General features: G+C 46.0%; 40 protein-coding genes, 2 long non-coding RNA genes, 4 other non-coding genes and 1 pseudogene across 76 annotated transcripts; 23 read left to right on the top strand and 24 right to left on the bottom strand.

Moving 5' to 3' along the window:
- Nucleotides 1-2,866: 2,866 nt before the first annotated feature.
- LOC121599571 lies at nucleotides 2,867-6,006 on the bottom strand. The gene is made up of 4 exons (XM_041927458.1): nucleotides 5,883-6,006; nucleotides 5,342-5,801; nucleotides 4,828-5,258; nucleotides 2,867-3,076 (listed from the first exon to the last, which is right to left on the bottom strand). Exons 1-4 carry the CDS (start codon nucleotides 5,907-5,909, stop codon nucleotides 2,963-2,965), a joined length of 1,032 nt encoding a protein of 343 aa, XP_041783392.1. The 5' UTR covers nucleotides 5,910-6,006; the 3' UTR covers nucleotides 2,867-2,962.
- A 3,029-nt stretch (nucleotides 6,007-9,035) lies between these two features.
- On the bottom strand, nucleotides 9,036-10,103 carry LOC121599609 (ficolin-1-like). Its single transcript, XM_041927533.1, has one exon. It carries the CDS (start codon nucleotides 9,993-9,995, stop codon nucleotides 9,174-9,176), a length of 822 nt encoding a protein of 273 aa, XP_041783467.1. The 5' UTR covers nucleotides 9,996-10,103; the 3' UTR covers nucleotides 9,036-9,173.
- A 743-nt stretch (nucleotides 10,104-10,846) lies between these two features.
- On the top strand, nucleotides 10,847-11,746 carry LOC121599608 (fibrinogen-like protein 1). Its single transcript, XM_041927532.1, has one exon. The coding sequence runs from the start codon at nucleotides 10,861-10,863 to the stop codon at nucleotides 11,611-11,613; it is 753 nt and encodes a 250-aa protein (XP_041783466.1). The 5' UTR covers nucleotides 10,847-10,860; the 3' UTR covers nucleotides 11,614-11,746.
- Nucleotides 11,747-13,369: 1,623 nt separating this feature from the next.
- Nucleotides 13,370-21,276, bottom strand: LOC121599086 (death-inducer obliterator 1-like). Its single transcript, XM_041926597.1, has 6 exons — nucleotides 21,225-21,276; nucleotides 20,741-20,820; nucleotides 18,985-20,655; nucleotides 17,613-18,142; nucleotides 17,389-17,532; nucleotides 13,370-17,314 (listed from the first exon to the last, which is right to left on the bottom strand). The coding sequence occupies exons 1-6, from the start codon at nucleotides 21,236-21,238 to the stop codon at nucleotides 16,580-16,582; spliced, it is 3,174 nt and encodes a 1,057-aa protein (XP_041782531.1). The 5' UTR covers nucleotides 21,239-21,276; the 3' UTR covers nucleotides 13,370-16,579.
- Nucleotides 21,277-21,451: 175 nt separating this feature from the next.
- On the bottom strand, nucleotides 21,452-23,651 carry LOC121599087 (phosphatidylinositol N-acetylglucosaminyltransferase subunit A). The gene is made up of 6 exons (XM_041926598.1): nucleotides 23,512-23,651; nucleotides 23,099-23,435; nucleotides 22,901-23,018; nucleotides 22,710-22,832; nucleotides 22,006-22,645; nucleotides 21,452-21,933 (listed from the first exon to the last, which is right to left on the bottom strand). The coding sequence occupies exons 1-6, from the start codon at nucleotides 23,520-23,522 to the stop codon at nucleotides 21,714-21,716; spliced, it is 1,449 nt and encodes a 482-aa protein (XP_041782532.1). The 5' UTR covers nucleotides 23,523-23,651; the 3' UTR covers nucleotides 21,452-21,713.
- Nucleotides 23,652-25,572: 1,921 nt separating this feature from the next.
- LOC121600676 (catenin delta-2) lies at nucleotides 25,573-67,709 on the bottom strand. 2 transcript variants are annotated; one of them, XM_041929508.1, is made up of 4 exons: nucleotides 67,028-67,709; nucleotides 31,709-33,936; nucleotides 29,899-30,717; nucleotides 25,573-29,807 (listed from the first exon to the last, which is right to left on the bottom strand). In XM_041929508.1, exons 2-4 carry the CDS (start codon nucleotides 33,807-33,809, stop codon nucleotides 29,800-29,802), a joined length of 2,928 nt encoding a protein of 975 aa, XP_041785442.1. In that variant the 5' UTR covers nucleotides 33,810-33,936; nucleotides 67,028-67,709; the 3' UTR covers nucleotides 25,573-29,799. The 2 variants fall into 2 exon arrangements, with proteins under 2 accessions (XP_041785442.1, XP_041785443.1); XM_041929509.1 differs by lacking the exon at nucleotides 67,028-67,709 and adding an exon at nucleotides 65,012-67,012.
- A 20,777-nt stretch (nucleotides 67,710-88,486) lies between these two features.
- Nucleotides 88,487-107,149, bottom strand: LOC121600587 (probable cation-transporting ATPase 13A3). 2 transcript variants are annotated; one of them, XM_041929301.1, is made up of 5 exons: nucleotides 106,113-107,149; nucleotides 105,739-106,007; nucleotides 102,401-103,693; nucleotides 101,968-102,283; nucleotides 88,487-93,298 (listed from the first exon to the last, which is right to left on the bottom strand). In XM_041929301.1, the coding sequence occupies exons 3-5, from the start codon at nucleotides 102,651-102,653 to the stop codon at nucleotides 89,764-89,766; spliced, it is 4,104 nt and encodes a 1,367-aa protein (XP_041785235.1). In that variant the 5' UTR covers nucleotides 102,654-103,693; nucleotides 105,739-106,007; nucleotides 106,113-107,149; the 3' UTR covers nucleotides 88,487-89,763. The 2 variants fall into 2 exon arrangements, with proteins under 2 accessions (XP_041785235.1, XP_041785234.1); XM_041929300.1 differs by having other exon boundaries at nucleotides 101,968-103,693.
- A 3,068-nt stretch (nucleotides 107,150-110,217) lies between these two features.
- LOC121600588 (SET and MYND domain-containing protein DDB_G0273589-like) lies at nucleotides 110,218-112,445 on the top strand. Its single transcript, XM_041929302.1, has 2 exons — nucleotides 110,218-111,874; nucleotides 111,938-112,445. Exons 1-2 carry the CDS (start codon nucleotides 110,394-110,396, stop codon nucleotides 112,281-112,283), a joined length of 1,827 nt encoding a protein of 608 aa, XP_041785236.1. The 5' UTR covers nucleotides 110,218-110,393; the 3' UTR covers nucleotides 112,284-112,445.
- A 493-nt stretch (nucleotides 112,446-112,938) lies between these two features.
- On the bottom strand, nucleotides 112,939-113,010 carry Trnah-gug. The gene has a single exon. It is a non-coding gene; the product is annotated as a tRNA-His (tRNA).
- A 368-nt stretch (nucleotides 113,011-113,378) lies between these two features.
- Trnav-aac lies at nucleotides 113,379-113,451 on the bottom strand. Its single transcript has one exon. It is a non-coding gene; the product is annotated as a tRNA-Val (tRNA).
- Nucleotides 113,452-115,943: 2,492 nt separating this feature from the next.
- On the top strand, nucleotides 115,944-120,605 carry LOC121600589 (zinc finger protein 726-like). The gene is made up of 4 exons (XM_041929303.1): nucleotides 115,944-116,416; nucleotides 116,912-117,079; nucleotides 119,601-119,661; nucleotides 119,740-120,605. Exons 1-4 carry the CDS (start codon nucleotides 116,394-116,396, stop codon nucleotides 120,469-120,471), a joined length of 984 nt encoding a protein of 327 aa, XP_041785237.1. The 5' UTR covers nucleotides 115,944-116,393; the 3' UTR covers nucleotides 120,472-120,605.
- A 782-nt stretch (nucleotides 120,606-121,387) lies between these two features.
- On the bottom strand, nucleotides 121,388-123,042 carry LOC121600590. Its single transcript, XR_006005843.1, has 3 exons — nucleotides 122,831-123,042; nucleotides 122,367-122,755; nucleotides 121,388-122,000 (listed from the first exon to the last, which is right to left on the bottom strand). It is a non-coding gene; the product is annotated as an uncharacterized LOC121600590 (long non-coding RNA).
- Nucleotides 123,043-128,252: 5,210 nt separating this feature from the next.
- On the bottom strand, nucleotides 128,253-149,364 carry LOC121599014. Its single transcript, XM_041926467.1, has 9 exons — nucleotides 148,947-149,364; nucleotides 148,539-148,670; nucleotides 145,983-146,043; nucleotides 145,178-145,904; nucleotides 139,492-139,922; nucleotides 138,812-139,425; nucleotides 131,791-131,958; nucleotides 129,214-129,274; nucleotides 128,253-129,135 (listed from the first exon to the last, which is right to left on the bottom strand). The coding sequence occupies exons 1-9, from the start codon at nucleotides 148,967-148,969 to the stop codon at nucleotides 128,401-128,403; spliced, it is 2,952 nt and encodes a 983-aa protein (XP_041782401.1). The 5' UTR covers nucleotides 148,970-149,364; the 3' UTR covers nucleotides 128,253-128,400.
- Trnav-aac lies at nucleotides 135,382-135,454 on the top strand. Its single transcript has one exon. It is a non-coding gene; the product is annotated as a tRNA-Val (tRNA).
- Nucleotides 135,822-135,893, top strand: Trnah-gug. Its single transcript has one exon. It is a non-coding gene; the product is annotated as a tRNA-His (tRNA).
- On the top strand, nucleotides 141,652-143,127 carry LOC121600376. Of its 2 annotated transcripts, none has more exons than XR_006005803.1 (3): nucleotides 141,652-142,021; nucleotides 142,226-142,831; nucleotides 142,907-143,127. It is a non-coding gene; the product is annotated as an uncharacterized LOC121600376 (long non-coding RNA). The 2 variants fall into 2 exon arrangements; XR_006005804.1 differs by having other exon boundaries at nucleotides 142,226-142,757; nucleotides 142,907-143,126.
- Nucleotides 149,365-162,458: 13,094 nt separating the features above from the next.
- Nucleotides 162,459-309,753, bottom strand: LOC121600374. 9 transcript variants are annotated; one of them, XM_041928893.1, is made up of 7 exons: nucleotides 309,103-309,753; nucleotides 280,130-280,211; nucleotides 211,546-211,659; nucleotides 174,493-174,640; nucleotides 171,529-172,605; nucleotides 169,365-169,633; nucleotides 162,459-169,282 (listed from the first exon to the last, which is right to left on the bottom strand). In XM_041928893.1, the coding sequence occupies exons 5-7, from the start codon at nucleotides 172,266-172,268 to the stop codon at nucleotides 165,474-165,476; spliced, it is 4,818 nt and encodes a 1,605-aa protein (XP_041784827.1). In that variant the 5' UTR covers nucleotides 172,269-172,605; nucleotides 174,493-174,640; nucleotides 211,546-211,659; nucleotides 280,130-280,211; nucleotides 309,103-309,753; the 3' UTR covers nucleotides 162,459-165,473. The 9 variants fall into 9 exon arrangements, with proteins under 9 accessions (XP_041784827.1, XP_041784829.1, XP_041784826.1 ...); XM_041928895.1 differs by lacking the exons at nucleotides 280,130-280,211; nucleotides 309,103-309,753 and adding an exon at nucleotides 216,453-216,528; XM_041928892.1 differs by lacking the exons at nucleotides 211,546-211,659; nucleotides 280,130-280,211; nucleotides 309,103-309,753 and adding an exon at nucleotides 206,032-206,464.
- A 1,567-nt stretch (nucleotides 309,754-311,320) lies between these two features.
- LOC121599267 (ADP-ribosylation factor-like protein 5B) lies at nucleotides 311,321-319,342 on the top strand. Its single transcript, XM_041926950.1, has 6 exons — nucleotides 311,321-312,902; nucleotides 317,869-317,984; nucleotides 318,283-318,375; nucleotides 318,594-318,719; nucleotides 318,810-318,919; nucleotides 319,005-319,342. Exons 1-6 carry the CDS (start codon nucleotides 312,857-312,859, stop codon nucleotides 319,051-319,053), a joined length of 540 nt encoding a protein of 179 aa, XP_041782884.1. The 5' UTR covers nucleotides 311,321-312,856; the 3' UTR covers nucleotides 319,054-319,342.
- LOC121599264 (homeobox protein vnd-like) lies at nucleotides 319,297-341,899 on the top strand. Of its 3 annotated transcripts, none has more exons than XM_041926947.1 (3): nucleotides 319,297-319,360; nucleotides 340,332-340,849; nucleotides 340,913-341,899. In XM_041926947.1, exons 2-3 carry the CDS (start codon nucleotides 340,345-340,347, stop codon nucleotides 341,761-341,763), a joined length of 1,356 nt encoding a protein of 451 aa, XP_041782881.1. In that variant the 5' UTR covers nucleotides 319,297-319,360; nucleotides 340,332-340,344; the 3' UTR covers nucleotides 341,764-341,899. The 3 variants fall into 3 exon arrangements, with proteins under 3 accessions (XP_041782881.1, XP_041782879.1, XP_041782880.1); XM_041926945.1 differs by lacking the exon at nucleotides 319,297-319,360 and adding an exon at nucleotides 326,120-326,620; XM_041926946.1 differs by lacking the exon at nucleotides 319,297-319,360 and adding an exon at nucleotides 338,327-338,550.
- On the top strand, nucleotides 327,741-329,563 carry LOC121599265 (angiopoietin-1-like). The gene has a single exon (XM_041926948.1). It carries the CDS (start codon nucleotides 327,782-327,784, stop codon nucleotides 328,766-328,768), a length of 987 nt encoding a protein of 328 aa, XP_041782882.1. The 5' UTR covers nucleotides 327,741-327,781; the 3' UTR covers nucleotides 328,769-329,563.
- LOC121599266 (angiopoietin-related protein 1-like) lies at nucleotides 329,982-332,829 on the top strand. Its single transcript, XM_041926949.1, has one exon. It carries the CDS (start codon nucleotides 330,179-330,181, stop codon nucleotides 331,136-331,138), a length of 960 nt encoding a protein of 319 aa, XP_041782883.1. The 5' UTR covers nucleotides 329,982-330,178; the 3' UTR covers nucleotides 331,139-332,829.
- Nucleotides 341,900-342,648: 749 nt separating the features above from the next.
- LOC121600184 (Golgi pH regulator) lies at nucleotides 342,649-344,905 on the top strand. The gene is made up of 5 exons (XM_041928579.1): nucleotides 342,649-342,883; nucleotides 342,972-343,242; nucleotides 343,305-343,706; nucleotides 343,773-343,954; nucleotides 344,022-344,905. Exons 1-5 carry the CDS (start codon nucleotides 342,836-342,838, stop codon nucleotides 344,475-344,477), a joined length of 1,359 nt encoding a protein of 452 aa, XP_041784513.1. The 5' UTR covers nucleotides 342,649-342,835; the 3' UTR covers nucleotides 344,478-344,905.
- A 3,039-nt stretch (nucleotides 344,906-347,944) lies between these two features.
- LOC121599041 (ubiquitin-like protein 5) lies at nucleotides 347,945-352,457 on the top strand. 2 transcript variants are annotated; one of them, XM_041926513.1, is made up of 2 exons: nucleotides 347,945-348,034; nucleotides 351,791-352,457. In XM_041926513.1, the coding sequence occupies exon 2, from the start codon at nucleotides 351,827-351,829 to the stop codon at nucleotides 352,046-352,048; it is 222 nt and encodes a 73-aa protein (XP_041782447.1). In that variant the 5' UTR covers nucleotides 347,945-348,034; nucleotides 351,791-351,826; the 3' UTR covers nucleotides 352,049-352,457. The 2 variants fall into 2 exon arrangements, with proteins under 2 accessions (XP_041782447.1, XP_041782448.1); XM_041926514.1 differs by lacking the exon at nucleotides 347,945-348,034 and adding an exon at nucleotides 351,616-351,677.
- LOC121599039 lies at nucleotides 347,949-419,797 on the top strand. The gene is made up of 4 exons (XM_041926512.1): nucleotides 347,949-348,034; nucleotides 397,138-397,314; nucleotides 417,953-418,071; nucleotides 418,168-419,797. Exons 2-4 carry the CDS (start codon nucleotides 397,197-397,199, stop codon nucleotides 418,288-418,290), a joined length of 360 nt encoding a protein of 119 aa, XP_041782446.1. The 5' UTR covers nucleotides 347,949-348,034; nucleotides 397,138-397,196; the 3' UTR covers nucleotides 418,291-419,797.
- A 100-nt stretch (nucleotides 419,798-419,897) lies between these two features.
- LOC121599038 (BUD13 homolog) lies at nucleotides 419,898-422,556 on the bottom strand. Its single transcript, XM_041926511.1, has 3 exons — nucleotides 422,372-422,556; nucleotides 420,416-422,290; nucleotides 419,898-420,344 (listed from the first exon to the last, which is right to left on the bottom strand). Exons 1-3 carry the CDS (start codon nucleotides 422,482-422,484, stop codon nucleotides 419,981-419,983), a joined length of 2,352 nt encoding a protein of 783 aa, XP_041782445.1. The 5' UTR covers nucleotides 422,485-422,556; the 3' UTR covers nucleotides 419,898-419,980.
- Nucleotides 422,557-422,904: 348 nt separating this feature from the next.
- On the bottom strand, nucleotides 422,905-425,295 carry LOC121599091 (protein FAM98A). 2 transcript variants are annotated; one of them, XM_041926603.1, is made up of 5 exons: nucleotides 424,965-425,295; nucleotides 423,885-424,878; nucleotides 423,767-423,775; nucleotides 423,424-423,685; nucleotides 422,905-423,354 (listed from the first exon to the last, which is right to left on the bottom strand). In XM_041926603.1, the coding sequence occupies exons 1-5, from the start codon at nucleotides 425,009-425,011 to the stop codon at nucleotides 423,041-423,043; spliced, it is 1,626 nt and encodes a 541-aa protein (XP_041782537.1). In that variant the 5' UTR covers nucleotides 425,012-425,295; the 3' UTR covers nucleotides 422,905-423,040. The 2 variants fall into 2 exon arrangements, with proteins under 2 accessions (XP_041782537.1, XP_041782539.1); XM_041926605.1 differs by lacking the exon at nucleotides 423,767-423,775.
- A 387-nt stretch (nucleotides 425,296-425,682) lies between these two features.
- Nucleotides 425,683-426,924, bottom strand: LOC121599092 (ATP synthase lipid-binding protein, mitochondrial-like). The gene is made up of 4 exons (XM_041926606.1): nucleotides 426,525-426,924; nucleotides 426,373-426,453; nucleotides 426,078-426,285; nucleotides 425,683-425,996 (listed from the first exon to the last, which is right to left on the bottom strand). The coding sequence occupies exons 2-4, from the start codon at nucleotides 426,418-426,420 to the stop codon at nucleotides 425,833-425,835; spliced, it is 420 nt and encodes a 139-aa protein (XP_041782540.1). The 5' UTR covers nucleotides 426,421-426,453; nucleotides 426,525-426,924; the 3' UTR covers nucleotides 425,683-425,832.
- A 275-nt stretch (nucleotides 426,925-427,199) lies between these two features.
- LOC121599093 (longitudinals lacking protein-like) lies at nucleotides 427,200-434,813 on the top strand. Of its 8 annotated transcripts, XM_041926611.1 has the most exons (6): nucleotides 430,740-430,963; nucleotides 431,065-431,330; nucleotides 431,409-431,526; nucleotides 432,486-432,695; nucleotides 432,779-432,865; nucleotides 432,949-434,813. In XM_041926611.1, the coding sequence occupies exons 4-6, from the start codon at nucleotides 432,597-432,599 to the stop codon at nucleotides 433,141-433,143; spliced, it is 381 nt and encodes a 126-aa protein (XP_041782545.1). In that variant the 5' UTR covers nucleotides 430,740-430,963; nucleotides 431,065-431,330; nucleotides 431,409-431,526; nucleotides 432,486-432,596; the 3' UTR covers nucleotides 433,144-434,813. The 8 variants fall into 8 exon arrangements, with proteins under 8 accessions (XP_041782541.1, XP_041782549.1, XP_041782547.1 ...); XM_041926608.1 differs by having other exon boundaries at nucleotides 430,740-431,330; XM_041926609.1 differs by having other exon boundaries at nucleotides 430,740-431,330; nucleotides 431,409-431,534.
- A 2,109-nt stretch (nucleotides 434,814-436,922) lies between these two features.
- Nucleotides 436,923-438,164, bottom strand: LOC121600076 (origin recognition complex subunit 6). The gene is made up of 2 exons (XM_041928373.1): nucleotides 437,928-438,164; nucleotides 436,923-437,846 (listed from the first exon to the last, which is right to left on the bottom strand). The coding sequence occupies exons 1-2, from the start codon at nucleotides 438,002-438,004 to the stop codon at nucleotides 437,141-437,143; spliced, it is 783 nt and encodes a 260-aa protein (XP_041784307.1). The 5' UTR covers nucleotides 438,005-438,164; the 3' UTR covers nucleotides 436,923-437,140.
- Nucleotides 438,165-438,318: 154 nt separating this feature from the next.
- LOC121600077 (methylosome subunit pICln) lies at nucleotides 438,319-439,637 on the bottom strand. Of its 2 annotated transcripts, none has more exons than XM_041928376.1 (3): nucleotides 439,299-439,637; nucleotides 438,781-439,208; nucleotides 438,319-438,709 (listed from the first exon to the last, which is right to left on the bottom strand). In XM_041928376.1, the coding sequence occupies exons 1-2, from the start codon at nucleotides 439,418-439,420 to the stop codon at nucleotides 438,788-438,790; spliced, it is 543 nt and encodes a 180-aa protein (XP_041784310.1). In that variant the 5' UTR covers nucleotides 439,421-439,637; the 3' UTR covers nucleotides 438,319-438,709; nucleotides 438,781-438,787. The 2 variants fall into 2 exon arrangements, with proteins under 2 accessions (XP_041784310.1, XP_041784308.1); XM_041928374.1 differs by having other exon boundaries at nucleotides 438,796-439,208; nucleotides 439,299-439,636.
- A 470-nt stretch (nucleotides 439,638-440,107) lies between these two features.
- LOC121598378 (rRNA 2'-O-methyltransferase fibrillarin) lies at nucleotides 440,108-442,220 on the top strand. Its single transcript, XM_041925106.1, has 3 exons — nucleotides 440,108-440,348; nucleotides 440,639-441,009; nucleotides 441,294-442,220. The coding sequence occupies exons 1-3, from the start codon at nucleotides 440,336-440,338 to the stop codon at nucleotides 441,879-441,881; spliced, it is 972 nt and encodes a 323-aa protein (XP_041781040.1). The 5' UTR covers nucleotides 440,108-440,335; the 3' UTR covers nucleotides 441,882-442,220.
- Nucleotides 442,130-443,200, bottom strand: LOC121598379 (ribonuclease H2 subunit C). Of its 2 annotated transcripts, none has more exons than XM_041925107.1 (3): nucleotides 443,111-443,200; nucleotides 442,611-442,915; nucleotides 442,130-442,541 (listed from the first exon to the last, which is right to left on the bottom strand). In XM_041925107.1, exons 2-3 carry the CDS (start codon nucleotides 442,768-442,770, stop codon nucleotides 442,246-442,248), a joined length of 456 nt encoding a protein of 151 aa, XP_041781041.1. In that variant the 5' UTR covers nucleotides 442,771-442,915; nucleotides 443,111-443,200; the 3' UTR covers nucleotides 442,130-442,245. The 2 variants fall into 2 exon arrangements, with proteins under 2 accessions (XP_041781041.1, XP_041781042.1); XM_041925108.1 differs by having other exon boundaries at nucleotides 443,017-443,192.
- A 126-nt stretch (nucleotides 443,201-443,326) lies between these two features.
- Nucleotides 443,327-485,445, top strand: LOC121598377 (E3 ubiquitin-protein ligase Smurf1). Its single transcript, XM_041925105.1, has 14 exons — nucleotides 443,327-443,459; nucleotides 446,898-447,032; nucleotides 447,280-447,803; nucleotides 450,781-450,819; nucleotides 473,852-474,088; nucleotides 476,631-477,591; nucleotides 478,580-479,241; nucleotides 479,317-479,810; nucleotides 481,427-481,689; nucleotides 481,769-481,965; nucleotides 482,047-482,236; nucleotides 482,321-482,520; nucleotides 482,602-482,765; nucleotides 482,861-485,445. The coding sequence occupies exons 3-14, from the start codon at nucleotides 447,749-447,751 to the stop codon at nucleotides 483,143-483,145; spliced, it is 3,747 nt and encodes a 1,248-aa protein (XP_041781039.1). The 5' UTR covers nucleotides 443,327-443,459; nucleotides 446,898-447,032; nucleotides 447,280-447,748; the 3' UTR covers nucleotides 483,146-485,445.
- Nucleotides 485,446-487,555: 2,110 nt separating this feature from the next.
- Nucleotides 487,556-495,672, bottom strand: LOC121598419 (serine/arginine repetitive matrix protein 2-like). The gene is made up of 4 exons (XM_041925252.1): nucleotides 494,527-495,672; nucleotides 490,145-494,270; nucleotides 489,253-489,448; nucleotides 487,556-489,168 (listed from the first exon to the last, which is right to left on the bottom strand). The coding sequence occupies exons 1-4, from the start codon at nucleotides 494,810-494,812 to the stop codon at nucleotides 488,308-488,310; spliced, it is 5,469 nt and encodes a 1,822-aa protein (XP_041781186.1). The 5' UTR covers nucleotides 494,813-495,672; the 3' UTR covers nucleotides 487,556-488,307.
- Nucleotides 495,673-502,291: 6,619 nt separating this feature from the next.
- LOC121598421 (fibrinogen-like protein A) lies at nucleotides 502,292-503,701 on the bottom strand. Its single transcript, XM_041925254.1, has one exon. The coding sequence runs from the start codon at nucleotides 503,697-503,699 to the stop codon at nucleotides 502,650-502,652; it is 1,050 nt and encodes a 349-aa protein (XP_041781188.1). The 5' UTR covers nucleotides 503,700-503,701; the 3' UTR covers nucleotides 502,292-502,649.
- An 830-nt stretch (nucleotides 503,702-504,531) lies between these two features.
- Nucleotides 504,532-509,356, bottom strand: LOC121598422 (ficolin-1-like). Of its 3 annotated transcripts, XM_041925257.1 has the most exons (3): nucleotides 508,866-509,356; nucleotides 506,104-506,326; nucleotides 504,532-505,414 (listed from the first exon to the last, which is right to left on the bottom strand). In XM_041925257.1, exon 3 carries the CDS (start codon nucleotides 505,397-505,399, stop codon nucleotides 504,539-504,541), a length of 861 nt encoding a protein of 286 aa, XP_041781191.1. In that variant the 5' UTR covers nucleotides 505,400-505,414; nucleotides 506,104-506,326; nucleotides 508,866-509,356; the 3' UTR covers nucleotides 504,532-504,538. The 3 variants fall into 3 exon arrangements, with proteins under 3 accessions (XP_041781191.1, XP_041781189.1, XP_041781190.1); XM_041925255.1 differs by having other exon boundaries at nucleotides 504,532-506,326; XM_041925256.1 differs by lacking the exon at nucleotides 508,866-509,356 and adding an exon at nucleotides 507,694-508,553 and having other exon boundaries at nucleotides 504,532-507,426.
- A 151-nt stretch (nucleotides 509,357-509,507) lies between these two features.
- LOC121598420 (SET and MYND domain-containing protein 4-like) lies at nucleotides 509,508-512,347 on the bottom strand. Its single transcript, XM_041925253.1, has 3 exons — nucleotides 512,195-512,347; nucleotides 510,527-512,106; nucleotides 509,508-510,443 (listed from the first exon to the last, which is right to left on the bottom strand). The coding sequence occupies exons 2-3, from the start codon at nucleotides 512,086-512,088 to the stop codon at nucleotides 510,107-510,109; spliced, it is 1,899 nt and encodes a 632-aa protein (XP_041781187.1). The 5' UTR covers nucleotides 512,089-512,106; nucleotides 512,195-512,347; the 3' UTR covers nucleotides 509,508-510,106.
- A 1,814-nt stretch (nucleotides 512,348-514,161) lies between these two features.
- LOC121600427 (SET and MYND domain-containing protein 4-like) lies at nucleotides 514,162-517,029 on the top strand. Of its 2 annotated transcripts, none has more exons than XM_041929007.1 (3): nucleotides 514,162-514,330; nucleotides 514,440-515,959; nucleotides 516,034-517,029. In XM_041929007.1, exons 2-3 carry the CDS (start codon nucleotides 515,244-515,246, stop codon nucleotides 516,416-516,418), a joined length of 1,101 nt encoding a protein of 366 aa, XP_041784941.1. In that variant the 5' UTR covers nucleotides 514,162-514,330; nucleotides 514,440-515,243; the 3' UTR covers nucleotides 516,419-517,029. The 2 variants fall into 2 exon arrangements, with proteins under 2 accessions (XP_041784941.1, XP_041784940.1); XM_041929006.1 differs by having other exon boundaries at nucleotides 514,393-515,959.
- A 695-nt stretch (nucleotides 517,030-517,724) lies between these two features.
- On the bottom strand, nucleotides 517,725-521,306 carry LOC121599013. Its single transcript, XM_041926465.1, has one exon. The coding sequence runs from the start codon at nucleotides 521,304-521,306 to the stop codon at nucleotides 517,725-517,727; it is 3,582 nt and encodes a 1,193-aa protein (XP_041782399.1).
- Nucleotides 521,307-524,047: 2,741 nt separating this feature from the next.
- Nucleotides 524,048-526,471, top strand: LOC121600436 (SET and MYND domain-containing protein 4-like). 2 transcript variants are annotated; one of them, XM_041929015.1, is made up of 3 exons: nucleotides 524,048-524,211; nucleotides 524,302-525,832; nucleotides 525,910-526,471. In XM_041929015.1, the coding sequence occupies exons 2-3, from the start codon at nucleotides 524,310-524,312 to the stop codon at nucleotides 526,265-526,267; spliced, it is 1,881 nt and encodes a 626-aa protein (XP_041784949.1). In that variant the 5' UTR covers nucleotides 524,048-524,211; nucleotides 524,302-524,309; the 3' UTR covers nucleotides 526,268-526,471. The 2 variants fall into 2 exon arrangements, with proteins under 2 accessions (XP_041784949.1, XP_041784950.1); XM_041929016.1 differs by having other exon boundaries at nucleotides 524,050-524,163.
- A 1,500-nt stretch (nucleotides 526,472-527,971) lies between these two features.
- On the top strand, nucleotides 527,972-530,608 carry LOC121600550. 3 transcript variants are annotated; one of them, XM_041929235.1, is made up of 3 exons: nucleotides 527,972-528,016; nucleotides 528,129-529,751; nucleotides 529,828-530,608. In XM_041929235.1, the coding sequence occupies exons 2-3, from the start codon at nucleotides 528,202-528,204 to the stop codon at nucleotides 530,210-530,212; spliced, it is 1,935 nt and encodes a 644-aa protein (XP_041785169.1). In that variant the 5' UTR covers nucleotides 527,972-528,016; nucleotides 528,129-528,201; the 3' UTR covers nucleotides 530,213-530,608. The 3 variants fall into 3 exon arrangements, with proteins under 3 accessions (XP_041785169.1, XP_041785168.1, XP_041785170.1); XM_041929234.1 differs by having other exon boundaries at nucleotides 527,975-528,073; nucleotides 528,168-529,751; XM_041929236.1 differs by having other exon boundaries at nucleotides 527,977-528,036.
- A 717-nt stretch (nucleotides 530,609-531,325) lies between these two features.
- On the top strand, nucleotides 531,326-534,000 carry LOC121600381. The gene is made up of 3 exons (XM_041928908.1): nucleotides 531,326-531,450; nucleotides 531,515-533,100; nucleotides 533,175-534,000. Exons 2-3 carry the CDS (start codon nucleotides 531,548-531,550, stop codon nucleotides 533,560-533,562), a joined length of 1,941 nt encoding a protein of 646 aa, XP_041784842.1. The 5' UTR covers nucleotides 531,326-531,450; nucleotides 531,515-531,547; the 3' UTR covers nucleotides 533,563-534,000.
- A 9,699-nt stretch (nucleotides 534,001-543,699) lies between these two features.
- On the bottom strand, nucleotides 543,700-545,836 carry LOC121599564. The gene is made up of 3 exons (XM_041927445.1): nucleotides 545,736-545,836; nucleotides 544,450-545,634; nucleotides 543,700-544,380 (listed from the first exon to the last, which is right to left on the bottom strand). The coding sequence occupies exons 2-3, from the start codon at nucleotides 545,603-545,605 to the stop codon at nucleotides 544,376-544,378; spliced, it is 1,161 nt and encodes a 386-aa protein (XP_041783379.1). The 5' UTR covers nucleotides 545,606-545,634; nucleotides 545,736-545,836; the 3' UTR covers nucleotides 543,700-544,375.
- Nucleotides 545,837-546,360: 524 nt separating this feature from the next.
- On the bottom strand, nucleotides 546,361-549,029 carry LOC121600403 (SET and MYND domain-containing protein 4-like). Its single transcript, XM_041928949.1, has 3 exons — nucleotides 548,716-549,029; nucleotides 547,140-548,630; nucleotides 546,361-547,061 (listed from the first exon to the last, which is right to left on the bottom strand). The coding sequence occupies exons 2-3, from the start codon at nucleotides 548,609-548,611 to the stop codon at nucleotides 546,707-546,709; spliced, it is 1,827 nt and encodes a 608-aa protein (XP_041784883.1). The 5' UTR covers nucleotides 548,612-548,630; nucleotides 548,716-549,029; the 3' UTR covers nucleotides 546,361-546,706.
- A 5,726-nt stretch (nucleotides 549,030-554,755) lies between these two features.
- On the top strand, nucleotides 554,756-555,713 carry LOC121599012 (annotated as a pseudogene).
- A 671-nt stretch (nucleotides 555,714-556,384) lies between these two features.
- Nucleotides 556,385-557,581, top strand: LOC121599500 (fibrinogen-like protein A). The gene has a single exon (XM_041927348.1). It carries the CDS (start codon nucleotides 556,390-556,392, stop codon nucleotides 557,407-557,409), a length of 1,020 nt encoding a protein of 339 aa, XP_041783282.1. The 5' UTR covers nucleotides 556,385-556,389; the 3' UTR covers nucleotides 557,410-557,581.
- Nucleotides 557,582-558,110: 529 nt separating this feature from the next.
- On the top strand, nucleotides 558,111-559,539 carry LOC121599351 (microfibril-associated glycoprotein 4-like). The gene has a single exon (XM_041927089.1). The coding sequence runs from the start codon at nucleotides 558,470-558,472 to the stop codon at nucleotides 559,205-559,207; it is 738 nt and encodes a 245-aa protein (XP_041783023.1). The 5' UTR covers nucleotides 558,111-558,469; the 3' UTR covers nucleotides 559,208-559,539.
- The last annotated feature ends 233 nt before the right edge of the window (nucleotides 559,540-559,772 follow it).

Genomic DNA, 559,772 nt, shown 5'->3' with positions numbered 1-559,772 from the left:
CGCGCGCGCGTAACGTCGCTGTGAAGGTTGTAACAACAGGGCCAGTTGACGGACATCGGGAGATTTTGTTTTGTTTTTCATCTGTTTTGTTGCCGTTGGGTTGGCAATTGTTCTGTCTTGTGCATGATCGTTGGATGCAGTTCCATCGTTTGCATCGGCTTAGAATGCAACGTATAGAAATAATGGCAACGGTAGTGGTTGCGTAGATGATTTTAATGCGCTATTTAAAATGACATAAAAAATTAGAAACATAAATTATGTTTCGTCTATTCCAACTAGTAAATTCATTCAGTATAAAGTAGTTTATTATGGAGCAGTAAGCAACATAAATCAATTTTACTATATTTTATATGAACATCGAAAGAACTAACATTAATTATTTATATTTCCGATTCATTTGTATAGGTGTGTAGTAATTCATATCTTTTTAAATTATTTTTGCTGCTGAGTAGTACTTTCTTTATCTGAGCGATCATATCATGCTTGACAGCTTGAGAGCATTAAATACAGAACGTGTTTGAATGAACATTTTGATCTAAGCTACAAAATGACATCGCGTAAGTAGGTAGCGAGTAAGACGAGACAGAAATGTTAAGAGTTTGACATTTTTCTTTAAACACATTATGAAAATAATTGTACAAAAAAAGTTTAGTTTGATTCAACATTTGTTGTTATCTATTAAAGAACTCACATTCGTTTGATTATTACATTTGCTACAGCATGCCATGGATACAATAATAGAGTATATTTTTTCAACTGGCTTTAACAACAACTGCCAATCACTTGTTTACTTACCCTGACGCTACAACCGCTTTGCGGTTTTCGTTGCTCAATCATTGGTTAAGGTATACTTCTGTTATCAGGTTAGGACGTTAGTAAATGTTCAACAGTATGCTCGGAAGAGTTTATAGGAAAATTCCAAACCATGTGTTAACGGTATGATAATTAATTGAATTCACAAGAAAGGTACCAATTAGCTCCTCCCGTCTAATTTCCACAAACTACGGACTGTTATTTAGCAAGCTGATTCATTAAACTGATTCAAATTCCCGGTTCTAAAGGTAAATGGAATGGAATACTTTCTGGAGCTCAATATGGAATTTAGGACTGTGATGAGGACATTGAATGAGCAAACATATTTAGCTTAGTAGTGAAGAGATAAATAAATAGTTCACAACGCCATTCCATTTAACCGGAGTGCTAACAATCTTTCAAGATGCTTGGCTAAACTCTAACAGATGGTGAAACATTATTTAATTTTTTTTGTGCATATGTATTTTAAAAATAAATATCAATTGTTTGTTTAAAATTAGTTAAAATATAGAAATGTTCGCTATATTTTAAACGTAATAACTAATATTTAACTACATTTTAATAGGCGCAATGATGACACTGGTGGAAGATTTCAAACTTTCCCCATTTTAATTCGTCGTTGTTAGCTTGAACTCTTCCTCCCTCCCACAATGTCAAAACAGTGGAAAAAAAGTACAACCTAAATAAAAAACTGGTGTAAAAAGGACAGAGAAGAAGGGACCAACAGCATTACATTTAAATGTCACCATCCGGCCATATCGTTGGCATCGTTGGCAGCAGTTCCCAATCGTTGCCGTTTTCCATTAATCACACCCACACACACAGCTTCTCTGTCACAACCACACACACACACACACACACACACACACACCCGTACACCTTTGCCAGCCCGTGGGAAGGAAAGCATTACATCGAGCTTTTGCCTTCATCGTCATGCCACACTACATTGCTTAATATTCAGTGCACGTGCACCTAAGACACGAAAGCGAACGCCTTGCGCGTTGCGATGCTTTGGAGCTAGGTCCTGGGACACGAATGGCGTTGTCTGCGTGAAGGTACTATGTGTGGGTGTGTGTGGGTGTGGGTGAGATGGTGGTGGAATACATTTTCATTCATTCATTCATCCTGATAGGAGGGGATGCTTTTGAGCGGAGGTTAGGTTTTCGGGTGGGCTGCGTGCAATATCCTATCCCCCACTGAAACTCATTGAAGAGAGCAGTAGAGGTGTGTCCAGTGATTGGTATGTGTGTGTATGTGTATGTTTGTATAGGGAATTTCAAGTCCAATCGATCAGCTCAAGCTCAATGCTTTATGTGATTTTTTTTACCATTGCAAATGATTTTCCCAACTTCGTCTGCGTATTGCGCCGTAAGCGAATGTTCGTAGGTCGGGAAATCCCAGGGCGGCGACGATGTTGACGCAAGAAGAGATTATCAGTTGTTTTGTTTGATTGTTGTTCCGTTCCTATATGGCCTGGTATGGCTTTTCTTTTGACCGGAAGATATCGACGGTTTGGCAATGGGATGAAGACCATTGGAATGACGATGAAGGATGACGAATGTTTTGCTGTTTTTCTGTAGCGATACAAGGCAGCTTACGGGGGCAGGTTGTTTATGGGAAGGGGAAAACAAGCGGAAGGAATCACAGAGGAAGATAATGAAGAGCGTATTCTAATGAGCGGTTTGTTTGTTGGTTTGTTTGTTGTAAAGCTAACTACATTTTTCGATACTTTTGCCAATTTTTAATAAGCAGCAAACAACTATAACTTATTCGACATGTTCTGTCAACAGTTCTTTCGCGATAAAACATAATTACGATAACAGCTGTCACATTGGTCGTTCCCAATTCTCAATAAATCCAATCGCTCAACGACCATTTGCACTAAAATTAATCTTCCCTGAGGGTGGATTAGTAGTAGAGCGCTTATTGTTGATTGATTAATACCAGATTGATTATGATAGGACGGACAGGGTAGATTAATGAAGAAATCTTTCTCACTAAGAAATAATAGACTGCACAAGTTTTTCTTATATTTTACTCACATACTGTTATTAATAGCAAAAGGTCTTTTACATGAATCATAAGCAGCAATTTATTAAAGCAAACGTTGATTGTTAATACAAACCACTCACTCACACCGATCGAACCACTATTTCCAGGTCATGCTCCAAGTGGTGTTTCTCGAGAACACATACCCGATGTATCCGAAGACGCAGGCAACGGTGAGGAATCGAAACAGTTTCATCAGGCCCATGGAACAGGTCTGCAAATGGAATGGAAAGTAACATAGTGCAATTTTAAAGACAAAGGAATTTAAATTGATAAAAAAGTACTCAAGCATAATTTCAAACCCCTTGCGGAGCCAACATTACAATATGTTCACTAGCCTTCCGCGATGTTGTTGTGTACGGTGCGCTACTCCGCAACACAGCGCCTGGTAATTGAAAAAGGTCATACCTTGATGTTACGATTTGAACTACATTGGTTAACGCAGTTGTCAAACCGTATGTTAGACGTTAATTGATGAATCATGCTGGGTGAAGTTTTAAACGGTGAGGCCGTAAACATGCTGCGGTGTGAATTCATCTTTTGATCATTAAATGAATCATTCATTGCAGTCATGTTCAACACGTCTATTGTGACACTTTATTCATCTTCTTGCCGTGCTGAATTTCGTGTTCAACATGATCAAAAACAAGAAATTGAAAATACAAGTGGATGGAATACTGTTTTGTCAATTTGAATACCAACACGAAAGGATGAATTAATTTGCTATCGGCACGGATAATGAGTCAAACTGTATATTTTACCACAATTTTCTTATTTGTTTTTGAAATTTATATTATGTTTTGATAAAACCTAACTAGTTTTTATTAAATTAAAGTTTTTCCAATTAGAATATTTGAAATGTGTCATGAATTATAGCATTTTTGTTGTAACAATGTGCTCTGATAACCGTTTTTTATTTTTCAAATGTCCTCTTCAGCACGCAATGTCACCTTTGTATTGAACTTTCTTTTTTCAACAGCACGGATAAACGGACAGCCGGATAAAAGGTACACGGATAAACGGCGCTCCACTGTAATTTGAACTAATTGTGAGTTAAAAAATATCGAGAATTAAGGCTAAACGAAGTAAATCATTAGTGAGCTGATGAATGATTTATCTCTTTACGCCATTTACTTTGCCAATTCTTGCACTGTAGTTGTTCATTATTCTACGACGGTAAATTAAAGGCACAATTCGTTATTCTAACCCAATTTCTCTGAATAAATTCAATCTACAGAATTCGTTATTCCCAGTAGCTGGTAAACAATCTACAATTTCGGAAACATTGTCTCGTAGTTCTATTAGCATTGCTTTCTACAAACATATGCAGCCTACATAGGTAACTTTCTACGAACAACAAACATAGGTAGCCTATTTTGTATCATATTACTTATTTTAATCTCGAGTGTCTTAGCAGGAGCACAGTTCTTTCGTTGCAAAAATACGAATGTCCGAATTATGGTAACAGAGCTTTGATTTGGTTTGGTTTGGTATTTTCTATGATTTGAATTTAAGATGAACGTAACTGTCACTCTTACGTGGACTATTGTCTGAGTCTGAAACTAAGTAAGACGCCAGACGATGCAGAGGGATTGTGAGTTGAATCATAAAACCTCTTTTTGTTGAATTGAATCAATTAATTCACTCGTCATATACAATGCACACACACAATGAACTAATCATTCCTAATAAATTACACTCACACATAATATTCAAAGAATTATACTTAATTCTTTCAATATTTGAACACAACATCACAAAAATGATCAAGTCGCAGAAAATCTAACTAATGAGTTTTTACCACACTAGACACTAGCAACTGTTTCTACGAGATATACATACATACAAAAACGATAACGATCATCAATCGATCACGGTACGATCACTTCACTGCAAACACCATCACCATGCTTCACATCCCCATGTGTGTACCCTCACGATAAAACCAAAAACAACTCTTCTTACCAGAAACATTGCCGGTAGGATTTCGGCATTGTTCATACGCCAGCAGGAGAACGACGTCCATCGATTGGCAGGGCGGTTGGTTTTAACGCGCGTCGTGCGTTGCTCCACTACCGGTTGAAACAAGGGCAGTAGGTGGGCAAGGTTACCGATGCCAGCCCTACCAGAGCCGTTGTTACCATCGTTACGATCGTTCGCGTTCGCCTGCAGCTGTGATGCGGCGAGCTGCACCAGCGGCAGCACCTGCAGCACAAGCTCCCGCAGATTGTTGCCATGGGAATGATGGGGATGGTGTTGCTGCTGCTGCTGCTGCTGCTGCGGACGACGATGGATCTGAGGCAGAAGGGATCGTGTTTGTTGTTGTGTGTGGCGCTGTTGTTGCTGCTCTTTCTCTAGCACGGGGTAAAGCCGTGACGGTTCAAGAAGCGGCGCCGCTGTAACATCAGGTAAAGTTTATTCGATCGTCACACTGAAGGTCACGCGGAGATACGACACTATGATAATGCAATGCACTCACTTGGTGTTTGCGGCCGGTGCGGTTGCTCACCCGCGGTTGCATTCCAATTTTCAAAGTTAATTGCAAAAATTACACAACCGCTCGATACGAACAGATAGCGGGCGGTGGCCAGCGGTGCACGGTAGCTGAACGTGTGCGCCGGCGTACCGTGCAGCGAGAGCTCGTACCCACTGGCCGACGGTACAATCGCTAGCTCAAAGTCCTGACCGCACTCGATTGGACAGTTGTCGATGCGTTCCTCCGGCCCGGCCGAGCAATCACTGCACAGGTGATTGCGCACGATTTCCTTCCGGCCCGGGTGAATCGTTATGTACAGGGGCAGCTCGTCCTGCGGGTTCAGTAGCGCTTCCCGCTGCAGGATGATGTGGACCGCATCTTCGGGCTCACGGAAATGGCCTCTCAGCTTGATGCGCGAACCGTACCGCAGCTCACCCGGCAATCGTCCCACGTACGGTAGGATCTAAAGGCATCAAAACGGCGGAGTAATGCATTGGCAGATTCTTCGAGCACTCTTTTATGGACTAATGCAAGACTCGCTTACCGGTGTAAAAACTTGCAAGTTGGTCATGGTTGGGCACCTGCTTTTGATACAATCTATCCATTCACGTCTCGCGAAGATCACGCACTGTACGAACTGGATCGTGTAACGGTTCGTGGCACTGTGAATGGACGCCGACGCCGACGAGATCACAGTCGATCCCCATCCCGGACCATTCGATGCCGATCCGACTGACACATACATGCTCCCACCCTCACGAGCGGGCAAGAATTTCGAAAGCATAACCTTGCAAACTTTCTGGACAATAATTTCCAGCGACAAGCTTGCGTGCAGAGGGGAAAAACAACGACATCCACAACCACGCACGCCAGCGAGAACTTGGGCTTGGGCCGAAAAATTTCCAAAAGTGAAAGGAGCTGCTGTCTGTGTAAGAGCTTTCGTTCGTTTCGTTGGTTTATCTTGGCCGCAGTGCAATTATTTTGGTTTGTGGCGGTCCTAAAGAGTGTATGAGAGAAAGAGAAAATAAGAGGGAAGGTGTTTGGGTGTGTGTGTCAGTCGCGAAATAAGTTCATGGTTATCGGTACTGTTAAGAGCCGAGGTGCGATCCCACTCCGCCCTCTGTTTTGGAATCATTTACTACGACCGATTGGTAATGGCAGTGCCTGGGAAGCGATGACGCGTCCCGACGATACCGTACGCACAGTTGCACAAGTCGGTCAGCCGGTGAATGTCACGTGACGAAATGATCGCGGGATCAATGGTTTGTTTTTGGGGTGTTTTGTTTTTTTGTTTTTGGCAACTTGTCCTGGTGGGCGGAAGCGGTCGAAATAGTTGTTTTTACTATTTTCGCTTTCCTCAAGGGTGAGTGTGGCCGTCGATAGGATGACCGGAACACCGGGTAAGGGGTGTGCTTCTGTGCTAACGGTGAATACGTTATGAGGATCAGAAGTCGTTGGGCAACTCGGACTGGTTGATATTGTGAAACTAAGGAGGCTGGAATCGGTACCAGAAAAAAAAAAACATTTAAACTAGCATTTATTTGTAAGTTCATGCCTTTCACTACTGCTGTTCTATTCTTTTTTGGTACAAATTTGCTCATTTTATTCTTTTCATTCCCTACGTACTTGCTTGTCTTCTAGCCAAAATGATTCAGGGACGCGGTTGAAGGTCAGCTGCCCTTAACATGGGAACGTAGGCACTGTACCGGTTGGCTTCATTTCTTTCTGCCCTGTCATTAATCTTTATTGGGTTGAGAGAGTCCAATTGCATTCCTACGTAGCAGCTTGGTAAGGTCCTAGGTCAGGTTGAATTATTCTTTTTTTCTTTTCTTTTCATTTTCCGTTACGTGTGAGATAAATCGCTCATGGAATTTAACTGTTTTAACTCGTTGAACTTCTTGGGTGTCGTTGGGTCGTTAGCAGTACCTGGGTGATTATCTTTGGATGAAGACACTCAAAGTAAGTGATAATAATGAAGGATATTAGAGACATAGTTTACACAAATTTTGATCAATGTTTACAGAGGTTTTTACTTTATTTCGCAAGCGTAGCATCGTTTAATGCAACTGCTGCATTTGACAGGACAAGCGCATCAGTTGTGTTCGGAACGTCATCATGCTTAAGGCAGCCTTCGCACTTAATATCGCAAGCGCGCGCAAACTGGTCAAACTAGCAGTCATGCGTTAGGCTATTAATTGCGGGACGCTGGTGCGGGAATTCACGAAACCTAATATCTTGCCACGACTTGGACATCTTTAATCAACAAAAAGAAAGCCATTGATATGACATCGTATTGACAAGCTAATCAAACATGCTGGGGTGGCAGACTTTCTGTGGAATAATTTCCTAAAGGGAAGATCACAACTGTTCTTCTGTAAGCTGGAATAACGTCAGCTGTTAGTGCCCGCTGTTTATAAAATGCCTTGGATTCTGCAAAACGGACTGGCAGGCGAAGGACTGGTTTAGCATTAGAATATGTTAAAATACTGTAAATCCATCTTTCCCATTTCAGGTGTCTGTCTACTACCCGACCATTTTAAAATTGCATGAAAAAACATGTTCTCAAAATCAAAATCTATAGAAAACTTAAAAGATTCAACACAGTTTCCGATGCAAAATTTTCATGGTCACTGTATTTATACATCCTTGGATTTTTAACATTTTACTTAATGTGTCCGTCTTTATCCAACTTCCCTTATTACCACCAGAATGTTCGTCTACAATTTTTTTCTGCTCATGAGCAATGATCACACGCGAGAGAGAGAGAGAGAGAGAGATAGCACTAGATAGGGAATGAGAGCGAATGATAGCCCGCATATGCGAGTGGTAGGAGAAAGCACAGGGGACGAGCAGCGCGACAAAATTCCTGTAGGGCAGAAGGAGAAGGAAGGACTGAGAAAATGAGCGAGAAGCGATTATTTTTTTGTCTGTCCCTTTGCACAGCGGGCGCTTGTTTGTCCGTTATTTTGACATTGACTATCCCGGTGAAAATTTTACAGCAACTGTACTGTTTCAAATTGAATATACGTAGAGTGGCGGTTAAAAGCGTTATGTTTAAAGTAGATGTTTGTTACGTTACTAGTTGATTTGGCCCTACATTAGGTCACTGATACATACATAAATGAGCCAAAAGAGCACGCAATGCTATTTTTTATAAATAAACAACGAAATTCCATATCAAGAGGAACTCTGGAACCTCACGCTGATCTCATTTCGATTTTGGAGCTTATAGGGAGCTTATAAAACTGGTCCTTACAGGACTGAGATCTAATCCCGAACCCATACCACCTCTCAAGGTTATACTGAAATCATAACTGTACTGGATCTTATGTGCTGGATATGGACCCATAGCGGGTTTGTAGCTAATCTGTAATCTACACCAGTTTCGGAAAAGATCCATAATCCATTCCGGTGCTTGAACTTATCCGGAACCAATGCCGATCCTAGAGCTGACGGGAAAAGCATATCAATGCTGAAATAGATCCAAAGTTCAAACCAACCCAGCAGAGTCTTCAGTGCTAACAAAGCGATGAACCATTCGTTACCTATGTTACAGATGTGTACACTAAGTAAGAGTAATCACGTTTTCAACTTTTTGTAACTTCTTCGCTTTGTACGACAACCGCATACGACTCACATGTTTGTCATCTCAAAATACAGCTTTTGACTAAATTCACTTTACAAACATTTATCGTGAAATATTTCTTGTAGCTTAATTGTTATTCGCTATCTTTTATTTTTTTAGACGGTGACGGTTTTTTTTTTACTTAATTTTTAAAATTTCAGATGGTTAATTTACCGTTCATAAACAAATCCCACCCCCGTTCATTCACCGTTACGTTTCACGAATCATCATACGTGAGTACGCCAAACCCTTGTTAATATCTTTGAAGTGGTCCCAAACCATATTTTTCTCATCGTAACTATTTCTATACATACCGTTCAGATTTGACTTTCGATTCGACCAGTACCACCAGCCACCATGATAGTATTGAGCACAGTTTCCACCATTCCAGGTATCGTTGTCCCGATCCTTGGTCGTAAAATTCATGCCCTTGTGGCGTGTCAATGAGTCATCTGCCGATCCCTTGTAAGATCCCAGCTTTATTAAAGCATATAGCTTCACCTCACTGTCGATCTCGAACTCATCGTACCGTGCGTACTTGTAGTTTCCTTCGAAGTCTTTCAGCTCCACCAGCAGCTCGTGCTTCCGGGTCGAGGTCATCCGATGCAAATGCTCCAGCCCGAGCCAAAACTCTCCATCCACGCTTCCGAACCCGTCCCGATACTCGGTCCAGTTGCGGTAAAAGTCTACCGATCCGTCGTAACGATACTGGAACACAAGCCAACCTCCTCCGTAGGCCGTCTGTTCACAATATCCCAGAAACGGTTGATCGTTCTCGGTAGGCTGTATGATGTACTTGCCCGATCGCTTCGAGGGATTCTCCTTGCACGATCGAAACGCAAAACTGTTCAGATTTATGCCTGAATTGATCATGAACAGATCTAAATCTTTCTTTAATACCAGCTGGTTGCTTTGTTCGAGTTGAGTCAGCAGCATTTTATGGTTGCGGCCAACCTTTTCACTCAACTGCTTTATGGTGGAGTCCATCTCCATCAGCTTGCTCTGCAGCGTTTGCAGTTTGCTTGCGACCATCCCGAGCGTGAACCCGGCGGCGCACGCATTTGTGTCGTTTGTTTCTATACCGCGGACTTTGTTGGTCGTTGAAAACAGCGCCACAGCTAACAGCACGTATATTTTGTGAGCGAGCATGGTGATCTAACGTCAAAGACTCTCCTCCCAAAAGATGACACTGAGGCCACAACGGGCTCTGCAGCATCCTTTTATACAGGAACTATATCTCATACGTCATTCTTATCTATGTTGGATGGAGGTGAATAATTTCGGGCAGAATTGCACAGCTCCTCACTTATCAGTACCGTGCGAATGCAAATATTCCACATGATGAAGTGAAAATACTGACTAATGCAGATCGTTTTCATCGTGTGTGGCAGTGAATCGAAGTTCAACCAGTGAGTTCAGACTATACTGACAATAAAGCGTTTTATCAAATGTTTGGTTATAATGCAATGCATCATAGGCTTACAATGCAAGGTAAGACGGTAGACCAGACAGAGAAGAGGTCAAGGTTTGTTTTTGTATGTTCGCTGATGATGCCACCATCAATTTGGGTTTTTCCTCGTTCATCTGCGATCTCACGTTCTCTTCCGACACGTTCGTTCCCTTGGTAGGCTTCAGAAACGTATGATGCAAAAAAAAAAACACGATTTACAGTGAGTATTTTCACTACCCACGATGATAAGCTTGTCATCATTTGAAATATTTGAATTCGCACAGTACTGATAAGTGGGAAGTAGAATTATTCGTGAATTATTCACCTATGTCTAACATTGATAAGGATGACGTATGAGATGCTAGTTCCTGTATAAAAGGATGCTGCATAGCCCGTTGTGGCCTCAGTATCATCTTTTGGGAATAAAGTCTTTGACGTTAGCTCACTATGTTTGCTCACAAAACATTCGTGCTGTTAGCTGTGGTGCTGTTTTCAACGACCAACAAAGTCCGCGGTACAGAACCAGCCATAGTCATTAATGAGAAGATATTCAGGTTATTGTCAGATAAACTGCTAACCCTGCAGAACAAGCTGTTAGAGATAGAGTCCGCGGTGAAGCAAACGGATGAAAAGCTTGCCGGAATTGTGGGATCCACCCACAATTTAGAACTGCTCATGATCAATTCGGCCATAATTCTGAACAGTTTCGCGTTTCGATCGTGCAAGGAGAATCCCTCGAAGCGATCGGGCAAGTACATCATACAGCCTACCGAGAACGATGAACCGTTTCTGGGATATTGTGAACAGACGGCCTACGGAGGAGGTTGGCTTGTGATCCACTACCGTTACGAGGGATCGGTGGACTTTTACCGCAACTGGACCGAGTTTCGGAATGGGTTCGGTAGCAAGGATGGGGAGTTCTGGCTCGGCTTCGAGAAGTTGCACCAGATTACTTCAGCACGAGGGCATGAGCTGCTGGTGGAGCTGAAAGACTTCGAAGGAAACTACAAGTACGCACGGTACGATGAGTTCGAGATCGGCAGTGAGGAGGAGCATTATCCGCTGGCGAAGGTCGGATCGTACACTGGAACGGCAGGGGATGCATTGCGCAGACACAAAGCACAAAATATTGTTTGGGATTCCTTCAACCAGATAAACGAAGGTTGGGCTTACTCTCGTATGTTGATTCGTGCAAAGTAACGCTAAATGAACGACCACCACGAAGTCAGAGCGTTTCAGTTGCTGGATTATAATTGTGCAATTGGTTGCAATAAGTGTCTGGTACCTTTATTCATCGTCTAATAAACAAGACAAACGAACATCGAACTTCGAATCTGTAAAATTCCATAGATTCTTCATGTCTGGTGTTTTATTCCTTATCTGCCAATTCGCGCGCTGTAACCAATTCTTGTTAGTCATGCATTCGCTACGAACCAATCCAAGCAAGCAAGATTGAAACTTTGCAAGTCATAGCAGTCATAGAAATATGTTTGTTGTGACGAGTAGAAAACGCCCTTAGGCACTCAGGAGCTGCGCGCCTCGGAACGTGAGTGTGTTCGGGTTTAGCCAGGGATCGTGAGGACACTCTCGGATAAGCGGTCAAGCTAGTAGGAACGCGATTAGGAAGTAAGCGGAATAAAAAGTATCCTGTTAGCTGTATAAGTAAACGCGTGTTGTTTAACGTTTGATATTACGAACCACCCGAAAACGTAACAATGTTCAACAAAGATAGTTTGCAATTACCACTTGAAGAGACAAGTCCACCTTTACTGCGTTCCTACAGGCAATTGACCCAAGTTGTACTACTCTTTGTGAATTAAGTGAATTCGAAAATGCATGGCGGATAGTTTAGTATCGAGAAGCTCCGTAGCGGTGTATATGAAACAAGATGACTGTCGAAAATCGAAATGTTGTTAGTCCGGGAAACCCTGTGGAAGTACGTTACAACGGCCGCCTCTGAACCAATAATCGAATCCTGGACAGCTTGCAGCATACGTTAAAGGCGACTGGGCCAAAGACCATCAAGAATATCGAACTCGGCATTCATCTTCTTGTGAGCCGAACGAGAAAGTCAAAGAACTGAACATATAGGCACTCTCGGTTCAATTTCATTCAAGACCTGGTAAGCTTCTATACTGCCCTATTGCATTCATGATCGCTGACGCATTGATGAAGCCATTGTCGAAAGCAAAATCTATTTAAAACAGAGGTCGAGTCATCCAGAACATTTGATCAAAAAGCGAGAGAAAGTTTTGACAGCTGGATGAAAAAGCTTCAATAGATTCATCGTTTAGTTGAGGTTTTAGTTGTTGTGCATGCAGTGGTCTGAATGCATTCTCGGACTTGTTAATAAGCTTGTTTCCTGATTTTGGTCGTTTTTAACTGATTTAGTGAAAAAACCACTCCATGGCTCCAGCGTTCTACCGTTTTTTGTTCGATTGGTACACTATTCCTAGCTTTCCGGTTAAACGCATTCACGTTTATATCTTGATATCAATCCAAAAACTGACCATCAAGCTGGTTTTTGGCTTCTTTCTTCTAACTACTCCAGAGTAACACCATCTACGATTTCTACGAGACACTATTACACTTTCAATGCATACTAGATGTATTAGTGTGGAAGAACACCATAACCCACCCTGATATATAAACTCGCTTTGGTCTGCCCACTGCCATATACCACCGTAACAAAAAAAGACCGATGAAATGTAACGCATTGTAACGCTTCCTTTTTCGGACGAGCGAGTTCGGTCCACCCGTCGAGGTAGCACATCTGCGATACAGGTATCGTTGGTTCGTAGCTTTTAGTGCATTGAAGTCACTGCCGAATCACTTTCCGGCACTTTTCGAGCGTTCGCGCATTTCGATAGAGGAGTTTTAGTAGAAAAAAGCAACATTGAATCATCAACATTATCATAATTTCTTTCAACATAAATTCACACAAGCGTTTGTTTTGTTTGTTTAGGAAATCCTTTGCAAAAACGAAAGGTTTTTTTATTTTATTTTGCGGAGCATTTTGGCGAGTTTTATTTTTTTCGCATCTTTTTTTTAGGTTTTTGGTTGGTTGGTTGGTTGGTTGATACCCTCTTTACGTGGTGTGTTGTGTGTTTTTGAAATGGAAATGGATTTCCACTCGTGTTTGATACTGTTTAAAATGCTACGCGAAAACCCCAGCCCCTCCTCGTAGAGCAGAGCCTAGCGATAGCAGCAAAGGGAAGAAAGATCAGTCGGCAAGGAGTTGCAAGTCCATCACCTACTACTACCCACAACAACTAAAAAAAATCCCTCAAAGGTACCCCAAAAGAAAAGGAAGTAAATTAAAGTTCAAAATAAAACAAGAGCGTGACTCTAACCGCGAATTGAGCTACCTTCATCAACACACTAACAAACCGATACACACGAACCCGCCGCCCACGGACTGTGCTGTGCTGACTGGGGTGGGGGGATCATTCCTGGGCAAAAGCAACCTATCACGTGCTACACACTACATCATCTCGTCCACGATCACGTGTTAAACACTTTCATTGGTAGCACGAGACACCCCAGTCGACTCTCTACTGTGCGGGCGTGTGCGATAAGTGGAATTTGTTTAACGTTGGCATTAGCGCCAACTTTCTTCTGATTAAGCATCACATAAATGTAGACAATCTGTCATATGTTTGCCTGCCAAATACCTAAATTAACGTAAATGGTCATATTAATCGCAGCTAAAGAGAGAGAGAGAGAGAGAAAGAGGAATAGGAAGAGAGACAGCGAGAGAGGCATAGAGAGCATAATTACACGTTATCACAAGTATTGGCGTACGTTACGTGGCAACCGAGCCGTTCTGCCTACTGCGGAATGTTTTGTTTTTTTTTTGCTCCGATTCCACGCTCATGGGTTGCTTTGTACTAAAATTCGCTTGTCGGAGTTTTTTCTTCTTCTCTGCAATCATTCCTATTACCTAGGTAGCATCGTGGGTGCATATGGCAACGTATCGTAATGTAGGGACAAACCCCGCAGGGGCTCTCGTCCTTTCGATCGATCATCCAACTTCGACCTATTCGAGCTAAAATATTCACTATTTACGGTTGCTGATACTACTTTTACTAAAAAAAAGGAGAGAGCTGTGTTACTTAAAATTACGGTCCCAAACGTTACCCCCAAATTCTGATGGCACACCGCCCCACCCACTGTGTGTTACGCTGTGTTCCGCGGTCGCAATAACGCAAACGCGCCTCGCGCACGACGTGCGTCGACACTAATCTTCTTAACCGCTAATGCTAGTACAACCGAACTGAACACTACTACAAACGAAACGAAACTTATTATTTACACACTCCGTCACACACACACATACACTCGAATAAAACGCTCACGCACACGCTCGGTGTATTTTGGTTTTTGTTGTTGTTTTGCTTGGAATTGCAGGGGCTGCGCTTTCTCATCGTGTGCGCGCTGGTACTACACACACCACGCGTGTAGTGAGCAGCACGCGCCCTTTTTGATGCGTTTATTTTATTTGGTTAATCTTAAAGTAGTGTCGTTACACTGCGTGGGTTAGGGAGAGGGGGGGGGGAGAGGGGAGGGGAGAGGAGAAGAGGACAATATCTAGACTGCAACAGTTACAATTACTTTTAATGGAAAAGGGAGGAAAATGGAGGATCAACTTTGTATAAGGACACGTGGAAGATAAGGGAGAAGGATGAAAGGAAGGAAAAATGAAAAAAAAAGAATAAAGGACCAAATGGAACTAAAAAAGGGTGAAGAAGATGACGTTACATGTTTTGCTACAGTGTTAGTATTAGTGTTCTTAACATTTATCATTAAATTTTGTTACTTTTTTTCTTTTCTTGTTGTTCTTGCATGTTTTTTTTTTTTGTTTGCCTTCACTACCTTCCACTCCTATACCATCGCCTTCAAGCAATAAAGCTTACGGTCAAAGGGTTTTTTGTTTGTTTGTTTGGGTTCCTTTGCGAGAGTGGCAATGTATTTGTTGTAATAATAAAATATGTTTTAATTGCTTCACTTGTTTGCCAAGCCTTTTCTATATATATATGTGTGTGTGTGGTCGTCAAGCCCCCGCGTGTCATATCGCATACAATCAATACAATGAAAGGCAGATCACGTGTAGCCACACCTATGTAACCGTACCGTACATACACAACAATCTGGACAATCGGGGTTTGTTTGTTTGCTTAACTAGTTAACCTATCGAAACCAACAAAAAAAAAAACAGAAAAAAGTCTTTACACATCACTTATTCTAAGAGCGTATTACACCGCGCAGTTGTTGTTCGAAATACACGCGCAAACACACGACGAAAACAGAACAAAAGTGAATACAAATTAAAATCGCAGCGGTGCCACCGTTTCTGCTAAAACGGGCAAAAAAGTCCAGGTAAGTAAAATGACCTCGTTAAATAAGCGTTTACATGATAAGTGTGGGGAAAACGAGACGACGAAGACGACGACGGCGACAGAAATGCTTGCGCGTAATGATCATGTCGGGTTGTGTTGTTGCTATAAAACGCGTTGTTGCCTTGCGCAAGAAACGTGCACTTGTATACTATGTGATACAGTTTAATACATAATATTAATTGTTAAAAAAAAAACAGTCTACCAATTTCTCCTGCCCTGTAGCAAAGTGTGGGAGTGCTTTTTGTTTGTTTGTTTGATGCTAACGGATCGTACAACGCGTGTATATGTACCATAAAAGATGGTTTGATCCACTGAAATATTCTGCAGTGGTGTGTAAGCATTAAAAATATGACTAAGAATAATAATAAAAAGAAAAGTTGAGGCAAACTCGGAAACAAAACGATTCTCCTAACAAAAAAATCAGGTTGGTTCTACATATTCCCGCAAGAGGTACACTATACACTACTGTAGCTGCACGCGAACAACCGGCGCCATCTTGCCGAGTTCCTAACACGTGCCAAACAATCCACCCCAAGCGTGGATTCAAATTCTCTCTCTCTCTCTCTCTCTCTCACACACACGAATGCACACACACACATATATATGTATAATTTGGACACACTAATGCACGTGAAGCTGGGGCATGGCATTGGGTGCGTCCGCATTAATCGGCTGCTGAACAATGTGTTTGCTTCCCGCGAGAGAGGGCACGGGAGCGGAGGGGAGAAATGGTTGTGTGAAGGAGAGCGGGGACGTTGGAAAACCGATTAATTGTCCTTAACTAACCTCTGGATTTTTCGCTTGTCCGCCTCATTCACACCGATCCGTCTGTCCAGCCGGTCGAAGATGCGCGCCTTCCGGTTGCTGCTGCTGCTGCTGCTACTGTTGCTGTTGTTGCCAGCTGCTGTCGCTCCGCCTCCTCCGTCCGCTAGCCGGTCCTTCTTGTCGCCGCCGGACGGCTTCATGAGCACGATGCGTCGGCTGCTACCACCTCCGGTCGCTGCTGCTGTTCCACCGCTGCTGCCACTGGTTGTGGTCGGGTGACGATCCCGTCCACCCTTCGACCCTGCTGCCCCTTCCCCACCGGACGATGAGGTGGTGACGTGGGCCGTACCGCTGGTCGTGGACACCTGGCCGCTGCTGGTCGTAACGCGCGACGGCTTCGACGGCATCGGTTCGGGCGTTGGCTCGCGCAGCAGCAACTCTTCCAGCAGATCCAGCTCGATCGCTTCCGAGTTGAGCTCGCTGCTGATGCCGTCACTCGGCTGCGGCTCGTTGTCGGGGTGGCGCGAACGCGTGCGCTCCTGCTGATCGCCGGCCGCCGGTTTAGCGTGGCTGTTGGAGCGTTCGGTCGGCGAGCGACGGCCGTGCGTCGATTCGGACGCCGCCGCCGCCGCCGCCGCCGCCTGGTCCGGCTTCTTTTTCAGCGTAATGATTTTCTTCTCCGTCACCACCAACGGCGTCAGCTTGGGTGGTGGCGTATTTTCCTGAGGTTTCGGGTCCTGCGCGAGTGAGGGGATGAACGAAACAATGTTAAAAAACTCACGATATTTCAACCAAACAATCAAACGCTTACATTCGATCGCGACTTTAGCTTCTCCTCTGCCGCCCGCTTGCGACGCATCTCCTTCTCGCGGAGCATCTTCTCCCGGGTCGCCTTCTGCTTTTCTATCTCCATCCGATAGGCCCTCGTTTCGGGATCTTCGTCATCGTCATGGCGCTAGAAAACAAAAAAAAAAAAAAGCAAAAACCTCAATGAAAGACTCAAAAAAATACACCTCAACCACCTCGAACACATACCTCATAATGTCCGCGGTTGTTTTCCCCATAATCACTGCTCTTTCGCCGCTTCGGGAACCGGCCGTCGTCGTCGCGGTCGCGGCTCGCATTTCGACTCCTGCCAAAGTTGCGCCGGCCCGGCCGTCCCAAATCCCGATCCCTACTGCCAGCGCGATGATGCCGGCGGGGTGAATAGTCACGCTCGCGATCACGCTCCCTCGACCGTGGCCGCATGTCCCGGTCCCGCGAGCGCGACCGGCCCCGGAATGGTTCGCGGTCGCGGTCCCGCTCACGATGCTCGCGATGGTCGCGCTCGCGCGATCGCTCCCGTTCGCGCGATCGGGCCCGATCGCGGTCGCGCTCGCGCTCCCGCTCCCGGTCACGTTCGCGCGACGGGGACCGCTCGTGCCGGCGCTTCTCCACCTCGATCCGGTTCTTGTTGATGAACTCTTCCTGCTGGCGCAGCAGCTCGTCGTCGCTGACCTGCCGGGCGGTGGCGACGCCGGCCACGAACTGCTGCGAGCTGAGCGCCGCATCGCGCATGAGCTGATCTGCAAGGTGCGAAAACGGAACCGGTTGATAGAGAAGGGTTTTTTTTTTGTAAAGTAAGCTAACGCGTCCAGTTTTCGATCCAAAAAGCAAACCGTGCAACTACGTAACGATGTTTTGATTTATTTGCTCAATTGGCCAAAAAACAAAAACAAAAGTGCGTGTACTTGGCGCGTACGAAACCACAGGACTGGATGATAGGAGGGAAAGAGTTTTTCCGGAGAAAGTAATCCCAAGCATAACTATGTATACAGCGTAAATAACTATTTAGATAGTCGGAAGCGTTTTTTTATGGACAGTTCAACTTCCGCCCGCGGCGAACGTCGTCAATAATAATTAAATAGAACAACTTAATGCTAAAGCTTACAACACTAACGCTGAACACAGGGTAATGGTAATGTGGTAATGTTTAATGGTAATGTTTGAAGCATGTTTCGAACATAAAATACGTGTGAAATACATAACGTAACAGCCATCGGATCGAGTTTCGTCTTTCTGCTTCATTTTCTTGGCGCACTTGTTACGCGCTTGCTTTCACTCTTTTTCAAAATTTTGTTACAACTAATTTAACACTTAATTTGAAACACACCTAAATTGCACACTACACCACAGGGGAGATCCAATCATTAATTGCAAGGTACAAAATCACATGCGCTACTAAAAATCCACCGCCTACTAAAACTACTACGTTTGATCGGTTTGACACGATAAACCGGATCCTACCGCAATTAACTTAAACCTCTTGGCAGTTCGTTTTGTGGAGGCTCATCTACAGTGCCAAAACAGAAGCTAGCCCCAGTGATAGCGAAATGTACAAAACCAAGAAAAGTCTTCGTATACTCACTCTTGACCGCTTCCACGCCACCTTTAAAATTAGGATTGATGAGAACCTTTTGCGGGAATCCGGGCACTGGAGCGGCGGGGGCGGCGGCGACGGGTGACGGTTGCTGAATCGTGGCACCACTCCCGGCACCAACACTACCACTTGCACCACCCACAATGCCGCCACTAATACTTCCTCCTACTCCTGCTCCTCCTCCTCCACCGCCTCCACCAACCGTCATCGGATCGAACGTGCCGGACAGGAGCGATTGCGGCTGCGGGACCGCATTACCACCACCACCACCACCACCTTGCCCCTGTTGCGACGGTCCGTAAGGTCCCTGCTGCCCAATGGCTGGTCCTTTTGCCTGTGGCCCGTTCGGCGGACCTGCATTCCGGTACATTTGTGGCCCATTGGCACCTCCCATCGGGCGGAGGAGACGCGGCGGCATCGGTCGTCCCATTTCGTACGGATGGCCCCGCCCTGGGAACCCGCGCATCGGTGGCATTGGACCGCCCGGTCCCCCCGGCATCAGTACGCCCGGATGGTGCATGCCCGGTGGCGGTGGCCCGGGCGGAAAGTTCATCCGTCCCATGCCACGGTACTGGCCCATCATTTCCGGTCCGAAGCCGGGCCGGAGCGGGTAGCGCTGCCGGTTGCCACCGGGCCGGAAGTCCATTGGACGACCACCGCCGCCGCCCGGATGCATGGCGCCGAAATTGTTTGGCCGGTGCGGTCCGAGTATGTTGGGCGCAATCATGCCGCCCGGGTGCTGCTGCTGCTGGGGCGGTAGTAGCGGGTGCTTCATGCCCGGCTTGCCGTACCCGGGCTGGAGCCGGTTGCCGGGTCCATGGTGGCCTAGGAGCGGATGGGGCTGTTGCTGCTGGTGCTGGTGCTGCTGCTGGTGCATCGGATGGCGCGGTTCGTTCTTGGATTCGTTCTTCCAGCCACGCTTTTCGCTCGTCTCGTCCGTATCGTACGAACCGTCCGGCTCCTGGTTGTTCGCGTACAGGTACAGCACATCCTCGGACGAGGTCGTGTCGCACTGTTCCGCGCTGGCGGCGGTTCGGTCGGTTCGGTGCGTACCGCTCGATGACATCGGGACCGAGCTGACCGTGTCGGCAAGCGACTGGGCGGACGTACTGTACTCGACCGTCGTCGAGCCGGAAACCGTGCCACTCTCCACCCCCAGCCCCCCGCCAGAAGACGCCGACCGTAACGATTCCTTCGACACGCTGGCACCAACATCCGGCACATCCGGCTGCGGCTCTTCAAATGCGCTTTCCGCGGCGACCTCATCCTCCGTCGTAGTAGGCAGCGCCGTTGTTTCGGCACCGGTTGCAGCAACATCCTCTACATTCGCCTCGCCAGTATCGTCCCTGCTCCGAGTGGTGGTCGGTTCGATGGGTGGATCGACGTGGAACGTTTGGTGTGCCGGCGCGGGAGCTTCCTGGCAGCCGGCTCCCTCTGTTGGTTCACTATCATCATCGCACCGGCTTACGGCCGGTACAACGGGCACCGGCAGACGTGGTGCGGACGTTTCACTGTCACGGGGCACACTTTGCACTGTCGCACTGGTTTCACTTTTCGGTTGCACCACAGTTCTCGACGCTACCAACTCATCGCGTACCCAGTCATCCGTCTCTTCCAGCAGGAAATCTTCATCCGGCTGGTCGAGTTTGATGCCACTCTCTGCGGGGTGGGGGGAAGGAAGAACAAATGCGTTTAATGATACAGTTGAAGGGGGGTAAAGCCAAAAATCGATTTTTCAACTTACCGTCGTCGGACAGCAAAAGTTCGTCCTCATTAAGAATGGCAGGATCGTCGTTGCCCAAATCGAAGGTAAGCGAGTCGTCACTTTGGAGGGAAGAGAAGAAAACGGCGAAAACGATTAGATGCTACACTTTGATGTTCTTTTTACACTTTCGCTCCCCGCACAAGGCCCCTTAAGAGGTCGAAGGTTCTTGGCGTCTATCAATTATTGCCGAAATTAGCAAACGCATCCTGCCGCCGGGAGAGAGCCCCCTAACACCACCACCACCACGAACACATGTACAAACAGGGTGGTTGTGGTGGTAGGGGAGAGCCCTTACTTTACAGGCCTTCTTACACCCACTTTACACGCACAGAACGGGTAAAACTTATCACCACCGAGTGCTTCAAAGCCGGCGGAAAGTATTTAACGTATTTTTCATTGCCTAGGGGTGCGGAAAATTGGTGAAAAAGTCGATTTCTTCCCACAAGAATTTGCTCACACTTACTTCGTTTCGGACATCTTTTATGGGCTATTTTGACAGCTGCTGTCAAACCCGGGACCAAGCCAAATACGCCGTCCCGCTGCAGGTTAGCTCATCGCCGGGCGCCATATTGAACAAACGACCTTTTGTCGACGCGCCAAGTCGACAAACGCGTTCATCGATTTTCGGGTTGTTTAAATTGTAACGGTTATCAGTGCGCTAAATCCACCCAGCACATTTTTACTCTTACTTATAATCAATATTTGATGTATATTTCCCATCTAATGTTATACCAAAAAATAGTCTCATCGAATTGGCTAGTAGTATACAAGCACACGCACAAAAAAGCATCTTAAAACAAGATTGAAGACGGAAACAAAACCGAAACGGAGTCTCATCAAATACTCAGAACATCCCGCAGTGCCACAAGAGAGTTGTGCGCGTAAAATGCTATTGGATGCAGCCCTTTGCGGCAGCAGTTCATTCGTCCACCGAGCAAAGGGCCGCTTGCCGTCAGGAAAATTTTTCCCTTTTCCGCCGTACCGCCGTGATGAGGGCCGCATTATCATCCGACGACCGTCGCTGGTGGCGCTTGCAGTCCGGGCTGAGGAACGGATTCTCGGAATGGCACAGGTCGATGTGTTTGCGCGGCACAAACCAGTCGAGAAAGCGCAGTATAAGATGGCACAGGGCAATGACTAGCACGAAGGGCCACACGCCACTTTTAAGCACGCTGCAAATAGGAGGGGAAAAGGAATGAGATGATGAAGAAAGTTGATATGACATTGGATAACAGTGCGCTTACTTTTTCATCATCGACTCGAGCGTGGCGGGCGCTTCCCGGAGCGCCGTTCGGTACACCTTTTCCGTCCGCTCGGTCACATTGTTCCAGTTGTACAGGTTGGCGACGATTTGGTTGCGCTCGAAGGCGCACAGCCCGGCGTACGACGTTTCGGACGGTGTCGGGGCAAGCGCATCGATCGAGCCGTTCGCGTACCGGGCGCTGGTGATTTGCTTCTTCTCCATCTCGCGCCTTATAGCTTCGCGCAACCCCCGGTACACCGAATCGACGGTCGGTTCGGTGAGGATAATAAGGCTGGCCGGAAGGACCTCGGGAATGCCGCCCACCTTGGTCGAAACGACCTGCAGACCGCAGGCGGCCGCCTCCACGATCGCCATGCAGTACGCTTCCGTGAGGGAGGTGTTGAGGAAAATGTGGCCCTGCACCAGCACGTCGCGCACCTTCGCGTGCTCCAGCGCACCGAGCATTACCACCCGGTCCTGCATGTTGTTGCGTTCGCGTATTTCCTCCAGCAGGGCCCGCTTCGGCCCGTCGCCACCGATGATGAAGTGCACGTGCGGCAGGTGTTTCAGCTTTGGCAGTATGCCCGCCAGCAGGTCGACTCCTTTCCGGTACACCAGCCGCGAGACGACCACGATATTGACTGCGGTGGAGCAAAAAGGATTATTAAAGGTCGATAAGCAAGCTTCATCTCAAGCTATGCGTACTTGTTTCATCGTCGTTCGGTCGCCGGCAGGGATTCGGTGTAAAGTATGCCGTATCGACCGCGTTCGGTATCACCGACACCTTGTCCTGGTGCACCTTCGCCCGGAGAACTGTGTTTTCTTTACCTGAAATTGAAAAGGAAAATTATCAAATAATCACACGACAATAGGGACTCTTCCCAAGGTCGACCTACCCGTGTGAGACACGCATACGCAGTGGTTACAGTTGGCGAGCGAAATTTCCAAAAACTTGTTCGTAACCACCGCCGACAGGTCGGCAAACCCGAACAAACTGTGATCCGTAAACACTGACTGCAAACAGAAAGAAAAGGACCTGTTTTAGTGCTGGATGTGCAACGAAACATCTGCTTCGGAACACGCCATACGCTTACCCTCAAGCCGAGCAGCTGGGCCACGTTCATGGTTTCGTGCGCCAGCGTACTGAACGCCGAGTGGCCGTGCACGATATCAATCTGCTCCCGGAGCAGTATGTACCGCAGCAGTGGAATGTTGCAGATCATGGTGGGCAGCACGACCTGATTGTAGAACACCTTGATCGGAACGTAGTACACCTTCAGCCCGTTCGTCATGTACCGGACGCCCTTCCGGTCGCCGTACGAGTGCGTGATGACGATTACGTTGTGGCCGCGGGCCAGCAAACACTGCGACAGGTTGAAGATGTGCTCCTCCACTCCACCCATGTTCGGGTAAAAGAAGTCCGACGCCATGCTGCAAACGGGTAATTAATGTGCTTTAATGTACGAGCAACAAGATTCCAACAGGATTTTTAGCAGTGGATGCTTACCATATTTTCATCGTTGCAGCATTTTATATCTCTTTTACCGGTCAAATGTATACTTCTCTCTAGAGTAATACATATCCGCCTGTGGCAGTGTTTTGAGTGCGGTTTTTCTTTTTCTATTTTCTAAACCATCTGCTGTCAATGGTTGCCAAAGTTTTGCCAATTGGACAGGTACTGTCATTGTTAACCAACGGCGCCATATTGGTTTTGCTTCATCGATTTTTTTCTTTGTTTCATCGAGTTTAGTTTAGCGCCATAAAAATACAGCTAGTGCACAGCTTTTGATAATCATTTTAGGAGTACAAAAAAGTTTGTACAGTTTTATGAGCCAATCAACATATCGACTTCAATTTGAACACTTATCGGACCGTTTGGCATTATTGCACCTTTCAATCGTTTCTTTCCTTCACAAAAACGCAACACGACATTACGCCTGTACATTTTATTTGAATATCAATAATTTATTTTTATTGCATTTTCAAAAAAAAACTCATTTTCCTTTTAATGCTTACTCATGGTTTAAAATATACCTTGTTTGTTGTTGTTGCTGTTGCTGTTGCTTTTACTTGCAATTTTACTGCAGCAGGAGGTGTGTTTTACTTCTTCTCTCTCTCTCGCTCGTTCTCTCTCTTTTCAGCCTAGCGCAAAAACGGACATAATGTATGGTTGTACCCCTTCTTTTCCCTCTTCTTAATTCGAATATCTTCCCGCCAAACACACATCAACCTCCGCTGTCGTCCGTTGCCAACCATAGGCTCACGGGTTTTGGGCTGAATGATGGATACTCCGTGCTTTTTCTTTCCCCCTCGTTTTTTTTTTTTAATATCCTTCCAGCTAATTTCCACCCGAATCCACCTTTAAACTCAACGAAATATCGCATTAAATTATATGTATAATTGTGTGTGTATATTATATATATATTATCTAAACCAGAAAATACAGCGCAATAAAATAAAATAAACAATTTCACAATTACCGGTACACGTATGTATGCATCATCATTCGTTACTCTGCTAAGCTCTCTAGCTTACTAAACGGAAAAAAACTGGTGTAAAATAGTGTTCAAATCAGTAGTACCAAACCAAACCTGCTCCTTCCCTTCTTCGCACCACACAACACACATCACCGTTGAACGATTGAGATAATCATTAAGTATTTAGATGGAATTGCAATAATTCAGCTACTACACCACCGTGGGTTGCGTTCGGTTCCGTTCAATGCTATTTCCATCCGCACCCCCTACCCTGAACCTCCCACCCCTGTGTGTTGTCTGTGGCCGAGGTGCATTTTACATTCCAGATCAGTTTGCTAATTAGTAGGGCGGTAAGTTTTGTATACGCCCTGCACAATCTTTTCCACACACACACACACATGATGCACGCCTCATACGGGGCTGTCTTTTAACAGTTCCTGCTACTTCTGCTCTCAATACTTTTAGCCACTTTTCACTGCTCTCGAGCGGTTTAGTGTTTAACCCTATCCCTTGCATCCCGCGTGTTTCTCTCGTCTGCGCCTACTCTTACTATACGCCATACCCGCGTGCGCGCTTCATGCGCGCTTACCCTTGCGCCCCCGTTGCGCATACACGCAGGGTGCGCCGCTTCTTGCGCATCAACCAGTGAAACTTTTCCACCGCACGATTTGTGTGTGTGTGTGTGTGCACGATGTTTCGAGATATGATTTGAAACGTAAAGAAGAAAACGTGGTGGGGGAGTGTTGTGATTTTGTGAATATTGCGAAACACGGTAAATGAAAACTGAAGCTCCCTAGTAAATGTCAGATCGTACACATCCGGCGGATACTCTTCTAGATATATGCCCCGCCACCGCACACGTATGGTTTCATTTCCGGTTCCGCTTCCTCCTGTATGGCATATCAATGGTTCCACCACCACCACCACCACCACCACACACGTTCGATTATTCACACCCGTGCAGAACGGCCACGCACGCACGAACGCGGCTGGTGGAAGCGAACTTCCCTCCTCTCCTCCCAAAGACCAACAAGGGCGCGGCGCGCTAGAGTTAGTGGCGGGTGTGTAGTTTTGTAGCTGCTTTTTGTGTATTTTTGTTCTCTTGTGTATATTTTTTTATATGATAAAATTGACCGTAAAATCGTGTAATCTTTAAAGTATGTTATTCCGCCCCCCTCCCCCCTCCCTCGCTCCCCTAGCCTGTCTTGCACTCCAAAAGTCATACTTCCAGCGGGGAGGAGGGTAGGGATGTGCTGCTTCCCTGCTTACTACGACCGTGCAGGGGCGCACCACGTGTACCACACACAAACACACGTGGGTTTTGAGCGCAAGAGTTTCGTCGTAACCGCTGAGTCCGGTTTGCTGCGCTGTCTGGGTATTTGTATAATAATTACTCCTAATCTAACATTTGTTCTACCCCACCGACGGACCTTTCTTTTCGCCGCTTTTCCTTTTCCTCCGGCCACTCTGTATGTCTGTATGTTGGGTGCGTGCAGTTGTATTTAATCCTCAGCAGTAGCGTTATGCGCCTGTTCTAGTCAATATTAGTTTTTCACAGCATTGTGGGTATTGTGGTTTCAAATATGCGCACGAGACGAGCTTAGATTCCTTCCGTTTCCTGCTACCCAGTTTATGTATTGGAGTTTTTTGCTTCATTTTTCATTCGCCCATCCTTTCGACAATTCGTTTTTTTATGAGGAGTTTCTTCTTTTGTGTGTGTGTGTGTGTTAATTATGTGTGTTTTTTTTTATCATTATATATTCTACATTCAGATTCGTTTTGAATTGAAGGAGCGAAGAGAAATCGTTCGAAGAAATTTCATTTCCATTTGCATTCATGTCTTTCCTGTTCTTTTTGTTTTTGTTTTTGTTTTTTGCTTACTTGATCTAATCTTCCTACTACACTCCTCTCTCCCCCCCCCTCATCGCTACCACTCTCCCTCCTCACAATGTGTTTGCTCTCCCCTTGTGCCATGTTCGGTGAGAGCATTTTTAATGAGAGCGCACGAGGCATGATTTAAATGGTTTAAATTAAAAATTCCAATAAACCAATCACCAAACGAAAAGCACCAACCGAAAGCTGCACAATTGTTTGTTGTGTGAGTGTGTCTGTGAATCAATCATTATCATTACGCGTGTAACGCTTTGTAACAGTGTTATTTGCTGTATAAACGCCACCCCTCTGACTGTTGCCCGACTGTCTTTCCCCGTGGGATGAATTTTTTGTATAGTGAGCTACTAGATTTATCCTATTTTTGTTTGCTTATCCGTCCCCGTCCGCGTCCCCGTGTTTTACATGATAGTATTTAGTACATGTTCCAAATATTCCATTACTTTTGCCTGTCGCTATTATGTATGCCTATATTTATATTATATTTGAGCTAGGTATAGTATTGTTTCTATGTCTTCGTCCTTCCACCCTCATGCTGCCCCTTGTTTCTTGTTCGTTTTTTTCTTTTTTGTTTGTTTTCAATTTTCGTACTACTTTCGAGCGAGGAAGTAAAATGGAGATTTGTAGTAGATGCTCTACGTTTCGTGCCTTGTATATATATATCGGAGTGCCATACATATGTTGTTTTGTTTTGCTTGTGTTTGCCCTGCGTGGAGTGTAATCCAACAGGATCTACACCGCGAACAGTAAACTTCCTTCCAGTTCCTTTCCATTCCAATAGGATGGGGGATGGGAGATGGGTTAGGAGACTGTACACACATGCACACACACACACACACACACTACACCAGAGTACAAAAGGAATGGTCTAAATTTCTTCTCTTGCTCTCTCTCTCTCTCTCTCTCTCTCTCTCTCTCTCTCTCTCTCTCTCTCTCTCTCTCTCTCTCTCTCTATCTCTAGCTCAGCTGATTTTTCTGTGATTTGGTGGTGTGCAAATATGCAAATATGTCCTACACAATAGTATGTTGTTGCGGCGTTCATTTTGGAATGCGTGTCTGCTTTTTCGCCACATAATCCGCCCGCACACCCAATTCTCTCTGCTTCACCGCGATCGCGCACAAAGTGGAAAAAATTCAATCCCCTTATATTCTTGCATGCGCCAGCAGCCTTCGTTATTATGCGTGTCTCTGTGTGCGTGCGCGCGCGCGCGTGTGTGTGTGATAGTTTACATTGATCCTTTTGGTTGGTCGCGCTAAGAGATGGTACGCAATGTTTAAATGGCGTGAATGATTATTTCGTATGTTCCAGTATAGGTGCCGGGTAGAGGTGGATGCGATTCGTGCGATTCGATGCTTGATTAATTTCTTATGTATGTGTGTGTATGTGTGTGTGTCTGTCATTCTCCAAAGGTCCTTTTCCTTGCAGCCATCGACTACGATGCCATCCTTACATACAGTGAGAGCGTGCCTTACTAATAATGCAGAGATCCCGGGTAAGAAAACGAGATTATACAAGGTTGTACGTTTTTGCGCCTTTTTTTGTTGATGTTGCTGAGGAATGTTTTGCTTTAAACGTAGGTTGGTTGGAGGAGGTGGTTGAGTAATGATTCCCTCTTTCTGTTCAGTTCAGCAGACACATGCACAGACACACGCACTCAATTTCAGTTTGTTTCTTGTACCGTCCTAATTCCCATTCTCTTCCCTTTTTGTGGCGTATCTCTTATTCACTTTTCTCTCATTAGATGTTTTGCGGGCGCGGGGGTAATTATGGTGTAAAGTTATGATGAGATTACCAGCACTATGATGTCTGTGGGGTTTAGTTGTGAGTACGTTTAATAGTCGCAGGCTAGATTGTGGTGTCCAATAGAAGACTTGTTTTTATCCCCTTTTCTTCACCGTTGCCTTTGCCCGTCTGATTCGGCTATGGCCGTGGCAACACACAGACACGGGAGCCAAAGACAATCGATGAAAGGGAACGTAGAGTATGATAGAGACTGATAGATAGTTTAGATTAGTCTGAGTGAATGACACTGTGGGCTTGATTGAACCGATCGCACATCGGAAGGAAAACACTAGCAATGCCAGTGCCAAAATCGTTTCCCGAACATGCTGTCTTACACCAAAAACAACGGAGAGACTGGAAAGATGAGTTTACTAACATTGCCCTTCACCTACGCAGCAAAAGAGAGTGACGCTCTAGCCATGGAATCACCAAAACGAAGATCTTTTAAATAACATCAGTGCATAGAAAAGAGCGTCGATGATGGCGGAGATGATGCTCGGCTAAGGAAACCAGTGTTGTGATTTGTTTAAATAGTCCATCGAATATAGAGCTTTATATTCTGCACATTTGCATTCCTATTAGCCATCAACCGAATAGCCGAATTCGAATTGATTGAAGTTCGACAAGTAAACGCTTAGCTGTGTGTGTGCGCTATTGGAAGGGTGGGGGGAAGTAGTAGCGTTTGTAGTAACAGTACAAATGCAACCATTTAAATTCAATTTAAATTGAAAAGAATTGCAAGGGCAAACCTAACGAGCACCGTACAAATAGTGACAAGGCGACAGAGCGTGATCCTTAGTATTGTAACAACAAGCATCCGGGCGCACACAGACCTCCTCCTTAGTAAGTTACTATTTTTCTCCCGGACAATTCCATGCCTCCACTACGCGCAAAAACGAATGTTTTCATCGAGAAACCAATTGAGGAAGAGGAGCACTACCGATTGGATGATCCGCTTTTGCTGTACACACTATTATATCGACCTTAGTCAGCTGACTCTCTAGCTACCCTACTATTATTATTACTACTACTGCTGCTACTACTGCTACTACTACTAGGTGGTGTGACGCGTGGCTGTCAGCCTATACTTTGTGGGTAATAATGAAGAAATATTGGAGCGTCGTGTGTTGTATGTCTGTAGGTAGCTTAGGATGTTGTCAGTATAAGTGTACGTCGAGAGAGAGAGAGATAGAGAGTTGAAGAGAGTGAGATAGAAAGAGAGAGAGAGAGTGTGTTTGGAAGCTAGTGCAATAATCGAAAATCATATCCTATGCGCCAGGCTTGCAACGGGGCGTCGTCGTGTCCACCACTGCTGCACATTGTGTTTCCTCTCTCTCCTGTTTGCTGCACCAAAGATGGGGCTTGTGGCGCTGTGCTGTCATTATATGTGGTAGCTTTCTATGCGTAAAAAGATCGTTTCAGAGGTTGCTGCCTCAGCAGAGCAACAGCAGCTACGAACTCCATCCGGTGGCATCATGTACCAGCCGTCGTCACCCGTGTGTATGTTGTGGCGGGGGGGATCGTCGGTCTAAGCATTAATATATCCTCCATTCAAACAGACAGAGTTTTGCCCGGTTTTCTCTAAAATTGCGATCTCCTCACCAGTGGAGAGCTATCGGTATTCGCTGGCAGCTGGCATGTTTGTTCATCTTCCTGCAAAGCGTGAAGAGTACATAAAAAAAGGCATCAGTATCAGCTTGAATTTGTCTTCACTGTTGTCGGGAAACCCCCGGAAACCACCTACCCATCTTGATGGTACCGTCGCCCGGTGGTAACGACATGGCCTGGCCACCGTTGTTCGCCGACGAGGACGCCTGCTGCCGCTTCATCGTGCGGTCCTCGTACCGCGTGCCGCTCTGCGACGCCATCGGACGGTTGAGCGTGTTGTTCGGCGAGTTGGGCGAGTTGTCGCTGTAGCTGCCGCCCGCCCCGCCATTGCTGCTGTTCAGGTTGCGCGACGCGATCGTCTTCGTCACAAAGTCCTGCTCCTTCCAGCCGTGCTTCTTGTACACGTCGCGCAAATCCTGATGCTGCCACATGGTAAACAGCAGCTGGCTGGCGAACTTGAGCACGCGCGGCGTGTACTTGGACTTTTGCCGCGACATGTTCATCAGCCGCTCGACGCCGCCCGCATCCAGCAGCGACCGCGCGAACTCGGCATTCTTCTTGATCACCTCGTTCAGCGTGGCCAGCACCGCCGCTATCGTGTCGTCCGAGGTGCCCTGGTCGCACTGCGGATTGCCCGACGGTAGCTTCTGCACCAGGTCGCGCATCGCGTACTTCCCGATCAGCTCCTTGTTTCTTTGGTCGATAGCTAGATTGCGCAGGGCCGTCGCTACCGCGCACACCACCCGGTCCACCTCCATGCGCAGCAGCTCGACCAGGATCGGCAAACCCTTCTCCTTGCGCACGGTCGCCCGGATCTCTATGCTCGGCTGCCAGTAGCAGGCGGCCAGATTCTGCAGCGCACCGGCCGCCGCCTCGAGCGTCTCCGGGTTCGAACAGCTCTGCAGTAAGGCAAGATAAGAATGTACAACGTCCGGTTGCCACAGCTGTTCCGCTCCTGCAAAACAAAAAAAAAGCGTGTTACACCATCAACGCGTCGTAAATTGCAAATTGTCATGAGAATCACGTGATAATCATCACCGAAAACAATGAACATATCCGTGACAGCTTGATGCTCATTGCTGATACTCAATGAAAGTGCGTCATGACATGCCGAACGCGACATGCGAGTGCTTGAGCCAACCGCGCTACTCTGACTAACTAGCTGAGCTCAATGCCGTCACAACCATAATCATGATTTTTCTGGCTGTGAACAGTGCTGCCAAATGCCACTGTTTCAGTCAGCAACATTCATGACTGACACGAACCTCAAATCTGCTCACATAGACAACTGAGATGATCAGAGGTGAGACTCAAACAGTTGGTGGACATTTTGATGACTTTTGTTTAGCACCCAACTCTTGGTCACTCACTTGGTCACGACATTTTCTGTCGGTGATAGTCACGACATTATTGGAACATACTTGGCGCGTGGGCTCTAGCAACAAAATGAGCATACTTTCTCGTTCTATCTGTTTAGATGATCTTTCGGGTCTCATCTTTCGGGAGAAACGATGCTCATTTCGTCTCTTAGAACCACTCGCTCGCACCGCATATCCTCCATGACTATCGTGATGATCACCGACTGAAAATGTCGCGACCAAGTGACTGACCAAGAGTTGGTTGTACACAATGTCACCAAGCATGTGATGGTCGCAACAACTGTTTGAGTCTCACCTCTGGCCATCACAGTAGTCACTCGTGTCGCTGACATTATTTTGTTTCAGCCGGAACCTGTCATGACTATGTCAGTGACATTTTGCAGAACTGATCAGAGTAAAAAAAAGTCATGACATAGTGACTGACCAAGCGTTGGTCGCAAAAATGTCACGAAGCATGCATGGAACACCCCAATCGTTTTGAGTATCACCTCTGATTATCACAATTGAGTACGTGACACTGACATTTTGCAGCACTGGTCGTAATTACGCTTTCCAAGCAGACCATACCTTTATAGTGAGCAGTGTTTTTGTACGCCATCCTCGACGGGTCGCCGTTCGCGCTGGAGTGGTCCTTGTCGGCGGCCGCCTGCTGCTGCGCGGCCGCTGCCGCTGCCTGCTGTTCCTTCTTCTTTTTGCTCGCCCCGAAGCAGCCCAGATTTTCGCCCTTGGACGACGCAGCGGCCGCACTCACCACGATCGAGCCACCGCCGTGCGAACCGCTGCCACCACTCATGCCCCCGTCCGAGCCGTGGTGCGGGATCGGGTTCTTGTCGTAGTTCGGGTCCTCCACCTCCTGACAGCGGTACGACAGGTTGCGCAGTATGCACACGCAGTTCTCCACGATCTTGTTGCCGATGTTCGACTTCTCGATCGCTATCCGGATCACGTACAGCAGCGAATCGACCAGCCCCTCGCACTCGCGCAGCTTCTTCCGCGCGTACTCGCCCGCCGAGCTGACGTTGCGCAGGATGCCGGACGCGTTGCGGAACACCGTGCTCCAGCAGGTTTCGCCCGGGTTGGTCGGGTCCCAGCCCGAGTGCGGGATGATGATGTACGACACGATCACCAGCACCGCGTCGTCGATGATGAACCGCTTCAGGTCCTCGCAGGACGACATGTTCCAGATGATGCCCGTCACCAGCTCCTTGATGTCGGACTCGGCCGTCCGGCGCAGCAGGTGGATCAGCGCCTGGATGCCGCCCGCCGCGTTAATTGCACGTTTGTTCTCGTCGTTCTGCCGCCCGTACGACAGGTTGCGCAGGGCGCCGCACGCATTCCGAAACACGTCGGTGTTCTCGTGCCCGAGCAGCTTCACCAGCGGCGGGATGCCGCCGAGCGTGCGCGTCCGCTGCTTGTTCGGGTCGTCCATGTAGCACAGGTGCTGCAGGTAGGCGGCCGCGTTCGCCTTGATCGCGTTGTTCGGGTGGCTCAGGAAGCCAATCACCTCGGTCAGGTTCGGGTCGCGCCACTTCATCTGCCGCTGCTCGTCCAGATCCATCCCGCCGCCGCTCCCGTCCGGCATGCCGCCGCCCCCGCCGCCGGCCCCATTCGAGGGCCCGCCGGCCCCGCTCACGCCCGGCCGATTGTTGCCGCCCGGCGACGTGATGATGTGCTGTAAAAACACGTGATTATGTATCTGCAGGTTCGACAGCTGCTGGTGCAGATCGTCCTCGCCGTCGTAGTAGCACGACCCGTCGGGCGCTACGTTTCCTACTACGCCGCCGCCAACGCCTCCTCCGGCTCGCTGTTGGGCGGTGGCCGCTTCGTACGCCAGCTGCTGCTTGGTGGCGTACGTCGGCTCTACGCCCCCGTTCGGGTCCATGTGCGAGCTGATCGTGCCGTACGGCGGGGTCGACACGTACCCGTACACCATGGCGGACGGGTTGTCCGGGTAGAGCCGATCGACCGGGCCACCCTGCCCGGGCGCAATCACGTACTCGCCCATCTCGTCGTACTGCCCCTGCAGGTAGCCGCCCGGGCCCGCCATCAGCGCGGCGGCCGACGGGTTGCCGCCGCCCATCTGCGCCACCCCCATCGGCATCGGGATGGACGATTCGCTGTTCTCGCTCGACGTGTGCGGCGTGTTGGAGCGGTCGTTCATCTGATACTCGCCGAGATAGGACTGCGCGTGGCCGGGATGGTGTGCCGCCTGCCCGAGATCGTACCCGGCGTCCGTGTACTGCGCGTAATGCTCGTAGTCCTGGTAGTGTCCTTGGCCGCCGCCGCCACCGCCGCCTCCCATCGCACCGGGCATTCCCGGTCCCCCGCCGGCCATCACCTTGGCGCCCGGCGGCAGGTGCGCCGACTGCTGGACGGGTGGACCACCGCCGGCCCCACCCACCATCTGCTCCGGCTGGTCCATGTGGTTGAAGTTCAAGTACTGCGTCCGGGTCGTGTACATACCCATCGGCATCGACACGTAGTCGATCGGTTGACCGTCGGTTCCCATGTCTAGAGGCATTGCTACATAGTCGAACGGTTGTCCAGCATCCGGTCCCAACTGCTTCACCTCCCGCACGACCTTCGTGATGGTCGTGATCTGCTGTGTCGTTTGCTGCTGCTGATGGTGGTTGTGTGCTCGAGCAATTAGATCATCCTCACTATGCATTGATGTGGTTCCTTTGCTCTCTTTCGCTGTTTTGCCTGTTACGGTCAACAACCCCAGCAGGCCAGTTTAATGTTTGGGGGGGGGCCTATCACCACTTGCACGCGTCCAATACTGGTTCACCAAGGATCTACAGATTGAAAGAGCAAACAAAAAAGAGGAACGGAATTTAATTTTGATGTTACACCTTCGAGCTTTTGTTTCACAATATTCATTTTATCGAAAGCGGTTCTGCGAAACTGCCCCATTATTGGAAATAGATCCGTTGGGTCTTAATCTAATCTTTCCATCCATACATTAACACGATAAAACTGGCTGTTTTGCCGTTTCACAGGGCGCAGACTTCACAGATACGAAAGGAAAGAACGCAGAGACAAGACAATCGCACAATGATGTCTGAACTGGTGTTGTGCTTCATTAATTCGTAGATTCGTTCATTTGAGTCTTTAGTGATGCGGTATTAGAGTTCCGATTCGAATCTTCTGTTTTGCCGTGATTTGAGTCCCGAATCAAATCTCCATAGGTTTATGATTCATCAAAGATGCATGTATCTTCATGAATTTATACGAAGATTCATGAATCTCTCTATGAGTCTCAAAATAATCATTTGATTATTGATGATCGATAGTTTGCGATGAACTTGATGAAACAAATGAACTTCAGTTATATGTATAACACGACCCAGGAAACAAAATTTTCATGAAATGAATAAAAAATGAACTAAAATGAACTGTAATGACTCTTAAATGAACAATACTCAATTTCAACGGTCTCCCAGTGGACATCGTTTGGCTAAAAATGAACCAAAGACCTGTTCATCGGTGAATCATAGCACAGAATGAACTTTCGATCGTCATCGATCGGTCATTGGAAACCGTCTCTAAAACGTCCGGAGTCTCTAAAAGGCATGCATCTCTAAAGATCCAGTTTCATTGATTCACATTGAAGATTCATTCGGAAACAATAATCTGTATCAGAATTACTCATTTCTAGTTTTAAATTCATTGAATAATCTTCAAGGATTCTTACGAATCTTCAAACATTCATGTGTCTCTAAACCTTCATGAATATCTGCCACCAAGTAGACATGAATATCTTTTAATCTTAAGATGCATGGATTAGAAAGGTCGATTATCACTCATGAATTCAAAACTCAGAACTTTCAAGATTAACTCTGATACATTGATCTGAGATACACATATCTATCCTTAAAGCGATTCATCTGCAAGAATTCATACAACTCTTCAAAGATTCACACATATTTAAAGATTTATGATTCTCTCCGGTGAAGTGAAACTCTATAGAATAATGAATTTCAATATTTTAACGCCATTTTCATGCATTTGCTTTGGAAGTTATTTCAGATGTTTCAATCTGAATCAGAGTCACTCATCTGCAGACGTGCGAAATTCTGCCCCATTGAACTGCGAACCCAAACAGTACATCAATTGCACAGCGAAGAGAGCCCTCTTGCTCCAGTGAACAATTTTTAATTACATCCATAAAACTCATGTCCCCCTCATGTATTGAAGCCGAACACACATACATATTCCAACCCTTAACGGAACCAGGACTCATAAGCTTCATATTTCATTTTGGCCAAAGAACGAGAAGGAGCGTCAGTCGAACACTCATACCTATCGCGTCAATTGGTGTCGCTACCGCCTTTTTACCCTTCAAATTCAGCACGTATTGCATGTTTCGCATCCCATCGGGATGCGGATCAGCCCCCGTCATTTCCTCGTTTGGCTTCGGTCGGAAAACACGTCACTGGGACGGTGCTACAGACATGCTAAAAAAAAAAAAAAGCAACGCCACACAAATATTTGCCCATGAGGACCCTCCTCTGCTCCTCGGGAGCCTCTCCCGCGTGCAGCAGTGCATGCTTGCACTCATTATCCCTGCTTTCATTTAGCGCTAATTACATGCTATCCATCGTCACTGGATGCACGGAAAACCTGCATGGTACCCCATCATGGCATCGCTCAGAGCATCACGTACTACACACGCAGACACGGTAGAATGCACAGTACACGACACAGAGTCGTCCTTGCCGGGCTCGCAGGTGGTACGGGAGACCCTGGATGAGCACCAGTCAGCCGTCGGGAGTGCAGCCACACTTTAGCCACTCGTGTAAATTCATCGCCCTTCCGACAGCTTCGGTACCGGGATTTTGGATAGGAAACCTGGCCCAGACGACCGTGTAGGTACGATGAGGGAGTTGAAGAAAGCAGGCGGCAAAACCCCCCCCTCCTGTCACAGTGTCAAGTGCGATTGTGTCGCGTTGTTCCGGGGTGTCTCGTTACTTTATCCACATGGGCTGTGGAAGCGTCGACCGTTTGATACATTTTCCCATATCACATAGTAGGCATTCCTTCTGTCACAAAGTTCATGCTGACTCATACCAGCTGAGGTGGCTTCTTTTTTGGGCCCTGGTTTTCTCCCTCTTTCGTGCGCTGTTCATTGCATCACAGCAGGAAGATGATAAAGCAAAAGTGCATGTAGACCCGCTGCTGCGGCATAGCTTCCCTAAGAAAACCTCCTAAAACATACCGAAACCCGAGGGAAGAAATGTACATTGAAAGTAGGGACGCGTTCTTATCTTTCCCCAAATAGCCGTGTGTGTGTGTGTGTGTGTGTGAGTGCCGCGCGCACCATCCTGTCGGGGCTGTATGTCCTCTCCCTTTTGCTATGATATTGTTCCAATGTTCCTCTCTTCTCTTGAAGTTTTCCAAGCATTTCGGTGGTCGCTGGAAAGAAGTTTCCTGTTTGACTTTGCGCTGGTGATGCATCCAAATCGACGAATGTCTCTGTTTGTTTGCGATGTTTTTGGAACATTAGCACACATCCCCCCATTCGTATTTGACTCGCACGTATGCTCGTCTACAGAGACAGCTCTCCCCCCCCCCCCCCCCCCCTACTCCAGCATTTTGAAACCTCCGTGTCGTAGCAACACCATGGTAACACGAAGCAGCATGCCGTCCTTTAAGCATGACGCAAAATGCCAACGCGTATGAAGCACAACACCCCACGTGCCACGAAGTCTTTTCTTTGCTGATTGAGACTAATTTAAGAACCAACCCACTCACGTCTTCGGGAGTAGAAAAAACAACAACATCGAATGGGGGGAGGAGGGAGACTGCGTGGAGGAAGAAGAGTTGAGAAGTTTGTGTTTTGAATTCGTTCGTATCCTTTCAAATTAAGAGAGGATATTTTCACTCGTTCATTGACGGCAGCAAAGCGAATTCCGCCATGTCCCTAAAGTGGTTTCACAACATGCCTGAAGTGTGTGTGTGTGTGTGTGTGTGTGTGTGTGTGTGTGTGTGTGTGTGTGTGTGTGTGTGTGTGTGTGTGTGATCCTAAGGCGCGCGCGCGCGAGGAACCTAATTAAGCCGTCTATGAAATGATAGACGAACACACACGTTTGCCTGGTTTTTTTCTCGCTCAATTTGTATCAGATGTTACTACGAAGTTCCTGACAGTGGGTGGAACTTTAGGAATTGCACAATGTCCGAGTTCTCGGTGACTGCTACCAGAGTGCCAATAGAATTCGCTGTATGGGCGTTGTCAAATATAGTGTTAATAATAAACTTCCGACTTGCATTCGTGTTAGAAACCTTTGCATTTACATACACATACAGCATTTCCCTTTAAGCATTGCAACGAGGACACCTTGTCGGGTGGGAGAGCCAAACACCATCTCCAGAAAGGGGTTCGGTGAACCTACCCAGCCGTCGGTGGTTTCCCAGACTGAAACAAACCACTTCAAAAGCGGGAACTGGGACTGGAAGAACGGGCGGCTTCGATAACAGAGCGGTTTTTGGGTGGTAGACGTGCAATGGAATGGAACAGAATTCCGCTCTCCTTTGCTTTCCCCATCTTTTCTAGGGTCGTAGGCGCACTTGAGCACATTTCTTGGGAAATTCTTCACACATTTTCCGAGCGGCAAGAAAAGCAATTAGAACGGATATTCATTACGAACTTTCTGGGGCCCTTTCTTTGCTCCTAGTACCCCGCCGCCGTACACCCGTGATAGTCCGCCCTTCGCTTCTAACGAAACTATTGGAATGATTTGAACCGCACCAACCGACCAACTACGGGAGGGGGTGTGTAAGGGGACACACAGAGAAAGAGAGAGAGAGAGAGAGGGGGTGAAAAGTTTCAATCCGCGCTACAACACGGGTCACGGGCGTCAAGGGGTAGTAGTACACACTACGATTTAGCCGGAACAGAGAGGATGATGGTACACGGACCGGCTTTTGTTCGTTTCTTCCTCCAGTTCTAAATCCTTCAATCGGACACCCACCAACACAATCACACACATGGCACGTGGGGACACGGATGCACCCGTGCCCGTCGCATTCACGAGCACCGAGTCCAATTAGAAACTAATTCAAGCTATAATTAAATAGTTGCTTGGTTATGAAATGTTGTGGTTTATTACTCTTTCATCTCATGTTGCAGAAGGCTCGCCATTAGCGATGGCAGCAACACAGCACCATTCTATGCTACTAGGAACCACAGACCTCCCCGCTGTGCCTTTACCATTACCCCCCCGGATCGTCGTCGTCCCCAACCGGCGAGACGCATCGGAGGACCATCGTAACATTGATTTTGTAATGCATTTCTCGCAACAGCAAACCGAAAGCGACCACTTCTTGGCGTGCAAGTCCAAACCTTCATTTCTCTTGTACCACCATCCACAACCACCAGCACTGCCACATATTTTAATTACTGTGTGTTTCTCCAACCAGGCAGCAACGGTGACACACCACCACCACACGCGCAGCGCAGCGGTGCTGAAGCCAAAAGGGTCTTCAAACGAACCGAAGAAAACACACGTATTGCCATATTGATCGATGGACAAAGTGCAGTGGGCAAGAAGTCGTTGTGGTATGGGACTGGGAGGGCATTGACTTGTCGGGAAGCGGTGTGTAGCCATTAAGAAGTTTGAGAGGCTCAGGCGACTGGAACTGCAATTGAACGTCCTAATGCTCTCTTGAACTGTCCAGCAACGACAGAAGATGCACACTAACACACAAAACAATTGAGTAATCCCCAACGTCCCCAATTATAACTTTAATTCACTTTCATTTGAAATGAAGGTTCGAAAGTTTTTAAGCACACACCAATCATCCTCAACCCACCATCGTGGCCACCATCACCACCCTGAACTTTCTGTATTTTCTAAATTTCATCAGTCTGTGAGTCCCTGGATCCTCTCTGTTTTAGAGCCTGATGTGAGAGAAGGAGAGAAAAGTAATAATTTATCACACCACCCAAGAGCGCTGCTGCAAATGCATCCCCCTCTACTCCCGCGCTGATGATGCGCCCGCGCACCGCCGCTCCGGTTGGCTGGACATTTGATGCGCTTTATCGAATTTCCGCGCACATTTCGGTCGCACAAATCAATTATTCAGCCAGCGAAATCGCTCGAACGGAACACAATAAATGCACACACACAGAGAGAAGAAGGTGGGTGTTGTGGGTTTTGTTCGACACACACACACACACACACACACACGTCTCTCTCGCTATGGCTTTGCGGAGACAAAAGCGCTTCCCTCTTTTTTGCTTCGTTTTTGGTGGCCGGATTCTGTCAGTCGGTGTCGTCGGGTGTGATTTTATTTTATTTTCCTTTTTTCTGTTCCTCATTTTTATCTCTTCAACTGTTTTGACGTATTTGCAGCAACGGGGGCCTTTTGTGGTAGTAGTAGTAGTAGTGATTCGATGTGAAATGAACGCATGGCCGGCATATAGCGATGATTTATGACTGGTGTGGTGGTGGCGCGGCTCGAGAGTAAAACGTGCTTACTGCTGCACTTCCGGCTAATGAATAATATACACATATTAATATGTACATTTCAAAAAATACGTTCCACTCTTCAAACACAAACACAACGGGTAAGCAGAATTTATATGCGTGTTGGCGGGATCGATTTTGGCCTTCTAAATCAAATACAACACAATGCTGAAGATTCGCTTTCATCGGCAAATGGAGGACACGCACATGCTTCCCTTCGCCGCGATGTGTCGAGTTTGAGTCAAGCCTTTTAAACTCTACCCAATTCGATACTGCTACACTGTTGTACATTGGTGACCACTGATTTCAGCTGATTGTGGTTTGCGTTTCGATGGTAGTGAGACGCCCGGAAACACATTTCAAATACGATCGCCATAAAAATCACTACACCATGAACAGGGGAGGAAAAGTCCGGCATGATCATGGCTGGATGAAAATGAATGGTACAGAACATAAAAGAAGCCAAAAAGTTAAAAGCAACTCGGTCGAGGTCGATACATTCTAGCAAACAAGAGATGCGGTCAAACCCATTTTGGATGCTTTTACCAGAGTCCGCAATGTCACGTGAGCTCAATTTTGAGCTATTGAAGCTAGCACACTGGTACAATATTCTCCATTGAAATTTCAAATTTCATATCACAAATGTCACATGAAAACAAACTTATTAGTTGAACTTACAATTATGGCACATTAAATTGCAAGCAATTTTCACATTATATTCGAAAGTAATTAACGTAAAATATACACGAAGCATGTAAACATATAACAGACGCATCAGATACATTCATACATTCATTAAAAACGTAACTTTACCACTTGAAATCACAACTTATGGCATATGAATTTGGAAGGAATTTGACATATTATCATGAAGTGATAATTTTTTACCAAACCATGTAAAATACAGCAAAGAAAGATGCATCTACTGGCATCATACATGCATTCAAAACAAACTTTACCAGTTGAAATCACAATTGTGGCACATGAAATAAAAGGCATTTCACACGACATCACAAACGACTGGCAACGTTTAACATACATGTGAACATCAAGCATAGTAAGAAGCATTAGATGATTCCACAAATACACTCCAAACACACTAATCAGTTGAAGTCACAATTGGAGCAGATGAAATTACGGAGCGTTTCAGGTGATATCAAATAAAGAAATCAACACTGAATATACGCGTTAAGACCCAATGGATGGTATCAAAAAGGCAATCAATCTAAACACACTTATCAGTTGAAATCACAATTATGGCACATGAAGTTACAAAATTTGTCACACGATTACACAAAGAAATCAACGGTAACTACTATACGCGTAAAATTGAAACCCATATAGACCCACTGGAGCACATTAAATTGCAAGATTTTGTCCATGATTGTTACAAAACAATCCTCGTTCAACAGTGTAGATAGAATAGATCCAATGGTATCAACAAAGAATCAAGTTTAAATCACAATCACAAAAAACAGTACCATCGATCTATCCCTCACAATAATCGTCACGTATAACCTAAAAATCATGTTTCTAGAGCCTAACTTATATATTATTCAAAAATAAGACCATAAAATGACACGCGCACCTCATTTGGGGTGAGCTCTTCTCCAGGAAGAGTCTTCTTCATGGCAGCAAATTTACCGCAGCAAATGGAGCAATTCTACACAGACAAATAATGGTGTGCACGCGCAGCAGCAGCAGCAGCAGCAGCAGCAGCAGCCCAAACCATTTAACTATCTGCTTTATTTGCGAACCGTAACGAGACGCAACCAAATAAAAGAAAATATACCCCCTTTTTCTGAAGGGCACGACACGAAAAAGACGCCGATGTAGACCGGCCACGATGGGACAGGGTTCAAGCATACCAATATTGCACCCCGCCCCCGGTCAGTCGTTTCCAAAGAGGCGTGGCACAACAACCCCTACCGCAAAGAGAGGAAAGGGTTCAGTTACTTCATCGAAACATTGCAAGAACCCGTCACCGGCCGCGTCACACGGCGGGAACTTTATGCTACAGTTATGTGCCGCTCTGCCTCCCCCCCCCCCCCCCCCGAAGCTGTGAAGCGCGACCACCCTCCTGTTGTTGACACTGCGGTGTCGTAAATTGACCTTTCCCGCGCGCGCGTGCCACTGCGCTTGTGTTTGCGTATATACGCCAAACCGTTGACACCTTCTCACTCCCCACCCTCGGTGTTGCTGTGGTCGCTAGGGAAATATTCGCGGTTTTTTTTTTATCTTTAAATATGAAACCATCAACCGTTTCGACCCCCACAAATTGCTCCCAGCGGCGATCGGGCTATTCGCGGCAGATTGGGACTCCCTTTTTTCCGCTGCATGCGTGTGTATATGTGGCAAACAGCAAACAACAAAACCGAAAGAAAACTCTGTGTGGTGGAGAGGTTTGTCGTCGATGTTCCGCCCGTTCCACCGGTTATTTCATCGGTCAAGAGCGATTTTTCCCTCACGCACATATATGACGACCGGCCGCGTTGCGGTTGCTGGTGGTGTGGACGCGCGCAATACTGCGCGGTTCAAAATTGAAAATAAAGTTCGGTGCGTGCTTGAAGCTGTTCACGTGGAAAAGTTTTTCCTGCTTGCAGGAAAGACACAGGGAGAGAGATAGAGAGGGAACGAGGCGCTGCTGGAAGCAATATTTACTCCACCGTTCGGTTTCTTTACTGTGTGCTCAAACGATGACGAACGGGCCAACTTCAACACACAGCCAGTAGCAGAAACAGCAGAAGCAACTTTGTTTTACGAGCATAACGCACCCAGCACCAGCCAGCCAGCCAGCCAAACAGAGTGTCCAGAGGAACGGAGTTAAATGTAAAAGAAAAGCCCCCAATGCAAAAACCACCCAGCTAGCAGCTACCGGTACGTGACTGGTTGCTGCTGCGAGGGATTCAACAGTGCAAGAGTTGCTCTTTGACTTTTACCTCGTTTGGTGGAATAGGGAGAAAAAAAGTTAAAATTCGATCCTATTGCGTTGCTTTTTTTGTTTGGGAGGGTTACTTGATGTTACTTGTTACAATCCGCGGAATTTTACACTTCCATTAAGGCGAGCAGGGTTGAAGGAATGAAGAGAAAAGGAGAGAGGACGTTGCCACTGAAAGCTCACACTAAGATCATAAATTGAAACATAAATAGTGACGTCAGAACGTCTCTATTTACTTAAAATTCTTAGCTGAAACGAAAATTTGGGGCTATCCATACATTACGTTACGTTACCTTCCACTATCATAGCCTAACTACATGTAACGCTGGCTGTTTTGCATCTTCCATTATATTGGGCCAGAGCATGGACTCCGTTCACCGAAATCCATTCGTCACTCACTTCAAAATGAACGTATGAGGCCGCGGGGCCACGGGCCTTTCTCAAGCTAAGAAAACATTCTCAGTTTTTCAAGCACTCAAAACTTGTTCTCGGACACGAGCTCGTGGCCTTCGTCAATTTTTTTCACTCTGAGAAATTGATTAAGTCACTCAAGCTTTATTTGGAGCTTTAAATAGAAAATAAGTTATTGATAGGTTTTTTTTAACTTGAATACATTTTCCAAAGTGATAAACGAATAGTACAATTTCTTATATTTCAGGCCGCGGGGCCACGGGGCTTTCTCAAGCTGAGAAAACATTCTCAAGCACTCATTTAAGTTTCTCAAGCACTCAAAAATTGTTCTCAGGCGCGAGCCCGTGGCCGTCGTCTATTTTTCTCACTCTGAGAAACTGATATAGCCACTCAAGCTTTGTTTGAAGCTTTAAATAGAAAATAAGTTTTTACCGCATGTTTTTTTTTACTTTTTTAATTATAAACATTGAATACATTGTGCAAAGTGATTACCGAAAAACGAATAGCACAATTGCTCCTATTTCAATAAGCCAATCGCTGCATCCTCAACTTTCTCAAAGATTCTCAAAGATTCTCAAAGCCGATTTTGTTTGATTCGACAAACGCTGAGAACGAGGATTTCTCAAAAGCACTCATGAGTGCTTGAGAAAATGAGCGTTGAGAATCCCCATGGCCCCGCGGCCTCAGTTAGCCGATCGTTGCATCGTCAACTTTCTCAAAGATTCTCAAAGATTCTCACACCAATTTTGTACCGATTCGACAAACGTTGACAACGCAGGTTGCTCAAAAGCACTCATGAGTGCTTGAGAAAACGAGCGTTGAGAAACCCCATTGCCCCGCGGCCTAACACAAGAATCCGCGACGCAAAACCTCGCGGATTTCTTCCCATACAAACGGGAACGAACGGATTTCGCAATGAAAAGTGAGCTCCGACACTCTCTTATGAGTGCAAATGAGTGCAGATTGGGTGTCGCGGCGAACGGATGTCGGCGAACGGAGTCTATGTTCTGACCGATTATCTCGTCTGTTAGTTTACGATGGCTTTTCGTTGGATTGTAAATTAAATTATTTTTTATATAACATATTTATATTAAATTTGGCTTTTTCGAAACAAGCTAAACAAATCAAAATTTTAAATATGTCTCAAAAACGAACGCCCTCCACAGCTACGTAATTTATGGATGAACCCTAGAGAACAATTCAATTACATTCATTTTCCTGAAGTTATTTCACTTTGGTAATGGAACAAAATTAGAATGAATCTCCCAACAAAACAGTTCCGACGACATTGTATGGGCGAGATCCGACGCACACACTGACAATACATCCGACAGTCGACGAGTGCCGCCTGACAGCGGTCCTAACCTGACCTTATTGAAAAATTTGATTCCCACCCAACCTCATCGGTCCCACCACCGGTCGTAAAGCGCATTGAAATTGTGTTGGCAAAGTTTATCTGAATTTCATTTCCGCCGTGTCAAGGTGCGCGCTTGACTGGGTGGGTGGGTGGTTGGCTAGATACGTCCATTGCCTGCTCACCGCGGGGATGATGGGACCTAAGAAGAGCCTCCGCTATATGGAAGAAGTGTGTCCAAGAAGACGGTGAAGCTGATTTGCACGGAATATTGATCCTAATGTGAACGTGTGCCGGAACGGAAGTTACTGCCACACCTGCCAAGGTACGGGGAGACACGCCATATAGCGTCGGCGACATTTGCATATAGATATGCGCAGCAAACAGCGAATCTATTCTTCTAAACCGGTGTGTTACCGGCGTCCGGTGTCTATGAGTTGAGAGAGGCAACCAGCAAAGAAGCGCAGCGCAACTTGTTGCAACGTTCGTGTGCACGCCACCATTGCCAAATAGGGTATGAGGGATCGCGTGTGTGGTGTGGTGGAAGCGAATAAAAGACAATTTTAAATTCCCCATGTCCTCGCACGTAAGCATGCCCCACTGAAAGGTGGAGAAGACTGCCAGCGACAGATAGAGGAACTATTAAATGGAATAGTTTTTCTTCCGACTCCCATTTCCCTCACCGAAGGAGAGTGGAATAGTAGTTGGCGATGGGTCATTGGTCAGGATCTTTGAAACATAAGCCCCACGCTGGGAGGACCCATCAGTGTAGACGGTATATGAAAGGGCGGTGGATGTTGTTTCGAAACAGTGCCACAATAAAACAATAACAGTCGAAAGCGAGCACGAGAGCTCGTGCTGCGAGTGACATCTGCCATAAATTATGGCATCTTGCAATACCCCCGCGCGTGCCGTGCTGTACTCATGCCACAGAGCACAACTATGAGTCTTCAGGATGGAAAGCATCTCCGAGACATTCTGGTGTACAATCAAGAGTAATGCAGTCACACTACAACTCCCCACAAGAACCCGGGGAGTTCCGTTTTGTTCCTTATTTGTGACGCCCGTCTGCCTACTTCCCAGCTGGTTGTGGGGACATTAGATCTACCACGGCAGGTTTTGCTGTTTCACGTGTCCTTGTAGTTTCTCGCTTTCTCCGTCTCAGTTATGCTACCATTTATCATGAACTTATGAGGAATGCCCACCATAAGTTATTCTTTACAGTTTTGGAGCGCCACTGGACGTGGTTCGTGTGTATCCAAGACAGTAACGGTCATTCCATAACAGTTTTGGACAAGGATGATGTCCCTTTGCTTTGGAGTGGAACTCTGGAGGAGTTGTGATCCAAATCCGAGATCAAATAGAACATTATCAGATATTCTTACAGAAGTTGATGAACTTCAGACCACTCCTCACACACTCAGGCTATTCTATTCCAGAGCACAAAAGACATGACTATTGCAGTCTAGTAGTGGCACTACCGATACACACATCTGCACGATGTTTTCTGACATACTGCTGTGTCTGCAAACTTTCGCTACACAAGAAGCCCGCGGTCGATCTGATCTGGTATGGTATATACTACCCCCTCGAGAGGACATGAGCGAATAACAAACCAATAGTTCTCCTCATACCTCAATAGCTCGGTACCACCGTTGTTGGCCGCGGGCTTGATAAATGACTTCCGCTGATGGACGTGAAACCATCAACCCATCACGGACACAATAGACTGTGTAGCCCCCACCAAACACAATGGTGGCACTGCCAGCCAGTCGACTGGGTCTTCTTCTTCTTCTCCACGTATCTCCTCACACCTCACACCCGACAAGATGATCCACAGTACGAGAGGGGAGACAGCAAAATAGCGAAGGATTTGTTGTCTTGTAGTATAAATATCTGCTGCTCGCCTGCTTCCACCACACATCTGCTGCGTCCGAGAAAATGTCCTTTTTGGAAAGCGAACACTACCATCACTACCTCCTATCCGTGACAGACCAAACACAACCATTAGCTCCATTTCTACGGGTGTGTGCGGGATGAACCTTGAAGTAGCATATAATTGACTGAACCCATGAAATATTCATTGTTTGGAGCGTTGTTTTTCTTTTCTTCCGTTTTGCCGCGAAAACAACGAAAAAACAACATCAGCGGAGTTGCTTTTTGTTTCCTTTTCATTTGACTATTTGCGAGAATGATGCCAATAAAGCAAGAACAGGACAAAATTGTTTCTCTGGAAGGTAAAGAATAGAGATCTTTGTGCTATTTTTAATTGTCAAAACGTTTTTGGGATACATTCTTCTGTTTCACTGATTGGAATTCCCTTGTTGTTGTTTGCTTCCATCCAAAACAGAAACCAAAATTAAAGTACAAAGTATTTCACCACTTTAGTATGCTCTTCAAAATTGGATAAATACTAGATGGCAAAGACAGTGGTTACAACCTCCCCTCCGCTTGCTAAATGACTGTTTCTAATCGGAGCATCACACCACACGCTCCCTTGCGAACAAACCGTATCCCTTTTCCTAATTGTCACCCTTTCTTTTTAACCCTATATTGCCCCATCGACAAGTGTGCACCAAAGCGATACATTGCAGGCGCCACCTTCCCCACTGCAGGCGCTAAAAGCTGCCTGTTTCTTATCGGAAACCGAACACAGCAGCAGTATGGTGATGTGTTTCGAGAATTGAAAATTATCGAGCGGAAAACTAATGCGCTACCAGAGGGCGCAAACATACGAAACGACGTTAGTCCCACACCGTAGTATGCAGCATCAATTTAGATCGCTTCGATTGCGGTTCGACGCGGAAAAGCCTTTTTCCACCCCCCCCCCCTCCACCTTTTCTCTCTTCCCTCTCACCCTTCTCTCTTTCACACAGAACAGTGGTACTCGACCGTATCATAAAAGGGCTTTTCGGCACGTAAATTTTGCCGGCCCGGTTGAGCTGCGAGCGAAAGGAAATTAATAGCATCAAGAGCAAAAAAAACATAGAACAAGTGAAGGGAAATAGCACACACACACACACACACACACACACACACACACACACACATACACAAGTAAACTACCTTCCCTAAAGCACACATACACCACCGAACCCACCACTCTCCATGCGCAAATGATAAAGCACAAAGCTAGCGAGGAGGTGTCGTGCGGATTGCATACTTCAATTAGCGCGAGTGTTTCACCAGTGCGCGCCCGCAAAGTAGGCAACCCGCGTAGCAAAATTACATTGAAAGCATATTCTGCAGCGAGTTTGCTCCAACTAGTTTGACTGATTTCCTAGTAACACAGTTGGGGGGGTGTGCTACTCTCGCTACTTACTACCTAATGAAGCCGGGATTCATCACTGTGGGAACGCGCAATTTCGCAGGAATTTTGTGGGAAAAATTTACATAATTCGCTCGCCTGTAAAAAGCATTGCGAGAGAGGCATGAATTCTATAGTCGACAAACGGAATATGTGAATAGTCGACAAACGTGATGATGAAGCTACGCCCAGCTAGTCGTTGCCAGCCTGTACGCGTTAGGTTCCGATTTTCCAGGCTGTTCCATAATCCTCACCATACACACAGACACACACACACTCCATCCACCACAGTGTGCTGATAAAGATCATTAAAACCCACCCTTTGCACACTGCTATCACACCGTCAGCGGGCACAGAAAGAGCTTTGGATTAAAAGTGCTACCTTCGGCGTCCCAAAAAACACTAGTGCCTATCGTCCATGGACCGTGTCGTCTCGTTGCTGGTTTTGAGGTGTTAGTTTGTAATATTTTGTCGGGCATAAAAACAAACCCTTTCCTTTCTCGCGACTAAACCGCCGGGAGTTCTTACTGACGCACTGTTTTTCACCTACTAGAGCGCTGCAGTTTTCGCGTGACTTCTGCTCCATTTGGGACATCATCTGCCTGTATTTGGGCACGACAGATTTCGCACCAAGGACACGTATGGGCGTGAGATTTGACCACATATTTTCATCCAGCATCCAACATCGGCTTCCAGGGGGTTTCTCTTTTTGCTGGAGAGCGCTCAGAATGAATTCCCGACACACAAAAAAAAACAACATCCTCCAAGTCTCCCCAAAAAATTCTGAGGAAAGGGTTACCCACGGAGACAGCGTTTTTGCTTTCCGTCTGCATTCTAACCTATTCTTTTTTGTGCCTCGTCTATTGTACCCTTGCATCACAACATTGCAAAAGCAAATGGAATCCAGAGCAAACGGATCCGGAGTGGAGTAACACACACAGACACACACACACACTCCTACTCGGACAACCGCAAGGACTCTGGGCCGCAGAAATCCCGTACCCTTTTCAGTAAATGTTGAGGTTTTGAGGTTGGACTGTGCTGGTACTGGAGTGTACCATACTCCTACGGCCGGCCATGTATCTCCCTCCATATGCCAACGAAGCGCATTCAATTTTTTCCAGTAAAACTCAGCATTACTTTATACTCCCTTTCCCTAGTCCACCCTAGTTTCATCCTTGCTTCGTCGTGCAGGAATGTGGTGAACTGGATGTAAAAAAAAATCCCAATCCCAAACTAACTGACATATTGGACCCACCTACAAAAGCGTTGTAGAATTTGCGTTGTTGTACATGGTACTTTTCTTTATCTTCCACCGTCCCATCCCCCAAACCCAACCGAAGAAGCTATGCAATGAGATCTTCTTTTGTTAGCTAATGCTTCGGGGCGAACTGCACACCATCGTGTGCCTCGAGATTTTGCCTTTTGCTCCAAACAAAAAACGTGGACTTAGTACTTACTGCCGATGGAAAATGCAAATTGTACTCGAAACCATTGAGCTGCGCATTTGTAATGCATCCCCCGCCTCTGTGTGTGCTTTTTGTTGGTTGGTACCATCTCATCATCATCATCATCATCATGATTCGGCTCTTAATCCACGAGGACGGTTATTATGTTGATCGTTTTTTGCAGCAATCAGCTCAAGTGATTAGTATCCGGCACAATAAGCTGCCCCCAATTTATTCGATCGAAGAGTAAATCACACCAAACAGTGAGGGTTTCTTTTCAGACCCGTTCGTATTCATTTGGTTTGACCATTTAAAACGGAGCTCGTTAGCATTTAATTCCTATCAAAAAGTACTATTTTGATTGGTTTGAGTTGGGTTTTTTTATCCTTTCTCTTTTGCTTTTTTTTTCAATAAAGAAGCAACACTGCAGCAGATTTCCGTTTTCCTTTCTTTTGTTGAGATTGGAGGATGATGGGATGGGGCCAGTAATTGAATGACCTTCGAAACCATTAGCGCCTTCAATCATAAACGTTCGCATCAATGAGGCGTACAATTAACGGTTGGTTTTCCGTAAAATTGTGTAATTTCCAGTAATTTCACACTGGAAAAGAAAGGTAAAGCGCTTAACGCTTCAGTGGGAGTTTGTTCGGAGAAATTGATTTATCTCGATTGTGTGTGTGTTTGTTTCATTTACCGAAACAGCAATGAAATACCAAAAAAATGAGTGAATTGCCACGCACACAATTCGGTGACAAATGAACGACGCGCTGGAAGTCATCATTCATCGCTTCTTTTCGTATTCGTATGCTAATGCCTTCCGCGGTAGCCCGTGTTCCGCGGACCGTACTCGAAGATGGCCATAGACAAGGGGGCGCAGCATGCAACAGCATCTTTCCGTTGCGTGAAAAAAAAAGAATCATAAATCTTTCATTCTGCCCCGTTTTCATGTGAAGCACCGTCTTTTTTGTTGTTCTTGTATGCCTCTCATATTCTCTGTCCGCCACCCAAGCGACGATTATGGATGACCACGCATCCACCAAACTACCCGGGGTCGATCGGAGGGGATGGTGCTGGAGCCGCTAAGAGTTGGAAGCAGCAACATTCATTCATTGCCTTCGCCTTCGGTATTATTGCTCGGAGAAAAGTCCATTATTAAATGCACACACACACAGAGCCATTTCAGCAGCTTTATGACTGTTGTGTGTTGGTTGTCGCTTTCAGTTTTCACTGTTGCTGCTGCTGCTGCCTAGTAAGATAGGTTCATTGCCGTTGTTTATATGGCTTCTTTCCCGGGGAGCTCCGTCTAGATAGAGAGTGGCCAGCGGGCCGCCGCGCGTTCGCGCTCGAGCGGGGCATTGTTGCTAAGCACAATTGATATGGGTTTATCGTCGAACGTGCCTTTGGGGTGAAATTGATTGTAATGCTTTTTTGAACTGGAGCATCATAACCACCGGAGGGCAAGAGTAGAAAAAAAAACCGACCCACAAACAATTCTTTCGTTGACTACCGTTTTTAAACTGTACAATAAACACGTTCCTCTATGAGGAGGTTGTTGAGACGGTTGGAAGTGTATGATTTGCTTTTAAATAGAACAATAATAACGATTCATTCATGAATTATTGGAGTAACTCACTAAATTGCATGATTTTTTAACGACTAAGACCACTCTGATCTATTCTATCTATTTAGTAATTGTACAAAACATCCTAAAACAATCGCTGTGCTATTTCCTGCTACTTCCAGCTTATCCAAACTTTAATGTTCAATCAGAAAGAACCGACACACAAATCATAAAATTGTGTAAATCATAGGCAGAACAGAGCGGCACTCTTTATTTGCAATTCAAACGCTAGAAACCGGAACAGTTACACACATACGACACGGACGGCTGTTGGAAATCGATATGGAAAAATAATTCAAACCCCGGGCCCAATCAGGGCTGAGTGTGTTTATGTAACAGCGAACGAGGAGCGTATTAGATATGGCAGGGACGAAGGAAACACGGAAAATGGAACGAAAAGTAGCAACATCATGTTTTTTTTTGTCGCCCTCTCAATGAGTCCCGCCGGATGAATAATTCTGGTTAAAAGGAGGAAGTGGATTTTACAGGGTTTCTGCAGCGATTTGAGTTGGAAAATTGAGAATTGAAATATTTTGTTGTAGTAGTATACCATTAATATGTGGAAGACGAGATAAACTTAAGGATATAAGGACTTAAGGACCGAAGGCACAGATTCGCGTATTTTTCTTCTAATAGTCAAGCGTGAATTATTCTCTTTATTTCGTTGACAGTTCACATCTTTTGACAGTTGTTCGAATGCGAAGGTATTTACACATCCATCATTTGACGTTCAAGGCCTACAGATGACGTTTCAGTTTCTGTTTGGCTACAAGTATGATTTTCAACACGTCCCAGCAGATGTGTTTGTACAGTGCGCAACACACAACAAATCAACACATTTGATTGAATTTATTTTAAATTTGACAGCAAGAATGACTCATTTTGTTAAGAGCTCAAAATTGAATATCGAAACATTGGTAAACAGCTGATGTGATTCAAATAATTCAATAACCAAGCATTTGTAACTATCTCGCCATTCAGAATGAACATTCCAGTATCAAGTAAATGTCAAACTGAACGCAAAATGAAATGTAAACGCTTTTGGCAATTGTGCTGTTCATAATTTAACTACATAAACCCCTTTTTCTGCGTCAAATAACATATGCCAGTAAAGTTTTACCGTTTGTTCTTTAAAAACTGTTTTTTGATTTCCATCACAAAACTAAGTTCACATCAACAGATGATCCGGATAGAAACCCTGCACGGAACACCCATCATGGGGGACCGAAAAGTAGCGTAGAAGGCAAGATCAATTTTCATTCCCATTTTTGCAATTTGCCTATCAGTGCCGGCAAACACAGAGAGCGGAAAGCGGGATACGGGATTCATATTTCAAAGCTTACACACAAGTGGATGACAATATGGTTTCCAATTGGAAAAGTGATTTATCTGTCATTGTTGTATTACGTAAATGAGACGTAAAGCAAACAAAAGTTAGGAGGCAAAAAATCACCTAAATAAGAACCTGGTGAAACGGTAAACGGCTTTACCCCCAAAACGAACCAGAGTAGGACTAACTTTCAATAAACACTAACCCAACGAGAAACCATAAAACCGATTGTAACAAACTCCCTCCCGCCACATAAAAACCCGTCAAAATCAGTACTAATATTACCCTTCATTTTTAGTTACCGGGTTAAACCCTTCCGAATGAAGGAAAAATAAAACGATTGTTTCTGTACAGTGTAGAACACACATAAGGTCCTCCCTTTGCCCGTACCACCTAGTCAACCGGAAGCGGACGGCTCTCTAGTAGTGCCGTATGGATTTCTTGCCATTCCCAACGTACCAAAAAAAAACAAAACCCTATGGTTTAACTTTGCCGGCGTACGATTTATGTGTGCGAATTTCATGTTCAAGAGACGCGCTGCTGCTGGCTGTGGGTAGTGACACACAGAGAGAAGAAAAAAAAATCGATTTTACCATGCTCAAGCACGAGAGGTAAAGTACTACCGACGACCATCCCGCCCAACCATGGGTCGCGCACATATTGATGTGAAGTCGTTCTCACATGCACAGGCCTCTTCTGCCCGTATTCTTCCCAGCCGGAAGTGAAACCTACCCCACCGCCCATTGGATGATACACTCGGGATACTCAACCGTCGACAGGAAAGGGAGGAAACACTTCACAAACCCTAGTACACACAACCTGCCAGTGCCTGTGTGTGTGTCCCGCGTCCGCTCCAGTCCCTAACATTAACGCCCAACGTGTTAGGGACCACCCACCGATGGCGTGTCACCCCTCGAACACACACACACATACGTTGAACTTTTCGCGAATCTTTTGTACAATTCTCGGCAATCTGCTTTAGTGTTACCCCTTATCTTAGCTTACCGACCACACCACGCTCCTTTTTAGACATCACACATACACGTTTGCTTCTTCTGCTTCTTGCGATCAAAACCGCTTCAAAATTGGGGACATTACATTTTGCTCTTCTGTCTCCCAGTGACGGTGAAGCTACAGCTTGGTAGCTGCTAGTCCGTTCCCTGGAGAATTTAATGATTCGTGGTACTGCCACTGCAACTGCTACTACTACTACTACTTCCACAGTAAAGAGGCAAGGATCTTGTCTGATCAAACCACGTTTCCCACGGTTCGACCTCTTCCTTCGGGTCCTGCCAACTTCGAGAGCACTGAAGGAAGGCGTGCATTCAGCGATGACAGCTAGACGGTCTGTGTGTGTGTGTGCGACTCCAAACGTTTTGCTTCCACCGGAAGATGTACCACACACCACCCGTCATCATTTTATCTAGTTACAGCACCGCCTCCACCGTTGCTCTAACCAACCTCCCCAAAAAAGTGCATCATTATCGAGGAGCGCTCCAGGGGGGTCGTTTCTCCGAACAACCTGGGAGTTTGAGATGGATTCGATGCTCTAATAACCGCCTTTACACCCCCTCCTCCCACACCAACTCCAAAAAGTGCATTTAACGATGTGCCGCCCGAAATAGGAGTAACCGGGGCGATTCCTAAGACTTCAGAGAATATCTCGTCTCCAGAAATTCAGCACGTAAGGTAACTCTTTCAAGTGTTTGCTTCTTCTTGGAGCTAGTAAGTGAAGCGAGTCGGAATTCTGGGTCAGACGAACTTGGAGCATTGCATTCAACTTTTCCGCTGGACAACTTATGGGCATGATGGGTTTTGGTTTTTTGGTGAAGTTTCCTGTGCGAGGGGTCGCGCTCCAGACGCTTGGTAAAGGTTTGACGTGTCCGATACAACAGTGTGCAGCGTGAGCGCAATTAATCATACACCAGGGTTTCTGGAGTACCCAATGTTGCTGAATTCTTATCCATAGAACAACTTGCTCACTGTACCGTGAAAGTCTTAAAAAGTCTTACTGAAAAACTATCAATCCAAAACGATTAAAAACGGCTCTGCCGTCTGATGTTTGCCAGAATGCATCACGTTGTTGGGTTGGACTTTTTCCAATCATAATTTTTTTCTCTTGGGCTTCTTGGGCCTTAGAACACGGCAAGAAAGGGGAAAATTGAAAAATTGCATACACACGCGCGCGCGCGAAATGACTCAATCTCGAAAAGTCGGAGGTACGGCATTCACAGCATTCCACCAGCACACACACCGTCAATTCTTCCTTCATCCCAGACAGCGAGTTTCCAACAACAACAGCAGCAAGCACAGGATCACACAACCCATTAATCACCCATCGCCCATGTGTCAGAACAATTTAACCAGATATTCCTCATCGGCTCATCTCGTGCGCGCAACCACAACCCGAAGAACCCAACCAAGCTGCAAGCAAAAAGAATGGGCGGCTGCTGCTGTTGCTTTCCACGTTTTCCTTGATCGGGGAGCTGGGATGAAGCAGCAACAGCAAAACGTAGGGCCATTTTCTTGATTAATTTATTATTGTTGCCGCTCGCGTTGCCGGCGCCTTCCCAGCAACCCTGCCATCACTCTCCAATAGTCCCAGCAATAGGGAGTAGTGGAAAAACACGCCACACACACATTACTGTTGCAGCAATATGCTGCTGACGGTGTACTCTTTTCGCGGCCGTTTCTTCCCGAAGCTTCGCCAACGCCAAAGGAGAAATATGACCTAAACGGGGAGCGTTTTTCCTCGGCTCTCTGCAACGTGATCGTGGGGCTCTGGAAACAATTAAAAGAATGTGCATCATGCTGCTGCTGCTACTGCTGCTGCTACTTGTGCCGTCTCTCTATAAGCCTTCACAGACAGGTTATGTGTTCTTCTGGGCTTCCACAAAATTGGAAAAGACGCGTTTGGATTCTGGGGTAACATGAAACAAAAAAAAAACACGTGTGCAAAAATGGATTAAAACTATGCGCCCCGACACAGCAATTGTTTGCACAGCTTTTGCTTGTCCGACGCCGTGGAACGTGATTGGGGTTTTGCACAAGAAAAAAACATGGTTTAAAAAACTGAAATCCAGATAAAGCCTGAACCAGGTTCAATTAATGATTTTGTGGTTTCTTGAGACGTGAGGCATGAAGGCAACAACACATGTTTATGTGCGATAAATCACGTACTTTTGAAGCAAGATTGCATCAAAATGTGTGGTGAAAATGGGTAACCTTAAAATTGACCTTTAAAAACTCTCCCTTTTTTTAATTCCACACATCGCCTGGTGTTTGCTTAGGACTTCCCCCGCCTGGCTGTGCAAGGCGCAAACAACGCCAGCAAAGGGAAGGTTCCTAAAAAAGCAAACAGACCCCTCTATTTATCTCGCTCCCTCACGCTCGCTGTTTGCCTTTCAAGATCTGTTCCGAGACCCCTCCCCGAGACGAGATACTGGACTATTAATTATCCCCGTGCGAGATGGGTAATTATTTGCTTTCATGCGATGCTACTGCGACCAGGGGAACACACGGTAAGGCTAAGGTGCTAAAATAAATTTGTTTTATCATTTATAACAATAAAAACAACGACTCTAACTAACGGCTGCGCACCACAACCTGTCGTAGCCACACAATAATAATGAGAATAATGCACTAAAAACGGTGCTTTGTTCGCACGCCAAAGCTGATGCAGTTACTGGTTTCCCTGTGAAATTCACAGAAGAGTTCACATAAAACACAAACGTGTCTTTCACCGCAATAAACCACAACAGAGCGGACCTCCAACCACACACAACAAGCATGCGATGCGCTTGATGGTTTGATAATTTTCCACTTAATTACCTCCTAAAAAAACGGGCGATAGGTACACCACACACCACGAGAAACAAGCTACATAACCTGCCATATATTTCATACAGCGCAGCAAATAAGGCTGGCTACTACGCCACACACCACCAGACGGGCATAAATTCTAAACCAGTAAAACAAACCATTTATCCTCTTGGGCGGAAGTGAAATCATTCCCCTTCTCCTCGTCTCGATTGGGTGGGGGGGGGGGGGGATTCGAGGGAAAAGGAACAGTGCGGTGCCTCAGCAGCTGATCTGATTAGCCGCATTAAACAATCCTATCTAGCAAATTACCTGATTGCAAATTGTATTTCACCTGGCTTTTCCGGGGTCGCGGCACTGCTCCAGACACTGCTGACTGCGGCCATGCAGTTGTATTGTAGGGGGGGGGGGGGGGGGGCAGGGCAAAAAAGAAAAGCTGCCAACCACCCACCCACAACACAGCACAGCACGTACGGCGGTCCCGGTCCGAGGGGCAAAAACGGACATTATTTATCCTTTTATAGCGGGAAGCTGTGTATGAGCATCGTGCACAAGGGTCAGGGGGTCCGAGTTCGCGCCCTCCCCAACAAACTCATTGAAGCAAACAAAAACAAGAAGAAAAAAGAAGAGGGAAAACTCCCAGGGCGAGGCGGACTAATTTCTCCTATCAAATAATACGTCTCTTCTTCTGCAACGGGTCGAGAGTGCCTTGTGTATTTCATTTTCGAATCGAGCGAGAGTGCAAGTGGGAAAGACGAGGTGAGCGAGAAGGAGAGAAAAAGATGATCAATTTTCCCACTTTGCCCGCATGCAGCGGAAAACTACTCCGGCTACCAATCCATTATCGGTTCATTTCGCTAGCTAGGATCGATCCTGCTCTGCTCTGCTCGCTCGTCGGCCGAGTTCGTCGATTCCCGGACACGGGACAGCTTTAAACTGGTCCCAGACGGTACGAAACGGTCTCTGGCCCGGTAGAGAGCAAAAGCAAAGCGGCTGGGAAAGGAAAAGGACGACACGGAAAAAGCGGAAACTGTCCGTAACAAGCACGCCGGATGCAAGATTTTTCACATCCTTCTCTTCTGTATCATCATCACCACACCCCCCGCCACCCACTGACTACCTGAAACTGAAGGTGTGGTAAGTTTTCGTGTCTTGCTTGTCCTTTTTCCCCGATTTCCGTTCAAGAACCACGGGACGAGTAAAATTCCCCGTTGATTATAGATAATCTGCAATCCCGGTGCAAAAAAAAAAAACAAAAATACACACCCAGCAAACAGCTACTACTTGTGTATACACTAAACACTCGTTGGGAGCCATGGCCGTCCGTAGTTGGCTAGAATTTTCTTTCGATAGAAAAACGATAGCGAAAAAGAGACAAAAAAAAAACGACGATGAGATATCAAATCTTGGGTCCGAAAAAGGAACCAATTGCACAGCAACAGAAACATAAGCTGCATGTTTCAGTGTACGCCCCCCCCCCTTCTATCGCCCCCCTTTCTCTTTGCTTTGCTTATACCCGAGATTAGCATAAAAGTGGTCTAGCAAGACACACCGGTAGGGAAATTTGATTTTCTTTGCTTTTACAACCGAGGAGGAAGTGAGGAGTTCGTTCGTGAGTCGGTTGGCGCTTTATTGGTTTTTACAAAAATTTAAATTGAGAATTATCTTCTCAAAATCTGATTTTATGAAAATGACAAAAGGATAATGCCATGTTTATATTAAAACCATTTCATTTGAAATTTCAGCCTGTTCCGGATGATATCACAAATGCTGAATAGGCAATCAGTTGATAGCACAAACACAGCATATGAAAGCTCAAACCAATGATTGTAACATTAGCGGAGTTTCCTAGAATATCATTAGAAATGCCAATTTTCTTAGTCGAGGAAAACAATTATGATTCTGCAATCAGTTGCTGTCTCGAATGCAAAATGTAAAAGAAACCAAATGGCATTAGCTTCAGATAAATGATTACCGTTTCATTTGAATTTAAATTCATTTGTCACATGATATGACAAATTTTGGTTGTAATCAGTTGATATCATAAATAGATCAATTAAAATCACTAACCAATTGCTGTAAGCTTTAAGCTGAGAGACAAATGATACAATTGTACTGTTTTGTGACTTTGAGCGCTGTGCAGTTGCAGATCTCAAATGCTACAATTGTGATTTCAATTGCTTCAATTGTGACTTGAAGTGCTGCAATCGTGATTTAAATTGCTTCAATTGTGATTTCAAGTGCTGAAATTGTGATTTCATCTGAATTCGTACAAACGTTCTCATTGAAAGAAAAAAAAATGTGTGTGTGTGTGTGTGTGTGTGTGTGTGTGTGTGTGCAAGAGATAATGATAGATATATAGATAGAGAGAGAGAGAGAGAGAGAGAAAGTGAGAAAGCGAAACAAAGATAGAAAGAGAGATAGAGAGAGAAAGAGAGAGGCAAAGGGAAAGAGAAGGAAACAGAGAGAGGCAAAGAGGAAGAGAATAGAAGATAGATATAGAGCGACAGAGAGATAGAGAGAGAGACAGAGAGAGAAAGAGAGAGATAAAGAGAGAGAAAGGGGGGGTGGGAGACAGAGAGAAAGAAAGGGAGGGGAGACAGAAGAAGAGAGAGGAAGAGATAGAAAAAGGTAGAGGGAGAGAGAGGAAGAAAGAGAGACAGAGCAGAAAAGAAGAGAGAGAGAGATAGAGCAGAAGAGGAAGAGGTATATACATAGAGACAGAGAGAGATAGAGAGAAAGCAAGGGAAGAAGAGATATACACATCGAGACAGAGAGAGAGAGGGAGGCAGAGAGAGAGAGAGAGAAAGAGAGAAAGAGAGAGAGAGAGAGAAGAAGAAGAAGATATATATACATAGAGACAGAGAGAGAGAGAGAGAGAGAGAGAGAGAGAGAGAGAGAGAGAGAGAAAAATGTAACATAGTTTGTACCACTCCAAGAAGCATCTTAAGTATTGCTTTTGTCTTCTATCCGACCGGCTTTCCCTTTCCATAGCAGTCAGGTACTCAATCGTATCAAGAATTGGAATGCACGGGAGCGTTTAGCGTTCGAAGATATTCAAATCATCTTCATTTCAACAATCAATTTCCTTGCTAAAATACCACCCACCCACATAGACACACACACACATCGGCAGCAAAACGTTAAGAAGGCAAACGGAACATTCCACGACTCTTGCGACGGGGGCGAGCGAATTGATTGCGTGCCGGAAGTAAACCCGTCAAGGCACTTCCCACCACACCTTGGAGAAACTAATTTCCTTTCCACCAAGGACAAGGACGAGAAGGAGAAGGATCACGCTGATGGCCAAACCACAGCCCGTTGAAATAGTTCCCCCCCCCCTTTCGAAGCTCATCCGCGGCACGGATGATATAGCAAACACACAGCGCAGAAAAAAAGGGACTGTCCAATTAGTGTTGCACTTTCCATCACGAATCAACCCTCACGGCGTTGGGGAAGAAATTGAAATGAAGGCATCACCGGTGGTGGTTTGGAGGCAAAAGTGTTAACTTCTTTCCCTCCCTACTCGGGCAGAGGGGGGGGGGGGGGGGTTCGATGGATTAGTTTAGAAGTCGCTGAAGCGCTTCCAAACTGCCTTTGTTACACCAGACGGGGTCGATTACTTCAAACAAAGAGAGAGAGAGAGAGACACACACACAGTTAAAAGGATATCCTTCTGTTGATGGCCCTCGATCGTGAAACTGTTTCCCATTGGATCGATTTTTGCGCGACCGATTTGCGCAATTGCTGATCAGATCAATCAGACAGAAAGAGAGAGACAGAGAAAGAGAGGGAAAGAAAAAACGAAAAGTACCAACGCACGCACACCTAACAACACTGTGGAGGTGTTTTGATTTTTTTCTCCCCCGTTTACGTCATCTTATCCATCCCTCAAACCTGGCACCCCGCCGCATCGCACCCCTACCCTCTCCTCCATCTCCTTCCAAGTTCCGCGCCAGGTCAGCGGTCACGAAACAGTCACGTTGTTGTGTTGTCGCCGCCGCACAAAGGATATCCAATTACGCCGTTTCGAGGTCGTTCCGGTTATTTGTCATATTGCCGCCACCACCGCCGCTTGCGACGCTGAAGGGAAGGCCAGCCACCGGAATCAATCGTCTCGCGCTTTGATTGTGTCGCCCGGGATCCCCCTTTTGCTAGCGCTTCAATATGTGGACGCGATTGCTGTGTCGCGTTAAGAAGATATCCTTCTTTCCTTTCGAATGGTTGGTGTTGCTAAAGCGCGTGCACCATTATCATTATCAGCAGCAGCAGCAGCAGTAGCAGCAGCGAGTGTGGCTCGTTATCAACCGTTTGTAACGGAAACGGGGGAAAGGGAAACGGGGTTTGTCGTTCGCCAGCCATTGGCATCCAGTTGCCCTTTTTTCGCACTACCGACTCGGTTGGTGTGGATTGGAGGTGCCCTGGTATTGCCATCCGGCTGATACTCGATCTTTTGCAATCTGACCGGGTTTCAGTTTGATTGTATGTGTGTGTGTATGTGCATTTTATCCCGCCGCTGCCCCACATTTCTGTGTAAATTGATTTTGCTTCGATTGCTCCCATTCCCGATTGCGTCGATGGAGTCGAATTGGACACTGGGAGAGTACGTCGTAAAAGGGCGTAAGTGCGTAAGTGGATCACAACAAAACAAATTAAGAAAAATATATGTGAGAAACATTGTGTGCATGACTCAGTTCTAAATGATAGAAAAAATAATGAGAATATTTCCCAAAAATGGAGTCACGTTGCATGATGTTTCTTTTACATATAATTTAACATTTAGCGGCTGAAATGCTATCAATATTCAATCCAAGAAACTACGCATTAAAGTTAAGTATGAAAATTCAAACAAATGCTCATTGGATGAGTATTTAAAATAGCAAGAAATAGTATTCTAAAACATACTATTTATAGGTGCCACCGCTATTTCTGTGACAAATTTCCTGTTTTCTAATTTATAACACAAAAACATCGCCACCGTGACGTACTCTGTCCTTAATAATGCAGCTAATGAAACAAATCAAGCGTAAAGTTGTCGCCGAGAGTTGAGCCACTGAGGCACTGCTGCTGTCCCATCTATTCAACGCCGCTCGGTGACGTTCTGCATCGTGGCAACCGCTGTCACTTCCCCTTTGTTTACCCCCTCCGCCTTCCATCCCAGGTGCAGGAGAAAGTGCAATCTACACACATACACACACACGCTGCTACTAGTCGATCACAAACGCAAAAAGTGTGCCACCACCACCGAGCCCCAAAGCGCAACAAACCGGTTTTGCAGCAGCCCCTCCGCCCCCTACCTCCGTCATTATTCGCGGTTTCACAATGTTGGTGGTGCTTGGTGCTGTCCCGGGTCGGAATCGACAATCTGCGAGGACGTCGGTTGGCCACCATAACCAGCCCCGCCGCCACAACCGCGCACCGGTTTGTCGTTGCGATGACGGTTTCTAGGTAATGAGATGAAACACGGGGTTTGTTATGGGGCCAGCCAGCCACGGGCATTTGATGGGCTTTAGCCGGCGGTGCAGGCAGCGTTTTATGGCGTGATAATTCCCGCTTGCGCAGGCATTACCGTTGTCCATTAGCGGTGAGTTGGAGCGCAGCACAGGTGCAGTTGTGCTAGATTGTTTTTCTTTTGTATCTGTCCCGCAGGGATTTCGATGTCCGGTGTTCTACTGAGATGCTTCTACTTTGGCAGGACGTGGAACAGTTCCCGTCCGGTTTGTGTTCTCCTATACTCCACCCCAGGTTTGGAATTGTACTATATTTGCGCTGTGATTATGTACAAACTACAGATTAATTAAATCACTATACAAATTCCACTAAAATTCCTACGCTTTTTCCTACACTATTCCTACGCAGCACATTTACTGCGTGTATGATTTGTAGTCTGCAACTGGAATTGTATCGGTTCTAGACTGGCACTGGGGTTTAAGTTTCGTTCCGAATCCAAACCCGGAACAGTTCCAGGTACTGTTTCAGCAAATTGATGAAATCGGGAGCTGTTTCTGGATCATCGATTCCAGGACTAGTATGGGTCCATGATTGGTTCCAGGTCTGGTATAGGTTCATAATCAGTTCCAGGTCCGGTATGGGTTCATGATTGCTTTCAGGCTCAGTTTGAGTTCATGATTGGTTCTAGGCCCTGTATGGATTTATGATCCGTTCCAGAACCGGTATAGGTTCATGTTTGGTTTTAGGACCAGCATGGGTTCGAACTGTCGATTCCAGAACCGGTATGGGTTTATGATTGATTCCAGGCCCTTTATGGGTTCATGATAGGTTCTAGGACTAGTATGGGTTCATGATAGGTTCCAGGCCCAGTTTAAGTTCATGGCTGGTTCCAGGGCAGGTATGGGTTCATGATAGGTTCAATGACCAGTATTGATTCATGATCGGTTATAGGACCAGTATGGGTTCATGATATGTTCCAGAACCAGTATGGATCCATTATTGGTACCAGGGCAGGTACGGGTTCATCAGATCCAGGACCGGCATTATGTCATGTGCAGTAGTGATGGGAAAAATGAAGCATTTGTCAGAATAGATTTCGGTTAGCTCGGAAGTTTTCTGGAATCGATTCCGGAAAGTAGGTCCAGAATCAGTTTCCGGAATCGATTACGAAATCTGATTTGGAAATGGTTCTGGAATCGGCTCTGGAATCGAAATCGGCTCTGGAAATGGTTCTGGAATCGGTTTCGTAATCGGTTCCGGAATCGAAATCGGCTCCGAAATCGAAATCGGCTCCGGAATTGAAATTGGCTCGGAGACTCCCGGACTGATTTTGCTTCTGAAACTCCTTTTTTCAATTCAAGAGCTGATTCTCATTCCGGATCTAGTTCCATTCCGATTCTCCGATTGGAACCAGCTCCGATTCCGAGCTCCTACCACTAATGTGCAGTTTTTGAACCATAATTTGTAATGTATTGGTTCCAGGAACAGAATAATGGGTTAGGATTTTGGCGTGCTCTGAAAAGTAAAGGGAATCTTTGAAATTTATATTGCGCAGACCTGTAATCTGACCAAATTAAATAGTTAAAGACAGATTTTGAAACTTTTTTGGAGAAACAACAAACCAAAAATAAAGGAGAAAAGTTTACAGAGTTTGAATTTATGGGACTTATTATATTGAGGTCGCGCCAGCGGTTGTTAGTCGTTCTAATAGTCGTAAAAGTAAAAAAGGGGATCCCCCCCCCCTGGCAATTTAAATCATGATTTGTTCCAAACTGCGACAAAAATGACTCGCAATTCAGTAAAAAAAAAATGAAATAACTCGTCAATCAATATGCAGAATATGAAGAAATTGCTTGATATGACACATAATTGGTAAGCTAAATTGTTACAAAAAACACACATATTGACACACTTCAAACAGACTGCCCCTGTTGACAGCTTATGCCCCTCTCCTCTCCTTGGCAATGCGTTACAATGATTGACGAATGACTTATCGCGCGCTGTGTAATTATGATAAACTCGTTAAACAAGGTAATAATAGGCGCGGCCTATTAGGCGCACACTTCCCTTATCTACTGCCATAAAGTTTGGATCGATTTGCTTTTACTACCCAACTGAATCATCAAATCGAGAAAGATGCTTCGGGGGACAAAAAACCTTTGGGTTCGACTCGTATTAATAACTTTTTTTTTTCAACATTCTTGAACAACTCAAAGTCAATAATTGTCGTCATATATAAATTACTGAATCATCCGGTGTAAATTGGAAGCAGCAAGTCCTTCCCCTTCATCACCTTTCCCGAGACTCACAAACACACAACAACAACAACTGTGAGTGTGTGTGCGCGTATTTGTTTTGTTTTCCCAGCCTCATGCTTGCCGACAACAAACAATAAACAATTTGTGCGCTCCCCGGTGTGTACGTGAGTGTGTGTCCCTTGCGGGAAAATACACACCCACCCACAACCAACCCCATCCTCAACTGCCACCCACTGCTGGTAACCGGAGATAGTACGGTGGACAGAAGCTTAGCAGTGTGCGTGCCCCCGCTGCGTATTTGTGTCAAATTTCTACGCAAAACCGCGACACAAGGGAAAGGATAATTTTCCCATGCTCCACAGCTCTAGTGAAAATGATTATCACCGACAGGATGAGTAGGGTGGTGAGGATGCAGGAGGATGCAGGACATGCAAAAAAAAAAGACCGGATGAGATTTATCTCATCCAACCGCAAAAAGGATACGAGCGGCATTTTCAGGCGAGAGAGAGAGAGAGAGAGAGAGAGAGAGAGAGAGAGAGAGAGAGAGAGAGAGTGTGAGAGAAAGGATCGTTCTCACATGCTCTCCCAAACGCTCACGCTGAAGAGCTCGGCATCCTTAAAATACACACACATAAACACGTTTGGATGGTGTTTTCTTCTTCGTAACACTTCTTTGCACCAGCAGCTCTCCGATCCGTTTTTTCTCACGGATCCTTTTTTTTGCGTCTTTCCCATACCGTTGCCACAAGAAATGCACTTCTTCTTCTTCCTCTTCTTCTTACTACTACTACCTTGCACGGGCGTCCCGTGCAGCGTAAATGACCATAGTAACCCAGATTTCTTCCTTTGCCCTGGGACACCACCACCCCAGCCCGGAGATTGCACTTTCCGGATGCGCGCACACACACACGCAGAGATGCACACGTACAGCGCCATACGCCCTATTGCTAAAGGAGGAGAGGAGCGGAGGGATGTATAGTGGAAGATTTTCCTTTTTTTTATCGGTGCATCATTTGATAAGCAAAATCATGAAACGAAGAGAAAAGGAAAAGAGTAAAAATGGCTACACACATAGATAGACACACACACATTCATATACAATTGTGGGGCGTAATCCTTTTATGCGTGTGTGTGTGTATGCGTTTTTTTCCTCTTCCCTTCACCAATCTTGCAAAATAATTCCATCAATCATTAACCATTTTCACACCGAACGAGCGTTTGTTTTTGCATTTTTTCCTCCTTTTCTTTTGGCGTAGGAAAATTGCCGCACCCTTGTCATACGCATCTCGCGCAGGGGCGGGGAGGGTCCGTGGTGCAGCAGCAGCCGCAAAATTCGCACACACTACCGTTGACAGGTGCGCCGCTTACTGCCCCGGAAGGATATTTCTGGGTTATCCCTCTCGCACAGGGCGTACTTTTCCGTACATTTTCCACCGCCACAGCACACCGCGCCACATATACACACCTTTTTTGCTCTCCTTCCTTTTGTTTTTTTTTTGTTGCACGACACAAGTAATAGCAGGAGTTGGTTGTTTTTTTAAATAATTAATTTCCTCACACAAGAGGATCACTATTTTCCTTGCAAAAAACGCAGAGACACAATCCGTCTGCAATTGCTTTTTCGACCATTGGGTTAAAGCGACAGGAAATTTTTCCCGGCAACTGCACACACCCACACACACACACTCACACACACTACGTGCACTGTTTCTTGCCTTTCCCACAGCAGCAAAGCCCACTAGGACCCAGTGGAAAAATGTGTGATTTTCACTGTCCAACTACGCCTCTTATCACACCATCACACCACACACACGCACGAACGGCCCGCCGTGCCGCAACGAACGCACGCAACCCCCTTTTCGCACTGGATGGCATTTGCCGTGTCCGCTCTCGTGTCACGCACGCACCCGACTCTGACGTCTTGGGAGTAACGGCACACCACAGTGGCGCGGTGCAAAATTTTCCATTCGCCGCTGACTCTCTTCTACGTGTCTGTCTGTGTGTGTGTTGATGCGCCCGTTCGCGAGCGTGTGTTGGTGCTGCTGCTGTCACTGGGCCTGTGTGTGCGCCAGCCACCACAGCCCACCTAGACTATAGGAGAGCACAACGATTTCCATCTTTCGTCCTCTTTGCGCATTGCCATTGAGATTGTGTTTGGCTTCTCTTGCTCTTTCTCTCGCTCTCTCTCTCTCGGGCTCTTCTCTCCAAAGCCCAAAATCTGCGGGACGGTACACAAGGAGGCGAGATGAAATTTTCTCTCCCAATCTCGTGGTGGAAAATCTTGATTTTCCTCCAGCACGCGAGATTCATGCTCACCACTGCTCGGGCTACATTTGTGACACTATCACTGCAGGGCGTTTGGAGCGGGAGTTAATTCCGCTGTATTGGATGATTGGGAAGCTAGAAGGAGATGCATTTGGACGCATTTGATGCTGGGTCTTGAGAATGTGAGCAGCATCCAAGCTGCCAAAATGCATGGATGCCGGTGCCAATGGCCGTTTTACGCTCAAAAAAGGGTTCGTCGCTTGCCTGGTTCGCTGGCAAGGTTGCTTCATTTGAATTTTATGCCATCAAAAGCACAATATTTTGCGCCGGAAATGCCACTCAATAGGGATACATGGATACAATACAGCACTAAAATAGAAAATTATTTAAGGATTAAGGAAGAAGGATCCTGTAATAACATCTGACAGCTTCAGACTGCTTCGGAAGGCTCTAGCTGCCCACTGCTGGCAATGGAAGGCTCCGGAACATTCGGGAGTCTTTTCGGAACCGCGCAGATTGGTCCAAAATTGGTGTCAGACATTCGGCCTGCAACAACACAACAGGTCATCTGGTCCATATTCGATGGGTACTTTCTCAGTCGCCCGGTTCGACTTGACCCTTGAACTTCTGCCCAAGCGACACCGAGACAATGAGGGCGGCACGATACTAGGGCATCAGTCAGAATTGGCCATCCATTCAACGGACTGGCCATTCGCCAAATGTTTCTGGAGTAAATGCCGATAGGTGTTGATCATTTTGGCCATCATGTGGGCCGATTTGATTCGCATCATTTGGCAGGATTCAACTGAGAACGTTCTCTGAGCTCGTTGGAGCTCCAAAAAATCATTCAAATTTGCCCTTTTTTTATCAAAAAGCAATCCGTTCTGTTCATCATGTAGACCTAAAATGGGAGTTTGTAATTATTACACAGTTTGAAATCAACGTTTCATGACGTATCATACTCATTTGTAGGATTATCTGATTGTAGCAGATTCGAATTGTTGACGCTTTGCCATTTCTGCGGGAAAAATCTCCGTCACTAGTGACAGGTCGACTTATTGGACTTAATTAATGGTAATAAATTCTTAATCAAGCGCGCACACACACACACACACACCCCGCAAACAACACATCCTTGAGCCAACGCAGCAAGCATCCTCTTTCTCAGTAAATCAGCTCATCAAAAACTTATTTTTTCCTTCCCGCTCATACTTACACACACTCACACACTAGCGGCGCCCGTCTTGTTTGTGCTGTTGCATTCACACACCTACACATGCATCCACTCAGCCACGCATCGGCATGCTTCGTTGTCACCCCGCACCACCAGCTCACGGTTCCAGCTCTCTGCTTTCCTCCTTTCTCACTCTAGCAAATCACAAAACCACACACGCACACACAGGCACGACTGCTTCGGCGACTCTCTGTCACACGTACTGCGGATTCTTTTTTCTCTCTTTTGCCCGCTTTACTGGACCGCTCTTCACCAGTTCACACGCCGCACGCCGCAATCTCTTTTTCTCCTTTTCACTCCCTCTCTGCTACTTCTTCTTCTGCTTCTACTTACACTTGCTTTTGCTTTCAACACCACCCGCTTCAAGGGGCTGAGGTTTGACCGACCGTCACGCACACACACACTCACACATACACCCGCGGAATCAGTGATGGGACCGACTTTCTTTTCGCACGATTTCACGCACTGTACCGTACAGTCGTGCCCGAACTTCACTCGCACCGGGTAGCGGGACGTTTCCTCTACGCTTTGCACACTGGCGGCACCGCGAGCCGTGATTGGAAAATGGGTAATTTTCGCCTAACATGCACCGACACTAATTCCAGCTCCGATCGAACCGAGTCGCCATATTTGTTTTTTTGATGTATCGCGCCCTGGAAAGAACGGGATGCCCGCTATCGATATGCGTTTCGCTCGCACGCGCTTCTATTGCGTCGGAGAGAGTGAAACAGTGCGAGGGTGAGAAGGCGATGTGTCACAGCGCAACCAGCCGCCACCCACCCTCCGCCCCACGGGATCGGGTTGGTTCAGTGATGGCTGGCAAACGAATCGTAAACAGTTTTTGACAGTTACGATTGAATTTCGAAACTTTTCGGGTGGCGAAATGGAAACCACATTCAAATTCCTTGTTCGAAAAACCGTTTGCGCTGTTAAAATTTTCCATTTGATTGAAAATTTTAGAAAAATCCTTTCGTCAAGCGCTTAGACTATGCTTTTCTTTTCGCGCTGAAATAGTTTTAAATAGATATGGTTTTAAACATTTACTTTCTTCTATATTTACAACGCTGAACAACTTTTCCAGAACAGTTTCAAATTGTGGACCAGAACAGGTTCAGGGCTTGATCGAGGAACGGAAAAGATTCAGTTTTAGTTCTAGTTTAGTTCCAGTTTAGATCGAAATAGAAACAATATCAATTTCAAGCATAATCGCATTAAAAAAACTTTGTTTGGAATAACATTCTTTCATTTCGAAGCAATTACATTTTTCTTATTTTGTTTTCAATTTCAACAGTAGCTAAGGTACAATATCATTTTCAAAATTGACACACATTCTATGGCAATTCATGGGTTGAGTTAAGCCATAGGATGTAGTATAATGGATACAAGCTCCAAGTGCCACAAATCCCCTAAACGACCACTAAACGGGTTCTAAACGACTCAAGCTCTCAACCTAAAAGGAACCTAAAAAGACTTCGTTTAGCAGATGGTGAACGACTGATGCATTCTAAAAATATCAAAAAAGCTGGAGGCACCATCTGCTGGTGGGATACCTAAGCCAGTGGAAATGGAGCTTTCCTCGCTTTGAGAGCTTTCTCCTTACCTCCGTATTGCTATATGGTTTCGCATTGAAGTTATGTATCGCTAGAACTAGAACGGCGATACGATTGTTCAAATACCAAACTCCATTGAGTATTATTAGTGCTGAAGTAAGTGAGATATGAGTATTGGTCGTTGATGTTGATACTCCTGTGTCTGACCGTAAATACGACCAATCTTTTTAGATTCTTGCTCCGAAAGTTAGAAGGGTATATGGACGATGATTAGCAGGTAGAATAAAGCTAGGCAAAAAAACATTGCAAGACAAAGACAGCAATATAATGATGAGTAGTTAAAGAACGCCATCTATTGAGCGAGAACCAGTGCAGCTATGGAGCTTTCATTTTTTTCTATGAATATTTGATTTTCCAGCCGTTTAAGCTTGATCTCCCCAAGACCAAGGCTACTTACAGAAACTAGCAATTGAAGAAAACTAGAAACATTCACATTTAACACACTATTTGAAGAGAACATTTTATTAATTTTCAATTTCTGCGACACTGGATCAAGGGAGATGTTAGGGGAATAATTTAGGGTTTAGGTGTAGGATAGGTTTTAAATACTTAGTTTGCCAAAGCCTCACCAGTGCAAGACACATATGTTGGTAAATAAATAAATAAATAAATAAATAAATAAATTAGAATTGCATCCCTGTAGCTTAAAGCTTAATTTAATACTCATTCTCTACTTTCTTAGGAAAACACGAAAGTCGCGCACACGAAAGTGTCTTTCGGAGCAGCAGCTTAAGACAGGCACAGTACACGCCGACTTAAGCACAATAATAACGCACCAACTGGTTCTTGGCAAATAATCGATTCATTAGTTTATTCAATTGATTTTATACTCTAAAAATGCTGACCGTCGTCGATCAGCATATTTTTCTTAGTCTATTCTTCTTAGCCTATTTTCCATTTAATCGTTAAACCAGCGCGCATCGCTGGCGCGTTGCATAACGTAGCTAGTCAGCATTTATTGACCTAGCAACGCTTTGTTTTTTAAGCCTAAATTGTCGTCAGCGACATCCCTCCCCCGTAAGTCCTCGTAGGGGAGTTACAATTCTAGGTTTAAAGTGGGTGGCCTGCATGGAGGAGGACCAATATTTTGTTTTAGATATTTCTTGATTAACATCGCGGAAACCAAGATGACCGTAATAGAAACACTTAGTATGGTTATTGAGAAAAGTACATAGTTAATAGTTACCGATTCTACTTCGTTAGACTTATCTTCTTTTGATATGCTTAAATTTAACATGGGTTTAAAATATGCTCTAACTTGCTCAGATTTTATTAGCATCGTCGGTTGTATTTCGAACTTGCTCGTCAAAATGCTACAGTCTAGTGACAAGGTTATGATTCCGATTGAGCAGCTTGGGGTAGTGAGTGTTTTGTTACATTTTAGTAATATCTTATCAGGGTTGGTAGAGAAGAACAGAATACTGTTTGGATTTGTAAGTTGTATAAATTCAGTGACTTCTGGCCCTATTTCCTTTGAACTACATCTGGTACCACTTTCTGTGTGTAGTAATGCTGATGCTATGCAGTCTGGTTCTCGTTGTATTATTTTCTCAGAAGATATGTAGTGCGATTCGTTCAGTTTAAAAATTTCCTTCGGGTATAAGTAACTAGTTTCGTTGATGGCTATTGTTTTTTCATGTATGTCTAAAATCGTATGATTGGCAAAGTTTGGAACGTCTATGACTTTAAACATCTCGTAATTTTCTATCGATACAATTATGTTTTTGATAGAAAAGACTATTTCACCCTCTTCTATTCTCCTATTGGTTATTTCCGAGTATTCTAAAACGTTATAATGACTTGCCATCTTTCTTCTTATAGTTTGTTTTAACATCTCTTCGTCCTCTAAATATAATTGGGTTGAATCTATTTCGTGATACTTATTTATCATGTCTTGTACTAGAGCGGTTGTAAGCATGATCGTTTCTTGTATATACTTTGTTAGAACTTCATTTTTGTTATGCTTAAATTCCTTGCTGAGAACATCTATACCATCATAGAGTTTGTCTATTCGGTGACGTAAATTTTCTGTTATCTCATTGTGTTTTTTATTTGTTTGGGTCAAACGTTCGGACACATGTGTAATTTTTGTATCCTCTGCTGCTCTGAAGGCTGCTAATTGCTCGTCTATGTCGTCTCCCCCGAACATGAAATCTTTTAGTATACCAAATATTCCCCGGGAGCGTTTTGTCCTTTTGTGACTTATTCCTTGAATTAGTTGAATTGCATGGTTGCATTCGTGCTGAAGTGTAACTTTTAGATCCGAGAGTTCAGAGTCCGTACTATTAACGGAGTTCAATACTATGGTTAAGTGTTTTTTCAACGTTTGTAACGTATCCGTATCATTTTCCGGACGTGTCCCCGTATGGAATGTCGTTTCCCATGCTCCTTTTTTTAATAGGAGTGTCCCAATATGATCAAAATATATTCCTGGTTCAGGGATAGGTACGATCGATAAGCATTCGACTCTAAACAGTGCGGCTATGTATATTGTTATTTTAAGGATGAGCTCCATGATACGGGCCTAATTTTGAGCTTTTTCCTTTTTGGTATTTGACTTGCTAGTTCTTCTGCTTTAGCTTTTATAACGTTAAGATTTGTTTCTTTCCTTTTTCCCCAATTTGAAAATGTTTGATCTCGTTTTACCTCGAGTACTGCTAGTTTTACAGTTGGCCTGTTAACTAAATTATTACCTACTTTGATTCGTGCTGAACGAGTCTGTCCGTCTACGCCAGTTACCAGCTCGCAGATTCGGCCTTTAAACCATTTTCCTTTCCTTTGTTCATCGGGAAACGTGACAATATCGCCTATTTGTAATGGTTTGGTCGGTTGAGTCCACTTCTCTCGTTTAGAAAGCTTTGGGAGATACTCAGCTATCCACCGTCGCCAATATTGTTGTGTGATTGCCTGGGCCCTTTTCCAATCGGACCGTACCAATTCTGTTTTGGTGATATCTGAGATATTCGGCTCTGCCTCGCCGGAACAACCTAGCAAGAAATGAGCTGGAGTTAGGGGCTCGTCATCTTCTCGTTCTAGTGTTAAGTGAGTCAATGGTCGATTATTTGTTAGGAACTCTATCTCAGTTAGTATTGATCTGAGAACGTGTTCTTTATAACTCTCAGCCATGGGAAGCAGACTCTTGATTTCTCCAACCATTCGCTCCCACGCACCTCCAAAATGAGGGGCGCCTGGTGGGTTAAAGATCCATTCTATGCCTTCTGAGGCACATCGATATCTTATTTGTTTCATCTCATTGTCGGCTCCGACAAAGTTGGTCCCATTATCGCTGTATAGGAAAGATACCTTTCCTCTTCTGTATTGCAAATTTTTTAAGCAAACAATAAAGGTGCTTGCCGTTAGATCAATGGCTATTTCTATATGGATTGCTCTTGTGGTTAAACACGTAAATATAACACCCCACCTTTTTTCTGACCGTCTGCCTATCGTAACGAATAGGGGGCCGAAGTAATCTACTCCACAATGCGTAAATGGTTTTTTAAACACTGCTGTTCTACATGTTGGCAGTGGTGCCATTATTGGTGGGATTGGTTTAGCTCGTGCGTTTTTGCAGTATTGACATTTGTTTATTACGTGCTTAAGACTGCTTCTGAGATCTATCACCCAGAATTTTTGACGAACTGCAACCATCACTGATTCGCTCTTCTGGTGGTAGTACCTCTCATGATAATGTTGTAGAATAAGGTTTGTAATGTGATGCCCTTTTGGTAGGACAATAGGGCTACGTGCGTTAAATTGAAGAAATTTAACGTGTTCAAGTCTTCCTCTAGAACGCATGATCCCATCTTGGTCCAACATAGGGCACAGGCACCTAACTTTACTGCTGCCATTAATCGGGTTCTTCAATGAGAGTTGTATCATCTCCGTTTGAAAGCTTTCCCATTGAGCCTTTTTTATTAAGTGGCGCTCAGCTAAGTCAAGGGTAGCTTTATCGATTGCTGTCGAAAATGACAGGGATTTAGCCTTACTTTTTAACCAATCCAAGTACTTTAGTGCGTACGCTACCGATCGTTTTAGACGGTGCCAGTTGGAACACCATTCGACGGAAATGGCGTCATAATCTATTCTTTCCACTGTTCTCGAAGTGTTTACCCTTTTCCGGTCTTCAAATGTGTCCGGAATGTCTGGTGTTAGTGTTTTTATTTCTAAATTTTTGAGAAAGTCGGGACCATTTAACCATATTGACTTTTTCTTACAAGTTTTTGTAGCTTCGTCAGCAGGGTTTTCTGCAGATGCTACCCAGTTCCACTGCTTCGGAGAGTTGAACTCCAAAATTTCTCCGATTCTCAGGGCTACGAACTGATTATATGTTCTAGGCTCTGAGTTAAGCCAAGCTAGAACTGTTTTTGAATCGGTCCAAAAGAATTCTGTTTGAACCTTTAACCGCAATTCCCTCTTGATTGATTCGTTTAGGCGAGTGCCTAGCACTGCCCCTTGCAATTCAAGCCTAGGGATCGACAGTGGTTTGGTAGGAGCGACTCTTGATTTTGCGGCCACGATACTTATGTCGATGCCTAAGTCGTGGACTGTCCTAAGATACGTAACCGCGGCAAAGGCTTTTTCTGACGCGTCTACGAAAGTATGGAGCTCCCTGATCTTTACGTTATTTCCAATCGAAAAACATCTAGGTATAGATATGTTGATCGAGTTTTCGATTCGGTTTATCCAGTTTTCCCATTTTTCCTTTATGGACTGTGTGATTTCGTCATCCCAGTCTAGTTTAGTTTTCCAAAGATCTTGCATCAAAATTTTACCTTCAACAGTAATGTTGGCAAGATGACCTAGAGGATCGTAGATTTTCATTATATATGAGAACATCTGACGTTTCGTTAATTTTTTAATATCTGCCTTTTTAAACTTGTAGGCAAAGACGTCAGACTCTTTGTCCCAAATCAATCCCAACACTTTATCGAAGTTTTGATTTTTCTCCTCTATGCCAAGTACACTTTTCTCAGATAACCTGTTGGTTGGAATGCTTTTCTCTACTTCTTTTGAGTTGGAAAAGAAGTTTCTCATAAAGAATTTAGCATCATCATGTATTTTACACACCTCCGAGATAGTATTCACGGCTGTATCAATATCTGGATAACTATCTAGGTAGTCATCTACGTAGTGATTTTCAATAATCGCTTTTACTGCCTGGGGATAAATATTTTTGTAACGCAGTGCGTTCTCGTTCTTCACAAACTGAGCACAAGTTGGTGAACAAGTTGCCCCAAATGTCATCACTTGCATAACGTAAACTTGAGGAACGTCAGAAGGCGATTCTCGAAATAGAAATCTTTGAGCGTCTTGATCTTCCCGTCTCACCTTTACCTGGTGATACATTTCCTTGATATCTCCTGAACAGCCTATTTTGTGTTCCCTGAAGCGGACTAGCACTCCGAACAGGGACGCAGTAAGATCTGGGCCGGAAAGAAGTTGAGAATTAAGGGATATATTTTGATTTTTTGCAGCCGCGTCGAATACTAAACGTGGTTTGGGAATGGGTTTATTATGGTTTATCACGGAAAAGTGGGGAATATAGTTTATTTTCCCGTTCAATTGCAGCAGTTCCATTGGTGTCGCCTTACGTGCATATCCCTTTTCAATGTATGCGTTTATTTCTTTATGATACCATGATTTTAAGTTTGGATCCCTTTCCATTGCCTTCTCTTGACTTTTTAAGCGCGTAAGCGCTTGTCCGTAACTATCTGGCAATTTAGGATTGTCGGTTTTCCATACTAAACCAATTTCGTATCCGTCGCCAGTATTTTTAAGCGTTTCTTTCATAATCTTTAACGCTCTTTTGTCTTCTTCAGAGGCACGGGTTGGAGTAGGTTTAACTCCAAATTCCTCTGTAGAAAAGAAACCACGCAAGATTTGCATCATGTTCTTGTTTTCTTCTTCGTACGTCTCTGTCATCACAAATGAGTTCTCTGTGACATTTGGCGTATTCGTTCCCCCAAAAATGACCCAACCAAGCCTCGTTTCATGGGCAATTGGTTCGTTTGGTCTACCTTCTCGATATTTTGCACCATGGCAAAGATACGAATGTGGAAGGCCTAGTAGCACGGTAGGCCTCGCATCTGCATAGCTAGAGATACTAATGCCTTTCAAATGTTTAAATTTTCTTTGCAAAAACGGAGCATCTATGCTTTGAACGGGAAGGTTAAGTTCCCTTACACTTCTGAGACCTTTAACTTGGAATTTTCTTTTGTTAGCTCCCTCTACTGTTATGGGAACTATCCTACTTTCTGTCTCTTTTTGAATGCTTCCGTCCGTCCAGGAGAGAGTTAGCGGTCTTTTTGGTCCGTGAACGTTTAGTTCTTTTCGGACACTTTCCAAAATGAGGCTAGTTGAAGAGCCAGGATCCATGAATGCATAAGTTTCGAATTTTCTTTCATTGTGGTGCAAAGTGATGGGCACGATCTGATAGAACAGATTATTCTTTTCCTGATGGCAATTTATTTTGTTTGTAGGTTGCCCTTCTACCAGATTTCTTTTATGAAACATACTATGATGCCTTTTGCCGCAACCGTATACATTACATTGTGGTGGTAGGCGACAGTTTTGGGCGTTATGGTTGCTGTACTTGCAGCAATTGGTGCAAATTCTATGCCGAATGAAAAGAGATAATTTTTCATCGGGCGTCTTACCGTTCAATTGTCGGCAACGAGTGGTTTCATGAAGAAATCCACAAATTAGACATATCGTTTCCTTTTCTGGCCCTTTATGACGATGCTGCATGTTTTGACGGTTCGACCTTTCTTGTTTGGTTACTCCTTCGTTCGCGGCCAGTATAATGGCCAGTTCTTCAGAGGGTTTCAGCCATTCTGCTAGGTCTTCTAGCGTAAGATTCTTATTATCTTGTTTCCTACTTATTGTGTGTTTCAACCATTCGTTCCGAAGTTCGGTTGAAAACCTTGATGTCAAATCGTTTAGCAGCCTCTGATCATTCAAAAAACCTTCTTGTTTCAACAACACCATGTTATCAATGAGATTGCGCAAAGCGTTGGAAAATTCTAAAAATGCTGAGGGATTATCTGTCGTTATGTGCTTTACTGCTAGTAATTCTAACAGTAAAGACTTGTAAATGCTTTCAGCATTTCCAAACATTTTGTCGAGCCTGTTTAATACAAGCGGAACGTTTTCTGGGTTAAGCATTAACCCGCTAACCGCACGAAGTGCTTCGCCTTTCAGATGCCTTTGCAGCCTATTCATGTTTTCTAAATTTGAAAACTTACAGGCTCGGGAAGTTTCTTCGTAGGCTTGTTTAAATTGAGGCCAGCATTTATAGCTTCCATCGAAATCTGGAAGCTTTGAAAGTGTTACTTTCGAGTCCTTAGAACACAACGATTGAACCATTTTGTCTAAACTCTGAGTTAACAGTTTTACGTCTAAACTTGTCATTGGTTTTTCATTGACCTCTTCTGATTTTTTGTTTTGTATCTCTTCTTGTAGCCGTTTTAGCTCTTCTTCTATTCTTACTTTTTCTTTTTCTTTTTCTTCTTCATTTGTCATTTTTTCTTTCAGCAGTTTTTGCGTTTGCATTAGTGCTGACCTATATTCCTGCCGTTCAACTTCCCTATCTTTACACTTTTTGCATAAAAAATCTTTAACAGGTGATTTTATATCTAAGCATGACAAATGAAACCACCTGTCGCAATCAATACAAGTTATCAGTTTCCCTATCTCATCTGGGTTCGTGCATAATTTGCAGTGCCCATTCGGATTCTTTTTAAAATCATATTCCATCTTGAACTCACCCAGGTTCAGATCCGCTTCAGCAGAGTCAACTCCTATTCGGCTGGTCAGGGACGGCTGGATCGGGAGTGATGTCTTCACTGCTGCTTGTTGGTCTTCTCAGGATCAAATACGACGTCTTCTGTATTACGTGCCGGTTGCCCTCAAACCGAGAACGATGGTTGACTCAACCGGAACGATGTTTTCTTAGCGGTGGGTCGGCGGTCATACACACGACGGTCATACACACGATGGATACACTCGTCACAATTAATTTCATCAATTTGCTCTTCCTACGTTGCACTGCGTCGGATGCCTTATGCAATATTTAGCTCGCGGCACACGTGTTTCGTTATGCAGACTTTTATAATCACGTTTCGTCGGAGTTAACGTCCGATACTTGCGACGCACGCGTTTTACGATAACTGTTTTTTTTTTTTTTTCAACTGGCGCTAAACTGACGGTGTCATGTTGTGTTGCGAGAACGGATGCACCTTTCGAAGCTCGCGGCGTACACGTATTGGTCACCTTTTCACTAGTTCAGCATTTGCCTCATACGTTGGCAGTATCGAGTTCACTTTCGATTGCGTCACTTCACTAGCGGTAATGACCGCGTTCTATTCACTGTTGTGTCGTTGCACTTACAGTTATTTTGCACTCACTCACCGCCGAGGCGCTTCTCGGGTTTTGCTTCGTCGGCAACTGGTGCGTGGCCCTTCTTCCTGGGCTGGCTGTCGTATATCGGCTACGCCGGATCGTCGTCCGTCGCCGTTGTTTCACTATCACAACCCTGCTTGGGTTGCTGTGGGGTCTATTCACGCCTCTACGGGCTTGTTACTACTTCGGGTTTTTATTTCCCGATTTATTTGACTACTTGCCGAACCGTTGGTTGATGCGTCCTCTCTGGAGCCACCATTTGTCGCGCACACGAAAGTGTCTTTCGGAGCAGCAGCTTAAGACAGGCACAGTACACGCCGACTTAAGCACAATAATAACGCACCAACTGGTTCTTGGCAAATAATCGATTCATTAGTTTATTCAATTGATTTTATACTCTAAAAATGCTGACCGTCGTCGATCAGCATATTTTTCTTAGTCTATTCTTCTTAGCCTATTTTCCATTTAATCGTTAAACCAGCGCGCATCGCTGGCGCGTTGCATAACGTAGCTAGTCAGCATTTATTGACCTAGCAACGCTTTGTTTTTTAAGCCTAAATTGTCGTCAGCGACAACTATATTACTTAAATAATAAAAAAAAAAACAACACTCGGAACATTTTCGTTTACACATTGTATAGAATCAATTTATTTCATTAAATTTAAAATCCCGGGCTACATATGGTTTTGCTGTTTCACCTATATACATGACAAACGTTACTCACACGCACCAAATAACCAAATCTGTGCACTTCTTTTTGTGTCACCCCGGACAGACACGGGGAGACGGACCGTCGTCCTCCTTCCCGTCGGCATTTTCTAGCACCGTTTGCAAACGAAGTACTTTTTTCTGTCTCTGTCTTAACTAAAGGATTCCCGTGCGGCTCGCGGCACGTACATGTCATACATGTGCGCCACAAGGCAAGCAGCAGCAGCATTTCTGCCCGACGAAGATAACCGCCCAAAATGCATTTTTACAACGAACAAAATGCGTATCTCGTGTTATTGTACAATCGTGAATTGATTTTGAATCAATTTTACGTTTCTGTCTTTCGTGCCAAAAACCCTCCACTGTTAGTGTGCCTGCGTCTGGGTTGTTTGGTTTGTTTCCCGGGTTGCAAATAATCCCTCCTCGGAGTGTGGTCTACGACGATCTTCCTTAAAAACGGCGTCTATGGGCGTGTGTGTGTGTGAGTTGTATATATTGTTGTCAATTTAATTTAACTAGCACGCGTCTCAATACATGAGCGTGTGGCGACGCAAATTTAACTGTATATAATTTACGAGCTTTTTGTTTAAACACATTTCGAAAACTAAAAGTCTGACTCTCGCGTCTTCCTGCCCGCCCACCGGTTTCATCACACTGGTGCGCCGGCGGTGGGTGGTGCGTTTTAAGTAAAGAAATACGTTAGGAAAAGAAGCGCTCCCGCTAAACAGGCTCAGCTTCAAACGCTTTGTTAAATATATAGAAGTGGCAATGTAGCTGCTTGGCTAAACCTTTCGCCTTCCTTTCCTTGCCCGATTTCGTTCCTCTCTCTCTCTACATCCGAACGCCGAATCTTGAAAGTGCACAATATTATGTTTCTATGTTTTTTTTTTCATCTCAACCCAACTCACTAACGGTTTAGCACCACTGACGTGTAAGTAATTGTCTGCTGTAACTGGGTGTTATTTTTGTTGTTGACATTTTTGCTTACAATATATAAGTAGAATTTCTGCTCGCACTTTCTCCTCTCATCCATTCGTGTGTCTGCACTAAAACTGGCTGAGCGTGGAGTACGGACCTAAAACCTTCCTGTACCTTAAATTTCATTTGGTATATTTTGCTTGCCGTGCGATCTTTTAGATCACATTTTCAGTAGCATGCGCCGGGGGGCATCATCATCATCGCCTAATTTCCATCGTTCCGCACATTCATTGCACCTGTGAGAATAGTGTGAGGGATTTGGATTTGGTTAACGATAACGGGGTTTTTTTTTGGTGCGCGCCCTAGTAAACCGACAGGCAAGTGCCTGGTTACAGTGCTACAGTGGTTGGTGGTAAGTAAGTATGAGTAAGATAGATCGTTTTAGAGCATGTTAAGCGTAAATCTAACGAATAAGAAGGAGTTTTTCATTCTTCAATAAACTACGTACTAACGCGATGGTGTGCGCGACACGCGAATGCGGCGCCTTTCACAACTTGACAAACGTTTGTTTCAACTCAAGTGCACTAGAAGTACGAAAAAGACCGCGTAGCACCGCAGGCAACGAGGATCGCGGCTTATTTATATATCTTCCTATACTCCTAGCTATCAGAGCGTGTGTGTGTGTGTGAGAGTGTTTGGTGTAGTGCCCGCTTAGTGCTCTTTGGAGCGCACCTATTATCTCGATCCGACTCCGACTATTGTTAGTACGATTCCGACTGTGAAAAAATGGGAACCTTGAGTTCCACCGTCGTTCGGAGTCGTCCGTAGTCGTCTGGAGTCGTCCGGGGTCGTCTGAAGTCGACTGAAGTCGTCTGGAGTCACCCGGAGTTGGAGTCGTCCAGAGTCACCCAGATTTGGAGTCATTCGGAGTCGGCAGGAGTCGGAGTTATCTGAAGTCGTCCGGAATCGGCCGAAGTGGGCCTTCGACACAAAGGCTAATACAAAGTACACACGACGCCGGGCGACTCCGAACGACGCTGGATGACTCCGAACGACTCCGAACAACTCCGGAAGACTCCAGACGACTGCGGATGACTCCGACTCCTGATGACTTCGGACGACTCCGGAGGACTCCGGGTGACTCCGAACGACACTGGATGACTCCGGATACTGCTCTATATTGTTATTTTAAGGATGAGCTCCATGATACGGGCCTAATTTTGAGCTTTTTCCTTTTTGGTATTTGACTTGCTAGTTCTTCTGCTTTAGCTTTTATAACGTTAAGATTTGTTTCTTTCCTTTTTCCCCAATTTGAAAATGTTTGATCTCGTTTTACCTCGAGTACTGCTAGTTTTACAGTTGGCCTGTTAACTAAATTATTACCTACTTTGATTCGTGCTGAACGAGTCTGTCCGTCTACGCCAGTTACCAGCTCGCAGATTCGGCCTTTAAACCATTTTCCTTTCCTTTGTTCATCGGGAAACGTGACAATATCGCCTATTTGTAATGGTTTGGTCGGTTGAGTCCACTTCTCTCGTTTAGAAAGCTTTGGGAGATACTCAGCTATCCACCGTCGCCAATATTGTTGTGTGATTGCCTGGGCCCTTTTCCAATCGGACCGTACCAATTCTGTTTTGGTGATATCTGAGATATTCGGCTCTGCCTCGCCGGAACAACCTAGCAAGAAATGAGCTGGAGTTAGGGGCTCGTCATCTTCTCGTTCTAGTGTTAAGTGAGTCAATGGTCGATTATTTGTTAGGAACTCTATCTCAGTTAGTATTGATCTGAGAACGTGTTCTTTATAACTCTCAGCCATGGGAAGCAGACTCTTGATTTCTCCAACCATTCGCTCCCACGCACCTCCAAAATGAGGGGCGCCTGGTGGGTTAAAGATCCATTCTATGCCTTCTGAGGCACATCGATATCTTATTTGTTTCATCTCATTGTCGGCTCCGACAAAGTTGGTCCCATTATCGCTGTATAGGAAAGATACCTTTCCTCTTCTGTATTGCAAATTTTTTAAGCAAACAATAAAGGTGCTTGCCGTTAGATCAATGGCTATTTCTATATGGATTGCTCTTGTGGTTAAACACGTAAATATAACACCCCACCTTTTTTCTGACCGTCTGCCTATCGTAACGAATAGGGGGCCGAAGTAATCTACTCCACAATGCGTAAATGGTTTTTTAAACACTGCTGTTCTACATGTTGGCAGTGGTGCCATTATTGGTGGGATTGGTTTAGCTCGTGCGTTTTTGCAGTATTGACATTTGTTTATTACGTGCTTAAGACTGCTTCTGAGATCTATCACCCAGAATTTTTGACGAACTGCAACCATCACTGATTCGCTCTTCTGGTGGTAGTACCTCTCATGATAATGTTGTAGAATAAGGTTTGTAATGTGATGCCCTTTTGGTAGGACAATAGGGCTACGTGCGTTAAATTGAAGAAATTTAACGTGTTCAAGTCTTCCTCTAGAACGCATGATCCCATCTTGGTCCAACATAGGGCACAGGCACCTAACTTTACTGCTGCCATTAATCGGGTTCTTCAATGAGAGTTGTATCATCTCCGTTTGAAAGCTTTCCCATTGAGCCTTTTTTATTAAGTGGCGCTCAGCTAAGTCAAGGGTAGCTTTATCGATTGCTGTCGAAAATGACAGGGATTTAGCCTTACTTTTTAACCAATCCAAGTACTTTAGTGCGTACGCTACCGATCGTTTTAGACGGTGCCAGTTGGAACACCATTCGACGGAAATGGCGTCATAATCTATTCTTTCCACTGTTCTCGAAGTGTTTACCCTTTTCCGGTCTTCAAATGTGTCCGGAATGTCTGGTGTTAGTGTTTTTATTTCTAAATTTTTGAGAAAGTCGGGACCATTTAACCATATTGACTTTTTCTTACAAGTTTTTGTAGCTTCGTCAGCAGGGTTTTCTGCAGATGCTACCCAGTTCCACTGCTTCGGAGAGTTGAACTCCAAAATTTCTCCGATTCTCAGGGCTACGAACTGATTATATGTTCTAGGCTCTGAGTTAAGCCAAGCTAGAACTGTTTTTGAATCGGTCCAAAAGAATTCTGTTTGAACCTTTAACCGCAATTCCCTCTTGATTGATTCGTTTAGGCGAGTGCCTAGCACTGCCCCTTGCAATTCAAGCCTAGGGATCGACAGTGGTTTGGTAGGAGCGACTCTTGATTTTGCGGCCACGATACTTATGTCGATGCCTAAGTCGTGGACTGTCCTAAGATACGTAACCGCGGCAAAGGCTTTTTCTGACGCGTCTACGAAAGTATGGAGCTCCCTGATCTTTACGTTATTTCCAATCGAAAAACATCTAGGTATAGATATGTTGATCGAGTTTTCGATTCGGTTTATCCAGTTTTCCCATTTTTCCTTTATGGACTGTGTGATTTCGTCATCCCAGTCTAGTTTAGTTTTCCAAAGATCTTGCATCAAAATTTTACCTTCAACAGTAATGTTGGCAAGATGACCTAGAGGATCGTAGATTTTCATTATATATGAGAACATCTGACGTTTCGTTAATTTTTTAATATCTGCCTTTTTAAACTTGTAGGCAAAGACGTCAGACTCTTTGTCCCAAATCAATCCCAACACTTTATCGAAGTTTTGATTTTTCTCCTCTATGCCAAGTACACTTTTCTCAGATAACCTGTTGGTTGGAATGCTTTTCTCTACTTCTTTTGAGTTGGAAAAGAAGTTTCTCATAAAGAATTTAGCATCATCATGTATTTTACACACCTCCGAGATAGTATTCACGGCTGTATCAATATCTGGATAACTATCTAGGTAGTCATCTACGTAGTGATTTTCAATAATCGCTTTTACTGCCTGGGGATAAATATTTTTGTAACGCAGTGCGTTCTCGTTCTTCACAAACTGAGCACAAGTTGGTGAACAAGTTGCCCCAAATGTCATCACTTGCATAACGTAAACTTGAGGAACGTCAGAAGGCGATTCTCGAAATAGAAATCTTTGAGCGTCTTGATCTTCCCGTCTCACCTTTACCTGGTGATACATTTCCTTGATATCTCCTGAACAGCCTATTTTGTGTTCCCTGAAGCGGACTAGCACTCCGAACAGGGACGCAGTAAGATCTGGGCCGGAAAGAAGTTGAGAATTAAGGGATATATTTTGATTTTTTGCAGCCGCGTCGAATACTAAACGTGGTTTGGGAATGGGTTTATTATGGTTTATCACGGAAAAGTGGGGAATATAGTTTATTTTCCCGTTCAATTGCAGCAGTTCCATTGGTGTCGCCTTACGTGCATATCCCTTTTCAATGTATGCGTTTATTTCTTTATGATACCATGATTTTAAGTTTGGATCCCTTTCCATTGCCTTCTCTTGACTTTTTAAGCGCGTAAGCGCTTGTCCGTAACTATCTGGCAATTTAGGATTGTCGGTTTTCCATACTAAACCAATTTCGTATCCGTCGCCAGTATTTTTAAGCGTTTCTTTCATAATCTTTAACGCTCTTTTGTCTTCTTCAGAGGCACGGGTTGGAGTAGGTTTAACTCCAAATTCCTCTGTAGAAAAGAAACCACGCAAGATTTGCATCATGTTCTTGTTTTCTTCTTCGTACGTCTCTGTCATCACAAATGAGTTCTCTGTGACATTTGGCGTATTCGTTCCCCCAAAAATGACCCAACCAAGCCTCGTTTCATGGGCAATTGGTTCGTTTGGTCTACCTTCTCGATATTTTGCACCATGGCAAAGATACGAATGTGGAAGGCCTAGTAGCACGGTAGGCCTCGCATCTGCATAGCTAGAGATACTAATGCCTTTCAAATGTTTAAATTTTCTTTGCAAAAACGGAGCATCTATGCTTTGAACGGGAAGGTTAAGTTCCCTTACACTTCTGAGACCTTTAACTTGGAATTTTCTTTTGTTAGCTCCCTCTACTGTTATGGGAACTATCCTACTTTCTGTCTCTTTTTGAATGCTTCCGTCCGTCCAGGAGAGAGTTAGCGGTCTTTTTGGTCCGTGAACGTTTAGTTCTTTTCGGACACTTTCCAAAATGAGGCTAGTTGAAGAGCCAGGATCCATGAATGCATAAGTTTCGAATTTTCTTTCATTGTGGTGCAAAGTGATGGGCACGATCTGATAGAACAGATTATTCTTTTCCTGATGGCAATTTATTTTGTTTGTAGGTTGCCCTTCTACCAGATTTCTTTTATGAAACATACTATGATGCCTTTTGCCGCAACCGTATACATTACATTGTGGTGGTAGGCGACAGTTTTGGGCGTTATGGTTGCTGTACTTGCAGCAATTGGTGCAAATTCTATGCCGAATGAAAAGAGATAATTTTTCATCGGGCGTCTTACCGTTCAATTGTCGGCAACGAGTGGTTTCATGAAGAAATCCACAAATTAGACATATCGTTTCCTTTTCTGGCCCTTTATGACGATGCTGCATGTTTTGACGGTTCGACCTTTCTTGTTTGGTTACTCCTTCGTTCGCGGCCAGTATAATGGCCAGTTCTTCAGAGGGTTTCAGCCATTCTGCTAGGTCTTCTAGCGTAAGATTCTTATTATCTTGTTTCCTACTTATTGTGTGTTTCAACCATTCGTTCCGAAGTTCGGTTGAAAACCTTGATGTCAAATCGTTTAGCAGCCTCTGATCATTCAAAAAACCTTCTTGTTTCAACAACACCATGTTATCAATGAGATTGCGCAAAGCGTTGGAAAATTCTAAAAATGCTGAGGGATTATCTGTCGTTATGTGCTTTACTGCTAGTAATTCTAACAGTAAAGACTTGTAAATGCTTTCAGCATTTCCAAACATTTTGTCGAGCCTGTTTAATACAAGCGGAACGTTTTCTGGGTTAAGCATTAACCCGCTAACCGCACGAAGTGCTTCGCCTTTCAGATGCCTTTGCAGCCTATTCATGTTTTCTAAATTTGAAAACTTACAGGCTCGGGAAGTTTCTTCGTAGGCTTGTTTAAATTGAGGCCAGCATTTATAGCTTCCATCGAAATCTGGAAGCTTTGAAAGTGTTACTTTCGAGTCCTTAGAACACAACGATTGAACCATTTTGTCTAAACTCTGAGTTAACAGTTTTACGTCTAAACTTGTCATTGGTTTTTCATTGACCTCTTCTGATTTTTTGTTTTGTATCTCTTCTTGTAGCCGTTTTAGCTCTTCTTCTATTCTTACTTTTTCTTTTTCTTTTTCTTCTTCATTTGTCATTTTTTCTTTCAGCAGTTTTTGCGTTTGCATTAGTGCTGACCTATATTCCTGCCGTTCAACTTCCCTATCTTTACACTTTTTGCATAAAAAATCTTTAACAGGTGATTTTATATCTAAGCATGACAAATGAAACCACCTGTCGCAATCAATACAAGTTATCAGTTTCCCTATCTCATCTGGGTTCGTGCATAATTTGCAGTGCCCATTCGGATTCTTTTTAAAATCATATTCCATCTTGAACTCACCCAGGTTCAGATCCGCTTCAGCAGAGTCAACTCCTATTCGGCTGGTCAGGGACGGCTGGATCGGGAGTGATGTCTTCACTGCTGCTTGTTGGTCTTCTCAGGATCAAATACGACGTCTTCTGTATTACGTGCCGGTTGCCCTCAAACCGAGAACGATGGTTGACTCAACCGGAACGATGTTTTCTTAGCGGTGGGTCGGCGGTCATACACACGACGGTCATACACACGATGGATACACTCGTCACAATTAATTTCATCAATTTGCTCTTCCTACGTTGCACTGCGTCGGATGCCTTATGCAATATTTAGCTCGCGGCACACGTGTTTCGTTATGCAGACTTTTATAATCACGTTTCGTCGGAGTTAACGTCCGATACTTGCGACGCACGCGTTTTACGATAACTGTTTTTTTTTTTTTTTCAACTGGCGCTAAACTGACGGTGTCATGTTGTGTTGCGAGAACGGATGCACCTTTCGAAGCTCGCGGCGTACACGTATTGGTCACCTTTTCACTAGTTCAGCATTTGCCTCATACGTTGGCAGTATCGAGTTCACTTTCGATTGCGTCACTTCACTAGCGGTAATGACCGCGTTCTATTCACTGTTGTGTCGTTGCACTTACAGTTATTTTGCACTCACTCACCGCCGAGGCGCTTCTCGGGTTTTGCTTCGTCGGCAACTGGTGCGTGGCCCTTCTTCCTGGGCTGGCTGTCGTATATCGGCTACGCCGGATCGTCGTCCGTCGCCGTTGTTTCACTATCACAACCCTGCTTGGGTTGCTGTGGGGTCTATTCACGCCTCTACGGGCTTGTTACTACTTCGGGTTTTTATTTCCCGATTTATTTGACTACTTGCCGAACCGTTGGTTGATGCGTCCTCTCTGGAGCCACCATTTGTCGCGCACACGAAAGTGTCTTTCGGAGCAGCAGCTTAAGACAGGCACAGTACACGCCGACTTAAGCACAATAATAACGCACCAACTGGTTCTTGGCAAATAATCGATTCATTAGTTTATTCAATTGATTTTATACTCTAAAAATGCTGACCGTCGTCGATCAGCATATTTTTCTTAGTCTATTCTTCTTAGCCTATTTTCCATTTAATCGTTAAACCAGCGCGCATCGCTGGCGCGTTGCATAACGTAGCTAGTCAGCATTTATTGACCTAGCAACGCTTTGTTTTTTAAGCCTAAATTGTCGTCAGCGACAACTATATTACTTAAATAATAAAAAAAAAAACAACACTCGGAACATTTTCGTTTACACATTGTATAGAATCAATTTATTTCATTAAATTTAAAATCCCGGGCTACATATGGTTTTGCTGTTTCACCTATATACATGACAAACGTTACTCACACGCACCAAATAACCAAATCTGTGCACTTCTTTTTGTGTCACCCCGGACAGACACGGGGAGACGGACCGTCGTCCTCCTTCCCGTCGGCATTTTCTAGCACCGTTTGCAAACGAAGTACTTTTTTCTGTCTCTGTCTTAACTAAAGGATTCCCGTGCGGCTCGCGGCACGTACATGTCATACATGTGCGCCACAAGGCAAGCAGCAGCAGCATTTCTGCCCGACGAAGATAACCGCCCAAAATGCATTTTTACAACGAACAAAATGCGTATCTCGTGTTATTGTACAATCGTGAATTGATTTTGAATCAATTTTACGTTTCTGTCTTTCGTGCCAAAAACCCTCCACTGTTAGTGTGCCTGCGTCTGGGTTGTTTGGTTTGTTTCCCGGGTTGCAAATAATCCCTCCTCGGAGTGTGGTCTACGACGATCTTCCTTAAAAACGGCGTCTATGGGCGTGTGTGTGTGTGAGTTGTATATATTGTTGTCAATTTAATTTAACTAGCACGCGTCTCAATACATGAGCGTGTGGCGACGCAAATTTAACTGTATATAATTTACGAGCTTTTTGTTTAAACACATTTCGAAAACTAAAAGTCTGACTCTCGCGTCTTCCTGCCCGCCCACCGGTTTCATCACACTGGTGCGCCGGCGGTGGGTGGTGCGTTTTAAGTAAAGAAATACGTTAGGAAAAGAAGCGCTCCCGCTAAACAGGCTCAGCTTCAAACGCTTTGTTAAATATATAGAAGTGGCAATGTAGCTGCTTGGCTAAACCTTTCGCCTTCCTTTCCTTGCCCGATTTCGTTCCTCTCTCTCTCTACATCCGAACGCCGAATCTTGAAAGTGCACAATATTATGTTTCTATGTTTTTTTTTTCATCTCAACCCAACTCACTAACGGTTTAGCACCACTGACGTGTAAGTAATTGTCTGCTGTAACTGGGTGTTATTTTTGTTGTTGACATTTTTGCTTACAATATATAAGTAGAATTTCTGCTCGCACTTTCTCCTCTCATCCATTCGTGTGTCTGCACTAAAACTGGCTGAGCGTGGAGTACGGACCTAAAACCTTCCTGTACCTTAAATTTCATTTGGTATATTTTGCTTGCCGTGCGATCTTTTAGATCACATTTTCAGTAGCATGCGCCGGGGGGCATCATCATCATCGCCTAATTTCCATCGTTCCGCACATTCATTGCACCTGTGAGAATAGTGTGAGGGATTTGGATTTGGTTAACGATAACGGGGTTTTTTTTGGTGCGCGCCCTAGTAAACCGACAGGCAAGTGCCTGGTTACAGTGCTACAGTGGTTGGTGGTAAGTAAGTATGAGTAAGATAGATCGTTTTAGAGCATGTTAAGCGTAAATCTAACGAATAAGAAGGAGTTTTTCATTCTTCAATAAACTACGTACTAACGCGATGGTGTGCGCGACACGCGAATGCGGCGCCTTTCACAACTTGACAAACGTTTGTTTCAACTCAAGTGCACTAGAAGTACGAAAAAGACCGCGTAGCACCGCAGGCAACGAGGATCGCGGCTTATTTATATATCTTCCTATACTCCTAGCTATCAGAGCGTGTGTGTGTGTGTGAGAGTGTTTGGTGTAGTGCCCGCTTAGTGCTCTTTGGAGCGCACCTATTATCTCGATCCGACTCCGACTATTGTTAGTACGATTCCGACTGTGAAAAAATGGGAACCTTGAGTTCCACCGTCGTTCGGAGTCGTCCGTAGTCGTCTGGAGTCGTCCGGGGTCGTCTGAAGTCGACTGAAGTCGTCTGGAGTCACCCGGAGTTGGAGTCGTCCAGAGTCACCCAGATTTGGAGTCATTCGGAGTCGGCAGGAGTCGGAGTTATCTGAAGTCGTCCGGAATCGGCCGAAGTGGGCCTTCGACACAAAGGCTAATACAAAGTACACACGACGCCGGGCGACTCCGAACGACGCTGGATGACTCCGAACGACTCCGAACAACTCCGGAAGACTCCAGACGACTGCGGATGACTCCGACTCCTGATGACTTCGGACGACTCCGGAGGACTCCGGGTGACTCCGAACGACACTGGATGACTCCGGATACTGCTCAGGCAGACCTATCTTCCTGAGTCGGTTCCAAAAAAAGCGGAGTCGGAGTGGAGTCGACTCCGGATTTTTGCCAATTTTACCCAACACTAGGTTTGGTGTGCTCGTGCTACCTGGGCCCTCTAGTAGTAAGAAGCGTATGGCCGTCTACTTTTGTGAACTTTTCTTAACAACCTGTGCTTACATGTTTCCTGCTATCTAATTTGCTATGCTTATCGCAACGACCCCACAAACCAGAACTCCTCCCTTTTTCCACGAAAACCAAAGGACAGAACACGGACTAATGACTAATCGTTCGTCCTAAGACACACCAACAGCTCGCTACCTATGCCCTTCGTCGTGTTTGGTGTGATTGTTGGTAATTTTGTCAAAAAAAAAACGCCACTCGCCACTTTCCGTTGCATTAAAGGCTGCTCTCTCCTCCATCCTAAATAGCCGATTCGTCGGCGCTCGACTTCGTCACATGTCCAAATACTCGAGTGAGGTGCAGAAAGAGGCAATGCTGATATATTGATCAATACCGCGGGTGTGTGAGTGTGTTTTTGCTTGTATAAATATATCTACATTTTCATTACGTACAGCACCAGCACCTCCTTCGTCCGCACAAAAAGTACCTCTAATATGAGGGGGAGCTTTGGGAGAATAACCCCCCTGTCCTGTTGGCTCCTTCACCAAAAACCAATACATATATACCATCCGCTTTAGACAGATCGCCCTGTTTAAGACACCCCGGAGGACACCAAGGACGCCACATGATGGTGTGTGTGTGTGTGTCTGCGATGGGGAATCCTGGATTATTGTCTTTCAATCGTAACACGCCCGATTTTTTTTTAGGGTTGTCGGGCCTCTTCCCATAATGACCCTGTGTGGTTTCACTCTCCGTGGCGTGTGTAAGAAAGCCATACATATCACATACACAGTAGTATCAACAATTTCGGAGCTCCTTTCCTGACGCGCGCGTCCCGGGGTCAATTAAAAATACGAGCACAGCACACACACAAACACACACCGTGGGAGGGAACGGTTCAGGGAGTGCTACCGAACCTTGGCCTCTCTGTTGTAGTAGCCTGCGTCCTTCCAGTGGCACACGGCGGCAACCGCCACGCCCAGCAACATCCATGCGAGCCGTTGCGCACACAGGTTGCGCGGCAGCATCGCCAACTTTACGCCCTTACCAGCAGCAGGAAGGTGGCGTCAGTAATCGTACTTCTCGCTCGACCATCCGAACACGGTTTTAAAGTCGCTCGGCGAATGGATGTCGCGCTGAAAGTTGTGCTGTATCTGTAAGTACTTGCGGCGCGATTTCGCCACATTGTGCCACCGGTAGCGCAGCCGCTTGAACGCGATCTCGTCCACGATGACCGTTTCGATGAACATCGAGAGCAGGAAGTTGATCAGCCCGTACGCGACCAGGTACAGCCGGAAGCGGAACTCCCCGTCCGGTGGCATGACCAGCTCGAACTGCTCCGCTATCCAGGCGGGCGGGTACACGGTCAGCACGATCGCGATCGCCACGTTCACCAGGATGCTGATGATGAAGCCGTAGTTGGAGAAGATGGACTTCCGGTACGGGGCACCCTTGGAGAAGACGATCGCCAGTATGAGGTACTGGTAGCAGGAGATCGCAAAGATGGTATAGTTCTCGAAGCAGCCGTGATCGTTCAGCTCCCGGTCGGAGGTGTAGTTGAACGGTTCGAACCACGGCTGCGCCTGCACGTGGTACCAGCCGGCCAGCTGCATGCCGATCGCGACCATCATGTGCAGGGCGAGCGAAAGCAGCGGTGCGAGCGATATGAGCGAGTTGGAAGGTGTTTGCTTCACCAGCGGCCCATCGTACGAGGAAGTTTTGCCGAAGAAGAACGCCACGATCGAGATGATGAACAGATCGATGTACAGGTACTGCCAGTCGGTCAGGTTCGAGTCGATCGAGTACAGGATGACGACGGACGCGAACTGTACGAGCGAGTACGCAGCCATAAACTTAAATATACCAAACGACGTCACCAGTGCCGCCCGGCCCTCCTTGATCACGTTCGGTACGCAGGCGATGGTCGGGTTTTTGGACGTGAACGGTGACGCGACGGATGATTCCGCCTCCGAGAGCGAGATGCCGGTGTGGGCCGCCTTCAGGGCGCCACAATCGTTCGCTCCATCGCCGCACATGGCCACGTAGTAGCCGAGCTGCTGCAGCCCGGTAATGAGATGCTGCTTCTGGTCCGGCGACATGCGCGCAAACACCGTCCCGTACGTGGTGATCGTGCTGACCAGCTCCGGGAAGTGCTCGTTAATGATTGCCCACGTTTTGCCGGTCAGCGCGAAGCGGAAGGAGGAGCCACCGCCGGGCCCGAGCTTGCCGGGCACACCGTTCGCCACCATCTTGATGCTGCCGATGTCGGTCGCCAGCGAGTGGCAGTCGTGGTCGCTGGCCGGTTCGATTACGATCCGGTGCTCCTTGTCGCTCAGCTGCGTCGTGATGGTGCACGTGTCGATCGAGCTGCTGATGCTGTTCGATTCCGTCATCGGAACGTAGTTGCCGTTTTCCTTCACCCGCAGCGGACCGTCCGGTTTACCGCCGACGCTCCCGTCCACCTGATTGTCGTTCATGATGTCGGACTGCGTGAGCTGCGGCTGGCCCGTGATGTCGTACGACAGGAAGTACCGGTCCGGGTTCGCTTTGTCGGCGTGCGCCGTCACCGTGACCAGATTCTGGCCGGCCAGTATCATGCCACAGTCGTGCGCAACACTTGCCGCCGTCAGCAGATTGTCCCCGGTCACCATGACCGAGCGTATGTTGGCCGCATTCAAACTTTCGATCACCTCCTCCGTGTCCGTCTTGAGCCGGTTCTCCAGGATGACAAAGCCCAAAAACTCCAGCTCACACTCCACCTTCTCGCGCGCAATCTTCTGCACCTTCGGGTAGTTGAGCTTCTTGTCCAGCTGCTTGTACGCGATCGCAATGATCCGATAGCCCTGGTGCGCGTAAAACCCGAGCTTCGACTGGAAATCCTCCGGTATGCTTTCCGGCCGGCACAGCGAGCTAATCATCTCCGGCGAACCCTTCACGTACACGTTGAAATGGTTGTCCGACACCTTGCGCGTCACCACCGACATGCGCTGCAGCGCACTGGTAAAGGAAAACTCGCGCACAATGCCAATGTCGTTCGAGTTGTCGTACGCCACGTCCAGCTCGAGGTTCAGCTCGTCGCGCGAGTCCCCCCGCGGCGGCTTCACGATCGTCGGGAACAGCATGTCGTACTTCGTCTCGTCGGACACGTTCGCCTCCTCCAGTATCCACCCCGTCGACTCGAAGATCTTCAAATCCAGCGGATCGCCCCGCATCTCCCCATTCACGAACGTGATCGAGTGGCACGTGACCATGCCGAACAGCAGATGGTCGCTCATCGGCAGCCGGCCCACATCCTTCAGCGGTATCTGGAAGCTGTTGGTCGAGTCCTTCGGCAGCACGCCCCACATGTCGAGCCCGTCCTCCGTCAGCGTGCCGGTTTTGTCGAAGCAAACGCAATCGATGCTGCCCGACACGTTGATGGCGCGCGGCGAGATGCAGTAAATGTTGCTGCGCTTCAGCCGCTTCTGCGCGTACATGCGCCCGACCGTCATGGCGGCGGGCAGGGCCGGCGGGACCGCGATCGTGATCAGATCCAGCGACTCCACGATGATCTTCACCGCGCCGATGCTGCGGCTAATCTTCGTGTACAGCGTGTACACGAAGCCGCAGAACGCGACGATCCCGAGCACGGTGATGAACTTGTACGAGTCCTTCTCGAACTTGTAGTCGACCGGCGGCGGGTACAGGATCGACCGGACCAGCCCCCCCTTCGCCGTAATGTTGCCCGTGTTCAGCACCTTCACCAGCACCTTCTCGCTGCCGATGTAGCGCGTCTGGATGACGCGCGTGCCGCAGAACAGTGTGTGGCGCGCGTGCTCCTTCCGGTTGTAGATGAGGTCGCGGCGCAGCGGCAGCGGCGTCTTCGTCACCGGCACGCTCTCCCCCGTCAGCATCGACTCGTCGAGGATGCAGTTGCCGGACAGGAGGACCGCATCGCACTGCATCGTGCAGCCGGTGGCCGGTATTTCCAGCACGTCGCCCGGCACCAGGAAGCGCGTCTCGATCGACTCCGACAGCATCGTGTCGCGCACGACCATCGCCGTGTCGGTGCTGCGCACCGTCGAGTAGAGGGCGCGCTGGTTGCGCTGCGTCTGTATGATCGACACGGTAATGCCGAACGCGCTCATCAGTATGATCACTACCGCGTAGTAGTAGTACTCGTAGAAAAACCACAGCACCACCGAGAAGATCTGAAACACGTAGAACGGGTTGAGCACCTCGAGAAACAGCAGCGTGAGCACACTGCGCAGCGGTATGAAGATCTCATTGCTGCCGTAGATCAACCGCCGGATGCTCTGCTCGTACACGGACAGGCCCTTGGTGTGGTGGATCAGCACGCTCGGCACCTCCACGTCCAGGCCCTGCAGCTTCACGAACTTTTTCGCCTGATCGCACCAGATGTAGCGCAGCTTCTTGCAGCTGAAGTAGCGCATCGTGCTCGCGTGCTCGAACCGGCCGCCGGTGCGATGGTACGCCACCTGGAACGGGTCCAGCGTGCGCAGGAACGCGCCGTAATCGGGGATCCCATTCTGGGTCAGCTCTTTGATGACGTTCCGGGCGTTGGTTGAGCTAGGCTTTTTCTTCTCACTGTCCACGATTTCCCTAAAATTGAGGAAAGGAGATAAGCATTAGAATACATTCACCATACAAGAGTACGAAAAAAAAAAAAAAATAACGCCCTTCTCCATCTACAAATAATCCCTTTTAAATCAATGCTCATATCTTTTTTTTCTTTCTGCACTGCTTTTAATTGCTTTGGTCCCATTTAAAAGACTCAATCTGGACGGTCCCCCTTGTCTCTCTCTCTCTTTCCCTGAGGGCGCACACAATGGCGTACTATCAATCAGCGTGGTTTAAGCATACACAGGCGGGCATCGGAATTTCAACCCTCATCCATTTCTATCGCATTCTCGGTCGCGCGGGTGGCCACATCAGCTGGCCCTGACCGGCACGCCAGATCGTACGAACAAATAAACTCTAATTAAGAGTGGAACACTCTTGGCGGGAAAGGACGACGATGCCCGCGTTCAATTTCGCTGCCGGAAAGCAATCGAAGAGGCCCGCCGCGTTTGGGGGGTGGTGACGCCAAACATATACGAGCCAAACCCAACCCACACGAAGCTTGGGATAATGAACTGGGAAGATACAAATGGCAGTGAAGCAAAAGGAAAGGGGGACGAAATCAATATAAACTTTTAACTTTTTGCATCCCCCACATTCCTTTACTGCGGACTTCTTTAGCTCGGCGAGTTCGGTTTGCTGTTCGGTGTGTTCGGTCAACCATGGCACAAAGGAAGTGTTCCTTCTTTTTTTGTATCCCAATATCTCATGCCAATATCCCATACTACTTCTGGGATTATATTAAACAAAAAACCGCCGACTAATCCTTTTGATTTTGGGTCAACCGAAAAAAGAAAGCACACAAAGGGTATCATCCCTTACAGCTGTTTTCAGGATGAGATTTATAGTTTGCGGCTTTTATCGCATCGATACTTCCTGAAATAAATTGACTACAATCTGTTTTACATAATTTTGCTGTAATCATGCTGTCAAAGAACCGTTTCTCCTTTTTGATTAATTTATCACAGTTGATTGCTCTCTCTCCCTCTAACGCTCTTCCTCTCTCTATTATCGTAAGCGTGTGGTACAGTATCGTCCGTATCGAAGTTCCCGAAAGCCCCAATTTGTCCCAGCTTAATTAAAACGCTCATGCAAACCGTGCCATGCATTACTTCTTTAAGGGGTGATTTGAAGCGTGACGCGAAATCATGATTTGTTTACACAATATACGGGCTCAAGCTCAATTGTTTCATTATGCCGCAGCAGTGAAACCTTCCGCAAAGATTACGACTGTTGCGAGAAGCGGGGCTGCGGGAGATGATGGTGGAAAGGTGGCAAAAAGTTTTCCCATTGCGTTAACCGCTGCGAATGGCACAAGTACAAGCATCATCATAATTGACAATTCAAGACTCACAACAACAAACAACAAAATGATTATGCATGTTTTTGAAACAATTTTGCGTAACACGTGTTTGCTGTTTGATGATGATAATGGTTCGTTACAAATTATACAATTTCAAGGAGTAGGAGGAAGATCTGACTTCTTTTGTTTGGAGGAAATAAAGGACAGAGGGAGCTGTTAAAAACATCGGTGATAAAATGCCCTTTTTTACAAGGAGAAGCTGCTGCTGACTCTGATTATTTGTTCCTTTAATTTGAGCTAATTTTATCACGACGGTCTCTACGACTTAAACAATTGTTATTATACCTAGTTAGAGAAGAAATCTTTAGAAGAAGACCCCCCCCCCCATCTTACTTTTTCTTTGATAAACCCCGCTTTCCTCGAGTTATTTTTTATTTACCACACACCTTACTCCAATAGTCCCCCCCCCCCCCGCAGAGCATTTAGATTTGAACTCACAACGCATGCCGTACAAGACAAACAGCTTTACCACGGTACCACCAAGCTGCTTCGATCAAGCGACGCTAACAATCGTATTGTATTGAAGTTTATTGAACAATGTTGAGTTACGGGATCTATGACAAAGCGAGTGTTGAGTTTAAACTGTGCTTTTGTAGTCATTTCAGCCTTTATTAGCTTTATCTTTAAATTGTCACGAAAATAATAAGCTAAAATGGAGAAAATTGAGAAAAAATTAAACAAAACATGTTTCCTACGGCCTACTTTAAACCCCGTGATTTGTAGGGATAGGATTGAAAACAACGGCACGTCCTCACTTTCATTGGTTGAGCTAATCGCTCTCTAATAGGTTTAGTTCGTGCGCATTAGGCGTCGGATTCGTCGGCCTGCATCCTAAAAACGCGCCGCTTATCGCGTTCAACGTGCACTTTACATTGTTTTGGAATGCTACCGAGCCGAAGGCTACAGATGTACCGTTTTGCCTTGCACACATTACACACCTGCTATATGCCCCTGGAACCTAAGGTGCCGCCGCACACGCCTTTGCTACTACGCTCTATTGATATTGATGATCTTCGACAACGCGGCGGCACGTGTTACTCACGGCTCGGTAATCTTCTACACTTCCCCATCCTGCGTCCACCTCGAGCATCATGCTCGGCTATTCCTCTATCAGTCATTGTTCGATTATTTCATTCGCTACCGACCGATCGTGGTGGAGTTGGAGCATTCAGTAGGCTTTCTGTCGATTGAAAAGCATACAGTACAAAGGTAACCCCCGATGCCATTGTGCAAATGGCGTGGGGGAGTGTGACACAGTAATGCGCTATGCTAGGTGTCTAGGGCAACATGCTGGGGTTGGGCGTCATCTGCTTAGGTGTTTCGCGGCACACACTTAGCGGGCCTACTATGTGCGGGTGCTGCCTTTGTCCCAGCGCGTTCCTTTCCCTTACACGCTTAAACTTGCCGCCAAACGCAAAGGGAACAATCGTAACGTAAAGGCGATGATGAAGGCGTTTGCCCCACGGCGATGTTATTTTCGCGTAGAGATTGCCACGGCACGATAAGGGAAAAAGAGCCAGCCGACTTTATGGGCGATGACGATTACGGGTTAAACAAATTGCTCCGCTTTATTGACTAGATTAATTCAAAAACTGACCCACGGCATTGGGGCGCAATCGATCGATTTTTGAACGTATCACAGATGGTACAATAAACTTTAATTAGGTTTCTGAAACTAAGTCCACGTTTCCTATCTTTCCTACATCTCTCCAACTTTTACGTGAACTTTTTTCGGTCCTCTGTATCTAAACACAATTCTAACTTTGATTTCATTGTACCACTGAAGCATCACATCACACACCCACTGCCAAGCACGCGGCACAGGGCTAGAACGTTGGCAGAACTCAGTTTATCAACTTTTACCCCATTTCCTCAGCGTGCAATTGCATTTCCGGCCATTTAATTTGCCGGCCCTATCGCACAGAGTGTGACGGCTGTCACACACTCATGGGCGGACCCCGGGAGTGGTTGCTGCTCCTTCTGGTGCTGGTGCTGCTCGTTATCGTGTGCCAAGAAATTGAAGAAAAAGGTGAATAATGGCACCTGATGATAACTTAGGTGGCCTCAACAGTATTTGCTCCGTCTGTTAGATAAAAGCCCCACACTAAGGGGGTTTTACTATGTTTTACAGTACTTCAATGAAGGTCAGGGTTGAGCCATCAATTGCTATCGTACATTAGAATGCAAATTTGCACTGCCAAATTGGACTTTATACGGGACAGAATTAAGTTTCAAGTACCATCATCAGTGTGAGATAATCCACTTGTTTTCAACATGCGATAACACCGCAATTGCTGGTTGTGGTAAGTAGAACCAGCTGTGTTGCATTCGATTCCATCAATGGATTAATTCTGCCTGAGAACGACATTCATTGATAATCAACGCCGGGATCGTAATCTTCTTAGAGACACTAAAGAGCTGTCTACAATACATACCAACCCGAGCATTCTTTATTGCACTGTATTTCCGTTGTGTAGAATTATCTTGTCGCCCTCAGTTTCTTGTATGCACACGAATGATAACAAGCACCTGCAAGAAAAGGAGTGTGACGACAGTCATTGCCGTTGTCATTGTCCGGACACCGGTTTAGTCATAGTGCGGCGGTACGTACTTAGGGCCTAGAGGAGGAGCTCCACTACAACCCTACTCTACAAATACTCTTTTGTAATTTTAAGTGGAGCCCTTACACACCGGGAACACCCCAAAGCACACACACACTCACACACATACACACATCTCGTTAAGAAAGAAAGGTCTTAAAGTGTTGCAGTTTTTTTTTTTCGTTACTACTCACTGCACAAATAACAAGCAACTATTGAGTTGGGAACAGCACACAGATGATGTATCACCCTACTAGTCCACTATCAAGATATTCAATAGATGAGGTATATTGTGTCTTGGTTGGCACGGAGCCAGGAGGTGGAAGAGGTACAGGTGACGACAAATAGAGCGCCTGGAGCGGAAGGAGTGCCTTTTGCCGACGGGTTGTTCCACATAACGACATAGGTGACACAGTTTGAATTTACGAACTGTAACAGACATTCCAAGGTTTATATTGTACTCTTCCTTTCACTGCGATGGGAGGTTGTAAATCATTTCTAGTGAATCCGGCTGCATATTGTTCTAGATAAAAATAGAACATTATGAGAGGCTCGTTATTTGGGGTTAAATAGAATTACTGGATTGTCGGAACCATTAAAGATATGATCGTTCCAACTGCATTTCATTTGCCGTTTTTGCCCTCTAACTTATTCACGAACGTTCGAACGCGCAGAGCACGTTTACTGATCGCTACTACCTTGTCGCTTTAGTGCGTGTGGTCAAGCGCGTCATCAAACGTGCGTGTACGACGGGGGGTTGAAGTGTCTAGCAGAACCATGCCGCGCAAGCAAGCAACAGCATAATGACACAGAACCGCACCAGCACAAGACTACAGCACCAATACGGTTGGCCATCAAATCTGATTAGAGCCTTATCGCGCCACACACAAAGCAATCGAAATTGGCGATATAACACATCACCACCGCACACTCTGGACGCAGCAGGGTTGATGAGTATAGAGATTTTATTGTTTTTTCTCCGTCTCGCTTGCATAGAGGCGATAACTATTATTATCACATCACCGCACATAAACCCCACCACCGATAGTATTGGTTGGAATGGACCTGTGTGAGCGGAATGGACCGCTCAAACCTGCTCAATGTACCCGATGGGGGCTCGATGATTTCGATTTATTGCAACGCGGTTTCGTTTATGTACGAGCCGCTACGAGCGCACATAAAACTAAGCTACAGGTACACACCGTTTCTCCTTTTGGGAATGGCAACCAAAAAGGGGTCAACAGAGACGGTTGGTTGTGCGTCGTAGTAATGTATATTGTCAAAATGAGTTTGATTGATTGACAGGGCCACGGGAGAAGGGTAATAATCTCACCTAATTTTTTAAACGGGGTTGTGGTTGGGTGGCTTACAGGCAAATTTACAATTGTAATAGGTGTAATACATCTTGCCAACAGAGCAGATAAAACATGGTGGGCGTAGAATAGAGGAGTGCGCGAAGAAGAAACAGAAAAGAAGAAGACGAATTTGCGTTTTTATGTCTTGCTTTTCGTTTGAGATAAGATTACTTTGCTGGGGGAGGTGGTTTTGTTTGGCGTCAGGTTGGTAAGCGTAAAATCTAGAAGAATTAGCACCGGTAATTGATTGGTTTTGGAGGGTCAGGGATCGGCATACCACTGAACTTTTTAAAAACTCGGGTAATTTGACCCGGTTAATAATTTCGAGGATATATAATGACTTTAGGATGCACATACAAATAATCTGATTCAGAATCCATAGCGGAAATAAATCCTGAACTCATTCGTTCTTGGAACTAATCCTGAACTTATACAGGTTGTGGAATATATCGTTGTCCGGATGTTTGAAGTAATGCCAAAAGTTGAAATTGTTCTTTAAAAAACCCATAAAGATCTCAAGATTGATCCCGACCCAAAATCGGTCCTGGAACTGACCCTGAACCTATTCTGGTTCTGAAGCCTCTAAATATCCATTACCAGTACTGGAATTAATCCTGAACCCCTCCAGATACCGGAGAACGCATGTCATGATTTATTAAACCGCTTCCTGCAACTTACTTCTGAGCCCAAAACGGGTCTTAGAAATAGCTTCGAACTTATTCAAAATCAAAAATTCTATCAGTAGTATATCTTCCTCTCCCCCTCTTCAGGCAAGGAACGTAAAACTTCCCAAACTCCTGCACTTGTCAATACAGTTACATCTATCTATACTGCGAGATCTACACACACTACTGGTTGAACAAACCATTTGCACCATAGCAGCAGTTGTTTTTGAAAACAAGGAGGAATAGAATTAGTATAGTTGTACATTACTACAAACTCCAAGTATTGAAGAAACAACCCCGAATGATCCCGAACGGGAAACGATCCTCGTCGTGTCGCGTAGAGGGCCGACGCGTTTACCATTAAACCACTGTGACACAACTATACCCTGACGTTGTAACATCATTAAAAATATCGCACTAATAGCATGCCCTGGATGTTAAATGCAAAAAAAAGTGAAAGGAAACGACATTCGCAATTTCGTCACCTCACACCACGCTTGGAACGTTCGCTGGTGTTCTGGGGAGCTTTCTCAACCGATTGCCAAACATCATTTGCAAACGACCGTGTGTGTGTGTCAGTGTGTGTGTTTTTCCATAGTATTGTCTGTGTCTGTGTGCTTGTTGGCATTTTGCTTTGCGCTAAAGCTTCTGCCCTACCATCTCTGGGCAACTCCAACATGCGTCATGAACTGGTCTCTGGTACAACTCAACCATCCCGCGCTGTGAGCTCTCCCCCGTCGGCCACGCACCGGAAGTTTGATTTGCAAAGAATGTGCGAAAAAAAAAACGAACCAGCAACACAAAATCGAGACAAAATTTAATAACATTCCCAAAACGGGGAACGGATGACCAACACTTCCCGCATGATACGTAATAGTGTGGTGCGGCCCGGGGTAAGGGCTGAGAGGGTAGCAACAATTTTTCAATCTACTAACCGCCGGCTCTCTCTCTCTCTCTCTCTCTCTCTCTCTCTCTCTCTCTCTCTCTCTCTCTCTCTCGCACTAGGGTACCCGGTTAACTCCCGGTTCCATCGTACAATAAAGGTTAAGTGTTGTGCGTTTCGCCACATTTACGCAATCCTTTAATCCATCATTAGGCAAACGCCGACCGGATGACTGACGGCGGGGCGGCGGGCGCGGTGGTTCGATGGGACATCAAGTATTCTGCCAGGGGCTCGCTAGCAGCATCGGGACGAGACTGGAAAGCTAAAACTTGCTTCGTACAGTGCCCGAACGTGCAGGCGGAAAGCGAAACGAAGCCATCCTCGATCATTCATCTGTCCAATGATGGGGTTGTTGTTCCTTTTTTTTACGGTCCGGCATTCTTTTGGGGGAAGTTTCGGTTGAGTTGGGGGATTTTTTTTTCGCGCGCGCACGCTGTTAATCATTTTGGTATGCACGGGCTGTCATTGGTAGCTTTTAGCGTCGCTTGACTTGTCGATATCTCGGGTGGTTTGGTGTAGGGTCATGGGCAGTAATTAACCGGTTTTTGATGTTTCGTCATTCACCAGAAATGTGGCCGTATTTGTGTACGTTAGGGGGGTTGTAGTTTTATTTCATCAACAATGTTGCATGAAAATTAGCAACGTGGGACGTCAAACAAGAAGACGGGAGGACCATTATATTTCAAAGCATTAGAGAGGGCTGTCTTGTTGAACCTTGTATTGCCTGAACTGTTCAGTAAAACCAAAGAAAAAAAAAAGGAATGCATTCAGTGCGAAGCTATTTACACAAGTGTTCTCAAAAGATGTTCCCGTTCATTATGCGAAGAATGGTTGGTTTGAAGTCGATTTGTGGTCTGCCATCCTGCACAAGTATTCAGTACAGTTTAACACTTTGGAAGCGTCGTCTGTTGAACCTCGCAATTTTATCCTGTTTTTTTTTGCAATATTTTTTTACTGCTCCATCCGCTTCAAATACGTTGCAATAATGCAAGCACACCGCACATTAATTTTGTTCTATTTGATAATTATGAATTCACTGTAATGTACCTTTGCGGTGTATTTTTTTTTTTTTGCTCCCTAATTAGCACAACACGAGGCCATTTACTTTGATAACAGGAAAAGGAACACGAACACTGCGAGCACTGTTTTAACACAAACGATACGATCATTACACCGCCCTTAACAAAAATCCCCCTTAATCGACGATTCCATTGCGCACTGGCCTCTATAAAAAAGAAACCTTCACACAACCAGCTTCCATTACTTTCAGATAAATTGCAATAATTTTGTTGTTTTCAACACCACAAGGTATTTATAGCTCGCGGTCAATTCAGATGCGCACAGTTAGACGGAACAGCGGAAAACCTTCACCAACAACAACAGACACACCGACACAAACACGAACACAGCACACGCTAGAACGGAAAACGGGCAGCAGCAGAAACCGCGCTCAATGCCATATTTCAATGGTCAAACTTTCAAATAATAATGTGCTTTCCAAACCCCCACTTTCCGTGCGCTTTAAGCCCACTAACACTCCCGTGCCGCACACCACAACGAACACAAACACCTCTGATGCACTTTGTTTTCCCGCCAAACCGAATGGGAAGGTTCTTCCGGGCGCATCAATCGTATGATAACGATCGCACACCATATACTTAGCATACCAACAAAAAAAAACACGAAACAATAAACTAGCATAAAGCTCGCTGCGCCCACCCTTACCTCACTACATCGCCGCTCAGCGTAATGACGTCCTTCACGTAGTACAGGTCGTGCTTGCGCTGGTACGCCTCGTGTATCAGCACCTTCTCCGCCCGATCGAGCGAACACTCCCGGTGCGTAGCAAGCAGCAGCCAGTGCTGCCGCCAGTGCATCACCAGCCGCAGGATGCCGAACGTCAGCAGAAACCCAACGTAGCACAGGAACGTTTTGCGCAGGCAGCGCTCGTACCCGGTGATGAACATCTGGTCCTCCTCGCCATCGTTCAGGATGTCGTGCACGGACGCCTGAAGGCCGGGGGAGTCCTGCAACAGCTCCGCTAAAGTAGACACAGCGTCAGGGTGCGTTTTCTCTTGCTCAATGTCGTACCGGTGCGCCCGGTGATGCTGATGTTGGTGGTGGTTGTTGTGGTTCGATAGGAGTAGTAGGGACTTACGCGCTTTCTTGATCTGTACCGCCGCCGGATCGCCAAAATCTACCTCCTCCAGCTCGTCACCTTCGTGGCCGCCGGGGTGGGCTGCACGATCGGTTTCGTCCACAACCACAAAGTGGTCGGCGGCGGCAGCAGCAGCAGCAGGATCGCCGGTAAGCGCCGTGTCCAGCTGGGCGGCTGCCAACCCCGATCCTGCCACCGAGCCCGCCGACGAGTACCGATCGGCAGTGGCCGACCCTTCCGCCAGTGGCATCATGTATCACCCGACTTACGTACACGCAAACACACAGAGACGGCGCGCGTCAGGGAGGTTTCACCCGTGCGACACTCCGACGCGCGATCAGACTGACTGAGGCACGGTGCCGGAGCTCGGAGTAGCTCGCGCACGAGAATGCAACGAGCACGCCGCCGACGATGCCTTCAACGACTGCCGGCACGCAATCGGTGGCTGCCGCGGCACAGCGACGCGCTCTAGCACCAACGACCACCACCTTAACCGCGGTAATGATGCCACTGAAAGAGAGGGGGGTGGTGGGGGGGGGGGACGTTGGAGTGTGGGGTTGATTTTTTTGTGCGCTCGCGGGTGCGCTTGTGTTGGTGAGTGGCACCAGTTCACCCCTCCCGGGGCTTTTGATTGTAAGTGTGTGTTTGTGTGGCTTTGTTTGAAATGGAGTGGAAGGGTTTGAGCCCCTACCTTCCCCCTTTGCTTAGGTGCTTTTGCGTCTGCCCGGAGGCACTGCGGGGGGATGCCGCACTCTTGTTATGCGCTATATTGGTTGGCGGCGGTGGCAATGATCGCGCCGTTGCGCTGATAAGCGGCGGGCGGCGCACGAACGGTCGGTGGCGGATGCGAGCAGGTCGGCGGCGCTTATCAGCTGCGCGACACTCGGCTCGGCAAGCGGGCGACGACGACGATAGCGCGCGTATCTATGCTATCTCAGCACAAAGCGGTCAGTCTCCGGCACGGCAGTGCAGATCGCGCACATCGTCCCACGAGGCCACAACAGTTCCGTCGACACCGGCGATGCAGGCGGCGTCGAAAGAGGAGTTTTGCACGTTCGCTCTGCTGCTGCTGCTGCTGCTGCTGGTGCTGTTGCTGTAGTATGGCGGTACAAAAACGAGCACGTGTCCTTTGCGCGTAATTATGCGCGAATCGTCGTTTGTACCCTTTTAAGGAATCTTGCGCGCCGTTCGCTCTTACAGGTGTTGTGACTTGTTATAGGCAGGCGGACAAATACACCCGGTGTCTCGCGCATCCAACAAGCTTCGAACTACACGCCCGAATGACTGGTACACCTGTAAAAGAGACAGCAAGAGCGAGAGAGATAGAGAAGAAAATAAGTCGATTGAAAAGTGAATGAATGGTTGCGATCAGCGACAGCTGACTAGACAGGACAGCATTTGCCGCCCTAATCGCGCTCGTCTGCGCCACGTACGTAATGACCTACGCGATGCGATGATGCTTGTTTGTTTAAGCCTGTGATGATAATTTGCGGCCACAAGAACTGTGTACAGCCCGATTAGAGGTTGTTTGAACCGGCTGGACCGTTTGGGACACCGCAAACGATCTGCAACCAAAGCGACAGGGTTTGATGGGAAGTTATAAATCGGAGCTTTTGATTTAACGAGACCCCCGCTCAAGAGCTGTGAGTATCGTTTTAGAAGGGAGCGTCCATAAAATACGTAACGAAATGTTTTCAATCGTTTGGCACTGCATCTTGATATAAAATTTTAATATTTTTGTGATTTGGTTACCATATCGTCCCAAATTATACATTAAAGCAACTTCTAGAAGTACATATTGAACTTTGTTTTGTTTATTTATTTGTTTTATTTATTTTAATTTATTTAAGAGAAGATTTAGAGAACAACCAACAAAGATGAATTGTAAAATTATTACTCATTATTTTTGAAATATTAAAAAAAAAGTTGTTAGCGATAAGGACAATCTGTTTTTTTCTTTTTTCGATTGCATTCAGCAAGATTATGTACAATCATAACACAACAGATGTTTTTCGTACATATTAAATTGTAGCAAAAACAATTAATCTAAGCTTTTTTTACCTTGCAAATGAAGCTTTGCCAATGGTGATAAAGCGAAAAGAATTGAGACAAAAAAATGTAGAACGAAAATGAGAATGAATTGTCAACAGATAGTAGACGACACAGATCGCCCTCCAATTGACTGCAAATTGATCAAAGTCATCGACGCGGATCAGAGAACGTGAATCATGCAGTGCGCATGGAGCGTTGCCAAATGATGATTGTGTTTTTGTGTGGTGGCGCACTCTTGTTGAGCAAAGTGAACCGTGCTTTTCATCAGATTTTCATCCGGTACACGGTTGTTACAGCAGACGATGGAAGACACGTTTCTGCCGCTGCTACCTGTCATCGATGCAGGCGATCAATTAGGATCTTCGGAAAGCGACAGCACACAGAGGAAGATGGCCATTGTGTGTTATGCAACGCACCCCGACACGATGACATGTGATTTTAAACCACCGCCGAAACTTCCACCGTTTAATTGACATGAGGTGGAGATAAAAATTGACTTTTAATTGAATTATTGATTTCGCTATCGAGGAAGTGTGTGCGGCCGCAAACCCTGATAAGCAATTCTTTTGCGCGGGCAGTTTTTTTTGCCTCGCTGCCGTCTTGGCCCCAGACACTAACTAAAAACGTTCTAGAAAGACACTAAAACAGCTGTGTTTTAGGATGGGGTTGTATTTAAAAAAACGGATCGGGTGAGAGTAATTTTATCACCACCGTGTACCGAACGATAAGCCGTTCCACACAGTGGCTGGCTCGGATACAGCGGTTCCGGATAGCGTACGGAAGAGGCCACGGCTTGGTGGTGGTAAGCGGTGCGAAGAAACGAACAATGTGAATGTGTCACACACATTAAAAAAATAAATAAAATACCGGCGATTGCGCAAGGGAATGCCCGGTCCGCGCGATAAGCAGAAATCGACCCCTCGTCGTCGTCGCCGTCGTATGGCGGGAGTGGGGGGGGGGGGGGGGGTATGATGACGCAGAACGCAATTTATGGAAATTGACCTCATCATCAAATTCCTGCCTGCTTCCAGGACATTCGGTTATAAAGTGACCAAAACGAAATAAAAAAGAAAGAAAGAGAAACAATCGTCCAACTCCCTCTGGACGATTATTGTTCAAACAAAGCCGCCCACGAGCCGTGTGATGGGAGCACCCCAATAATAATAATAATAATAAAAATCAATGCCTTTTTTGGATGACGAAACTTGCGCTTGGCTGACCCTAAAACGGAAAAACGAAAAAACAGGGCTTCAAAACACCATTCCGCTACTCCGGCAAATACGCACCTGTCGGAAAGTTGCAGGGCTTCCAACGCTTACACCGAAAACGGCCTGCCAAGGCTCGGCTGGTCAAACGGACGCTGAAACGTTACGGAGCGGGCGACGGGACACTTCCTGCTTTTTCTCCGCCGATCGATGAAAAACGTGTGCTCACGCGCCGCGTCCTCCTTTTCCTGCGGTAGCTGATGGTTGTGTGTGAGTGGGTGCGTGTTTTGATATGAGAGGGAAGCGACGCAATGTCCTTCCCCGGAGGAGAGCCCTGGGACAGGAGTGTACTGGAGTGTGGAAAAGGAATAAATCGGTTCGATGAGTTTGGTGTGTTTGGCCTGCTGGGAGCGGTTCACGTGGCTCCAATGGGGTTGCTTTTTAGAGACACGTACCCACGATATGGCGCGTTTGTGTGTGTGTGTGTTTGCTCCTGCTTTTACTTTACGGCAAACAGGATGCAGGAAGTGTAGCGCCTGAGAACGTCGTGGTGCGTCGTCGTTGTTGTTGAGCTTTGAGGAATTTCTGCCGCTTGTATCAACTCTTGTCAGTCACACAAAAACCGTACGGGAAGGCAGGTATTTTGTATGACGCCAAGGGACTGCGGCATGCAGTATGTTCGTTTTCTGTGACACGTCGCAAGTAAAGATGCCTAGATGGTTTCGGTTGTCCGCTACATCGTCCGCTCAGGTACGGCCGGGCTCATGCAAACGACCTTCTGGCCAGCACCCCCTCGTTTTGCCGTTCGGTGGCGTTGCCTTCTTCACCGTCTGCTCCGGGGCCTGCTGCTGTGGGCTAGAAACGATCCGTCACCAACGCAACCGGACATTGCACACACCGGATGCACACGAAAGCGCCGGAACCGGTGATGTTCCCGGACCGGTGGGGCCTGTGAAATCGGGTAGCAAACGAATTCCGTCCGACCGGACCACCTTTCACCGTGCCGCGCGGGACGTGTCACAGCGTGCCACGAACTTAGTCACACTTGGGAAACACGCTAGCACTTTGCAAAATACACACACTCACACACAAACACATGCACGCACAGACGAGCGCACAGACAGTAGTAGACACAGACACACACAATCGCGCGCGCTCGCGCACCGTACTTCCGGCACTATCTGTGACGTGAATTTCGCACTGTTTCCTTTCGTTGGTACACGGTGAGGGGCTGATGGTTGCCTTCACCCGGATGGGATTTGGTCAAAACCAGCCAGGTCAGGCAAAATGGGTCACAGCAGCCACACGTGAAACACACGACACACGACCGAAGTTGCGATGGACACCAGCCGAGGAGGTTCCCCTTTCTGGGAGGCCTTGCACGGAAAGATGCTGCAAAAAGGTGACGGACTTTTTTCACACAGCGACACACTCACACACACGCGCGCGCACGCACAGCCTGCTCTTCCTGCCCGAAAAAGTCCATATATATTCGTGCAGTTTTTTTTTATTTTATTTTCGCCGAGACGAGCGTACAAACTCGCGAACGTACGCGTGTAAACGGGCGGACCGAGCGCTACCCGAAGCCGGCAATTCGAACTCGAACGCAGCGCAGCAGAGAGTGACCAGAAATACTGATTTAGGGTGGTGGCAACGCTGAACGGATGCGATTTATATGGGATTTGACAGATAACGTCGAGCGTGCAATTTCGTCATTGGACGGATTTTTTTAAATCCGTCGGATCGTCGCATACGATTTTATCTCTCAATATAATTATGTGGGCTACGAAGGAACAATATCAAATTATTTTTTATTATGATTAAACTATTTCAATCATCCAAATTATCGTAATATGAACTGAAATAGCGTTTGACAGCAACGTCCGATAAAATCTTATCGGATGGGCACTTTGTCTATGTTTAAATTTGTCTATGTTGTAGTGGTGGGGAGCTCGGAATCGAACCTACTCAGAAATAATTCCAGAGTCGATTCCGATGCTAGAATCGATTCCGATGCTGGAATCGATTGAGATTCCGGAGTCGATTCCGGAGTCGATTCCGGAGCCGATTCCCGAGCCGATTCCGGAGTTGACTCCGGAGCCGATTCCCGAGTCGGCTCTGGAATCGATTCCGCGATCACAATCGGCTCCGGAATCGGAATTGATCTGGGAATTGCAATTTGCCCCGATAATGGAATCATAATTGCCTCCCGAGTTAGAATTAGCTCCGGAATGTGAATTAGTTCTTGTATTGTAAAAAAGAAGTTTTAGGTCCGAAATCAGTGCGGGGTTCTCCAAGAGAATGGATCTTTTACAAATAAATTTTGATTTTTTGCGGTTATCAATACCTAATTTTTTTTGGACCCAAGCGCATATTTTTATGGCGGTGCCGAAACTGATTCCGTTTGGAAGCCTAGAGCCAATTCCGATTCGAAAGCCGATTTTGATTCCGGAACCGATTCCGATTACGGAGTCGATTCCAGAACCGATTCTGACTCCTGAGCCGAATCCGGAATCAATTTTGGAGCCGATTCCGGAACCAATTCCAGAGTCGATTCCAATTATGGAATCGATTCCGAAAACTAATTCTGGACCTACTATCCAGAATCGATTCCAGAAAACTGCGGAGCTAGCCTGAATCGATTCTGAGGGTCTGCCAGTGAACTTTCCCGTAAGCTGATGGCAGCCCCTGGGCAACCGCGCAATTCTTATTCATGTATTTTCGGCCTACGAATTATTGCACTGCAGACAAAAATCTCATACAGCATTTATGTACAGAGTAGAGATGAAATTCGTAGTACAGTCGTCAACTCGCACAACTTAACAACATACCCGTTATTGGTTCAAACCAAAATGGATCGTACCACCATACGTAGGACTGACTCCTGCTATAGGAGGTATTCCATAAGTCGCTGAAAGCCAAGCCCACAAGTGGTACAGACAGGCCTTGACCGACAACGGTTGTTGAGCCAAAAGAAAAAAGAAGAAGAGTTGAAAGTACAGCAAAAAACATTCAATTTTGCTTAATGCATGTTTGGTTCAAATTCAACTGCTTGCGTTGTAGATGCCGGTGGAACGGAAACTTTATGAAAATCAGCGGCGGGCTGAACGTGTTAAATCTTTTGCATCTTCTTCATCTCATGAATCAATTACACTACAGTCCGAACTCACTGGTTGAACTTCTATTCCCTGCCAACTACTGAATATGTGCTTTTTAGTTGACACGTTTTTTCATACAAAAAAATTATGAAATTTTTCTTGGCAAGCCATGAGATTTTTGTGAATTTTTCACCGCGCGGCTATATGAGGTGAAATAAATGAACTACTATACGAAAACTATACGAAATGAACTATTTGACAGGTGAAATAGCTGACAAGGATAGCTAAAGGGTTGGGGGAGACACAACATCCGCTTTCGAAATTCTATTAACAATAATATCTCCTTATGCAGAACATTCCCTAATTGTAAGAAATTATGAACTGTTGATTGAAAAATGACGAAGTACTCGATATTGAAGTTATTTAATAGATATTATTACGATTTTGTGTACGTTATTTGTTTACATTGCACATCAGCTTGTTGCTGTGATGCTTTATCCGTCAGATATTTCGCCTGTCAAATAGTTTATTTCACTGTATATTTCACCTCATGTGGCCTCGCGGTCAAAAGCTGGTTTCTGCATACAAACACATGCGTTTTAATTGAACTGTCAGCCAACCATCGAGCGTCCAATTAAAAAGCATGCCATAAAGAGCGTTCAGCTATTTAATTCTGACTGTGGGGCCCCTTCACGATTCTAGTCAGTTTTTTTTTATGGAGTTTGGCAGGTGGAGGCTGAAATCATGTAAACACTCCATACAAATCCACACATAAAACTAGCCTGCAATTTTCAGTCTATATTATTCTAGCCTCAAAGCTAGAATTAGATTCGAGTACCTGCTCGAAAAAATGTCAAAACAAGGTCGTGTTTTCATTTATCCCATTGTGGATTAAAGATATTAGATTGTGCAATCTTGAATAATAGTGTATGTTTACCAGGTGGTCTGATATCATGTTTCTTTAACCAAATTTGAACGCCACTTTTTGACAGGACGGGTGAAAACTTTTGTTCAAACAAGCTTTCTGGAGGCTTGACGAATAAACAAAAAACTTTTAAAATCTTCATTCAGAAACATAAGCGATAAAAATCAGCCTTCTAAATTCATACACCTTGGGATAAGCCCACCTATATATTATACCGACTTAGATAGCTGCTCGAAAACTGCTGTACAATGCAAACAGCTGACAGGCTGAAATTTCTGCTAACGAACTTAAAACGGAAAGTGCCCCTGTATCATGATTTGTGTATGAAATTTTATGAGCTAGAAATGGTATAAGATTAATGTAAAGATTTCATAGAACGAATCATTCATCTTCATTTTTCAATATCACTAATCTGTTTATGTCTATTCTATATTTTTGTAAGAAAAATAATATAACAATCGCTTGTTAGGCCCTTCTGTAACCGTTAACTGTTGCTGTTCAGATTGTCAACTGGGTGTGCGGATCGGATCGCGCAGCTTTCCAAACGACAACGGATTATTCCACCACAAAGAACATTCTTTTGTGCGAGATCAAAGAAACGTGTTCGATCTAGAGGCACGCTTCTTGAGCGTTTCAATTACTAACCAAAGAGCTGTTGTTTTATTTAGTGGCAGTATTCAGTTTGTTCTGTTTGCCTTCTGTTGGCTTAAAAAATGGAGGAGAGTAATGCGACATTACGTAAATGCTTCGATGCGTTTTGCGAACCACCGTCTGTGACATGGAGAACAAAATGTAGGCAAGCGTTGTTTGCAAAAATGTACGATACATTCCTTAAACCCAGTATATTACAAGTAAAACTTAACAATCTAAATAATAAAGAAGCCATCGAGTTCCTGGTCCCCAAAATTGGGGAGTGGATTCGTAATAATTCCGTTCGTGAACAATTGAACATGCGCAACGATGTAAAGGACAAAGCAAAAGCGGCTCAGCTACGGTCCCAAGGAAATAAAATGTTTCACCCGAACGTGAAATTCTACATTGAGGCCATCAAGCTGTACAATAAGAGCATCGCTTTTTCCGAAAAAGGATCGACAGAAAGGGCATTGGCCTATGCAAATCGCTCAAACATTTGTCTGAAGATGCAACGCTTTGAGGACTGTTTGGAGAACATTCGGCTTGCTCGTGAGTCAAACTATCCTGGAGAAAAGATGATTCAACGCGAAAAAGAGGTTAAAAATGCTTTGGCGAAGGCTCGGAACAAGAATGCTTCATCGAGCAAGATTTCTCCGAATGTGGTGGAAGAGCCCGAGCTAAGCTATGCGGCCAAAGAGAATGCGTCACAAGTTGCCAACTGTCTGGAACTGCGCAAGAACGAAGAATACGGACGACATGTGGTGACCAGTCGTAAGCTGAAGGTGGGCGATGTCGTGATGATCGAAAGTCCGTTCGTTACCGTGCTGAAGGACTCGTTGCGATATGTTCGATGTGATTGTTGCCATGGCGAACGACCATTCACATTGATTCCGTGCGAAGGATGCACCATGGCCATGTACTGTTCGGAGGAATGTCTGAGTAAAGCGTACAACAAGTATCATCGATATGAGTGCGGGCTTTTACGAGACTTGTGGGAAGTTTTCGAAGAAGTTCCCTTGATTGCTATTCGCATGATTGCTATTGCGATCACAACCTTTGATAACAATCCAGAGGCATTGAAGGATCATCTCGATGTACTGGATGAATCCAATGTGAACGGGTTTACGATGGATTGGAATAAAGCTACGTCACAGGATATTTTCAACTCGGTGCACGTGTTAACCACTAATCAAGAACGGCAAGACAGCTTTTGGGTTGCATTCTACATCTTCAATGCTACCATCCTACATACCCTTATTCTGGAAAGAACAGAGCTGGGACCGGTGTGTGGAGCAAACCCAACGACAAACAAGCTTTTACTAGATTTGATCCTGCGATATATGCACATCGTGGAGTGTAACAGAAAATTGTTGTCCTTTAATGCGTACAAGGTGAAGGAATACGTGGCTGAATCATTTGCAGTGGGTTGCTTCCCTTTGATCAGCATGCTGAATCATTCCTGTGCTCCCAACGTGAAACGCATCACTATGCGCGATGGGCGGTGTGCCGTTTTTGTCATCCGTCCAGTTCTTGAAGGAAGTCAACTGTTCGATAGCTATGAGTAAGTGAAATCAATAGAAGAAATGGACACTCTTCATCATACTAATAATTTAATTTGTTTCAGAGCGGGTCATATAACGCATGCACGAGCATTGAGGCAATCAATGTTGTCATTCACGTACAGCTTCAAATGCACGTGTGAAGCATGTACGTTCAATTATCCTTCAATCAATTGTAATAATTTAAAAAACAGGAAACAACTGTTCTATTATAATTCGATACTGAAAACACATGATTCTAAGAATGTGCACAAACTCATGTCGCAGCTGCGGCATTTTCTTAATGAAACACCAAAATTGTATCCTGCAGATGAAGATTGCATTAGTCAGATAACGTTTGTACGGTCTCTTCAAATATTGTACAACCAAACATCTGAAAATGCCTCGTATTGGAAACACTGCAAACCGTAACTAATGTTCCCAGAAAAATGTGTCCAGGTTCTGAGTGTAACTGAGTTAATCTCCTTACGTATATGGTTAGCGCGAATTTTGACTCATTTTATGTTCGTTCAATATGCCCATGAATTCGATATGATGATAATAAAATGAATTTTTCTTTTTGATAAATAACAACTTAACATTTACTGAGTATTGATATTCCTTCTGAAACTTTAACGTTTCATAGATGCACTAGCGAAATAAATAAAATAAATGATCTCACACGATGTGAAGTGAAGAATCGCTTCCCATAAACGATTCATGTTATCTAAACGAAATATCAATCTAGGATCACGTGAGTTTCCGTGGGAAATTGAAAGCTTCTCGGGATAAGGAGCAGAACTCTTTCATTTCATTGACTCGGATACTTCTCTACTCGTTTATGTGATGATGGATGGAAGTATATCTTTATCGGAGTATCTGTCTTGAACAGCCAGAGTGATCATTTTAAGGGTAGTAGCACAAAAGCGATAGCATTTGTTGTATTAGAGATTGGGGATACCTAGGAATTGGCTTGGTATATGATAAAAAGTTAATTCTCACCACCGTCTTCCGTGACAGTGTTCTTGGAGAGAGGGGTAAAGGTAAATATGTTGGAGGTTATTTCCTTCCTTCTTCCAATCGGCACTGCCGTGACCAGGATTCGAACCTGGGTTACTACGGCCACAACGTAGGGTCCTAACCACTAGACGATCACGGCTACAGACGGTGACTGGAAGGTTTTTTACACGAAGAGCTGAAGTTTCGAATCAAACCGATGGTTTTACTAGCCATGCAGTGGGGAAAGTATCGACTGCCCAACTGAAGAGAAAGTACGGCAAAGAAACAGAGCGAAGCGTATGGAACAATACGATCGAATCTCCATTCCAGGGTGGGGTGAAACCAACAATGTAGAGAAACAAGATCAGAAAGGTAAGCATGGTTAATGTGTTGGTGGTTAAAAATACATCCAAAATGTTATATCTCTGTCCTCTACCTATTGATAATGATAATGAATACTACACGTTTAGAATGAAGATCTGTTCAGTAAAAGTAGGATTTATTTAGAGCAACGTCGTTGGAAAAAAATGTTTCCGCCCGGGATTGAACCGGGGGCCTTCCGCGTGTTAGGCGGATGTGATAACCACTACACCACGGAAACTTGCATCTGTTGTTCTCTATGTATTTGTGAGGTTTAGGTAAAGCTTAACATCGATTGTTAGATGATAAAATTCAGTCTTTCGCTGTAGCTCAAAGTTCGGCCTCGTAAAACAAATCGAAACTGTTCCATCATCGTACGTAAATTGCAACCAGAACATACGCAAATGAAGCATGTTTCACAGGAGAGCATGTGCTTGGAAAACGAAATGGAAATATAAATAAATCAACAAATCATTCCATAATACCTTTAGCCGTTTCAACGAACGATGAACGTGGCCCAACCCGAAGGCCAATCCGCGGTACAGGTGAATGATTATTGATTATGTTCATGACTCATTAGGGTAATTGAGTCCTTTGGCTGAGCTCCATACACTGCATCGACGTTGTTGGGAATGCTTTCTGAGTATTGGTTATTACTTTCTACGGTGATTTTTGAATAATGCTGCCAACAAAACCATGGCGTCACATCCATTTAATTCACTCTCGAGCAGGAATCCACTTCCCAAATTAATTGTAAACATGCCGATTCTTAGCGAGATTGCGTCGTTCTAATGGATTTCCCTCCATATACTCCATGATGCACAACACATAACGAAACACCCTTTTTTTGCACAAACCGACCACGTTACATCAATTCCGGCTCTTTTCTGGGATGATTTTGTTCTATTGCGCTCCCTTGGCACCGATTGGCGATAGAAAAACAACTGCGAGGCAGTTTAAATTTAATTATAAACTGTTGTTTTTCTTCGTCCTTGTGCAACCAAAAGCACACAGACTCTCACGCGGACCCGAACCACATCAACGGAAGGATGAGAGAACCGTCATTCGTTACGGTGGAATGTTCCTTGCGGCCATATTGCACAACCAGACGATACGGCTGCCACATCCGGCGTTATAAAAACACGAAACCCAGCTCATGTCGATGTTTGTCTTAATCTTTCACGGTACCATGCCGGCTTTGCAGGTTGGATTGTGTTTGCTATTTGCCGTTGATTGGATATTTCCGGGAGAATAGCAAAGGAAGCACCAAAACACGTCGGATGAGAGATTTTTTACATGAATATTCGCCCATCACCAATACAATTGATCGATACCCACACACAATCGCTCAATATATGAGATTTAGCAACGATACTCATCAGTGGAAGCGATTTGTCACACCTCCGCCATTGGACCCTCTGCCCGATAGCTCACTAATCGGTTAATAAGGTTTTGCCAAATACATAAACTACCTTCTACCGCCAGTCTCGTCCCTCTCAAACCAACCATGAGTCCTCTCCCAAGGTTATGTATGTGCATGTTCCCCTCCTGTGCTGAGACTCCCGGGAAGGAAGATCGGAAAATCAGAGATTAGAGTGTTTTCCTTATTTGGCCAATCGCTTTTCCGATAAACGTGATCTCCTCCATTTCGCTTCGTTGGCTCATCATGCTCCCGTATGTCCTTGTCAATTATCAATTGCGCATGGCACTGACGTCACAGCAAACGGAACAGGATGCGCTTCCTTTTCGCGTGCGCGGTACGTTATCTCTTTCACCCGACATCTCTCTTCTACAAGTATCTCCTATTCTTTCACTGTCCTGAACAACGAAGACCTCTCTGGTGCCCCAGATCCCTTTCAAAGTATGACGAATAGAGAGGTTCAAGGAAATCTCTTCCTGTGACACACATGGAAGAAGGAGAAGGACGCTTACCCGTGTCTCCATGCTGCTCCAACACTATTTATGGAGCCATTTTGCTCGAACAGAAGAGATAAATACATAATCCTTCTAATTTCCGTAAATCAGTAATCGTTCTCACCTTCTCCGTCGACCTTCGTAAAGCTCACCTGAAGATAATAAGCGCGTAGGAGATCGGCAACACATCATATTCAATTGGTAGTACATAGGAAGAGCTCCATGTTCAGATAAATGACAACCATTACAAACGAGTCCAGTTCCGCCACACCAAACACCTTGTCCTCTCGAAGAATTGTAAATCAGATTTGGAAAATAAATAATCGCTTATGTGCAGCGCGCGCGTGTCCTCATGAAATGATCCGAAACTGGCCAGAGAGCCTGAAAGAGACCAAAGATATGAGAGAAAGGGTCAAAATATTGTGAGAAGTGAGCTTTCCTATTTCCAATTTTCCATTTTTCCTCCCTTACTCACTCTTTTCCATTGTTCCGCAATTCGCTCCGACAAGGTCCCAGCAGGTCCGCGGATTATGTGCAGATCAGTGTCGTGTGTCCTGCCTTAGCAACAGACGAGGTATGGTGGAAGGGCACGCCAGAATGATCCCTTCTCTTTCTGCTGTTTTCCATCGTCCATTTTCTAGCTTCAGCGGTACCGTCGCACATATAAGCATTAGATTTGTTTACCTTGCTGCCTTCGCTCCGGATTTTCTACTTTGTGCAACGCCATTCTCGTGGAGAAGGGAGATGACTGGGGTACGTGGAAGGACTTCCCTTCAACCGGACCATCCAGGAAAGAAGCTACTTTGATGGCATCAAACTGTGCCAGCCTCACTTTTGCGCGAACTGTCGAATGGAATTGGTGTGACTGGGGAGTTGACATCAGTTGGACCCGTTGCCATAGTAACGTGAACCTGTCAGTGAAGGCCAAGAATGGTATTCTGTGCATCATAGTAGCTAGGCAAGTGATAAAGAAAGGACAATTTAGGACAAGAGTATTGTGAACATCGAATCTTTTTTTCGAATCGAATCAAGCAGAATATAGCTTTTTTGTCAAGTAGTGAATCAAACATTCCCCATTGGATTTAATCCGGAAGAACATTTTAAACTTCTATCCCGGATATTTGTGTTATTTTATGTGAATGTGACCTACCGAAAGAAATAGAGACTATTGCAAAAAACGTTTCTCTGTCGCGTGTATTGTTCGCTTCAACTGTCCGGTATTGGAAACATCCTGTTCCTATCATCCCGGAGCGGAATTAACAACTTAAAATGGATTGGGACATCGTTGACATGTGAGTAGATTAGTTTTTGGTTTCCCTTTTATCGTTTTGAATCAACTAATTGGCCTTTAAGTCCCTGAAGAATTATTTTCTTCGTAATTCCTAGACTCTAATGAACATTATTGCCAATGTTTTCCATGACGAACAGATCACATTTTCACGGATCGATGGCATGCAGTCAGTTTATGTCTTCTTCTTCTTCTTTGGCTCAACAACCGATGCCGGTCAAGGCCTGCCAACTCACTTTTGGGGTTGGCTTTCAGTGACTTATTGATTTCCCCCCATAGCAGGATAGTCAGTCCTACGTATGGCGGCACGGTCTATTTGGGGCTTGAACCCATGACGGGCATGTTGTTAAGTCGTACGAGTTGACGACTGTACCATGAGACCGACCATGTCAGTTTATGTATTGATTTCTAATTGAACCTGAAAATAAGATCTTTCGGAAGATTCACAACGGTCCAGCTTAATTCTCAATGTTTCTTTTTTATTCATGGTCCTTTTCAGTTTTAATTTCCACCCGGAGAACCAGGAGCTAGACATTGGCATTCAATCAATCCTGCTGAGGGAATCGAGCTTCATCACAACACTTCCACAAACTGAGGACGAATCTTCAGAATGCCACAACACATCAATGATCCATTCATTTTCATCCTGGAAGCCTTCTAAATGCATGTAAGTACACCAACACTGCCTAATCTACGCGGAAACAAGCGTTTTGTCGTTCCCAAGGATTAAGAAATTATATTCGAACGATTTAAGGTTGATAAATACTCACAGCGATAAACGAAATGAACCCTTTCCTCAACTACCATTCAGATGAAAACTATTTGTTTGGTAAACGTACCAACCCTGGTGTGGATTAGCAGGCGATAAATGAGTTCCTGGGACCTTTGGACTTTGTACTGGTAGTTGTGGAGGGTGGGTGGAGGGAGCTTTTGTCCTTCGCTTTTCGGTTGTTGACATGGTTCCCGTTTCTATCATTCGGTCGATATTGGACGGCTTCCTTAAAGTCAACACAATACAGCATCCCATTCAACGATCCCAACAATCAGGTCAGGATGGGATATGATATGAACGTCCTCCATAAACTTCCTTACTGTTTCGATTCAGGAGGAAAAAGTGTGTCGGGATAGAATACTTTTTACTGCGAAAGCGTTTGCAATGAACATAAATTATAACTGAACATGATTGGCTTCATTTGCGGATATGAATACGTAATGGAGTTTTGTGGAATGGAAAATAGTGGATTATTTCGCCGCAGTTATCATGGGGAAACATAACAAATGAATCCATAAACATGCATGACTGTGTAATATGTTGTAAAAAATGGAAAATATAAATTGATTCTTCACCAATTTATTCATTACTTTTGAAAAGACTTTAAAGTAAACCTCAAAGGTTTACAAATCTGTTCCTCAAAAGAGGTTTCCTTACAGAAAGGCTTCAGACTTTCTGCAAACACACGTGTGACGGAAACTTTCTAGTCCGAACCTCCCCTTATCCTTATCTCCTTATCCTTCCTGTATTGGTCACGTTGTTTGGTCTTATGAAACATTCAATCCACAGAGTCGTAGAAACATTCTTATCCTCCCCTGTTTGCTTGCTGGAACACAAAACTTCACCAACACCAAGCTACAGTATCAACTTTTGTGTAGCTTTCCTTCTCTCAATCTCGATCTCAAGTCAACCGATGAGCGACCAGATGATTGGGAAACTAGAAACAATCGGAAAAGCGGGACAAAGTTCCATTGTTTCATACATTTTTAATCATCCGGAATGAAATGTGGAACGGATTTGTGCAGAGAAATTGATGGATCGGCTGTTTGTTATTAGAAATTGGTTTGATTTTGGCTTGAGATGTTTGATTGGGAGAAAACAGAACTTCATTTCCGTATTACCTATTTATTTAAGGAAAATCAGGTCAACAATTTTCCCATTTTTCCATTTCCTCAAGGCATTTTGAAGCCGTATAAACCTCCAACGCGATTTATAAAAGCGATTTTACTTGCAGGAAATCAGCGCCATAATTATCCAAAGAAGCAGATTGCATTAATTACATCATAAGGCTTCCGCAAGATACTTGTTGCAAGAAAAATCCTACTTTACCTGTAACGAAGTTTTCCAAATACTCAAACAAACGTGATTCGGTACATTAAAAGATATTGGAGCAGCAAAAAACATTCTCCCCATCGGTGCCAGACGTGTTTTTTCAGCGGAAACCCTGAGCTTATTTAACGAGAACCCAAAGACAACAATAACTCGCTGCTAATTAACGCTATTTGCATAGGCACAGTCCGGAAGAAACCGTGAAAAAGACGGCCTCGTTACTCGACAGACAGTTGAACGAATGAAAATTACGCGAATTTAAGTTGGAGTTGCGGCATATTGCATGATTTATGAACCTCTGCATCCATCTGTGGGAACAACTCCCCAATCAGAGCTATTTGCATGACCCTTTATGAATCGGGAAATGCTCCGTGACGGAAAGTTTTGTGCTAAATAAACATCATCTACCGATTCCATTTGTGTTGGGATATGTTTTACTAATCAATGGCGAATAATTGTGGCCTTGCATGCTTTACAATCGTCCGCACAATCAGGCAAATAAATTATTCCTAATCGTCCAATGCCAGTCGCAGACGAGAGCCGATAATAGTTGGCAGCATTTCAATGAGTTGTTATTTACTCAATTATTTCCGTAAACAATCAAAAAGGTTAGAAGAGTGTTCGTTTTGACAATGGTGTATGTTCAATTCACACACTATTATTATGCACCCTACATTTATTGGAAAACTCTTCAACCATATTCAAATCGCTCAGAGTCTGCTCTTCTACAAACGATTCTCTCCGCTGCGCTTTCCCTCCAAGGACATTTTTCCAAAGGGGCGTTGCCAGACGATGGACCAATCAGTGCTCTGTTCTCTTCGAAGGGTAGGGAAAAAGGACTCAACCAGAAGCAAACTGGATGGCTCTCACAGCTGTCCAAACTGAGATGAGATTCCATCGCACTTAGTGAGAGTCTCCTCCATGCTGACGGGATAGTTCGCTACATTTGCTGTTTGTTTGCGGTTGAGTTTAGATATTCTACAGACTGAAGATATATTCAAATAGAGATTCATTGCAATCACTCCATTTCCCGACGGCATTTGATGTCTGTAATCAGTTGTTGTGAATAATATTGTTTGTGTTTCAGATCTCCAGCGTTGGAGCTTCGCAATTCCCACCAGTTGTCCGACACATTGTCCTGTTTAGAGGTATGCAACCTTCTCTTATCATATTTACTACTTCAATCACCGATCTGTTAACCATTTCAATCCCTTTTCACCCTTCAGGAGATGGAAGTACCACGCGACATGTTCGAGGAACCCAACGACAGTTTGAACAAGGCTGTCGTTCCCATTTCACCTCCAGACAACTGCTCCAGGGATTCTAGTCTGCGTGACAAACAACTCCACACTGACAACAACCTCCAGCCGGGGGACGAAAGGCCTTTCCAGTGTGCCATCTGTCCCAAGGCGTTCCGGCTTTCCTCCACACTGTCTGCACACAAGAAGCTGCACGACCAAAGAGGACCCAGTCTACGGTGTGAGACGTGTGGACGAGCCTTCACGCAACCCAGCGCTCTCTCCAGCCATCGACTGTTGCATCGGTCGGATCGGCCACACAGCTGCAGTCTCTGTGGAAAGCAGTTCGTTCGGCTGCATGCCCTCAAGACACACGTGCTTAGTCACGCGAACGAACGACCCTACGAGTGTGACCAGTGTGGAAAAGCTTTTACCGAAAAGCACGTGCTCGTACGCCATCGCAAGACGCACAGTGACGACCGGCCCCATGCATGTGCCGTTTGCTCGAAGGCCTTCAAGGAGCGGTATGACCTGCTGCGCCACACGCTCATTCACAGTGGACTGCGGCCGCACAAGTGTCCCGATTGCTCCAAAACCTTCGTCCAATCCAATGCACTGGTTAAACATCGAAAGGGTCACGAACGGGAACGCACCGTTGGCCATCATCAGTTGAACGCAGCTTCCTTTGCTGTAACTAGGGCCGAAACTACGTGTTGCTAAGTGGAACAATGACGCAGTGAGAGAAGCAACAAGTGTTAATGTTGATTTGCAGAGTGTAAATAGAAACGTGTTTGAGCAAATGTTATTGTGAGCGTCTTTGGAACGGCATTCGGAGGAAGTGTCCAGTTAAATAAAGTGTGTATATATTCACCGATATGCATCTGAGTCATCTTAAAAATGGTTTCTTATGGAATATTAAATTGACGGACGCTCTGAAAATGACGAACGACGAAAATGAATGTTTTTCCTGTTTTAGTGACACTTTTCAACAAAGTCACTTTACATTCCCTCACTAAATTACCTACGCAAACAACTGATGTTACCCCAAACCAATAGGGACGTTGTTGCTCCATTCCACAATGCCCCACAGTCCCAGAGGAAGGTTTTGTTGGAACCACTCTGTAAAGACTACTCCTTGCCCAGCGTGGTTCCGCTGATTGTTAAGTAAACATTTGGAAGAGGCAGATTGTCCTGCAATGAAATCAACTTTAATATGTTTGCACAAGAAAGTACTATGCCAATAGTTACGGAGATTGAGCAGCGAATCTTGACATGCTCTTTCCCTTCGCTGCTTCAAGTCACTGCGGTGGCAGCATTTGAGATGCTTTCTATTTTCAGGATTTAAAAAGGATTTACATTTCGAGCTCTTCCATTACATTGTAGTGCTTGTGGCTTATACCGTGGCCATGGTACGAAAAAAGGCTCTTTGATAGTAAAAGCAAATCAACGACGGATTATTTTTGGAAATGGTTTTTGCCTTCAGTTATGATGGACTTTTTTTTTATTCCACGCAGATTGCATCGCACAAAAAGGACGTTGTTATTTTTCCATACTTCCCAAATTATGCATGCAAAACGATCCACATCGGTGGTGTTTTTTTAGGACACATTCGAAAAAATCGGAAGGTAACATGAAACCGAAAGTGGGTGTTTCTAGAAAAGCCGCTTTTTATGCAGTTAAAGGTGTTTTTTCTGCTTGTTTGCTTCATGCAATGTTTTAACGATTAGCACGAAATATGGAAATATTTTATCGAAGATTTTTTTCATCCCATTCAGCCCTTTTTACATGTACAGTTCGAATTATTTTAAGCATTTTCCCAAAAGACACATTCTTCTCTATCAAGGCACGTTGGCTGAAAGAATAATTCGAATAACTTGCTGAATGATTTCTACCATCTTTGATCCTACATCGTATCTCCCGTCATTCCACATTTCCTCTTACCAGCTCTGCGCCATTCGTAAAATATATGCATGTTTGAAGCACGTTTGAATCATGAAAATGGCATAACGAATCTCGTGACAAAATGATTTGTGATGCGACGGTTGGATGATGATTTTAATTTGCTCCGAAAATAGTCATGGCGATTCAGAATACGGAGCTACAGAGACACGACGGTAAACCATGTCGAACGTGCTTAAATCCATTCGGGTATTCGGGCGTGGCATATAATCCTCGGCGCTTTCGTCAAACATGAAACCCTTCGTTATCATCATTACACTCAATTATGCTGTAACTTTGACCGGGGAATACTAGGGGAATAGAACTTTGAACATTGTAATTGAAACCATTGCCAGGGTTAGTGGCCCTTTTTCATGTCCTTTTCATCGGTGTGGTTCTCCCTGGACCGAAATAGATGAGTTTTGCACGTAAAATAATTAATGGAACCAGAAAAAAAAACCATCCTCATCCCATAAAATGGTTTAATGACAACATCGAGAGTTAAGCTCCACACAATTCCACGTAAAAGAGGCCAACTCATTGTTCTGTGCTCTAATATCTTAATTAATATTGACATTTTAAGGCTGCTTTGTCCTATAAAACCCGTTTTTGGTAATAATTGACTTCATTTTTTATGGTATCGCATACACACGGAGACTCCAAGAAGTAATAAATACCTTATGAAACCTATATAGATGAGAAATATGCCTCCGGACATTTTCTAGGACAGAGATGCTTATCGAAATATCAGAATCTTCATTTCCATCACATCCAAACCACCCGCCCTTTTCTAACACCATCAACTGACAAGAGGAAAATGCAAAAGTACTTTGTTCAGCTTACGTGACGACCCCAACACCAAGGCCTAGTAGGCCACGTGCATGGATGGTAACGATTCGCTGGTCCCTGTGTGGGTTTGTTTTTGTCACATTGATTTGGCGTTAAAGAGCCTACTGATTCCGGCTCAGACGCGGTGGCGTACAGCCTTCGGGGTGTGTTTCTCAATTTGTGACACATTGTACATAGCCGCCGGTAGTTGCTGGTATTAACAAAATACACCGTAATGCTGAGTGGGGTGACAAATTGAAGTGTGGGAATTAATTCTCTTAATGATTTTTAAATTAAGTGAATGCCTTAGCACCTTTTTCCGACTATTGGTTACCGTCTCCTGATACTGAAGAACAGGAATTAAAATCTGTTGAAAATTTTACTGACTTCTAGTGTTTCGATCAATGTCTTCTTACTTCTGTCCCACAAACAGCAAACAAGCAAAACCTTCATGTGCCTTCTGGACCAACGGAAATCTCCAGAACCTCACCATGGCCTACTCAAACACACTCTCGTAGTCCGGGATTATGTTTCCACTATTTACACATCAATTAATTCCCATAATGACTTCTTCCGATTGCTTGCCATGAAGCAACCTAAAGGACCCCTGCCATGATCCTGTCCCTATTTGTCCATCCTTTTGCCATTCTTTGAAGGAGAAAGTGCGCCTCCGAAATGAACAACAGCTGGGTCAACTCTTGCCTGAAGTGGTTGCCGCAGAATGCTTCCCACAAAGGTACTTCTGGCCCGAAAATTGATCCTTTACAGACACATTTCGCAAATGAGAAGCGTTTTGAGGCATATTCGTCCTCCGTTGATCTTTTTATTGCATTGCTTGTGGTTGCACAAAGAGGTTCAATGGATGATGATTGTTACATTACAGACACCTGGCCATGGCTCGGGATAATTGTTGGATTTGTTAACCATTTTTTGCAAACCCTTGGAATTGTATTAAACTGCATACCAAGAAATTGAAGATATGCTTGACAAAATATGCATTATTTGGAGTTAAACATGAAGATAATGTAGGTAATTTCATATCAACACTCCACGTTTTTTTTCTACATTGTTTGAAATTATTTTGTTACTTACTTGCAGTTTCTAAGCGGGACATTGATAGCAGATTACTTTCAACAACAAAACAACCTTTTTTCTCACAAAAACGCCCCCTATATGCTTGCTTATTATTTGGAGTACTTTCTTTTCAATTGACCAGTCGAAGGGTTATCCCATACTGCAGGGGTCTCCAAACTTTTCAGTTTGCGGGCCGCATTGCTTCACAATCAACGTTGTTGAGGGCCATTTTGGCGCTACCTTTAGAGCGAGTGAAGTTCAAATCTCGTTTAATATGAAAATACTAACAAAATATATCATATTTCTACAGCTTTATTTTATTGAATCTTGATTTTCGTCTTTCAGAAGTAAAAAATAAATTTTGATTAATTCAGCTATTTAATCTATTTTTTTTTGATAACAGCTAGAAAGTCAGAAAAGACAGCTATTTAATTTACCCTTTACCCAGTCATCGCGGGCCACATTACAGACTCTTGAGGGCCGCAAGCGGTCCGCGGGCCGTAGTTTGGAGACCCTTGCTATACTGAATGGTTCAATAAAGCCTATTTGATACGAAACTGCTGCTGTTTATGTGAGAAACCTAGGTACGATTCCTGGTGCTTGACTGACTGACTGGTCCCTTCTTCTCAAAGGCAATGTTATGGAAAATGGTTATTGAATTTATTTTACTGCTCGTACTGCTCGGAATGCCCGCCAAGCATACCCAAGCACGGGCTCGGTTAGGTGGTCATGCGCTATTGCTAAATTATTTAAGTGATTTTATAATGGAATCTCAAACTCAATAAATCCGTTGGTCATTTATGATTAGTTAGCTTAATTGGGCAGCTTATCGAATCCATGGACATACCGAACATCAAATGTGTGTTAATTGCAATTCATTTCCGTTTTCGATTCGTTCTAAACGAAGACGTATAGCTGTGTAAGAAAATTTATTCAAAGTTGTAACCACAACCTTCCACTAGGGACCAGTTTTGGAGCGTAAATTACGGTTTGCAGTGTTATCCAAGCTTGGCATTTTTCGTGCGGCATGTCGGGCTGTGTAGTGTTTAAATAGCATCTGACAACTCTGTCTGCCTGAAGCAAACATCAGCCGCTGGATACGCTTTTGGTGTTTCATTCAATCAACATTACAGCTCGGCTATATACTTACGCAGTTTTTTGTTATCTCCAGAAACTATCAGAACTTATCAGAGAAATACAGCGGTCATGTTAAGCATTATTTTCATGAAAACTAGCTAAGCTTCTTCTGGCAAGATCGTCTAATTGCGGATAATTGAACGTACATGCTTCACACCTGCATTGGAAGATGTGCCTGAATGACAAGAGTTTTTGCCTCTATTTCCGGTCATGTCCTTACATGGTTCAGCCTGAAAGATACAGAATAATTACTAATAATGAGTGATTTGGTGACAAAATTCAATGGAATTCACCAATGTCTATGTATGATACAGGTCGATGCATAGCTCTTTTTTGCACTAATACTAAGGACTGTCAATGAAGTCAAAGGCATCCAAGATGGCCAAACCGATTTTGGCAAATACTTGACCTCGTTCCTACACACTCCATGAGCTGGTGGCTGAAATCGTGTAAACATTTTAGTAAAAATTTACCTTTATGTAAATAAATTGTTGTTGAAAGCAATGGAATCTGATAACAATGTCCCGCTTGGAAACTACAAGTAAGTTTGAATATTAAATCTAATAGAGGAACCGTGTAGTTTGCATATGAGGTTGTTTGCATTCGTTTCAAATCGAGATTTTGTTTTTCTTTTTGAAGTGTTGTTTTTTGTGAACATTCACAAAGTTGCAGCCATTTCTTGCATTATTGGTTCTTAATCCATGTTGTTGAACAAATCTTTAATTTCATGGTTTGCAATTCAACGTTAACCGAGAAGTTGCATGAAATTCACCCCGAGCCATGGCCAGGTGCCTGTAATGTAACAATCATCATCCATTGAAGCTCATTGTGCAACCACAAGCAATGCAATAAAAAGATCAACGTTGGACCAATATGCCTCAAAACGCTTCACGTTTGCGAAAGGTGTCTGTAAAGGATCAATTCTCGGGCCAGAAGTACCTTTGTGGGAAGCATTCTGCGGCAACCACTTCAGGCAAGAGTTGACCCAGCTGTTGTTCATTTCGGAGGCGCACTTTCTCCTTCAAAGAATGGCAAAAGGACGGACAAATAGGGACAGGATCATGGCAGGGGTCCTTTAGGCTGCTTCATGGCAAGCAATCGGAAGAAGTCATTAGGGAATTAATTGATGTGTAAATAGTGGAAACATAATCGCGGGCTACGAGAGTGTGTTTGAGTAGGCTGCGGCGTGGTTCTGGAGATTTCCGTTGGTCCAGAAGGCACACGAAGGTTTTGCTTGTTTGCTGTTTGTGGTACTGAAGTAGTAAGATATTGATCGAAGCACTGAAAGTCAGTAAAATTTTTAACAGAGCTTTATTTGTGTTCTTTAGTGTCAGGAGACGGTAACCAATCGTCGGGAAAAGGTGCTAAGGCAATCACTTAATTTAAAAACCATTAAGTGAATTAATTCCCACACTTCAATTTGTCACCCCAATCAGCATCACGGTGTATTTTGGTAATACCAGCAACTACCGGCGGCAATGTACAATGTGTCACCAAATGAGAAACACACCCCGAAGGCTGTACGCCACCGCGTCTGAGCCGGAATCAGTAGGCTCTTTAACGCCAAATCAATGTGACAAAAACAAACCCACACAGGGACCAGCGAATCGTTACCATCCATGCACGTGGCCTACTAGGCCTTGGTGTTGGGGTCGTCACGTAAGCTGAACAAAGTACTTTTGCATTTTCCTCTTGTCAGTTGATGGTGTTAGAAAAGGGCGGGTGGTTTGGATGTGATGGAAATGAAGATTCTGATATTTCGATAAGCATCTCTGTCCTAGAAAATGTCCGGAGGCATATTTCTCATCTATATAGGTTTCATAAGGTATTTATTACTTCTTGGAGTCTCCGTGTGTATGCGATACCATAAAAAATGAAGTCAATTATTACCAAAAACGGGTTTTATAGGACAAAGCAGCCTTAAAATGTCAATATTAATTAAGATATTAGAGCACAGAACAATGCGTTGGCCTCTTTTACGTGGAGTTGTTTGGAGCTTAACTCTCAATATTGTCATTACACCATTTTATGAGATGAGGATGGTTTGTTTTCTGGCTCCATTAATTATTTTACGTGCAAAATTCATCTATTTCGGTCTAGGGAGAACCACACCAATCAAAAAGGCATGAAAAAGGGCCGCTAACCCTGGCAATGGTTTCAATTACAATGTACAACGTTCTATTCCCCTAGTATTCCCCGGTCAAAGTTACAGCATAATTGAGTGTAATGATGATAACGAAGGGTTTCATGTTTGACGAAAGCGCCGAGGATTATATGCCACGCCCGAATGGATTTAAGCACGTTCGACATGGTTTACCGCCGTGTCTCTGTAGCTCCGTATTCTGAATCGCCATGACTATTTTCGCAGCATATTTAAATCATAACTCAACCGTTGCATCACAAATCATTTTGTCACGAGTTTTGTTATGCCTTTTTCATGATTCAAACGTGTTTCAAACGTGCATATATTTTACGAATGGCGCAGAGCTGGTAAGAGGAAATGTGGAATGACGGGAGATACGATGTAGATGGTAGAAATGGTTCAGCAAATTATTTGGAATTATTCTTTCAAAGCCAGAGTGTCTTAATAGAGAAGAATGTTTCTTTTAGGAAAATGCTTCAAATAATTCGACCTTTACTTGTAAAAAGGGCTGAATGTGATGAAAAAATCCCCGATAAAATATTTCCACATTTCGTGCTAATCGATAAAACATTGGATGAAGCAAACAAGCAGAAAAAAATAACCTTTAACTGCATAAAAAGCGGCTTTTCTAGAAACACCCACTTTCGGTTTCATGTTACCTTCCGATTTTTTCGAATGTGTCCTAAAAAAACACCACCGATGTGGATCGTTTTGCATGCATAATTTGGGAAGTATGGAAAAATAACAACGTCCTTTTTGTGCGATGCAATCTGCGTGGAATAAAAAAAAAGTCCATCATAACTGAAGGCAAAAACCATTTCCAAAAATAATCCGTCGTTGATTTGCTTTTACTATCAAAGAGCCTTTTTTCGTACCATGGCCACGGTATAAGCCACAAGCACTACAATGTAATGGAAGAGCTCGAAATGTAAATCCTTTTTAAATCCTGAAAATAGAAAGCATCTCAAATGCTGCCACCGCAGTGACTTGAAGCAGCGAAGGGAAAGAGCATGTCAAGATTCGCTGCTCAATCTCCGTAACTATTGGCATAGTACTTTCTTGTGCAAACATATTAAAGTTGATTTCATTGCAGGACAATCTGCCTCTTCCAAATGTTTACTTAACAATCAGCGGAACCACGCTGGGCAAGGAGTAGTCTTTACAGAGTGGTTCCAACAAAACCTTCCTCTGGGACTGTGGGGCATTGTGGAATGGAGCAACAACGTCCCTATTGGTTTGGGGTAACATCAGTTGTTTGCGTAGGTAATTTAGTGAGGGAATGTAAAGTGACTTTGTTGAAAAGTGTCACTAAAACAGGAAAAACGTTAATTTAATATTCCATAAGAAACCATTATTTAGATGACTCAGAAGCATATCAGATAATATATACACACTTTATTTAATTGCACACTTCCTCCGAATGCCGTTCCAAAGACACTCACAATAACATTTGCTCAAACACGTTTCTATTTATACTCTGCAAATCAACATTAACACTTGTTGCTTCTCTCGCTCCGTCACTGTTCCACTTAGCAACACGTAGTTTCGACCCTAGTTACAGCAAAGGAAGCTGCGTTCAACGGATGATGGCCAACGGTGCGTTCCCGTTCGTGACACTTTCGATGTTTAACCAGTGCATTAGATTGGACGAAGGTTTTGGAGCAATCGGGACACTTGTGCGGCCGCAGTCCACTGTGAATGAGCGTGTGGCGCAGCAGGTCATACCGCTCCTTGAAGGCCTTCGAGCAAACGGCACACTCGTGGGGCCGCTCGTCACTGTGCGTCTTGCGATGGCGTACGAGCACGTGCTTTTCGGTAAAAGCTTTTCCACACTGGGCACACTCGTAGGGTCGTTCGTTCGCGTGACTAAGCACGTGTGTCTTGAGGGCATGCAGCCGAACGAACTGCTTTCCACAGAGACTGCAGCTGTGTGGCCGATCCGACCGATGCAACAGTCGATGGCTCGAGAGAGCGCTGGGTTGCGTGAAGGCTCGTCCACACGTCTCACACCGTAGACTGGGTCCTCTTTGGTCGTGCAGCTTCTTGTGCGCGGACAGTGTGGAGGAAAGCCGGAACGCCTTGGGACAGATGGCACACTGGAAAGGCCTTTCGTCATCCGGCTGGAGGTTGTTGTTGTCAGTGTTTAGTTGTTTGTTACGCAGACTAGAATCCCAAGAGCAGTTGTCTGGAGGTGAAATGGGAACGGCAGCCTTGTTCAAACTTTCGTTGGGTTCCTCGAGCATGTCGCGTGGTACTTCCATCTCCTAAAGGATGAAGAGGGATTGAAATAATAAACAGATCGGTGATGCAAGTAGCAAATATGATAAGAGAAGGTTACATACCTCTAAACAGGACATTGTGTCGGACAACTGGTGGGAATCGCGAAGCTCCAACGCTGGAGATCTGAAACACAAACAATATTATTCACAACAACTGATTACAGACATCAAAAGCCGTCGGGAAATGGAGTGATTGGAATGAATCTCTATTGGTTTATATCTTCAGCAGCAATATCTAACCTCAATCGCAAACAAACAGCAAATGTAGCGAACTAACCCGTCAGCATGGAGGAGACTCTCACTAAGTGCGATGGAATCTCATCTCAGTTTGAACAGCTGTGAGAGCCATCCAATTTCCTGCTGGTTGAGTCCTTTTTCCGTACCCTTCGAAGAGAACAGAGCACTGATTGGTCCATCGTCTGGCAACGCCCCTTTGGAAAAATGTCCTTCGAGGGAAAGCGCAGCGGAGAGAGTCGTTTGCAGAAGAGCAGACTCTGAGCGATTTGAACATGGTTGAAGAGTTTTCCAATAAATGTAAGGTGCATAATAATAGTGTGTGTGAATTAAGCATACACCAAAACGAACACTCTTCTAACCTTTTCGATTGTTTATGGAAATAATTGAGTAAATAATAACTTATTGAAATGCTGCCAACTATTATCGGTTCTTGTCTGCGACTGGCATTGGACGATTAGGAATAATTTATTTGCCTGATTGCGCGAACGATTTTTAAACATGCAAGGCCACAATTATTCTCCATTGAATAGTAAAACATATTCCAACACAAATGGAATCAGTAGATGATGTTTATTTAGCACAAAACTTTCCGTCACGGAGCATTTCCCGATTCATAAAGGGTCAGGCAAATAGGTCTGAATGCAGAGTTGTTCTCACAGATGGATGCAGAGGTTCATAAATCATGCAATATGCCGCAACTTTAACGTAAATTCGCGTAATTTTCATTCGTTCAACTGTCTGTCGAGTAACGAGGCCGTCTTTTTCACGGTTTCTTCCGGACTGTGCCTATGCAAATAGCGTTAATTAGCAGCGAGTTATTGTTGTCTTTGGGTTCTCGTTAAATATGCTCAGGGTTTCCGCTGAAAAAACACGTCTGGCACCGATGGGGAGAATGTTTTTTGCTGCTCCAATATCTTTTAATGTACCGAATCACGTTTGTTTGAGTATTTGGAAAACTTCGTTACAGGTAAAGTAGGATTTTTCTTGCAACAAGTATCTCGCAGAAGCCTTATGATGTAATTAATGCAATCTCCTTCTTTGGGTAATTATGGCGTTGATTTCCTGCCAGCAAAGACTCTTTTATAAATCGCGTTGGAGGTTTATACGGCTTCAGAATGCCTTGTTGAAATGGAAAAATGGGAATGGTGTGGACCTGATTTTCCTTAAATCAAAAGTTAATACGGAAATGAAGTTCTGTTTTCTCCCAATCAAGCATCTCAAGCCAAAATCAAACCAATTTCAAATAATAAACAACCGATCCATTAATTTCTCTGAACAAACCGTTCCACATTTCATTCCAGATGATTAAAAATGTATGAAACAATGAAACTTTGTCCCGCTTTTTCGATTGTTTCTAGTTTCCCAATCATCTGGTCGCTCATCGGTTGACTTGAGATCGAGATTGAGAGAAGGAAAGCTACACAAAAGTTGATACTGTAGCTTGGTGTTGGTGAAGTTTTGTGTTCCAGCAAGCAAACAGGGGAGGATGATAATGTTTCTACGACTCTGTGGATTGAATGTTTCATAAGACCAAACCACGTGACCAATACAGGAAGGATAAGGAGATAAGGATAAGGGGTAGTTCGGACTAGAAAGTTTTCGTCACACGTCTGTTTGCAGAAAGTGTGAACGTGAAGCCTTTCTGTAAGGAAACCTCTTTTGACGAACAAATTTCTTAACCTTTGAGATTTACTTTAAAGTCTTTTCAAAAGTAATGAATAAATTAGAGAAAAATCCATTCATATTTCCCATTTTTATAACATATTACACAGTCATACATGTTTATGGATTCATTTGTTATGTTTGTCTGTTATGATAACTGAGGCGAAATAATCCACTATTTTCCATTTCAGAACATTCCATTACGTATTCATATCCGCAAATGAAGCCAATCATGTTCAGTTATAATTTATGTTCATTGCAAACGCTTTCGCAGTAAAAAGTATTTTTCCGGACACACTTTTTCCACCTGAATTGAAACAGAAAGGAAGTTTATGGAGGACGTTCATATCATATCCCATCCTGACCTGATTGTTGGGATCGTTGAATGGGATGCTGTATTGTGTTGACTTTAAGGAAGCCGTCCAATATCGGCCGAATGGTAAAAACGGGAACCATGTCAACAACCGAAAAGCGAAGGACAAAAGCTCCCTCCACCCATCACAACTACCAGTACAAAGTACAAAGGTCCCAGGAACTCATTTATCGTCTGTTAATCCACACCAGGGTTGATACGTTTAGCAAACAAATAGTTTTCGACGGAATGGTAGTTGAGGGAAGGGTTCGTTGCGTTTATCGCTGTGAGTATTTATCAACCTTAAATCGTTCGAATATAATTTCTTAATCCTTGGGAACGACAAAACACTTGATTCCACGTAGATTAGGCAGTGTAGGTGTACTCACATGCATTTAGAAGGCTTCCAGGATGAAGATGAATGGATCATTGGTGTGTTGTGGCATTCTGAAGATTCGTCCTCAGTCTGTGGAAGTGTTGTAATGAAGCTCGATTCCCTCAGCAGAATTGATTGAATGCCAATGTCTAGCTCCTGGTTCTCCGGGAGGAAATTAAAGCTGAAAACGACCGTGAATAAAACAGAAACATAGAGAATTAAGCTAAACGGTTGTGAATCATCCGAAAGATCTTATCTTCGGGTTCAATTAGAAATTAATACATAAACTGACTGCATGCCATCGATCCGTGAAAATGTGATCTGTTTGCCATGGAAGATATCGGCAAGAATGTTCATTAGGGTCGAGGAATTACGAAGAAAATAAGTCGTCAGGGGCATTAAAGCCAATTAGTTGATTCAAAACAATAAAAGGGAAACCAAAAACTAATCTACTTACATGTCAACGATGTCCCAATCCATTTTAAGTTGTTACTTCCGCCCGGGATGATAGGAACAGGATGTTTCCAATACCGGACAGTTGAAGCGAACAATACACGCGACAGAGATACGTTTTTTGCAAGAGTCTCTATTTCTATTCTTCCGGGTTCAATCCAATGGAGAATGTTTGATTCACTTCTTCTTTTGGCTCAACAACCGTTGCCGGTCAAGGCCTGCCTGTGCCACACTACTTGTGGGTTTGACTTTCAGCGACTTATTGATCCCCCCATAGCAGGATAGTCAGTCCTACGTATGGCGGCACGGTCCATTTGGGGCTTGAACCCATGACGGGCATGTTGTTAAGTCGTACGAGTTGACGACTGTACTACGAGACCGGCTCGTTTGATTCACTAGTTGACAAAAAAGCTATATTCTGCTTGATTTAAAAAATCGATGTTCGCAATACACTTCTCCGCCATGTCCTCAATTGTCCTTTCTTTATCACTTGCCTAGCTACTATGATGCACAGAATACGATTCTTGGCCTTCACTGACAGGTTCACGTTACTATGGCAACGGGTCCAACTGATGTCAACTCCCCAGTCACACCAATTCTATTCGACAGTTCGCGCAAAAGTGAGGCTGGCACAGTTTGACGCCATCAAAGTAGCTCCTTTCCTAGATGGTCCGGTTGAAGGGAAGTCCTTCCACGTACCCCAGTCATATCCCTTCTCCGCGAGAATGGCGTTGCACAAAGTAGAAAATCCGGAGCGAAGGCAGCAAGGTAAACAAATCTAATGCTTATGTGTGCGACGGTACCGCTGAAGCTAGAAAAAGGACGCTGGAAAACAGCAGAAAGAGAAGGGATCATTCTGGCGTGCCCTTCCAACATACCCCGTCTGTTGGTAAGGCAGGACACACGACACTGATCTGCACATAATCCGCGGACCTGCTGGGACCTTTTCGGAGCGAATTACGGAACAACGGTAAAGAGTGTGTAAAGGAAGAAAAATGGAAAATTGGAAATAAGTAAGCTCACTTCTCACAATATTTTGACTCTTTCTCTCATATCTTTGGTCTCTTTCAGGCTCTCTGGCCAGTTTCGGATCATTTCATGAGGACACGCGCGCGCTGCACATAAGCGATTATTTATTTTCCAAATCTGATTTACAATTCTACGGGAGGACAAGGTGTTTGGTGTGGAGTCGTTTGTGATGGTTGTCATTTATCTGAACATGAAGCTCTTCCTATGTACTACCAATTGAATATAATGTGTTGCCGATCTCCTACGCGCTTATTATCTTCAGGTGAGCTTTACGAAGGTCGACGGAGAAGGTGAGAACGATTACTGATTTACGGAAATTAGAAGGATTATGTATTTATCTCTTCTGTTCGAACAAAATGGCTCCATAAATAGTGTTGGAGCAGCATGGAGACACGGGTAAGCGTCCTTCTCCTTCTTCCATGTGTGTCGCGGGGAAGAGATATCCTTGGACCTCTCTATTTGTCGTACTTTGAAAGGAATCTGGGGCACCAGAGAGGTCGTCGTTGTTCAGGACAGTGAAAGAATAGGAGATACTTGTAGAAGAGAGATGTCGGGTGAAAGAGATAACGTACCGCGCACGCGAAAAGGAAGCGCATCCTGTTCCGTTTGCTGTGACGTCAGTGCCATGCGCAATTGATAATTGACAAGGACATACGGAAACCAGTACATGATGAGACAACGAAGCGAAATGGAGGAGATCACGTTTATCGGAAAAGCGGTTGGCCAAATAATGCCAAGGAAAACACTCTAATCTCTGATTTTCCGATCTTCCTTCCCGGGGGTCTCAGCACAAGAGGGGAACATGCACATACAGAACCTTGGGAGAGGACTCATGGTTGGTCGAGAGAGACGAGACTGGCGGTAGAAGGTAGTTTATGTATTTGGCAAAACCTTATTAACCGATTAGTGAGCTATCGAGCAGAGGATCCAATGGCGCAGGTGTTACAAATCGCTTCAACTAATGAGTATCGTTGCCAAACCTCATATATTGAGCGATTGTGGGTGGGTTTTGATCGATTGCATTGGTGGTGTACGAATATTCATGTAAAAAAATCACTCATCCAACCAGTTTTGGAGTTTCCTTTGCTATTCTCCCGGAAATATCCAATCAACGGCAAATAGCAAACACAATCCACCCTGCAAAGCCGGCATGGTACCGTGAAAGATTAAGACAAACATCGACATGAGCTGGGTTGCGTGTTTTTGTAACGCCGGATGAGGCAGCCGTATCGTCTGGTTGTGCAATATGGCCGCAAGGAACATTCCAACGTAACGAATGACGGTTCTCTCATCCTTCCGTCGATGTGGTTCGGGTCCGCGTGAGAGTCTGTGTGCTTTTGGTTGCACAAGGATGAAGAAAAACAACAGTTTATAATTAAATTTAAACTGCCTCGCAGTTGTTTTTCTATCGCCAATCGGTGCCAAGGGAGCGCAATAGAACAAAAATCTCGTAGAAAAGAGGCGAAATTGATGTAACGTGGTCGGTTTGGGCAAAAAGGGTGTTTCCTTTTTGTGCATCATGGAGTATATGGAGAGAAATCCTTTAGAACGACGCAATCTCGCTAATAATCGGCATGTTTACAATTAATTTGGCAAGTGGATTTCTGCTCGTGAGTGAATTAAATGGATGTAACGCAATGGATTTGTTGGCAGCATTATTCATAAATCACCGTAGAAAGTAATATTTGAATTGTGCAGCAGTCAAATCATAAACCAATACTCAGAAAGTATTCCCAACAACGTCGATGCAGTGTATGTAGCTCAGCCAAAGGATTCCATTACCCTAATGAGTCATGAACATAATCAATAATCATTCACCTGTACCGCGGATTGGCCTTGGGGTTGTTCCACGTTCATCGTTTGTTGAAACGGCTAAAGGTATTATGGAATGATTTGTTGATTTATTTATATTTCCATTTCGTTTTCCAAGCACATGCTCTCAAGCGAAACATGCTTTATTTACGTACGTTCTGGTTGCAATTCACGTACGATGGTGGAACAGTTTCGATTTGTTTAAACTGGCCGAACTGTGACCCACAGCAAAAGATGGAATTTTATCATCTAACAATGGATGTTAAGCTTTCCCAAAATTTCACAAATACATAGAGAACAACAGATGCAAGTTTCCGTGGTGTAGTGGTTATCACATCCGCCTAACACGCGGAAGGCCCCCGGTTCAATCCCGGGCGGAAACATTTTTTTCCAACGACGTTGCTCTAAATAAATCCTACTTTTACTGAACAGATCTTCATTCTAAACTTGTAGTATTCATTATCATTATCAATAGGTAGAGGACAGAGATATAACATTTTGGATATATTTTTAACCACCAACACATTAACCATGCTTACCTTTCTGATCTTGTTTCTCTACATTGTTGGTTTACCCCACCCTGAAAGGGAGATTCGATCGTATTGTTCCATACGCTTCGCTCTGTTTCTTTGGCGTACTTTCTCTTCAGTTGGGCAGTCGATGCTTTCCCCACTGCATGGCTGGTAAAGCCGTCGATTTGAATCGAAACTTCAGCTCTTGGTGTAAGAAACCTTCCAGTCACCGTCGGTAGCCGTGATCGTCTAGTGGTTAGGACCCTACGTTGTGGCCGTAGTAACCCAGGTTCGAATCCTGGTCACGGCAGTGCCGATTGGAAGAAGGAAGGGAATAACCTCCAACAATTACCTTACCCCTCTCTCCAAGAACACTGTCACGGAAGACGGTGGTGAGAATAAACTTTTTACAATATACGAAGCCAGGACATCTCCAAACGTTATTACAATGTTTATCTTAATGCTTTTTTGCTATCCTGGAAGTAGCCTCTCTAGCTATGAAAGACAATCAGGATACTCCGATCAAGATACAACTCGAAATACCCGCAAGGCATTGAACAACATGGCAGGTGGTCAAGCGTTACTGCTTACGGGCGTTTACATCCATCATCACATAAACGAGTAGAGAAGTATCCGAGTCAATATAGGAAAGATATGTACTCCTTATTCCGAGAAGCTTTTAATTTCCCATGTGAAATTCATGTGATCCTAGAGATATTTCGTTTAGATAATATGAACCGTTTATGGGAAGCGATTCTTAACTTCACATCGTGTGAGATCATTTATTTGATTTATTTTGATCATTTATTTGATTCTATGAAAAGTTGAAGTTTCAGAAGGAATAACAATACTCAGTAAATGTTAAGTTGTTATTTATCAAAAAGAAAAATTCAGTTTATTATCATCATATCGAATTCATGGGCATATTGAACGAACATCAAATGTGTAAAAACCCGCGCTAGCCATACGTAAGGAGATTAATTCATTTATACTCAGAACCTCACGCATTTCTCTGGGAACATTAATGACGGTTTGCAGTGTTTCCAATACTCCGCATTTTCCGATGTTTGGGCGTACAGTATTTGAAGAGACCGTACAAACGATATCTGACTAATGCAAACTTCATCTGCTGGATACAATTTTGGTGTTTCATTCAGAAAATTCCGTAGCTGCGACATGAGTTCGCGCACTTTCTTCAAATCATGTGTTGTCAGTATCGATTGATAATAGAACATTTGTTTCCTGTTTTTTAAATTATTACAATTGATTGAAGGATAATTGCACGTACATGCTTCACACGTGCATCGGAAGCTGTACATGTGTGACAACATTGATTGCCTCAATGCTCGTGCATGCGTTATATGACCCGCTCTGAAACAAATGAAATTATTAGTATGATGAAGAGTGTCCATTTCTTCTATTGATTTCACTTACTCATAGCTATCGAACAGTTGACTTCCTTCGAGAACTGGACGGATGACGAAAACGGCACACCGCCTGTTAAATATTAAAATAAATATTAACGGTCAATTCGATGGTACAGTGGTGTTTTCCGTCAATCCCGATAGAGGACACTATCGAAGTGGAGTCGTGCTGATAACGATCGGGTCGAGCAATCCCGATAACACGAAAATTCCCGAACGTAGCAAAGGTTACGATTAGGCATGTGTAAAATGAACGAGAATCGCACCGTTCGAACAGTTCGGTAAAGTGCACGAACGAACGTGGTTCTTAACAAAAAGAACGACCAGGACTTTTGGAAGAAACTGACTACACCGAACGCGTTCGAACGTTCCGTTCAGTGTTCGACGGCACACATAAATGTGGTAATAAAACGTGCAAAATCATATTGCTTTCTCGCTCTTTCTCGCACCGTGCGAACGGGTCGTCAGAGATCAAAATGTACCCTGTTGGTGTTGAAATCGTACCCATACAACTCAATTCCTCGAACGCCGTCGAATTTGTCCAGCAGTGTTCGATACGTGTGCTGTTGGTGTGGAAATCGTATCTATACGACTGAATTCATCGAACGCGTTCGAACTGGTGTTCGATCTGTGTTCTGTTGGTGTGTAAATCGTACCTACACAACTGAATTCATCGAACGCGTTTCGATCTGATCCGTTAGTGTTCGATCTGTGTTCTTTTGGTATGTAAATCGTACCTACACAACTGAATTCATCGAACGCGTTCGAACTGGTGTTCGATCTGTGTTCTGTTGGTGTGTAAATCGTACCTACATAACTGAATTCATCGAACACGTTCGATCTGATCCGTTAGTGTTCGATCTGTGTTCTGTTGGTATGTAAATCGTACCTACACAACTGAATTCATCGAACGCGTTCGAACTGGTGTTCGATCTGTGTTCTGTTGGTGTATAAATCGTACCTACACAACTGAATTCATCGAACGCGTTCGAACTGGCTCATTTGTGTTCGATCTGTGGTCTGTTGGTATGGAAATTATACCTATACAATTCAATAGATCGAGCCCGTTCAAACGGATTAGTCATTATTCGCGAATGAACTGAACTGAATTGATTGCGCTCTGATGATGATGTTATTTCATGATTGATTCTGATGATGTTGATCCATATTTAAGTAGTTTTTTTTTAATAGAATCCTTAAGTGTGTATAAGGCATGGGGTACAATATATTCAGGAGACATTTTTGTTCGTATTAGTTTTTTTACATGCTAGTTTTTGGTCGGTTTTGCGATGGATTGTGTTGACCAGACAGCCGAGTGTTTAATGTTTTTAAATGATTGGTTTCAACCACAGAATGAGTACTTCTTTGGCTACAGTATGCGTCTATGGTGGGTAAATGAAAAAGATAACGAGCGTTCTTTGTGAATAAAAACCTCATGAAACAAAGAACGAAAGAATCGTCGTTCGCGTTCGGTTCTTTTTGGTGAGCGAACTAGTTCGTTCGCGTTCGGTGAAAATAATCGTTTTGCCCATGCCTAGTTACGATCTTTAGCCATTCTTTCACCGATCCCCGAACCAAGCGACTGACTTTTTAGCTACAATAAACTAACTACGTTGCTTAAAAAACGCTTGTGTATTTCATATTTATTGTACATTCGGGTGAAAGAAAGAATTCTGTTGAAAACGTTTCAACACCGCCCATCGGGCAAAGTGATGCGTTTCACGTTGGGAGCACAGGAATGATTCAGCATGCTGCTCAAAGGGAAGCAACCCACTGCAAACGATTCAGGCACGTATTCCTTTACCTTGTACGTATTAGAGGACAACAATGTTCTGTTAAATTCCACGATCGCAAATATCGCAGGATCAAATCTAGTAAAATCTTGTTTGTTGCAGGGTTTGCTTCGCACACCGGTCCCAGCTCTGTTCTTTCCAGGATAAGGGTATGTAGGATGGTAGCATTGAAGATGTAGAATGCAACAGAAAAGCTGTCTCGCCGTTCTTGGTTATTGGTTAACACGTGCACCGAGTTGAAAATATCCTGTGACGTAGCTTTATTCCAATCCATCGTAAACCCGTTCACATTGGATTCATCCAGTACATCGAGATGATCCTTCAATGCCTCTGGATTGTTATCAAAGGTTGTGATCGCAATGGCAACCATGCGAATAGCAATCAAGGGAACTTCTAGGAAAACTTCCCGCAAGTCTAGTAAAAGCCCGCACTCATATCGATGATACTTGTTGTACGCTTTACTCAGACATTCCTCCGAACAGTACATGGCCATTGTACATCCTTCGCACGGAATCAATGTGAATGGTCGTTCCTCATGGCAAAAATCACATCGAACATATCGCAATGAATCCTTCAGCACGGTAACGAACGGCCTTTCGATCATCACGACATCACCCACCTTCAGCTTACGGGTTGACACCACATGTCGTCCATATTGTTCGTTTTTGCGCAGTTACAGACAGTTGGCAACTTGCGGCGCATTCTCTTTGACCGCATAGCTTAGCTCGGGCTCTTCCACCACATCCGGAGTAACCTTGCTCGATGAAGCATTCTTGTTCCGAGCCTTCGCCAAAGCATTTTTGGCCTCTTTTTCGCGTTGATTCAACTTTTCTCCAGGATAGTTTGACTCACGAGCAAGCCGAAAGTTCTCCAAACAGTCTTCAAAGCGTTGCATCTTCAGACAAATGTTTGAGCGATTTGCATAGGCCAATGCCCTTTCTGTCGATCCTTTTTCGGAAAAAGCGATGCTCTCATTGTACAGCTTGATGGCCTCGATGTAGCGTTTCACGTTCGGGTGAAACATTTTTTTTCCTTCGGATCGTAGCTGAGCCGCTTTTGCTTTGTCCTTTACATCGTTGCGCAAGTTCAATTGTTCACGAACGGAATTGTTACGAATCCAATCTCCAATTTTGGGGAACCGAAGCTCGATAGTCTCTTTAGTACTTAGATTGTTATGTTTTACTTGTAATATACTGGGTTTAAGGAATGTATCGTACATTTTTGCAAGCAACTTTTGCTTACATTTTGCTCTACATGTCATTAACTGTGTTCCATATAACTTGTCCATGTGTTCATGAAGTTCCACAACATATTCCTCCATTCTTTAAGCCAACAGAAGGCAAACAGTACAAACTGAATACTGCCACTAAATAAAACAAATGCACTCTGGTTAGTAATTGAAACTTGGTAAGTCACTCAAGCGTTCTGTTAATCAAGAAGCATGCGAATCGAACACGTTTCTTTGAACTCGCATAAAAGAATGTTCCTTGTGGTGGAATTATCCGTTGACGTTTGGAAAGCTGCGCGATCCGATCCGCACACCCAGTAGACAATCTGAACAGCAATGCTAAACATGGGTCAAACAAGCGATTGTTAAGTTATTTTGTAAAAAGAAACAGATTAGCGACATTTCAAAATGAAGTCGAATTATTCGTTTTTGATTTTTTTTTTGTAATAATATTATACCATTTCTAGCTAACAAAATTTCATATAAAAACCATCATCGTGTAAAAAGTCATGAGATGAAGAGGATGCAAAAGGTTTACGAAACGGCTAACATATAAATATTTTAATAAATACAAAGTGGTGATATGAATTGGCGCGTGGCCACGGAGGTGACAAAATGTTGTAAAAATTTCAAGTTTGTCCAAATTGCTTGTCAACCGCAAAAATATACACAAGAACGACAGAAGCTCTGAATTTCATCGATATTTTTATTATGATGTACTAAATAGATACATACATCAATTAGAAACATGCATTTTAGCATTACAGGGTTTTCGATGATATTATTAACATGTTCAGCGAGTTGTTGATTCGTTCGGGCATATAATTGACTCTTTTAGCGAGATATAGAATTGTTCGGAAGTAGGCGTTGACATGTTCAGCGATTCTGTTGCGCTTTAGTTCCTGGCTGCTCCAGGTGACGAAATTTTGACAAAGCTTAAAACCAAGGTCCTTGAAAGAGAACAGGTCGAAGCGCTTAGAGTAAATTGACAGAAAGCCATGGGAAAATTGTGACAGTTAAAGTGAACATTGTTTATGTTTAGCGATGGACGTTGCTATGGAGTGAATGAGAGTTTTGTTCAGCATTTTACATTCAATTCCTGGTAGAATATTTGAAGAATTAGAATCCAATTAGAATATTACATGACTGATACAATCCAAGGATCTCATTTATCATTCGTAGCCGGGTTATAAGTAAAGGACGGTATGTATATCGTACCAGTGTGTGTCGATTGGATGTTTCATTTTACTCTCAGTGTTCAATTGAAAGTAAAAAGGACTTCTTTAACCCAGTTGAACATGTTAAACATTTCGTTTTTCCAGCAGGACCGTTGCAAACGGTAGTGGTTTGTGGTCACGGAATGGCAAACAATGAAAAAGGTTATCAATGTTTCTGAATACAGAGTAGACTGCAATTACTTCTCCTTTATTGTCCAGAAGTGATTGACCGCAAGAAATTTAACCAATATAACCTTCCTAATAGTAAATTCGTCCACTTTTGCGCGTTAACTATTAGCCGTTTGTTTGTAAACACTTTTTCATGAAACTGTCAAAAGCGAGCTGAAAATGGCAACCTAGCAACGGGCTTTGCATCGACCTGTTCTCCTTAATAGATCTTGCTTAAAACAGTGACACAAGCTCGCGTTTTGGAAAAAAATCAGCATTTTGTCACTCCCGTGGCATTGCGCCTAATAACTTCATGTACAGGTGCGGCTCCGTGGTTTTGCGCCAAATGATTCGTCTTCGGGAAGTTGAAAAAAAAACGTTACATGGGGAGCTTGAATGCCTCCACATATGACGTCATCGATGGAATGTGCCACTGCAGCAAAACGTCAAACCACTCCAAAAAAATCTAGCAAAGCGCGTCGATCGAGTAAACAAACCAGAAGCTGTTGCCTGAAATCGAGTAAACATTTGAGTGAATAATTGAACATTAGTTAAATAAATTATTGCTGGACGTAATCTGGAAACAATGTCCCGCTTGGAAACTGCAAGTAAGTATCTATATTAATTCTTACACAAGGAGTTTTCATATGCGGTTGTTTACATTCGTTTCAAACCGAGATTTTCTTTCTTTTTGAAGTGTTGTTTTTTGTGAACATTCACAAAGTTGCAGCCATTTCTTGCATTATTGGTTCTTAATCCATGTTGTTGAACAAATCTTTAATTTCATGGTCTGCAATTCAACTTTAACCCAGAAGTTGCAAAAAATTCACCCCGACCCATGGCCAGGTGTCTGTAATGTAACAATCATCATCCATTGAACCACATTGTGCAACCACAAGCAATGCAATAAAAAGATCAACGGAGGACCAATATGCTTCAAAACTAGGTTTGTTTGCGAAAGGTGTACGTAAAGGATCAATTTTCGGGCCAGAAGTACCTTTGTGGGAAGCAATCTGCGGCAACCACTTCAGGCAAGAGTTGGTTCAGCTGTTGTTCATTTCGGAGGCGCACTTTCTCCTTCAAAGAATGGCAAAAGGACAGACAAATAGGGACAGGATCATGGCAGGGTCCTTTAGGCTGCTTCTGGCAAGCAATCGGAAGAAGTCATTATGGGAATTAATTGATGTGTAAATAGTGGAAACATAATCCCGGGCTACGAGAGTGTGTTTGAGTAGGCTGTGGCGTGGTTCTGGAGATTTCCGTTGGTCCAGAAGGCACACGAAGGTTTTGCTTGTTTGCTGTTTGTGGGACAGAAGTAAGAAGACATTGATCGAAACACTGAAAGTCAGTAAAATTTTTAACAGAGCTTTATTTGTGTTCTTTAGTGTCAGGAGACGGTAACCAATCGTCGGGAAAAGGTGCTAAGGCAATCACTTAATTTAAAAACCATTAAGTGAATTAATTCCCACACTTCAATTTGTCACCCCAATCAGCATCACGGTGTATTTTGTTGATACCACCAACTACCGGCGGCTATGTACAATGTGTCACAAAAATGAGAAACAAACCCCGAAGGCGTATGCCACCCCATCTGATCCGGAATCAGTAAGCTGTTTTACGCCAAATCAAAGTGACAAAAACAAACCCACACGGGAAAAGCTAATCGTTACCATCCATGCACGTGGCCTACTAGTCCTTGGTGTTGTGGTCGTCACGTAAGCTGAACAAAGTACTTTTGCATTTCCTTCTCGTCATTTGATGGTGTTAGAAGAGGGTCAGTTAATTGTATGTAATGGAAATGAAGATTGTGATTTTACGATAAGCATCTCTGTCCTAGCAAATGCCCGGAGGCATATTTCGCATCTATATAGATTTCACAAGGTATTTATTACTTCTCGTAGTTTCCGTATGTATGCGATACCGTAAAAAATCAAGTCAATTCTTCCCAGAAATCGATTAGAAAGGACAAATCGCTTTTAAAATGTCGATATTAATTAAGATATTAATGCACAGAACAATGAGTTGGCCTCTTTTGCGTGGAATTGTTTGGAGCTTAACTCTCGATGTAGTCATTGCACCATTTTATGTGATGAGGATGGTTTGTTTTCTGGCTCCATTAATTATTTTACGTGCAAAGCTCAGATAGTTCGGTCTAGGGAGAACCACACCAATCAAAAGGGCATGAAAAAGGGCCGCTAACCATGGCAAAAGTTTCAATTACAATGTTCAAAGTTCTATTCCCCTAGTATTCCCCGGTCAAAGTTACAGTATAATTGAGTGTAATGATGATAACGAAGGATTTGGTGTTTGACGAAAGCGCCGCGGATTATATACCACGCCCGAATGGATATAAGCACGTTCGACATGGTTTACCGTCGTGTCTCTGTAGCTCCGTATTCTGAATCGCCATGACTATTTTCGGAGCATATTAAAATCATCGCTCAACAGTTGCATCACAAATCATTTTGACACGAGTTTCGTTATGCCATTTTCATGATTCAAATGCGTTTCAATTATGATTGTTTGCAAATGGCGCAAAGCTGATAAGAAGAAATGTGGAATTATGGGAGATAGGGTGTAGGATCAAAGGTGGTAGAAATCATTCAGCAAGTTATTCGAATTACTCTTTCAAAGCCAGAGTGTCTTGATAGGGAAGAATGCGTCCTTTAGGAAAATGCTTAAAATAATTCGAACTGTACTTGTAAAAAGGGCTAATGGGATGAAAAAAATCTTCGATAAAATATTTCCATATTTCGTGCTAATCGATAAAACATTGGATGAAGCAAACAAGCAGAAAAAAATAACCTTTAACTGCATAAAAACGGCTTTTCTAGAAACACCCACTTTTGGTTTCATATTACCTTCCGATTTTTTCGAACATGTCCTAAAAAAACACCACCGATGTGGATCGTTTTGCATGCATAATTTGAGAAATATGGAAAAACAACAACGTCCTTTTTGTGCGATGCAATCTGCGTGGAATAAAAAAAAAGTCCGTCATAGCTGAAGGCAAAAACCATTTCCAAAAATAATCCGTCGTTGATTTGCTTCTACTTCTACTGCCAAAGAGCCTTTTTTCGTACCATGGCCACGGTATAAGCCACAAGCACTGAAATGTAATGGAAGAGCTCGAAATGTAAATCCTTTTTAAATCCTGAAAATAGAAAGCATCTCAAATGCTGCCACCGCCGTGACTTGAAGCAGCGAAGGGAAAGAGCATGTCAAGATTCGCTGCTCAATCTCCGTAACTATTGGCATTGTACTTTCCTGTGCAAACATATTAAAGGTAATTTCGTTGCAGGGCAATCTGCCTCTTAAATGTTCACTTAACAATCAGCGGAACCACGCTGGGCAAGGAGTAGTCTTTACAGAGTGGTTCCATCAAAACCTTCCTCTGGGACTGTGGGGCATTGTGAAATGGAACAACAACGTCCCTATTTTGGTTTGGGGTGGCATCAGTTGTTTGCGTAGGTAATTTAGTGAGGGAATGTAAAGTGACTTTGTTCAATAGTGTCACTAAAACAGGAAAAACATTCATTTTCGGAGCGTCCATCAATTTAATATTCCATGTGAAACCATTATTAAGATGACTCAGTAGCATATCGGTGAATATATACACACTTAATTTAATTGCACACTTTCTCCGAATGCCGTTACAAAGACACTCACAATAACATTTGCTCAAACACGTTTCTATTTACACTCTGCAAATCAACATTAACACTTGTTGCTTCTCTCACTGCGTCACTGTTCCACTTAGCAACACGTAGTTTCGACCCTAGTTACAGCAAAGGAAGCTGCGTTCAACGGATGATGGCCAACGGTGCGTTCCCGTTCGTGAGACTTTCGATGTTTAACCAGTGCATTAGATTGGACGAAGGTTTTGGAGCAATCGGGACACTTGTGCGGCCGCAGTCCACTGTGAATGAGCGTGTGGCGCAGCAGGTCATACCGCTCCTTGAAGGCTTTCGAGCAAACGGCACACTCATGGGGCCGCTCGTCACTGTGCGTCTTGCGATGGCGTACGAGCACGTGCTTTTCGGTAAAAGCTTTTCCACACTGGTCACACTCGTAGGGTCGTTCGTTCGCGTGACTAAGCACGTGTGTCTTGAGGGCATGCAGCCGAACGAACTGCTTTCCACAGAGACTGCAGCTGTGTGGCCGATCCGACCGATGCAACAGTCGATGGCTGGAGAGAGCGCTGGGTTGCGTGAAGGCTCGTCCACACGTCTCACACCGTAGACTGGGTCCTCTTTGGTCGTGCAGCTTCTTGTGCGCGGACAGTGTGGAGGAAAGTCGGAACGCCTTGGGACAGATGGCACACCGGAAAGGCCTTTCGTCCCTCGGCTGGAGGTTGTTGTTGCCAGTGTGAAGTTGTTTGTCACGTAGACTAGAGTCACTGGAGCAGTTGTCTGGAGGTGAAATGGGAACGTCATTCTTGTTAAAACTGTGGTTGGGTTCCTCGAACATGTCGCGTGGTACTTCCATCTCCTGAAGGGCGAAAAGGGATTGTAGTGATAAACAAATCGGTGGTTGAAGTAGTAAATATCATAAGAGAAGGTTGCATACCTCTAAACAGGACATTGTGTCGGACAACTGGTGGGAATCGCGAAGCTCCAACGCTGGAGATCTGAAACACAAACAATATTATTCACAACAACTGATTACAGACATCAAATGCCGTCGGGAAATGGAGTGATTGGAATTAATCTATCGGAATATATCGTCAGCCTGTAGAATATCTAAACTCAACCGCAAACAAACAGCAAATGTAGCGAACTAACCCGTCAGCATGGAGGAGACTCTCACTAAGTGCGATGGAATCTCATCTCAGTTTGGACAGCTGTGAGAGCCATCCAGTTTGCTTCTGTTTGAGTCCTTTTTCCCTACCCTTCGAAGAGAACAGAGCACTGATTGGTCCATCGTCTGGCAACGCCCCTTTGGAAAAATGTCCTTCGAGGGAAAGCGCAGCGGAGAGAGTCGTTTGTAGAAGAGCAGACTCCGAGCGATTTGAACATGGTTGAAGAGTTTTCCAATAAATGTGGGGTGCATAATAATAGTGTGTGAATTGAACATACACCATTGTCAAAACGAACTTTCTGCTAACCTTTTCGATTGTTTATGGAAATAATAGAGTAAATAATACCTCATTGTAATGCTGCCAACTATTATCGGTTCTCGTCTGCGACTGGCATTGGACGATTAGGAATAATTTATTTGCCCTATTCTGCGGATTGTAAAGCATGCATGGCCACAATTATTCTCCATTGATTAGTAAAACATATTCCAACACAAATGGAAACGGTAGATGATGTTTATTTAGCACAAAACTTTCCGTCACGGTGCATTTCCCGATTCATAAAGGGTCATGCAAATAGCTCTGATTGGGGAGTTATTCTCACGGATGGATGCAGAGGTTCATAAATCATGCAATATGCCGCAACTCCAACGGAAATTCGCGTAATTTTCATTCGTTCAACTGTCTGTCGAGTAACGAGGCCGTCTTTTTCACGGTTTCTTCCGGACTGTGCCTATGCAAATAGCGTTAATTAGCAGTGAGTTATTGTTGTCTTTGGGTTCTCGTTAAATATGCTCAGGGTTTCCGCTGAAAAACCACGTCTGGCACCGATGGGGTAATGTTTTTTGCTGCTCCAATATCTCTTAATGTACCGAATCACGTTTGTTTGAGTATTTGAAAAACTTCGTTAAAGGTAAAGTAGAATTTTTCTTGCAACAAGTATCTTGCGGAAGCCTTATGATGTAATTAATGCAATCACCTTCTTTGAGTAATTATGGCGTTGATTTCCTGCCAGCAAAATTGCTTTTATAAATCGCGTTGGAGGTTTATACGGCTTCAAAATGCCTTGTGGAAATGGAAAAATGGGAAAGGTGTGGACCTGATTTTCCTTAAATCAAAAGGCAATACGGAAATGAAGTTCTGTTTTCTCCCAATCAAACATCTCAAGCCAAAATCAAAACAATTTCAAATAACAAACAACCGATCCATCAATTTCTATGCACAAATCCGGACCCCATTTCATTCCGGATGATTAAAAATGTATGAAACAATGAAACTTTGTCCCGCTTTTCGGATTGTTTCTAGTTTCCCAATCATTTGGGCGCTCATCGGTTGACTTGAGGTCGAGATTGAGGGAAGGAAAGCTACACAAAAGTTTATGCTGTAGCTTGGTGTTGGTGAAGTTAGCAAATACAGGAGGATGAGAACGTTTCTACGACTCTGTGGATTGAATGTTTAATAAGACCAAACAACGTGACCAATACAGGAAGGATAAGGGGTAGTTCGGACTAGAAAGTTTCCGTCACACGTGTGTTGGCAGAAAGTGTGAACCTGAAGCCTTTCTGTAAGGAAACCTCTTTTGAGGAACAGATTTCTTAACCTTTGAGGTTTACTGTAAAGTCTTTTCAAAAGTGATGAATAAATTAGAGAAGAATCAATTTATATTTTTCATTTTTTATAACATTGTACACAGCCATGCATGTTTATGGAATCATTTGTTATGTTTCCGCATGATAACTGCGGCGAAATAATCCACTATTTTCCATTCCACAACACTCCATTACGTATTCATATCCGTAAATGAAGCCAATCATGTTCAGTTATAATTTGCATGTTCGTTGCAAACGCTTTCGCAGTAAAAAGTATTCTATCCCGACACATTTTTTCCACCTGAATTGAAACAGGAAGGACACAGTTTATGGAGGACGTTCATATCATATCCCATCCTGACCTGATTGCTGGGATCGTTGAATGGGATGCTGTATTGTGTTGACTTTAAGGAAGCCGTCCAATATCGGCCGAATGGTAAAAACGGGAACCATGTTAACAACCGAAAAGCGAAGGACAAAAGCTCCCTCCACCCATCACAACTACCAGTACAAAGTACAAAGGTCCCAGGAACTCATTCATCGTCTGCTAATCCACACCAGCGTTGGTACGTTTAGCAAACAAATAGTTTTCGACGGAATGGTAGTTGAGGGAAGGGTTCGTTTCGTTTATCGCTGTGAGTATTTATCAACCTTAAATCGTGCGAATATAATTTCTTAATCCTTGGGAACGACAAAACGCTTGTTTCTACGTAGATTGGGAAGAGTTGGTGTACTTACATGCATTTAGAAGGCTTCCAGGATGAAGATTCGTCCTCAGTCTGTGGAAGTGTTGTGATGAAGCTCGATTCCCTCAGCAGAATTGATTGAATGCCAATGTCTAGCTCCTGGTTCTCCGGGAGGAAATTAAAGCTGAAAACGACCGTGAATAAAACAGAAACATAGAGAATTAAGCTAAACGGTTGTGAATCTTCTGAAAGATCTTATCTTCAGGTTCAATTAGAAATTAATACATAAACTGACTGCATGCCATCGATCCGTAAAAATGTGATCTGTTCGTCATGGAATACATCAGCAAGAATGTTCATTAGGGTCGAGGAATTACGAAGAAAATAAGTCTTCAGGGACTTTAAGGCCAATTAGTTGTTTCAAAACAATAAAAAGGAAACCAAAAGCTAATCTACTTACATGTCAACGATGTCCCAATCCATTTAAAGTTGTTACTTCCGCTCCGGGATGATAGGAACAGGATGTTTTCTATACCGGAGAGTTGAAGGGAACAATACACGCGACAGAGAAACGTTTTTTGCAAGAGTCTCTATTTTTTCGGTAGGTCACATTCATATAAAGTAAATGAAATATCCGAGATAGAAGATTAAATTGTTCTTCCGGATTAAATCCAATGGGGAATGTTTAATTCACTACTTGACAAAAAAGCTATATTCTGCTTGATTTCAAGATTCGATGTTCACAATACACTTCTCCGCCATGTCCTCAAATGTCCTTTCTTTATCACTTGCCTAGCTACTATGATGCACAGAATACCGTTCTTGGCCTTCACTGACAGGTTCACGTTACGATGGCAACGGGTCCAACTGATGTCAACTCCCCAATCACACCAATTCCATTCGACAGTTCGCACAAAAGTGAGGCTGGCACAGTTTGACGCCATCGAAGTAGCTCCTTTCCTGGATGGTTCGGTTGAAGGGAAGTCCTTCCACGTACCCCAGTCATTTCCCTGCGCCACGAGGATGGCGTTGCACAAAGTAGAAAATCCGGAGCGAAGGCAGCAAGGTAAACAAATCTAATGCTTATGTGTGCGACGGTACCGCTGAAGCTAGAAAAAGGACGATGGAAAACAGCAGAAAGAGAAGGGATCATTCTGGCATGCCCTTTCACCATACCCCGTCTGTTGGGGACGACACTGATCTCCACATAATCCGCGGACCTGCTGGGACCTTGTCGGAGCGAATTGTGGGACAACGGAAAAGAGTGAGTATAAAAAGAAAAATGGAAAATTGGAAATAGGAAAGCCGACTTCTCAAATTATTTTGACTCTTTCTCTCGTATCTTTGGTCTCTTTCAGGCTTTCTGGCCAGTTTCGGATCATTTCATGAGGACACGCGCGCGCTGCACATAAGCGATTATTTATTTTCCAAATCTGATTTACAATTTACGGGAGGATAAGGTGTTTGGTGTGGCAGAAATGGAGTCGTTTGTAATGGTTGTCATTTATCTGAACATGGAGCTCTTCCTATGTACTACAAATGAAATATAATGTGTTGCCGAACTCCTATGCGCTTATTATCTTCAGGTGAGCTTCACGAAGGTCGACGGAGAAGGTGAGAACGATTACTGATTTAGGAAAATTAGAAGGATTATGTATTTATCTCTTCTGTTCGTACAAAATGGCTCCATAAATAGTGTTGGAGCAGCATGGAGACACGGGTAAGCGTCCTTCTCCTTCTTCCATGTGGATCACAGGGAAGAGATTTCCATGGAGCTCTCTATTCGTCGTACTTTGAAAGGAATCTGGGGCACCAGAGAGGTCTTCGTTGTTTAGGACAGTGAAAGAATAAGAGATACTTGTAGAAGAGAGATGTCGGGTGAAAGAGATAACGTACCGCGCACGCGAAAAGGAAGCGCATCCTGTTCCGTTTGCCGTGACGTCAGTGCCATGCGCAATTGCTAATTGACAAGGACATACGGGAGCATGATGAGACAACGAAGCGAAATGGAGGAGATCACGTTTATCGGAAAAGCGATTGGCCAAATAAGGAAAACACTCTAATCTCTGATTTTCCGATCTTCCTTCCCGGGGGTCTCAGCACAAGAGGGGAACATGTACATACAGAACCTTGGGAGAGGACTCATGGTTGGTTTTAGAGGGACGAGAGTGGCGGTAGAAGGTAGTTTATGTATTTGGCAAAACCTTATTAACCGATTAGTAAGATATCGGGCAGAGGATAAAATGGCGGAGGTGTGACAAATCGCTTCAACTGATCTCATATATTAAGCGATTTGTGTGTGGGTATTGATCGATTGTATTGGTGATGTGCGAATATTATTGTAAAAAAATCACTCATCCGACGTGTTTTTTAGCGTGTTTGAGCTTCCTTTGCTATTCTCCTGGAAATATCCAATCAACGGCAAATAGCAAACACAATTCACCCTGCAAAGCCGGCATGGTACCGTGAAAGACTAAGACAAACATCGACATGAGCTGGGTTGCGTGTTTTTGTAACGCCGGATGAGGCAGCCGTATCGTCTGGTTGTGCAATTTGGCCGCTAGGCACATTCCACCGTAACGAATGACGGTTCTCTCATCCTTCCGTCGATGTGGTTCGGGTCCACGTGAGAGTCTGTGTGCTTTTGGTTGCACAAGGATGAAGAAAAACAACAGTTTATAATTAAATTTAAACTGCCTCGCAGTTGTTTTTCTATCGCCAATCGGTGCCGAGGGAGCGCAATAGAACAAAATCCTCCCAGAAAAGAGCCGGAATTGATGTAACGTGGTCGGTTTGGGCAAAAAGGGTGTTTCCTTTTTGTGCATCATGGAGTATATGGAGAGAAATCCATTAGAACGACGCAATCTCGCTAAGAATCGGCATGTTTACAATTAATTTGGGAAGTGGATTCCTGCTCGTGAGTGAATTAAATGGATGTGACGCCATGGATTTGTTGGCAGCATTGTTCGACTGCATAAATCACCGTAGAAAGTAATAACCAATACTCAGAAAGCATTCCCAACAACGTCGATGCAGTGTATGGAGCTCAGCCAAAGGATTCAATTACCGTAATGAGTCATGAACATAATCAATAATCATTCACCTGTACCGCGGATTGGCCTTGGGGTTGGGCCACGTTCATCGTTCGTTGAAACGGCTAAAGGTATTATGGAATGATGTGTTGATTTATTTATATTTTCATTTCGTTTTCGACGCAAATGCTCTCATGCGAAACATGCTTCATTTGCGTATGTTCTGGTTGCAATTTGCTTACTATAATGGAACAGTTTCGATTTGTTTAACGTGACCGAACTTTGAGCTACAGCGAAAGACTGAATTTTATCATCTAACAATCGATGTTAAGCTTTGTCTATTTAAATTCAATATAAATTGTAATGTCAATATAAATTCTAACAGAATACCCGTGGAGTTTGCATATGAGGTGGTTTGCATTCGTTTCAAACCGAGTTTTTTTGTAATGTTTTGTTTGAGAACATTTACAAAGATGCAGCCATTTCTTGGATTATTGGTGCTTAATCCATGTTGTTGAACGAATCTTTAATTTCATGGTCTAGAATTCAACGTTAACCCAAAAGTTGCAAAAAATTCACCCCGACCCATGGCCAGGTGTCTGTAATGTAACAATCATCATCCATTGAACCACATTGTGCAACCACAAGCAATGCAATAAAAAGATCAACGGTGGACGAATATGCCTCAAAACGCTTCTCGTTTGCGAAAGGTGTCTATAAAGGATCAATTTTCGGGCCAGAAGTACCTTTGTGGGAAGCAATCTGCGGCAACCACTTCAGGCAAGAGTTGGTTCAGCTGTTGTTCATTTCGGAGGCGCACTTTCTCCTTCAAAGAATGGCAAAAGGACAGACAAATAGGGACAGGATCATGGCAGGGTCCTTTAGGCTGCTTCTGGCAAGCAATCGGAAGAAGTCATTATGGGAATTAATTGATGTGTAAATAGTGGAAACATAATCCCGGGCTACGAGAGTGTGTTTGAGTAGGCCATGGTGAGGTTCTGGAGATTTCCGTTGGTCCAGAAGGCACACGAAGGTTTTGCTTGTATGTTATTTGTGATTTTGGGACTGAAGTAGTAAGATATTGATCGAAGCACTGGAAGTCAGTAAATTTGAAACAAATTTAAATTGCTGTGCTTCAGTATCAGGAGACGGTAACCAATAGTCGGAAAAAGGTGCTAAGGCATTCACTTAATTTAAAAATCATTAAGTGAATTAATTCCCACACTTCAATTTGTCACCCCACTCAGCATTACGGTGTATTTTGTTAATACCAGCAACTACCGGCGGCTATGTACAATGTGTCACAAATTGAGAAACACACCCCGAAGGCTGTACGCCACCATCACCCCGTCTGATCCGGAATCAGTAAGCTCTTTAACGCCAAATCAATGTGACAAAAACAAACCCACACGGGGACCAGCTAATCGTAACCATCCATGCACGTGGCCGAGGCCTTCGCGCTGTGGCCGACACCTTAGTTAATCGAGTATGTTTTGCCATCATTTGTAGTTAATCGAAAATCTTTTGCCCTCACTTTGTCCCTTTCTCACACCTTTTGGCAAATCACTGCTTATTAATCTGAACTGCGCGCAGTACAGGGTAGAAAAGTCGAGTGGAATTGGGTGCGTTGAAAGTGATCCCGTCTCCCTTTTGAGGGGTAGGGAACGACAGCTCTTGCTCATATCAATGTCAACTCTGTCGGAACAATTATCCGAGTTCTGTGCACTTGACAAAGAGCACTTCATTTACGTTTGGTTTATTGCCGCTAGGGGGAAAAGATTTAATTATGATTGGCAGTGAAACACACCCCATCTTTGTTTAGTTTTCCCAAATTTTTCCAAATGAGCAACTAGCATTTAAATTGAAATTAATGAATTGATATTTTGCGCTCCCCTTCCCTATTCTGTTGCTGCTTTTAGAGCGTTGGATGGCAGTGTCGGTAAGATTATTTGCCACGCTTGGCTGAAGTTAAGCTGGTTCGATATGATGTCATGCTACGATGCTATGACCGATGCTCTGTATCATGTTTTAAACGATTTGAAAATGCAAAAAATATCAGCTCCCAATGGCTAAGCCACGGTTCGATTTGTCACGGGCCTCATCTCTGTGTTCCGAACGGATCTATTGAAAAATGGCTCTATTGAGCGAAAGGCTTGATGGCAAATGGAAACATTTCAGTGAACCGCGTATAATCCTGTTGCATAATATTGAACGATGCATGACAGTATACCTATTGGAAAAAAAGAAATCGGGGTGGAAAGCATGCCACATCTGCTTTTTGTTCGTTGTTTTTTTTTAAAGAGAAAACATCTTTTGATTTTAAAAACTTTTTTTTAAATTTTTCAATCTTGTTTCAATTCATCTAAAATAATTTCTATTTCATACGTAAATAAGGGGGATTTTAAAATTCCTATTATGCGTTTTAATAACTGTTATTTGTAGAAGCATTTTCTGTTCGTTGTACTTCATGTTGTTGCTCGTACCCGTTCCATCACGGATCCAATACAGGCGTCCCCCGAGTTACGACCCCCTCGAGTTGCGACGATTCGCAGATACGACGATTTTGATTTTGACAGTGAAAAGTTGTCATCGAGAAGAAATTGATGTATATTTTTGAATTTCTGAGCTGATAACCGTTACACACACATTTCCAAAGATTCCACAACTACCCGATATTGAATATCTATATCGTGTAAACGACTTTTTGTGTAAAATTAATACATTATCGAACATTGTTTCAAATAAAAACCCGATATGATAGATTTCGACTCTTCAACTTCGGTTATAAACTTTACATTGACAGATATTCGACATACGACTTTTTCGACTTACGCCTTGCGTTGGGACTTTTTTTCGGTCCCAAATACAGTCGTATCTCGGGGGACACCTGTATTCATCTCGTACAAAAACCCTTCCAATTCACTGTACAAACCAACTCGAGCACTTTTGATTTTAAAACTGCACGAATTATCAAAATTTTGTTCCTGCTTCGTTCCCACTATGCAAACGGAGCGCAGGACGCACTGTGGAAGAGAATTAGGTGGACAAAAGTTAGCGAGCTATAAGCATCGTGCCATAAACTGCCATAAAACAAGAGTTGAGAATTCTATTTTTTTTGCTGCGAAATCAGAATTTCATGTGCTTTTTCGGGGGAAAAAAGCTGTAATTTAGCCGTTTGTTTAATTAGAAACAATATTAAGGCTTGTTAAATAATGATTGAGAGCAAAATTTCGCGTATTTTGCCACATTCGATAAAAATATTCTGAGCTTAACTCAACTGCGCTTCAATCGAGTTTAAATTAACAATCACATTAATCGCCCCAAGGACTGTTAATTATCAGTGATAAGCGCCAACTAATCAATCGATCAACTCATTTTCCCACGGCCGACCTCACCACCTTACTTCCCACACAGAATGAGGCCACCAGCTTCCTCCACCGATTGGAAGGTTCTGTGTTCCGATTTTCTGCGGCCAACGCCTCTGTGTGTGGTAATCAATTTAAAACCAGCTTCACCTCATTATGCTTGCAACAATGTTCCGGTGCCGTAGTTGTTGCGCAGTCATTCGCCAAATGTGACCGACCCGGGAAGCTTTCTGTCCCATGGTACCCCATATCCGTGGCGTCCGAACCGGCTAATTGCGGTTGATTGATCACTCACTTTTCAGCTGCCCTTCCCGGGCTGGTTGTGGCTTCTTTAGAAGCTGGCCGATGTGGCTCCCTCGTTCGGAAGTCATTCTAGGGGCGACCACAACGACGTTCTCTCTCTCTCTCTCTCTCTCTCTCTCTCCTCTCTCTCTCTCTCTCTCTCTCTCTCTCTTTCTCTTGTTATCAGCAACCATTAACCGAGTGAAGCTCCAAGTGAACCGAATCGGGCTTGCCTGCCCGATAAGATAAATTGTCTCATTAATGCAGCACAAAAGAGAAAATGGTGGTGAATGTTGAGCGCGCCCTCTCAACCCAAAAGGGGAACCTGTGGCGATGAACGTGACGGAAAGTTTCAGTTGTAAAATTGCAATTGGTTACACTTTCCCGTCGGGTTGGTTGGGCTGGGAGGCGCTGTCTGAAGTATCTTTCATAATGGTATGACTTTTTTTTTTCTTTACATCAGATGATTCGTAGGAAGGGAAGGGAGTCCTTAAACACAGCTCTGTGTACAAAATTCCATAAGTGCTGCAGCTTCGCTAGAATTCACACCGAGATATGTCCTCCCCCCGGGATTAGGCAGTTTGTCATTAATCAACGCGCAATGACCGCATTGGACGTGCATGGCATTGCACAGACACATCAAATTGCTCGGAAAACGGAGGGACCGACGAACATCGGCCAATGGTGCAAGGGTGACCTTGGCGGTATCTGGTCAGGGTTAAAAAGGGCCTTGCACATACCCACACAAAAAACTCCCACCATGACCATGTGCCCAAGGAATGTTGAAGCCTGCCACAAATATGTCTGCTGTGGATGGTGAATGTTGAGAGATAATGCATTCTTCGGCCCTGTGCCTCGGTGGTAAAGCGCCATGCGGTCGACCAGAAGACCGATGCGGCTAATAATAAGTGGTAATTTTTTAATGGACTGGAAAGAAACGATTCCTCATCTTGTGGAGGCATTTTCGGTGGATGAAAGAACGGCCAGAAAGCGTTCGGTTTGAGAGCGAGAGAGAGAGATAGAGCATAACAGAGCGAACGAAAGTCTTGCTGGTGCTGTGACGAATTTTCGGATGCTTGATGCTTCCCACTGTCCCTGTGCTAGAACAATCCTACAGTGCGACCACCGACGGCGCGGATCGTCTCATCTCGAAGCGTCGCCTTCCAATACGTCATCTGATTCTGGCCGACGATGATGATGATGACAAAGCTTACGCTTTTAGTGCCCCGACCAGCTATCGTCGTCATAGCCTTCTTGTCGATCAAATGACTTTCGTTCACTCGTTCGTTCGTACGCAATCGTTCTCGGTCGGCTGTCCGGAAGTTAATTCGGAAGAAACGGGCCGTTTTTGTTTTATTTCCCCATTCTGTCGAATTAGCTCTACAACTTGTTTCTGGTTGTTTGTGCGGGCCTTTTCTTGTGATGGGATGCGCTTCTAGGCGCCACACAGGAGCTAGAATTTGATGACTCATCGAAGAATACCGGTGCTGCGGAAGAGATGGGTGTTGCAAAAGAGCAACTCTTTGTGTAATTAAAAACCATGTTTTTGTTCCTTCTTTTCTGGGTTTGTTTCAAAATGTTTAAATTGAATAGTTGGCTAAAAGGTTTTAGTGGTTTATTCCATTTAGAGCTATTTGAAAATGAATTTTTTTTACAATATTCTTCTTCTTCTTCTTCTTCTTCTTCTTCTTCTTCTTCTTATTTTTCGTATTCTTTGTCGTATTCTTTTTCTTCTTCTTCTTTTCATTCTTCTTCTTTTTTTTCTTTTTCTTCTTATTTTTCTTCTTCTTCTTCCTCTTCTTCTTCTTCGCTTTAATCACTCATGGGACATAACTCTCAGAAATTCATTGATTTGCACCCATTACGGGCATGTTGTTAAGTCGTGCAAATTGATGACTTTAACAAGGGATCAGTTTCACAGTCTAGCATTATAGAATAAGTCTTCTCAACGATCTAATGCAGAATAGAAGAGGTATATGCTGCTCTTGAACGTTGATTATAGCCGGAATTCGGTGCCTGGACCAGGAGTAAGGATTGGGAGATGATGTTCCAGAACCAGCAGATATCCCGTTAGACCTAAGATATCTTTAACTCGAATATTTGGTTGGTTGAGGCTCCGGAGAACTTCTAGGGTAAGTTCAAGTTGTATTGTAGGTCTGAAATAGTTTCAAGAAGAATCAATTCTAGGCTGGAATAGATACAATACTAGTTACATGATCGAAGGTTAGGTTTGCTTATTATGCTAATAGAATAATTGAGGCTACTACCCGCAAGATCGGTAGAATAAGTTCGAAACTGGAATAAAGGCTGGATTAATTTTGAGATCAGTGGATTGGAGACTTGGACTTGATGGAGGATTAAAAGACTTGTTTCAATGCTAGGACTAGCCTCTACGACCGGTCCCAAGTACAGACCTGTTTTAAGGCTGAATCTATATGAACAAGATAGATTTGGGACCAGTTCCGGGATCTAGTTTTGAGTATTGGCATAACATTCCACCCTGTTTTCAATTACCAGTTCAGTTCTAAGAGTTGCAGGTGATGTTCTACCAAAATCAGTTTCAGCACTAAGATAGATTCAGAATCAATGCCATAACGTGGTAGATTTGGGACGTGCTTCAGGTTCAGTTACAAAACAAGCTCTACATCTAGGATAATTACAGGAATAAAGCAGCTGTACGACTTAGATACGCACAAGACTAATTCAAGGATTGTGATAATAAATTCGGGATGAGTATTAGGCCTAGTATATGAATAGATTCAGAGACTGGTTTAGGTTAAGGCTCAAGATTAGTTCAGAAATACAAATGTACACATCCCGTACATCCCGTTAGAGCAGTTTCAGGAATCCCAAGATCTTAGTCTTGTCCCAAGTTTTAGGAAGAATTTGGGGACTAAGATAAAAAAAACGCAATGCAATGGGTAAGGTTTAGCTCAGAATGCTTGCCGACCCGTCTCCCGGTCCGTGTTAGTTTAGGATTCAAAACTGGCAAAAGGGTATTCGCCGAGATACGGTGAGATACCTCGGAATCGTGCTATATATTCTGTCTAGATATTTGAATACTGGAACCAGCAATATTTGTCCCCATGTTTTTCTCCAAACTGCTCCCTCAATCGGCAAGAAACCATTGTCCAATGTTCTGTAAAAAAGCGGGGAACATTGTTTCCGAATTGCAAGTGCACACATCTCCGCGATTTAGTTCCAGCTGGCAACACCACCGCGAGGGAAGTCATCCGGTCATGCTGCACAAATTAATTAGTCCACAGGTATCGAGCGCTTGCTCCCCCCGAGGAGGACCGGCCTGGACGCACGACATTATTGAAAAGCCCCAGGAAACGCTCTTTCCACAACCAAGGTGGGCCGCAGCGGTTGCCAATATTGGCGCTGCGCGCTAATGAACCGTCAAATCATTTCATGGTGTGCTCCACCTGCCCCTCCCCCGCAAACGAAGCCATCGGGTGAGGTCAATTTTCGGTGGCACTAATTTCATCCCCCTCCCCACCGTATGACGCTTGGATGAGGTTTGGGAAAACTAATTCGATTGCTGAAGCCGATGTGTGTCTGTTTCTCTGCAGAGCATGTTGTTTTTTTTGTTGGTTGTCTCGGTGTGCTCCAGGATGAGTGTACACAGCGGCTCGGCTTCATAGGCTTCATAAATTAGTCGCAGTCCAAACCGAATCAACCTAACGCCGGCGACACACAGCTGCTGCCGGTGCTGCAGGCTAGCCAGTCGATAACGATGCCGTCGAAGTCAACCGACCGTAGAGCAATGTGTGTGTGTGTGTGTGTGGTTGTACGTGACGCTCGGTACGAGACCGTGCCGGGCCCTTCAAACAAGACCCGCGTCGCGCGAGTTAAAACACAACCACACCGGCCCACGCGCTATCGCTTTTTGTGTCATGCCCGATGCGTGAAACTGGGTGAATCCAATTGAATCAAATGGCCGGGTGGCCTGCAGGGCTGTCTGGGCGTTCGATTTGCCATTTGGCAGGGAAACAAGAACAGTAGAAAAAAAAAAACAAAGTCAAATGAAATTCAGGAAAACAGGACCGAATCGTACTTGGAGTTTAATTTTTTGAAAGTAACACGCACTCCCGGAGTCAGCGAACTTCACGTCGTCCTTTTTTTGGAGGTACAAGTTTGAAAGAACTATTACCGTTTGAAGTGAAATACATTTGGAATGGAGAGAATATTCAAAATAACTATCATATCAAAGAGAGAAAACGTTGCTTTTTCCCAAAAATGTGTGACAGTTGGGAGTGTCCACCCAAACGCATCATGGCCTGCACGCCGTCGCGAACCAAATCAAATCAGCAGGCCATGCGTGGTTTCCAAATGTGGTTACCGATGCGGAGAACCACAAGCGAGCTTGTTCGTGCTTGACCGCAGGTGAAAAAGGCCTACTTCGTTCCCTTCTCTTTGCCTTTCAGACGGTGCTACACACATCGGGTCAGGTGATGCTGCAGAAAGAAGCAACCCTTGACCCTTCAACACTGACCTGTATTGAAACAACAGAGGCTTTCGAGTGAGAGAGAGAGAGAGTCAGAAAGGAGTGGAACTAAAAACAGAAATCGAAAAGACCATAAAATGCAATCGTCATTCCCTTGCCGTTGGAGCACCGTGAAGCGCAAATGGTACGGTGAAGTAGAACGGAAATTCAATTACACGTGTGTGTGTCTGTGTGTCGGTACCTGGTTCTGATCTGGGAGGTACTCAGGCACAGCGGGTATGGGACTCAGGAACCCCGCGTCGATGTCATTGTCGTAGGTCCGCTTGCTAGCGTCCTCCTTGCCCGGCTGAAGAGAATGAAAATTAAAGCCTAAAAAAGTACTGCAAGCTGTCCTTGAGGTACGGGTACGGGTGCTAATTATACTGCCTTGGCTTGTGGATTAAGGATTTCTGTGAAGCTAAGTAAAAAAACAGTGTCCTTTCATTTACGATCTAAACAAACTCCGTAATGTTCGATTATTGTTATTATTACAAGTTGTTAGCAAAAAGGCCGTGGTGAAGACATTTCAAAACAAGGTCACTTTATCTGCTTCGCACGAAGCGGAACCGATTGTTCCAAAAACAGGAATGCTCATTGAAAGAGTGATAAAACAATGTGGAAAATTTCGAAGAAAACATATAAAAAGTATAATTTATATCCTGAAAAAGCAAGCAGAAATGTGAAAATGTGAAGAAAGACAAAGAATTAATAGAAAAAAAGAAAGAAGAAGAAAAATGGAAGAAGAAACACTAATCAAAATCAAAAGGTAAACCAAAGCATTTAAATTCCTCATTATTGTGTGATATTTCACTTATCTTTTCTCTTGTTTTAGTTATTTACTTCTTTTATACTTATTATTTACCCTCTTTCTCATTTTCAACAAAACAAAAACAAACAATTATTCACATTTTTTTTGCATTTATTTTTCACTATTGTTTCCCACGCAGCCTTCCCCTTTTGCGCTTATTTCTCAGTGTGGTTTTCGACTATGTATATCCCACTTGTTGCCATTAGGTTGATTCTTTGTCATCCTGTGACTTCCTTCTTTTGCAACTTCTTTACAACTGTGTTTTACTTCTTTATGTGCGCATTTTCATTTTCTTCTTATTATTTTCAATCAATGAGAGGATGGGAGGACTGTTTCAGTTTTTTTGTTTATTATTTTTCTTCTTTTATTTTACTTTACTTTACCTATTTCACCTAAAAGGGGGTTCCGCATTCCGTAGCTCACCATGCTTGCCGTGCATCACAATTTTCGCTTTTTTTCTTCTTTTAATATTTACTATTTGTATCATACTGGTGTGGCAGCAATGTAATATATATATAGATATATGGGGTGCAAAATGGGGAAAAGGAATCAGGATCGTTTGAATGGTTTTGCTGTGGCTGTGCTGTAGAAAGGAAGCAATTAAACGATGATTATGATGATAATGATGGCGAAGGTGAAGATGAAGATGAAGGTGGTTCACATTAAGTATTGGGTGTCGGGAGGAGGGCATTACAAACACTTACTGCACCCTTTTAACACCTCTGAAGCGGGCGTTTGTGCTTATTGATTGATCTTTTCTCATCGTTTCTCATCTTCAGCCACAGAATCAATTGTTTTCGCTTGTATTTACGCTTTTGTTTTTTTTTCATTTGCTACATGGCACTCGTCACTGTGTCCCTCGTTTTCCATTCCATTCACCCGTTAATTGTTCACTTTTACATTCTTAATCACACTGTGCAAGAAGGTGGACTATTGTTATGCTACACAGAGGCAATGACAGGACGAGCTCTCACTCCGGCGGACGATTGAAAACTGTGTTAAACAGCCAAATTCCACCCACACTGGATGCCATGCTGCCTTCTCTTCTCAAATTCCTTCCATTTTACCATTTATTTCAATTATATATTACCTGTTTTGTGTTTTTTTGTGACTCTTGTTATTTGTGAATCACTAATAATTGTATAAAACAAAAGAAACAACCCTTCTTTCTCTCTGTTTTCCGATCATTTTCTTCCTTTTCCCACCGGCAAATAAAAACACACCCTCCTTTGGGGAAGGAACACACACACTGGGGGGGGTTAAGTTTTTGTCGAATTTTGCATCTTTATTTTTACGTAATTCTTAATTTTTACTGAATTTAATTACTTTAAATATTCATAATTTGCATCATTACCTTTTTTTTTGTTTTGTTTAATACACACGACGCGTCTCACCAACGCTCGATTTGAATGCGTGTTCTGGATGTTTTGTTTGTCCTCTATATCCACTAATCCACTTCACAAACAATGCTACTGCTTCACTTATTCGTTTTCGTGTGTGCAAGTTGTGTTGTTTGTGTGTTTTTTCTCCTTTTCTCTCTCTTACTCTCTTATATCATGTTTGTGTTTTGTTGTGTGTACGATTTATTCTTCTTCTTTTTTTTTACTGGCGAACTTTCGCGATCACCTCTCGTTCGATCGCTTATTTCGCTTACATCATAGTAGCTCACTCACTCGCACACACTCACTCACTCACTCACACTCGAGCACACTATTTTTCTCTTACTTTATTTCTCCTCTTCGCACTTCGCACGCACGTTTTCTAATCAGTTTTCATCAATTATATTTATATACCTTTTGTTTATTTATATTATTTCTTCTGTTTTTTTCTTGTTTCTTTTGTGTTTGTGTTTTCTTTGTTCGTTTTTTGTTGCATTTTTTTAGCGTACTTTGCCTTGCCTTATTTTCCACCTCCATTTTCCCCACTTTTTTTCTTTCGACTTTGCTCTCTTGGGCGCATGGTGCAAATTGTAATTATTATTTTGTTTTTTTTTTTGTTTTGCAACAAACGGTTTCGGTCATTTCGTGGTTTCAATAAAATCTTGTCACAGATTTATCTTGTTCTTTTAGAACCAGTCGTGGGTTGTTGTTTTTGGGGGGGCTACACTTCTCTACTAATCATCTCTCTCTCTCTCTCTCTCTCTTTCTCTTAAATGCTAGCATTTAAATTCTGTGGATCCTGTTGTGTTTGTCTGTGTCTGTGTGGTTTGTTTCGTTTGTTTTTATGTGTTCTTTTTTTTTTGCTACTCTTTTTCTCTCCTCTTTATTATGATTATTTCCTGTTCTTTTATCCTCTTTTTTCTTCTTCATTCTTACACTCTTTCTTGAAATGTGAAATGTGAAATGGGGTGGAAAGGAAATGCTTTTACTAAGATTTTGAGCGTTTGCCAGCTTTGCCTGTTTTGTTTTACTAATTGTGTTACACCTTTTTTTAAGTGTTTTGTTTTATGGGGACTTCTTCATTATTTCAACTATTTGCCATTTGTATAACTTTACACACTGCTTTGACGAGCGGGGGAGAGAGTGAATAGCACAGAAATGTTGAGATGGGTGGGGTGGAGTGGGAGTAAATGGAAAGGAAACACAAACAATGTTCATTTTCTTCCTCATTTTGCTTTTCTTCTCTTTTTTTACACACACACACACACACGCATACCTATTCATTTCAGTTCGGACCTCTCGGGTGGGCGGGGAGGAGATCCTTGTTTAAGCATTTCGTCGGGGCGCACAAGAGCATTAGACAGTGGCTGCCCTCGTTGCCGCACACCGTTCCATTAAGTAGCTACGTTTTCGTGCGTTTTGTTCCGTGTGCGCCTTCAACTTTGTAGCGCCATGTATTTCATTATGTTTTTACTATTCAACTTCGCTATCACACGCTCCTTTTTTGTTGGGCGGGGGAATGCAGCCGAACAGGCGACACACAAACACACACACACACATTTATGCACACAAGTGGGCAAAATGAGTTTGTTAAAAACCGAACGACGAAAAAAACACACTATCCAAGATAAAGGCTCGACTTAAGAGAGATGCTTTAAAAAAAACAACAAAGGTAATAATGCTGCTTAAATGCTTTCGGCAGATCCTCTGCTTGTGGTCGGGTTCCGACTGTTGCGTACGTACTAATTAAGAACGAATTAAAACCTTCCCCATACTTTACATCCTTTCATTCTATCTTGCGTGTGTCTGTGTGTGTGTTTTCTTCTTCTTCTTAATCTCCCCCTTCCGTTTCGCACCGGAAGGATAAGTAAAATCGATTGAGAAAGGTAGCAAAAAGAAAAAAAACATAACCCAACATAAACCACGCGCACGCGCACTCTTACACACTAACCTCGCTTATTTATATATATATATATGCGCATCCGAACTATAATATTTTTTAGATAATAATAATAGTTTAAAAAATAAAACGATATTCACATATACATTCATATATATATAGCTATATAGTTACAGGTCCATGTACAGAGGGGAGGGAGGGGGGGAGGAGGGGGTGTGTTACATTTATATAAAACAGACTAGCGTTTCTTGTTGTTCTTTTGTCCACAAAAACAAAGAAAACATTCACGAATCACACGATCACATACGGCGCCAGGGAGACGACGTTCATCATATAGCATTGCGCGCAAATCGGCATGGTTGAGGGAAGGGGGGGGGGGGGGGGGGGGTAGGGGGGATAGCTGTAGCAGCAAAGAATGACCACGTGGTGACTGGGCGATACGGTATGCGACTGGGGGTAGGAGGGCTTAACAGGGAGTTTCCCCTTTTAGCTTCTGCTCCCATTCCCATCCACATGTATATATGGCAAGAAAGTAGCGGAGGGACGACACAAATTATATTATCTATTGTTTTTCTTCTCTCGCTCTCACTATATCTCTGTCTTCTGTACACTTGGCAGGAGAACATATGGAGGTGGGGAGAGCAGGGGGAAGGAAACTTACATTGGTTGTTGGTTGCTTCGGCTAAATATTTACCACCACTGCTCTACAGACGACGGATTAAATCATCACAATAAGTTTACGGCTGCCTAATAGTTGCCTATTACCTTATCTCCTTCTCTCTCTCTCTTTCTCTCCTTCTCTCTATCTCGCTCTCAAAGTGTTTGTTGGTGTGTGTCTGTGTGTAATTAAATTACTGAAAAACGTAAGGGCTGTCCCTCTTCGTTTTGTACTGCGCTGCTGGCTGTGCCTTAAAAAGCACCAAAAAGACGCTTAACAAGACACCTCACCCAGCGCGTAAATGTAGGGGCTCTCTATCCCCGCCCAAACATTGCGTCAGCGCCTGCCTCCGTGCAGCAAAAGTTGCTAATTGCGACACGGGCAAGTCGGAAATCATGATGGTGTGAGTAGTGTGAGATTACGAATTCCCAGCACGTCCGCAACCATCCGCTCGTATCCCTTCTTTTTGCCATGAAACTACCGACCAGAGCCTACTACTACTGTGTGTTTTTGCTGTTTGTGTACGTGTGAATGTGTGTGTGTGTGCTCAATTATCCTTATTAAAAGAATTATGGCCCAGGCGAGAGAAGTGAAATGCGTCTTCGGGGGGTGTTAATTAAAGGGGGAAGGAAGAAGTCAAATTCCATCCCTTTTAAACAGTGAGCTGCATGAGAGGGATAGATCAGTCCTTTCCCATCTCAACACGCTCCGTTCGCCCCCCATCTCTTCTAAACTATTTACATGCACAGCACGGAATTGTTTCCTTTTTCTCTCTCTCTCTCTCTCTCTCTCTCTCTCTCTCTCTCTCTCTCTCTCTCTCTCTCTCTCTCTCTCTCTGTCTCCCATCGGTACGGCCTCCTTCGATCAATTTGTTTCTATTTGTGTGTTTGTTTTGTGTTGACCACATTGTGACACAACTAAAACGGCAATGGATGAGCTTCCCTAACACAAACACACCAGTACGCTGCAGCACACTTCGCACACCAAATCGCCCACGTGGTCCACGTCTATCAGGGGTCAAAGCGAGGAAAAGGATGTGGGGAGATGTGGGCTGGGGGAGAAATCTTTTGCGCCTTACGAATTGATGAACATCTTGCCACCCTTGTCGCGCAGGTTTGTCCGCGACCCTAGCGCCGGTTCCTCGAGCGCCCGAAACCGAACAAACCCTTGCTCCGCCACCAGCATGCTGCCGTTGTCCTGGGCCGCCCGCGGTTCAATCTTCCCCGGCAGGATGCCACCCCCGTTCGGTGGACCGGAGGTGGGCGTCCCGTTGCCACTGCCACCCAGGCTTGCCGTCGGCGACGAGGACGAATCGTGATGGTGCGCCGCATGATGCGGATGGTGATGATCGTTGCTGGTCGCGTACGGTACCACCACCGCGCCGCCGCCCGCGTACCCCGAGCTGGACGAGTCCCGGGAGCGCTTCTTGCTGTGGTAGTAACCGGTGCCGCTGCCACTGCCGCCGTCGTCAAAGTTGCCATCGTGGGCCGCAATCCGCTCGAGCGAGTCGGCCCCGATACCGCCACCGTTCAGTAGCCGGTCGTTGAAGCTGCCCGGATGGGCCACAAACCCACCCTGCTGCTGCTGCTGCTGCGGGTGATGATGGGCTGCCGCCGAGCTGAGCGTTTGTGCGCCGGACATTGGGCCGGCACGGCGCTGCTGCTGCTGCTGCTGCTGTACCGCCCGATTGTTCGAGGAGGACGAAGAAGCCGACGAGTTGGAGTTGTTGTTCCGGCCGCTACCGTGCGGGTTGAAGTGCATCGCGCCGATGTTGTTGAGCGTGCCGCTCTTCCGCACCCCGATCCGCCGGTCGAAGGAATCGCCCGGTCCGGGCACCATCGGCCCGCCGCCCTGCTGGTGCTGCTGATGGTGGTTGTAGTGATGATGGCCCATCGTGTTCGCACCGCCACCACCGCCGAGATCGTTCTGTAGCTGACCGCTCTTGAGTGTTTTCAGGTTTTTGGACGCCCGGAACTCACCGCGTGCCATCGACTGGGCGGCACTCAGCGCGGAGTGCGGTTGCGGGACCGCCGGCGGCAGGTGCTGCGGGTCAAAGTTCGGCCGCTCGAAGTTCTGGAAGTCGTAGTTGCGATGGTGCGGTGGTGGTGCCATCGGATGCCCGGACGACGGCGGCGGCGCTGGTTGCCCGCCCCGCAGCGACTTCGTATCGTACTGGGGCGCCCCGATCGGTTCCGAGTAGCAGTTGTCCATGATGTCGTGGTACTGGTTGGAGGAAGCGCCCACACTGCCACCACCGCCACTGTGCTGATGGTGATGCTGCTGCTGGTGGTGGTGATGCTTCAGCTCAAAGTTGGGGTTTTCGTAGTGATCCGGCATCGGTTCCGTCTCGTTGAGGAAATCGTCGGCCGAGTCGGGCCCGCCACCGACGACGCCGTGCTCGTTGTTGCTGCTGCTGCCGTTGTAGTTGTTGCTGTAGTTGTGCGAGGACGAGCGCATGCTGTTCGTTTCGAGCGAGCGCTGGAACTCGTTCGCCCCGACCGGGACACCGCCCGGCGGTCCGAGCTGCAGGTCCTGCTGATTGTTCGGCTCGAGGTTGAGCGAGTTGAGCGCAAAGTTGTCGTCGTAGATCGGCTTGCCCGTGCGCATCGTGTACGTGTGCAGGTTGCGGTTGGTGTTGCACACCGCCGGGTAGTCCGTTTCGAAGTTTTCCTGGCTCGAGCTGGAGGTGCACGGGAACAGGGCGAACCCGCTCGCGTTCGGCTGCTCCATGTCCTTCTCGCGCTGGATCACCTTCGAGGTGCCGGTTTTGAGGCCCGTCACCCACGACAGCAGCGCCACGATGACGATCTCGATGAAGCGTATGCTAAACTGGTAGCCCCACTGGAACCAATCGATCTCGATGTGTGACGCCCAGAGTGTGCCACCACCGGCGCCGCCGCCACCACCTGGACGACCGCCGGGGACATCCCCCGGTAGCCCACTGCTTGGCGACAGCTTTACGCGGGTCTGCGAGCTGATGCTAATCGCACCGTAGATCTGTAGCGCGGCCAGCAGAATGAACAGCAGTGCCGTCGCAATGGTGATGTGGATCGCGTACGACAGGTTGTTGTAGCCGTGGATGTAGTTCTGGCTCTTGTGCAGGATGCGCTTCAACAGCCGGTACATGTACAGGTACAGGATGCCCAGGCTGAGACAGATGAAGATGTAGATGATCTGGCAGATGAGCGAGAGGACGCGCGGCGGTATCTGGATGTTGGTCGGAGGGGCATGCACACCACCGCCCCGTCCTCCCATACCGGCCCCAGCGCCCAGCAGCTGCTTATTTGCCAGCTGCAGCTGATGCTGCTTGTGGTAGAACTGCTTCGTCTCGTACGATTCCACCAGATGGAGCGTAATGCAGAGCGTCACATGCACGCCGGACCCGATCATAATCGTCAGCGGGCGCAGGATCGAGCTGTACCGGTTCGTCTTGTGGTTGATGGAGCGCAGCAGCAAAAACAGGATCAAAATGGCGAACGTGGTCGTGAGGAAGGTGAGGGGCAGATTGAGCAGCAGCTCCGACACGAACAGGTTGAAGCTGAAGTGCATGTTGTACGCATCGTAGCAGAGGTAGAAGATGCGCAGCAGGCAGATGATGATCAGGATCAGGTGGATGCTGATGAAGTACGCCTGCGAGAACAGGTGCGTCAGCTTGTCGTAGAAGATGATCTTGAAGATGGAGTAGACGGCCAGTATGGTGAACAGGATGGCCGACAGGTAGACGTGCACGTTCCACGCGATCGTCCACGTGCTGATGTCGGCGATTTCGCCCTGGAAGTTGCGATCGTTCCCGTACGCTCCACCGGCATTACCACCGCCCGCACCCTCCTCGCCCGTGCCGTTCTTGATCATGACCGATTTGAGGTTCAGGTTGGGCATCCGCTGCGTGATCGGGGACGAGGAAGAGGACTGCACGTGCATGGACGATACGGTGGAGGTGGCAATGTGTGAGGTACTACCGCCGGATGGTTGCTGCCGTGCGGCACCCTCCTCAAACGGATCATCCTCTTCATCTTCCTCGTCTTCATCGTTTTCGCCTTCGTCATCCTCAAAGTGACGTCGACCATCACCACCCTCAGGTCCTTCCGAGGCTCCACCATCGCCACCATCTCGATCGCGGTCGCCATCCAAACCGCCCGGTCTGCTGCCTGGATTCTTCGCATTGCTGAGGGAAGTCGTACCACCACCAAGACCTCCACCACCACCTCCAAGGTCGTACGCTGGCTGATTCGGACGAGGTGCCGAAGTGACTGACCGCAGCAGTACGTCCGGTATCATCTGCGGGCGTCCGTTCGAGCCAGACAGGATGCGCGAGATCGACGGGAAGTGCATCCCGTTCGGCAGGATCGCACTCGAGTTGGCATTCTCGTCCAGCAGGAACAGCTTGCTGTTACCGTCATATCCGCCCTTGGCCGCGTCCAGCTTGTTCGACTTCTCCGAGGGTGTGTTGAGCGCCTTCTTGCGCTGAGCGTCCATCGATTGGGAGTTGGGTAGACCGGACGATCCTGCCGGTAGCATCCCACCATTATCCGGACCGACCTTCGACGAGGGACCATTACCAGCAGGGTTTGGCAGGGGTGCTAACCCACCGCCGAGATTACCAGCTCCGGGTGCTCCTGGGACAAGATCTGGCGGACGCATCGGGATTCGCTCGTGCCCCGGCATCAGGCTGGGCGGTGGCAGTGGCCGTCGGTTTGCGTACGTTCCCGTGTTGATGATCGTGCTGTCACTGTTGGTGCCGCGGAGCGTTGGCTTGTCCGCGAACGGGTTGGTGTAGTTGCGGGGCAGCGGTGGCGTGAAGAATGTACGAGAGGGCGGCGAGTACGCGGGGATATCTCCCGCAAACATCGAGTTGGTTGGAAAGCCCTTTTTCGCATTGTGACCTAAAAGTGTGAAGAATTGCGGAGAATTGCTTGGAATTAGTGACACTTTTCGGAAAGATTCTACTCCAAGCGTTTAGCTTACCGTGCGGATATGGCGTCGAGTTGGAGTGCCGGTGACGATCGTGGTTGTGATGGCGGTTCGGGTTCGGGTAGGTCGGGTTGCTGTTGCTCTTCAGGATTTCAGCGTTCGGTGCCGACGTCGGCAGCACGTGATCCCGCTCGAGATCCAGCTCGTAGTTCCGGTGGTTTGCGCTGATCTGCTGCTGGTTGTAGTGCGAGTCCTTCTCGCCGAGCCCGCCGCCACCGCCCGGACTCGATCCGCCCAGTGCGTCCTTGTTCTTGTTGTCGTACCTAAATCAGAAGAGGGAAATGAAGAATAAAACGTGGCTTTAATTAACGTCACAAGCAACGGTCATCAGAAATGGATGGTACGGAACGAACTAATTGATGCGTTTCACACGAAGAAAGGGAACCCGAAACAAGTTGCCCCCGCAGCAGAGAGGGAGGAAATTGGGTTTCACGTTACGCGTCACGACAGGGTGAGGGGAGTTTCCGTGACTTCCGGGGACTCGTCGTTCCGGATGATGGGTTTTACTGCCTTACACTGCTCGTGTTTTTACGTTACACAACCAACTGTTCAACGTTCCATTTCACAAGAGCGTCTCGAATCGAACTCCAAAAATGATCTGGAGGTGGCTCAGAGCTACTCCCACGTGTCCATCAGGCGCAAGGTTCTCTTCGCGGCATTTAACGGGCCCACCATGCACTAATTTTCTTGACGGGGGGGGGTCGTCTTCTGAAGGTGTTTTTCCAAAGGGGAGTTGCCCACATTTGCATACTAGTTATGTTATTGGGGAGGCGCGAGCAGTATGATTTATTGGACTATGTTTGAATTGTGTTCTGCTGTCGAGCGGGAACTATATGGGAAGCAGGGTTAACTGCCTTGCTTGGTTTGGGATATTACCGTGTAGTAGAACTCTTTTTAAATTAACAAGATACTTGCGCTGAATGTTAATAATGAAGTGTATTATGTTTCAAACTTATATGTGAAAACAGCTTCAAGGAATTCAAATTAAGACCATCATAAGGCTTTTAAGATAATATGTATCTATAATCCAGCGAAAACGTGAAAATGTAGTGTCGCTCAAGCTTATCATACGAGAGCGCAAACGAGCGAACGCGCTGTGTGTGTGTGTGTGTGTGTGTGTGTGTGTGTGTGTGTGTGTGTGTGTGTGTGTGTGTGTGTGTGTGTGTGTGTGTATGTGTGTGTGTGTGTTGGAGATAGTAGCGGGAACGATAGGCGGCATCTGATTAGTGGATTGGTGGATGTTAGTATCCTGTACGGGTCGAAGCTCTTAGTATCCGAGCGTACTAAAAGTAGTGCATGCGGCAGGCATGCGATACACTGTTCGAAAGGATCGCGTTCGATCCTCAAAATTCATATTTTTCCCTTCGTTCTTTGGAGGACATTTTTCGATTAAGGGCAGGAATACGCAATAAAACCAAGTAGGATGCGCGCACCACACGGAATTAGAGAGACTAATTAGTGCAAGAGATAAGGAGTCCAGGCCGCGGTATCACTAGTAACAAAACATTCTTTCCAAAGAAACTGACATACAAAGCTTGGTGCATTGCAGGCGAAAATTGATGACTTAGAGGTAAAAATTAGTGATCGAACGTCTTAAAATTGGAGCAAAATTTAAGACATCGAATCCATCCGTCAAATTGGGATATGACAGAAAATTAGCAAACAAAATTGACATGATATTTTTCTTCGTCTAATATAGCCTTTTGACGACAAAATATAGGTTGTCTTTTGCTTTAAAATTACAGTAAATCAAAATTGAACACATCGAATCCATCTTGTCTAAAACGGAATTTGTCTGAACAATACCAAACAAAATTGACAGGATGTTCGTCTTCATCTAATAGGACCTAAATAAGAAGCAAAAGATTAGAGGATAAACTCCGTTGACATAAGAAGAAGAAGAAGTCATTTAGAGCCAAAACTGATGGCTTATAAATCAATTCAAATCAAATAACGTTTAGCTGTAGAACCCTGCAAATTCACGTCATGTCTGTGCGAAGACTCTGCAGTTTCCTTCCTGTTTTACCCGTACCAGGACGGCACCGTTCCGGCACCATAATTACCGGTCCCGGTCGGAAGGCAAAGTATATTCAACGAAAAAATACCCCTCCCTGGTATCCTGTAAATAAATCAAAAAACACCCCACTCGGACACTCACCTGAACGTGGTCAGCAGCGGCGTGGAGACGGTCGTCAGGCTCGGCACGTACACGTTGTCCGGTATGCTGCGCTTGGTGGTGGTGGTCGACCCGTACGCCACCCGGCTAAACACTGCCGCTATGCTGCGCTCCAGATTCACCCCACCGAGCTCGTCGCCAAACGCTTGCACCGGCGCTTTGCCCTCCCCAGCGCCCCCGACACCGCCATTGGTGTCGAGCAGTACGGCACCGGCACGGTCGGGCGCCGATAGCAGAACCAGCAGAATGCTACTTACAAAAACTACCAACAGCCGTCCGACCTGCCGCCGCTGATGGCCCCAGCCGGTGCGCGGCGACCCCACCACCACACACTTCCTTCGGGCCGTGTCCGACCCCGTCGTCCTTCGGCGTGTGCGGGCGGGACTGATAATACTACTGCTGCTGCTGCTGCTGCTGCTGCTGCTGCTGCTGCTGTCGTTCCTACTAAACCGGGGGTCACTTTTGGTAGTGCTTATACTAAGGTCGGTGTCGCGGGCACCGTCTGCCCGGCGGTCGCCACCGCTACTACTATCACTGTGGCGCGTGGTAAGGTCCGCGATCGCCATGCCGCACACCCGGCTGCTATCATTCGCTGGTGGTGATGGGGATAAAGTTGCTGCCGCTGCTGTCGTCGTCGGCTCACGCCGACCGGCCTTTCCACCGGTGGCCAGGGATATCTTGTAGCGCTTGTGCAGCGACCGGGTGCCCTCACAGCACGACATTCTGGCGGCGGTGGTGGTCGTGGTCGTGGGACGGCTTCAGCTCGGAACGGATGCACATGCACGCGCGTCCCCACCACACACAATGTCCTTAAACACAGCACACACGCACACACCGTTTTCTGTATGTGTATGTGTGTGTGTGAGTGGGTGTTTGAAAGGGTTTCTAACACTTGCCACACATCATAAACACACTCGCACCACGTCTCTTTGCGAGAGACACAAACCCACGCAACACTACTACTTTCACCAGCTCATCTGAGTCTTTTGAGGCTTTGGCTCGTTTGCTTCCAATTGGGTTAAGGATCTTCACTTTCATACACACACACACACATAAAACCTAAAAAAGAAAGGGTGAAAAAACATGTTAGTGAAATGCACCACTCGCTACGCCCCAATTAATGGTCCCACCCGCGAGTGTGGGGAGTTGCAATATTGCTTAGATACAATGCTGAAGGGACGAAAGTCCCGCGCGCCCTCTTTGAACGCTTTTGGCTTAGCATCTTTTGTCCCCCTTTTCCGTGTTTCTTGAGTTTTTTCACTACACTGCTTCTCTCGTTTCGCTTGTTAATCCCCCCCCCTCCGCTTGCCTCAGCATGTACATGTTTCGACCCCAATCCATCACTGCTGGATGCGAAACGAATTCGTTTCGTTTTCAGGGAAGGAACGATGTCGGAGGGCACCGAAACAGCCCCCCTGTGTATGTGTCCGTGTCTAATGCGCCCTCGCTGCACTGTGCTTAAGTAGTTGCTTCCTTCCAAATGTATGTGGACACACACACATATATCTATGTTTATCACACACTTCAGAAACACTGGCTGGAACTGGGCTGGATGTGTGTGAGTGCTTGAGCCGAGGGGTTGTACCTGCTGTTGCACTGTTCCCTCTATTCCTGCTTTAGCTGTCTTCTTGTAAGATCCCAGTTTTCTTTTCCTTGCTCTCCGTTTCTCTAGTTTTCTTCCCGTTCTCCCGTAAGGGTGCTGCTGGGTACAATCATAGCAGGCTGCCGTCTGCCCGTCCTTTAGCGCAGCAAGCAAGCAGGCGAAAGAAATGAGCCTGAGTTGCTGCCTGCCTGCCCGCTTAATGAACGTTTTGTGCGCGAACGGTGAGAGGCTTCCGCGGAGGCACAGCTGCAGCCCGTCCGGGGACGGGAAGTTTATGTTTTATGCGCACCGTGGACCTCCTGCTCTCTCTCTCTCTCTCTCGCTTTCTGTATCCTATGTCCCCTTTCGAATCGTGAGCCGCGTGTCAGCGCTCCCTTTTTCCAACTCCTGAAACTATCTTCTCCAACTTGCTGCTGCCGCGCGCGCACTGCCTTGCGCAAAGCATTCCGAAACCGCCGCGGCACACAGGTCGTGCCGTTGCGCGCATTAGCCGTTGCGTACGGTCGTCGAAGCGTCGAATCGGAAAGCTAAAGCACACACACACACACATACACAAACAGATACGCCGCTCTTGGGCTTGGCTCCGGTTTTTGCCTTCGCCTAGGGACCGCGATGGGAGTGGGTACACGCTGGCCGATCGATCGTGATCTCGATCGCTCTCTCGTGTGTGTGTGAATGTAAGACACTTGAACGTGCCAGGGGTTGGTTGGCTTTCGAAATGTAACACCGTGCCTGTCAGGACGGAGAGAGAGAGAGAGAGAGAGAGACAAGGGGACCGTTGGCGCGGGCGTCAAGATGGAATATTTAATTATTCGTTTCTATCTGTGTTTCTCCGGTGGTTCTTCGGGTGGTCTCCCGTTCGACACAGCAGCACCACCCGCCGCCGCCGCCGTCACCAGAGTTTTAGCCGTGCGGTAAAGTGATGCTCTAAACGAGCGTGCCTCTTGCCAGAGTGTTTTGTGTGATCTTGGGAGGGTTTTAAGACGTATAAAGACACTGCTGCTGCAGTTGAGTGGTTGTGGTGTCACGCTTCGCTAGAACAAGCCCGAAGGGGAGTCCCTTGGACCGTCAAGATTGATCGGTGTTCGGTGCACGGTACACAGCGAGGCCGGTTCCCCCCCTCAAACCGTGGAGTTCTCTTCTTTGCGATGATCGTGTGCGCGCGCGCTTCTCCAATAAAATTACACCATAAATCACAAACACACGCACACGGGGGGGGGGGGGGGGGGGGGGATGATGTGTTCTAGGAGGGCGTCTGCGTCTTGTATCTCCAACAAACTCCTGTGTACAACACGGTGTTCCGAATACGGTGGTATTTTGTGCCTGTTTGGTCTGCTAGTTACCGGCTTGTGTCTATCTGTACACTCGTTGTCCCGCAGGTTCTTCTCTGGGGGGGTTTATTTTTATTTGCCCCGAAGGTTAAAACCCGGACATCCCGTTCCCGGGGAATTGCTGCCGCCGCGGGAGTCTTATCTTGCAACCGGTGGCATCCTGTAAAGACAGAAGAAGAAGCAAAAAAAGAACGTTAATAACAGGATATTATCAGAATATGTTGCAGAATGGGTGCTCTAAGGTGCACAAAGACCAACACCCGGGGGAGAGGAGACTGCAAAAGCCCAGGCCTCGCTTGGTTTGGTTGATTTAATTTCCTACTTCTGTTACCGCAAAGTGTATCCCGTGTTCCGTGCGACCTTATCGCAACACACAAATAGACCGTTTTGCCCTTTTTACAGCCTACCTGGAATACAGGGGTTGGCAATGCCGTAAGTAAATTCTTTAAAGCTGATAATATGAGCGATCTGTCAATGGTTACTTGGATCCTGGAATTCTTGAACTCTTTGGAATAGGAGATTCAGAGGATCATGTTGAGACTTGGGTAGAGACCCAAGAAACCCTGCAGTACAGTTTTAGGTGGACCTGTCTGCTCCGATAATAACAGGCAGGCGGCTACCTGTAGTCTTCTATATCTGGTTGAGATGTCAAACCCCAGGATGACAACACACCGTTCCGATTACCGACCCTCTTTGAGGCTCTCTCCTGTACGTCCCAAAACTTGAAGACTCCAGAGCGTAAGGGGTAGTTTTGCACGTTTTTGTTTTCGAATTAGCTTTAGCTCTTTAGGTTGCTTCCGCGGGCCCCACAGAGGAGAGAGCAGACCCGGTCACAATCCAACACGATTAAGGCCAAAACGACACAAGAAACGCATTAAACGGCAGGCGATGCAGCACACATCGCCCCTGCCTGGCTGGGGCGAGTCGTTTTAAGTCAGCGCGATCAGTTTTTGAAGTCTGTTCCACTTCACGGTACCCTACACACACACACCCACTTTCTTTGAGGTGATCGAACGGAATCCTTCAAAACGTCAGTGCGCGATAAGTGCGGAGTCGTTGTGTGATTTTGTCAACCGTTGGCCCCCCCCCACCCCCCGGTTCGGTTACGAATTGCTTTTCGGGCGGTTTGACAAGCGGCCAAGAAAGAGCGTGCGTTGTTTTGCTCATTTTTTTTGCGTGTGCTTCCTTCCACACCCTTAACGCTGTTGTCCCGATTCCCACGGAATCGGTGGAATTATCGAACCGGGGAATTATCGCCTTTTTGTTTAATGGAATTCACTGGGGGATATTCAGTTGTGCATATTTCGGTTGGCTTTTGCACCAGACGGGACCGGGAGGTCACTTCTTATTCCAGTTGGGGACAATTTCGGGTAGGGAGAAGATGTGCTTTGCCGAGGGTTTGAGGTTTGAGGAGATAACACTTTCATGTCGCCATTTAAATTACCGATAAGCGCTGGTCCCCGGCTGCCGCTACTGGGGCTGGGATCCCATGCCCCTTATGCAACGTGCATTGGTGGACAAACACAAAAAAAGCCACGCAACCAATGAATATTTTATGGTACCGAACTTTTATTCCATTTTTGTCCTTTTCTCGGACCGACGGACGGAGGATGAGCAGAGCGTGAAACTTTGTGTGCACCGACATAAATCAAAACCGCGAAACAATGTGCCGCGACAAGACAGGAAGCTGTGCACGGAGGACAAAATGGGACAAGAGCCATCCGGGAAAGAAGGAAGAGAAAAAAAAACAACTCGGATAGCACTTTGTGGTGTGTGTGTGTGTGTGTGGTTGAGAAAATGGCTTTTCGCGCGTAGCAGCGCTTCCCGCCGTTCGATCCGTTTCCAACAAGAAGTTACAGTGGCGTGCCAGAACCGAGAATTTAACACAATAGTTTTGTGTGTGTGTGTGTGTGTGTGTGTGTGTGTGTGTGTGTGTGTGTGTGTTTTGAGTCCTAAAATGGATTTTAGCCTTTTCCTTCTTTCCTTAGCCACAGCAAAAAGCCAAGGCTCGCAAGGACACACAGACTCTATAAATAACCATTGTTTCGTTGAATAATAAGTTCGCTTCGCAAGTACAGACTATTTGGGGGCTTTCTTTTTTCTGCTTCCCTGGTTCACAAATCGTCCACTTCTTTCTTTGTTTTTTTTTGTGCTTTGGTGCGGGGCATGGAGAAATTGGAAATCGAGCTGTCGGCGCCATACGACAAAAATACACACAAAAAAAAGAAATGGATGAATGCCCATTGAATGAAGTTTGTAAGAGGTGTAAGACGACAACTTCAGGGCGACAAAAAAAGAAACGAGCGAAAGAATTGTTATGATTTATGTGCTATGGAAAAACTAGTGGCAGTGGTGTAGTGTCCTAAAGACACACAGAAGTAGATGGGGGGGGGGGGGAGAGAGCTTTTCATACCACCACCACGACCCAACTCCCCATGAACGGACGGGTAGTAGGACGGACGGACACTCTTCCGAGTGACCTAAAAAGCAAAAAGGGCTTATTGTGTTGTTTTGCGCGCTTGTTTTATGACCTCCACACACACACACACTTGCCAATGCTTATCTTGTCTCGGGCATCCTACGGGATATTGCGCCGGCCGGGATATAGGAGGGGAGATAAAATTCGCTACCATCGGATTAAAGAAACAAACGCGGAGCACTGCGGAGCTGTACATGGGTATTAGTGGCATGGGGGTGTTTTGTAGTTGCTTTGCCCAAAGCTTGCTCCTGAAATAGCAAGCAAAAAAACCCGTTTCCAAGCGCGACCCAGATAATGCGTCCACCCCGGGTTGGTAAAAGGTGTGCACCAGCACCAGCCATTGTTAGGATTAGAGGTTGTTTCTTGCTCCGAGAAGACGTCTTACGTTCGTTACCATCAAAGATCCTGGAAATGGAGCCACAGAAACAGTTGAAAACTGCACACGGAGATAAAGAGAGAGAGAGAGAGAGAGAGAGAGAGAGAGAGAGAGAGAGAGAGAGAGAGAGAGAGAGCGTACTCACATCAACCAATCCCAAAAAGGGACGACAGTTGACGGCTTTAACGCAGAGATCCCCCCTTCAGTGAGAAGGAGTTCGTTCCACAATTCGTTGCCGTGCTGTCGGTGATTGACATGGGAGAACATTGGAGAAAGGAGTTTGTGGAGGTGCAGAATTTGCAACTTCAGAGTCCCCTCCCCGTCATCCGCGCAGACAAATGCTTGCAACTGTGCCCAAATTGCGTCTGCACGTCGGGAGCATCAGAGCAGCAGCCGACGAACCGATTATGTGTGGTGTGAATTAAAAAAGGCCACATGCCAACCCAGCTTGTGGGGGGCGCAAGAGGGGAAAGAAAGCCGAAAGACAAAAGTGGGTGCTGCTTATCCCTTTTTCATAGCACGCACAATAATGGGAGAAGTATGATGATGGTGGCGGGCCGGTTGGTGAGAGATGCCAAAGCATCCACACCAAATTGTTGGACTTTCTTTTTTTTTTGTTTCCACTTCATCTCCTCCAGCGTGTTTGTGTGGATCGATCAACACTAAACAATAAATATTTATTATGTTGATTTTAATTTGGATGAATGCCTAATTAGCACGCACATCAACGCGGGCGCGTTCGCGCGCGCCGGCCTGGGCAAATGTTTACTTTTTCACCACCATCATCATTGCCATCATCATCATGTATTCTTTTTTGTTGTTGATCGTTTCGGAATCCACAGTCGAAACCGTTCTGCTTGCAGCTGTCGTATGGTTCCGGCCCCGTGGGGGGAGGTTCCAGAATCCATTTGGCGTCAATCTGGCAGCAGAGCGTAAAGGGGTTTTTATGTCTCATTTCGATGTGTTTGTGTTCAACGTTTTATTACGATCGGGCTTTGACTCTATTGGTGATGGGACTAGACCCCGTTTTTCCCTCGACATCGAGTCAGTGAAAGCACCTCCTTCCTTCGACCACTTAAGCAGCATATCAAGAGTGAAATGGAACATTATGCGCCGAGCTCCCGAGCCAGCCAGCGTTTTTGTGGGTGTTGTATCCCATTTTCTAAGCCTTCACAATGTGCTGGAGGAAAAAGCGTAAGAGAGAGATAGAGAGAATGAAAGCGCATAACCCATCACACAAGAGATCACCCCCAAGGGTACCCATTTTAAAGTATTAGTGAAACAATAGGCTCCGTCTGAACGACCGAGTGAAAGGGAAGCAAAGCTCGCGTTTGCACATTCTCGGGGGTCGATTTCAAACGACCTGTGCGCCTATCGTTTCCTCCTCAGTTGTGCCAAAGGGCGACTTTCCGCCCTACTGCTGCCAGCATTAAATGACCCATCCACCCCCATTAGGTGATGGTGGGGCTTTCGAGAGAGAAAAAACTGTGCCAATGGGCACGTGTTCTCTTCCACCGCGGCGCACAAGAGCGCACCGCCAAGCGACATCGTTTTCCATGGCCTGCTAGCGGTGAAAAGTGCTCTTTACAGATACACACACCACAAAGGGAAAGCTCACTGCAAAAAGCTATGTATGTGTATGTATGTGTGTGGAGCATCATTTTGCAGGGATGGGCCCCCAGGGCAGGGCTTTTCTGCTTAGACTGTTAGGACGCATCTGGGTCGTCCGTAATGAGGAGTCGTCTGGAAACGACCGTTAGTGTGGGGTTTTAATCGAATTGTCGCGTATTGGGCAGGATTGTGTGTGTGATTGTTGGCATTATTGCAAGTGGAAAACAAATAAATAACACTGCTATTAAAACGTACGATTTCATAACAAAAACAGCTCCCTAAAAAACGCAACACTCCATGCACTGTTTGTGTGTCATCTTTACTCGGGCAAACGATAAATTTCCCCCATTTTGTGCCCGCCCTTGGAAACTGGAGCACATTTTGAGTGACATATATGATCGCATAAAAATAACAAAACACAAAACCATATTACATAATGGCATCGCCCCCCAAAACGGACGACTCTCTCGAAAACAAACGAGCAAAGCCAAAAAAAAACAGCATCACCCATTGTTTATGGGCCAACAAAACGCTATAAACTAGGAAACAGAAAACCAGTGTTTGCCGCAATATTTGGCGGTGGTATATAAATTTGAAACTTAATCACTGCCGCTTCATCAAACCGGCCGCAGCAGCCGATGCAATCAAACCCATTTTTGCTCCACACACGCGCCCTGTGTTGCCACGCGGGCGTCTGGTCACCACATGTTACACACCGCGTCGCTGCGTGGCCGTGGCAACGTCACGCAAACTGCCCGAAATGCGAACAAGATGCGTTTATTATTATACCCAGGTCCCACAGGTTTTATGAGGCGGAGCGGAGGAAGAGTTGCTGGGATGACCGAACGCGGCGCACAAAACGTGATACGGTTCCGATATCGAGTTTCCGGTTTACGAGATAAAATCCATTAACTCTCTCTCTCTCTCTCTCTCTCTCTCTCTCTCTCTCTCTCTCTCTCTCTATCTCACACGTACACACTAATATCACAGTTTGGAGCTATCAGATCGCAGTGAACGCGACGCGCGACGATCGAAATCACTGCCCCTGCAGTGGTGGTAATGGCGGCCCGTTCCGGCTCGAAGGACCACAATTCGGTGCGTTGCGCTTACGGCCCAAGGTGGAATGGTGGCGGCGCGTACGTACGCGATTTGTGGTTTTGTTTTTAATTAACTCGCATTTGGGAACCGGGGAGAAACGCGTGTGCGTCTGTGTGTGCCGTTTTACAACTCATCACATCCGATACCACACCACAGCCTCCCTGCTCTAGAGGGTCTTTTACCCCGCCAGTCTCCCCACGTATTATAATGCCCTATAATCATCGATTAACTTTTACAGCGAAATTAAATGCTACACATTCTCGATGCGTGTGTGTGTGTGTGTGTGTGTGTGTGTGAATTGTGGTCGAGATGTAGCAAGCGCGGGATAAGCTAATATTGGCTGCTGCCCTACTGAAATGGTGTGCTGTTCCCCTCTATTTTATGGGTGGTGCGCTTTATTGATCGAACCTCCCAAAACCTCCCGAACCGATTGCTTCTCCATTGCAGTGGAATTCCACGGTTACGGTGCATTGGAACCACTTTTATTAGCAGCTGAGAGGAGAGAGAAAAGATTGAACAAAATCCCAATGAAGCATGTAACAAACACGTCTCTTTGTCGTCGTCCTTCTCCCAGCAGCTGACATCATCGTTCTCCACCCAGAGCATGCTTGCTATTCCCCGGTCAAGTGGTGATGGTGATGAAAGTCGATCAACTCGACAGTACTTTGGGGGTTGGGAAATGGGTGAGAAGCACGAAGCGAAAGGAAGACTCGAAGGTTTTGATGAACATTGCACCAAGCGGTTGGATATTTTTACTGCATTTGCGCCCTCGTTTGAGCGGCAAACTGCAGCACTGCTCACTTGTTTTTACGACGACGAGCGCTGCAAACACGCGCGAGAAGTGACAGAAAAAACACGGTTTTTCCGTTCGATTTCCATTTCCAATCCAAGCTGCCTGATGCTGCTGGTGCCCGCCCCTGGTGAGAAAAGTTGTTTTCTATCGTTTTGGCAAGGACGTCATTTCATTGTTGTGGGTGGGAAAAGAGGGCGTCAGAACAAGTATTGTGCAAATAAAATGCGCTTCTAGGGAGGGTTGCGCGATACAACGTTTGAAGCTTTTCGAACCGTAGCGACGGTAACACAAAACGAAGCAGTTTTTCATCCCAAAGTGTTCTTTTTTTTCTTTATCAAGACAGATGTACACCACGCCACCAAAAGAAAGTTCCCATTCCCATTCCATTCGGTTGATTTGGCGTCGTTTATGTTGATGCGCTAGGGGGCGCAGGAGCCACTAGGTCCACTGGAACCACTGGGGAACCACCCGCTGGGCACGATCCTTTTTTGGGGGTGCTTCGGAAAAAATACAACACAAAAAAACAGGTTTGCCCTGGTCGCGCGCAATATTATCGCCTCCTCCTCCTTCTCCTACTTCCATTTGCCACACTTCCCGCAAACACTCTGCAGGAGTGTGTTTGCATTTTCATGCATCGTTTTGCATTTGAAATCGCTAAAAAAGCTTACCGGTGCGCACCACTGCACGAGCCACGGGCCAGCCAGCAAAACTCGGGGGACCCAACTCCAACTCCAACAAAACAGAACGCGATGTGTTTCGCTGTGTGTATCGAACCGACAAAGTGCACTTTTTGGGGGGGGCAAGAGAGAGAGAGAGAAGATGACAACATCTTAAGGTCAAAAGGCGAATGGCCCCCGCCGCCGTGCGGGTTGAATTTTGCAGCTTCTTTCGGGATCAATATCCGCGACGACGTACAGATCATGGACGGTAGAAGTTACTGTCGGGTGTGTGTGTGGGAGAATGGAAGGTTAATTAAAGAACTCTGTAACGTGTCACGCGCTGGGGAAGGCGGTTTTGCTGAAATCTGAAACGCGCCCAAGAAAACCTTACCCCGAGACAACGTTCCGCTTTTTCCCAGCGAGATTTAATTACGGGCCAGCGCAGGAGCGAGGAGCGCAGCGTCGTCTTGATAATGATGCTGAGAAGGAGGAATCTGAGCGAGTTACTGAGCTGAGGCTGAGCAAGTAATCGGAACACTGTCACAGACACGTGAACGAACTCCAAGAAGAAAGCTTTTTGCCCAGTGTCAACTACACAATGCAACAGAGAGTTGGTGAAAAGCCAAGACCACACTCCCTTAGCCCCGGTGTGTGTGTGTGTTTGGGAGAAATGTTGCTTGTACGCTAGTCGACTGTGTAAATGGAACTTCGGAGCAACCAAATAGACGACCCACAAACCAAGTTAAATCACTTGCTTTGTGTGTTTTTCATGCAAAGCTTGCTCCAAGAGGTCAAAGATTGGTGGCGTCCAAAACAAAGGTCGTTCAAAGTTCTCCAAAACCGAGTTTCCCCAAAAAAAACAACCTCCCGAGACATCACAACATTTGTGGTAATTGATGCTCGAAGTCTGTAACTCTCTGTTTGTCCGCCCTGACGTCCGCTGGTTGGGCGCGTCGGCCAACATAAAACAGAAAAGTGCGCACGTCGTCGTACGTCAACTCGCTCTGCTCGTCGCATAAACGCGACGGGCACAAGGGCATACACACACACACACACAGGTCGTCCAATTATGCGCCTGACAGAGCAGCAGAGTGTCGCCGCCGCCGCCGCACACATGTTGGTCTCTCTGTGCATATGTGCAATAAAAATTCCTACGCTGCTGCTCTTTACGCCTTTTTTTCCTGCCTTTGGTCTTGGTTGGTTGGTTAATTATGATTTGCCTGCTGTCTTGCTGCAGCGGCTTGCGACTAATGAAGTGCGACCACCACCGGCCGGGACCGGGAGAGACGCGAAGACGTGAAAGATATGACATATTATTAACAAGGAAATCATGGCACAATAAATGCATATCCTGCGCCGCACACATGATTGCCAGGAGACAACCCGAGCAAGAAGTTGGTGCAGATTCTTCATGCACATTTGGCACGGCGGCGCTTCGCACATTAGGCAGCAGTGGAGTAAGACGACCAAACCACCGTCAGATGATGTGTCTTAATTTTTGAACGCCTTCCGGAAATGCCACTGCCCAGCAAATGACGCTGACTGACCCCGGAAGAGCAGTTCTTCTTCAGTTGACTCATGGAACGGGTGGTCTAATTAACCGCCGCAAGTCTGTGGAAGCTGTGTGGGGCCACACAAATCTGTCATCAGTGGAGCTAATGTCCCCGTTCCAGTCTCCCCCCCCCCCCCCCAAACTGGAGCACACTGAAGAAAGCCGCCACTAATGTATGAGTCGTCACATGGCGGCGCTGACAACTGTGGCGCGGTGTGGTCTCTTTTAGCAAAGTTAATTACTTTATTACCGTTTGGCACGAGGGCGCGGCGTCCCACCATGCGGCGTGCCCGTGTGTGTGTCCGTGTGCACACTTTCCCAGACTTCGCTTGTGAGCTTAATTTATGTAACTTTCCGAAACGGCCACAGACACGTCCATAATAACACGCCAAAGACGTCACAGCCACGATGAACGCACGTCCCCGGGAGATGTCGTCGTCGTCGCCACTCATAAAAACGGGCAATTAAAAGAGTCAAGTTTTTAGTTGAACGAACCCTCTCTCGAAATCCTCGGCACCAGAGTAGGAGATTGAATCTGTCGGGCGGCAGGAACACTAATCTTTGCGGAATGAGGCACACACACAGAGCGAGAAACAGCCAAAATCAATCACGCCCTGTAGATACCTTCTTCTGCATCCGCCTCGCCTTGTGAGCGAGCAGCTCTGGCTCAATATGGTGTCCCCCTCGCGCCTGGACAACTTCTTCTGTGGCACTTGCGTGCGTGAGTGGGATGATGTTTGGGAAATACATCAATATTGTACCACGTCGCAACTCTCATTGGACACGGACGACCAACACGACCGAGACGACCAAGACGATGATCGCACCAGGGAGATATTAAAATTACATCAAACCCCATAAACATTCACCCTCCTGTAGCTGACTTTGGAGATGTCATGTTTCGTCTCCCGTCGCCATCTTCCAAGCACTCTTCTTGCAAGTCAAGTTTCCCAAGGCGCATTGGACAAGTCCAGCACATGGGACCAATCGTGGGGTGGGGAGAGGGCTATAAATTATCCCATAGATCGCTCGCTCGCGCCTGCCAAAACGAGTATGGGGCCGGGCGGTCCCGGCCTTTGCTGCGTAGAATACGGGCCCCGAGGTATGTTCCCCGCGTACCACGCACACACATGGTGGTGGTGTATTAAATTTAATCTTCCCTCTCGTCTGGATCTTCGGGCTCACGCAGCACGATCCAGAAGAAATTCTCGACCACAGCCTGGAACATGAGAGGAGGAAAGCATAATTCCAGCCATTATAGTTTGGTGTGTTCTACCTCGCTTTACGAAAAAAAAGGTAAAACACGACCCGCAAGGAAAGACGGAAGCAAGTACCTGAGCAGTATTATTATACATGCTACGGCTGCAATAAAAACTGGATCCAGCGTCTTTGGGGAACTTGCATGCCACCGTCGGCGCATCTGGAGTGCCTAGCCACGTTTGGACCTTCGCTCTCTCTCTCTCTCTCTCTCTGTGTCCGTTCTTAATTAACGAACGAACGCGTGGATACGTGTAGCGGATGTTGGGAAGACTGGCCCGGAGGGCAGTTTCGCTACACGTCAGCCGTTTTTCTCCGCGTCTTTTCTTATTGGTAATTTACTGGCCTCAGATGTTCCGAGCAGAAGGAAGGAGCAGCCTTTCGGGAGGAAACAGTTGGGGCGCGCGCTCTCTCTCTCTCTCTCTCTCTCTCTCTCTCTTTGGCTATCATTTCATCCATCAATCTTTTTGCTTTCTTTGGGCATCCGTTCCTCGAGGTCGTCGCTTGTGCGCTTTTGTTCGGCTTCCAGTCCGGCAAGGGCCTCTTGCGGCGTTCGATGACGACGACGACGACGATGAATTGCTGACATACCTCCGAACCTCTCTGCTCTGTGGGATGTGGACATCAATCAGTGCCGTTCCACAATGTGTGTTTCGGTAGACAGCGAAGGTCTCTCTGGAACGAGGAGGACGTCCGGAAGAAGTCTGCCGAGTCTTCAGGGAGCATGTGTTGGGGACCTCTGCCGGAGTTTCCACGCTCCATATGGCACACTGGAGATTCACCGCCACGGTCGTCACGGTCCAAGGTGCAAGTAGTGGCCAGGGTGGCGAGGATAATTTATTTCCTCACCTTGGCGCGCGGAAATCGTAAATCTACACGACACGTCGCCGAACCGTCATAGAAAACAAAAAGACCATCATGCTGCGACCTGGACATGGCGAAGTTGCCTCCGAAACCACCGGGAGCCAAGCAGGCAGGCAACGTCCATCTCCAAGTCCGTGTCCGTTTTGCTTTACAATTTTTCTCTTTTGTTTTGCAGTGTGTTTCACTCGTTGGAGAGTTATAGTTTTAGCAGGAAGCTGAATTCCGTTTGTTCCGCGCTTCGTTTGGGCGCGATGTTCCGATAATGAGAAAGCAAGAAAGTTTCCAGAGCGCTCGCGCGCGTTTTGCTTCCCACAGTTTCACAGACAGCCGCACACTTTCTGCACCTCGCGTGGACAGTTAATAGTATTTCCTTTGTCCGGCGAAACTCTCGCTTCTAACTTCAATGCTCCTCCTCCTCCTCACACAGCGAGCTTTACCGAGCAGGAGTGAAAAGTATTCCTCCAATGATGCCGCCAACCTGAACGGGATGCAGATGCCAAACATCAATTATGCATTTACATCTCCTTTAAAGGGGTTACAGTTCGTTCTAGTTTTTGCCACCCCAATCTTTCAACATTGCTTTCCGGTCCACACTTTTAACTCACTCACGGGACGGAAAGTTTGTGCTGTGTTTAAACAGCGCGAGAGAGCGGCGAATTGAAGCAAGCAACAAAAAAAAAACCCTGGAGCGGAAAACTATGATAAGACATTTCCCCTTTTTGTGCCGAGCGGAGTAGCTTTTCTCCTAGCAGCAGCACCGTGCGCTGGAACGCAGCTAGTCGGTAGATATATATTTCTTTTACTGCAAAAGTTTACATAAAGTTCACTCTAAAAACTCTCTGCATTTCTTTGCAATTCCAGCATCTCATGCATCCCTGGCCGCCGCCCTGGTTGATGGTGGTGCTGCTGCTGGGGGTGGGGAAAGTTGTGCGACATTAATTTTTCACCCTGCTCCTTGGCCCCACACTTTGTGTCCTCAACTGGCAGCCACAGCTTTATCTCGGAAGGACAAAGCGCTTCGGGGCTGGAAAACTAGAACTTTCCGACCCGTCCCGGTCCGTCCGCGCGCGCCTGGTTGGCTTAAGTTGTCGAAACAAAACGACCGCCCCCCGGGGCGGCGGTGATGGTGGTGGTGTGTGACGAGGGAGGATGGGCCATTTTGTTGGCGCTAAGTTTGTGAAGCTAACGAGAGACCGGAACTGAAGCCCACATTCAATCAGTTGGGCTCAGCAGCTTCCTCCAGCTCACACTCGCTCAGCTCTTTCCCATTTCCCAATGTAGCCTTGGCTGACTCGCGCCTGGCTGCTGGTTGCTGGGAGATAAATTTTAAAGTTTTGATTTGAAGCTTAACTGTGTGGCGGGAAGGGACTCATAAATGTTCCGCCAGCAGGGCAATGGATGGATGGGTTGTGCATTTTTATCCAACCGGGTAGGTGTGTTTTATTTAATCAGTGCGATTTATGGGTTTAAGTGTAAGTTATAGCTGTTATTTATTTGATTTCAAAATGAACATAATAGTGTGCTATTTTCAGATAAGAATATAACATTTTCAACCTGGTTCTGTCAAAGATCAATCAATCTGGATTGTTTTGTTGTCATATCCAATTGACAGATGACAGTTCTGTCATCATGGATTTTGACAACCAAAATACAAATTATCGTTCAAAAATCACATATTTTATATCAAATATTTTTGTCAAAACAGCCTTTTCATTGTTATTGAACTTCTTCTTGTTTATATATATCTTCTTCTTATTATTCTTAATTGATTGATGGAGTTTATTATCCTATACCTTCTGTCATACACAGATCTTAACACAGCCTTCAAATTTGACGTGAGGATTATTGGTACAATTTGTGACGCCAAATGTCAAAATCAACGATTGTTAATATCGTTGAAATCGTCCCATTCATTTGAAGGAAATAATTAAAATGTATTAAAAAAACCCTCAAATGTCATGTGAAATACCTTTTCTCGTAATGGTTTTGAAGCATATTAATTCGAGTTGATTTTAAAATGTAGTTTTGAGTGAAGAGTTATTGATTTATTAATATTCCATGCAAACCCTTCAACCGGAAATGTTATATCATACCGTCATCAACCCCCGTCTGCATACACTCTGCAAAACTATTCTTCCTCGACAGACCGCTGCTACAAAGTGCATCGAATGGTATAGCTGAAGCATTATTATGCATCGCAACATATTAATGCATTCGCTGATTTGTCTCCCCCCCTCCTTTGACCAATGATGAATGCAAATTTGCTGCTATTTGCAATATGATTAGTTTGTATCAAACGAACCATTGTGGAATGGAACGTTCCATGTCTCGTGTTGCGCTTCGCTACTGATTTCTCATACATAAATACTCTCTCACCGGTATTAATGGTTGTGTGTGTGTATTTCTGTTTGAATCAATGATCAATAATCGCTCGGGCAAAGTAAAGTGGCCACATTTCCATCACAAATGAGCTTTACTGGTCGCGACAGCGCGCACACCAGAGATAGAGCACCCGCAAAAACTAACCCGATCGAGTTCCCACCGGCGGATGGTGAGGCGCAAAGGGGTTGGTCAGCAAAGCGGGGGGAAAAAGAAACCGTTGCTACATCAAAAGAGAGAAAGAGAGGGAGAGAGAAAGGGGGGAAAAGCAACACTAAAACCTTCAAGCTTAGGTTGATTATTTCCTGATGAGCTCGGAAATTGATACGCCAATCGTCGTCGGCGGCAGTGTCGTGGAACAGAAGGGAAAAGATGGCCAGCGAGAAAGACGACTCATCTCTTGCATCCACATTCCCATCGGTGGTGTTGTGGGTCTCTCTCTCTCGAGGCAGGCGGGGTTCGGTTCGGTGCTTTTTTTTCATCCACGTTCGCCCGTATTGGTGGCGGAAGGTAAGGAAGGTAAGCCGTATATTAATGCGCCCGAAAGGGAGGGCCAAAACGGCTCGGCGGCGTTCGAACGTCGCAGTCTGGCCGAGTTTTGACCGTTTCATTAGCGCCGTGAGGGATGAAATGGATTCCGAAGAGCGGGGGTTGGTTTTCCCCCCCGTCTGGTTCGTTTGTCGGAATCGTTCGTATCATTTTATTTATACCTTTGCTGCGGCTGCTGAACCTTTTTTCCCTCCATCCCGGGCCGTCGAAATTTATCGCCGTTTAATTGGACGCTGCCATATTTTAAAACAAAAAGGCTGGAAATGTGAAATGTGCCAGTAGTAGTAGTAGAGGGTGGCGCGCCACAGAGGGGAATATATTATTGCATATTATTAAAAGAAAATCGGTCGCACTTTTTTGTCAGCAGACACCATCAGAATGCTTTCAAATGCGGCCCAAAAGTTCGAAGGGAGGAGGATGGGGAGGAGGAGCATGGTTTTGGAATTGCAAATCGTGGTTCCATCCCGAGCGTTCCGTAATTGCGCGCCCGGCGAACCGTGAAGCGTTTATGGAAATGATACGAACAGAACGCGTGTGCGAAATGAAATCGAAACTAAACCGTATCTCCCCCGTCTCGCTAGCCCCGTAGAAGAGTTCAGAAGGTCCACAGTTTTGTCGGCAAAATTACGAGCGCGCTACCGTGGTTTGCGACCTGTTCACCTGCTCTCCTCCATGGTTCATGATGGTACCATCGGGTCCTACTAGTGTCCCCGCACCTCAAAATCTGTGGCAATGGCCTACCACCAAAGCGACAGCTTAGAGCGAGCAGTAGAAGTAGTAGTAGTTCATGCGAATAAAACGCCCATCAAGCGCAGGGCATCCACAGTCCGCCTGAGATAGTGATCAGGTTACGCACGCCCGGGAGGATAGTATGTTTTTTTTGCGCTGTCCAAATGACAAATTTATTCAAAATTCTATGTCAAATCGTGCCGCACCATTCTGTCGACTTCAAAAGTGTGCTGCCGAGAAGGTGGTGGACAGGGACGGACGCGCTAGTGTGTAATCTCTGCCCGCAAAACAAAACTAACATAAAATTAACCGCTCAACCTGAATGCGCAACACAACACACATTAGTGGCCGGGGCCGGAAAGGCATAACAGTAAATATATCGAATGAGCTGGGAATCCGTCCCGGGACCAGATGGAATCACAGACCCGATATGCCTCACATGGTGGGAGAAGAAGGAAGAAGCATATTCGGGAGCCGGTAAATCACAATCTAAATTAATTGAAATGGCACCGCCGCACCGGGCGTGTCGTCTTTGAAGCCTTTTCCCGGTGGGGTTTTTTTGTGAAGGGAAGAAGGTGTTCCAACTTATTTTTGGGAGTGGAAGTTGGAAGAAGCGGACGGAAGCGGTAATCTCCGGATCATCTCGTGGCGTGGCAAATGGACGGACAAAACGGTACAGAGAGCTTGAGCTCTGATGATGATGATGATGATGCCATCGATGTGACCACCCGACCGTATTTCCGACTGTATATAGTTCCAATGTCCCGAATATCCCACAAAGCTGCACACGAAATATGAGGCACGAAAGACAATACACCGTGAGCGAGAGATAGAGAGAAATACCCGAAAACTGGAAGGATCAAATTTCAACACACACACACACAATGTTTCAACGATTTTTGGGTTGGCTTTTTCAACTTTCCTTTACTTCTTCGTTCGCCAGCTCCGGCTGCTCCCCGGTGGTGGTGGCGGTGGCGGAGAGTTGGCCCAAAAAGCTCAGTAAAAGGTAATTTTTCACTGAACTTCAACCCTCCTCCACAAATCAGCCTTTGCTTCCAAGTTCTTCCAGCGGCCGCGGCACAAGATGAAACGTCCACAAACCAGCAAAGGCGAGAGAAAGGCCATCCTCCAATAAATAACCTGAATAGGTTAGTTAGCCCGGTCGGCAACGCTAACAAAACTCTGGACAAGTTCGAAGCGCAAATCGAACAAGCGCAAAGCAAAGCGCACCCAAACGCACCCAACGCAAACGGAGATGTATAGAAAGAGAGAAGACATACTTCTCTCGGGGTTTCGGGGGCTTCAAAATACACCTAACGCATGTTCGCTGTGGTTCTGCTGGAGGAACCTTTTGCTGTGTCCCCGGCACAGAAGAAACTGGACACGCAACGCACGCCGAGATGTGTGTGTGTGTCTGTGGTGGCATTCAGTTGTCATCGCCGTCTCCGTACGGGTGTGTTCCAGTGGGCAAACGCAAAAGGTCGTGTCTCGATCGTCCTCTTGCAGAAAAGAATTTCATGGCCTTTTTTTTTTTTGTTTGGAGGGATATTCGTTGAAGTCCTGGGTCAAAGCCGTTGCGCTACATAAACACCTTTTATGCCCTAGCGTGCGAGAGGCAGCTGGTGGTTTCGACAGTTTGCGCTTCTCTGTGTGTACACTGTGGATTTTACCTTTTTTCTCCTCTCTCTCTCTCTGTGTTTTGCTTTATGTTATTTGGGCTATTTTCGATTAACCTTCAGGAAGGTTCTCTTTGCATAGAAGAAAGGAAAAAAAACCCCATACGGCCTTAAATGACCGTGTGCGTTTACACGTATTAAACATTTGCCCGTTTTCTACTCCACTGTGAGCGTTCATAGGTCTAACGTTGCCAAAGCCTGGAATTGATCCAAAGATCCCCCGGTACGTCGTGTTTGTATTTTTCCTTTATTCTCTCTCCCTCTCTCCCTTTTCTCATATTCGTTTTGGTAGTTTTGGTTACCTTTTTCTGTGTTCCATCCTCCATTCTATTCCATTCTTTGGGTTTTCTACCTTTTTCACATCGGTTCGTGATGTGGAGAACATTTTTTTCTTCGTTTCTCTTCTTCCCCCTCTGTCTGGTTATAGGTTCATGGATATTCGAGATGAAGCCGATCATCACATTCCCGGGTTTGTTTCGGTTCGATAAATGGGTCTTTGTGAGAGGGCCCAATGAATGAACACGCGGGACACAGCGCTGGCGAGAAGACAGGCAAGGCAAGGCGATTGTGATGTGATGGACGTCCGCTTGAAGGACTACACTTCGTCAGAAACATCAGAGCCACTTCGGCGTGGAAGGTGTCATTCAAGGAGGAATAGAAAATCGCAAACGGACTGGACACGTACATTTGAAAGTTTTTAACTATCGCGGCTCGAGGAAATTGAAACCCTGAGGACTAATTTGCTCCGGGCGAAGACAATGCGATGTTGGAGTTGAAGATAAAAAGGGTAGCTTTTTTTTAGATGTTTTAAATCGGAATCTAGCTCAGAGTCAATTCTGAAGATGTCCAATGATACATTAAAAGCATTTTTGTCTGATTCATACCAAAATCAAGCATCTGTGTCTGGAGATATTGGAGAAACTTTAAAATCCCTACCACATAAGGCTTTTAAAATGCGTCTTTCGCTTTTCGCTTTCATTAAAAACAAACCTTTTAGTTCCCCTTTTAGCATCACCTTTTAAACAAAACCCCTTTTTTTAGGTTCGTATGCAAACAACTGGCCCCAACCGGTGTGTGTGTTTGTTGTGTCCGACGCCGCCACGACGCCAAAAATGTGTGCTCAATCGCCCTTACATCGGATCGCATTACAGAGACTCGCACCCAGAAAAAAACTAAAAACAGCCACGACCAGATAGAGGCCATAGACACACCCGTTTCGCAAACAGTGGATAATTTTCTATGCATTTCAAAATATTCATCTCCCGTTCCCGTGTGTCTGCCATTTCCTCAATAGCGCGGTATTGGATGCGAGTGTTTGATATGCCTTTCTCCACTTCCGTTGCCAAAACCAATAACATCCTCACACTCCTACCCTTATTTTACATGGCAAAAAGCAAAAAGGGTGGCACACACCGCACCACACCACACCAGCAGCAGCATCAACATAATCATCCATATCTTCCATCATACACCACAAGAAAGCAAGAAAAGAAAGAATATCCATAAGCGAGCCCGCGCGCGCCCGGGCGTTGTAAACGCCACCGTAAAAGAAAGGGAAACGATCGCACGGATGAAGATAAAACCGATTGAACCGTGAAGTAGAGAGAGAGAGAGAGAGTAAGAAAAAAGAAATAAAAGTGGAAGACGATGACGATATCCATATATTAATATATTGGATAATTAAAAACTCATAACTATGGTAATGGACCGCCGTGAAAGAGAAGCTGATTTAAATGCAAATGGATTTGTGTGTTTGATTGAAACTTCAACCAAAACCGTCTTGAGGCTTGTGTTTCCACTTTTTTCATTTGTTGTTGCTTGTGGTAGTTCTTTTTTTTTGTTTACGTGTGGGAGAAAATGGAGGCTTATTGCATTTTTTTTTTGCTTCGCTGTTCCACACTTTCCACGGAACGGGAAGAAAATGCGCTTTTTACTCCATCAACGACGCATCCGGCGCTGGGGTTTTCCCCGGCGACAGAACACAATGAACGCGCTTGATTACGAAAGAAATGGCGGCTTTCGGTATGTGTGTGTGTGTGTGTGTGGGATGCGTTTGAATTTTAAATTGTAGGAATGCCAATTTCAAACCATCCGGCTCGGGGAAATGGACATTGTAATAATTAAAACCAACCAACGACAACGGCCGGTTTCCCTGTTTTCCTTTGTGAAATTGACTCACGCAATTGTGTGGGTGTGGGGTGGAGGAGGGTGAATTGGTTTTAAAAGTGAAAGAGAAGCGGATCAGTGCAGCGCAGCAGCTGTAATCCCTTGGCAGTGTGCAAATACTTTGCTGTCGTGGAACGGTTTCCCTTTTATTTTTTGTTGGTCTCGAATAAGATCGAATTGTGAAGGGAAAAATACGATCACGAACAAAATATTCTGCCTTTAACGAATGCTCACCACCCTCGTCATGCTAACTCACCCAACCCTCGCCCTTGTCAGTGACGACTCAATCTTTCCGTCCCTGCAGCAGCAGTCTTCGTGCAAGAATGTCAAACGACAGACGAGTCACACGGGGATGGTGACAGCAGCACAAAAAATGTCAATTCTTTCCGTTCTATTGGTTGTGCTGGGGGTGACTGTTCATTTATTTAAATATAGGTCATAGATATACGTAGAGAGATCAAGAGAGAGCGGAGGAGGGTGCAAGAGGCAGATAAAAATAGTGCAGAATGACAAGAGACTCTCAAACAAGCCTGACTCTTTGTTTTTGTGCACTTTACCGTACGCGAACCTGCAGTGAAGCAATCCTACTGTGTTGCCGTTAATTTGTGTTTGCATGCCCAAATTTGCCCACCTATTGGTCGTTTAAACAAAAAAGCACCCCAAAAGCCAAACAATGTAAAGGAAAGGTTACGTGTTACGCCGCGGACGCTCGCTCGCGCAATGCGCAATGAATAATTAATCTTGTTTGGGTACGGGTACAATTTTGCACAGCAAGTGAAAGCGGAAAATTAAACAAAACGGGCTGCTCCAAAAGTATATGCTGCTCCATCACACACGCGAAAGAATAATATTATTTTACACACTGTTGAAAACGCACCGAGAGCAAGAGAGTAGCTTGAGTGGTTAGTATATGATCAAATTGCATCAAAAAGGTCAGCTCGTGGCTCGTGGCGTCGCCGACAAACCAATTTTACTTTGTTGTTTTGTTATGGGCAAGAAAAATAATACTCGCTTTGCCACTTTTCCGCGGACAGAAAGGGGGCGGAGAAAAAAAGAGTAATTTATCAGCAGTGCATAAAAATGTACGCCACAACAAAGTCTGTGTCAGCGTCAGCTCTTTATGGTACGCGCGGGGCTTTTGTTTGTGGAGCTTTTCTGTCCTGTGGGAAAAAAACAGGACTTCCTTTCGAGGACTATCACAAGCAGCTCAAGCGATCATGTGTCGGAGGAAGGATAATTTTCCTTCAATGTTGTGGCGAAGAAAAAGAAAAGGAAAACAACGCCATCACACGTGTGCTTCGTTCCGAGCCACATGTTCATAATCTCACAGGCGGCGGCGGCGCAGGATCCTGAGTGACCCAGGGACTGTGCATTGTCCATTACGGATTATCAAAATAAGAACTACTGCGGACAGCAAAAACGGGGACCTTCGAAGGTAAAAACGCAACAGGAGGTTAGGGAAAAGAACGGAAAAATGTAACCGGCAGAACTGGTAAAGCCAGCGCCCGGTGGGAGAGAGAGAGAGTAAATTGATTATGGAAATTGTCCAAAAAACCTTCAGCCTGAATGGTCGGTCGGTCGGTCATGGTACACTGCCCCGTTTTCTTTTTTCCCTTGTTTTGTGCCTTTCAATCCATCCACACACACACACACACACACCTACTTCGCTAATGATAGCCGGAGCAATACTTAATGTAAATATTTGAAATAATTTACTCATTTCATTTCCTTTCCTTTTCGCGGCGTCTTTCCCGCGGCGGGCGCTTTTTTCTGTCTCTCCCGTTCACCTTTTACCCACGCTTTCCCCGCTGGCCACACAACAACACACCCGGCTGTTGGAGTTCTCATCAACACACATACCCTTTTATGGAATATGTTGGAGCGGGCGGCGGCGGCGTAACCTTCTAAAAGCCATTTTACTGCAACGAACCACACACACAGCAACACGCACCAGTTGCTTCGTGAGGGGTTAATGTTAGAAAAACGGAAAGGTTTTTGTTTCATTTTCACCGATTTTTCCAACACACATTGCACACCCCTTGAAACCCCGCGCGTGCTTTGTATTTGCCATTGGTGATCGCGACAAAATCCGCTCGTTGACTGTATTTGCATCTTCGTCATCGCCATCATCGCCGGGTTGGGTTCGACACTCTCGCCATTAAATAACTCGGGTGCTTTTGGGTTTGCACATGTTTGGTGGGCATGGCGGGCAGGATATAAAGCGAGCTTGACCGGGCGGCGATGGATGCAGTTCAAGAATTTATGTCCATGCGTCTTCAACTGCGCCTTCGCTTGAAGCCTTTGCAGAGTCCAGAGTAAGATGGGCAAAAAAACCTGTTTGAAACCCCCCTTGCTTCGGGGTGGAACGAGCAACACCACCACCAACACACGGGCAAAAAAGCGGTAGAATAAAACAGGAAAATCTTCAACTCATCACCCTCCCGCCCGAGGTTCGCAAGGCATTCGGGATACTGGTTGTGTGCGCTTGATTTTGCAAGCAGGCCGAGAATTTTGCACCCCCTTTCCCAGAGCAAAGGGGATGAGGGGGGGGGGAGTTTTGGGGTGGTTTCGTTTTGCTCTTTGTGTTCTGGGTTTGGGTGGCGTTCGTTCCTTCTGTTGGAGCATTCAAGGTGGCATAAAGCATGGTAGACGGAGCAGTTGAGGCAGTTGGAGTCGGAAGAACGATTGGACGCATTCAAACGCCTTGGGGTTGGTGCTGGAAAATGTGCAATGGAAAACAGTTCCGTGCACAATATGAGCTAATCGAAGCGTTATTTTTCAGAAAGTCTTAATGGAGTCTTATCGACTCATAATAGACCATGTTAGGACTTGGCTTAATAAATCACTTTTCGAGCCTTAAAAAGACCAAAACTCGTTGAAATAAGCATTAGATAGAGATGTTTAAAGCTTCCAGAAGAAAACAAGTACGTTATATGCCATTCCAGCTTCAAACAAGCGTGAAATTAAGATGAAAATTGAATAATATCAATAATCAAGAGCACACGAGCACTCGGCATCCTCATCCTCATTTAGTTCGTTATCATCCAGCTTCATAATAAAATATTAATCAATTTAAGAAAACTCACTGCCGGCTGCTCCCTACCTCCCCTCCCTCAACCTTATACGGGTTGGGAGTGGAAACGGTGCAGCACCAGCACCAGCATACAAAAAAAAAAACGCAACACCACCGTCACTCTTGTGGTCATGTGGTGTGGGTCCGGGGCCGATGATCACATCGGTCGGAAACGGAGGGTCCGACCCTCTACTCTACTCGCTGCACAACATTTCTGTAGAGTCACTTGATGTGTTTTTCTTTTTCGTTGTTGTTGTGGTGGTTCGCCTCCTTTTTCTCCTCACTTTTCCTTCCTTCCTTTTCCTCATCTCGCTCGCATCTTTATCGCTTTTCCATCGGGGTCCGAACGGTGCCTTCCTTGTGGTGCTGTTTCGGGTTTTTTTTTTTGTGTTCGTCCTCTTCTAACTACTTCTCCTATCTACAGCCGGTACCATAGATATATTTTCGAAGCCGTGGCGCGCTGCCGCACCACCAATTTGTTTCCTCTTTTGGCGTCATCGTCGTCACCGTCACTCTCGTTGCGTTATTATTATTATTGTTATCGTTGCTGATGTTATTCTAGCTGATGAAGCTTTCAATGTTTAGAAGTTTTCTTGCTCCTCTAACTTTCCCCCCCCCCACCCTCAGCCATCCACACACACAGTGGCCGTGTTTTCTTTCACGGACAAGAAGACCTCGGGAAAGGTAGAGGAGGTGTTGGTGTGGTACAATTTTTCATCGTCATTGCGCGCCCAATTCCACGGGCGCTGCTGCTGCTGCTGCTCCGCGGTTGCCGGTTCGCTTCCCTTTGTTGAACGAACCGAAAGGAAACTTTTCATCCACCTCCCCCCCCCACACCCCTCCCCTCTCAAACCCCACCGGGAATGGACCCGAAGGGAGGCATAATTTTCCACGCTTTCGGAGAACATGACCGACCACGACGACGGGACGGTACACGGATATGTTTGCTCAGCACTCGGGGCAGCACTTAGCGCAATGACGGACGGACGGACGGACGAGGCGTCCTCGTCGTTCTTTGGGATAAATATGTTTTTCACAAAACTCTCCCTCCCTCTCCCTCTCTCTCTCTTTCAGCCCGCATTGAGTATTTGTCGGCGATGGTTTTGAAAAATAACAGCTTCCAGGAATTCTGTCGAGTTTCCAACGCTAGCAAAAAGCTTCAGCAGAACACGGAGCCAAATGAGAGGATTATGAAGGTTTTCCGATAGTTTGCAAATGCGATGATGCGTTGTGCAAAGCGTCAACAAGTTTTCCCCCCAAACGGTGCAGAATTGTTGCATAAAAAATAGTTGATTTTCTGCGCCACTTGTGCCCCCCCCCCCTAATCTGTCAGTCAATAATGTGCAATCACAACTGCAGCTCCAAAGGGAACTTCCCCATTTCTTGCGTTATTGTTGGCGATTATCCTTGACGCAAAGGATGCTCACAGATTCCAAGAATCTGTCAGTCTGTGTGTGTGTGTGTGTGTTTGTGTCTGACAAACTCCAATCCAATGCTAGAGGCACGCCGTCAGCATACAACCTTCATAAATAAATCCATAATTCAACGACAGTCGCCAATAAAAGAAGTAAATTCGACGTGCAGGAGGAGGAAACACACAGAATGTCGATGGGTGGGGGGGGGGGGGGGGTTTGAATTGTCCCGCATAGTGTTCTACTCAAACAGAGCTGCCCCACCAGCCACTAATTCAAAACCTCTCCCCGAAACTCCCGTGATTGGCGGCGGAAAAGGAACACACAGAGAGAGAAAGAGTGCAGAGAGGTTATAAATGAGAAACTTTTCATTCCGGCTTTTCCGTTCGCTTTTCATCTGCAGCCTCGCCGGGGATGGTTTTCCTTTGCTTCCTGTTTTCTTCTTCTCCTCCTTCGGTCTGCACACTCGGCGACGCAAGGCTAAAGTATCCTTTTTGCTTGCCACACACAGACACACACGAACACCACAACTCAACACACACACACAAAACGATGATGGCGAACAACCGTCGTCGTCGATCGAGAGAAGAGTCTATCTATTTTCCAAACCCTCCCTCCCCCCCCACCCTTTCCCTCCCTCCGCTGTGTTCTAGTTTTCCACTACCACCTAAAGTCCCCCCCCCTCCATCCCCACCCGCACACTCTTTTCAACTTGTGGCCCTCCCCATTACACACATCCACCAAGAGAATCGCCAAGGATACACTTTTGCTTCGCTTCGTCACTAATGTTTCCTCTTCCGTCCGTTTCGCAGTCCGCCGCATGCCACCATAACTGTCCCACAGTATTCCCCCCCCCTCCCCTCCTCTTCGTTTTTACCATACATCGGCCCCACTCTCTAATGGACACAAACAGATGATGCACACGCACGCAGAAACGTACACGGCGGCGGACATGTATTTTGTGGACAAAAAGCAAGCGAATGGAAAAAAAAAGGAAAAGATTATTGCCAAGGAAAGCGGCGGCTATTGAATGTGTGCGTGTGTGTGTGTGTGCACGAGAAGCGTGGCATATTCTTCCCATTGAAAATTCATACCTCCCTGGGAAAGGGGAAGGCTGTAGGGAGCCTCCAGCGTACCCATTCCACCCACAGCATTTCCGCAGGAAGCAATGAATCCAAGGACTGGATATTTTCCTACTACATTCTTGCAAATGCTTCTGCCGCATCGTCGGCGGTGCCCCTGTGTCGAGTGAAAATCAATACACGGGGGACAGTGTGGGGAATGGGGTGAAGTGCCCCTCCAACGAACAAGCCGGGGCGGGAACGAGCGTATGTCATTTAAAATGCATCATGCATCGATAAGATGATATCATCGGCACATTCTTGCCCTGTCTTCGCAAGACGGCGGCTACTTGCCGCTGCTTGTCGAAAAAAAAGGGATGAAATATCGAACACGAGGTTGTGGCATCGACACACACACACACACAAACACATTGACACTATGAAGGGCCACCGAGGATCGATTGGGCGAAAAGCAAGCCGCCCTAAAGCGCTGCGCTGCAAGAAGGCGACTATCATCATCACATTCCCTTGCCACACGCGCTCCACAGTATCGACGCATCATAAATCACATGCGGACGGGGGAGGGGGAGAGCGATTTAAGAGCGAGACCGAAACGCCGCGGCCAACATGAACTACGAAGTAAGAAAAAAAAACAATATAAAAACATAATAAAGCCCCCCCCCCCTAGCCCATGCCACAACTGGAGGAAAATACTGTTTCATTTCCGAAATGCGGCGGAATTTGTCAGACCATTTGTCATACGACCCGAGTCCCGAAGTGTCCAGCGCATGGGAAAGCGCATTAGTAGAAAGGGAATGAAAGAGTGAGATAGGAACAGTGGAAAAAACTGCCTGTTTGATAACGGTTCGAAAGGGAGAAATTAAGGCGAACTGGCGTGAATGAGAGCTGTAAATTAATGAAATGCCTGCCCCGTCCGTGTGCCTTTAAATTGCTTATTAGACCATAATATGGTGGAGAATTTGTTCCCATTCTTTTGCTTCATGACATGGCAGCGCCTTAAGAATGCCTTGATTACGTCTCGCAACACAGCCGTACACAATTGCAAGCAATCAAGCTCGGGGACTTGCTTTGCTATTTCCAAACCACCAAAGCACAAAGTGGACACAAAGCTGACGTTTTTTCATCGGATTTTTTTTTATTTATTTGGCAACAAACAATTCGCAGTGACATCTCATCGTGATCATGCCACACCGCCGAATGGTTGAAGAATTGCCTATTGCAGAGGACACCACTCGTGTCAATCCGGGCGCGTACCAGCCTAAATGTACACACAATTAGGAGTTGATTTGGTACGTTCTTGCGGGCTCGCGCACTCGTTTCCAATTTCTTAAACGGGGCTCCGCTTTGATATGGTCTAACAAATGAGCTCCTAAACAAAGTTCGGTAGAATAAACATCAAATGAGGATCGCTAGATTCATCGTTGTTGCATTCCAGCAAAACCCATTTTTTTTTCGGGGCAATTTCAAGCTCCGGCTCCATTAGGCGAGGGGGTTGTTATTGTGAATTTCGTTCGGGGTTTGCCTTTGAATAGGCACGAATAATTCGTCCGTTTTGCCGACACGCAGCGAGATAGAGAGCTAGCAGAGCTTACCGATTCATCGATCAAGTAGTGGAAAAAAAAATGGGGAGATACATTCTCCACTACACCAACACTCCATCTTTAATCTCGACCGACAAACAGCCCGAATCTATTGGGATGAGCGCACCGCTTCAAGCGTTGTTGCGTTAGCTAAAGGGGGGAGATTTGAGCAGGTTTGGTCAGCTGCTGCTGCTGCCGCCGTTGCTGATGGTGGAAATGCATGATGGCCGCGCGTCCAATAACCGGACAAGAGTCACTTCGGGGAGAGAGCGAGAGCGGGGGGTTTGGTAGGCAAACAACAACACCAAGAATCAATGCAATGGCAATGAGGCGGCTTATATCTCGAGCAAGAAGAACCGAAGGAGAGTGAGCAGGGATAAAAAATCAACATCAAATCAATATAAGCACCGAGGAAGGGTGTGAAGTGCTGGAGTGGAAATGGAAAAAAAACCTTCGAAGTGACTGTTGAAATTGCTCCATTCGGCATCGAACGGGTCAGAATGCGCATCATCCAGCGCACACACACACACACACCCAACACATTCCGAACCACGGTTAGCACGAAGCAGCGGCACAAAAGCGAAACAGAAGACGAGAAAAAAGCTCCACGAGAGTATTTTGTTGGCTGGGCCACTTGAAAACGGGTGTTTTCCCTCCCCCGTCGCTGTGTGCCACCACACTTTCCTACCAACGATCACACATAGCCCGCGATCATCATCATCATGGCTTGATCTCTTTCCGATCCCAGGAGGCGGCCGGGCACTTTCTTCGATCGCGCAAGCACCGAGCTGAGAAGCCTTCAAACGCTCGCGCAGTGTCCGCCTCTCTCGCTCTAGCGCTTTGCTTTGTTGATCGTTGCTTCCCAAAACTCCCGCGATCATTCCTTGGGCTGTGCCCCTTCCCGTGGCTCGAGAATGCTCTTTTACCACCTCACCCAGCCTCACCTTCCCCCCCCCCCATTATAGGGACGGCCACAGGCACTCCACACAGGTTTTGGTGGTACCACACACACCAGCGCTTTCCTGGACCTTTCGCTTCGTGCCTGCCTTTCGGTGCCCCGGGGTTGGTGGTGGTTCTTGCTTTCCATCCTCGGCTCTTCCCTTTTTGGCCATTCTTCGCATGCGAGTGCAGCGATTTATCTCTCTCTCTCTCTCCTTCCACTGTAACAACCCTAGGCCCTCTCCTCTTTCCGCTTTCATCCTACACGGCGTGCAGCGTTGCCAAGGTTTGCGTGCGGCGTCCCAAAGCAAAGGCCCAAGGTTTCCTTTACTTGCAAGCCACGGAAATTGGGCTGTGCGCGCTAACGAAGGGAAGAGAAATCCCCAGGTGGTGGTGGTGGTGGTGGTGAATGGAAAAAAGGCCGAAACAAAGCGCTGGTGCGCTCGGGATGGTTGATGCGAACAGCGTGAAGCGTCCAGGCAGCTTCCAGCAAACCTGGAGATGAAAAGCTGCTTCTCTCGACGTGCGAGAATAAGCTGGAGAGTAAGAGTGAGAGAGCGAGGGAGAGAGAGAGCAAGACTGCAAAGCAGCATCGTGTGTGCGAAAGAGATGCGAGAGGTTGATCAACGCACCGTTGAGAGCAAGCGACGCGCACGACACAGAGAGAGAGAGAGCACAGTGGACGAGATTCTCTCGCCTTAATAAAAAACGCGTTCTAGTCGTCGCAAAACAGGCCGATTTTGTGTGTTTCTTTCTTCCAGTGGTTTTACGTGTGTGTATGTGTGTGTGTGGTTGTTTTTGTTCGGGGCTAAGGCCTAAACGCTACAACCCCGAACGGTACGGGAAACCGTGCACCAACACCCAACACACCAATACACAGTGTACGGGAAGAGACTCAGCCACACACAGCATCACAGCGAGATGAGTAGGATAGTTTGCTCTCTCTCTCTCTCTCGCACCCCAAAAGGGAATGTGGTACGGATAAAACTTCGATCCGCGAACGCGTTTGCGTTTATCCCTGCGTTTATCCCATTACTCCACTCACACACCGAGGCGTACCAAGAGAGAATAGGAAAATGTTGCACACAAACACACAAACACACACTCACACACACAGTGAGTGTGAAGGGAAGTTGTGTTTGTGTACTTACGGTGCCCTGCTGCTGCTTGGGCGCCTACGGGAATGGTGGAAACAAAGCAATCCGCATTTTGTCGATCCGTGCACTGGGCACGAACGGTTTGGGAAGATTTGTTTGGCCTGTTGTGGTGCCTGTCCCTTTCTGTCTCATTGCTTGCGTCCCGCAGCAGCTTTGGCGAGTGCAGCTGGGACTCACGTACGACTAGTGGAATGAGTTGGCTGTGTATCGATGGGGCAAAGATTTATCTTCCACAAAGGTATTTTTCCTTACGCTCTCCATCGTCGTCCAGCGGATCGGTCAGCGGATTTCTAGGAAAAGTTTTCGATACATTCCCACAACACCCCCCCCCCCCTCCCCACTAGCACAAACCAACCCCTTCTGCTAATAGTTTCCACCCGCCTTTCTTGCTTCCTTTCTCTGCACAGCCAATCCATTTAGTTTCTCATCTGCCCCTTGGGGAGCGCGCGGAGATAGCTTAGTTTTACCTTCACCTATCTGAAACGGGCTTTGCTTGGTGGCCCCCGCACAAATACTTAAGCCAGGGAACTTGGCTGTTTTCTTCGAAATCCTCCCCTTTTCTGGTCGCTCTCTTGCTCTTTCTTTCTAATTTTCAAATCGGTCTTTTCGCACTTGACCCATACAAGACAATGTTTCGTTCGTTTTTCGTCTCCCCATTCTTCCCTAGGATGTGGCCGACCCAGCGTTTATGCTAACTGTTTTTCTTGTTCAACCTTTTCGGTTCCGTCCCCCCTTTGTCCTGCCGCTGTTTCTTCTTGCTTTGAATTTGACTTTGAAGTGAGGAGTTTGAGATGTTTTACTGCTAATACACCCTTGCGTCCGTGCCTTTGTGCGGGGAGAGGAGGAGGGCTTTCTCGGAGGCGTTTTCTTTTTTCTTCTCCCATCTCTCCCATTGGTAATAGAAGGTGCTGGAGATTAACATGGCCAACAGCAGCAGCAGCAGCACCACAAAACTCTACGCTGGCTTTGATGTGCTGTGGTGCTCGGGCTGGCTGCGATTATGTGCAGGATGTTTGTTTAGTTGCCATGGTGCAACATACACAACAGATGCTTTTCGCGATCAAAAAACCGCACGACTTTGTGTGTGTGCGCGACTTTTTAAGCCTCACACTTTACGAGCGCAATCTTCATTCGCACATGAAAATTACATTTTTATGCGTTTTGATGCTTTAACCTTCAGTGTGGAACTTTTTGTTGTGTGTGTATGCATAAATTTTAGTTGTCCACCTCGCGGTGCTGCTCTAAACAACCAAAATTATTTCGCCACCATTTTCCTGCTTTGCTTCTTCTTTTCGTCTATTAAATCAGTTCCAGTGAAATGTGGTTGAATTTTAAGAACCACCGCTAGCTGTACCGCTAATACGCCGAAGCCTGCTGGCAGCGTAAAAGCGTCTAATACAAGCAGCTACACACACAGCCACCGAGAGAGCCTCCAGAGGCAAAAGTGAAAGGTTCGTGTGTGTCTTTTTTCCCCGAGCACAATCGTTGGGGCTGAAATGTGGTTGATGACAACCGTTCGGGCATTGTGAAAGCTGGGAAAACTCTGGGCAGGCCCGGCATTGGCACGCAACGAACGAAGCCCGCTCACCGAGGGGTGGTAATTGCATGCCCAGCATCCACACCTTCCCACCTATCACTTTCATTCAATTGATTTGCTATGCCGCGACGAAGTACAAATTAGCGTTTACGGTGCAACGTCGTGCGGTGCGGTAGACAGCTCCACGTTTTTATTGTATAATTACATTCCGCGGGGGAGAAAAAAAAAAAACCTTCACTTGTGCTCACTTTCCTCGGCACACTTGAACTCACTCACTTTGAATAATTTTTGGGCACAAAACCCCACTAAACTAGAGCTCCAAAAGTACACGCTTTTAACGAGCTCTGCCCGCTTCTTCCCGTAACAGAGTAACAGCACACAGAGCAGCAAAGCCACTTGACCCGTTGCGAGCGATATTTTACGAGCTTAGGGTAATGTTTGCAGATAAATTATCGCATTTTATTATAGTGGAATTTCTCACTCCTGGCGTGAGCTGGCCAGCGAGTTCCTGTCCCGCGAGGTACAACAAACAGAGCGCGGAGCAGCATAGCCTCGTTAGCATCCTGTTACGGGGCTTTGGGATTAACTGGAACATTTAGCAGCATTAGGGCACGAAAAATATGACACGTTTCCGTTAAAATAAACACATTATTTTCGATTGCGCACCGCACTGCTGGGGAAACCGCAAGCAAAACGGGGCTGTTTTTTTTTTTTGGTATGTATTTTGTTGTGGCTGCGTACTTTCCATTCTACGCGCTGTGTACTCTCTCCGCAAAGTACGCTAGGCATCATTCGCCATTCAAGAAACAGGGACGAGCCCAACAAACTATTTACCTTTACGTCAAGGGATGCAAAAAATAGAAAAAAAGGATACCGCAAGAGATGCGGAGAATGGTTGCAAAGAGAGTTAACTGATCTGTTGTTTCTTTTTTTTTTGCTTAATTTTGTGAACTCATTTTGGTAGCGCAGAGCGAGCGGCAGCATGGTTCTATTTTTTTGTTGTTGCGTCCATCATTTCCCTATCGATTTTCGTATCATTTTCCACCGCAGTGGGAAGACAAAAAAACGCACACACACACACACACATTCAACCCATCATGCTGGAAAGGTGATTTGCTGCGGTGAGGAGAAGTCGAAGAAACATGAAGATGTACAAACCCCAACCCAGCCAACAACAGCAACAACAACAAAAAAAAACAGAGGAAAGATTCCGTTCCATCGCATCGGAGAATCGGACGGCGGACGGGAAAAAGTTAGCCCTTGTAAACAAAATGGCCATCTTTGACACTTTTTCCCATGTCTTGCTCGTGATGCTCTCTCTCTCTCTCTCTCTCTTGCTTTCAATTTTTGGCTCTCATTCTCTAGAATTTCATTGAAGAAAAAAAAACATGCTCTCTCACACAAATAATCGCTCTCTCTCGCTTTACAGTTTGCGAGCATAAACAGTACCAATACCGACCGGTAGAGGTCGTCCAAGGAGCTGGATTAGCGGGTAGGCGCAACACAGCAACGGTGCAGATGAAGGGAAGCACAACCAACAGCCCATGCTCGCTCGCACTCTCACGTACCCTCTCCCGTGTCCATAAAAAAACCAAAAAACGGGAAAACTGAATTCATTCGAGGGGTCGGCGAAACAACAAAAAAAGGATTATTTCCAATCAAAATTGTAGCAAAAACCATCGTTTTTTTATCTGGGGAGAGAGGGTGCAAAAACGATTTGATAGGATTTTCAACTAACCATTTAATGCGGGACGGGAGAGTTTGACGAGTAGTTGTTGGACGGCGAAGAGACGCCGAGCAGATATAGCAGTGCCGATGCTTGCCCGATGGTTTTGTGTGACGTTTGATCTTTCGTTTTCTCGTTGACTTATGCTCCGCAGCACAGCAAAAAACTCCAAGTTACTGGGGATTTATTCTTTCGTCATTTTTCGCACGCAGCACAACAGCACCACAGTCAGCAGAAGCGGCCGAAATCATCCTCTCTCTTACACTTGAGTTGAAAAACGTAACGCACACGCGGAACAAATTTGCATTCCATTTTCGAGCAGCTTGCGATTATTATTATTATTTTTTTAAATTTATCCACCTTTATGAGATGCTTTTCCGCATCTTCCGGCACACGGTTTTAGGTAGGGATTAGCACATTTTAACACCAAATTGCAGATGCACACATTCACAAAACAAACAGCAACAGCAGCGCGCTCCGCCTCGAGGAATCGGCAATCCGCAACGCAGGGTTTCCTCTATTTTCCCATGCGCCAAACACAGGGTACTTCAGCAGCGGCACCTTTGTACACCTCCTCCACCCCTCTTTCCATGTATCTCCCTGTTTTCTCTCTAAACCAGATACACATTCACCTTTCTATTAGACACAGTGAGCACCCTCCCGAAAAAAACGACATTAGCCAACGGCGGCATTTTGCCTTCTAAACGCGCAAACACACACCTCCTCCCCCCCCCCGTTACGATGCGGCACCATTCAAAGCAATACGCACCCGCCCGTTTTCCTAACAACCATCCCCCTTCGACCCCTCCTTCACTCAATATACTTCACCTTAAAAATACACACGTATAAACACTTACACACAATGACTGCTAGACACGAACAGCAAACACACACACACGCACCAAAAAGGACGTCGAAGTGTCCTTTTTTGCTCGGTTGTCTGGTTTGGCTTCAAAAACACTTGCAACACATTTTAATGGAGCGCATAAGAACCTCCTGCTCCTGCCTCGTTTTGGAGCAATACGAAATGATAATAAAAAAAATAACACCGCAAAGAATAAAAGTGGAGGAACGCACTCCACAAACGCACGTACAAACACACTCACTTTAGCTATGCCCCCGGTGCACCACCCCCACACAACACACCGTCCTTCGCCCGCACTCGCTCTCTCTCTCTCTCGCTCTCACACACTGTGTAGGGTTGGGGAAGAAGTGCATACACGCGCGCGACCGTGCTCCGGTGGTGTTTCCGTACGCACCCTTCAACGGTTTGTTCGTAAATGAGGCACAGCGCGGCTCACCAGCCGTGAGCGTACGGACGGAACGCGCTTCATCGTGGGGAGAGCATTGTAGGGAGCGAGAGAGAGAGAGAGAGCGACATTTATGCTCTGCTCACGTAGAAGCGAACCACGCGAGAGCGTTTTATGCTGCGCGCTGCAGCGCTCTTTTGCTGTGGGAGATGGGTTTTTTTCTTCTTCTGTGACATTCCAAGGTATTTTCGGACATTGCGGATACGGAAAGAGGGCCATTTTGTGGGGGAAATTTTTGTGTTACAAATTATTGGAGCAAGTTTTGATGAATTTTGAAACTAAAATAATTGAGTTTGTCAAGCATTTTGGATGCTTCCTCTGGAAGAATGCATCGAAGTCAAAGAGTCAAGGGGCGACTCTCGCCCAAGAGGGCTCTCAAATTTTTGCGTTGGAGTCCCTGAAGCACAGCATACTTCGGTGAGCTCTGGGAGTAGAGATTCTAGCATAGAAAACCTGTGAGCATAGAATTTTACGCCAATTTTGCTCGCTCTCTCTCTCTCTCTCTCTCTATTTCGCTCTTCTACTGTGTTTTTCTCTTGCCCTGCTTCTCTCCGTGTACGCGTACACCCGACAAGCGCGTTTGTGAATCATTCCAGACACGCACACACCTTCCCGCAAGGGACTTGCTTCCAATGCGTACAAAAACATAAGAAACACGCACACATACAGACACGTACATTCATCTCTTTTCCAGCTCGGTTCCAGAGTAGCAGCAGCAGCAGCAGCCGACTTTGGTTCATGCTCGGTTAAATTGACAGCATCAAAAAGCAGGAACACAAAACGAACGAAAAAAGCTCACAAAAACTAAACCAAATCAACATTCGAACTCGAACCCGACAAAGTTCACCGAACGGGGGAAGGGGGAAAAACTATCCCTTCTCAACTTACGCACCATTCCCGTACGGTTCCCGTTGGTCAAACTGCAAGCTTCTGGGTGTAATGCAGAGAAAGAACCGAGGGCGCACCGAGAACGAGTTGCCGCTTTGGGGACTTTGAGCGTTTGCCGCATCCAGTGGGGCACCCGACCTGGACTAAACGGCGCGTGACTGACTCACGGGGCGAGTTCACGGCGACGGAGACAACCGTGGAGGAAAGAAGACAGCATTAAAAAAACGATACAGCCCAACAACACAGCCACCCCGCGATGGGGCAAAGGGCCGGAAAAAGAAGGTGTTGTCCCGAACGAACGCACACGCATTACGAAGAGCTGGGGAAAACACGGGGAGCGAGTGCGCAAATGACAGTGGTAGGAAACAAAAGAAATGGCCCGATCGCGGAGGGAGTGAATTATGTTTACCCATCATGGAGCCTGCTTCAAGCGCCCGCCGCCGTGGGTCTGGAAATTTGATTCAGCGTCACTTAATGAAAAATTTCCCCTTGAAAAAACACGGCTAAACGGCACCGAACGGAGTGAATTTCAAAGTCCGCCACGACCGAGCTGAGGGTGAGGCTGATTTGGATTGTGTTGTCTCCACCCCGCTGGATCTATTTCCCCTATTTCCATACGTTTTCATGGTGGACGCAAATTAGATACAAAAACCTTCTCGCGTCGGCCACCCGGAAATGCATTTGTTTTTTTTTTGTCTTCTTTTTCGGTGGATGGACACATTGCAGCCAACACATTCCACCCATTCAAAATTGATGGAGGAACGGAGCTGGTGGGCGCAGGGTCGGTCGTTCCGTGAGGCATTGGGCGAGGCGTTATAATGAAGCGTGCGAGAGAGAAGGTGAGAAGGTTGAGGTGGTAATTAATTTGTCATAAGCCCTCCCGAAGCCCAGCGTTGGGCACGGCGGTACGGCCACCCCACCCTTGTGCACACACAGGTGAGTGAGGATTTTATGATTATTTTATTTCTAACGTAACTTTTTAAATGCACTTCTGTTGCCCTTCTTTTGCTCCATTTCCCTCGGGTCGCTTTGGAGAGTTCTTTCCGTCTGTTTTTTCTGTCGTTCTAATCGTACGGGAAGGGCACAAAGGTATGCAAAGTTCACTTTCCGCTATTATCTAGTGACGGTTAGAGTGTGTGTATGTGTGTGTGTGTACGTAAATGGAAACGTAACGCAAGCCCAGCACAAACGGGAGCAAAAGTGAAATGGGGAAATAAAAACCTTCACCATAGCCTTGGCACTGATAAGGATTGCGCTGACGGTGGATTCTTGGTGGTGGTAGTTGAAGAGGCTAAAACAAAAGCAACCGTGCAAGACATTCTTCGTTCGTTTAACGAGGTTCATCCGTGTACACGGGAATGGTTTGCCGGAATGGAGATCAGCTAGGTGTGTTGTTTCTTTTTCTTGTTCTCTTAGCAAACCCGGAATGGAATATGTACTTTTCCCATCAAAATTAGAGTATGCATATAAAAGTGGGCTGCCGTTCGTAATAAAAGGTTTGCCTTTGAAACAGATGTTAGATATCGACAGAAAAGAAAACGGAAGGCACTGGTAGAAAATGGGAAACCTTAAAAGTATTGGTTTTTTTGATGAGCTTGCTAATTCACAATGATCATTCATAGTAATAGCTAACTGTTATGACTTTTAATGATTTTTACAAACGTTTTACTACCTCAAACTTGAATGTAACTCTTGTGCTTTTTATTTAAATAAGTTGGCACTCAAATGTAGGTGTGTCACCTTATCTCGAGCAAGTGTCATCTATTCTCGAATCGTTGCGATGCTACGTCGTAAGGTTTAACAACCAAAGTAAGCGTTTGATTATATATCCGTATGCCACAAATCATTTGAGAAAGAGTACCACCGTATCGAGTAGAAACCAAAGCTGTGAAAAATATCACTGTTAACTAGGGAAGCAACTTGTTGGTTCAAAACTGTCTAGAGTCGAGACTAATTAATACCAACTCTACTACAAGTCAGCTTACTTTATTTGACGTCTGTGGTATTCTTGTTGAGATTGTCTCTACTACAAGACTACAAGCTGTCTCTACAAACTACAAACTGACTACAAGACTGCCTCTACTACAAAAACTCTACTACAAGACATCTTACTTCATTTGTCGTCTGCGGTATTCTTGTTTAGATTGTAGTGACGTGACGTCACAACAGATCATAACAATAACAAGACATGACATTACGTAATTAAGATAATAATAAGGACTGTTTAGGAATGAGGTCAAGTAATATTAAACGATTTGACAAGTTCTGCTGTCAAATAGCATCCAAAATGGCCAAACCGATTTTGGCTAATATTTGACCTCGTAGGAATAGGAGTTTGTGTAGGAATACACAGTCCTTGAAAAAAAATTCATAACATAAATTCTTGCATTGTCAGTCGTAGACAAAGTCCCAGAACCTGGCATAATAGTTCGTTCAATGTGCCCCAAATTAGAGAAAGAGTGACATTGGCTTGAGATAAAGTGCTCTGTAGAAACAGAAAACTAAAATTCATAAATTTAATTTCTAATTCCTATTGAATTCTATCTTCCAATTGTTCTTTTTTATTCCCATGTACCCAACCCACACTTCCATGAAAATGTTTCGCAATCGCTTGGCCAAAAAAAAAACGGCGTCATAAAATGCAGCAGAAATTAAAGTTTTAATTCATGCATTTTTGGCATAATTATTCCACCCAATATCTTTTCCCACTTTTTTTTCCAAGCATCGGTACACAGTGATAAACCATTTTTTGACGGCGGTGTCTGTGTTTAAATTAAAGAATCACCAAGAATTGCGAGGAAGGAGGTCGGGCATGGTTGTAAGCGTTCCTTTCGACCGTAAAATCAACCTCGAGATCGGGCACATTCCACCGCGCGCTAAAGTGTACTAACGCCGTGAGCAAATGTAAGTCGGTCGGTCGGTGGCCAACCTTTAGCATTCATCCCACACCCCGCTGCTGCAGCTGCTATCGTTGGAGTTTTTCACGTCGGACAATCTTTCCAGAAGGCAGCTGCAGTGCTGGAGCTGCTGGATAACCACCAGGACACCCTGAACAGTGACAAAATGCCAGAGCAAAAATCATATCCTTCTCGTTCCGCTGGCAGCCCATCGCCTTGAAGCCATGGACAGAATCTTAAGTAATCAAAACTCTTGATGAACGAGAAATCAGAAGCACTCCATCCGAAAAACTCCTGCCACTCTCTGGCCCAGGCTGGAAAGCAGGGGACGAATTCTCCCAAAAACTGTGGCCCCCACATACACACTCCTCGGTGTGGATGGGAAAAAGCTACCGGTACAAGATCTGGGAGAGGTTGGGACGTGTTTTTTGAATGCTCTATCGCGTTAACCTCCCAAAAATTCATCACGTACCGCCGCCACCGCATCGTTGTCGCCGTCGCGTGTATCGCCGCGTAATGGCTTTTTTGCGCTTTTGCGCATCTGGCGTTTGCCCCACTGGACACGCACCAGAGAGTGACACAGGGAGTAGAAAGCGACAAAAAAAAAAAAAAAAAAATACAAGACGGTGGCTGTCGATTTTTGTTATTAAAAGTAATCATAATCGTAAGACGTGTGGTGCAGGATGATGGGTCCCGTTTGGAAAAGCAGTGTTCGTCACTCCCTCCGCCATCACACACAACAGCTGCAGCTCGTGTGCTTTAAAACGCGACAAGCTTGTTTTTACGACCCAAACCCAAGCGCGTTTCTTTGGGCGCTTTTCACAGTGAATGTCCACCAGAGCGACACACACACACGCGTCATGATGGACACGTTTTACGAGGCTTAACGGCAGCAGCAAACGGGGCCGATGGCTTCTAACCTTATTCTGGCTGTGGGCGCTTTTTTACGGCGAGAAGATCTGGCACGCATGGGTGAGAATTTACGTTGGAAGCTCCTAGCCCGCTTTTGGCGTGAGCCAATCGACACTCTTCGTGGGCTAATCGTGCTCCTCCGAGCCAAGTCTCAAAGGCAGTCGAACAAAAAATAAGGCTCCGAGTTTTATTATTTAAACGGTAGCCATCGCCATTGCTAGAAATGCACAGGAACAGCTTAATTGCAACCTTATCTGTGTATGGCTCTGAGCGGAGGGTGTATAGATAGGAGAATCATTTCTTTTATAGACGCTACCATATTCCATCATCATATTCACACTCTTGCCCGTGCTTAGGCTCTTACCTGGTTGCGGGATTGAGGGTTGTGTGTTCCGCTGATGGACGGGGAAAAATGCCACCATATGTGTGTGACCCTTCACAAAACCATGCTGGCTGCAGTCCTCGTGTGCCCCGCGTGCTGTAACGAAATCAAAAAAGCAAATAGAAAAATCATTTCTCGGTTCACTCGCGCTGCTGCCAAAGCGTGTGTTGTTACCAGTACCCTGCCGGCTGGGTAAGGACGTACACGTGGCTATTGATAGGTTATTTTTTCTTTTGAGGAATCGCCCATAAACGCAATGATACACCTACTATGGCATATGGGATTTAGTGGGATTGGGTGTGGGTTTTTTTTTCTACACAATTTAGATACATCTGTGGAATATCTCAGATTTGAGGATAAATTGAAATAAATTGAAATAAAGAAATTGTATAAAAACCCATTATTTCCTTCCAAAACCACATTAAAACATTTTACAAATTAAGATAAAGATTTACACTGTAAAGTATGCCTCGAATGGAAAGAGAGTAATGGAAGAAAAACAAGCAATAATTATTTTATGTCATCAACTTCGCCCGACCACCCGCTGCTCGCCCTCTGATCCCAAAACATTTGGAAATTGCACACGCGCGGAATGGATTTCTCTCGCTTGATGTCCCGATTACGGTGAACCTTTTTGCCGAGACGACGATCCCAGTCACCAAGCGCGAGGAAGAGGGTTGATGCTCGGTGGTTCGGGTGGTTCTCGGAGAAGTATCGAATTATCACGTAACCCCTCCCTTGCGTTGCACCATTCACAATCGGCATCACAGACACATATTTGAGGGTAGCATTTTTCCATTTTTCCTGCATGCATCGTGCGTGCGCTCTCATTCTCGTTTTGTCTGATTTCGACCGCCCGTAGGGTGGGACACTTTTATCATGGACGCGAAATCTTTCCCGCGTCCCAAACTAGCGTCCAAAACTGCGCCGTGTATTTATGTAGCCGGATCCTTGATGTCCTGGTGCGTATGCAACCCTCCTCCAGGAATAGCTCCCGGTAGCGTACGCACTACAGCACACAGCGAGGAGGCATAAACCACCGCATCAAGTTACGCGGCGCGACCGATTGTTGTTGTTGCGGCCGGACGAATCCCTGTTTTGTTGTCTCGCACACACACACACACACACACACACGCACAGCAGTGTGTGCTACCGTATAATTGAAGGAAGCACATAATTCAATGCTGACCGAGGAATAAATATACCGTGGCCTCGGGACCACGACCCGGGCGCCATACCAATGATACCACAGGCCGAAGAGGAGGGTATAAAGCGGGAAAGCCTTTTCCCGAATGAGTTTGATTACTTTTATGACGCGCTTATCGGCCGTGCCAGCATCATCGTCATCATCAGCGTCATCATCATCAGGCGATCACTCTGACTGTGGCGGTGTGGGGTGCTGCAACTATTAAATTCATTAGTTCCACACTGTGGCGGTGAGCGCTGTTTGAGGGCCTCTAACCCTTAGGATTAGTTTCCTGTGGCAGGAATCCGGGGCCGACTGTTGCGCACCGAGTGGCGCTGGGAGTTGCTGCGAGAAAACAACTTGTCATATTGCCTTTGCTGCTGTGCTGTGCCGTAGCAGAGTGGTGACAGTTTTGATGAGCAGAATTGCTACCGAGAGGGGTAGGACGACGACCACGTTACGTTCCCTTTGCATTGTACGTTCATTAGAATATGAAAGACACCATATGATGTTTGAGATTCATAGCGTTTGATATTAATATACACATTTGTGACTGGAAAGGGAGCGAGAGGATTGTTCTGTGTACGTTGTTTATGTTAATCGGTAAAGGTCCTCGCCGTTGACGGCGTGGGGGAAACGAAGTATGCAACCCCTGGGATTAAGGGCTTGAAGCGAAAGCATTAGGAACTTATTCGTGGGCTTCGTCATTTTCCATACTACATCTTTAAACTTCAATTCTGTTTAAAATACAGTTTGGGAATGATTCTTTCAACTTTAATCTCCAATTACACCGAGCTATTTGGGGCGAGATCGACGAACCAAAAAAAAACAACTTCCACAAACAATAACCGACCAAACACGCGTAACAACGCCCGCGATATAACCACTTAATCTTCTCGATCGAACGATTCGGGTAAAAAGAATCCCGCGATAAACCGTTCGATTGAAATGGTTATTCTTGGGACATTAAATGCCCTGGAACGCAGCGCGCGGGGATCACGGCAAGTGGTCGTCGTCGTTTGCCACAATATCAATTCGCAATGTGAACCATGTTTTAGGTCTGTTTTTGGAGCTGCTGGAGGGCTTGAACTGTATTTAAAAAAAAGGCAAGATAAAAACAATCTCCGAAACCGATTGCACCCAATAGCGGGCAATATCGCATTCGACCCCCGGCGAAAAATAACAATATACCAGAGGAGTCCGCGCACACCCTTTGCACCTTTCTATCAACACCTGTTTTTCTCTCTCCCCGGCTGGTGGGTGGTTGGTCCGCAGTCGATGCAGAGACTGCCACCGGTTTTCCGGCGAAACGAGAGTACGGCTCGAATCGAATCGGATCAATGGAGGAAAAAGTGCTTATCGTCACGCTTCTTAAATCTTTACTTAATCTCGACCGGACCCACCGGTGTGTGTGTGTGTGTGTGTGTGTGTGTGTGTGTGTGTGTGTGTGTGTGTGTGTGTGTGTGTGTGTGTGTGTGTGTGTGTGTGTGTGTGTGTGTGTGTGTGTGTGTGTGTGGTGCTGCCGGTGAGCAAACCGCTGCCGCTGCTGTGCTGTGTTACGTCGAAAAACAGATCCCAAGCGGATTAGGGCATCGTTGGGTGGGGATCGTGCGAGCGACCATCGGGAAAAAGGTGGCAGGCGATAAACAAGTGGTTTTTATCCCCGTCAGTCTACCACCGGCGTCGTTGTATCCAAAGTGTGGAGGGGACAGGAAGTGCCCGCGGTGGCACTTGTTTTATCCCTCCGCCAGGCATCTCCGCCAGGCAAAGAAAAGAACTTCCAAGAATTCGTACACGCCCGAAGGGAACGTTTGGTCCTTAAACCGTGTGCCACGCGGTGGGAAGCTTGAAACTCTAATGCACCCGATCAGTAGTAGAGAGAGAGACAGAGAGAGAGAGAGAGAGAGAGAGAGAGAGAGAGAGAGCGAGGGAGTTGATCCACTACAATAAACAACGCTTGGGGGGACAGGCTTCATGGAAGCAAATGTTTGTGCGAGTGTGCAAGCTTACAGTCGACCGCTTGGAGATGGTTAGTGAGACACGATACTGTCGCTCGGGACATCCAGGACACACTCTCGGAAGACCATTGCTGGCGGGCGAAAGTCCACAAAGTCTCGACCTTTTGCAGACAGGGATCCGTTGCTACCCTTGTCAGAAAATACCAACGGCAACCAATGGATTGGCTGCTCAACAACCAGCGCGTCACCTGGAAAGCCTGGCTCGGGCACTGGACAATACGGCACTGAAAACACCAGATCTGCCGGAGATGAACCAGAACCCGCGTGGAGTGTGTGGAGAGTTGGAGCAGGGCAACTTCGACCTGCCCTGTAGTATGTTCATTGCTTGTGAGCCTGTTGAGAAGCCTGTACGACTCGGATGGTTCGAACTTCTGGGGAACATCTCCCAGGACTCCTCGGATTGAACCAACACGGAAGGGCGCGGGAATGGAACAAAACACCAAAAGAAAAACAATCCAATAGCAACAAACAACAAGAGTGGCGGCGGTGGTGCTCACGAGATGTTTATGCGTTCGAGAGCACATCAGCGGAAAAATGTACATCTTCAATTTTAAGTTGTTTTTTTATTCTTTGACTGGAGAGAGCGCAGTGTTTTTTTTACTGTTGTTTATATCCAGTTGTTCGATACGCCCCGGACCTCTCTAAAACAAGTCCCAAGAAATACCACTCTAAGCAGCATTCCCTACGATAAAAGTGAACGCGGGCGAGCGCACTCGCCGATAGGGAGCGACCGCAGCCAACTATCGCCTAATGGCCGTGGAACGCACGAATTCCATCATCGCCGAGGCTTTCGGGCACGATGATACGCACTCAACCGCACGGCGCATATAAACCACTGGAAAGCCCAAAAATGGCTGTTAAGGCATGGAAAGAGCGTGTAGAAGAGAAGAAAAAAAAACAGCCGTCTACACAGCAAAAAAATTGGAAAACCGAGGAACAACTGTACTGCAGTACGGAGCGAAGCGTATGTAAGAAGCAAGAATCATTTAAAGGAAGAGCATAAGATCGGATGAAAGACAGTTTAAACTATCCCTACATCATCGTCCGTCTGAGTGCGTATGTATATGTGTGCACGCCAGCGCTTAAGTAAAAGAAGTTCAGCTTTTGCTCAGCCAGAACAAACGAGCAGAGTGTTTCCTTTTTGCTTTTAGTGCCGACGACGACGACCGTTCCTAGACCGTTTTGCCTTTGACTGTTGGTTTTCCTTTTCTTTCTTTTTTCTTCTGTGCGCATTCATTCTTCCTTTTAGTGTTACACAGACACACAGGCAGGATATACGCAAGTGTTAGCAAAACAGCAAAAAGGAGCCTCACCGTTCCGAAAAGAACACATAAGACGATCCCGAAAGCTGAAAAGAAAAACATCCCAAAGGTAACCAGCGGCAGCAGCGATGAGCAAAAAAGCAACAAAAAAAAAGTGAAGTCTGCCCGTCGAAGCCTGGAGGCATTTCCGGGAATAAGGACTTCTTCTACAAACCGAAACTCCGGTCCGGGTTCTTCTTGGACAGCCTGCTGCAAGACGACGAAGATCCAGAAGAAGCAGTCCTCCGGAAATGTTCCGCTTGAGGAGGAACGGTGTCGTAAAAATTCAGGACACCAAGAATTTCAAATGCATCCCAGAAAAAAAAGAAGGATGAAAATGAAGAATTAGAAAAAGGAAATCTTCAAACATACACACACACACACCTGATGATGAGCAATCCACCACCTTTGGGCTCGAGTTTTGGCTCACCGATGGAAGAATATCGTCCAGTAGGGTGGATTAGCAAAAGGCACACACTGCTGAGGACCACAAACGAAAAAAAGGCGGCGGTCTGAAATCAAAAGGAAACTGTTTTCTTAGGATCAAAATAGTTCAAGCGCTGCAGGATCAAGCGGGACGCGGGTTTGGACCGGGTTTTTTGTTGCTGTTGTTATTTTCGTTGTTTGGGCCCGCTAGTCCCCGTCAGTGAAAGTCCAACAAGCGACGACCTTTCGGCCAGAAGTCAAGCAGATGATTAGATGGCCGAACCCTGAAGGGGGGACCCGAGTGATGTGTTTCCTTTTGGAAGGGAATTTATGAAAGTGATTGTAACCTTTTAATTGTGCTACTTTAGCGACCAGACCAGTCCCGAGCCGAGACACTTTAAGGTGCAATTTCCTGACGAATCTACCATTTTGGACTTTGTAGGAGTAGAGCACTTCCGAAGCATGCACGGTGTGAAGATATTTCCTGTTTCCTTTTTTGCTTTACTATTTGGCAATCTTTCGGTGCCACTTCTTTTCTGCCACTGCCCAACACATTAACGTTTCTTTTTCCCGCTCATCTCTGAACTTACTTTTTGTAATGTGCCGCCGCTCGGACTCACACATCAGCCCGCACTGTCCGCCCATTTTTTTGGAACGCCGTAGACCATACCTGGTATCATACGGGGCCCCAGGGCGGCTGCATGTTAATTAGAGGGCTTACGAGCGGTTAACATCAATTACGCGAACCACCGCGCACCGCGCGCGGGATGATTCGGAAGTTGTAAAGATTTTATTGCCCGTTCCCCATGTCCCGTATATCTTTCACGCCTCGCACACATACACACACACACACACACACACAGATGCACAAAGACATGATGGAAAAGATTATCTCGGGAGAGGAGAAGTTAGTAATGCATGTTTTACGATTGATTCCTGGGGGGAGGGCCGGCGTAGGGGTGTGTATTATTGTCGGGCCGTGTGTTTTGCGCACGTCAATTTTCTTCGCAACCAGGGATTTTGGTGAAATTGCACGTACGGGATATGAGAGCTTTGCCGAAGTTTAATTGCATTAACTCGTATTAAGTAGACGTAAATGGTTCCCGCACAATACGTCGTTCTTTGAAGTTTTGTTTACAGCTGTGTTGCTTGGGTATTGTTGGAGGAAGATTATGTAAAGTTTAATTCTATGTGAAATAGCTAGAATGGTAAGAAAACCCAAATAATGACACTTTTGATGGTTTTTGGGGCCCTTTTCATTTTAAGTTGGTAGGCTTTCAGCCTGTCAGCTGTTTGCATTGTATAGCAGTTTTCGAGCAGCTACCTAAATAGGTATAATATACAGGTGGGCCTATCCCAAGGTGTATGAATTTAGAAGGCTGATTTTTATCGCATCTGCTTTTGAAGGAAGATTTTAAGAGTGTTTTGTGTTTTCGTCAAGCCTCCAGAAAGCTTGTTTGAACAAAAATTTTCATCCATGCTGTCAAAAAGTGATATTCATATTTGGTTATAAAAGACCACCTGCACTACATACACTTTGATTCTGGATTCCATTAACTGGATCTCTTTAATGCACCTTGGGATAAATGTAAACACCACCTTGTTTTGTCATTTTTCTAGCAGTTACTCGAATTTTATTCTAGTTTTGAGGCTAGAATAATCTAGACTGAAAATTGCAGGCTAGTTTTATCTGTGGTTTTGTATGGAGTGTTTACATGATTTCAGCCTCCAACCTCTCAAACTCCATACAAAAAACTGACTAGAATCGTGAAGGGCCCCTATGTTAGAAAGCTGAAATTTCTTCTTTTTTCTGAAGAAATATTCACCAAACAGATGTTGTGCAAAATACTATTATCAGACCATAATATCATAACGGAGAACGCTTCAATTCATGTTTTCAACTAACTTTTAGAAACTGTAAGAATATGGGTAAACAAGCACACAATTTGACCTTTAATCCATGTTTTCTGAGTATCCGGATGAGGACGAGCCCTGTCCTACGCTAATATAATCGTGAAACCCAATGTCCAATGTAACCCCGAAACCCTAATGACAATGTTCCAGCCATATTGTAGTTTGCCATATTGTAGATATAGTAGTTTGCCATATAAAACAATCATGCATTTCAAAATCGTTTTGTTTTTCGTTTTCTGGCATGAAATACGTTTTAGACTGAAATTCTGAGGACTGAAATCCTGACGAGTTTAACGCTTGATTTTGTATGGGGTGTTAACACAATTTCAGCCTCCAATTTTCACTTTCTATGCAAAAGAGCTGCTTGAAATCGTAAAACACTCCAATAAATGCATCCTTTTGAATCACGCAAACGTCACTCCAATGCTCAACTAGCACACAATACAGATTGGAAGCAAATACCATCCATTTCAAATGTACTTCCCGGGAAAAAAATGTTATGATAATTCTAGGTCCCAGGAAGTGTCCCCCGTTTGGTTGGCATTATCCACAGTTATCTAACGCTTCAAACTTCAACACAAATCCCTACAGTGCTCTGCCGATTCGCCCGAAAGCTTTTGTCGAAAGCGAGCTGATTCACGTGCCTGAAATTCCAGCCCTGACAAAGCTCTCTCTCTCTCTCTCTCTCTCTCTCCAGCACTACTTCAGCAAATCATCATCATCATCATGATGATTGTCATCGTTACACATGCGTGAAATGTGCGTGTGTGTGTGAGTTGGATTTTTTCACCCCTTTGATACACACACCTTCCGGGAAATTATGTTTCGGGACGTCTCTCGGTTCCGGGCCCCTAATACCTGGGTCCACTGTCAATTGTCAACGCTGGGGTTCTGTGTGAGTGTGTGTGTGTGTGGGGTTAATACAACACCAAGCGTGCGTGGGGGGCACACTATCCCGTTCCCGGATCAATTGAAGCAAATTATGTTCAAGTGGAACCGATGAGAAGACCTTGGGTTTGGTTAAAATTATCCTTTCAAGCGCACCGAAGCGAGCCGGAGTTGAGTCCTAGCACCAGCCTCTTGAGGTGTTCTGGGCAATGTGTGTGCGTGTGTGTGTAGGATAATCTCCTTTCCATACGAGCACGGGAAGTTGGGCAAACTGTTTTCCTTTCCCGGGTTGGCAGTTAGGCGAGCCTCCGGGGAGGGAGGACACGAGATGGCAAGAGTAGTTCGCCAGGCCGTGCCGGAAGGCACGAATGATGTCAGAGATGCCAAATTCAGCCATCGATCGGGGTGGTGAACTACTCGCCGTGAATAGAGCACTCACTTAAAGCTGGGCAAATGTGTGCCAGCCCGAAAGATGAAAGTTTTCCTCCGCCGAGTTGGCACGCGACCATGTGTGTGTGTCTATGTGAAGTGTAGTTTCTTCTTAGATCTTAAACACAAAGACCAAGTTTTGGCAAAATACTGCCGGTGGTCGGTGGCAACGCGATCGAACGGAGGGAGGAAGTATTAACAACTATTATGACAAACATTTTCCGCGTCTCCGCGCACTCGTGAAACAATGGACCGGCCCCGCGCTTTCGGTGCCCCCGAGTGGAAAAGCCCTACGGGAAAGGCGGGAAATAGTTTGCTGCGCTACTGCTTGGCTCGCTGGCTGGCTGCCGAATTTGAGTGCCCTCACATACACACACGCGCCACGTGCAGCTCTTTACACATCATCAACTACTTTTCCCGGTTTTTCCATCCACTATGACGCAAACCATGGACCGTAGGCGGTTTTTCGGGGGGGGGGGGGGGGGGGTCGAAAGTTATTCCAAGCCTCCATAATATTCTCCATCGTATCATAAACGCTTCGCACGCTTGGAAAGGGCGATCCATTTCGTCCTGGCATTGGAGCAGGAAAATAAAGAAACGATTCCACACACGTCAGAGCTCTCCATGTGGACCACGACGGCCGCGTTCGTGCCAGTATCATCTCCATGCCAACGTCAAACCTCGGATGGCTACTATTTTTTGGCACACAGAGCAGCACCGAAGCATGGACGCTTTTTTCCGGAATCATCCGAAATCGATTGGTTCTGGGAGCTCTGGGGAAGCTAATGGGAGTCTGCTGGTAGCCTACGATGGGCAATGATAGGACGTGGCACGTCTTTTTTTTTTGTTGCTGAGCACACTGCACATACTAAAATTTAATAATCAGTTGAATGGATGTGGGTTTTCGGAAGCAACATTATCCTATTTGCAACCAACGGCCCCCACAATGCTCGTGCTACACTGGACTAACAATAATTATTCTCTTCAATCACCGCACGTAACAACCGGGCACCCGCACCAGCAGCACCAACAGCAGCATTTGATCCGCTTTGCAACGCGTGCGTGTGTGGGGTCCCTTGGGAGCGTGCAAAACCCCTTTTTTGCTCCTTGTCATGTATTATGCAACCACCAAGGGGCATCGGTATCGTTCGCCCACCCGCTGCTGCTCTTGCGTTCTGGCGGTTTATTTTTGCATATCAAAAATAAAAGCCTGTTGTGCCCGAATTTTGTTGCAAACGTCAAATATAATGTGTATCATACAGCACACAAAAGGAGCCATCACACAGCACAACAACAACAGCGTTGTTTCTCCTTGTTGAATGAACGTTGTTTCCCTTAGCACACTGGTCTGTGCCAATGTGAGTGTGTGTGTGTGTGTGGGAAAAGCGCACATTACTTCACAAATCATTCTGCTTTTTTGCCGCCACCGTCGCTTGGTCGTAGCGACGAGGTAGCGCTTTAATGAATTGAATGAATTTAAATCTTTCATCAAAGCGAAACGCTCCAACGTACGGATGGGTGTTAGAGGGCAGGCTGGGGGCCTTTGCTCTGTTCCGGTATGAGGAAGAGGCGGGCGGAAAAAAAAACGGGACGGTTACTTAAGGTTTTCATGCGCCATCTAATTGAAGTTGACACGCGATGCCATCATCATCACCGTCGTTCGCCCCGAGTTCGTCCAAACCTGGCGGTGGTACGAAATGTGCGTCGCCGTATAGTGTTGTGTGTTTGTGCGTGTGTGTGTGTGTGTGTGTGTGTGACTGCTTTTTATTTCACTTGTTCCTCCCCCACCCTATGCCACCCGCATCCACTCGTTGTTCCGAACGAATAACCCTTGAGGCAAAAGTGTTTGGGTGTGTTTTGTTTGGGGGGTTTGGAAAGTTCTTTTGGGAAGAGTACAACAATTGGTGCATGAAATAAGGTTGGAATCATTAAAATTAGAGTTTAGAGAGGGGGAGAGAAGGCTCGGAACGAACTTTGGTAATACGAAACTACTTCATAGACAGGCGCGTGGGGGACAAATTTCGGAACGGAATCGATGTGGGGGTTGTAAACTTAAATTACCGTTTTACACACATCAAATGGGATACACGATTCTTGTTAATTAAACATAAATTGTGAGTTCCTAATTGAGAGCGATATACATAAACTACAGAATGGGAGGAACTTTTTTTCCCACAAGCCTGGTCACTCTCTTGATGACTGTATTCTGTTCCCAATCCTAGACCTCATCCACAGTATCATCAGTCCAGTAACTAACTTTTGTCGGAAACAGTAACAGTAACTTATGTCTTTTTTTCATTTTAGTCGGAGGGCCTAGGAACTGTTTCAGTCTCTTTTCTTTTTCCAATTATTGTCATAGTATCTCAGCAGAATCATTGAACCATGTACGCTCTTCTTGTCGAAGACATGAAATCTTCCACCTCGAATCAGTGGATGCCTCTAGTTCTTTAACTCTGGTACTGAATCTGAATCCAAAGCCCTCGGGCTAGTTACGGGTTTGGTTCCTCGTAACATCTGACGTTAGTAGCTTATATTCAGGCAACTCAATTGTAATCCTTACAAGAGATCAGAATTCTAGAAATAAAAAGTAACGAGAGGCAACTAGTGGCTTTTATAGGAGTGACTTGTTACAGATACTATTTCCCATCAGCTAGTCGATGGATTTAAATGGAATTGAATGACTTGAAGTAACTAATTACAATAACTACTTATCAGTAACTTACAGTAGTTACCAGAAATTGGAAGCACTCCGACTTACTTTAATTTCTGGGAAACTAGCTTAAGATTTCTTGAAAAGTAAAAAGGTATTTCTATGAGTTATTCGTACAAGCCTCACCTTTATTCACCTCTCACTTTGTTCATATTTAAGTCAATGTCAAAAAAATTATATAAGTAGTAGTAAAGTATTTTGCAGGCTTTTAAGGCTACAGTTGAGATTTCAATTGCCACAGTTACCTGTAAGGGTTAAGATGTTCCTTTGATGAAAGCCTCATTTGCCATTTTCCGTGCCTCATTTGCCGTTTGGCGGGCAAAAAAAAAGGGAAAACAATTTTCTCCTTCCATGGCTGCCATTTCGCAGCCGCGCGGTGCCACACACAACCACACAAAGAAACTCCCACCTTCGCCACCGCTCGGTTCGAGTTTCGGAGCTGCACGTTGTATTGAAAGCTATCAATTGTATGACAAAACAATGGCAATCACGCATCACAACTTCTTGTACTCTCTCTCTCTCTCTCTCTCTCTCTCTCTCTCTCTCTCTCTCACCTCTCCCCTTGGCCCTATATCATTAAAAATCGACAGCTCTAATTTTATGACTGTTTCTGCTTTGCTGGGCGGTACGCTCCTACACACACACAAAAATAGCATGGGAACCGTCAGCACGAATGTCGATGACGACGGCACTCCGGCGAAATCGCATCTAACGCCACATCAAGCACGTCACACGTTCTGATCTTGCACGCGCGGCCTTTCTGTCGAACGGGGTTGTGGTGGGTGTTGCTTTATTTTTGATCGTTATCATTTGCAAAATGACAAAAAAAAGAAAAACAAAACCAAAACGACTACACACACTTCCATCGAACAGGTTACAGAGAGTCATTTTGCATACGCGCTCGACAGCTCGAAAAAGCATTATGTCATGCCGTGAAAGATGTGTTTTAACATTTGCACCTTTCAACGGCAAACCGGGGGGGGGTAGTCAAATGTACGCCAACCGGCCGCGATCGCGATAACATGTCCCCTTGGCGACAGGTAAGGCAGTGGTGGGGCGCAACGACACGCAGTGTAGTTGGCAGCAATTTGTAAGCTTTTATGCCGGTTGCATGCAAACATCAAATGACTAAACAGTAACAGCAAAGCAAAAGCAAAATTAACAGAAAGCGCAAAAAAGACGAAACAAATCACAACAGACGAAACCAGGCAGCGGGAAAAAAACAGTGAAAACATAACGTGAATAATGGGCCAAGAGGGGTGGCAGGAAGGTTAAAAAACACACACGAGACACAAATTAGAGACGCAACTGCCGTAAAGAGATGTATGTAAATGATAAGGTCACGACGACGGGCCCCGAAACCGATTTGAGACGACTCTTACTACACCAGAGCCTCTCCGAAACTGTGTTTGCCCGTTTAACCTACATTATGCTCGCTGCCCAAATTAGGCAAAACCATCGGTAGCCTATGTAGGTGTGTGTGTGAATGTCTACTTGCTAGGTCTATGACCGTATCGAACCTCGCCGTAGCATAAGTCCGCTCAAAGTAACAACATTTCAAACCCTCGGCAAAAAGCGTTCGCATACTTCACCCCTTTAGGCGACAACGACGAAAAAAAACAACGCGCCTTTAATGCGTCGGCGGTACCGACGAAACATGTGAAATGCGAAACAACAAAAAGGAAAACAAATCAACCGGACAGGCGAGGGAGAGACAAGGGCGACGTTAGAAAAATTGAATGATTGACGCGCCGTCAAAAGGGAAGGCCAACACAATGAGCCCGGGCTGTGCACTCGAAAGGAAAAGCTTAAGCACACGCACCGCGCAGGGAGCCACAACGGCTCCAATTGAGGAGATTGAAGAAGTAAGCAAAACAAATTGAGAAGAAAAAAACTAGAGGCAAAGATTAGACCCGAATCGCGGGCAAGAGGCTGCTCTAGGTAAAACAAAAACAAAGCAACAAAACGAAAACATCATAGAGAAATGATTACGCTGCTGAAAGTGGCCGTGCGAGACTGCAAAATAGAAGGAGCTAAAAGGCCACAAACAATATTTGACAGTTTAATGCTAAAAGACTGGACAAGAAAGGTCGCCCCTAGACGGGGAGCAGTCGACTTCAAACTATTGCGACAAAATTAGAGGAAAGCTAATTACTGGCCTTTATGGTACTTGTCTAATTATCTTTATTTAATGTGTTGTTTGTATTCATTTGCATGATTTTCAACACAAGTTGTTGGCAAATTGGTTTGTTTACATTATTACACATGCAAGCGATTTGACACTTGTCGCGCACAACTCTGTGTTTATACTATCAGGTTGGCAAATTCATCTTTATGGATGCGAATATCATATTGATTGCATTGAGATTCCAAATTCTCAGAGCTTTGGTAACTGTGTTCAGTATTTTATATCATTCTTTCATTGTTTTGACCTCACGTTTTCAATGTAAAACTTTATTACTGCAAATAAAAAGTATCACCAGCAGACTTTATAATAATTTTAAACACAAAAAAGTCTTTCTTTCTCCCTAACGTTCATTCGCAATTACACCTGCGTTGCATGTTTTACCTTCATTTATACTGTCCTTTTTTGTTGCTTTCTATCTTCCTCTCGCTCTCTCTCTCTCTTTCTCCACTTCTTGCACTCCTGGGCCATAAAATTTAAGCATTTGCCGGCCTGTGTCCTGCTGGCCTGTGTGCTTCCACAAATCGCTTTTCCCTGTCTTTTATAACACCTTAAATGACGGTTCCCGCCGCGCGAACGGGTTTATGCCAGAGTTCCGCATACGTTTTTACGATCGGCCACGACTCACGCCCGGGCGCCCGGGCCAAGAGGGCGCGCGCGCAGCAGGGCGGACGGTTAAGAATTACAGCCATTTCTACTTTTTTTTGGACCGGGCCGGGGCTGCCTGAGAGGCCACAGGAAAGAGGAGACACACAGAACCGCACGATACGATCAGCGCACATATGCACCCGGGGAACGGGGTTTTGCATTTGCATCCCAAATCCGAACCGTCGAAGCGAGATACGTGCAAGTGCATGGAATGTGGTACCACCCCCCCCCCCCCAGCCCCCTCCTGGCTTTTACCACTTCCCCGGTAATTTTGTCCCGTCGTGTCGAGTGGAAAGGAGGATTATTGCGACCGATCGACCACGAGAGGGAAAGACATCTCGTTTCACTCCGCATACACAAACACACACACATCGAACGATCGAACCTCTTTTCGGAATGTTTGGCCAGCGGGAACTGTCCCGCGGTTGTGTGTGTGTGAGTGTGTGGAAACGATAACCGGACCATAAGATGACAACACCAGCGGGCGGGCGTTTCGCGATTTGCGGCAGTTAAACGGTACATAAACTCCCGTGTTTCGGTCCCACCCTCTCCCCCCGGTCCGGTTGCACGAAAATCTACAGAGAAAATAAAAAAACCTTTAAAAAAAAGCACACGCGGACCGATCGCAACTTAAGATGCACCCACCCGGCGCGCGGTCCGCCGCGCCAAATGCCGAACACAACACAGCTCTCCTCGGCTCCGGGGGAAGTGGCCAAGTTATGCCGCACTAAACGTCGAATAAAAACCTACAAATAACGTTTCAAGCAAAACTAAAACAACACCAAACACAGACGATTGCAGAGACGGGGGAAAAAGAAGAAGAAGAAGAAAAAAGGATAAACCAAAAGGGGTGGGAAGGGAAGAAAATCGTGCATATCGCATCGATGAGTCGCACAGCTTCACATTTCTGCGTTCCTTGTCCGTTCTCGAAATCGAAATGCTCCGCCAACGAAACACAATAGCAAAGCGAACGAATGAACGAAAAAAAAAGCGACTAAAACTAAAACCAAGCGACACAGAGCGGAAAAAGATCGAAAAGCGATCGATTGAGAAAGCGCAAAGCGATCCGAACGAACCGTGCGCAAGGAGAGAAGGAGAGAAATAACTAAATAACCGAACTAAATTAAAACCTTCAGATGACAACGATGAATAAATAAATGGTATGGCCAAGGGAGGGGGGGGGGGGGGTAGGAACCCAGAACGACGACCACTGCAGGGAAGGGGACGCCAACAACCGTGCGTCCACAGGGCGAATCCGCGGGCGAATCTCGCGCACCGTTTGCGTGTCCATCGTTGTCATTTGTTTGATCACCTTTCCCCAGTCCACCGCCACTAGCCTCTCCTCTTCACACGCATCAAGAATCCCACTTCGTTTGCCTTCGTTAGCGTGAGTCGCGGCGAAGGGAAACGAACCATCATCGTTGGCGGTACCGAACGGACCGACGTTTGCGATCATTCCATTTCGACCATCAACAAAACGATCGTTGGAAGGAGTTGAGAGGGCCGCAGAAACGGAGAGAAAGAAAGCAATCTGCTCTGTAGCGGCATCGAAATTGCCGCCGAGTGAACCGTGGTGGTGGTGTGTCATAATTCCAGATCAAAAAAATCGAACAAACAAACACAAAAACGGCACGCGGAACGGGCGGACCCGAGTGAGGTGCTTCCGCGACCGAGCGTTCCGATAGCTGATCGCACAAATTACAGATTATGAAATAATTACAATAATAGCATTTGCTTGCTAGCGTTCCTTTTGCTTCCTTTCGTCCCCGGGGAGCTCCATATTTCGAAACAGCTGAAGCCAAAAACCCTTTTTACTGGCGATGGGTCTATCGATTCCATAATGAGCGCGGATGAAGAAACGAGAGCGAAAAAATTGTGTAGCCGAGAATAAAAAAAAACAAAAAAGAACAAACTTGATGAAGAAGAAGTAAAGTGCGGGGATGTGGAATCGTATCAAAAATCGGAAATTTGGCCTCCTCCTGCTCATCCATTGCCCCGATATATGTGGCGTCCAAATCGTTCTGGTTGGTTTGGACAGTGTGAACCAAACAATAATGACTATACTTTGGCCAGCTAGAGCTAGAGTTATTGCCAGTTAGAAGAGCTCACAGTGAAATGTCATTTTAATAGGATTCAGAGCAGAAAAATAATACAACCATGAAAAAGTTTTGGTGAAATATATTGCAGTTTAAACACGCACGACTGAGAGCGGCCGGACGGTGCCGTGGTAAGATCTACAGTGTATCACAGCGCAGGTAGTGCGATCGATTCTTGGGTTGAATCCGATGTACTATTGGGGGAGAATAATTTATGCAAATCGCAAATCGAATTTTTCAAGCCTTTATGCAAGTTTTGATGCATCAATTGATGTTAAAAGATCGAAAAAAATCTCTTTGTATAACTTGTACCTCCCATTTGGCCAACAACTTTTCCAAAAGGTTAAATATATGGCAAACCGAAACACAGCTGGGGAGCACAAAACCCCCAAGTGTATTGTGTGGTGGCTCTGCACGCACACACGCTATCGTTAAAATTTATAAATGCCATAACTATAACTCAATTTTGGCAACTATTGCTTCACCAATCAGCATTTTATGATACGACAAAACGAACACTATTGCCACTGGGTGGACGAAAGTGTGTGGCATTAGAGAGAGAGGAGTACCAAAAAAAAACACCCATTCTCATTCCCATAAGCGGAGCATACACGCGCAAAAGGTAAACACATCAAACAAACCCATTTTGCATCACAAAGGAACAAGGACAGCCGGGGACTGTGAAGCGCTATGCCCAGCGCTAACAACGAAACGAAAACATTGCTATGGCCTCCGTCGGCCGCTTGCTGTGAAATATTAATAAATCGCTTCACAATCCTAACCTGAAAGGGGGTGGTGGCTGTTGCTGTGCTGCGGGGGTTAAGGTGCCAATTTCTTTGTACAGAGCAGCTTCGACGCGTCAAGTACATTTGACGCGGGAGTTGTAATTAATAATTATCCCTTTTGTGCGAGGTGAGCGAATAGAAACCCAAGGCACACATACACAAGCACACACACACTACACCCCACACCGTATAAGGAAGGAAACAAGAGGCCTCTTTTCCACAAATAAAGGAACAACTCGATGTGGATAGCACCGTACGATGTACAATTAAACCATCGCAAAAGGTTTCTGCGCGCGCGAGGGCCAATTGATGCGCATCCAGCAGCGCGAGGAGTAGTGGCGCGAACGCGAAGGTGCGATAGGTCATCCCTCTTGTGGTTGCAGTATCGAAAATGCCATCTCAAGCAACCGTGGTAGGCACGGCATCGCGCAACGGGTTGGTGGTGTTTCGTTTACATAAGTGTCTAATTTACTGCCGCGAATGGGCACTGGGCAGGTTTGCTTAGGTCGGATTCCGCTATAGCGCAAGCGCGTCTTTTTTTTCAGATTCAAATTTGCCGCCCCGACTCGGCGAGGTGAAAGGAAGCACTCTCGCGGCACACGCACAACAAAACTGGCTCCGAGATGAGCCAGTTGACCTTTTTCTTTTGCCGTAGCGAAGCAACAAAACTGCGTGCGTTCGATATTGCGCTTGGATGTTTCTTGCCTTTTTTTATGGTCAATTTTTTCTTCACACCACCAACACGTCGGAGTGGAGGATATTGGTGCTAACGATGTAATGAGAATAAAAACAGCACCACCACCATCACCATTGCTATTTGAGCATTACGAGCGAGTGCAGGAAGTAATTAAATCATCATCACTTTCGCAAGGACATACGGATTCGATTGCAGTATCGAAATTGGATAATTCCTAAAGGCTGCAGCTTATTGCATCATCATTATGCATTTAAGGTCCCTCTCTGCATTGCCTCTCTGCTCAGTACACCATCATCATTTCGTGTCCGGCGTAATGAGGAAATGCATGGATGGTGCGCCGGATTGAAACGGCGTAGAGAGAAAAAGCGTACGTTCCCAGTATGTATGGTTCATAATTAGCAGAAAATTGTTACATTTTTAATTCACACCAGAAAGGGTGATGTGTGTGGATGTTTTTCTCTGCACGTCTGGCTGTACGGTTTGGTTCGGTAGGTTCGAAATTAGCTTTAATGTAATTAAGATTACTTACATCACATCACGTAATTAATGCAGCGAGAGCTAATGCAGTAAATCTGCGGGGAAGGTTCGTTCAGGCCAACCGAACGAGATGTTAAATTGAAAGATGCTCGTGTTTTGGTGTTATAGCGGGGCAATGATATGCTTTATTGACTAGTTCCGACATAGGGCATTTGCTCTGTTTCAATGACACCAGAGGCAAGTGATATTTTTAGTACTTTTTTATGAGTATGGAATTAAAACAACTGTCGAGGGACACAAAAATAGGGTTTGAAAAGGATATGAGCTCACAGATGGTGCGTGAATCCCAGAATAAGGTCATCTACTCTAACATCTTACAACCATATGTAAAGGAACACGAACTTCAAGAGATATATTCTTCTCTTTGAGAATCTAACTAGATCCTTGGTAACAATCCTAAGATCTAAACGGGATGATTACTAGTAGATATGTTGTCTGATTCCAATTATGTTATGATAGATCTTTCAATGTCTGTTCCTGCGTAACTTAGAGATAAGATTCCAGTACCTTGCCAGTACCTCCAGTATCTTTGTTTATGAACTACCTTGGGATTTATGCACTCCCAAATCCAGACATTGTCAAAGTTGATCTCAATTCTGGTATAGTCACGAATTGTGTCACGAACCTCTGTATCAATGTATGTATCTGTTCCTAACAATAATCAGCTCATGGGTAAAATGTCAAACTTTAATTTAAATCCTTGTGCTCGTCCTCATTCTTCGCGCTCATTCTGGTACTGCTCTAGTTTCAATCTTGCTTACTCAGCTCTATGTTCATGTCTTCAGTCATGTGACTGCCCAAATTCTGAATGTCTGGATTTAACTTTTAGGTTAGGACATGAACTGAGACAAGGTTTTAATCAACTTTCTTTTTCATTATTCTACCCAGGTTTCGTTTTCTTTTGCATGTATAGATATTGGATTAATTCGTATTTGTAAACAGTATCAGAAAATCATCTTGGCATTTAAGGAAAGGCACTAAATTCACCAAACAGGAAGGATTGTAGCACACACACACAAACCACACCACAATTGTGGGCGACAATTGAGGTCAGAAAATTGAAATATTTGATACCATTCCCAAATTTGAAGCAAGATATCATAAATATTTCCCCTGCAGTGCGCACCCATAATCAGGCCCCAAAAACAACACGTGTGTGTGTGTGTCACATAAAGTTTGAGCTTCATCAAAGCATTAACAATAAAAACATACATCCCCAGTGCAAACAAACAAACAAACACCCACTTGCGACGGGCACACAAAGTGGAGATATCGTGGTCCGCGCACCGTGAGACGGCTCACACAAGGGAAAAGGCAAAGCAAACATAGACGCAGGCACATAGCGAAAAAAAACAAAACTATGACAATATTTTCATCTTAGCTTCAAACAAACGAGCATTAGAAAGGAAATGCGCGAAAGCGCACGGGAGAAACGGGAGAAACAAAAAGCGCACTTGAGCTATGTTGCCTTGCCTTTGCGCCCGCGTATCTTTGTATCGTTCGTGCGCTTGGGTGCGCTTTCTTTCGATCAAGACCGGGGAGAGAAGCCGAGGGTGGCTTTTGTTTCACCAACCCGACCCGGTTCGCTACCGGTGTACCGGGTCTTATCCCGCAGGGGCTTATCCCTATAAAGTCGCACACAGAGGAGACGGAAAGACTTTAAGATAAAATGCTAGGTTCCGGGGCTTTTCTACCGTTTTTTTTTTGCGTAAAAGTGGCAGTAGCAGTGCGCGATCGAGGATTTTGAAAACTGGCATCCCCGCTGGCGGGGAGGTTGGATTGAAATAAGTATAAACCACCCTCACCACGCTCTACCTTGATCCACCCGCTCCATCCAAAACCATCAAGCGAAAGCACCATATAAACAAACAAACAAACATGCCAAACCGTACGGGCATGTAGCATCTAACCTAGATTTTCGATTCCGAGTTTTCCCGGTGTCTCCGTGCCCGTTCCCTACGCGGTCCACGGCCGCGACCGTTTCCCAGTGTGCTCCATTTTCCCGGCAATCGGCGCTCGATCGAAGTCAGCGAAGCGTACGGGCAAGGCAGCCTCTGTCGCTCCCTCCGGCACGTGATGTTCATGAGGCAGAGCAGGCAGCAGAAAACCAGTGGAAAAACTCGACAGCGCACTGGTGCAGAAGGAAGCCGGTGATATTTCATATTCTAGCTCAGCTCCACTGCAGGGAGGGACGGGAAGGAGGAAATAAGTGGCGAATGAATTAGGAGCGACAGGGCAAGACTCAATCGGTTCATTCGCAATTCGCAGAGGTTAGTGAAAGTACGGCCTCTGCAGCACGGCAAGGTGAGCTTCGGAATTGCTAAACAAAGCAAAACAAACTCGAATAATCGAGGGAAGAAAATCAAAGGCATTCATCCCCTTCTCGAACCGCTCCTCCCTCTAAGCTCCATTCACTCCACCATTCCGGAGGTTTGAAATTTGGAACGGAGAATGCTTAAGGAAAATGCTTCCACCGCGTAGGTGAACGATTCCTTCTGCACACGGGTGCTCTGTTCGTTAGATCCACAAAGTGACAAAGCACCCAAGGGAGGGGGGAAAGGATGATGATGATCTTGGCTAGTGGTTTTTTTTTTTTGCGCACTGGTAAAGAGAGAAGAACGCAACAGCAACTACACAAAAACACGCTTCAATCGCACAGCAGCCCCTCCAGAGGCCGTTGATTTTCCAATGAATGCAATTTGATTTGAAGTTATTATAGATTATTTATGCAACACAATTATAACCTCTGCGCTAATTATGAATGTGGAATCAAGAGGGCAAACCCGGGAGAGGAGGGTTTCTGTTTCACCATTCCATCCATTCACCGAGAGCATGCCCGGGGTAGCGAAGAACCGAAGGCAAAAACACTCACTCGAAAGTTCAAGAGGGTTGCCTCGCTCGGTCTTGGCGCGGCCGAGGGCTGGCGAGCCATGAAAGCAATTAGTTGATTGTTTATTTATGTGGCCATTTTTCCAGCTCATATGGAACTCGTTTCTAGGAGTGAGCGTAGATGGGAGAGTAAGATGACGATTGTGTTTTTTTGTGTGTGTGTTAAGCTATTGTGCTGTAGAGGAGTGTTGGAGGTTTTTTTCACCTAAATCCTTCGTTTTTTTTTCGCTTGTTTCCGGAATTTCCATTCCTAACGCCCCAAAGGTTGCAGTGCGCTTTCACAATTTTCCACAGCCTAATCCTGGGGAAAGGCCCCCGTTCCGGACTAGAACGGGAAAGTTGTTGCGGGAAAGGCGAAGGAAAAGGGGGAAGAAAAAAACACCAATAACAAATCGCGTGCCCTATTAGTTAAATGAACCACCTGTGCAAATGGACCTGGGCGCGCGCGCGCACAACCGAACGGGAAGGCGGCCAGCCGACACCGACGAAAGCAATTTTAATTTGAACAATTGCCTAAGACGTCGCACGGGATTTCTTCGTGCAGAAGGCGTCAAAGGGAGTGCATTGCGGAGGCACGGAGAAGTACTAACAGCAGCAGCAGCAAAAAAATAAAACCCTTCAGAGCCACAGCTGCACAACAAACACCGTCGAAGGCTGCACATTTCTCTTCCCGAGCACGCTCACACACGTGTGTAAATGGCACCGAGCAAAGCGGAGGGAAAATAATCCTTCAAATACCCGGTAATTACTTAACACGTTGCAGAAGCGGACTCCGAGCGAAAAGGGGATGATGCCACGGCGAGTTGGCGAGAAAGTACAATATCAATTTCCTCTCCTTGTTGTAAAACCCTGGGCACACACCATAAAGTTGTCCCAGTTGTGTCGAGCATGGCACTACGGTGTGTGACAGTGTGTGTGTGTGTGTGTGTGTACATTAACATCGTTAAACGGCAATAAAAGTGTGGAAGAACGGCTTCGAGGACGAACGAGCTGATGGGTGAGTGTTTTACACCGAGGCAAATCTACTGCTGAGCTTTCGAGTCCGTGCGAGGTGACGACAGCGAGGGATCTTGCTCGCATACCAGTACCTCAGACCTCCTCAGTGACTGACGAGAAATCTTCTATCGGTGACCACCACCTTCCACTCTTCGTCTGTTTCTTTTTTGTGTCGGATTTTCAGTTAATCTGGTTCTCCCGGTTGTTGTTATCTATTTCTGGTTCTGGTGCTTCCCAAAAACGACCTTCGACAAGGATAGATTGCACCGGGGTTTCGTCGTTCCAGCACTCAGACACTCGGGGCAAAGAGCACCGGAGTATCCTGTGCATTCTTCTGCCTAAACGAACGCTTCCCTGCCGTTGCATATGGGCATCCGTCCCGGGCTATGGAATTATCTTCATCGACACGGTAATAATATTGCCGTAAAATTAACAGAACTGAACTGTTAACGCAAACGAGGAACCTTTTTTTGTGCTGTTGTTGTTGGTTGGTTTCGTTTCCATCTCTTGACAAGGATTCTGTGTAGGAGGTCGAAATCTGGGCGTACGGTAATATACCCGGACGGCTTTTTTTTGTCTTCGGTTCAAGCACCGTGCGTTGTACAGAACGAGTTTTCGGTAAGGATTTGTGTGGAATAAGCAATGAAAAGAAAAAAAAACACATGCGGTAAATGTATTTCTCTGTGGGTGTATGTGTGTGTAAGCGTAAAACGTTTGAGGGATTTTGATTTTTCATAACAAGAGGGATGGAAACTTCTTTACGATCTCGTTGCCACAGTGTGTTACGCACACTGTACTTAAAGCCGAACACGTTTGACGTGATTATGTTTTAAACACACATTTAAAGGTCGAGATTTGAACACATTTTAAGGATGATGGGAAGGATATTGATCTGTGTACAGGAACAAAAAGCAATCATTTGTAGCGAAAGCATATTAATTGTTTTTAGCGTTTCTTTCAAAATAGAAACAAAATATCTCTTTTAGAAGAAGGAACCGCAGACGAAGCAGAATATACTGCACGCTTATTAGCAGCACCGACGCTGTGACGCCCCGTGGTGCATTGGATAAGTGTAGCGCCTACTACTTCTACCGTACGTAGATCGAGCCCCATTTTGATGATACTTGACAATCTGTTTCTCACAGCCAAAACTGTAACTTAAAAACTTTTCTTATGACGCCCAGATAGCGAAATCAAACAGGAAAATAAGAAGAAGAAAAAACGAAGAAAAATACTTCTTTTTGAAATAAACATTTATCTATTTCTGTCTCATATTTCACCAAACAAATCATTAATCACTCCACACTCCGGCAGGCCAGGGGGGGCGCACACGATTTGCGAAACCTCGATAGTTGTTGTGAATGCCTTCCTAATCAACTTTCAATCACGCCTCGTCGACGACGATGCGGAGAGGAAAAATATATCCATTAGCACTTATTTTACGGCCCTAAACGGCATGAAATTGGCATCCCAAATTGGTACCTCAAACAAGAATTCAGCACCACTGCTGCTGCTGCTGCTGCTGCACGACTCAACCCCCATGACCATTGGCAAGCGGAGCAAAATTATGATCATACCAGGGGGGACCTCGCTGCTGTTGCATGTCTTTAAATGCCATCGAAAACTCAACATCAGTCAATAACACACTGTGCTGCCCTCTCTCTGCCCCTCTGTGTGCTGGCTTCACGGAGACACACAGGGTTGGCTTTGTTTATTATATTGGTACCGTACCGTCACCGTACCCCCGATGCATGACGACAGCATGTCCTTGCCGATCGCGACCCTGCCCCGCGTTCTACCTAAATCGCTTTTAATTCGAAATATGTATATTGTTGTACAAATACTAACGAGGCGAAGCGAGGGCGAGGAAGCATTAGAGCCCCTAATGCTCAACCACCGCAGTGCCGCAAGACGGTCAGGGCAACAAAGACGCAATGTTTGGTGATGTTTGGAGCGGACAAAAACTGTGATGATAAAAATTGAGAAACGCCGACAGCGAAGGAGAGAGGAAAGATCGACCCGAGCAATCGCAATAAGAAATAACCGACCAGAACTCCGGGTGAACCGACAAACGAGAACAGCTACGAGAAGCATAAATGGGTGGCACGAATGGGGAGCAGGAGGGTGCGACACCGTCGTCGTCGTCGTCGTCGTTGTTCGGTGTGGTTTATGCGTCGTCGCTGTGCAGTGCAGTCGAGCCCGCGTTGTTGCATTCTTGTTGCATTTCGGGACTTGCATTTGCTGGAAGCCAGTCCGTTTTTCGATTGTGTTGCACTGCTACCTGCTTGTTCTTACCAACCACACACACACACATTCATTGGTGCACTATGTCGTGCTGAGGTGCATTTGTGCCTCAGCGCGGTGTTCGCTTCTTTATGCTTTGTGCCAATCTCCTCCGAAACGGCTGAAGCTATTTCCCTTCACTTCTCGCTACATTTGAATTCTTTAGACGCTCAGATGTTTGCAAGGCCGCACTCTATACTTGTCAATAGTTCACAATTATGCTCTTTGCTCCTGCTCGCACTCTTCCCTCTTCCACCATCCGCTGCACCCAGCGGGCCTGCAAGGGTACACCTCCGGAGGGGTGCTGTGCAAATATCTTCCGTTCCGGAGGTTGCTTTTTTCCCTACTTGCGGACCCTGTGTTCCCGATCCCATTCATGTTGCTCCTATCTTTTTGCAATTCCTTTCCGACCTTTTCCACCCACCTCTCATACCTCCTTTCCTTGCTTCCCTTCTGCCCTACCCCTACGTGCCCGCAAAAAGGTCTCGCAATCTCCGTTTCGGTATCGGTTGTTTGGCCGCATGTTGTTGTTGCTGTGTTTTTCGTGTTTCTTCCCTTTCGGTTTTGCCAATCCAATGCACAAAAAAAAGAAGCCCAGCCATAGTTTTCCACCTTCTCCTCCTCATGCTTCCTCGCATTCCCCTTCCTCCCATCGTCAGCGCCGTTCGCTCCCGACACGGAAGCCTCCGCGCGCGCACACAAACGGAGGGAAAAGCCCATTATTTTTGCTTAATGATGATTTCTATCTGATTTTCATAATATCGATTGTGAAAGCGTGACCAAATCGTTGGCGTTTTGTGTTTGTTGCCTGGCGCATTGATGTGTTCTTGTACCACCCCCTGCCCTCTTCGTTCCTGCGCCGTGCTGATGCTCCCGGTGCCGGTGCTACAACTACAGCCGACCGATCGATCTTTATGAGGGCAGCATAATGAAAAGCGTGCAAGACACACAGAGGGAAGAGACGTTGGGGCAACCTCGCGCACCGGCGAACCCGACGAAAACTTTATTATGCTGTGTACCGATCATGGGATGGAATGGTAGGGAGGGGGTAGAATCGGATCGGATATACTGGGAGAATACTGGCCTCCCCGCCTGTCTATGGGCCTCCCCCTTTAAATTGGTTCGCCTTTGTTGTTGCTCAAACCCCAAACAGTGCGGGCAGGAAGGAGCACGTGCGGCTGTTTGATGTTTGAGGATTTTTCCACCCAGCCTCCATCGTGGGCTAGAAACAAACACACACACATACCTTTCCCTTGCACCCGCCGCACGTCAAATACGCGCCTTTTCACTCGATTGCATTACGCGGCTCTATCGCCCCCCTCCAGAAATGGGGTGATTTTGGCCGTTTGATACAATTTTCGTTGCTGCTGTTGTTGTTCTTGTCTGTACCTTCCTTCCGTCCGTCTCGCGTGCGTTGGTTCTTTCTTTAGTGAGCGCTGGTACGTTGTTTTTTTTTTTTTGTTCATTATTGCCCGGCACAGTTCTGTTGTTGTCGTCGTCGTTTGCTTGCTTTCTCACAAAGAGAAACAACACTCCTTCCAATGAGGAGGGGATCCCCTGTGCTGTGAACTGTTTGTTTTGCGGGGGACCGCGCGCGTGTGCTTTAAATTTTTACTCGCTACGAATCGTTCAAAACCATGTTCGCGTGTGTGTGTGAAAGCTGTCGATAAAGTGTCAAAATTTTGCAGCCCAAACAATTCAGGGGTAGCAGACCGGTGCGCCCAAAAATCTCACCCACCCCCTCGGAGTGGCATTTTACGATGTTTGACGATAAAGAGCATAGTTTACACACAAGCGCATTTGTTTTTAGAGCGAATCATCGCCGGGACGGGTATAATGGGGTCGACGCTAGTGATGGGGAGAAGTTGGCAAACATCCGGAGTCGACTCCGATCCGACTCCGAATATTTTGGAACCGACTCTGGAAAGAAGGTCTTTGGAAAGCATTATCAGAAGCATTTTCCGGAGTCGTCCAGGCGACTCCTGGCGATACCGACTCCAATTGGATTTTGATTCCGGCTAACTCTCTTCGACTTCACCTCCGGATGACTACGACTTCGACTACCAACGACTCCAACTCCAACTCCGAATCCGGATGACTCAGACTTGAACTCCAGACAACTCCGTAAGACTCCGACTTTGAATGATCTTGACTCTGGGCGACTCCAACTCTGAGCGACACCAAACGACTCCAACTTCGACGTCGAATCCGGATGACTTCAACTTGAACTCCGGACAATTCCGTAAGACTCCGACTGCGAATGACTTTGACTCTGGTTGACTTCGACTCTGAGCGACCCAGGACGACTTCGACCGACTCCGACTCTAGATAACTCCGATCTCGGACATCTCGGCACGGCTCCGACTCTGAGTGGAACTAGTGGTTCCGGTTTTGCAAGTGTGGAAATCTCGCAACGGAGTCATGGGTGCGCTCCAGACAGCACATCACTAGTTGACACATGCACATTATATGGAACAAAGACAGTCCACGATCGTAAAGATTGAGCAACGATGGAACAGTTCTTAAAATTTCGTTTCTTAACCTAAATCATTTGGTTTTAAAGAATCATTTGGCATTCGTGCAGGATTTTATAAGGCACCTTTCTTGGTAATTTTGGTTTAGTTTTAGGATGACCAGAACGAACGTGTGAATGCATATCACAGAGCACCCAAAATTTTAGTAAATCAATTTAAAGCAACATGTCAAAATATGTTTTTACTATGATACCAGACGCTACCGAGTTCATGGTAAATTTTGCCTAAAGATAGTTATTTTCTAAATATAATTTTATTATTTCTTAAAGCAAACATTTCAATTATTTTATTCTTTAAAACATGGCCAAAGCATTGCCTCCCGAAATTGGTTTTATTTTCCCTGCTCAGGCGCACAAAACACAAATCGTTTATTTATGACCCATCGGCCGCAGACGGTTCATCGCACCGAGGGGCAATCTCTTTGGCGAACGGAACGCACGCACACCGTAGCGCATCCACAAACGGCCCCCGCGCGCGCTGTTTCCGATAATCATCGTAGACAATTTATTGAAATTAAGCTGTACCGCGATTGAATTGCGTGATCATCGCGGCGCGTTCGACACCACCCCTATCGGGGGCAAACGAAACAAAAAAAGGAAGCTGAACGGATTTCAAACAACAGCATCGCCCTTCTCCAGTCGGTCCCGGTCCCTTCATAGAATGCGGCCAATTTTTGAAAAGTTCCCCTAGCTGGGTGCGTTCTTTGCTGCCTTTTTTGCCATCGGTTTCGCCTACTCGCGGCACCCGCTTACCCCACTGATGCAATGTGATGGAAAAGTGCGCAATTTGTGTGCGCAAAGCGCTCGTCGATCCATCAACGACGCACCGATTGAAGGATGGAAATCGCACAAGACAACAGGAGTGCAAGGGAAGGGTTTTTTCCTTCTTTCGTTGTTGGCAGTGGATGAAAACCCCGTGTGCCCGTGAGCCGAAACCCTTTTCTATCCTGCCGCCCCACGTACGTGTACCGTTAGGAAAATCCATTTCAGTCAAATAATCAGGCCAATCGGTATAATCATCGATTCGACGGTGTTTAATGCTATCGTGCGAGCAGCCCGGCCACAGTATCGGAAGGGGGAGCAGCAGCGAGCAGGCCCGTCACAATAAAAACAACAGATAAAAAGCGCAGCGCGCGCGCCTTTTTTGATGGTAGGAGCGGGTTTTGCATAGTTACAAGTGCGGCGAAGTGCGGCTTCTTTCAACAGCACTCGGTAAAGGGCAAACAAAAACACGCAATTTCTTCTCCGACCCGGCACTCGGAGACTCATCTCTGCTATATGGAGCTATGGAGTGTATTGTTTCAGCATGTCACGCACGCGCACGGAAAGTGGTACAAGCTTTCTAATTCTCGACCATCTTAGGGCACTTGCCCCGTCCGGTGTTCGGGGAAGGAGAGAGTAAGCTACTTCCTTTACACTGAAGGGAGGATACAACCACTCAGCGGTGTGGCGTGTTGCTACTGCTAGTGGCATGAATTTGGTCATGCAAAACTAGGCCTGTTTTAAGGCCGTAGATTTGACTTTTTTTTATTGGGTAAGGCAAAGCAAAAAGCATTTAAGGTAAATTAGAATGCGTGCTTGTTGCTCATGTAAGATCCGGAACATAATGATACGTACAAGAAGCGTCTAAATCGTTGGGAAATGGGGGGCTCAAGAGACAGAGTTTGTAACCGACGATCAGAATTTAAGGTACATTGTTTTGAAAGCTTCTTAGAGACTCTAAACACGATGTTGCGCAAATATTACTCTAAATACACCAATCAGGACATGAGAATTTCAAAAAATGTCCGAAATTTAAAGTTTACTAATCAAAGCTTAATGTTTCGTTAAGGCCCCTTTCTTATTCCAAAACACACCAGTGTCAGATCAGTTATGATTAGGAATATGGATGTACATGTGAGAAAATGCCACAATAAATAAATGAATCACTACAGGAGCCTCCTTAGGTGTTCATGTATGAATTTGGCCAAATTCAATCAATTCTTATTGTCTCTTAGTTTCACAGTAGCTCAGTAGCATAGCTCTAACAGATGAATTTGTACTGAAATTCGATAATGGAAGAAGCATTAACTAAATACAGTAAGCGGATGTAGAATTAGAGGGATCTTTTTGACAAAAACCATGTCCATGACTATGCGGAAGAAATAAGATACATCAACAAAAATAGACAAACGTTTCCAGGACAAAGTAAATGTCTGTTTGTGGGTTTTCACTACATCAGGTTTTTATTAGTATTTGTTTAAATGTGAGCGTGTCAAACTGCACCGAAAGGTAAAGCGTTACAGACATATCAAAGTCAAGCGTTTCTAATACGTGGAACGTGTTCAATATGTGTTTCATGGAAATTTTAATAAAAAACTCAAACGATTAAGGCAAAGTTTAATATATTAATGGTTACAAGAGTTCCTATTAATAACGATTTCATTTCCCCGTTACACACACGATTGAACGAATAAAATTGAAATCACAATTCAAATGAAAATCAATTCAATTCATGAAAATATCAAACACACTTCCCATGGCATGACACTTAATCATCACAAAAATTGTCCGTATGGCATTAATCTGATAACAATGGAGCCACCTGTGCTGTACCCAGAAAAGCCACTGGTCAAATAAACGATGAATAACTGTTTCCTTTTAAATGTATTTTTCGAGACATGACAACACATCAATAACTGTGCCACTCGAATCATGTGCTAATCTTCTTCATCTACCATTGAAGAAATTAATTCAGCCTTTGTGCCTTTTTTCCATTTCAACTCATTACGCCTTATTGATAATGTTTGAGATTCAATTTAAAGCAACCACGCCCGGACAGAAGCTGTACCGTCACAAAGTTCCTCGTTTTGCATGCTTTCCGCTTACTGTGATTGATCTCTCGCCGATTTCCTCCCTTTGTAGGGTATGGAAATATCCCAATCGGAAATCCTGCGCAATATTTGGTGCGTCAGACAACACACGAGAGCCAGTGGCTGGCGTACAATGGTAAAGGCAAATGTATGCACCGGACCGGTCAATACGCAATCCCGGGAATGAAGTCATCCCGGGCTGCGGAACTCGCTCTGCGATGTCATTTCAATTAACAAACTTTTGCACAAAACCTTAGATTGATTGCTTTTATCAGATGGATGCAGCGCCCAGGGACCTTTTCCCAGCGCAGGCCGGCAAAAGAGCGCGGAGATGGTGCTGAAACACATACACGCGGGAGGGCTTATCAATTTGTGTGTGCTTCATGCGCGTCAAACAGCACACCAGGAGCATAATCATGAGTGAGGTGGGAGCAAAAACCTGGTCAGCCGGAACGAATTTGCAAGTCGGGCAAGCAAAAGAGCACAGACACACACACATATACATATGACAGGGTTAGTGCGCAATGGTGATCGATCGTTTGCCCCTCCTGACCCATGGCACCCATCCCAACCGTTCCGAGTAGCTCTGGGTGCGCTGGGTACGATTTGATTTGAATTGGAGAGTTGAAAGCAACAATTTTCAATAACCCTCGCCTGATTAGTCATTATTCAATTTGCGGGCGAGAGCACCCGAGCTTATCATTAACTGGGGCGTTGCGTGTAGGTGCAAAAATTCAAGGAATATGGCCGTGGGATCTAACCATGGTATCAACAAAGTGTGTGGACCCTTGGACACCTGAAAAAGGGATCTATATGAAAAAAGGGTAGAACGCTGATGATGATTATGAAAATTTTAATATTCGTTGAAATCCAATATGTACAGCCTCTGATGAGCGCCTGATGAGCTTCCCAAGCACATCAGGAACATTAGATCACAAGTTCTGATGAACAGTAGGTAATCCAGGTATATTCACGAGCTAGATGGTGTCTCGCAAGCGTTTATCAATGCTTACATCCCAGTTCCATATAAGAGGTAATAAAAGAAATACCGTCTATTAGTTCCTGTTAAACTGATCCGCCCGCCCAATCAATATCCTCGTAGAAGCAACACTTTGTAACCCGCTTTTACCAATTCTGATGTTACATGGTACTGTGTGTACATCAACCCCCAAGGGCATTCCATATCCAGAGAATTGGTGGGAGGTTCATAAGTTGAAAATATTGCATACCAATCCATAATGCCCCCCATTTCCCCCTCTCCCCATACACAGACCTACCCGATTTTCCTTCACATCATCTCTCTACATCCATCAGCAGCAACAATTCGTGCAATGCGAGAACTATATTGGGCATTATTGGAGGGGCTGGGATTGGAATTCTCGAACCTCCGGAAGCGCTCACCTGCAAAATGTGGGAGGAGAAAAAAGTGAGAAAAGCGTTACACATGTTAGAGCTAACATATAGTGAGGATAGTTATGAACGCGTGTGTGTGTGAGCCACCAAAGTAGCAATAAATTAATTTAGATTTTCCACACTCCCGTTTGCACACACAGCCAGTGCCCGCTCCTCCCTGTCGATGCAATCGATAATGGAGTTCGGCTTTCGATAAGCTGACGGCGGATTGGGTGAAGAATGTCTGTGTATGTGCAATTTGTTTCCTTCTCACCTTCCACCTCCCCAGGTCGAGCTGGATCGTAGCCCGAAAAAATAAATAACCCCCGGGAGCAAATCCGACCGGCTCTCGGATCTGTAATTATCGCGGCTAGTAGTAGCAGTAGTAGTACCTGGGAATGCAGTGGCTTTTCTTGCTTTCTCTCGCGCTCTCCCTCTCACTCTCTCTCTCTCTCTCTCTTGGTCGCTAGAGCATTATTGCATAAGCCCGACGGAGAGGACCCACGTGCAGGCGCCGTAATTGGTGTGCCTGGGCTCCAAAAATGTGTGTTACGAAAACGGGAAAAGGGAATGATGCAGGTAGCAGGCGGCAGCAGTAGCGTACGATATAGCTATCGGATGTAGGCCACACCACACAGAAGCGAAGCAGCAGCGAGCTGTCAGAAGTTGTTGATTCTGGCCTCGGGGTCGTTTGGAACCGGGGCTCCGAACACGGTAGTGATAATGGAGAGGAAGAACAAAACTATGCTACACAAGCGCCCTCGCCCAACTCCCTCCCAAAAGCGTCCCAGAAACACAACTCGAGGGCGGCAGCATAAAGGTGGTTTCCCGGTTGTTGGCACGGTAACAACTATTCATAATACGACCATTGCTATTGGATGTTTGTGTGTGTGTGTGTGTGTGTGTAACTTTGTTTGTTCGCGCATATGTGTGTGTGTATATGTGGCCTGGTGGCGTGGTTTAACATTCCACTGATAACGAGAGCGCGCGTATTTTCTCTCGCACAAACGAAAACAAGAATTTAATAAACTAATTAAACTTCGGTATTGCACTATGTTGCACCGCCCCCGGATGGGATGGGTATGAGGGAGGTGGTGGGCGCCAAGCTCACCTTTATGCCAAAGGAAGGACAAAGGGAAGGCCCGGGGAGGCATGGAATTCGATGCGGTTTTCTCATGTCCGCGGAAAGGTACGCTCGCGGCAGCGAGGCAGAGGCATCGCCACAAAACGGCCAATTATTTATGGCCAACAGTAAAGAGAAGCGATTTGTCGGTGTGGAGATGTACGTGCGTTTGTGTTATAATCACAATCCAGCAATCTTCGGTAACAATTTAATTGCTTTTTCTGTTTGCAACTCAACCTGTTGGGCCCAAATTGAACCATGTCCAAATTTACACCTCTTGGTAATGTGGATAACTAGGATATTACATTTTGATATTTCATGGAATTGATTGTTTGTGTGCAACATTTGCTGACTATTTATTGAACTGTGAGCAATTAGAGTGTGTTCCTGTGAAACGCTTTTAATGAAACAAACAATTAATCGCCATTGGGTACACTTTTTCTCCACGCAGAGACTCGCTCAGTTCATTTTCCAGAAAAAAATCTTCCACTAACTATTGGAGACACACACACACAGTTTTTCACAACAAACCACATTCGTATGTGTGTCAGAGCATGTGTGTGGTCTGTGGATCGGTATCAAGTAGCAGGGTGGCACAAAAATCATAACGAAAAACCGCACCACCCCAGGCGTGGCTGGTTTCGGGGGGGGGGGGGGGGGGGGGGGGGGGGGGTGAGACAATATTGGCATTGATCTAGAAAATGCGCCTCAAAAGGCAAATAAAAACAGGAAGCGGGAGGAATAGTGCCGACCGTTTGCAGCCAAACCCCGGGGGCAAAAACAGACAAATAAATATTTGGCCATCGGCCACACATCACTGTGTGACAGTTCTGTGTGACCGAGGCGGCGGTGGTGGTTTGGGAGTGAAGAAGTCGTGGCTAGCGAAGAGGAATTCAGACATCAACAAGGTTAGGCGCTCTTGCAGAAACCACACACAAACGCATCCGTGACCCGGGTGAGGATGAGTTGGGATGGGGTTTTGTCGATCGAAAAAGTTCACCCAAACAACATCTAGCTGTAGCAGCACCAGCAGCACCCGGAAAATGGTGGTTCTGGAAGTGTGATAAAATTAATGAATTCCGAAGCGACGTTAGGCCGCCGCAGGCGGATCGATGCATCCGCTTTCGGTTGCTCCGTTTGCTGCTGTACCGTACGTGAACTCTGGCCCGGTCCCGAAAGCCCGGGGACACCGTTTGCCCATGCAGCACGCAAGAAAGTGGACCGCCCGAAAGATGAAATCTTCGGAAGGTTTCATCCAGCCAGCCGGGTCAGACTGCTCGAGACATCCGTCAGCCTGGCCCCGACTAGGCGATAATGTGTGTTTGCGTGCATGCGTGTGTGTGCTTTGTAATTACGAGATATTCGACAGCGACCAGCCAAAACCGATCCGGTCGGATCCGGTGGTGTCAAGACCATTTGTGCCGGGATTTCTCGCAGGGCATGAAAGCACCACACCACCAGTAGCCGACGATAACCATGTGGTGTACCACCATGAGCCAGACAAACACGCGCGCCCGTTTATAGTGCGCAATTCTGGTGCGCTGGCTGGGTGGTGATGCCCACATGTGTGTTAATGGTTGCAGTCAGTCGGAATAAATTCTGCTCACTCGTGCCCGGGGGTTTGGGGGTAGCTTTGGAGCCAAACCAAGCATTGGAGCTGCGTCGCCGCCAACCAGACGCTCGTGGCCAAAGTGTGTCCGGCTGCGACAGTGAACGTAAATTGAATTAATTTGATTGATACGAAGGCGCACAGCGAGAGAGAGAGAGGATTACCGTAAAAGGGGCAGAGGAGTCAATATCAGGGTGTGGGCTGCAGTAGGGATATAATCTCTTCTATACCGACCGACCGAGAACCAACGCACGGCCACAGAAAAGGATAGCTTTAGCATCCCTTTGCCCCAAGATCCCAAGCAGTTCTTGGTCAGATACCCAGCACCTGGGCGCCATATAGTCCGCTCCGCAGCAGCGAGAGGATTCACCTTGCAGCGAAATCAATCTCAGGCCATGTCACTCACTCATATCCGGCGCCCTGCCACCGTCGGTAGGTGGTCAAAGCTCACCGTTTGCGCTCCAGTTATTACGTACTGTCCAGGTTGAATAATGGCGTCCCGGATCTGGGTATCTTTCGCTTCCCGGCGCACCCAACCTTCAATTCCGTTTCCACAGGCTCTCTCTCGGGTTGCAGGACCTTTCGGCTCGGAACCTTTTCCATTCGGGCAGGGATTATCTTGTTCCAGCGCCAACAGAGAGAATGGTAAATGGGGATTTTGCTTAAAAACGGCTACAAAACGGGGTTTCATCCTCGTCGCATCCATCCAAGGAGCAATGTTTGTGCAAGCGTTGTTTTGCTCGGGCATGGCAAATGCTCTGCTTCCACACGGTGCGGACGAGCCAACAACAACTGAGGAGCGGCAGCAGAAGCAGCAGCTTGTTGAAGTTAACAAATTTCTCGCATTTATTATCGTCAGCCGGCACACCGCAACGGGAGTTCCCGCCACACCGTACACAGTGCGATGTAATGCGAAGATTATTGCACAATCCCCATGTGCAGATGATTCACACGGGGGTTCGGGGGGGAGGGATGGTTCCAGTGATGAGTTGGCTGTGAGCGGACAATAACTATAATTGGGTAATTTAAGTTGACAAACCAATCCTTAAGGCGAACGAAGAGCAGTTGCAGAATTTCGTCCAATCCATTAAAGTGTTGCAGAGTTGCTGCTACTTTGGGCAACAAAGTTCCTGTGCTCGTAATAAAGTAGGTATTTGGAGTACAACATCCACTCCAATAAACGCTTTCTCCAAAAATGCTCGCTATCCCGTTTGCTCTACTTCCAACATTGATTGGAAAGGAAACCGTAGCTCCCTGTCGCAGCGTTCGAACAAGGTGACATTAGACGCGAACGGTACACACACGACCCGGCCTGGGTCTGGGAGGTGGACCGGTGCAATTAAAACCGAAATCCGAGTTAGCACACTTACGCTATACGAGCGGGGAGAGCCCGAGAACATCAATAAACCATCGATCAAGCTAACAACCTAATAAAACTCCAACTATGTCACTTCTGCCGCAGACGGACGCGCGCGCACACGCGCCCCAACGATGATGATGATGGGGGGGTAGTAGATGGACAGAGACCCGGTCCCGGTGTTAGATGTTCGTGACAGAGGGATGGCATAGCGTCCTAACCAGCACGACGCAAGCACAAAGACGAAGTAGCAGCTAAAAAAAAAAGACACCGAATGTACGAAAGAAATTGATTGCTCGCCCTACTCAAAACGGAAATCATTAGCGATTTTATGAACAACCCATCAACTCCAACCGGTGGGACGGTTGCGTGAGAAAGTGCGGGACGAGCCCTAGCAGTGCCAGGGGAAGGTCAGTCATCCCGCGTGTCAGATGTGCGCCCCCGTGGGTTGGTTTGTGTGGCCGGGTAGCAAGAGAAGCAAATGAAAAAAAAGCTATAATCTTGAACGTTTCGCGCTCGTATGGCCGTCTCTCTTTCTCTCGTTAGCAGAGTACCTCCGCCGCGTAGAATCGATGGTTTGCTCCTAGAGGAGATGAATCAGAGTGGCCAACGCGCGGATGGAAGTGATGAGCAATCGGTAAGGATTGGTGTGGAATATTGCGTAAAATATCTTCACCCCTCTGGATGAGCTAATAAAACCGGGTAAAAAGCGCGGACTTTCGTGCAAACATTGGTCCGGCGGTGCGAAAAAACGCATCATTCGTTCGCGAAAAGCTATAAAAAATATATATATAAAGGATTGCCATAAAACAGATTCCCAGGGGGAGCTGGAAATAACTCATAAGAAACTGATTAAAATTGTATAAACGTCGATTGGTGGATGATATAAATTGGGATTGTTAAATGGCTCCCACACACATACACACGCGCGAGCGTGTTGTGTTGATTTTTTATTGGAATTTGAGTTGCAGTTTAATGACATGCATTTTTATTTTAGAAAGTCATTTCAATTTAAATGTCATGTTTAACTGTTGGAAACATCAGAACGTAAGAAAATAATAATAAAAAAATCGATTTAATGCTCTAATTAGCCCTGCTGTACGTGTTTCGCAAATTCATTCTAGTCCCCCTGGTTATATGCATTTTACATGTAGATAGGGAAAAAGGGGCAAAGAGGTCATGTTAACGAGTGTGTTCTGATTTTTTTACAGAGCGTTTTACACTGTAACATTTAGAGCAGTTATTTATTAATTCTTAAGCTTTTTAGGAAATTTTTGGACAAAAAACTAGTGATAAAACTAGAGCGCACCCACGACTCCGATCCGACTCCAGCTGTTGTTAGCCCGATTCCGACTCCAACTTCCGAAAATCCGAACCACTAGTTCCGCCTGGAGTTGGAGTCGTCCGGAGGCGTTCGGAATTGTCCGGAGTCGTCCAGAGTCGTTCGAAGTCATTCGGAGTCAGAATCGTCCGGAGTGGTTAAGAGTCGTTCGAAGTCGTCGGAGTCAATCTTCCGAAGTCGATTCCGAAATTATTGGAGTCGGATCGGAGTGGACTCCGCATTTTTGCCAACTTTACCCATCACTACAAAAAAAAGTCTATGGCGCTCCTGAAACATAGTATTTGTACACGTTTCGATCGTAATATACGCGCATACAACTTCCAATGTGCCAGTTCATCTCTTTGCCCCGAGTGCCTTTACACATTATTACAGCGGTAAACCAAACAACAACAAAAAAACCTAATCGAACATGTCACACAAGCACTTCAAAAGCCAAAATGGAACGTATGAATAATTTACTGCTGTCGGACAGGAGCGAAAGACAAAAAGTGTCACCCGCTCCCGCCGTCATCACACTCCCTGGTCAGTTCCCCCCGGGCCACACGAAGCGAACCAGGCAGACAGTATAATTTCCCTCAACATCTGACAACTTTCCACCACGGCACGACTAATGCATTTGTTTTTCGCATTCAGCCAGGGTGTATGTGTATGTGCACAGCAGTCGTCGGATTTCAATTTATTTCCTCCGAGTGAGTTTCAATTTATTCCAAACCCACACCCGCAACGCATTTGCAACTGCGCACAATTAAGCGTGCGAAGGAAAAGCTGCGCACCGATGGAAAATAAAGCAAAAGGCAACAATATTGAACTATCGTGAGCAAAAAAGAAAATAACGCAGGCAGTCAAACTACAATTGCATACTAATAATCGAACCCGCCCAGCCAGCACTACGCGGTATTAGTACACACATCGATTCCAGGGAGGGCTTACATAAGCGGCTGACGAGGGAAGACGAGAGGGCCTTGGAATAGTGTCAGATCATAAGCTACATCATGATGCGGTTGAGGAGCCGCAGTAAGCATACACAACGAGGACGACACGGCCGAGCGCTAGACGCGGGCACAAAATCAATCATTTTTGATTATGTGTCATTTCGCGACTTGGACCTGTACCGAAATGATAGGAAGTTACCGGGAATGGAGGGTATGGCATGATAGGGAGCTCTGTCGGTCGATATGAAGGGTTTTTATCACCTCTTTCCTGTGTTGCACACACATACAATCCGAGACACACAGAACATCGGTTGTGCGGACAAGATATGCCCCCGCCGTGCGTGTGGGTCGTCGACGAAGACACCTTTTGCTGGATAGACAGTGCCGTTGATTCACCAGAAAAAACTCGAGCGTACTAGTGGTGTTGGGGCTATTGACAGCTAGCTCCGGAGCAGTCCCCACGAAGCAAATGGATGGTATATATGCTTGGGCATGATACGATAATACCCTCAACCATCGTCTCCACAACCGCGCCACTATCAGGACGACGCCATGCATACGTATAAATATGAATCACGTCACCGGTATTGCCACTCATTTATCGGCACACGGCATTTTCCATACGCCCTTCTGGCACAGGGGAGTGCTGGAACCGTTCTACCGGTCAACCGTAAGTAATGAATTGTGTCAGCTGTCTTCCGGCGAGCCTGCATATCTTGTAGCCGTAGTATTACGTTCCTCCGCAAATTCCTCGTCCGCTTCCCAGCGAGACCCAGACATTCTTGGGTCTTCGAAGTTCAGGAAGTTTGTGGCGACAGAAGTTCTCGTCCGGCTTTGCTTGCCGGTGCTGCGGTATTCCATTCCAACCCATTTCCATGGTAACATCCTTTTCCAATACGCGCTCTGCTAGTCTGTTCTGTTGTTGCTGGGGATGTTGGCTGGTGACCTCCCCATGCACTCCAATTTACATTTCGCAAAAAGTGGACACAATATTCAGAGTTTGAATTATTATCGATCCCTTGATTACCCCCCGAACACCGAGTATTTTCGCTTGCAGTGACACGAGCTTCCAGGCTTTACACTTTGTCAATTGTCCGAAAGGGGTAAGCAAATTGCAGTGTGTCGTTGCTGTGCAACTGCGTTGCCTACCATTTCCAGGGAGTGTGATATTGGAAATTGGAAAAGAAAGCTCGGGCGGCAATCTAGGCCATCCCGTGTGCAGCTGCTGCAGTACGGGCGCCGCCCGAGCGGTGAGAATGAATATTTAAAAACAGAGTGCTCTACACGGCGACGAACGAAACACACAACAAAAAAGGCAACCCCAGGAATCAATACCAGTCGATAAGTGGCCGTTTTTAATGCGGCCCCCGGCGAATGGATTGCCCGGTCGGGAGGGAGAGTGTGCGAGAGAGAGTGAGAAAATTCTAACAAAAGCAAACTCGTCCTTTACGGGCGAGCTCCTCCTACCGTGGGTTCTTATTGCGCTCGATTCTAATCGGTATAAAATCCCAGAACCGCAGGTTCTCGTTTCTATGAATTTTTGTGAAACCTGAAACAATTATCAACCCATAAAGGCTGCGGAGAAGAGTGCACCGGAGAGGTGTTTTACGCCACATGTTTTCTACACTCCAACATCCCGGGATGAGGAAACATGGGGAATTGGGAAATGGTATAGAGTCCCTTCGATGTGGAACTACCTGAATACTGGAAGAGAATCTAAACGGACAATCTGAACCGTGAAAAAATGAAAAAAAGGCCAATGCTCACCATATGGTGTTGTCAACATTCCAATACCTCCGACTGTCCGAGCGTCCTAACACCCAAGGAATATGAATCCTTTTTTTTGGTATGGTGTGGTGGTTCGAGTGTGAACCTACCTGCGCTCGATTTTTGGATTGCAGTCCTCCCCGTACCGCTTTCCCTTGCTTTCCGAATGTTTATTTAGCGCCACCGTGAGATCGTTTTAAGGGAATTTCATTTTATCGAAACTTTGGAATCGTTAGACACATCAGCACAGCCGCTGTTCGAGTACAAAATTAAAGGTTTTATTGCTCTTCTCACGGGCTTTGGCTCGAACTCGATTGAAGTGTTTGGGTGCGTGTGTGTGTGTGTGCGTGATGATCCAGGGCGTTTTGGGCGTTATCGGAGCAGACGAGCAATTGCCGCTGCCAATACCGAAATAACCCCATTTTGACAACAATGATATGTAAATTCCGCGTTAAGAAGCCCGGGCGCAAAAACCGCTCACCCCGGTCGAACATTCGTCGGGGTCGGGAAGTCAAGAAGTTTGTGCACTCCCCCCCCCCCCCCAACAGCGCCACAAGCCAATGGCAAATAATTGGATACCAAAAAGCACCTAATTTAAGCTCCTCCAGCAGTAGCACCGTGGCACGGTGGGGTATTATTTTATTTAGCTGCGAATCGTGCCGTGTTACCGAGCCGTTGGAGCCTTCCCGTCGGTACAATCCCAGCGTTCCTTGGCAGGATTGCAACGCACGTACCAGTGTGGAGTGAGAGAAAGAAAAGTTTTGCTTCGCGCGACTCGGCCAACCCTCCCAGTGGGGATGACCCCGAACCAAACGGCACTAATGCTGCCAGCACACACACACACAAAGCGAGCTTAGGAATTCGTACGTTCGAGACGATTCCGACACAAACAGCCCCATCTTTGGGGTGTTCTTTTTTTTTCGTTTGTCATTTCGCTCACTCGCTCTCCAAAAAACCAAGCGGAACGTGATGCACAAGTCAAGCCATCACGAGGGGGGAAAAAAACAACCAGAAAATCGATGACAATTTCATTGAAATTCTAGTCACCGGTTTGACCTTCCCCCCTTAGATCGGCACTCTGTCTCTTCGTCGGCGACCGAGCGAACCGAACACTTTGGCGAGGGGTGGTCGTGGTGGTTATGCATTTGATAGCGAAGAAGCCTTTTAATGCGCTGAATTGTTCTCGCGCGTATCGCCGAGGTTTCGGTGCGGGACAGAGCCCGTCGCGCTTATCGAGAGGCGAATGCAAACACACACACACACACACACACACACACACACACACACACACACACACACACACACACACACACACAGAGGGGCTTATCGCCGGCAACGCAGCGACCACCTTCCGACTGCTGCGGTGTTGCGTAAATAAACACATTTCAGGATTGGAAGGTTTTTCTGCCGGCGTTTGGACGGCAGGTTGGACGGGGTGGACGGACCTTTCCTGCTGGTATAGAGCTCCGCGCACGAACGATTGGCTCGAAACGATTGAGGGCCATCTTCGTTTGATTGGTTAAATAAATAGCTAAAAGGTAGAGGCAGATTCTGGCACGCCGAGCCCGGGCCGAAGGTTGAGCTTTTTTGTGATGCAAATCTGTGTTAAGTTCCAACCATTTTCGTTATCGGATTGGAGTGAACTGTTTTTCCAATAAATTGATTGGTTGGACTGTATTACAAATCATGCGTATCAACAGCCAATTTTAGCTGTATTGCAGCACAGGTGAATGGTGACATGGGAGGTTTTAAACAATAACTTTTGACTAAAAGGTTTCAATTTCACTCTGCTAAAAGCACGTAAATAACTGAGCATAATAATTCATTTTAAAAAAGTTGGCAAAGTTCAGTTGGGTTTTTTTTTGAGTTGACAAGAGACACTCTGTTTTGTTCTCCAAGGATCGGCGATGTTGACGTATATTATGAACATATTTTGTCCAATAAACCATCTTACAGGATTTCTAATCATATAAGGCAATAGTTCAATCACTTAGAGCATATTGTGGAGCTGTTATCAGACTGTGGGTGCCGCTGTAAATACCTCAAAACATTTTCGTTAATTTTACTATCTCATTATGTTTAATTAACGGCTCCGCAGCAGGATTTATTTATTTTATCATGTGTACAGCTGAATTCCACACGAAAACAACTCCAAATGCTGTTTTTTGGAAAACATCTTCGGTATCAATTCGGAGCTTTTTTACACTGGCACTCACAATCTGATGACAGCTCCACAGTATGCTTGCAAAATTACCCTATGTGATTGCAATCTTCCACAGCTTGAATGCAACATTCCCATACCGATTTGCAACATTCCCCTAACTGATTGAACTATTCCCTTATATGATTTGAAACCCTGTATTGATAAAATTGATGAGACCAGTGTTAACACTACAACAACCTGACCAATAATTTTGACTAGTAATGCTAAAATTCAACTAATATTATGACATGAGATGACTATGTTTCAATTTAGCTTTTTTTGGATACTAATTCAATTTAACAAAAAATCATCTCATTAAAACATACAAAAAAAAAAACAAATACAAGTAATTTTGTCATAAACGGTTAAAACGCGTGGTACTTATAGTTTTTATCAAATAACCCTAGTTGTTCTTAAGTATTCAATTTTTATCACATTTTATCACTTAACATTTAATTGTGCTTAGAACCTACAATCGAAAAGTTTAAAATTTTGCACAATCCTACCCAACTATAGTGATCCCTTGACATCAAAAGTATTCTCATAAAAGGGTCAAACAAATTGCAATAACAATTAATTTGAAATTCCTTTGAGGACGCAGTTCAGGGCACTAGTTTTGATGTTTCAATATAATCAAACTTTTACATACTTTTATCGCTCTAACTGATGTAAACATGTTGCTCTTTTTGTTGATAGAATCTCCAAAACGTCTGCTTTCAATAATATTCCCAAAAAGAAATGATAAACATTAACTTTGAAATACAATGAAAGCATGATTACGACGCGCGTAATAATTACGGCTAGTTTATTGCGGCCTAACAACCACAACTACATTGTATCACTAAATCTATCCACTAACTCGGTCGAGTCGAGTCCCCTGTTGGTACACCGATGTTGTCGATACCGTGACGAATCATAGGAACCGTGGGGTGGTGTCCGAACAAAGAAGCTTGAAACCCTAAACAGCAATTTGCTACCCAACACATCCCCACCCCAAGCATCGGTTTAATAGCGCCAGTTAACAATGGCCCATAAAAAAACCTAACCGTCCTGTACCATCCCCGCCGAAAAACGACATTCAAACTAAATGTTCTAGACACACACACATAACAGGCACTTGCCGAATATCTAATGATCTTGTCGACCGGCGACCGATGGTGACAAAACCGGACAAGATATTCAATGTCTCTTTCATGCGTCCCAACCCAACCGATCAGCAGCCCTCAACTCTACGGGTTCGGTGTTGTTCTTGTGGCCCGGACCGCAACTCCGGTGCCAGAGGGAGAGAAACCATAGTAATGACGACATATTATTGTTATTATTTTTCACATACAAAAATCTCATTCTCCTTGTCCATGGTTTGCCATGGTGCTACGATAAGAAAATAAAGCAAGTGGGGGAGCACAGACACACACACACACACACACCATCGGGACACCGGAAAGGAAGCGATGAATTTGAATTTGAAAAGGAAGCACATTACGAGCTGGAAGCATATAATCACGCTGCATACGGCAGGCTAATTCACAATCACAGGCATTAGTTTCGGGGGACGCTACTGTCGAACGTGAAGCGTAATAACTTTTCCCCCGTACGCCAAACACCAGCAGCACACACTGAGACGCGCGTGCTTTCTTCCCTTTTTTTAGGGGCAGGATGCAAAGCGAAAAGTTAAGGGAAAGAAATTAAAACCACCAAACAAAACAATCTCATTTACGAGTCGCTCCATTAAACTCCCGGCATACTCGCTGGGGAGTATTGTTGTTTTGTGCTGCTGCAGAAACCACACGAGCTGGCGGGGGCGAGCCTGACTTCTGAAGATGCTTCTTCACTGTAACCTCTCTTAAAACTCTTGCCAAGCGAACAATCATAAATCTTGCATTCCAGAGACTATACTCGACTCTGTCTCTTTCGCGTTCTTCTTGTTGCAGAACGCTGAGTGTTCATTAAAACTTTCCCATTGTTTGCGGTGGATGGGGAGAAACGCAATAGATGCTCCCCAGTGCTCCCTCCGCGACACCAAACCCTTGCACACAAAGCAATGCTACGACAAACAGCAGCTTGAATCACTTGAAATCGGCGAAACTCGGCGTTGTGTGGTGTGTGTTTAAGTTTAAGGACGCGTTTTAATTCGCATCCATATGGTATCAAAGTTTGGAACCTTTCGCGTGCTTTGACTTCCCTTAACAAACAGCACCTGTCAGACTGCTAAACTAGGGCTTTAGCAAAGTAATAGGAACGAGCGCATATGTGTCACTGTGCAAATCCCAGACATCCCAGAGACAGGATCTCTAAACTGCCTGGCGGACAAACACACACACACAACGGTGGCGGACGACTTGGGAGGGGGGGGGGGGGCACAAAATCTCGGAAGCTTTCAGGACGGTTTAATAACCGTTTCCTCGCTAGTTTGCCAACTCCAACGTGGGGGAGGTGGCTTTCGGGCGAGAGCGGAAAAAGGATATCAGCTTCCGTGAAGGATATTTAAAAGCACACGCACACGCTGGTGTAGGGGGGTTTTCCCAGAACTCGTGTGTGAGCTGCGCATACTAATGAAGTCAATCGCAGAAGCGCTTGGATTCGTTCCGTTGCACCGTTGGCGGTTATGATGCGTTCCCAGACTAGCGTCGCACTACTGAGCGAACGCGCTAACAGGAAGTCGTCGCTCCTGGTTGGAGGGGGATAACAGAGTGAGACCAGGATAGAGCGACGCTGGGGTATAAAAGTCCATCCTACCAGGAAAAACTACTCCAGCCCGCTCGATGTCGGCGATCGACGGTAACACACAGCAGCGAAGGATAACATATTGTGGCATCCGGCATGTCCTGCCATCCACCAGACTGCACTTTTCCAACCCGACACACACAGGCACACATCCTGTGAAAAAGTGAATTCCGAAGCGTACCTCACATTGCAGTGGCAGTGCTAGTGATAGATATTTCGTCGGTTTTTTTGTTGCGTCTGATCCTCCTCCATGTACTCCAGAACGGCGTCGTCTGTGTGTACGGGGAATGGCAGAAAAACGCGTTTGCTGCATTTGCATATGCGGGACAAATTAATTATCTGTCAACGGTGGTTGGCATCTGGAGCGTGATGAGCTCTGCTACACACAAGCACACACACACACAGCTGTGTGTGGATGTACAACACGAGAAGACAAGTGAGATAACATACACGCGTAGAAATGGAATTGTCCTAGCGGCATAAACCTGCAAACCCCAGGAATACAATCACACTACCCAACAGGAGCGCAGAGGGCGGAAAACCGCTGCAGATCGATGCGTCAAAACGTACTCACATCAATGCAGATCTGTCAGGTCCTATCGGACACACAGACACACACACACACACACACAGTAGGGAAGTTATTTTGTGCTAATTATTCCTTTTTCACCCTTGCCAACCTACTCTGCAGGCCCTAGACTGCTTTTTGCCCGCTGACTGACTGCTGCAGAACTGCTGCTGAATATCCGGAAAGTAGGTCACACCGTCCGGAAGAATGGACATCTACTATTTCCAGACGTCATCGTTAGGGTGTCCGGGTAGGAGAGCTGTGTCTTTACTGAAAGATACTCTTTAAATCACGTCCACATGATATGCTCGTTGGAGACTGTTTTCCTTTTTTCTTCAGAAGAATTTCTTCCCGAACTCGCTTCCCGAGAAGAAGCGTCCATAAAACTCCATCACTTCTACTACTTCAGGGTTTCATGCCTCCGGATGCCGGATAACTCTGGCAGCAATCAACCGAGCAACACGAGAACGGTGCCGGACCTCTCATAGGCTCGCACACATCTATTTGTTCGTGTCATGTTTAGCTGCGGTAGTAAAAATTTTCCAACCGAAATAAACATCACGAAGCCACGTACCTCCGGGTGCGCCCCTGGTTGCAACTGAAACACACACTCGCTTTCTCTGCGTGGCACATGTGTATTTGCTCCGTAGCCGTGCATAGATTGCGGTGACTTCGTCCTCCCTAGTTGAACAGCACACGATTCGGCACGGAATTGATTTGTGCGCAACACGATTTTGTGTACGCCGCTGCTGCGGCAGCTGGACCGTACACGCAAAGCAAACGCATCACTGTGCGCGGATTGAAAGGTTTGAAGAATAGGACGGCCAGGAAGTTGGGCACTTGTGGAATCGTAAAATAGTCACATCGTAAAGGCGCGCCATTCTAAACGGCCCGCTGCATAAACATTGTTGCAATTGAATGCTTTCGAATTTGTGCGCTAACGTCGCTGCAGATCTCCCTGTTTTTTTTTATGGCCGCTCGCAGTATTTATAAATGCTGGAAACATTATGTGTAAATAAAAAGTCATTTTTGTGACGAATTTCCGGAGGCAAAAAAAAAGCATAACACTTTTACGCTTTATTTTAGTCATAAATCAAATGCATGCAATTGAAATGCTCTCACCTTGTCTGGCCTTGTTCTACAATTTGAAAATTCTTGAAATATTCAAACACACGCGGGATCCACCATCCCATTTTTGTTGCTCATAAACTAAACACACAAACACAGCACACAAACCTACAAACTCATCAACCAACCGAGCGAGAATGGCGGAAAAACACAGCCCCGCAAATGTGACGTTTAACTTCGGGTCGGTCGCGTTTGAGTGTTTTCCAAATCGAAAGCATTTCCCCGTGCACCCGTCCTCGCCGTCCCCAAAAGCGCGTTGCTGTTCTAGGGCAGTGCTCGTGTCACATTGGCAGCATTACGACGAGCCCTAAACGGCCGCGCAGCACATTGTCATGCACATGGGTTGGAATGTGCGTAGAGCTGCGGTACTGCCGTCTCTACCAATTTTGATGGCCTCGGAAAAAGGCACTACCCACTTCAACGTTGGGGGCACTCGGGGCACACACATAACATCCGCGGGAAGGCCGGGACGATCGGGAGGGAAAAATAATAAAAACAATCCCGCTCGCGCTTCCAACAATTTCTCTTCCCATTCTCGGATATCTCTCGGGTCTGCCGCCGCGTTCCGGACAAGTTGATTCGACGCGGCACGAACGATGACAAAACTTGGAAACTTTCCGACGATGTTGCGGGCGCAGCCCGGGTGATTTGAAACATAGAACAGAGCCCCACACTCGTGCCGTTTGTGTGTGTGTGCCTGTGTCTGTGTCCCACTCTTTGCTTGTGTTTGAATTGGTTGATTGATTGAATGGAGTCTAATTTTAAAGTGAGCGCTCGAATATGACGGACGAGCAACTTCACGTACCCCGGCGTTTGCTCCACCACGCCACCATCACAACAGCGGTGAACGGTTTCTTTTCTTCGGGTAATGAAGGATGCTGCTTCCGAAAGTCTTGTCGGGTGAAAGGGGGGGGAGGGGGTGAAGTTGTTGAAGTTTCCAGTGCTCAGTCGCGCACTATTGGTTACAACGACAAGGCAGCAGCAACAGCAGCAGCAAAAAGTGAACAATGCTTAAGCCCCGTCGGTTTTTGCCGGTTTAGTTGGATAAATTGTGTTTAATTTCCTAATGGGCAAAGAAAAGAGACTTTTGTCGAAAGTGCCGTGGGTGTGTGGAAAGGGGGGAGGACGGCTGGGTACAAGATCTTTCGCCGCCGAGCACGAAGCGATCTTGTAATCAATTTCAAGTGACCCGAAAACCACTTTCGGGTGTTTTTTTTTGTTCTTTCCGAGGTGATTTGGATGAAGAGGACGACCCACGGAAAGAGTCTCAGAGAGGTTCTGTCGCGTTATGCGTTGCTAGTTTGTGTGTGTACACGCGGGGGTTTAGCCAATACAAGAGTTGTGATTCATGTTGGTCTTGTAAAAGGGAAATCAATGTTTTAAGGTTTTTCTCTCAGTTTGAAGTTGACGCTAAATCCAATTGGAATTGGAACACATCAGACCAAAGAGGAATCATCATTCGAATTGGAAGTCTCTAATGTACTCCAATTTTGAAGGCTTGAACCCTGAAATTTTACCTTAACTGCAAAATAATTACCAGGCAGCAAGGCTAATACTGTTTTAAACGCATTGCCCTGTAGCCCTGCTCTAGCGGACCTTAGGAAATAAAACAAAAATACCGTTCCAGTCGGCCAGCAAATCATTGGACACTCATTTGACGTGCGGTTCACACCTTCTTTATCGCGCCAGGAATGCCATAAACGATTTCGCATGCCCATATATCAATAGGAAGGTCAGTACCTAAACCATCCACACAAAAACTCACACTTTCCCATCCCATCTTTGACGCTGATTGCACCCCAATTTCTATCCAGAAAGAGCTCGCTCTCTCACTGTATCTCCTTTCCCTCACCTCACGTAATTGCATTGCATCTCTTCCGACTAGTCTGCGGCGTTATTAGACACCTCAGCACGGTGCGATTGACTCAATCTCAACGCTCCGTCCGTCAACTGGCGATGATTGATTGCATCGGGCAATCATTAGGCCGATCCCGGCGCCGGGGTGCGATATTTAATAGAAAAACCTAACCAATTGCCTAACCTTTTGCACACACACACACACACACAAACACATCGGTAAGGTCCACGGATCATGTATTATATTTGCCTAAGATAGCGCGAACGCCCGCAGCAGTGATTGCAAAACTATGTTGTTGTGTGCTTTTTTTTTTTGGTTGCCCACTCCACAACCCACGGGTCTAGTATGTCACTGACGAGATAGAGAATAACGCTCCCAAGTGTTTTGCCTAACAAAACAAACAACCAAACAGTATGGCGTTGGTGCACGATTTGATGGGGTTATTTATATGATTAGAAGTACCTCACAGACACACAATGCCCGTCCGGGCGTTATCAACCGGGACGACCCTCGAGCTTGGCGCTTACCATGCGAAAAATGATGCCCCCATTCCTACGACTCTGCCGCATGTGTGCCTTATCGATGCTATCAGTAATTGGGTGCTTGAGTTAATATCGCTCGCACGTCTTTCACGCGCAGGAGCCAAAAAAAAATCAATCGGCCAGGACGACCCACGACCGGGGTACGCAAATGTAATCTCAGCTTCAAATTCAATTCCACTATCAGGCCCTAAGTCACGGCCCAGGAAATCACGTGGAGGCAACGCATCGCACGCAAAACATCAACTCAACACTCCTTCGTCATATACTGTCGATCCATCATCTGGTTGATGGTAGCGCGAGTCATCGGAATAGAGATCATTTAATTACAAAACACCTCACCACAGTATTAGTAGGCGCTGAGGATTGCTTAATAGTGAAACCAATTTCGCCACTACCCGGCTTGGATCTGGACCCCGAACTTTCCACGAGACACTACAAGATGAACCTTTTCAAAACGCAACCATGTTAATTACACTCGGAAAGATACACTTCTATCCCTCCCGAGTGTTGAGTGTTGATGTTTGGAGCGGCACATCACGAGCACATTAGCCGGAAGATGGTTTCACACAAAAAGGTGTTTCTACGAAGGACAATAGCACCGCTTGCGTTGGAGGCGTCGGGCGTCCTTTTTGTTGAAAAATCCACCAGCCGAGCGAGCTGTAGAGGACTGCAGAGCAAGAGAAAGTAATTAATTGCAGATGTTAATTCGATGGACGAAGTGTTTCAGATCCCAGGGATGTTCAGCCCACCGCACTGGAACCTGGTCCATATTGTGCTGGTGATTAATAATAATAATAATAATACTTTCCCATGGTTCAAGAACTGCCTGCTACGTCTCTTATCTAGCTCGAGTTCACTTCCGGAGGGCAACGGCCTACCTTTTATTAGAAACTCCGCCACAAAAACCGCTGCCTACCTCCGTAAAAGCGTAATGTTTTTACAGCTCGCTTGAAGCCTCCGACCGCCAACGGACAGTCCCTGGGACAGACGTCATCATCATTTTAGCTTTTGCAAGAATTAAGATAACCTTCCCACTGCCGCTCGACGAGCTGAAGGATACACTAAAACACCTAATATCAACCCCGCTAGGTGTATCGTGCTGCACAAAATGTGGCTCGAGCCGCATCTTTGTTCGGTAACAAGAATCTCGAAAAAGAATAGGGTAGCACAATATGGTGTGGGACATCATGAAAAGGTTGAAACAGACAGGAATGGTCGGATGTTTACGCCAAGTAGCGGGTATGTTTGTAGAATTAATTACTTCTCCAACGAGCGAGAGTGAGCGCTCCCGACGACAGCTTCCACGGTCAGAAGAGATCCCTAGACGGTTCGGTTCGTCTCCACGGTGCTCTACCTGACTGTGCGCCACGACGCTGTAAATAAAATGCCAGTCATTGCACGGAGTACAGCATACAAGGTAACTTCCCCACCCAAAAAAAAAAGAACGGCTGCTGCACACAGTGGAAGCCCTACGACACACTGGTGCTGGTTTCGTTGATGCGGATTTGGCCCACAAGCACCCACTCGAAGCGCGCCGTGTGAGCGTCGCGCTCCGGACGTTGGCGTATCTGCAAAAAGCCTTTCATAACAAGATGCAACCGTCATCCAGGTGGGAAGCGAGTGAGAGATAGAGAGCTATTTAAATTGCAATGGCTGCTGTGGGTTGATGCGCGCGGTGGCGTGAAAATCAGGACAACGGCACAGCAGCTTATTTCGCGTGACAGCGAGAGGTGACGGCGTCGATGGGATGCAGCAACTACTCCCAGGATGTTGCTGCTACAGCAGGAGCTACCGTTGGGTAAGTTATTGTTTGCTTGCAACAATGTTATTATTTTGATTATGATTTAAATTGTAGCACCGGCACATGACCCAGTTGGGCACGGTGTGGTGTGGGCACAGCGAGATCGGCTACTGTCAGCGCAGATGACCAAATGGCCGGACCCGGGTGTTGATCCTTTCCCAACGTCAATCAGCAATGAGTCGAAGTGGAATTCCATTAAAATGTATTGCAATATTTTTGTTCCGTTACTTCAATGTAGCCTGCAAATCTGAGTGTCCCCGGGTCCCGCTATTGCTGGAGACGGCAAAGATACTCTGCAGATCTCGAATGTCCGGATGAGTGTTTTCAGCAAAAATACCTTTAATATGTGTGTAGTTTTCATTGAATTAAGGGATTTAGCTTCTAACTTAATCATTGAATAGGGTTTCTATGTTTGTATACACATTTCAAAATCCAATATGGCGGAACGGAGCTTTCAATTTTATAAATATTTCCAATGAATCAGATTATCAGATTACAAATTCTAGTTATTTAATTCAAAATGTTAATTCCTTCGTATCTAGAAAACTGCTAATCATCTATCCTCGGGCCTACCAGTGTTTAATAGCTCTTCCAGGCCTTATTGACTCAAAACATAAAACCTTGAGGACTGGACGTAGTTATCCGAATGCTCTAGAAATTGGAGCAACTTCAAAAACAAAGAAACAACATTTAATTTCAATAGCAAAATTCATAAATCATTGCCCCAGCTCTCTCAGTACAATACGCATCCCATCCGGGGAGTGTGCGGTGTTGATCACATGCCAGCGTAAAGTAATTATAATTTATTGCATCGCTACACAACTTGCCGCCGGGGGCACAAGGAATGTGATCCACTTTCTTTCCACCACATGTTTAGGCCCTACGGGGAATGTTTGTTAGTGTGCATGTGCATGTGTGCGTGTATGTGTATTGTAGCTTCGACAGGAAACAATGTCCCAAAAGGGAAAAAGGCCCCCGGACCTAAGAACGTTCGATAATCATCAAGCTCATTCTCTTTCTCGCTCTTCAGCTGTTGCCCATTTGGCCTAAAGGTGGCCGAGCCGTCTAATTCTCGTCGAGCCGGGTTGGGGGACCCTCGCGAACTGTCCTCGACCTTTGCCATGTTCGATTGTCTTGTCTTGGCGGTTGGAGCCCTTGCGCCCCGGAGGCCATCGCATGCCGGCGCACTGCCCACTCGTCACGACGCTTTCCTATTCCCCCTCAGCCATCCCCCAAGGGAGCGAAAAAAAACTGCACCACGGCTTTGCTGTAGGTCGAGTGGGCAGTTTTATTTTTACAACATAATTTCGCTCCAACTGAGCCACGCCGCCGTTCGGGCGAATTGTGGCTGTGATGTGGTCATCAGACCGTCCCTCGGTAGGTGTGGTCGGTTGATCGTGTATGAGCGTATAGGTGTGCGTGTGTGCATGTGTGTTGACACTTGTTTTGGAACGGAAGTTAAACACGCTTTTACCGACGCAACATCTTCACCTGACCTCTATGCACTTTCCCGGGAGCAACGGGCGTTCGTTTTGTAAATGACTGTGTGTGTGTCGGTCTGTCCTTCCCCCTAGGGCCCTATCTAATGCCTCATTAAGAACCGGAAAGAGAAGAAAAGAAGCGAGAGAGAGAGAGAGGGAGGGTACGAGAGAGAGTACGACGGAACCGTCCTGGGTCCTGACCCCACACAGGGCAACAAAAGTGTGGCATTCGTTACGGCCGTGCACGAATTAGTTGCGGGCATTGTCGTGTCGGCCCCACCAGCCACTGCCAGCCACTAATGATTCGTACAAACAATGACGCTTTATGTAAATTCATCGTGGACGAGCGTTTGACGTTTTTATGTTTTATTTTCGCTTTCCAATGTACGCCACCATTAATGGCAAAAAAGGGAAATTAGAATTTTGAAACGCAATTAATTAATTAATAGCGAACCATTTTCGGTGATTGAAATGTTCGTAGAAGAGAAAATGTATGCTCCACAGCAATGAAATAATCTGTTTTGTTCGTATTTTATTGCAAATGCTTTTGTTCGCATCTAAAGCATAATCAAATTGGATTCTTTCTAGAAAAAAACACACTCAGACCATTGGACAACTGTCCTTATTTTTCCCTTTACATTCCATTTCCAATCATAATGGTCCAGCTAGAGGGAACGCATGGTAAAACAGATCGCACCATCGTCGAGTGGCCAGTTGAGGTATTTTATTATTTGGCCCTTGTGATTTTCAGCTCGATATTCTCACATTCGCAGACACACAGAAATATCTTAATTCTTGCAAAGGACATTTTCACTGACATACACTATGGAATGCATAATTATCGCACGGAAACTGGTCATCGCCTCCAGGAAAATGCCAGGAAGGCGATGAAAACGAAACCCAAGCGAGGAAAGAGAAAAGGGTAACAAAAAGGCAAAAATGTATAATAAACGGCAAACCACACACACACACCAGCCCAGCAATAACAAACTGGGAAATCATTTATTCAGTTTTGTAAGATGAATTTTTCACCCACTCCACTCGGTGATGAATTTTTAACCAGCCGGACCGGGGCGTGGAGGGTTTTGTGTGTACATGTACCGCCGTGTAGTTTTTATTCCAGTTGCCAAAATCAAGTCACTGTTGATGGGTTCGTTCCCATCGCTTCCCATTCTTTGGGCCCAGGGAGGTGGGGGGAGGGGAGGGGTCAGTTCGAGCTCATCCAAAAACTTATCCACTTTTGCCTAACGTTTCTGGGGGGAGGGAACGACCAAATGGGTGCCTTTTTCATTGTACCACATCTCAATATTATGATGGATAGGTGTTCGAGACTTGTTCCCCTCCAGCTCGTAGCTCTGCCCAGCACAGCAACGGGTGAGACAGGTTTGGGGTGACGTTTGGAGTGAAGATAGAAAAATAATTTCCCTCCTTTTTTTTAGTTTAATTTTCCCTACAGCCCTCAGCGGTGTGCGCGCCGGCTCATACATAACTTAATAGCGCAAACCGGAAACTGGATATATGAATAATGAACGTGGCGCAAACGAATTCGCCAACCGGCCTCATGCTTCATTCTTGTTGCTCACTTCATGGCTGCTGCCTGGGAGGATGGATGGGGGGCAATAATTCTTTCACTTTTTCCTCGGCAAAACACACACGTGCGGTGCGTGTATGTTTACACATCCCCGCGTACACATAGTTATGCATGTGGATAAGAAACGACGCATGTGTATATATATACTCTCGTTCACTCAATTCGACTCTATTTTCGTATCGGAATCGAATGACAAACTGTGCGTCCGCCCAGTCGGAAAAATCGAGCACACGCTGACGCATTTCCACGCAAATGGTTGGAAATGGATTTCACTCGAACGAACGAAGGTCCCCGGGGGCTTTCGCCCGCGCTGTGTGCGTTTTGCGCAGTCGGTGCAGAGCAAGCCAAGGTTTTCCTGGGAGACTACTTCTGGGCCTCGGGTTGTCTCGGTCCACCCCAGCACGGGCTGACCGGGCGTTAATGTTGGCGATGGGGTTTTTATGCCTACCCCACCACCACCACCAACCCTCTGGGGGAGGGATCAACGCAATCGGATCTGTTGTCCGCGGCTTGGCTGGTTGTTTTTTTTTTTTTTTTGCGCAAAGAGCCACAGTGAAACACCGGCAGCGCACTCAAAAAACCCGACCCAGGCAGTCCCACAACCTGTTGAGAGGATTGAATTTCAAACTAAACGACTCTCGGGACCGGGCCGGTTCGGTACACCTCGGGGGGATTCCGTTGTTTTCACGATTTTATTAGGCCTAATCTGTACCCGATCCCCCCCCCCCTGATTCCGGGGCAGTGCCGCCGTACCCCTGCTTCGCACAGCGGTCGCACCCAACTCGTGACATAATGATGAGCTGAAAATAGTTTTGTGCGTGTGTGTGTGTGTGTGTGTGTCTGTGGATGTTTGGTTGTGAAAGCCGCCGTATTTAGTCCGATGCCAGCTTCCTTTCAGGCGGGGGGGGGGGGGGAGGGGAGGTCTTCCCTAACCCCTACACCACTCGGGTGTCATCCGCGGTAGTGTCCCGAATGGGGCGGATGGAAAAACAGTGGAGCGGGAAAGCGGTTTTCTTAGTATGTAAACTTAGCTTTACATAATAAAGCTGATCGCATCGTAAAACAACGCCAGTGGAGACGGCCCGAATGTACTGGGATCACTACCCGAGTCACCACCTTCGACAAATGACTACCGTTTTTAACTGACTACGGCGTTTCTGATGTTTGATAGGTTTAACCCTTAGGCGGTAAGTAGGACACCATGCTTTAATTGGAAGACATTTAAATATCTAAGGTTAGGATTATGCCCGAACACCTGGAATGGTTTCAACCGGAAGAACAAAGTGTCGGAACCATTCAATCCAAATCCCAAGCATTTATTCCAAGAATTGGCCAATTCGGGATCGATCATCGAAAACTTTCAAGAAGAAAAAAATAGAATGTAACGATTTTTTCTTCCACTTAACTTTTGTAATTTTGAAATCAAATGCACAATAAATATAATCATCCAAGTTGCGTAAAGTTTTCCCAATTTTCCAAGAGTTTTCTATTTCTCGCAGGTTCAATTCTGAGATTTGCACCGATCCGTATCTCGTCTACAGCTGCTTCCTCCTCTCGAGACCCGCTCTCTTCCAATAAAATGTCCTCAACATCGTCGTTGTACCACTTTTACCGGCAAACATCCAAATTCGTCGAATCATCTGTATGAAAATGAAAACTTGCACATCCCCCCCGAGCCTACTGCGCCCGTTTTTTCGCGCGGGAAAACAAACAACCCCACCCCAATGCTCGCGCACGGTACAGCCAAGGGTTAATGCCGGCTTTAAAACAGTATCCCCTCGAGTGGAAATTAACAAGAATTATACCTGCGCCACCACCTACCAGCACTGAGGGGAGAGCGGGCGAACCACCCAACCCAGAAGCAGTTTAATGCGATTTGGTACACCAACAGCAAGCAAAACGGACGCAAAACGGACGTAAAACCTGATTAAGATGCCTTCGCTAACGGATGAATAATTTCGGTGTGCGTCGCCATCGTCGTCGTACTTTTTTATGGCTGTCAAACGAATTTTCTCCCAGCTGACCTTTTGGAGCGAGCGTTGCTGGGGCGAGGAGACCTAAACCCGCCTGTGGTAAGGGTGCTTACAGCTAACTTTAATCGCGTCCGTCTCGCGTGTGTCTGTGTGTATTTTCCAGCACTCAACATGTGGCCTGGTGCCGCTTGTGCACTCGACGGCACACATGTGATTGAAAGTGGAGCAGCAGCAGCAGCAGCAGCAGCAACCGCAGTAGAGTTAATTATAGTTGGAAATGAGAATGGAGCGAAACTAGCAGCCAGGAATGGACAGTAGAAAGAAAACAAAATACGTACACTTCCTGAAACAAAGAGAATCGAAACCCATCCAACACAGAACAGAACAACACCATCGTTCAGGACTGCCAAAGCCATCCATCCATCCATCCCCCCATCAGACACACACACACATACACGAGACACAGCCGACACATACACCATATATAACGTTTTTCCCAAACAAAAACGTCTCCCGTTGTTTTGCGGCCATCACCACGTTTCGCCTGGCATTCCGTTCCGGCAGCATTTTCCGGCCGGTGTCCCCGTCCAACCACCCACCCCACCAGTGAGGGGAGGCGAAAAGCATCCCCAAAAATTACCTAACCGAAATTGTTTTCCAATTAAGCCCCAGTCTTTTGCATTCTTGGAAAATTAATTCGCCCCGGGCTGGCTTTGGGTTTCGAAACGATCCTTTTTGTTTTTTTGGTTGTACTAGCAGCGACAGCAGGATCGGACCATCATGCGGGTAAGTGAGTGAGTGTGTGTGTGTGTGTGTCTGTATTTGTGTGTACATGTACAGGTATTCCCTGAAGCTACTGAAATACAGACACACACACATACACAGCTTGAACGGGTCTGTTTCCTCCATGTTCCGAAACGATTGGGGTTTGGAGATTCCCATTTGTTTCCCGAGTGTAGCAACTGTAGCTCTTATGCTGGACTTATGTAAGCCTGAAGTCTGAGCATGTACAAAAAACAAATGGGCTTCAGTATAGTGCACACACACACACGTTGGTTCAAATTTTCATGCAGGTCATTACAAAAATTAATTATGGAATCCATACCTCCCTTGTGTCGGTAAGCTGTCGGGACATGATGTAACTGGAATGAGCCTTCAGTAGTACTTGTAATTGCTTCTCTTCTCCCGTGCCGAACACACGCGGTGGAAATGGAAAATGGTTGCGCTAGGTGGAAACCCGTAGCCCATAGCTTTTGGTCCGAGCATTTTGCAACAATAAACAGTAAGGTTATTGACTTGTTGAAAAGCATTTACCACAGGGTCGTTAAGAGATACAGGGAGAGGTGGTGGCAGTGTAGCAGGACGTGTCAGTGACTTCAAAAAGTTCCAGCAGACCGGCAAAGACGTAGAAACGCTGCTCCCGAAAATAATCAAATCTCACCACAAAGCCCGCCAGCTGCAGCGGGCTTTAAATATGTCCTTTGAACTGTGTAAGCGAGCCACCAAGAGCGCCAACACAACGGGGCTTGCTGTCGTGCGGGGCTAAAACCGCAGACAATGGAAAATAGCCCTGCGAAGGACACAAGCGCGTTCTTCTTACTCTCCGAAGGGGAGTCTCTGCGCTCTAAAGAGCTTCGTTTAGATAATGCTAGGACACACTCAACAGTAAGGCAACGAAAATAGTTTACTATTTTGGGATATTATTATCTATTATTAAAGAGCCCAAGTGGTTCCATTGGAAGCTCTGTTGTGGTTACTAAAGGTGTCTTCTTTTATGTTAGACATTTCTTAGTGAACGTCCAATAAAAGATATTCCCTTTCGAAGCAACTACGACCTCGTTTGAACTTTCGAATATTTCTGGAACATTTCGCAAAGTTTTAGACTTGGGCAACGACACGGACATTACCAAACTTTACTGAGACGTTGTACAAACACACCACCCGAACAATGTATCTTTAACGCTACAAAAACACATTAGTCGTCACCGACAAAAGAATAAACTTTACTCAGCACCAAACTTTGCCCCCCTCAAAGCTCTCTCCCCGTGTCCTTCGTGTGCTATTGAAGCTCCCTTCGCCGTTCTCTATTTCTAGGACAGTTTGAAAAAGACACCGGAATTAATCGAAGGCGCCGGCACCGCGATAGTGGATGCTTTTCGATACCCACTCGCCTATGACGTCAACGGTTCCATTCAGATGCGCTTCGCACTGACGCAGCGCAAACGCCAATGCTCTCCCTCCTCCTCTGCCGGATGAGTATCATCGATGGGAGGATAAAAATATAAAGTAGCACAAAACGATTGAGCTTTTTTCTTCCTCAAGCCACACACAACACAAAAGGGCAGACAAAAAGGCAGCCTAAACGCGCGCTCGAAAGAACGAAAAGCCACTGGGAGGTTGTGGGGGCTTTTTTTCTTGTTATTTTACTTTTAAACAATCGCTGCAAAGATAGCGGGCAAAAATTGTGCACCGTAATCGAACGTAATGGATGATTGGTGGGAAAAGTGGCGGTAGCGCTAAAGAGGTCGGGGGAAGCTTGCTGACAGAAACCAGCAGACAAAACCGGAGCAGCGAGTAAGTAAGGGAAAAAAGGAAGAAACCCCGCAGTCATGTGGCACCCGAGACCAAAAGGCGAGGAAAACCTCTGGCCGCACCGCACGCTACGTGCCGGCGTTCGATTGATTTGATAAATTGACTCCGATAAACATTAGCACGTTCGGCGGCACAGTGTGTTACCGGGGGTTAAGGATACACTATCTAGACAAACCGCAAAGGGAGGGGGGGGGGAAGGGCCCATTGAACCGAGGAAAAAAACCTTCCCATACCACCTCCCTATTGGCCGTTGTAAAATCGAGGAAAAATCACGCATCACCGCATTAAAGCGGCCGCGCGCCGTGTGCTGTCAAGAGGTTACGCCGTTACCCGATACATCCCAGCAGATAGTGGTAGATGTCCCCCGGCGGCGAGATTGTTAGGGCGGCGGTTGGGACCCTTGGTTGCAGCTTGGCCAAGCACGGGGTAGCACGGAACGGGCGGCCGGAACCCACGGAGGAGTCAGAGCAAATCAATAACATCATCATCAAACGGGGAAGCGAAACCCGTCAATAGCATCATCGTCGAGAACGGTGCCCCATCCTCGCCTGCGGGCAGATCAACACGGAGGGTCGACTGCTTTGGTTGGGGAGCGGGGGAAGAAAGCATAACACAGTTACCCGGGCACACGTTCATGGCGTTTGGATCCACCGGTTGGATCAGCATCCCAACCTTCACCGTTCAAAACAAATCAAAATCAAACACATCAATTTTTGTTTTCGATAATGCGTACGATGTTCAATCGAAACATGTGAAACTGTGGTTGAAGATCTCTACCATGCATATTGAGCGTCATGTTTCGTCATGGGCTGAAATCTCTCTCTGAAATCCAAAACAAATGTTTAAATGTCAGCTGGGGTGGAAAATTGGAACCAATTCTGGGAATTCTGTTTACTAAACTTAACTCTTCACAGAACATTGTCTGGTGAACAGCTGATTTCTGAGATTTTGAGGAATTCTTCAAAAAGATATTAACCTTAACTATTCACAGAACATTGTCTAGAGAACTGCTGACTTCGGGGGTTTTGATGATTTATTGTAATGAAGGATTTATATTTTATCAAATTAAACAAGCATTTTGGAGAGAACATAATCCGGTGCCGTTAAATTATGCGTCTTCAAATCTTCACATTGCTGCAACGTAAATAGTGCCATTATAAAGCTATTTGTAATGCATCGAAACTTACAATGTTGGGTTATTAAACCTTTTCCAAAATATTTACCTTGTTTGCCGCAAAATTCTGACTTCAAGGCACTAATTTCCGATAGTATATCTCACATTTTAGCTCAATCGGTCATCATTTTTTGTCAATAGATTACAGAAATTTGAACAGTAAGCCTATCTTTGTTTTACTTAGTGTTTTGTTGTGCAGTGACAAACACAACCAAGGTTTATTTACAAAAGTCGATGCAAACTGTCAGCACTTGGTGTCCTGGAGTCAAACAAGTATGATCAGATTCAAAAATTGATGTCTGAAAAGCTAAGTTTTGCAACTGTGAACTAAAGGAAATACCTTTAACTGGCCCCATTAACTTTAATGACATTTAATTAAGTATCGTACAAACAAATAATAGAGCACCACGTTTGTATTAACTCCGTAGTGTACGCATAAACTCTAAGCTTTGTTAGGCGATCCAGGACTTAGTTTGAATCTATGTTGTCCAAAGCACCGAGACCAAAGTCAACTTTCCAAACAAATCTAGACCGAATCCTTCTAGGGAAGCTAAACAAATGAGCTCTACTTTCATCCTACGAAAGTAATTATTTCCTGTTACTTCAAAGAAGAAAAAAAATGGAAAAATGCTCACTCAAGAAGTCCATTGACCGCCCAACGTTGTGCGCTACACAATTCCCTTTTACCGATCGATCGGAGCCTGACGTTCAATGAATAATTTAGATTTCGCTTTCACTAAGGTCATCACCGGCATGCGGCGAGGGTTACTGGAGAGAGAGAGAGAGAGGCTACTAAGGAAGGACGTGAAGGGGGTCACTACAAAACGGTTCCCGTTTGACCCCCTTCTCGAGCGGGTCCACAGACAAGCCGATTACTGTTGGAGAGCGCCGCGATCTCCCGTCCCGTTCGACTTTTTTACTTCTCCACATGGACTCGAAAATCAAGCAACACAGACGTGTTCCGGCTTCTAGTCCGATGGGCAAACTTGCGTGAGTGATGGGTTTGGTGGAGAAGAGACAAGACCAGTAAAAGAAGAAACAGCAAAAGGCAGCAAAAAATCAACACTCAACCTGTGACTCAAGGTGTGTGTGTAAGTAGATTTCGTTAAGTTCCGTGTAGCTAAAAGGGTTTTGGAGGTGAAACGTAATGCTTACCTCCACGTCGCACCAGGTCTCACACACTGAGAAGACCCACCATTCACAGGCACCGAACCATTCACCCGCGTGAAGGCACCACACAAATAGATACCGTGCCCTGTGAATGTCGAACATGCACAGCAACAACAGCCGCAAAAAAAGACTGGAAGAAATAATAACAATCATCAAATACCGATTAAGTATCAGAAGAGCATCGGAAAGGCAGGTTGAGCCGAACGACTGAAACGAGCGTGCAGATCGCGTCGCGGCCTCAGGCAACAGAGCAAAGCGAAAAAAAAACACATCGCCGACACCGGAACCGCCTATTTGCATCACTTCACTCTGCGCTGCGAGGCGCACTAATTCATCCACCACTCAATCTTCAATCGACACCTTGAAGTGCTTTCGCTTAACGCCATACGCCGCTTGGCCCTTCTTCTCATCGGTTGATCATCATACATCCTCCTCTCCCCGGTTGGATCAATGGCGTCGATTGACGTCCGATGAGCAGCGGGCGAAAGGCGAACCGACCAAATCGATCGTGTGATACCCTTTTCTGCCTGCGCATTGACTCCGTTATGCCCACTTCCCATCCACTATACCAAGGGCACAGGGCACGAGAGAGAGAGAGACAGGGAGTTCCGGTAGTGGACTCCGCACGGTGCAGTATTTGGATAAAGCCTATCTTTCCCTGCCACACAGCCGTCCGAGCCAGCACAGCTTGAGTCGGCGGCTTTCCAATCTGTGCCTGAGCTCGCGCAGTGTTTTAAAGACGGCAAACAAAAGCGAACCAACCCAGCCGTGCGCATATATTTAAGCTTTTAAGCTGCCCTCCGTCAGCCCGCCAACCGCTCCACGACGTTCGGGGGCATGCGGTTGGAAATCGAGGCCGCGCTGTGAGCCGAAACTGCCTAATACACCGATTCACACACCCGGTGCCCGCGCCGTAACATGAATACATTTGAACTGCTTGTGCCTGCCCGCTGCATCTTAGCCTCTTCGAGCGGAATAGCGCTTACGCGGCCTCCCTGCGACCTACAATGGTACAAGAACCCAAGCGTTCACCAGACCTACCTCGAGGCGTTTCAGCAATTATGCATCGCGGCGCCGCGTTCCCCTGAGGGGGGAGGGCAGCTTCCTAGGCTAGTTTGCAAGAAGCTTTTAACCGCCGCTCGCGCTGGTAGCTCGGGGAAGTTGGCGAGTTAAGTATACCGTACCCCCATTCCGACAGTGAAGATCACCCGACACCTTCCTTCCCGTCCCGGGGCCGTTTTTGTTGTCTCCAGCTCCAAAACACTCGAAACAACTCCAAGAAGCCCTAATACACCTCTTTGTGCGGCACCGCAATCCCCGTGAACATCGATTGGCACCTAGCGCAAGGTTTTCGCTGTGCCTGTGCCCAGCCATTCCAAGGTGGTGCGTCAGCAGAAACTGCATTCGTCACCAGCTACACAAACCTAAGCGCGGCTTGGACACAAAAAAAAAACAAACTCGTAAGTCACACCGCGCAAGACGATCAAAGAAGGGTGTCTGAGTGTGTGCGGTTTGCTCGCACACCGGGGGTGATTATGGCCAGGGTCGAAAGAGTGTTGTGTGCGCGTCTGGGGCGGGTAGTGTTTATCGGATCGGCGCTGCTTTGTGCTGGAAAGCGAAATTTATGGTTTGATTTTTGCTTCCCACAACCACCGCCGAACCAGGATTGCCGGGCCCCAAAACAAACACACACTCACAGAGAGACACAGCGGGGCGGTTTTAATCCTTGAAGCGAGAGCTGTCTTTATGGTTCGGTACGATTCGACACACCTCGAAACGGGCACTAATCGCCGTACCGTTCCGTTTCCGCCCAGCATTGATTCGTATTGTTTTTTAATCATTGCAATTTGTTATCTTGCGTCTACGAGGCGTACATTCTTTGAGGGATTTGTGCCTTACGCTTTATATACGTGGAATAGCATGATCAAAGCGCCGAAGGCTTGGTGGTCTAATGTAAGGTGCGACGGCTTGAACAAGAAAGGACGTTGTTCGATTCTCATCTTGTAACGCGCGTTATCTCGTAGCATCTCGTATAAGGGTAAGTAGTAGTAAGAGCTATAGAAAGGTTCGGTTGGAGAACCAAGTAAAAAAGAAGAACAAGAAAAAATAAATCGTGTATCAACAAATTTAATAACTTACAATTTAATCATACCATATCACATAATGTTCATATGTTCCTAGCAAACAAAAGCCAAATCACACCAGTTTGCAATTTGCTTTTGATGCAGGAAACAAAACTTTAAACTTAATAATCCCAACAAACCCGATTATGGAAGGGTTCAAAAAGTACAGCACACACGACCAGGGCTTGATCTATTTGGCCTGGTTCGCGAGAAGCCCACCCAGATCGCGAGAACACGAGAAGGAAAATCACGAACGGCAAGAGAAGGATTAGGTGACATCATAATCCTACGTCCATCCGTCCGTCCGTCCGTTCGCACTTACACCTCGTTTGCCAAACACCACAAACCCACCACGAGCGCGCTTTTGTGTGTCCTCTCACCTGCCGCAGCCATGGGAATGCGCGCCACACCTTACCGGCCCCATATGTCTCTCAGGGCAGGAGGAAAGAAAGCCATCCCGAATGGAATGATTATGGGATGTAAAAAGTTTGCTCGCTGCCCTCAAGCTTCTCTCTCAATGCCATTCCGGCCGTCGGTCGAGGCCGCACACGGGCCCGTTACAGACGGGAATCGTGCGCGAAGCGAATGACAGATCATAATTATGAACATTAGACGTTCATTAGCCTCGCCGCCCGGGCCGCGGACCGGGCGAGCGGACACTTTCAATCATCCTGCCGAATGTCTGCCACGCCGCTGCGTTGCGTTCCCAGGCGCCCAAATATGCCACAAGAGCCCCGGCGTGAGGACAGCGAACGAAGTGATCCATTGCCATCAAAGAGCGGCCCAACCCAACCTTCCGTTTGGTGGCGGCAAACAAGCAAGCAAGGGGATTTTTTATTTTCTGATTGCCTTTCATTTTCGCACACTTCAAAACCCCCTCTCGCTGGAGATAGAAACGTTTTACAATCCGGTACTGATCCGGGAGATGAAGCTAGGAACACAGCAATGACCACAACAAAACACTTTGAATCAATCTGCTCGGTTGGTTCGAACGAACTGGCTGGCTGGAGCAAATAATAGAAGCATTTTGTGAGTACGCTGCAGTGATCATTTCCAAAGCGGCACACAATTAAAGATTAGTTTCGGCGAGGCCCGTCTTCTCGCGGGCGTGCAACCAGATGCGAAGTGTCAGTAACAAACTTCGCACACGCTCCAATGACTGGGGGGGAAACATCGGTAAATATGCGTCGTCTTGCCAGACGCCCAGAGATTTGCGCCATTCGCAGCAAAAGTAAACTGCGTTGAGGTAAGTAAAGAAAAAACGAGCAACGAGCACAGTGAACGATGAAGCGTAAAGGTAAAGCGCTACCTACAGACTCCAGGCGGAGCAATACAGTCAGCCGCGCTTGGTCCGCAATCTTCGCCACGTCACGCAGTCGTCCCGTCCCGATGCTCCGGTGCCAAATTCATTATCCTCCCGGCCGACTGCAGACGCTGTTGCAGATGAGAATGAATTTCGTCTCGCTTCAGAAGAACGGTCACCAACCTGCCGGCAGCGAGCCCTGCCCTGCCCGAAAGGACCTGCGCGCTGTCCCGTCCCAGCCCGCCAGCACCGCCGAAGCATACAGAGCAGACAGCATCGCAATTGCATTCCACACTTCGCTGCACATCTGCATACTCCGCTCAGCTCGCCGAACACAACGACTTAACACCTCGAGTTTTCGCTATTCTCCCCTCCCTTGGGCCGGGGACCAGCTGGCCCCTTTCCGCCTCACGAGCGCACACAACGGTCGCCGTAGAACACCGTCGCCGTCTGGCTTTTTGCGCGAGCAAACTCGCCCTCTGTCTTCTCGCTCCCGGGGCCGCTTTGCTTTTTGTGTGACACGATGAGATGGTGAATTATTGGATTTTCCTTGCCTGTTGGGTATGCAATAAAATTAGTTTCAGACCTAAATATCGTTTGTCACCAGTGCTGTTGTACGTACGCTCGACTCGTTGGTTATGGTTTGTTGCGCGTTTTTCTTCTGTTTCTTCCTCTTTTTTCTTCTGTTTTTGTTCCCGCCCGCTCATGATCCCTTTGCTGCGAATTGCTTGGCCGTTTTTGGCCGTCCTCCTCCGGCGTGTATTCCAGTAGCGCGCCAGCGTCTTCACGGTCCAAGTGAAGTCAAGGAGAGAAGTACACCGAGCTGTACCGAGTGAATATTTCTATGCCTTTTTTATATCTGTTTCGTTTGCTGCTGCTGTTTTTTCCTACCTCTTTTTCTTTTTCACGGGCTCCACACACACCGTATGTGTGTGTGAGTGGTTTGCCAATTTTTCCGTCCCCCGGTTTTTTTTTGCCAAATGAAGACTATTCGTTCCGTTCGGTTGGTTCGAAAAGTGGTGTTTTATTGGGTTGTTGAGGTAGTTGCTACTCTCTCAAGCACCGGTCGCACCTCAAGTAGGAGGGAAAAATCTCAAGCAGATGCGCATGAGGGAAATGTCGGTTTATCGAGCTGGGGCTCGGAAAATACACTTTGGTAAGGGAGTGAGGTTCGGAGATATTTAATTGAAACATTTTTGAGTTTTGGCAATATGTTTTCTATCCGCACCAACTTTTTCTTCTGTTTAAAGGATCGAATTTTGCACAGTATTCTGATGGAAATTGTTGCAATTGTAAAAACAACACATTCACGATTATTTTGAAATAGAATAAAACAAGCAGTTTGCAGTTTTAATAAGATCTAATAGACCATTAGATCATGTTTATGCAAATTAAGAATTCTCAACTATTCACTCTCATTTGTGAATATATTCATGATTTTCGAATGTTTATACCTTGTCGCTGCTCTTCATAGTATCAACTATTTCGTATTGTCGTTACTTGGTTAAATAGCTCTCCTCGCTTTTCGTTATTGCTTATTTATTATTGTTCTTATTACTTTTGATTGCTTTTGCCTCGTCTCCTCATTGTTACATTTATACATGTACTTTTACTTGTTTGTATGATTTTATCTACTTATTATTTATTTGCCATCATCTATTTTCATTTTTTTTTAAATTGCTCTCCTATTTTTTCTTTATAGCTTCACTAATCCATTTTTGTTATTTATTTATTTTAATTGGTCTTGCCTCATCTTCTAATTTCTTCATTTATTCACTTTCTTTTACTTATTTGTATGAATGTATCTGCTTAATTCTTTATTTGGCATCATCTGGTTATTTGTGTCTTTATTTCTTTAAATCGATCTTCTCCCTTTTTTCATCGCTTCATTTGTTTGTTTTTTATCTGTTTAAATTGCTCTTCTATCTTCTCGTCACAGCTTAATTTATTTATGTAGCATTATTTATTTGTTTGGTTTTATTTTCATAGTTGTTTCAATTACTCTCCTTCCTTCTCTTCATTGCCTCATTTATTTATTTTTGATATTATTTGTTTGATTTGTTTCGTTATCGATTATTTTACTTATTAATTTATTTATACTATGTTGATTGCTATTCAAGTATCTGTTTTGTAGCAATAAAAACAGATTATTAAAATATTATCAGTTTGCATGTTCTGCAGAAAAGACAACGGCTGCCGATTTGACATGCATATTTACATACATAAATGGTAACACAATTTTTCTCACATCATACTCCACCACACAGCGTACGGAAAGCATGAAAGGAATCGATTCTCGTCGTAAATATATTATGCATAACGTTTTCATCAATTCCCTGCAACTTTTCCACCAACCCATCAAAAACCTCACCGTTAAATACACGCTGCTCTAATATTTATTTCGTCTAACAATCCAAGATCAGCAACAGTCCACAACAGCTGTCGGGCTGCGTGGGGGAGGAGGGGAGCATCGAGCTGTCGGCGGAAAAGCCATCCCTCCCAGTTTCCCCTCGAACCAAACCGCCACCAAGGTTTTTCTCTGCAAGGAACCCTACTCCCTCCAAGCAGAGTGTGTTCGTCGGGAAAGTGGGATGTCAAGATCGTTGCAAACTCCATTGTACTTCACACCACCCTTCACTCTCGTCACCCCGTCGTCGTGCACATGTTTTCTGTGTTCGCACCACACAACCAAAATACGAAAAAAAGAAGCGGAAACCAAACGGTGCGCCAGCACAGCCAGTACCAGCAAATGGCAACAGAATCTGCCACACCTTAGCCCACCAAACAATCCTCAAGGAAGATAGCAATGGGGGTGTAGGCGAAGAAAAAAAGGGGAAAAACACACACACACACTAACTAATATTTCGAAACGGAAAGGTCAGCGCAATGGTGTCTCGCGGCCTGTTCGCAGGTTACTCTCCGTGCCAGGTTGTGTTGTCCTTCCCGGTGTAGAAGTATGCAGCAGCCCCACCAACAACAACAACAAAAAATGCTCACAATACAAAACGGAACCACAGCAGCAGCAAGAACTACCACCCCCTCACACCTTACTGGCCACAGCAAACCACACCAACAGCAACGAAAAAAAAAAGCAGGTCAACATCGTTATCCGTTTCGGAAGGATTCCGGGGGTCGAACGGGGCGGAAGCGGGAATACGGGGGGAAAGAACACCAACATTCCTGCTACTATTTATCATGGCTTCTGCGGTGGTGATGGTGGCTGGCTGGCTGGCTGGCAAATGGTTAATCATTTTATATCATCAACAACGAGCCGCAGCAGCAAAACAAATGGCAACCGTTATTATTGCTCAATGGGAATGCACGGCACCCGCCGCCGAAAGGGAATGGGTTTTGCTGCACCCGTGTACACACACACATACACACACACGGTAGGACGTACCATACCATTTGCTGCTGTGTGCTATGGTCTTGTGCTTGCCGTTTTCTTCTATCTTCACCTAACGTAACACATACAGCACACAGTAGACAAACGGCTCTGTGGTAGCGCCCAAAGCCCCCGTGGTGCATGTGCGATCACAATGCATTGTACACACGGTAAACACACTCTGTCCGCTGTTTTATTATTACCTGTGTGTCTGTACGCGACTTCCTGTGACCCTTTGAGAAGGCTCCCCCTCGTGGGGAGAAGGGGGAGAGGGTTAGCTCGCAGCTGACTTCGTACAACAGCAGAAGGAGTGACAAACGAACCACGAGCAACCGACCAATCCCTCCGCCCTTATGTCCCTAAATCTCACCCAAACAAAGCAAACTGACGGATTTGCTCAAATTAAAATAACATTTAGCGGTACTCATAAGTGCGGTCGGCTGGCAAGCGGGACCCTTCCTCTTCCCATTGGCTCCCCCCGCATCGCAGTCCGATCGACGCGAGACAGTTAAATGATTATGCAGCTCAGCTGCGAACGCCGCGAGATGGCGAGTGATTTATGGTTCTTTTTTCATTGTTGCGTCCCCGCTGTCTGATGCCTTGCCCCTTGCTGCCGTTTTTTTTACTTAAGGGGCGCAAAAAACTCTCTGACACACACACACCATCGGTACCGTCTTCCCTCGTTCGTGGCTGATGGATTAAGCTGAAGAGATCGAAGGTTCCTTTCCTTTACACTAGCTCTGAAGGGATTGTGTGCGTTTACGGGCGAGGGTTTTCTTGGTGCTCCCCCGCTCCCCGGGTATGGGAGTCAAAACGTGCAAACACCTCGATGTTCCTGTGTGTTTTTTCCTCTTCCCAGGCGACACAGTGTAGCTGTGTGCTGTCACGAGCGAGGACAATTATTTACCCCCGGGTGGAATGTGTGACTGTGGCTGGCAACGGTTGGGCGTTAAGATAAACGACGAAATTCAATTCTCGTACGATCAAATGCACATGATGCAATCCATTATCATAATCGGACGGACGGACGTATCGTTATTTGCTTTGACGGAGCGAAGTCGGAGCGAGGACAGTGATGTAACATACATTTTTACTATCGTTTGTTTCAATTCGGTACGGTATAGGTTACTTTTAAAATTATTTCGTGCTGCAACTACTATTGACCCTGCGAAGATTGCGCACTTGCAGAATGACTAGCAGTGATTAATTGGGCTCCGGATGGCCAGATAGTCGGGGTGAGAAATTTGGGGCAAGGACCTGATTATGTTAATAGCCAATGCTACACGGAATGGGAGTCGAAGAAGTTTTAGAAAACATTGAAGACAATTTTAAAAAATGTCCTAATATCTGAGGTTGAAATTATCTATTGAAGCAATGAATGTTGGGAAGTTGGGAATTACAACAATTCTGGGTGTTGTGTATCGAAGATAGATCCGGATGATAATTGTAATAAGTATATATTTCTATCAGATATAGAACCTAAGAAGTTGTCCTAAACGCTGGAGTAGGATAACTGGATTAGGAGCAAAGTCATCATAGTCCTAACATCTGATATCTGCAACAACATCTATTCAAGTAATCAATATCGTCCACAAAGATAGCTCAATAGCAAAATGGCAAACTATAAAATCCAGGACATTTTCAGTAAGATTCAGATGATATTTGTAATCACTGTCTGGTTCTACTGGGAATTAGAACTAAAGGACTTTCCTATACTGAAACTGCATAACTAAATTGATATCCTTAATACGACATTTTGTTTCTACGGTCATCCATGACGTCTCTTCAAGGCATAAATGTTTGGGACTTGGTTCATAGCTTGGACCAGAATTCACCAGAAACCTTCCACACAAAGCCTTCTATTTTCAAAGATTTCTTTGAATTCTTGGCAGAACTGAGCATTTCAGAACAGAAACCCACAACCCAAACATTCCCGGTCAAATAGCCTCACCCCAAGTTCCAAAAACACATCCAAAAGGCTACATTTCAACCGAACGGTTTCATGAATATATTTGCCTCCCATATTTAAATCTAGCTTCCCATCTAGCAACTCACCTGAATCGACAACTACCAGAAAAAGCTCACGCCAAAATTTGCTCCGCACGAACAACACTGCTACCGCAGCTCATCAAATCATCTGCAACGAACAGTTCGAGAAATGAAATAGATATGAGTTTAAAAAAAGGGTTAGCCTGTGAAATAAAAATAAGAAATAAAGAAAAAGCGCACGCCACCGATCTCCAACGGACTGTGTAAAAACCACAGTCGCTACAATTATTACGCCTGCATGCACGCTCAAACGCTTCTGAGTCTTCGCTCCAAACTCCTCGTCCTGCTCCGAGTCGCCTATCAGCTCTCTATAATTGCTGACTGACGTGCTAGCTCGGCCAATCTCGGAATCCTGTCACGTCACGCCCGTCCGAAAGCTGTCTAAATTTAGTCGCTCATCCCGCCTCCCCCACCGACCGCTGGCCCAGGCTGTCAGACGAAGAGCAGCAGGATTTCCGAGCCCGGGCTTTTGCGCGCACACACGAGAAATGGACACGGCCAATCCGAAACGAAACCAATGCCAGCCAGCCGGAATGGTATCGCATCGGAAGCGCGGAATCGGTACTACAATCTCCCAACACCATTCCATTGCAAAAGGTACGTGCCAACAAAGCGATAGAACGGTGTGGTCGTCGTCTCTCTGTGTGTGTGTCTGATTTCCGTGCCGTGACCGAAGCATAAACGCAGCATTCCTCGGCGCGCCGAGAGTTATTAGCATTTTAATGTGATTATCATCGTAAGAGCCAAATCAATCTGCCAGCAAATTTTCGTAGATTGGATCCAAATTTATTATGCTTCCCGCGCTAGCAGTGCTAGCGCGTCGTCTGCCACCACACGCGCCACCGCCAGCGATGGAACGTTTCTAGACGAAAGTCAGACGTAAATCGCTCGATTTTGTACGACCGGTCCGTCGTGCTGTGGCAAAAAGGGTATTAGCAGGACGGCGGTTATCCCTTTCAGGTGCCGGGCATTTCCGAACGTACACGAGCAGAAACGGATTCGGATTGACATCTAAATGAAAATATAATTATTATCCGGCGCATAGTTCTGGAAATTCTTGCCCGAGAGGCCCGCGGTTGGAAGGTGCGAGAACGGCAGACGGGAATGCTTAAGCCTGCAGGATAATCAAATAAGTCCTGCGAAAACAGACGCTGCTTTACCCGCATACAGAGCGCGGCAGGCTCCGTTCAGCAGTTTGCAGTTCTTTTTCACACTTCCATCGGCACGCATTTGTTCAGGCAGGCTCTAAATGTTTATGTTAATCATCGATGCTCGACGACTCGCAAGGCTTCGTTTCTAAGAACTTCTAGGAAGACATTTAATCTTTACCGTTTAGAAGAAGCAAATGGGCACAAAACACACAATGAGCCCAGTACCGTATGCTTATTATTGGTTGAGTACCTCAAGTACGGCCCAAGGAGAACAGCTAACCTGCTGCATGCATGTGCGCTTTTATGCATTGTGCAGCCACACAATCCCTGTGTTGTGTTGGTTGGCAATATGTTTGCCTTTGCATTATGCCCCAGGTGCTAAAGCGGGTCTCCGGGTGTGCTCAGTTAATTTTCAAACTCACACAAAAAAACAACCTCACAAAGAACCTAAACCCAAGTCTGTTAGGTTAGGTTCGGGTCGGGGCGTTGTACCAAGCGTTCTTGGTGAGGCGGTACCGTACAGCGTGCTAGAAATAAATCACCTCATCGTTCGATTTTCTCGTGAATTATTCACTTTATCCTTCGTGTTTTTATCCTCTATTTATACTCTCTTTCCCCGAAGCAAACAAAAAACCCTTGAAAAGAACACACAGACCCCAAAAAATGCCCGAAATGTAGTTCAAGGTGTGATTTGCACGATTTGTTTTGTTCCCCGGTTTGTTTTTTATTTAAGCAGCCCTCCCCAGTAATTAAATAACCGTCACACCGACCGGGTGGCATTAATTACGGGTAATTACACAAATATTAGAATGGTCCTTCCAGACGGTACGCCCGTTCGCCTGTGTGGAGAGAGGGGCTGCATGGAGAGGCGACTCCACGGAAAAATAAACCTCCAATTGCACGAACTGCATTTAGCCGAAAACCTTTCCACACAGACAACAGCAGGCAGTAGGGAAAAGAAGCAACGAAAATGATTAATTTGCAACATCGTCTGTAGCTCGCGTTTGCTATTTTATTCTCCCCCTCCCGTCAGCGTACGGCAAATTAGGTCCCGTTTTCCTTAGGTCACCCACTAATGGAACGCTTTTCGGCGCTTCGGGGAACGTGTTGCGGTCTGTGGAACGGGCGTCGTTCCTTACCATTTTGGAGGATGCACGAATTTCTGGGGCTTGCAGCAGGCCCGCCGAAAATTTGAAACAAAAAGCTCGTCCATTCGGGGGCACGGGATGGTGTATCGTCAGGCAGGGAATGGAGAATCGTGCATAAATTAGAGCTTTTTTGCACTAGAGCACGCCCCATTGCGAACGGGGCCTGTGCTGAAGGACGCCGGAGTAAATGCGCTCCCAGCACGACGGCGATGACGGTGTGGTGTTGCTCCAACTTGGGGAAGGAAGGGTACGCGCGCTAGGGTTTGCCGAAGTGGCCTCAACATCAGCCCTATAATTTGATGTCGTGAGAAAACACACGACCAACACATTCTCTCTCTCTGTGCCTCCAATTTGTACCAGTGGAGCTCCGAGCCGAGTTGGAAGTGGACAGAAGTGAAGTGGTTCTGGCGAAGCGAGGCAACTTCCAATTAGGATCTCACCTTGTGCACAAATCTGTTCACCGTCTCACCCGCGAAGCGGTGAACTTACACTGCTCATCGGTGTGAGAGAGTTTGAGGGAGCCGAAAAATTGAAAGCACCATCGCTCACCGGCTGCTACAAGAGGAGTTTGAATTTTGCATCTTCTTAAATCGGCACGATACAGGGTGAGACATGAAAAAAGGGGCGAAAACTTCTTCAAAATCTATGTTTCATCAATTACACCAACTGTTTTGTGTGTTGGTATATAAATAATAGATGATCCTAGATTATGAGATACTTACTTTTATCAACGACAGTCTTTGAACGAATGTCTTCATAAATAAATTTTAATAAGGATCATTCTTTTCGGCTGTAGCACATAGTTTGGATCATAACAAACCTTATGATCCCAAGTATTTGGGGTACGTATTCAAGACACCGATTCACAGTTTGGTATTGATTTTGATCACAGCTGGTGACTTCAAGACTCTTTCGGATTTTCAAGTATCTCCAATACAGGACCATGTCTTAGTGGATGTAGTTCACTTAGACTGGCCTGACCTGACCTGACCTGAGAATACCTATTAATTTTTTTTGTTGATTGAACAAATCAAACCTGACAACAGAGTCTCTTTGAACGAACTACTCATAGTTCATTCACATGGTATCTTGGCTCGGTAGAATCCAGAGAAATCCTTTATGGAAGTTTATATCTAGAAATTCTAAGAATAATGGCTCCTGCTCCTGATGACGGAGGACTATGTCTCAGTGAAATATCCAAAGATCCTTGTCGGAATGTTTTTTTGGACAAGAAATAGTCGCCAAATCGCATGATTACCTTTAACAACATCTTTGCAGGCATCAGGATGCTTCATATGTTTATAGAAATGTTTGCCAATATGGAATAGTAAAACGACTCTTCGCTTAAAATACACACCATAAAACATAGTGAAAACAATTTTTGCCTTTATCCCTTACCCACCCTGTACTACTACACAAAGGGTCCGCTCCTTGTGGGAGCCTTGTGATCGCTCACTCCACACTGAACCGGCCACCAGCCCAGTGAAGATAATCTCCTACAGCTTCTCGTCTCCGTGAACCTATCCGTGGCCAATCCGTAATTACATCGCCCGCAACCACACCACCGCAACCGCATCGAAACCACAGTGTACCTTCACCAGCACCAGCACCACCACCACCGATAGAGCCCACGGGGTTTTATATTATTTTGGCTAACCTCAATTAGAAAATGAGCATATTCGACACCAAGCCCGACCAGTCGATTCGATTGGATGCTGGAGAGCCCACCGATGTTTGTGGCTTCGGATTTGAAAGAGGAAGAGTGATTTGTTTTCTGCAATGGATGGCTGGCGTCTGCCGATGGATATCTGCCTCATCAGCGCCACAAAACTGCCACCAAACTATCGCGATGAAGATGTAGAGATCTAGGATTGCGAAACTAGCAGGCAAGGTGCGTGTGTACACACATGTGTGGGGCGGCGTATTTCTTTCGATTTAATCCGTCGCTCTGTTGCCACCGCAAAAGGCTAAAAGCTACCTTCTACCGTGTGGAGCTAAAGCCCGGTGGCAAAAGGCCACCGGGTAGGGTAGAGCCCGATAGACACTAAGCCCCACACACACAGCCTAATAACGTCTAAATGCTTCTCACTAGTAGCATTTTACTATGCTTTCGGTTGCGTAAGCGTTCACCATGTGCCGGTGAATATATTCACGCAGTCGGACGCAGGGAACGGACTGCCTGTGAGCGTCGATTTCGAATCGCTCGTGGAATCTGCCTCCAATGACGGTTTGGCGTTTCGCAATTACCACCATGTGCCGGGGCTCGGAAAGTGACAATGAGATTAAGATTATGGTGTCTAGTTTTTTGGAGCCTGCATCAACAATTTTCGACGACGTTACAAGGTGACTTTTAAATTGCTGTTTCAGATATCGAAGGGCAATCGGTGCGGAGTTGGGAATCGATTTTGTGTTGGATGAAGGGCGACATCGCAACGATGTCCAGACTTGATTTCTTATTGCATTTCTCATGATTGCTAATGCTCCCTCTTTCCAATTTCCATTTAGCTCTTGGCGCTTTTAAAGACACTATTCCACACAGCCACTTGTCCAGGGTATGATGGCTCACTGTATTCCCCGTACGCGACCCACTTGACCGTTCGCCACACCCTGCGAAAGCTCTATTACACACAAATGCACTTTGCGTTGGCAAGAAGATCGCGTCTTGAGTGCACACTTGAGCGAGCGAGCGAAAGGTTCGAAATCCGTGGAGTTCGATGAACCGAACATGCGATTACGGTTGGTCCAGCCCCTACCACACTACGATTCCAAACCCAATCCAGAATCCGATACAAAGACCATTTATCAACTTAATGCGATTTCAGTGCGCTCTGTTTAGCGGTGCAATTTCTTGTGCTTCATTGATAAACTAGCTCGTTCCATTAGCTTGCGTCGGCTAGTTGGGTGGGGGCTAATTTTCTACCTCCTTCGAACTTATCACAAAACGATTATGCCAACGGTTTATCACTGCTAAAGATAATGTGAGTATTATACACACACACACACGCATGCCGCACATGAATGGTAACTAACCATGGTGGTCCAGCGACCAGAAATTCCATCTCGTGTGATTGGCGATTTGCAGTGCGCTTTCCGGCAGTTTATGCTTCATCAGACGAATTACGCTTCATTCAAGCTGGGGGGGGGGGGGGGAATCATACCATTGCCTGTGCCTGATCGTAACAAACACACGCAGAGCGATCGCAAAGCGATTGTAAACACACCGAACAGTAAAAACAAAGGTAATTAAAGAAGGTAAATAAAAACGCCAAGCGAAACGAGACGGATTTACAATCACGCCGCTGTCCCGGAGACACGGAGCGCGATTAATGCAACCCCAGCCGGGATCACAAAACCAAAAGGGAGTGCACCTTCGCCATATGACGCCGCGCGGTGTGTCACACCGTTGGTGGGCTGCCTCCGGACAAAGAGTGCCATTTACCATTACCAAACGACGCAAAACAATCATGCAAAATAAAAACCCTCCGTTCAATTCTCCTTCGAGGCGCAAGCTATCGTAAAACACATGTTTCACCCGCTTCGCAACGGACCCGGGCGGATTAGTTCAGTGTGTGTGTGCGTGTCACGCCAAAACCATGCAAACATCGAAGCAACAGGAAATCTGGTTCTGGTGGCGACCGTGCGAATAAATATATCTTCCACTCGGTACTATAAAAGGCTGCCACACTTTACATCACGTTTGTCCGATCGATTCCAGATCCTCCACACGCCGTACGGCGAAACCGAATTCTCACCCACGATGGTGCGCGGTGGCCAGTGCACTTGTGATTCGTGCCGGTTGAGCCGAGCGGCTGTGAATGTGTGTGTGGTACTGGAGATGGCAAGAGCTTAGTGCTTGGCGGCCTCCACGCCAAATGCGACAAGCGGCCGTCAACCGGCGCGAATGCCATTAACACTGGCGTTAAAGCCAATGGTTCATCAGTCAGGCAAAGAACTGGCCCAGTGTGTGTGTGTGTGTGTTGGGCGTGAAGTGGCAGACAGCTCCAAACAGAGACACCGAGGGAGGCGCGAGACAGATTATATTGTACTTTATGGATGGTCAGGATTTGTGTCAAAATGTTGCTCAGACTCGCCCGCGTTTTGGAACGCGTCGTAATCGCCTTCGATGCCCGCCTGCCTGCCTGACTCTCGCCGACCACATAAGGGGATGGGAAGAAGGGATGGAATGTGATGAATCAGTGCCAGCAGAGCGCACGAGTTCTCGCCTTCGCGGTTTTGACTCTCCCTTTTTTCCTGATTTCTTGCCGACTTCTGCATCCGGAATTTGTGTCTTCCACCCGCATCGTCTGGGACTGGTGGTGGCACCGCTGTGTGAGGTCTTTCAGATACGTCCGGGCGGATTTTCCATGCAAACACACACACGCACACAGCTAAGTATAGGGCAAAACTCCAACGCTGTGTGCGCTGTTACCCGAGCACGAGCAGCTTAAACTTGTGAACAGAAGGCGCCCCAAAGGCACGATCGGAGAATCCGTGAAATATAACGTGATGGTCGGCGGGCTGACCTTGCCCCATAATGTGCACCACACCACCACGCCATCGTGGCACTGGATTCTGGAAGGTACCGGGCATGATAACCGTGGTACGGTATGCGCCAAACCACCCCCCCCCCCCCCCGGGCGCTCATGAAAAATGTAGCTCCAACCAGGATAAATTGAATAACACCGTACTGAAATCGAATAAAAAGGCGCACCACATCCCACCCACCCGACAATCTTCATTCCAAGGGTTCTTTTTTGTGTGTGTGTGTGTTTTGTTTTCTGACGGCACCGGGTCATGAGCAGTTGAACCATAACCGCTGTACTTGGGTGACTGTGTGTGCATGTGTTCCGGTGTGAGTTTGTATGTCCTTTTGGTGGTGGGAGTGTAGAAAAGCAGCACCCCGAAAAAAGCACATCTTTCACGGCTTTTTTTTGGTCGTCCTCCACACGATACGGTAGGACCCATTTGAGGTATGGGGAGTTCACCGTGTGAAGACCTTAAATTGAACAGAAACTTTGATTGTACAAAAAGAAGCCATGGCCGTGGTAAGGTTTGGTAAGGGTTTCCCCATTTTTTCACCGACTGACCTTTATTCGCATTGGCGTTCCGGTGTGTTCACGGGGCAAAAGTGAAATGTGAGTACGATTTTACGTGGTGCAAGCAAATGCAAACGGATTTTCATTGTCAGCAGGTTGAAATTTGCCCGGCGTTAACTTTTATTTGCAGTAATGAATATTAGATTTCACAGTCCCCACAGTTTCCCTGGCCTCCTCACGTAATGAAGTGTGCAGTGGGCCATCCCGGGCTGATTGGAAATGGTTTATCGATCACACAGTGATTTTGCTTGCCGCTAGAATTTTGTTATTTACATGCAAAGGAAATGGAATATTTGTGTTATCATGTATTTTAGCTGTTCATCGAATCGTTTCAGTGCTGCGAGAGGCTATAACGAAGAGGTTCCGGTCAGAGCACTTCTTCAACAGTTCTGGAACTCACCGAGGGTGTTTGGAGCACGTCGCAGAAGAACTCGCAGACTTAGTGAAATCCGTGTAAATGTAAAGAAGAGCAAACTATGATATCTAGAGCTTTTTTTAACTTTTCCAATTTTTTTAAAGAGAAGTTCTGATAAATGATGCTGATGCAATGCATTATGCAACTAAACCGATTTTGAGTATAAATATTAGCCATGTGACCTATCTGGCTCATCCAGAGTTGTTCAGGCTATCTTTACAGGGTTTTTCAAGTCAGCTCAACATCGTGACACTATTTTTCGAACACGTTAAGCGATTGTCAACATCGTACATACAATTCGAATCCGTAAACTCTTTTCGATTTGGTAACACTAGGTTTTTAACGCGTAAAATCCCAACTCGAATCTGGAAAATGTATAATGGATGACAAGACAGCCAACATACATTTTCCAGATTCGAGTTGGGATTTTACGGGTCCGAAACCTAGTGTTACCAAATCGAAAAGAGTTTACGGATTCGAATTGTAAGTACGATGTTGACAGTCGCTTAACGTGTTCGAAAAATAGTGTCACGATGTTGAGCTGGCTTGAAAAACCCTGTAATGAACAGAATCCTTCCTATAACTCTCCATATTTTCCCATTTCATAGGCCCTAAGCGCCTTGGGTAATAAATCCAAGCAAGGAGCTATTAGGACCAACTTGTAATTTACATTAAAGAAACTTAAAGTCTCTTGTTTAACTGACTAACAATGACCATGTTTCATAACAAAGATAAAATTCACATTATATATCATTAGGAACTGAAGAGATATCGACAGAAAAGTGTCGAGGTGATAACCACGTAGAATTTATGTATATTTCTGATTTCTGAATAATGTTTTTAGATCTAGCTTTACAGTGCTTTAGTTGTGGATGAAAGATCGGCAAGAAAATTAGGCCCAAAGGTACCTAAAGCAAATCCAGTCAAAACTTTAAAATTAAAAAAATACTCAACTACTCAAACAGTTTTCTATTCCCTAAGAAATTTGAATATATCAAAGCCGTAATTCTTCGTAATATTAAAATAGAGGTCAGCATTGAGCATGAAATATCTATGATGCAAGATCTTTGAAATACTTTGCTCTGATCCAGTTCTGACGAGAACTGATCGATTATCCGTAAAAGATCCCCGTCACTCTTCAATGTAACCAACACAAGCTAACTTCTTTCAAGGTTTTCTCGAAGACAGCGCTAAGCATGTCGTCACCTCCAACCTATCTGACAACTTATCTAATTCAAAATCGTAGTTCCCGATCCACACAGCCCAACCGTTCGTCACACCCCACCGTCGTCACACCAAATGATCAAACCGAAACAATTACCTTCCGCCGAGCGAGCACAAGGCCTATCTTGGAAAGTGAATCTACATTAAAAACCAACTCCAAAACCTTATCACTCGAGCCACAGCTCGCGCTAAACCACACACACAGATACAGCGAGCAAAAACAACAGAACCTCTGCATAGGCTAACGTCGTGCTATCCCTATCCCAACCCCCAACCAGCGAAACCCAAGAGAGTGGCACACATTTCTGCATTTAAGGCACAATTTGCCGAGGCACATCAAATTAAGCCCTCCTTTCCTGTAGCACCATCATTTCGCCCGTCTGCTGCCCGCACGTATAAATCGTAAAACTCGCTGGCACCGACGAAATCTGCACCGAAAAGTTGTGACCACCCGCCGCCTTTCTGGTCCAGCATTGCCTGCCCTGCTGCTGCTGTGTCGTAAATAGTGAGCCGAAATGCTTACCACCCTTAAAAGGATTTTCCCGCCCTCTACCGCCATCGCCGGCCTCTATTTGGAGCAGCATTTTTGCGCAAAGAAATGCTTGGATCCACCGGAAACACACACACACAGAACTATCGGCGAAAGGGAACTGTGGGGTCACTAAAGCGGAGACTTGGGAGCCGCTGGGAAACCCATTTGCAAATGAGATATAAGACAAAACTGACGGATTTATGGGTCAGGATCTGCTTTCGTACCTCTCCATCCTTTTTGGGCGATCCTCGCCTCGCCCGGTGGAGAGCACTTTTGGAGAATTCGACACGCTGACTAATGCCACTGTGGTCCTTTGCTGCTCACCTCAACCCCTTTCTACATGCCGCACATTCTCAGTCGCGCGGCCGTTTGGAATATTTCCTCCACAGCACGGTAAAATGAAAACTGGTAGTGGAGTAGTGTGTGAGTTTTTTTTTTGCTGAGAAGAAGTTCCTGTCTACCACGAAGGCAAGTTTTCGCCTCGCGCTCCAAAGCTGCTTTCATTCTCCCCCCCAAAACAATACTCTTGCCACGGTTGAACACCTCTTACAAGAACTCCGGAAAGGATTACGACGGTTGTTAGGAGGGTTTTTTCGGTCCTTTTTCTTTCTCCCTGCCACGCGGATCCCACTTTCGGGGGAGCAACATTTCCCAGAATGAACGTCCGTGATGTGGTGTTGCTTGCTGGCTTTCCATTTTTCTCCCCATGTTAGCCCCGCACACAAAAACAACATTTGGAAATAGGAAAATTCACCCATTCTGACCTTTGCACGGGCCCGTGCCTTCCATCTCTTCGCACGGGTGGAGTGTTCGGTGCGAAAAATGGGCAAAAGTATTTGCGTTTTCCACTGCTTCCGGTTTGGCCGAGGACGACGACGATGACGACGGCTGTCTGATGCTGCTGCTGCTGCTACTACTAGCGTTTGCTCTCCACGCTGAGCCAGAAAGTGCAGAAATGAAACGATGCAAACACACAACGGGGAGAACTCCAGCAAGCAACGAAATGTTGACCGTAATGCTCGTCCCGCTCAACATCTCCACCGCACGCTCGGAACGAATCGTTACGCTTAAATGCATTTCTCGACTGCAGCAGTACTACACACTACACAGAAAGACGCGGGGAGACCGATGGTTTATGGCGGTTAATTTTAGCACCCGGCGCATTACCCCACACGCTGTCAGAACGGGGACCATCAGGATACAAGCACACCAACGGGAGTAGGACTTCAGGAATCGGCACAGCGATGATAACACAGCCTTCACTCAGCGAAGCTGAAGGTCAAATCAAAAGCATGAAACGGGGGGAAATAAAAGCTCCACCAAACGGTTGGTACGTGATGGTTGCTCGTTGCGGGTTATTTATGAAAGTCTACCGACCGACCACCAGCATTAGCTCTCTTTCACTCGGTCGCTCTTTATTATACCCACTTCCTCCGGTCCAATTCGTCCTTTGACGATACGGCCGTAAAAGGATGTCTATCATCTAATAAGGATGCTCCCCGCTCTCTCTCTCTCTGTCTCTCTGTCCGACTTGGACTTGGAGCAAACAGTGAACATCAAAACCTCTCGGCTAAGGCTCGCAGGACGCCACTGCACAGAAATCACGAAACAGCCGTTCCTCCGGATGTTATGTTAATGAAGCTGCAAAGTTTTCACTAAACGATGAGAGACAGAGGATGTGTCCCATCCCTCATCTCCGTTTGAATCTCGCCTTTTTTTTCGCTTCTTTCTCAAACAACAACAGCAACAACAAAAAATCGCTTCCAAATCCTTTAATGCCCCCGTTGGTGGTAGCATTCATCTTTTGTCGAGATTTTGTTTGTCTTGTGTCGCTTTGGTTTCCCGAATGTGCTGGAGGGCACCATTTACAGAAGGAAACGCTCCCCTACTCCCGAGGAAGGGGGGTAGCAGTTGGAAAGTGGAAATAACTCCTTCGCCCGAAAGATCCAACTAGCGCGAGGCAGGGAACGGTGGAAATCCTTTTTTGCGACAGAGAAAAACAATTTCCTCTCGTGACGAGCGCGCGCGCGCTCACGCTCGCGCCCTGGTCCGACCGGGCAGAAAGTAATTAGCTGGATGTGCAAATAGCGCTGCAATTACGGGGTTGAGCTCGGGCGTTCAGGGAAACGGCTGAACTTTTCCACCGCTTGTCCAAGCAGCGCACAGGGAGGACACACGCGAAAAGCCTCGGGAGATCGGGTTGTCATAAACTTTTTCCCTCTGCCAACCGAAGCAAAGGCAGGGCCAGCGCACGGGGGAAGCGAAGAGTTGGCCGCACACATGTGTGACAGCAAACAAACGCGATAGCAGAGATCCTGGAGCAGCAACACACAAAAAAACTGGAAAGGGGAACGAAAATAAAACTTTCGTGATCGTCGGAAAAGCTGCGTACAAGCTGCTCCGCCACCGTAAAGCGTATCGTACCGCCTCGTTCTCCTCTCTTCGCGTAGGATAAATAAAGTTAGCAGCCAATGCTGCTGCCGCACTGTAAAATGGAGCTTTATCCGGGGGGCCGGGGTAGAATATGAATGTTAAACAATAATTGGGGATGGATGGAGCAGGAAAAGTTGGATTTGAATTTCGTGCGACTTTTGAAGCGTATTGAAATTTGATCTGAAATATGGAACGCTTTAAAGTAAGAAAACAGCAGTTGGGTGTTAAAACTCGGAGGAAATTGTCATGACAAATACAGCAAATGTATAGATAGTGCCTTTTATAAGCCTGTGCCTTCATAGTGCCTATAGTAACAGTTTTTATGTGGAATTTGACAGTTGGCGATTGAAATCATTTCAAAACGTCAAACGAAAGCCTTATGTTTTCAGCCTATATTATTCTTGCCTGAAAAAATAGTTAAAAGACAACGATTCTTCGCAGGCTCCAACAGGTTTTGCTCAAATTTTGTCAAGAACACAGTTAAACATAGTTCAAAACGATGTTTACAATGTATTTAAAGTATTATCAATCATTTCAAACAAAAAAACGGAAACAGAATGCAGGTTAGCTATAGTTGTTCAAGTTCACAATTGTCGAAAACCAATATTTGGGAATGTAACTACTATGATGCATTGAAAATTCAGTAATAAAAGTCACTTAAACTAATATTTTCTCATAAAAATGCCCAAATTTACATATCACTTTTACTTGGGTACAAAAACCGACGTTTGAAGTTCAAATCAAAGTTTGTTTTTCTGTTCATCAAAGAATTGATTCAATATGTTCATCAAATCCATCAATCTATCAATCTATCTATGTCATAAACTAATGACATTCAATGAATTTTCACTATTTTCATAGCAACAGCCATCAAAACTCTGTTTAGCATTCCAGTAAACTTAAATTCATACAGATTTTCTCAACTTTCAAGACAATAAACATACCGTATGAGCATTTTACCAACATCATGGGTACAGACTATCCTTGATATACAACTTCATTTAGGACCTAAAATGCGCCCAAACGCAGTGTAACACGAAATATCCGTATATTAAATATCCGTCATTATATCATGTATATCAAGATTGCAACGCAGTTGAAAAGTTATAAACTAGAATATCGTGTAATTAAACACTACAATGTGTGTTTTTTTATTAAGATTTTACACAAAATATGATTATTTAGATCTTTCATTAGTCAAAAAATGACAACTTTAAAAGGCAAAATCAAAATCATTGTTTGTCGAGGGTACTACAGTATAGTACCCAATGAATATTGTTATGATTAAAGGTAAAGCAGGTTTGATTTTGTAAGATGAAACACATTTCAAATGGAATTTAAGTACAATAAAAGACACCTGTACCATTAACATTTGTCTCCTAGCTGCAATGGCACACTTCTCCCAATTTTCCAATTTTTGTTGATGACCCAAAATGAATGATGCTCCATATTTTCCCCATGTCGACATCTCGAAACGGGAGGAAATCCTACGCAGCGGTAGTTCCCGGGGATCCGAGAGTAAAAGTGAATTGTTTACTGTCACATCCCCCGGTCTGCCTAATGCACCAACGCAGCACGACGCACTGCACCGCATGTGATGATTAGTGGCGGCGTGCGCATGCCGCGGTCGGTAAATTAGCTAATGAAATCTACCGACTCTCCCTACTCCCCATCTCCCACCCGAAAAAGGGCCATACAACGTGGCGGGAAAGTGTGTCTCGTCCCTCCGCGTAGTCCGCGTGCACAACAATAAACAACTCCAAGTTGCGCAACCGACCGACCGACCGAGACGGTGCGAAAAAGCGGAAACCCACCGGGAGGCGGCGAACTCTCCGGCACAGTATGTCCAATTCGTTGTAACGACAAACGGTCCGAAACCTGACACCTTGGCCAACACGCGGCGTGACTTCGGGCGCGCTCTGCCACACGCACAACATGCTGGTACCATCCCAAAGCGTTGTGAAACGGACGCTGAAATATGTCCCAAGAGAACCGCGACCGACTCGAGAGGAAGAGTTACGATTGTGACCGGAGCGATGTAGAGAAAGGGTACCCTCGAGTGGGGCTACGGATGGCCATAGTTCACACCATCCCCGGGCTGTAGGAAGGGGGATGTGATTAGCATGGAGTTGTCGGCATGCATCCAGGATGCAACGGACCGACCGACGCTACACGCTAGGCACTCCACAAGTGGGCCTGGGAAGCACGAAGGTAAGACCGACTCAGGAAGAGGGGCAACTTGGCACGATCTGGCCAGCCCTAACGAAGTCTTCGTTAGCAGACCGTGGTATTCCATTGCATAAAACGCTGCCCCGGCGCTCACGCATTCCGCACACCGTACGAACCGAACCTGCAGGCTACAGAGACCCAGGGGTTTGGCCCCGGTTCGGACCTTCACCGGTGCAAAGGTCAGCGGCGCCGTAAAGCAGCATCGCGTTGTGTCCATTCTTCGCCCTGGCCCTGGCTAAAACGCTAACGAGAGCCGCAAACGTAATCGAGACACGATTTGTACCACGACCGGTGGACCCTTAACGAACGGGGCAGAGACTCCCAAACTTACATCATCGGAGCAGACGGAGTGAAAGACGGTTCCCCGGTCGATCACGGGCGACATGACGAAACGATCCAGCGCCTCGCGCATGGAAAGGGAAAGCTTACCGCGATCAATCGATCGATCGAGCGAGGTGCAAATGAAGAACTGACTCCTACCCGCGCGGGGTCCTTTTTTGGAAGTCTCCGCCACGCGTTCTCCCGGCTCACGGGAGCGAAGGTAGGGAATACATTTCGCACTATAGACGCGCCCCGACAGTCGACAAATGGATTGGGGGGAGGGGGAGGATTTTTAAAAATAGACGGGCTTAAATAAGGGACTGTCTTTTGCCTGTGTGTGTGGGGACAAACGGAGTGAAACCATAAACAATTTCTTCCAACCGGATTACAAGCTAAAGCCAATTTAAGCCTTTTACGTACTATTGATTAATGTGAGTGTGTGTCTGTCGAACAGAGCGACACCGAAACGGGTGTGAGCCGGTTCGTTTGGTAAGACGACACAGCGTAAAGCCCCAATTGTCACAGAACATGTCTCGTCTTATTTATGTAAACTAAATGAGTAACAAAAAAAAAGAAAGAACAAGAGCGGGTTAACTCGTCGTCTGCAAAAAGGTCACCACAAAAACATGGGCGAGTGTGTGTATGGGCGATGTGTAATATGAGCTGATATTACGGCGATAAATCTGCGCTTGTTAGCATGGTGCACAGTTCTGATTTCGTAACCACCATTTCGGGGTCGGGTTGCCGAAAAGAAAGCATTCCACAGCAGATGTTTTGGTTTGAATTTTGTTTTTAATTAACAGTGATGTGCTTCAAAATGGGTTGATTTATTAATTATTATAGTAGATCATGTAATGTCATCTTGATACACGAGGTCGTAGTCTATAGAATCACATATTCTATAACGCAATTTTGAACATCAGGATGTACGGCACCTCCAAGATAAGAACAAGATCACTCAAGGTCACTCAAGTTCTTAACAGCATTTATTAAGTTCTCAGGATTGATTTCCTGAAGATGTTATCAGTACTTATTACCTAAGCTTCAACCTGACACATCTTCTTACTCTAAGTGGATAATCTAAAAGAACTTTATAGAATACGTCTTCCGATAGACAAATGATACGTCCAGTTCATAACAACCTAGAAAGATCCTTTCGAAGCATTTTCCTCTAGAACCTAATAGAAAGGGTTTTATTATATTTGGACAACTATTTGAGTTCATTTCTTGGAGGCATAGATGACTACTGAAACAGGGGTTCCTACGAAGATCGGGTTGCTGTAGATGTCACATAATAATTTCTGGATGTATCTCTTTAATCTGTGTATCTGTGTTCGAGATACGCTGTATCCTTCCAAGATGTCCTACAGACAACTAATGTCTATAACATCAGTTAATGACCAAGATCTTGATTCACTTATAAAAGATGGTTCCCACCTCTGAGTCACGAATGGCATTCGCTACACCCAAATTATATAAAAAGTAATGCCTTGCGTCACCTTTGCTTACGAAGTAATATCAGTTTAAAATTCAAAGGTAAACAAACTCTCAGTTTGGTCTATTTTATTAACGATGTGTCCTGGTGTACGTTATCCATCAAGTCATCCCTTAACTCTCTTCTGCTCATCGTAATGGCTCTCTTTTCTTGTAAATTATAGACCTAATGTCTGTAGAATACCCAAACAACCAGCCAACCAGATCGTCCCAACGCAAAACCCACAATAGATCATTCATCGGCAATCCGTGTCAGACAACTTATTTACAACGCTGAGCCTCACATAACTTGAAGCAAAAAAAAAGGGCACAACAAACAAACGTTCTAATGTTTCACCCGCTCGCTTCGTTTCACTGCTAATACCGAGAAAAATGACAATCTAAACACCGCGCGAGGTCGTGCATCATTGGACCATCAAGCGTCGCGTAACACAAGATGCAGCGGCAGCAGCAGCAGGAAAAAAGGAGATCCCAAACGCCAGCTGTGCACAAATTGTCACCAACCGAACGCCAGAGCCTTTCGCTCTGTCTCTCAGCTTTCACCGCCGGCACTCGAAACCGACGCGCAAAAATGCCAAACATGCCCGCCTCGGTCCATGAAATTCTATGCCTGCTCTCCACCAGGCTGATATGTGTGCACACCACTGCCCCGTTGGCAAAGTGAGTCCGCAGAGTCTGTGGTCAAGTTTTGCCTGCTACTACTAAAGACATCCCTAGCCGAGGGGTAGAGCACAACAACAAAAAACACGCGACTCGTAAAAAAGAGTGTTATGATATTCGCCTTCTTGCAGATGCACTACTATCTGGCGAGGGAGGTGGGGCCGATGTCGCGTGGAAAACAGTTCAACACAACACACGAGGGCGCACAGTGCGGCACAGAATGCGGCGACGAACGTAGAGCCACACAACGCAAATCCCCATAAATTGTGTGATATATGAGTAATACATGGGAAAGACAGGCCCGGGTTTTCGCGCTCAACCCTCTCTCTCTCCCTGTGCGCAAAACGCCCGCGTTTTTTCGCACCCCATGTTCTTTTGTTCCGCCCTGACGCAGGCCAGACCGAAAGCTTCACTTAGTTTCAGTGCCTTTTAAGCCGCCACACAGCCCATGCTCAGGCGCAACCGAAACCGCGTCCGCATTAGTGAACATCCGCTCCTGTCCACCCCAAGCAGCCTCCGAGACCAATAAGTTCTTGCAGTGCAGAACGGGTTGGTGGGTTCGCTCTTGTCGCAATATTTGCCCGGGCCCAACGACGACACCGAACGGCAAAAACACACAGGGATTTGGTTCTCGCGATGGCGAATGGCTGACAAAATAAGAAATACAACACGCACCCTCTCCCGTCCCGTCAGCTGAGCGTGGCGAAGAAATTGCGAAACCATTGCGAAAATAGAGAGGCCCGGTGCACGATGGTGCCTGGATGGTCGGTGCACGTCAACGGAAAGAGTTGGAAGTTCCCGCTTTTTTTTCGCTTTGGACTGGGCGAAACACTTTGGGAAAAACGGAAAGGAAACACCAACGGCGCGAGCGAGCGAGCGAGCGGAACCATGGTTTGATTGGAGCTTATGAGTTTCACCGTTCAATCTGTGCGGTTTGTGCTTCCACTGGGTGCCGGATCGGTCGATTGGGGTGGTGCATGTATCACACACACACAGCACAGCAGCATCATCATACGGTTCCATTTTGTCGGTTTTATCCCGCTGAGCGCATCTGTAACGCTGCGCTGCAAGGTCGGAGGGGCGCTCCAACTAGCTAAGGGAAGGTGTGTAAAGTTTGTGGCTGCGCTTAAAGTCGATCGCGGAATCGCGTAATATGCTGTAAGGCTTTGGCACGTCTGTTTTTTTTGGAAACGAAAATGGATTCGGCCGCCTGCGGAGTCGAGCTGGAGGGTGGCAATAAATAAATACCGAGTTCGATCCACCAAGGGAGGGAAGCATGTGACCTGGGTGTTGCAGGCGACCCCCGGCTTGCTAAGACCTTGTTACAGCACTTTAAGCGTATTTGTTGATTTTTCGCGCTGATCCACTTTGGCGCACGGTGCACGAAAATGGGGCTTTGTGGGTAGTAAATAGTTAAACAAAAAGCTGTATCAATTATGGTGTGGTGTTGAGAACATTTAAAAACTGCTGCATCAACTGCACTGAACAAGTGTTGCATCTAGTGTGTTTAACATATAAAAACATTTAACCTAGTTCCGTTGTCGTTTTGCTTCAATTTTGGGCACATTAAATATTCATCCAATTATTTGAAATTGGGCACAAAGTTAGAGATACTGGTTCACTTTCAATGCCCGTCCCGATAAGTCGGCCTCGTGGTAAAATCATCAAGTTGTACGACCGAGCAACAATACTCGTCATGAGTTCGCTTCTCATCTGGACCCGATCAAGCGATCGATGATGATCGAAGGTCTTAAATCATCAACTTCTGTCAATGAAATAAGGATGAAGAATTTTGAATATTTTGACACATTTGGTAAGTCAGTTGGTTTCATTCACACGAAGAGAACACTTATCCTTTTTGTCGTAAATTAATAAGACTTCTTCTTTTGTCAAGGATTTTGTTACGATATTTTCCAACTAACTTTCGATCAGTCACTAGTGAGCACAAAGACTAAATTTAAGCACACGAAAATTAAGAGTGAGATGTGTCACAAAAAAGTGAGGCAGTAGTATGCAAGGAGTGTTTAGTGAGTTATAACGTGAGTTATTGGAAAGATTGAGTTACTACAAAGACTTATTTGAATAGAAAAAGAATCGCTATTAGGCACCAAGACTAGTAGTTTGACCAAGAAAAGAATGAGTCCATGTGGAAATTTGAATGACTAGTAAGTTGAATCGCAACGAAATGTGTCAATTATAGAGTCACTAACACTCAATTCAATACATTTACACAAAACTGAGTCGCTACGTCATCTTGCAGCAATGTAATGATGCATTTTCAATGTGAACCTGAAAATATATGCCACTCCCGTACTTTCATTATATCAACCTAGAAGCATGATTCAAAATCCACACAATTCGTCTCGTGCAAAGCCAGCAAACCATACAATGTTAACAAATATTATTGACAAACCAACAATCAAGCATAAGATTGTTCAAACGGATGCGGTTAAGAATGGAGGCTTGGATATAAAACTAACCAAAGAAAAAAACCACACAAACCATTTGCTTCAATCCAACGATTCTTCGCTATTTGCTGGAGCATCGGTCTGTAATTCACATGTTCTTCTATTCCCGTTTATTTCTCCCCTTTCACCCCTCCCTCCAGGAACGCCGCACATCCCCACGGGAGCTTTGAAACCCCGCAAACGATCTACACCGGTTTTCCGGTTTATTTCTTTGCTACCTTACCTCGCCATTTTTATCTAGGCGGGTCGATTTCAATTCCGAAACCACCTTTCCCCATTGCGCACTGTGCCGGCCAGGCAAACCGGCACGACGTACCGAAACGACCGACAGCGCTCGCTTCCTCCACAGCGCATCGGAAGCGGCAACTTTTCGCGGATTATGAATCGATTGCATTTCGTTTACTTTGTCTTATGTGCGCGCTTCGATGCAACCGTGAGGAGGACACGATTCTTCTTTCTAGCTCTCTCTCTCCTCATTCTCTTTCTTTCATACGACACAAGCGCGGCGAACGATGCATATTCGTTCGAGGCTAGTGAATATGCCCAATCACATGGCATGCAGCAGACAAAGCGTGAGCACCGCGTACAGCAGCGGTGAAGGTGACGCCACGCTGGGTATGTGCAAACAACCGTCTCTTCCCCCCGGCCAGCTATTGATATCGGCACCCATATAGGCTTGATCTAGCGCATCTCCCACCCCCCTTATGGAGGGGAGGGATGGTGGTGGTGGTGGCCAGGCAAGAGAAGAGCGTTCTCTTCTCGGTGCGCTTTTGTACGCGCCCCTGAATCACTTCGCGCTTTACTAGCTTTTGCGTAACACGTTCTAAGGACGTGGTCGCCATAAAAGAATAAAGGAGAGGCTGCCCATCCACCGTCAACCAGGACCACCACCCCAGAGCAAATGATAGATAAATGGAAGCGCTTGCGAGAATGGATTTTTCTCGTCCAATTTTACGTCCGCCCTTTTCACGTGTGCAGGAGGAGCAAGGAAGCTAGCAAAGAACGGTGAACCTTGTTGCTCCAATCTGTGTCTTCTACCTTCCGGGATGAGCGTTACATTCGCCCTGGTGGTCTCACCATCCCGTACTGCTGCTGCTGCTGCTATGTGCATGTGCAGTGGCCTGATTTTGGATTTTATTTCGTATGCATGTGTGCGCGTGTGGTACGACGATACGTGACCTGCGCCCGGTTGCACAGGGCGCAATCAAGGTTAGCTGGAAAAAGCTGCGAAGACGCGTTCCACCTTCTGCATGGAAAGGAAATGTGTGGAGAGTGGAGAAAATTACTTAGCCACTTTTGTTTTGTAATGAACACCGAGAAGGGGAAACCCGCGGGAGCGGTGAAACGAAAACGGTTGGCCCACAAACCATTTCCGCGCCTCGAAAGCTCATTCCAGCGCGGCGTTTGTTAGTCTTCAAAAAAAAAAAACGGGGGCATTCTTCAAGCAAGCGGAGTGGTTTTTCTCTAGTGCGAAGAACATCTTCGGAGCCAAATCCCGTCACTACTCTCGCTTGCTAGGGCACTTGCATTTGCACACCGCACCCGGTATCTGTATCGAGTGACACCGAGTCCCTTCATCGACGACGAGCGGAACGAGTCGAACAAATCTCCACACTCGCTTCGTCGTTTGGAGAGGCTAATTGTTCCGTACGGGTGCATTCCCGGGGATTGCGATAGGATTGATGAACCCCGGTGATGGGTGTTGGGTTACAGACAGGAGAGCTGTGTGCTGTAGAAGTATCATTGTGCGAATGGCGATGGATTATCGGGGTACGGCGCACGCATCTCTTCAACAGCTGAGCGAGCTGAGAGAAATCAACATTATGGGAGTTGAAAGGCAGGAAGACGAGGGTTTAGTACGGGCCCCATTGGTATCTGGTGTCCCTGGGTATTAATGGACTGTGGAGATTTAGATTGATTGGTTGAATGAAATTAAATCTGGGATTTGTTTTAGGTCTGTCGGAAGAGTTGGAGAGGATCCTGAGATATTTAATAGGGTTTAATTATTTCTTCATTTTCAAGTTTGTAGCTTGAAACAATGGATGATACCTCAAATCACTGGTTGCAAACTGATACTGAGACACATCAGTATATCTGCAAGCAAGAATGGGAGTATTTGGGGTAGGAATTAAGTACAGGAACATCCTTTTTATATAAAGATTTTGAGGAATTCAATAAAATATATATTATAAAAGGAATGCAGAAGCGTTTGCCGGTTCAATTAATTATAAATCTCAGCAATTCCAGATATTACCTACCGATATTACCTTCAGTATTAGTCTTTGCTGGTTAAGTACACAACTGTAGACAGAGAAGTTGCTATGCATCAGATACTTTCTATGTTCTAACATGCGTTGTGGAAAAGCCTCTAAACAATACTGAATGAATAAAATTCCGAAAGGCTATGCACAAGAAATTACAAGGTATGATTTCTTCTGATACGTCAAAGATCTCGAGGCTCTAAACAATATTGAATTAATGAAATTCTGAAAAGCTACGCATAAGAAATTACAAGGTATGATTTCTTCTGATAGATCAAACATCTCAAGGCTATGAAACTCTATTGCGTCCTTAGTATCTGGAATTGGTCTGACAAAAGATGTTTGGATGACATTTTCCAAAAACTTCAGAAGCTGGGTAGATATTTTGTGGATTCGAGATTAGACAAAATTCCTACATTTCCTAAATCCCTACTTAAAATGATGAACGACTAAGCATTTATGCTCGTGTCGCTTTCTTGGAACATTCTCGGAAAATTTGCTTCCCAGAACCACTTCGCACAACTTCCCAAAAACCCCATCCCAATGGCATGACAAAAACACACCCGGCCAAAAACGAATTAATGCATAGGACCTTTTAAATAACGAATATTCCATAACAACAGCAAGGCTATCGTCTTAGGCTAAATTAAAGGTAAAACCTTAACCCAATCTACTGTTTAAGGTTTTCAGAATTGGAACGAAATTACATCTAAAACATTCGTGTAGTGACGCCGAAATTATGAACTTCCAATAAGACCGTCAACGATCAGTGTGCAGCACTGAAACGAAGAAGAAAAAAACCAAATTACATGACAACTAAGCCCCAACCCTATCAACTTTAAGGTACTAAACGTAGCAAAAAGTGCCTCTAATCGCAACCGTCAATGTGCAATCGCACCTGAAGTAACGCTCGTACTCGCAAAACCCATCATGAAGTCGTGATTTCGCTACGGTTACGATGTCCAACCATCCGACCCTTCCCCGATGTACCAACAAAAACGGTGACAAAAATGCATTTGCAAGAGATTCAACTAACCGATCCGATATGCATAATTTCCGCTCAAAATTTTGATTGCCGTCCTCGAACAAAGAAACTATAAGCTGTTTGGAGAAGCCTTCATCAGAGTAACAACACAGAGAGAGAAAAAAGAAGAAACCCCGAAAGGGAACAACTGGAGGAGCTCTTGCAGCTTCAAATGAACTATTGGCAAGGTGGGAGAAAAACTAGAATTAATCACGATACCAGCAAAAAGCCTTTTCCCCTTCCCACCTTCTCCTGCAGTGCCCTAATCGCCAGCAAATTGGCAGCACATACCGTGCACCATTTGTGCTCGGAGTGATGCAACGCTGCCCGTGCGGGGAGGGCGCAACTCATCTCGGTGGACATGGGGCAACAGCAAAAAAAAAAAAAAACCACGACCCTCTCGCGGCCGAGGCTAAGATCGGCACGAAGCAATTCCGCGGCTCCGATCACGGCACGAAAGTACATTTAATCCCGTTCGTTCTGCAGCCTCACTCCACAAAACCCCAGCCGATGATTAATGCATTAATCATTCGCCACGCAAACCGCGCGACCTGGTCGATGGGGCCCGATCGGCCACGATACAATATTTTATCCTTCACCGCTGTGAAACGGTACGATTTTCCATAGACCCCGAGAGCAAAGGTATTTCCGATTGGGGTGAGACACATTTTCTACCACGAATCAATAATGTGCCAATGAAGACGATGACGACGACGATCAATGATGGCGATGATGATGATGATAGTGCGCCAAGAAGGTGGAATGTCGTGTTGTGGCACACACAAAATGCCTACCAAACGACCATAAAGTACTGATAGACACCAGGGAGTGGACACCACAGCGGAGTGTCATGAGTCAACCGCAAGCTTTGCTTACGCTCTTCACTGGCTCGCCTTGAAGATCGGGTGAAGATTTGCACGGCGAGTTATTTCCGCCAGTTGCCTCGTCGACTCCCGGCACAAAACCGGTCACCCATCACACACATAGGCGATCATGTGCCGTTGGTTTCCTTAGATCGAGATCGAACACTTTGCTGTGAGAGTGTTTGGCATTAGACACACCGTGAAAAGCGATGCATTATCGCTTCGCCAATTGCAAAAAAAAAACCTTTCCATTCCAATGCTAGTGCTCCTGGAGGTGTCTCCTGTAATCATCATCTTGGCTGATTTGTTTGCGTATGCTAAACGTTATACACACACACCGACCAGGTGACCTTTTTTATCCTGTTTTAATGCGCATTCGATTAGTGACAGTGCGCTCTCTGTGCGTAAATGCGCAAACTGCATGTACGGGGGGGGGGGGGGGGTAATATGAGTGACCCAGCGTTTGGGGGCTGTTTGTCATGATCGCACGGACACGGAAACGTGGCTAATCTGTGCATACCGTACAACACAGGCACATAAATCAGCGTGAAGTGTTGCAGTGCCCCCGCGGTCGATCGAAACGCCCGATAGACGAGACCGTGACAAGTGCCGATCTCTGCCTTCTTGTTTCGCAAGTGCAGGCTAGCATTCATTTATAAATGAGAATTGAATTGTGCGGCAAGAGCACTTTATGAGCTTTTATGAGCTCTCTTACAATGGATAGTATTGATTTTTTTGTGTGTTTAATTGTACTTGTAACATTTACATGCAAGCTTGCCGCAGTGGAATTGATATTGATGGCTATCAGAGCTTGGGTATTAAATGTATGTATCCCTCCCGAGTGTGTACCCCGTATCCTTTTCCCTCAAATGCATCCTAAAGCTCCAGCACCACATGGCCAAAATTGAACTGGTTGGTATCTCGTTTGGTTAATTTAGCACAATTTCTCGTATATGTGTATGTGTGTGCGAAACGTTTAATTAAATTTAATACCCGCTCTCGCTACTGTCAGTCACAATCAGAGCCGTCCCCCCGTGTGATTGAAGCATATCATTTTTGACATTGGAAAATTATGATCTGCTTTTTGTTTTTTGCACGCTTCAGTGCAGGGGAGAGCGGAGCAAAATAGGCCAGTTAAGGATTTTGGTCTGTAACTTATTGGTTAAACCACTTTACACTGTTATTTTGACGGCAATGGATAACATGGATAACAAAAGTGCTGCAAAATGTCACTGTCAATGTCATACAAAAATCGGACTGAAACAAAATTCATATCAGCGTCACGTACTCAATTGTGATAATCAGAGGTGATACTCAGAACGGTTGGTGTGACCAATACATGGCTCATGACATGTTTGCGACCATCGCTTGGTCAGTCACTATGTCAAGACTTTTTTTTTTGTTGTGATCAGTTTTGCAAAATGTCACTGACATAGTCATGACAAATTCCGACTGAAACAAAATCATGTCAGCGTCACGAGCTTTACTGTGATGATCAGAGGTGAGACTCTAACAGCGACCATCACATTTTTGGTGACATTTTGTGCAACCAACTCTTGGTCAGTCACTTGGTCGCGACATTTTCGGTCGGTGATTATCGCGATGGTCATGGGAGATATGGGGTGCGTAACGGTAACCTTTTTCTTGGCAACTGCACACATAATTAAAAAATGAACAGATGAGCAAAATGACAACAAAATGAGAATGTTTTCTCGCTCTGCTTGGCCCGACAGATAACCAAAACAGATAGAGGGAGAAAGCATGCTCATTTTGTTGCTTGTTATTCCAAGAATGTCGTGATTATCATCGACAAAAATGTCGTGACCAAGTGGGTGACCAAGAGTTGGGTGCTAATCAAAATGTCACCAAGCAAGTGATTCATTCTCCAACTGTTTGAGTATCGTCACTGATCATCTCAGTTGTGTACGTGTTCTGATTTGAGCTTCATTTTAGTCATGAGTGTTGATGACTGAAACAGTGGCAGTTGGCAGCACTGTTCACAGCCAGAAAAAATCATAATTATGATTGCACCGGCATTAAGCTCAGCTAGTTAGTCAGAGTATCACGTTGGACTCCAGAATTCACATGTCGTGTGCAGCATGTTATGAAGCACTTTCATTGTGTGCCAGCAATGAGCATCAAGCTACCACGGATATGTTCATTGTTTTCGTTGGTGAAAACCTCGTGATACTCATGACATTTTGCAGCATTTTGTAGGTTTAAAATAAATTTTTAAAAATCAAGTCGTGAAAATGTATTGTGCGGGGTAAAATGGTCTTCCTATGGGGCAAAATGGTCTTACAAGAAATGTCAAAAGAACCCAAATCAAAGGGGCAAAATGGACCACGACAATGGACTTTGGGGCTTTGGTTTAAGCTCTTGCATCTAGGTAGAATACAGATTTAAGTTTATCATTTATAAGTCTTCTTCTTCTTTTTTGGCACAGATCAACCGCTGTCGGTCAAGGCCTGCCTGTACCCACTAGTGAAGTGAGCTTGGCTTTCAGTGACTTATTGTTACCATAGCAGGATAGTCAAGTCCTACGTATGGGGGCTCGGTCTATTCGGGACTTGAACCCATGACGGGCATGTTGTTACGTCGTACGAGTTGACGACTGTACCACCAGACCGGCCCAAATTTTTCATCATTATTAATTAGCCAATAATGCAGGTTAATTAGCCAATAATGCAGGTGAACCATTTCGCTCCACCTAACCATTTTGCCCCAGGTTCCCCTACACCGCCGCAGCAACGTTAGTCACACAATTAAGTGCTCCAAAGCGGATAAATTAATTATGTTTTAGCGATGCAGGCACGATGAGTGTGTGTGTTTAATTGTGAGTGAAAGTGCCCTCCTCCACCGTGCTGCGTAAGCGTATTACACCTGCACGGGAAGCAAAGGCGCAAATAATAGGACATAAATCGGATTTTTTTTAAATATAATTCTATAGTTTTAATCTTTATAATACTCCATCATCACGCTTCAATGCGCTTAACAGCAGGAGTGATTTTTTAAATAAATATTCTATTTTTTTTTTATTTGTAGGGAGAGCAAGGAATCACCGACTGCGATTCAAAATGGCCCCGTCATCGTACAATTGAAGGGTACACCATGGTTTCAGCCGGTTTCCAGCGACGCTTTAATGCGCGATGATTAACCACGATTGAATGGATGACAGGAAATGTTTCCCGAACAAGTCGCTTTTTTTTGTTCAATTTTTAAACACCATAACAAGAGACTCATCATCAACATCATTTGGCGTCCTTGATGAGGCTGCATTCTGTGTATGTGTGTGTGTGCGTGATGTACAGGCAAGAGCTCAACCAAATCAGCCACAGATTCGTCCGAAACGCAAATGAGGCGTCCACGGGAAAACGCGACTTCCCATGGATGAAATCGCGTGGAAATTGCCCACAGTAGGGTGTACGTGTGCAGTTGCCAAGAAAAAGGTTACCGTCACGTCAACAGAAACGATTGCAGTGCAATTCTACGGACCGAGAAGGGGCCAACTGCACACCACCTCCGCTGCCTGCACCGTTCCAGTGGCACCTGTCGTTGTTCGTTCGTTCGTTCTGCTCAACCTCAACTCAATTCTAGTCAATTCTGCGTGTTTCTGTTTATTTGGAAAAGAGTTTTCTCTTCCCCAAAAAAATAAATGCATCCCACCCCGTGGAGGTCCCACGGTCCAAAAAGCCGGGACGAGCGCACACGTGGGTTGGGCGGGTTGCGTTGCGCTGCGCCCGCGTCGACTTTTGGTTGTTTACGCAAAGGAAAGTGTTATTTCTGTGATTAACAAGTTTACATCAGCTGCCGTTCTTGTTTGAGGCGAGGACTGTCCTATGCATTTTCACATTTCGTTTGAACTTGCCAACCTTTCACACACACACACACACACACACACACACACGCACACACACATTCCGTTGGTATGGAAATGGTGTTTTTAGGGGGGTGTTCGGGTGTATTTATTTAACAATTTTAAACAAAGTGCATTCGTCGGAGATGCAGTCGGCGGAAAAAGGGGACGTAGACAAGAGGAACGTTTAATTGTAGCAGCGCACGAGGCACGAGCGTATCCGGTGCGTTTTTATGTTCCCTTTTTTTTTTGGAAACGTATGCTCACACACTGGACTGCAACAACTACAGGGGTATTACGGTGTTGAATACCGCCTATAAAATATTCTCCCTGATCCTTCAGGATCGCCTTGTCCCGCACGTCGAAGAGATAGTAGGAAACTATCAAAGAGGATTCCGAAACGGAAAATCAACCACTGATCAGATCTTCACCATGCGGCAGATCTTGGAGAAGATGGCTGAATACAAAAACGACACATACCATCTCTTCATAGACTTCAAAGCCGCATACGATAGCATAGCCAGGGTAAAACTGTACGACGCTATGAGCTCATTTGGAATCCCGGCCAAACTGATAAGGCTAGTCAGAATGACTATGACCAACGTCACATGCCAGGTGAGGGTGGATGGAAAACTCTCAGGACCTTTTGCTACCACCAAAGGTCTGCGCCAGGGGGACGGGCTTGCCTGTCTCCTATTCAACTTGGCGCTAGAGAGGGCCATCCGCGACTCGAGGGTGGAGACTACGGGAACCATCTTCTATAAGTCAACCCAGATCCTGGCATACGCTGATGATATAGACATCATTGGTCTGCGGCTCTCCTATGTAGCAGAAGCCTACCAAGGGATTGAGCAGGCGGCAGAGAGCCTCGGATTGCAGATAAACGAGGCAAAGACCAAACTGATGGTGGCAACATCAGCGGACCTACCAATAAATAATCCGAATCTACGTAGGTGTGACGTACAGATAGGTGAACGCACTTTTGAAGTCGTCCCACAATTCACCTATCTTGGGTCAAAGGTCAGCAACGACAACAGCATGGAAGCTGAGTTGCGCGCAAGGATGCTGGCTGCCAACCGGTCATTCTACAGCCTGAAAAAGCAGTTTACCTCAAAGAACCTGTCGCGACGGACGAAGCTGGGACTATATAGTACCTATATAGTACCAGTACTCACATACGCCTCTGAGACATGGACACTGTCCAAATCTGACGAAACCCTCTTAGCCGCGTTCGAGAGGAAGATGCTCAGAAGGATACTTGGCCCCGTATGTGTGGAAGGACAATGGAGGAGCCGCTATAATGACGAGCTATACGAGATGTACGGCGACCTCACTGTCGTACAGCGTATAAAGCTCGCCAGGCTCCGGTGGGCTGGCCATGTTATACGCATGGAAACGGACGACCCAGCCCGTAAAGTCTTTTTAGGCCGTCCACAAGGACAGAGGAGGCGTGGTAGGCCCAAATTGAGGTGGCAAGATGGCGTGGAGGCGTCCGCCATTAAGGCCGGGATAACGGACTGGCAGACGAAGGCGCGAGACCGTGAGCGGTTTCGGACACTCCTGAGGCAGGCCAAGACCGCAAAGCGGTTGTAGTGCCGGATAAAATCAAAAAAAAAAAAAAATGCTCACACACACTTCCCCCTTTTCTTTGCGTACTGAATGTTGTTTTATGCGGAAATTTATGCTATCAGGTTTTTTTGTTTATTGCACCCCGGTTGTACAGCTGTCTAATGCAGTGATGGGCCCTGGTAGAGAGGTAGGAAAAAAGCAACATTCATTTGAACCTTAAATTAAGTGTACATACCCCGTCAATCAAGCTGAAGAAAGGAGCGTCGCGCATTCGATGTTTGATGCTTTTTGGCTGTGTATCTTTCATGGAAACAACTCACTTTTCATTGACCCCGCACTGATGATGCCGCATTTAATTTTTGAGTCACAATTTTACACCAATCCACTCCACAGCATAGAACACACACATACAGCCCGATCAATTGGTTTGTTTTGTTTCTTTTTCCCTCTTATCATCAATCAATGTTGTCTTATCTACATTAACTATGAAGCTTGTTTTTTACTTAATTTCCCTTGCCGTGGATTATCTTTTAAGCACCGCACTGCTCATCCCCTTTTTCCTACACTTTTGCTACATTCAACAACTTCACTGCACTGTTCTGCATCGGCACAGGCATGCTACGATGGGTTGCAAAACAGGCACAAACAGGAATTGTTTTGCTTTCTGCACTCCTCCAACACCTCGCCCTCACCGGGCAGCGCTACCGATGCACGTGCTTTTGACCGCACGAATTGTTATCGTTTCGATAATTTCACTCACTTTAGAAGCACCGCACACTTTCGCTACACAGTTATTGCACAGTTTTTAGTTTATGCTGGCACGCATCTGTGCTGTTGACCGAGAGAAGAGAAAAAAAACAACAAACATTACCATATCGAGCAAGCAGCATATCTGCCCGAATATGCACCGTCTGTCAGCCGGTGCTCGAAACCGAAATTCAACCTTCTATACACCTTGGTTTCTGTGGAGTGATTTGTTTGCACAGGTACGGCTGTTTAAATTGGCGAGTTAATTTCATTTTAAACGCCAGAACGACATTCTGAGTTGTTTCTTTGACAAATTTTGCAACAATTCTCTATTTGCGGAAGATTTTATTTAAGAACGAACAGTTTATTTTCAAACACATGTTGCAAGAAAACTGGTATGCGAGTTTCTTTATCAAGCAAATACACACTGAAGTGCACCATACACGTGAGTAAGAATTGTGTCGCAATTTTGGAATTCGTTACCAAATACGGTTACAATTTTATGTTTGTACGCTTTTTAGTTGAACACTCCATAATTCGCTGTAAGAATTAAAAGTATGCATTTGTATCGATATCCAAATTTAAAAAAATCGCAACAATCGCATGGCTTGTTGAGAAAAGTTTCAGATAGTGTTTTGTATGGAAAAAATGTGCCAACTAAAAACTATTCAATGGCCGGCAGGGCGGTCCCGTGGTACAGTCGTCAATTCGAACGATTCAATAACATGCCCGTCATGAGTTCAAGCCCAGAATGGACCGTCCCCCCGTTACAAGGACTCATTATCCGGCTACGTGGTAAAGAATAAAGTCTCGAAAGCCTGTATAGGCCGGCATGTCCGCGTAGGAAGTTACGCCTAATAGAAGAAGAAGAAGAAGCTGGCAGGGTATCGAAGTTTAACCAGTGAGCTCATATTCTACCGGGCAATAATAAACATTTGCAGCCACCACACGTTTTTTAAACCAATGCAAGGTTTTCCCTACATGATTAAATCAGATGATTTCTACTGTTTGTGATAAGAAAGCCTTCATTTGTGATACAGTCGACAAAAGTTCACCTATCTTGCTGAGTGGCACACATGGATGCTGGCCGCCGCTGGTCATTCTATAGCCTGAGCAAGTAATCCACCTACAAGAACCTGTTAAACGACGGGCAAAGCTGACAACTAGCATCAAAAAGGACCAGTAGACAGTAAGAACGCTTGGAAGGAAGGAAAATATGGGAGTCGATACAACGACGAGGCTGTCGTGATTTTTCATTATTTTTCAATCTTTCATATTGATTTCTTTTAGATTCAACATAATCAACTTTCCTGAGCTAAACTGAGCTAATTTTCATCGACATTTCTCCTTTGTTCCCGAAGCCCTGAATGGACCGTGCCCTCATACATAGGACTGACCATCCTGCTATTGGTAAATCAATAAGTTATTCAAAGCCAAGCCCACTAGTGGTACTGGTGTCAACGGTTGTTGTACCAAAGAAGAAGCGGAGAAGAAGGTACAAGACTATGAGCGATTTTAGAAAATGCTACAACAGGCCAACAGAGTGTTGTAGTGCCGTATATTCAAACAAGAGTCGAAAAAGGCATGATTATAATATTAAAATTTAATATTAATTTCTCACAATCTCACCCAATTTCTCACTTCCAAAAATGTATTCCTCGTGTCTACCAACCTCGTCCGGTGCGCACGTGTAGCCGCCGCTTCAGTAAACGTCAGACGCCCCACCGTGCAGCAGCAAAGTTTCGCGAGCGCCTGCCAGTGTGCGTGTTGTGTTGGTGAAACTGGTCCATATTTTGGAACGAAACTATTTTGTAATGCTTTTCCGTGCACTTCGTGCGTATGTGCCGTAAGTGAGTTCGTGCGTGCCGTCGCCGTGTGGTGCAGATAAAACCCGTTTCTTCACGTGAGCTGCATGAACAAGTGTGTGATCAAAGGTGTCTCATTAGTCTGTGTGTGTGTGTGTGTGCGTTACCATGTTTATCTTCTGTGCTGATAATCGTACAGCATTCCCGTGATCTTTGTTCACCGTACGGAGGGGACGGGAAAGGTGGTATATTCAACGTGTCACAGTAGGTGGGTGGCACCGCACTGCTAGACACAGCCACCCGGATACAATTACAATCCACACTGCCGTCGTGCAGTGTCCGTCGGCTCCACGTACACAGCAGCAGCAGCAGCAGCCCGAGATTGCACTCGCTTGCTCTACGAAACTGTCATCCCCGCGGCAGCCCAGCTGAGTAAAGGTCAGGGTGGTGTTCTTTCGAAGTTTCTTTTGTGTTTGCAAACCGAGTGGGGTGGGACTTTCGTCACCCATTTCTTGGAACAGCAAAGGCCAGATTTGCTCCAGCTCAACATCCGGGGTTGGCAACAACTTCTCCGAACAAGCAGGCAAAAGGTCACACGCAGGGGGAACAGCTCGGCAAGGGAAAGGGGAACGATTGCAAAAAAAAAGTGAGAAGCTTACACTTACACGCACCTTGATTCCGTCGGAGAAGAAGCAGGAGAAGGAGTGGGCGAAAACGTGCGAGTAAACAACAATTAGAGTGAAAACGAACCGAAAGGAAAAGAAATCAGCAACTACAAACAACAACACCAACAACAACAAAACACTTTCGCTCGTGTGCACGTGTATTGCTGTGTGTCTGGGTGTGTGTGTGTCCAGCTCTAATGATTGTTTCTTCAATGAAGACGAGAAGGTGTGGATAGGGGAAAGGGAGCGCAGCAACAGTAGAAAGGAAGCACGCACCAGCGAAAACAACAAGTGCAAAAGCACACAGAGACGGACACAGGCAGCAGCTTGTCTCGTGTTCGTTTAGCCCCACAGAAGCCCCAACAGTGTGTGTGTGTGTGTGTGTGTGTGTGTGTGTGTGTGTGCGTGTGTGTACTATGGCCGTGTGACGATGGCATCCATTGTAAGGATTCCCGTACGCTGCAGGTGTCGTGCGGAATGCCAGTGCTAAAGCGTCCCTCGAGACGGCCGCAGGATACTGTCCTTACGCGGATGTGTGTCTGCTGAGTGTGTCCTACCTTTGTGTGTGTGTGTTTGTGCCTCTAATGGCAGCAAATGTTTGAAAAAATAAAAAGGCCAACAATACAATAGCGCAGTCAGCCACAGCCTCCTTGTGCTCCTGTGCCTGTGGTAGAGCAATATCCGCCCAAGGAGAGAGAGAGGAAGAGAAAGCCCACACGGGATTGAAATCACCAACGACAGCGACGAAGACGACGCACACAACATCATCAAAATGGGGCTACTGTTTGCAAAAATCTGGAGCTTATTCGGCAACGAAGGTAAGCATCTTGCTCCGCACTGCTCCTCCTCCTCGGGGGTGTTGTCGTCATCATCCGTTCCGCACGCTGCGGAACACGACAATGAAATCGTTCACTGGCCTACATTTGTGAGAATGGGAGCCCCCGCTCCCCCCTCCTCACCGTCGGTTACACTGCGTCCATTTTCTTCACCGCCTAGTGAAAGGTCTTTGCTCTTGATCACGGCCGACGGGTGCATCACCATCATCATCGAAAACATCGTTACTATTTGCTTTTCTTTCTTCGGTTGGTGCTTCGTTCACCATCCCCTCCCCTCCCCTCCCCTTCTCTCTATATCCTCATCCGGTGTCAGTCAGTCGCGGGCTCATCACCAGTGATGTGCTCTTTGGAGCGCACCCACGACTCCGATCCGACTCTCGCTGTTGTTGGTCCGATTCTGACTCCGGCAGAATCCGAACCATTAGTTCCAGCCGGAGTCGTCTGATGTCGTCCGGAGCTGTCCGGAGTCTTTCGTACTCGTCCGGAATCGTTCGGAATCGTCCGGAGTCGTCCGAAGTTGTGATGATGGTGATGATGATCCAGTTGACTCCGATCGACTCTGATTGATTCAGGACGACTCCGAACGACTCCGGGTGACTTCGGACAACTCCGGACGACTTCAACTCTGAAGGACTCTGGGTAACTCCGAACGACTCCGGGCGATTCCAGACGACTCCGAGCGACTCCAGACGACTCAGGAAGACTCCGACTCGCAACGACTCCGGATGACTTCGACTCCGGACGATTCCGAACGACTCTGAATTACGCCGGACGACTCCGGATGATCCCGAACGACTCCGGACGACTCTGGATATTGCTAGGAGGACCTACTTTCCGGAGTCGGTTCCGAAATCGATCGAATTTGGATCTACTCCGGATTTTTGCCAACTTTTCCGGACGACTCCGAACGACTCTGAATTACTCCGGACGACTCCGGATGATTCCGGATGACCCCGAACGACTCCGGACGACTCCGGTTATTGCTGGGAGGACCTACTTTCTGGAGTCGGTTCCGAAATTATCGAAGTCGTATTGGAGTCGACTCCGGATTTTTGCCAACATTACCCACCACTACTCATCACCCTTATCAAACGAAGAGAGATAGAGAGGGAGCATGTTAGGCGCCTTCTTTCCCGTGTGCCAGCACTACCCCACACGCTTATCATGTGCACTGGTACTGCAAACACCGCAGCGAAATGTTCGTTTGTAGGTAGTAGGACTTTTGGGGGTGCTGGGCCAGCCACCGAGCCCAGCAGGGAGGGGGCCGGCCATGTAAACAATGTTCGAACGCAATGTAAGAAAGAGAAACGGATTATGTGGAAAGCTATGTTGCCGATTAGTGAACCCGAGTTGTTGATTAAAGCAGGCGATGGTTAGATAGCTGGATCCAAGAGGCCGGTGGAATGTTAATGAGTCGTAAGGGGTATAGTCATTGGCAAAGTATGATGTGCAATTTCACTGTCTATCGATCTGAGATAAGCATGATAAATGTCTTCCTTTGCAAACATCACTATTGCTGAAATAATAATAAATCATCAACATGAAACGAATCAGAAAGACGGTCGGATGCATATCCAGGTGAAGTACGAGCCATTTTACCAGACAGTTTTGGGAAACGGCACCGTGTCCTTCCGGGAAGGTTAATCTGGGAGTTATGCTTACTGTTTCGAATGCTTGTTCCGGCATCGAAAAGGTGTTCCATTCTTCCCTCCAAAAAATAAAACCGTTGGATTAGTGCCAACCTGCAACGTAAAAAACGCACACACATCAACAGGTTTCCTTCGATGGTATGGTGGCAGTGTTCATGGTTGTTGTTTTTGGCACGATGGAGCTATTTGCTGTCAACCCATTGAGAAACAGAGAGAGCGAGAGAGATTTGGCAAAAAAAAAACGACAGCACACACCACTCAAATCATTTCAACCGCATTTCCCCAACCCTCACAACCTCGCCACAGTTCCGGGCGGGTGCGTTTTTCTAGTTGTTGTTGTTCCGCTTTGACAAACTCGTCCGACGAACTTTAAAAACTTCCGTGAAGGTCACTTTGAAAAGTGAAACCATCAATTTACGATGGGGGGAAGGAGAGGGAGTTTTGGCCATTTATCTGCTGCCACTGTGTGTGTCAAAGTATGTAATTAATGTTTTATTTCTTTTCTTTTTTGTATTTGTAGGTACTCACTGAACCTAAGCCCTTCCAGCATCGTTGTTTTGCATGGTTTGGCAGATACAAACAAATTAGTCCTCACTTTAAAGCACATCAGTAAAACGTGACCCAAAGCAGATCCGAAAAACCTATCGCTCGCACGCACGCACGCACGTGGGGAGGTTGAATGATGCGGCCGCAGGCATAAAGTAGGGAAGCACACAAAAAAATCGATCACCAGTGGTCGCGAAGCGGCACGCAAAAGGAGGTCAGCAGCCACAGTTGCGTTTTTGGCGTGGTTGGCGAAGCCTACGTAATGTGCTCTTGTTTCGAACACACAGCGGACCGATTTTATTTTAAACATTTCATCAAGAGCCTTAGCACCACCGGATTGAGGGGGGCCCGTCCGTCCCCGGCGGTGTCGTTTGAATGTGATAAATCAATTAGCCGTTACATAAAGCATGATTTGGCCAGAGCGTGCGAGCACACGAACCCATCGGGAGTGGGTCCGTGTGTGTGTGTGCGTGTGTGGTTTGATTTAGTGATGCTAATGCCAGCGAGCCCCCAGCCGGTGGAGCATTAAAAAGCTATTAATTTGTTTTGTGTGGTAGCAATCAGCATCCTTGTTGGTTTTTGGGGAAATGGAAGTGCGGATACACGTTAAACATCATTTATCGCCATTTTTTATGCGATTTTTTTCTCTTTTTCGGTAGCAGGAAGAATTGGCTTTATGTGTGACACAAATCTTACTTTATGTGCCATTTCTTAGCGGAATTTAGGCTTAAACTGTCTATTACCCATCAAAACGCTTTCCAAAGCGGACCAATTACGCTAAACATAATCCTCAGCTTTAAATAAAGCTTTAACTTTCACCCTCCAAAGTATGCATATAACTGTAGAGCCGTGATTTCATACTCTTTCACACACACACGGACACAGACAGACACTTTCATCCAAATACGTGCGAAACCGTGCACCGGTACAATTGGCTTTGCGCTGTGATTATTTAAATTAAAATAAATTACTTCCAGCAACGATGACCCGGCGCGCGCGCGCTCCCCTCCCGTGTCCCACACGTTTACCTACCCATTCCGAGAGGGAAGGTACGGGCTACCCGCGTGCTCGTGACAAATATGTGCCTCACTTCGGTCACCACCTTCCCAAAATCAGCTGCCTGTGCTGAGTCAGCCACGGTGTCAGCCTACAGATACAGAGCGCTGTGAGGGAGAGAGGAGTGACCTGTCGCGTAATGAGCGTGAGCCGAAAGGCGGTAGTAGTAGACCCTGACCAACCCTTCTGCGTTCAAAAATGGTGATATCCATCTCAATCATCAAGATCGAGGCGAGTGTGTGTTGTGCCATGCCTCGAGAGCGACCTCGTGATGGTAGCTTTTAAATGTTCTCTGCTCTACTTCAACTACGTTCAAGCGAGTGTGGGGTACAGTTGCATGGCATCATTTTCAGCTGGATATTATCCCTCTCGATCGCTACACACACACACCCTTGGTACGATCATGCGTGGGATAATGTACCATCGGCAACGGTCGGGTCTAATGGTCCCGGCGTGAGCTGGCTGGATGAGGAAAAAAAAGACACATGCACGAGAATAATCTGATGTAATGTCACGGTCGATCGAGCGTTAAACGAACTGCTCGCCGCCGGTCCCTCGTCATCGGGCTACCGGGCTGTAATGTAATGTCTCCCAGTAAACCGAGAGCACTTTCTGTACGATGCTGCGTAGGACGGAACATCCCCGAAATGCAGCTTTATATGGTACAGCTTTAATTGACAATTACAGATAGATGTGTTCTAAGCTTGTGAAGGTCTTTCACCCTTTGGGCGGATTTCGAAGGTGCAGCTTATGCTGGTGGATCAGGTTACGCTCACACACAAACCCGAAGCATTGTGGTAAACGCGCAGTGCAAGCGGTTACTGTACGCTGTGCCTGTAATGTGCTGCGGGTCAAATGCTCTCTACTAAAACCACGCCGCTTGGAACCAGTTTGAAGCTTGTCCAACAGTGGACGTTCGGGTAAAGGTTCACCGTTTTAAACCACACCACAACAACAACGTGGCTTATAGTTGGCTTCAAAAGAGCTAGAAGCTGTTGTGAACGACAGTCTGGGCGGATTTTTAACCCTCTTAGCGCGCCTCTCAGCGCCAGCAAAAAAATGGATTAAAAACAACTCTTTCGTGTTTTGACGTTGACTCACCGACGGCGATAGTGATTTTGCTACTGCTTCTGCTGCTGATGTCGCGGTCAGTTTTGGGGGGGTGGGGAAACTTCACTCATTGCACCAATGTTTGCCCGTTTGCGTGTAGTAGTAGGTTAGGCTTTCCATGGGAGATGTTAACAGGGTTTTTGCAGGGGTTCTCCTAGCTGTGGGATACTTGTTTGACTCTTTCTTATTGGAAATGAACTTCTTATGAAGGGTTTTGGACAAACTCATTGGAAATTCGTATTAGATTTGTTCAAAAAAGGTGCCATAAAGTCCAATTCGTTTCTGAAAATAGTTCATTTGGTGTAAGAAAGAATCATGATTCCTCAAGTATCCCACAAGTATGAGAACCCCTGAAACCCCCTGTAAAGTGCAGCACTGTCGTAGCTCGTAAAGCAAGCATGTTTAATTTATGACGTGTGAATTACTTTTGCTGCCAGTGAGCGGCGATTCCGGTTATCTGCCAAGCAACTCTATTTGCTCTACAAGCATCAAGCGTCATTGTGTCATCAAATGTATCATTTTACGCTTTAAATACTTTTCATACTAACAAACAATCCTTTTTATTGTTCTCTTCTGAAACCCCGCAGAACACAAGCTCGTCATGGTGGGTTTGGACAATGCCGGCAAGACAACCATCCTGTACCAGTTTCTAATGAACGAAGTCGTCCACACCAGCCCAACGATTGGATCGAACGTGGAGGAGGTAATTTCTGCTGTGCTCAATTTGCTGTTGTGCTCGACACAATTATTCCAATTACTCCTTTCAATAGATTTGAAAGCTCCTCATAACATCATTTCAAAGAAGAAAAAAAACACATTAAAATACATTTTTGCTCTTTAAAAAGCTCTCCCCCTAACAAACAACCGCACACGATGCACCGAGCAGCAGCAACATAAGCCGCTTATCTAGCACATTGGCAAATGCTAACCATTGTTTGTTGTTTCTCTTTTTCATGCGCCTGTTTCCTCCCGCTCATCCATCACCCATGGTATGCCGGCAGATCGTGTGGAAAAATATTCACTTTCTCGTGTGGGATCTGGGCGGCCAGCAGAGCTTACGGGCGGCCTGGAGCACGTACTACACAAACACAGAGGTAAGTCGCCGTCGTCGTCAGGATCAGCTAGCCACGTGCTGCACGTGATCAAATCCTGGGAGTTAAAAATAGCGACCACTAAGTGGCGGCGAACATGTGACCAACGGCCCCGGGTTGCCGTTTTAAAACTCTGGCGAGCGTATCAGAGTGACGCGCAGCGCGCTGTTAACAGTATTTTCATTTGTAATGTTTTGCATTTTATTCCCCAATTATTCCAGTTCATCATCATGGTAATAGACTCAACCGATCGCGAACGGTTAGCGGTGACGCGTGAGGAGTTGTACAAAATGCTGCAGCACGAAGACTTAACGAAGGCTAGTTTATTAGTGTACGCAAATAAGCAGGCAAGTGAAACTAGCGCTCTCTCTTTTCCTCTCTTTTTATATGCTGAATTTTACCTATTTTCCCTATTTTAAACTTCCACACCCGCACAGGATCTAAAAGACTCGATGAGTGCAGCTGAAATTTCCAAACAATTAGACCTTACCTCCATCAAGAACCACCAGTGGCACATACAGTCCTGCTGTGCGCTCACGGGCGAAGGGTAACTACCACCACCACGACGGCGATGGAAGAGAACTTTGTACTAATCCATTTTTCCCCCACGTTACCCGCTTTCTCGCTTTCAGCTTGTACCAGGGATTAGAATGGATAGCGCAAAGGATCAAGAAGAAATGACACCCACCTGTGTAAAAGCTCTGCAGCTATGTAAACCCCGTGGGGACGACCGGCACCGCACCGGTAGCACTTTGCTCGGTGATTCTATTGTTATTCCGTATGGAGTATATGGAGAGGTGGGCAAAAACAAACCCACAAAATCACAACCAAACCAAGCGTCTGTGACGACGTTTGGCAAGGGTATCCTGGGCAGTAGGAAAACCCCTCCGCCTGCTGCTCTCCATTCAAACCGTACCGAAGGCAATCGAACTGGTCGGCGGAGGAGACGTGTAATTAGCGAAACGATCCATCAAAAACTCTAGACCGGGTAAGCACGGTAAATGAGATTGTACAGGTTTAATGTTGTTGTTGTTGTGCCGAATCCGATCATATGCGGCTCGCACACCGAAGGTATGATCAGCGAGCCACTTACACACACACACAATTGGTGTAAGATAGCGATAACTAATTTGCAGCATAACTTTAGGCTAAGGGAAGCGAGAAAAGTAGAAGTGTTGTTATGCGGAGTAATGTGAGACGCTCCGCGCTTATTTTTATTTGCAGTCGTGTTGTGGTGTGCCGGGGAGTACAACGACTGTGAAAACTAAGACGTAAGGGATTGTTAGGTGAAAGATAAACACACTCAAACGATTGACGATAAAGCAAAGGAGGGGGAGGAAGAGGAATCCTGCTGCATCTCAGAGTGCTCCCAGAGCAGAAAAACGCCGCCCCTCAATTAACACCTGATGTAGAGATAAACGTTGTATAAAACTAGCCAAATGTAATACGATCATACACAGGAGCACAGGGGGCTGTTCGGTGCAACAGTGCTGCACAGAGGAGGAGAGACACACGTAAAATTTGATCTTTTCATTAGCAAAATATCGTGCAAAATGTATACAATGTTAATTACGACACAGGTGAATACTTTAAGTTAGTGCAAAAAGGATTCAAAGTGCATCATGCAAATTCCAACAACTCAGTAGCCAAATCACTACCTTGCGGAGCAGAATAGAGGGGGGGGGGGAAATGCAGGACGATGCAGGAAGGTAAGAGTGATAGTGATGCGGACGAAAAGACACATCGCGTCTCCTCCGGTGGGCAGGGATTGCCTATAGGGAAGAGTAAACTATCTCACAAGGAATCCAATTAGGCGAGTGAAAAGAGCAAGAGCTTTAGGAGGAGAGAGAGAGAGATGCATTTTACTACTTTAAATCACTGTTTCCGATGTATAGTTTTATCCTTGCGTTTGCTTACGTATTTCATCAATAATCGGTCGCGGCGAACAGTCAAGTGGGTTTTGTTTTTGTACATTTCGAGCGTTATACTACTAGCAAAGAGACGAGAAGACAGACAGAGGATTAAGCGTTTGAGTGAGGGTGTAAATCAAATCCTACCGTACGTTTACTTGTTGCTCGACGTAGGAGAACGATTCAGTGTGCGTGCGCGCGAGTATGTAAGGATGGGTGTGTAAACGCTACTACTTGAAGTCGAATGAATGAGAATGAGAGAATTACTTACATTATATATAGTTAAAACAAATGAAAAGTAACAAAATATATATATATACATGTACGTATCGAAAGAACCTCTAACATCACAATGTAAAAAAGGAGCTTTTTCCAGTACTTCCGAACTTAATAGGAAAAACACATACAAGTATTCTTCGATATGCAGTCTGTTCCCGAGTTATGCGGGTTGTGCGTTCCCGAGGAATCCGCGTAAGTCGAATTTTGCGATTTTCGGCCAAATTTCATTTGATTACTCCATTTTTTTTTAATTAAATGTAGCTCTTCTGGAGCGCACCCACGAATTGTTAGTTCGATTCCGACTCCGGCAAAATGGAACCTCTAGATCCGCCCGGAGTCGGAGTCGTTCAGAGTTGCCCGGAGTCGTCCGGAATCGCCCGGAGCCACCCGGACCCGTCCGGAGTCGCCCGGAGTCGCCCGGAGTCGCCCGGAGTCGTCCAAAATCGCCCGGAACCACCCGGAGTCGCCCGGAGTCGGAGTCGTCCGGAGTCGTTCGCAGTGGTACGGAGTCGTCCAGAGTCGTTCGGAATTGGAGTTGGTCGGAGTCAACAGAAGCCGTGTGGTTTAATGTGCTTGTGATCAGACATTTCCTTTCGTTGTGTTTTTTGTTTTTCACTTTGCGCGTGCACTTCCTATACAAGCCGACCTGGGCCGACTCCAGATGACTTTGTCTGCAGCCGAATCAGGATGACTCCAGACGACTCTGGACGATTCCGAAAGACTCCGAATGACTCTGGATGACTCCAACTCCAGGTGATTCCAAACGACTCCGGACGATTCCGACTCCGAACGACTCCGGGGGACTCCAGACGATTCCGGACGACTCCACCTCAGCGCGACTTCGAACAACTCTGGACGACTCCGACTCCGGACGGCTCCGGACGACTCCGAACGACTCCGTACGACTCCGAACGACTCCGGGCGACTCCAGGTGACTCCTAACGACTCCGGACGACTCCGGGCGACTCCGGACGGGTACGACTCCGGGTGGCGATACCGGACGATTCCAAACGACTCCGAATATTGCAGCGCAGACCTACCTTCCGGAGTCGATTTCGAATTTATCGGAGTCGGATCGAATTCGACTCCGGATTTTTGCCAACTTTACCCATCACTAAACCTTATCACAATTTTTTTACGATTCGTGCAGAACAGTAGGATATTTTTGGCTTTTAGTGGATTAAATTTATCAGCAAAAATGCAATTTACCCTGCATTGGACAATCCTTGAAGCAAATTACAGTGATTTGACATTTGATCTGTAAAATTGAAAAAACTGCGTAAGTCGAGAATCGCGTAACTCGGGAACAAACTGTACGCTATTAATGCGAACCGGAGGCAATAGCGTAAGTCGAATTTCTAAGTTTTCAGTAAAATTATAGATAGCTTTCGTGTAATTTTGGTTGAAGTAGTAGGTTTAAGCCATTAAATTTGTTATTTGATCTGATTTCAATTGAAGATTACAATTTTGTTCCTTTTAAATTGTTTGTTTTTTTTTTTAATTTAGACCAAAAGGGAAATTATTTTGCATTTGACTTTTGATCCGTCAAATTAGTAATATTTGCTGAAAGAACTTTCAAATGAAGAAAATTACGTATATTCGAGTATAGCGTAATATCGGGGAAAACCTGCACTTTGTTGATCCAAATGCAGTGCTACTCACTGTAATTTGCTAGTCGACCAGGCACACGCAATGCGGATTGCCTACATTCAGGCGGTTTGAAGTGATTTGCGTATTTAAACTGCGTCGTACCGTTACGATTATACAAAATATTTTTAAATGTATTTTCCCTTGCTTTTAAGGACCTATACAATGCAGCTAAGAGGAAAAAAAGGCTCTCCAATAATTATATCCATGCTTGTGGATGATTGCATTAACTCAACACCCTCAAGTGTGCCCACACAAAGCTCCTTTATCCCGAAACAATCACTGCTCGCCAGCAGTGTATCGTTCCGGATCGCACCTTATAAAAGCAGCCACCTTCCCGTTGGATATGTAAGCAAATAATGCTGCTTAAACCAACTGGAGCACTCCAATTGACGAGAGAGAACGAGATTGGAGGTGTAGTGCTTCGCCGCAGCAGTTGTACTAGTAGCTGTTTGTAGTAAAATTAACTTCAACTCATCTCAAGAACCGCTCTTGAGGGCAACAAAAAAAAAAAAAGAACAGTAATGGAGAGGGTCCGGAGCACAATCAAATTAGCGCACACCTGCAGCACTTCTGGGTGCAATTTGAATGGGCAGTTTGTTGTACTGCATCCGTAATGTGTGCATGTCATGTATTGAATGGCGTTAAATTAATAACGCTTTACAAACGGTCTGACAAATACATTAACCACACTGCTGTAGCGGTGGAGTGCTTGTGCAATGGCGATGGCCCCTTATGCTCAGCGCCAGAAGGACTCATCGAACCTTTAGGGTACAACCAGCTCACTTCACCCGCTCGAAAGGGTCTCTCTCTCTCTCTCTCGTACAAAATCAAACGCCCAAGAAGTGCCCTGCACTACTCCTGAATGGGTGTGCAAAATGTCAAACGCCCGTCCATAAAGTGGCTTCATTTGCAAACAAAGTGCGCTCGAGCTCGATTGCTGGGGCCACTTGCACGCCACGGTAAATATCATTAATTAGCATTTCGTTTCGCACCTTTTATTCTCCGTTTTTTTTCTGCCTCGAGTGGCTTTGGCTACCGAAAATACTTCAGAAGAAGCAGGGTAGCAGTCACTTGACGGTAGATGGATTCTCTTCCCCTAAACCGGAAGTGGAGAACCGCCGACAAGGCGTGGGTTTTTTGTTTAATGGTTACGACCTTACTTGGGAAGGGTTTTGTTCTCGGGTGAAACATTTTAGTTGCAGCAGGTGTTTTTGCTCCGCGAGCCGATGGTTCGCACCCACACCTTATCAGGGCGCGCACAGGGTACCGCAGTCGGCACCAGATAGTTGCTTATCGCAGAAACGATAGTTTGCAATCGTGCCGCGGTAGGCTTTTCACTTATTGAATCGCCCAGCTCTGGGGACTCCGAGGGGATTTGGTGGGCAGGTCCTATACGATGCATTCGCGATTGTTTGCACGACTGCACCAGACGGACGTGTTGGGCTCATATCTCTCTTTCTCTCTCTCTCTCTCTCTCGGCCACATGCAGTCCCTTCCCTCTATATAGTAACTGATGGTAAAGTTTAACATCTTCTTCTGGGAGGTTTTCTTTTTTCATTGCACCGTTGCTGGTGCGCATCCGTCCGTTCCGACACTGTGATAAGGGGGCGACAGTCGCTAATGCAGGTTGCCAATATATGCACCGTGCACCCGGGCCCCGGGTCGGTGCATGTGATCGCGCCCGATGCGCCAATGTATCGATTGGCAAGGACAAGGCGCTGGGCAAACGGTGGTGGTGGTGGTGGTGTGCATGTGTGTTATTTCCGATGACTGAATGCTGGTGCATTCTGGCCGTGTGCGGCCAGCCCGCGCATGATATCTCTGCACTTGCTTGCAGTGATAATTATTAGCGCTTGCAACACTAGTTTCGCATCGCACCGAATCCGAATGAGAACAACATTGTGATGAGTTTTTTTTAATTTATTGCAATCTTCTTTTTTTACGATAAGAAGCGGTTAATCGGATGACTGATCAGATTTTCAGAGGGCTTTTTTGTTTGTTTGTTGCGTATCAATGTGGACTTTTTGTCTTGCAATGTATTAACCGTACAAAGATGTCGTTTGTATCTGCTTCAGAATAATTGTATGAAATTATCATTTGTTCTCTTAACTCATGCTTTATTTTTGTAATTATCGGTTTTTTTCATTGTCGAATTTTTATATCAATTATTATGATGATTTCGTATTTATTAAACATTTTTGTTAAACTAAGCAATTCTATCATCTACTCTCTATAATTTTCAGAATTTGGATCATAAGCTTAAATCACAATTAAAAGAAGCTTGTTTTTTACATCGTTAACGACAAGTAGAAGCTCAAACAAGTTATCTTAATGTAAATTTCCCTCTGGAGAGGTATTGTTTCTTAATTCATAATTTATAGTGCAATTTACACATATTTCGAATCATGATGCCAATGTTAAGAGCTTCATTATTCAACGCACGGGAGACGTTTTTCAACAGCTGTCATATATTCCTGCTAGCTTTGCCATTGAAAAACATCTTGCGAGAGTTCAATAATGACTTAAACTTTCACAGAAACAGGTCACCGGAAAAAAACTGTAATATCTTGATATATTCTATCTTCTTCTATTCTTTATATTTTATTCTTCGTCGTCGTCTTATTATTATTATTATTATTATTATTATTATTATTATTATTATTATTATTATTATTATTATTATTATCATTATATTATTATTATTACTATTATTATTATTATTATTATTATTATTATTATTATTATTATTATTATATTATTATTATTATTATTATTATTATATTTATTATAATTATTATTATTATTATTATTATGATATTTATTATTATTATAATTATTATTATTATTATAATTATTATTATTATTATTATTATAATTATTAATATTATTATTATTATTATTTTTATTTTTATTTTTATTATTATTACTATTATTGCTATTCGTCTTTGTATTTGGTGGCCCTTAAGGAATATTCCACAATACATAGTTGTTTAAATTCTTCGACCCTGGAATCATTTACCAAATATTATCTCACCGTCAGATGCTTCAATTGCAAATTTGAAGTAAAACAAAAACCTAAGCAGAACCTACGAACATCTAGTAGATCGTAAGATCATAGCAGGGACAGAAGGCTTACGGACAGAAGGCTCCTCAGGCCGTTGTTCGATCCAAATTTAGTTCAATTGGCCGATAGCAAAAAGCCACGGATAACTAGATCAACCACAAAAGCCAACATCAGTTACCGTTAAAAGCATTTTAAATCAAGCTTAGCCTTCATGTTTAACCTAACTTTATTGAAAATTTATTTATAGTTTACTAGTGAAAAGTAATTCACAAAGTTGGATGGAAATGAAAAGCCTTACTTGAAGCCTTAAAACTGATTGAATCCTGATTTAACTATAAACAGCATAAATTAATTGAAGGACATTTGCCAAACACGTAAAATCTTACTGGCCACATGTTGTTGCCGCCGATCGGGAGTAACAATTTTTCCAATAACCCTCCCCTCGCGTGACTCCCCCTTTCATTGCCCTTTCCGCATCCCTTGTAGTGCACCTGTGTTTGTGTCCCATAAAAGCTCCAACCTGAAGCTGATAAAGAAGATAGCGCAGGCAATCACTGGGCTGCGGCCAATCCGGGTGTGTGTGTATGAGAGCCTCCAGTGAGCCAATGCACATACACACACACACACACACACATACAACTCCTTCGTTCATTTTTATCAATCGTTGATAATGTGAAATTAAACATTAGAGAAATACTGCCGTATTAATAAGGTGCGTCTCTTGCCCTGGGTGGGTAGGGGTGGAGGTGGTCTGATGCACAGGATGGTTTGTTGGTTGCACAGTGCAAATGGGGCTCGGGTGAATGCAGCAGTTAAAGCTTGACGACACACGATAGCGCGGGACAGTGCCGACCGGTAGTGCCAATATTGGGCTCCAATCAATTCGTCTTCGTTGGGCCAGGTTGGTGGTTGGTTCTTGTAACTGATCGATCGGTCAGTAGCTAAGGTAGCTAAGTGAGTACAGAGAGAGAGAGAGAAAGAGAGAGAGAGAGAGAGAGAGAGAGAGAGTGCTATGTTAAGTGTGAAACAGATCGTTTTAAACTGTTTTGTGTTAGTTTGGTTGCATTGAAATCATTCAAATACGAGCGATGCTCCTCGAGGAGATCTGTGAGAAGTTACTTAGGTCTTAACGTGTGCCTCTCTTAAAAGTGCCAACAGACTTGGCAATAACCAGTGCCAGAACAGGCAGCATGAGCCAAGGAGCTAACGGATTACCCGCCAGCCAACCATCGGCAACGCCATACTATCCCTACACGGGCCTACACGCCCCGGACGAGGGTTACGATGCAAACTTTCACATCTTCCCACCGGACTACTATGCACCGGAGTGTGATTATCGGACGGAGTAAGTATTGGGCAGGCATCACCACCACGTGAATGAAGGGATGAATGGTGATGAACCACCTATTTTATCGAAATTTTATGACAAGATTATTTATGATCTGCACACGCGAGCCGATGTTTGTAGAGATTTCGTTAGGGAGATTAGTGCAGTCAGTGTGCAGCGGCTTAGTACGGGGCTGTCTCTGGAACAATCTAATCTTTGCCGTCCGATAGGCAATTAAACGTCAGGCTTCGGGTGGCAATGAAGGCAGATCGTAAAAGTTATAACAATCTGGGGTTTTTGTGGGGCGCTTCTGGTGTAGCAGATTGTTAACGGATTTTGATGGTACTTGAAGTAGTGGTTTGATTTTGGGATTGAATTTTTGGTGATGTTCGGTGCCGGAAACTGAAGCTATATCTTCTCAAGTGGCTCCAGAGACCTAATTGGCAGTGGTAGCGTGCTGGAGGATCATAAATTCTTGTACGGAGTGGTTGTGATTTGTGGGATTCGTTTTTCGCGCTTCAAGGCATCGTCGGATAAGCATTGCCTTGGCGTATTCCCCTTATCGCTTTACGGCCTTGACCTTACAAAAGGGGTCTTTATGTTGGGCGTGCGAAAGGGAATAGCGGCAAGGCCACTCTTGCGAGCCGGTAATCATCGAAATTCCAGCCAGAATTCTTCAAGAGTTCATTGCTGTGGAGTTTTATTTCTAAGAAAGAGAAATAATTTGTGTTGAAAGATTCGAATAAGAGCAGTTTGGTGAACCTCTTATCACCTTGTGACCTTTGGCACTGGATCCAAAAACACCATTCTACACTTGATATGGTATGACTTAAATTTCTCTCGATGTTTTCTTCTCTTGCGGTGAAGTTCACCCAGTTTCTCGTGATCTTTTCATACGTTTATCAAACGGTGGTTACACAACACAACAAGCCTCGATGCCTTTGAAGAGATTATTCCTTTCCATGTTTTTGGTGTCAACTTTGTTGACCGTGGTTAGGTTTGCTGGTTATTTTTTAATGCTACATTTCAACACACACTGATAAGCTCTTATCCAATGGTTTCTTAGCTGTTCTACCCGCTCCTAGTCCACTATAAAAAGCGACCGGCATGTGAGCCGTGCGTTTAGTTTAAATCAACAGCAAGTATAGTTAGTCGTTGGAATCTTACAAGTGTTACGCCATGTACCGACTGAAAGTGTTGTTATATTTTGTGCTAATATCATTACCAGCTGCAAAAGTCCAGTGTAGCAATGGTACAGCATCATCGCTTACCGGCTTTGGCTTCGAAGTGTTAGCAGCCAAACTTGAGCACCTGCAGGACAAGCTTCTCGAGACTGAGCAGAAGCTATCCAAAGCCATCAAACAGCAGGATCGCACGATCGAACGTCAGCTAGCCGTACTTCAGGTGCAGACGCACAAAACGCTCTCCCTGCAGACAGCCTGGGCGCAAAAGACGAAGTTGTGGAAGGATATTCAAGCCCTATCATCAAAGGAAGACTTAGAACGGTTTAAGCTTAGCTCAGGGCTAGATCTGGCCAGCATCTCGTCGCGCTCGTGCAAGGCGGCTGGGCAGGAGCAGTCGGGCAAATTCTTAATACAACCTACGGAGCATGATGAACCATTCTTGGGATATTGTGTTCAACAGTACAGTTTTGGAGGATGCTGGTTAGTTATCCAGCATCGCAACAACAGAAGGCTGGACTTTGACCGCAACTGGAGCGAGTATCGGAACGGGTTCGGAAGCGTCGAGGAAGATGTTTGGCTCGGCTTAGAGACGTTACACCGGACTACCAGAGCACGAAAGCACGAGCTATTAATTGAGCTGAAAGATACTGCTGGAAACACGGCGTACGCACGGTACGATGACTTCGAGATCGGCAGTGAGGTGGAGCAGTACACGTTGAAGAAGCTTGGGAATTACACAGGAACGGCAGACGACCTTATGAGCAACCTCGTGAGCAAGAAATTTACTACAAAGGATCGGAACAATGGTGCAACAAGGGATGGTGACTGTGAAGGAGGATGGTGGTTGGACCCTTGTACGCCTACAAATATAAATGGGCGTCTGAGTAATAAAGACCACCGCTTAGTGTATATGTTTAGCGAAAATAACACATTTTCTATTAAAAAATTGGTATTCACGAGAATGATGATCCGTGAAGTTTAGCGCCCTAGGAAAGCATCAGTGTAAGGAAACAAACCCATAAAAATACACAATTTTTATACTTTATAGCCAAATATTTAACATCTATTTCAATGATTGCTCCAAGCTTTCAATATACACCGTACATTGTTATCCTTCCTTAAACTGTGCCAATTGTTTCCATCCATCTGGACATCATGAAGTTGGAAGTACAAGACGTTTGCCTTCTGCTATCGTATCGGCCATTAAATGATGTATTTGTTGAACTCTTTTAAAGGAAATGTTTCTTGTTTATTTCTTAAAATCTATCGTCCCCTCTACAGATCTAACACTATAACTACGATTTGAGCTAAAGGGCCTATCTCAATTAAATTAATCTATCTCCATTAAAATTTCAACCGAAAATCGCCAATTCTTCAAAAGATCTTCTGATATCTTTATCAGACGCCGCAAAATTTAAATATATATTATTTATTAAAAAAAGCTATTTATTACACTTTTTTTATTGAAATCACTTACTTTTGGCTATGGAATTGTAATGGTCATCACATCGCCGTGTTTTGCGAGCATTATTCTCACCAACTTTCTCGAATGCACTTAACGCTGTAGATTGCGCTCTCCTCTGTTACTATTTGTTGCTAGGATGAATTGGAGATGTGGAGAGTAGTGCAACACTAAGTGATAACAAGCGATCTGGCAGAATTACTGGAGCATTGGCAGAAAACGAAAAGCGGTTAAAATAAATGTGCGGGGATACCCTTTACCAGTTCGTGTCATTGCTGCGGTACAGGGTTTTGAGGATTATATAGACATGTTCAGCGAGTTGTAGATTCGTTCAGGCATATAATAGACTCTTTCAGCGAGATATAGAATTGTTCGGAAGTAGGCGTTGACATGTTCGGTTATACTGTAGAGCTGTCACTTTCGTGCCCCTTGGACTGCAGCTTGGATCGTTTTCATCAGGAGGTAAACAAACGGTTTTCGAAAAAATATGCTTTTTTCAACTAATTCATGTATTAAACAGCTTGAGGAATGATTATTAGCTATTTTTAGGACATTTAAGAATGAAAAATTGAACCCTGCGGCACAGTGTGTAAACAAAACAAATGACAGCACTACAGAATCGCTGAACATGTCAACGTCTACTTCCGAACAATTCTATATCTCGCTGAAAGAGTCTATTATATGCCTGAACGAATCTACAACTCGCTGAACATGTCTATATAATCCTCGGAAAACCCTGTAAGCCCCTAAGGGAATCCCCTTTTCTATTTTTTATCGTCATTGCTGCGGTAAGCCACTGCGATAAGCCCTTCTTCTGATGCAATGTTTTGAGTTGTTCTATCCCATTCGTTCACAATAAAAGAGAGCGGCATAATAGCCGTCTGTTCAGTTTCATTCGGTACAAGCATAGTCGTCGGTCCCTAGCTCACCATGGACGGTTCTAAAATCGCCTTGTGTTTTGTGCTAATTTCATTATATACCGCAAAAGTCCAGTGTATCAATGGTACAGCATCATCGCTTACCGGCTTTGGCTTCGAAGTGTTAGTAGCCAAACTTGAGCACCTGCAGGACAAGCTTCTCGAGACTGAGCAGAAGCTATCCAAAGCCATCAATCAGCAGGATCGCACGATCGAGCGTCAGCTAGCCGCACTGCAGGCGCAGTCGCACAAGACGCTCTCCCTGCAGACAGCCTGGGCACAACAAGGGAAGTTGTGGAACGATATTCAAGCCCTATCATCAAAGGAAGATATAGCACGGTTTAAGCTTAGCTCAGGGCTAGAGCTGGCCAGCATCTCGTCGCGATCGTGCAAGGCGGCTGGGCAGGAGCAGTCGGGCAAATTCTTAATACAGCCTACGGCGCATGATGAACCATTCTTGGGATATTGTGTTCAACAGTCCAATTTCGGAGGAGGTTGGTTAGTTATCCAACACCGTAACACGGACGAACGAATGAACTTTAACCGCAACTGGAGCGAGTATCGGAACGGGTTTGGAAGAGTTGATGGTGAGTTCTGGTTTGGGCTGGAGCATTTGCATCGGTTGACTTCGGCCAGACAGTACGAGCTGTTGGTGGAGCTGAAATATGCTTTAGGAAACTCCGAGCATGCACGGTATAGTGCGTTCGAGATCGGCAGTGAGGTGGAGCAGTATTCGTTGAAGAAGCTTGGGCATTACACAGGAACGGCGCACGACTTGATGAGCAGTCAAGTGAGCAAGAAGTTTACGACGAGGGATCGAAACAATGGTACAACAAGGGATGGTGACTGTGAAGGAGGATGGTGGATGAACCCTTGTACGCCTGCAAATATAAATGGACTCCGCAACAAACGTTTCGCCCTTTTGTTAAGCAAATTATTGGTATTCACGAGAATGATGATTCGTGAAGTTTAGTGACCTAAGAAACCATTAATTGTAGGAAATAATTCTTTAATGTTTTTTACGCAAATATTTAACGTCTATTTCAAGTTTCCCGTCCCTCGTTGAAGATTTCAACATACACCGTACATTGTTATCCTTCCTGTAAAACTGGGCACCAATAAATTGTTTCCATCTGTGAATACTGTTTCCACGGACACTCTGTGTACGCACGGTATAATGCGTTCGAGATCGGCAGTGAGGTGTAGCAGTTTTTGTAAAAGAAGCTTGTGCATTACACAGGAACGGTAGACGACTCAATGAATAGCCTAATTAAGATGGGTCACAAAAAAAGTACATAGCAAAATCAAGATTATTATCACAGTTCATTTAGTAGCCATTTAGTAGACCAGCGATAAAAGAGCACTGTGCATTGCGTCTCCTAACCGAGAGAGGCTCAAGGCACGCGAGAAGACGGCACCGCGCAGCATACGGAGGAAGATCATTCTTTCCTGGCAGGTCTGTCACAACTAATTTAACTGAATTCGTTTCTTTTTGCTCGCGTACTATGGACACAGGTGCTCAAAGACGCGTATGATAGAGTAGATCATCGGTTCCTGTTAACCAAAGAGAGTAAATTAGGTCGGATCCCCTTATTGTCTGGCTCAGATCTTACCTCGTAGGCTGCACATATCGAGTCAAAATTAACCACAAAACTCCGTCGCTTATCAGTTGTCATTCCGGAGTACCACAGGGAAGCAACCTTGGCCTTTGGGGTGTTTCCCGATAGCTCTTTTCTTTTATACGCGGTTGATGTGAGGCTTTTTAGTAGAGTGACGACAGTATTAGATTACAGGATATAATCCACTCATTCTGTGTATGGTGTGCGACCAATTACAACGTTGTGAGGGATCTGGGCGTTGAACTAGACGAAAAACTCACCTTCAGGACACATATTGCGAACATTATTGAAAGAGCAAACAAAATGTTAGGTTTCGTTATCCGAAAATCTACTGAAGTTAGAGATCCTTTGTGTTTAAAGTCATTGTAACTGTCTAGTCAGATATATCCTTGAGTTTAGCTGTGTAGTGTGGTGTAGAATTGAATCTGTGCAACGTAGATTTTCTAGAGTTGCGGTTCGTTGCCATGCCCTTGGAGGGGAAAATTTAATATGCCTGACACGCGATGTTTGCTGCTTGGGTTACAATCTCTCGAACATCGCGGAAAAGTTGCACAAAGTGTGTTCATAGCCAAGCTGCTGAAACATGAGATAGACGCGCCTGAGCTTGACAACGTACATCCTTGTAAAATGAGTAAAGGATAACTTTAGCCTCATACAACGACCCTCTATTGACAATGTGCAGACAGTTCAATTCTCATTTCGAATCATTTGACTTCCATTTGTCTACGCAGAGCATCTAAAACTAGGATATTACATACGTACGCACTCGGTAATAGGCATGATTAGTTTTAACATATATAATTTAAGTCGCAAGGGTCATAGTTTATGTAGCACCAGTCCCTAAAATTGTCAAATAAATAAATAAATACAATTATTGCGATCCTGCCAGGTGAGTAGGCGTAAGGCATATCGCGTGAGCATTCGTTGAATCGCCTGAAGTCGAGCAATGGAAGAAGCAGTAATCGGGCTCCAGGCTACGCACGAATATTCCAGAACCGAACGAACGATACTGTGGCAGACAGCCTTAATGCACATCTACTTCTTCTTCTTCTTCTTCTTCTATTTGGCGTAACGTCCTACGCGGACATGACGGCCTATACAGGCTATCGGTGCTTAATTCATATTACCACGCCGCCCAATAGTCAATCCTTGCTACGGGGGCACGGTCCATTCTAGGCTTGAACCCATGGCGGGCATGTTATTGAGTCGTTCGAGTTGACGACTGTATCACGCCCAATGCACATGCACATAGGGTTGCGAAATTCTTTAGTTGTCCGGATAATCACGCCAAGTAGTCGATTTCCTATGGTTGATCCTCTGGAGTTGTCATAATTTTGTCGATTAACTGCTGTGCCGTCTAAGAAGTAGTTACCAGTAATTGGGCTCCTGTAGCGACAAAAGAACACACAGAAGCATTTGCGTGAGATAGAGCATTTTTGCAAGGATAGGTGCCACTGTCGTTTGACTACGTTTCAGCACTGTAGATGGTATTCCATCGGGTCCTGGAGCGAAGGAAGGTGTTAGTTGCGTTAGGACTGATAAAACGATCTCACTGTGTACAGAAGGAGTAATCATGTCAATTGATTAGATTTAAATTTAGAGAGGGGAGATTGACCAAAGGTAAAGACCAACTTATTAACGTCAGACAAAGAAGATCTTTTAAATAAATTTCATTTTTGAGCATAAAAGACATCTATATCACTAGCACCAACTCACGATAAATCACAATTCGGAAAAAAAATTCAAACATTTCGGCAAAATTACTTTCAGCATGAGTCATTAGTTCTTTTAACCATTGTTGATTCAACCATGAAAACAGATAATAAAACAACATGCTCTTTGTTTTGTGCTGTACTGAGTTATTCTTCCCCTCATCCACTTTCACATCTTGAAGTTTAACTCCATGAGTTCATTTGATTCCAGACATCGTAAAGTTGGAAGTACAAAGGGCAGCCGAACATTTGTATTCTGCTATCGCATTGGTTATTAAATGATATGTTTAATAGTATATAATATAGAGCACTTGTATTGATTTTTTTGAATATTGTCTGTCTTATTAGATACAATCCATCATCTTCTCTATGGATCACCTTGACTACGATGTGGTCTATAGGCCATCTTTCAAACAATATTTCACCCCTAAATTCACAAGTTCTTCCTCATTCCTCGTGCTCTTCTGAAACGTTTATCAAACGCCGCTCGTGCAAAACACAAACAATCATGCTGGCAGAAGAGATACGATACAATGATTCATAAGCTTGACTTCGTTGGTTAGAATGGATGCTAAAAAAATCTCCATTCCGGGAAAAAGTGTTGCAAAATTAGGAGATAACTAACCGTCTGGCAGAATGACAGAGAGCTTCGCAAGAAAACGAAGCCCGCTTACACAGATTGGTCATTTTGGTCGCCATTGCATGGGTAGGTTACTGATAAGCACTTCTTCTTGTGCAATTTATCGAGTTATTCTATCCCATTCTTTCACTATAAAAGAGAACGGCATAATAGTCGTCTGTTCAGTTTCATTCATAGTCGTCGGTCCCTAGCTCACCATGGACGGTTCTAAAATCGCCTTGTGTCTTGTGCTAATTTCATTACTTACCACAAAAGTCCAGTGTAGCAAAGGCACAACATCATCGCTTACCGGCTTTGGCTTCGAAGTGTTAGCAGCCAAACTAGAGCACCTGCAGGATAAGCTTCTTGAGACTGAGCAGAAGCTATCCAAAGCCATCAATCAGCAGGATCGCACGATCGAGCGTCAGCTAGCCGCACTGCAGGCGCAGACGCACAAGACGCTCTCCCTGCAGACAGCCTGGGCACAACAAGGGAAGTTGTGGAACGATATTCAAGCCCTATCATCAAAGGAAGATATAGCACGGTTTAAGTTTAGCTCAGGGCTAGAGCTGGCAAGCATCTCGTCGCGATCGTGCAAGGCGGCTGGGCAGGAGCAGTCGGGAAAATTCTTAATACAGCCTACGGCGCATGATGAACCATTCTTGGGATATTGTGTTAAACAGTCCAATTTCGGAGGAGGTTGGTTAGTTATCCAGCACCGTAACACGGACGAACGAATGAACTTTAACCGCAACTGGAGCGAGTATCGGAACGGGTTTGGAAGAGTTGATGGTGAGTTCTGGTTTGGGCTGGAGCATTTGCATCGGTTGACTTCGGCCAGACAGTACGAGCTGTTGGTGGAGCTGAAAGATGCTGCTGAAAACACGGCGTACGCACGGTACGATGAGTTCGAGATCGGCAGTGAGGCTGAGCAGTACACGTTGAAGAAGCTTCGGCATTACACAGGAACGGCAGACGACCTTATGAGCAGCCTCGTGAGCAAGAAGTTTACTACAAAGGATCGGAACAATGGTGCAACAAGGGATGGTGACTGTGAAGGAGGATGGTGGATGGACCCTTGTAGGTCAACAAATTTAAATGGATTCCGTACGAGATATATAGACCGCATAATGTATATATTTAGGCACAATGGCGTATTTTCTCTACAAAGATTGGTGTTCACGAGAATGATGATCCGCGAAGTTTAGTAAACTAGGAAAGCATAAATGCAATGAAATAATTATATACATTTTTTACGCAAATATTTAGCATCTATTTGAAGTTTCCCTCGAAGCTTTCAACATACACCGTACATTGTTATCCTTCCTGTAAAACTGGGCACCAATAAATCGTTTCCCAATAAATCCATCGAATGTTAATTTAAAATGACAATCAAATTTCACGCTCCTGTCGCGCACCGCAAATAGAAATGCGCCTCCGGAAAGCCCGCAGCCGAACAAATCAAATTAGGCTTATATCAATAATTGTGGTTTCGATCGGGGGCACGAACACGAGCGGCCTGGGCCAAAACAAAAACCGTAAACGACCTTCTGACGTTTTTTTTCTTCTTACGACTGACGCGTGACGCGGTTACAATGTAGCAAATTGAGCAGTAGGAATCATCCATTTCTGAGCGGATCCATTATACGCCAGTTTCGGTTATGTGTTTTTTTGCGAGTCTTTTGACTAGCTGCTGAGACACCCCCCTCCCACCCCCCACCCCAATTTAGCGGCTACATTTAGCGATGACGAATCGTTCCATGGCGTGCTCATTTAATATCGTTTCTGGTTTGAAGCAGTTTGATGTTTTTTGAGGGAAATGGGAAAGTTATTTTTGGTAATTTTTAGGTAATAAATAAACTTCAAAAAATTTGTTTTTACTTAGGTTAAGTTTTGGAGCTTTTTTATGAGTACTAATTTTAAAAAATTAACTAAATGTCGAAAAAAAAAGTTAATAACTAAAAGAAATTTAAATCATAACCTTTGCTCTAGCCTAATTGACTATTTTAGGACATCACCAACCGAAATCCGAGTCTCAAAACCCTTCCCAAAACAAACAAGCCGCCAAAAGGCCCAACCCAGCCAATCGAGAAATAACAGAATGCGATTGTTTAAAAAACCAATTACAAAGTTCCCACGAACCTCCTCCCCCCCCCCTCCTTCTTGAACTCTCTCCAACTCGAGCACACGCGGCTCAGGAGGTTGTTGATGTGCAAAACCTACTTATCCCAAAAGCTGTGCTGCGGAGCTTCCCTAGGCTAAGGAAGTCACGTTTAGTAATTGAACGGGTAACAATAGAGCTTGACAAACCGAAGTGCATTCGGGTGTGCAAGTGCAAGCTGCAGCACGGTGCCGCTGATTTGTGGCCACGTAGATGATATGCTAAGAAGTGCAATCCCTCCCCATAAGAGGGCAAATTAACTTCTGTCTACGTTATTCGTTGTGCACTGGCATGAGTGCACCACTTTTGTTCGTGGGTAACGAACGAGTTGTGGGAAACAGGGAAACCGGACTGTAATCGGCCCTCACACAGGCCCTCACCGGAAACCTTCCAGGTCCAGGGTAGCCGTGATAGCCGTGGGAACAGGCGCGCATTGCTTTTCTAACAAACTAATTTCAACAGCGCACCCAACCGTTATGGGGAACGCCAATGTAACAGCCAAATGGTCCCACTTTCGATGACGTTGGATAGCGCAGTTTTGTATCTGTATGTGTGTGTGTGTCTATTTTAACGACCGTTTACATGCTCATCCGTAATTATGAAATATTTATGATTGTTTATGCGAACACTGTTTGCTGATGATGAGGATGGCGTGGCGTACGCGAGAGCAGGATACGCTTCAGTGAACCCTCGCGAAGCAGACGATGAGCGCATTAAAACGCGCGGTTGTTACTTGGGAACCCCCTGTTTTTTGGGGGGCCTCAGGCACGTGGTTGAGGTTTCTACTTCTTTCCCGTCAAGTGTAGTGCGCAATCGAAATGGTGCTTTGGCATGCAAAATATGACTTTCTCAGTTCACTGTCTTTTTTTGGTCGATAATCCGATTCGTTGTCAGCACGCAAGAGATAGCGCAAAAAAAAACAGCAGAAATAGACAGACACAACTGAGTATTCCAAGTATGGTACATTGAGGAGCTTCTAACTTTCAAAAGCTTCACTACTACTTCATTGCACCTTGGTACCGGAGAGAGGGTTTACATGGACCCATGGATCCTTAAAACGCAAGTGAGCAACTTCATGCAAACATGTGTGCGCAGGAGCATACGAGCAAAGCGTGCATACGTGTGATAGATTTATCGCTCTTCTGCATTGCTGCCAGTGTGTCTTTTTTTTTTTTTTTTGGTTATGTTCACCAAGTTGAGTTTTGCTGTCGACTTTCATGGGAGTTTAATATGGGGTAACTTGTTTAGATGCACTCCGCTAGACGGGCATTGCATGCGATGGTTGAGTGGCATTTGAAGACTTTCGAGAGGAGTGCTGGTGTAGAATCAATATGGCATCACCTGCAGTGATTTATGGTTAATCCGATTGCCAGCATTTGAAGTCTTTTTTCAGGTAGAAACTATTTTCATTGATTTAATTAATTGTGGGGAATTTATTTCCTTTATACATTGAGGGAATTAAGTGGAATTGTTTATACAATTGTTTTGTTGTCCGAAGTAGATAGGTCCTGTCGATTGCAGAAATTTAAAATTTTATACAAAAAAACGCTAAAAAAATACAAAAAAAACTATACAAATTGCACTAAAAATATAATATAGAAATAAAACCGAAATAAAACAAAGAATAAAACTGCTACGCGTAATTCAATTTTCCCGCCAAGAGTTGCGACATCCGCCATGATACGCCTTCTTTCCAGGAAAGGGGCGTGTCTACAAGACACTTCCAGAATAGACTTCCAGTTGCGGTGCAAATGTAACGCTAGCTCCTTGATAAGTAACCTCATTTAGGGGTATTTTTATGAGTTGAAAAAAGAAAAATTAATGTCTTAAAGGTAGATTTGAACAATTTGCATAGGAGTTATATAAGAAAATGTTTAAAATATGAAGAAAAAAAATAATGTGCGAAGCGTAGGGAGCCACACGGTGCGGCGTTACCGCGCACAATCGTACTTTGAGTCCTTTTTACTATCCTTGCCTTGGCTGTGGTCCTACCAAGGCAACCGACAACGGCACACACTCAGTAGCGCGTAGATCCGCAACCGATCCACTACTACAACCGGTGCGAGAGCCGACCGTCGAAGTGTATCCAAGTGACCGGTGAAAAGTGACCACACTGGCGAAGGAAAAAGTGACCGATCCGCGGCTAGAAAAGCTGCTCACAAAATGTGCTCCCTTCCTGTCCTGGGCGCCAATCTTTATGCCCGCCGCCACGCTCAATCACAGCCTGCTGCGGGCCGCCCTGTACCCGATCGTGCTCAACTCTTCCATTCCACGGTAAGCACACGCGTGTGTGTATGTGTTTGTATGGTTAGAATAGCTGATAGCAAACGGTGATTAGGATTAAGGTGCGCACCGAAACGTGCCAACCATTGGCGGAGTGTGGTGCCGATAAGCGATAAACGACGGTTTGATTAGGAACGTGTGCTGTGGAAGTGGGGATGGGTGTTTGTGTGTGTGTGACATGCATGTACAGTTGGGTGGTGTTACTAGTTATTGAATCATTACTAAATGAATTATCAAACGCCATATTGAATGGCTTTTTGGAAGTTTTTGGAGGAGATTGTTGTTTAATTTAAATTTGAATTTTGTGGCACAAGTGTTGTTAAAATATTTACAACTTTGTGACACATTTCTTGCTCAGAAAAACAAATAACGCAGTAAATTACGCCACACGTGTGTTCCCAACAGTTCAACCGCTAAAGTTGAATACATAATTCTGTAATAGTTATTGATGGTATTGCTCCGAATAACTTAATATTGTTGTGAATATCTTTATCTTTACAGGATTTTCCACAATTTATTGGTTGGTTCCCATCAATTTTTGGTTGGTTCCCATATTTTTTTGGTGCGTTCCCACGATTTTTGGCCATTTTCCAGAATTTTTTGGTTTATTTGTATTGATATCCAATTGGACGATACCAATTACTTATGGGAACGAACCAAAAAATCATGGGAACTGACCAATAAATCGTGGGAAACCCTGTATCCAATTTACATTATCAAAATTTTTAATGATAAGCAATATGTTCTGGGTGCGTATATTGGGCACCATATGAACGGCTTGACCCTCTGTCCTGCAAAATGCAACGTGATGTGGCAACTTTAAATAGAGTATATTCCGCGAAGAATCTGGAAGTATGGTTTGATGGCGACCTCTTGTTCAAGGAGCATATACAGCCATGCAAAGGCTCATCTCAAGCCTTTCAAAGAAATTTCTCTCGTATCGCATTGCGAAGATTCCTACATGGCTACAATAATAGCAACATGCCTCAATGCTCGGTGCGTTGCCTGTTGTAGGGTTTGACTGACATCAAGACTCGTCATTCACATACTCAGGCTTTGATCATCTCCAGTTTACTTACCACTCATATTGATGCTCCTTCTCTACTGTCTAATATTCCGCTGTATGCTCCTTCTCGTTGTCTTCGTGACAGACCTCCCATTTTAACACCTCGTATACGTTATACTTTTGCTCAGAACGACCCGTGGCTTAAAGCGTACGAGTCCTTTAACAAGTACTACAATCTGTGTCTATCCCGCTTTCATGCTCTCTTACAGGATTCTTCCTAATCTATTCTCAACACATATCTTTCCCATCCCTCAATCCTTATTTGGTAGTTTTAAGTAAGCATTGTAAAGCCCATTGAAGCAATTTGCGGAATACACGATAAGCATTTTGCGGAACAGACCGGAATCGGTCGGAGCTAGTGTGCGCCACAGTCAGTGCCTCCAAAGAGGCTGTAAAGACCAGTATGTGGATTGTGCGCCATTATTTGCCGATCACTGGCCTCCTCTGAGCCGATTCTAACCGATTTAGATGCCAGCCGACAACAGATAGTGCCGTCTCCGTACGTCTCACGCAGACTCAGGACAGCTCCGAGTCCGAGTGGAACGTCCGACGGTGGTTACAGTCGAACTACTATGGATGCACTCCAGACAGTCCATGACAACTCTGACTCTCTTCCATTATGACCCAATTTTAGCCTCAGATTATGCCCTTATTTACCCATCCTTACATGGTTCTAATTCTTCCTTCAATCTTCCCCACCGGGCAGCATCCTGGATAGTATGCGCATGGCTCCATCACAGCGCTCGCAACGTTTTCACATCAGCAACATCCTCGAGCTGAACAGTCAGCAGCATCAGCACCAGGATCAACCCGCCCCCAAAGACCAACCATCCGTTGCCAGCCTATCCTCCTCGACCGTACTGCAACCTCACGCGCCCCATCCGTCCGCATATCCGTTCACAATCGCCGAGCTTGAGTCGCAACAGCATGCCACCCAACCATCGCTTGATGTTACCGCACCCACGAGCTACCCGGACGACCAATCTGCTGCCCTGCCGTACGGTACAATGTCCTCACAGACCGCTTCCTGCTTGCCACTGCAGCCCGTCCTTAATCCATCCGCGATTGGCACTGGGATACCGTACGATCCGCCACCGTACTATTCCTATTCGCACCATGCCCACCATCTCTTTGGAGGAGGTAGTGCAGCATTGGGGTCATCCGGCGTGGTCTCGGAACCGCCCCGATCGTCCTATACCTATGGTGGCGTTAATTTGGATTATGGTAAGGAAGGGCGGTGTAAATTTATCGAGGAATTAGATAAACAATGGGTTTGTTCAATTACAGTTCCATCAGTTATTCAACACAGCACACCGAGCGAGACAGCAGCAAACAGCAGCAATCAGCAGCTCAGTCCAGACAGTACCTCGCCCGGGCCGGAACTTTACTCCCTTGCCAGCTACAGCAACATCCCGCGCGTTGTCAACGAAGCGTCCGATCGGTTGGTAGCGCTCGAGTCCGACGGGCCTTCGCTCGATCCAGAATGTTCCGTCGACACGAACAACAACAACAACAACAACCATCACACCCCAGACGACACCCCTGACGATCTGGACTCACCGGGTCCGAGGGCCAGCCGGTCGGGAGGACACCGTGGAGAGTCCGGCTGCGGCACCGGCGGTGGCCACAAGAAGCGAAAGCGACGCATTCTCTTCTCCAAGTCACAAACGTTCGAGCTGGAGCGACGCTTCAAACAAGCCCGCTACCTGTCCGCCCCCGAGCGGGAACATCTGGCGAGCATGATAAACCTCACGCCCACGCAGGTTAAGATTTGGTTCCAAAACCATCGCTACAAAACGAAGCGTGCCCAGACGGAGAAAAGCTCGTGCTATGGCGCACCGCCACCGAACGTGCTCGGTGGTAGTCCACCGAAGAAGATCAATCCGCCGGTGCTGGTGCGGGACGGCAAACCCTGCCCGGAGGTGCTACAGCATACGCATCACCATACGCAACAGCAGCAGCAAGTGCAGCAGCAGCAACAACAAGGACATCCCCATGCGCATCAACACGCGGCGGCGTCGGCGGCAGCACACTTTCATCACACACCGTTCCACGGGGTACATAGTTCGGGGTTGCAGACACCGGGCAGTGGTGGAATGCTTCCCGGTGGTCACGGTTCCTCGCCGCGCATGTGGTGACGCCGGTGAGCCTATTTGAGAGGCCGGGACAGTTCCGAAATCGAATTTTTCGAATAAAGAGTGCAATTTTATTTAATTAGTTAAAGGAAAAGATGATACTTTATGATTGTTTCTTTAATAAAAGGAAGGCTCAGAGTTTCTGAAACGGGTCCAACTTCCACAAAGCTGTTTAAAATGAAGGCAAAATCTATCCTTTAGAAGTCTCTGGTACAGTCGATCAACTCGCGTAACTTAAGAATATGTCCGTCATGGGTTCAAGCCCTATATGGGCCATGTGTCCCTCATACTTGGGACCGAATAACCTACTATGGGTAAACATTAAGTCACTGATAGCCCAAGCCCATTAGTAGCACAGACAGGCATTCACGGCAACGGTTGTTGCACAAAAGAAGAAGAAAAAGAAGAAGAAGCAGAAGAAGAAGCAGAAGAAGAAGAAGAAGAAGAAGACGACGAAGAGGGAGAAGGAGAAGGAGAAGGAAAAGAAGAAAACTATTCATAAAAAAATCAAATAAGACAGATTTTACAATGAATGGTTCAGGAATATATAAAAATTGTTGCATAAATTGCATAACAGTCACTGAAATGCAGCAATATTTTGAATTTTCAAATTGTCCGACACATCTTCCGACAACTTCGAAATTATTTCGACCAGTATATTTACACCGTTGCCGGTTAAATATTTAATTAAACTGAACCTTATTTAGTCTTGATGCTCTTTCTTCTGATTGCTATTTAAATAACCTAAAAATCATCAGTAAAATACAAAAAAAAAACCCTCAATAAATCAACGGCTCCTGTTATTGCGCTGAACTGTCACCTTGTTTACCGCCCGTGTCAAGCACCGACAAACTGTCAGCTGGGCAGCCGCCCTGTTTGACAGCTCGTTAAAAACGCCGAAATAAACAAATGGCCTTTGCCACGGTAAAGGCAAGTTCGTTAGCGGAAACAAATCCTTTGCTACGCCGGGAGTTGGTGGCTAAAACCGGTGGACTTGCATATAAAACGATGAGTACCGCACTGTAATTGAAAACAAGGCTCAACGGACAATCGCAACACAAAGCAGCCACACACCATGGAGCTGCCATTTATGGGTGATACGTTGATCGTGCTCGTGTCACAGGTACGTACCCACAGAGGTTTCGATCGATCGGAATGCAACACGTCCTCACTCTTGCGGTTTGTTTTGTTTCTTTTCCGAATCGGTGCAGCTCATATTCTTCATCGGCGGATGGGTGTTTTTCGTGAAGCAGCTCTTCCGCAACTACGAAATCCGCCATGTGTTCGTGCAGCTCATCTTCTCCTCTACGCTCGCCCTGTCGCTGACCATGTTTGAGCTGATTATATTCGAAATCATCGGCTTCCTGGACTCGAGCTCGCGCTACTTCCACTGGCGGCTGGGGCTAACGCTGCTGCTCATCATGGTGATTGCCGTGATACCGTATCTGATTGCTTACTCCTGCATCAGCAACGTACGAATAGGTATGTGTAAATTTCGATTGAATCATGACCCTCGCTTAACATTCTTCATTCCCGTTCTGCAGTACCGGCCAAATGGGTGCAACCACTAACGACCCTCATCTGGCTGTGCTATCTGTACGGCTTTTGGCGCATCGGCGATCCGTTCCCGTTGCTAAGCGTCAGTCGTGGCATATTCACGATCGAGCAGGCCGTGTCACGCATCGGCGTAGTCGGCGTCACCGTGATGGCCATCCTGTCCGGGTTCGGTGCGGTTAACTATCCGTACACCAGCATGTCCTACTTCATCCGGCCCGTCTCGCAGAGCGACGTGGTCAATCTGGAGCGAAGGCTGCTGCAAACGATGGACATGATACTGGTGAAGAAGAAGCGCATCGCGCTGGACCGGAGGCGCAACAAGCCGAACCAGAAGCAAAGCATCTGGGGCATGATAAGCAGCGTCACGCAGCGACCCGCCGGTGCTGAAAGTGGGTGGACGGAAATGCAATTCTGCGATGAGAGTTTGTTGAATTAAATTCCGCATTTCTTTGTAGATATTGGGCAACTGCGGTTAGAAATTTCCGCCCTGGAAGAGCTCTCCCGGCAGCTGTTCCTCGAGGCGCACTCGATGAAGAACATGCAGGAACGGGAACGGTGGGCCGCCACCCTGCAAGGGAAGTACTTTAACGTGCTGGGGCACTTCTTCAGCCTGTACTGTTTGTGGAAAATATTTATTGTAAGTAAAAGCCCCCCTTAAACAGACAACAAATACCCAAAATGGCTTACGGCAATATGTGTTGCAGTGCACAATCAACATAATCTTCGATCGGGTCGGCAAAAAGGACCCGGTAACGCGCGGCATCGAGATAGCGGTGCACTGGTGCGGCTTCGACATGGACATTGCGTTCTGGAGCCAGCACGTGTCCTTCCTGCTGGTCGGCTGCATCGTCGTCACCTCGATCCGCGGCCTGCTGCTGACGCTCACCAAGTTTTTCTACAAAATTTCCTCCAGCAAATCGTCCAACATTATCGTGCTGGTGCTGGCCCAGATAATGGGCATGTACTTCTGCTCCTCCGTGCTGCTGATGCGCATGAACATGCCGGCCGAGTATCGCGTCATCATTACGGAGGTGCTCGGCGGGTTGCACTTTAACTTTTACCACCGCTGGTTCGATGTGATCTTTCTCGTGAGCGCGCTGGCGACGATCGTGGTGCTGTATCTCCTACACAAACCACCGAACGTGGACACCAGTATGTAAAAGGGTGCTGAAAGTGCCACACCAAGTGCTTCTTTTTTTGTCGTTGTCCAAATGCCATACCAATATGTGTGTGTGTGTGTGAGGATCACAATGCCGCGACCAGCCACTAAGCTACAGCAAACCGCCGAAACAGTGATTTGTATCGCAACGCTGCGGGAATGCTCTCAACGTTCTCTCATACCCATTTACGTCTAATTATACGCCTTTTTTTATTCTCTCATCTGTAACGCTTTTAAGTTTTGCCCTTTTTTATCCATTCCGACGTGTAATGGGCGATGGTATCCGTAACAGGAGAAGAGATGCGTCAAGGGACAAGATAACACTGTTGATGTAAATAATCGAAAAGCAAAAGCGAAAAGCATCTAATAAAGGTTGTACTTGAAGGCTGCTATAAAGCTGTTGCTGTTAAGGCAAAGGAAACTGAAAAATGAGCTTTAATTTTAAATTGATTAAATCATAATTTAATTCTTTCTAAAAAAAACGACACCCCTTAGGCACACCCTGTAGCAATTGCACTACCATCGGAACGTTCTTCGGCTCGGTCCGTGGTGTACGCCTCCCGACATCACAATTGCCAGTAATAATTAATGGTTAACAAAATCGCGGTACACCCCCACCAAAAAAAAAAAAAAAAAAAAAAAAAAAAAAAAAAAAAAAAAAAAAAAAAAAAAAAAAAAAAAAAAAAAACAAAATCGCGGTACAAAAAATCATCATCACAAGTTCACACCCAAGTGCTAGGGGGGAGGACAGGCCATTAAGCCCGCAGGGTGAGACAGCGCCATCCATACTTAATGCACCCACCACCACCACGACTTCCCTACCATATTCCTACCACACTACCAGGCCACTTAATCAAATGGAAAAGCAAATCTCAAACCCCGTCCGGCAGCGAACGATTGCGGATCGGCTGTCCCCCCCCCCCCCCCCCCCCCCCCCCCCCCCCGCCAAAAAAAAACAAAAAAAAAAGACAACACACCTTTCCTACAGAGCGTGCCCTTTTACCAATGTTTTCGAGCATCCGAAGGCTTTTTATTTATTTGCCGTTGCACGTTGTCATGCCGATGGTCCATTTTATGAATAAACAACCCCGTACAAACACACACACACACACACGCTCGCTCGCTCGCTCGGTCGCACTTGTTTGCTCCCCGTGCTGTTGCCCACCACCACCCACTCTTCGCCCTTCGGGCTGGTGTGAGGCCACGGACAAACTGCGGTGGTTTCTTGTTTCGGGCCGTGCTCCGATCGCACGCCCGTCAGTCGACCGTTGGTTCACACGTCATCCGGTACCGCGCGGGAACTACGACATGTGATTGCCTGCGACGCGGAATGTAACGTTCCGACACTGCGAAAGAAAACGGGTTTTGCGGTGGCCATTGTGTTAATAGGAGCGACGGAGCGTCGGACTTTGTTAATCGGTTCCGCTTTTGGGGGTGTGTGTGTGAATCGATAGTGGGAGGTTCGTTGGAGGTTCCATTTGTGCACACGGGGGTATGGTTTGATCATTCGCGTCCGGTGTGTCAAGCAACGCACTGTCACTGTTGTTCTGTTGGTGGTTGATTCTTGCAACGGAGTGTGCAGATAGGAATCAACAGTTGCAGAAAATAAAATATTAATATTCCAGTGCACACAGCACGTGTGTGACAGGGTATGTGTGTGTGTATACGTTTGTGGCCAATTCATCTCCAACAACGTACTTGTCTTGATCATCGTGAACCGCAAACCCGTTGTAAACGAGCGAGTGAGCGAGCGAGCGAGCGATACCAATCAATCGTTGTTTGATCGAAAACGGTCGGATTGGCCACAGGCTGCTGCACCGTCGTCACGGTCGCGCCAACAACAACAGGTTGCAGGAATAGACGCGCTAAAGTCCAGCACTGTGTCCAGCGTGTGCGTGTGCCAATGAGGTACACTCAAGAGTGCAATGAAGTGCGGCAAAGGTGAACGTAATTAGTGGGTTCATCCTCGCTCAGTGTTCAGTGTTTGTGTGTGCGTTTGTGTGAGCAAGAGAGACAAAGGAGTTAATTTTCAAGCACGCTAGGGAAGGAGAAGCACCGGAAGGCGTGGTGGAGGGAGATTGATTCGATGCTTCCATGTAGTCAGCTGGTTGCGTGCCGCGAACCATACAATGGGCTGCAACACTAGCCAGGAGATACCGAGCTACGGTGGTGGTGGTGGTGGCGGTGGACAGAAGACGACCGACTCGGCGGCCGCCCTCGGCGAGCTGCTGGAGGGTGATGTTGAAGAGGGTAAGTTTAGGTGGTCTGCTTTGAGGTCTGTGCAATGGAGGCGCCTGGTTAATGATCTGAAGGAAAGGGGGATGGATGCGCCTGGTCTTTTGTAGAAGCACGTGTAATGAGTGATGAATTTAAATGTACTTTGAACTTTGTTGTAACTTCGTTTAAAAAGGGTTTTTATGAAGGTACAGGTTCGTAACAGAATTGAAATCGTTTCGGGCATACTGGCAGGTCATACATTTAACGACTAATTGCCATTAAACGAAACGTCATGACAACTATGCTACACTCTCTACAAATGGATAATAATGATAATTAAGGTGCAATTCTAACAACATAAAAAAACCGTAAAGAAACGCACAAAGCGTTCCAGTCAAAATATTCTCCCCAATTCTTTCACCACACTTTCACACACTCCAAACTGCCCGAATTCGAGCGCTTTGGACGCTTTGGACTCTCCTTTACATTCTCTCTCGCAGCTTTCTCTCTGTCTCTCCCTCTCACTGAAAGCTACTTTACGCTCTCTCCCTCTCTTCCTGCATCTATTACATCACCTGTTCGCATTGTTGTTGCCAGTAGAGAGGCGCCTGTCAGCAGCCATTTGGGCCGAACGGCTGCACACAACAACAACAGCAACAACAAAACGCGACTGTTGCCAAGGTGTAGCAGCACTTCGTGTTTCGAGCAGTACGCCACTTCGGGCTGCTCGAGCTGCAGTGCTCGGCCCGAACGCCCGAACGCCCCAATCGTGCCGCTGTTGTTGCTGCTGCTGCTGCTGCTGCTGCTGCTGGCAGGACAGTGCGTACATGCTCCACCACCTGTGTGTATGTGTGTATACGCCTGTGTGCATCCCCATCCGGTTCGGCTTTCAAGGCCCGTGCTCTCACTCTGAAGCGATACTCGGTGCCGTGCACACGTCTTGAACGCAGCAGCTACCTTACGAGCGAACGCGCGCCCATCTTCTTAACCTCTCGAGCCTCCTTGTGCGTGTGCGTTTCCGTGTGTGTGTGTGCGTGTGTGTGTGGTTTTCGCGTTCTCCGCTCCACGGTCTGTCGCGCGCTTCAAGTGTCCGCGTTGCATAATAGTCCCGGTCAGCAAACGAGGCGGAAGGGCTCTTCTCGAGCACGTCCCCGTAACAGGCCGCGAGTGTTCGTTGCTTACACGGCCAACTGCCGTCAGCCGTTACCCGGTTGTGTGTTGCCGCGTTGCCTACTGCGATTGCCGTCTGCGGTTGAGTGAAGTGAACGGCGAACGCGCTCCAGCCACTTGTCCACCTGTCTGAGGACAGCCACTAAGTGCCAAGCGCAGCAGCACAGTAAGGTAACGATTTTTTTTTTAAACCTCTTTTACACCATATCATTGTGGGTTATGTGGGTTGAAAAAACGGCCAGAAATGGGTTTTTTTTTGGTGAGCTGCGAGGCTGTTGTGTGTAAATGTGTGTTACATCAACTCACCATCAAAATGCTTCGGCTTGGTTGGGTGGTAAATTATTAACGCAATTGTTTTCCGACCTCATGCCAGCTTCCTGTCCTCATTTGGTGGGGAACGACTAGGCGCCTGCAAGGTGAACGGTGAACCCACATTTCAAAGCATTCCGCAGAACATGGCTAACCAAAAACCCGACTAACGAACTTGCAAGGTGGGGAGGGCAAAGGAGAAGTGCGAAGGGCCTCCCCCTGTTATCATCAATCTAACTTTTCAAACCACTCTACTTTGAACTTTTTCCTGTTTCCTGCCCTGTTGTATCGTTCTCAGATCCTCACCATTCCTTTAAACGAGTTCGGTTCATCTTATCCCTCCTTCCGCCTCCCCCCCCCTCCCCCGCCTCTCTCTCTCTCTAGGTGTACGTTGAATTATGTACACGCTTTTGCCGTTAGCAAATGAGAGTTGAGTACGGATTTGCTAATGCGTCTTCCCTGTGCCACCGCGCCATTGCGAAAGAACGCGCCAGTTGTGCAAGGTGGATACTTGTGTGAGGCTTACAAGGTTCTCCCCCGCGGGCCTGTTTTCCTCTCGTAACCGTTCCATTTTACCAAAACCAACATGGTTTTTGGGGGGGTGAGGGGGGGGGGAGGGGGAGCATGAAGTTTTACGGTACGGGGCTTATTGATTTCGAAGCTTCAATTTTTGATGCACCTCCCGCTGGTACTACGGCCGTTGCCTTTTCTTCGACCTGGGTCCTAACCATAGATGAAAAATGGATCGATTCGGAACGAACCGAGGGGGTGATACAGGGTTTCCAGGGGTTCTCATATTCGTCGGACACTTCCTTGACTCTTTCCTATTGGAAGGGAACTTCACATGTTGGAAATCGGACTCTATGGCACGCTTTTTGGACAGGCTCCTTGGAAATTCCTATTGGATTTGCCCAACAAGAGTGCTATAGAGTCCAATTCACATTACATGAAGTTCATTTCAGTTAAGAAAGAGTCAATAAAGTGTTCCACAGCTATGAGAACCCCTGCAAACACCCTGTACCTCCATCCATTTCTCTCCCCCGCTCTGATTTGGTTAGCTACTTGCGCGCGCCTTCTTCATTGCGTTCGCCACATTGTAACACAGAGAAACTGCGACTCGCAGCAGGAAGGACGATCTCTCGAGCCTTTGAGTCTACTCGTGCATCGGTGATTGCATAAGATGGGGGAGGTGGGGGGTCGTTCGTGGAAATGGGGAGTGAAAGGCGCTCCCGTTTGCCATTCTCGAGTGGTTCTACGTTATACTTCACTGCTTGGTTCTGGCCCATCTTTCCACTGGTCCACCAACACTATCTTACGAAGTGAATCATCACCGCCCGTCCGTGACCGTCCCTCTGGTCCTTGTCCTTTGCCGGGCTCGACAAAATAAAGACACTTCATTTCGGTTTCGGTTGTCTTTTATTCGAGAAGCCACTTAAGCGTGCCACACACTACTGTGTGTGCCCACGAGAAATGCACACGAGTATCACACTGCGGAGGGGGTCTGGTAGCGACACCGAGGGGACACAAAGGAAAACTAAACGATTCAGCACCATTTACATGATTTCGAAACATCATTACTCTTGACGGGGAAGGAGGAGGAGGAGCAGTTTAGGGAGAACGGGGCGTACCCGGGTGTACTGAATTCCGTTTATTGATCGCACACTCGAAAAATAAAACCGAAGAGCTTCAACACTCAAAGGTCGTCCAAAGTAGCTACCTAGCTGTTGGGCTTTCGATTGCTTCGGTCTTTAACCGTCTTTCATCTACTTACCTTACTGAAGTGAAACATTATTGGCTCCGTTTTTGGACTGGTAGTTTGTAAGCCCTCTTTTAAAGCCTTTTTAGTCTAAAAATTTATTTCGCGAAGCTCCTTACTCACGCTATCAAAGTGCAAGCTCAAATTGGGCTTCCACTTAAAATGTCTAATTTAAAAACACTTCCCCTTGCTCGGCGCATAAAACTCTCCACTTTCCAACACTCTAATAACCCTTCTGAGTCGCTTTTTTTTAGGGTGTTTTGGAACATAAATCTCCTCTACACTACACTTGACCGACCGACCGATGCGTCGTCTTCAGAAGGTACCAAATCGTCCGTTTCATGGCCCACTAAATGTGTCATTTGCATAGTGAGGCCGGGGCGCTTATGAATAAAATTATCGGCCACCACAGAGTCGAGCTTCCTTCCTGGCCACTGGGCCTTTCCCATGTACGACCTTCACTTGCAGATGGATTGTACCAATAACGAGCAACATCCATCGTATCAACCGAGCTGTTGTTGTTTTTTATTCCTTTTCTTCGTTGACCATTATCTCGAGCTTTATTTAGTTTTGTTTTTTCTTCTTTAGACTAGTTTTCCCTACATTTTCTTGCAGAAATGAGCAGATTATTCTATTCTATTTTCTTCTTTGGCCTAGTTTTGCCTACATTTTCTTGCAGAAATGAGCATTTAATTCCATTTTTTCTTATTTGTATTGCGCTCTTCTTTCTCATTCTTTCATTTAAAAGTCTCTTGCATTTCGTTATCTTTCTTCTAATCGGCCTTGTCTCTTCTGCATATAAATCCGCTCGTGTTCTATCGCGAACCAAATTCAAATTGCTTTGAATTATATTGTCACTAGCAGCTAATCCCGCTCCTGAAATTGTTTGCGCGAGCGTTATTGCACAAATGACCCGTTTTCCCATCCCAACCCACAACCCAACCCATCCACCCCACTGCCAAAAGGGGTCTGTTTGACGGAGGTCGGAGCGCACGCTTTGTTTACGCGTCGGAAGCGTTCCGTTGCGCCGAGATCTGTTATCAAATTAACCAACCACCCCCACCATCCCTAATGTGATGAAAATCCCATTCACTTATGAATAATTTTCCAACCATAAAACGCACACCAGTGCCAAACAGAACAGAGCCCCCCCTGAAGGTACGTGGGGCGGGCGACCTTACGGAAGCAGCGTGTCGGCCGGGTGGTACAGGTCGGTGCCCGCTGAACGTTGTTTTAAACTTTCAGGAAGCAATGTAAATATCGTGTGAAGCCTCGGTTCGAGGCTCCAGGCACGTGGTGTGATCCCCCTTTGGAGAGGGAGCTTTCTGTGGCATTGGGAAAGCTTTCCTTAGGGGGTTGAGCGTTAGAAACACCCGGTTTTATGAGGGAAATTTGTTGATAAATAAAAAACAAACAAAACAAGTTCCTTGTGGAGTTGTTGTACCTAGCTAAAATGATTGTAAAACTTCCTGACGATGTATTAAAAGCAGACAGAAATATTTGAAAAATAATGTCGAATATTTCAACCTCTTTTATCAACGTCCATTTTTACTACTTTCTTTTGCATTTAAAAAGAAAAGTAAAACAAAAGTGTAAATAAAATCATTTTATAAAATTCCGTTGTTTTATCAAACGTCAATTGTTCGTGTCCGCATGGGTCCGCCTTCTGTGCGAACGTCAGTTTGACGTTTAGCGGCCTCTCGCAGGTTTGTTTACAGTCCGACAAGCTCGCTTGCCTGCCTGCAGGAGGTTGTTGTCGCGTACAAAAATCGCGTTCTAAAGCTAAACCCCGCGTCCGTGTGTGTGATTTTCTAACCTTTGCCCACCGGTGCTCGTTTTTCTCTTATTCCCTTTTTTGTCAGCCACGCGCCACAAACAAAAGAAAAGGGGCCACGGCGATGCTGGAAATCACGTGCAACGATCGGCTGGGCAAGAAGGTGCGCGTCAAGTGCAACCCGGACGATACGATTGGCGACTTGAAAAAGCTGATCGCGGCCCAAACCGGCACCCGGTACGACAAGATCGTGCTGAAAAAGTGGTACACTATTTACAAGGATAACATTAAGCTGGCGGACTACGAAATACACGACGGCATGAACATCGAGCTGTACTATCAGTGAGCTGTATCTCCGTCTATGCTTGGTGTCCGGGTCTAGTCGGGCGGCTCGGATTTGCTAGTTGTTGTCAGCGTATCGATTTTTTTCGGAGCGAGGCCGGATGCGAACCGTCGGCTTCGTGGACGCGAAGGCATTGCCGAAGCTGGTGCGCCGACGGAACCGAAGCAACGACGCCCTACCAGAGGCACAAATGTACATCAACGGGAGGGAGGGAAGCAGAGGTCGGTGGGATAGTTTCGGAGAGGGAAGAAACGGGGTTACAACGTTTAAGAAACGACTCAGAGAAGAGGCAAGAATTTAAATATGTACGAGATACGAGATAATAACGTAAAGAAAGAAAAAAACTAAATAATAAAATGAAGAATGTAACTGTTGGAAAGGAAATAAAATTGTACTAAAAACACAAACACAATGGTGCACGTTGTAGGAATAGTTTTACCTCATTTACGAAAGCGCCAGACGCTCCGAGAGCGCTCAGCCCGCCTGCCTTGGGTATCATTTCTCATGTCACATGTCTTGCGACGTCTTGTTATCGTAAAAGCCGTTAGCCGCAGCCGTACTCGCTTGTACCGCCAGTTGGTGGTGGTTGCTTGGTGTGAACTATCGTTTCCCTTTTCGCATGCAGACACAATGATTTATCGGTTATGGTAATGGTTTGCAGCGTGTGTTGCTGTACGCTGTTGGGCGTTTGGATGTAACATATTCATGCGTCAATCTGTGTACCGGTACGGTGAAGGGGCTACAGCAGCACAAAACACTGCCCCACCTTTCTGACATCGCCCCCTCCCGAGAGCTGGAAGAAGGGGCAGTTTCTCCTGACACCCAAATCTGTTTTGTCAAAGGCTGCCAAGGGGAAAGGTTGCAAAATGGTAAATGACGGTTGGCCACCAGCACGTGACCGGGCTTTTGGAATTGTTTTACGCCAAAGCTGGTGGTTGTCAATGCAAATTTGAATTTCAATTCCGGCAATGGTGAGAAGTTATTGTTGTTTGGCATTGCACAAGACTAGTGAGGTGCTCTCTGGAGCACACCCAGGACACCGATCCGACTCCGACTATTGTTAGTACACAGGCCATTGTTTCGAAGGCCGACTCCGAACGACTACGACTCTGAATGACTCCGAGCGACTCCGGATGACTGCGGATAACTCCGAACGACTCCGGACGATTCCGGACGACTCCGACTCTGAATAAATCCGGACGACTCCAGAAGACTTTGCACGACTCCGATCGAATCTGGACGACTCTGAACGACTCCGGACGACTCCGGACGATTCCGAACGACTCCGGACGATTCCGAACGACTCTGGATAACTCTGAACTATTCCGAACAACTCTAAATGACTCCGGACGACTCCGGTCAACTCCAGACGACTCCGGACGATTTCGAACGACTCCGGACGATTCCAGACGACTCCGGACAACTCTGAACGACTTAGAACAACTCTGAATGACTCCGGACGACACGGGTCAACTCCAGGCGACTCCGGACGACTATGAACGACTCCGGACAACTCCGCATGATTACGAGCGACTTCGGACGACGTCGGACGACTCCGACTCCGAATAACTCCAGAGAACTCCGGACGACTCCGGACGACTCCGAATGAATCCGGACGACTCCGGACGACTCCGGACGACTCCGGACGTCTCCTGACGATTCCGGACGACTCTGAACGACTCCGAACAACTCTGAATGACTCCGGACAACTCCGGTCAACTCCGGACGACTCCGGACGACTTCGAACGATTCCGGACGACCCCGCATAATTCCGAACAACTTCGGACGACTCCGAATAATGCCGAGTGGACCTGCCTTCCAGAGTTGATTCCGAATTTATCGGAGTCAGATCGGAGTCGACTCCGGATTTTTGCCAATTTTACCCATCACTATCACAACACACCAACAATCTACCAACAGTGCCCTTTACAGCAGAGCTAAGTAAAACCAAACATGAAGAATTGCATCGAAGCAAGCATGTCAAAACTATCGCTTGGTGTGTTGTCAGGGAGACAGCCATAAAGTAGGATGAACTAATTGGGTTTGTAAATTCAATTGCCGTGCAACAAAGATGTATGTGTGCTCTCTTTCTCTCTCTCCCTCTCTTTCTCTCTCTTTCTCTCTTCACTGGAAGTTATATTTTACTTACAGCCGCACAGCTTTACGTACGAACCGGAGCTTGGGAAGGATAGTAAAAACTTTCCTCCACTTGAAGGCTTTTGTTTGTGCTGCTAAAGCTTCAACCCGAATGCATCTGACTAATAGCCAATTATGCCGACTTTAATTTAGCATCTGCTATTTGTCCACCCTTTTTTTATTGTAGCTCTCAAGCTCGTTGTGTTCAGTCAAACAAAAACAAAAACAACAAAAAACAATCCACCATTGGTCGACCATGCTGGTTGGCCACATGCCAGCGCTGCTAGCCACACCGTTGTTCGCTGGACAAATTATTTCATACGCTCTTGGGCAGCCCAAAACAGTCCCAAGCGTGAGTGACACCCCGTTTCGATGGACCACCTCGACCGCAACCTCGGTATGCTATATACTGTTCACACGTATACTCGGTATACTGTTGCACACGGTTGGCGCCGAATGTGGGTCAAAGAACTGTGGCCACGTGTGGGGTGAGTTATGGAGCCACGTAGGCTGGCAGGCTGCTGAACACAGAGGATAGAAGAAAAAAAATCCCAATGCTGTTAGATGGGCTCTTGCTGGATTTGCGGCAAGCCATGTGGTTTTGCATCCTTTTGTGTCCAATTAGCTTTCCGTTGTCTAGTCCCCTAGCCCCATTTGACCATAACTCCATTTATGGTCGTTCCCCATTGCACACTCGCTCTTTTGTGTGTGTGTTTTTTGGATCGTTGGATACGTCCATTTACAATCCTACTCCCACGTGCACGTGGGCTCCGGTGCTGGTCGCGAAAACTGATCCGCTACGTGGTCTCGTAGTCCTCGTCGTCGTAGTAGTAATCCTTTTTATTGAAATCGATAAATCAACGTGGCGACATCGTGGCGAGGCACGAGTGGGGATGGATGGGGAGCAGTTTTTTCACTTCTTCTTCTTCTTCTTTCCGTTTTGCCGGAAACCGGAATCGTTTCCATCGATACCACCTTCACCTCCAATCCAATGATATTGGCAAAGGGCTTAACCATGTTTTGCCGAGCTTTCCAATATGTCTGCCGCGTCAATAGCGTCAAACGTACAAAATGGCCCTGGGATCCCGGGGGCAGCTGGATCCCTCCACTGTCAAAGGTAGGGCGTGGAAGGGAAGTGGAACTAGAGTTGTATTGTGAGCATTTTTCATCCACATCCGGGGAGGCTCGACAAACATAATGGCAACCCGTAATTGCAATTTGTGGTGGTGGCTTTTCATGGTGCGGTGAGACACAAAGAGAGAGAGAGAGAGATACTTGGGGATGATAGGGGAGGGGTGGTAAGGAAGAAAGGATTTGTCCCCGCTCGTTGAAGGCTAACGGAAGTGCTGTTTGAGAATGAGAACGAGGGGGGGCAGTGTCACTTTCCTTTGATTTCCTCCCGTTCCCCGTCCGCTGTCGGTTAGAATCTTCAGGCTTTTCAAGCCACCACCTGCATATGTGTGTATGTGTGTGTAAGTGAAGGTGTCGATCGATAGAACCTCCCCACACTAGTAACGGTTCCGGCTTATGTTCTCGAGTGGTATGGTACAAGAACTTTTGCCTTCTTTTTGTGTGTGTATGTGAATAACACACTCTCCCACATACGGCCCACTGGCTTTAGCACTCACCAGTGTGCCATCTGCGCCAAGTGGTACGGGTATTGACTAAGCCCAAGGAATCGTCATCATCCTCGAAGCCGAAAGCCGAACCAGAAGTCGTACAAGTGATTGAGCGAATTTACACCGATGATTGACGACACCATCCGGAGTGACGGGGTGTGACGCAATCAACACACACACACCCACCCACCCACACAGTGACGCTGATTAGTCGTTTCGGTAGTAAATCGATCGGTGACAGTTCGCTCTCGGCAGCTGGACATTTCAATCAGTCATGCTCGGTTGAGCAACGAAGAATTACAGCGTTAATGCCGGCCGAAGTTGACAGGAAGTTGTCTCCGGGGTTGGTTCTATTAATGCAGGCCTAGGGAACGCTAGAGCTTCTAGAGGGAGGGAGGAGGTAACGCAAGGTGGGAGAGGCTTTATTTAATCTTGCTGTCTTCCGATCCTTGGCCTACATTTCCCACGCATTTGCCCACCGAGGTCGGCAGGTTCCCTCTTCAAACCGGAAGGCTGTAATTAGATTGCGGTCAAGTGTTGCTTGTCGTCCTGCGTAGCGTAAGCTGATGCGCAAATGATACGCAATATCCTAAAGTGTTGATATGAAATGTTCTATAATTATTATTTAAAAAAAACTATAAATAGTACTCATTTTTGTTTGCAAAGCTCATTTTAAACCCAGAAAATTCATCCCATCACGCAAACAAACTCTCTTCAAAATGTGATTCTAATCCCTTCCGTGCGCTATTTTACCCGCCCAAAGTTCCGGTGCACACTTTGCCACCATCTTGCACGTACTACAAGCACCATTACGCTTTATGACACTATTTCGTTGTGCTGTGCTTTCCCAGCTGCAAAGATAACACAGCACACGAACGATTGTAAATGGAACGATTCTAATTCTAAACCCCCCCCCCCCCCCCCATAACAGTACGCCTGGGAAACATGTCATAAAATGGGGGGCAGAGTTATGTTAAAAATACTTGCGCAAACTTTTCATTTTTACCGCAAACCTGTTTGTGCTGCCGGGAGCAACTGCCCGTTGCCACAGTAACCGCAATGAGGATGTTGCGTACTGGCAATGATACACTAGCGAGGGGGAGCATTTTTGTCCCAATGAGGTAGAACAAAAGCAGCACGAGGGGAGGGAAGGGCGGGTTTGGACACTTTAGCCCAAGGATGTGACAGAATGGCCAGAACATGGGTGTGGTTTATTGAATTTATAATAAAGGAAGATAAAGGGAAAATTTGTATTTTTTTTTGCTTGCTCTTTCCCATGCTATTGGTCACACATAGAACGCTCTGTCATAGCTTTAAGTGGGCAAGATGGAAGATAAAGTATTACAACAATGCCGTACATCCACCTTTTAGACACTCCCGTTCCTCCAGCAACTCCGTTGCTCACCATTGTCCAGTTTTAATTGAATCCTTGCCCGAGGATGAAGCACAAAGCCCGTGGGCCGTGGGCAAAAAAAAACCCTTCGGAACTTGTTGAGCTTTCCTTTGTCGGCTAAATAAACAATACGTAACGCACACAAAACACTTACTTCAATCAATAAAATTGATTTTACACCGACCGACCCATTTCGTAGTGTTGTAATCGGATTCGAAATAGCAAAACGAAGTGAGTCAAACGAACGTTGTGTGTACACGACCTGAAAAAAAAGCTCACTGTTTGTCGTTTCGTCACCATTTCAGTGGGGAGAGGGGGATGATGGTGAGGTGTGCGTTCACCACCCAAAACCCATCATCAACGCCCGGAGTGCCCGGTTGAGCCGTCCGTTCTGGCCCGATCGCCCGAGGAGATTGTTTTAATTAAAATTAGATTCAAATTTTCATCGGTTCATCAGATCGGGTGTTTATTTTCAATCTACGTCGGAATGTCCGTTCGTCTTCCTTTTTTTCCGAGAGCAGCCGTTTTGTCACCGTTGGGTGCTCGGGGGGAAACTGGGGCAGCTTCCCAGTGCAAAATCAGACGACACGACATGGACACAGACGAGGGTGGGCACAAAAAAAACAGCGATTCAAATGACTGTTGCTTCACATTTCCTTTTACTGTGAGAGAGGGTTTTTCCCCATGCAATCGGGTGAAACTTTGCACCAGAACCAGCACCACCATCACCCAAGTCGAGTACGGCTACGAGTGGCCAAGAAACAACGAGTCACGGAATTCAATTTGAATCTCAAGTGAAAATAAATGCATGAAAGACTCTGCCGGTTTCACATTTCGGCATTTCGGGTGGAAGATGGTTGGCACACTCTCTTGCTCGTATTTGCAAGATCTCGAATGCTGGTGCCTGCCGGTTGGAAAGTTGTGGTTCCCAGTTCTGCTGGTGCGATGCAATTCTTGCGGTTTTTTATGCACTGCAGGTGCCGTTTTAGCATATAAATGCACTTTCGATGCAAGGCACTGTGGCACTGTGAATTGTGACGATTTATAATTCATACAGCTTTACAAAATTAGTTTTTTTTTGTGTGAGTGTGTTTTTTTGTCTGCTGTATGGTGCATTGAAGAGTGCGTTTCTCGACTGTGTTTCTGTGAGCAGTAATAAATTTTCCAGGCTCACTGGAGTGCGCAAAAGTGTTTTAATGCTTTTCGCACTTCAATTCCGACGTTAAGGTGGGAAATTCTAAGAAGAATTTTATCTTATTTGCATATAAAACTTTAGTTAAAATAAGTAGAATATGCTGTGAGAGCAGTGCATGGCTGTTTTAATAGCTATTCAAATGTTAAAAATGGGCCACTTAGTATATTTGCGCCTAGAGTTATGCAAATTGCAATTCGAAATAGTGCACTGCAAGAACTGCAATAATCGAAGGAACCTTGAAACACGAAGTGAAAGCTTTCACTTAAACTCTTTATTATCATTGTTTACTTATTGTTGTTGAGTCTTATTGTCAATAAGACTCATACCAGAGGGAAAACTGAATAAGGTGGAAGTTTGAATTGAAATTGCAAATATGTATTAGTGTTCAACGATATTACAATATATAGGGGAACCTGGGGCAAAATAGTTAGGTGGGGCGAAATGGTCACCCGCATTTTTAGCATATTTACACGTTTATAACGACATCCAATTATTGAAAAATGTCAAATACAATATGTAAAGCCCACCATGAACGTTTGATAACGTAATATTTCAAAACAAGTGAATAATTCAACAAATAAAATGTTTGCTCTAAGCGATGTAAATTTCACCGTCTCGAAAACATGCTTTCGTAAGAATTTAACATATAATTAGAGAAAAAAGGATACCCAGGCACATGATATTTATCTATTACGCGAAAAAACTAACGATTTTAATCTAATGTTAAAGTTTGTAAAATGTTTCACTTGGGGCAAAATGGTCGTTCCAGCTTGGGGCAAAATGGTCTTTATGTTTTGACAGGAGCACCATGATGAGGCTGTGGTATAAGCTAAGGTCGCTACAATACACTAGCTTTACATAAATAAAATGGTAGTGTATGCATATTATATCGACAAGAAAAATTGCTGACAACACGAGAATTATTGAAAGATTCCAGCATTTGACAAAATTATTCAACAAAACACTTAAATACTAAACTTGAATTTCTACTCTCACAATTCTACCGCGATGCAAGAGCTTAAACCAAAGCCTGAAGTTCAATGTTGTGGTTTATTCTGCCCCTTTGTTTTGATGTGTTTTGACATTTTGTGTAAGACCATTATGCCCCATAGCAAGACCATTTTACCCCACACAATACATTTTCACGACTTTTGACGTTGATTTTTTAAATTCATTTTAAACGTATATATTCGTTGTTGATGCGTCATCTTATGATTGTTTTTCATGAATAAGACGTTGGAGAGGATCGATTGATGTAAAAAAAAACAGTTAAAATTCTTAACAGGTCCCTTTTGCCCCACTTTCCGCTACAGATAGTTCAGATAATCAATCATGTAAATAGAAATGAGCCCAATGTATGCCTAAAATTCAACAGTGTAAGAACCAGTGTTCAGCAACAAAGTTACTATGAACTTGCATTGAAGAGAACTTCAAATAAAAGATAATTTTCTCTCTATTCATTCACGGAGGGTTTCAAGTTACTCTGTACTGTAGAAACCAACTCAACAAGAAGCCCTAATTACTCCCCTAACTTGCTTATAATAATCCATTGAGGTCCTCTTGCCCACATACACAATTAATCAGAAAATACATCGTAAAGAAACGTCCAGGAAAGACCCTCTTATCCTCATCTACTACACGTAACTCCGCTCTTTCGTTGCATAATCTTCTCCGGACGCAAAAGAAAAACTAGAGCCAGTTACCACACAATCAAACCCATACACACACGCGTCATTAATCTCCGTCCATTCATGCGGCACGAACATGCACCATTTTGCTACGCGTCGTTAGCTTAGTACACTTTAACTAAACATTCATTAGAATGGATGAAAAACTGGAGTCCACATGTATTTACCCTAAATACAACAGCAACATCATCGGCCACATACATCGGAAAACAAACTCATTACGCAACGGAGATAGAGAGAGAGAGAGAGGGAGAGAAAGAGGGAAGCAAAAAACGAGGCTAAGAACCCAAAGCTTACTCACCCTTACCCGAATGACCCGTTGAACTCCATTCCAGTGTGCGGGAATGTGTCCCGTATGTAATGTAGCGAAACGGAAACGGACATTGCCCGGTTTGGGCGCGTTCAGCAACGCTATTGTCATCAGGTGTTCCCAGTCGGGTCAGTCAGCAGGGAAAAAAAGGGCAAAGGACAAAACGACCATTCCCTTTTTTGTTCTCTCTCCTCCCTCTTTCTCTTTCCTTGAACGCTACCCATGACCGTAAGACAAGGTTTGACCATGGCTGCAAAGCATTAGCAGTGCGGGAACCGGGCGTGTAAAAAGCATACGCGAAAGCGGAGATTTCGATCAACCTTCCATTACGGCCGCACGGCCCCGAACAGCGACATTAATCCGAGGTATTCCGCTGTTAGCTTTTCAGCCCGCGCCACTCGGTGCACATTAGTTGGAATGGATTTCTGTGCCGTGTTCTACCCGTCACATCGTTGCGCCAATGTCCTGCCGCTCTCCCGGCAGGAGCATTCAAGCGCGACGGGAAACGTACCGTGGATACCAGCCCCCCGCTGCCTGAGAGGTGCTGGAGGTGAATGTCAATTATTGGAGGGTAAGGTCACCCATCCATTTCCATTCCCATTCGCCGCTGGAAGCTGAAAGCTGGTCACACAGCTGTGCTGTTTGTTTGTGTGCCTTCATGTGGCCTCCCTCCCCAACACTCAGCTCGGATCGATCGAACTGGGAAAAACTCATTTCTCAATGCCCACATGGCCGGTTTCCCGGGTTCGGGTTCCAGCATGCCAATTGGACGCCCCGACACTTGGCAACCGAACCCGCTCGCCTTCGCCTCACCGACTGTCGTAAATAATTAAACACCACAGGAACAGCACGGGAGAAAGCTCTTAATTAAAATGTATACAAGCCGTTCCATTTCTCCCCCTTTGTTTTGTGCTCCTTGTGTGTGTGTGTGTGTGTCGTGTGCGAAAATGTCACCGACGGGGAAGGAAGTCGAGTCGGCACCTCGAATCTTTGGCATCGTCCTTTTGTGTTGCCTGGATAGTGCCGCACTCACGGCAGAGGCCGGAACTAGACCGGAAAAAACGGAGCGAACGTGTGGTGGAACGAAACACCTGTTCCACCTGATCATTATACATCTCCCCTAACACTCCCCCCCCCTCCCCCCCCCACGTCAGCACGTCGGTTCTGTTCTTGCGAATGTAATTAGTATTGATTGCGAATCATGAAATTGTTATCCGAGCGAAAGCGTTCCGTCCCACACACAGAGAGAAGCGCACTAGGGAAACGGACGGGTTTGACGTCCCGCGTGGACGTGGAAGGGATACGTGATAATTGAGATAGATCCTTAGGCTCGTTAGCACAATCTTGCCCCCCCCATTTTGGACCGAGCTGGTAGCAACACACACACACACACACACAATGCAAAGGCTCTACTTTCCCTTTGCAAAGGTACGAAGCACGACCAGCTGTTGCACATCGGGGATCGCGGGAATGCATTCCCATTCGTTTTCTGTCGCTCCCGTCAAACTCAACTACTGTGTGGCAGCAAAGCAAAGTGTGGTGTGCAATTGGTGCAAATTGGATTAAGAACACTTGAGGTCGCAGCGACACAGAGCGGAGGAAAAGGGTAGAGAGGTCACCGAGTGCCAGAGACAAGGGGTTAAATGTTTTATATGCTAACCCATTATTTGCACGCTCCGATACTAAGCCGTGTGGCGTGGCAATGACTTCCCTCCCCCCCTCCTGCTTTTTCCCCATGCAACAACATGCCCTGCCGGGTATGATGATGTATGATAACGATCGGCTTAAGCGCACACTTTCCGCTCTTGCGGTATTATAATTTAACCTGCCTTTTGCCGTGTGTCGCTTCTGACGTTCGTTGGCAAAACTGGCGAGAGACCAAAGTGTGTGATGTAAAGCGGTACGGTGGCGGTACTATTTTGACTTCTTTTCGGTAATAAGGTGTAGCGTGTGTGTGTGTGTGTGTGTGTGTGTGTGCTACCGAAACATAGAAAGGCGCCTGTTATCGATTGTGTAGCCCCCGGGGGTGGTGCTTCCAGATCATTCGCCTCATCGGGAAGCTGCCGCATTAACGGGGAGACAATTATCGAACAGGCGAAGCCCCTATGCCCCGTGGGTAGTTTGGCATTTGTTTTAGGGACAGCAAGCAAGCAAGCAAGCGTGCGAGCAAGCGACCGAGCTAGTAGGTCGCACATTACGCCTAAATGGTTCACCGGAGGGCACCGGAAATGGAATCTAAGGGATTTTGGGGAACGCTTCGCTGCTAGCAATGTGTATCCTGTACGAGCGTGCGTGTCTCTGTACACGTTCATCCCCACATGCTCGGCACTGCACGGGCAATTAGCTTCGGCAAAGCTACCGAAACATGCTGGCTTTAAATGTGGATAGCACTCGTGCTGAATAATTAAAGCATCGTTTGGCACACATTAAATATGAAGGCAAAAGTGAGTGGAATTTAAGCTCGGCAGATGGCTTTTGGCCATTGTTGGCAAGCATTTAAATGTGGCTGGATGGTATTAGTATTTGATGTTGGGCGTTATTAGGGGTACAACACTCAGTGGTATAATTGCAGCCATTAAGCAGCGCTACCTCATACAGCACGGGATCTTTCGCGCTGCATAACAGCACCGGTCAGCGTAAAGGGTAGTAGAATATGGCGTTCTTCGTTCTTACCTCTCTCCCGCTCTTCATTTTTCTAACTAAATATTTCTAAAACGGTACTAATGTTCTACCTACCGTAATAGATTAAGAGAAAAGCATTACTTACTTACTTACTTATCCGGCGCTACAACCGCTTTGCGGTCTTGGCCTGCCTCAGGAGTGTCCGAAACCGCTCACGGTCTCGCGCCTTCGCAAGTCTGTTATCCCGGCCTTAATGGCGGACGCCTCCACGCTATCTTGCCACCTCAATTTGGGCCTACAACGCCTCATCTGTCCTTGTGGACGGCTTAAGACTTTACGGGCTGGGTCGTCCGTTTCCATGCGTACAACATGGCCAGCCCACTGGAGCGTGGCGAGTTTGATACGCTGCACGATAGTGAGGTCGCCGTACATCTCGTATAGGTCGTCATTATAGCGGCTCCTCCATTGTTCTTCCACACATACGGGGACAAGTATCCTTCTGAGCATCTTCCTCTCGAACGCGACTAAGAGGATTTCGACAGATTTGGACAGTGTCCATGTCTCAGAGGCGTATGTGAGTACCGGTACTATATAGGTACTATATAGTCCCAGCTTCGTCCGTCGCGACAGGTTCTTTGACGTGAACTGACTTTTCAGGCTGTAGAATGACCGGTTGGCAGCCAGCGTCCTTGCGCGCAACTCAACTTCCATGCTGTTGTCGTTGTTGACCTTTGACCCAAGATAGGTGAACTGTGGGACGACTTCAAAAGTGCGTTCACCTATCCCCACGTCACGTAGGCCCGCTGATGTTGCCACCATCAGTTTGGTCTTTGCCTCGTTTATCTGCAATCCGAGGCTCTCTGCCACCTGCTCGATCCCTTGGTAGGCTTCTGCTACATAGGAGAGCCGCAGATCAATGATGTCTATATCATCAGCGTATGTCAGCATCTGGGTTGACTTATAGAAGATGGTTCCCGTAGTCTCCACCCTCGAGTCGCGGAAGGCCCTTTCTAGCGCCAGGTTGAATAGGACACAGACAATCCCGTCTCCCTGTCGCAGACCCTTGGTGGTAGCAAAGCGTCCTGAGAGTTTTCCATCCACCCTCACCTGGCAAGTGACGCTGGTCATAGTCACTCTAACTAGCCATTTCAGTTTGGCCGGGATTCCAAATGAGCTCATAGCGTCGTACAGTTTTACCCTGGCTATCCTACCATATGCGGCTTTGAAGTCAATGAAGAGATGGTGAATGAAGAGAAAAGCATTAGTTCGTATATTTCATGGAGATGTTTTTTTGAGAAATCCGGCTCGAAGGACTAAAATATACATAGGACAGATGGGAAACTCTTTTCGATGAATTGGATCAGAGTAGAAAGACTAGCGGTTTAGAGACTAGCGGGCCTCTCTCTTTTCGGAATTAAATCACTCTCTCTCTCTCTCTCTGCTGCATGCAGATGAATAAAATGAAGATGAAATCGCTAATATACTAAAACTTCAATATGAAACAATTAACAAAAAGATTTCCATTTGAATCCGATTTGAATTGATTGATTGATTTAAGTTGTATCCTGCAAGTGTATGTATGGACACTAGCAGGATACAACTCTCACACTCACTCTGAGTGTTGTTCGAGTATTGCTATTCTAAAGTTATTGCGAAATACCTCTATTTCCCACAAATGCCTCAAATTTATCTAACTATCTTTTCCCTATTATGAAGAAAATCGAATCTTCCAGTTAGTACTGTAGGTACTGAATTGATTTTCGCATGAATTTCGCAAACAATATAATGTAAAAATCGTTAAATTAAACCATTACACGGGAAGTCGTTAACTTGCACGATTGGAATTCGTGTACTTCACGGAACGTAAGCATGAAAACAATCACACCCACGAGCCCCATAAAACAACGGGACCGCCACAGACTGTGCTGGCAGCCCATGTTTTGATCAACTATCCTAGAAGCTCACGCACACTCAATTGCCGAGCCCGTGCCCGTGGTGCATTTCGTTCCGCATTCTAGGAAGGTTTCGCGTCAATCTGGAAGTACTTCCTGGAAGGACGGCAAAGCGATATTTTTATCATGCACTGCTTCACGCAGAGCGGCGAACAAAAGCTACGGAGCCGTAGCTAGCACGGGTGTGGTCCTGCCTGTGACCGTGGTTTTGTCAAAGCATTTTATTTGTGTTTATTGCAACTTGGAAACGAGAAAAGATGCAACTAATTGGTGTTATTGGTTGGAAACGATCTATTTTTCTAGCAGTCAGCAAAAGCAGCTAGAATCTGTACTTCAACTCGAAATCGTATGACCTGCGGGGGACTTTATGAAACCCGTTTTCAAAAGAAGAAAAAAAAAACCATTCCGACATTCTGAATATTGCTTGCGGCACTAAATCATGCTTAATCAAATCTCGCCACAATTACATCGAGGGCTTCGGTTTTTCTTTATTCACGCAAACGCTGCATTACCTTGACAACTCGCACACTCGACCTACCGAACTACCGAATGCGCGTCCTCCAAACCGATGCTTGGCAAACGTTTAATCATTTTCCCCAAAATCGTTTTCGCCGTTTCGCGCAGCGCGTGCAATTTATCGCAATCGACAATTTTCTCAATCGATCCATCCATCGGCTTGGGTACGATGAATGCCGATAAAAATGCCATCGTCCATGCCCATAAAACATGCCGTGCGGCACGGGTAAGCTCCCATTGGCAATGCGGGGAAACCCCGGGCCCGTCAATCGAGCAAGGCTGACTCGCCCCCCGGAAGCACTGAGGAGCACGATTGTACCAAAGGAACGACAGCAGCAGCGACAACTCAGAAAAAGAATAGCACACCGCCCTTTAAACGCAGTAACCATAACGAGGAAGACCACCGTGCAACCATAAATAATATTCCATTCGAATCTTTCTGAAGTCTCGTTCTGTCGGGGCAAATGTTCGTGGCAAAGAAAATGGACGATAAATGTACGAGCGCCGGCGGTCCGGGCCCCTCCCCAGGAAGTGGGTTGTTGAAAATTGGGCGTACTGGTTCTGGAACGAGGCTGGCAGCATAGTAAGCAGCAGTAGCATAGAGTACAGAGCACAACGTAACCAGAAAGAGGACACAAGGCTCGAAGAAGAAAAAATCCACTTTTTTGGCGGAAAGCTTCAGCTTCGAAGACGAAGTATGGTTTCGAGTTGATGCGTCATAAGCGGATAAAAATCAGACATCGGCAGGTATACTACAGTGGGTGGCACACACACACACACACACACACACACACACACACACACACACGACAGCACAGGTTGTGTTTGTGTGACATTCGCTAACCGTGATCTGGTTCTACCGGTTTTGGGCCAGATGGCCTTACGAGTACCATTGGAGAGCAGAGTGGTGGGGAGGGAAATAGAGCCGCATGCAAGATTATCCTGCAAAGAGTGTCGCTTTTTTTTTTTGCTCGTGTCGGTGTCGGTGTGGCTTAACGTAGCAAACGAATGGCGTTGGTCAGTGTTGCGAGTGGTCGGAAACGTTCCCATGGCCGCACAGCAGTACGGCAGACGGCTGCCTAAGCCGTAGTACGAAAATAATCATATTTTTCTGATGGCAGGATAAATCTACTCGAGCGTATAGGTTATTCGTTTAGCTGCTTCTGCTGACTTTTGGGCACAGCACGAAGAAGAATGGGTGGCAGCAAGGCAATACCAAAGCCTTGACAAATGGAGCTGGTGCATTAATGTGGATCCACTTTCTGATGGTTTTGTTGGGGGGGAAGTGAGACAATCTGTTTGTTGCATGAAGATATGAGTATTATACAATAAACTGAAAGGAAGATCGTGTGATCAAAAGTGTAAGCTGGCAGGTTACGGCTCTAAAACTGATTTCTAGCTAAGATACATATTTATAATTACTTTTTTGCTAGTTCTATTAATGGAAAGAATAAATCAGAATTAGTCAGTTCGTTGTGTCCTTTCAAGTGGATGAACGAACGGATTTCATTAAACTGTTTTCGCAGATTTTGTCCCTAAACAAAAATCTAAATGTTATTGTCGAATGGATGAACAATTGCACGAACGAACGGTACAACGAATGAACTAACGTACAAAAGAACGATGTACAGGTTCTTGCAAGCTATCCGAAACTAGTGGCTATGAGCGTAGAAACGACTAACCAAGAATGTGGCTGAATAACCGTATTCGTTCAGTTTTTTTGGAGAGTTAGTAGAACTACTGCCGACCAGGTTGCCGGTAACTTATGCCAAGCAAGTCATTGAAGCCCAAACGTGATTGAAATACCACATGTGATGATGATATCCACCTGATAAACGCGTCAAGACACCGCGTTTCTTCCTAAGGCCGTGGGGCCGTGTGGATTCTCAACGTTTGTCGAATCGGCACAAAATCGGATTGAGAATCGTTTGAGAGCCTTGGGGGAAAGTTCATGATAGAGCGATCGGCAATCTGAAATATGAGCAATAGCGCTATTCGTTTATTGGTAATTACGTTGAAAAATGTTTTCCATGTTAATAATTGAAAAAAGTTTAAAAAGTATGCAATCAAAAACTTTTCTAAAAATTTTGTATTTAAAGCTCCAAATAAAGCTTGAGTGGCAATATCAGTTTCTCAGAGTGTGAAATAATGAGAAAGGCCACGGTCTCGCATCTGAGAACAAGTTTTGAGTGCTTGAGTAACTTAAATGAGTGCTTGCCCCATTGACATTTTCGAGCACGAATAATCGGGAATTCGAGCAAATTCCCTTAAACTGGAGCCTTAAACTTCCCTTAAACTGCACCAGTTTAAGGGAATTTAGAAAAAGTCCTTTAAAATCAACTGCGATGCGACTTTTTCGTTACTTTCTTCTAGATTCGATCGGAAATGATGTTTCTTATCGTTATAGTGGGTCATGTAGCCATTTTATACTTAAATAATATCGATTTTTTTTAAAATAAAATAACGTCACACAAAATTTGCTTTTGTTTTTCATAAAAAAAACAAATCAAAACTGCGAATGTAAAATAAGCTCGACGGCATCGTCCATCGATAGAAGAAAGTCTAATTTACGAGCTCACCAAATCTTAGCGCTTACAACACACTTGATCACAAACAAATCCACAATTTCAGGTGTATCGTGCACTAATCGAACAGATATGGAAAAACAATTTCGAGCAAATGTTACTTAAGTGAGAATGTTTTCTCAGTTTTAAGAGCTCATTCTTTTCATTGAGCTAAACCAGAGTGGAGGAGAGTGATTTTAGGGATCTAAATCTTCCGCTCACTCTCATGAGAAGCATTTTTAAAATGCAGCATGAAAATATTGCAAAATGTGGCAGCGACTAACGACTCACTTCTTTCGTGATTCAATTAACTCTGAATGAATCACTCATCAGTGCGGAAGATGAGTGATTTGAATTGCAAAAGAGTGTTTAAAAACACCTCACCAAATCGCTCACTCACTCTCACTAAGGATGCACAGCAGGAACAAAAAACTGGTGACCTTTTGGGATTTATAACTGTATTAGCTTTCGATGTCAATCACATTAATGTAAACTTTTACCTCTTCCAACAAACGCACAATGACGTTGGTAATTGCAAACAGTTGCAGCAAACTGCATATTTACCCAACCATTCTACCGAGTTAAATTTACCCTTTATCTGCACAGTAGCAAACTATTCATCGATATTGATATTGCCGCTTTTTACCCTTCATTAAAGAGCCGGTTGGGTGGAAATAACTTCTATCCATACCCGGTATGTCACCCGCAACACACACTCACACACATACGCTTTTCCCACTATTCAAACGTATCAAAGTGTGCGCCCTGTGTTGCTAGGCAAACCGAGCCGTCGGCGGGGGGGGGGGGGGGGGAACATTTTAATATCAGGCGCGTGGTGTGTGTGAGCCGTCGCAGAATGTCAGCACTGGCCCGGTCGATGCAGGCGATGCTGGAAATAGCATCCGATGTGCTGCGAGCACAAAGTGAAAATATTTATCGACATCGATGCTGCACTTTGCGAAAGGCTGCACATGGCTGCGAAGCACTTTGTACTGCATGTTGTACCTATTTTTTTTTTTTTTGTGTGCCCTGTCCATGTAGGACGGTTTGAAAAGGATTCTTCTTGTACATCTTTTTTTCACTTGGAACGGAACACTACTACGTACCACGTAGCACACACACACACAGCACTCAATGATGAGGCAAAATGTCATAAATGTTTTGTAACAATTTGTGCTCGGGGTGAGGGATGTGTGGTTTTGAAAGGGGGAAAGAGATGAAGAACTTACATGGCCACATGGTTTTAGCAGGACGTGTAAACACCCGTTGGCCCCGCAAACGTGCTGGAAGGAGCCTGCCGAAATTTGCCCCAAAGGTGCTCCAGCGCGGGCGATAGAGAATTGCACCAATCCTTGCCACACCCCCACACTCAACTGGACGCGCTTTGTGCCGGACCGACCTGGGCCTGGATAGTCGGGCCTCGGGGGCATCTAGCACGTTCTATCTGGGTCACCGTTTCGGAGGTGTATATGATGGGCACACGTGTTGTAATATTCTGGATACGTGTTGTTTCCCTTGTTGCCCTCTCTCTCTCCCTCTCTCTCTCTCTCTCTCTTTCTATCTCACACGTTACAGTCTAAGGCCACTTCAGGCAACCTTGTATCGCCGCCAAGGCAGCGAAGGACCACTTCCGTGTCCTTCAGCATAATTCGTGCATAATTAACGGGGTTTTCCTACCCCACGGCCCCGCTTTATCCCTCCCCGTTCCTCGTTTGCCCGCTCAAGCACACCGCACACGCCACTTCATAAGCACACCAACGATGGGTTATGAAATTTTTCTTATCCCCACACAAGCACACACACACACACACACACACACACACACACAGCATGACGCCTTTGCTACACGGTCGGCTAACATTCTTGCGTTTGACTTTCCGCGTGCGGCAAACGGCGAACCACACGTCTTGGCTGTTGATGACGTTCTCGCTGCTGCTGCTGCCGGAGATAAATTATTTTCCAAAGAAGATAAATCAGCCCCGGATCATTGGATGTGTGTTTCGGTGTTCCTGTGTGTGTGTGTTGGCCTGTATGCCCGGTTGCTTCGACCCTGTGCCGGCCACAAACTCATTTAAGTCAATGTTTGCAAGCCGTTCAATTAGGAGCCGTGGCAGGCCGTGCGCACCGTGGTTAGTACCACCCAGCACGCGCCTTCATTTGTGTGAAGGGGTGGTTTTGCTTTTGGTCGCTGTTTCTTCTTTTCCGCCTCAGCAAAGAAGGGGATTAAGTATGTGCGAAACGATGATAAGCAAATTATTATACAGCGTGATGAGTTGGCGCTCAGGCTCCTCTAATCATCTTTATGTTTGTGCGTCAGGAACAGCGTCAGGAAGCGTGTATGTAGTAGTAGCCTTGCCTTAAATTTGAGTGATGAGCTTTTAAACACGGAATGACATTATTTAATGCCACCGTTGGAGATTTTTTTGAACGAAAATTTCTCATCAAATATCAAACTAAGCTTGCAAAAGAGAGATAAAACATTCTACCAAACTCGCAAACGGGAAGGAACAGCTCTTCCAGCACGTCGAAAAACAGCTTCTTCTAGGGACCAGTTGAACGATACATTGTTCCCGTTTTTCTCCATTTCGGATGACTGCTCGCACACAAACAGACAGCTCAAACCTCAAACCAACGACCCCCGGCAGGTGCGTTTCTATATGTACAACAATCCACACACAGAAGGAATGCCCTACCGCGTCTTAAAAAGGATCGAGTTGCAAAAGATGGGCGCAGTTCTCTCTGTGTGCGGGGTGGTCTTTTTTTACAAATTTAATGATAACTAACGAGCAAAGTTTTTCTCCCATCAACACACTCACTGGAGTGTTCTTATTACGGTTGAAGATATTTTTAACGCAACGTGTGTATGTGTACCGTACTTGCCGATGGTATTTATCAGGTGTAAGCGTGTTCGCTGCGCCTCCACCACCACAGCATGTTTCGTGCACTGCAAAACACGATGATAAATTATGTTAATTAAAAGCTGCTTGCGGCATGCGAAACTTGGGAAGCATCTCCACAAAAAAAACAGGCTACACGCTACACGTGCTTTGTGTGTCATATGGAGGGAATTGCCGTTTTTTACGAAAAAGCCTACAAAAACACGTGTGTGAGAAACAAAATACATTTTCACATTACAAACGAAAAAAAAAACAGCAACGTCGACCACGACAGCGTATTGTAATTAAATATGCGGTTAGTTTTTGTACAATAGTTTGCCTTCAAACTAGTGATGGGCAAAATGAATATCACAACGTATTCGAATCTTCGAATCCTAATCCCATTGTGGTATAGCGTTTTACACTAGTTTGCAACAGGGTGGAGGGGGGATGAGTGGTAAATTAGTTAAAGCTGGAATAAGAGGTCATTCTGGTTTACTCCAAATTATTTAACTTTGCAGTACTTACATCATAATAAGTACAGGTCCCTGAGATATGCGGATCTTTATTCAATATTAAATCAAATAATTTATTTAGGGACTATAACTTCTCATTAAATGCTACATTACACGAACATTGGATAAATTTTGACTGAAAACTGCTTGATTCGACTTCAGAAATTTGAGACACGTTTCACTTGACCCCCATTAATAGCGTATCTCGGAGACAGCCTCTTATTACAATCGCAATCCCAATCCTGATCAGAATCCCAATCTCGATCAGAATCCCAATCGAATTTCAATCCCAATCAGAATCCCAATCGAATCGCAATGGAATCTTTTGGGGATTCAAATCCTACAAACGGGTTCCGATCCGATCGAATCTTTCTAGGGATTGAATCTTCGAATCTTCCGAATCCCGAATCTCTCAACACTACTTCAAAATACCTTTTGTTTATCTTTTTTTGTGTGTCAATTTGAAAGAGTTAATAGATAGTCGCCAACGAATCTAATTAATTTTCCCGCTTCGACAAAGCCAATTTAACGGTTGATTCAATAAACCGAGCACTAGTTTTAGCCTCCCAGCTTCCCTCTAAAAAAAAAAGTACACACACACAAAAACAGACAAATAAAATGCTCAATTTAACACGAACGGAAAATAATTCGATTGGTGCAACATTTACTCCCCCCCCCCCCCCCCCCAACAACACCGTATCGGTTACCGATTATTCGATTCGTGTCCTTTCGATTTATTTGCAATTTACCTACTTTTGGCCAAAATTTTTTGGTGTGTGTGTGTGTTTGTGTATAAGTATATTTAATCAATACGATTGCATTATCAGCCAAATGCACCTTTTCGGTTTGGAGCTTTTATTTACACCTTCCCGCGGAAGCGCGATGCAACTTCAAAGCTTGACAATCGCTTTCCCCATCGAACGCTCGCTCATCGCGCACGTCAGAGCGCACCAAGTGGGGGGGCGTTGAATAATCGAGTCGGCATTGATCCGCGCCCGGCTAAGCTTTCAATAATGCAACTCGGGTACAGTAAAGGGCAGGCTGTTTCGCTATTTCGCTCAATTTATCATGTCAGCGCTACAAAACCGTTCCTGCGTTTATTAGGTTGACAGTCCATTAAACTAGGGCCCGTGTGCGCTGCATCAACAAAGCAAACTCAATTATGTGCAGCTACACTTGCAAGCGGAGAGCAGTGGAGGAGAGCTACTTTCTTCTTGCTTTTCTTCTGGGGATTTTTATTTTTAATTTCGAAGAAAGAGTCTTCCTGTCCGTACGCGGCTGCGATGGGTATGAAATAGATACTCGCCGGATGTGAAGCTAGACTCTGTTTTCTCCCCTCTACCCTTTCCAACTCTGTTTGCCTGCACCCACAGCAGGGTCTTGTGTAATGTTTCCGGGAAGTGTTTCGTTTGCTTTGAACGGTTTTGGGGGTTGTTTTTTGTTTGCTTCTTCACTCGCCGCTGTGTTTGAAACTGTTTTTTTTTTTTCATCCCAAAACTCTGTACGGCTCTAGTTCGCCTAAGCTCGACTTGTCGAATTTTCGAAACCATCTCCCATAACCCAACAAAACAGCTCCATCCAAGCCCATTGTACCACTTTGCCCTCATGTCGTACGTTCTTTTGAAAGCTTCGTTAGAAAGAAGAAAAAAAACCCCGTCTGCAACACACAAGACACTATGGCCGGACGGGTATGTGCTCGCGTGTGGCTCGGCTCCCTATTTGGTCGATGAATTTAATTTCCGACCTGCCGGGAAGGTCCCGCAAGGGGCAGGTCAAGCCATTTCCAGCAAGAACACGCTGTCAGTGGCCATAGAGGGCGCTTTTTTCTCTCTTTCTTCAGCGCATTCAGCCGTCACGAACAGGTCTCGGTTGTCTCGAGCACACCGACCCGGGACTAGTTCACAGGTCTTGGTGAAGAACGATCCTGGGAGCTTCGTTCTCGGGAAGCATCGAGTCACCTCGTTTACAGATAGAGCGCAGCTCGACCGGGCACTTACAGCCAGCACCACCACCACCACCTGTGTTGCCCTTCGGTTTGATGGGGGTGTAAAATTTTAAGGACATACTCCTTCTCTTGCAACAGGATCGCCGTACAGCGATGGTAAAGGCACACCACACAGCCACACACACACACACACAAAAGCCCCCAATAGAAACTGTTGAATAATTGATCTGCCATAAGAAATAACATTATTCGTCCACTTTTTCGTGCTCCACGAGCTCTTGGACTGCGTACGGAGCTGGAATTTTGCCTGTTGGCACTTTTCCTTGAAATTTCGTGCCGTTCCACGCTTTCGCTTGCCGAGTGTTTTTTGTTTTGGGGGTTGCATCGTGGGTTGAACAACAACAAAAAAGGCAAAACCCCGCTACAACCAACCCACCAAGAGTAAATTAACCTTTTTCAACATCAAAGCACGGCGGCCCAGGCTGACCAGCAGCGGAAAGTGATGGAGTTTGGAAGGAGCGAAGCCTTGAAGCTTTTGCACGTCACCCTCGTGGACAGCATGATAAGCCACTTTGGGTGCCTACGTTTCTGTTTGGTGAGGTAGGAGGATGAGGACACTCCTTACCCCCCCCCTCGAGCACTGTGTCCGGGTGACCAAGCAGCACTGGTGCACTGTGGTGGGCGTTTCGTTTTTTTCCACCCCTCTCCCCTGTGTTCCGGTACGATATGGTGTAATTTTATGCTTTTTCGATGTGCTTTGTAGTGGGTAAATTTACTTAGCCGTATTTACGTTTCGGGGTACCGTTTACGGTTCACGTGTGGTGTATAATTTAAGCAGTACGGTGCGGTGATTTATTGGCCAGTGTCTGTTTGGGGGGGGGGAGCTTTTTGCATCTAACCATATCGTAAAGGTGCATCATTTGCCGGTAAGGATCGGTCGTAAAAGTGACAAATTTGGCTTAGTGAACAATACCAATGCTTCCACATCTTCAAGCTTTGAAGCTTTTATGTTGCAAAGATGCTGTTTCAATTTCAGTTTCTAAACATACGCAACACAACGATATTATGGTTTAATTTTGTTCCAAGGGCGTGTTCGTTACAACAGACACACTTTACGGATTTGATGGCTTCCGTCGAGCATCTGGAAGCTATTGGCCTTGTATTAAAAACATTGTGGAAATCACTTGCAACGAAGGGACTTTAAAGATTCTTGTGTGGAAGGCAAATGTTTGCTCTTGAAGATGGTCTGGTCATGTCATTTGTCATGTCAAGTTACAGTATGGTAAGCGATAGGGTCACATCGGACACTCCTGAGGCAGGCCAAGACCGCAAAGCGGTTGTAGCGCCGGATAAGTAAGTAAGCAAGTAGCAAGTAGGGTCACATCGATAGATGAAACGTAGCAAGAGGTTAAAGGTCAATCAGGATATTTTACGATATTAGTTATTTTAGTTTAGATTTGACATTGCCGATCTCGTGGTACAGTCATCAACTCGTACGATTTAATACCGGCCATCGGTTCAAGCAAACGACTGACTAGCCTGCCTTGGGTTAGTCATTGTAAGTCATTGAAAGCCAAGTAGACTAGTGGTACAATCAGATAGGCCTTGACTGACAGCGGTTGTTGTGCCAAGAAGAAGAAGAAAAATAAGAAGAAGATTAAAAAGAATAAGAAGAAGAAGAAGAAGAAGAAGAAGAATAAGAAGAAGAAGAAGAAGAAGAAGAAGAAGAAGAAGAAGAAGAAGAAGAAGAAGAAGAAGAAGAAGAAGAATTTGACATTTGGCATCTGAAATTATATCAAAACTAAACGCCAAACTAAGGCTTATTCGTTATGCACTGGCTAAAAGGAAGTTGTAACAATGTTTTGAAGAGTCAAAAGATAAATCAAACAGAAAATGGAATTTTAGGGATGATTTGTTCATAGGCAGATTTTCCTATAAGCATACAAAGCGACTCCAAGGGAGAGTGGGGTTCCGGTCGAAACGGGGCCCTCAGCTAAACCTCCCCATGTTAGTTCGCTTTTACAGGGTTTCCCACGATTTATAGGTTGGCTCCCATAAATTTTTGGTGGGTTCCCATATTTTTGGTGCGTTCCCACGATTTTTGGCCGTTTCCCAGAAATTTTTGGTTCAATTGTATTGGTATCCAATCGGAAAATACCAAGAAATTATGGGAACGAACCAAAAATCTATGGGATACGATCAAAAAATCTTGGGAACGCACCAAAAAATCATGGAAACTCACCAATAAATTGTGGGAAACCCTGTATAAGCGATTGGTTTTTTTTTACATTAATACACATCTGAAAGAAAAACTTAATCGATCTCAAATTAATACATTCAAACAAGTAAGTGTGTGGAATGTGTTAATAACGTTTATAGCAATTACAAGTAGCTGCGAACTTTAAACATGGTTGTTTAAGACCTAGATAATATTGACATACTTTCGCACTGTTCTATATTGGAAATAAAACCGCTCATGATAATAAAGAATGAAGAAGCTCCTGGGACGTTTAATTTTAATGTTCAAAGAACTTCGTTGATGGTCTCCATGGCAACGGCGACAAGTCATCAAATACACAAGAACAGGTTAATCATTGTCATGCTTTGATTTCAGGCAATTCTTATGTATCTGTGAACCAGGAAAACACACAAACTTCATGGAGTGGCTTTCACCTCTCATATACAAGATTGAGCAATACTAAAGTAAAAATGAGTTAAATTCGGTTTTTTCGTTTGAACTTTGGAACTTGAACTATTGAAAAATTCCACTACCGGAACCACTGGTGAAGGACAACCAGAAAATATGCAAAATATTTAAGCATAATTGCACGAAGGCTATAGGTACCGTTAAAATGTTATAATAACTGCCATCAAATAGGACAGAAGAAAGTTACTCCCTAACGAATTCAATATTATGTTTTTGGTATTTGGAAAAAAGATATTCATAAAATATTCAAACGGTCTAATAGTTGATGTTATTTATATATTTTGGGGAATTTGTATAAAAATATAACGCAATAAAAATATTAAAAATATAAGTGGTGTATTTTTAGACAGACACCTGAACAGAACAGAAAATTTTTTGCTTCCTTTGTAATGAAATATTATTAACTTTATAGCAAATTTTGTTTGCTTCATTCCTCTATTCTTTACCTTCACGAGAAAGTATACTTAAGCCGAAACACATTAAACATGACACTAAAAAGCCACTTGCTACAATGTATCAATTTTGTAACGCTTTTTGTAACGACTTTCAGTCAAGCGTTGGTGATTATTATGTCATTATCGCGTTGACTATCAGAGAAGAAAAAAAAAACGCTGCTGTGCAACCGTCTGTCAGGAAAATGAACTTTTACTGCCCATCCCCCTCCCTCCCCCCGAACAGGCCAACGGTGATCGATTGAGCTGGCCGGAAAGACTGGCTCGCAACTGTCATTAATGATCGATAATGTGACAAGTTTTTACTTCTCACGGTAAAAAGTTTCGTGTTTGTCGTAAAAACGTTGAAAACTTCGAATTATACATCTTTTCTTCAGCGCCTTGTTAGCTATACTACAGCGCCTTGTTAGCTGAAACTCGGTGTATTCAGCACCAGCAACAGTTGGCTAGTTTTATCACTCTGTCAACTGGCGCCGGTCCACCCGGTCCACCCGTTCACATCCGGAATGTGTAAGAATGTCTGAAAGCGTTTCCAATTTAGATCAATCTTCTCGACTTGCCCCGTCATTCATCACGGGGCAAGTTGGGACCAAGTTGTTTTTTTTTTGGTTCTAACGTTTTAACCCCCCCCCCCCCCCCCCCCATACGTGTCTGCTGTGAAGCGTTGTTCGCTCCCAGGCTTAAGTGATATGGATTTTCCGTGCATAAAAGGAAATGCCACTGGTCGCGTGGTTTAGTGACGCAAAACCAAGCTGCTCGAGCTGCTTGATTCCCCCCCCCCCCACACAAAAAAAACCACAGCACAATGCAATTTTACACCACTGTGGGCGCAAGCAGCCCACTTCTTCACTGGCAGCCAGCACCTTGTTTTCCCACCAGCACAACCGCTGAAACACGCCCGTGAGCGACAAATGTGTACCACGGGCTTTTGGGTGGCATCGTGAAATGGCAGCCCAAAAACCTGTCACCATCACCATCAAGACGGAGGGGTGACTCTGATTTGGGCCAAACTGTCATTCCATTCCACTTCAGCTCGCAAGACAAAATGTGACGCAACGTCATGAAAGAATCTCTTGGCAAAGGGATAGGACACCGGTTTGTATGTGTGTGTGTGTTTTACACCTCCGATGCCATTACCTGTGTCAACCATGGCATGGCAGTTCGCATGTTTCGCTTTCAGCTCAGAGAAGCTTTCAGCAGTGTGACATCGCCCAGCCCAGCCCAAGCGAGACCAAATGGTGGTAATACAGAACAGATCGTCCGCGGTGCCCCATTAGCATGCAAACGAATCCGCTTTGCCTGAGATGTTGATTAAACTTCCTCCCAGCGCTGCCGGGCATGGGATCACGGCCGACTGCTGCACAGAAGGATTAGGTCCCCGTTGATTGAACTTGTGTCTCCTTCCACCCAAACGTGGTACGGCAACGCGCGGTAGACGCCGTATTAACATTATGCGGAATTTGATGCAAATGCAAACACTTGGATGATACGTACGATTTGGTCAAATGATCAGTTTGTCTGGCGAAGGTGATGGTAAAACGCCAACCGCCCAGCCCCAGCGAACCATTTCAATTTCGTGTCCAACCTTTCAGTTGGTTGAATTGATACACATACACGCACACACCCGTACACAGACAAGCGCACAAGTGTACATGTTGATACACCAGCAAGCGGACAGAATTGTGCCGGAGCTTTGCTAACATTAAAATTAGTCTGTTCCAACCCCACGTGCCTCGAATGTCACAATGGAGACGCCTGGTGCCCCGTGTAAAGCTCCGCATGTGAAACGGATGCTATGACGATTGTACATGTGCGTGTGCGTGTTTGTGTGAGAGTGCGATAACAATAGTCACACTCAAAAACACACACACACAAACGGTTCCCCATTTACGGCCGGAAACCGGAAGCCGGGCCTTACATTTTCCACTCCAATCGCTTCACTTCCAAACCCCCGAAACCAACGGTCGAGCTTTTGTGCCAGCCAGCACCCCGAGCCTTGTGCTGTTCGGTTGCTGATATGCTGTGGCTGCTGTCCCTCCCTACCACAGCACATTGGACAGAGCGGGACTGATTATTGATTTTGTACCACAGGGAAATGAACGTTTGAAAGGCTACTGCTACTGCTAGCATAGAGCGCTTTACAATCGCCGTCCAATAACGAGCAAAAACATTAATGATAATTATGTTTATAATTGGTTACTACTGGGACAAGGGACTGGATGGTAGCAGTCCAGCAAACACCACTGTGCAGCAGACACACAGCTAAAGAAGGAAGTGGGCACGTTCTGTTTTATGCCAGTGAGGTGCACGAGAGCGTGCGAGAATGAATCTGCCCCACAAATTTCGCCAATAAATCATCGGCCCAGCGGCTTAGAACAAACGTGATCAGTCGTGGCGAGTCCGGGTGCTCGAGGAGGGATGATTTAGCTGCAGTAGCGGAACGGGTGCTAACGGGAAAGCTGGTTGAAAAATTAATCGTTCGTCCTGTGCGTGACAGACAACACACATACACAGAGCCACAGCCACGCGCTTGCTACGATCAACAGGCAGTGCAGGAAAATTAATGACGACAAGCCCACCAATCATTTGCAAGCACGTAAACGGCTCGTTTTGGGAATCGTTGTGTTCTGTTGTTGTTGTATTTTCTCCCTATTTTGGTACAACGGGGTTATGTTGGATATGTTTTAATTTCCATGCTTCGTGAGAGCTTTTCGTGAGTTGGTCTGGAAAAAAAAGGAAAAACAGAGAGAAGGGCGGATCATGGCCGGAAGCGCAAAAAAGCGTGATTGAAGTGGAGAGATGCCCTTCACCGATAGAGCAGTCCATTTTTCTGTGTTGTACATTGTACAATCGTACTAGCGGGAATGTGTCAGTTTGATTTACAATCTCACTTCCAACTGTACTGCTCTTTTCTACTTTTTCCCATAGACACCAAACGGTAGGGAGCTTTGTGGTGAAGTACTTCCACAAAACTCGCTGACTCAATTAATAGTACGAAGCTTTTTTCTATTATCTACCGCTTGCTTAAAGCACACACACACACACATACATTGCGGTAAATCAATCGCTCGTTTGCAGTCATTCCCGCAGCTACCCAAAATCTGTCTGCAATTGAATTTTCCACTTTGAAACTTTTTTGCATTGCCACAAAACGCTTTGTGCGCCATCCACCCAGGCGGAGCTCTCAGGAAAGGTGGAGTTTGGTTTTGAATGATTTATCGTCCTACTCGACAGCGATAAATTGTCTTTAGCGTGTGTTTTTCCTTTTGTTTTCCTTTTTGTTTTGTACTACCCCTAAATTGCTACCCGTTGTTGGTGGGAATTTGCCCTTTTTTTGTCGCACCGTTTGCAACCTCCAAACCGGTCAACTTACCGGCTCGGGGGGAGTATGCAAATGCTGCAAAAAACCCCCTGGGTCCTGGGAAAACGACCAACACGGACGGGCCTCGGTCACGATTTGTGCAAGAGAGGGGAGTAACGCTGCAAGCTGAAACACAGAAGCACGGGGAGAATGCAAAAGCACGGCGGCACTAAAAGAAGAACAGGGGAAAAAAATAAAAGCAGTGAGCATTTTGATGAAACTATTCAACGAGCTACTGGGAGCAACGGTGGCCCTTCCAGTCCAACTACCACCCGGCCTAGCCACTCATCAGCTCCGGCTTGGCTTAGCTTTTATAGGGCCCCTGGTGGAGAAGAATTATGGATTGTAAGCGAACATTGAAGATTGGCCGATGGGATGATTTTACAAAAGGCTGTCCTTAAGGGGCTCATTTGAACAGACACCGGCAGACAGACAGTCGGTTTGTCTGACCGGAAAATTCTGCCCTCCCAGTATGCAGTACTTGTGCAGTAAAATAATGTTTATAATTGCATTGCGGGCCAGTGTCGCCTGTTTGTGGGTTTTTGAAATCAAATCTTCTTTCCTGATTTTGAGTGCACTTTCGTGGAATGAAAGCGCGAAAAGGTCGTGTCGTTTCCCAAGAAATATTATAACATGTCTTAAAGCATTCTTTATTATGAAGGTAATAAGCCACATGGTGTTAGCATGTCTTTTGAAGATGTTTAACAGTGTTTAAAGTTGTTAAACCTTTAAAACGTGTGTAAAAACTAAAAATGGAGTTTTGATGGTTGTCTTTAACCAACCTGTAAACATAATCTTAAGGCCGGGCTACATTGATCGTACTCCGTAGTGTAATTTCAATTTTTACTAGCGCATCTGCCGGCGACTGACTGAAGCATTTTGCCAAACAATTTGTAGCCGCTTCAGAAAATATGCTATTTTTACATGTTTTTTTACTTAAACTGGACTGAAAAAGCTAAGCAATTGATAGATAAATATGTTGTGCAAGTATTTCAGCCGGTTTCGCATCGAAAAACGACTAAAAAACTACTTAAATTTGAGATCCGGCACGACCATTCCCTCGACGACCAAAAAAAGCTTCCTCCAGCCGCCGCCAGATGCGCTAGTAAAAATTGAAATTACACCACGGAGTACGATCAATGTAGCCCGGCCTTTACAGGGTTTCAAATCATATAATAGAATAGTTTAATCACTTAGGAGAATGTTGCAAATCGATAGGGGAATGTTGTATGCATGCAGTGGAAGTTTGCAATCACATAAGGGAGTGTTACAATCGTCTAGGGGAATTTTGCAAGCATACTGTGAAGCTGTCGCTGAACTTGTCAACGCCTACTTCCGAACAATTCTATATCTCGCTGAAAGAGTCTATTAAGACCTTATTAGACGAAGGAAAATACTGCCATTCATCGATTGGCATTTATCTGTCAAACTTAGACTTTGGCACAAAAATGCCTCTCGTACGTGTAATAAGGCAAGAGAATTGATCTGTCACCTTTCACATTTATTACTTAACTTATTGATTTTCTTGGCTTTATCCGAATACATCATTCGTTGTTTCCCATTTTTGTTGTTTTTATTCAACATTATCAAGAAATTCAATACGCTCTATCGTCATTGACAGTAAAAATCTACTCTGGAGCAAATCGGAAATGACCATGCCGAATTCCGATTTTCCGACTGGCATCTATCTGTCAAACCCTGTTTGAAGGATAGATTCCAAAATCGAATGACAGTATTTTCCTCCGTCTAATAAGGCCTTTACATGCTTCAACAAGACTACAACTCGTTGAACATGTCTGTGTAATCCTCGAAAACCCTGTAAGTCAGCCATGTTGATATTTTGATAAACAAATTCATATTTGACATGACAAATAGAAAAATTAGAATTTGCAAAACGCTTTTCACATCATGTTTATTATGACACAGCTTTTGGTGCAAATTGGGGACGTTTAAAACATATCTGTATTTTGTTTCATTTTTCTAAACATTAAAATAATCCATTTTTAACTAAAAAGTAACATATTATTGAGGCTCTTTGATATTTTTCAAATTATTATAATGTATTTCAACAGTCATTTTTTGTCATATTTTTCTGCACGAGCGATTTCATCAGAAAATATATGAAGACAACTTAATAGTTCCCAAATAATTCACAACCATTATTATGAATTCATGTTCATTGCCGTCTCAAGCACATATCCTTAGCAATATGCTGTAATTTTGATATTTTATTTGCGCCTCTCATCTTAAAGGTCTAGAAATGGTAACAGAGTTCTGTAGATGGGCTCTTTTAGGTTTAAGTGAGTTTTATTATAGTCTTATTAGGTCATACTCGAGATTCAAATAAGAAAGGATGCTGACTTAATGGAATAACCGTACAAACATCGTTAAAACTATGGTAAGGTTCAAAATGTTCCTTGGGTTGTCATCTAAGCCAATTAAAGCTTGCTCAAGCTATCTCTATGCCAGTGAACTTCAAAAATTCCCATCAAAGCACTCCATGGGGAATCACGAAAGCAACTCACACAGAGAAAGACTGGATCATGTTGAACCTTACTCAACGGGTACAGTGGACAACCTGTCCCAGTGTACGTACATCCCGGCAGCCCCGTTAAAGCGGGGTTGTTTGGTGTTCGAAATTTATTACCTCCGGCCAACCTTCAACCACTACCTCCTCCTCCCCTTTCCCCCAAAAAACCTCTGTTTTTGGTTTCGAGTTTTCGCTCCACAGCACAAAGGTTGCATGCAGCTAAAAATTTGAAAAACAAAAGGCGCAGAAAGGTTAGCTTTGTACCCTGGACAGGACAAAAGCCGAAACGAAACCGGAGACGAAAGTTGGATGAAAACAAAGCAAAAAAAAAAAGGAAGGCATTTTCCGTAACGAAACACCCGGCCAAAAGTTTAAAACGATCCCCGTGAGAAGCGTTCTCAGGAACGACGGTCAGCGATGCCAGCGACACTGGCAGCCAGGTTCGGATTAGCTGATCCATGGGCGCGTTTAGGGTCGTCTCCTCGAGATAGGATTGGCTCAAACCTCCGCAAGATAACAAAAGCCATAAAACCATTCGCATACGGAATGGGAGGTCCGTTTCGATGGGGCACACACTTCGTTATCGGTGTAGTTTGGGGCAGCCTTTTTTTCCTGCCCCTCTTTTTATGACCTTCGCGAGTGGCGCTCACCCGGGGAGGCTTATAAATGGCTGAACGAAAGACAAAAGCACCCCATCCTTCCCGACATATTGTTCCAACCAGTTCACAATCAGAGCAAAGAACGATTCTTGAAGACATGGCATGGCTCCCGGTGACGGTGAGGCCACGTTGACAGGCGCGTTCTCCTAACAGCTCACGTCATATTCAGCTTTACGTCAGCTGATGCAAATGCTTTTGCGTGACCTCTTACTGCTTTTTTTTGTTCTTGCTAGCCTTCACCTTTTCTCTACCCTTTCGGTTTGGTCGTGAGGCATCATTCTTGTCCTTCTCTGTCGGTGGAGTCCTCCGCTTTTAACGGCCATGGCGAACGTGCAGCAAAACCACGGCGTGGATTAATGAGTGCCTGCTCATTCGTGGACAGAATTTTATCACACAAACCACCAAACCGACAACAAGCAACCTCGAGAGGACACTTCACTCGGTTCTCGCTATTTCCGGCAGCGGGGAGGTGTGCTGGGAGATACAGGAGCACCGATTCTCTGTGGTTTCCGTGGTTCCGTTGGTCGCGGAACGTGGTTAAAAGCTTTTAGTTTATTCGGCTGCGGGAAAGCTTTGTATTGGGGTTCGGGGCGAGTGGAGCGAGCGAATCTATGATGGCATTAATTAGGCCACCACCGAGCTGGCCCAGCCCTACTTCAGCTGTCCACTTAGCGGCCTAAAATTAGACACTAGAGGAAATGACAATAAAATCTAATGTAAAAAACATACATCAAACAGCGTTAGTGCAAAAAACTGTACTTCCTGTTGATTTTATGCCGCTCAACGTGCTGACGTCGCAGGAAGCTGCAGCGAAAGCTTCCCAGTGTTAAGCTAATTGAATGTAAATAATTTGTCTCACCGTTCAAAAAACAAAAATAAACACACACACACACAAAACACACGAATTGCGTTTATTGCTGCAGCTGCGAATTCGATCGATCGTTCGCTATTTCCTTTTTCGAGCGGGATGATCGCTATTTCCCTCGCTCGCTCGCTTCATTCGCTCCCGAGAAAGGTGCCACCATTCAAATTGATTGTGCAAACGAAATAAATGGCCGTACGTGTAGTGAGGGTCCAGTCCCTACCCGTCAATCGCTTCCTGGAGGGTCACTGCTGTGCGTCGAACATCTGTTTGATCTGCATAAGTTGAACCCCTTGTGTGCGCGGGCCCGTGGGGCCGGATGAGAATTTATTCGATTGCCCCGTTAATTAAGTGGCTGACGGAAATTGTGTACGTTTCGATGAATATTTCATTCCGGCTTTACTTATGAATATACTCATTTGCGGGCTGATAGCACTGGTGGTGCCGGAATGATGGCAGAACGTTTCGGCTGCAAATTTTGCTGCATTTTATTTTATTTTATTTTATACGTCGTTTTCAATCATTATCGCCCAATATGCGCTACATTGGATGGGACAGGGACATTAAAAAGAGTATCATTTTGCGCTCTCAATAATCGGGTTTTGTGATTTTACAAATGAAGTTCATTATTTAAGCGATGAATTTATGTTGCAGTAATGAAGGAAGTTGGTTCGGTCTCATGGTACAGTCGTCAACTTGTACGACTTAACAACATGCCCGTCATGAGTTCAAGCCCCCAAATAGACCGTGCCACCATATGTAGAACTGACTATCCTGCTATGGGGGGAAATCAATAAGTCACTGAAAGCCAACCCCACAAGTGTGTTGGCAGGCCTTGACCGGCATCGGTTGTTGAGCCAAAGAAGAAGAATGACAGAAGTTTGACCGTATATATTGTATCTAAATATTGGATCTAATTTGATGCATTTTTTTCTTTCTGCCAATTCAACAATATTAATGATAACTCGAAAACTCTATCCAGAGTTGCAAAATGTCACTGTCAACATAATAAAAATTATAACTGTAACAAAATCCATGCGTCACGTAGTTATTTCTGATGATACTCAAACACCAATACATGCTTGGTGTAATTTTAGGAACCAATGCTTGGCCAGCCATTTTATCATGACGTCACTTTATCAGTCACTTTGTCATGCAAATTTACTGTGATCAGTTCTGCAAAATGTCGCTGACATAATCATGACAAATTTCGACTGAAACAAAATAATGTCAGCGTCACGAGCTTTACTGTGATGATCAGAGGTGAGACTCAAACAGCGACCATCACATTTTTAGTGATATATTGTGCAACCAACTCTTAGTCAGTCACTTGGCATTTTCTATCGGTGATCATCACTAGAGTAATGGAAGATATGCGGTGCGTGCAAGTGATCCCAAGCAACAAGATGTGCAAGATTTCTCGCTCTGTTTGGCTCGTCCGAGGAACAAAGCAGATAGAGCGAGAAAGCATGCCCATTTTGTTACACGTCAAGTATATTCCAAGAATGTCGTGATTATCACCGACAGAAAATGTCCACGTGACAAAGTGAGTGACCAAGAGTTGGGTGCTAAACAAAATGTCACCAAGCATGTGATTGATCCACTAACTGTTTAGGTATCACCTATGATCATCTCAGTTGTGTACGTGAGCTTCGTTTCAGTCAGGAGTGTCGGTGATTGAAACAGAGGCATTTGGCAGCACTGTCCACTGCCAGAAAAAGTCATTACTATGCTCAGAGAATTGGGATTGACTCCAGCACTCGCATGTCGTGTTCGGTATGTCATGACGCCCTTTCATTGAGTATCAGCAATAAACATGAAGCTACCACGACTCATTGTTCATTGTTTTCCGTGATTATCACGTGATTCTCATGACATTTTGTAGCACTGGTTTGTGAACTTCTATCAATGGTTTCTCAGACCTGCACTCGATGAACAACTGAGACTGTTAGAATAAGATTTTCTACAAATTACGCTTACGATGCTGAGTTGGGTAGAACATCCCTCTAATATTTTTATTACACTGTAGTGTTTTTGTGACTTTTACTTTGTAGACTGCTCATGCTTTAGTATAGAGAGTTAACATAATTGACAAGTACTAAATGTCAAAATCTATGTAAAAAAAAAGGTATTGACATCGAAAAACTCTCAATTTTCAATATAAGTATAATCATTATAACTCAAATCTACTGCTTACTCAACAAATTGTTTGCAGACAACTGTGAGTCAGTAAAAATATTTTTAAAAAATGCACCATAAACACATTTTCAATCTAATATTAATATCATTACCTACCGTTGTCTGCACGGTATGGCATTATGTTTAGACAATTTTAATACCCTTTCGAGCGCGTGTTGATTGTGACCCTCCCCCCCCCCCCCCTTTTATGCACACCAATGTTTGCCTTGCTCCCGTGATGCGTAAAGCAAAACGAACTTCAGTTCAGTAAACAAGCACCGGAGAGATGCGCCTGGCTCCACGCTCCAGATGGCAGCGATCGCCGTAATGGAAGTTTTCCAATTTGAAAAAAAAAGCTGAACTGCCGTTCTCCCGCCGCACCGCCAGTGTGCACAGACGCATCGAAATATCAAACAGCATTCATTCTCACAACGTGCACGTGCCAGTCGCATACCTGAGTTCGTGAGAAAAATCAACAAAAGTCCACAGAAGAAGAAGAAGGAAAAAAAGGCCTGGGAGGAACGTGGAAGTCCGGTCCGGTTTCCCGGACCCAGTCAGGTCAGCGAGCACACGCACGTGGCATTATTCCGCATCCGGTGTTCGGGGAATAGAACACGATTGCAACCACCGCTTCCACTGCTGCTCTCCCGGTAGCATCCAGCGGTGCCAGCAGATGAACAAATACACATGAACACATGGAACACATGAACAAATAACATGCACAGCGGCACCGAGCCGAGCCCCAGCCAGTGTGTGTTCGGTGTGAATTATCCTTGTGACCTGATTCAGGATGGTAGCAGGAGCAGCAGCAACACCAGGAACGTTCGAGCGATTTGTAGCGCAGCGTGCCTGACCGCACGATGCGCTGACGATGTTTCGATCAGCACCCTGCTGCTGCTGTTCGTCACTCGAGGGGGATGGATGCAAGAAGGACATTCCCATTCCCGGAAAGTTCTTACCACCCTGGAGGGAGGATATGTCGTGCTGTGTGGGCTCTTGGGAAGAGACATGATAAAACACACACACGTTTCCTCACTCACGCTTTTGTCCAGCCCTCGTGCTTGTGGTCTCCATCCAAGCTCCCCGGGCACCATTACTCTGTGTGATTTATGTGTTATCCATGTCACCTGTTCTTTTAACTCTCCACAAGCACACACACACACACAGACGCTGTGATTAGTGCTGAGCATGTCGAAAAGTTTAACGTGGCGTGCAAGATTGTGCCCACCTATCCCACCATTCCCACCACCGATGCCATTCTTATTAGCTCGTACATGAAAGCTTTGCTTCTTTCGTCGGACAGATAAAAATCAGTATCGTGCTCGTGCGTTCGTTTGAATTTAATCCAAACCCATCCCCGCCTGCTAGACGACTCTGGTCAGGTACGCTGGTAGCTTCGTCCCCTTTGGGTCAAGGGCGGCGTTGGAAATTGGAAAACTTTCACCCAAACAGCTCCGGCTACAACTTTGGCTCTTGCGTAAGTGAAAATATTGCTCTCAATTAAGGACACGTCCTGACTGTCACAAAAACTGTATCTCGCTGTACCTCGCTGCCGGGGGGTGTTATAAATTCAGACAGTGAAAAGATGTAAATTCTTTCAGCCCAAGTTCCATTCGTAGATGTGTAGATGCGTTAGGAGGACCCATATTTCACAGCCACATGACAAATGGTTTGGGCAAACTTTTATCCCCCCCCCCAAAAACACTCAGGTAACTGGGGGTGGAGTCTCTTCATCTGGGAATGAATGTGTGTTTTACAATCTTTAGACTGACTGAAAGTAATGTAAATGACTATAAATCTGTCCCGCAAAGTCAGAAAGTTAAAGATGAAGAGAGGAGAGTTTTAACACTCTTGAGTTACCTTGAGTTACCTCTCTCTCTCTCTCTCTCGCGTAGCAACAATTCAAAACACTCCGCAAGCATTCCTGCTGCATCGGCAAGCGCAATTGTGTCCGCAATTGGCATTCTTTGGGGTGCCCGGGCGCAAACCCTACACCGGAACCAGCCCCATTAAAAGAACCCATCGCGTCACCGTACCGTGGAAACGGTGTAAAAAAAACCTTTTCTCCACCCAGCTCCAGCACGACAATTGGTCGAAATTTATGTTAGCCTTGAACCTCTTGGCCGCGCACTGGCACAGGAACATAACTCTTGTGTCGGGCCGGCTCGTCAGCTCGGTTGGTTCGGGCTGGTTGGAAAAGTAAACACTCGCTTTATTGGTTGCTCAAACAGAGATAGCACTTAAGCAGCGCGTGGCGGCCCCGGTGCTTCAATCGAGCCTGCAAAATGGGAGGGCTTGGGAAGGGCAAAAGAACGCTAACAATGGCACGACGGGAAGAGTTTATTTGGCGAAAAAATAGACGAGAGAGAGAGAGAGGAAACCTTGCCGCACCCTAACGAAAACTACAATCGGAACCGTTCGGAGCCAAGAAGCTCCCATAACTCACACTCTCGAGGGCCCAACCCGGGGAAAAGGAAGCCCAAGCACTAATAGAAAGTAAACTATTTCCTCTCAATTCCACTGCATTTCCGCTCAGTTCATCTTGTCGGGCCTTTGCTCCAAACACGCCCTACCCTACCCTCTGCTTCTGTCCCTTTCGTTCAATCCAATGAAAACGATTCCGATACGATCGTAAATAAGAAAGATAATCGTGGACAGACCAAACAACAAGCAACCGGGGTTTTGGTGAAACGTTCCATCTGCAGACCGCCTGCCGATGTGTGTGTGTGTGTGTCCGTTCTGGTGCCAACTTCTCCCTGCTCGTTGCTGTTTAGGTGTGGGCCAACAAAAAAGAAAGGTTGCAAAGCGAATAGCGCACCGGCACTGGCCCACAAATCCCAGTGCACTTCTGGTCCGGGTAGAAAGGCGGCTAAAGCTCCGTATCGGTGCCGGGATCTGTCGCCTTTTCCTCTTTTTCTTTTTCGTTTTTTCCTTTTTTTGCTATCGTTATCGACACTTGGACAGCTTTTGTGAAAGCGATAGCGATTTCAACCCGCAAACATGCTTCAAACACCGGGTATGTACGCGGTGAGGGATAAAGATCTTCTACTGTTCGTAGAATTCCGGTGGCTAGCAAAAATTCTAGCTCCACTTACCAGACTCTTATATTGAGTTTGAAATTGGATATAGAACTAAAACAACAACAAAAAAAACGCTTACTTTGTTAGTATCAAAATTCAATTTTGAGCGAATGTTTAGATGTGTATGCCTTTATCTTCAAACTTGGCACCAATACCAGCTGTAGAATGACCTTCAGCTTGGCACAGCTAAATTCACGTCACGTACCAAACAAAAAAAGAACCCCCACAAGAAACTCGTAACACAGACACGTTTCACCTCAGACACATAATCTGACAGAAATTCGACAGCTCGAATTTCCGGGTGGTCAAAAAAGGCGGCACCCATTCCCTCGGTTGGGTTCAGTCAACCTTGAAGAAGCAAAAGAAAAAGAGAAAAAAAGCACACACACACCAATGCATGTGCTGTCGATCGTCCAGGGTCTTTTTTATTGCTGGGTGTGTCCTTTTGGGGGTTTAATTTAATTCCATTCTGCAGGACGATAGTCAACAGAGCAGAGGAAAAGGCAACATTGATTTAAAGGAAGCAACGGAAGGCAGTTACTTTCAGTGCTGCAATCCAACCCCCCCCGAATAATAAACAAAATTATTGATACAACGCACATACACACACACTCTCACATACCTGGAACGCCGTTTTGGCCGGGATTCGAACGGGATTCATTTGACAGGGCTCGATTATTTACGTCCATCAGTTTGTAGGCCCTGTCCCTGTAGTCGGGAAAAGCAGTTAGCTGCACGAACCATGCTTTTCGACCACCCGGAAATGGGCGTCGACCACCCAGTTTCACCTACACCTGGGGGTTGGGTTCGTGGCCTCCAACGTCACATAATCAGCGTCCTTCGGTGCTGCGATATCCGTCCGGGTGGATAATTTAATACCACCGCGGGGCACGACGCTAACAAGCGAGCTGCCACGTGCTCTTCCACCAACCGACCAGCCAACATGATGGGCCACACCATCACCATTAGAACTACTAGTTATATGTGCTTTCTTTTTCAATCGCTCCAAACTAATCGGCATTCGGTGGATGTGTGTGTGTGTGCCTATGTTGCTATGCTGACGTGGCCCAGCCAGGTCGTTCTGTGTGAGCTCCTGAAGGTGTAGTACTACTGGGCGGGTGGGCGATACTCATCGGTTATTTATGGTTCAAAACGATGCTACCACCATTAGCTGGGCAGCTATTCTAGGGGGGGGGAGAGATTAAGAAATAATTTGAAGGCATTTGAAGTGTTTTTTTATTATTTAACTAAATATAATTTTCCACTTTTTATAAGGCTAATTTTACTCAAATAATAGCTCATTTAACACGGGAAAAAATGGCTCTTCTTTCAAAATTAAGAGAAGCCATTCAAATCACAGCACTTTCTACATCCCTCCCATGAAGCTTAAGCAGCTTAAGCTTATCGAAAGCATATTTTAATCAGCGTAATCCACCTTTTATGCGAAAGCGAATGATTTATGCTCACACATCTCGACGAAACGCCCGTGTACCGTGAAGGTTGTACCCAAGCGAAAAGGCTGCCATCCACAGGGCAGACCCATCTCTCCACCACTGGCAACACAAAGCAAAACACGAAACCGACCGACCGAAGAAAAGAAAAAAATAGAAGAAGACCTGATGACGTGACAAAGTGAGAAATTTGTAGATGAAAAATTACGCCTCCTCAGATGGGGATGCTGCCGGGCAGAAAATAAAAGGAAAAATAGGAGCGAAAAAAAAAGGGTCAGCCCTGAAGTGGCGAAGGAAACGCGCACGACGAGACGGCCATGATGAGTAGCACATTTGCTTGATTTTAGCAGTGGCGCCCCGTGATTAATCTTGATTTTTGAAAACCCCTAACGGAGCAGCATACAACAAAACAAAATAAGCCTAAGGAAAAGCATTACGGCAGTGTGATGCCTTTGAATGTTTCTTTTTTTTTTTTTTTTTTGGTAACAAGTATGAGGTATGGCGCTATGAGCAGTCATAAATTTATTTATTTTCAACACAGAGCGTTCGCCCTTTCGCAGGCACAATTTGTGTCACTGTGCGGTGGTAAGGCGGTAGTATAGATTTATAAATATGCCAACCCATACAAACCACTATCGATTGGATCGGGGATCGAACAAACGCTTTTCCGCGGAAAAGCCCTTTCCGAGCTCCTTTTTTTTGTTTGGTGGGGAGAGGGATGGATACAATCGATTGCAAAAAGCAGGCCAATCTGGGTCATCTCGTTAGTGTACAAATGGTCGAAATAAAGTAACGGTGGCAGCAGCAACAAAAAAAAAGCGACATCAACCTCGAAACACAGAAATGGATCACTGTGTGTGTGTGTGTCTTTTTTTTTTTTGTTAATGTTTCGAGTTATTCCTGCTCTGCCCATTCTCCATCTCTTGCCTTGCCCCGGGATGGATGTCAAATAATGGTGACTAAAAATAGCGCTCAACCCATCAACCAACCCGTGATGACCCGGATGAACTATTGTAAAATAGTTTTGGGGAGTGTGTGTGTCACCATTCCATGATGGCAGTTCGCAGTGTATCGATTGAACCACCAGTGTGCCAGGTGGTGGACAAAGCTTTTCCGGTCCAGGTCCCGATTCCAGCATCATATTTTATGGATCACCGGAGAGCTGGTACGAGATACCGCGAACCCCGTAAAATCCCGCATGTGGAATGAATTTACCCCACTCAAAACCTCATTCCACCGGGAAGCGGACGGCATTCTACCTCCGAAGTACATGCAACACACACACACACACACACACACACACACACACACACACACACACACACACACACAGAAAAGCAAGAAAAAAAGCAATCTAAAAGGAAAAAGTACAACAACTCAACACACAACCAAGAAAACAACAACGAGCGACAAAGTTTCGTACGCATCTTTTACCACACACCATTTATGGTACGGCTATGGTGATGATGGCGGTCGTAGTAGGCGCTGTTGTGCGCGGCGGGACGGGCCCCGAACAACATCTCAGAATGTTTCTTCTCTTTTTTTTGTTGCCTATTTTCCCGGTTCTTTATTTTGCTAACAGCCAGAAAAAAAATTGAAGCAGAGCATGATGATTTTTGAAATTTTGAAAGCAACCAGCAAAGGTAACGAGCTGTGCTTTTTGCAAGTAAAAAATGGAAAGGGAGGGGAAAAAACAAGACCCCCACAACACAACCACAACGATACGGTGAAAGCTTGAAGGCTTAAATCGGCTTGTACCGGATGATCTTCGCGCTCCGCGGCGCAGCGGGAGGGCCCGGGTAAACAAATTCGGAAATTTTCTTTATTGAATTTACCGCCCTCCCACCGTAGCGTGTGCCCGTCCGTTTTTCGCGCCCAGCGATACAGCAGCAAAAGCTTTCGGCTGCTGCTGCATTCCATCAAAACTTCGCTTCGCTTGCGTTACTTATCCGGTTTTACCCCCCGTTGGCAATCCTCACCCCCCCCCCCTCCCTCAAAAAGAAAAAAGAAAAATATTAACACACCGTTTGCGTCACACCTGATCAAGCACGGTGCAAAGTTTCGGCACTGGCAGGATCAGAGAAATAGAGCACAACATGAGGCGTGGAATACATAGCCGTTAGTTTGCTCCTTTCCAAACTAACGGGTGGGTTGAGAAAGCAAGCAGCAAGAGAGAGAGAGAGAGAGAACAGATGGAGAGAGAGAGATAGAAACACATTTTCGCAACAAATTTCAAACTTGGTGCAAATATTGTGACGCTACCGGATGGCGGGTCGATTAGCATTTCGATCCATGATTTCATCCCGTACACGTAAATACAGCGAGTGCGCCACCATCTATCACGCTCTATATGTGGCTGTGTTTATGTGTGTGTGTGCAATAGAAGGCAGGAAGTATTTGAAATGCAAATCAAGCCTTCTAGCTAGTTTGCACTACGTGTCTGGTGGGCGTGTGTGTGGAGTAGTTGCAACACTTTGCTTTCGGTACAAAATTGCAATGCTGTTGCCATCCCCCCGCCTTTCCGATTGAAATCTAATTGGGGAAAGGGGGGGGGGAAGGCTCGCATTGAGAGGGCTACTAACAGCTACTACCCATTTTGCACCGCCTGCTAACAGTTTCAACCATGCAAATCCGTCCGATGGAAAGAGCAAAAACAACACAGTGCGCAACAACAAAAAAGAATGCTTCATTTTCGTTCATTAGCATACATGAATGTAATTAGTGCTTTCCCATACACCCACCCACACACACACACACACACACAAACTGCTTCCTGAGTAAAGCGGTCGGGAGTGTTTAATTGGAAACCAGTGATGAATTCATTAAATGCACTTCGGTGAAAGTTGTTTTTTTTTTGCCCCGGTGCTTTGCACAAGTTTGCCAATCATAATTGGAGCGATGGGAGCAAAGCATATTAAAAGCTCGTAACGAACTATCGGGGGACAAATAATTAGTTCACAAAGTGAGATTGTCTCGCAAACGTGACTGAAATATGTGTTGCCAGATAGAAACACACATTGCTGGCAAAGATTGTGATACAAAATTGAATTACAGGCAATTTTAAAGCATGGTAAAGATTTAAAGCTTGACAAAAAGTCTACGTTACTAATACGAAAAAAGCAGTTGTTTCAATAAAATATTTTTTTTTATTTACTTGATCCTCTTTTTGAATTATTTCATTTGTTCATACACAAATACGGTAAACACCCATTCTATACATTTTCATGCCTAATGTATTTGTTTCGATTGATGCCATGCCATAGTGCGGTGTAACACACCGTTAATGCTGGGTAAATATGATTCAGATTCATGAATCAGAATGAATTTTTCGAAATAATTCAATCAAACTGAATCCCGATTGCAATGGATCATGAATCTCAAAGACTCATGAACCTCAAAGATTCGTTCAATCTCCAAATATTCATGAATCTCCAAATATTCATGAATCACCAAAGATTCATGAATCTCAAAAGACTCATGAATTTCGAATGATTCATGTATATCAAAAGATTCATATCTCTAGGGATTCATGAATCCTTTCACGATTCATGAAATTCTTACATCTCCAAAAAATCATAGAGATTGAGCTTCTTATAATTCTTCTGTTTTGAAGCGACAACCTACATGGTCATGCCAGCCTATACAAGATTTCGGTACTTCTTGGCAAGTCCAAGCAGCTGGATAGTTTGTTTTGCTACGGGGAGACAGTACATGCGCGGCTTAAAACGCCCCTGACGCGAGGTTTAAGATGTTGTTTAATATGTTGGGGATGTTGTTTGGTGAGATCGCGCAAATTAACTATTTTGCAAATCATACACCTCTAAAAATTCATGAATCCCTGGATATATATGATTTTTAATGGAATTATTAATCTTTTAGATTCATGAATCTTTGAAGATTCATATAACTTTCGAGATTCATAAATCCTTGGAGATTCGTGAATCTTTCTTCTTCTTCTTCTTTGGCTCAACAACCGATGCCGGTCAAGGCCTGCCAACACACTTGTGGGGTTGGCTTTCAGTGACTTATTGATTTCCCCCCATAGCAGGATAGTCAGTCCTACGTATGGCGGCACGGTCTATTTGGGGCTTGAACCCATGACGGGCATGTTGTTAAGTCGTACGAGTTGACGACTGTACCATGAGACCGGCTACGTGAATCTTTAGATATTCATTAATCTTTGAAGACTCGATTCGAGATTCGAATTACTCATCACTGAAGAATCATATAAATAAATCTAATCGAAAGAGTCAAGAAACCCAACAACCTTAACAATCTTAACAACCCAGTAAACAAAACTAAGATTCCAGTGCCGATCAGAGTTGAACCCACAACAAGTCGCGTACAAGTCCAAGCACTTGGCACACCACCATTGGACCACGTAGGCATCTCGAAGGTTCCAAATTAATATAAAATGTCCTGTCAAACAAAAAACCATCCATTCATGTCGTTTCAATCATAATAACTCCCTTTTATGTCATTTTAACATCCCTTGGTATTGAAACATTTACGTGCTAAAAACAATGGAAAATTTGTGAACCCCAGCTGGGCAGCTTTTGCATGCGCAGCAACACGCCACACAACTTCCACTAACCTGTCAGCGAAAATTTAATCATGTCGCACCCACACACACTCAAACACCTCACGTGTTAAACATTTTAAATCTGTATCTCCCACATTGGCAAACGCTTGTTCATCCGCAAAGGGATCACGAGACACGATCGCGAGACGCCCGGGCGCGCTAACACGTAATAATTCTGCCCACCGTACGCGTGATGCCTGCAGCAACGATGGCACCAACTTCCCTGGGCCTATTCCCGGGAGACATTTCTCGTCCGCTCCCACAGCGCCCCGACACATTCGGTGGAACTGTGTGATGTTAATAGCACTTTTCAGTGCGAGCAAGATGACACAGACACGGCGAGAACCCACTTTATTGGCAAATTTTACGTGCCTCTAATGCCATTTTAACACGCTGAAAATACCGAGCACCGAGCATTATTGAAAAATGCTCCCTTTTTCCCGGATGATGAAGCATATGAAACAAAGCGCCATCAATGCCGTCATCTCTTGCTAACGTTGCCCTTTGCCGTGGTCCGTGGTTTTTCCCCCGTTCTGGGAAGAACCATTACGCACAGCCTACTACTGCTGGCATGTTTGCCCCTCCCTCCGTTGACGATGCTAATGGTGAAAGTAACGAGCGAAAATATGTCCTCCAAGAATGGTTGGCCCCAGAAAATTATGTGTAGACATGCGTGAGGGGGGTAAAGGTATAACGATCACCCGAACAACACAAATCATAATTTATACACCTTTCCGACCTTACCCACACACCCTGAGAAATGGCCTTGCAGTGCGTGTGGTGTTTTGTTTTTCTTCTTTGCAGCACAGCCATTCATTCCTATTGGAAAACGTGAACCCGGTCTACTTGCACCTCAGCTCAGCGGGTCAAACTTTACCACACGGGACACGGGGGCCAGCCAGCAAAACGCCCAAGCAATATGTGAATGCACATTCAATATTTATTTGTTTACGCGTTCAATGTATCGGAAAAAGGGACTTTGCAAAGCAAACAGCGAGACCTGCCGCCAGCATGGAAAACCACAAGCCACCAAAGGGGGAGGGAAATTTTTGGACTCGCATGATTTATTGCTATCGAAACTCCTGGTCCTCTCGGCACGGACGCTCAACGAGCGAATGTGCAAAGTCTTTCGAATCCGATAGCATGATAGGGCGGTGAACCTTTCTGTGAACTGTTCTCTAATTTGAAAAGTTTTGTCACAAAAGCTCTACCTTTGGGGGGGGGGGGGGAAACAGTCCCAGTAAAAGGTGAAGAGAAAGATAACACATCACCAACCGGGTGGCCTGAAATAACACCGGTTTTGGCGTACCGGGAAACAAAGGCCATCGGTATCGGTATTTGCAAATTAATAAGTCTTGGAAAGCTTAAGACGAAGCAATCAATATATATACTGCTGAGATTGCAGCAGGCATCTTCGAGGACTCAGTCGAAAATGTAAGCTCCACTGTTACTTACGGAACAAAACGACAAAACGACAAACATTAAACATTATTTCCAACACGAGCGCAGCGGAACTTCTTTCGTCCTTGCCGTTCGTTGTGGTGGGCAAAAAATGGGCCGGCAAGCAAAAAAGCGAAAGCCAATAAAGCCTGAAGAATGTTGTTCCAGCGCTTCTTGCTGTTATCACAGTTGTGGAGAAGCTCATTAAATGGACTACTTTATTTTACGCCACATTCCGGTACAATTGTTTTCGCTTGGCCATTTCCACGAAATGGGATGCCTGCAAGCGTATCAAGTGGCGCATTTTTTGTGCTTTCTTACATACAAACCTACACAACTCCACAACGCTAACCGAAACTTCCCCTGCATCCCCCCAGTGGACCGTGGAGCGTAATGGCAATATTTAATCATTACTTATTTCTCTCTCTCTCTCTCTAAATCTTTTGCCATCTTTCGCAGTCGAGGCGGCAGCCACAAAGATCCAGGCAGCGTTCCGTGGCCACAAAGTGCGCAGAGAGATGAAGCAAGGGGACGGCGTTACCGGTGCGGAGGGCCAGCAGAAGCAGGACGCCCAGCAGACGGAGCGGGAACCGACCAAGGAGGAGCTGGAGGCCGAGTTCGACCCGAACGACCAAGGTAAGTACCGCGGCGTGGTCTAAAGGGATGCCGCGGTTTTAAGGATAATGTTATCTACCGGAAATGACACACGGAGGCACATGTGGAGTGGGGGGTTAGTTTTCGGAAGGGGCTTGTTTAAATTGGCAGGGGAAAGCGTCAATTGAATGATTAAATAATAAGGTTTAAAATTAGTGTTGAGGTGCCGTCGACGCATTTTCAATTCCTTATGGTTGGCCGCATGTTATTTTAACCTACTTTATCAGCTGGAAGCGTTTCCACCATGCACAGTGTTTATTTTTAGTAGAAGCTTAAGCTTAGTATGCCAGCACCTTAAAACTAAAATTACGTGTTTTTTTCATAATTTTCAATGCGAAAACAGAAAAGTTATGCATCTTGCAACCAAATAATATTGTTATGTTGTACAATTATTAAAAATTTTGCTTAAATAGACCTAGAATAGAGTAGACATTCAACTAAACATCTTGTTATATAGTGTTCTCACCTGTCAGACGCAATCAATGCTTCCTTTTCGACTAAAATAGAGGCTTTAAACTAAAAACGAATATAGATGGCGCCACCAAAGTCTATATAATACAGAGGTTGAGTCATCCAGAATACTTGATCAAAAAGCTTGGGAAAGTTTTGACAGCTGGATGAAAAAGCTTTAATAGTTTCATCGCAGCATGCATTGAGGTTTTGGCTGTTGTGCATGCAGTTGTCTTAAATGTCTATCTGTCTAAGAAATTATAGTGACTTTGGTCCTTATGGACTCTTTCGTCACAAGTTGTCTTAAAGCATTTTCGGTAATTTTTACCACGTTTGTTCATAATCTTGTTATTGGAAAAGTGGACGAATATAAAAAAAGATAAAATTATAGTGTAATTATCAATTACAACAAAATCAGTCCCCGAAATTACGACGAAAGCATGTGCAGCTCAAGAGGACCAAAGCTAAGAGGCTAGATTCCTGATTGTTCAAAATGGTGAACCAAAATCGAGCTATGCATCGACCGCTGTATTATACAGACTTTGGGCGCCACCAAGGTGTATGGATATTAGGAGGTGAAGTGCTTCAGAGCAAATGGACATTTCACGACTTGACATAACAATACTGGGGGCTCTGGGAATAAAATCGGGAAGGGCTGGAGGGAGGTATAGAAAATTGTATACGATTTGACATAACAATACTCAATAATGGCCCCTCAATAATGTGCTAATAATTCACCTTCTAAATAAACACACCTTGGGCGCCACTGTGGCACTGTCAGTCCGAATATCAATGGCAACTAGAATGATGCTACAATCAATTGACAATGTTGAAATGAGATTGAGAGCCTCCCGATGAAGAGTTGGCTACAGAAGCCCTGTATAAACATAAATATAAACCTCTCATCACCTCTTCCTGCGAGCGTGTGCTTAATAAATTAAACCGTAAATAGGTTGTAGCTTAAAAAATACTCCCAATATCACACACACACGCAGTATGTTTTATATCAATTAATAATGTATGATGCATAATTATAAAGCCACTTGCTGCCTTCCCACACACACCGAACGAGAGCTCTCAACCAACAGCCAAAACCCACGACAAAAAATAAACTCTCCTTCATGCACTCCATCCACTTGATACAAGTTAATTTGCACGAAGTGACCCGTCGCATTAAAAATGCAATACCATGTCCCACCGAAAACTGCGCCCACACTCACACATACACACACACGTACACCGTTATGACCACATAATTACGATACAGCACCCGGATACAGCTCACTTCCACATTGCGCTTCGTTGTTTTCTTTTATCGAGCTGGTAACATTTTCTGTTTGTACACACACACACAGAGGCGGTTGACAGCTCGGATTGGGAGCCACGAGTTCCCCTGCCAGCGAAAAGAATATTAATTAAAATTGATATCCTCCATTAAGGATAATTGGGTAAAAGACGGCAGAGTTTGGGCGCGGGTCACTGCCACTGCAAACCATCATCCGGGTGGTCTCAGCCTCCCATCGCAATTCGCGGTGCCGAAAGATGGACCCCCTAATGGACGTTCGCGTCCCGCATCAAGAACGCCAAACCAAGGCCAAGAGTATATGTGGGGGGAAAAAGCGCACGGCCACCACACATCACTTCTTCTCCAACAGTTGCCTGGGCAAAGTTTGCTGCCGTGATTGTGCGATGGATAGGAGCATTTCACCTGACCAGGTCCCGCTGCTAGGCACCTGTCTCGTTTATAAGATTAGTGTGCGGATGCTGCGAATATGGGACCCCAGTGGCATGCCCGTTTCGGTCGTTTTAGTAGCACACAAACACACACACACACACAGCGAAAGCAGGGAGAAAGTGTGTGCAAAGAAAAACAATACACATTGCTTACTGGCAGGGAGCGACCGTACTATCTCGGGGTCAGCAGCACATCGACCCTACGGTTCATGGTTGAATAGAGAATGGTGGAGGTTGTTGGATGAGTTTTTATTGTTTCTTTCCACCCACGGTGCCAATTTAGCACAATATTTCGCTACATTCTATGGGGATGGTCGTGTACGGTCGATGATGCTGGTAGCATACTGGCTGTATGGCTGTTTGTGCGAGCGCGCGCCCTACTAACGGTGCTGGGCCGAAAGGGATTCAACGTTCTTTTCTCTTGCCAATGTACAGCAAAAAACGCAACTTACAAAAGGATAATAAAACTTTGAGGCAAAAGGTATATTCTCCCATTCGCTCGGTGTTAGAATTGCACCTTTTGCGACTGAAGGGGTTGTTTTTTTACGGAAAAGGTGGCACAATTTAATGCCCTGCCCGAACCAATTACTGTTGCGCGTCCATTCTCACGGCACGCACGGATGGACACCGTTCCCGGTGTATTGTAGCAGCAGCAGTAGCACACATACACACACAAAATCGCATCGTTCTTGCTGCTAAAGGTAGACAAAACGGACTTCATTGTGTCGAAATTGTCACAGTGGCGAAGAGTTCGGATCGGATGCTCGGCAAAATCCACTCATAACGTTTGATTTTGCAGCCCAATTTTGCGGCCCTCTGTTCAGTGGCGGAATGCTTGGCTTCGCTGAAAGCTCAAAGCGCCTGACCGGCTAACAATAGCGGATAAATGATGACCGTAATGACTGAACGGAAGATCGTTAACTTTCTACCACGGGGGCAAACAAGAGCGCTACGAAGCTCGCAGGAAGCAGGAAATGGTGCAACGTTATTTGAGACGCAGCCATTTCCGCTTCGTTTCCTTCCCCATCTTTCTCTGGTGCCCGAAATCTTTCACTTTTTTGCGAAAGATTATGAAAAAAAAGCATGAAAGACACGACGATAGATACTCCCCCAAAACCAGCCAATCAGCTGGCCCCACTAATTGGCAATTTTGTTTCGGCTTCTTGGGGCTGGGCGCACGTGGAACGAAACGCACGGCGAGAGGATTGCAAACATCGGGAGTCATATCAATTTTTAATGAACCGTACGATACGCCAATAGAGATGAGTAATTTGTTTGGTAGAGAAATGTTCTGCTGTGATCATCATGATTAGTCGTTTTTGGTCTATTAGCTTGCCTTTTGGTTCTGCCACTCGTATACGAGGTAGCCCTTTTTTCAAAGAATCTCGTTAATATGTCTGCAAAACCCCAAAACTCAATTCAATTTTGTTGATAAGTTATGATCACGAAATGGACAACGTAATTCACTCGCTTTCAATTATTGCTTCAACTCGCCTCTCCAACTGCAATTTATTCCACAGTTTCATGAACAGTTTTCAGCACCATGCTAACGTGCTCCACCAGGTAGGAGAAAGTTTAACCAAAAAAGTCCCAGCCAGCCAGCCACCGTCGACGAAGGATAAATATTCACACAAACAACCCTAGCACAGGTGGTTTCGCTTGCGCAAAGTTGCACAAAGCCACCGAAGCTTTAAGCTGTCCGGGAAACGATCCCCATACCAGGGAATGGGGAGAAAAAAATGCTACAGCATCTCGCTCCACGCTCCACGAAATTGCAACTCAAACCACCATTAATAAATTGGTTTCTCCAACTGTCGGCAGCTCACTTTGCGTGGCGGTGGTTCTACGAAATGCGAGACAGTGAGGCGAGAGAGATTGTGTGGTATGGCTACCACTAGTGCCACGGAACGAGCTGTGCCGCGGTGAAACTTTATCCGTTCTCTTCCCGGCCACAACAAGAAGACCCTGACCCCCCCCCCCCCTCCCCTACTAGTCAGAAACCTCAGAAGCCTGTACTTGTAGCGAGGTTTGCAAAAGGCGCACTCCATCGTACCATGGCAGGGCTCTATCTATCTGCGGTATAATAGTTATCTGCTCATTGTCAGCAATTCCCACACTGTCTGTGCATGCCCGCCGTACTGCCGTACGAAACGTACAACAATTGTAGCGCTCACGGGCGGTGCTTTCGGGACGAATTGTAGCCACACACAGCAGCAGCAATACTATCGGTGTCGATGAAGTGCAAGTACAAGCAGAACAACTCTTACACAAAGAGTCGTTTGCGATTAAAAAAAAACAAACGCCACTCCGCCACGCCACTTTAGACACTCCGGCGGTTAACTAACCCAACACGCCCACAACCGCCACGTAGTGATGGGCAAAACGGCTCCGAAGCCGGAGCCGGCTCCGACCGGCTCCAGACAATTTCGGAGCCGGCTCCGGAGCCGGCTCCGCACCAACGACTCCGGAACCGGCTCTGCACCAACGGCTCCGGAGCCGACTCCGCTCCGACGGCTTTAACACAATGGACCAAAAGAACTTTTTCAATGAAGTTTCAATCGAGGAAATCCATAAACAGCGGAGTAGGTCATTTTTAAAAGAATTTATAAAAAAAAAACCATCGATTAGTTTTGAATATTGTTAAGAAAGACGAGACTAACGAATGCTCCACAACGTCATGCATGTCAATACTGCAATCATATCGTGTGTTAGGTTCCACACGTGCGATAATATATATTCGTTTTTTTTATTACGCTATTATACAATGATGTCTCTATTGAACCGTTAGTGCGAAGCTGTTGATTCGTCGCCGGCTCCGGAACGGTGGACCCGAAGCTGGCTCCGCAGCCGTTGGAACGGAGCCGTGAGAGCAGAGCTGTTAGTCCGGGGCCGGCTACGGAGCCGTTGGTGCGGAGCCTGCTCCGGAGCCGTTGGTGAGGAGCCGGCTCCGGAGCCGTTGGTGTGGAGCCGGCTCCGGAAAAAAATCGGAGCCGGCTCCGGAGCCGTTAGTCCGGAGCCGGCTCCGGAGCCGTTGGTGCGCTCCGAAACGCCCATCACTACCGCCACGGCCACCGATGCGTGTGATGAATAGAATGCATTTCGCCAAGCGGCGACTTATCCCGCTCATGTGTGTGTGCATGCCCTCACTGCAGCTTAAAATATGCAGCACAACGATCGCCACAAAGTGGCTAGCAAAACAGGGGGTGAAACGACGGCGCTACCGAAACTACGACCGGATAAGAGGGAAACAACATAAATAACAACAGAGCTGCTAATTTTCCGCTAAACAACAGCTCAGCAAATGCTGCGTCACGTTGTCGTCGGCATAAATAAGCGTAAGCTTCTTTCACTGTCGCGGTTGCTTTGCGTTCTTTCGCTCATGCATGATCAAGCCGGTATAGCAATAATCAGTAGCCGTATTAAACGCCTGGCGCCTGACGGGTCGTATAGTGCAGTTGGTAACGTGATTGGGTGTATACGCTGTGGCCTGTGTTTAGAAGTTCGAATCTCAGCAGAAGCGGTTGCTTTTAAGTTTCTCTCCCTCTCTCTCGCTCTCTCTCTCTCTCTCTCTCTCTCTCTCTCTCTCTCTCTCTCTCTCTCTCTCTCTCTCTCTCTCTTTCTCTCAATAAATAGAGAGAAACTTATTCACACAATAAAAGGTTTGTTTTATAAACACAGAGACTATCATGAATGTTTGTAGTTGTGTGTGGTATTTACAGTTGTGTGTGAAATTAGAAAATACTACTACTGTGTTATTACTGTTCCCGTATTAAGCCAGTGCCCGACTTATTCGGAGATACCTGCGATTCTCTAAATCTGTCAAGGTAATGTTTCAATTGGTGGTGGTGTTAAAAACGGATCTTTTTGATGATCGGCTCAGTTCCGGTTCATTCATAAAGGTAATCCCCGGATCATTTGATCGGATCAATCATTCAATCGTGCGTTTTCTGCCAAACCTGTCATTTGATGGCAAAGAGAAAGAGAACATCTTTTGCAGGGCTCTACCAAGGTTTTTTGGTTGTTTCCCTTTTTTTTTTAATGCTTCCCATAGTTTTTGGTTCATTTCCACTATTTTTTGGACGTTACCTATTTTTTTTTTTTGGTGGATTGTATTGATGTCCTATAGGACGGTACCAAGATTATGAGAAAACTATACAAAAATATATGGCAAATGGTGTATAAATCGTGAGATCGAAGCGGTGTGACCAGTCATGCTTTCTCGTTTTGGTATGAAGGATCACATACGTGTAAGATATGTCTGTTCTGCTATCTGAAGAGAGAAGAATGGTGATCCGAAAATGATACCTGCTCACTTGCTCATTTGGCGCATTCGATCATTCGCCTCTGTTTCTTTCAATGTAGCCATGATCCGGATCTTTAAAAAACTGATGCCAGTTTCACATCATTTTGACGTATCCGGATCTGATCTTACATCACCAGTGTCAATTAATACGTTTTTGCTCCAAGAATTGTTAGATGGAAAATAAATGGCTTTTTTGCTAAAAAGTTTAAACTGTCTTAAAGCTATAAATACGTAATGTGTCTGCAAAAGACGATGAAGTGTATAATATAGACACATTTAATCAAAAATATGTATTCATAAATTGTATTTTTTTTTTTACGGAAAAAGCGTGATATTCGATACTGACGAGTTACGCGGATCCCTCGGGAACGCACAAACCGCGTACCTCGGGAACAGACTGAACGCTCAAAAGCAATGGGAAGAACAGCGTTGTTCATTTACATATAAACAACAGATTTGTGAATTTGTACATGAAAAATACCACATTTTTTACATAGTTTTGACCTCTTTTTGTACCAACCGTCAACTAACTTCTCAGCTTATTTATCTTTCCTACATTTGAAACGCACACAACATTTCGGACAAATTTTGCGGAAAAGCAAGTGCAGCAAAACGGAACAAAAAGGATGCCAAACGAGTGCCTAACACCAAGCAGCAGGAAGCAGAAACAATGCAGTCATTGCCACACGACGCCTTTGCCGTATTAAAAAGGAAACTTATCCCCACCCCACTACTACGAGCTCTTTGTTTTCCTTTGCAACAATAGCCACTTAAAAGTCAGAAATGCACTCTCCAGTGTGCACTACAGGAAGGAAGAAAAAACCAAACACACACTCACACTCACTTCCTAACCGATGCCATTGTACGAACGGAATGAATGTTTCGCCTGCAGACTTCCTTGGCGCTGCACCTTGGCAGTGTATACCTCACCTCACGCGTCGACAGTTTGTTTTTCCTCCATTTTTTTTTTCTTTTTTTTTTGCTCTCTTTGGGGCATAGACCCACCCGTGCCAATGTTTTCGTTTCATTATTCACCACGAATTTGAGCAGTTCCTGTGCACCAGCAGCAGCACGTCCTGGCCGGAAAATTGTATCACAGACCACATGCTCCGGGGTGGCTTTCCCGGGGGTTTTGCTACGCAACCCGACCCCCCCCCCCCTTTGCCGTTGCTATGTGAGATTGTTTGTTTTTGCTCTCCCTCTCTCTCACCACATACACACACGTTTGGTTGCTGCGAGTGAAATTTGCTGCTTTTTTGCTTGCGTATGAAGCAGCTGCTGCACGGTTCAAACCCGTGCAGGCTGCACAAAGCATATGTGAGTGGCGCTTTTCCCACAGAGAGAGAGAGCAAACGCACAGGCCATTGTTTTGATTGAGCTTCTTAAATAATCCTAAGCAGCTTAGCAAATGATATTAATAGCAGGAAGCTGCTTCCTATCTAAATAACGTGCATGAACGAAAATCATTCACCGAGCAGTTGCGTTAGATTTCCTTTGCCTTACTCGGTATGTACGTATGAAAAAAAAATAGATTTGAAACGGAAAGGAAGAAATATTTGATTCCCATTTGATTAGAGGATTAATACGGTGGGAAACGATGAGTAATAGCATTATGAGCACCGGACCGAATAAACCGCCGTCAAACGACGGGAGAGAATGATTTTCCTTCCTTTTTCTCCAATGTTTGCATAATGCAAACTTTTCAAAAAAAAAATTTTTTTTGCTATTAAAGTTTGTGGTTGTGGTAGAAATTGAATTTTAATTCAATTTCCTCCTCCCCCCAGACCGATCTCCATTATCGCCATTACTCACGCTTTTGCGGCATTGAACAGCGTCGCTCGGGCCGTGAAATTGATCCGTGATTGGTTTTCGTGCACGTGGCAAATGGCGTGGTTCGTGCAGTTCAATTGCTGGTTTGGTGCACGTTTCGTGCGCCTTAAAGCTCAATCAAAAACACAAACCCATCGTGGGGTATTAAATTTAATGCAAGCGTTTTCAGCGTACCGGCAACGATTTAAGGAACGTGCTGTACTATAAATCAATTGCAATGCATATCTTTATTTTCCCCTTTTGCTGATAAATTGTGTATGTGTGTGTGTGTGTATGAGCCTTCTTACCTTTAACCTTCGAAAGCGTTCGTTCATCGATGCTAATACTACCATACGAGCTACTCAACGATGGGGATATTTGGAATCGTTTATTTAAGCAAATTTATTTTCACCTCTGCTCCGGCCGAAGCTTAAATAAACATATAGAGCATAACCCACTCACACACTGGAAGGGGATATCAGCGAGAGGGTAGCAAAATCAGCAAAATCCGATCCATCAACCATTCGACAGCAGCTGGTGGAATGGATCCTAGCGCACGGGAATAGCACATTAAGCGTTCATTTTCGGTGCAGTAGATTTGCTCGTAAAATATTCATTATCGTTCGCATCGTTCGCTTCATTACCATGCTGAAGCGGTAGCAAACGTTCCCACTGCCTCTTGCTCCATCTGTTCAAAGGGTCGGCCAAGGCGAGCGAGCGAGCGAGGGCAATAATTAACCAATTTATTTCACAACAAATGAGAAACTCGGAGCTGGTTTTGGGCAAGGAAACTTGTTTTCAAATGAGTTGCCAATTCGAAAGCAATTAATATCTTCGCTCTCTTGACGGACAGGCACAAAGCTCAGCAAAAGCGCCACAGACAGATACAGAGAAAGCGTTAACATTGAAGATAAAGAAAATAAGCAGCCTTCCCCTTTCAACGGCCTGCAGTGGACACACAAGCCAGCCCTGTCCAGCCGGAAGCAGTAAATTATGGGGTGACCCTTAAAAAAAACCGACAAAAAAACAATTAACAGACTAACCCTTTTGAATAGATAATCACCAGCAGGGAGGCCACTGTTCTGGCTGGGCAGGTTCAGTTGGCGGGAGGCTCCAACTGGAATGGTGAAGTGAATTAAAAAGTTTTGCCGCTGCTTGTGCTGCCTTCTACCTTCTGCCACGAAACAGTGCTGCTAAATTCCAAAGCTCTTCTTTCTCACTGTCACGGAAAATTCAACCATTTTTTTTTTGTTCAAGTTCATTCTTTGACACTCTCAAACATTTGCAAATGAAATATGATACCTGTCTCCTGCGCCGAGTTGACACTTATCCCGGGGTGCGGATTGTTTCGAGTGTAGCGCAAAGTTTTGCGCAAGCACCGCACCGTGTTCCTGTGAATAGCGAGCGCGTTGCTTAGAAAAGCGCAAGAAGAAGAACTTCTTAAGAAAGCTTGTTCGTGTTTTGTGTTGCTTTTTGTTGTGGATTTCCTTTTTTTCGGTAGGAAATGAACGATGATCACGATTTTGATTAAAACACCGGTATGAAAAATGAGAAACAACTGGCATCAACTGACAGATAGTGGTAGTTGCTCCGTTGCTGAGCGTTGCTGGATAAATTCGTTTTAAATAAGGTGTTCTTCCGGAAGCCCTTCAACCGACGGCTAAAAACAGCCACTTGCATTTTACGATGAAAACGGGACCTCACCCACTGTGTGTTTCTGTGCTGTGCCACTCAAGGAACACAACTTGTGCCGCCAATCTTCGCCAAGTACCGGACCATTTCCGGTGTTGAAAATAAAAACCTCCACCATAACGACGACAACCAAACCCAAAACCTCGAAAAAAAAAGAAAAGGAACACGGAAACTCCCTCGCGCACCGGTACGCTTATGTCATTAAATTCCCAGCTCCCTTTCCTGCCAAAATCGCAGTAGGCTCGGGCAACGTTAAGCAGACGCAAATAAGGCTCAACAACAGCTCTGTGTGCGTGCCGGGACGGGCGAGGACGAAATCAGCAGGTAAATGTTTACACTGCCGCCCATCATACAGCGGCCGTATCCGGTTACGGAATCCTCCGTTTTGGGGGGTGGGGATCGTTTGGTGAACTCGGTTACTCACCCTCCAGCAAAAGGACAGTGTGTGTGTTGTCTCGCGAGAGCACCCACTGAAGCACCGAGCGGGGGGGAAGAGAAGCTTAATTAAATGTGATGTGTAATCGTAATACACACCCGAGCAGCCAGTGCGCTGCTCCCCCGGTAAAGCAATCCATGGCAACGCTCCGCGCTTACTGTGGAATGAAATCTTGCACCCTCAGCCCCCTCAGCAAGGCAGAATAGCCACGGTCTTCTTAGATGGAGTGAGTCCGAGACCGAGAGCAGTGGTGAGCAATCCGCCGAGGGAGTTCTTAAAATTTTAATCATTTAATCATGGAGCTACAAGAGCGTTGGAATGCGTCGGTGCGTGTTGGGATTTTCTTTCTTCGTGTTGTTATTTTCTCCCCCGTTTTTCTTGCTCTCCATGCCCGGTGTAGTAACCACGGGACGGGGCGTCGGGGATACGTTTGCATTTTATTTTCTGTACTTTATTTCACCGACCAAATAATGTTTGTCAAACGGAACGAAACGGACAGTCGCTGTCGCTGTGCGAGTGATTTAGTATGCCATGGTTTGCCATGGGTAGCTGTCCATTTATCAGCATGGGTCAGTGGCCGGGTTCGTATCGCTTCGGTAAGTACGCTTCGAGTGGAGGAGGGTTCTTGAGACAAACGCTCGCGCTCGCTTGCCACTTGTTTCGCAATTAACGACGGGAGCTAAGTGGTGCTGCTGCACCATGTAAAGTTTTGCTTTAAGCGGTGGTGTAGTTGAAGTTTATCGGTCGGAAAGTTCTGGCGTGTTGTTTTTTTCTTGTTTGTATTAAAACGGCATACTGGTTTTACTGTGCATAAAACTATTTTAATTAGTGTTTTAAAGGGATTAAATTAATTACCCGCGCTCAAAAAGTGGCACGTGCACGGGGGGCTATTGAGCTACATTGGAATTCAAATTGTGTTAGACTTTGTGCCTTTTTCTAATTTATTTTTTATCCTATTACCTATAAACTTTGGTAGGTTCGAAAATATAACACAAAAGAGACAACAGGAATAAAATACAAACAAATTGAAATAATTTAAATAAGAGTTCGAATACAATGCAGTAAAAACAGAGACATGAGTAGCTTTGCTTTAGATAGTGTCCAATGCATTCTTCAGACATTTTTGGTTGGCAAGTCTTTGTTCCAACAACGCAGGACAGGTGTTGCCAACTGCTCCAAACACATAATGGTCCATAATGGCAGAATTCGCAGGCAACAGGGAGCAATTATATTTAATTGAAAAAAGCCATCAGCTATATATTTCTTTATATTTTCTTCCAGTGGAGTTCAGGGCACAAAGATCGGTTTGGTGGGCAAGCGAGATTGTTTAGAGAGCTCTCTTGAGGTAGTTCCTGCCTGTTGTCTAAATCAAGGTATATTTACAAGGTTTTCACGAATTATTGGAGGATTCCCATAATTTTTGGGCTCGTTTCATGATTTATTCATCGTATCCCATAGATGTTTGGTTCGTTCCCACGATTTACAGGGTTTTCCAGGAACTCTCATAGTTGTGGGACACTTTTTTTGGCTCCTTCTTGCGTGAAATGAACTTAATGTAATGGGAATTGGATTCTATAGCACTCTTATTCCAAAAGGAATCCAACAGGGATCAAGGAGCTTGTCCAAAAAGGGTGCCATATAGTCCAATTTCCAATATTTGAAATTCACTTCCCTTAAGAAAGAGTCCAGGAAGTGACCCCCAACCATGAGAACCCCTGCAAGACCCTGTATTGGTATTGTCCGATTCGACATCAATACTATGGAATACTAATATTCTAGGAGGCAAATGAGGCCAATTGGCTCAAAGTTTCTATAAAAAAAGAAAAGAAAATATTCGGGGAAACGCTCAAAAAGTCATGGAAACACACCAAAAAACTATGGGAACCAACCAAAAACTTATGGAAACCAATAAATAACCAATAAATTGTGGGAAACCCTGTAATGTATTAAACTTTAATCCATCTCCAAAATAAATGGTTTTCTTTTTGTTACTATAGATTTATTGTACTACCAAACCTTAATGTTAAACCAATCTTAAGGCTATAAAATTATATTTTTTTATTTAAAAAATGCCAGCCAATGCTTTATTAAACCATTCCAATCATCGATAACACCCGTACAATCGCAAGCCTCGCACGAGGAAACAAAGACAATTTTCATCCCCCAATCGCGTGACAGTTTCAGCCAAATCTTTCCGAATCATACTTGTTTTTCCCTCCTCTCAATAACAATAAGCTCAGCCATCTCCCTTTCTCTATCCCCTCCCTCTCCCTCTCTCTCTCTTTTTGTATAACAACGCGACTACTCTCCCCCACCGCCACACAGATATAATCCCTTCTCCTCGTCAGCAGGATAAACATTTACCCACTGCCTGTTTACATCGTCACGCCACCGTGAGCATAATCTTTTCGTGACTCTGTTCGATCGACAACAGTGGCTCATTGACGCAAACCATCCCTCTCCCCCCCTCCCCCCCCCCCCCAAACCCCCTGAGCCTTCATCGAAAAAAGAGCCCCAAGCACAGTCCGTTAGCGAGCAGCGTTCATTAACACGAGCGAATGTGTTCGCGGCCCCCTCGCTCCCCCCGCGCTGAGCGGATTAATAAGCAATGTTATGCAAAATTTAAAGAAAACCATACCCCATCGATGAAGCCAGTAAAATCAATTTCCCTACTCCACAAAATCATTAATTCGATGCGTTTGGGGAAACAGCGTGAGAGCGAGATAGAGAGAGAGGGAAGACGTCGGAATCATCTAATCAAACTTTACGATCAGAAGCCAGAGTAAATCCGCTTGTTCTAAAATCCTCCACAAACTGGTGTGGGTGGTGAATATAATACCCCCCTCCCCCCCTCCCCCCCTTTTTCATTTGGCTTTATCTCGAGCTTCTTGCGAAGCGCTTTGTGTGATATCATTAAATTTTGGACTTTTGGAATTATTTATTTACCCTAAACTCCTGACAGAGCAGAGAGGGTGTGTATGAGCTCCGAGGCTCCGCAGCATCGCAGGCTTGTGTTTTCAATTTTCCGCCGGAACCAGCACCGGAAACCAATCACAAAAAAAACAGAAAGAAAAACAAAGAAATGTGGTTGGCACTGCCCGCCCGCCTGCCTAACCGAATAAAACCGACCGATAAATAAATAAATCCACGCAGCTACTACTACTGCTGCTACTGCACGCACACATTTGCCGAACTTTTGCTACCGAAAAGGGCTTAGTGCGGAATTACGTCCACTTCCTCGCCACGCCCCCGGGATTTGCTGTTTGTTTGTTGTCTTGCTTGTGGTGTGTGGTTCGGTGTGTGTTTTCGTGGCTTTTCTTTCCCCACTCTTGTGTCACTCTCCCAGTCTCACCGTACCGTAAAGCCAGCGCTGCCTTGACAGGAAAGGATTTGGACACGGTTTGGGATTGGTATTTCCGGTTTCTTCTGAGTTTTTTGCCCACACAGTCCCACAATTTCCACAAATTCTTATCCCGGTTTCTACTCAATTTACAATTACAACGTTGTTTTTGGATTTTGGTTGGTCGATTGTTCGATATTGGACCGTATCGAAATCGAAACTTCCCTACATGTTCGGCTTGAGCGGTAATTCAATTCGCCGTGTTTTTGGGCCAATCGTTCGCGTTATTTGTGACTGATCAGCCGATTGCGTTGAATAATGTACGGGGCTAGCTTTCATGGCGGTGATCGATGGAGGCGCCTGGTGGTTTGTAGATGGAGGCGACTGGTGATTTGTAGATGGAGGCGCCTGGTGGATCGATTAATCTCGTTGAGATGGGTAGGGTTGAGGCAAAGATTGGTTTATAATTATGTTTCTGTTCTGTTTGATTGACCAATGTGTATGGCCGAGGTGGTTATTTTATTTTACATGTGGAAGTGCGCTATACACCTTTTTACACCTTTTTGTATTGAATTCGCTTACTGTTGGCTATGAAAATGTAATGCTCGTCCCATCACCGCGTTTTGTGAGCATTATTCCCACTTAGGGCCGTGTCTATGCTTCATCCCATGCGATTTTATCGCACGTGCTGTCAAATGCTGTTTCGTATAATATTGCGATTATTTGGATGATTTTAATAATATAACGATTATGAAAAATTAAGTTGAGATTGTTCCTACAAAACGCCACACATTTAGTTTGACAGATAAAATCGGATGCGGCGTACGACGAAATAAAAAAATAGATTCCGTCGCACGACGAAATCGCACGTCCGACGTTATCTGTCAAATTCCATATAAAATTTTGACAGGCCTTCCAATAAAATCGCATCCGATGGAGCACAGACACGGGCCTTACTCTCTCAAATGCACCTTAAGGCTGGGGAACATTGTGTGATTTAGATTTTCACTAGCGCATCTGGCTGCGGCTAGTGGAAGCTTTTTTTGTTCATCAAGGGAACGACCATTCGCTCAAATCGGTCGGAGCTCAAAATGAAGTAGTTTTTTTTACCTTTTTTGCGAAATAAGCTGAAATACTTGCATAACATATTGATCTAACAATTATAAAGCTTTGCTAGTCCATTTTAAGTAAAAAAAGGAACATATTTTCTGAAGTGGCTCCAAATTGTTTGACAAAATGCTTCGGTCAGCCACCGCCGCTAGTGGACTAGTGAAAATCAAAATTACACTAGCGAGTACGGACATTATTCCCTCGGCCTTCACGCTCTGGATTGCCCTCTCCCTTGTTTCTATTTGTTGCTGTTTCTATTCGTAAAGTTTCCCTTCTTTCACTATTGCTGTTTTTCTTTCTCTCTCGACGTTGGATTTGGCGCAATGTACTTGAAATGTTCCAAGTAACCATGTTCAGAAAACTATAAATGTTACATCATGGTACAATGTCTGCTGATATGTGTAATAGGATAACTCTAATTAACGAAATATCAATTGAAATTAGAAAATATAGAGCAAAAAATAAAATTAATTAAAAATGCATTTTTAATGCACTAAAATCAAAACTAAATTTGCCTTAAAAACGTATTTAAAATTATATTATTTTTTTTTTATTTAATTTTACAAAGCTTTTACTGGTTCGACCAATTTCTGAGCTATCTTCTGCTACGTTTCACAGAGTATGAACCAATCATTAACCCGAGAAATTCCCCTCGTGAAGGAAAATGGGCAATCAATGTATCTATTTTATTATTCAAAAAACTAACATTAGCTCAACAATTCAACAACTTCAAACAAAAGAAAAACGTTTTTACTCGGTTTTTCCTTCGCCAATCAATGATAACTGATCGACCTCCTCACAGTCGCTGCTGCTGCTGCTGCAATCAAAAGTAATGCAGATTAAAAAACTTTTCCACAACCTGCACAGTTGTTGGGGAGCAGTGCAGTAGTTTTGCCGATTATACTTGACTTTTCACTTTCTCTCTCTCTCTATTTCTTTCTCTCGCTATCTATCCTCCTATTCCCCTGTTTAATTGGCACAGTTCAAGTGCAACAAACTACACTTGTCTCAGAGCATCATCATTGCCGTGCCGATACCGATGACCATTGCAAAAGCTATGTGCAGCGTTCCAGGAGGTTGATGGTGGTTAGACAAAATGGACACCGTAGCAGCACGGAATGAATATTGCCTTTTTGCACAGCATTATCTTTCCACTTGAAAAAAGGTAATGCTTCTGTGCTGGTGTTTTTTTTTTTTTTGTTATTGTGTGCACTCTTTTCCTTCTTCCCAACACTTTCTATTATGCGGCTCGTACGGCCATTATCAAACGTATTCCGGTTGAATGGTCCCGGCCTGCTTTGCTTGCTACTTTGTGCATTCAATACCCTCGAGCGGCCTATTGCCTTTCATGCCCGTTCTACCGTATTGGCATTTATTGGTGGGCTAAAAAGGAGTGCATAAATATAGGAAAATGCAAAAAAAGAAGACGCACAGCGTTAGAGCTAATAAATACACTACAATATGGCATGCTCTGAATGGGGCGTTTTTTTTTCTCTCTTCTTCTATGCTCACACCAGCGATGAGCTTAATGTACTGGAAATTGGAAGCTTTGTAGATTAAAGCTTTCGTGCAGCAGTAGGCTGCGGCGAGTACGGTTTAACGTGTTGTTTTTTTTATTTATTAATATTAAATCACCAACGAAAAATCGAAATCAAGCGACGATTTATACCGCACCGTTTACGTAATATCTCAATTCCACTCCCGTTCTGTTTTTGTTTGACCCCCTTTTCCCCACGTGCCCTACCGATAAAAACGCGCGCGGCTTTATCGCTTTACATAAGCTCTCGATCAACGCGTCCCCCCAATTTGGGCCAGCTCTCCAAGACACCACAACACAATCAGCTCGATAATACACCGGGCTCCGAGCCATCGACTCGAAGTGAGCAATTTTACTAAAACATTCACCCTCCCCTCCTCTCCCCCCGGGAGGGCAAATAGCCTGGGTGGCCTTTTCCCGACCAAAAACCAAAGACAAACTATTCCTCGCTGCATGGGTTCTCTGTCCCTTCGCTTCTGTTCTTTTTCGGGTTCTCGTAAATAAAACATTCGGCCCCGGGTCGTTCGATAGGCTGACTTGTTTGTGGACTGGTACTGCCACTGCTACCGCTACACTTCAGTGTAAATATTTAATTTCGATTCGTTCGTTCGTTTGCTGTCTGCCCGAGAGTCTCGAAACCGAATACGAGCGAAAGCTCATTCGCGCCCGTTTTGGAAACGCAAGCTCGAGCTAGGCGTAGCCACGGGTTTGAAAACGGAAAGGCCTGAAGGAAATTTAATCCTCATAAAGCGCACACACACATAAAAGCAAAGGATTGACGGAAGGACAGTGACGATCCCGGAATCCCTTGGTTCGTGCGCGCCCTCCACCCGGAAGCTTTTTACACAACAATCCACATCCGTCAGTTCGTGTTACATATCATCACGTTGATTTTTGCCGCGTTTTGTTTTTGCACCTTTTGGAGTGTGTAATGCTACAGCATTTTCAGCATGGAAATCGGTGTAAGCCTGCATCACGCGTGAGCGTACACATATCGATCAACCCCGTTGTCGTGCGTGTCCATGTCACCGGAAGCCATTCATCTTCCCCTGGTTCGCTCATCGCACAAGCAAGCAGGCCGGAAAGATGAAATGCGAAAAGCTATCTATATGTAGCGCTGAATGGTCAGCGTGGGATGAGGGGCGAGGGTGGGGGGGGGGGGGTAATTTTTCACCCGAACGAAAATTAATTCCTTGATGCGTTGATTAATCGAGCGCAATGGGTTTTGCCGGGACCAGTTATCGCAACGTGCTTTGCCGTGTTAATTATTTAGAGTTCAGCTTACAGCACTGCAATACGATTCCTGTAGTTCCCGGCATCAACATACGATTAATATTGATTCCAATTAGACAATAAATACAGTTTAGTGGGAATTTGCTGTGTGCACATAAGAGGAAATCGGTTGGTTTGGATTCGATTTGAATGCCAGCATGATTGAGCCGGAAGCTAAAAATACGCCTAACCAACGAAATAAATAATCATTAACACCGATTGTGCCATCCTGTGAATGGGATTGTGGAGGAGGCTTGTGCTCTCTAATGGAGATAATAAATTGTATAATCTTCACTTCCACTCACTCGCTCCCTCTGTCGCTCCCTCGCAATGGCAGCAAACTTTTGTCCCAAAAAATCACAATAAGACCACAATTATTGTGCTATGTTAACGAGAGGAGAAGCAAACAAAATGGTTTCGTAAGTGAAGGCATGTAAAGATGAGTGGAAAAGTTTTGGTAAGCAAATTTACACGCCACCCTTAAAGTCGTGCACCACCACCACGACCAACAATTGGGTAAAGTTTTAATCAACACTTTTGGGAAGGACAAGGAGAAAATGGAAGCATATGGAAGAAGGGGAGCGATGGTATTGTTCTAAATTGGAAGGAGAAACTTCCTACTGAAGTGAAATTTATGTTAAATTAACAATTTGCTACCCCATAAAAGCTGCGGACAGTTGCAGAATGTTGCCATGTACTGTCTTACTCTTTCTCCCCTTACTTTAACCACAATCACGTTGGCATTCAGCTAAATAAAAAAGGATAAAAAAGGCAACAAAACTCATCTTACTCCATCTTACTTTTTGGATATTCTTCAAATAAAGCATTCCATCCACACACACACACACACACACACACACACATACCAACCAGAGCCTGTCCAGTTTTGATTCGAATGAACTGGCGATGAAGATGTAATGCCGTTTTTCTTTAAGGACGGAAGATGTAATGCCGTTTTTCTTTAAGGACGGAAGATGTAATGCCGTTTTTCTTTAAGGACGGAAGAGAAGGAAAAAAGCTTGCAAACCGCAACAAACCGATTACGTTGAATCACACAAAACTCGGAGGCTCGGTTGGGTTTCCATACGCCTGTGGAAATCTAATTTCCATGTCATTTTCAACTCAGCTCAACCGCCGAGACACGTTAATGGGCGAACGAAAACCCCCGCAACAACACACACACACACACACCCAAAAACGAGGCCTTTGCATGGCGTAGTTTGAAGGGTCAGGGGTTTTGAGATGTCCGGGAGCGGTGGGTAGAGGGAGAGAATAAATCGAAACCTTTTCTTCGAAAGATTCTGGCGCTTATTGACACATGAGATGATGACGACGGTGGTTTTAAACACATCTTTTAAGCTTTTGTGGAGGGGTTTTGTGAATAAAAGCGCGATTTGAAGTAAGTCTGTTGTTTAAAAACCTATTTGTTCTGTTGAATTATTCCTTCTATTTCAATAGAAAAGCTTCAATACACATTTGAAAAAATGGTTCTTTGGAATAAAGTCCGTCTATCTTCTGCCACAACACAAAGAAAAGCCCCCAGAGGCGCACAACACTAGATTCGATCACACGCCCAACGGTGCGCAGAGTCAATCACTTACCCACTGCACCACATCACCGCCATCTGTGTCGATCGTTAAAAGCTCCATTTAATGCACCGATAATTCCACTATCAAACACATTCCACCAAATCACCCAAGTATTATAAAACTTTAACGACCGTTTTTTTTAAATGACGGTCCCCGTCAATAATCCCTTTTATTGGGCTCTGAATGATGTGAGCGTGTGTGCTTTATTCACTTTTGTGTACCCTCAATACCGCCAGCTATTGTTTTGTGAGACTAAACTATAAAAAAAAACAGGCGCAAAGTATCGTGACAAATGTTGCGTCTTTTTCGAATAAAAAAGAAGACACAATCGATTCTGGGATACATCGACACCAACCAGAAGTGGGAGGGGGGGGGAGCATTAGTGAGCTGCTCTTAAGAACCCGCGCTCGAATGCACCACACCAAACACTTGAATGTTGTTTTTCACCGTCATTGTGGGCGGGAGAGGAGAAGTTGTTTTGTGTGTGATCGATAAGTGGAAATCGGAGAAACGATTCCGCAGCATTCCACAGCTTAACGAGCCATCATTACTCGCGGCAAAGCGATGTAACAAGTGTGAGTTTGTGCTACGAGAAGATGCTGCTGCTGACATGAGCGGGGATACGAATGGAAAATAACAAACTGTACATTTCCTTTGCAAGCTAGTGTTTTGGGATGAAGTAATCTTGGTTCGGCTTGGAGGAAAAATGGCTGCAGTAAGAGACGGTGTAAAAATATTATAAATAAAGGCGGAAAAGAATTTTACAAAACTGTTCGGCAATAAAAAAGGAAGTTTGTTCAAAATTCAATATCCTGTTTAATTTTATTTAAAAATATAAAACTCCCACAATGGCATTTTCACATTGGCCATCACAGTCATAAACCTATATTTAAAAAAAAAAAAACAAAGCAAAAATCCACAACCACCAGAGCATTTTAAAATAGCCCTTACCAGCCACGCCGATGATGGCGACGTGTAATGAAATTTCATTTCGAAAAGATCCATCAAACCGGAATTGAAATTGATTTAACGATTTTTCACTGCACGCGGGGTGTTGGTTGTTGCACCTAGGGGGGGCTCAATAAAACTCGTAACTACCAACAACTCCGCTCGCTACGCGAACGGCCTGCGAACGGCAGAGAGCACCGCCTGCTTCGCTGTTGGTGGTTTGCATTTCGTCTGCGATCCAATCAATCTGGCACCCATTTGCGATCGAAAATCAAATTGTTGTGTCCGTGTGTGCGAATGCGGAGTCTTCGTGGTGGCATTTTTCGCGCTTTTCTGTTTGTTCTATCCTTTATTGTGTATTGATTTTGGTGCTTTTTTCTCTCATTTCTTCCTTTTGCAGAGCTGACTCACGCCGCGACCCGTATACAGGCCAGCTTCCGTGGTCACATGGCCAGAAAGACGGCCACGAAGGGCGAGGACGAGAAGAAGGAGGTCGACATTGATGAAATTACCAAAAAGGTAAGACCGAAGGAAGACCCGCTCGACAGTATTTGCCGAAATTTTGCTCTAATTCATTTCCCTTTTTTTTTCGATCTCTTTCCAACACCCACCTAGGTGGCCGAAGAGCTGGACATCGACATGGACGATCCGGAGCTGCACAAAGCGGCCAGCAAAATTCAGGCCTCCTTCCGCGGGCACAAGGTGCGCAAGGATGTACCGAAGGAGGGCGAAAACTAAGCCGCTCTGTTTGTGGGCGGCGCGTTGTTGTGTGCTTGGTGCGTAACCGTAGCAGCGCGCAGCGAGTGGCATTGGTGGTGGCGGTGGTGGTGGTGGTGGTCGTACTCCGGCGGCGGTGGCGACGACGACGACGATATCCTCCCATTTATCCCCATGTGTTTGGTAAACGAGTAAATATCACAAATTTGTGGAAATTTAATGATAAACAGTAATACTGAATAAAGCAAAAGGCGCGCGCCCAATACAATTTTACGGACGGACGGAAGTTGCACTTGTTATGATTTTATAAATTTTATCGATTTCGATCGAATCGAATATATTACACACAGAGGAAAAGAAAAAAAACAGTAACTTAGAAATCAATCCTACTGAAGAACATACACAGATGCAGAATACAACAAAAGCAGTTGAAAACAAAACCACGCAACTAGAGCGGCTCCTCTAAATGAACGTAATGTGTGAATTTCTAGTAATTATATCACGCGACACAGGGCCAGAAAGAAGGTAGCCATCAATTAAAAAATTGTGGCACAAGGAAACGAACACGTTAAAAAAACAAACACACGGAGAACAGAAAACGGAATGGAAAAGGAAAAGCGAAAATAAAACAAGTCAAACAAAAACTTCAAATACAGCAACACAGAGAGAGAGAGAGAAGATAATGAAATGAAACAATTAGCATCACAAAACACAGCAATTCTTACTCTTTAAGCGTAATAATGCAAAACAAAAACAAACAAACAAACACACACATTAGAAAGATGATATAAATACTAAAATACCCAAATTTCACAGCGGTAAGCCATTTCTATTCAATAATAAAAATCTAAACAAAAAACCAAGGCAAAGGCAACAAGCTCCCAGCATAAGCAACTAAATTAATAGTTTAGCGCTCGTAAATGGTACGTAAATTTCTCGATCACTCTCTCCCACCCCTCCGGGGGTTTGTGTTTTTCCGGTTTTCGGTTACATTGCCTACAACGCTTCGGAATGAGCGAGCGAGCCCTGCGGAAGCTGTGTGAACTCCGTTTGAAGGACAGGATTGTACTTTTAGTCTGGCCGGGCCGTTTTAAGAGAGGGATAATGAGGGCGCGAGGGGAGTGGGGAAGGTTCCTTCCTAGGCGACTCTATACACCTTTTTTCCATTTGGACTTTGGCGTTTGATAGTTGTATCGGCAATCGAAACCGAAGTAGAGCATTTGCGGACATGAAAGACAGACACGGGGCACAGGGGGGACTGCATTTAGTCATCAGTATCGGTGAAGCCCTAGAAAACAGGGACATTACACGTTACACACACACAAACGAACACGCAAACACCTCCCTTGAAATGTCCCTCCTCCGTTGATACGCGCGCATTAGCTTCGAGGACTTACGGCGCACGCGAGCGCACCCCGGTAGTTGAAGAGACGAACGCGAACGGAGTTACACTTGTCACCGCCATGAATGTAATACTGTCGTCAATAGGCAAAATAAATGCATAACTACATTGAGCTTTAAAATCCCACAACGAGGTGTTTTCGAGGAGCAGGGGGAATTTCGGGTTTTTTTTGGGTTCTCTTCATTTGAAAAAAATAGGAAAAAATCATTGAGAAACGATGTAAAGGTGGTCTTCTCTGTAACATGTACTTTCGGGTCTCATATATGAAGATATTGTTGTAAAACTATTAACTACTACCTGGCTCCACGCTTACATGTCCTCCACGCTGTACTTGTACGCCTCCTCCTCTACTGCCTTCTTCTTGCTCATCGTTTCGAACCAGCGCTTTTCGAACCCGTTCGATCGGTCCACACCGTCCCATCGATAGCCGGGCCGTATGCCGTACCGATTGTCCGGGAACGCACCCTGATAGACGGGCTTTTCCGGGATGCCGGCCCGCTTGTTCTCCTCCCTTCGCTTGCTGCGCAGGTACTCCAGCATTGGGTCACCTTCCCGCTCCTGCTGCTTCAGATGCTCGTCCAGGTCCTTGTCGTCGGCGTACCGTGCCAACGGTTTCTCCATCTCGCGAGCCGCCTCCTCCAGCTGCGCCCTGTAATCCTCCACCTGTTTAACGCTGTTCGATCGGAAATAAATTTAATTAAAGAAAAGGAAATGCTTTCCCTTACGGACATCATCACTGCTTACCCCTTGCCCCAGCGGGTGTAAATTTCCTTCTTCTTCTCATCGTGCTTTCGTTTCGCCAGCTCCTCGCGCAGCTCCTTCTCCACGTCGCGGCGCCGGCCGCCCTTCTCGCGCACCACCGTTTCCGCATACCGGCCGGACATTTCGTCCGACAGCTTCATCAGCGCTTCCCTTTCCCGGGCCCGATGCTGCTCGTTTTCCTCCCGCAAGGACTTTGCGTCCTGCAGACCGGCCCGTTTGCCGTCGAGCGTTTTCGCCATCTTTTCCGCCGGTGCGTGCCTACTAACGGATGTGGACGGCGAGCGTGGTTCCCGCTTGATGCTGCGCTGCTCCACCAGCTGGGACGGTTCACGCGTTCGGTTGCTTCGCGGTGGACTATCCCGATCCTGTGGACGGGTCGATTTCCTCGGCGGGGAAAGGTCGGAGTCGGAACTTTTCCTTTCCTGTTTGATACGCACCGGCGGTGAAACCGTTCTACTGTGGGAAGGTTGCTGCTGTCTCCTTTCGGGGCTTCGACGCGATGAGCGTCTTGGGGGACTTTCGTCTGAATCGTAGTGGCGACGTTCTCTCTTCACTGTTACGGTTTGCGATCGGCCGACTTCCGCTTCCTTTGCCCGGCTGTGGCGTGGTGGACTTTCGTCGGAATCCTGACGACGATTGGAGGACTTTTTGCGATCGTATTCCTTTCTCCCGGGAGGGCTCTCGTCCGTATCGCTCGAACGATGCCGTACCTCTCTTTTGTCCCTTTCGCGGTGTTCCTTATCCCGGTGGCGTCTGGGCGGACTTTCGATCGAATCGTGTCGTTGTTTGCGTCGCTCCGGTGCCTTTTCTTCCCTTCGCCGGGGAGGACTTTCATCTGAGTCATGCTGTCGGCGTTTGCGTGGTAGGCTAGTATCGTTCCGTTTCTCAGTGCCTGCTTTTCTTCTGGGAGGGCTCTCGTCAGATTCATCCCTTCGTCCCTTTCCTCTAGAAATGTCCTTCTCTTTGGATATCCTTCTTCGTGGTGGACTTTCGTCTGAATCCTGAAGTTTTCTCGCGTTTTTACTCGTTCCAGTTTTACGAGGAGGACTCTCATCGGAATCGTCACCTCTTCGTTTTCTTCTTGCGTCATCCTTCTCTTTGGATCTCCTTCTTCGTGGTGGACTTACATCCGAGTCGTAATTTTTTCTCGTACTTTCCCGTGTATCATCTTGTTTTCCCTTCTTTCTCACTTCCTTCTCTTTCGATTTCCCCCTTCGAGGTGGACTTTCGTCCGGGTCCTGATGATTCCTTCTATCCGTTTTTCGTGGAGGACTTTCATCGGAATCGTCATCTCTTCGCATTCTTCTTGTGTCTTCCTTCTCTTTGGATCTCCCCCTTCGAGGTGGACTTTCGTCCGAATCATGTCTTTTCCTGCTTTTCCCCGTTGCGGATTTCCTTGCTGCACTCTCATCCGAATCGTCCCGCTTGTTTCTCCCTCTAGACACGTCCTTCTCTTTCGACGCTCTTCTTCGAGGAGGACTTTCATCCGAATCCTTCCCTCTCCTATCCCGCCTACTGCCCTTCTGTTGACGTGGCGGGCTTTCGTCCGAGTCATACTTTCTCCGGCGTTCGGTCTTCGCTCCTTGCGCTTTAAAGCTCACCCGAGCTTCAGCATCACCATCCGGCCGTGTGCTTTCGTTTGCCCGTAGCATCCCGTCGAAACCACCATCGTTAGCGTTCAATGCTTTCCACTTGGCGCTACTAAAGTCCTCCTTGGCGCGCAGTTCCGGCGGCCGCTCGTCGATAATTCCCACCACCTGCGGTGCCTCTTCGTCGAGCCCGAACAGGTCCGTTTCATTGTCATCGATCCGGCTCTGCAGTGCCGATAGGTCGAGATCATCATCGACGATCACTACACTGTGGAAAACGGAAAGAATGTTTTACTCGACGTGCACACACAACATTGGCCAGCTCGGCAAGCAGGCAATTCATACTTACTTGGCTTTTTTCGCCGCTTTTAGCTTGTCTTTCTTTTTCTTTTTCTTCTTCGCGTCCTTATCGTTGGAAAGATAGCGTTTCAGATACTCTTTCTGGTCGATTTTTGCTGCCATGATGCGGGAAGCGGCTCACCAATTTCTACGGGACACGAATAAACAGGTAAAAACGCGCGTTGCTTGTTTACATTCGGGCAGTGACAGCTCACAAGCTGCGTGATTGCTGTCAGATTGCATCCCTTCAGAAACGACACATTGCGGCCGCCCTGCAGAAATGACACATTTGGTTGAATTGTTCATTGCTCACTTTTTATTTATTTCAAATGCGCTTGTTTTAATGGTCGTTTCACTGCAGATTAGAAAAGTAAATGAATGTTTTGTTTATGTAGCATTTGCAAAGTGTTAATCTGTTTAAATATAACGAATATTTCATTTAAAAAGATCTTTAAATTGTTAAAATCTTTTACAAATTCTACATACAAATGAAATCTATTAAACACCCTTCTCATAATTAATAAATTAGTTCCTCACAACAAGTACAGTATGACAACGAAAGATTGCTGCCGCTTGTTTATTGATGGTATGATCCGAACATGTATCTTATGCCAATTTTCTTTGTATGGCAGGAAACGAGTAGAAAATGCACACTGAAACGTGACCACGGGGATGGATTTCAGCGCCGCCCACCCCCTCGATTGTAGTTGGAACGTCCGCCGCCTCCACGACCGCCACCCCGGCTGCTGTACTCGTTGTCGTAGTTGTTGCGGTTGTCTCCATAGCCGGCGCTACCGCCCCGGTCACCACCGCCACCGTAACCACCGCCCCCATACCCACGGTCCGATCCTCCGTAGCCACGGTCGCTGTAGTTGCCTCCGCCGCGATGGTCACTGTAGCCGGCCCGACTGCTGCTGCCGGAATTGTTGCTGTACTGATCGCTGCCACTGCTGTAGCTGCTGCGTCCCGATCCGTACCCGCTGTGGTTGTAATCTACAATGGAGCAAAACGCATCCGTTTGAACCCAAATGTAACAAGATTTGATGGCCATTTTAACCGTACCTTGTTGAGGTTGTGACCAGCCGCCTTGTACACGACTGCCCCGGTTCTGATTGTGACCTCCACCACCTCCTCCACCTTGATGGAAGCCACCACCGCCACCACCACCACCCGTACCGTTTCCGGCTCCGTGGTTGTATCCTCCTCTGCCTCCCTGATGGTAGTTTTGACCTCCACCCTGGTTATAGCCCTTGTTGGAGTAATTTCCCTGCTGCTGTTGAAATCCTCCACCACCGGCATTATTACCACCGCCTCGTCCGCCTCCCTAAAAAGTAGAAATTATCGGAAAATGAAGTAATAACTTGATACCTGCTGTAAAATAGCAAAAATCGAATTCGTAACTCACAACCATATCCTAAGTGAGAGTAGCATAGCAATGACATAAAAAGGGGACATTTTAAGAAAAGGATTCTTTTTGTCCAATTTTAACCTAAAAATAAGCCAATAAAATGGCTAGTACATACCCTGCCACCGCCAAAACCTCCACGACCACCACCACCACCACCGCCGCCAGTGTTGCGCTGCGTTTGCCAGGACGGCATTTCCAGCGGCGGCGGATTGTGCTCGTACGCCCGTCCGCCCCTGTCCGGCACGCGCCCAATGATGTGCCGCTGGATCTTGCTCTTGGTGTTCTTGCGCACTGACGCGCTGCTCGTCTTCTCGATGATGGCGAGCGTTTCGCGGGCCGCCAGCAGCGCCGCAATGTCCGTATCGCGCCCACCGACCTCCATCGTGTCGAGCAGTTTGCGCTTTTCCGCGTACCGGTCCGCAATCACGCCCTCCTTGTCCTTGACGCGGCTCGACCACCGGAAGCTCTGGATCGTCACGTCCAGCCGGGTGAGCAGCATCTTGCGCCGCAGATCGTACTCACTGTCCAGGTCCTTCTGCAGCTTCTCCAGCTTGGCCCACTGTTCGGCCGTCAGGCGCTCCTTCGGGCAGAACAGCGGTTTGCTGAGCCGGTTCTCGCCCGCCTTCCGGATCGTCTCGTCGAGGCTCGCGTTAATGCGCTCGAACAGCGCCTTCGGTGGCACATTGTTCGGCGGCTTGCCCATGCCGAGCGTGATGCAGATGTCCTTCAGCGCGGCCGCGGTCGGTGATTCGTGCAGCGTGATGACGGTCGACTTTTCCTTCGGCTTGAGCGACTCGAGCATTTTGAACGCCATCAGCTCGTTGATCAGGTAGTCTAGCAGGAGCAGCTTCGATTCGAGCGTTTGCAACCGGTCCGACACATGGCCGGACGTGAGGCTCGCGTACGGACAGGTGAGCTCCTTCAGAAACGCGGACAGCTCCAGTATGAACGAGCTGGCATCTTCACTTTTCCCAACGCGCTCGTCCAGCTTGCCGAGGATGCGGATCTCCTCCGTCAGCCACACGACGATGTCCTGAAACTCGCCGCTCTGCGGCCCCGCAAAGATTGCCGTTGACGCATAGTTCTGATCGAGAAACGGTCCTTCATACCTTTGGGTGGGGAAAGAAGGGTTTTCAGCAAGGGCTTCATTGTTAGTCGCAGTTTTAGCGGTTGTACACAGACTTCTATGACTCACCCCACATTTCGCAGCTCGTAGATGAGTTGTGCCTCATCCGCAGCCATGGCCTCCAATATCAGACCTCAGCGAGAGGGAGAGCAGCAACGAAAAGCCGGCTTTTGTGACCGTACGCACGGAATATGTCTGCACCGCACACTTTTACGCGTACAAATTTCGACGTAAAGTGAGTAATTATTAAAACAACATCCACAAACCTGCTAAAGCGAGACTGGTGCCGCAGGCTGAGGATAAACAATCGCTTTGCTTGCGTTTTCTTCGGGGGAAAAACTCTTTCTAGCCTTCACTTTACCTTCGGCTGCCGCAAGGAGCTGAAAATGTTGCTTGTCAAAGTTGTTGTTGTTTCTGTTTCCATTGCAAGAAAATCGTGTTGGGGGATATTTTTTCAAGCAAACTTGGAATGGATGTCGGATTGAACTGGAGACTTGGAAAATTTGCAAAAATTGTAAAAAATTGAAGAAGGTTTGTTTGAAACGATTTTTAATGCATTTAAATGCGTAGCGCCTCATGAGAAACATCTCTGCAGGCGAAATCCATTTATCCAGATTCTTTAAAATCAGATCAAAATGCTTGGACAACGTTTGCAGAAGCCATGACGATGAACAACCTCCGGAATCGAATCGGATCATATGTCCAGGAACTATGTCTTCCCATTAAAACGAATAAAACAGATCAATTACCTAAATTTTCCACCCGCAGTATAATTACATCATTGTCCTCTCTTTTGAATAGAATTTTGATTTTTATTTCCGTACCATTCACATTTTATTTCATATCCTTCCCCAGTGCGTTGTGCTGGTTTTAAGTGAGATTAAAGCAGCAAAAGACCAATCTAATGTACGGGCGGGTTATAAAACCGGCAAACCAATCAAAATGCAAACAGTAACAGAAACGCCATCATGAGACAGAACAGCCCCATCGCTTCGGACAGGGCAAATCCCAGAATAGCGTACGAGAAGAGCTGCTGCTTCAGGGACGGATTGCGCGCATAACCGACAATCAGCGATCCAAACACGGTTCCAATCCCGGCACCTAAAGGATTACACACGCAAAACAACAAATCGGCTATAAGATGTTGAAGAACTACAGTAATAGAAATGCTACAAAACCTACCCGATCCAGCGACACCAACCGTGGCAGCGCCGGCCCCGATGAACTTGGCCGCAGAATCAATGTCCCGGGCTGCTGTGCCAGTTTGGAACGAACGGATTGATGGCAACAAACCTACGGAAGTTGTGGTGTTGCGGCCAGTTGGAGGCTGTTTCGCTATTGCCATGATGCTACAGATCGGCCGGATGTGCATATTTGCTCCACCAAGGGCCTGGTAAGGTTTGGGGGGAAAGAGAGAAGCACAATATAACGAAAAGAGCTTATGATTGATACTCATCGATGTATTGTTGTTACTTACCAACTTCCGTGCAATCGGACTCACGCGAGCTGCCGTCGAGATAAACATGATGATGCTGCTTTTGAGGTTGGAGTTTTCAGGCTACAGATTGGGCGGAAGCAAAGATGTACAAGAATGACTTAGAATTCCGAGGAAAAGTCTTCATTCCTTACCTGAGCTGGACCGTATTCCAAAAGGTCGGATTAGGCAACAGACAGCTTCTTTTGATCGGACTGCGAAAAGAGTGGTTTTTGAGTTTTCCACCGCAGGGTACTGCGATCTGCGTTGGATGCCAGAACTCTCCGAAATGAAAAACGCGCACACACCAGCAGCAGGCCAACACATCGACCACTTGAAGGGACAATTGATTTCCCTTGCCTAGAACTCCACCTTCAAACAATCCAGATCCAATTCAAAAACCAGGCAAGAGATGCATGAAAAAACAGAATTCCGAGCTTTTTAGGGCAAGAACACACAATTCTTCGCAAAGATATCACACGAAGTAAATGAACACGCACCGCTCGTACGTAACGTCCAGTTTCTACGAAATAGGCGGCTTTTGAACACTTTGACATTTGCTACTGACAATGCTGGACGATGAAGTGGCATAGAAACGTGTGACATTTATGCATGTCAATTGGAAATGACAAAATTAAAATAAATTTAAATTATTCCATTTCAGCAATTGTTCTTGAAGCTGGTATATTTTTTAAATTAATTTGCAATATTTTGGATTATCTCTTAGCAGTATGAAATAATTATTTAAAATTTATGCGTGCAAATTTTTGTCACAACGGTCGCCGCCCGGGATGACCGATCGGGGCATGCCACTGTGCGCTCCGAGCCATCGAATGACTCCATTTTGCACGTCTCTTTCGTCGAAACGCGTCGCCGTGTTTTCAATACGCTTCTCCTGCTCCGTTCGGCTGGGACCCAGAGCGGTGTGCCAAAACAAAGTCTCGCGCTGAAAAGAAAAGCAGCAGTTTCGCGCAACGCAACCACACGCATCGGTGCCACATTCTTCCCAAAAGGTTAGTTTTTCCCCTTTTCCTAATAGAAAGGGTTGCGGTTTTTGTTGTTGTTGTTGTAGGAGAAAGGGTTGTTAGAAGAAATCGCGGCAGAGTGTGCAGCCAAATCACCTTTCCGACGTTGGTGGTAGTGGCGGCATTACTTGTTTGCCGTCCGTCCCGGTGACAAGAGCGAAAAGGATTAGAAAAGCAAAGAAAACTGAAGAAAAGAAAGGTAACCCGTAGCCCGTCCCAGCCACTCCAGTGTGGTGAAGACGAAACGAATTTGTGAAACAACCGTGAGTGCGAGCGTGTGTGTGTGTGTGTGTCTGTGGTGGGCTAATTTCGTTAATTTCGGAGTTTGTTCGCACGGAACGGGAAGAAAAGCGGTAGGAAAGAGTTGTGCTCCCGTCGCCGTCGGTTGTGTGGGGCTGCTGCTACTGCAGCGTCTTCGAAGGTATTTCGGCACGAGAGAGAGAGAGAAAGAGAAGAGAGAGAGAGAGTGAGAGTGAGAAAAGGAGAGCGCGTGTTGCCAGCAGCCATCAGTTTTCATTACTCCCCGTGTGTTGGTGTGTGTTGTGTCTAGTTGTATAATTTCTAACGATAAGCGGATTCTAGTGCAATTCGTGTGGTGCGGAAAGGCCCCACCGAAAACGTGCCGCAAAATTGTGGAATGTGCTTTCGGCGGATGCGTTAGTTTTCTATTTCGCTTCTATGTGTTAACACAACAACAAAAAGTGCAGTGCAAATACGGCGCACAACCCCGCCACAAACACGCGTCCGCGAAGGTTGCAAAGCGCGTGAAAGTAAGCTAAATCACACTGCTCGCGAACTCGTCTAGGCTGTATGTGTGTGTGTGTGTGTTGGTGTGTTGTGTAGAAAAAAGGGGCAACATTTTGCATGGAGAAAACACTGCTTTTTGGAGGTCATATTACACATAGAGCAAAAGGAATCGATGATGCGCCAGCAGCATTGTGTTGTGAGGTTTAGAAATTCATACTTCCTAAGAAACGACAGCGGTCATCCTCATTCGTTGCTCGGGAATCAAAAGGAACGGTTTCTTTCCGGTATTGCTTCCGCTGCCTTCGCTTCTCTGTGTGTTCATTTTCATCCGTGATTGCGTGCAACGGTCACCCCAACCACCCAGCCACACCATCTGTCCTATTGCTCTCCAACCAAACAAATGAAAAAAAAAAAACGGGCGAAAGAGAGCAAAGCAGGCTGTTTACTTTTTATGGGTTTTGTGCAACGGCAGCCATCACCATCGTCATCATTCACTTGACACACCAACTCAATGCCGCGTGTGAGAGAGAGAAAATAGAGAGAAAATAGAGAGAGAGATTTTTATAACTATCTACCCCGAAATAATGAAACTAAAGCCGTCAGTGCACGACGCAGCACGCGCGGAGTAGCATATATTATTTGCGCAAACATACCGGCCAACGGAGCGCTAAATTCAGGCGGGGACAGTACGCGAGCAAACGATGATTTTGCTATCAATGTGTTTTGACCTTTTTAAGCACGAATTCAGCACACCGAATTCATAACCTAACCTAAGCAAAAGGGTTTCTCTCTCTCTTTCTCTCCCCATTATTGCACGTTCGGCCACAAATGTTGGTGATGGTGCGCGCAAAAACATGGTGGAAGGATGTCGAAACATGGGCCCAAGAAAGTCGAACAAACAGAAGACAACAACAAGAACAACAAAAACAGTAAAATAAACGCAACCCAAAGGACCTTGGACGGTAGTGATTTCAATTCACCACACATACACATACACCGCACGGCACAGTCGGAGTCAGTCTGTGCAGCACTTCCTTTCTCTTCTGCGCTGCCTTTCCATCCAGCCCCCGCGGAGGGGTTACGGAGGGTTTTCAAAGCTCAAGTCACAGCGGTCTTGAAACAAATGCAAAGAGTAGAGAGACACATTACACAATGCGTCCATCCGTCGCAACAAAAGCGTAGGTGCACCCACAGACGGACGGCACACACACACACACACAGACACAGACGTAAACGGACAAAAATCGTAACGCTATGGATGCACGTCGTGTTCGGGCGCAATGTCATTCGATGCGAAGAGAGACAAACGGGAACGCATGTAACAACAGATATGCACACACACACACAGGCACATACTTAGACAGAAACAGTGGGAACCAAAGCCGTCATCGTCATGATGGTGCATCACACACAGCAAGATGTATATCGTCTCCAATGTTTGTGTCTCCCTCACTCTCGGTGTACTTTTTCTCGCCAGTTTCTTCGGCAACACATACATTGCGCGGCGGCGGCGGTGGCGAAGACGGTTAGAGCATAGTTGGCGTTGGTACAACAAAAAAAAAACGCACTCATAGGGGGAGAGTGGGGATGGAAGGGCCAAATGTATTTTGCACTGCAGCGGGCACACATAGACACACAAAACAAAAATAAAAAAAAAAACTTTTCTAGTTCGGACTAGCGGTAATGCCTGCTGCTTTGGGTGCAGTCTTGCGGTGGTCCGGTGGCATCTTCTTCAAACCAACACACACAAACACACACACACGTTGTCCGTAGTAGTGATGGGAAAAATGAAGTTTCCGTCGGAATTGATTCCGGCTAGCTTTGAAGTTTTATGGGATCGATTCCGGAATCGACTCTGTCGTAGCCAATGATGCTACGTATTGATAGAATCCAAATTTACTAGTATCCAACGATCCATTCTCATGGAGATTCGCAGGCTGGTTTTGCTTCTAAAACTTCTTATTTTAGTTCAAAAATTGATTCTTATTCCGGAGCTAATTCCCAGGTTGCGATTCCCAGGTCGATTCCAATTCCGGAGCCAATTCTGATTCCGGAGTTGATTCCCCCGGAGTCAACTTCGGAATTGGCTCCGGAATCGACTCCGGAATCGGCCCCGGAGTCAACTACGGAATCATCTTCGGTATTGGCTCCGAAATCAACTCCGGAATCGGCTTCGGAATAGGCTCCATGGTCATCTTCGGAATCGGCTTCGTTATCGCCTCCGGAATCGGCTTCCGAATTGGCTCCTTAGTAAAGTTAAATCTTAGTTTTGAGTTCCTTAGTCCTGGAGTTAAATCCGGAATCGGCTTCGTAGTCAACTCCAGAATCGGCACCGGAGTCATCTTCGGAATCGGAATCGATCTCTACATCAGAATCGGCTCCGGAATTGATTCCGAACACGGAATCGGAATCGGGTAGGTCTGATTCCGAGCTCCCACCACTAGCCCGTAGCCAGCGAAGTCAGGTTTGCTTTTTGTGGTGGCTGTTGTTTTTGTGTGGTTTATTAGTTTCGATCGAAAATGCAATGGGTGGGTGCACGTGAAGGTACTTTTTGCTGTTGTTGTTGTTGTGCAGCAGTTGTGTCTCGGTAATGTGTACTTCGCGGGCAATCGATCGGCGGGTCGAAGTTGGCTGAGGGATTTAACAACTGTCTTTTCTTCCTTGTTTTGGATAGAAAAGCTAAAATAAAATCAATGGTTTTAGTGTTTGTGTGTGACAAAAGAAAGATTTTTCGCAGAAACTGTAGTGTTTTATCAATTTTCTTGAGATCCTTAAATCGTAAAGAAATGGGTTAAATTTATGTTAAACATTGGTGTAAAAATGTATTTATTTACTGTTTTAAATGCAAAAGCAAAGCGACACATTTTTGCTTGTCCGTCAAAAAGAATAGTTTCATCCATTTCCGCTGGATTTGTTATTTCAGCCCGCACCCCAGGCGGATGAAACTATTTCGAAACTGGAAGGAACTAGCCACTTCGAAGGTGACTGTGTGGCAACATAGAAGATGAAACGAAAGAGGGAGAGAGAGAGAGAGAGAGAGAGAGAGAGAGAGAGAGAGAGAGAGAGAGCTAGAGAGAGAGCTAGAGAGGGAGAATAATAAGATCAGATTGAACCGCGAATCTAGAACCCCGCACAGCAGGAAGAACGGTATCCATGTGCTGTACAGATTTCTCTGCTGATGATTCTCTGGTGTGTGAGAGGGGCTGAATAAAAAATAATAATAATAATTCTCTAATATCCACCCCAACGTTCTTCGTGTGCCGGCAGAGTACGAAGCAAAACAAAAACGGATAAATGGTCCGATCAAAGCGGAAGAAGTTGTGAAACCGGCATCGGCGGCAGCAATATGAATGCGCGAATATGCTGTGGAGAGAAGGCCCTCAGAGTAAGCGGGTAGCGGACCCAATTTTTTGTTTCTTTCTTTTTTTTTTTAGAAAACTCAAGAAGCTGTCCCAGAAATTCATAGCAGGCCGGGGGAGAAGTGGCCGACCATTCGCCCTAGCCTTTCTAATTCTTCTCTCCAATTGGGGCCAAACCTTCTCGGAATGAAATGCAACGTTTGATCACGGCGATGACGGCTGGATTCTTATGCGGAAGGCATAACACCGCGTTTGGGTTGGATTTGCCAACCTACGAATCGAGAGGGAGAGGGGGGATTTTATTAGCTGGTTAGCATTGCCTGAAACAACCCCCAGTACACAACCAGATGCCTCTTACGGTACAGCTGCCCGGGGGTGTCGTGTGTTTGTGCAAAATTGTTCAATTTTGGGCTCGACTGGCCTTTTCTCTTCTCTTGCTCCGTTTAAGGCGATTTATGGGAATTGAATGAGAAGGATCCGTTGAAAAACAAACGCGCCCGCCACACAAAGCTTTTATAAACACCCACCAAAACACACAGACACACACGTGTGTGCTCTTAGATGAGCTGTGCAAGTAATGGCAAAATAAAACAGCCCCATACTCGCTTTTGTGGGTAAGGCTCTTCTCCCCCCTTCCATTAATGTGGAATCCTCCCCCTCCACCCGAAATGGTGAAAAACGAGGTCAAACCACGTTGCGCGAGTGATTGGGGAGCCTCCGGGCGCAGGCGGCTGCTTGTTGTTGTTTGACTGCGCGGAATCGTTTTTTATATCATAGAGCAGCGGGCCTTGTGTGTGTGTGTGTGTGCAAAACCGACAAATCCAAAAGGGCAAACATATCTCTTTTTTGCGGAGAACTTGCATGTCGCGTTTCGTGGAGGGTAGGGAGGATGAGAAGGTGCATTCTGCATTTTATTTTTCTTCATTTTATATCGTACGTATTTCTTTAATAGTTTTTCTTTGTTGCTTTTTATGTGACTTTTTAGATTGAATCCCGCTCTTCGTTCGCTGGTTTTTGGTTTCCATCCGTTTTAGTGGTTTAGTTTTGTTTCCCTCCCCGAAGCACTACATAAAAGCGCCGCAGAAACAGGAAAAACATGGCCGATCAACAACAGTACTTCCTCAAGTGGAATGACTTCCAGACGAATATGGTGACATCATTCCGTCATCTACGGAACGAGAAAAGCTTTACAGATGTAAGTGGTGTTTGGCGCTTTGCCCACGGCTATGTTCTCTCGGTATTATATTATAATTGTTCCACTCTTTGTTTCCTTTTTAGGTGACACTAGCGTGTGAAGGACAGACGTGCAAAGCTCACAAGATGGTCCTGTCGGCCTGTAGTCCATATTTCAAATCACTGCTGGAGGTACGTTCTCGCCTTTCAATCGCGCAACGCAGTCCCAATCAATTCGCATAACCTCTCTCTCTCTCTCTTTTTTTTTGTTGCAGGAAAATCCCTCCAAACACCCGATCATCATCCTGAAAGACGTGTCCTACAACCATCTGCAGGCGATCCTCGAGTTTATGTACGCGGGCGAGGTGAACGTGTCGCAGGAGCAGCTCCCAACGTTCCTCAAGACCGCCGACCGACTGAAAGTGAAGGGGCTGGCGGAAACGCCGACAAATATCAAGCGGGAAGGTTGATTTTCCACCTTCTCACACGGATGGGCGGCGGCAGCGGCGGCGGCATATGCTGTGTTGCTGTGTTGGCTGGGGGATGGGGGACAACAAGCCACCACCTCCATCAAGCTCCGTGTGCTGTTTTTTTTTCTCTTCCTTTTTATTATCAAAAAGAACTCTTTTATATATATACACAAATACACACACACACATATTATATATATATACAAATCACACCTACACGGAAACCACGAGACATAATTAGCTATAAATAGTGAAGAAACGAAAGCAAGCGGTGGAAGCAAAGATGAAGCTGATGATGATTGTTTAGAGTCGTGAAAATTCCCCGTCGGTGCAAGAAAACGGCTATTGCAAAGGATTGCAATATCGTTTTTTTTTTGTTTTCGTGTTTTCCCCCCTCCTGTTTCCTTCCCTGTTTGATTGCACCTTAGCCTAAACCATCACGTGCGCCTGCTAGACGAACGTGACGTGATGTTGATGGCGGCGGTGATTTGTTAAAACGGGATGCGCGCAGGTGTGATGTTACTAAAACGCGCGCGCGTACATGTGTTGCTGCAGCGTCCGTTTTAACCCCCCCCCCCCGCCCCCGCCCCCTGCTAGAAGCATATTAAATTTGTAGGAGAAAAGGAGCGAGAGCTGTTGACCGACCGACCGTCGTCCGATGGTGTGTGTATGGGGTGTGATGGTCAGATTGATAGGAGAGAGCAATTATTAGAACGATAGGCAAATAAAACTAATTTAGTGTAGCCACTTCAATACCGCGCCTGCGAGAGATAGAGCAAGAAACTTCCGGAATGTGTATTGAGGTATAACGAAAAGGACTAGAGAGGATATGCAGCAAACAGTACAGGAAAGTGAGTGGGACCGAAAACAAAAGCAGAAGAAAGATGATAGGGACGCGAACGCCGTCATTAGTATGTACCGTTTAGAGCTCTACTATAAGGAGAAACGCAGGAAGCAAGGTACCAGCAGCAAACGCGGACGATCAGAAAGAGGGAAACAAGAGCCGCATATTACTATAGTGATTAACTCGCCTACTGGACACACATGTGAAGAAAGCGTTGCGAAGAAAAAGAAAAGCAGGACGACACCAGGAATGTATAGTTCACGGGGAGAAAAGAAAAGGAAAGCAAAATGTGAGTTTGCAATTGATTTCTTTTTTTTATTATAATTTTGATTTTACCATCTTCAAGACACAGTAACTTTTAATCTTACAATCGTTTGCTGCATACATGCCGCGTACGTACACTAAAGCAGAATTTTTGCTCCAATTGGTGATGAATTAATTGCACACACACAATAGGGCAAAACACAGACCCTTCACCATTCACCCCTCCCAAACCATCCGTTGATCAGTTATCTATCTATCAATTGCTATCAAAAGCGTTAGCCCGTTTATTAGTTCGAACCCCTCCCCCTGTAGCGCAGTTCATATAAATGCCCATCTTGCTTGATATGCCGGGCAAAAAGGCCTTAGAACGCAGCATAGAGAGAGAGAGAGAGACAGACAGAGAAAGAATGTGTGTATGCGATAGTGGACAGCGAGAAAGAGAGGTGCGTGTGGGCGTGTGAGCGCGTCTGTGTGTGTGTGTTTATATGATAAGACAAATAAGCACCGCATAATTACCATTTATTCCAAATGAAAAGCTGTACAATAACTTCCGAATGTAGAATTATTGTTTGTTTTTGTTTTTTTCTTTCTTTCTTTTTTTTCACTTCGCAGTCTTTTCCGTGTGCGTGTGTGTGTTTTGTGAGCCAAGGGCAATTGGTTTTTTAAATCTATTTTCCACTATTTGTCGCTACTCAATGTTAGACGTTTTTTTCTTGCCGGTATTTCAACACTTTTGCTCAATTTATGTTACCCTTTTCACATGGGACGGTAGAACTACTGGTGCTACCTACCAACGCCACACGGATAATGCCTTCATTCTTATTAGATTTAACCAATCCATTCAATTCAAACTATTCTTGGCCACAAGGAGGCATATGGTATGCGCATTAAAAAGAGGGAAAAATCTGTACGCAAGAATACTATGAACATTCGGGGCTTTCTCTTTGTTTGCGAGATGAAATGTACATATAAATATTATAGCACGATCTTGTTGCGGAAAGCTGAAGTAAAAGCTGTGCAGATGGCACCAGGCCCCAATTTTCACCCAGAAGGAAGAGATTTGATTTGAGAAAGGTGTTATTTTCAACCTCAAATGATATCCCCTTAGAGACGCTACATAACCATCCTAATTGCTAGTATTCTATGGTGCTTGGCGTTAGTCCTCTGTTATTTGAATTATTCCGTATCAACTGAGTTCTCGATCTGATTTGTCGGTTGGCGCCAAGATCTGTGAATCATGTTAGGCAGACCTATAACTGATATATCTAATCACTTTCCGTTGCAGTATCGTAACACCAGAAGCAACACACACACACACAGCACCGTACTCCTACTACGTTTCTTTGTTAGCACTATTATTACTAATTCTGGAGGCGTGCGCGCGAAATACATTTTGTAGGAAGTAAATAATTACACACACACGCCCGACGTGATGCCGTTGTCGATGCCTCATTCCCAGCATCCGAACATCTCCTGCTGAGTGAGCGGTGGTGCTGCCAATTACACAATGAAGTGGGGATTACAAACGTTTCCGTATTCCTCAAAGGGGCGGTCCCGTGGTACAGTCGTCAACAACTTGTCAACTCAATAACATGCCCGTCATGGGGTCATGGGTTCAAGCCCAGAATGAACCATCCTCCCGTAGCAAGGATTGAATATCCGGCTACGTGGCAATGAAATAAGTCTCGAAAGCCTGTATAAGCCGGCATGTCCGCGTAGGACGTTATGCCAAATAGAAGAAGTAGAACTCCTCAAAGTTAGGTGATGTCGCGTTGGCCCAGTTTGCTTCCCACAGATGACTGAGGCAATGGGGATAGACATTCATGTATCCTATACAGCGTGACCATAGAAGGTGTGATAAGACGAGCAGGCATGCGAGGTATCATCTTCTAACCCTCCATCCAACTCCTGGGCTGAGCGGACGACATTGACATTTTTACGATCAACAAGAGAGGACGGCTGTGGAAAGGCATGCAGGACTTAAGTCAGAAGCTCAGCGGGTCGGACTCCAGATCAACACGTCAAAGACGAAGTACATGCAGGGAATAGGGTCTAGGGATAACACTCCAGATACCTTTCCCTTTATCACCATGGATGATTATGACACTGTGGAGGAGGTGGGTTCCTTCGTATACCTAGGATCCCAAGTCCCATGTGACTGACACATCCTTGGAAATTCGGAGGCGCATCCTCGCAGGAAAATCGCACCTTCTGCAGTCTACGTAAGTGGCTCCCATCTGGTCGAGTCTTCAGGCGAACAAACCTGACGCTCTACCGGGCCCTAATAAGGCCCGTTGTGCTCTACGGACATGGTACATGGGCCTTACTGGAAGGCGATCTACGTGCACTCGGTGGTTTTGAACGCAAGTTTTGATCCCCCGATAGGAATCCTGGTGAACATCGGGTCTCTTAGATGGCTGGGACGTATAGCGAGGAGGCCTGTTCGCTACCCAGTCAGGGAGGTCTTCGAAAGGGACCCAATGGGCACGCGGAGGAGAGAGGCATAGCTAGTATGTTGGCTTGACTAGGTCGAGGCAGACTTGCGGAGGTTCGGAGGATCTCGATTTGGAGATGTGCAGCACAGGACCGCGCGTTATGGCGCAATATTCTGCTCGCGGTACTAGTCGGCCGACGGCTTTAGTTCGTTATTGTATGTATATAAATGTTTCCTGTTTGAGCATTCGATTTTTGTTTATTACCTAAATCTGTATACAAATATGCACCTTACGTAAAGCTAGGGTCTTAACAATTCACGGTAAATAATATCTGGATATGTATTGGCACAGTGCAAACACTAACATTGCGTCCTCGAAACAACACACCTCTAAGCGTAAAAAAAACATCTCCTATCGTGGAATGATGGTTCCCGGGGGTTGAGAAGGGAGACTTTCACCCACTGCCCCGTTGCAGCTCCAGCTCCCGGTACGCCTTCTCGAGCATCCGCTTCTTCCAGCTCTGGTACGGTTCGATCTTTTCCGGACTCGCGTGCTTCCGTGCCGCACTGCTCCCACCACCATTGGCCTGCTCTTCTCCGCCCCTTGCTGCCAGCTCCTTCACCACAACGCCCTTGGTGTTCGCCCCCTTCGGTCCCATATCGGCCGCACCGGTGGCGAGAAACTTCTCCCAGTTCTTCTCCAGCATGCTCCACTGGGCCGGCTTGAGATGGCTGAACGGTAGCAGCTTCGTTTTGGGCGGTTTCACCTTCTGCCGCTTGCACGCCTGAAACACGGCCATCGTCGCGTACTGCGGGTGGCTAAAATCGATCCCGGCGCCGCCCTGTCCGGCGTACTGCTTGTACGCTTCGAGCAGTGCGGCCGCTTCCTGCTGCACCTGGGTAACGCCCACCTGCACACAAATCTCCCCGATGCCGAGCGTTTTGTTGATGTCCAGCACCTTCTCCAGCGTGCGGCGCCCGTTCGCGTACGCCGTTTTCCTCAGGCCGGACAGCTTCATCGCCGTGTCGGTGTCGAACGGCAGTCCGAGCAGGCTGGAGGCAAGGTCGATACAGATCGTTGCCTTGGCGTAGTCGCCCAGGCTGCTCATCATGCCGCTGGACGAGCGTATCTCCAGCAGGCGCTGCAGTTCCGTCGCTTTACTGAGAAACCGAGACAGGACGGACGTTAATACACACCTTTTTTTGCTCTTGTTTTTGCAGTAACATTGTGCAATAACTTACGGCGCAAGGGACTCATAGTGGGCGAGGCCTAGCTTTTGAACAAGCTGAAGCAACAGTTTATTATCGCCGGTGGCCATCGTTTCGCTCTTTTTCCTTTTTTACGATCGCAACCCTTGTTTACACACACTCGCTCCCGTCCGTTCCGGCGAAGCTGATGATCGTGTGCGTGCGTGTGTTGTGTCGCTGTTGCACCACGCACCAGTTTGGCGCGAATTTGAACGTCAAACCGTGGCCTGCTGCTGCCGAACCCGCACGATGACAGATCGAAGCAGGAATCAAAACAAAGGAGGCCATTTCTGCGCATTTGCACACTTGTTTTTCCTTGGAAATTATTCATTTTGTGTGTTTGTATTTGCCTTATGAGTGAAACACAACGCTCCCCACCAAAAACTGTTGTAAATTATCCACCCAATAAGGACTATGACTTTATTACTTTTCTGGTTTTTTTGTTTTGTTTTTTACTTTTAATTCAACGTATCACGCAACTTGATTTCTGCATCCCCCTAATGTGCTCTCGGAGCTTCTCTTGAAAATGCCTTTGAATGTATATATTTACTGTACGACACGATGACGACGATGACGACGGTTGCGATGATCCAAAATGGCAACTCGACGACAACGCCCGGCGTGGCCTTCCGACTGCAACCCACCCGTCGGTTGCATTCAAAACTCCTCCCTTTGCCACACCAAGCGCGAGTAGAAAAAAAGATTCATTTTTAGATGTATCACTTCCCCCCCCTGTCCCGGCGGTTATTCCTCAGCGTCAGCAAATTTGTCCTCATCTGCACGAGTTTCAAAAAAAAAAGAGAGAAAAGAAATTAGCGTCAAATCACTTCCACGCCGGTCCACTCACCAAGGACTCACTCACCATCGAGCTGCAGATTCCGCATATCGCCCACCTCCTCCAGCTCGTCCTCCTCCGCCTCCATGTAGTCCTCGTCCTCGCTGACGTCCGAGCCCGGGTTCAGGCTCTGGCACTCCCGCATGGCACTGAACATCTGGTCGAGAATCTCGCGGCTGGCCGGCTGCAGCCACATCTCCGTCATCGCCGACTCGGATATCTCCGAATCGTGGCCCTCGTCGTCCTCCCCCTGCTCGTCCGGATGCGCGTCGCCGTTGTTCTCGGCCGGCGGGCCGCTGTAAAACCCGGGCCACACGATGTTGACGTCCAGCATCATGAACAGACCCTCCCCCGGTACGGACGAGATGGCGTGCACGCCCACCCGGGGCCACGGGATGCTGATGCTGGCGTTCCTTTCCTCGCAGCTCCATATGCAGGAACTATAGGGCGGAAAACGAGGTTTCGGGAATCGTTACTGATGGTTCTAACAAAGCGGAAGGGAGGGCTAGAAACCTGTCCCGAATACGGACCCTACGGTCAGGTGCAGCGAGCCCGGGGACGGTATCAAACTGTCGCCAATCTTCAGCTTCACGTCCGTGGCGGAGAAAATGATCCCATCGGTCGGCGTAAATGCTTCCCCTATGGTAACCATTGTTTGGAGACGATTCGTAAACGCAAATTTGATAGCTTCGCTATTTCCGGTAATACTGACGCTCGTATGGCGGGCGAACCAAAAGGGTGGCCAAAAGGTTTTCTCGGTCGGTGGCTCTGTCGTCCTGATTTTGTACTGTAAAGACGGTGCGAAGAGAAGGGCAAATTGCTTGCTCGCTTCTTTTTTTTCAAAACACTATCAACACGCCAAACCAGCGTTGCCTTCGTACAGGGTGTTTCGCTACATCTTTGTGACAATGTGTCAAAAGTGAGAAATTCAGTCTTTGAAAATCAACGTTCACAGGAAGAAGGTTGATATTTTCGTTTTTCATGAATTTTTGGTTGACCAGACTTTTGAAATAACATTCACATTAAGTCCTCGTTTTACTTCATCAGTTTTTTACAACAAAATCAATTCTTATTTCAACTCGGTACCGAATGTCATCCAGGCGATCAACGAGTATTTTCTTATCGTTTTAATGTCCACAGTCGCAGGTAGCGCAGTACATCAACAAACCATCTGAAATTCAAGCCTTTATTTGCCTTTCCAAGCTGAAAATAAAACATTTTCCATAATTCCATAATTCAATCTCCATTTTGTTTGCATTTTAAAACAAAAAAAAAACTAAAAAAAGGCCAATCGATCAGATAATTTCGACCAAACCATCAAACCCGCATGACCATGCGGCGTTTCCACTGTGTCGCAATTGACGTCTCCGGCACAGCTTTGGCATCCCAAAAGTAAACGCACGTGTTTTTCGGCTGCGGTACAGCGTGCAGAGCTGTACCAATTCGGCAACGAGCTAGAAATTTTCCGTTCCCGGAACCCGTGCAAGTGCGCTTAATTGGCAGTAAAAGCGTAAAAGTGGCATTTAGCTACGAAAACGTGCTAGTTCAGTGAAATTTTCATCTCATAATGGGCAGACCAGGTACGAAAAATGGAGACAGGCGGCATGCTCGGCCGGCGTCTGCCATGGCATGGCGATGCCGTGTTTAGGCAAAGCATTTGATTTTTTTTTTAATTATTTCGGCTTACAACTTCAACCACGCCACCAAGCGTGGGATGGGAGTTTGTCCTTTAAATTGATATTTTCCTTCCGCACTGAGCATCATGTGCGTTTCGATAACCATATTCCAAAACACACACACACACACCCATGCAGACACGCGCTCTAATCCTAACCTCTCTTCTTGTGAATGTGTTTTTTTTCTTCTCAAGGATTCTCTCCTAGAGGTGGCGGCGGTCGTGGAGGAGGCGGTGACCGGGGCGGACGCGGTGGCTTCGGTGGCTTCGGTGGCCGTGGACGCGGTGGCGGTGATCGCGGTGGCCGCGGAGGTTTCGGTGGTGGTCGCGGCCGCGGCGGTGGTGGTCGTGGTGGACCGGGCGGACGGGGCCGTGGTGGCGGCCGTGGCGGACCGGGTGGCCGCGGGGGCGGCAAGATGGGTGGCTTCAAGGGGGGCAAATCCGTCGTCATCGAGCCGCATCGTCACGAGGGCATCTTCATCGCACGCGGCAAGGAAGACGCGCTGGTTACGCTGAACCTGGTGCCCGGCTCGGAGGTGTACGGCGAGAAGCGCATTTCGGTTGAGGTAAGTGTGTGGGTGCAAGGCCATTGTTTATATTTTGTTTGTTTGTTAGCTTTGGGCATACGTGATGACGCGCACAGGGGTATTGAATTGGCAGCATGTAGCCAACGGGGAGCGCACCGCTGGTGGGAAGTGGAGCCCGAGGCATACCTTCCCGCTGGTGCGCTCCCTGTAGAACCTGCTTACTGACGCTCTTAGCAACAAAGTATTGAATTTCTTTCTATTTTAAATATTTGTTTCTAACATTTTCTATTCCTTTTCATGCCACTGCCCCATCGCCCACACAGAACGAAGGGGACAAGAAGGAGTACCGCGTGTGGAACCCGTTCCGATCCAAGCTGGCGGCGGCCGTGCTCGGCGGCGTTGACAAGATTCACATGCCGCCCGGCTCGAAGGTGCTGTACCTGGGTGCCGCCTCCGGCACGACCGTCTCGCACGTGTCGGACATCGTCGGCCCGGAGGGGCTGGTGTACGCGGTCGAGTTCTCGCACCGGTCCGGGCGCGATCTGCTCAATGTGGCGAAGAAGCGCACCAACATCATCCCCATCATCGAGGACGCGCGCCATCCGCACAAGTACCGCATGCTGGTCGGCATGGTCGATACCGTGTTTGCCGATGTGGCCCAGCCGGACCAGGCCCGTATCGTGGCGCTCAATGCGCACAACTTCCTCAAGAACGGTGGCCACTTTGTCATCTCCATCAAGGCGTCCTGCATCGACTCGACCGCCGTCCCCGAGGCGGTGTTCGCGGCGGAGGTGAAGAAGCTGCAGTCGGAGAAGCTAAAACCGCAGGAACAGATCACGCTCGAGCCGTACGAGCGTGACCACGCGGTAGTGGTGGGCGTGTACCGACCACCGCCGAAGGCTGCGGCATAAGAGCGGGCAGGCGGGCGGGCGGGACAGGTCGGTGGAGAGGTCCGTTAGGTTATTAAGGGGTCTTGTTAGTGTATAAGAACCAAAATTTGCTTCTATATTTCACCCAACCACCTAGCAGCGGCAGAGGGCTGTGTGCGGTGGATCAAACTTCAAACTAAGGAACACAAAACAAATCTATGTCTATGTATACACAGTACATAAAAGAAGAGACACGCAGGTCGAGATGCAAACGAGTGCGAGTGGTTTAATTTTAGCATTTGTTTTTTTTTTCTCTGTGGGATATAACGCCCCACTACGACAAATTGAAAATAAATAGAACTACATATTTTACAAAACCAATCTCTCCCATCACTCGATGGCGTTTTCATTTGCTCCGTTCTGGCTTCACATCCTGCTCGGTGCCATCATCGGGCTCATCGCCATGCAGCACCTCCGCCAGCTGCAGCCAGCCCAGTGCCTTCGCCATCGGATCGTTCCGGGACGGCTGGCGATCGTAGTTCCAGTAGGTAAAGTCGCGGAACGCACCGGCAAACGTTAGCGTTCGATCGTCCTCGTCCGAGAGTGGCTTTTTCGTTTCCTGCAACATCACGCCCGTGTAGCCGGCCGGCAGGGACGTTGCTTTGCCGCGCAGCGGATATCCCCGAAGCGCGTTGCACAGAGCTGAAGGAAGAAACGAATTGTTAGAAATTGTTTTTTTTACACTTTGCCAATCCCCAGAACACCACTCACTTCCGTCCCGTTGCGTTTCCGTGTACGGGGTGAAAAACTGCTCCAGATTCGCCGGCCCGTCGCCCTTGATCGTGGCGGGAATGTACTGCAGCTTGATGGGGCCGCCCTGCAGGCTGGTTTCCACGTCCTTCGAGGTTAGTTTCAAATTGATTTTGGCCATTTTAAATTGGAACAGGCAAAAAGTGCAGCCCAAAGGGACCAAGATTTGATTGTTTGCTGCTTGGCTGTTTGATGCAACGAGACAGCCCTTTTCGCGCCTCCATCTGCCTTCTGCCTTGCTGTCAGCGGGGCTTCAGCGGTTTGAACTTTTTTTTTTTTTGAAACAGAAAATGCAAAATTGGACACATATAAAAAAGTGTGTAAAAATAAAAATTTTTGGACGCTGAAATAATTGAATTAAAGGTACAATTTGGTTATGAATGAATGCAACTCCATTCACGCCGTCGCTCCTCATTCAGGGCTTCTCCGTTAAGGTAGTCAACCCGGCAGTCTAAACGCACCGGTTTGACAGAAGGAAGAGGAACAACAGCAGGCCCAGTTTGACGGACGATGGTAAACACCGAATCAACCGTAGCAGCGCCGTGCGTGCGAGAGCGGGACGGCCCATTCTGCGAACGTTTATCGCAGCAGAAGGACCAGCAGCAGCAGCAGCAGCAAGCGAGCGATCGAGCGACCGTCCTCGACGAACTGCACTTGTTCTGTGTGTGTTTATACCATCGTTAGGAGTGCGTAGAGTAGGTTGGTGTCTGCCGTCCGCTGTCGCCGTTTGCCCGTCGTCACACGCACGGGAAATTATTAGTTGTGTTCGCGGGTGTGAGTGTGTCTGTGTGCGGGTGCTGCTGCTTCTTCGTGAGTGAGCGTTTTTTTTTGTTCGCGAACAAACCACATACACAGTGAGGCCGTTTCATCCCCCCCCCCCTTCCCGCTCGGTCGGTGAAAGGCAAAAATACCACTCCTTTTCATTCTTGCCAGAGTTTTCGTCTTGCCCTGCGGGGCCGTCAAAGGGTTGGGTTGCGTTCCGCGTGTGTATGTGTGTGTGCGTATTCTGCCTAAGTGTGTACCGTCCGTTGTTTTTTTTTCGGTTGTTGCTGCTGTGTGTGTATTTGGCTAGTGCAATACACGCGCAGCCCGCTCTGCCTGCACCGTCCTGCATTGTAACGTGGTCACCGTCGACGAGTGCGTGCGTGTGTGTGTGTTTCAGAGTGTGTTCTGTTATCCGTGTTAAAACGTGTATGTGTGTATGTGTGTTTTGGATACACAAAAATCGTCTACGTGGTGTGTGTGTGTGTGTACAGTGTGCGTGTGCTTTTCTGGAGTTGCATTCCAGTGGCCTAGCAGTTTTCCCCTTCCCTCACGTTCCAATGTGCTTTTCCCCTCTCCGTTCTGATGTCCGTCGCCGTCGTCGTTGTGCTTCTTCGTCTACTTTTAATGAGACCTGCTTGCAGAAGAATACGGGCCACACAAACACACCGCCACATACACACACACACACACACACACACTGCCACCGGACATGGGCGCTCAAGTAGCAGCGCGCTGATGAAGCAACAGAGCTAACCAGCAGCAGCAGAACAACAAGAGCAATAGCAACACACAGCCAACGACGCATCGGCAGAGTGTGCGTGCGCGCTTACACACGGCGACGGTGCGCCTCCTGTGTGTGTGTGTGTGTGTGTGTGTTTATGTGTGTATGTGGGGAGGAGTGGCCCCGGTGCGGCGCGGTGTGTCCGGCGGAGTCGCTTTTGGTTCTTTCCATACACACACACACACTCACGCACACACTCGATTACCGATACCACCTTACGCCACCTCCGCCCCCCCCCCCCCCCCCCCAGTCATTCCAGCAATGCGATCCTCATCCACTCATTGAACTTTTCTGACCGTTGGAGTGGACCAGGGAAAGGGAGAGTACGGTGCTGTGCCGCTGGACGGTGGGCGAAGGTAGAAGTGTACTCCCTTTCTCGCTCGCATGCATTCTAGCTGGCGTGTGAAAGAGATGCTGCTGCTGGTATGGCTGCGGCTGTCACGCCTACACGTAAACAGCATGAAGACGTCGACAGGCGACCGCACCACGACGACAACGACGACGACGACGACGGCTCGCGCGCGCGGGTCTAGAGAAGAATGCGTAGCGCAAAACGGGGGGAACAACACACACACACACACACACACACAAAGCGGGCCGCGCAAATGATCAAGGCAAATTAGCGAAGAAGGGGGCCTGCGCGCGCGCGCTCTCTCGTTCGCCTCTGTTGGTGTGATCGTAGGGAATATGTTGTGGCCCGGTTTTCCTTCTTGTCCGTTCTTCTCTAGCGACCAAAAGCCATTTGCCAAATGGATCGTTTGAGTGGTGGCTGGAGGGAGGGCGGGGGGGGGGGTGTAATTTGTAGCCCCCACTTCTAATGTCATTTTGACAGCTCGCGCTTTGTTTACCAGTTTGCCGAGAGTGCAAAAGTATGTGGAATTGGGTGCTGTTTTACTATGCAAACCTGCAAGATGACCAAATGCAATGTCAATTGTATGCCGAACATTTGCGATTCTCTTAAATTTCGATCAGTGCGTGTGTGGAGTATTGATGTGGTCTTTGGAGCGCACTTACGACACTGATCCGGCTCCAGTTATTGTTAGACCGATTGCGATTCCGGCAAAATTCAAACTTCTAGCTTCTCCCGGAGTCTATCCGGAGTCATCAGGAGTCATCAGGAGTCTTCCGGTGCAATGAGCTCTTTTGATCAGGCATTTTATTTCGTTGTGTTTTTTTGTCTCCGACTCCAAAAGCGCCGAACGACTCCGGACGACTCCAGACGATTCCGAACGACTCCGGACGACTCCAGATGACTCCGGATGACACCAACTCACAACGACTCCGGCCAACTTCCGGACGACTCTCACGACTCCGAACGATTTCGAGCGACTCCGACATCTTCAAACCACTCGGAACGACTCTGGACGACTCCAGACGACTCCGGATTACCCCGACTCACAACAACTCCGGCCAATTCTGGACGAATCTCACGACTTCTGATGACTCCGAACGACTCCGGACGACTCCGGACAACTCCGGACAACTCCGGACGACTCCGACTAATGACGACTCCGACTAATGAGGACTCCGGACGACTTCGGGTGATTGCGGACGATTTTGAACGACTCATGATAATGCTGGGAGGACCTAACTTTCGGAGTCGGTTCCGGAATTATCGGAGTTGGATCATAGTCGACTCCGGATTTTTGCCAACTTTATTCATGACTAAGTGTGGAGTATGCGAAGCCTGTCCCCATTCCTTCCCCGCTCCCGATGGAAATTGGTTGATACGGCTCTATCGTTCAAGCATCATTTCCAGTCATTGAACTTTCAAGAGCACGTTTCTCAATTAAACATAACGTTTGTGGCTTTAGTTTCATAGAACTAGAACACTTGTACCAGAACCAGAAACCAGAACCAGAAACACTTGTAAATATTTAAAACAAAAGTAAATATTCTCCTATCTTTTAACCCAAATTTGGTCACAAACGCAATTAAATAATCGGATCAAAAAGTACTTTTAATTAGAAACAACTTCGACAATCGATAGTTGTTTGATAATTTCCTTTTCTTTTTTTATCAAACATGTTCTAACGAAAGCGAAGAGAACTGTAGCACCCAAAAACCAATTAAAAAGGTGTGAACCGTATTGAATGCTGCGTGGTGTTGGGGCCTACTCTCTGCCGTACAGCAAGCCCCGAAAGCAACAGTTCGGTTCAGCCCGAAAGTTTGCTAATTGAAATCCAGGCGCAGGGCAGGAACAGCGCGAAAAATAAAGGACTGCCCGGGGAGAGCGGGCGGGAGGCGATAATTGAAACGAAATGGCAAATGGGGGTAGCAGTAGGGGAATGTATCAATGAACGTGCGACAAAGTCGTCGCCATTTCCTTCATCCATTGATGATCATCAGCAGGCAGCAATGAATCGTCGCCTCATCTTCATGATTGGTTCGGCAAACAGCGGCAGAGAAGAATGTGTCTAGCGCCTCCCCCCACAATTGCTTGGTGGTGGTAGTAGTGTGTGGTGTAGTGAAGAGAGAGGCAGCTTGTTAAGCAGTTGGCCACAGGTTCTGCTGTTGTGGGGGGTAGACGGGGAAAGAGGGAGGCAGCATAACTCTTCCGTGTGTTGGTACAAGAGAGCGCTGGGAGTGTTTTCGCGATTTCGCGATCGATGACGACCGGTCGATCGAAGCATCCTCATCCTCATCTTCATCCTGCCCATAGGGGCTTCTGCAGCGTGTAATGATTATGTATTTTCTTTCAGCATATTACGCTGGGACAGTGCATCGGCGTGCGTCGGAAGATAATAGATACACACACATGGGCAACACACAACACCAACCGGGAAATAATCAACCGTGCGATCACTAGCACGCTGTGGGAAGGAGTGAGAGAGCAAGTGAGTGCAATGTAGTGTGTGTATGTGCGACGTGTTGAAGCAACGAAAAGCAGAGGAAGAAGTAAAGAAAAACGAGAAGGAAAAAGCAAAATAGTCATAATAGATCATTGTGTACAGCCGCTGCTCCTGCTAGGGCATTGTGGTGGGCGATTTAACGAAGGGAAGGGAAGCGATCCTATCACACCTTCCCCACCCGGCGGGTGGACGGCCGCGATCGCCGGTCCGGTTTTTTTTTTTTTTTTTGCAGCGAAAAACAGTGTTAACGATCGCTTCCTTTGTTGTTGCTGGCGGTGTGTGTTTTTGCGCAAAAGTCGTGTGTTGTGTGCGTGCGTGTGCAGTGTGTGAAAAGCCGCAGCCAGTGTCTGTATTGCTTGATAAGCAAACGGGTGGTGTTGATCGTTTAACAGAAGAAAGGAAAGAAAAAACACGGTCCGCGGGCGGGGCGACTCCCGGCGGCGGCGGTCACACTAATGTTTCGCCGCCGACGACGTCGTTGGGGCGAGATCGTGTCGTAGGATCGCGGAAAACCACGCGCAATATAATATCCTTCCTTTAAGTGTACGCGCGCGTGTGTGTGTGTGTGTGTGTGCGTGTTTGGTTGTTGCAAGTGAGCAGCAGCAGGGTGTGTAATCCTTCGCGCGATCACGATTGGAGCACTCGTGGCCAAACAGCGTCGCCGCGTACTACTGCCCGGCAAGGAGGAGAGCTGCGTTACGATGAACAAGCTGGAGTACTCGCGGCGCAATGGCACGCAAAAGATTCGAATTACCAGTAAGTATTTTAAATCCTCCCGGTAAAAAATTGTATCATAATACAGTTCCCTTTTGATGTCATCCGGTTTGAACTATTTTCATTGACACAGACTTTCATTGATCGTGTTTTATGTCGAACATAAAAAAGTTCTTTGTGTGTGTGTCGGTACTGCACCTTAATGTTACTGCATATAGAAGGTTTCTTCTTGCGTCCTAGGGCAGTGGAAGGCAATGAATCATTCGTGAAGCAAAAATAATGCAACTTATTCAGGATTAAACGCTGCTAAATTCCCTGAATATTGTTTCGTTACACAAAGTGATGATACATTCAATAGTAAATTAGTAAAAAATGACCTTTTTATGTTTTTTTTAGCAAGAGCTTTGTCCTAGTGGTGGGAGCTCCGAATCGGACCTTCTCGATTCTGATTTCTTGTTCGGATTCAATTCTGGAGCCGATTCCGATGCTGGATTAGATTTCGATTCCGGAGCTGATTCCAGAGTCAACTCGGTAATTGAATCTGGAATTGAAACCGAAATCGGATTAGGTTCCCAAACCAGAATCGGATTCGGAATCGGAATCGACCTGGGAATCACAATTTGCTCCGGTAACGGAATCAGAATTGACTCAAGAATTGGAATTAGCTCCGGAAAAAGAATCAGTTCTTGAATTTAAATATGAACTTCCAGTAGCGAAATCAGACCGAGAATCTCCATGAGAATGGATCGTTCACAAGTAAATTTGGATTCTTTGTGGCTATTAATACGTAGCATAATTGGATCCAAACGTCTCTTCTTATGGAGATGCCGAAACCCATTCCGATTTCGAAGCCGATTCTAATTTTGCAGCCAATTCCGGCTCCAGAGCTGATTTCGATTCCAGATCCAATTCCGGAACCAATTCTGAGTCCGATTCCGAAACCAATTTTGAGGCCGATTCTAGAAAACTTCGGAGCTACCCGGAATTGATTGCGAGGAAAACTTCATCACATTTCCCATTACATTTTTCCCAAAGGCACGTTTTTCCCATCACTATTTTGAACTATTCACTTGTCTTTAAAGAGTTTTTTTTAAATAGACCTCTGACTAAAAGTCACAGGCTAGTTTTGTGTGTGGTTTTGTATGGAGTGTTGACATGATTTCAGCCTCCAACTGTCAAACTCCATACCAAAAAGCTGACTAGAATCGTGAAGGGCCCCAATAAGCTGAAATTTCAGCCTATCAGTGGAACAATAAATATCATCCGGGTTGTATGAACTTGACAGTTACGGTCCGTCATATTGGATTTCAGCAATTGGGTACGAACAAAGATTTATTTTAAAATTGTTTTATTTTCTTTTTTGTAAAAACTATTTTTATCCATCCTTAACATAATATTTATGATTCATCAATAACATACAATCCTACATGAGCCAACCTCTGATCGCGTCTGTGAAAAATAGGCGTGTGTTTTATTTTTTAGGCTGAAATAATCTAGTCCAAGGGTGCTTGTATAGATTACAGGTCTTTAGTCTGATTTTGTTATCCACGATGGATGGAGATTTCTATAGATATAAGCAGAGAGCGAGTTATGGTTACTAAAGACGTTGTGTAAGTAGCTAAGTAATTTTGGACGCTCTAGCTAGAAGATTTGTCAAAGTCACTGCACGGACCAACCTACTACAGGTCCTTGATGGACCTTGATCTAGGCTGAAAATCTGAGGTTAGTTTTGCGTGTGGCGTTGACATGAATACAGCCGCCATGTGTCAAACTCCATTTAAAATGGCTGGCTGATATCGTAAAAGCTCCCATTAACGGATTATGTTGCAATTTTATTTAAATTTTCATTTGTTTACATTCGAATTGCATGACTAAAAGGTGTAATCTTCTGAAAAATGTATTTAATATACCATTTAAAATAAAGTTTCGTTTACAGCAGCTTTCAATAAATGCAATAAATGTAATAAATAAGAAAAAAATAATAAACAAATGTAATACATAATAAATTTCAATATTTTATCGACTGTCCATTAAAAAATACGTCCTTTAAATGTTACGTTTTTGGCTCAGCATTTTTAAAGTATATGAATTGTCTGTACTTAATCAAATTCTATTTTTTCTTCTTTTGTCAATTATTGTAAGCTACTCCACCTAAACCGTGATGCAAAAGCTTAAAAAAAGGCTTGCCAACCACTGCCTGAGGACGGGTAGAAAGACAAGATCAAGTCCCTCGCCATCAAAACCGGTGGCGGCGGCGATCGCTACATATAGCCACACATACACTCACTAACGTACCCACACAGGCGGCCAGGCCGAGGGACAGAAAAAAATGCTGTCGAACGCCTGTGTGTAATTACGACCGATTGGGGGTTGATGCCGGATGAAGGCGATCATGTTTCCAGGTATCTCTCTCTCTCCCTTGGGCCGGTCAGGTATCTTGCCGCTCGGAGGACGAGAGACACGGCTTAATGAAAAAGCAACATAGCACAAGGAGAAGAAGAACAAAAAGCACAAGAACGTTGTGTATCAGCTCGTCCTTTTAACAGCAAAAGGAACGCACACCGCGAACGCACATTGTGGGGGTACTGGAATTGGGACAAGAATGAAGTAGAGTGAAATGACGGAGAGGACGAGAGACAGAAGAATTTGTTTCCCCCTCTTACCGTCTACGTGTCTGGCTCACAGGGGCGAGATGAACGGTATTTGAAGGATGGAGGCGGCGGTAAAGGAATTTTCGAAAATGCTTTTTACTGGTGCTGCTCTTTCCCCCCTTCCGTGTTCGTGTGAGAGTTTGCCGAAAATATTTCACATTTTGCAAAAAAAAAAAGGTTTCTCATACTTGTTTACTCCGTTACGGGGTTGTTCAGGGACAATACAGGGAAGCTACAGAATGCTTATTTTTATTATAAGTAAATGAAATATAAATTCAGAAAATGTATTATAATAAATTGACAATTTTCTACCCAAAATGCGAAATATTTAATTTTCCTTCTTTTTTCCCTATTTTTTTTACTTTCAGTTATGGGCGCCCGTAATCTGGCCCGGAAGGAGATGTTCCGTAAGTTGTGGTGCTTCCTAGCACGTTGCTTCCTTTCACATTCCATCGTTTGAAGTAGCGTAGTTGTTGATGTTGTTGCGACAAAAGCAGTGAAAAAAAGCAAAGGAAAACATTTGAATTCTCTACTCATCTTCAATCTTTAGTGCTTTGTTGTATATTTTAACGACGATAAGCGTGAAATTGTGTCATCCTCTCTCCCCCGAGGAGAAGCGTCGCCAAACGTCGTCGCTTGGTTTCCATGGCGGCCGGAATGTTATCGGTGTGCGCGAAAAACACCGGTGTGGTGCCCCATTTCCGCTTTCATTTTCTTCCTATGAATCCCCCCACATTCCGACCCCCCCTGCACAGCCTGTTCATTGTCACAATTCCGGTGACATTCCGGCACACCTCGGCACACAGATGCGGAAAACAGCTTTTCTTCGATGGCACGCAGCGAACCACCCCGGGAGACGCTTTTTCACTCGCGGGTGTACCACACGATGGGTTTTCTTCTTGCCTTTGTTAACCGATAAATAAAGGGAAATTGTTCGAATAGATGAAGATAACTTCATCCTGTTGGAAGCGTTCATCGTTATGACAATGGAAAGGTTTGATCGCGAATGTGTCGAGCGAGAGAGAGAGAGAGAGAGTGAAAAACATTCTTTTCACTGGGGAATTGTGTTCGGGACACAGGAGAGAGCACGTGTAAGGATTCTTGTGGTAGAACTTTCCTTTCCTGTTTTGAATGATACAGGAAAAAAGCGGCTCGTGATGAATTATTGAAACCAAGCAGGGGGAAAGGTGCATTTCATCGAACTTTATCGAACAATCTGCGCAACCGGCCGGTGTGTTGATGGGCAGCTTTAAGCGCAGCGAGATGCAAATTAGTTGTCACCACCGCGTTGCTTTCATCGCAGGTGTGTGTGTTGTTGATCATCAATCGAGAGTAGGAGAGAGCGAGAAAAATGCGAAAAAAATCCCACTAAGAAAATCCATATTCATTGCGTTCAATTTCCCGTTAGCGTAACGGTTCGGTGAGCATAAAATGACCACCCCAAATGCAATTCCGAGTGCAAACTCTCCGCCCGAGATGCGATCGTTTTTTAACGCACATACCCCGGGGTGTGGCCTGTGTGTGTGTGTCTGTGTGTGTCGCACAGAGAAATGGAAAACGGATTTTCACGGCACCGTTTTTCGCGCGGTTTGGTGTGCCACTGCCTTGCGTTCAATTTGTTGCAGAATTGTAAAATTTCGCTAGCAGCTAAATCCGCCAGAGCGCATTTTATTTTACCTTTTTGCACCTGCAGTAAATTTAATTTATTATTTATTGCGGGGTTTATTTCTCTTTTTTTGCTGGAGCCACCACCACAACACAAAGCCTGTGTGGGACTGTGGCGGGGTGCGTATGTTCGGCTTTAACACTGACCCCGGACAATCATTTGGGGAAAGACAAAAAGAATAAACGCGAGGAGCGGATCAAAAACGGTTTAAAAATGGCATAAAATGGGTGAAGCATGAAAAATCCGTACCATAAATTCGCACACTGTATTGTGGTTTGCCAAATTCCACCCCTTGGAAAGGCTTGCCCAAAAAAAAGGTTATTTTAATTTTTTTAGGTAAAAAAAGGCACATTCCCCCTTGTGCTTAAGTTGGGTCCCGAGAAGCGAATGAAATATTTTGCAGCACACAATTCGTTTGATGTGCATTCGTATTTTTTTGCCTTTGCTTGATGATCGTACAATTATAAAACCTTAATCTACCATGCCGATTCGTTTCTTTGCGTATTGGGCATCCTTCGTTAAATATTCAGTGTCTCTAGTTCGCCTACCACCCACCCACCACCAAATCATTGAATGTTATGCGATGCTTTAAACGAGGCGCATTAACTGTTGCCGAACTGTTTTGCCACCTTGCTTCTCTCGATCATTATTACTCCAGCGTGTTGTGTTGTGTTTTATTGTTATTATTATAGCCGTTACACCACCAAACTCATCGATCACCTTGTGCGATTGTTTTTATTGCACCCGGGGGCCAATGGCAAAAACACTTCAACAGCCACTAACACAGGGACCGAGCCACTCGTTTTATGCTGCCTGCCCCCCTTTGGCAGGAGGAGGCTTGGTATGTTTGCAATCGTGTTGCAACTCAAGGTCACGGGAGCTGTTTTGATGAATTAATTGGGGGGATCCGTGTGCACACCTCTAACTAAAAACACACACATAAAACAAACAGAAGTGAGCGGATGCAACATTCCACACGAGCTGTGTGTTTGTGTGTGAGAGGTGGCTAAGGAATATGGTGTACGTGTTATCGCTACACGATCTAGATTCATTTTCCGTTTCAAAGCCAACCAACCGTGTAACGGATCGCAAAGCCCTGGCGGTGGAGAAGAGTGGGTTTGAGAGGTTGAGAGGCTTTTTCTGGTCGCTACTTCTTGTAAAATTGGGTTAAAGAGCGTTGATGTTCTTTTGCGACGGAGCACAGCAAAGTAAACACGAGCTATACATGAACATACAGTCTTTCCTCTAATTTGCAGTCTCTCAAGGACTGCAATGGGTTTGCCAAGAGGACAACGTCTCTAAACTGCATAAGCAATTGGACAAAAATACTAATGCTCTAAGCTGAATTATTGAATGACAATCCACAGAAACTCTCTCTTCAGAAAAGAAGGGCAAGTAAGATTCAGTGTCAAACCCTAATCTGAACTTTGAACTCAATGGAAACTACAAATAACTTGACTGAATATTATAGAATAACTCCGTGGGAATTGCATATAAGGAAGAATTTGAGGGTTGTAGATATCAGAGATTTGGCAGATTAGAGAAGAACAAACTGTCTGAAGTTCATACTTCACGCGATGATTAGTTTAGTTTTTCTTGCGGATGACAATGTCTCTCTCGATGCAAACATACACATATTTATCTCAGTGTCTTCTTGGTGTTGTTGGTTTGTCGATATCTTCAAGTGTTTCTTGATGCTTAATTCCTTTTGGTGCTCTTGCTCGCTTCATGGTTAGATTCTCTGATCTTTCTCTAAATGTAATCTACTATCTTTTGGTCCTGTACTGCATAAACTACAATCGAAAAACCTGGGGGATGGTTGGACGATGGAGCTTTAGTCGTTAGAAAAGCAAATAAATCACTATACTTTGATTATATCTCCTCCACCGTATGGTGTCCGAGATTCACGCGTTCCTAATGTGTCTGAAGAAAGCTCTTTAATATTCTGTTTGGTTCGCGTTCTGTCCTAGAATGTTATATGTCTTTCAGCTAGCTATAGTCTGGACACCATCAGTTTAAAAGCACAGCCATGCAAAGACCAGAATGCATTTAGAAGAAATTTACACGGTTTGCGGAGTGCAGATTTCTTCATGGATATATAATAGTCCTCTTTCTGTTACACATCACATGAAAAACCACCATTATGAACCAGATGGGATATTCTGTTTGAGAATTGAACCAAGGATGCGCTTGTTGCATGTACCACGCGTTGACACCTGTACCATTGGGCGGATCCATTCGATCGGCATTAATTGTGCTATAAAAAGGCAACCAACTGTTTGCCTGACTCACTTCAATTGTAGCTTGTATTGTTCTTAATTCATGTATAATCGTTACAACCTTACGGAAAAGGCTAGTAAATATGAAATCATCTATTACGTATTTTGCTAATCGCTTCGCTTTGTGCGAATGAAACAAGTCACAAAGAGCCAAATAGAAGGTTGATGTAATCGATAAAATTATTCGCTATACAAATGGTTTCTACGAGTGAGGGAGTCACCATTCGCCCATCTCATTGTAGTGCATTAAATTCGCACCCCGGTTTACCGCATGGGAATGAATCATCTTTCGCTTAGCTTGCGATGATGAGCGCGTGTGCTGGTTTATCTTTCCCGCCGAAACCAACCTTTGCACCGCGACGGGGATCGGTTTGATTTTACCAAATTTGTCTACTTTTTTGTTTGTGGGGCGAAGTCCGCCTGTTCGCGGTTGTATTTTGAGTTTCTCTGGTGCCTCAAAGTGCTGTGTGCCCCATCGAGGGAGAAGGACGGTAAAGGGTTTCGCGAAATGAGCACACCAACACCGTCCTCCTTCACCCACTGTCGAACGGGAGGGCGTGTAAGATCAATGACTTTGATCGCAAATTGCTCGAATAGCTCGAGCCCGCGAAGGGGGTGATATGGTGTGTGTACCGCAAGAAGTGCATACGGTGCCGGCAACTCGGGTGAGGAAATGAACTTTCGCCCATGGCGCCAACCCCGACAGAGCGCCACGGTTACGTGCGATGCGGCTCCTTTCAGCTTGTTGTTGTGGTTTTTTTTGTTTGTTTGTTGAAATTGTTTTCCTCTGTAGTTGCTAATTTTAGTTCGCACATTTATATATATACACATACGTCGGTGGGGTGCGGTGTGTGTGTGTGTGTGTGTTGTTATTCGTCATCTATGCGCGACCCGTTAGCACCACCGGTTGGCTTCTCTCGCATCGTAAATTACAACCAATGCACAAAACCACAGCGTGCAAAGACAAGGTTGTTATTATGGTTCTTGCCAAACTGGCCGGCTTGTCCATCCCTCCCGCGACTCGGCGCCAAAGCAGAAGATTGAAGCCGATGGAAAGCGATCCCGCCGGTGTGTTATCCACATGGTGTTGGCGGCTTTTTGGGTGTTGTTGTACACGATTGTATCATTTTTTTATTGCTTTATCTGTTTTGTTGCGCCTGCCTGTCGTTATCAGTAGCTGCTGCTGTCATGATTGATTTTTTCTTCACTTTTATTTTATACAGAGAGTTTCTTATCACACAAGCAGACAAACGTATAGGCCGGCCACCACTACCAACCCATCATCACCTGATAAGTACGCAACTTTGCGTAACCATTTCTCTTTGACCCAAAGCGCGTGTCACTAAGGTGTCGTTGGGTTTGTTTGCCGATGGCTGTTGTTAGGTGGGGCAGAGGCAGAGGGCATTCGATGCATCATTCGATGCATCATAATGCGGTGGAAGGTGAATCATTGATTGTGTAAACATGATATTGTTAGTTCAACAAAATAAACATTTAGTTCAGGAACGTTGGTCTACCTTCAAAAGAAGTCCCACAAAAAGCCAAGATTTTTCTTGATCCCTTTTTTTAACAATAAGCTCGTTTAGATAATATGAATCATTTTTGCATCTTCAAAGCCTGCCCCCCGCTTCCAAGTCCTCGTTTTGCAAAAAAAAACTCAATTTTCCAAATGAAGAATCCATTATCCCGAGGCGCATCATTTGTGTGGTGTCTTCTTCACACCTCTCCTCATTCTTGCTGATTGTGCATTCGCATTTGATCCAAACGTGTTTTGTGTATGTTGGGACCACAGAACAACACAGACACACACACACACACGGGGGGATTGGGATTTGGTTTGCTCTCGCACATGCTGTTCGCTTGGGCCCGCGTTTGTGCACGCCCCAGAGCATCCCAATGCCGATCTGTCCAATTAATTAGAGTTATGGCATTCCATTCGAGTTATGGCATTCGCTTGCCATAAATTCTCATTGCTCTGGTATACGCCAACGGGGACGCGCAGGAAGAGTCTTGTGTGGTGGGAGAAGAAATAAAAGGGGTAATCAAGAAAGGGTGAGTGTGAGCGCGCGCGCGCATCTAGTCTGAGGAGGATCCCGCGTATATGCACCCGAGACGTCGCCACCGCCGCCACACAAGGTCGACCTCCGAGGGAAGATTTTGTGTGATTGTTTGTATTGTTTTCGGCTGCCGTCGTTGGCCTGGCTGCGCTCCGTGCACAATTTAACGTTTTTTTTGCGCTTCACACTTTTCGACGCCTCGGCTAGGTACAATCAGCGTGAAACCGCAACGGGAAGAAAATTGCTAAATTAATCTATCCAGCAGTTTGCCGCTGCTGCTCCAAATTCAAATCCCAGTGGGGCCCAGTGTGTATGCTCTGCCGTCGCCGTACCCAACGTTTCCGGAGGGAAGCGGTGCTGCTGACTCATGCTTGACCCGTTTCCCGTTTCACGAATTACGGTACGAATTTTACGTATTATCGTGCGTAACGTTGGCTGCCGTCGTCATCCCTTCCGGCCAGATGCATCTACATATGTGCATGACTTTATACATCGCAAAAAGGTCTGTTATTTAAAAAGAGGAAAAATGGGGAATAAAATAAATTGCCAATAAAGAAAAAAAGGCCGAATGGGGGCCGAAGCTTTGAATGTCTCGTCGTTCGTTAGTGTGGGAGGGGGAAGCACCAGAAGGAGCCGTCTAGACATTAGAGAGCGCTCTATTGCATTACCCCGGGGGCGGGCTGCTACGCTTCTGTCGATGCGGGCGATGAGCAAAGAAAGCGAAAGGCTGGACAACAGCGGGCAGGAGGGTGGCTCACACGCAAAACCCAATCATCGTTTTGGCTCCCTCCCCCCGGCCATCAACGGCAACCAACTGCAGACGAACTAAATTGCCAATGTCCTGACACTCTGTGTGGTATGACGCCTTTTATGTGTGTGTGTGGCGGGGGAAGAAGGCGGGCCATAAAAATAAGGACATATCAAGATCGCAAAGCTGGTGGAAGGGAAATGATGTTTGATTCGTTTTAAAATAAGTCACACACGTTTATAAGGGGCACCACGACGACACGAGGAGAGCAGCAGAAGCGTGTGCATTCTCGAGTGCGCTCGTTGGATAAGATAAACGAAAAGACCTTGACTTGAAGGACGCGCTTTGTTGGAAGTTGGAAGTGGAGCTGAAGTCGATAACATTCTCCTACGGTGTGTGGTGTGATGTGTGCGTTGTGATGCTTTCCTAATATCGTATCGTTCTTGCTGGTGTGCCGTTTTTTTTATAGATGCAGGGTTTGCCTGACACACTTTGCGATTTGAACTGGGCGTAATTTGTTGTTGACGGAAGGTATTTAGACTAATTGTGTTTGTACTAGTGTTTGTAATGTGCCAAAATATGTTTTCAACCTCGAAATCATATTTTATGTCGTATTGATTGATCCAAAAATGAATCGTTATGTTTATTGAATTTGCCGTGATTGAAATTTTACAGATAATTTGTTTGGTTCAATTTCGTTTGGTTTTGGTTTGACTCTCGTCCCAAGTGTAATGTGTTGATACAGTGAGATTAAGAAGCGTAAAAATCTGTGTTTTTTCAGAATTTTTTTCAAACTCATATTACAGGATTTTCCAAGTCAGTTTCGAATGTAAACGTTGTTAATTATCGCATTCAAAATGTTGTTCCACATCGATCTGACATTTTATTTCCATCACAATAATTTTTAATTTCTACAGCATGATTTTCAACACGACTCAAGCTAGATTGAGCTTGACAGTTCTGTGATACGAAATTTCATTTTGAAACATATAAACCGTTTGACAGCTGTTGATCAACATCTCGGATGCGATGAATAACAATGTTCACATTCGAAACTGACTTGGAAAACCCTGTATAATCATACATCTTTTCACCAAAATGGATATTTGTGATTTGAAAACAAAACTAAATTATCATATATAAGTGTTTTGCTCTGTAAAATTCTTCTCGGGACGTGTCCAAAATCACATATTGACACATTTTATTTAGTTAAAAAGCATCTCCATAAAACATCAAATTGTCGCCCGCTTACAGGGTTTCCCACGATTTATTGGTTGGCTCCCATCAATTTTTGTTGAGTTCCCATATTTTTTGGTGCGTTCTCACGATTTTTTGGCCGTTTCCCAGAATTCTTTGGTCCACTAGTATTGATATCCAAACGGAAAATACCAATAAATTTTAGAAACGAACCATAAATCTATGGAATACGATCAAAAAATCGTGAGAACGCACCAAAAAATATGGGAACTCAACCAATAAATCGTGGAAACCCTGTATATCGCAAAAGCGTTACCCAGCAAACCCTGCAATTTAGTATAAAATCAAATTTTTGATCATAGATGTATGAAATTAGCTCGACCTCACAGCATGATGGCTCTGTGTGCTACTCAAATGCTAACTTCAAAGACATTCGTTATGGATATGGCAAATGTGTGTGGAAAATGAAAACCTTGTGCAAATTGTTCTGAAGCTAGCGATAACAAAATAAAAAATGAACGAATCCATTGCGACAAGAGCGCAACCTCAAGTGTACTCCAACCATTGTTCAATGTGCATCGTCGTGTCTTCTCTCTATTTGCCTTTGCCCTTGCCCTTTGAAGATGGGTTTGCATCTGTGTCATTCTGTGAAGATGAGGATGGAGCGACTTTGGTGAAGTTATTTAGCTAAGGCATTGGACAATCAACATAGCCATATGATTTTGAGACATCAAAGTATGTGACTCAAGTCGAGAATGAAGGTCTAAGAATGAATGTGACTCGCATTTAGTAGGTACATTTGGATTATTATTTAAAATGTCGAGACTTATTAACTAAAAGCTTAATTAATGCATTGTTGCTTATTGTTACTGTAAAAAAAGAGCAGAATTCGTGCACCATATCCCCCATTCATCCCGTGTGTGTGTGTTTGGTTCGGACAGATGAGTAAGCCCCCAGAAAAAGAGCATCGGATGTTCGCCTCTGCGTGTGTGGTTTTTTTGTGCCGTTCTCTCCTCCCTTTTGTTATTCTTGTCATCATCTTGGCTTGTGCTTGTGCTCGCTCGTCGCGCGTTAGAAAGTGATCTTTCCGTTGGCGCTGTGGATGAAGATGCTGTATACACATACATACACACACAGTCGGTGGTAGCGGCGACGAAAAGACGCGCCCTGAGTTCACCCGTGAATGTACCCGATGAGCGGACGCCACTGTCTACTGACTAGTACTGTAACTAGTGGGCAGCTTGCTCTGGTGGCGGTAGTAGCAGTAGCAGCGGCCTTAACGAGGGAAGCGAGAAGGGATGAAAAATAAATTTTGCTAAGCGCCAGTGAAGCGCCAGTGCCTGTCGTCGTCGTGGTCGGGGAGTGGTTTTTTTGTCGCCGCGCCGTCGTCGTCCTCGTCGTGCCTGCAAAATGGTTCTTCGGCGATTGTCCCCTCCGCGCCCCACGGACCCAAATATATTCGAAAACCATCGCCAACAGAGAGCGCCAGCGCGCGTTGTCATCGTCGCCATGGCTCCTCTTCTGAGTGATGCCGTCCCCAACAGGCATGTCGCCAAATGGGGGGGAGCGTGTGCGCGCGCGACCGGCAGGGAGGGCATGGTTCTCTTGCGGGGGGTGTGTGTGTGGTATGTTTTCTTGCCCACTCCGGTGGTTCGCGCTTAATTCGGTGGGGGGATAGTGGTAATAGTAGCCGACTGGCGCATTTTCCACCCCCGAGCGCCGGAAAGAAGCTTCTTGTGTGTTGTGTGTGTGCGCCCCACTCGCCTGGCGCTAAAGGATGGTTTTGTTTTTTGTTGTTGCTGGTGTTTTGGTTTTCCTCGTGCCGAGTTTTCCGTGTTGGTAGAAAATTGGCGATCGCGACCTATCGGTAGGGGGATGTAGAATGGAGGAAACCTATTTTACGTTCCCGCCAAGTGGAGAGGGCCAAGTGAAACTGAGACGCAATTGGATCTTCCCTGGCGTGGTATGGTGGAAGGCAGAAGGAAAATGCGGAGAGGGCACAAATGCAATAAACGAGCGAATATAATATCACCATTGGCGTGCGGCGGTGGTGGTGGTTCTTCTTTTTTTCTTCTTATTTCGATGCTGATGCCTCCTTCTCGAGGCGTTTGTGATGAGGTAATAATATCTTAACGGTTCGTCACGTTGTGCAAAAAGATCGGTTTATGGGTGGTGTGAGGTCGCACGGCGTATTGCTTTCTTTTGACTCCCCGGTTAGGAAGGCGAACGAATAGCGGCCGGCCACCATCACCATCCGTCTTGTGAACGCGTGAGCTGTTTTAGTAGTACACACGCAAACGGAAACTTATGAGAGGGGTGCCATCGGGTGGGGTTTTTACAATGATTTGAAATGTGATTACCCCTCCCCCCCTTTTGACACGGGCGTTTTGTTTATTTGGGACGCGCATGGATGTTTAATTGGCAGACGCGCCACGGTTTTATCGCTTTATGTAATCCTTTTTTTTTAGATCAAAAGCATAATGGGCACTGAGGGGAGGAAGATTTTAATGTGGGTAATTTCAATCAGTTTATGAGCTTTTTATTCTAACTGTTACCTTTGGTTTTGAAAATCACAAAAGAAAGCCAATCAAAAACCATGAAAGCGGATCGGATCACTTTTATTGGCGATTAAGCATGTGCTGTCAGTGTCGCTCCGGTGGGGGAGATGTCAACGCAAGGATCTTCGACAAGCGCGTTCAAAACTCGACTTCGACCGATCATCGATATTTACGGTTTGAGGCTTTTTTCAAGTAGCTAAGCACATTTCTTCTAGTCTAGTCTTTCCAACAAAAAACGATCATTTGTAGAAAATAATATTTGGTACTAGTTTGCCTGCATATGTCTAAAACCAAGAGACAAACAAGAGCTCTCTTTCCTACACGTTTTCCTACCAGTGTTCCTACTATCTCAACGCAAGATCTTGCACACGTTTACCTGTTCGTAAATTTGCATGTTTTTCTTTCACACGCTGCGCGCAACCAATCGCCCCTAGCCAATCTGTGTGTATGTGTGTTTGTGCTTGCGTGGAATTCAAAGCTGGTGTGTTTACCTTCCACTGCACCGGCTCTCGCTCTCCGGCACACTCACTGGTGTGCTCTGGTGTTAGTTTCGCGTTCGTTTATTTAATTTTCTTCGCACTATAGCAATCACTTTCCGGCTGCGAATGGAACTCTCCCGCCAGCTCTAGCGAGGCGATGGTTTCACCCCAACCCTCCCACCATTCCACCGGCCCAAATTATGATGATGATCATGCGGTGCCACCCTCCGCACACACTATTTCTCGCTTAAACCCGTTTATGTGGAGTCGTTGATGTGGTGGTTGTCCTGTGTTGTATTTTTGCGAGCAATTTTTTGTTGTTGTTTCGGCTTCTTCTACATCTACTACTACTACTACTACTACTACTACTACTACTACTACTACTACTACTACTACTACTACTACTACTACTACTACTACTACTACTACTACTAAAACACCTCGCACCTCGAGCATCATTTAGTGTGTGGGGCGGAGGGAGTAGTGATCGTATTTTGTTACTCGTCTCACCAGAGACCTAGGTGTGCTCAAAAGCGGTCTGTTAGTTTGGGGAGAATACCATTATTTAGACCTTTCTACGTGCGTGCGCTTGACCGCACAAGGCAACACTAACCGCACAGTGCGTGCGCAAACCTTTGCCGAAAAAATAAAACACAGTACAGTACATCCGTTAAATGGTCTCGGTTGTTGTCCGTGGAAGCAACACAAGCAAGCTATCTAAATTCCGCCTTTTTCTACCGTTTTTTGTCCCACTTTTGTTCGTTGTTTCATGAGACTATGGTGCACTATGGTGCACAAACAATACACTTAAACACGTTTGCAAAAAAATAAACTGTACATTGTTGAATTTAAAACACGACGAAAAAGTGAGAACCGTTGCACCATTTTCAAACCAACCGTTGTGAAAAAAAAATCCACTGTTTAAATGCATAACATTTGCATTACAGCAGTGTGTGTGTGTTGTGCTTTTTTGTAGATACTTTTGGGAAGGTTTTTTTTTAAAAGAATTTTTTTACAAATGAAAATGCATTGCTGCAAAGCGAGAGAAGAGGAAAACACAAACGAAATCCAGTCGGTTCTCTTTTTATTACTCATTTGCCTAAAGCTTTAATGCAATGAATATATAAAAATGTATCTTAATCTCTTAATCGTTTGGTGGCGTTAAGCAGTTGATCTTCTTAATGAGCTCAGCGCAGAAAGCTTTGTTGTAAATTGTGCATGAGTGCTATAAAAAAAATGAAAAAAGAAACCCCAGTTTTGATCTTGAACTATAATAGGGGAAAACGGAGCACGAAATCATTAAAGAAAACAGCCCATATCAATTTTAAAAATGTCGGGGAAATTTTACTTAATTTTAATCTTTAAAATTGGATTGGACAATCCACTTACCTCTGTAGCAAACATGCACTACAAAACATTTTGTAAATATTTTTTTTTCACAAAGTGTCATCTAGCCCTCTTTTTCTTTACGCGCCTTTCGTCGCCTTGATCAGTCGCGATCATTGCGAGATAAACGGTCAAGGAAACAGAAAATAAAAAGCAACCAAATAAACCGGCCTCTCAAGCATAAAAAAGAATCTAAGCCAGTTTGGTCTAGCCCCGAGAAGAGTTAGAGCGACGTAACTTAACGATCGAAAAACAAATCCACTTCTCACTCGCTAGTGGTGGTGCTGCTGCTTCTGCTGCTGCCGTGTGTGTGTTGATGCGGTGAAGAGATTTGCGAGATTAAACCATTTTCCTGCCGTCCCTCTGGCGTGGCCCCTGTCTGCCCTTGGGTTTCGTTTAATCCTCCTTCCTCCTTTTCTCACAATTTACGGCTTCCCCAATCAGCAGCAGCAACGCCGCGCCACAGCGCCGCCGATCGTTTGATTTGCGAATGAAGATCGTTCATGCGTCTGCTGCTGCTGCTGCTCTGGTCTCAGAAACCACTTCCCCTGGCATGATCAGATCGACTGTCCCGCGATACTTATAAATCACCGAGCGAAGGGAAGGAAGGGAAGAAGACAGGTGTGTGCGTGTGTGTAGAATAAAATCCTCCCCGAAAGGGTGGGAACGGAATGAGTGGAAAAAGGAATAAAGCAACATCAACAAGCGTTCGATTATGCGCGAAACATTTAAAACATGATTCAGCTTATGGTGAGGAGACAACCGTGCAGAAATGAGGGAGAGAGAGAGAGAGAGAGAGAGAGAGAGAGCCCGCACATATGATATGATCCATTGAACCTCGGCCTCTCCCTTTCCCACAGGTTTCGGTTGGTTTTATATTTGGCCCGATTTAACGTCGGTTCCGTTTACTTTATGGTGATACTTTATGGTGATGCATTGGCCTGTGTGGGGCCGCTGGTTAGCTTTTTCGGCACGCCGAAGATGATTCATCGCGCAAATGCGCGGGAATGTGCATGAAGTTTTGGGGGCACAAAGAGAAGCGTGCACATTCTGAACGTGTACATTTTGCGTTTACAGGGGTTTCCAGGGGTTCTCATAGTTGTGGGACACATCCTCGACTCTTTCTTATAGGAACTTCATATGATGGAAATTGAACTCCATGGCACCCTTTTTGGACAGGTTGGTTGCTAATTCCTATTGGATTTGTCCAACAAGAATGCTACAGAGTCCAATTCCCGTTACATTAAATTCATTTCACTTAAGAAACAGTCAATAAAGTGTCCCACAGCTATGAAAACTCCTGGAAAACTCTGTAATGTGGAAAGTGTAAGACAACTCAAAATTGATGTACATTTGTGTGATAAAATAGCGTTTTGCTTAGATGCATTGACATTCGTTTGCCCTTCTACTGCTCTTCTCCACGTCACACAACGTACGAGTCTTTTGGTCGTTGGCATAGAATTCAAAAGCAAATTGCATCGTCTTTGAGCAGCGAATGATGATGATGATGACGTTTTTGTTCCATTTTCCAAGTGAGAAGACGTGCACAGACGTGCATTCTCGATGATAGTAGTCCTTGAAGAAGAGGCATCCACCGGGGGGGCCACAACACCGATGATGGACTGGGAATCGAAAGCACCGAAAAAGAAGGGGGCGCGTTGATTGTGCTGAAAAGATGAGACGAATATAGACACACAAAAAACACAGAAATCAAATCGATCCACAAGGGACCACACAGAGAGCGCTACGCGAGATTGTCCCGGGTCCAGGGTCGAAAGCAGAAGAGCATCAAAAAGGCAACGTAAATGCACAAAACAAAACAAAAAACACGCCTTTAACACAAATCGCAATAATGTCTTAACTTGCCGCTGAGAGGGCCCTCTTCGGCGGAAAACGCGCGCGCGCGTAATCTGTACACGCTTGGGCCATTTTTTAATGTTTTTATTTGTTTTATGCGTTCCTCTGTACATCTTACTTAAGAAGGTAGAAGGCGCCCGAGAGGGCATGTGCATCGCATCTTGTATTGGGAGGCGACAGCAACACAAAGGAGATCAGTGCAGGTCAATGATTACACACAGACACACAGAGGGAGTCATGCAGCAGCAATTAGCAATTTGATTCATTTGATTTGGTGCGGTTTGTTTTTCTTCTTCTTTTCTGTACTATTTTTGGAGTTCAAGGAGTTTTTTGGGTGTGGCTCGCGATGAGTTTGTCATTATCGGTCGAATTGTTTGCATTTTTAAATTTCACAAACCACAAAAACTGAGGCTTAAGGAAAAAGTAGAGTTTTGATTTTCCATGCTTATCGTCCTAAAAGCTACAAACCCGTTGACTTGAACTCACCCTGCTGTAAGAGAGTGTAAGAATCATCATCATTATGTACTGCCACCCTTCAGCCATTGAAATGCAGCCCTTAAAGTTCTGAACTTGAGCTCTTTTTGTGCGCTCCCCACATTAAAACCTCCCCAAAATGTGCCCTCATTACACCCTGGCTCTGGCTGGTGGCTTATTTAACTTCGAGTGGTGGTTGGTCCCTTCGTCATAGGTTGCAGACACAGACACGCACACACACACACACACACACACACGGTGGTGTGCTGCAGGCAGCGACTGGTCGAATTGGCGCGACACTAGCGCCATGTGTCTCGGTCCATTTTTGCCTTCCAACTCCGTCATCCGTCGGGCTCCGGGGCGGGTTTTTTTTTGGGACGGATGTCGGCGCCGGTATTTAAGCGTTATTTTCTTCTTCTTCTTCTTCCTTTTTGTGTTGCTCCTCCTTCTGGTCATTTTGGGAAGCCCTCTCTGTTTCCGACCCTGTGTTGTGGACGGAGCAAAATCCACACACAGAGCCACAAAAAAAAAAAAAAAACGGCAGTGATCATACGTAACATTATTGGCAGGCTAATTCTAACGTGGCTTTAGCGAAGGAAACAGAGCCCCCGACCGGAGGTAAAGTTGAAAGTAATGTTCGGCCCGGGAAGGCTGTTTTAATGTGGCGAATGATATTATTTTTGCTTAAGCGCGTTACTGCAGCATTTGTGCAATTAAAATGATATAACGTATAGACTGCAAGGGAAAGGGAAATGATGCGATTATTATTAGCAATTTACAATTTGACAGATAGTCACACATTTTTTGGCAGTTATTGGTTGTGCAATCGATGGGAGAAAGTTATGTTTTATTGTTAGTGAGCGTCTATCTTTTTGGTTTAACATCCTTTCGATTTTGAAACAAGAGGATGAATTAAACAAAAAATCTAAAAAATTAGGAAGATTAACTATTTTGATATCACCTTTATCTCATACATTTAGCAAGTATGAAATCGCATTTTCCCTTATTTATGGTGTATGCAACTTTATTTATTTAGAAGTTCGCAATGTGTTCTGTCATTGTGGTGCATTCTAGTGTTGGGAATTTCGTTAAAAAAAAGGAACGGAACGGAACTAGTTCATTTTTCAAAAAGAACGGAACGTGAACCTGGGGTGCAAATGAACCGACCCAGAGCTGTCACTGTCAAGCCAAACTGTCATCCGGGGGGGGGGGGGGGGGGGGGGGGGAGGTGTTACTTGAGACAGGATATGAAAAGGCGTTTCTTAAATCATCATTCTGAAATCACCAAATCCAAATGGGTTCATCCTATATCCAGTAAGCTGTACCAGCTGTGCTAATATAAAGCATGCATTTATTATCTAGCATTTTTTTAACTTTGTAGATGCGACGACCATTTTCGGTCAAAGCCTTCCTGTACCACTAATAGGCTTGGCTATCAGTAACTTAAATGCCCATAGCAGGATAATCATCCCAGCGTATGGGGGCACGATCCATTCGAGGCTTTTACCCATGCCGATGTTATTGAGCGGTAGGAGTTGACGATTGTATCACGAGATTGACTAATTATTTGAAGTTCACTTACTACTTACAACAAATAGTTTTTTTTTTTCACATAAATCGTTTACAACATAACGGCACTCAAACGGTTGTCGAATGGAACAGAATGCTTCGAATCGAATGGCTAAATATTGGAATCATGCCGAGTACCAAGATCAAGCGGATATCGTGGCATAAAAAATAAATACATTTTATTTTTCGTTGTTCATAATCGCATATTAAAATACATCTCTTCCAACCCGTTCTGCCATATGAGTACAGATTTAAATTTTATAATAATTATTTGTCTGGTTAGGATAAGCTAAATTATAACAAAAAGTATAATAGATGTTACAAATAACACCATAACACCAAATAACATATTTTGGTTTCGCTTATCACGATTTTTATAAACGATACGCGACGAAGTGCGATGAATATTCCTGTGAGCATGGGAGAGTGCACAGGCAACACATACTGTGTGCGAGAAAGAGTGAACAGTTATCTTGCATGCAGCAAGCAACAGCCGGACAAAGCCGGTTTTTTTAAAGAACGGAACGCACGAACGATAGCACCTTGCTGACAATATTGAAGCGGCAAAGACCGCAACGGAGTGAACGGAAAGAACGTATTGAACGGAACGGAATGAACGGAAAGAACGGAATGAACGGAAAGAACGAAATGAACGGAAAGAACGAAATGAACGGAACGGAACGGAATGAACGGAATGAACGGAACGGAGCGGAATGAACGGAAAGAACGGAATGAACGGAACGGAACGATTTTGTATAAAGGATCGGAACGGAACGGCCTACATAAAGAACGGAACTTTTTTACTAGGTTCGGACCGGAACGGCCAACACTAGTGCATTCGTCTCGGTTTATTTATTTTTCAGCAATTCTTCCAGCCTTGGCGCAAACACAAATGTGCCAAAAGGCACTGCAGCCAACACTCTCTTGGCAGTGTGTGATGTCTGTTTTTCATCATGTTTTGTATATTTTTTGTTCCGCCTCACTGCACTTGCCAATCACCGTTTGGAGGAGAAATTGTGCGGTCGTGGCGTGGTGCGGGAGGGAAAAAGGTCACCTCCGGTTTTGAACGCGACACGACAGACAAACACACAAACCAGACGAGATCCGACTCGTGTGTGCACTGTGCATGCAGCTTGATACGGCCATTTCCGCACGGTGCACCGCAGTTGCAGAGGAGTTGCGCGCCCCAAAATGCAGCAGCCCTGCACGGAACAACAATATTTATTCAATATTGATGGATTAATTGATTGGCCGTATTATTAAACAATTGCGAATAATTAAAAATAATTGAAATGAGCCCACTTCAAAGGTCCTCTCTCCGTACTCGCGATGAATTAATCGTGCCCCAGTTGATAATTTAATTGTTATTAATGTTATTGCGTTTATGACTGTGCATTCGTAATAACACTCCAGCGGTAATGCAATGTTGTCTAATCACTCACTATCATTCATACCCTTCACTTCGACAAGATCTCCTGCTGATATGGACGCGCACACACAAACACAATCCGGAAACATGCTGCTGTCTTGCTCCGATATCATGCCATTTCCTTGTACACGGGGCCAGCTCGGAGTGTTTGCCCGGTAGCTCCAAAACGGCAAGAAACCTTGCACACGCCGTACCACCCACCCGCGGGCTACATCGCCCACACCGCACCCGGTACAGAGTGCGTGAGAAAGTACATCGTTTGGCCCCGGGGGGGGGGGGGGGGAAGGTTGTGCCGGGCACGAAATGAAATTAAAATTATCATTAGCGCCACAACACGGTGAGAGGTTTGGCCGCCGGTGGGAGCTGCAGTGGGCTACGGTCGTTGATCGAATCGACCACGCGAAACGACACACAGGAAGTCTAATCGAGATTGATAAGTATATGCAGAGTTGGTGTTTATGTGTGGGGCTCCATCGATCGAATAGGAGAGCGCTGTGTATGATTGTGTACAAACTGCAGCATTAGATGTGTGATTGTGCAGTAAAGATCCAGCCAAAGATCGGCATTTCAGTTCCATTTAATCTCGCGAGTGATTGATACATTTGTGTCCTCGGGTGGTTTGTTGCGTTCAATTAAAATACCCTACATAGCGTTGTGCGTCAGCTGTAATGTAGTCTCTTTGGCGGCGGCGCCCTATTGTTCCCTCCTAGGCACGGCCGCCGTTCCGCAAACTCATCAATTCGTGCCAACAATAAATCAAAATCGCAACATCAATTGGCGGATTGCATGCAGCGCGCGATTTGATTATGGTAAGCCCGCCGGCTCTCATTGTTAGCGCAGCGCACTACCGGCAAACATACACACACGCACAAACACACACTCGAGCCTAATGTTCCGGCTAATGTGCCGAGTTCAATGCCAGCCGCCTCGGTTGGTTGGCTTGACCGGGGATTCATCACCGCGCGCCGCACAAATTAGCATTTCACGGGTAACACCGTCAGCGGGTGCCCGCTGGTGCTCGTATCTATGACCGTTGATTCACGCCAGGGAAACCGTTACAGTACTTTTTTTTTTGCTTTTACACGCTCTCTGTATCGCTTCGGAATGTATCGCTGATGACGCTGCAGTAGTAGATTATCCCGGTGCGCTGACCTGGTCATGCAATAATGCGAGCGCGCAGGGGTGGAGGAAGGTGGTTCGAATGGGGCGGAAGAATTGGGCACACTGTTTATTAATGCTCTCTGGTGTGCAGGAAGGTTAGCATCATTTATTAAAAGTCTAACATCATTACTTACTTAACTCGTGTGTGGTAATGGATGCGAAGAGAAAGTTTGATGTTGAAGTTGATCCGGTTCGAAGGACTAAACGCAAAACCTCTTTCTAGCTTGATTCCTTCTATACAGATTTTGGAGATCTATTGGTCCTACTGTCAGCCGGTCTCGTAGTACAGTCGTTAACTCGTACGACTTAACAACATGCCCGCCATGGGTTCAAGCCCCAAATGGACCGTGCCACCATACGTAGGACTGACTATCCTGCTATGAGGGGGGATCAATCAGTCACTAAAAGCCAAGCCCATAAGTAGAGCGGTACAGGCAGGCCTTGAACGACAACGGTCGTTGAGTCAAAAAGAAGAAGAATAAGAAGAAGATTGGTCGTACTGTAAATGACTGAAAATAAGAAAATAATCTAATATTTGCTAGTCTACGTCAGTGTACCAAATCAAAAGCTTTACTGTACCAACTTTTGACAGTTACATTCCGCCATATTGAAGTTGCCAACGCGATACCTCGACGATATTACGCATGTGTCCAGCAAATTCGATGTGTAGTTTTTCATATATTCACATTCTTAAGTGTCTCAAAAAATCGGGGTCGATCACATGTTCATCATGTTACGTTGAACAATAAAAAGAAATGTCAAATCATAAAACATTCCAATAATGATACTTTCCTAACAATTCAATTGCATTGTTTAACAAAGACTTTGTTGGCAAGAATAAATGAAATGAAACAGAAAATATGAAAAAAATACATTAGAAAATCCGGTTCGAAGGACCATTTCGGTCCGCATTGGAGTATCGCAAAATGATACAATAATTCTAGGATTCTAGAAAGCATCAGTATCTCAAATGAGTACGCATATTTTAACCAACGCTACGCTAATGAAACATAAACTGTTTACTGCTCCAAAGCAAACAGGTATTTAAATCCGGCCCGAAGGACTAAAACGGCCGCCATTAAACGGCTGTATCGCAATGCCAATGCACATGTACATTCTCTGCCCACCACCACCACCACCACCAACGCATCACCTTAATTTGTATGCACTCGTCTGTTTAGCTTGTCAGTATCACTCGATGAAATTATGCCACCATATATGATGACCCTTGATTGAAACCACCTTCCAGCGCACTTTAAACCTTCCAAGAGCTCGTCAAACCCCGTCGTGCCTAGTGCAAAAACGGTACACCACCATCATCAGGCGTCTGTGTGTTTGTGTGTTAAAATCAGACCAACTTTCCATGCTCGAATTGGTTTGGGCGAGAGAGGCTGCAGGAACGGAACCACTAGCCAGCCAGTCCCGCTCGTCGTGCTGGTGTTGTGTGGTGTTTTATGGATAACGAGATACGGTATGCGAGGCGGATTATAAAGTGCTGCAAAAACATTGCCCTAAATAAGGGGTCGGTCGGTGGTCTCGGTAGCTCTCGTCGAGCTGTGAGGTTAAAGGCCAGACTAACAAGCAGTGCGAGTGGGTTGGAGATGATGGGTTTATGTATATATTATTATCCACCTGGAAGCCGCTCGAAATCGCCACACACTTGTTCGTTGGTAGTCCTCCCTCCCTCCCTACCTCCCAGACAGATGTATCAAGTGAAGAGAAAAAAATGGGAGAAGATGCTGCCAGTAGGTCACAAGACCACAGTGCAGTGCAGTTAGTGTTAGGTTAAGTTTGAATGTTTTTTCCCGAGCGACTACTGCTACGGTTTTGAGATCTTCGGGTGGTGGAATAAGGGGGGGAGAGGAGTGTGTGTGTGTATGTATTGTGCGAATCTCTGGGGACACACTGCGCCATGCAGAGGAAGGGGGTTAAGGTACAGTTAACGAACCGTGGCAGAGAGCTACTACGTGGGGCGAGAACACCGGAGTATTATGTATACCGAATAATGTATCTTCACCTTCAATGCGGATTCCCCCGAACACACGGGGGACAGCTTGTGTGTGTGTCTGCCACTTGACGCACTGCAGTAATGCTTTCGGGTGGGTTTGTACAAGAATCGGTAGAGTGAGATTAGAGGACGGTACGCGGCGAACCTTTACACTTTGCTGTAACTCAGTAGTGAACTCCCCCTGCCCAATAGCTGGTGCCTTCGCTTGTGCTAGATTCTGATCCGGTTGGATGATATTGTATAGTGTCACCGGTGCCCACTCTCTTTCTCCAAACGGACCGTTCCAGTTCGGCACGGACGGATTCTTTGTCCAGCAGCAGCAGCAGCAGCAGCAGCATCGGGCGATTGATCCCTCCTCCCAAAACTCTGGGCGTCCCTTTTGGGCGTCTCGCCCATTCAAACGCGCATAGAATATTATGGTATAAAGAACCGAACGAGACGCGAATGCATTGTGTGCTGCTGCTGCTGGGGAGGTGTGGGATTTGGTCGTATGCGCTTCTCGGGATTCCTTTTCAATCTGAACGCGGTGTGGCGGTGGCAACACAACAGCGCGTATGCTTTTCGGGGTGGAGTGTATGTGCATGATGCTGGGGATAGAGAACACTCCGGAGGGAGGTCGTTTTGGAAACTTTCGCCTTGCACCACCACTATGTGCACGTGCTTTTGCCGAGCGACCGTACCGAGGTTGTGCTTAATTAACTTTCGCTTTTTATGTTTCTTTCCTAAACTTTCGAGCTGCTTGTGCTAAGTTTAATAGCTCTTTGTGTGTGTGTGTGTGTGTGTGTGTGTGTGTGTGTGTGTGTGTGTGTGTGTGTGTGTGTGTGTGTGTGCGGGTGGCCGAACTCTTTGTGTGAGAATGCCGAATTCCTACAAGTGTGCTTTGCCGCCCGAATTGGAAACACTCCCCCCCCTGATGATGGGGTGGGAGTCAGTCGTCTGGCCTTAGATTGTGTGTGCTATTTTAATGTGCTTTCTTTATCTAAAGTTTGTTTCACCAGGTGTGCAACAGCAGTAGTTGAAGTTGTTCAATCCATTCGAAGTTTTGCTCTGCTGTGCGTTTAGCCGTTTGGATGTTATGCAAGGTTACCAAATATGGTTGAATTGTTTTCTGTGTTAATGTTAAATTTCGTTTCTCGTGCAACATTTTAGTGTTAATTTTATAATTTATTACACATTCTTCTCCCGAAATTTATGAGTTCCTCGAGGGAGCGCTAAGAGCATGGTTGTTTGTTTACAAATTAATTTGGTAATGGGTTTGATGATTCCAACTGGATTTTTATAAGGAGTTTGACATTTGACGGTTTAAGTAGGAAAACAAATGTATTCAAATGTTCATTTGTTGTATGGCTTGAAAAGATTGGCCAAACGGTAAATGGTGTTAAAATGGGTAAAAAATTGTGTTATAAAAATAATGAAAGCATTACGACACTTTTCAACCCAAAACGCCTTCAAATGCGTTTGGAATCAAATGGCTTCAAACCAATTATTGTTGGCCTTATGTTTTTAAAAGCCAAATACTAAATTCGATGACATTCAATAAAAGTTTCAATAAAGTTTGGTTGGTGAAAAAAAATCTATTAATGGTCTAAATGGATCATAAGATCATAAGCTTCTTCGCAGAAACAGCGCTTGTGCATTATTAATGTTCAACGCATTTGTCATCGTAATCGTAAAACAAAACTCTTCTCCATTTTCCCTTTGCCACTGACACATTTACCCCGGACAGTGCGTACCATGTGGATACAGGAAATGTAGCTAACCATTATTATGTAACCGCTGCAACCGTTGAATTGGCTCGTGCAATCATTGTCTCCATTAATAGAAACGAATTAGGCTCATATCAAAAGATGCATCGGAGCGCGTACAAACACGCCACCAGCCAGGGGGCGAAAGGGAATGTGCGAGAGGGTTGGGGAGCCATGTCTTGGCCGGTGGCTTCCGCGTACGTGCGTTGTGTGCTCGCGGCTCTTGGCGGCTGCCCGAGCGTAAGTCACTTGCTAGTGCGACACATTTGCTGTTTGTTTTCTGCTTCCGTCCATTCTTGCTCTCGGTACCACCACCTACCCACTCCAGGCAGATGGCTGGACACCAATTGACAATCGACTTCCTCGGTTAATTTGGGCCACAAAAGGCAGCACACAGGCCTCCGTTGCGGCTCGGCGCACGCCATCATCATCGTCATGGTGCGGGTCTGAAAGACCCCAAAGCTAAAGGGGGAGTCTACGGAAGAGTTGTGAGGGGTGCCGTTGCAGACTTTAAGCAGTCGTGTGTCGTGAAGATTGTATCAGAGAGGTTGATGATGGTACAGGGTGTGCTCGTAGGAATGTCTGACGGGTGTAGCTTGTCGTTTGGAACTGTATTGCTTTCCATTAACCGTCCGTAACCATTACCCGAGTGGGCTTTGATTACTTTATTGTTGGTAGTGTAGCCCTTTCAAGACACACCATAAGGGCCTTCTCCCAAGAGAAGTAGAAGTTCAATTACGTGTGTACATCCAGTAATGTCCCCATCACACTTTACTAAATCTCTTTTCCTCTCTCTGTCTCTCTGTCTTTGTTTCTCTCCCAACAGGACTGCCCGATCCGTTCGCCAAAATTCTCGTAGAAGGCACGACCCAGGAGTACACGACGGAGATCTGCAAAGCGTCGCTGGACCCGCGCTGGAACTCGCACTACGATCTGTTCCTTGGGAAGAACGATAGCATCCTCATCACGATCTACAACCACCGGAAGATGCCGAAGCGGCAAGCCTTCCTGGGCTGTGTGCGGATAGCCGCGTCCAGCATCCAGCTGCTCCGCGATACGGGTTGTAAGTATTTTGTAGCATATCGTTAATATCGGACATCAATTAATATCAATTTTGCTCTTGCAAACGCGTATGAAATTCTAAGACTGTAGAATCGTTCGAAAATAGTTAATCGTGTAATGTTCATTAGCCATAACGAAGAAGCTTAGAAATTATGTACGAAGGAATCATTGAGATCATTAAAATACTCACAAACTAATGAAGAGACAAACTAGTGAAGTCTGTTCAAGAAAGTCCGCTCGGGAATTGCGGGACTCGTCTGTATTGTTCTTCTTGAGATCTGAAGCTCAAACCCTTTTATTAAATTTATTTTGTTGTAGATATGTTTGACCTTTGAACTTCATATGCTTATATTTTCTGATTCTGATGATATCAATCAGGACACTTGAACATCTTCATAAGACATCGTTCTCATTTATCAGTGTTGTCTTGAATCTTGAAGTATTCACTCACGAAGAATTTGGAACGCTTCCCACGAATCTTCATGAATTCAGAATCACTGTTCGATTCGTGTTTCGAATGAATCTTCGAAGCAGATGCATATTAATGGAATAAAGACACAATTCTAGCTTCAACAAATTAGCATACGATTGATAGCAAGATAACAGCTTCATAGATATCTCTTAACGCTAGGTAGGATCTACATACTAGGTAACGCAAATAAATGTTCAAAATGTGAACGCCTGTTAATTCCCAAATGCCACTACGCAGAGTGCTCGCTTTTTACGCTTTAAATTTTCCCCTACGGCAAAACAATTCCATACCCCGTTGCAATAATATCTGCACAGATTAAATTAAAATCGTTGAGAGTATATGTGTGTGTGTGACTTATGAGCATTAAGGGTAAAAGAGGGCTTGAAATGCATTCGGAATGCCGCTGCGACGCCGGATGATGCACACTGCATGGATGGTGCTTGAGCGTGGTCCACCGTCCCTAGATTGCGTTTGCCGTTAAAAGGCACCGAGAAGGAAAGGGAAATCTTCATTTTAATTGCACCTGCACACCGTTTTGAAGTGCAGCAGCAGGCGACGTCATCACGAGGCCGTCTTCCCACCACCGGGAACACCGGAACACGCTCTCTCACCCATTCCCATTGGTGTGGTGTGCTGCTACCTTCTAACGCTAGAAAGTGGCGCTTCAGCTCCCAGCGTATGGTGTGGTGGTGTTGATGGTGGCGCAAAGAGTGTGTCGTAAAGCACCACTTTCCCTCTCCATTTGTTTTTCCCCTCCGACGGTGCAACGTTTTGTCAGGGATTGCAAAAGCTGCGAAAACACTAAGGAAGAGGTACGCTAAAAGGGTGCTGCAGTCAAAGTGCACTTGATGGGAAAGGCACATTGTTTAGACGCACACATACACACATGCGTGAGTGCGTATGACGGGGTCGTGTTCACCAACGGCCTTGAATGCACATCTCCTGCTGACGAATGCGGGCGGCGCGATGGGAAGATTGGTGATCTGTGTTCCAGCTTCCAGCGAGAAAGTGGGCCAACAACAGCTCACAATGTCCAACGAAATGGTGTTCCCAAGGCAGCAGACCCTGCAGCAGTCCCATCACCTCGGGGCGAATCACACCGATGCTGTCAATAATGCAGGCTACTGCGACGAAGATGCACAGTAGGCTCTGTCTCGAAGCGCGCAGATGACAATGGCGGAAACACACAATTCGTCACAATCTTCTCAAACGATCACCAACAGCCCTTGTGAAGCAATTGGCCCCGAGCGGCGGCGAATCTGTGTTTTTTTTCTTCTTCTATTAAATCAACCTCCTGCTAACCCATTCTCCCCGTTCTGGGATTCCTTGTGTGCTCGCTTTTTCAACAAAAAGAAGGTGCTATAAATTAATTAATTCTGCTCCGCTTTTTCTTGCGCGGGAGAAGATTATGATGAGCATCATCATCGTAGCTGCCGTCACCACTATTACCACCCCGTGTCTTGCTGGAAGGTTAGTGTGAAAGTGGTGTCCATGGGGCTGCACCGAACATAGCGCAAGCTGCAAGGCCGCCGCCCTCTCACAGAACCATAAAGGCTGGTGGTGCTGGTGTTGGACGGTGAACGATGTGCAATCATATCTCAGTAAACGGGCAGCATCTAGCCGCTGGGATTACCGCTTCTCGAAAAAAGAACCAGCAGAGAAAATGTCGAGAAGCATGGAAAGAGCTTAATTTGGGGAGAAAAAAGTAGTTTCATTCTATTTAAAATTGCATAAAGCTCTTCCCTACACCTTGCTCTGGTGAGGTTTTCTTCCCCGACGATGGCGCCTGAAGCAATCTCGTTTCGAGCTGTTTGCACAGTCACAAACATCGGGGAGTTTGGAGTCAGCCTCGCACAATACCGTATTTACTACTCATTAGCGACGGCGACAACCAGCCCCCGGTGCTTGGCTTTCCCTAATTGGACACTCGTTGACGGAAGAAGGAGGAAGATGTTTTTGTGGGAGAATTTTTGAGTTGGTCTACAGTTTTTTTTAACTTCTTAGCGTGAATAGACACTGCCATTTGCACCAACCAGGTCCCTAATTACTTCTTTTTTTGTTCTCTTTTTAGATCAACGGCTCGATCTGGTGAAACGGTCGCAGGATGATCCGGATCCGGTCAAGGGACAGATCATTGTGTCGCTACTGTCGCGGGACAGTGCGACCGGCGGTACGCCGCTGGCAATCGTCAGCCCGGCTGGGGACGTGCGCGTCCCCGAGGATGACGATGCCGCGGACGAGTCAATGATTGTCGAGCAGCCGCAGCAGCAACAGCAGCAGCAGCAGCCACCGCCGCCACAGCAGCACCAACTGCCCCGGGGCTGGGAGGAACGGTCGGCACAGAATGGGCGTACGTACTACGTGAACCACTACACCAAGACGACCCAGTGGTCGCGGCCAACGGAACCGGCTGGTCCGCCCGTTCGCCAGTCGGGTAACAGCAATGCGGCGAACAGCAGCACACCCCTCACCGCCAACGGGAACGTTAATGGTGGAGGCGTTCCACACCAGCAGCAGCAGCACATTCTCGGCAGTCCAACCAGCGCCGCGAACGGTGTCGGCGAAGAGTCCGGCTGCCCCACGATACCGGCCGGTCCGTCCAAGTCCGCCACCAACCACAGCATCAATAGTATTCAGTCGAACGATTCGGGCAGCCGGCGGCACTCCGCCGAGATACTGGTCAGCTCGAACAATAAGGAAAACTGCATCCAGCAGCACCCGTCGTCGCAGCAGCAGCATCATAATGGGAAGGAGCAGCATTCGCAGCGAACGGGAAAGGATGTGGAAAACGGTGGCAGGGGTGATGCGTTGGTGAATGGCAATGCGGGTGGTGGTGGTGGTGGTGGTACACCCGCTCACAATCGGCACCGGAATGAGGCGAAAAGCCCCGTCCGCATACAGGACGAATCGCTGCTGATCACACCGAGCTCGTCGAATACGAGTCCGCTGAGCGAAATCAATAGCCCGATAACGTCGCCCAAGCAGCAGCAGCAGCAGCAGGATGTGTCACCGCGCTCTGGAAATGGTGGACGGTAAGGATAAATGATGGGAAAAATGGATTTTTGTCGGAATCGATTCCGACCAGTTTTAAAGTTTTCGGAATCAGTTTCCGGAATCGATTCCGGAATTGGCCCCGAAATCAGAATCAACTCCGGATTCGGAATCGGTTGTGACGGTTGTGAAACATGTACAGGCTTTCGGGACTTTATACAGTCCCGCTCAGCCGGATAGTCAGTCCTTGCTACTGGGGGTCGGTTCATATGAGGGTTGAACCCATGACGGGCATTTTGTTAATTCGTACGAGTTGACGACTGTACAAACGGGACTGCCCCTGTACAATGGGTCCAATGATATTACGTATTGATAACCGCCAAGAATTCGAATGTACTTGTAAACGATCCATTATCATGGAGATTCCCAGACTGAATTCGCTTCTGAAACTTCTTATTTCAATTTTGATTCTTATTCCGGAGCTAATTCCAATTTCTGGAGTCAATTCTGATTCTGTTTCCGGAGCAAATAGTGATTCCCAGGTCGAATTCGATTCCGGAGTAGATTCTGATTCCGGAGCCGACTCCGATTTCGGATTCAATTCCGATTCCGGATTGAATTCTGGAATCTGGATTCATTTCTGGATTCGGATTCAATTCCGGATTCGGATTCAGTTCCGGATTCGGAGTCAACTCTGGAATTGGTTCTGGAGACAACTCCGAAATCGGCTCGGGGGCCAATTTCGGATTCGGCTCCGAAGTAGACTCTGGAATCGGCTCCGGAATCGGCTCGGGGGCCAATTTCGGATTTGGCTCCAAAGTAGACTCTGGAATCGGCTCCGGAATCGGCTCCGGAATCGGCTCCGGAATTGGCTCCGGAATCGATTGCAGCATCGGAATCGGTTCCGAAATTTATTCCGAACATGGAATAGGAATCGAATAGGTCTGATTCCGAGTTCCTACCACTAGTAAGGCATCCTTACTATCCTTAGCATTCTTAGTATTGACTCCACTTTTCTCTTCTCTCCAGGGAACCGCAACAAGTGTCCGGTATGACGAATGCCATCGGGACGCTCTCGATCGATGCACCGCCCGCCCGGTCCGGCACGAACGCAACGAGTGGCGGCGGTGGTGGCGGACAGCAGTGTGTGGTGATGGTGAACGGTTCCGGTGCGGGTGTGACGAACTACAGCAGCCCGAACCATCAGCATCAGCGCAGCACGGGTGATGCAGGACAGCCTGCTGGTCATCCGGCAGCGGCGAAACCGACGGTGCCTTCCTACTTGCCGCTGAGTACGAGCAATGGCACTACGAATGGGAATGCTGGCACCACGGGCAGCGCGAACTCGTCGCCCCACAATGGCGTCAGCAATCACAGCAGCAGCGCTTCCGCTCCCGACACTGTCGGTGGTGGTGGGGTAGGCGGTGGTAGTGGAGGAGGACGGTCACAGCACCATCATGGGACACCGACCACCGGTGGAGAAAGTGGCGGCCATCGGGAAGGGTCGGCGTCGCGGTACCATCGCACCCGATCGGGAAGGCACGCGGAAGAGCCGGGCCGGCGGCGCACTTCCCGCGACAGGCCACCGCGACCACTAATGGGTGGCGGCGGTAGTATGGCTCCACCTCCAAATGCCCGGGCCGCTTTAGTGCCCTTCATCCGACCGGCGGTCGATCTTCCCCATGGTTATGGTAAGCTAAGCGAATGCGCTCTCTCTCCAGCAAATCGATCCGATTTAACCCTTTTTTTGTTTCCCCCTTTGGCAGAAATTCGCACCACGCAACAGGGCCAGGTGTACTTCTACCACATACCGACGAAGCAGTCCACCTGGCACGATCCGCGGATACCGCGCGATTTCGACACGCAAAACCTAACGACGGAAACGCTCGGCCCGCTGCCGCACGGCTGGGAGCAGCGCAAAACGGCATCCGGGCGGGTGTACTTCGTCGACCACAACAACCGTACGACCCAGTTCACCGACCCGCGGATAAACATGCACATCCTGCAGATGATCCGGCGGCAGAACAGTGTGGCCGCTGCGGCGGCGGCGGCTGCTGCTGCCACCGGTGGTGGCGGCGTCGCAACGAACGGCTGCTCGTCCTCTCCACTGTCCGGTGCGGGACCGCAGGTGCCGAACGGTACCGGGCCGGCCGGCAGTGGTTCGAGCCGGTATGCCGCTGCTGCCCTGGCCGAAGCGGTCAACCCAATCGCCAATGGTGTAAGTAGCCCGTGGCGGGCGTGTCGTTGTGTGGTGTGCATAGTAAGTCAGAAGGAAGTGAGTGAGTTAAATCTTGTGAGAATCGTCGTGCCCGCTCCCCCGTCCCTGCAAAATTTTGCCCCCCATTTTTTAGGTTGTTTTGTTATTACATTTTTACCGAACTTGATGCAGGAAATTTGATCCGTTTGCATCACAATTGTAGTGTACGTAAAGCAGTGTGTACATAATGAGTATACGATACAGTATCTAGCACACTTTTTCGATTTACGGTTACATTTTGGTCTGAAATATCGAATAGCTAATAGCTAATGTAAGGTTTTCCAAGGTTTTTTGGTTACTTCCCGAAAATTGTTGGGTGCTTGGGTGCAAAAAGACGACTGAATTGAATAAGTGGAACTCTTTTGTCAATGTCTTCAAAATCTAGAGATCATGACTAGTGATGTGGTATCTAGAGCGGATCCACGACTCCGATCCGACTCCGACTATTGTTAGTCCGATTCCGACTCTGGCAAAATGGAAAACGCTAGTTCCGCCCGGAGTCGAAGTCATCCGGAGTCGTAGTCGTCTGGGTAGGAGACGTCCGGTGACGTCTAGAGTAGGCTGGAGTCGTCTGGAGCCGTTTGGAGTCGTCCGGAGTCGTCCGGAGTCGTCCAGAGTCGTCCAGAGTCGCCCGCAGTTGTCCAGAGTCGTCCGGAGTTGTCCGGAGTCGTCTGGAGTCGTCGGAACTAGCCCAGAGTCGTTCGGAGTTGGACTTGATTGGAGTCGTCCGGAGGCGACCAGAGTCGTCCGGAGTCGTCCGGAGTCGTCCGGAGTCGTTTGGAGTCATCCAAAGTTGATCAGAATCGAAGTCGGTCGGAGTCAACTGCAGTTCTTCATGGATCATAATTATCAACAACATCACAATCATCACAACTCCGGACGACTCCGACTCCGCATGACTCCGGATGACTTCGGGCGACTGCGGACGACTCGTGGCGACTGCGGATGACTCGTGGCGACTCCGGAGGATTCTAAATTCGGGCGACTCCGTGTGATTCCAGAGGTCTCCGGGCGACTGCGGAGGACTCCAACTCTGGTCTCCAAAATTATCAGAGTTGGTTCGGTTTTTCGCCGGTTTTCTGCCAACATTACCCATCGCTATTCATTACGGCTGCGCAATGCTCCTTGAATCCCATGAAAACGATTCGAAAAGAGAAGGTAAACTGTCAGCAACTAATCACATACATTAAATCTGTCTTAGTGGCTCTTCCTAAAGTGCTGGTAGTTCCTGTTCCGGTTCCTAGTTCTGAAACCGGATACAGATCATAATCGATGTTAATTATGGCAATTTTGAATTTTATTTTCGGAAAATACGGAATTGTTAAACTTTAGCTTGAACATCCGGTATATGAAAACCAACACTAACATCCTTAAAACCTTAAACATGGCACGTTATTTTGCAAATACGAGGATAAGATAATGGCAATTTGGCAATACAAATACACACACATACACAACAACTCTAAAACAGAGCAACGACTGTATTATATGGTTTTTCATTCTAAGATTTAACTCACTGACTAACTCATTAACAACGAGCTAACTCACCGTATTCACCCGTGGTGTACTGGGCACTGAACATTTCTTGTGTTAATCGCGAACCCCGTTTCTTCCCGCAGGACATGCTGCACGGACCGAGAGGGGGCAGTGCAATAGCGGCAACCGGCAGCAGCAACAGCACCACCACCACCAACCATGTGACCAACAACATTCCCGATCTGCCGCAGGGCCTGATGGACAGTGCCGATCTGCTGCCCAAGTACCGGAGCGATCTGGTCGGCAAGATACGGGCGCTCCGGCAGGAGCTGCAGCTGCTGCAGCCCCAGTCCGGCCACTGCCGGTTGGAGGTGTCTCGAAATGAAATTTTTGAGGAGAGCTATAGGTAAGGTTTGATTTGGACAGGTACAAGGACGCCGCTGATACATATTTGATTGTACGTTTTTTACCTTCCCAACCGCTAGACTGATCATGAAGATGCGTCCCAAAGATATGCGCAAACGGTTGATGGTAAAGTTCAAGGGCGAGGAGGGCCTGGACTATGGTGGTGTCGCCCGCGAATGGTTGTATCTGCTGTCGCACGAAATGCTCAACCCACAGTACGGGCTGTTCCAGTACAGCCGGGACGATCACTACTCGCTGCAGATTAATCCCGATTCGTGTAAGTTGGTGATGGTGGTGGTGTTGTGAGCTCTGAAACAACGTAAAACTATCCAATTCTTCCCCGTGCTCTTCCTTGCAGCCATTAATCCGGAACATTTGTCGTACTTTCACTTTGTCGGGCGCATACTCGGCATTGCGGTGTTTCACAATCACGTGCTGGATGGGGGTTTCACGCTGCCGTTCTACAAGCAGCTGCTCAACAAACCGATCACGCTGTCCGACATCGAGGACGTCGATCCGGATCTGCATCGTAGTTTAACATGGATACTGTAAGTGGAGTGCAACAGACAGGAAAAGGCGTGTTGGCAGCAAGAGTTTGTCTTCATTTTCCACCTCTTTCGCCGGCAAAACAGGGAAAACAACATAACGGGCATTATCGATTCAACGTTCAGCGTGGAAAACAACAGCTTCGGCGTGCTGAAGGTGCACGAGCTGAAACCGAACGGGGCCTCCATCGCGGTGACCGAGGACAACAAGCGCGAGTACGTGAAGCTGTACGTCAACTATCGGTTTATGCGCGGTATCGAACAGCAGTTTTTAGCTCTCTCGAAAGGTAAAAGTCGTGTGCTTTACTGTTGTAAATCCGGGACAAGACGTTTAAACGTTTCTTCTTTTAAACCCCCCTTTTTTGCAGGATTCGGCGAACTAATCCTTAGCCATCTGTTGCGACCGTTTGACGAGCGCGAGCTGGAGCTGCTGATCAGCGGCATTAGCAAGATCGACGTGAACGACTGGAAGGCGAACACGCGGCTCAAGCAGTGTACGGCCGACACACCCCAGATCGTGTGGTTCTGGCAGGTTAGTAGTACTGGTTTGCAGCTCTCGATGAGTGAAGATCGCTTGCATGTATTTAACTGGCTTCCCTTTGCTTCCTGTTTTTTTTTTCCCCGCAGATCGTGGAATCGTACTCGCCGGAAATGCGCGCCCAGCTGCTACAGTTCGTGACCGGCTCGTGCCGCGTACCGCTCCAGGGCTTCCGGGCCCTCCAGGGCTCGACCGGTGCGGTCGGTCCGCGGCTCTTCACCATCCACCTGACCGCGGACGTACCGCTGCAGAATCTGCCGAAAGCGCACACCTGCTTTAACCGGCTCGACCTACCAATGTACGACTCGTACCAGCTGATGTACGACAAATTGACGCAGGCCGTCGAAGAGACGTGCGGGTTCGCTGTCGAGTAGTGTGGGTGAAAGGGGGGGAAGAAATTTTTTTTGTTCGAAAAAAAAGTGTATCATGCTACGGGTGTTTTTTTTTTTATTTAAATGCTGCTGTTTGTAAGGGGAAAGATTTTTTGTTTTTAGAACTTTCTTGTTCTTGTCCACCACCCCCCTCCCCCGGGTTGGTGGGAAGTGGAAAGTGCAAACACACGCTCGAATGTGTTTGCTTTGAAGTTTGAGTTGGAATTATGCCCGTTGCCGATCCACGTGGTTCGCTCAACGTAGTAAAAACGAAACGAAACGGACTGAATTGTTTTCCTTTCGGGGGTGCTTCGAGCGGATTCGAACCCAGTGGTGGCAGTGGTATGAAAGGAAAATTAATTTACCGTCTATGAATTGTGCATAAGGTCCCTGCGAGCCTATTACTTTTTCTTTGTGTTCAGTCAGTCAAGGCAAACAGTTACAGTCAGTGGGAATTACAATTGATTCGGTTTTGGAGAGGGGAGGGAAAAAGAAATGAATTGCCGCTAAAGTTATTACAAGTAAACACAGAAGAGGAAGTAGAAGAAGAGCTAGTAAAAAAAGCAATTATACAAAGTGGATAAATTTTTGTATTTGAAAAAAAAAACAGACAAAACAAAGAAAAGCGTTCAATTATGTAGAATTGCACGTGAACGACGGAAAACGAGAAATTGAAACGAAATGGAAAAAAGATGTTACAATGTCGAAAGAGAGAGAGAGAGAGAGAGAGAGAGAGAGAGCAGGAGAAAGCAGTAGTGCAGCAGGGGAGGATGCAAAAATAACGAGTGATATAATTATACACGTATAAATATATATATAAATATAAATATGTAACTGTAAATGTTATAAATGTATAAAAAAAGTATAACAAAACAAACACAACAAGAGCAACAGAAAGAGAGAGTGCAACAAGAGCAATTAGCAAAGAACAGAGGGTATGTGAACATGTTTGTATGTATGTATGTATGTATTTGTATTGTATGTAATGATAAAGAATCCACAGAACAGGAAAAAACGAATGGAAAAAGGAGAAAAAGAAGAAAGGAGAGAGAGAGAGAGAGAGCTTTGGCGAGATATGTTAGAGTAGTTAAGAAAATCAACCGAAACACTACTCTCACCCTTTCCAATCCGATCGTAGGTCGGGCGGGATTTTAAAATGTGTCGAGAGGGAGGTCGGCTTGTTTTTATCGCAGACGTTGTGCTTCAAGCTTTAATGTTAGAAATTTTGGTGAGATTAGACAAAGAAAAAGGTAACAAAACAAACAACACCTTGTGGAATGCCACCAACCTCCCCTCCCCCCGGGGTAGATGTAGGAACGAGAACGGTGGTGTTTGGAAAAGGGAAAAAAAGAAGCATGATAATGATTGTATTGCCATGAAAGATTTGAATACACATATCGTACCCACTCGGGGGGCACTGGGTGAAAAGAGACACCCCGCTGGCGGCTGCTGCCTGGGTTGCATGAAGTTGTTTATTTATTTGTTTGTTTCAATTTATTATTTTTGTTCGCCCTATCTATATTCCAACAAATTAGTTGTGTAGCAGGGCACAACACACAAGTACCCCAACTATTCAACTGCGATAGTAAATTAAAGGGGTTCAAACCTCGAAAAAGCAATGCGCGACGCGCTTCCCAACCCTTAACTCCGCCTGGAGCTCTGTGAGGAGGGAGTACGCAAACATCTCCCTGTCCTCCCGAAAAGATATGCCATTAATTGTTGTTACAGTGTAAATATATTGGTACAGAGCGAGAGAGAGAGACGTTAGTTAGGAGTGTATCAGAACATCGAATCACCGTTATCAAACGTATAGCATTACACAACACATGCAGCCCGAACTCATTTATAAGAGCACATTCTAGCATTTAGCAGTAGCGAAAACTCCTGTTTTGCCTTTTACCCGGGTTTTTTCGAGGCAATCGATCGCGCCTCTGACATCATGGAGTAGTTGTTACACTTTTCGAATCGTTCAATTTTCACCACACGTCTTTGCTGTTCGTAAAAGTGCTCAAACAACCTACCTAAAACGGTGTGTGTGTGTGTGTGTGTTCATGGGGTAGAAGTACCGAACTCGGAGAAACACTAAATCAATAATAGCAATTGCAAATCAAACTATGAAACAGTCTTTATAGGGTGAAGGAAATCAGCAATCAAATTTTAAAACCTTACTAGCGAAACAAACGATTCATAAACAGTTCAAAAACAACTATAGTATATACAGCAAACCATTTTGAAACGAAAGCGAATAGCATAGGTAACAACAGGTATTTAACGCGGAAGCATAATAACATGATAGCGCAAGCAATAGTGAACAAAACCAACAAGAAGAATTAGAAAAAAATTTAAACAAAATAACATAAAAAACACCACAACTAGTAGAGAGCAGTTCGATATGGTCAGGTAGTTAGTGAGGGGAAAAAATAAACGAATTACACACACACAAAAAAAAACAAATAAGTTTCCACAAACATAGTAATCAAACTCCAAATCGGAAAACATTAGCTAATCAAATGTGTAAAAAAAAGGTGAAGTAAAACGAAACGAATTAATCCATTTTTATAGACGAAACGAGGAGCTGCGATGGTGGAGAGTGCGCGTTATAGCTAGCTAAAGAATAATAAGGTTTACACACGGGGAGGGGTTTTGTTTTGTGTTCATCGAACCGTTTTTCGTTCCCATGTCCCCTTCCCAAACGCTGTTTCGGTTGCGAGTTCCGGTTGTCATTCGGAATTTAAAAAAAAAATGGAAATAATTATCGAAAGGAAAAGGATGGGAAAAACAGCTCTAAGCGCTGCACTGAACCGTTCAACAATTGGCATTTGGGGCTTCACACGATCGGAAACCGATCAATGATCATATCATTCGATGTAATGTATGGCCGTGAGGAAAAAACAAAAAACAAAAGAAAAACAATCGTCCCACTCCCTTTTCGTTTGCGAACAACGGTAGGATTAGGACGGAGAATTGAGGCGCAAAAAAAAACTTCACAACAACATGACAATAGCATGCAAAAAAGGGTGCGGTAAGATTGGGGGAGAATGGTAGGAAAGTGATGAGATGGAGGAAGCAGTGGGGAAGGAGGGAGTGTATATTATTTGTATAATAAAAAACAAACAAACCGTGGTTATTCAGTTCAAAGTAAATGGTTGTTGTTTGTGGTGTCGTTATGCCTGTCTTAAAATGAAAGAAAGAATCAAAATAATTGTCGTTAAAATCGAAACAGAAAAGTAGAAAGTAAGTATACAATTTGAATTTGAAAAAAAAACGCCTTAAGGTAGGCAATGTGCACAACAAAATATCCCGTCAGTTTAAAACGCCTAAAGGTAGGTAATATGTGCAACAAAAGAGGTCGAAATTAGAGTTGGGCCAAATGTACAAAAAAAACGGAACTGGGTCCGAATGGTTCCATCAAATTTCAAAACCAGCTCCAAAGGGGAAGGTTCATTCACTCCCGCCGGAACCGCCCCAAATCGTCCGGAATCGTCCGGAAAAGTGCGGAATCGTCCGGAATCGTTCAGAATTGTCGGAATCGTCCCTTAAACTTTTGGAGCGTTGATGGATCCTCTTAGTATACTGGCAATAAAAGGCTTTTTTCGATCACTCCATAGTAGTTGCTGAAATGAAATCGGTTCATTTTTCGCCGTATTGTTCCGTTGTTTTGTTGTTCTAAATATGAACAAGAAAAAAAAAACTAACCCATAACTGTGACTTATTGTTGTATCCACAGTAGGTATATGGGCTAGGTACATTCAAAAATCGACTTTGTAACTGTCATGCTATTAAAGTCATAGGCACATTCACTAATATCGATCCACTACCATTCCGGACGATTCCGATGACTCCAGAGGATTCCGACGATTAAGAACGATTCCGGACGATTACGATGGCTCCAGAGGATTCCGACGACTCCGACGATTCTGAACGATTCTGGACGACTCCGACGAATCCGAACGATTCTGGACGATTCCGAACGATTCCAGACGATTCCGCACGATTCTAGCTCTGCCGGATTCCATTTCACTGGAGTTGGAATCAGAATTAATCTTTCCAAAACCTGAGCGAAACTGTGGGCGCGATCCGGAGAGCCTATCTCTAGTCGTAACGTAAGAGTCAAAGAGAGAAAAAACAGAGTCTGGAATTTCCATGAAAACCGCCTTAAGGTAGGCAATACGAACAACACAAGATGTCATAACAAAAAGAAAAAATCAAACAGAAAAATAAACAACTTATGAGATGTAGTGATAAAAACGCCTAAAGGTATGCAATATATACAACAAAAGAAGTTAAAATATGGCTGCAATATGACTAAAGAGCAAATTTTAGGAATGAAATAGTTAAAAGCTTCACTTACCTGCTCGGAGTGCATCATTTCTTTCACCTTCGAAGTACAATTCTTCACGAGACACGTTCGAGTTTCTTTACGTATATACACAGTTCAGCGTTTTCTATTTATCCTATATCATTGAATCTACTACATTCGTACCGCGTTTAAACTACTGCTGGCGCTTCTCTCTCTCTCTCTATCTCTCGCGTACCACACAAACACGCACACACGTACTTAATTCGACAAAGAAAAAGAGAAGGAAAGGGGGATTTTACAGCATGATGTAAAACAAACCTTAACAGTGACTAACAATCGTTTAAATATGGTTCCAGGCAACCGTATCGTAAAGAGCCATGACTATATATTGCTCTCTCTCTCTCTCTCTCTCTCTCTCTCCTCTGCTGCGCTTTAACTATTTTTCCACAGTGTTCTCTTCTACCTATTGAGGCTATAATTTCACACACACACACACACACACGCACACATACACTTACGTATGTATATTGCGCTACATTATTGGTTGAACTAAAAGCTACGCGCAAACCATATGCTCTAGAGCGGGCTCATTTTCTCCTGATAATGCAACGAAATGCATTTGCAAAGCTGAAAGGAGAAGAGAGACACGATGTTGCAGCATCAAACTTAAAAGCTTACTAACTAAACACAGATTAAAACAAAACGCGGGAAGAGATTAGGAATACATAAGTGTAAAGCGCCCCGTTGTGTGTGTGTGTGTTGAAAATAAATCCCTAATTCTAATCCTAATGCAAATTACTACTACTACCGAACGCCGGTGTGCCGTGTGCTTGCGTGCAGCACAACAGTGGTGGGTGGTGGTTCATCACACCGGTGGGGTTCCGTCGAACATTGCACTCCCACCGCCGCTGCTGGCCGCACTGGTACCGCTCGTGATCGGGGTAGAGGGTGCGGCCGAAACGATCGATTCGATCGCACTGACACCGTTGTTGCTGCTGCTGCTGCTGCTGGCGGTAGTGGTGGTGCTTCCACCCATCCCCACCACCACCATCGGTGGTCGCTTTTTGCCACCGTACGTGAGGGCAATGTTCGCGGTGGCCGGCGGTGGCGGCAGCGCTTGCGGTGGGTAAAGCGTGTGGTGCTGCGGCGGTGGCACCGACATGCCCATCACCAGGCCCGGCCCATGATGGTACAGATGGTGGGCGGGATGGTTGGGCGGTGGATGCGTGTGGTGGTGCGGGAGTGGTAGGGAGCCGTGCGGAGACGCCGGTCGCTGTGCGGCAAGATGGGAAGGCAGCAGATGGTGATGATGGTGGTGCTGATGCGGGTGTTGGTGGTGGTGTTGGTGGTGCGGCGGTAGATTCGAATGCCGGTAGCCGAGGGTAGCCGCCAGGGCGGCCGACGGGACGATAGGACCCCCCACACCGGGCAGCTGTACGGGCGGCACTGGCAGTGGGGGCAGCCCGGGGGGCGGACCACCGTTGGCGCCGGGCAGCGTGTGCTGGTGGAGCGGGGGCGGCGGCAACGGCGGTGGCGGTCCCATGCCCGGCCCCATTGGTAGCCCAATGCCGTGGAAGCCGCCCTCGCGGAAGTCGATCATGCGCACGACGGGAGGATGGAGACAGCGCGGCTGCTGCAGCTCGGGCGGCGGCGAACCGGGCGGTGGCGGCGGTGGCGGCAAACTCTCCAGCTCGGGATCGATCTCTTCCGCCTCCTCGTCCAGCTCCTGGGGTGGGACGGTGGGAAAGGGAAATAGTAAGTAAGGAAAGTAAGGAAAACATACCGAGAAGTGATTTTGTTGCTAACTTACCGGTTGTTTGAGTTTGTCAATCAGCCGCTTCTTGCCGGTAAGCTTGAGCGTCCGCTGGCGGCGCATCTTCTTCCGCTGCTTAGCGGCGGACTGTTTGTTCGGCGACCGTTCCTTCGTTTCATCGCCGGAGGAGGACGATTCGTCGCCCGGTGCCACACCGTCCGCAAACAGGACGGATTTTTTGGCCGTAGAAGAGCTGCAAATGGGGGATTTAAAGGAGAAGATGCAATATTAGTCATTGGATCGAGGTAGGCGATGGATTCTGAGCAATTATCAGGGATGGGGAGATGTTTAGGTTAGCTTGGCATTTGATGCAGCTCAATGAATCAATAAAATGCTTAAATAAATCTGATTCACCAATAAAGATTCATGAAATTGTAATAATTTTTAATTCAGATTCAAAATCATAAAAGATTGATTGATCTTCAAAGAATCAGGAAAATACATGACTCACTTCCATAGAATTCATTCATCCATAGCGATCGAGATTCTTACGAATCTGTTTAAAAGGAATCAATTCGTGATTCGCGTAACTCTTCATAAAAGAATCATATGACTGCCATCAATAGTGTTGGGTTTCATGAATCTTTCATTAAGATTCATTCATATAAATCTTCAGAGATGAGTGATTTGAATCTCGAGTCGAATCTTCAAAGATCCATGAATCTCTAAATATTCATGAATCTCCAAGCATTCATGAATCTTAAATATTCATGAATCTTAGAGATTCATGAATCTTAAATATTCTTGAAACTTTCCCATCGAGATTCATATTCATTATATTATTCCCTAGATTCATTCAAAACTTCAGGCACTATTACATGCAAATCGCAAAGCATCCCAATAGGCCAAAAAGCTAACGAACATCAACACGCAACAGCTCTTAACTTACCCTCCGCCGGCGTTCGGTTTGGCCGTTTTGAGAATACTTTTTTCGTACGACCGAGCGAGCGATGCGATCAGGTCCGCCTGCTTGATCGTCTCGAACTCCTCGTCCGAGGACGCACTGCCACCGGCAACACTACCGCCGACACCACCACCACCGACCGCTCCAGCACCGATCAAATCACCGCCCGCTCCGGACGAAGCCACACCAGCACCACTACCGTCCGAGGCAGCGGCCGCGGCGCCGGCAATCGTTTTCGTCCCGAGCAGCCGCTTAATTTCCTGCTGCAGCCGCTCCTTGCGCTGGCTCTTCTCGCGCCGCTTCTTTTCCCGCTCGGCTTGGATCTTTTTCTTCAGCTCCTGGCGTCGCTCCTGGCGCTGCTGCAGCTCCTCGGCGGTAAGAATCTTGGGCGTGACGAGCGCTGACGAGGTGGCGGATGATGATGACTGTTGTTGCTGCTGCTCGTCGCCGATTGCCCCGGTATTCGTCTCTTCCGAGCCGTTGGTTGTATCCGTCGCTTCACCCACACCGGACTGACCGGTCGGGTCGGTCGGTTTGGCGGTGGTGGTGGTGGTGGTGGTCGCGAGCGGCGTGCTAGATGGAACGATTTCCAGCACGTTGCCAACCTGTTTCACCTGCGATTTGGCGCTGCTGCCGTCGGTGGCGGCATTGTTGGCGGCCGACACGGTCGGTATGGTCGGTGTACCGTACGGTGGCCGGTACACCATGTCGCCGCCCGGTGCCACGCCCGGCCGCATCGCGTTCAGCGGCGGGCCAACGAATGCCATCGGATAGCCCTGGTACGGGTGACTGCGCGGCGCCCAGGACGGCGGTGGACCTCTCGGCGGTGGTCCTCCGTACCCGTACGCACCGTACTCCTGGCCCCCGTAGCCCGCCGGATAGTTCATGTGCGCGGGCGGCAGATGGTTGCGCGCTCCGGGCGGTTGCTGCTGGTACAGATCGTGCGACGACGGCGGATACTCACCGTACCCACCGTGATGCTGCTGCTGGTGGTGCTGCAGATGGTGCGGGGGAAGGTGCGAAAGGTGATGCTTACCGGGTGGTTGTTTGCCACCCGCCGCCCCCTCGGCCGTACCATTCATCCCGAGCACGATGTTGATGCGATCGTCGAGTGAAATGCGCTTGGGCGAAGATTCGTCTCCACCTTCGGGCTTCGGGCCCGACCCGCCGCCGGCGGCCGTTCGGTCTCCATCGAGCAGCAGCTCACCGGCAGGGCCGTAGTAGTAGCCGCCGCCCTTCGAATAGCCCCCACCGTACACCGCATCGGTAAGCAGAAGCTTTCGCTCCAGCTCCGCATCGCTGATGGTCGAGTCGGCCAGGCTCTTCTTGTAGCCCGTCACCGGCGAGTGCACGTTGGGCGACGGGACGCCCGTGCTCGTTATGATGTCGATCTGGTTCTCGCCGTGCACCACCATCCCCATCGGCGGTGCGTCCTTCGGGGACGGTGGCCGACGGTGACCGCCGGCGTTAGGCGATCGGGAGCGTCGCGACGTAGACCACTCCCGCTCGGCGGAGTAGCGGCGGCGCGAACGGCCAGCACTGCGCCCTCTCGCGTCTAGCGGACTGCGACCCCGCGGGCTCGGTGGACGCCGTTGCGATGGGCTGAGACTGCGGTACCGCGAGCGCGAGCGTGATCGCGATCTCGATCTCGACACCGAGCGCTTCCGGCTGCGCGTTGGGCTGCGCGTACGATGCCGCCGGGGACTGCGCGAACCGTGGCGTGAGGCGGTGCTGCTACGCTCTTTGCGCGCAGACCGCTTGTCTTGATCGCGCGATTTGCGCTTCGGGCTGGTGGCCACGGTGGACGATTGACGGTCGCGCGAGTGTCGGCGAGACGAGCTGCGCTTGCGGTTGTGTGATCGGTCGCGGGACGAGCGCTTTTCCCGCTCCTTGCTCGCCCGTTGCTCCTTCGAAGCGGTGCCGGCGACGGTAGATGCTTTGCCCGACGATTCTTTTGCCTGCTCGGTTCCGGCAGTGTGGCGCTGACCCGGCGCATTGCCTTCCTCGTCGTCCTCGTGGCCAAGCAGCGCGGAGGCACCGGCCGTGTGCAGTATTTTGTTCTTCGATGGCAGCTTCAGCTTGATCGGCATGTCGCGCTCCAGCTCGAGCGGCCGGACGGTCTGCGATTCCGACGCAACCGAATCGTCCCGAATACTGTAAATCTTGGTGCAGGACGCGGGCGTTTGGTCCTCCTCGACCGGCACCTTCGGCAGCAGATACTCCGGTATGACCAGCGTCGGCCGGTGGGGCGGTGTGCGTGGCTCTTCCGGTTCGGCTTGCTTAAGCTCCACCGGCGCTTCCGCTTCCTTCGCGGTGTCGTTCTTCTTTTCGTCCGAATCGTGCTCCGAATCCGAGTCCGAGCTCGTGCTCGAAGTGCTGGACGAGTCGGACGAGCTGGACGAGTCGCTGCTCGAACCGGATGAGGAACTGTCCGAGCTGCTCGACGAACTGCTCGAGCTGGACCGTCGCTCCCGCTCCTTCGCATTGCCGAGCGATTGCATAAAGCTCTGATACTCATCCACCAGCTTCTCGCTGGCCGCTGGTAGCGAGCCGTCTTCCCCATTGCCCGCCGCAGCAACACTGCCAGCTGCCGGCGAACCATCCTCCTTGCGCCTCCGGTGCGCTTTCAGCTTTTGCATCTCCTCCAGCTTCGACTGGTACGATTTCAGCTGGTTCTGCACGTTCAGCAGATCGTCCAGCGGAATAATCTCCTCGTGCAGGCTGCGCGGCTTCAGATGTACACGCTTTTCCGCCGAGCTGAGCACCGAGGGCGATTCACCATTCACCGCCGCCAATGGGACCGATTCCTCCCCGCACGCCTGACCCGGCGGAGTCCGAGGGGATGGCTTCGCTTGGGCGGGCGGCTGTTGTGGTGTAGGCGTCCGTCTTCCCGCCGGACTCATGCCCTCCGTCTCCCAGTTCGACGCATAGTCGTCCGTGTCGGGCGATTCACTTCCCTCGCGCCGATCCCGGTCGATGTGCTTGCCGTCGGCGCCGGCTCGCTCTTTATCGGGCGAAAGGTCGGGCAGCAGCTTCAGATTGCCGCTGGAAAGATCGTCCAGAAAGGAGCAGCTAAACTTTGGCCGTGCGGCTACCGTCGGCTGCGCTAAGCCCTGCTTTTGACGCTCCTGCTCGTCCTCATCCGTTACCGGTTCCTGCTTCACGATGCTGCAATCGATCCGCACCGGGGCAGGCGGGCTCGCCCGCCCGCACTCTTCCTGCTCGTCGGTTGAAACCTTTTCCCGCTTGATCGTCTGCAGTAGCTTGGCGGGGGGGAGTTCGGGTGTACCGCGGCTACTTTCACCCCTTCGGCTGCCGGGCGATGCACATTCGAGATCCTTCTGCGCCCGGCGCTGGTCGCCCTGCGACCCAGAGGAAGATCCTCCGTCGCTTTCATCGTACTCCTGCAGTGCCGCGATTGCCGGCGTTATCGGTTGCACCTTCGTAACGGGCGACACCACCGCCTTCACTTTCTTTTCCTTCGGCGGCTCATCCTCGCCACCGCCGTCGGGCAGCGTCCAGTCGCGCCAACTAATGACCGGGCTGATTGTGGTGTAGCGAACGGCGGACAGCGTACCACCCGCCCGTACCGCGGCGGGTACGCGCGGCCGAAACGGCACATTCCTGCGCGGCCCATCGGGAAAGTCCCGGCGCCGGTTGCGGAACGGGTTCCAGCGGCTGTTGAAGTGGAACTTGCTGCCGCCCTGGTACGGCGGGAAACGATCGCGCGCATCTTCGCCCCACCGTGGTACGGATTCGCGCAGCGGGCTGTGGTTGCGCTGCTGGTGATCGCGTTTATTGCTGGCCTCTTCCCGCGGCTGGCTGTGGGACCGGGTGCGCGAGCGGGATCTTTTCCGAGACGCCCTTTCCTCCACCGAGCGGGATCGTCGCTTTTTCGACTTCTTTTTCTTGCGCTCGCCGTCACGCTGGTTGCCGGTGGCCCTGTCGCTGGTGCTCTCCTCGTCCGTGCCGCCGTTGCTAGCTTTCCGCCGGTGCCGATGGCGGCTGCCACGGCGCTCTTTGTCTGTGTCGTGCTCGTGGGACGTTCGCTTTGCTTTCTTTTTCTTCTTCGATGCCGCTGCCGAGTCGGAATCGACGGGTGTGTTGTGCTCTGGAAGAAAAAAAGGGAGAGCAAAGTGATGTGTGTGTGTGTGTTAGTACAAAAACAAAAGGTCGCATGCATTTGCCGAGTGAATTTGGGGTACGAAATAGAATCACTTCAAATTGACGAAATTCCCCCACTGTCCGCACATCATCGGAGAGCCGAAATTTCGACATCCATCTCTTAAGATGGTGTAAAATGGCTACCCTTGCAGCGTATTGCCACCACCACCTGCTGTCAAAAGCAGCCTCCACTGGATACTCACTGTCTTTCCGTCGTTCCTTGGACGAGCTGGAATCACGGTTCCGCGACTTTTTCGCTCGTTTGGTTCGCTTCTCCTCCCGGTCGCTGCTGCCCGCAGCCCCTGCCTCCCTATCGCTGTGCCGATCGATGGCAGCATTCGCCGCCGGGGGTGATTTTTTCCTCTCCTGCTGCTCGTGTCTGTCAATCGATGGCGAACGTTCCTGTACGGGCAGCTTGGTCAACTGCACGGGCGTGCGCTCGATCGCTGGCAGCGGTGGTGTGCAGGATGTGGCTCGGTCCGTGTCCATCGTGTGGGAGGCGACGACGGGCACGATCTAAAATGGTTCCAAATGGTGCGGCGCACAGGGGATGGCGAGCGTCTGACTCGCGAGCGGACAGGGAGATGCAGTGCAATGCCCCGTCGTTATGACAACAGCTCCATGGATGGCTTTTGAGCGAGCGGTGCACTGCTTCCGCGGGTGTTCCTGTTCACAGTTCCCGTCGGGTCGGGTCTACCGCGATTTCCTGCTTGCAATCAATCGGTTGACGGGATGCCCGAGGGCGGTGTACCTGGGCAGTACGGGGTAAGCGATGCACACACAGCAACCAGCTATCATCACCCGCTCTTCCTGCTCACTCTCTCTCTCTCTCACACACTCTCTCGCGCTTCTCTTTCTGCCTCTCTCCGCGGCACAGCTAGCCAGCTACAAATGAGGCGCCTGTAGGGGGCAAACTTCCGCCCGGAACGGTAGGCACAGCCGGATGGGGATCCGCGGGGTCGAAGGCTAAAAAGATTAGCCCCGTCTTTTTGCACGGCAAGTTTATGATTTTGTATCGCAACTACGGTGACACAAAACCAGGGATAGAAATAGGCAGCGCGCACGCACGCACACACGTTTACGCACGAAACATAACAAAACGTCAGAAACGCGCCTGACAGCGACGGGCCGCGGGTGACGGATGCGCTTTGACAGCGTGCGGGCGCACGGGAAAACGTCGCCGCAAAAACGTCGCACCGAATTCAAATGGTCCGTTTTGGGATGGCCGTTACATTTTCATTCCCAATCTGAATGTTTCATGTGGCTAACACACATTTTTGTGTTACGTTTTTCCTATGCAGCATTTGGGCTCTTGGTGTTTAGAGAACTGAAAAATAATTGATGTGCTACATTTAGCTAGCGCAAAACAAAATAAATATAATAAATACTAAACTTGGTTGTATGGCACCGTTAGATTTTTTTAAATTGTGCTGGAACTACAGTCTGTTCCCGAGTTACGCGGTTTCTGCGTTCCCGACGAATCCGCGTAACTCGAATATCCGCGTAAGTCGAATTTCACGTTTTTGACCAAAATACTTTTTATCACTCGCAGTGTTGTGTTTTGCACTTTTACTTTTATTAAAACACTTATAACGTACATAATAAATAAAACATAAACGAAACAACCAATACACTTTAAAATATAATAGTACGGTGGCCGCGCACCAGCCGCACCGAGCGCCCCTGCCGAGAGCTCCTGCTCGATCGGCTCGCTAACACACTCTAACTGTGCGCTCGGCACACACTAAGCCTTGCGCTGCTTAGTGTGTGCGACAGTGTGTGTGACACACTGTCGTCCTCCTGGACGTTGACCGGTGCAGCGCAACTGCCACGGCAAGTCCAGGGGTCGGCACGGCTGCCCACAACATCTCCCCCTTTTAATACCGAAGGGCTCGAACCGACGCGGGGGTATTCCACTAAGGGAATACCGGCGTGGTGAACCCTTCCGACCGATGCTGCCAAGATGTGGGGACCCCGATGTTGGTGCGCTGAGCAGCGCTGGCTGCTGCTCTCGGGCCACACCGCGATGGCGATGACGCGGCGGTGATGCTGCTGCTGTGCCGCTCCCTGGGACGGCGGCGATGGTGTGACGGCGATGATGATGACGATGATGATAACTATGATGATGATGATGCCGCGATGATGAAGGTGCCGCGATGATAAAGGTGCCGCGATGATGATGATGCCGCGATGATGATGATCCTCGCCCCAGGGCAGCAGCGATGTATTTTTTTCTGATGACGGGCGGCAGAGATGAAAATACTCGGGCGGCATTGTTCCTCGCCCTCCTACGATGCGTTGGCTCATCGCCCTTCTTTTATGCTGTGGCTGCAGTCGCAGCGCAATTTGGTGACGCCCGTTCGACTGCAGCCGGGACGGCATGCTACCTCGTTCCCTCTGGACACTGTGGCTGTGGCCGAGGCGCAATTGGCGACGCCTGTTCAACTACAGCCAGGGTGAAAGCGTTCGCGCCGATGTGTGCTGCTGTGTTGCAGCCGATGCAACTTGTGCGTTGCCGATCCTTGTTGTGCTGCCGAGGCGGAATGGTACGTCGCCGTGGTGAGAGGCAGGGCTCGAGCCGCGGCGGAATTGCTGCCTCGCCGATGATGTGCTGAGCTCGAGCCGGGGCGGTATTGCTCGTCGCCGATGGATCCTTGCACTGCTGCTGCTGCAGCTGGGCGGAATGCGTCCTCGCCCGATGAAGCTGGGTCTGCAGCATGGGCGGATGTGACGCCCATCCGATGTTCCAGCAGCAAGGCGGAAAGGTGCCTCACCTCTGGTGCTGCTGGCGTTGCTGGGGCTGCAGCCCGACGACCTTCCTTGTCGCCGAGAGTGTGTGCTCGGCTGCCCATGTGGTCGCCAATGATGGGACGGCAGCCGGGGGCCTCGGTGTTGGCGGCGGTGGCGACCCAAACCGTTCGCGGTGTCCCGCAAGCACGGGGACCGGTGCCAACGCGATGGCCGCTGCGATGATGCAGCAAAAACGAGATGGGCCCGATCGCGATGGCGTCCCGCGGGTTCTTGTTGGATCCCCCTTACGCAGGAGGATCCCATCCTCGTCGCCACTGTTGTGTTTGGAACTTTTGTATTTAAATATTTTATTTACACTCATACAAAATAAATAATAAAACACAATTAACATAACTGATACAACACACTTTAAAATAACAAGTGCGGTGGCCGCGCACCAGCCGCACCGAGCGCCCCTGCCGAGAGCTCCTGCTCGATCGGCTCGCTAACACACTCTAACTGTGCGCTCGGCACACACTAAGCCTTGCGCTGCTTAGTGTGTGCGACAGTGTGTGTGACACACTGTCGTCCTCCTGGACGTTGACCGGTGCAGCGCAACTGCCACGGCAAGTCCAGGGGTCGGCACGGCTGCCCACAACACGCAGTTTTTTATTTAACTTAGTACTTTTATACACTTTATCATTTATTTCATTGAGCCGGTCTCATGGTACAGTCGTCAACTCGTACGACTTAACAACATGCCCGTCATGGGTTCAAGCCCCAAATAGACCGTGCCGCCATACGTAGGGCTGACTATCCTGCTATGGGGGGAAATCAATAAGTCACTGAAAGCCAACCCCACAAGTGGGTTGGCAGGCCTTGACCGGCATCGGTTGTTGAGCCAAAGAAGAAGAAGTAGATCATTTATTTCATATGATTTGTGCAGAAAATTCTAATATTTCTGGCTTTTACGCGATTTCAATTTGTTAGCAAAAATGCAATTTATACCGAACTTGAAGCAAATTGTACTGATTTGACATTTAATCTGTCAAATTCAGAAAACCGCGTATCTCCGAATCCGCGTAAGCCGAGAACCGTGTAACTCGGGAACAGATTGTATTTTCAATGACTTAGTTTGATTGAATTTTAGTTCATTTAAAGATTTTTATAGCAATTGATATAGATATTTTTTGCACAACAAACGTTGTCGGTCAAGGCCTGCCTGTAACCACTAATGGGCTTGGCTTTCAGTGACTTATTGATTTACTTGCTATGGTCCTACCCCTGATAGTCAGTCCTACCCTACCCGCAAATTTCCATTAAATGCCTTCTTATAGCAAGAAAATATTAATTTAAAAATAAATAAACTGAGAAAAAGATCATAGAAATCAGGATTTCAACACACGCTTTCTCGGTTAGGAACCAAAAGCGTTGTCATTGCTCTATTTGGCAGTAATAAGGGTGCAAAACCAGTATATAAACAAGCTAAGATGGCGGCAAGCTATCTGTTCTCGTTGAATGAAAAATTTGAAAGATTTTGAAAAGAACCCGTTACAGCCGTGAAAGTTTCGGTTGAAATCTTTATTCGCCTTCTAAGGCGACTAAGGCCTTAAATGCCTTCTGAATGTCTTCAAAGCCGTTTAATGCTGGTAGGGTACGTATGGGGGCACGGTCCATTCGAGGCTTGAACCCATGACAAGCCTGTTTTTTTGTTGTTCATTTTAAGAATAGCAATACGTATTTCTAAATTAGAATAGAACGAAGTAGATTGAACTCAAAGCTGATCTACTTTCCAAGCGCTACAGATTAGGCTTAAACGACTGCGAAATCAAATATCTATAGAAGAAAAAAACGAAAGCTCCTTAACTTCATTGGTTTGCTCAATAGATGGCGTTTTATAACTCATCATTATATTGCTATCCTTTTCTTGTAATGTGTTTTGCCTAGCTTCATCTAATATCATAGCACATATACCCTTCTAACTTTCCGAGCAAAAATCTATATGATTGGTCGTGTGGTCAGATACGCAGGACCATTACTCAATTCTCACTTGCTTCAGTACAAATGGTTATCATTGGAGTTTAGTATTTGAGCAATCGTAGTATGAGTGTAGTATTTAAGCCGTTCCAGTTGTAGAGATGCATAACTTCAATGCAAAATTATACAATAGTATAGAGGGAAGGAGAAGGCTCTCTAAGCGAAGAAAGCTCCACCAGAAACAGATGGCGCCACCTGCTTTTTTTTGCTATTTTTAGAATGCATCAGTCGTTTACCGCATGCTAAACGAAGCCTTTTTAGATTCTTATTAATTTGAGAGCTTGAGCCGTTTAGAGCCCGTTTAGTGATCGTTTGGTGGATTTGTGGCACTTAGGGTTGGTCTCATCTTAAAGTTAATAGTTTTAAAGCAAATTGCACCGCCGTTGCTAGTGCCATAACATCAATACCAATCAACAATAAGGAAAAGTGAAAGCTTTCAGAAATATATTCACGAACATCTTACAGTGAAAAAAAAATACAGAAAAATACGAAATAAAAACTAGAACAAATTAATCTAATTAGGAAAAGTTACATTTCTACAATCGGTAACGAGGTCGTAATCTGTCAAATGAAAACTTTACAAGCAGTGCGAGCAACCGCTAAATCCCTTATGCAAATTATGCTGATCCCGTTTGCATTCAATTAAAACATTTGACATGTTAAATCGTGGTATTACGCGTGTTATAATTCATGCATAGCTATATAAATGTAGTCTTAAAAAGTACAGTAACTTTTCTTCCCTGAAAATGCAGCCAAAAAGGAAAGCGAATGGGAAACAATATTCATTATCCTATCCTTTTTTTTTCTTTTTTTGGTGGTTGATTTCTCTCCATCACTTCCATCTTGCCGCCACCTACTAGATGAATGAAATACTAATTAAAATATTGAAATGAGTTTTGCGAAATTCTGATCCCCCCACGCAGTAGTAGCAAACGCGGCCCAGGGAATCATTGTGCGCACCCACCGTACCACCCAGGTGCCATTGCAAATGACGAGCCAGCGAACAAAGCTGCCCGAAAAAGAAGGGCCAGAAAACCAAGTCTGTGGAAAGCTTTCCGGAGAAGGGAAATAAAAATTGGAATCATGCCACGAACGGAGCGGTCTGTGTGTGTATGTATGTGCCGCAGCCGAAAGAAGACTCTAATTACCTGAAATGATTAATATGGTACGCGCGCTGCTCCCGGTGACTTTCGGTGAAGCGCACGGACAAGACGATGATAACTTTGCACCGAAAGGCGGTTAAAGTTTGACCGTGAATGGTGTACTGGTAAAGGATGAGCGCATTGGTTTGGCAGTGGAAAAGCCGCACAAGAGTGGGACGGGGAGTGCCAACGAAGGGAGTCAATTAGGCGAGCTTTAGAACGCAGTACGACTGCTCGCTGGCGTATTGCTGGAAGAGTGTGAACTGTGTCAAAGTCATTTTAAGATTTACTTTCTTTTTTTTATTAAATCTGGCATAGTTCCAAAGTTTTGCTGGGTACCGCAATCGCTTGATTAGGATAACCGATTCTAATTTTGTTGTAGGCAAAGGCTAGCCAAAGGGATCTTCTAGAAGAGATTGAGAAACAGTTATTGCATCAGTAGCTCCTATTAAGTCAATATTAAGACTAAAGGCTGAGAGGAATAGGCTTGGTAAAGATTGTTGCTATAAATATATAAATCGGGTCAGCTCGCAATATCAAACGAATGGATAGTTATTTACAGAGAGATTGTTTTAGATACTTTCCCGAAAAAATTCGATACATCTTCTTTGCACGAACAAAATGGACTACACTATGGACTTTGTTACAGTTCAATACGGAGAGCAAATAAAAGCCAACTTACTCGTTTGGTGGTTAACTATGAACTGATTTATTACTAAAGAAGGCGTAGGCTACTATGCCTAGGAAGCGAAATTCTGCTGAGGCAAAATCCACTGTTTGGTAGTCATAGCCTACTACAGACTTGATCCTAAGCTAACTTTGATCTGAATCCGATCGTTCTCTGTTAATACTTCTAGCGTTTATTCGTAGTTTGCATTGACCCTTTATTGAGAGTAGTGATGGGAAAAATGAAGATTTCGTCGGAATCGATTCCGGCTAGCTCCGAAGTTTTCTGGAATCGATTCCGGATAGTAGGTCCGGAATCAGTTTCCGGAATCGATTCCGGAATCGGCTCCAGAATTGGTTCCGGAATTGGCTCCGGAATTGGTTCCGGAATCGGCTCCAGAATTGGTTCCGGAATTGGCTCCGGAATTGGTTCCGGAATCGGCTCAGGAATCGGAATCGGCTCGGGAATCGGAATTGGCTCCGGAATCGGAATTGGCTCCGGAATCGGAATTGGCTCTGAAATCGGAAACGGTTCCGGAACTGATTCCGGAATCAAAATCGACTCCGACATCGGAATCGATTCCAGCATCGGAATCGGCTCTGGAGTTGATTCTGAACACGGAATCGGAATCGGGTAGGTCCGATTCCGAGCTCCCACCACTAATTGAGAGAGCATTTGATTCGTCTGAGATTGCAGAGTGGTGTGATCGTGTGTTATCGCCTTACTAAGCTGATAGCTTCGGTTACTCCGGCCAGCTTCTGATCGATCATCTTCCTTCATGGCGAACTCCATCTGGATAAACTGTTCCAACTGAAGATATTCTATCCCTGACTATTAACATATATCACCCATCGCTAGAGTGGAATAAATCTGAGAAATTACCGACACCGACCATTTCTTCTTCTTCTTCTTATTTGGCACAGCAACCGTTGTCGATCAAGGCCTGTCTGTACCCACTAGTGAAGTAAGCGTGGTTTTCTTTGACTTATTGTTACCATACGTCCTACGTATGGGGGCCCGGTCCATTCGGGACTTGAACCCATGACGAGCATGTTGTTAGTTACAGGGTTTCCCACGATTTATTGGTCAGTTCCCATAATTTTTTGGAGCTTTCCCACGATTTTTTGATCGTATCCCATAGATTTTTGGTTCATTCCCATAATTTATTGGTATTTTCCGATTGGATACCAATACATTTGGGCTAAAAGATTCTGGGAAACGGCAAAAAAAAGCGTGATTGGATATCAATACAATTTGACCAAAAGATTCTGGGAAACGGCAAAAAAAATCGTGGGAACGCAACAAAAAAAAAAAAAATGAGAACTTACCAAAAATTGATGCGAACCAACCAATAAATCGTGGAAAACACTGTAAGTCGTACGAGTTGACGACTGTACCACCAGACCGGCCCCAACACCGACCATTTACTATCGATAAAAAAAACGCATTAATGTACATTAATAATTTACTAACGGAAAATGATCTCTTCGTTCTTCAATACAACACCACTGTTCAACACACTATGAAGGATTGCAGCCTTTCTTTCCCCTTTTACATGCCGGCAGAGTTTAAATGCTGCTATCAGTTGAGCTTATCCGGTGTGCGTAGTACAACCAGTATATGATTAAACAGAAGAAGGTGTTCGCAATTCTGCTCTGTGTGAAATCATACCATCTACCAAACATTTAACATCAGAACACGTGTGATGGTTTTTTTTCATTCATTTATTCATATTACAAGCGATCACGCATCAAACTTCTCGAATCAACATTCTTGAGTATGCCATACCAGTATGAGCCGATTTGTAGTGGTACCACACCATAGCTTTTGCGTCCTCAGTATTCTTGTAACGTCCATTAAGATTCACATGATGGCATTCCTTGTACCACCATGCTCCCTCATAATTCACAGCACAGTTTGTGCTTCCACTTTCATCATTGTCTCGATCTTTGGTTGTAAACTTCATACCCTTATGGTACGTCAATGAGTCACCTGCCGTTCCTGTGTACGATCCCAGCTTTTTTAACTCATATTTTTCCTCCTCACTGCCGATCTCGAACTCATCGTACCGTGCGTACACGTAGTTTCCATTGAAATCTTTCAGCTCCACCAGCAGCTCATGCTTTCGTGCCGAAGTAATCTGATGCAAGTGTTCCAAGCCGAGCCAAAACTCTCCATCGACACTTCCGAAACCGTTCTGATACGCTTCCCCGTTGCGGTAAAAGTCTAGCGATCCGTTAAACCGATACTGAATCACTAACCATCCTCCACCGAAACTGGTCTCTTCGCAAAGTGCCAGGAAGGGTTCGTCGTTCGCGGTAGGTTGTATGAAGTGCTTTCCCGTTACGCCTTTGCACGAACTGATGGGGCTTTTCGTCTCGATAGTGTCTGAATAGTCCCTGAGCAGAGCACGATCTTCTTTTGCCACTAACATTTGGATATGCTTTCGCATCAGTTCATGGTTGGCGCAGGCAGTCTGCTGGGAGAGCACTGTATTAGACTGCGTTTGCAGTACGGTCAGATTGTGGCCAATCGTTTGACTGAGCTGATTGATGGCCCACAGTAGCCCTTCGGAGAGAATCTTTTGCTCCGACAGCTTCTGTTCGATCGTCTCTCGATCTTCCTTCATGGTGAAACCTATCTCCATCAGCTTGTACTGGAGGTATTCCAACTTGGCCGTTATGATTTCATACCCATACCCTGTGAGGGAAGAATTTGTGCCATTTTGCTCGACACCGCGCACTTTCGGTGCAGAAAACAAAACTACCACAAAGCACAATAACACTTTACTAACGTCCATGGTCAGAGCTAGAACCAATTACTAGAATGATTTTGAGGAATGATACTGAGCAAGTAGCGGCGTATGTAACTTCCTTTTATAGTTCCACGTTTTTAGTTAATTATCTGTTTAGTGATCTGTTCTATTCTCAGACATACAACGGTCGGTTCGGATGCGGTCTCAAAAGATGTGATAACGTAGGCAAAATTATGCGGTCGTAGTCTTATCAGCCGCTTAGCTAGCTGTTTTAGCTGTGCCGTTTTATCTCAAATTTTAGGGACAGTAAGGCTAATTGTAAATGTAAATGCGACCGTTTCTATTAACGATTCCTATCGTTTGCGGTTATTTGCTTATTATAGTAGCGAGCTACCAATTATCAATTGTTGAATTCTTTAACATCATCAATAGCATCCCGGAGAGCTACTTGTTAAAATGTTACAAACATTTCACTTTCAACAATTGGCATATAAATTAATTACAACAACATGTGCTATGTTCTAAATCCATGTCAATCTATGTTCTAAATCTATGTAAAAAACACCAAAAAGAAAGTGCTCCAAAAGATATTTGACGGTCGAAAAATAGCAACAACTCCTCGAGCTAATCACATTTTCACCGCATCTTTACTGATTAAGAACGGCGAAGCAGCCATGTAATCAAAGACAAGTGGTCAAGTATTCCTTCAGTTGCGAATTAGGTTAATTTAAGTTAAGTAAAGTTAGATGCAAACTTAGTTGAGTTAATCAATTATATATTATATATGTTCTCACTGATACATGCAATCAAACATTTTGCTTTTGCAAAAGACGCTTCTGATTTACTGTTGTAAAATATTGTTTCTAACAACAGCGCCTTATCGGTTATGTTTCCCGAATCAACATTCTTGAGTAGGCCAAACCTATAAATGTTGAGTTATACGTGAACCAGAACATACTTTTTAGGTCCAGAGATTTCGTATAACGTCCATTAAGGTTGGACAGGTGAATTTCCATGTACCACCATGCTCCCTCATAATTCTTAGCACAGTTCATACCTCTACTTTCATCATTATCTCGATCTTTGGTTGTAAACTTCATACCTTTATGATGCGTCAATGAGTCACCTGCCGTTCCTGTGTACGATCCCAGCTTCTTCAACGAATATTGCTCCGCCTCACTGCCAATCTCGAACTCATCGTACCGTGTGTACTTGTAGTTTCCTTCAAAGTCTTTCAGCTCCACCAGCAGCTCATGCTTTCGTGCCGAAGTAATCTGGTGCAACTTCTCCAAGCCGAGCCAAGACTCTCCATCGACGCTTCCGAACCCGTTCCGATACTCTGTCCAATTGCGGTAAAAGTCCACCGATCCGTCGTAACGATGCTGGACCACAAGCCAACCTCCACCGAAAGCAGTCTGCTCACAGTATCCCAGGAATGGCTCTTCATTTTCAGCAAGTTGTATTAGATACTTGCCCGACAACTCCGAAGGCTTCTCTTTGCACGATGGAAATGAGATTGTTCGAGCATACAATGCGGAACTGATCAGAAATCGAGCTACATCTTTCTTCGTTACTAGCGTTTGTATCTCCTTTCGCATCCGTTCCTGATTGGCTTTGGCTGCCTGCTCGTTCAGAATGTTATTCAACTGGTTCTGCAAAGTGGTGAAATTGTAACCCATCACTTGGCCCAGCTGTGATAGCTTCTGATCGGTGGTCCTTCGATCCTCCTTTATCGCAAAGTCCATCTCGGTAAGCTTGTGCTGTAAATAATCCAGTTTGGCTGTTAAGGTTTGATATTCAAACCCCTCGAGGGACAATTCGGTGACGTTTTGTTCATCGCCCTGAACTTTTGTTGGAGATAACACAAGAAACACTAAGTACAACAGCACTGTAAAGACGCACATGACGGAATAATGCTAAACAGTGGCAAATGCAGCTCCGTTTTATACTGTTCTAGCGAAGTACTACGATAACTTGGGGACAAAAGATAGGGGGTATGAAGCTTATCACCATTACAATGTGCCAATATGTATCGTACAAAAGGGGGTTCAGAGTGAGGTTGAATTTAAATGTCGAAGAACCTCCTTATCGAAAAGTGTTTCACACAGCAAACCAAAAATCCCCTTCAATACCCATCGCTTGTGTATAGCCCGCGTGTTAATCAAATGATTGCAGCTCACCCGTTTTGCAACCGAAGCAAAAGGGAATCCCATAAAGGAGGACCAAAGGAATTTACACTGTGCGTACACAGAGTACCCGAAGAAATCTTCCCGCTCTACCATCAGCTCGATGTCGTCAGTCGATTCCAATCGTTCCACCTCGATCAAAAACTCTCATTAATTGTTCCCAAATCGTTCCCAGCTGCTGTAGAATTTCAGCCAAAACGCTCTGTAAATGGTCATGATCAGCTAGACATAAGTAATACAATAATTTATGAAATAATTCTCACCAATGTTGCATGCAGCTTCCTTTTATAGCACCACTATTTAAAACTGACTGCTATAGTACTCTAAAAAGTGCAGATGATTCCCACGACTACGTCTTCATAGCAAATTGTGGGCTCGAGCCTTGAATAGAGCCTTCCCCCGTAGCAAGGACTCACTATCCAACTGCGTGGTACTTAACAACAGTTGATGAGTGCCATAGTATCTACCACAACATCCTGTAGCCACCTTTTGATAAATCACAAATATAATTAGTGATAATTAGTGAATTAAAATAATTCAATGATAATATTGGCTAATGATAATATTACGCAGACAACGTCACAACATCAAGGAATTTCGACAGATATGCCAACCAGCGAGGCAACTTTTACATAAAGAAACTCCGCCATGATTTTCGTGGAGCTTTGAAGCGAATCCCTTGCGATGTAAATTTGTTTGCATTAGTGGTGCGAGCTTGTGTTCGGATTCAATTCCGGAGCCAAATCCGATACTGGAATCGATTCGATTCGAAATGGAATCAGAATCGGCTCCGGAATCGGACTCGACCTGGGAATCGCAATTTGCTCCGGTATAGGAATCCCGATTCCGGAGCCAATTTTGGAGCCGATTTGGATTTCGATTCTGGAGATGATTCCGGACCTACTACCCAGAATCGATTCCAGACAACTTCGGAGGTAGCCAGAATCGATTCCGACGAAATCTTAATTTTTCCCATCACTGCTAAAAATTCACCTGTTTTATCGTTATAATTTATTGAAGATGTACTAATATTATAATGCCTTGTTGTGACCATGTTACGGATTACCTTGGTTGATTTTACAGTCTAATCCACATATTGTTTGCTAAACTTGTATCATCTGATAAATTTCAGTTAATGGTAGCGCAGCCTAAAGCTACAAATACTTCCTATTGTTTGCAGTCCAAAGTTAATATGCAACTAATATCCAATTTTCTGGCAGTATTCGGTCCTCCTCTATGGCACTGTGGAATAACAATTACGAGCAGATGAGGAAGAGAGAAAAAAAAAACCCCAATGAAATGTGTGAACAGTCTCTGCTCCACCCGCATTGGCAATCGCCTGGACTGAATGACAGCTTCACGGCCTGCTGTACTGTTTCCTTGGTCCTTGCGTCCTCGCATATTGCCGCATTCTTTTGCCAGTATTCGAACGCCCATTCCCAGAAGTCCATTTTGGAACTATTTCCGATTACTGTTCCGGTGCGAGCGACGACCAACGGGTCAAACCCACGAGGGCGAGGGGTTTGGTCATGATTTTTGCGGGGACCGTAACAACAGCCTCGGCCTCGGACGACAAAGCCGGACAGCTGGACAGCGACAAAAGATTGGAAACAGTAAATTAAGATACTTTATTTTCGATTGCGGTTTGATAATTGAATCGGTGTGCGCCCCCCGCGCGGTGAAAAGGGCTGAGAAAGGCCCGGGACGCTTTAGGGGTTCCGGCGAATAGTGTGCCAGGGCAGCAGCAAATTGGTTGGAAAATTAGGTGGGAAAAGCTAGACACTCAATTTTGGGGAAACCCTACTGCCGACGACTGCAGAGCGCCGGTCAAAGCCAAAAAGTCTTCAGCTTACCCCGGCCGTTTTGTGTATTTTCCTTTTGTTCCGATACAACACCACACCGTGGCAGGGCAAGGTTTTGCCGTCGAGTGGGACCACCCAAGTAAAAGGGAAAAGGAAATCTAACTTTTCAATACTTCGGGAGCTCGCCTAATCGAATTCTGGGTACCGGTTTGGAAACGATGCCCAAGGAGAGGGGGGTAGTTTTAGCTAAGAAGCTATCAGGCTGAAGAAATGCGAGAAAACTACTGCACAAAGGAGTTTCCCTTCCGGGGGGAGGCAAGAGTGCCGTGGAAACCGTCGAAACGGTTGCAGATGCTGTTAACACCTGGTATCCTTTTGCACTTGAAGACATCAAAGAATGCCTTGACACAAGTGTCAGGAAGAGCTGGACTGGATAGGTCTGTCTGCTACCATTTTGAGACACATTTTAGATGTATCTTAACGTACATTTTCCAACCCATTTTTTCTCGTGCCGTACTAAATTGTGTACTTCCGTTTAACACCGTATGCACCATATGGAGGACCGCTCAATACGCCGGAAAATTGCCAACGCACGCCACAGCTTAGCTCATCCTTCTTGCTTATGCGGCATTCGTTACACCTGCGACCACTAGAGCTCGCTTTTTTCGGGAGTAGAAGTGCAATGCCGCACGCCCAAGATAAATTGTGGGTTTCCAGTTGAAATTGAAAAATGACTGTCTGTGTGGTTAATTCAATACTGAACGGATCCACCGTGCCCGTTGCTCCGGTTCGACGTGCGACGAGCGACACGGACACGACACGTTGCGCGTTTAGTTGCGCACCCACCGTTGCGTGAAGAACCCACCGCGTGGAGATGATTGGAATAGTTTGGCGTTTAGATGGGATATTGTAACCCCCCCCTCCCCCCCCCCCCCCCCACACACACACACACACACACACACACACACACACACACACACACAATATTGTAAACTAAATTGCACAACTTTGATGAAGTTCGGCAAGGTTTTTTCGGACGGATGTCTGAGATCCAATCACGCTGTGTAAGTGCGTTCCCACTGTTCATCAATCGCGAGGAAATCGAGGGAGGGTTTGACCTTCCCCTTCAGCACGCAAACGACCGCCATGATTAAACGAAACTGTCTATGGTTGCAGTTTTTCATTCCGCTTCCAATACGTTTAATATGCAATGTTTTCCTTACCTTCCCTGAGGCTCTCGGGTTTCCACACCAGTAACCGGTGAATGTGAAGAAATGGTTTCCCCTTTACTCTCGACGAACGGTGCTCTCTGTCTCTCTCTCTCCCTGTCTATTGATTCTCGCGAACGTGGTTAAAGTTTAACTGCCACGCGGGTTGGGGCGGGCGATAAATTGTTACTTTCACTTACCATGGACGCTGGACGCAGTAGGCGAGCTATTTGGTGTGTCCCTTCTGGCGTGCGGCAGAACAGAACTTGCGCGGTGTTTTTCCCCTTTTTTGGCTCGCAAAATGGACGCTTGTCGGAAACTGGTTACAGCGAGTGGTGGCTAGAACGACGGAACAGCAGCAGCAGCCTCCTTGTGTCGGATGATTGTGGTTTTCGTAGTGGGCGAGTCCGTACGAACGGCTTTCGCTCCCGGGAGGACAAGTTCACGATAAATCTTCCCGCCGTTTGTGATAATCGTTTTATGAAGATTTTAAATTGTACTATCGGACACACACACACTCACACTTCTGGCGGTTTGGGACCGTTCCAGCCATCTTTACCGCGACCACGGCGGGCTCGGCGTCGTTAGGTTTAATTGCATTTTAAACCGCTGTTTTTTTTAAGCCAAACATACGACACCTTCTTCTTGTTCGCGTTTCTATTTTTTTTAACGATGTTTTGTTGCCGTTTTGGTTAAGTCGATAGTAATGGTTTGTTAAATTTGCTTTAAAATTAAGGGTTTTTTCAAAAGTACGACTTTGATGCATTTGCATGTTTTGTAACATTTGTTAATATTTTATAAATTCTTATATGTTGAAATAGCAAAAATGATACGAAGATAGTTTTTAAGTATTACGAGACCTGACCAAAAACACGAAAAACATATCATGTTAAACAAATTAGAGAAACGTTCCTTTTGCTTGTAACGAATGCTCTTCGAGTCATTAAGGACATTAAATGAAAAAAAGGAAATAAATAAATTAATTGCGTTCAATTAATTCGTTAAGCATTTCGTTTGAAAATTTAATCCATAAAAAATTAGAAGCGAGCGAATGGAAAATTAATAATTTTAAATTAATTCGAACTTTCCGCAATTTGCAGAAACAATGAGTATCATGTGACATTTTTGTCATGTTACTAGCACATAGAGAAACAAATTCATTGTACCGTTATCAGGGTGAACAAATAAAGCTAATTCGGTCAAAATAATGAAATTTAACAGTGAAATTGGCAACAAAAATAATATTCTCGGCTCGTTCAGAAGAGCAGCGTTTCCTGTCTAACCACAAGGAACAGCTCATCGTCCGGCGAAAAGCTGTGCATCATGCGCAGGGTATGCACCAGCTTAAGCTGCATTGCCGTCAGCTGCTGCCTCGTGTAGTACCGTTCTTTCTGGTTCATGTGCCATAGCAGCATCAACAATTTCGTCTCCACCTTAGGCAGCAATTCCAGATTCCGAAGCAAGTTAGCTTCCTCCGGATCGGTATACGCATGCTCCGCGCGTGGTTGGCATGCCCCGCAGCTACATTGGAAAAGGTAGCAATCCTGCAGGTATATCCCTCTGACGGACCGTTCGTAACGGATCGTACAGGTCCTGAAAAAAGTGGAAACCCCGTTAAGGAGGAAAGTTTGAACGAGCAATATGATTTGTATTTATGATTAAATGGCCACACTTACCCGTAGTTGTCGAACAGCTGCTCTCCGGCAGCGATCGGCCGGATGGCCACAAAAGCACACCGTCCGTCCAGCAAATTGATCGGGACCACGTTCGGTACGCAGCTATGGTTTAGCATGCTGGACAGCGGGTAAACGGCAATCGCATGCGGTCGCTCTTCAAAATGTGTCGGTTTGCCTTCCTCACTGTCGTAGTCGAAATAATCGTTTAACTCATCCCCAACCTTTTCCTTAGTATCTTCATCCTCCTCATCTTTTACCTCCACTGCTTCCATATGAAGCACCCGCTTCTTGTTGATCAGGGAAATCTGCACGTGACGTAGCAGCAGATCGAACAGAAGCTTGCTTCTTGTCTGGCTCGATTCGCACAACGGTCCAAAGTCTGTGCGTTCCAACAGAAGTCGGTGCACGATGGAGGCGAAAAATATTAGCTCCGCCAGATCTTTGCGACTTCGACGTTTCTGGTTCGTGGCGAGCACGTGTACCGTGTCGTACATATCTCTGACCGTTGCGTTGTTCCAATCCATCGTAAATGCATTCACATTCATTTCGTTCAGCGTGTTCAGCTGATCATTCCATCCCTCGAGATCCTGATCGAAGGATGCAAAAGCCGTGGCAACCGTACGCACTCCCACCATTCCTCCCAGCAAAGGTCCAACCATGCGCCAACAGTCACGCAGCACACCACACTCGTAACGATGGTACTGCTTGTGCGCTTTGTCACGGCATTCCTCTGAACAGTACATCGTCACGGTGCATCCCTCGCAAGGAATCAGCGTAAACGTGTCCTCATTCTGACAAAACGCGCAACGCTTGTACCGTTCTGTGTCGCAGAGTAAGTTTGCGTACGGCTTCTCAATCAGCAGGACGTCTCCCGCCTTTAAATGCTGCGTCGTCACCAAATGACGACCGAATTGCCTGTTCTGACGCAGCTCCACACATTTCACCAGCTGGGGAACGTTAAAATGTGCCTCGTAACTCAACTTCAGTGCCGGATGGCCCGAGTCACGTGGCCGATACTTTCCAGGCGTATGTTTAACCCTGTCCGGAAAGACGGGAGGGTCATGTTGGATGCATCGCTTCACGTGCTGCTCGCGCTTGTTCAGCTTGTCCGCCAATCGTGCCGGGTAGTTCGAAGTCCTTGCTAGGCGTATATTATCCAAACACTCCTGGTACAGGCCAAATTTAATACAGACCGCGGACCGGTTACCGTACGCAAGCGCTCTTGCTTCGGAACCCTGCACCGAGTATGAAATGCTTTCATTGTAGTGTCGCAGTGCCTGTAGGTAGTTTCCTTCCATCGGCAGTGCGAACAGTTCATTGCCACAGTTGCGGTCCGCAAGCGCTTTCGCATTGTCCTTTGCGTCGGGCTGAAGCTTCAGCCGTTCGTGAAACGGGAACCTGCGCAGAAAGTCATCGATCTTACACTTAATGATCGCGGCTACCCTGTCATTGTCCGGCTGGTTTTGGATGGACTCGATGATGCGCTGCTGGAGCGTTTCCTCCCAAAGTTGACCGAACAGCTTGGTTACGTCGTAATGCTTGTCACTGAGCGGTCCGTACATACTCACGTCCGTGTTTGGCTGGTTTATGTGTTAAAAAAATTATAAAATTGAAATTAAATCAGTAACCAAAGGCAATATGCATCCGAAGCTAGATGATAAAACTCACGCGGAACAAATAGGAATCCAACGTTTAAAGAAAATACGTAGAAAAAAAAAGAACTGCGCACCACGTCTGCTTTGTTGTTTAACGGCAGTATCGTTCATTAGGGCGAAAAGTAACATGAAAGAACAAGTTTACCGCGCCTGCTGCAGCGGACAATACTGGCATTGTTCTGGGGTTTACCCAGTTAACAAAAAACCCACAACAGCCCAAGTGTTTGTACTAAATTTGTGTTCTCGAGAACGCGTTCGTTATCCAAGTGACATTTGTTCTAAATTTTTAACCATTATCTGCTCGAATGGTGCTCGAGACACTCAAAATTGTGGATTAATGTGTGATAAACCGTGTAGAAAGCGTCAAAATTTTGTATGTGCGTGCAGATGACTTTCTTCTATTGGATAATGATGGCATCTAATTCGTTTTAGATTAATTTACCCTAATATCTTCTTCTTTGGCACAACAACCGCTGTCGGTCAAGGCCTACCTTTGAACCCTACTAGTGAAAAGAGCTTGGCTTTCAGTGACTTATTGTTACCATAGAAGGATAGTCTGTCCTACGTATGGGGGCACGGTCTATTCGGGACTTGAATCCATTACGGGCATGTTGTTACGTCGTGTGAGTTGACGACTGTACCACCAGACCGGCCCAATTTACCCTAATATTTGGCGAAAAAAGAAAGCACATTTCGTTGTTTGGTGAAAATTTGGTGGTTTTTAATATAAAATTGGAAACGTTTTTTCCCAAAGGCTAGAGAAGAAAGCAACGAAAAGGCTACATCACAAAAGGGCTTGTTCTAAAAGTCCCTTAAACTGGTTCAGATTAAGGGAAGTTTAAGGTGTCAGTTCAAGGGAAATTGCTCGAAACCCCGATTTTCGAGCACGAAAATGTCAATTGCCATTTACGAGTATGGATTATTGAGAATTTTAGTTATTTCCCTTGGCGCCTTTAACTTCTCATTAAACTGCACCAGTTTAAGGGAATATAGTCCCTAATAACCAGCTCGAACTCTATAGCTGATTTGAGGCTTTTTAAAAAGTACTTTGCGAAACTATGCCGCTTTTTAACTAGCATTCGGTACTCTTTGGAACCTTGCGGCTGATTAGCACTTGTTAAGAAAGCGTACCGAACTTTATGGAACTTTATAGCTTTTTAATGCATGACATCGGTACAAGGTGGCTCTTGTCAAATTGTCAAAGACTGACGCCGTCAATTATCTCAATGCTGCTGCACAAGTTAGATTATTTCGTTGAATAAGGGCCTTTGAGTGAAATGATTGTGATTGTGCAGTAAATTGTAATACGTTCCGAGTAATTTATGAATATTAAGGATTTAAAACATATACAGATGCACATAAACAAAACAAATCATGTTGTTTATTTCATCGATGACGCTTGCTTGAAAATAAAACGCAATACTTAAAGACGCCAAATTTTCACAAAATTTGCTTGCATTCTTTATCGATAACCAAAGCTGTTAGGAAAGGCAGTGCTATAGATGAGTCCAACCCGGACGTATAAACGAAATGAAGTGAAATGACAGCTAAGGAAAGTGACAGTTGAAATGACAGAGAAACGGTTGCACGCGCTTCAGGGCAGTAGCGAACGAAGCGAGCAGCAGGTGACACCGTTTTAAAGTTATTTGCTATTTTATTTGGATTTATTTGTATTTGTCTTCAGGAGAATAAATAGTTAAAACTAAAAGTTTCGCCTTGTGGCTGTTCGCTCTCGCTCTCAAAACTGTGTTTACAAAAGCTATAAATGTAAAATGAGCTGAACGTTATTGTGTATGGAGAGAAGAACGTCTAATTTACGGATAAACAGAATATTTTCGGTTTCAACACAGTTGATCACACACAAAATCACAATTTCAGGCGTATCGAGCTCTAGTCGAGCAGATATGGCAAAACATTTTCGATCAAATGTCACTTGGGCTGGGATCCTTGTTGGCATTATTGTTATTTGGGTACGCTCAACATCAGATCAATGTCAGTTGGTTCCTGCTGCAGCAAGCGCGGCAAACTAGTTCCTTCCTGTACAGATTCATCATAACTAACATTACAGTCTACCGAAAACAAGGCAATCTAGGTGCGCAATAATTTGCCGGCGAATGTCCCTGCCACGCTCTGCTCCCAATTGTTTCTCGTGAGTTGTATCATATATCCTAGTCCAGCCATGTGTTGTTCATGTTTTAATTTCCATTTCAGGCTTGGTTAACCGCCTGAAAAACTCAAACCCAAATATGTCGGAGAAGCTCAGTGACGACAAATGCAATGTGACGAAGCTGTTTGATAAACTATGGCGAGAATCACTCAAGCAGCGCATCATCGAATCCACCAAAGACCAGCAGGATTAAGAAAAGATAGCCGAGATTATTAAGCGCGAAATCGATGAGTTTCTGCGCACGTTCCCGTTTCGGGATCGGTTTAAGCTGCAACCCGACGCAAAGGACAACGCGAAAGCGGTTGCGGCCCGTAACCGTGGCAATGAACTGTTCATCCCTTTGATCGGGGAGTACTTGGAGTCGCTCCAGCACTACAACGAAAGTATCGCGTACTCGGAGCCAGGTTCAGAAGCAAGAGCGCTCGCGTACGGTAACCGGTCCGCGGTCTGTCTGAAGTTTGGCCTGTACGAAGAGTGCTTGGAAAACATACGCCTAGCAAGGGCCTCGAAGTACCCGGCACGATTGGCGTACAAGTTGAAGAAGCGCGAGCAGCACGTGAAGCGTTGCATCGATAAAGATGCTGGTGTATTTCCGGACAGGGTTAAACATACGCCTGGAAAGTATCGGCCACGTGACTCGGGCCATCCGGCACTGAAGTTGAGTTACGAGGCACATTTTAACGTTCCCCAGCTGGTGAAATGTGTGGAGCTGCGTCAGAATAAGGAATTCGGTCGTCATTTGGTGACGACGCAGAATCTGAAGGCAGGAGACGTGTTTTTGATTGAAAAGCCGTACGCAAACTTACTCTGCGACACAGAACGGTACAAACGTTGCGCGTGTTGTCAGAATGATGACAGATTTACGCTGATTCCTTGCGAGGGATGCACCGTGGCGATGTACTGCTCGAAGGAATGTATGGACCAAGCGCACAAGCAGTACCATCGTTATGAATGTGGCGTGCTGCGTGACTGTTGGCGCATTGTTGGCCTTTTCGTGAAGGGCATGGTGGGATTGCGTACGGTTGCCACGGCTTTTGCATCCTTCGACCAGGATCTCGAGGGATGGAATGATCATCTGAATACGCTGGACGAAACGAAGGTGAATGCATTCACGGTGGACTGGAACAAAGCAACGGTCAGCGATATCTACGACACGGTACACGTGCTCGCCACAAACCAGAAACGGCGGAGTCGTAAAGATCTGGCGGAGCTAATATTTTTCGCCTCCATCGTGCACCGACTGCTGCTGGAACGTACAGACTTTGGACCGTTGTGCGAATCGAGCCAGACAAGAAGCAAGCTTCTGTTCGATCTGCTGCTTCGCCACGTGCAGATTTCCCTGATCAACAAGAAGCGGGTGCTGCACATGGAACGCGAGGAGGACGATGAGGAGGAGGAGGACAATTATTTCGGCTTTGGCGATAGCGTTGACGAAGCGAAAAAGATTAACCACTCAGAGCAAACGCATGCGATTGCCGTTTACCCGCTGTCCAGCATGCTCAACCACAGCTGCGTACCGAACGTGGCCCCGATCAATTTGCTCGATGGCCGGTGTGCTTACATAGCCGGTCGACCGATCGCTGCCGGAGAGCAGCTGTTCGATCTTTACGAGTAAGTGTGTGCGCCGCGCTATTCACGGGAAGGTGTGTTTCTCACTCAGATCTCTGTTAACTATTTCTTTCCAGTGTCTCCTCGATCAATTACCACTGGTCGCTCAGAAAATATTGCCTGAAACGCACCTTCTTTTTCAAGTGTCACTGCGCGGCATGCCAACAAAATGTGCACGTCACCCTCGACAGTGTCGTCCGAGCGGATCCCAACTATACTCTGCTGCTGCGCGTGCTGGATAAGGTGGAGCATAAAATACCGTTCCTGGTGCAGTACTTGAACCATGCGAAGCGGCACTATCCTAAGCATTATTTAATGGCTACCGAGCTGCTGCTGCCGCATGCCTTCCGCATGAGGCACGGCTACTGCAAGGATGATGATATACGCAACCCGATTCGGGAGGTCGACGACACGGGTTTGGTAGCTACTTTGAGTCGAATTCTACTGGCGAGTCAGATATAGCTGAGCAAATTGCGCAGTTTTTGTGTGCGTTGATTTCGTTCACCTTCAAAGAGGAGTACTAATCTACTGAAGAAGAATGCCATTATTATGTTCTGTTTTACTATTAGAATCTAATCGAACTTTTATGCTGTTCCTACTACAACAATAATATAAATGATTTGAATTATTAGCGTTTTTTCCTTTTCATTACCAAACTAAACAAGGAAATCTTAAAAAGAAATCTCAAGTATGGATAGCGTCATACAATTCAAGGTTTGCGCTGTAGAAAAAAACAAACAGCAATTTCGTTTGAATTTCGTTCCGAAAAACGAAGCGTTACATTTACATAATTTGTATGGTTTCGGCCTTATAATCAACAGGGTGCAAAAACGACCGGAATGAAAACGGTATGACAACCAACAAATAACGCATGTTTGTGTAAACGAAATTTTCACAGTTTTAATAACAATAGGAAAACATAAGTTAAATTTGTATTCAATTATTGGTTTGGACGGCAGAGGCAAACTAACATCAATTTCGTTTGGATTTCGTTGTGTCTTCGGGTGAACCACCGATAGAAAGAAGCGTTACAATGCGTTAGGCCGCTTCCAGACAATTGAAAAAACTACCGTAACGAAAAAGTAAGGCAACCAAATAGTAACGCTTGTTTCGCAAATAAATCAAATAAAAAGTGAGTTTTGTTTTCTTCATTTTTTATGAGAATAACAGGTATACTTAAGTTTAATTTGTGTTAAATTGTTGGTATGCGCTGTTACGACGGCGAACGGATCTGTGGGCCACGCGAAGGATGCGGCCTTGTTAGTCAAACCCGCTCGGGTAACAGCGATCTTCTCAACCGTTCGACACCAGTAATCAACCTTCCCGCTAGTTGCTCTCTCAAGTAATTTGAGGAGCCTATGCCGCAGAAGGGGGTGAAGAGGGATGAGAGATTTCTTTCTGATCCGAATATGCAAAATTAAAAAAGCCGAAGTTTCTTAGAGTTGCAAAATCCGAATGGTTCTTTATTCGAAGTGTAGTCCCTTTTATACCCCCGGAAGCCCATACATTTTTTAGGGTGTTAGTGTATCCTTTCCGAGGATAATTATTACATAAGTGTACGTACGCGTGAGTGCCGTGTGTTAGTGTTTGTGACGCATGTTTATTCCGCTTTTACACGTAGCGTATTCCTTTTCTAGTTTAAGGTGATCGCGCACCATGCGAAATTACAGTTTGAAACTTTTTGAATAATCGCACGCGTAACATCCTCCTCCTCGTAATTTACCGCGGTCAATTACCCAAAAGAAAAAAAAAGACGGGTGACGATTCTTCATTCGCGATCTGAATTGTCCGCAAGCAATCTGGTTATCCAGTCGCCAGCTGTGATGATCCGCTTGGTTGACGGGGCCTCCCTCAAAGTCACGTCATCTTCCAGCACCCGCTTGGTCGTCTTGGATGGCGGTTGCTTCACGACGAGTAGATGCTCCTTGGGCTTCACGTCCACTACTGCTACCTTGACGGCCGGTCGCTTCAGGATTCCGGTAGCCGTCTTCACGGACACGACGCGAACTTGCCCATCCGCAGCTGGGTGCACTTCCAGCACCTTGCCCTTCAGCCATTGTCCCGCGGGTGCGTTGTCGTTCGTGAGCACCACTACATCGCCCACCTTCACTGGTTCTGCCTTGTTGGTCCACTTGTTCCGCTTGATGAGTGTAGGCAGATACTCCTTCTTCCAGCGATCCCAGAAAACCTTGGCGTTATGCTGGGCCACTTTAAACTGCTGCCTGGATACATAGGATGTGTCCAGACTGTCCGGCGGCAGGCTCTCAACGCCTCGTCCAATAAGGAAGTGGAACGGCGTTAGAACCTCGTCTTCCTCGTTAGACAATGGTATGTGCGTCAATGGCCGCGAATTGATCATAGCCTCTATCTCTATTAACGCCGCTCGCAACGTTTCCGGGTAGGGGTGTCGCGTCTTCCACTCAGTCGCCATGTGGTGTAGCGCTTTCTTCACTATTTGAATAAGCCGCTCCCACGATCCTCCGAAGTGGGGAGCGGACGGCGGATTGAATTTCCATTCAATCTGGTGTCTCAGGGCGGCTTCTCTTCCCATTCTCTCTCCGATCTCTTCCACCAACTTCTTCATCAGCCTATCCGCGCCTATGAAGTTGGTCCCGTTGTCGCTGTATAAGTGGGTGATCTTGCCTCGTCGGTTCGTGAAATTCTTCAGGCATATTAAGAAGCTATCGACGTCCAACTTCTCGGCCAGTTCGATGTGTACGGCCCGCGTGCTCATGCAAGTGAATATTGCCCCCCATCGTTTCTCGATGGACCGCTTCACGGTAACGTCGAGGGGCCCAAAATAATCCACTCCCGAGTGTAGGAATGGCGGATTGTGAGGGTGTGTCCTGAAAGATGGCAGGGGTGCCATCAAAGGGGTTTGCGGGGTAGCGGTGTTGAGGATACATCTCTGGCAGCAACCTTTAACAGCTTTCAAAACGTTCCGCAGCTGCACGATCCAGTAGGTTTGTCGCAAGGTACCGATTACGACATTGTCGGCCTGATGATGATACTTCTCGTGGTAGTTCCGCACGAGAAGCTTCACGATGCGCGGTTTTTGCGGCAGAAGTATTGGTGAGCGCGCGCTTTTTGGTAGCGCCGTTGCGTTCTCTAAACGGCTTCGCGACCTCAGGAGATTGTACTGATCTAAATAAGGCAACAATGTTTTGATACTGCTCTTGCTGGATATTTCCTGCCCCCTCGTTAGGGCCTCCATTTCATCCGGGAACCCTTCCCATTGCGCCTTGCGTAACAAGGCGTATTTGGCGTGTTCTACGTCCTCGCGTCCAATCATCTTGTTGAACGCCTTCCGGTCTTTCAAAAAATCCACAAATTTCTTTAAAAATGTGTGATGGCGAAGCAGGCGGTCCCATGTTGAATAATTTAGCTCGGGAACCACTGTCTCGTGATGGTGAAGCACTAGATTTGCGGCGACACGCTTCTCCTCCTCTGTGTCTGAGACAGGCTGCTGCTCGGGCCAATCACACTCTTTTGATAATAGAAATGCTGGACCATTAAACCACATGCTTGCGTTGGTTACCTTGGTGGCGGCATCGGCTGGATTTTCCTTTGAAGGGACCCACCTCCATTGGCTGGCGCTGCTCGTGTCCAAAATTTCGCTTACTCGGTGCGCCACAAATTGTTTGAATTTCCGATGCTCGCTATTGATCCACGACAATACTGTTCGTGAATCAGTCCAGAACGTGGTGCGGTGGATTGGCAGTCTGAGCTCTTTTGCAACGGTTTCGGTGAGCCTCGCTCCCAAAATGGCGGCTTGCAACTCGAGCTTTGGAATCGTTAGTGCATGGATTGGAGCCACTCGAGCCTTGGCAGCGACAAGCCTCACGACATAGCACCCTTTAAAGCAGCTTCTTGCGTACACGCATGCTGCAAATGCATCTAGGGATGCGTCCACAAAGGTGTGGATATCGATCGGCGCATTTCCTGCCGCGGTGATTGGTCTAGGAATGGCTAGATCCTTTGCTTCACTGATGGTTGTCGTCCATTCATGCCACTTTGCTGCGAGATTGTCGGGAATCTTTGCGTCCCAGTCCTCAACGGCTATGTGGACAGCTTGCATGATAATCCTCCCTTGAATTGTAAGGTGGCTGATGAGACCGAGGGGATCATATATACACATGACGAAACTCAACACCTCTCGTTTGGTGGGTAGTTCTCCGCCGACATCGGTGCGAGCTCTTGCTATATTCACTCTATAACCAAACGTGTCCAGCTGCGTATTCCACTGCACACCCAATATTTTTTCGACGCATTGGTTTTTTTCCTTGATGTCCACTAGACTTTGGTGGAGTTGATGTTCTTCCGGTATTGTTTGTCTCAACTTTGAATTATTCGACACAAAATTCCTTATGAGGAATCCACCCATCGCGTGAACCTTTCTCACCTGTTCCACCGTTTCGATAGCTTCTTCCAGCGAGAAAAAGCTGTCCAAGTAGTCGTCCACATAATGCTGACGAGTGATGGGTCTAAGGGCCAGCGGGTGAGTAAGTTGATGCTCTTCGGCGTTTCGATTTTTTACCGCTTGAGCACATGATGGCGAGCACGTTGCACCAAACGTCATGACCTGCATGACATACGTATCTGGCCGCCGAGCTGCGTTTCCTTCACGCCACAGTATGCGCTGTGCGTTCTGGTCCTCCTTCCTTATTTTCACTTGGTGGAACATCTCCTTGATGTCTCCACTAACGCAGATATTCCCTTCACGGAATCTCAACAGTATGCCGAACAGTGACGGCACTTCGTCAGGTCCAGTGAGGAGCTGGGAGTTTAAGGAAACGTCCTTAACCCTTGCGGCAGCGTCGAACACTAGCCTCGGTTTAAGCACCGGCTTGTTTTTATTCACGACCACGAAGTGCGGCAAATAAAAGGTACGCGGCCCGTGCAGTGCTGCTTCTTCCCGTGAGAGCTTTCTTACATATCCCTTCTTCTCGTACTCCTTGAAGGTTTCACACAACCAAGTCTGCATTTCAGGGTTCCTTTTCAGCTGCTTTTCCTGACTCTCTAGACGTCGTAAAGCAGCTTGGTAGCTGTCCGGAAACTTCACTTCGTCGGTCTTCCATAATAGACCTATCTCGTAACGTCCCTGTGATTTCACCAGGGTGTTGGCAATGATTTTCTCGGCACGTTCCATCTCGCTCGACTTTATTGTTGCTACTGGTTTCACTCCAAAGTCTTCGGTACTGAAGTAGCTTCGCATCATGCTATTCATGGCATTTTCCTCGTAGTGGATCATCAGAAAATGTTCGGAGGCTTCGCGAAGTTTGGTGTCCATCCCGAAGATAACCCATCCCAACTTCGTCTTAATCGCCATTGGCTCATCACTTCGGCCCATTTTTCGTCCTAATGGTATTAGTAGATGACTATGGTTAAGGCCAATTAGAACGGTTGGCTTCGCTCTCTTATATTCGCCTACTTCGATTCCTCTCAGATGAGGATATTTCTCTGCGAGATCACCGCAGTCGATGGATTGGCTCGGGAGCTGGAGCGTTTTTACGGTTCTCATCTTCTCTAGGAGATGCTCTCTCTTCTCCTTTTCTCCTCTTACGAGGCAGCTTACTCTCTTGCTCTCGTCCTCTCGGATGGACAAATTCTGTGTCCATGTCATCGTGAGGGGATCGATCGGTCCTTCTAATTGAAGCTCATTTGCAATCTTCTCCTCGATCAATGTTACCGACGATCCTGCGTCTAGAAATGCAAATGTGGCCTGCGTTTTGTCTCCGTTTCGCAGAACAATTGGCACAATTTGATAGAATATGTTTTGCTGTGCCTGGTGATAGTTTGTATTGGATGCGACAGGTAAGTGTAGCAATTGATGGTGCATTTCCTTGCACCCTTGTATGCCGCATTCTCTTGCTGCTCTACAGTTTCGTGCGCGGTGATCATTACCGGATAGGCAGGCGAAGCATTGTTCTCCTCTATGTGCGATTTCTACGCGTTCTTGTGCCGGTCTCCGTTTAAATATATCACATCGGTATAGTGCGTGGCTTCCGTGACAACACGGGCAAGAAAAAGTTTGGTTCCATTGTCGTGATGCAGTGTGTGTAAATGGTCGAGCAGTATTTGTGTTAGTGGCTGAGCCGTGTGCGTTGCGTGCGTTAGTGAAGCGATGGTTTCTACGCGGCCCTTCGGTGGTTCTTGCTGGAGGCTGGTGTACATTCAATAATTGTTTTGCGCGTTCCGCCCGCTTTGGCAATTCCTTCAAGACTTTTGCTTGAGGGAGCAACCATTTTCCAAAGTCTTCTAGCGATGGAAGCTCGCCCGGCTTTATGCTGGATGCTTTGTACTCGATCCATTTTATATGTCGATCAGTGGGTAATTTGCAAGCCAATTCGTTTACCAACCGATGGTCTTGCAAGTATGCAGCTTTGTTTATTGCTTTGAGGTTGGTAATCATATCCTGAATCGCGTCGGATAGTTCAGGAATCTTGTGCTGATTATCAATTTTGATTTTTAGCACGTCTTTTAGGTGTTCATCGTACACAAGGTCCGCTCTACCGAATTGTTCCTCCAATTTGGAGATTATTTCGGGAACGTTTGCCGGTTCTAAGAATAGTCGGCGAACATGTTTCTCGGCTTCCCCTTTGAGCGCATGCTGGAGACGGTTCATATTTTCGACGTTGGAAAATTTTGCTTCTTCTGTGCTTTCATCGAACGCGCGCTTAAACTTGGGCCATTCTCCTGCCTTGCCATCGAACGGAGGAAGCTGGTTTAGTGTCGTTCGTTTTAAATAGGTATTAGTGTCAATGCTACTACCCTTCAACGCTTCGATAAGGGCTGCGATAGCCGTGTCTTGGCCGGAGCCCGTCGGCGTTGGAGCCTTAATTTTTGCATAATCCTTCGTGCATTTAATGCACAAGAATGGTTCGTCCGCTTTAGGCAACCGGCTCAGTTTGGCACATGCCATATGGAACCAGCGATCGCATTCGTCGCATTGGACCATATTGGGATCATCATCCCGGCTGCATAAGCGACAGCTACCATTGTCGTTATCCACGAACGGGGTAAGATTTCTCTTGGTAGTCATGACGTAGCTAATCGGATTCGTGTGCGTGTATGGTGCACGGATTCTTAATTAGTGGTATGAGTGTGCGATGTCGCACTGGTTCAACGGTGCGCAAGGGCTCTCCCTTAGAGCTCTCTCTTAGTGCTCTCTCACGCTATCGCATACGCAGCTCGCTGGAGCTGTACACGTGTAAGTGGAGCCGTATACGTGAGTGCACAAGCGTAGATGGAGAGCGGAAGCAATCCTATCGGAAGCGATGCTGTCTTCCTCCTAGTGTGAGTGCTTCCTCTGGAGCGAGGATAGGTTCGTCTAGGAGCGAAGCAAATTCTCCACGGTGAGAATGTGGAGGGCTAGAGAATTTGCGGAAGCTTGCATCCAACGGGCAAATCTCTCTACAAAGCAAATGTGAGGAAGATTCCTCTCTGGAGCCACCAAATGTTACGACGGCGAACGGATCTGTGGGCCACGCGAAGGATGCGGCCTTGTTAGTCAAACCCGCTCGGGTAACAGCGATCTTCTCAACCGTTCGACACCAGTAATCAACCTTCCCGCTAGTTGCTCTCTCAAGTAATTTGAGGAGCCTATGCCGCAGAAGGGGGTGAAGAGGGATGAGAGATTTCTTTCTGATCCGAATATGCAAAATTAAAAAAGCCGAAGTTTCTTAGAGTTGCAAAATCCGAATGGTTCTTTATTCGAAGTGTAGTCCCTTTTATACCCCCGGAAGCCCATACATTTTTTAGGGTGTTAGTGTATCCTTTCCGAGGATAATTATTACATAAGTGTACGTACGCGTGAGTGCCGTGTGTTAGTGTTTGTGACGCATGTTTATTCCGCTTTTACACGTAGCGTATTCCTTTTCTAGTTTAAGGTGATCGCGCACCATGCGAAATTACAGTTTGAAACTTTTTGAATAATCGCACGCGTAACATGCGCTGCAGAACGATACTAACAGCAACAAGGGTGGTTGGTTCGACCGAAAGAAGAAGCGTTACAATGCATTAGTTTTTTTCGTTTTATAAAATATAGCTATAGCGGCCGCAGGCTTTTTGTCGTTTTTGTTACTTGGGTAAACCAATCGCCGGAGAAATGTCACTTCTTCTGCCTTGAACAAGCGCGGCAAACCTGTTCCTTCATGTTCGTTTTCATCATAACTGAACTAACGCCGATAGAAAACAAAGCAAGTTTGGTAAGCTGTTTTCTTTCACCTGAAACACACATCTCCATTTTGCTTCACGTAAGTTCGTTCGTCAATCGTGGTGTAACGTTTTGTTGTTCATGTTTTAATTTTAATTTCGGGACTAACACGAAAACAAACCAAACACAGCCGTGAGCATGTCCGAGCGGCTCCAGGAAAACGCGTACGATGTGGTAAAGCTGTTCGATCAACTATGGGAGAAATCGCTCAAGGAGCGCATCATCGAGCCTACCCAGAACCAGCCGGACATGGATAAGATTCCAATGATTATTAAGCGCGAAATCGATGAGTTTTTGCGCACGTACCCGTTTCACGACCGGCTTAAGCTGCAACCCGACACGAAGGACAACGCGAAAGCGCTTGCGGCCCGTAACCGTGGCAATGAACTGTTCGCCGCAGAAGGTGAGTACTTGAAGTCGCTCCAGCACTACAACGAGAGCATCGCGTACTCGGAGCCAGGTTCGGAAACCAGAGCGCTTGCGTACGGCAACCGGTCGGCGGTCTGTCTAAGGTTTGACATGTACGAGGAGTGTTTGGAAAGCATACGCCTAGCGCGGGCCTCGAACTACCCGGCGCGATTGGCGGACAAGCTGAACAAGCGCGAACAGCACGTGAAGCGATGCATCGAGGAAATGGATGCAGAACTTTCCGATGGAGAACCAATCGAGGTTGGCAAGCATCGGTCACGTTACATGGGCTATCCGGTACTGAAGTTAAGCTACGAGGCACACGCAAACGTCCCCCAGCTGGTGAAATGTGTGGAGCTGCGTCAGGACAGCCAATACGGTCGTCATTTGGTGACGACGCAGAAACTAAAGGTGGGAGATGTCCTGTTGATTGAGAAACCTTACGCTAGCATGCTGAATGATCAGGAACGGTACAAGCGTTGTGCTTTCTGTCACAATGAGGACAGGTTTACGCTCATTCCTTGCGAGGGATGCACCGTGACGATGTACTGTTCAGAGGAATGCCGTGACAAAGCGCACAGGCAGTATCATCGGTACGAGTGTGGCGTGCTGCGTGACTGTTGGCGCATTGTTGGCTCCTTGCTGGGGGGAATGGTGGGATTGCGTACGGTTGCCAAGGCCATCGCATCCTTCGACCAGGATCTCGAGGGATGGATCGATCACCTGAACACGCTGGACGAGGCGAAGGTGAATGCATTCACGGTGGACTGGAACGAGGTAACAGACAGCGATATGTACGACACGGTACACGTGCTCGCCACGAACCAGAAACGGCGGAGTTGCAAAGATCTGGCGATGCTCATATTTTTCGCTTCAATCGTGCACCGACTGCTGCTGGAGCGTACTGAGCTCGGAACGTTGTGTGAGTCAAACCCGGCAAGAAGCAAACTTCTGTTCGATCTGCTGCTTCGTCACGTGCAAACGTCCCTGATCAACAAGAAGCAGGTGTCACATATGAAGAGTTGTGAGATCGATCAGGAAGACGAGTATGAGTTTAATTATTTTGGGTACGATAGCGACGACGAGGAGCAATACGAAGAGCGAACGCACGCGATTGCAGTTTACCCGCTGTTTAGCATGGTGAACCATAGCTGCATACCGAACGTGGCCCCGATCCATCTGCTCGATGGCCGGTGCGCTTTTGTAGCCAGCCGACCGATCGCTGCCGGAGAGCAGCTCTTCGACGTCTATGGGTAAGTCTGACCGATGGGAAATGAAAAGGGGTTGAATAAAGATTGCTCACAAAAACCTCTTCACAATCTCCTTTCAGCTTCGCTACAATGGAGTTCGACCGTTCGTTCCGTTTACTTTGCCTGGAACAATGCTACAACTTCAAGTGTCGCTGCGCAGTGTGCGGATCATTTTCGTACGTCAGTGTGCGCAATATGAACCAAGAGGAAGAAAAGTTTCTCCGGGCGCTGAGTGATTCGATGCAGGTGGAGAAGCATCTGCCGAAGCTGATAGAGTACATGAACGAGGTGGGAAGGCGTTATCCGAAGCATCAGTATACGGCCGCGGAAGTGATGCTGGTGCGTAGCTTGCGCATCATTCACAGCTACTCGCTGGAGGATGATGTGGAAAACGAGTTTGGGTACTTTGGTGTACCAGGTTTGGGGCAGCCTCTTTGAATCGATGTTGTGTTACGAATTCCTGATAGCTGATTATGTGGCGGAGTTTGCCTTCTGCTTGATTTAGTTCACCTTCGCATGGGGAGAAGTAATGTACTGAACAGAAATGTCATCGTTTCTTTATATATTAGAATGTTATCGAATTTCCGTGATTTTGTTTTTGTTGCATGAAAAATATACTTTTTTGATTATTTTTACTACTAATGCTTATTTAGTTGTTTTTTTTTTATCTACGGATTCTGGTTTTATCAACAACGATTTTCCTGTTATGTAACACAGCGTCCCGATGGCTTAATAATTTTCCTTTGTTTATGTGTTTTTTTAGCACGAACGAATAGCTAAGGTAGCAGTAATCGCTCGTACGTTTGATATAGGATTATTAGACGAAGAAAAACACTATCATCTTCCTGTGGTATTTTTATGTTAAACTTAGGCTTTGGCTATTTTTTTCATGTCGTACACATTTGGCGAGAGAATATATCCGCCAGTTTTTGTATTTTTCATTATTTTTCTAATTTTCAAAACTTTATCGCAAACAGATCCGCCCTCTACGTTACGTTAGCGTTACAGGTAACGGTTGTTTATCCTAAACCCAACCACCATTTTTGCTGAACACCTATTTAAATTGTCTTGGATTGGAAATGTGAGGCCGCTGGCAGACAGCGAAAAAAAAAAACCACCGTTACACTGCTTTTTTGGACATCAGTTGCACCGACGGGTAGACCGAAATCGGTCGACCGTAAAAAGAAGCGTTACAGTGCTTGCTACTTCATCTGTCTTCTTTTTTTCGTTCCGGCTGTTTGCGGCCATGTACGTTTGTCCGAGTCTGATGTTTTGTTCTATTGGTGCCAGAGCGCCACCTTGCTTATATACTTACTTATCCGGCGCTATAACCGCTTTGCGGTCTTGGCCTGTCTCAGGAGTGACCGAAACCGCTCACGGTCTCGCGCCTTCGTCTGCCAATCTGTTATCTAGGCCTTAATGGCGAACGTCTCCGCGCCATTCTGCCACCTCCATTTAGGCCTACCACGCCATCGGCTCTGTCCTCTGTGGACGGCCTAAAAAGACTGCACCAGCTGGAACGTCCGTTGCCATGCGTACAACATGGCCAGCCCACCGAAGCCTGGCGAGCTTGATACGCTGTACAACAGTGAGGTCGCCGTACATCTCGTATAGCTCGTCATTATAGCGGTTCCTCCATTGTCCTTCCACACATACGGGACCAATGATCCTTCTGAGCATCTTCCTCTCGAACGGGGTTAAGTGGGCTTGTATGTGAGTCCCGGTACAATATATGTGCGATATAGTCCCAACTTCGTCCGCCGTGACAGATGCCGTGAGGTGAACTTATTTCTCAGGCTGTAGAATGACCGGGTGGCAGTCAGTATCCTTGCGCGCAACTCAGCTTCCATGCTGTTGTCGTTGCTGACCTTTGAACCCAGATAGGTGAAATTTGGGACGACTTAAAAAGTGCGTTCACCTATCTGCCTGTCACGCTTACTTAGGGCGTGCCACCTTACTTTTGCCTAAAATTTGATGCGGCAATTTGTGGGTCGTCTAGAAGCAGTGTAACGCCACGTAACGCAGAGGTCTGTTTATCTACCTTTATCTTTTTTTATTTTGCTATTTGGGTAAACATCAGAGAAATGTCATTTTTATCCAGCTGCAGCAAGCGCGGCAAAACTGTTCTTTTGTGTCCGTTCTCACGGCAACCGACATTGCTGCCGACGGAAAAACAAAGCAGAGTTTGTACGCAGTTATTTATTCACGTATCTATCCAGAACGCTTAGCTCCATTTTGTTTTGCGTGAGTGAGGCCTGGTTAAATCCGCCTTTGGTCACTGCTTTCATTTCTATTCTAGACTTTTCTTACTCGTCCGGCGTTTAACACATAATTTTAGACGGTGTTAACCGGAAAGCAACTCCAATATACACATGAACATGTCTAAGCGGCTCAGTAACAAGAAGTGCGATGTGACGAAGCTGTTTGATACACTTTGGAAAGAAGCGAACCAGCACCGCGTCGCCATACTGATCCAGAACCAGCCGGATAAGGATAAGTTAGCAGAGCTCATTAAGCGCAAGACCGATGACTTTCTGCGCACGTTCCCGTTTCGTGACCGGCTTAAGCTGCAACCCGACACAAAGGACAATGCGAAAGCGCTTGCGGCCCGCAATCGTGGCAATGAACTGTTCGTCCCAATGCAAGGAAAGTACTTGGAGTCGCTCCAGCACTACAACGAGAGCATCGCGTACTCCGAGCCAGGTTCAGAAGCAAGAGCGCTTGCGTACGGCAACCGGTCGGTGGTCTGTCTGAAGTTAGGCCTGTCCCAAGAGTGTTTGGAAAACATACGCCTAGCGCGGGCCTCGAACTACCCGGCGCGATTGACGGACAAGCTGAACAAGCGCGAGCAGCACGTGAAGCGAAGTATCGAAAATGATGCTCAAATCATTCCGCGCAGAGTGACGCATACGCCTGGAAAGTATTGGGCACGTGAAACGGGCTGTCCGGCACTGCAATTGAGCTATGAGACGCATGCAAACATCCCCCACCTGGCGAAATGTGTGGAGTTGCGCCAGAACAGCCAATACGGTCGTCATATGGTGACGACGCAGCATCTAAAGGCAGGGGACGTGTTTTTGATTGAGAAGCCGTACGCAAACTTGCTATGTGACACAGAACGGTACAAACGTTGCGCTTTTTGTCACAATGAGGACACGTTTACGCTCATTCCTTGCGAGGGATGCACCGTGGCGATGTACTGCTCGAAGGAATGTATGGACCAAGCGCACAAGCAGTACCATCGGTACGAGTGTGGCGTGCTGCGTGACTGTTGGCGCATTGTTGGCCACTTGTTGGGGGGCATGGTGGGATTGCGTACGGTTGCCACGGCCATCGCATCCTTCGACCAGGATCTCGAGGGATGGAATGATCATCTGAATACGCTGGACGAAACGAAGGTGAATGCATTCACGGTGGACTGGAACAAAGCAACGGTCAGCGATATCTACGACACGGTACACGTGCTCGCCACGAACCAGAAACGTCGAGGTCGCAAAGAGCTGTCGAAACTCATATTTTTCACCTCCATCGTGCACCTACTACTGCTGGAACGCACCGAGCTCGGACCGTTGTGCGAGTCAAACCCGGCAAGAAGCAAACTTCTGTTCGATCTGCTGCTTCGTCACGTGCAAACGTCCCTGATCAACAAGAAGGGTGTATATCACATGACACGCTCGAAGGACGATGAGGAGGAAGACGAGTATGAGGACAATTATTTCGGGTACGATAGGGACGATGAGGAGGAACAGGAATACACGGACTACGGGGAGGAAACGCATGCAATTGCCGTTTACCCCTTGTTTAGCATGGTGAACCATAGCTGCATACCGAACGTGGCCCCGATCCATCTGCTCGATGGCCGGTGTGCCTTTGTAGCCTGCCGACCGATCGCTGCCGGAGAGCAGCTGTTCGACGTCTATGAGTAAGTGTAAGATTTGTGGGATTTGTGGAGCAGAGTTTTCTCACTAAAATCTCTTTTAAAAACAAACTCTTTTCAGCTTCGCTACAATGGAGTTCGACCCCTCGTTCCGAAGATATTGTCTGAAGCAATCGTACTTTTTCAACTGTCGCTGCCCGGCATGCCAATCTGGTTGGCCCATGCCTTTCTGTAATAAGAGCCCAGCGGAAGAACTTTTTCTCCTACTGCTGCGTGAGATGGATAACGTGGTGCAGGGACTGCCACGGCTGGTAGAGTACATGAACCAGGCCGGGCGGCACTATCCGAAGCATCAGATTACGGCCGCGGAGGTGATACTGTCGCATACCCTGCGCATGATTCACAGCTACTCGCCGGTGGATGATATGCTCAACGAGATGGAGGGTATTGCTGAGATTGGTTTGGAAGCTATTTTTAAGCGAATTTTGATAAGGAACTTCAGATAGTGTGGATTTCGCTGTTACTGATCTCATTCGCCCTACCTGAATACTGAATCTCGCTCTCTCTGTTTCATTGTTTATGCTGTAAGCGTTAGTGTTTCTTTTTGGGGAAGTTTTGGGAATTTTCATTTTACATCATCAAAACAATCAAGAAAAACTATATTTTAAGTATTGCAAGCAGAGAGCTTATTAGCCCGGTGTTAAGCTGATAATAATGAAAAAAAAAAAAAAATATTCCAATCAGGTGCCGGAAGGAAATAAAAAAATAATTCTAGGATGTTACCACCAAACGAATCATTTCCATGGCAGTGCCATCAAATTGTTAACAAGCAGAGGATACGGCACCGATTCTTTTGTTTATGGTTTATAAGTAAACTGGAATCGTCATCTACTTAAAAGTATTGTTTGCTATTATAGACATTAAGAATTTGTTTATTCCGAATAAATGCTCTATTTGCGTAATCCGATTGTTATTTTTACATCATTTTATTTTTATCTTTATTAGAAAAGGAACTCTTTATTAGTACACTTTACATCGTCTATCAATCGCTGCCACAGACTAAAAGCCTATTGGCCCGAAAGGCTCCTTAAAATTGAAATAAATCTAATCCGTATAAATAATAACCTTATTCTGGGCATTCACGGAAACAAGAAGTGATCCTGAACCCATATCGGTATTGGCTGCATCTTAACCGGTCCATCAAATGAACCCTAAGCTATTCCGGCCCTGAAACTATACTGATCCTGGAACTGATCCCATAATTTAAAATTGTTCCTGAATCTATACCAGTCCTGGAACTGATACAGAAACCTTACCGGTACTAGAACTGATAGTGAGTCCAAGCCAGACGTGAAATTCCTGCAGGTTTATCGGAACCGATCACCAGCCCACAGCGACTCTGGTACAAAAGCTGAAGCAATTCCGGTCCTGCGAAGCGAACACAAGTCTATACCGGTCCTAGAACTGGAATTGAACCCATACTAATCCTGGATCCGATCTTGAACCCTTATCTGATCTCTAACCCACTAGTCGTTAGTTCTGGTCACCTTGCTTAGAGGGCTGTACGTTTTTGTTGCTTGGGTAAAATAGAGAAATGTCATTTTTTTCCTGCGGCGGCAAACATGTTCCCTCTTGTTCATTTTCAACGTAACCGACATTGCCGCCGACCGAAAACTAAGCCCGACAGTTGTGCAGTTGTATTCCACTCGTATCCCACTCCCACTCGACTCCATTTTGTTTTTGCGTGAGTTTTGTAATCTTTCCTGGTGTGGACTAGTTGTTGTCACTGTTTTGATTGTAATTTTTAGACAAGAGCTTAACCCAAGAGCCAGGACGTGAACATGTCTCTCATGCCGGGCGACAGCAATTTCGATTTGGTACAGTACTTTCTTCAACTGTGGGAGATGTGGTTCGAACCGCGAATCAGCGAAGCTACCCAAGCCCGGCCAGAGATGGCAGAAGCGATTATTAGGCGCGAAATTGAAGACTATCTGCGCACGTCCCTGTTGCGCGAAAGGCTGCAGCTGCAACCCGACACAAAGGACAATGCGAAAGCGCTTGCGGCCCGCAATCGTGGCAATGAACTGTTCGTTCCGAAGCTAGGAAAGGACTTGGAGGCGCTCCAGCACTACAACGAGAGCATCGCGTACTCGGAGCCAGGTTCAGAAGCACGAGCGCTTGCGTACGGTGACCGCTCGGTGGTCTGTCTAAAGTTTAACCTGTTTAAAGAGTGTTTGGAAAACATACGCCTAGCGCGGGCCTCGAACTACCCGGCACGATTGGCGAATCAGCTGAGCGAGCGGGAACAGTACGCTAAGAAATGCCTAAACCAGCTTCCTCCCATCTTTCCGGATCCGGCAAGACGCACACCTGGAAAATATCGCCCACGTGACACGGGCCGTCCGGCACTGCAGCTGAGCTACGAGGCGCACCGGAACATCCCTCACCTGGTGAAATGTGTGGAGCTGCGCCAGAACAGTGAATTCGGTCGTCATCTTGTGACGACGCAGCATTTAAAGGCAGGCGATGTTTTAATGATCGAGAAGCCGTACGCATCCCTACTCTGCGAAAGAGACCAGTACAAGCGTTGCGCTTTCTGCCACAACGAGGACACGTTTACGCTGATTCCTTGCGAGGGATGCACCGTGGCGATGTACTGCTCGGAAGAATGTCGCGACAAAGCCCACAAGCAGTACCATCGGTACGAGTGTGCCGTGCTGCGTGACTGTTGGCGCGTTGTTGGCTTCCCGGTTGAGATGTTGTTGGGATTGCGTACGGTTGCCACGGCTTTTGCGTCCTTCGACCAGTCTCTAGGGCAATGGATCTATCGTATGGACACGCTGGACGAAACGAAGGTGAATGCATTCACGGTGGACTGGAACAAAGCAACGGTCCGCGATTTCTACGACACGGTGCACGTGCTCGCCACGAACCAGAACCGGCGCGATCACAAACAGCTAGCGTCGCTCATATTTTTCGCCTACTTCGTGCAGGGGTTACTGCTGGACCGCACCGAGCTCGGACCGCTTTGCAGGCCGTGCTCGTCAAGACGCAAGCTCCTGTTCGAACTGCTGCTACGGCACACGCAAACGGCGCTGACCAGTAAGAATGATGTTTACCACATGGAACGCGTAAAGCTTGAAGATGACCGTGTGGAGGAGGACGAGAGCGAGGATGATTCTTCTGACGATAACAACAATAGTGACGATCGGAAGAGTCCGAGGAACGTGCACCACGAGGAGCGAACGCATGCGATTGCCATTTACCCCTTGTTTAGCATGGTGAACCATAGCTGCATACCGAACGTGGCCCCAATCCATCTGCTCGATGGCCGCTTGGCTATGGTAGCAACCCGACCGATCGCTGCCGGCGAGCAGCTGTACAATAGCAACGGGTAAGTGTGTCTATGTGTACGAATTGCAAGAACAAGTGGCTCACTGAGTGTGTCTGCTTTACATGTCCTTCCAGCTTCTCGACCTTCGATCCCGACCATTCGGCCAGAAGACATGCACTGCAGCTTTCCCACTTTTTCAAGTGTCGCTGCGCATCGTGCCAATCGCGGGTCGTCGGTTTCAGTCGTGTCAAGCTGCTGGAGGAGCAGTTCTTCTTTCGGCGGCTGAGTCTGAAAGACTGGGACTGGCAGCAGGAAGTGCACATGCTGGTAGATTACATGAATCAGGCGGAACGGGGCCACCTGCAGAGCGTGATAACGGGTACGGAGCTGTTGCTGGCCCATACCATGCGCAAGTTGTACGGTTACGCGCCGGACGATGATATGTTCACCCTTACTGGGGAGCTAAGCAAGAAGAGCTGGGAAACCACTGTGCAGCAAATGATGCGATTTTTCTGTGGTTGAGCAAACCGAGCGATGCTTTTTATCACCTCTCTTCAAAAGAGCCAACACTACTGTTCTTTTTCACTACTGGCAGGTTAATGAGCTGGAGTTTGTGAACTCCTCTGTTGCACCTTTTTTTTTTTAATGTGCAAGCATTGCATTAAATTTATTTGAATTTTTGCCAGCATTTTTACTGTTTGATTATCGAACAATTCGAAGAAACGCTTGGTAGAGTGTGCGCGGAACGAATAACGAACACGCACAGGAAAAAGGGGGGAAGCTACACTTTTGCTCTGATACCAAATGAAGCATTCCCATCGCACTCCGGGTGTTATTGAATTGTTAACATGCAGAGGAGAAGCGCGAATCTCGAACGGTTTGCAGTGGCTTCTTGAAAAGCATAATTAGCAAACGAAGTGTAAGAATTTATTTACTCTTGAATAAATATTCCGTTTTCAAAAAAATAAGCTGTACATTTCCTAATTCTGTTTAATTGTAGCAAAATCATCAACGCCTATTCCTATATCCCCACCCATGCGTGGTGTGAGGCACGATGCGCAAGAATTGGAATTTCGCTCTCGTTCGTGTACGCTTCATACTTGTTAAGCTTATTTTTGCGTACCATTTCGAACGTGTGCGAAAGCGTTAAGGCTTTCACCCTTTACGGACCACTGCCAAAAGTCACCGGCAATCTGAGAAACGGCACCAGGTGGTGAAGTGTCAGGACGCTAGAAGTGGAATCACCAAGGTATCGCCCAAAAGGTCGATCGATTGGTTGTGGAAAGTTTTCCAACTGGAAAAATGGATTCCAACGCATGGGGAGGCTACAGGGTTCTTCGGTACGCACAAAGTCACCCACATGCGATGCCACTATTGTGATTCCAAATATGTGTGTGTGTGTGTGCTTCTGCCACCAGCCTCATAAAAGGGTAGCAGGGTGGAAAGTTTTACCGAAGCTGAAGCCCGCTTTGATGCGGTAAAAACATTAGCAAACGGTATAACACACCTTTTTCTGGGAGGAATGGGGCTGAAAGGTACTCATCCCTACCCTAGAATGGAGTTCACTAGAGAGAGAGAGAGTGTGTGGGAAGCGTAAAATATATAAAAAAAATTTTGCTACCAGCAACCGATCCCAAGCCGCAGCCGTATTGAACCTGACAAGAACCTTTTCACGGTGACTTACCACACATATGGAGCGAGCGAGCGGGCGCGCCAATGAAAAGGGTAGTAATCGAAGAGGTAGAGAATTATTAGCACACGAAACTCGATACTTGCTAGTAGTTCTAGGATAAAATGAACAAACTCAGTAAAAAAAAAAACAAATATACGAGGAGTTCGCTGCTTTGCCTGAGCTCTGCCGAGGCACGTGTTAGGTGTTCGTGCGCGTTCCTTCCGCTTTACGCAAGGCACAGGCGCTTTTTCCCAGGCGAATAATGAAATTTTACGTTTTATTTGATGGTGGCAAACAAATTGGCGGAACGTTTAATAAGTTTGACATAATCAGATTTATCGGTTACGATGGTGTATTTGAAGAGAGTCCCGGCTTCCTTCCCGATGGGTTGTTCGCACCGAGAACGACGTCCTGACATATGGTGGCCATCTTGGCGGATGGGCGCGAGAGGTGTTTATTTAGGTGCAAGAACTCAACCATCACCACTCTCCACTTGCCAGGGATAGCATAGTTGGTCAATGTTTGAAGCGTCGCATGTTGTCCAAAATTACGACATGCGGAAAACCTTTCATCATCGGTGGATGGTGTGGTACCGTTTACTTAACGCCAATTTCACGTACGGATCCCTAATTTGTGGACGGCATATGTTGGCCGCATTTCATAAATCATAACCCCAGTCGGTGTGTGGAGCATAGAAAGTGTTGTGGATAGACGTGCCGAGCTCTGGATTCGCCGTAGCAGTTGCGCTGCTGCTGGTCGACATCCAGGAATCGACACTGCGCTCACGCACACTAATACGCCGCACTTAGCGATGCGCGCTAAGTGTGTGCAGAGCGCACCTAACGCAGGAGTGTGTAACAGGCTACCGGTCGAGCAGGGCTCCCGGTAGGGCTCACGGTGCGGCTCGTGCGCGCGGCCCCATACATCATTGTATTGTGTTTTGTATCATTTAATATGTGTAATAAAGGTGTAAATAGTTCAAACATAAAAGTGGCGACGAGGATGGGATCCTCTTGCGCAAGGAGGATCCTACAGAACCCGCGGCAGCCATCGCGTTTCGTCTGGCCTTTCTGCAGCGTCAGTGCAGCGGCCATCGCGATGGCACGGTTCCCTGTGCCTTTGGATACCGCGGAACATCGGGCCGCCGCCACCGCAGACACCGTGGCCCCGGCTGCTGTCCCATCACTGGCGACCACTGCAATGGGCAGCCGGCTACACACCACCCACTGCAGCCGCATATCAAGGGCGACGGCACATTCCGCCCCGGCTCGAGCCCTGCAGCACGTCATCGGCGAAGCAGCTATCCCGCCGCAGCTCGAGCCCAGCAACACCAACAGCAACGCGCAAGTTGCTTCGGCTGCAGCACTGCAGCACGTCATCGGCGAGGTCGCATTCCCGCCGCGGCTCGAGCCCTGCAGCACGTCATCGGTGAAGCAGCAATCCCGCCGTAGCTCGAGCCCCGCATCACCAACAGCAACGCGCAAGTTGCTTCGGCTGCCGCACCTCAGCACATCATCGGCGAGGTCGCAATCCCGCCAAGGCTCGAGTCCGCCTCATCATCGGCAACCCGCAGGTTGCCTTGACTGCAGCACGGCAGCACGTCATCGGCGAGGTCGCATTCCCGCCGCGGCTCGAGCCCCGCATCACCAACGGCGACACGTAAGTCGCCTCTGCTGCAACGCAGCAGCCTCGCATCATAGGCGACGACACATTCCGCCTCACCTGCAGCAAACCCAGCACGTCCAGCCAGAGACGCCATCGCTGTGGCCGGCCATTGCTGTCGCCGGTCATGGCCCTGCCGGTGCAAGGTTTCATCGCGGCACCACCCTCACCTCCCGGCAGGCGTAGCAGCGACGCTACAATCCGAGGACGCGAACGCGGCATCATCGCCGCCGCCCGGGACAACGGTGCACCATAGCAGACGCTCCCGAGGAAAGCGAACGCGGCATCATCGCCGCCGCCCCGGGACAACAGGTCATCATCGCAGACGCGACCCGAGGACAGCGAACGCGGCTTCATCGCCGCCGCTCCAGAAACAACAGCCGCAACCCGAGGAACGCGAACGCGGCATCATCGCCGCCGCCCGGGAACATGAGCGCAGCAGCATCACGGGCCCCACTACGTACCATCGGTCGAAGGGTGTCACCACGCTGGTATTCCGTTGTGGAATATCACCCGCGTCGGTTCGACCCTTCGGTTATTAAAAGGGGGAGATGTTGTGGATAGACGTGCCGAGCTCTGGATTCGCCGTAGCAGTTGCGCTGCTGCTGGTCGACATCCAGGAATCGACACTGCGCTCACGCACACTAATACGCCGCACTTAGCGATGCGCGCTAAGTGTGTGCAGAGCGCACCTAACGCAGGAGTGTGTAACAGGCTACCGGTCGAGCAGGGCTCCCGGTAGTGCTCACGGTGCGGCTCGTGCGCGCGGCCCCAGACATCAATATATTGTGTTTGGTATTATTTAATTCGGTTAATAAATGTGTAAAAGTGCAAACATAAAAGAAAGGGACGTGAAACAATCGTGGGCTGTGGGAAGTACTTCTGCTAGCTTCCGCTTCCTATCCATAAAGAAGTTTGAAGATTTGTTATTTCTGAACATTGAGTTCAAACAATCTATACTTAACGCCTAAACGTACTAAAGACGAGCATCTCCAGACTTTAAGAATCCATTCTGTTGGACATCGGACACCACCCCAACACATCGCTGTAGGTCCGTTAACGATCTTCGTCTACTTGAAAGAGTTCTTCAGACCGAAAGTCACCGGGGGAGACACGATGCGGGGCCACAGCATTCAGAGCAAACAATCAATTTGTGTGCACCGTTCTCCGGGGGCAAGAACTCCGAGGAAATTGGAATCCTACCCGCCTCAGCCCCTTTTGCTGGCCAATACATTCTCTCGGCAACACGACGATTCGAACTGTGTTGTCATCGTTTAGCGCCTCGATGAGCTTCGATGAGTAGTAATACCACCGGATCCGTTTGCCTGACTTATGGGCTCATTCCAGGGTTGGGAGAGGTCTTTAGCTCGCTATGGCATCCTCATCAAAACCACTCCCCCCTTTTCTCAGGCCTAGGTAGGATGCAAGGCTCTGCATATCCAAAGGCTCCCTTCTCTCTTTCCACCAAGCACGCGGAAGGCGACTTCACGGAACTGTGACGCCCGACTGTTCGGTTTATAATTAATTGCGGTCTCACTTGGTCTGCAGTAATTTATCAACCCACAACTCCCCGCTATCACTTTCACCCTTTCCTCTCTACTTCTCCGATCCTTTACTACTTTACCGATTGAGTGTGGAAAATGGCAGCCCGCTGCTTGCATCGTCATTCCGATTCGTTGCATCCTTTTGACAAATGTGCAAAATCTCTTCCGTTTCCGGGCGCATACATACAGGCGGTGTGTTGGCAATGGATTCATCTAGCGCGCTGGCCCGCCACAACCCGCTCCATCACATCGTTTGCCGGCCATTGTTTTGCCCTGGCAGGCGCGAGATCCGATACTAGACAGAGCCCACAGACCGGAGCTATTCAACAGGAACCTACACCGGAGCTCCGGCGTGCCCCGAATTCATTCAACTAAGGACTAAGGGACATCCCCGGGACGGCTTGTGTGTGTGTGTGTGTTTTGTACGGTCATAAATTAAAATCTTATCACAACCGATGACACCGACCTGACTGACCGAGGCTGTACAGTGTGCTGAGCTTGACCACAGGGATAGTGGAGCGGTGGCCAGTCAGCACCCGCAAATTCACTGCGCGCGCGGACTCTTCTCGCAAACGGTTCACCGGAATAGATGGTGGGCAAACACACAAAAAAAGGAAAGCGGATACCCATCGGGATCTAATTATGTTTGCTCTGAGGGTGGGATCTTTCGAACCACATCGTAAATTATGCGAAACGGCACTTCTTCTGTGCCTTTTCCTGATGAATGGATGACACGGTTTCCAAAGAAAACGTACGGGACACGTCTTTCATGGCGTTAAGGGTGGAAGCGTTACTTTAAATGCTGAATAATCGTTTTTCATTCAGCTTTTTTTTAAAGCAGAAAAAAAGGAATCTTTTTTGAATTTCTTCGTCTGCTTCAAAATGGACACCTTAAGCAGTACGAAAAGTTCACTAATGAATGACAATATTTTGTGCATTTCATCCAGTGAGGAGGAAGACTCATCGCATCCAATCCAGCCTTCGTTGAGGATGAAGTTTATCGGACTAATGCTGTAAACTTTACACCATCAGCTGCTGCATCGTGTCGTGTCCGATCGAGTTTAACCGTTCCACGAAGGGGAGGACCATCATCCCGATATATGCATAGCCCCGAGAACAAAGCAGTGGTACGGTGACTTGCTTATCCAAACTCCAACTTCAAACGTCCCCCTGTGCCGTTACAACCTCGCAATAAGACGCCCAATAACTATCTGCACTGTATTGGAAGGGCCAACAACAAGTCCTTACCATCTTCACCCTAGCTTCTTCGCATTGGACGGGGGCAAAGTAACATTAATTTGCAGCCCCAACTTTGTGTGACGCCAGTGTCTGGCGCTTCCCCGCATCAGGTGATTATACCGTTCGATGAAGTGTGAAATCTTGCCATCCACACATACCTACAACCCCCTCCCCACTCAAACACGTGCGGAAATTTCCATCCTCCGGAGCAATTTCAAATCACGTTTTACGCTAGCACGCAGCCATTGCTGAACCGGCTGCTGAATGGCTGCGTACTGCGCGCTGCCGCGCTTTACCTTAGTATCGTCTTTGAGTAGATGTTCGGCAGTAGGAAGGCGCTTCAATTGAAATAACGACACACACACATACACAATTAGTAAAATTCTGATGCGATGAGCAAAATCGTGCGAAGATTCAGAACGGGATGCCATCAATGGGCAATCCAACAAGAGAGGCCCCGCGTCGCCTTTAATTACTAATGCTTAAACGGCTGATTTCGGCGTCAGTGTCAATGAAGGGTGGCAAGGTGGTTTGATTTGATGCAGCGCCGCCAAAACTTTCCAGACATTCCAGCGAAAGCGACGACCGAGATAAACCGCAACGTTGGGGTGGGAAAACAAAGGGAAAGTGTTTCAATTCCACTTTCGAGTCGCGCGAACGCGACCGGATGCAATAGTCTGCCGGAAGTTCCGGAATGGGAGCAGTTACGAGAGGAAAGGAGGACCCACGTGGCCAGAAATTCGCCAACAATACAGAGCGAGAATTCGATATTAGACTAATTCGCTTTTCCATTCTCTTGGAGCAAAAAGAATCTACACTAGCAATGTGTAAGGACTCGTTGGAGGAAATCACAAAGTGATTGCTCTATTCTACGACAGAATGTGCCCTTGTCTCATCAAATACATTCTATTCGACCTCTATGGCGACCTCCTATCTCCCTCAATTTGTTGGGATTCTACCCTGAATCACCCGGCACCAGAAGGCAACGAATGACGTCCGTTCGTTCGTGTCGGATTGTTTGCACAGATGCAAATTAAACAGAAAAAAAAAATGCACCCACCCACGGTAAAGACAGACAAGTTAAATGATTTGCCTTTCAACGAGCGAAATGTTCCCTCTTTCGTCGAATTTTGTACCGTTTCGTCAAACCAGTAGAAAGAAATGTACTTTTGGGGCAGAGCACATCTATTTTAATTTTGAATTTCGAAAAACATTCCCAGATTAGGTTGGGGGGAATGCTGTTCTGCTTTCTGTGAAGGACTGTGAAAGGAGCGTGGTTTTACTTTGGTTTAATTTAAGAATTTTGTTTATAAAAATTGTGGGTTGTAAGAGCGTACGGACGCGTTGGCGTGCTCTGTCCTATTGGCTTAGTGGAGTGGCGTTTTGATTTATCTCACGAATTTGCATATCAATTTTAAATGTTGAAAATACTCTATTGAGCACTAAATGACATCGAAATAATAAAAAAACACATCTTCTATTCTGCTTCTATTCCTCCGCAATTGAGAGCAGTTCGGGGAAAACGATTCCGACCGGAAGGATAATATTTACACACATCGAATTGCGCTGACTTGCTCTACTTAATGTACCACAGGCAAATCGGTCCACCATTACACTCCTGTCACCAAAACGGCAGCTACAGCGATATGGCGGTAATGCTACTTATTCCCTACTTATACGATATGCAGTCAAAAACAAAACAAATCAAACAAAACCACAACCCTCTTCACACTCTTACGAGAAGCCCTGGTTTTAGAGTCACCGAGGAGAAAGGAAAGGGAATATGTTTGTCTTGGCAGTGGTTGACACTGGATTGACTGGCTGATAGCGCATTGCACACTGGCAAAAGCGTACTACGTGCATCATCTCCTGCCCCGCACATTGCTGCACCTGGTGACGGCACCTCCGAAAATACGAAGGAAACGCACAAGAATTGTCCTTCTTCGGGGCAACCGATGTCACCAGTCAACCAGCCACCAGTCGGTTCTGTCCTAAAAAGAAAGCAAACCCCAAACTGCATTAGTGTGCCAAGGCGATGGCAAGGCAAGGAAAACGATTTGACTCAATTTACTCAAACTCGCTCATCTCCATTGCATTTCGTTTTTCTGCTTCTCTTGCAGGGACGTTTAGATTCCATTTTCGACAGTTTTTGGCACTTATTTGTTTGCACACTTCAAACACACGACGCTGCGTTCACATGAAGTTTCGAGCGTTGGAGCTCCGTACTTGTGTGGAAATATATATAAAAATTAGGATATTTGGAAAATTTGTTTAAACAAGTGCGTTTTTCTTCTAATAGGATCATTCCCACGCTCTTCAGTTTGATTCCAATTGTGAATTGCTCGGTGTCAATTTCGTACTTAGAATAATCTCTCCGACGAGCAAGCATCGTATGCTTCATGGGTATGGCTCTGGTCTTTTCATAAAAGCAGGTCAACAAAGTTTGATTGCGGAACAAGTTTATCGATAAGTATCAACATGACAGCAACACACACACACACACACACACACACACACACACACACACACACACACACACACACACACAAAAACCCACACAGAGAGAAAGAAATTCTACGCCAAAAGGAGCTTAGCCGAACAAAGAACCAACAAAGGGTGGAGGAGAGATGGCAAACCTTCTTATCCTGACAATAGCTCATTGAACGGTCCCCGGTACAGGACCTCCGTACGATTCCGTCTCACACGTACAACAAAGACACACACACACACGTCTAACATCCTTTCGCAAGAGATCACCTTTGAAAAGATGCCTCGGAATCGGGTCGGATTTTCTCTGCACATCAGTCCACCCCGGGTTTTCTCGGTGCATTGCCATTTCGGATGCTTTTACCTCATCGCCTCACCTGACCAACCCCTTCCCGAGAAACTCAAAATGCACTTCCATAGCAGTTGGTTTGAAAATAGAAATAAAAATGCTTTACGAGGGGTGAGAGAGATTTTACGACAAGTCAAAGCCGAGCCAGTAGTGCCTTTTCATTCACCTTTTTTCTCCAATTCTCCTACTTAAGGACATCATCCATCAACAGTGATGTGTGTGGGAAAGCTTTACACCAGTATTAGCAATTCCAACATCGTCCACCACCACCACAGCCGGTTCTAGATGGGAGAAATCATTGCCCACTGTGCTCCGAACAGTAACTCCTGATGCTGCTTAGCTATTCAGCTGCCTTCATTCGTACCGGTCTCGTTGGCTTGAAATCGTGATCTCATCTAAAGTGCATCCCATCTCCAAAGGCGATGGTGCACAATAGTTGATGCATTTTTATTCGCACACCACACAACGGCGGTTAAGTGTGGGTGTATGCGGTCGGGCTTTGTTGTCATACGATCTCTTCTCCACGTGTGGGGTGGTGTTTGTTGCGAACTAAACAACAATTCTCAACACAAAACGTGCACAAAACAACCAACAATAAATCGAATTTGTGCGGAAGTATCACAAAAGTGTTTGAAGTAGCTATGACCCTGTTGATTCAATTATATGGTACGGGTTGAGGAGGGTTGTTGATGATGCTGGTACAAGTAGGAAAGTTTTGTTGCAACAATATCCTACCTTTGTCGGACTTCAAGCTGTGCTGTCACTGTGCACACACCTTCCAGCAGCTCCATTATCTTCAAAGAGATTTCTTGAGCTAGTCTCTTTGTCTTTCGCCGTACCACATTGGGAGTACGAACAAATATGCTTCTCCACTGCGTCCAGACACTAGGCAAACGCAAACATCGGAGTGAGTGACGTCGACGACTATAAGTGTCACTATATAACATTTGAGAGTTTCGAAATGATTCGTCGGACGATACCTGAGGATGGAACGGAAAAAGAGAATATTAAAAGTCTCCAAAACCAACCTTTCGAGCTGAGCACACATACCCAACATCAACGAATTCGGGTTGCTCGGATGGGGCAGCCATGTCCAAAATGTCTTCTTTCGTACGGAGGATCCAAGTGGCGGGTGACAGCGGTGCCATGATGATATCGACCCCCCCCCCCCCCCCACACACACACACACACACACACACACACACACACACACACACACACACACACACACACACACACACAAATCCTCGTCCTCGTGAAAGAAATCCGCATTGTCCGTTCCGTTCAAGTAGTGTTTAACTTATTCCCGCTATGTGCAAGCTTCTTGCCAACTTCCGTTTAGCATTTCCTTCTCTATTGCTCTCTATTTGCACACCTGTGTGTTGGTTTCCCTCTTCGACCATTTCAGTGTCCTCCAAATGTTTCCAAAAAAGGAAGGGTCAGTCGAAACCCCCCTCATCTTGCTGTAATGTCTTCTTTTTAGCAGGTGGACGAAAGATTTTCTTGGCTTTTTAGGTTAGGAACTTGTGAAACACATGGCACACCTAGATGAGCGTCGTGATGGTCATATCAAAACTCTTTCAATTTAGGTATCTTGGAGGTGAACATGGCTGTGGAGCGTCTCCAACGGGTAGAAGTATGTAGCTCCTTTTTTTAAAGCAAAATTGCTGAGAACTATATATATTAAAACCCCTCCTAGGTAAGTGTATTAGAACATTTATATTCATACCAGAGCATACATTAAGTATTGTGATTTTGAAGTAGCTTTGCCCCCCTTTTATCTACTTAGCAATCTTATCACGAAAACCCTGTCTTTTGTGCCTCCTGCTCGGCAGAAATTAAATCCTATTGGTCAGGGAAGTCTCATTACACGTACACAGAGGACTTGATGGATTTATGGCAAGTTATTGCAATTAGAAAAAAAAAGTGCTAGTGCAACAGAGATCATTTAATTCCACTGTTGGTTTACGAATCGCGTCCAAGCGTATGCAATGAACTGTTGAGAATAAAATCTACTTTTTGGAGCAACTGTTTCGAGTGCAACAATGGAATGACTTGAGATTTGGAATTTGTAAACTAACTACGCAAGGCATATTGGCAAAACTTACATCTAAACACTTTTCTAGAGCTATGTGGAAAGCTCATTTTCCCCCTATCATTAATGACTGTATCGTCCGTAACGTCTTTTATAGAATAAAAAGGCAGAATACTTCTGCTCTAGATAGCTTAAGGCAGATTCCTTCATCACCATTGCTGAGTGGTTTTTGAGCAATTAAGGTGGGTGTGTGTGGTACCTGTACCACTGTTCCTTTGCATGGTGAATGGTGAAAAACGTTTGACGCCTTCGCGTACGATACTCGGCGTACAACATTCTAATTAGCGTTAATCTAATGAGAAAATAGAGAGAGAAATGCGTAACACTCTACGATTAGAGCATTTCACTGCGCTATATTTACCTGTACAGCTAGTCAGATAGTAAAGGATCAATTCAAACAACAATCGGCTAATTCGCGGGTCCTCGATGCAGCAAAATCCCAGCACCGTACGCTCCACCATCAGCTGATGGATGATGTCGGTGAGGAAAATTCGGTACGGTAGCTGGCGATGGTCGTGCTCCTGCACCGTTGGTCCTTCCAATCCATCCGCCACCGCACAGTACCCCTTCATAGCGACGAACAGCTCCAGATACTCGGCGGACGACGGCACATCGGGGAAGGATGCGAGCTCGGCCGCGACCCGCCGGAATGCTGTAACCGCTCCGGCGCCACCGATCCTCCAAAGATCGCGCACCAAGCCGCACTCGTACCGGTGGTACTTCCGGTACGCCTCGGTCAAGCACGCCACCGAGCAGAACATGGCCACCGTGCAGCCTTCGCACGGGATGAAGGTGAACAGCCGCCGGCTGTGGCAATAGTTGCACCGCGCGTACAGATGCTCGTACTCGACCACGGCCAGCCCGTGCAGATGCGGGCCCAGCTTCGTCGACAGTTCCTCCGCGCCGTTTGCTGCTGCCAGCGGTTTCTTCTCCTGCTGCTGCCAGTTGCGGTCGGCGGACCAGTGGCCGTTCTTTTGCTTCCACGCGTTGATCGTTCGGATGCGCTGCAGCGCATGCTGGGCGCGTGCTTCACGCGCCGCCAGCTTCGGCAGAAAGCGGACCGGATAGTTGGACGCGCGGGCCAGGCGCACGTTCACCACGCAGTCCTCGTACTGGTGCAGCTCCATGCAGACGATCGACCGGTTCGCGTACGCTATGCCCCGGTCGACCGAGTTCAGCTCCGTGTGGGCGATGCTTGCGTTGAAGTACTTCAGCGCCTCGATGTAATTGCACACCCGCGGGTGGTACAGGGCGGTACCTTGCGCGCGGTACGCCAGGGCCGCCACGTGCCCCTTCACGTCGGGCGCCAGATTCAGCTGGTCGCGGATGCCACCGCTGCGCACCAGGATAATGATTTGGTCGACAAAACGCTCCCGCACGCGCTGCGCGTCCCTGCTGGTGGGGCAGCTGGCCAAACAGCTGTTCAACGCATGCTCGGCGAGGTACTTTATTTTGCTTTGCCACAGTTTTTCGAACGGCGCGAGCAGATTGCATTTTCCGGCCAGCTTAAGATCCATGGCGCTTGGTGTGGGGAAGGAGGCACCACCTGAAGTGAAAGGAAGCAGGCAAAGGGAAGGTTGGTAAGTGTTTTCTTTCCACACTGTTCATACCCAGTGGCCGTATTTAGACTTCAAAAAATGCACTTACCGTACGCTAATTGCACAAAACGAGTGATTTTAGAGCACCGATTTCATCAGTTTCACTCAAACGCTCAAAGCATGGCCACATTTGATGGAGGAGTGCTTTTGAACGCTCAAAATACCGGATTATACTGCGTCATTGCAATGTTGACGTTTCTCGGACGCCCGTTTGACAGCATTCAAATTGTCCGTTACGCTGGCGGCGCGTCCAGGGCGGTTGCATAGTTCTTTTCCAGATTTTGTAGCTTTTTGCTTTGATTTTGGAGCAGATGGTGGTAAGTGGGATTTATTTCAAAAGTGCATCCACAGATGATCAATTATATCCCAAATTCCAGGTCTTATGGAATCAGAGCATGGAAAAATGGAGGAACTTGGTACAGAAATTCTTTTGCAAGTAAATTTATTCTTATCCATCGTTTTTCCCACTTTGTTTGTATTCTAGCGGTACCTCAGGTTGGATTGATGGATCCTGTCTACATTTTGAAGATTGTCATAGAATCAACTTTGCAAACCTTTCAGCAAACGCGCCAAAGATGGCAGTCTTGATGCAATAGCGAGCTTCTAAAAACACAACAGTAGATGGGATAAGTTGAAAAAGGCCGTACTACTTCGTTATCTATGAACACGATAAAAGTGTCAAGACAGAGGTTTAAGATAAGTTCGATGGAGAATTAATATTTATTTCTATTCGTAAAAAAAAAATCAAATTAATCCTAACGGGTTATTTGTACTCCCTTTTTCGTAAGATTTCATCTTGTGTCGATACGAAATTTCTAAATGAAGTAACCTATTAATGTTTACGCCAGACGTCCCTGCTATGGAGCCCAATTGTTACGTTTGAAAACAAATTATAACTCAACCTTCTAAAAAGGCCTCGTTCTTTCTGCTGCATTTTCCTCCTTCGATCATGCTGCAATTCTACAGCAAAGCTGCTCTCTCTATCTCTCTCTATTTTAACCCTCCTTTCACTACACAACATTAAAGCCCATACCGGTGCATCGGTATCCACGATGTGTAGGTGTGAAGTATCTGATAGCAGCGTATCATCTGGCTCATCGAGACGACGCTAAGACTGGCCGGATAGTGGCGCCCCGCCGAGTTCATGTAGTCCCGCAGCATTGGCAACCATTTGAATGCCTCTTCCTCACTGTGCACCACCAACCTAGCGTTTATGCTGCCCGTTAGCACGAACTCTATCGGGGTGGCGTGCTTATCAACGAAGCCTAGCAACGAATCATAGTCCTTTACGCAGGCTTCGCACTCGCAGGTGAATTTGTACAGCTGCTTCAAGATTTTCTGCCGCTCCTTGCGCGGTATCATCCAGTGGTGCACGCTGAAAGATGGTTAGTTTTGTATGGTGGAAACCGTTAAAACATAATTGCTATCAACCCCACCACGAACCGGAACTTACTCGTAATGGTCAAAAAGCTGCCCACCGTCGGCGATCTGTCGCGTCACGAGCAGCGCGCACCGTCCGTCGCGCATCGTGATGCGCTTCACGTTCGGTGCGCAGGAATGGTTCAGCATGCTCAGCAGCGGAAAGCAGGCGATGGCATACTCATCCGGCTCGTAAACGTCCTGCTCCGCCAGGTAGTCCATGTAGTGCAGGAACTGATGATTCACGATCGTGCTTTGCAGATGATGTAGCAACAGATTGAGCAGTGCCTTGTGCAGGATCGGATCCGCACCGCACACCTGCGCCACCGGGGTGCGCTTGAGCAGCAGATCGTGCGTGATCATTGCCACCAGCACGTTCAGGGCGAAATCTTTCCGGCCACGCTTCCGCTGGTTGGTGGCTAGGCTGTAGACCGTTTCGTAGACGGTCTTCGGTGACGCTGCGCGCCAGTCCATCTCGAACGCGTTCACTTTGGACACGTCCAGTTGGCTCAAATGTGCCCGCAGCGCCTCCAGATCGTGGTCGAAGCTGGCCAGCGCTATCGCAACGGTGCGCACCGCCAGCGCTAGATACTCCGTGCCGATGGTGCGCATGTCGTTCAGGATGGGACATTCGTACCGGTGGTACTGTTGCCAGGCCGCGCGCAAACACTTCTGGCTGCAGTACATGGCGATCGTGCACTCTTCGCACGGGATGAGCAGAAACGGTTCCTCGGCGTGGCAGAAGGCGCACCGGACGCGCTTCATGTGGTCGCTCAGCACCGTTGCGTACGGCTTTTCGACCATTACCACATCGCCTACCCGAAGCTGGCGGGTAGCCACCACATGCCGACCGTACTGCTGGTTGTTGCACAGCATCAGATCCGCTACCCGCTGGGGCACCGTCGGGTGAGCTGGGTAGCTTAGCTTCAACTCCTGCGCGTGCTGGTCCTCCGGTTCCATGGGGTCGTCTGCAAACCGGCGCGCTGCTTCGGCACTCGCTTGCATACTCTGGGCCGCGACTTCACGCATCGTCAGCTTGCCCATCAGCGCAGCCGGGTAGTTTGAGTCGCGCGCAAGCCGTATGTTGGCCAGACAATCTTCATACCGGCCCAGCTGCAGGCAGACGGCCGCCCGGTTGCCGTACCCGATCGCTCGCACTTCCGAGCCCTTCGGCGAGTGCGCAATGCTTTCGTTGTAGTAGACGGTGGCAGCGATGTACTTTCGCGCCCGCTTGTGGAACAGCTCGTTCCCCTTGGCACGCAGGAACGCCGCATGGGCTTCGTGCTTCAGGTCGGGGTGCAGAAAAAGCCGCTCGCGGTACGGGTGGGACCGCAGGTAGGTGCCGATTTCGTGAATCAGCAGCTGTACCACACTGTAATTATTGTTCGACTTTTTTTTATCCGCCGCTTCCAGCTTGTCCTTGATCGTGCTTTCCCACATTTCCTGGAACAGGCCAGTGACGGTGGGCATATGCACACCTTCCATAAGTAAGTATTTATTGGCCATTAAAAAACGGAGGAGCTCTCTGTAGATATATAAAAAAAAACAAATTAGAATCGATCACTACATCCCGGATATAGGCTTTTGTGCTAATAAGATTGTTTTCTTACCAGAGAGCCGTTTTTTATCACATCCGACGCGTCGAGAGTTTTTCGCTGGAATGTTTTGGTAGTGATGCTTTGCGATGTTTGCGCACTGCTCAAAATGGCTGCTCTTCGGGCGACAAGCGCGCGTGTGACATCCGTCGTTTGGGCATCAATTCAATTGTTCAGTTGGAAAGTTGTTGTTTTGGTTCGATTTTCGAGGGAAAAGTGACTGGTTTTCTCGTTTGCTACCAGATTATGCGATGAAACGGGACAAATAAAATCACATCGAATTAAACTATGCCATGTGAACTATGTTGATGTAAAATAATAATTATCAAGTCTTGTTTAGGGCACGGACACCGCTATGCCACGTGCAATGTAGTGATGGGCAAAGTATAAAGAAAATCCGGAGTTGAATCCCATCCGGCTAAAAAGAACATTGGATCCGATTCCAGAGGATAGCTTCGATCATAACTGTGCTGAGACATATCCGAATCATAATCTATCGGTATTGGAATCGGTCGGTACCAGGTGGATTCGGAGCTGATGCAACGTGGAAAATGTTTTTTGATGAAAATGGCGACAAACACTACAATGTTGGCAGTAAAGTGGCTTATGAGCTGTTATAAGCAGATCACTGGTCTGTTCTAGACGGGTTCAGCCTACTCCAATCAACTTCGATTCCCGCCTGCTCCAGATAATTCCGACCAATTTCGACTCCAGCCGAAGCTGACGCCCAATATCTTCTTCTAACTCTGACTCCGGCCTACTTCGACTCCAGCCGACTCTGATTTCTGAGGGTTCCTTCTAATGTCGGGCATCAACTTTAGAGCCGGCAACGAATCAACTGCTCCATACAAATGGTTCAATGGAGACGATTTAGTACGAGAGTGTAAAAAACGAACCAACATGTGCACATGGAATTTGGCATGCAATGTTTCACAAAGCCCATTGGCGGATAGCGGCCTTAAAAATAAAAATAAAATAAACTCGCGCATCAACTCTCAACATTTTTAAAGCAAAAAAGAGTTTCCACAAGCCACAATGGAATGCAATCTCACCAAAATAATTTGCTTTGTTTTCTTCGGTACGGTCCTCCTGAGCCATTCCGTGCTGCATCTAGTGGGCAATGCGCTCAGTAAATTAAATAGTACACAATTCATCGGTCCCCACGCACTCCCCGTTTCGGTTTACGGCTTAGCTAAGCCCTTGGTCGTAAGAAACTCTCTCCCCGTATTGGTGGTACGATTGGAATCGAAGCAAATCGGATTAAATTCCTGTCGTGTCCGCAGTAGTATCTAGGGAGGGGGCCCGTGATGATGCTTGTAACACTATCCGCTCCATATGGTTTGCTGCTGCGAGTGGTGGCGGCTGTTGGAGTCGATTAAGCAAGTCTTTCGAAGCCGAAGTAGGAGAGAGGGAAGGGTAAAAGGAAAATAATAGAAATCCCGAAGAGAAAATTATCTTACCCTTAAGGACCGGCTTTTCCAATCGCAGGAAGAGGAACGGAGCTGGCTGACCGGTTGTCTTCGTTGTGGTCGGCCGCTGCGAGGGAAGTGTTTTCTTTTTCTCTACCAACACATTCCCCGGCTGTGCGAGATTACCGACCGTCCGACCGGACTGACTGTGCGGTTTTTGGGAAGGTGGCAAAGGAAGGACCTACGAAAAGGGAGCGAGAACTTTGGGAGACGCATCACGGATTGACTTAGGGAGGGAATGCATGCTTTGGAATTAAAATCCCTATCCTCGCTTCCACATCATTCCTCACCGGGTTTTCACACCCGCACACGCCAAAATGGCACACTTGACCTGAAGGGACCGTAATCAGTAGTCAAGCACCCGAAAATGGGAAACGGAAATCCTTAATGAAAGGGTTCGTTGCTGCTAGTTGGTACCCGGGCGAGCAGCCCTTAACGAGCGGTGTAAGGGATAGGGGAAATCCCGTTCTCTCTAGCAAACCATTCGCATTCCCGAAGTTTGTGTGTGTGTGTGTTCTGGCGTCTTAAGCCAACCATAAGCTAACGCAAAGCATCGCAAGGTGTCGGGTACGAAGCAATCATTTAATTTTCTGCCGCCCCCCCCCAAAAACCACGACAGCAACAACGCAACAACGACCACTCTGTAAGGTGCGACCCGGTACGGTGGGCAGCATCCGTAGTGGAAATGGGGCATCACGCTCGCCTCGCCGACCCACCACACCCTGGTGCTGGCGATGAATAAGTGATGAATGGTTTTTTGTTTCTTCCACTGTGCCACTCGAAACGGTGCACCACCGTTGGTGCATCATCATCATCATCATCATCAGCAGCATGTGCCGCTAGCATCAAAAGAAGTTGGTTTGTGTCTTTGTGCACGATAAGCCATGTTTCTTTCTCCATGTTTTGTTTTGGCACGATGAAGTGTAATAGCATCAAAGTGTTTTGCAATCGGAGGGAAATGGCACTTGTTAATCCCGAGAGATTAGAGTGGACAATTTGGTGGCTTGAAAGGTGGTGTGAAGCATAAAGGAGATATGGTTTGTTGTGTAGCATTTGGAGTAAATTATTTATTGTTTGAATAGCTTTAAGCCTTACTTCAAAAGGGAGAGATTACACAAAATAAGATAGAACAACTGGATTAATTTAGAAGAAGTGATGTTGGCAGGACAGTCTGCTCCCGAGTTACGCAAATTTGGAGAGTCAAGAATTCTAGAGATAGGGTCAAATTCTTCTGATTCCATACATCGATTAATGAATTCAAAGTGAGCGATCAGTACACTAAAATTTCCATTGTACCAAATTTCACTAAAAAGTTGAAAAACAATTGCGTATTTTCTGCCCGAAGCACATTAATTAATTCATTTACGGTCTGAAACGGAACTTACGCGAATGTTCACTGATGCCTTCGGTGGCGCTTTAACCACGACGTGGCTCACTTGATTGAACGTACATCTACAAGAAGATTATAATTATTAGATAACTTGCATTGTTCATTTGAATTTGTGGAAGTGAAGAAGGCCAATGGACCTTCTTGCTTATGACAACTAAACTGCAGAACTCGAATCATGTCGATTTTTTTTAATTTACTAAAATTTAATCTTTGTCTATTATGATAATCTATATATACATATAAAGATTTTCTATGGTATGGTATCAATAATAATCGTTTAATTTTAGAATTTGAAAAAAAAACAAACAACTGCAAAAATACATAAATTTGGTGAGACACTGTATTTTGGATTCAAACTGAATGACGATGCAAACGCGAATCAAACTCTTTCATTTATTGCAACGCATCGGACTTTAGCCTCCATGACCATCGCCAAGACTGCCATCTAAGAGCTAAAAGAGGAAGAAATTGTCACAAAGAAGAGCAAAGATTGCATTGCTTCCCATACAAAAACATCCCATAAACCGGGAACTGTTCCGATTTCATCCCATCGATAAACGTGCTGACAAGTGTCCGCAACTGACAGCAGACTGGGTTTGGTCGATATGGAGAGCCATCTTCGCCACCGGTGGGATTAGCTCACCGTACGATACCAGTTCTGCAGCCTACGCACGCATCACACCAGATCGGGTGTGTGATGCTACCAGTCCGATAGGCCGATTCGAGTCTATCGTGGGCTTTTGCTGCACGACGTTCAAGAAGCAGAGATGCAATATTTTTTCTTTCTTTTTTGCGTACCCACTATCGTTGATATGAGTTTCCTGAGCGTGACGATTTCTTGATATCGTCAACCGACCACCGCTCATACGGTACCTTTTGGCAACGGAATCCGTACACCGACGGCGATGCGTGTGTGTGTGTGTGTGGATGCACCCTGAAGCGCCCACGTGCGTGCTGCAGCTAAAGAAAGGCAATCTCTCACTGCAATTCCCGTCCCTGCTGTGTGTTTGTGGATGGAAGAGATACGGTACAAGAGTTGCCTTCTTTCTTCACTTGCTTGTTGGTACGATATCATTCGGTGCTGCAAGAAAAATAATAAAAAAGTCTGCCACGAACGAGTTGTGCTCCCGAACCGCGAGATAACATGTGCAGTGACAAGCGACAACTTCACTATCGAAAAGGGTGGTGACGTTGAGAAGTTGTGATTCTCACACTTTTTTGGGATTCCCTTTAGCCGTTGAAACAAAACTGGGTGAGCTGCAATCATTAGATTGATACGCTGGTCATGCGCGTGTTCTAGTTCTTGTAGGGGATTTCTGTTCTATATGCAACACATTATTATTAGCGAAGCATGTGAAGCATGAGGCGTGAAGGCTTTTTTAGATTTATAATTAACCTCGCTGAACCCATCGTACGACGAAACATTGTAATGGCGATAAGTTTCCTACTTCCTATATCTTGCTCGAAGTTCTGTTTCTTCTCCACTAGAATAGTATAAAACGGAGCTGCATTTGTCACTGTTTAGCATTATTCCATCATGTTAATTCATAATTTCATGATTAATAAATTTAATTAATTAATTAATAAATTCGGAACTAATCGAAAGAGTTAGACAGGCTAAATACCTGGGAGTTATCCTAGACGACAGGTTGAAGTTCCACGATCACATTGACTGGGTCATCGCTAAAGTGGCAAAGAAGTGTGGAGTGATAAGTAGATTGGCGAAGGGTCTCGATTTTTTTTGGGAAAGTTCATCTCTACAAATCATTGATCTCGCCACACTTTGACTTCTGCTCATCCATTTTGTTTCTTGGCAACAAAGGTCAAATCAAAAGACTTCAAAGGTTGCAAAACCGGATTATGAGGTTAATTCTGGGGTGCGGTCGACGTACACCGTCCGCGGTTATGCTGAATATTCTTCAATGGATGTCAGTAGAGCAGCGAATTGTGTACCAGACCATGACTTTTATATATAAAATGTTAAAGGGCCTGTTGCCTGGGTAACTGGGGAAGAGCATAGTTCGGGGGTCCGATATCCATCGGCACCACAAACGCAGGGCAAATGAGCCAAGGGTACCTAACTTGCATTCCCTAAGTGCCAGAAACTCTTTGTTTTTCAAAGGGATTCAACGGTACAACAGTATACCAGATGAGATTAAGAATGCGAGAAACTTGCCGGATTTCAAACGTAAGTGCGTCATATATGTTGAACAAACTGTATAATGTGAAATATGTGTAGATGTCCCATGTCATTATTAAATGTGTAACTGCAGTTTTCATCACGATCTCTATGATGATGATAAGATTTTTCTTTATATACTATAATTAAAATTAGAAAAAATATAAGAAAGAGTCAACATAGGTTTGAGACACGCGCGCGTACAAGTGGATATTCGGGATCTATTTGGGGTAATTAACAGTTTGCACACGGTCTGGGAGGTCACAACAGGATTCACTCATTGATGATTGTAAGTGGCAAATTCCACATACAATAAATTAGGTTCACCTGCTTCGGAAGGTAGTGCCCTAGAGCCAATCATTGGCACTAGTGGAACTGGCCATATGCATGTTGCAGTTGTGTTCTGATAAGTAGTGCGCCGGATCCATTAGTTGGTTCTTGGCGAGCTACGTAAGGGATACATTAGATTCTCCTGCTTCGGAAGGTAGTGCCCTGGAGCCTGCCATTGGTGCCAGAGACCCTGGGGCCAGCGGTTGGCACTAGTGGAACTGGCCATATGCATGTCGCAGTTGTGTCCTGATAAGTGGTGCGCCAGATCCATTTATTGGTTCTTGGCGGGCTACGTAAAGGATGCTAGGGAATACCATTGTATTCGATGGAGTATGACCCGTTTTTTCTTGATGAAACTATGTTGGTCATCTTAGGTGTGTGTATGAATCGAACAGTTCCTCTGAGAGTTTTCCGATGCCACCACTTGCTCGTACAAAATATTTTAATATACCTATCAGAGTAATATTATCGTAAAGATACTTCCGTCTTTCTCAAACCTATGTTGGGGAAAGAGGTGGGATTATCATCATCATCATCATCATGTTTGTTTTTAAAGTGACGTTGTGCCTAGCTTTGATAGTGTTTTCCCCCACGGTGCACGGTGACGAACTAGATGAGACCCTCGAAGGGTTTGAATATCAAACCTTAACAGCAAAACTGGACTATTTGCAGCACAATCTTACCGAGATGGACTTTGCGATAAAGGAGGAACGAAAGGCCACCGACGAGAAGCCAGCACATCAGAAGAACGTGTCGGCATGGATACTGTCGGCCATGAACCAGCAGAGCCAAACGCTTCGTCATAATCTATCCGAAGTTACGGGGGCCATCAGTACACTAAACCAGAGGATGGTTAGCAATTTCATGGCTTTGCATATTCAGTCGAATGAAATGCTCACAGTGCAGATCGCCAACGCTAATTTCCGAACGGCTGCGGAAGGATGTTCAAATGCTCCTGTCAAACCACGACCTCGCTCAGTTTATGATCAGTTCAGGCTTTAATCTTCGCAGTGTTTCGTTTCAATCGTGCAAGAAGAACCCATCGAAAGTATCGGGAAAGTATCTAATTCAACCTACTGAAAACGATGAGCCATTCATAGGATATTGCGAACAGACTAGTTTCGGAGGTGGATGGCTTCTGTTTCAGTATCGGTTTAACGGATCGCTAGATTTTTACCGCGACTGGGTCAAGTATCGAGATGGGTTGGGCAGTGTGGATGGAGAATTTTGGCTCGGCTTGGAGCACTTGCATCGGATTACTCGAGCCCGGAAACACGAACTGTTGGTGGAGCTGAAAGATTTCGAAGGAAACTATAAGTACGCACGGTATAGTGAGTTCGAGATCGGCAGTGAGGGAGAAAAATACCAGTTAAAGAAGCTGGAAACGTAAACAGGAACGACAAGAGACTCATTGACGTACCATAAGGGTATGAAATTTTCGACTAAAGATCGAGACAATGATGAAAGTAGAAGCAAAAACTGTGCTGAGAATTATGAAGGTGCATGGTGGTATGGACATTGTTACTATTCAAATCTAAATAGTGTTTATATGAGTAGTACAGATGCAAAATCTATGAACTGGTATGACTACAATTCAACCTTTATGGGTTTAGCGTATTCAAGAATGTTGATTCTCGAAAAGTAACGCAGTTTATATCAATAAAGTAAAATAAACACGCCTCCATACAGCGATTAACAGGATTGCTTCAATTTAGTATGCAGATGGAAAGATTTTTGCAAAACTAAATTGTTTGATATCGTTGACTTATTTGTAAATAAGTAGATACGTTTTTCTTTATATTTCAAGTACAAATAAAAAGACGTAATTACCTCCGAAATTTGGTTCTGGTTTGGTATATCTTTTACCTAACCGCAACGGATAAATGTGTCCCACGCACGACGGTTTACTTTCAATGATTTATATGGACCATCTTTATTGGGACTTAATTGTAATTTGGGAGGTCTTAATTACAGTAACAGCTAACTGCGTCACGCTACATCCATGACCCTGCAACTTCAGATAAAACCACACACCCAAAAACGGCACCCTAAATGACCGATACGGAGAACCGCATAAATTGGCATTGTGCATATGTTATCGCACTTTGTAAGACCACACTCATGAAAACAAAGCAGAAAAGAGAGGATGCCAATAAAATAATCTGCATGTGCTGAAGTTCTAGCCGTGGGCATTGTATGCACTTTTCGGGGTACTAGTGCACCCCGTCTAGAACTCAGAGATCAGCATTATAAAAGGAAGCTACATATGCTTTGCCTGCTCAGTTTCACTCCATTCCTCGGTTCTTAGGTTCTAGCTGGCCATGATTGTAACTAAAGTGTTCTTGTGCCTTGTGGTAGTTTTGTTTGCTGCACCGAAAGTGTGTGGGGTCGAGCAAAATGACACAAAACCTTCCTTCACCGGGTTCGGGTTCGAAATAATAATGGCCAAGTTGGACTACCTCCAGTACAAGCTGTTCGGGATGGAATCTGCCATGAAGGAAGATCGAGAGACAATCGAACAGAAGCTGTCTGGAGCCATCAGTCAGATGAGCCAAATGATTGGCCAGAATCTGACCGCACTAAACACACAAACGAATAAAATGCTCACTGAGGAGACGGCCAACACCCATCACGAACGGATGCGAAATGAGATTCGAATGCTTCTATCGAAGCAAGACTTCGCACTATTTATGACTGCTTCTGGCCTAAATCTTCGGAGTGTTTCGTTAAGATCGTGCAAGAAAAATCCATCGAAGCGATGGGGCAAGTATTTGATACAACCTTCCGAAAATGATGAACCATTCCTGGGATATTGTGAGCAGACTGCTTTCGGGGGAGGTTGGCTTGTGGTCCAGCATCGTTACGACGGATCGGTGGACTTTTACCGCAATTGGACAGAGTATCGGAACGGTTTCGGAAGCGTCGATGGAGAGTTTTGGCTCGGCTTGGGAAAGTTGCATCAGATTACTTCGGCACGAAAGCATGAGCTGCTAGTGGAGCTGAAAGATTCAGATGGAAAGTACATTTACGCACGGTATAGTAAGTTCGAGATCGGAAATGAGGAGGAACAATATGAGTTAAAGACGTTGGGATCGTACACAGGAACGGCAGGAGACTCATTGACGTACCATGAGGGTAAGAAGTTTAAAACCAAACATTGGAGCACCGATGAAATCTCAATGATACCATCTAATCTTGCGTGCCAAGGAGCGTGGTGGTATAGTAACATTTGCTTTTCTAATCTTAATGGGCTTTATGAGGCTGATGAATATTTTAAAGCTATTTTATGGTTCCCAACTACGAGTTTGAGATACACAAGAATGTTGATTCGTGAAATTTAACTAAAGACTCCACAATATTTCAATAAACAAATATCTTTACACATCATATATGTCTATTATGAGGTCAGATTGGTTTTACTGACGGCTATTTCTTTGTTTCTATCGTTTAACTGTTTTCGTTAAAAAACATAATAAACCCAACTGCCATCATCGTTTCAGCCCAGTATGCATAAAAAAGAGGCAAGTTTGGTAGTGTTAACAGTTTTGTTTCGTATTTTGACTTTGCAAGTATTATTAACAGACTAGGCTCGAAGTTTAGGTTGCGATTTTCAAGGTTGTAGCGCGGATAATAAAGTATATTTTAATTTCAATAAATCGATAAAAATGTTTGCAGTATATCATTAGATTACAATTTTTGAATCGAATTTAAATCCAATCCAAGATAAGAAGAGAACCATCGATTCTTAATATTTACATTTACCACAGATATGAAACGTTTGTAGAAAAGTGTTACTATTGTTACAGTCACAATTGACCTCATTTACCTTGAAACTTTAGATTTGACGGCTGTGAAGTGAAACAGATAAGGCTACGACCGCATAATTTTACATACGTTATCACACTTGCTGTAACCGCATCCGATCGTTGCTTTCATGGGGTTTACGCTGTTCGCCAAACAGATAACTTAGCATAAAGCAGCACTATAAAATGAAGCTACATTTGCATTGCCTGTTCAGTATCATTTCATGGTAGTAATTCATTCTAGCTGACCATGAACGTTGCTACAGTGTTTTGGTGCTTTGTAGTCGTTTTGTTTGCTGCGCCGACAGTGCGCGGATTCGAGCAAAATGAGACAACTTCTTCCCTCACCGGGTACGGGTACGAATTATTAACGGCGAAGCTGGAATACATTCAGTACAAGCTGATCGAAATGGATTACACCATGAAGGAAGATCGAGAGGCTATCGAACAGAAGCTGTCGGAGCAGAAATCTCTTTCGAATGGTTTATAGTGGGCCATCGACCAAAAGCTGTCTGGAGCCATCAGTCAGCTGACCCAAACGATCGGCCACAATCTGACCACACTGCAGACACAGTCGAATAAAGTGCTCTCCCAGCAGATGGCCTGCGCCAACCACGAACAGATGCGAAGGGAGATCCAAACGCTAGCTCCAAAGAAGGATCGAGATCATTTCAGGGCCAGTTCACCGTTCACTAAGATGCAAACCTCTTACCGTGCGTGCAAGGAAGAGCCATCGAAAGAATCGGGAAAGTATCTAATTCAACCTACTGCGAACGACGAACCATTCCTGGGTTACTGTGAGCAGACTGCTTTCGGTGGAGGTTGGCTTGTGTTCCAGCATCGGTTTAACGGATCGGTGGACTTCTACCGCAACTGGATCGAGTACCGGAACGGGTTCGGAAGCGTCGATGCAGAGTTTTGGCTCGGGCTGGAGCATTTACATCGCGTGACGTCGACAAGATCGCACGAGCTGTTGATAGAGTTGAAAGATTTCGAAGGAAACTACATTTACGCGCGGTACAGTGAGTTCGAGATTGGCAGTGAGGCGGAACAGTATCCCCTAAAGAAGCTGGGAACTTATACGGGAACGGCAAAGGATGGATTGACTTACCACAAGGGTATGAAATTTTCAACGAAAGATCGGGACAATGATGGCTATACAAGTAAAAACTGTGCCGAGGATTGCGGAGGAGCGTGGTGGTATAATGCGTGCTTCCACGCAAATCTCAATGCACGTTACAATAATGCTGAGGACACTAAAGCCATAGTATGGCACAAGTACAAATCATCTTACACAGGGTTGGCATACACAAGAATGATGATCCGGGAGGTTTAGTTGGGTCTTGTTTGCTTGATAATAAAAAAAACCATTTTCATTTGGGATTACTTTACTTGCGTTCACCATCACCATCACAGCTAACCTGACGCGTTGTCTCGCTTTCAAGACGATCAAAACCTTCTTCAAGCACAAAAGCTCCTCCCGCTCAGCTCTCATGTCTGCCAAATTATTTCGATCAATTAAAACCAACATTTGGCATGGTTTGCAAAACTCTGCGATAAATCCTCATTATCTGCACGCAAACGCGTTTCTTCCCGATCCAGCGACCGTAGCGCAACGGCCACGGTCCTTAATCTCGCCTGGGAATGCAATAAATTTCATCACTCTATTCTAACAAGCAAACTCCGGGATTAGTTCCGGCCCCTCCCCCGGCTCAGCTGTAACGCTGGACATTTGTCTCTCCGTCCCTGCATTCCCGTCCTTTCCATCGGGATGTACACTTGCTTTAGGTTGTACTTTTACTTCCCCACCACAGCAAGGGACTTAACTACGGCGAAATTCGTGACGGCGTGCCCTTTATCGGTGCGCCGCCCTGCTCCACAAGCAATCCATCTCGACCCGG

This window comes from Anopheles merus, chromosome 3L (assembly GCF_017562075.2).
Source record: "Anopheles merus strain MAF chromosome 3L, AmerM5.1, whole genome shotgun sequence".
NCBI classification, from domain to species: Eukaryota; Metazoa; Arthropoda; class Insecta; order Diptera; family Culicidae; genus Anopheles; species Anopheles merus.
The sequence above is the reverse complement of the archived record's forward strand: the minus strand, read 5'-3'. Positions and strand labels throughout refer to the sequence as shown.

Coding starts and splice junctions, on each gene's coding strand:
- LOC121599571 (XM_041927458.1), bottom strand. CDS start 5,909: ATGACCAACTTGCAAGTTTTTACACCG. Junction 5,259..5,341: donor GCACCGGCCGCAAACACCAA/GTGAGTGCATTG, acceptor CTGATGTTACAG/CGGCGCCGCTTCTTGAACCG. Junction 3,077..4,827: donor TCCTACCGGCAATGTTTCTG/GTAAGAAGAGTT, acceptor TTCCATTTGCAG/ACCTGTTCCATGGGCCTGAT.
- LOC121599609 (XM_041927533.1), bottom strand. CDS start 9,995: ATGGTCGCAAGCAAACTGCAAACGCTGCAGAGCAAGCTGATGGAGATG.
- LOC121599608 (XM_041927532.1), top strand. CDS start 10,861: ATGTTTGCTCACAAAACATTCGTGCTGTTAGCTGTGGTGCTGTTTTCA.
- LOC121599086 (XM_041926597.1), bottom strand. Junction 18,143..18,984: donor TGGCGTGGAAGCGGTCAAGA/GTGAGTATACGA, acceptor CGCACCTTGCAG/ATCAGCTCATGCGCGATGCG. Junction 17,533..17,612: donor ACAACCGCGGACATTATGAG/GTATGTGTTCGA, acceptor TTTGTTTTCTAG/CGCCATGACGATGACGAAGA.
- LOC121599087 (XM_041926598.1), bottom strand. Junction 23,019..23,098: donor CCCAGCTGCTCGGCTTGAGG/GTAAGCGTATGG, acceptor TTCTGTTTGCAG/TCAGTGTTTACGGATCACAG. Junction 22,646..22,709: donor ACCGAACGACGATGAAACAA/GTACGCATAGCT, acceptor GCTCCACCGCAG/TCAATATCGTGGTCGTCTCG.
- LOC121600676 (XM_041929508.1), bottom strand. CDS start 33,809: ATGCATAGTGAGGATGATCTAATTGCTCGAGCACACAACCACCATCAG. Junction 30,718..31,708: donor AAACACTGCTCACTATAAAG/GTATGGTCTGCT, acceptor TTTGTTTTGCAG/GAGCGGAACAGCTGTGGCAA.
- LOC121600587 (XM_041929300.1), bottom strand. CDS start 102,653: ATGATGCCACTGGCGGAAGGGTCGGCCACTGCCGATCGGTACTCGTCG. Junction 93,299..101,967: donor CTGAGCGGCGATGTAGTGAG/GTAAGGGTGGGC, acceptor CCTCAATTTTAG/GGAAATCGTGGACAGTGAGA.
- LOC121600588 (XM_041929302.1), top strand. CDS start 110,394: ATGGAGGAGAGTAATGCGACATTACGTAAATGCTTCGATGCGTTTTGC. Junction 111,875..111,937: donor CAACTGTTCGATAGCTATGA/GTAAGTGAAATC, acceptor AATTTGTTTCAG/AGCGGGTCATATAACGCATG.
- LOC121600589 (XM_041929303.1), top strand. CDS start 116,394: ATGGATTGGGACATCGTTGACAT. Junction 117,080..119,600: donor TGGAAGCCTTCTAAATGCAT/GTAAGTACACCA, acceptor TTTGTGTTTCAG/ATCTCCAGCGTTGGAGCTTC. Junction 119,662..119,739: donor ACACATTGTCCTGTTTAGAG/GTATGCAACCTT, acceptor TTCACCCTTCAG/GAGATGGAAGTACCACGCGA.
- LOC121599014 (XM_041926467.1), bottom strand. CDS start 148,969: ATGGATTGGGACATCGTTGACAT. Junction 146,044..148,538: donor TGGAAGCCTTCTAAATGCAT/GTAAGTACACCA, acceptor TTTGTGTTTCAG/ATCTCCAGCGTTGGAGCTTC. Junction 145,905..145,982: donor ACACAATGTCCTGTTTAGAG/GTATGCAACCTT, acceptor TTCGCCCTTCAG/GAGATGGAAGTACCACGCGA.
- LOC121600374 (XM_041928893.1), bottom strand. CDS start 172,268: ATGTCGTGCTGTGAGGGCACCCGGTCGCTGCACAAGCGCTACAAGATA. Junction 169,634..171,528: donor CCGCTGCTGACCACGTTCAG/GTGAGTGTCCGA, acceptor CTTCTGATTTAG/GTACGACAACAAGAACAAGG. Junction 169,283..169,364: donor CTCGACGCCATATCCGCACG/GTAAGCTAAACG, acceptor TCACACTTTTAG/GTCACAATGCGAAAAAGGGC.
- LOC121599267 (XM_041926950.1), top strand. CDS start 312,857: ATGGGGCTACTGTTTGCAAAAATCTGGAGCTTATTCGGCAACGAAG. Junction 317,985..318,282: donor TTGGATCGAACGTGGAGGAG/GTAATTTCTGCT, acceptor GTATGCCGGCAG/ATCGTGTGGAAAAATATTCA. Junction 318,920..319,004: donor TGTGCGCTCACGGGCGAAGG/GTAACTACCACC, acceptor TCTCGCTTTCAG/CTTGTACCAGGGATTAGAAT.
- LOC121599264 (XM_041926945.1), top strand. CDS start 326,466: ATGAGCCAAGGAGCTAACGGATTACCCGCCAGCCAACCATCGGCAACG. Junction 326,621..340,331: donor GAGTGTGATTATCGGACGGA/GTAAGTATTGGG, acceptor CCCACCGGGCAG/CATCCTGGATAGTATGCGCA. Junction 340,850..340,912: donor TGGCGTTAATTTGGATTATG/GTAAGGAAGGGC, acceptor GTTCAATTACAG/TTCCATCAGTTATTCAACAC.
- LOC121599265 (XM_041926948.1), top strand. CDS start 327,782: ATGTACCGACTGAAAGTGTTGTTATATTTTGTGCTAATATCATTACCA.
- LOC121599266 (XM_041926949.1), top strand. CDS start 330,179: ATGGACGGTTCTAAAATCGCCTTGTGTTTTGTGCTAATTTCATTATAT.
- LOC121600184 (XM_041928579.1), top strand. CDS start 342,836: ATGGAGCTGCCATTTATGGGTGATACGTTGATCGTGCTCGTGTCACAG. Junction 342,884..342,971: donor TGATCGTGCTCGTGTCACAG/GTACGTACCCAC, acceptor GAATCGGTGCAG/CTCATATTCTTCATCGGCGG. Junction 343,707..343,772: donor GCGACCCGCCGGTGCTGAAA/GTGGGTGGACGG, acceptor ATTTCTTTGTAG/ATATTGGGCAACTGCGGTTA.
- LOC121599041 (XM_041926513.1), top strand. CDS start 351,827: ATGCTGGAAATCACGTGCAACGATCGGCTGGGCAAGAAGGTGCGCGTC.
- LOC121599039 (XM_041926512.1), top strand. CDS start 397,197: ATGAAGCAAGGGGACGGCGTTACCGGTGCGGAGGGCCAGCAGAAGCAG. Junction 397,315..417,952: donor GTTCGACCCGAACGACCAAG/GTAAGTACCGCG, acceptor TTCCTTTTGCAG/AGCTGACTCACGCCGCGACC. Junction 418,072..418,167: donor TTGATGAAATTACCAAAAAG/GTAAGACCGAAG, acceptor ACACCCACCTAG/GTGGCCGAAGAGCTGGACAT.
- LOC121599038 (XM_041926511.1), bottom strand. CDS start 422,484: ATGGCAGCAAAAATCGACCAGAAAGAGTATCTGAAACGCTATCTTTCC. Junction 422,291..422,371: donor AAAGCGGCGAAAAAAGCCAA/GTAAGTATGAAT, acceptor CGTTTTCCACAG/TGTAGTGATCGTCGATGATG. Junction 420,345..420,415: donor TACACCCGCTGGGGCAAGGG/GTAAGCAGTGAT, acceptor CCGATCGAACAG/CGTTAAACAGGTGGAGGATT.
- LOC121599091 (XM_041926603.1), bottom strand. CDS start 425,011: ATGGCTGCGGATGAGGCACAACTCATCTACGAGCTGCGAAATGTGGG. Junction 424,879..424,964: donor TACGAGCTGCGAAATGTGGG/GTGAGTCATAGA, acceptor CCCCACCCAAAG/GTATGAAGGACCGTTTCTCG. Junction 423,355..423,423: donor CTGGTCACAACCTCAACAAG/GTACGGTTAAAA, acceptor GCTCCATTGTAG/ATTACAACCACAGCGGGTAC.
- LOC121599092 (XM_041926606.1), bottom strand. CDS start 426,420: ATGTTTATCTCGACGGCAGCTCGCGTGAGTCCGATTGCACGGAAGTTG. Junction 426,286..426,372: donor GTCCGATTGCACGGAAGTTG/GTAAGTAACAAC, acceptor AAACCTTACCAG/GCCCTTGGTGGAGCAAATAT. Junction 425,997..426,077: donor GGTTGGTGTCGCTGGATCGG/GTAGGTTTTGTA, acceptor GTAATCCTTTAG/GTGCCGGGATTGGAACCGTG.
- LOC121599093 (XM_041926607.1), top strand. CDS start 432,597: ATGGCCGATCAACAACAGTACTTCCTCAAGTGGAATGACTTCCAGACG. Junction 432,696..432,778: donor ACGAGAAAAGCTTTACAGAT/GTAAGTGGTGTT, acceptor TTTCCTTTTTAG/GTGACACTAGCGTGTGAAGG. Junction 432,866..432,948: donor ATTTCAAATCACTGCTGGAG/GTACGTTCTCGC, acceptor TTTTTGTTGCAG/GAAAATCCCTCCAAACACCC.
- LOC121600076 (XM_041928373.1), bottom strand. CDS start 438,004: ATGGCCACCGGCGATAATAAACTGTTGCTTCAGCTTGTTCAAAAGCTA. Junction 437,847..437,927: donor CACTATGAGTCCCTTGCGCC/GTAAGTTATTGC, acceptor TCGGTTTCTCAG/TAAAGCGACGGAACTGCAGC.
- LOC121600077 (XM_041928374.1), bottom strand. CDS start 439,420: ATGGTTACCATAGGGGAAGCATTTACGCCGACCGATGGGATCATTTTC. Junction 439,209..439,298: donor TCGCTGCACCTGACCGTAGG/GTCCGTATTCGG, acceptor TCCGCCCTATAG/TTCCTGCATATGGAGCTGCG. Junction 438,710..438,795: donor GCGGAATCTGCAGCTCGATG/GTGAGTGAGTCC, acceptor AAACTCGTGCAG/ATGAGGACAAATTTGCTGAC.
- LOC121598378 (XM_041925106.1), top strand. Junction 441,010..441,293: donor AGAAGCGCATTTCGGTTGAG/GTAAGTGTGTGG, acceptor TCGCCCACACAG/AACGAAGGGGACAAGAAGGA.
- LOC121598379 (XM_041925107.1), bottom strand. CDS start 442,770: ATGGCCAAAATCAATTTGAAACTAACCTCGAAGGACGTGGAAACCAGC. Junction 442,542..442,610: donor GGAAACGCAACGGGACGGAA/GTGAGTGGTGTT, acceptor TTCTTCCTTCAG/CTCTGTGCAACGCGCTTCGG.
- LOC121598377 (XM_041925105.1), top strand. CDS start 447,749: ATGAACAAGCTGGAGTACTCGCGGCGCAATGGCACGCAAAAGATTCGA. Junction 479,811..481,426: donor GTCGTTGTGTGGTGTGCATA/GTAAGTCAGAAG, acceptor TTCTTCCCGCAG/GACATGCTGCACGGACCGAG. Junction 482,237..482,320: donor CGTAGTTTAACATGGATACT/GTAAGTGGAGTG, acceptor CCGGCAAAACAG/GGAAAACAACATAACGGGCA.
- LOC121598419 (XM_041925252.1), bottom strand. CDS start 494,812: ATGGACACGGACCGAGCCACATCCTGCACACCACCGCTGCCAGCGATC. Junction 494,271..494,526: donor CAAGGAACGACGGAAAGACA/GTGAGTATCCAG, acceptor TTTTTCTTCCAG/AGCACAACACACCCGTCGAT. Junction 489,449..490,144: donor AAACCGAACGCCGGCGGAGG/GTAAGTTAAGAG, acceptor CCCCATTTGCAG/CTCTTCTACGGCCAAAAAAT.
- LOC121598421 (XM_041925254.1), bottom strand. CDS start 503,699: ATGGACGTTAGTAAAGTGTTATTGTGCTTTGTGGTAGTTTTGTTTTCT.
- LOC121598422 (XM_041925255.1), bottom strand. CDS start 505,558: ATGTGCGTCTTTACAGTGCTGTTGTACTTAGTGTTTCTTGTGTTATCT.
- LOC121598420 (XM_041925253.1), bottom strand. CDS start 512,088: ATGTACGGACCGCTCAGTGACAAGCATTACGACGTAACCAAGCTGTTC. Junction 510,444..510,526: donor CAGCTGTTCGACAACTACGG/GTAAGTGTGGCC, acceptor CACTTTTTTCAG/GACCTGTACGATCCGTTACG.
- LOC121600427 (XM_041929007.1), top strand. CDS start 515,244: ATGTACTGCTCGAAGGAATGTATGGACCAAGCGCACAAGCAGTACCAT. Junction 515,960..516,033: donor CAGCTGTTCGATCTTTACGA/GTAAGTGTGTGC, acceptor ATTTCTTTCCAG/TGTCTCCTCGATCAATTACC.
- LOC121599013 (XM_041926465.1), bottom strand. CDS start 521,306: ATGGGCCGAAGTGATGAGCCAATGGCGATTAAGACGAAGTTGGGATGG.
- LOC121600436 (XM_041929015.1), top strand. CDS start 524,310: ATGTCCGAGCGGCTCCAGGAAAACGCGTACGATGTGGTAAAGCTGTTC. Junction 525,833..525,909: donor CAGCTCTTCGACGTCTATGG/GTAAGTCTGACC, acceptor ATCTCCTTTCAG/CTTCGCTACAATGGAGTTCG.
- LOC121600550 (XM_041929235.1), top strand. CDS start 528,202: ATGAACATGTCTAAGCGGCTCAGTAACAAGAAGTGCGATGTGACGAAG. Junction 529,752..529,827: donor CAGCTGTTCGACGTCTATGA/GTAAGTGTAAGA, acceptor AACTCTTTTCAG/CTTCGCTACAATGGAGTTCG.
- LOC121600381 (XM_041928908.1), top strand. CDS start 531,548: ATGTCTCTCATGCCGGGCGACAGCAATTTCGATTTGGTACAGTACTTT. Junction 533,101..533,174: donor CAGCTGTACAATAGCAACGG/GTAAGTGTGTCT, acceptor ATGTCCTTCCAG/CTTCTCGACCTTCGATCCCG.
- LOC121599564 (XM_041927445.1), bottom strand. CDS start 545,605: ATGGATCTTAAGCTGGCCGGAAAATGCAATCTGCTCGCGCCGTTCGAA.
- LOC121600403 (XM_041928949.1), bottom strand. CDS start 548,611: ATGGCCAATAAATACTTACTTATGGAAGGTGTGCATATGCCCACCGTC. Junction 547,062..547,139: donor CAGCTTTTTGACCATTACGA/GTAAGTTCCGGT, acceptor ACCATCTTTCAG/CGTGCACCACTGGATGATAC.
- LOC121599500 (XM_041927348.1), top strand. CDS start 556,390: ATGATTGTAACTAAAGTGTTCTTGTGCCTTGTGGTAGTTTTGTTTGCT.
- LOC121599351 (XM_041927089.1), top strand. CDS start 558,470: ATGGCCTGCGCCAACCACGAACAGATGCGAAGGGAGATCCAAACGCTA.